At 47.2% G+C, this 576,716-nt stretch overlaps 2 protein-coding genes and 2 non-coding genes across 9 annotated transcripts; 2 read left to right on the top strand and 2 right to left on the bottom strand.

Annotated features, from left to right (window-relative positions):
- Window positions 1-38,107: 38,107 nt before the first annotated feature.
- On the top strand, window positions 38,108-38,180 carry TRNAS-ACU (transfer RNA serine (anticodon ACU)). Its single transcript has one exon. It is a non-coding gene; the product is annotated as a tRNA-Ser (tRNA).
- Window positions 38,181-91,716: 53,536 nt separating this feature from the next.
- DOCK1 (dedicator of cytokinesis 1) lies at window positions 91,717-576,023 on the top strand. 2 transcript variants are annotated; one of them, XM_074373399.1, is made up of 52 exons: window positions 91,717-91,888; window positions 141,193-141,276; window positions 148,225-148,265; window positions 151,357-151,412; window positions 153,469-153,565; window positions 155,873-156,021; window positions 160,231-160,366; window positions 161,259-161,416; window positions 162,586-162,667; window positions 163,232-163,367; window positions 168,306-168,378; window positions 171,515-171,657; window positions 177,615-177,740; window positions 181,873-181,997; window positions 183,140-183,238; window positions 184,161-184,233; window positions 189,242-189,345; window positions 189,741-189,924; window positions 195,337-195,434; window positions 201,160-201,249; window positions 201,594-201,694; window positions 205,602-205,736; window positions 214,239-214,347; window positions 258,717-258,787; window positions 261,016-261,122; window positions 278,220-278,347; window positions 280,027-280,122; window positions 394,458-394,559; window positions 401,255-401,349; window positions 475,743-475,821; window positions 481,964-482,064; window positions 490,352-490,410; window positions 502,354-502,502; window positions 513,056-513,141; window positions 513,330-513,486; window positions 518,965-519,005; window positions 520,350-520,440; window positions 524,012-524,131; window positions 534,340-534,429; window positions 535,281-535,385; window positions 539,616-539,757; window positions 539,886-539,964; window positions 541,600-541,684; window positions 544,322-544,408; window positions 546,075-546,251; window positions 547,130-547,213; window positions 552,725-552,862; window positions 559,826-559,971; window positions 563,569-563,767; window positions 568,580-568,733; window positions 571,432-571,583; window positions 574,846-576,023. In XM_074373399.1, the coding sequence occupies exons 1-52, from the start codon at window positions 91,843-91,845 to the stop codon at window positions 574,939-574,941; spliced, it is 5,661 nt and encodes a 1,886-aa protein (XP_074229500.1). In that variant the 5' UTR covers window positions 91,717-91,842; the 3' UTR covers window positions 574,942-576,023. The 2 variants fall into 2 exon arrangements, with proteins under 2 accessions (XP_074229500.1, XP_074229501.1); XM_074373400.1 differs by having other exon boundaries at window positions 91,718-91,888; window positions 171,578-171,657.
- INSYN2A (inhibitory synaptic factor 2A) lies at window positions 286,794-346,166 on the bottom strand. Of its 5 annotated transcripts, none has more exons than XM_074373404.1 (5): window positions 345,964-346,162; window positions 344,697-344,916; window positions 325,532-326,723; window positions 305,524-305,595; window positions 286,795-289,404 (listed from the first exon to the last, which is right to left on the bottom strand). In XM_074373404.1, the coding sequence occupies exons 3-5, from the start codon at window positions 326,716-326,718 to the stop codon at window positions 289,221-289,223; spliced, it is 1,443 nt and encodes a 480-aa protein (XP_074229505.1). In that variant the 5' UTR covers window positions 326,719-326,723; window positions 344,697-344,916; window positions 345,964-346,162; the 3' UTR covers window positions 286,795-289,220. The 5 variants fall into 5 exon arrangements, with proteins under 5 accessions (XP_074229506.1, XP_074229505.1, XP_074229504.1 ...); XM_074373403.1 differs by lacking the exon at window positions 286,795-289,404 and adding an exon at window positions 299,561-301,910 and having other exon boundaries at window positions 345,964-346,165; XM_074373401.1 differs by lacking the exon at window positions 286,795-289,404 and adding an exon at window positions 301,794-302,543 and having other exon boundaries at window positions 345,964-346,166.
- On the bottom strand, window positions 389,171-389,243 carry TRNAA-AGC (transfer RNA alanine (anticodon AGC)). The gene has a single exon. It is a non-coding gene; the product is annotated as a tRNA-Ala (tRNA).
- Window positions 576,024-576,716: the final 693 nt, after the last annotated feature.

The following is a 576,716-nucleotide window of genomic DNA, read 5'->3' as shown; positions in this document are numbered from 1 at the left end:
TCATCCAGAAGACTCTTCAGAATGAGATGCCATTTCCGAGTTCCTGTCTCTACTAGGATAAGAGGCTGATAGCAAACTATTGAGACTAATAATTTAAAATACACATCTTCATTTTTGGACGATTTCTGTGGAGGGAGATTTTTGGAAGAGGAAGCAGAGAAATACGATGTGCTGACTCCAGGCCTCTTTTCATGGCAAAGTAGCCCCCAGAGTTCACTGAGTAAACCTCCCTTCGCTGACCCTTCTGGAGTGTGGAGAGAGTTGCAGCCTTACCCGGCTTGATACCATCCTGATCATGGGGAGATATCTACTCTCTGGATGGACTCAGGTGTGCACTGACTCACAGTCCCTGATGGGGCAGACAGCCACTTATGTTTGTGATTTTAACAACCTCTCAGAGACTCCAGGGAAGCCACTGCAGTCCGAGGGGGGACATGTGCTTTAGCCTGCTACCACCCCAGCTGCAGTGCACCTTCAACAGCCTGGTCATCAGGCTGCTTCACCCAAGGAATCAACCAGCTCCTAAGGACATTAAATACAAAGCCAGAGAATGGGCTGAGTCAGAGCCATGGCAAGTGTGGTCCTGGGACCTGCAGCATCAGTGTCACCTAGGTAATGGTTAGAAACACAGAATCTGGGGGCAGCGGGGTACAGCTCAGTGGCAGAGCACATGCTTAGCACGCACTAAGTCCCGGGTTCCATCCCTAGTATCGCCATGAAAAATAAAAATAAAATATAATAAAAATCAAGGACCCTCCCAAACAAATAAAATAAATAAAAATAAACACTTTTTTTTTAAAAAAAATGCAGAATCTCGGGTTCTAATCCACACATGCAGTCAGTTTTTAAAACTCTCCAGTGACTCTGAGATGAACCGGGCTATGTAACAAATTTGATAGCTCTACTCCTTTAAGAAGTTAAACCCAAATATGATCAGCTTCTTTTAAAAAGAAAAAGTAAAATAGATGTTTCCTTCCGTTTATTCACTCAAGACTTCAGAGGCGACCGCACTCTGTCAGGGTGTGCTGCACCGGAGACATGATGCAGAACCCACATCGCTCACGCTGACCTTGCCTGCACCATCCTCCTCACACGCATCCTGCAGGCGCCCACCTGCTTCATGGCTAGTGATGCTTGCACAACTCTGTGAATGTACTTAAGCCACTGAATTGAACACTTAAAAATAGTTAAAAATGAAAAAAAATACAAGGCAAGGAAAAGGAAAGAATTTACAGCTACCAGAGAAAAAGCATGCCTCAGAACCAGCCTCAGGTAAGACACAGACGTCGGAATGACCAGACAGAGAATGTAAAATGACGATCATTAACGTTTAAGAGCGCTAATGGAAAAAGCGGGCAATGTGCAAAAACAGATGGGAAATGCAGGCAGAGAAGCTGAAGTTCTCAGAAAGACTCAAAAGAAAATGCAAGAAATCAAAAACCACAATCAGAGAAATAAAGGATACCTTTGATGAGCCATGAGCAGAACGAACATGGCCCAGAAAGGAATCAGTGAGCTTTAAAAAAGGTCAATCAATGTGCACCTGAAATTAACATAACATTGTAAATCACCTATATTTAATTTTAAAAATAGGTCAATAGAAACTCTTCAAACTAAACTGCAAAGAATTTAAAAAAAACAAAACACAGAACATTCCAGAGTGATGAGACAATTTCAAAACGTATAATAAATATATCATTGGAATACCTGAAGGAAGACAGAATGGAACAGAAGAAATATTTGAATAAAGATGACAAAGAACTTTCCAAAATTAATAATAGATCCAATCACAGACTCAGAAGAACAGAGAAGATTAAGCAGAATAAATGCCAAAAAATCTGCATGTAGGCATATTATATTCAAACTGCAGAAAACCAATGACAAAGAGAAAATCTTGAAAGATGACAGAGGGAAGGAAAAAAATCCTTTACCTACAGATGAAACAGAATTTTAGCAGACATTTCATCAGAGACCATGCAACAGAGAATGGAGTGAAACCCTTTCTGTTGAAATAACAAAAATACCAATCTAGAATTCTATGTTGAGAGAAATTACTCTTCAAAAGTGAAAGAGAAAAATTTACTCAGATAAACATGAACTGAGGAAACCCATCACCTGTCCTGCAAGAAACATTAAAAGATTTTCTCAGGCAGAAAGAAAATAATGTAGGTCAAAAACTTGAATCTATGTAAAGAAAGGGACAGTATTAGAGAACAAATAAATGAAGGTAAAAACAATATTTTTTATTCTTCATTGATTTATGAGATAACTACTTATTTAAAGTAGTAATAATAACTATGTATTCGGTGATTATAAGAAATGGGTAAGTGACATGAATGACAGCAATGTCATAAGGACGGGAGGGAGAAATTGGGAATTCTCTTTCATAAGACAACCTCACTACACATAAAGTAGGACAATGTTATTTGTAGGTAGACTTTAATTAGTTTTAAAACGAATATTGTAAACTCTTAGAGCAGTGATTTTTTTTTAAAAGAAGTATAAATGCTATGGTCTTTGAGTAGATAAATTTAATCACATGAAATGCTCAAATAAAATCAGGGAAGACAGCAAAGAAGATTCTGACAATAAACAGAACACAGTTACAAACGTAGTTGATATATTAATCCAAATATATCAATAATCACATTAAACATGATTAAAATAAAAAGATCATCAGAGGGGGAGGAAAAAACCTAAATATATGTTATCTACGTGAAAGAGACTGTAAAATTTAATGTAAAAGAACGGACAAGGGAGACCAAGCTAACACTGTTCTAAAGAAAGCTGGAGTAGCTGTTCAATTTCAGTGCAGATTTTAAAACAAGGAAAATTATTAGGGGCACTGCATAATGATAAAGGGGTCAATTCTCTAAAAAAGGATAACAGTCCTAAAGACGTTTGCACTTAGCAAGAAAGCATTGAAATACATGAGGCAAAATTTGATACAACCGAATGGAGAAATAGTCAAATCCACTGTCAAAGTTGGAGTTCATCGCATCCCTGTCAGTAATTGATAGACCAGGTGGACAGAAAATCAATAAGGATACAAGAGACCTGAATAATGCTATCCATCAACTTGATCTAATTGCCATTTATAGAATACTCCAGCCAAAAAAGCAGAATAAGCATTCTTCAAAGTTCACATGGACTATTCAGCAAGATGGAGCACATTCTGGGCCATGAAATACATCTTAATAAATTTAAAAGAACAGAAATCACATGAAGTGTGCTCTCAGGTCACAAAGGAATTAAACCAGTAATCAGTAACAGAAAAATAGCTGGAAACCCCCAAATAGTTGGCAGTGAATCAACGTACTTTTAAATAATATGTAGTTCCAAGAGGAAGTGTCAAGAGAAATGTAAAAATATTTTGAACTAAATTAAAATGAGAACACAACTTATCAAAGTTTGTGGGATATAGTAAAATCATTGCTTAGAGCAAAAATACACAGCATTAAAATGCACTTACTAGAAAAGAAGAAAACTATAGTATCAATAATCTAATCTGTTATCTTAAAAAAACTAGAGAAAGAAGAGCAAGAGAATCCCAAAGCAGGAAAGGAAAACAAATCATGAAAATTACACCAGAGATCAGTAAGATTGAAAACAGGGAAATAGCTGAGAAAAATCTATAAAACCAAAAGCTGGTTCTTTGGCCAGATCAATAATATTGATAAAACTCTAGTCAAGCTAATGAAGAAAAAAAGAGAAGGCACAAATTATCAATAACATAAATCTAAAAGGGTTATCACTACTGATACCATGGACATTAAATAGATAACAAAGAAAGGCTACCAACAACTCTCAGCCCACAAATTTAATATTTTAGATGAAATGGACCAAGTCCATGTAAGACACAAACTAATAAAACTCACACTAGGAGATGCAGATAACCTGAATAGCTTTATATTTTTTAAAGAAATTGAATTAATATTTACACTCTTCCAAAAAACAAGCACCAGATCCAGATGGTTTCATGGGTGAATGTTATCAAACATTTAAGTAAGAAAGAATGATAATTATTTACAATATCTTCCAGAGAATCAAATCTGAGGGAACATTTCCTAATTCATTCTGTGAAGCAAGCATATCCCTAAAAAATGAAAAAAATCAAATAAAAAACTACAAGAAAGGAAAATTACAGACCAATATCTCACATGAATACATACACAAAAATCCTCATAAAATATTAGAAAACCTCATCCAACAATTTATAAAGGTATTCTATTCCACAACCAAGTGGGATTTATTCCAGGACTGAAAGGTTGGTTCGACATTTGAAAATCAACCAACGCAATCCACCACATCAACAGATTAAAGAAGAAAAATCATATTACCAATTGACACAGAAAAAGCATTTGACAAAATCTCACACTCATTCATGATTTAAAAAAAAATCTCAGCAAACTAGGAATGGAGGGTAGCTTCCTCGATCTGATAAAGGACATCTGTTAAAAAATCTATGGTAAATATCACACTTAATGGTGAGAAACTGAACAGTTTCTCCCTAAAACCAGGAATAAGACAAGGATGTTCCCTCTCACCACTCCTATTCAACATCATGCTGGAGGTGCAAGCTGGCAAAATGAGGTAAGAAAAAAAAGTAAGAAGTAAACAGAGTGAATTCAAAAAGACACATGCACCCCAGTGTTCATAACAGCACTATTTATAACAGCCAAGACATGGAAGCAACCTCAGTGTCCATTGATAGAAGACTGGATAAAGAAGTTGTGGTATGAAAATATACAATGGAATACTACTCAGCCATAAAAATGAATAAAATAATGCCATTTGCAGCAACATGGATGGACCTAAAGATTGTCATATTAAATAAAGCAAGCCAGAAAGAGAAAGAAAAATACCATATGATGTCACTTATATGTGGAATTGAAAAAAGTGACACACATGAACTTATTTACAAAACAGAGACAGAATCAAAACCATAGGAAACAAACTTATGGTTACCATAAAGGGGGAAAGAGAGAAATGGAGGGATAAATTGGGAGTTCAGGATTTTCAGATACTAACTACTATATATAAAATATATATATATATATAAAATAGATAAACAACAACAAAGTCCAACTGTACAGCACAGGGAACTATAGTCAATAACTTGTAATATCCTATAATGAAAAAGAATATGAAAAGGGATATATATATATATAACATATATATATATCTGTACACCAGAAATTAACACAACATTGTAAAGTGACTATACTTCAATTTTAAAAAAAGGTATAGAGTGGAAAGGAAAAAATAAAATTTCTTTGTTTTAAGGTGACATGATTATGTAGAAAATTCCAAAAAATCAACCAAAACACAACCAACATCCAAAAAAATAAAACAAAACAGAACATCCCGGAACTAATAAAAAAATATAGCAAGATTACAAAATACAAGGTTAAGAGTGCATGCCTAGCATGCATAAGGTCCTAGGTTCAATCCCCAGTGCCTCCATTAATATAAATAAATAAATAAACTTAGTTACTTCCCCACAAATTTTTTTTAAAAAAGAAATAAAGCAAGTTGCATAATTAAAAAAAAGAAAGAAACAAGATACAAGGTTAATATGCAAAAGTCAGTTGGTCTCCTTATACAAGCAATGAACAATTGACATTTGAAATGAAAAAGAAAATAATTTACAACAGCACCCAAAAAATGAAATACTTAGGTATAAATCTAACAAAATATGTGTAGGATCTATATACATAAAACTATAAAACATTGATGAAAAATCAAAGAAGATCTATATAGAGCAATATTCCACATTAATGGAATGGAAGTCTCAATATTGTTAAGATGTAAATTCTTCCCAATGTGATCTAAGGATTCAACTTAATCCCAATCAAAATAGCAGCATGCTACTTTACAGATATTGAGAAAGTAATTTTAAAGTTTATGGAGAAGGTCAAGAGACCTAGAATAGCATGCAAAATACTGAGGGAGCACAAAATTGGAAGACCCTCGCTACCCTATCTCAAGAGTCACTATAAGGCTACCATAATCAAGACCACACACTACTGGTGAAAGAATAGGCACATAGATCAAAGCAACATAATAAAAAGCCCCAAAATAGAACCACACAAACATAGTCAACTGATCTTTGAAAAGCAAAGACAATTCAATAAAAAAAAGATCGTTTTTTCAACTACAGTACTGTGCGCAAAAATAACTGGTCATCTGTATGCCAAAATAATGACAAGATAATGACACAGACCTTATACCCTTCACAAAAATTAACTCAGAATGGATCATAGACCTAAATATAAAATGCAAAACTATAGAACTTTTTGAAGAAAACATAGGAGAAAATCTATATAACTTCGGGTTTAGAGATGAATTTTTAAATGCAATATCAGTGAAATTACTCATCAAAGAAAAAACTGGTAAGTTGGACTTTATTATAATTATCAGATGCTCTGCACAAGACACTGATAAGAGAATGAAAAAATAAGCCACAGACTGGGAGAAAATATTTTCAAAATATGTATCTGATAAAGGATTTGTAGCCAAAATATGCAAAGAACTCTTAAAACTCAACAATAAGAAAGCAAACAACCCAATTAAAAAATGGGCAAAAGACCTGAAATGACACCTCAACAAAGATGAACAGATGGCAAATAACCCTATGACCAGGGACTCAGCATCATTTGTCCTTTGGGAACTGCAAGGCTAAAGCAACAAGGAGACACCACTGCACACCTATTTGAATGGTCAAAATAAAAACTGACAATACCAACTGCTGGAAAGAATGCAGAAAAACAGACTTCTCATTCATTGCTGTTGGAAGTGCAAAATAGCATAGCCCCTTTGGAAGACAGTTTGGAAATTTCTTATAAAACTAAACATAGCCTTACCATAAGATCTAGCAATTGCCCTCTTAGGTATTTACCCAAATGATTTGAAAACTTACGCTCATAAAAAACTGCACATATGTGTTTATATGATATTCATTCATAATTGCCAGAAACAGGAAGCAACCAAAATGTCCATAGGTGAGTAGGTAAACAAACTATGGTATATCCATTCAATTATATGCTGTTGGGGAAAAGACCAACTATAGAGACAGTGAACAAATCTATGGTTGCCGGGAGATGGTGGGGGGTGGGGGAAGCCAGGGTTGAGTAGGTGAATGCACAGAGGACTTTTAGGGCAACAAAACTATTTTGTATGATACTGTAATGATGAATACAAGATGATAAGCATTTGGCAAAATCCATAGAACTTGACAGCACCAAGAGTAAGTCTTAATGTATGCAAATTAGGCAAATTTATCATTTATAACACTTGAGGAAGTTGAGGATCCCAGGATGGAAGACAGAAGGTGACAGAAGAATCTAAATGCAGTAAAATATATATATATATGAAAAAATCTCACTGAGTGGGATGGGGAATAAGGTGTTGAGCTAAGAAATTTGGAAATGAGTGGAGGCTATACATGTAGGTGATACCCAAGCACCTTAGTTGATAAAGTTGTTCCCGGGGGGATCTGTGTTGACAATTCTGAAACCATTACACATATATAATGGGAGCGAACAGTTAATAAATGGCAGGGGTCAGGCTTCTCACTGTTAGAATGGGAATGGATTAGAGTTGGAGGTGTGAGTAGGCCAAACTCATGGTCAGCTTGATATAGATACAGATGGTCACACAAAGAAACACGTACAGACACCTGGACTAGTATGTGCGTGCATCACTGCTCTGTCAGCTGAGAGGATATAAAAGCAATGACACCCCAGTAGCAACAAGCACAACTTGCAGCAGATCTTGGCTTCTAACACCATTGTTCAACGAAAGAAATCAGGGCTCCTTAGAGAAACGGCTAGTTAAAGGATGGCTGATTACAGGAAATACAGAAGATGGGCCTGGAGCATCCTATGGTGCAAGGAAGTGCTAAAAAAGGAGAAAAAAGATGGGAGTATTTCAAAGGGGAACAGGAGCAACCGAAAGAGCTCCCAATGGCCAAACTGGAAAAACTTGAGCAACAGAATAAAACAAATGAAGTCATTCTGGATTATAACCCCAAGTACGAAATGAATATGTAGGGTCCATACTGATGTAAATATATGATTAAATAAGTCAGTGAATAAGAAAGAGTCTACAAACCGTCTGGGCGGAAGAATTCCAAGTAGTTTATGGATAGACTCCACCTCTAAGGAAGGGCGCCGTAGCGCCTCGCTCCTTAAGCGTGGGCTTCCTCTGGTGACGTTCTTCCCAAGAGCACTGTAGGGAAAGGGGGAAACAGAAGCCTGGCTTTGTAATGGAGTGCTCTGACAAACACAGCCGAGGCTGGACAACCAAGGGCAACACCAGCCCTCATGAGTCGCGCCGATGGGATGCGCCCTGGGTGTGATGCGGCGAGAACGGCACGCTCTACCTCTGCGGTCCTTCCTCCCCGAACCCCCCGACCCCAGTCTAATCATGAGAAAAGCATCTGACAAATCCCAATGGAAGGGCGTTCTAGAAAATATCTGACTGGTCATCCTCAAACCTCTTTAAGTCATCACAAACAAGGAAAGTCTGAGAAACTGCTACAGCCAAGAGGACCCTTAGGAGACATAACGCCCAAATGTGATGTGGGGTCCTGGATGGAATTAAGAGAAAAAGGACATTAGGTAAAAAGGAAATCTAAATAAACTGAGATCTTCAGCCAATAATAATACATCAATTTTGATGCATGAATTGTGACAAATATATCATATTAATGTAAGATGTCAACACAGAATGGTGTAGCATATAAGAAAACTGTACTGTGTTGGCAACAGTTCTATAAATCTAAAACTGTTCTTTTAAAAGTTTATATTTTTTTTCAGTCAAAGGGATAGGAAACAGAGGTCAAATTTTAAAAACCTCACAGAACTCTGAAATCCAGGTAACACATTTGCAAAACTAAAAATGTAAAAAGATTGAATCGATCAACATGTCCATCATAACAACATGACTGGTTAATCTAACTTGACTCTGGACTAAACAGATTTAATCATATCCAATTATAGGCAAGATGCAGACACATGGCAAACTATTCAAGGATCAGATGGGCTGGGGATAATATCTTCAAAGAATGAGTGGCTTGTGTTTTAAAATGCCAAACCAGAACAAGAGGAAGCAGGCATGCATGCTGGCCACACAGAGGTGGGCGAGCAGAATCACAAACGTTGTGCTGCTCATTTGTGGCCTCCTGATAACTAAATAGGGCAGTTTGAGGAACATCAGGGAAGAAAGACAAATAGTCAAGATGGACCTAAGGAGATTATAGACAGAGCCAGAAAATAAGAAAATGAGATTCCTGCTGGATAAGTGCCAGTTAAAGCATCTAGGGAAAAGAATCCCAGACACAGATCACGTCGCAGGGAATGAGATACTTAAAAACACCAACAGAAATCAGGCAGGGGGACCAGATTAAACATTAGCTCGCGTGCGGTGTGGTGGGTTGGGAGGAGTGAAGCCAGGTGGAAAACAGGACGTGTGTCTCTTCTGGGCATCAGAGGTAGGTAAACAGGCCACTGAACCTCTTCCTGGGAGGACTTCTGGTCCCCTGGGAAGCTGGGGAGGGGGCGGTATGGAGCTGGCTTGTCCCAGAGCACAGGGAGCTAAGAGATGCCACACTTTTCAAGTTCTTCATTTCTGCTAAGCGTTCACAACTGAGCAGAGTCAAAGCAAGCCACGGAACTTGAGAACTGGAAAGGACTTTTGAAATCCAACGTCTAAAAATCTTAGGACTCGTTACCACGGGAGCATAGGTGCCCTGGAAAGGAGACCAGCTTAACACTGTTATTCAAAAATAAAAATTAAAATAGCTAACAGCACCTGTTGAGTGCTTACATTGTGCCAGCCCTGGGCGGAGCATCTTATGCGCAGTGTCCCATTTAACCCTCACAGCATCCCCTAAGGGAGGAATTGGCATTAAGAGGTTTCCCCCCAACTATCCAAAAGCAGACGGTTCCTATGAACTTTCCTATGAACTTTGATGTGATTTCAGTTGGCTTTTGTAATGGAAATAGCATAGAAGCGATCGCCTTAGGACACATCTTGCTAACAGGTGCGCAACATAAATCAAGATCAAGCACAGATGCTCATAGACACAGTTCAGAGCTCTGGCGGCTGGATGCTGAGACGCCGAGTGCAGTTCCCGGGGAAGGGGCTTGGCGGGGCCACTCCCTCTGCTCGGGGTGCACGCTGCCTATAACCGCTTCTTGCAGAATGAACATAGAACACAACTTTTGCAATTTTCACTTCTCATCTATTTTTGTAAAAGTGAACATCTTCCGATTTCTAAAGAAAGGTACTAATAGGTCTTTGATAAAAGTGAAGTATTAACAAATCTTTCATAAAAGTGAAGTAGCATTAAGGGAACCTTCTAAAAGTAGGGGATACCTGCATCCCCATTTTACAGATGATGAAAATGAGGCCTGGAGAAGTTAAAGTGCTTTCCTGAGATACCCCCACACCACGTGGGTGATGTCAAGGCCAGAATGATGACCAGAGCTGCACAGTTCGCAAGTCTGTGCACCTAATTCCTCAAAGAGATGCTCCCCTGCTGGGCAGGCTTCCAAAGTCCACTGAGCAGGTGGTCCCACTGGGGTGGCCAAAAGGTCTGGGTCACCGACATGCTGCAGACAGAGGAGGCACTGGGTCACCTCCTCTTTTTTGTGCTCTGCTCTCTCGGGAAGTAGGTTTCCCAGGGCAGCCCTAGCCCTAGGGCGGGGAGAAGGCCGGAGGGTGTCCCCACTGCGGATTTGGGGAGCCCCGTGTGGCCGCACACCCAAGCCTGTCCTCTCACTCATCCTCATCAGGAAACGCAGTGGGTTCATTTCCATTTGCTTGACTTCTCTAGTGAGGACTCTCTGTCCCTCCCTCCCTCCCTCTCCCTCTCTCCCTCTCCCTCTCTCCCTGTCTCTCTCTCTCTCCCTCTCTCTCTCGTCAGGCAGTTAACAGGATTGGCTCCTATTAACTCGTCAGCTTAAACCCTGATTACTGAACGGCACAGCCACCACCCTGTTAGCTGCTTTCTGCTCCAGAGAGAGGAGCAGTGCCAAGGCCCCAGGGCCCCACCAGTCAGGGACACTCCTTGCTCTGCCCTAAACACATGACCCCCGCTCTCCTTGGGCCTCACACTCCCCACCACCTACCAGCCAGAGGCTGGTTCAAATCATCCTTCTTGAACATCAGTCCAAGCTCAAAGGGCTCCTGGGAGCAGCCCCCTTGCTTGAAGAGTGCCCACTCTAGGTGGGGAGCTCCCAGGTCGCACCAGAAATGTTGACTGAAGCATCTGTTTTGTGCCAGGCACTAGTCTGACACCAGTGCAATCAAGAAAAATTCTAGACTGCACCTGCCTGAAGAAAATCAGTCTCGTGGAGGCAACCATCATGTAAAGAAGTCAACAAGAAAGAGTGGGCTTTGCACAGCAGAGGTCTCGGCGTCTCCCAGGGAGTGGGGGTGGCCTCGCCAAGCCAAGAGGAAGTCACATCCACACACACATGGCGATGTCCCGCACACATGGGGATATAATATACAGCCAGAGCACAGTAGGGAATAGAGAAAACAGGATGCAATAGAGGAGGTGGAAATAATTGGGTCCAGAAATAAGCAAAGAGAAAAAAATAAGGGAAAGAAGAAATAAGAAGTTGCTGAGAAGATAAATGAGAAGGTCTTGCAAGGCAGCAAGACTTCACCTAGAATCTGAAGGGGACCTTGGCTCCAGGTAGGCACGGCCCAAGAGCACAGATGAGGTTCCCTGTGGGGAACATGGGGGAGCAGAAATCAGACGAAGCCCCCTACTTGACACTGCCCTCAGTGAGGGGGGACGGGGGTGGCACAGCTCCATCCAGGCCTGAGCAGGTGCACAGGTCACTCCCAGGCCAAAGGAGCATCAGGAAAGCTGAGAGAAGCCAGGGCCAGGCCCAATGTGCACACCCATCACCCCAGGCTGACAGAGGACCTCCGTCAGCTACCGGGTAGGCTCAGCCCCTGAGCAGCCTCTCAGTTTGTGGGGGTAGCCGGGCTGGGCCAGGACTATCCAGTCCCAGGAAAGCTAGGAAGTTCCCGCCCCAGCCTCCAAGGCCAACTGTGCAAAAGATCCCATGCAAAGATCCAAGCGAAGTAGCTCCAGGTGGGCTCTCCACCTTAGACGTGGTTCTTCAGGGTCACAGAATCCACCCGGAGGGGCTCTTGAACTCATCTGACCCAGACAGCCCCTAGACTGATCTTACAGAAGGTGGAAATGTGTGCAACAGAGGCATCCAAGGTGACAAACAGAAAGAGATGAAAAGTGCCGGTCTAAACTCCAGTTCTGCTCTTGGGCACATCGCCCACTCAGTGCCAGGTATTTTGGGGGAGGATGCAAGGGATAGAAAAGTGAATAAAACAGACAAAAATCCCCACCATCGCACAATCTGTATTTTGGTGGCATCTATAAATTGCAGGTAACGCTAGTGTCTCCCTACGGAATTATCACAAAGTTAAAATAAGGTTCTGTCTTCACTAGAATGGTTGTTCGATGGTGAAAGGAACAAATCCCAAGGCTGACACGGAATCCTAGATCAGGGACTCAAACAGGGAGGCTGGTGGTTGGACGCTCCCTGTCACATCCCAGGATGCCCCCGCTGCACAGGCAAAACTGGCACGAGGCTGGAAGCGGGAGGCCCCGCTGGCTTCGCTCCCTTACTGGAGGCCCTGAAATCAGCGGCCCCACCGGGGGAAGCCCCACCACCACCAAGGCGATCCAGGGGCCCCACAACCTCATTTCCAGCCGACTTGCCTCCAAAAAGAGCCCCTGAAATCTTTCTTCGTCAACCAAAAAGAAAGGAAATTGGGCTTTGGCCCAAAACTTATGGCTTTTTTTTTTTTTAAGTAGTCTTCCTCTACAGATGCTTCCATTTACACCCTGTAGGTTTTAAACAAAGATAATTAAATGGATCTTTCAAGGCAAAGACCAACCGGTGTGATAGAAAATTAGAGTTAAGTACATGCTTCTAATTGGAACGTGGAACTTACCAAACAGAACGAGCATCTTCTGCCTTGTTTGTGTCAATGAAGACTCAGCGTCCGCCATCAGATACGGTAACTAGATGGCTGAAGGATGCTGGGTGAGCCCAGAATGTCATCTCGTCTTCCAGTGCTTTGAGGCTTTCTCCTGGTCCTCACTTTCAAGGGTCAGCGCCTCAACACAGATGGCTTTGAAGCCTGAAGCTTCTTGCCTGAACCAGCAAGAAGTCTGTCCTGGACGGTTCTGTGGGCGGTCACATGGTTCTTCTTCCCTCTGGGATCAACTGTCCTGGAGAGAAGAGCTCCTAAAAGTCAGGGTCCGACCCATGATGTCAAGTGTGCAGGTGACAAGGGCGGGCGCCAGGCCACCGCACCCGCCGCCGCTCAACCCCTTGCCTGGCGCCTGTTCCGCTGTCCCCCAACCCTGGCTCACAGGCCACTCTTCCCTCTGCCTGCCGACTGCCCTCTGCTGCCTGCTCCTGTTCCTGCTGGTGATGGCCGGCGCTCCTGAGTCCTGTGCTCTGGGAAACAAAGCTGATTCAATCCCGCCTCTGCCTTTTGTGTTCCCAGGAGCGGCTTGCTGCAGAGAACCGCCCTGCCTCATAGGGCTTCGGTCAGCATCCCAGATGAGCCCCTCGTTTACCCACGAGAAAGCCGGATGCAGGCCCCCCAGTGCCCATTCTTCGTCTCAGAAATGATGAGCTGAACTGCGTCCCCACTGGCCAATCTGGACAAAGTGCCCCCTAAATTGACTCGACCAGACTTCATCAGGCTCTCCCCTCCCCTAGAGCCCCTGAACTTGTCCTTCAGCTCTGGAACAATGAGCAAACGCTTCTTAAAGACCCTCCAGAGAATTGGCTGACCTCAGGGGCAAACAGTCCCTGATACACTGTCTGACCTCCGCTCCCCCCATACCTGGTTCTTTCTAGCCTATTGACTCCTCCCTATAAAAAATTAAACAAATAAAAAACTCCCCTTTCTGCCTGCGCTTAGAGAGTTTGCAGCTCTGGTCGAGCGTCCTCCTTATTAAAATAGCAGTCCCCTCCCCACCACAACCATCCTTTTAAGTGAAGTTTCTCTGTCACTGAGTCCAGATTCATTTTTCCTCTGATGCCACCAACTCCAGTCTTTCAAATGTCCCCTCAGTCTCCCCACTTCCTCCCTGATTACCTACAAGTCCAGTGTGCCTTTTGGGGCTCTCGTCCTCCACAGAGCCTCCCCTGACTGTCCAGGCTTAGCCCACTGGAACGCGGGCGGGGTCTGACCAGCCTGGCTCTGCATTACTGCATTTCTGTGATGACCTCAAGCAGGGTTTGCTCCTCTACAAAATGCTGTCAGAGATGCTCTCCTCCCAGGAGGAATACATTGGGCACTCAGTGTCCCAAAGCGACAGCGGCAAACACGCAGCACAGGTGCCACGAGCCACCCCAGCCCCCAAGACAAACATCCCCGGCCAGGCACAGCCTGCTGTCCTGCTGAGGAGAGGACAGATGCAGCACCACCCGAGGGACGCACGAAGACAGGAAACCAGCCAGGGCAGCTCAGGAAGTCAAGTTTCTAGCGCTGCCAGACACAGTGCAGGTCCCCGTGTTTCCTTCCCACCTCGTGGCTCCCACACAGCTGGAGTCTGAAAAGCTAATGATGGGGGTTTATTGTCTCTACTTCCATGCACTTATCTGAGTTAAGGCTCCAGAAGCTCATTAAAACACCCATTTTCAAAGCCGCTCTTGGTTGGCGTGGTAACAGTTCACGGTGGTAGTGCTATCAGGGGCAGTTTCAGAAATGCACTTTGGAAGCCAGGCAGAGAAAGACAAATATCATACGATATCACTCATACGTGGAATCTTAAAAACATGATACCAACGCACTTATTTACAAAACAGAAAGAGACTCAGACACATAGAAAACAAACTTATGATGACCAGGGGGAAGGGAGGGGGAGCGGGGAGGGAGATAAATTGGGAGTTTGGAATCGGCAGATACGAACTGCTACGTACAGAACAGATAAATAAGGTCCTACTGTAGAGCACAGAGAGCTATGTTCAATAGCTTGTGGTAACCTGTAATGAAAAAGGATGTGTCTGTATGTGTATAACTGAATCCCTATGCTGCACACAAGAAACTAACACAACATTGTAAATCAACTGTACTTCAGTTTTAAAAATTGGGGGAGGAAAAGACAACCAACCCCATTTCAACAGCTGTTGCAAAGTTCTCATTAGAGAAATAAAATTTGCCTTCCTATGGAAAAAAAAAAAAAAGAAAAGAAAAGAAAGAAATGCACTTTGTATGCAAAGTCTTTCCCAAAGTGAGATCCATGGAGAGGGAAGTTCTGCAGAACATCCCGAGAAAAAAGACATGACCCCCCCATCCTACAGCCGAAGTCCTGAGAAGTTGGGGATACATCAAGTTTAGGTTCCAATAACCAGATTTGCTTCTAAGGTGAGTTTTATTTGGCCAGCCCACAAAGCTTGGTTTTATTTTTGTTTGTTTTCCTCTATATTTGAGTATTTTCAATTCCCATGTGCTGACCATTCACACATGCAGTTTACATTTTCCCACTGTCCCCATCCCCACCCAGTGACCCATCCCCACCAGGCTCCCACAGTTGTCGCCTCTGCTGGGGTCCTGTGGACATTTGACTCTGTGACTTCAGTCAGGTCTCCTGCCTCCTTGACCAGTGACTTTTCTGTTAACGTCCTGTGGCCGGCCATGAACTTCAGCCATTACTCAAGGAGTCTCACCCCCAAGTCTGCCTCAAAGGCCAAGAGAGTCTTTCAAGTGCTCAAGAGACACATTCAAAAGTCCGAGACTCAAAAATCACACTGATTTAACACAGAAGGCATAATTTTTCTTTCTGACCTGGCTTTCCTTCTTCTAGAGAGATAGCCCAAGGAAATATGATCCAAAATATATACGCAGATAGATATTTATCAGAGCACTGATTGAATACCCCAAAATCGGCACTAATCTAAGTGCCTAGCAATATAGCATGAAGATACAATTTATAAACACTGAGGAACTATACAGCCATGGAAAAATGATACATATGCTATAATCAGATATTTGTTTAATAACATATTAATGGCATGTAGTTAGTGGGAAAATTACGCATTTTCTGATATTGAACCCAGTTTGCTTGGTCCTGTGATCCAGTCACCCCTGGGGCCCTGGCTGCTTGCTCAGTGAGAATCTCACCTCTGCCACCACAACCTAGTCAGTCTCCTGACCCTGCCCATGACTTCAGCCTCCCAGACGAGGGCTGGGTTCAGGCTTAGGCCCAGAGCTCCAAGAGGCAGGTCTCCACTGGAAACCCCATGGGGGCCATGGCACCTCCCACCACCTCCAGCCCAAAGGAAGCACTTGAGCTGCTGGGGAGGAGCTGCTTTCTCCCACGGCTGCCTGGAGAGGCTGGTAACAAGCATGGGAATGCCAGGAAGCTGATGTCCATGGGGCAAAATTTGACCAACAAGAGGGAAGAGACTAGAAGCAACCCTCAGATAAGAAGCTCTCCCTTCCAAACCCTAACAGACTGTTCTGAGACATGGAGGTCCTGCACAGGCTGTTGGAAGTCGGCCCAGTGTGTTTTCTTGTAAAGATCTTGATGGCTCAATAATGTGTCACATTATATTTGATTTTTTGCCTTCCCTGCCTCCTTCCCCTTTTCCTTCACTGTTGCTGCTCTGGGATTGCACTTACCAAGAAAGCCTCCATTTACATAGGAGCAAACTGACACACAGAGAGGTTAGGTAACTTGCCCAAGGTCACACAGCTCATAAGTAGTAGAGCCAGGATGGGCATCTGAGTTCTGATTCTATGGTAATGATGTAATTCACTAGAGGGTAAACTCCAAGACACCAAGAACTGAGATTAATTTGCTCACTGCTATATGCCCTGTTATTAGCACAGTTCTTGATACTTAATAGATGCTTAACAAAGGTTTATTGTTAATTGACTAAGAGAACTAAATATTTTTAAATGTCCATTGATGAATTAATCACACTGAGGGTTTAATACATGAAACATTTCAATGGACATTTGAAGACATTAAAATATCTGCCCAGTCAAACACACTCCATACTCCAGGGGATGTTTCGTGGCTGCAAGAGAAAGCAAATTAGTAAGGGATTCAGGAAAGGAGCCAAAGAAAGAAAAACTTTCAGAGCCCTCTACTAGCAAATAAGAGTCAGCAGGTGACTTTCTGGGGTGAATATGGCTAAGATACAATTAGATAAATTTCTTGTTGAATTCTTGAGCATGCTGTCAGGTTCATTACTCAATGCCCACAAGGCTTAAGTTGAGAGAATCACAGAATTTCAAAGATGGAAGTGACCTTAGAGGTCATCAAATTTAACTTCCTCATTTTGCCTGTGACTTTCCTAAAAAGATCCAAGACCCAGAGCGTTTAAGTGGCTGGCTTGTGATTACCAAGCTCTTTGTGTAGGAAGCCCCTCGCTCCTCTTCTCAGAGTGTCCTGCTTTAATACATCCTACAAGACGTCTCAACGTCCGTCCACCCCAGGTGGTCTTTCTCGCACCCGCGAAGCCACTGGACGTCTTTTATCTCCTTTTCGCTCCCATAACACCCAGTTTTGAGCGCTCGTTAATGCCTAGCGTTTTTCAGCAGCTGAGTGTGTGTTAATTTCCCCAGATGGGCCCCCAGAGCCCAGCAAGCATTGGTTGAACGAATGACTCCAAGTTCTGTGTTGGCTGAAACGGGGCAGTCCACGCCTGGCTTCATGTTTCATGACGCGATGTGCCATCCCAGGGGCTTGTCCAGGGATGGAGGCCAGAGAACACTTGGCATATGAATTTCCGCCTATCATCCAGGAGGTCGGTGGTCAGAATGTCGAGGATCATAAGCCTCAGAGCCTGCATTCACTTCCTTTCTCCATCACTAGCTAGCTGACTTACTTAGGCCTTTATTTGACTTCTCTGCCCTCCTTGTCTGCAAAATGAGGATAAAAATAAACCGTATCTCATAGGGTTTTCATGAGGATAATATGGATGTGTTATGTAAAGCACTTAGAAGAGTGTTTAGCACATAGCAATCATTCAATAGATGTTACCAAAAGTATAATTATCAATTTCTTATTATTGTGCCCAAAATAAAGCCTGGCATACAGTAAGTGCATAATAAATGGTAACTGCTATTAGTTGCCTTGGCATCTAGAACCATTGTCACTGCCTCTGACTACACTTCAGAACAGAAAATTGCAAATGATCAGAAGAACAAAGAATTCAGAATAGGCTAATGAAACTGCACTGCTGGAAAGGAAGTGGGAGAAAAGCTTATCTGTGCAGGAAGAAATGTGCAGAACGCTTAAAAATTCCATAAAGTTGCACGGGCAATTAAAACACATTAGGGACCAATTCCATATTTGCTCCCAGAACCGAATAGTGTAATTGTGTCACTGAACTAATATCATCATTTCCATTTAGCTGTAAGAGTTCTCAGGTCATAAACACAATGGTTTGCATTCTGCCATAGCCGACCGCTATGAGCATAATGGAGACCTAATGACCCAGCCAGCGTAATCAAAGCAAGGAATCTTCTTTCCAGAAGCTTCTGTCACTAACGTTGTAGTATCTGACCTTAAAATTATGACACAGCTCAAACACAAGACAGTATTCATTCACCTTTATGAAGCTCTTAGCCCTGAAGATTTAAAATATACTGAGCCAAGTACTTTGAATTCAGGGGAAAAAAATAAGTCTTCTCAAGTTAAATAATGGGGGTGGTAAGAGTTACGAGAAATTATTAACCTTTCCTGCCCTAGAACCACATTTCACAGATGATGGAGGAGGATTTTGCGTTCCATCCACCACATCAGCTTCCTTTCCTCTGATTTTAAATGTTAGTCTAAGGTTCTTGTGGCCTGTCGTATAATGACAAGGTGCCCAAATTTGACCATATTTTCTCATCATTATTGTATTTCCTACATTTGGGCAGATAGTCTAACCATCCAGACTCATCAGTAACACCAGGGGTCTCAGCACCTCCGGGAGAGCTAGCAGACCACCGCCATCCTGCCATTTCCCACTCTTTGTATCAGCTTTGACACAGTGGGTAAATTTGTGGCTGCAAGAAGGTCTTTGTGTTCAAGTTTATAGGTCTGCTTGACCTGTGAGCAGCACTTATGGCAGAAGATAGAAACAGAAGCTCTTCTCAGAAATAGCTCCTCTAGCAGGGCACTTTGTGAAAAGAAATGAGACCATTTAATTCCATTGTTAAACCGCATTATAAATGCCCCGAAGAGTCACTGCCTCCTTGTTCCTGAAGAGAGGAGTTTCATTGTGAGAGACATTCTTGATGTATTTCTGTCCAAATTTTATTTGAAGATAATTCTTTTGCACCTGGAGAAAGTTTCTTTTATCTTCATTGAAGGGAAAGCAGCTCTGCTGTATTAGGCCATTTTTTTAAAATAGGAGGGATGTTAACCTACTTCTTTGGGCTTTCACGGGAACCAGAAACTCTTATGAATAAGATCATTAGAAGGAAATGACTGAATAGCAGGTGAATTGAAACTTCCTGAGGCTGCATCAGTGTGAACCAGTTAAATAAATGATGTCATTCATACAATGGAATATTATAAACCTATTTAAAAGAATGAAGCAAAAACAAATAAATAAAAGAATGAAGCAGTTCTTGTATTAATATGGGGTGTTCTCCAATACAAAATGTTATTAAGTGAAAAAAGCAAGACAATAAACAGTGGATAGAGGATGTGACAATTTGTATTTTCAAAAGAGATATATATCTTTATACTTACATATACACAGAATTTCATTGGAAGAATCCACTAAAAATTTATCACAGTTTCTGCCTCTGGAGAGGTAACCAGAGAAACTAGCGTACTGTGCTGAAAGAGAGATGTACTTTTTTTACTGTATATTCCATGTATTTTTTACTGCACTCTAGTATTCTATTGAGAGAAAGAGAGGGAGGGAGGGAAGAAGGATGAGAGATAGAGGTTTTTTTAAAAAGATGTATGTTTCTCCTTAAAAAAAAAACTAAAACTAGAGTCACCATATGATCCAGCAATCCCACCCCTGGGCATATATCCAGAAAAGATGAAAACTCTAATTCAAAAAGATACGTGCACCCCAGTGTTCATAGCAGCACTATTTACAACAGCCAAGACATAGAAGCAAACTGAATGTCTCTTGGCAGATGACTGGATAAAGAAGATGTGGTACATTTATACAATGGAATACTACTCAGCCATAAAAATGAAACAATGCCATTTGCAGCAACATGGATGGACCTAGAGATTATCATATGAAGTAAGTCAGACTGACAAATATCATATGATATCACTTATATGTGGAATCTAAAAAATGATACAAATGAACTTACTTATAAAACAGAAACAGACTCACAGACATAGAAAACAAACTTATGGTTACCAAAGAGAAAAGAGAGGGAGGAATTTAAAAAAAAAAAAAAGAAGGATGTTTCTACAAATGATGGTAGGACAATTGTCATCCATATGCAAAACAATAAAACTTGACTTACATAAAGTTTAATTAAAAATGAATCACAGATCCAAATATAAAATACAAATGATAAAACTTTTCAAAGGAAAACCATCAGAATCTGGGGTAAGATGAAGAGTTCACAGAATAACATGAAAATCATGATCTGTTACAAATAATTGACAGCACGTCAGCAGATGGTGAAAGACAGGGTATCCCACTCTTAACCCCACTCAGCAACCACAGTTTGACAGGTTATCCACAGACAAAACATAAAGAGAAATTGATAAATTGGATTTTATTAAGATTTAAGATTGGTGCTCATCCAAAGATACTGTCAGAGAATGAAGAGACAAGCTCTATAGACTGGAAGAAATTATTTACAAATCACATGCTTGACAGAGTACTTATATCCGGAATATAAAAGAACTCTTAAAACTCAACAATTAGAAAGCAAACAACACAATTTTTAAACTGGGGAAAGGACTTGAACAAACACTTCACCAAAGACTATATGAGGGTGGTAAATAAGCACATAATAGCCATCAGAGAAGTACAAATTAAAACCACAGTGAAACACCACGATAAACCTAATAGGATGACTAGAACTTTTTAAAATAATGGCCATAGCAAATGCTGGCCAGGATGTGGAGCAACTGCAACTATGATACGTTGATAAGAGGAACACAAAATGGCACAGCCACTTTGAAGACAGCTTGGCAGGTAAATGAAGTTAAATATTCATTTATCATATGACCCAGCAATCCCATTCCTATTTGCCTTAGGAAAAATGAAGACCTCTGCTCACACAGAAACCTGTACACAAATACTCATATGGCTTTATGGTGAAAGCCAGAGGCTGGAAGTAGTCCAAATCTTGTTTACCAGGGGAATTGATAAAGTGTGGCTCACCTATACAATGGACGATCACTCAGCAGTAAAAAAGAAAAAAAGGGACAAACTATTGATACATGGAACATCTTGGGTGAATGGCAGAGACACACTGCAGGAGAGAAGCAGTCTCAAAGGTTTATATATCATATGAGTCCATTTATTTGATACTCTCGAAAAGACAAAACTAAAGTAATGGAAAACAGATCAGTGGCCGTCAGGAATGACAGGTAAAGGGAAGGTGTCACTACAGAAAGATAACACGAGGGCATTTGGGGGGGGGTGTAAAGGAACTGTTCTGTATCCTGATTACGGTAGTGGTTACATGAAGATACACATGTGTCAAAGCCCATAGAACTGAATGCCGAAAGAAAAATTTGCAAATTTACTGTGTATTTTTTATTTATTTTTTTAAAGGGTGAGTTCCAGATTCCAGTACTAGTAGAGTAAATTGGAGGAACTAATTTACACTGTTGCAAAGTTTCCATATTGTACCTGAAGTAGTAAAATGTTAAATCTAAATTGAGAGTGATAAAGGACACATAATGTAACCCCTACAGGAACCACTGAAAAGAAAAAATAATTAAAATAGAGGTAACAAAAAAAGCCTAAAGAGGAACCAAAAAATATATATAGTGTATTAAGTCACAAGAAAGCAAAAAAAGAGAAACAGAGAAACAAAAAGCAAATGAGACAAATACAGAATGGCAAAATCGCTCACTTAAATCCAACTCCAACTGTATCAATAACATTAAATGTAAATGAATTAAAAGCTCTAATCATAAAACAGAGATTCTCAGACTGATAAAACCCTTAAGTCCCAAGTATACACTGTCTACAAAGGATTCATGTAATAATTTTTTAAAGGATACAAATAGCTTAAAAGTAAAAACATGAAGAAAGCATATGCCATGCAAACACTAATTATAACAAAACTAAAGTGGCTACATTAGTATCCAACAAAGCAGATTTTGAGACAAAAACATTACCAAAGAGAAAGCAGGGATTTAAAAAAGTCAACATAGCATGGAGGCACAACATATTCATAATTGTATTATTGTGTATTTATAATTGTATCCCTAATAATAGAGCTTCAAAATACATGAAGCAAAAACTGACTTACAAAAAAGATGTCCATCAACAGACGAATAGATAGGGATATATATAGAATGGAATATTACTCAGCCATAAAAAAGAATGAACTAATGCCATTTGCAGCGGCATGGATGGACCTAGGGAATATTATGCTTAGTAAATTAAGTCAGACAGAGAAAGACAAATACTGCATGATATCACTTGTATGTGGAATCTAAAAAATAATAATACAAATAAATGTATACAGTGAAATAGAAATAGATTCACAGACACAGAAAACAAGCTAGTGGTTATCAAAGGGGAGAGGGAAGGATGGGGAAAGTTAGGGGTATGGGATTAAGAGATACAAACTACTATGTGCAAATTAGATAAGCAATGAGGAAATATTGTATCACACAAGAAATCAGAGCCACTATCTTGTAATAACTTTTAATGGACTATTAGCTGTAAAAATACTGTATCACTATGCTATACACCTGAAACTAATACAGTATTGTAAATCAATTATACTTCAATTAAAAAAGAATAAATTAGCATTTTTTTAAAAAGGAGAAATAGACAAAGCCATAATCAAAGTTGGAGACTTTAGTACCTCTCTCTCAGTAACGGATAGAACAATTAGAAACATTAGCAATAATACAGAAGATCTGAACGGCACCATAAAACCTCTGACCTAATAGCTATTTGCAGAACACAGTTAAGAAGTATGTGCTGCAAAGTACCTCAAAAAAAAAAAAACTGTAAAAATAAATAAGTGTCAGGGAGAGTGGGTATAAATACTAATGAAAAAAACTATGGGTGAATGTTCATAATTGTTGAAACTGGGTGATGGGCACATTGGTGGTTCACTGTATGATTCTGTTTATATGTTTGAAATTTTGCACAGTAAAAGCTAAAAATTACGTTTAGGTCAGGATACATGGCCTTTGGCGGTTTATTGTTAAACTTTGCACACACACAAAGGCACTCTGGCTCTGATGGCAGAACCCCAGGACCAAATGTCGAGTGAACCGTGTCACACAGCCGCTCCCTTCCTGTACCCTTTACCTCCTGAGATGTCCCCACCCTCCAGGCACACCATGTGCTGTCAGCAGCCATAGGATTATTCATACCTTTCCCCTGAGCTTCCCCTCCTCCTGCTCCACGGGGCTAAAGCCTCCACATCTAAGTCAATCCCACTGCCCCCAAGGACACTTCACCCACTCATCCCACTTCACTGTGGGAAGCCTTTGCCCAGAACTTTCCAGGACACTCACCTGGCATTCAGCACATATTGTCCAGTATGGGTAACGTTCTTTCATTCAATCTAACAGTTCAAACCATGGACACAAACTTTAAGAATTGTCGGAATCTCTACATTCTGGGTAGAAAGCTGCCATTTTGTTTTGGCAAACACATTGGTGAGCTCTTCCCTCAGGCAAAGGTGGTTCCCCTTAACCCAGGCTGGGGACATGAGGGCACAAAATAGGAAGCTAACTTGGAATAGGAAGCTCCCGTTTTCCCCTAGGTTAGCCCTAACGCCGTAGTCAAAAAAAAGCTCCCAGCACAGTAGGGAGTGGAGGAGCTGGGTCTGCGTCCACCCTCGCGGCACAGTTTTTGGGAGAGAAGAGCAGGAAAAGGGACCAATGTGGCAAAAGGCGATCAAGGTTCATCTCTGGACTCTGCTTTCCCTGCTTTTCTCTCAGAGTGTCTCCCTTCTCCTTCTCTGTGATCGCTAAGCTTGAGTTAAAACAGTCTAAAGTCTCCATTTCCATCACGATAATATGAAATGTTCCACATTAGACCATAAAATATTGATCACACTAACTCCTTTTTTGGTTACTATTTTTAAATTCTTATTTAATTTTTAAATTGTTTCACTTTTTTTGTTGAGGGGAGGCAATTAGGTCTATTTATTTACTTTTAGAGGAGGTGCTGGGGATTGAACCCAGGACCTTGGGCATGCTAAGCATGTGCTCTACTACTTGAGTATACCCTCTCCCTAAATTTACTTTTTAACTGAAGTATAGTCGATTTACAATGTTGTATTAATTTCTCATGTACAGCATAGTGATTCGTATGCATACAAATATATTCCTTTTCATATTCTTTTTCATTACAGGCTATTACAAGATATTGAATACAGTTCCCTGTGCTGTACAGTACATCCTTGTTGTTCATCTATTTTATACATAGTAGTGTGTATCTGCAAATCCTGAACTCCCAATTTATCCCTCCCCACTCACTTTCCCCCCTCGCTGGTAACCATAAGTCTGTTTCCTACAAGTGTGAGTCTGTCTCTGCTTTGTAAATAAGTTCATTTGTGTCCTTTTTTTATATTCCATATATAAGGACATCATATGATATTTTTCTTTCTCCTTCTGGCTTACTTCACTTAGAATGATGATTTCCAGGTCCCTCCAGACCACGCTCACTTCTGAAACAAACTCACACATCAACCCCTTCCACACAAGTTTGAGAACACCCCTGCCTCACGGATCATCTTCAGCTCACCCCTAGCTTTAGGAAACAACAAAAACGGAAACAAGGGAAAGAAATAAACATTTTTATGGTGCACTCTTCAAGCCTCAAAAAAGATATAAACATTTATGAAAATATGAAAGGAAAATATGAAATGTGTGCCTATTTCATTTTTTAAGTTCCTGAAACAAGATGAGTGTAAGTGGTCTTCACTTTGCACGGTGGTGCACATTGGGACCGTGCAAAATCAAGGACTGTCTGTACCCTTGCTGAGTCATTTATGACCCCTGAAAATTGGGAGCAAGGGGAACTTTCTGGTTAAAGATGGGTGAGTAAACCTATTCTTCCACCCCTTTCAAAGCCACCCCAGTCCACCTGAAAATGATGGCAGCATCAAAGAAACAGGGAAAGAGCCACAACTCCAAAGCACAGAAGGATGCATGCCTGCAGAGTGCTGTAAAACATGGGGAAAATGGGGAAGGAAGATGCCAGGAGACAAGGCACATCTTCAGATTTTAAGCTACTCAGAAATGTCCATAGGAGTTAGTGTCACGGTCCTGAAAGGCTGCTCTCCTCATCAGCCTTTGGTCGGATCTGTGAATAGAGTAGATCACGCAGCAAGCAAACCAGCTGATGGGCAGACGAGGTCAGTGAAAAGGAGAAACCGTGACGAGACACCATTTTCATTTACGAGGGACGTGGCATCTGAACTGAGGGAGATTCCCCGAGAAAAAGAGGAAGGGCCACGTCCCAAAACAGAGAGGCGACGATGAAGGACTTTAAAAAAGTCCACTGACTTTATGGTTGCTAAAGATTGAGAGGACCTCTCTTTTGAAAGATGTCCCAGGTGCAGTGGATGGAATGCTTATGTCCCCCCAAATCCACGTGCTGAAATCTCACCCCCAAGGTGATGGTATTCGGTGCTGGGGCCTCCGGGAGCTGATTAGGTCATGCGAGTGAAACCCTCATGAAAGGGGTTAGTGTCCTTATGGAAGTGGCCACAGAGGCCCCTGCCCCTTCCACCACGTGAGGACACGGAGAAGGCGTCATCTGTGAGCTGGGAAGTGGGCTCTCACCAGACACGGAACCCGCAGGCACCATGATCTCGGACTCCCAGCCTCCAGAAACGTGAGAAATAAATGCCTGTTGCTTGTAAGCCACTCCATCTGTGGTGTCTTTATTACAGCAGCCCCAGTGGATTAAGACAATAGGCAACCTGGTTCTCTGATAAGAAATCAAAGAAGAGAGAAAGATTCGAACAGATACTATAAGACAGCAAAGAAGATAAGCAGGTTGGAAGATCAAAGAAAAATTTAAAAATTTACAAATTCAAATTACATCCAAATTACTTCAATTAAAAAAACCCAAAAGATAAGAAGTAGCTTGGGAGGCCACAGTTTTAGGGCTGGCAGTTACTTTAGCCTCCCCGGGGGGCAGAATTCAAATCATATTGGAAACAACCAAAATTAGTGTTCAGAAACATAGCAGGAGCAAGACAAAATGCAGAACATGAAGCTATCCACTTTATTAGAGCTCTGCCTTCTAGTCACAGAGCAGTGTGTGTCAGACTAAGCCTCATGTTGGTTATAGTAATTATCAACTCTGGCCAAAATCTTTACAAAATCATGTTTGGAGGCACTGGAGAGCAACCAAAACCAGGCAGAAACTGGGGGTAGCTCAACCCTTGAGAGAAGGAGTCACGCTGGGTGGAATCCACGTCTAATTGCTTTTCCTTCAAGAACGCTCTGCTCTGCGTGGTCGGGTCACTTAGCTCTCAAGGAACGTCACAGCCTGTTGGGGGGAGGACTCAAGGGAGAGATTCAGGGTTGCCAAGGTGACTAGAAATTAAGGAGGAAATCAACTATACTTCAATTAAATAAATAAATATTTTATTTAAAAAAAGACATTAAGGAGGAAATCCAATCAAAGGGAGGCACAGGAAAGGGAGCCCCATGACTGTGAATAATTTCACCCCAAGTCACTGGCTGGCCCTGAAATGCAGGTATGACCAGTGAGGCTCCACGTGGACCAGTGACCAGTGAAGCTCCACTTGGCCAGGGGAGGGGGGAACAGCAGGAAAACTAAGTGCTGAGCGAGGTTTCTGCAGCTGCCGTTCCCGGGGGAAAACAGTTTGAAATTTCAGTCACCAAGTTAGAGGGACTTGGTCCTCACCCTGGTTTCTAGTGCAACCCGAGAAAGGTCAACCTGGAGAGTCATGTCCACATCCCGGCCGAAGGCACTCAAGCTGGACCAGCTGGGCCTCACGGTCCAGGTGGTCGTATTCCAGCTGCAGGGGTCAAAGGACCAAGCTGAGACCAGGCCAGAAGGTGAACACACAGCCAGGATCCCTGTGAGAGTCCACCTGCTGAGGCTGGTGTCGCAGGAGGGTCCAGGTGCTCTGAGGAGCCCGCACTCATTCTGGAACCTCTCTCCTCCTGATGTGCCTCCTGGGCCTTGCTTCTCCCTGATGCTGCCTCGCGCTCCCCTCTCTGAAATGCAGCCCCTTCACTCAGCCCTCTCCGGGGTTTATTGAGTAGCCCTGTGCCGGGCCCGGCGCTGGATGCCGGGTTTCTCCCAGCGGGTTCTTTTCCGATCCAGGCTTTCATCTGGGATCCGCCTTCTGACAAGTCACCATCCTCCTTTGGCCCCTCAGTGACAAGTCCTTAAATGCAACCTGAATCCTCGGCCAGGACAGAGCCAGACTCCTTTATGTGTGGTTAGGGTGCACGGGACGTCATTCCTGGGGACACGTGTGAGTCCCAGTCACGACAAGCGTGTCGCATAAGGGACAGGTCTGCGCTCCACTGGAGGTTGGCCCAGATGGTTATTTTCTCCCCATCCACGTCCTTCCCATTAAACACCAACCAACTGTGGAACTTTCCACGAACTGTAACATTCTATTTTAAATACCTTTTTCTGCCATGAGTACAGACTGGAGACAGGAGTTTTGGAGTTTTCAGAAATCCAACGTATCTAATGACCTTTAAATGTGTTTGCATGGCTTCACTTTTAAGAATAAGAAAAATACATTTTTCTGAGACAACCTTCTTTCATTAATTCAAATGTGTGCTCTGTTCACAGGAGGTTGATCCAACATGCTGCAAGGCAAATGCTAACTCTGCACTTGGCTCTGTGATCTTGGACAAGCTACTCACCTGCTTGAAGCTTCTATTTCTTCTATAAAATGGGAATAATATGATCACATACTTGATAGAGATATTTGACAAATAAATAACATATGGGGCCATTTAGCCCATGGCTGGCTCGAAGGAATCAGTGAAGGCTAGCTGTCATCTTAGGTTTAGCTCTGCACACAAGGGTTAGTGGAGGAGGGAGCAGGGATTTGAACCCACAGCCAGTGCTCAGAGCTTTGTTACACTTTCTGCAGTATGGAAAGCCCCCTGCCCTCTGCCCAGCACTCGGGAAACACAGTAAATCATAGTGACTGTGATTCTGAGCCAGGTTCTACACTAGCAGGGGTTTACAACTGTACCTAAATAAACATACCAACGCACAAAGACTGCAAACCTAAAAACGATTGTTCGCAAATAATGAATAATGGCCCCTTCCTCCCCTTTTCCCTTAATTTTATGAAGTTAAATGAACATTTAGGAGGAAGAAAACAGTTGTTACAGGTTGTAATCACTGTAAGTGGAACAAGTGGAACTATAAGCGGGGGCAGGAGCATTCCTACAGACAGTGGCAGAATTCTGACATCCAAAAGGCAGCTGAAGAAATACAGGTATTTGGTTCAAGCCCACGGCCATCATGATTCTAACAGGTGACTCCTCTTTAGATAAGTTAACATACTAAGCAATTAAAAAACAACAACTTCTGCCCACTTTTTTTTTTTTTTGCTTTTTAAACCTTTATTTCAACATAGCTATACTTATAGGAAGACACTCATATTGGTTAATAGAATGCAATTTAACTTATCCTACACAATTTTGACTAAAAACTTGGTACATGGTTTGCTATAAAAGAAAGAGAAAAAGGAAGGAAGGAAGAAAGAAAAAGGATTTACAACCTGGTTTATTTTTCATCTACTACAAACATACATAAAAGGCCCTCCACCAAATGCTGCTAAAACAAGCAGCAAACAGCAAGAACCTTGAGAAATTAACCTCTGTTTTAAATCTGAAAAATAACATGTATCACACTGTAAAAGTTTATAAAATTGGTGCAACAAAACTGCAATCTGCACAATTTTTTTTTGAAAGTTTGAGAAATGGGCCAATTTGGAGACAGACAACAATCTAAAAAAATTAAACATCGTTTCCTATTTTTCCACTGAGCTGCAATGGCCAGCTCTCATGAACAGTGAACAAGAGTGAAGCCTTATAGAAAAAAAAAAAAAGGATTAAAAATAGTTAAAAAAAAAAAAAAAAAGGTTTAGCTCTCTGAAGGGTCAGAACCAATAGATCCTGAAACTTAGGAACCCAATGGCACAGATCACATCTTTCTCTGTCCCCCAAACCCTGAAATGCTTCCCATTTCTTGACAAGCATGTGGCACCATGTGGCTACTGTTCATTGAGCACTTACTATGTGCTGGGCGGGTGCTGTGCTAGGTGCTTCTCTGACAAGGTTCTTATCACCCTGTCACAATGATAGCCAGTGTTGGGCCAGGATTCAGACTCAAGGTCCGATTCCAACATAGGTTTCCTTACCCCTACCCCAGGGCGTACCCCTGCCAGTTAGCCTCCCGTCCTGCTGTTAAGTCACTCCCTGGCAACATTCGTGCTCGCCTGCCTCTTTCTTTTTACTTCTGTTGTTCTGCTGCAAAAAAGCCACCCCAATGAGATGATGGATGTTCGCTAAACTTATTGGGATGACCATTTCATGATATATGTACATCAAACTCTTATGCTTATATAGAGCTGTATGTCAGTTATATCTCAAAAAACTAGAAGAAAAAACATGCCACCCCACCGAGTCTGTTGAAAGCCAGTCTTCCTTCAAAATAAACCTCACAGGGAAAGACTGTCTCTTCAGCAAATGGTGTTGGGAAAACTGGACAGCAGCATGTAAATCAATGAAGTTAGAACACTCCCTCACACCACACACAAAAATAAACTCAAAATGGCTTAAACACTTAAATACAAGGCAAAACACAATAAATCTCTTATAAGAAAACATAGGGAAAACATTCTCTGACATAAATCTTAGCAATGCTCTCCTAGGGCAGTCTACCCAGGCAATAGAAATAAAAGCAAAAATAAACAAATGGGACCTAGCTAAACTTACAAGCTTTTGCACAGCAACGGAAACAATAAGCAAAACAAAACAACAATCTACAGAATGGGAGAAAATATTCATAAATGACGTGACTGACAAAGGCTTAATTTCCAGAATATATAAACAGCTCATACAACTGAATAACCATGAAAGTCAAACAACCCAATCCAAAGATGGGCAAAAGACCTAAACAAGCAATTCTGCAATGAAGACATACATATGGCCAATAGGCATATTAAAAAAAATGCTCAAATCACTAATTATCAGAGAATTGCAAGTCAAAACTATAATACGGTATCACCTCACACCAATCAGAATGACCATCATTCAAAAGTCCAGAATGGTAAATGCTGGAGAGGGTGTGGAGAAAAGGGAACCCTTCTACACTGCTGGTGGGAATGTATATTTTTGCAGATGTTATAGAAAACAGTATGGAGATTCCTCAAAAAACAGACTACCATATGATCCAGCAATCTCACTCCTGGGTATATACCCAGAGGGAACTCTAAATTCGAAAAGATACGTGTACCCCAATGTTCAGAGCAATACTATATACAATAGCCAAGACATGGAAGCAACCTGTGTCCATCGATAGATGACTGGATAAAGAAGATATGCTCTATTTATACAATGGAATACTACTCAGCCATAAAAAAGAATAAAATAATGCCATTTGCAGCAACGTGGATGAACCTGGAGATCGTTATTCTAAGTGAAGTAAGCCAGAAAGAGAAAGAAAATTACCAAATGATATCACTCATATGTGGATCTTTAAAAAAGAGAGGAAAGAAGACATTATGAACTCATCTACAAAACAGAAACAGACTCAGACATAGTACACAATCTTATGGGGGAAGAGGGTGAGAAGGGATAAATTTGGGAGCTTGAGATTTGCAAATGTTAGCCACTGTATATAAAAATACATTTAAAAAAATAAATTTCTTCTGTATAGCACAGGGAACTATGTTCAACATTTTGTAATAACCTTTAATGAAAAAGAATATGAAAATGGATATATGTTTGTATATGCATGACTGGGACATTGGGCTGTATACCAGAAACTGACACACTGTTACTGAATGTACTTCAATTTAAAAAAATTTTTTTAAAAAGCCTCACAGACCACTTATGCCTCCAGAGAGAGAGTTCACCCCTTCCACCCCAACCACCCACCTCCCATTCTCCCCAGCGGTGCCCACATCTGCTTTTCCACACCTGTTACGCCTGGCTGGCACCTCTCTTAAAGAAACCAGAAGGGTGTATGGAAGATCGTGGAGTCCTAGAACGTGCCTGGGATTTTCCACCAGAGGTGGAAGCCTGGTTCTGCTTTCTGTTCACCGTGAGATTTTGAGTAAACTCTTTACAGTCCCATCTGGTAAACAGACGCAGAAACTCCCCCTCGGAAGGACTCCCATGCGGGTTTAGTGGGATGAACTCGGCGGCCCAGAGGCTCGGTAAGCCCCTGCTTCCTTCTCCCTTCCCACTGACAGCACTCCGCCATGTGCCTTGCCTGGTGGCGAGTTGGTATTTCTCGTGCTAACTTGCTAAGTCGTGTGAGACACACGGATGGACCACAGATTACTCATCGTCTTTCCTACTCAGCCCAGAGCATAGTAGGGCTTCTCTGACCACCTGTCAAATGGGATGAATGCACACCTCCTCCAGAACATGGAAACCCCCACATACCGCCCTGGTTTAGTCAGCCTGGATCTCATAACACACATTTTTAATACAATAAGAATTATTCAGAGTTATTAACATTTAGAAGCAGTTTTTGCAAAGAACTAAATCTTTAGTAAGAGCTGCGTTTACATAAATATTTATTGAGTTTAAGGATTTCAGTGTAGAGAATAAACAACACTTCCAGGCATAGTTCTTATTATTGTTCAGAATAGACTGAATTTAATTTTGCATATTCTGCTCTTAGTGATTAAGGATCCATCACCCCACTCAGGTATCTCTGGCGCCACCAGCAAATAGAAACAAGAAAGAAGAGAATGATTCCGGGACCCTTGGTCAGCTTTATCACTCACCAGCCGAGGGATCTTAGACGGGTCAATAAATTCATCTGCGCCTTTATTTCCCACCTGTAAAATGGGGCTGGTCATGGCATTGCCCTTACAGAGATGTTGCAAGAATCCAATCAGAAACTGGATGTAAAAGCGTTAGCTCACATGTAAGAAATGCAATGTTCATAATAATTACTGGGACTGCGGCACTGCAGCTGTTCCCTGAACACAGCTCTGAGCCTCCTGGGTCCCCAGTCACCAGGGATAACCATAGTTTATCTGGTTTTCAATGTTTGGTAAGAAGCAGCTTAGCGGCTCTTTGGAAGAGAAACTCTCAGGCTCTGCTCAGGGGAATTCTCCATCTCGACACACACAGGAGACAGGCAATTTCCCAATGAATGATGTGCTGGGGGCTGTGTCAGAAGGAGACCTTCTTCCTGGGAAAGTTTCCCACAGTGACACCTGGTGACAGTTGAGGACGCCATCCTGAACTGCCACTCAGTGAAGCCAGACTCCCTGCTCCTTGCAAAGCCTTTCTCGGGCTTGAGAATGTCTCAAGATGATAGAATGGCTTCATTACCTACAGATCCTCCACATGGCAGGAAAGGGAACAGGGGTGGGTGGGGTGGGGGGACACTCCTCCTCAGGTGTGTCAGCTTCACCCACCCAAAGATCAAAGAATCCAGGATCCTTGATTCCCCACTCTGTCTCACTTGACAAGCTAGAAAGAGATGAAAACCCTTACTAGAACACAGCTGTTCACCAAGAGAAAAATACCAAAGTAAAAGACTTCCTGGTTCCAAAGTTAATTATTCAGCCACAGTTTTTATCAATTAGCACAACCCTCATCTGTCTACCATTCAATATTCAGCAAATACTTATTGGGCATCTATTACAGGCCTAAGGATATTACTATTGATAGAAGCATATAATAGAAATAATAGCAGGCACTTACTGAGTGCTTTCTATGAGCCAAGGAACAATTCTGGATATTTATTCATGGTCAAAACAGAGCTATCTTGGCCACCACCCTGGAGAAGCGAAGACTTTCCTCTTCCCCCTACCAGGACTTAGGGGGTAGGGGTCCTGGTGTCTCCCGCCCCAGGGATGGAGCCAGCCAAAGGATGGTGTGGCCCAGTCTGCAAGATCAGAAGTCAATGTGGGAAAGGCAGAGACATTCAAGAATGAAAGGCAAAGATGGTGACTGGTACCAGAAAAGTGGAGATTCCAGTCCTGACCCCACATCCCTGCAAAGAACAAGCCTGCAGCTGAGTATTTCATTAAAGTATTGAGAACGTGCACATGCACATCTGGTATCTTCGATCTGACCTGCCCCCACCTGATCCAAATCATCATCTGCTTCCAAACTGCCCCCCCGCCCGTGCTCTGCAGGCAGCCAGAAAGAGCATCCTGGATGGCAAGTTGGAATCATCACTGCCCCCACTTGAAATAAACCTGCAGTGGGTCCCCAGCGCCCTCAGGATAAAGGCAGGACCTTCACAAGGACTTGGAAGATCCAACCTGATCTGTCCCCACCAACCTCCCCAGGCTCTGCATCCCTGAGTCCTTCTTCCCACACTCCAACCCACTCAGTCCTCAGAGGTTCCCTCTGGACCCTCACCTCCTGACAGGAGCCTAGTCTATCCCCTCTTCCCACTCTGCCTGACTCACTTCCCCCCCTTACAGCCTCCAAGTGGCGTTCAGGGGGCATCTCCTGTCCCTATGTGGTTCTCCCACCGTGAACCCACCACGCTGACGACAGTTGCCCAACTGCTGTCTGACTCCCCGCCTGGCTGATGTTGACAATAACAGCCCCATCGTGGGCTCATAAGTGATGCTCTGGAAATGTTGGCAGAGTGAGTATATTAAAGACGAAAGGCAGAAGACCACCTAAGAACCACCCCTGGCCCAGTCTAGACCAACACCAGAGGAGGTCAAAGAGCCATCCTCAGTCAGCCAGCTCCTCACCTCTGCCCGGGGGCCACCCAACCACAGGCACCGCGCGGGTGAAACTGCACATGGGAAAGCCCTGGCCGGTTCCTCTCGTGTCTTCTCACCAGCACGTTCCTCTCTGATTCAGCAACACGAACATCATGTCCTCCATGGTACCATCTCTTTCTTGGAGATGCATACTGTTGGCATATTTTAATTGTCAGTGGACTGTCATTTTCAGAGCATCTTCCCTCGTGGGCTCTGAGATAACCCTGAACAGAATAACAGAATGTATACTCCATGCCCACAGGGTTTGAGGTGTGGTTGGCCACATCTCTGAAATCAAGTGATTTTTTTTTTTCCTTCAGCAACATTTAGCCCAGTAAAATCTTTCACTTACGTTGCAAAATATGGACGCCTCAGAAGGTGGACAAGACTGCACTGCAGGTGGAAACAATGGAACTGAAAGGCATTGCTTTCCCTGCAGGCACCTGAATCCATTTCCCCTGTGCCCCACGCTCAGCCTGAGCTCCAGGGATCCACAACCTGAGCGCAGAACTTGATGCCGAGTTCAGTGAACCTGGCAAAGACCACGGGGATCTCAAGGGAAATGGATAGACTCACCTCTGAATAGGACCAAAGACCTAAGCAGAAAATACCAACAATGCTTTGTTTCCACACAAAACTTAGCCCCTTGGGAAATTACACTTGGATGATTTATGGAATGTGGGCCTTTAGCTGTCGTATACTTTGCAGTGCCGACAAAGACAACAATAATGTATAATTGATTCCACTTGGATCTCAGCGAGTCAATAAAGAACTTTGTTTATACATAATTTTGTTGGGCAAATCTCCCAGATGGTGCTGAAGTGTTGCATTTTTAAGATGTTGAGTTTGGTCCAGGAGGATCATAAATTATAAAGATAATGTGTCTTTTGTATCGTTACAGTCATCTAATTGTAATCACAATTACAGTCACTGAAACCTAACTACATTCTATTTCAGTATTACTCCCGACATTTTTAAAGCTTCATTTATTTAAAAGCCAAAAGTCAAAATAAGGGCTCCAGAATCCCAGAGCTCCACCTGCTAACACAAGGGCAATTTTACAAATTAAATCCTATCATGAAAATAAAAATTTAGTATTTTCATAATAGAAATTAGCAGCAGTGCAAACATAAACTTTCCAATAGGTTTTAGGTTAACTTCCTCACTCTATAGAAAGAGGCTTTCATTAGGTTCCTAGGAAACTAACACTTCATCTCTGCAATCATTTTCTACTCTCCAAAATATGTAATTTGTGCTGTTATTAAAGATAAAATTATGTCTTTCTCTTATTGCTGCATCACACAAAAATGCTTGAACGGATGAACCCAATTATTGGGAAGGTAGGTTTGGGATGGTGTGACTTAAAATATAAGGTCCCAGCTTCAGGAATGCCTCTGGGGGCCCCTGGTGGGTGCATCTCAAAGAGCCTGGCGGGCGTCCCAGAGCAGCTGAGACTGGCACCCCAGTACGTCCCACATGACTCCCTCTCAAGGGAGCAACGGGGCCTGCATACTAAGACACGGTGGACAGAGAAAGCAAGCAGTTGTTTCAAAAATGAGCCCCCGAATGGAAAATTACCCAGGCAGAGGCTCCAAACTGCAGGCGTTGGCTTATAATTGAGCTGCTGCTCCTGAGGGCAATCTGCTTCACCTGCTCCAGGTGAAAGGCCTCTGGGATTTAGGTATCAGAGGATGGTTAATGATTCTCTTAAGTCATGGCAGGAAGCCCAGCTGGCTTCTGAATAGATGGGCGGAGACTCGGCACAGGGGAGGAGGGTCTAGGAGTGAGGGACTGGAGCAAGTGTTCTCAGGTGCAAGTAAGCTCCCAGTCACCCAGGGGACTCTTCAAGCACAGAGGGCGGGGCTGCGCCTCAAGTCTCTGGTCCGAGGGTCTGGGAGGGGCTCAGTAGATGCTGCTACTGGTCCAGAATTCACACATGGAAAACCACAGCACGAGAGCCTCACTGCTCAGGGCAGCCTTGGCCCGGCCCATGGCAGCAGCAGCACCTGCAAGCCTGTCAGAAACACAGGATCTAAAAAGAGGACACTATGAACTCATCTACAAAACAGAAACAGACTCGCAGACATAGCAAACAATCTCATGGCTACCAGGGGAAAGGGGATGGGAGGGGATAAACTTGGAAGTTTGAGATTTGCAAATGTAAGCCACTATATATAAAAATAGATTTTAAAAACATTTCTTCTGTGTAACACAGGGGAACTGTATTCATCTTGTAATAACCTTTAATGAAAAAGAATATGAAAACGAATATATGTATGTATATGCATGACTGGGGCATTGTGCTGTGCACCAGAAATTGACACATTGTCATTTTTAAAAAAAGTTGTGCATTTACCCTCCCGGATGACCAGTTGGTACAAGTGCAAAGCACATAAACTAGCCATGAACTGGCATGGCCGTCATATCACCATGACGACAGTTGCCCATCCTTCAGGGGTGCCCGGACCCTGTGCCTGAGAGCAAGGCCGCACTGTCCTGACCCCATATCTCAACACAGCACAGTCTGGGCCAATAGATGTTTGTGGGCTGACCGAGGGCTGCCGGTTGAGGACACGGGGTGAGATACACAGCACCTGCTTGTGCTGAAATATCCCCAGGTCCTCCCCAGCCCTGCTCCCCCACCTCCACGCCCTCCCTCCCCTCACCCCCAGGGCCCAGCTCTCCAAACACCCAGACCTCCTCTCTGAAAATGCCTGGGTTCTGAGCCTTAATCCCCAAAATCTGGATGCTGGGTCAGAGCCTAGCACAGGAAGGGGCAAGCTTTTTCTGCAAAGGGCAAATGGCTAATGCTTTAGACTCTGAGGCACACAGCAGGAGCGGTGCAGCCACTCAGCCCCACCGGTGCTGCTTGAAATCAGGCAGAGACAGTATGTCAGCCACAGGCCACGTTCTGACAAAACTCTATTCATGGACACTGAAATTTGAATTTTGTATAATTTTCATGTATTACAAAATATTATTCCTCTTTTGCTTTTTTTTAACCATTTAAAAATGTAAAATTTCTTATCTCATGGCCATTAAGAAAAAAACAGTAACTAGTAAGGTCCTACTATATAGCACACGGAGCTATATTTAATATCTTGTAATAGCCTACAATGAACAATATGAGAAGGAATAGATAACTAAATCAGCATGCTGTACACCCGAAATTAACACAACATTGTAAACCGACTATACTTCAATGTTAAAAAAAAAAACAGAAAACAGATAGCAGCTGTGTTTGGGATGTGGCGCATGGGCCGTGGTCTGACCTCACGTAGAGGTCAAGTGCAAGGTTGAGGCCAAGCCCTGGCTGTGTGTCTGACCAACTGAGTGGTGTTAACCAAGGGCTGCTGTCATGGTGCCACAAGATGGCACAAGTCTGTGGCCTGCAGTGAGAGACCAGTAGATGGTGGCCATTGTTACTGTTGCCACAGCTAAGCTCCAGAAAAAGCCATCAGAGTCAGTCAGGAAAGACCAACACATGTGGGTCGGGACCTGACCTTGCTTGATAAACACCCATGAGAATATGGACTCTTCAGTGGAAAGGGGGTCTCTCCATGGAGCCCCAACCTGAAGGGGCTTTGTGGACAGCAAGGTGCCCACCCAGTGGTCACCAGGAAGACGCCGTTAAGCACTGGACAGCTACGTGGCCAAAGGCAGCACGAGGCAGGCGGGGAGCAAGGGGAGCGCAGAGAGGGGGCTGTGGTGGCCAGAACAACCCAGCCTGACCCAGAGGGGACTGGGGACCAAGCGGTCCCTAGGAGGGTTGGACTGGGCTTTGGGTCACCCATCTGTGAACCTGTGACAAGCTGGTAATTCAGTCTCTGAGCCTTGCCTTCATTTGTTAATTGGTTTGGCAAATATTTACTGAATACCTAGTGTGTTCCAGGCCCTGTGCTAAGTGCTCCAGGCTCAAAGGTAGTGGTAGAGTTGGAAAAAAAAACAAACAAGATGATTTGGAGGAGGGTATAGCTCAGTGGTAGAGCTCATGCTTACTGTGCATGAGGTCCTGGGTTCAATCCCCAGTATCTCCATTATAAATACATAAATAAAAACCGAATTACCTCCCCCCAAAATTTTTTTTAAAAAGATAGATGATGGATGGATGATGGACAGATAAATGCATAAACAGACAGACAAATGCTAACAGCTGCCATCACTGCCTCGGCTTAGGAGAATAATTCGGTTAGCCCCTCGGGTTGAGCACAGTGAGACCCAAGGCCCAGGGTCAGCCCACAGGAGGATTCCCCAGCTGCCTGCCGTCAGGTGGCAGGACTCTGGCCAAGCGGAGAACATGAGCCCCCTTCAAGGGCAGACTGATTTACACAGGAAGAGGTGCTGGTTTTGCCACTTTGTCCTTATTTGCAAAAGCAACTCAGACTTCGGCAGTGCACCCAATGTTAAATGTTGGCCTCTATCTCAAACACTTCCAAAGGCGGTGGTCCCAAGAAAAAACACCCGTGAGCTGCAGGTACCTGGCCGGCAGGACACCGGTTTGTGATGTCTGACTTAGAAAAAGAGGCAGCAAAAGAAAAAAATCCTAACCCGCACTGTCCAAGAGGAGCAGAACGCAGGACAGGCTGCGGGGAGCTGCAGGGGACGGAGGCTGAGGGGGCGTGTGCTCTGAAGGACAAGGCTGTCTCCCATCAATGCTGCATTCTCCCCTCGTGACACCAACTCCCTCACCCCCGGCCAGATGGAGGGGAGATCTGCCTCGCGTGAGTGGTGCAGGGAGAGATGCGGGGAGAGAGGGGGCTGAGGACGAGCCCCAGGGCAGGGTGGCAGTGAGCGGGGTGGTGCCCGGCAAGGGCAGGAACCCAGAAGTCACATGACTGCCCACGAGAGCTGAAGCCCCTTAGGGTGGCAAAAACCACCTGGATGTGGAAGAGGGGGCTGGGGTCCATTTAAGTCTCAAAGGCCAGGGTGCCCCAGCTGATGGCCAGTTAAACAGAGGAATTCAAAGCCTGATCCCTCAAGGAGTCTTCTGGGGAAACAGACAACCTCACAGCACTCGGGGCAACGGGGGTTCCTCTTGTCTACCCACGAAGAAAGCAAGAAGCAGACGATGGGGCCATGTGCCCAAAGTCACACAGGAAAGAGCACATCCAGGTCCTGCCCGGGTCTGTCTGAAGACCCCCACGGAGTGTGACATTGTGGTGTTGCAGTGTGGTCCCGGTCCAACCCTGCCTGGAGAGGAGAGGCACTGTCCCTGGTCCCCAAAGTACCTAGAAGTGCAGGGAGACCGCACCACAGCTGCTGCATGAGCACGTGTCCCAAACGCTCTCCGTCCTCCCCCATCAGTCTGCTCGCTCACGCGGTGCTGGGGAGGGCAGGCCACACACCTGGGTCTGACTGTGAGGCCCAAGCCAGCTTTCCACTTCCATCTGCTGTGTCTCTGCCTTGTAACCTCTCTGTTTCCTCACCTGTGAAATGGGAATATATTTTTTACATTTTTTATTGAAATGAGGTTGATTTACAATGTTCTGGGTATACAGCAAAGCGATTCAGTTATGTATAGACATATATAAATTTTTTTTTCTTTTCAGATTCTTTTCCATTACATGTTATTATAAGAAACTGAATATAGTTCCCTGTGCTGTACAGTAGGTCCTTGTTATCTCTTTTATACCTAGTAATGTGTTTCTGTTAATCCCCAACCCCTAATTTATCCCTCCCCACCCTTTCCCCTTTGGTAACCTAATTTGTTTTCTATGTCCCTGAGTTTGTTTTGGGTTTGTAAATAGACTTTGTATCATTTTTTTTTAGATTTCACATCTAAGTGATATCATACAATAGTTGACTTTCTTTGTCTGACTTTCTTCTCTCAATATGATCATCTCTAGGTCCATCCACGTTGCTGCAAATAGCATTGTGAAATGAGAATGTTGATAGCAGTTCCTGTCATGAAAGTTTCATCACAAAAGATTGTGCGATAGACAACATGAAAGGCCTACATCCAAGATGTTTCATGCATCTGTTGCACTGGATTTTGTTGTCATTGTTGGGGAATTGACTTCTGCAGTTTTCCATGTACGTGGCCACCAGGGAAGGAAGCCCTGACTCGACCACAGTCGTCAACCATCTCATGTGGCCAGACTCTGAGTCTAGGGTGTGACTTGACATCACACCATTGGGTCCCCTCCCCCTGGGGACTCAATATTTGCCTTTCAGATCCACCCAAGTCGCCTGGGCTGTGACGACCCCACCCTGGGGCCAGGCTCTTGGGATCCGAGAGAGCTGGACCCACTGGGGGCTCTGGCACCCACTGTTGGGTCACTGGGAGTTTCTGCCTCTGCTGAGCTCCCCATCTTAGTCCCACTCTCCTGCGGGTGGGCCTCAGCTCCCCACGGGCCAAATGAGCAATGCCTTCCCCATCGCCCCCTCCCCAGGCGGGAGTTCACCAATTCTTCACCACCTCCTGGAGCCCAGACCTGACTGTTGGAGCCCTGCGTTTATTGCAGGAAACTCCCAGAGGACACACATGATTCTGGGGAGAGTGGGCACCTCTGGCATCTGAATTCGAACAGTAGCTAAGGGTGGAATTTTAGATGGAGGCGCGAGGACCACTGGGCTTGTTCTTTGCTTGGGGTCTGCTTCCAGGTGGGACTCTGCCCATGTCTGTGGTTTCTGTAGGACTCATTCTAACTTTGAGCCAGAATCCCACCTACACCCATAGACACTGACCATTACAATTTCACACGTGCTGACAGTAAACATACCTATTTTTTTAAACTTCTCACTTTGTGCTCACTTAAGCCAATTCATTGGTCTATACATGCTGCACCCTGAAGCCAAATCCACGCCACACCACGTCCTGGACAGCAGAGGGGTGGCCTGTGCCCAGCCCAGTTCTCCAGTGTTGGAAATTTCTCTCAAGTCCAAAACACTGGGGGCAGCAGCAAAGGAGAATGGTTTCCTGGACCCCGTCCTCACCCTGTTCACAGGCTGCCTCACCAGGGCCAGCCAGCCACGTGCACACACACACACAGGCTGCAGCCACCAACATGAAAATAAAAGGCATCTGTCTTCATGGTACCGAAAGCATCACGCATAGTACACGGAGTACATGCGCTTTGGAAATCACTGGCCGACATCAAAGAGGGTATAATTCATCAAGTATCCTTCCTTCTTCCACTAATTTTGTAATTTAATTAAAAAAAAACAACTTTGCTGCATACGATCCATCCTCTATGCACAAAGGGATAGACATTACTGCTTTCTGTTAAAGACAATTTTGAAATGTGTCACCTGGATGCCACCATCCTTTGAGCCCTTGAAATTATATCCTCTTGGAAACAATGTGACATGTTAGCCGAACCTGGTGTCTTTTTTCCAGTTGTAAATGAGCGTTTTATGTCCTCCGAAAATCAAAAGGATATTTTTACTGTTATGATTTTATTATGCTTTTTTATAGTGTCGTTTGCTTTCGTGAAGCTAAAGGAGGCAGTGGAGTGGAAACCAGTAGCAAAATAGGGCATATTGAAACCGAGCTCCATGGTTTAAAGTTTCCATTCATTTAATTGGGGAGAAAAGTGCATGTTTGTTTGGATACCTAATTATTGGGAAAGGAGAGCTTCATTTGTCTAAGTTAATATCCCTTAACTAAGCTAAGAATTAGCATACATCTCTTTAATTACACCTGCTGTGACCGCGTCATGCATCAGCCACACGCACAGGGTGGGAGGCGGTGTCCAGGCCACCTGCACCCCCCTACACTCCCTGTTGCTGGAAGGACATTGGCCCCCCAGGAAGCTCCAGCCACCCTTTCTCCATCACCAGCTTGAAGCCACATGGCCCTAAGTGACCAGCCTCTCTCAGTGTGCTCAACCAGTGTATCCTCAGAGCTGCACTTTGCTTGGTGCACAGATGCGCACAATAATTGTCGAGTGACTGACTGAATGAATGAATGACAATTTAACAAATGCTTGTGAGCCCTCCTCTGTGGCATCACAGGGCATGTGGACTAATATTTGGTCTCCAAAGCCAAGCATTAGTGACCCACGTGGAAACCACTGTGGCTCCTGTGACTGCGCCCCCTGGAGGCTGGGAAGGGAAGGGCCTCTCCTGCTGGGGGATATGCGTTAATTTCTAAGCCCATGGTCTGGAGGTTTCAGTTGTTCACTTGCTTTTTATTGCCGAAAACAAATGATCTGGAGCTTAAATATTGGACAATCGAGAAATGGTTTGAGGAAATAATAGAATTGCAATGCACTGAGTTGCTACTTAAAATGATGTTTATACGGCGCTTATAACAACATTAGGAATGCTTATGATCTAATATTAACAGGAAACAAAATAGCCTATGCCATATAAAGACATATGAAGACCAAGGAAAGTGCATTTTTTAAAAAATGCGGAGAATTCTAACACCATACCAGAGGAAAATAGCCAGAGTGTTAACTGTCTTTGGGTGACGAGCGTGTGTTGCTAGAGTCTCCTTCCTGCTTCTCTGTGCTTGCCAGATTTCCTATAGTGACCATCTATTACTGTTACTAAAGAAATCATAAAGCTTTTTTTTCCTGAGAGAAGGTGACCTATAGTCACCCCTATGCGCAAGGCAGCTAAGATCGCTAATTTTGGTTTTCCTGAAGAGGGGGCTCTGGTGACAACTGCGTGTCCAGGAGGCCTTCCTCTACAGAGGAGTTCACTGCAGTCACCCTTTTCCAGTGACTGAGGACTGAGTGAGTTTCTAGAGAACAGGGGTCAGTGAAGGAAGGGGCCCGAGCTCCTACCTCTGCTTTGCCATTAATTATTCAGGCCCGTTCACTGAGCTGCCTCCTACATGACACCTGCAAGGTGTTTGACAATCAATAACTAATTTATTTAGGATCCTCTAAAAAAGAGTTAGGTATTATTTTTCATCCCATTAAAATGCAGATTGAGCTTAACCCATGACTGATGCTGGATTGGGCTCTGGGAGGGGTTCCTGGGATGAAATGGTCAGGACAAGAGGATGAGGAGGGTCTACAGATGCTCCCGGTGCAGAGCGAAAAGGAATGCAGTTGGGCGGAAAACCCTACATGCTTGGCCCAAGAGCAAAGCTACTGAGGTCAGAGGGGAGGGACCATTCCGAGCTTCCACAGGGAAATTTCTCAGGATACTGTGATGTGAACTCACTCCAGGGATTCTAGCAACCCGTGTGTGGGGGAAGGATTTTCCAAGGGTCCTTGGAAGCCCTGTGATAGCCAGAAGGACCCCATGGTTGTGGTTATGACCGCTAACGTGCCCCCACTCGGATGTACCTTCTGGATTGTATGTCCACAGAAACCAGCCTATATTCATATGCTTCCTATCATGTTTCATTTCTAAAGAAAAATCTTGAAGCTTTTATTTAATGGCATTTAAAGCATTGCTGTGATGGGGACAAAATCCCTTTTTAAATCGCTTATTGAAACATTAGTCATTTGAGTTCTCAAAGGCAGGATAAAACATTTTATCACAGTACCATTAAGTTATAAAAGCAATGGAATCCATCTCCCTCAGAACGTCCAGCACACATCTCCTCTGATTTGTTAGTGTGTCTGAAATCTAGAAATTAAACTTGCTTTAAAAGGTGGCCAGGCAATGGTGCTCTCAGCCTGGGTCCCCTGTTAGGTCTTCTTAAATCCCACCCATCCCGCACAAGCGACTCCCATGGCGCCAGGTGTCACAGCCCCGAACATCTTGGTTCTCTCTCTTCTCCAAGCACCTGGCTCTCCCGAGGTTCCCTGGAGGACCCACTACATCATCACCCCTCTACTGGCACCATAGGGTGGGGGGAAGTGGGCATCCCTGTGTCAGTTTCTGGGAAGAGGGGAGGAAGGGGAGAAATGCTCAGAAAACAAGCTATGAGATCATCAGGTTGGGGCATAAAAGCTGGGAGGGAGAGGGTGTGAGAATATTCCAGGGTAGAAGGGGGCCCTTTCTGAGTGTAATGCCAAGGCACTTGTAATTCATTCTGCAGGTAAAAGGGAAGTCACTGGTGGTTTCCAAGCACAGGAGTGAGATGATCAAAGATTTGCTCTTGGAAGGTCTTGCAAGAAAGATTAGAGCTGGAAAAACAAAACAAAACACCTGACCCTCTAGCTGGAAATCAAACAGCCCCTTTTGAGACCCTGCCTTGTTTCTTCCATTCTCTTTCTATTTGTGAAGACTTCTTTCTACCCTGTGGCGTGGCTTCCCTGTTCCCATGCATCTCACCTTCCCACTGGCCTGTCAGCATCTTGCAGGCAGGTTGGTGCCAGATGTACCTCCCCGACCAGCACGTGGGGCAGTAATTGGTGCCACCCCTGCTGTCTGGCTTGCTGCCTGATTTCAAACCTGCCTTATTCCAAAAGAGATTCAGGGCAAATGTTGGTGGCAAAGGAATTAGATTGATGAGTGGATAAATGAACAAATGAAGGAGCGAATGACTGCTCGAGGGAATGCCAGCTTTCACTGTCCCCAAGGCCCCTGCTTCACCTGCAGCCCACAGGGGCTAGAGTTGGCTGTGTCCCTGGTAACTCTGGTCATTACAGGCTGAATGACGGGGAGACTCCTGGACCCCTGGCTGCTCATCTCCAGCATCAAGTGAGCCCGCATCACACATCCAGGTTCCTAATGGTCTCACTGTTCCCCGGAGACCCTCTTCATCCTCCTCATCGCATTCCTAGAGGATGGAGACCTTCTTCAATACTAGCTTTTGCAAAGATATTAAAACAGAAGGGTTACGCCCTGATCAGACCAAACCTCCCTTGACCGCACATCCTTGACCTCTCCTTTAGAAAAGTAGAAATCCTCATGGCTTAAGGTGATTAAACCAGGATCCATACCGTGACCTACTGAGATGCACCGTTCTCATCCAGCTAAGCCTCCATACCATGATCTACCCCCGATCCAGTACCCAAGGAGTTTTGTTCTGCCCACCGTGCCTTTTCCAGGTGTGCTGGGCCCCTGGGTGAGAGAGCATCTTTAAAGAGTCCACCTCCATACAAATGTCACTGAAGAAACTGGGCTGAGCAGAAATACGATGTTTATTAGAAAGATAAGTAAATACTGGACCCCCAAGATATATATATTTTTTAAAATGGCCTGTACCCAAGGAGCTTTATTTATGATATTGAAAAGAAACTGTTTGGAAAGCTGTAATAACTTTAATGACAGCATAAAGGCAGGTAATACGTAGCATGGCTTGCTTGCCATTATGTTGTGTGTGCTGTATAGTTACGGAATTTCAGAATCAGATGTTTTATGGGAAATCATTATGGTTCCAAAAATGTGACTGAACTTTTCCTAAACGTATCAAAAATGGAACAGCTTGTGAGCATACATAATTGAAAACAAAGTTTATGAGGCGGTAGACGTCTACAAATATCAACAGAAATTTAACAGAACAGCATAAAATGTTGTGTTTCGTCTATTACACTCAGACGCTCCCCTGGATATATCTACTGCTCCTGTAGTGGGTGGTGCTGAGCCCATTCACAGACAGGGACCAGGATTTCACAAGAGGGCTTGAGACTGATGGGGCTGACACGGACAGCCATACAGGTTGTGCACTGAACAACTGCAGGGGGCCCCTTTGCCATAGGGAATGACATGACAGGCATTCTCTGGAGTTCATAGTGCTCAGCTTGCACAGCAGTAAGGAGCTATTCATGAGCCATCACCTTGAGGGAGAAGCAGAATCCATCTATATGCCCCCAAAGAAGGAAAACCTAAAGCCAACCGAAACCTAAAGCCTTGTACACTGCTGATGGGAATGTAAACTGGTGCAGCCACTATGGAAAGCAGCATGGAGGTTCCTCAAAAAACTAAAAATAAAACTACCACATGATCCAGCAATATCACTTGGGGTCTATATCCAAAGGAAACAAAATTACTATCTTGAAGAAATGTCTGCACCCCCATGTCCACTGCAGCATTAGTCACAAGAGTCAAGACACAGAGACAACCTAAGTGTATGTCAACAGGTGAATGGATAAAGAAAATGGAATATTCTTCAGCCATAAACAAAAGGATAAAATCTTGCCATTTGCAAGAAAGCAGATGGACTTTGAGGGCATCATGCTAAGTGAAATAAGTCAGATAGAGAAAGACATATACCACAAGATCTCACTTATCTATAGTATCTTTAAAAAAAAAAAGCTCGTAGATACAGAGAACAGATTGGTGGTCATAAGAAGTAGAGGGTGGTTGGGGTAGGGGTGAAGTGGGTAAAGGGAGTCAAAAGATACAAACTTCCAACTTTCAAAACAAAAAATCTCCCTAGTAATCAGAACCACCTTCAATTCATTCATTCATTCATTCTTTCTTTCAGCTCTTAAAGCTGTGAATTCCTCCTTTCAATCACTGCAGTGGCTGCCTGGGGATTCCTGCACTGGTGAGAGAACAGGACTCCTGGGTCTGCTCTCACCTGGGATCCGTGACCTCACCTGGGATCTGTGACCTCACCTGGGATCCGTGATCTCACCAGCGAGCCAGACGTCATTCCTCTCATATTCATGTTCCTGGGTGCATCTTTCTTTGACACCAGGGTTGTAGGTTGGAATTCATGCTGCCTTCTGACTAACAACTGGGATGGTTACTTTTGCCATCTGGGGATCCATATGTGAGAAAAGGCTCAGCCACACCCTCCTCTGTCCTCCGTGATGGGATGGGATGGTAATGCCACCTGACAAAATGCTAAATAGTCCCTCAAAAGCTGCCCATGCTCATGACCTAGACCTACTCCCTGAAACGTGCACTCATTTTAGGTCCAATAAAAACAACTCCATCCCAACGAATGATCTAGAACTGACAAAAAATATCTCACAAATAAAACAGACATGAAAATGCAGTGAGTTGTCATCTGTTATGGCCTTTCAAAATGTCCAGCTGGGAATGGCTAGACTCTGGGGCTACCCACCTTTGTCATACTTGGAGCGTTGTCGAGAGTCACCTGTTCTGGAGCTGTGTTCATTTAACGCTGGCAATCTCTTTGCTGATTCTTCTCTGCCTAACTGGTATTTAATACCATCCCACACCTCAACACACATTGAATAATTACAAGAACTTGAGTGCCGTCTACAGAAAAGAAACTCAGATAATTCAGGAAGTAGAAAATAAACCCTAAGAGAAAAAATCTGGTGGAATTAGTACTATTTAACCCGGGGGTGGGGGGTGTATTGCATGATGGGTCACTAATCCCACCAAGTTTATTAAAAGTTATTTTACATACAATACTGGCCATCTGGCTTCCCTTTCCTGAGCACAGAGAGGAAATGATTTTCAATTGCATCAGGAAGGATTTCGGTTGGAAAATAAGGAAGAGTTTCCAGATGCTTAAGGTTAATAAACACTGACCGCTGAGAGGCCACGTGCACCTTTTTGGAAAAGATTCAGGGCATGACAGCTACTGTCCGTTCAGGCTGTGTAAGGAACAGGATGAGTGAAATGATCTCTTTGAAAAGCCTTCCGGCCCTACTTACTGTACTGAAAGCACCTCTTAGAGGAGCAGACATAACTTCTAGGCTTCCAAAATACTCTCGCTGTCTCGCTTGCACAGACCCTCCCTAGAGGCAGAAAAGGAGAGTTACCTGGTTCTGGCCTCACCTCTGCGGTGGGTAAGTCCTGAGACCTTCAGCACATTGGGATCTCTAGCCCCAGTTTCTGGTCTGGAGCTGCCCCTGCGGAGGTGAACGTGTTGACGGACGGTCAGCTTGCTCTAGGCACCAGCTGTTGCTTTTAGCCTGCTGGCTCCCCGTTATCCCTGCATCTGGACTGGAATCTGCCTCAGTAACTGCAGGGGAGAGCTCCCAGCCCAGGTTGCAACACCCGCCCCCCACCCACCGTGATTGGTCCAGGGGTGGGTGTGTAACCCAAGGTGGGCCAATCAGAGCTTTGCCCGGAGGGTTCTACCTGAAGGTGCTGGGGAAAGCTCTTGGTTTCCTTTCTGGAGGCAAGTCAGTTAAAGGGGAGTCCAGAACTGCCTGGAGCCATGGCTCCACTCCCTGGAGAAAGCTGTTCATATAAAAATCTCCCAAACTTTGAGAGGCTGAAAGGACTGAGAGGGAACACTTCCAGACCCTCAAGTCAGCCCAGAAGCCAGCCCTCACCCTGCTATTTCCTCTTGAGTTTTGTGAGTCAATAGAATACCTTCACACACACCCCCCCACAAGCAAATTAGCTTGAGTTGGTTTTCTGTCATTTGCAACCCAAATGTCCTAGTGAATATGGAGCAGAAATGAGGTCCAGAGGATGTGGGTGCTGGTAAGAACCAAGGGCACAGAAGACAGGGCCAAGCTGTTCTACATTAGAGATATCGGTTAGCAATGTCTGTTCACACCTCAGGGAAAAGAAGAGAGAAACGAACAGAAAGAGAAGGGAGAAGACTGGAGCCAGGAAGTGGCAGAAGGCAGCGTGCCTGCAGAGGGTCCACGCGTGCTCCTAGGAAAGCAGTCCACAGTGTGGGGTTTCCGAATGCTTCTGCGTGCTGTGCAAAGGGACTGCTCTCCATGACTGTAAATTTCAGGAAACGTTCACCTACGTGGAAGCAGCCTATACTCGTGGCAGTTGGAAGGTAGGTGACAAACCCAGGAGAAGGGGTGTAGGGTCCCAGCTGGACTCACCATAAGGTGGAGGTAACCAACAAGCACAAGAGGCAGAACAAAGGAGAAGAGTCCTTCAAGGAGGAAATCAAGAATTCCAGTCTGGAGGGGAGGGTGTAGCTCAGTGGCAGAGTGCATGCTTAGCAAGCACGAGGTCCTAGGTTCAATCCCCAGTACCTCCATTAAATAAGTAAATAAACCTGATTATCTCCTCCTCTCCCCCTAGAAATAAATAAATAAAGATGAGCTACAAGAATTCCGGTCTGACCGCCTCATGCGAAGCTAAACCACGGGAACCTGCAGAAATCAAAAGGCGAGGGTCTTCTGCTTTCCAGGGGGCCCAGAGTGTGTAGCTGAGTTACTATTATCTTGCAGGCATGGGACTGGGAGATCCAAGAATACACCTAGGTTACCAAGCAACAGCCCTGGTTATCAGAGGAGACATTAAAATGTGGACCACGTAACCTCTTCATGTGTTAGGATTTCCTCTGCTCTAAGGAAGGTGCGTGTCCGCAAGTCAGTAAAACGTCTTCCTTTGATGCAGTAACGTTGCACAGTGATCCAGGACCCATGTATGAGCATCCACTAGCAACAGTTAAACCAGGACCTTTCCCACTTCATGTGGGGCATTTTATAACCAAAGGATGTGCAGCCACAGAGGAAGGTTTCCCCACGTCTTTGGGGGAGCTGAGCAGGATCCAGCACCAAACAGAAACTAGGGACAAGGGAGCATCAGGAAGCCAAGACAGCGATTGCCCCTGAAGCGTGGAATGGACAGAAGCAGCTTTCAGAAGGAAACTGATCCGGGCAAAAGTTGCCGAGAACACTGTTTTAAGGAACAAGCGACCTTTTTTTTTTTTTTTTTAACCATGCTAAGCTTTCTCTGAAACTACTTTACCATTACATTTTAACAAAGAAGATTTAATGCGAGAGAGAAGCCACACTTCCATTAAGTCGTTTCAAACACCCCCGATTCATATGTACTAATAATGATGATTTCCAAGAGCCCATTCCTGCAGCCGAGAGCGGCGGCCCAGCAGGCGAACGCCGTGCGTGGAGTAATCTCCGTGAGTAACTGCCTGTCAGCGTGGCACGTTGAAGACAAACAGCAAGATCACAAGACAGCGCTTTGGTCTGCGGTCTGCCTTGAAGACACAAAGCAGAGAACGAGGCTTGAGGAAAGCGCTTTTAGACTTTCGAGTTTACGTGAAATTTGGGGATCTTAACCCTGAGGGAGGGGCTTAAAGGGGTCAACAGATGCCCCGAAAATGTGCACCAGACTTCTATGTATGTCTGTGTTCTGTGCCTTTTTCTAGGAAGAGGATCCTAGAGGGGACATGGCCCCCAAACATCTAAAAACCACTGAATAAATGTACTTTCACCAGTGCTGTCCTATAGAACTTTCTGGAACGATGGAACTGTTTTCTATCTGCACTTTCCAAACTGGTAACCATGAGCCACACATGGCTGTTGAGTGCATGAAACAGGGCTAGTGCGACTGACAGACTGAATTTTTCATTTCACTTAATTTTAATTAATTTCAACTTAAATTTGAAAAAGCAAAATTATAGGAATAAAAAAAATGGATCAGTGGTTACCAGGGGCTAGGGGTTGGACCACAAAGAAGCAGCCTGATGGAATAATTTGGAGAGATGGAACTCTTTGGCATTTTGATTGGGGTGGCGGTTACTGGACTCCATGCGTTTGTCAAAGCTCATGAAACCCTACATCAAAAATAGTGATTTATCATATGCAGATTGAAAATGAAAATTCAAAAGCTGTGACTGCCCACGTGTGGTCAGTGGCTGCCGTATTAGTTGTGTGCCTCTACACCGTCACTCAAAAAGACCTCCATGTAGGCGCATCAGCAAGGACGTGACGACCTTCCTGACCGACACTTTCGTCAGTTTAATAATTGAGTGCATTCCTGCCCCACTGATGAAGCCAACACGCTAAGCACAGGATGTCAACTCCCTGTCCCATCCCCTCCATCCTGCTGAGTGGGCCCAACCCTCCTTGGCTGCCACACATTCAGACACAGCAATCTTGCCCCAAGTCTAATGTCATTGTCCCAAGTCCCAGTCTCCAGTCTTGGGACTGAGCTCCTGCCTTTGCACAATCCAAAGGTTCTTCCAGGCAGCGGAACAGGCACGGTGACCTGAATGTGCGACCATGACCTTGATAAGTTCCACTGACAAGAGGTATCTGACTCAGAAGCAACCCTAAACTCAAGCACTCATGGTAACCCTTTTAAGCACAATTCCCATTTTTCCCCTTGTGACCGTTTATCAGTTTCCCAGGGCTGTGCTAACCAGGACAGCACATTGGTAGCTTAGGACAATAGAAATGGACTCTCTGGTGGAGGTCAGAAGTCTGAAATCAAGGCTTTGGGAAGACTGGTATCTTCTTGAATGCTCGGAGGGAGAACCCATCCTTTGCCTCCCTTCCAGCTTCTGGTGGCTTCTGGACATCCTCGCATTCCTTGGCTCCAGGCCGCATCACTCCAATCTCTGCCTCCATCTTCCATCTTCACAAAACAATCTCCTGTCTGTCTCCCTGAGCCTCTGTGTGCAAAGTTCTCTCTTCTTAGACAGACAATAGAAATTGCATTAGGTCCACCCTAACTCAGTATGACCTCAACTCAATCACGTCTGCAAAGATCCTATTTCCCAAAAAGATCATATTCCCAGGTACCAGGACTTGAATGTATCTTTTTAGAGGACATAATTCAACACATAAGAGATTCCAACCATTGTTGGAAATGAATTCTTTTCACACGTAGAACATTCCAGACTCGGTATGGCTTCACCTTGGACTGTCTTTAATTTCACATGTGTGTGTGCTCACATGTATATGTGTGTGTGTGTGTGTGTGTGTGTGTGTGTTTCCACTGCAGTGTTTTTACCATGGCATGTACTGCTCATAGTGAAGAGTGTGGTGCCTGGCCAGTGTCCACCTTAACATTCAGGAAAAACTTCCCTTCGTTAACCGAAGGACAAGCCCTGAGGCAGTGATGTGGTCTCTCCCAGGTCGGTGGCCCTTGAGCTGGCTGGCAGAACTCCAGGCACCGGGGCAAATGGGGAGCCACAAAGTAAGAGAAGATGGAGTTGATTCTCAAGCCTCTTCTTGCAGGTGCTGCTGAATGAGTTACTTCACTTTTTGAGCCTTAATTTCCTCACTAGTCACATGTGAATACAATGCCTACTTCTTGGCTTGTTCTGATCATTAAATAACAGATGTACATCGACTTCGTAGTAACTAACCAATAAATGTTGCTTTCCAAGTCCTTCCCTTTTGGACTATTTTCCCTTCATTTTTTCCAAACACCTAGGGGCCCTATACTATACAAATAATTTCTATTTAAAATAAAAATGAAGACAAATATGAAAGGTACATTAAAATACCTGTAATTTCCTCACCCAGAGATAATCATTATTTACATTTTTATGTATTTCCTTACAGTCTTTTTATGCATATATTTACATACACTATTTCTGCAAAATTGGTTTCATTCTGTACATATTTGTTTTGTAACCACTCTCACTTAGCAAGATGGTACATTTTCATATTTAATTAAATGGTCTTCTAAAGTGTGGCTTCTAATGGCTGCAGAGTAATCCATCATGGATACAACATACTTCTTTGGTTAAACACCTTTTGTCATCTGTTTTGGCTGGTCCCAACTTTTTTACTGTTTTAAACAATATTGTTAGACACAGTCTTATGTATAAAACATTGTGCATTTCTCCGATTATTCCTTTTAGAAAAGTTATCAGGAGTAGAATGATTTAAACCCACCCTCTGAATGACCATATCGTAACTTCTTCTCCTCTTCCTTCTTCCTCTTCATCTCAGCTGATAACCTTCCCTCTTTATTTCACTGAGACAACAGAAACCATCAGAAGAGAATGTTCTCATCTTCCCTTGACCAAGTCCTGCGATCTGTCCATCCGGACATCACACTGTGTGGCTTCCCTCCCGTGCGGTGAAGCTGAGCGCCTCCGCTCGGGTCCCGGGTCCCGGGTCCCGGCCGCCCTGGCTGCTTCAGGGATGCTGTGCATTGGGATCGCCCCTCGCTCCCCTGCATCTACCCAGGTCTCCGCTAGATCCCGATCATCCCCGACACCGTGCAAACAGGCCTGGGTTTCTCTCCTGTTTTTGTTTTCTATGACTGCTATAACAAATTACCACAAACTCAGTGGCTTAAAGAAACAAACATGTATTATCTTACAGTCTGGAGGTCAGACATCCACAGTGGGTCTTGCCAGACTAAAATCAAAATATCAGCCGGGTTGCATTCCTACTGGAGGCTCTAAGTAGGAATCCATTCCCCTCCCTTTTCCGGCCTCTGTCTTATAGGGACCATTCTCATTACATTGCCATCTAAATTATCCAGAATAATATCCCAATTTCAAAATCTTTAACTGGATCACATCTACAGTGGCACCTTTTGTGTGTAAGGTAATATGCTCACAATATGTAATATTGTGATATGCAAGCTCCAGGGATCCCCATTATGGACGTCTCTGGGAGGTCGTTATCCCACCAACCACATCTTCCATCTTCTCTCTCAGAACCCACCCCCGCTGGACCTTTGTCCCACCAGCGTCTTGCTCCTGCCAAGCCACCCGGGATCTGCACAGGGCCACGTCCAGTGGTTAGGTGTCAGTGCTGCTGTTCCCCGATGGCTTTGCTATGTATGTTAGATCAGCTGATCTTTATTTCCTTTATGGAACTCCTTCTTTGGTTTTTAAGATGCCAGGATTTCTTGGTTTTTCCCCTGATTTCATTGGCTCCTCCTTCTCAATCTCTCTTACTAAATCCTGCCCCTTTCCTGATCACTGTGTAACCCCCTGACTTACTCCTTTATCTGCACTGACTCCCCAGGTGACCTCATTTGGTCCTATGACATTAAATATTACATTTACTGGGAAAGCCCAAATCCGTATCTCCAGTTCCACCCCCTCCTCTGAGCTTCCAGATCTGAAAATTCCTCTTGGATTCTAATAGGCCTCTCCAACTTGTCATGTCCAAGACCAAACTCAAGGTCCCTCTGCCTCCACTGACCCAACGTTGCATTCCTATCTCAGCAAAGGACACAGTACACCCAGATGCTCAGACAAAAAGCACAGATTCACCTTGACTCTGCTCTTTCCCTCGAAACCAACATCCAATCCATCAGCGAGTCCTGAGGGTGCAACCTTTACCACATATCCCTAAATGACCGCTACCATCCCTGCAACGGTCCTCACACTGTCCCCTGGCTCCTGGGTCCCGGCAGGGACCTCCAAGTTACCTGAATTACGGGTCTCCCTGCCTCTCCTGCTGCCCTGCAGTCTGTTTCCCATGCAGAAGCTGGAATGGTCTTTAACATTTTACGTCAAATCATGTCATTCTTGAGTTCAAGTCTTCCAAGGAGAGTGTTTACAAGACCGGGATGTGAACAGCGGCACGTGGAGCTCAGACAGGAGACGAGGGTTAAGGACGCTGCCGCTGCCTGGTGAGCAGGCCACAGGTTCGGGGCGTCACTAAGCCTGTTGCGTGGCGGAGGTGCTGCAGGAGGGAAGCTAGAAAACAGGTGGCGGCAGAGCGTGGTGAAGAGTTAGAAGAGCTGCGCGTCGGAATCGAGAATTCCTGGGGGGAGGGTACAGCTCAAGTGGCAGAGCACATGCTTAGCACACACAGGATCCTGGGTTCAATCCCCAGTACCTCCTCCGAAAATTAATAAACCTATTTACCTACCCCCACCAAAAAAAATAAAATAAAATAATTTAAAAAAAAAAAGAATTCCTTATGAACTATGTACACATGGGCAGAATGGATGGAAATGTGACGGACTGGGAGATGTTTGCAAATCTGTAAGTGACCAGAAGTTTAAAAAAAAAAAACGAAAAAAGATTTAGAAGAGCTCCGAAGCTTGGGCCAGGCAGTGGCTCTGAAGCCTGGCCGTGCACTCGAAGCAGCTCGAAAGAATTTTGACAGTTCTGCTCCCTGGGCCTCCCCTAGAGGACATAAGTCAGAATCTCTGGGCACGAGGTCTCAGCAGCAGTACATTTTAAAAGCTCTCCAAACAATTCTAGCTTGAAGACTGAGGACCACTGGCGAAGGCCATGACCGTGGGAGTGCGCAGATACAGCGGGAGGAAGGAAAAGACGGCTGCAAAGGAGAAGACGGACCCGCTGCCGGGCCAAGGTGCCTGACAGTCATTTCTGTGGCTACCGACGTCCCCACAAGCTGCAGAGCAGAGAAACCCAGTTCTGATCAGAGATGCTTTCTTGGGCTGATCTCCTGGGCATTTTGCTGAGATAAGACGGGCAGTTTGTGGTGGGAGCTGAGAATCTGGTCTTCCCAGGGGCACATGGGCCTCTAAGAATCTCCCTCAAATTCTTCTGAGAGCAGTGCTCAGGCCCAGGATTGGAGTGATCTAAGTAGGAACACTAAGGTCAGGGGGCTTCTTTTGTGTCCGTGGAGGGCAGAATAATGCCCCCCCTGCAGTGGGATGAGTGATGTCCCCTCAAAATCCACGTCCACCCTGAAAGTCAGAATGAGATTTTATTTGGAAATAGGGTCTTTGCCAATGGAATTAAGATGAGATTGCACTGGATTAGGGTGGTCCCTAAAGCCGATGACTGGTGTCCTTGTAAGAAGAAAGGGCACACAGAGATGCGGGAAAGTGGCCATGTGAGGACGCTGGCAGAGCCTGAGGTGACCCAGCTGCAAAGGAAGGGACACCAAGGATTGCGGGAGCAAAAGCTGTGGGAAACAAAGAAGAAGTCTTCCCTAGACCGTTCAGAGGGAACGTTCTGACTAAAGCTGTGGCTGCCCCCACCTCCAAAGAACATAAACACACACGTGCAAAAGTTTGTCATGTAAGCCAGGAAGAGAAAGAAAAATACCATATAAGATCGCTCATATGTGGAATCTAAAAAAAAACAAACAAACATAAATACAGATCAGAAACAGACTCACAGACATAGAATACAAACTTGTGGTTGCCAAGGGGGCAGGGGGTGGGAAGGGACAGACTGGGATTTCAAAATGTAGAATAGATAAATAAGATTATACTGTATAGCACAGGGAAGTATATACAAGATCTTATGGTAGCTCACAGAAAAAAAAATGTGACAATGAATATATGTATGTTCATGTATAACTGAAAAATTGTGCTCTACACTGGAAATTGACACAACATTGTAAAATGATTATAACTCAATAAAAAATGTTAAAAAAAATTTGTCATGATTAGGATGTTGCAATCTCTTCTGGTTTCTAGCATGAAGCAGAGATCTTATTTCAAAAAGGCTTTCTTGTCCCATAAACAAAAGTTTCAAATTTATATTTAGAAAGATATTTATAGTAACCTGTAGTGAAAAAGAATATATATATTATATATATATACACACACATACATACACACATATGACTGAATCACTGCTGTACAGCAGAAACATAGTAAATCAAAAAATTTTTTTTAAATATAGAAGCCTTTTACTCCCTCAGGCCAAAGTTTTCACCTCTAGAAAAAAAAAAAAAAGTAAAAACCCCCTTTAATTAAAAATGAACCTAAGCATACACTCCAAACCATTGAAAGCAGGAGCTCAGGTACTTGGCCACAGCGTTCACAGCTGCACTACTCATGAAGGTGGAAACATCTGAAATGTCCATTGACAGACAGATGGATAAACAAAGTGTGTTCTGTCCGTGCAGTGGAATATTATTCAGCCTTAAAAAGGAATGAAATTGTGACACATGTCACAACACAGATGAACCTTAAAAACATAATGCTGGGAGGGAGGGTAAAGCTCAGTGGCAGAGCACCTGTTGAGCAGGCACGAGGTTCTAGGTTCAATCCCCAGTGCCTCCATTAAATAAATACATACATACATACATACTTACATACATACCTAATTACCTCCCCTCACACACGCACAGGATCCATTATGCTAAGTTAAATAAGTCAGACACAGAAGAGTAAGATTCCCACTTATAAGAAGTGCCTTAAATAGACAAATTTATGGAGACAGAAAGTAGAATGGAGGTTCCCAGCAGCTGGGGGAACGGGGAAATGGAGACTTCTAGTTTAATGGGGACAGAGTTTCCACTTGGAAGGATGAAAAAATTCTGGACATGGATAGCGGTGACAGTTGCACAACCATGTGAATGTGCTTAACGCCACTAAACTGTCCACTTTAAATAGTTAAAGGAGTGTTATATTTTGTGTATACTTGACCACCATAAAAAAAAAAAAAAAAGAAATTAGTGCTTCTTCCCAGGGACTGTCCCAGGGAGCCCCAAGCAGAGAAACCAGGAAAGTTCTAGAACAACAGTCAACATTAAAACAGGACGTAAACAAATGAACTTATTTACAAAACAGAAATAGATTCACAGACATAGAGAACAAACTTACGGTTACCATGGGGGAAGCGGGTGGGAAGGGATAAATTGGGAGTTTGGGATTTTCAGATAGTAACCACTATACATAAAATAGATAAACAACAAGGTCCTGCTGTAGAGTGCAGGGAACTGTAGTCAGTATCCTGTAGTAACCTAGAAGGAAAAAGAATCTGAAAATGAATATATGTAGGTATATGGATGACTGAAACATTAAGGTGTACACCAGAAATTAACACAACATTGTAAACTGACTCTACCTCAATTAAAAAAAGTAGGAAAAAAACAGGATGTAAAAATAAGAGATAACATTATCGATCACACTTATGCTCATATTCCAAACTCACAACCAAAGAATCTCCATCAGCTGTGTTGAGCTAACACCAGAAAGGCTAAACATGATGTGTCCCTGGCTGAAGAATCTGCATTCCTCACTGCTCATGATATCAATGTATCTCAAATTTTTCCACATTTGTTTAAAAATATTTATAATTTAATATCTATCACCTAGTTCATTCCAATTTCTGGCAAAAGAAAGAAACATAAAATGTAGTAAATATGTATATACCTTTCAGTTTAGTCCTGTTCACCTGTGGTATGTCACCTTGATGAATACAAATTTCAGCATTTTGTGTGCTTGTATTTAAAAAAGAGAAAAAAACTAACAGAACTAAAAGAAAACCTTTTGGAAACAAAAACAAAAGTGATCAGCCTGAAGCTGTTGATGCTGTGGGCTGCTCATTTGCTGATTTACTCACCCACCTAATAGCTGTTTGCCAAGGGCCTACCACGTGTCAGGGGTTGTGTGGGACACGCAGGGCAGGAGCACTCACACAAGACCCTTTCCCTCTCACCCGGGGCTTGGGGTCCGGAGGCTGGGTGCGGGGCTGTGCCGCCCAGGCCCCCTTCAGCACTGAGTCACTCTCTCTCCCGACTGCTGGGAGCCTTGGCAGAGGATGGCGCCCAGCTGTCTCTCTCCAAACATCACGAAGGCCGCCAAGCATAAGAGCACGTGTCCCACCTGGGGACAGCCCACCTCCAAAGACCAGTCCATGAAGGGGTATAAAGGCCTGGCCAAGGAGGTCATTGCCAAGAAGCTGCTCCAGCTCCAGGGCCCCCAGGTGACGAGAAGGAGCCTGTATGCAACTGCATCACGGCTCGACCTCTCCCTTCACCCAGCCCTGCTTCCTGCTCTCCCAGTGGCGTTGATCTGAAGGCTTCTTCCCAGTTGCCTTCCTGCACACAAATCTCCTTCCAGAATCTGTTTGCCCTGGCTGTTTTGTCTGGTTTTATGGGAAAATACACATGACATAAAATGTACCATTTTAACTGTTTTAAAGAGTATGATTCAATGGCATTTAGTACCTCCTTCACAATGTTGTGCAACCATCACTACTACCCAGTTCTAGAACATTTACATCATCCCAAACTCAACCCCATACTCAACTGCAGTCCCTCTCATTCTGTATCCCCTTCCCCCCGTCAACCCCAGCCTCTGGACACCATTCGACCTTGGACAAAGGGGAAGAAACACAAGTTCATAAATAATGATCAGAAAACTCTGAGTGACCCTCTCCACGGGGAGGGAGGCATTTTCATCCTGTGTGGTCGGGGGTGGGGGTCTTGTTTTGAGAGGCAGGTGGATTTTGTCTGAGACTTGAAGAACGGAAAGGGCTTATAGCGGCCCCAGGTGGGAAGGGACAGGCCTGAGCACAGACCAGAAGGCAGGGAAGGGCCTGGTGGGTCCCAGACAGGGAGGGGAGCGAGTGAGATAAATTGTTAAAGACGCAGCGACACCGTCCCCTAAATGCTTTCTTTCGTAAGTTCCATACGGACACTTACAGTGACCTGCAGGACAAAGCATGGGAAGGCATTGTTCCTAACATCCCTTTTCACAGATGATGATGATTCAGACAAGGACACAGAGAGAGGTTAAGCGATTTGTCTAAGGTCAACACTTTGTAGATTCATACTCCTGCAAGGCAATAGGAGCTTAGAGGAGCGTACTTAACGGGACCGTTAGTAGAATTCATAAGTACTTAGTCTTCTGGGGAGCTTTAAGGATTCTCAAAAGTCATCCAAGTCCTTCATGGGACAGATAGAAACACTGAGATTCAGGGGGTTCAGTAACTCACCCAAGATCACAGAGCTGTTAGAATCAGACAGGTCCCCGTTCTCAAGAATTCTTAGGACTGAGCAGCTATGGGAAGTTTTGTCATCCACGTGGCAGGATTTGGTGTTGATCCTCCTTTGGGTTTAGAGCAGTTTCATAAGCAGCTCAGTAACCAGAGCACGTGGCCATGTCCCCCCTGACTGGTGAGCAGGAACTGTGGATGTTTACTTCTGGGTGCTCCTTTAAGACCCAGAACATTTTTAATGTGGTCCACTCCTGAGCGGCATAGTATCAAATCACAACCTTCACATCATGACATCTTGTGACTTGGGGCCGTCTCTATAGCACGTGGGCCTGTCATGATTCCAGATCACTCAGCTGTCCAGTCTCATGTCCCCTTACCCCATACCACCCGTGTGGGCCCCAGCAACATAGAACCCCAAGCCACCATGTTGCCATGATCCAGTGTCTTTGCACATGCTGTGTGTGTTTCTGGTTCCTACTTTCCTCTGCTCTGCCAGTGAAATTCTACTTCTTCAAGACTCAACTTAAAAACCAAAAATCTACACCATGTTTATAGCAGTAGTTCTCACAATAGCCAAGAGGTGGTAACAACGCAAATGCCCATTAAAGGATATATGGATAAATCAGATTTGGTATATATGTAAAGTGGAATATTATTCAACCATAAAAAGGAATTTCTGACGCATGCTACAACATGGATGAACCTTGAAGATTTTATGCAAAGTGAAATAAGCCAGACCCCAAAAGACAAATACTATATAGTTCCACATATATGAGGTCCCTAAAGAAGCCAAATTCACAGAGACAGATGGTAGAATGGTGGTTGCCAGGGAATGAGGGGAGGAGAGAAGCAAGGGGACTTACTGTTTAATGGGTCCAGAGTTTCAGTTTAGGAAGAGGAAAAAGTTCTGGAAATTGATTGCATAACAGTGAACTGTGCACTTAGAGACGGTTACAATGGTCAACTTTATGTTACGTGCATTTTACCACAATTGGTAAAAAATATTATTATAAAGTCCATCCCCTGCAAAGGCTTTCTTGAATCCCCACAGTGGGTAATCCACTCCCCGCTGAGGTCTGTTTAAGGTCTTCTGGACACACTTCTATTGACGCATTAACCACTGCCACCATAGCAATACTCACCAAGGTGCTTCTTCCAACAAGTGAGGGGCCTCCTGAGGGGAGACTGAGGGCCTGACTCCTATTGGACTCTGTAGCCACAGCCCCCACGCAGTTGCTGGTACATGGCAGGGCAGTGACTGCTGATCAATTAGGACCCTAAGTAGGACGTTACCAGGAGGTGTCAAGCCTTCCCGAGCGCTCTTGTGTAATCAGAGGTCCATGGAGACACCACCTGATGACTCTCCAACTTACAAGCCATTCATAAAGAATTGGCTTGACAGATTGAACACTTTCCCCTTGAAAAATGGAGATGAATAAGAAAATATTGAGCATCCTGAGGCAAAGGGATGATTTACAGAGACATTAACGAGAGCTGAGCCCTGCCCAGCTCAACTTTGCATTGTTGGCATCTGATTCACCTCCGTACCTTCCTCCCCTTATCAGGATCTGCAATCCACAAACCTATAAATATTGCAGTAGCATATGACCAGGGGTGTCAGGGATGTCAGCCACGGTGATAAAAGTGTCTGTCAAAGAAGCTTGAGGGTGTGTCACAGTGAAGGATGGACTGGAGACGGGACATGGCCAGTGTTCATTACAGGGCTGGGGTTTGGGATCCAGGCGCAAAGGCAGCCTTGGAGGGCAGAAGGAAGGATGGGGCAGTAGAGCTCCCGAGAGCAGGAGCCGACCCTGGGACTCTCTCCATCCTCGGCTGCTTCCTGCTCTCGGTGCGTGTGCTTTGGGCCCAGGGTTGACGTGACATTGAATCCTAACCCGAGTCCCAGCATGTGCCATGAGGCCCAGCCCATATGCCACCTCCTTCCCATCCTCCCATGGTCAGCCTCTGCCCTTGGCTTGGATGTGAAGGAGAAATGGCTTGATGGGACAGATACCCCAGAGAGAAGTGAATGGTCAATCCAGAGAGGTGGGAGGAGAGGGGTCATCCATGGGAGCTGGGTGAAGGGTTGCAGGTGATTGTAAATGAGGCTCTCAGAGCCAAGGTGACCCAGGGGGTCGGGCATGATGCATACAAGACCTCTGGGGGAAGGAGACTTTAAAAGGGGTCTGAACAGCAATGCATGTACCCAACTAAATGGCTTGGCAATGTTAACAGGGATAACTTACATTGATTGAACACTTAATTCCATGCACTGTGCTAAACGTCATTTTTAAATGGACTATCATCTCATTTAATCCTCCAAGAACTCTATATATTCCACAATCTCCACATTTCTATCAAGGAAGCTGAGGCATCGCGAAGTCAAGCGACCTGCTCCAGGACCTGTGTGATGTCTGGAGAGTTACAAACATGGGAAGGCTGGAAAGGAACCATCATAAATCAAGACAAAGAGCTGCAACCCTGAGGCTGCGTAGCCGTGGAAGCACGCTGGAGATGTGCTGACAATTGTAGTCCTTGCCAACAGGCAGAGGGTCAGAAGCTGGCAGTGAAACATTATGTAGGTACCAAACATTCACACTAATCCGAGGTAGATTTGTCCTTCAGTACAGGGGGCAGCAGAGGAAGTGGGGGCACCTACCTGGTGACGGTGAGTTCTGGGCAGTGAGGCCACGCTGGCTGCACGCAGGGGGCTAAGGGACACAGAGCCACTCTGCGGTCAGGGAAGGCAGGCTCCTACCCCCAGGCCCACTCTCACAAACTCCACCAAAACCTTCGCTGCAGGCTGAGGGGTGTTTGGATCTGGCAATTCACAGACATCCACGTCCTCAGGGGAAAGGGGAGGGCAGTCCCTGGGCAAAAATCTTCTAGGAATGATACACTATGCTTCAAGAATCTTCCACCTGCCCTTTCTCCAGACTCTGCAGTAAAATCTACCTGAAATTACAGACTGAATTTGTAACGATCACTCAGTAAAACTTGCAGTGAAAAAGACGAAGCGCATTCCCCAGTAGATACGGAGGGAAAGACACTCGGATTCTCTTAGCCCTGGAGGTGTGCCCTGTGGGTGACGCTCGGCCTACGTCTCACACTCAGCGTGTATTGAATGGGACCTTGCATGTGCCAGGTCTGCGCTGGGTTCTGGGGCTGTAACATCAAATAAGACCTGAGCTCAGCCCTGCAGGTGCTCGTGGTTTCGGGGATAACATGTCAGGAATGTATGTGGACTCGGCAGGAGTGCGATGGGGAACTGCTGTCTTGGTTTGGGTGCACCTGGATCTGGAGACAAGAACTGGGATGCGGGGAGCTACCTGGGAGGTGGCCGGCAATGCTAGTAGGGGGTGGAGAATAAGACCAGGGATGGAAAGCAGCCACTAAAGCAGCGTCATCCAGCCAGCCTCCCCCAGGGTGAAGGAGCGTCATCTTGCTGGGGAAACTGGGAGCCAGTGTAGGACGCCTGTCTCTGAGCTACCCAACCAGAGGACAAGGAAGCTGGGGCCAAGCCTACTCCCAAAGTCTAGTTCCCTGGCACTTCTGACCCGCCACACACATGAACAAGCAGAAGCATTCCAGGGGAGTCTATGCCGGCGCTGGGACTCTGGCCAGTCTGCACTGGGATGGTACTGGCAAGGGGGGTGTGGCCAAGACATGTAGTTTCCACCCAAGGGTCACGTTCCCTCCCAGTGGTTATTTTTAAGGGGTCTGTCTTGCATTGCAAACAGGAATGTAAACCCATCCAAGGACAAAGGCCACTCCTACACCTCTCGGTGTCCACTTATACATATTGCCACAAGCTTCACCAATACACTGTGCCCAGTGTCAGACCAGGAGGGTTCTGTGCATAATCCTCCCCAAGGATCCTGTGCTAAGAGATCATCAACTCTGTTTCGCAGAGAAGGAAACAGACGCAGAGAATCAGGGCTACTGCTCGTGGGCTGTGGGTGTTGTGCACAGCACACCCATGCGGGAGCTGCTCATGCAGACTTCTACATGAATGGAGTTGCGCAGTGCACAGCCTGCACAACCGTGCATGGGAGCCCTGGGTGAGAAAGAGTAACAACCTGTCAAGCATCCTTCTACTAGGAAGCGTCAGGTGGAGCCTCCACCTGTCTGCCCCAGAGTCCCAACTCCTAGTCCCTGCCCCTTTCCCTCCACAACCCTAGAAGTCACTTCCTAACGAAAATCCATCTTAACTCTTTCAGTCCCTCAGGACACTGCTGAGTCATCCGGCTTCATGGCTTAAAGGATTTACACAAGTAACCAAGAAGAAACCAGACAGAGCCAGGGGGCAGCATAAGTCACGACAGGCAAAACAAAGAAACAGAGGAAGAATCAGAGAGAAACAGGTGAGCAGAAAAAGCAGAGGTCTTTGGCAGATGACAAGGAAGCCGTTTTAAGAAACAAATGGATATCGGAAGAAATGAGGGGGACTGATAGTAGTGAATGCCACAGCATTTCCAGAGAACTCAGAACTTTGACTCTGGCTCCTTTGGGGTCAACGCCAGAATCAGGCGCTGTGGTTGGAGGCCAGCAGGGCGGTCCTGGGGACCCGGCCACAATTCCACGCTAATATCTCACTGGCAAGAACTTGAAGCGGAATCCAGCCTGATTCCAGCTGAGGGTCTGAGGCCCTAGACTGGTCGATCAGAGAGGGCACATGCAGTGCTGCCTGGCCACACGGCCACCATCACCGACGGCCGGCCCGGGATGTGTTGTTGTGGACGAAGAGGCCTCTGTCCTCACCTCTCCTCTGATCGCCAGCAGCCCCTGGTCAGGGGGAGCCATGCGCAAACTTCAGTCTCAGCCATCTGGCTGCACTTGGTCTGCATCTTGTTTCATGCGGATTCATACTGAGATCATGCATTGCCCCTTCCAGGATTTTACTGAATTCCACCACCCCCCAGCAACGCCACTGTTCCCCACCACACCCCACCTCGGGATTCAAAGGTGTCAGCTTGACCGCATGCCTTAGGGGACCGTCTTCCAAATGAATGTCAGGAACCCCCCTGGGAGGCACACCCAGACCAACACATTTTCTACCTCCTTTTTACCCTAATGATCCACTTCCCATCCCTCATCCACTGGGAGCACAAGAGCTCTGGAAGGAGCTGGTCCCTGGGCAATAACACAGAGACAAGCCGGGGAGGCTCTGGAAGGCAGGAGAGCCTGTGCCCAGGCCTGGAGGAGGAGGCACTCCCAGTCTATAGATGGATGTCACACTGCAGTAACCCTTCAGTGGCCTTCGAAGGATTTCCAAAAGGTCCCTCTCGAACCATCCAATCCTTCTGCGTCTGAGCCACACCCAGCCTGCCTTCCTGCTCCTGGCTCTGAAGACACAACACTCGCGGGAGTTTCCTCCCAACTCAGCGAGTGTCCCTGGTGCTCTGGGTTGCAGCAAGGGCTGGCTCCCACATGTCCCCCTGTCTCTCTGGCGCCGCATCGCCATGCAAACCTGCACTGGAAATCAATGTCTCTGCTCTCTGTCTCCCTCTCCCCTCCACACAGGCCTCATGACTTCAACAAGGCTGCTCGTATCAAAGTCACACATGGGCTCTGTGTTACCAAACAAGTGTCCTCTCCTCTGTCTTCCCCTGCCTGCAAGGATCCCACACTTTCTGGGGCTCTCTCCTGTTTGGGGAGGTGCTCCTCCAGCCTCATTTGCTAGCTCCTCCTCCTCCTCCTCCCTCACTGATGGCAGATCTAGGGTCTGCTCTGAGCCCCCTCGCCTTCCCCTCTGTACAGTCTTCCCAGAATCTCATCCTGTCTCCAGGCTGTAAATGCCTTGTATTTGACCCCCACGTCCAATCTCCTGCTCTCATCTCCAAGAATTTCAGATTTCTGGATCCATCTGCCTGTTGACATGGCTCCTCGGATGCCTAAGAATGATCGCAGATCTAAGTGGTCAAGCAGAATTCTTTATTTCCCTCTCTAACCCACAGCCTGCACCTTCCTGCACCCCCTCCACCTAAGTAACCACCACCCCACCCCCCACCCAGATTTTCAAGCAAAAGATCTAGGAGTCCTTGTGGTGCCCCCTCTTTTCCCCACTCCTCACTTGCAGCCCTTCACTGAGTCCTGTCGCATCACCCACCTCAGTGTGGACCATGACACCCTAATCTCCAGGGACCGTCAGCACCTCCTTATGGGTATCCCGCCTTGACCCTAGGCCCCTCTCCAGGCTACTCTTGTACCCATGCAGGACACCCCACCATCCACCTATATCCTCTGCTGCAGCTCCTCTCTGAAGCACCCAGAGAATAGTATCTCATGTGTATTTCCTGAGTTTTCCAGATGCTAAAAACCACCACCAAAGGGAAGAAATGAACTACTTGATGATCAAGAGCACGTGGTCCCAGAACTTCTGGAGCCCAGGGGTTGATGGTGTCAACCTCCCTGTTCCCTCCACATCAACCAAGGATTGTGCGCAAGCTGATCACACACCCCGAGACCTACCTCCCTCCCTCACCTGGCCTTTAAATATGCTTTTCTGAAAACTTTTGGGGAGTTTAGGGTTTTCCTAGGCTGGAGACACCCCATCCTCCTTGATCAGCCCTGCAATAAACCCTTCTCTGCTCCGAACTCCAACGTTTCTGTTTGTTTGGCCTCATGTTGCGTCTGTACGTGAACCTGCCTTCAGTAACACTCTCAGTAGAGCAGTTCGCAGAATTTTTAAAAACATCATGGGATGTGTTACTACTGTCAGCCTAAAACCCAAAGCTTACTACAACATTTAGAGGAAAACTGAACCCTTCCCATGGCCTTCCAGGCCTCCAGCTGGTCTGCCTCTCAGCTACTCTCCCCTCATTCATGCGCTGCCAGCCATGCGGCCGTGTCTGGCCCTAAAGCACGCCAAGTTCATCCTTCACGCTGGGCCATGGCCCTCCTCCCCAGCCCCTCTCTCATCCTGGCATCGCAGAGTCTTCAATGTCCTCTCCCCATCTCCGTCCTCCATTACCTCCTCCCATTTTCACTCTCTGCAGAGCCATTAACATCATCTTGTTTTCCTGTTTATAGATTTGTTCCTTTGTTTATTGTCTGTCTTCCCGGCCTCACTCACCACTGTCACTCCAGTGCTGAGAGGAGTGACGGAACATTGTCGTCCCCGAGAAGCGCGTGAGTGAATGAAGAACGGATAAATGTTTGAATTGACCCAAACAAAGGGGAATCGAGCTGTGAAGTCTCTTCCAAAAATGGGCATCCCCAGGGTCTTCTGAGAACTAAACCAGCTGCAAGAACAGCGAGATGACTGTCCTCCCGCCCCAGAGACCCATGATGAAATGAAAGGCGTGCCTAGGAAGTCCAGTCAAGGACATTCCCTCCTGATTCCTCCTGTAAATCAGTTTCATCGTTGCAATTAACTCTTTGTACATTACAGAGCACATTACAGAGCTTGATGGGAAAGCAATGACACCAGGAATGACGAGAACTAAGTAAAATGGCCCATTTTACAATCCCTGGGCTCAAACTTCAAAGAAATGTTTGTTTCCTCTTTAACCCACAGCCTGCACCTTCCTGCACCCCCTCCACCTAATGCTGGCTCATGCTGGCTACTCAGTGCCATGCAATGAGTGACAGCTTTATAGTCATGCCATCAATCTGTTGCCTGGGTTTTCTTCCATCGAGATTTGGATTGTGGTCTGTCATTTTTCCTGTAATTATATGTCAGGATTATATTTCAGTTAAAAAAAAACCTATCTGAAGCCAAAAGTATAGGTTTTAAATTTAGACATTATAAAAAAAAAATGCACCAACACAGGCAAGTTTTTGTGAACCTCTATCATGTAAGAATCCAGAAGTCAGAGTGGCCCACAGCTGTGCAAAGCTAAAACTTCATGCTATTATTGTTCAAAGAGGCAAACCCTTTGGATGTGCAAAGAGCACAGGATAATAAGGAAAGAAGGACTGGGCTTATTAAATGGAATGAGGCAGGACTTTTCCCCCTAGAGACAGGTTTTGCTCTTGGGTATCAGTTGGCACTCTCAGATCCCATTTGACCTATCGCCAGAGACCTTCTCCTTAAAATTCAGATTTTAAAATCTTAATTTAGTTTATGATACGTGTTGACTTAAAGCCTGGTGAAGATGGCATCATCTATGTTACCCTAAGTACTCATCATCAGCTTCTCAAGATCACTGTCTGCTAGATGTGGGCTCTGTGACTTAAGGATGTGGGTTTAATGGAGCCACCACCCCGTCACTCCCCATGTGACAACTTGCTTGAGGACAGGCCACTCCTGAATGACTGAGGGTGAGGTCATTTGTTTGTGCCAACAACCAGAGTCCGATTTAGAAAGGTTTTAGCTCTTTGCGGTCTCTTATTTTAACTCCACCTGTTCCATCAGCTCCTGTCCTATCCTAACTCCCTGCCTGGGGCCAGGCTCTCGTCACTTCTCCCTGGCAACACTTGCCTGCATCACTGCCCAGACCCGTTGCCCTCTGGACAGACATCTTTAGCCCAGTCTTCCCCATGCAGTCCCTCATCTGTTCTGCAGAACAGACGCGATCACTCTGAGACTCACTCAACACGTAGGGGTGCCTATAGGAGAAGTCTTTAAATTCAAGCAGCCACGACCTTTCCCCTTTCCACCCAGAACTTCATTCTTTCCCACTTGGACCTTCCCCTTCCCACCTTTCCAGGTTTGATGTGGGAGAATAGGTTCTTGCCTCACGCAGGAAGGAACTCAAGAGCAAGGCATAGCAAAGTGAAAGCAAGTTTATTTAGAGACACGCTCCACAGACAGCGTGCGGTCGGTCTCCCTCAGAAGGGAAACTGCATTAGGAGATACAAACATCATAGGCAGAATGTGGGCCATCTCAGAAGGATGACAGAGAGAGATGGAGAGGTGTGGGGGTACTTAGTTTAAAGTAAAAGTAGATACACACTCCATAGACAGAGCGCGGGCCATCTCAGAAGGCAAGAGAGAGAGCGCGACCACGAGGTGCGGAGCTGTCAGGTTTTCTGGGCTCAGTAATTTTATATGCTAATGAGTAGGAGGATTATTCCAACTACTTTGGGGAAGCGGGGAGGATTTCCAGGAAACACCCCCGTAACCTACTTTTGACCTTTTATGGTCAGCCTAGGAACTGCCATGGCGCCTGTGGGAGCGTCACTTAGCAGCTAATGTGGTACATGAGCCTGTGGTGGGGCTCAAGGTCTACAGGAGGTCGTGTCTTCTGCCATCCTGGTTCTAGCCAGCTGGTCCTGTCCTCAGCTGCTGTGTCCTTCCTTCAGTGGTGGTGCCCTGCCCCCTGCCCTCCTATTTCAGTTTCACTTCATTGCTCCTCACCCTTCTGTCTGGTCCCGCACTCCAGCTGTACTAGACAACAGGCGGCTTGGTGCCTTCTTAGCTTTACTCACACTCCTGTTTTCTCTTTTTGAAGGCTGTTTCCTCCCCTCCCCAGCTCACTTCTACTCCCTCCCCCAGAGCACAGCATCACCTCCACTGGCACGTCTTTGGGTCCTCAGACTTGGCGCCACGCCTCTCCTCTGGGTGCCCGTCATCCCCGGTGCATCTGATGTGTCCCAGTCAACTGTCTAACGGTTCACCTGCCCAACTGGATGGTGATCTCCTAGAGGGCAGGGTGAGGGTGCTTCCCAGCACAGGGCAGACATTCAACAAATGTTAACTGAATAAATGTTGAATGCATGAACAAATGAGCCTGCAATTACAGTCATGGCCAAAAGCTTTTTTAAAAGTGCCAGCTCCTGTCTTCTGGGCCAAGAAAGGCCAGACCAGAAGCCAGTGTCCACGCCTGGGGCAGAGCATAGTAGGAAGGTAGGTTAGCTCAGAGGGGTCATCGCGGCCACAGGAATGAAAGGGAGAAACTGCCTTCACGGCGCCAAACGTGGGGGCTCTCACTTGCATCGGGGAGGAAGACAACTTTCCTGACATGTACACGTGCTCAAAGGTGCCATGAGCAGAGACAAAAGAAGAAAAGGATTGGAGAAGGCATTTGAAAGCGACAATTTAGAGAACAATGCCAATGATATCGCTTATATGTGGAAACTAAAAAAGCAAGACACAAATGAACTTATTTACAAAACAGAATTAGACTCACAGACACAGAACAAATTTATGCTTAGCATGAGGTAAAGGGGTTGGGAAGGGATAAACTGGGAGTTGGAAATTCGCTCATCTTGGGGAGTAAGGGAAATGTTAGCTATCTTGGTGGTTTCATAGGTGTATACATCTATCAAAATTCACCAAATAGCACATCTGAAATATGTGTAGTTTACTTACAAAAATTATACAATAAAGTTGTTTAAGAAGAAAGAAAGAACTATAGTATTTAAAAATAATAACTGAATTCAGGGTGAGGCCCTGAGGTATATGAACAACCCACCCGTGCCACACAGGGCTGATGCAGAGACACCCGCGGACGCTGAGCACCCACAGTGCACAGCCCTGAGCCACATCCACCGCTGAGAGCTGGGCACGGGCTGGAGGAGCCGCAGGAGGAATCCCCACCCATCTGGTTTGCTGCAGTGCCGTCCTGGGATCCACGAACCACTGACATCTCAAAGTTCCTGCTGCAACAGGGAAAGCAGGCAACGACTACCTGCTAGGAGGCCGCTGAGCATGCCTGCTGGGCCTCGCAGGGGCACCAGCCAGATGTGCCCCAGCCGATGTGCCCGCGTGCCAGGTGCTGGGCATCAATGCTGCAGGTGCAGAAACTGCATCTAGGGGTGACCCCACATAAGAACAAATTCATGTTAATGGAATTTCCTAGAGGTGAATGTCTACTAATAGCAAAGCCTACATGTTCACGGACATCCAGAAATAAAATGCTGAGCTGCCTGCCATACTCACATCTGTGGATCTGTCAGGCGGTCGTTGGAGGGAGATCTCAAGGGAAGGCACACTGTCAGGTGAAGGGCACTGGAAGCTCAGAGTCTAGCAAAGGCTGCCGGTTAGGTGACCTGAAGGTTAAGGCCAAGGCACTCTGCCGGCCAACGCCCCGTCTCTATCGAAAGGCAGCTCTAACCTCCCATCAGAACCTGGGATTTGAAACGACCCATCCTTGCTTTCTGCCTGCACCTTTGCTAGCCCCACCTCCCTTCCACAGTCTGGACATAGGGGACTAGGTTGAAGATTTTTGGACATAATACCCAAATTAGTAGCACAGATTGGTTGCTCCCAAAAGCAAGACACCACGACAAAGACTCGAGTGAAGATAGCTGTTTGGAAGGCGATCCCAGGAAGCACAAGGGAGGAAAGTGAACAAGGAAGGGAGGAAAGTCGATAAAGCTTCATGGATGAGCAGGATGCTCCTTGGTTGCCATGGGGGGTCCCCTGAGATGCCAGGTGGAGAATGCCCAGCAGAGCATTTCCCACCATCCCCCTCCCCACGGGGTGAAGTTTATGCCTGGAGGCAGCTGCTCTCCACTCCACTAAGCTGCGCAGGCTTCAGGTGCCAAAGAAAGCCTTCAAACAGGGGAGGAGAGAGGAACCGGAGTTCAAGGTAGGGTGTCGTCAGGATGCTGGGAATTGTCTGCAGGTGCAGAAAAATTCACCTGGGTCCGTGGATTATGATACAGCTGGTCCATCTCAGATCCCGTGGGCCACACATTTACACTCAGCTAAACTGCTCCACCAACGGCTAAATGGCTGATTCTAGATTCTTTTTTCCCCCTTGAAGAGCAATCTCCCAACGACCTCTGTTCAGGCCACCACCCTAGTTCCATGGTCCCACCACGTTCAACCAATTATTCTTCTCTTTAGAATATTCTTATTCACCCTGGACTATAAATGATCCATAACTGGATTTTCCCCACCTGTCACAAAATAGGAATTTTCAGTTCATTTTAAAGATTAATTTTTAAACTTAAACCAGCTCCTAAAAAAGTAGACTGATATTTAAAATAATCTTTCAGTTCATTTCTATTTTAATACAGAGATGAGCAGACCCGTCCAAGATTTAAGATGTTATCTTTTTACTCAATTAATCTTAGAATTAAATATTTTTATTGATATTAATGAAAACTAAAAAAAAGATTAATTTGGCCTAAATTACAATCAAATCAAAATTTTCCAAATTAAGATGTGAGACTAAAACACACACTTATCACTCCTTTCAGCTATGATATGATTATGAAGACAGTCAACCTACTATTTATCTAGAGTATTCACTCAACCACGTTATGAACCATTAATTTTTAGGAGAAGCTCAGTTGCCAAGCTCTTGGCTGATGTTTGAGTGTCTAGAAGATATTCTTTGTTCCTCCTCCCACTGTAATAGCAAATGACAGTGACAAACTTTCGCACATCTGCTACCTCTAGCTGGAGTGCAACTATAGAAGGAGGGGACTGTAATTAAAAGTCACTGAAAAGCAAAGATGTAGGGGAATTCTGAGAGCAGCAGTTGAAACCAGGAAGGGTTTGGCCCCTTCCAACAGCAAGTGACCTCAGGGCCCGTGGGGAGAAGGGCAGGAGAGGCTGGGGCAGCTCAGGCCTGCAGACTCTCAGGTCAGCCCTGCCAGGGCTTCCTTCTAGAACAGGACACCCCCAGAGAAGGAACTTCAGGAGGTGGAATAAAATGACCCAGGGCAGGGACAACAGAGACAAAGGTGAGAAAAGGTTCAGACCAGACTGGGAAAGGGGACTAGATTCAGGAAACCTCCCTCACAAAGCAAACTGCCGTGTCTTTTAATAAGACACACGAACACCAGAGGAGGGAGCTCTGTGGGGTTAGAAAGGCTTCCCTGAACACTGTCTTCATTGGAAAGTCCAGGAGAATTAATTTCACTTAAAGATACGCAACGCAGAAATAGACTCACAGACTTATGGTTACCAAAGGGAGAGGGTGGGGCAGGGATAAATTAGGAGTCTGGGATTAATAGATGTACACTACTGCATATAAAATAGGTAAACGACAAGGACCTGCTGTACAGGACAGGGAGCTACATTCACATTCAATCTCTTGTAATAACCCATAATGGAAAAGAATACACACACACACACACACACACATATACACACACACATACATGCATATATATAATATATAAAACTAAATCACTTTGCTGTACACCTGAAACTAACACAACATTGTAAATCAACTATACTTCAAAATAAACCACATACACAAAATGAGAAACAGACAAGTAATGAAGTCAAATCCTATACAGAATGACTATAAGAAAAAGACCAAAAAAGAGTCAGAATAAACATTCCAATAGATGATCAAAGCATGCCAGAGATAACAGAACAAATCAAAATTTACCTATTAGTTCGAGATAAGCTAAAATGAAACAGTATGTGAGTAAGCAACATTTAGGAAAACTCAGAAATGAGATCACAGAACTTGCCAAAGAACTAGACGTCAAAGAAAAGTTTATACTAAAAATGAAGACCCAGTTAGAAGGAACACAGTAGTGAACAGACAGAGATAACGCCTGAAAGAAATAGTGGATTTTTTTTAAAAAGTATTTTAAATCAAAAAGAAATTTTAAAAAAAGATTTGAGAAAAAGTAGCAAATATTGAAGTAGGCAAAGAAGATTAAACATGCAGATAATAGGAGTCCCTTAAGAACATGATCAAGGCAGGGGAAGAAAACAAATATTAAAAACATCATTCAAGAAAAATTCCCTGAAATTAAAAAAGAAGGGTATGAAACTACGTACTGAAAGAGCATAGCACACACTCGAGACTACTGACCCAGAAAAACCAGCGCCAAGACATGGTCTAGTAAAATTACTGAGTTTAAAAAACAAAAACAGATGAGAAAGAAAAAAAAAACTTTGGGCATCTAGAAAAAAAAAAAAAAAGAATTTGTAAGGGAAAGAAAGTTAGACCAACTTTAGGTTTTTAACCATAAAACTTCCTACTAGAAGGCAGGGGTTGGGGGGGGGGGAGCACCTATTTAAGAAACTCAAGGAAAGGGACTGAAAGCCAAGGATTTTATATCCAGCAAAACTGCCTTTCAAATATAAACACAAGTTATTTTGAGCTTGCAAGAAAGCATGGAGTAGTGTTTCCATAAACAATTCCTGGGGAATTTAATAGAGAAGGAGCTTCAGATCGCAAATGATCAGACTGTCATTGTCATGAGGACTGGGGGTAAACATTAACTATACCACTATCTGTAGAACTAAGATTAAGTGAGGGTTGAAAGGTAGAAGCCATCACACCAGTCAGAATGGCCATCATTCAAAAAGCCACAAATGACAAATGCTGGAGAGGCTGTGGAGAAAAGGGAACCCTCCTTCACTGCTGGTGGGAATGCAGTTTGGTGCAGCCACTGTGGAAAACAGTATGGAGATTCCTCAAAAGACTAGGAATAGGCTTACCGTATGACCCAGGAATCCCGCTCCTGGGCATATATCCAGAAGGAACCCTACTTCAGGATGACACCTACACCCCAATGTTCATAGCAGCACTATTTACAATAGCCAAGACATGGAAACAGCTTAAATGTCCATCAACAGATGACTGGATAAAGAAGAGGTGGTTTATTTATACAATGCAATACTATTCAGCCATAAAAACTGACAACATAACGCCATTTGCAGCAACATGGAAGCTCCTGGAGAATGTCATTCTAAGTAAAGTAAGCCAGAAAGAGAAAGAAAAATACCATGTAAGATCGCTCATATGTGGAATCTAAAACAAACAAACAAACAAAGCATAAATACAAAACAGAAATAGACTCACAGACATAGAATACAAACTTGTGGTTGCCAAGGGGGCGGAGGGTGGGAAGGGATAGATGGGATTTCAAAATTGTAGAATAGATAAGCAAGATTATACTGTGTAGCACAGGGAAATATACACAAGATCTTATGGTAGCTCACAGAGAAAAAAAGGTGACAATGAATATATATATGTTCATGTATAACTGAAAAATTGTGCTCTACATTGGAATTTGACACAACATTGTAAAATGACTATAAATCAATAAAAAGCTTTAAAAAAAAAGAAGAAAAGAAAGGTAGAGGCCACAGTAAATCATGAGGATGTGTTCTGACAGTGTAGGTACAGACAACTGTTTTTTTTTAATGGGGGATTAGAGATTGTGGAGCCCATATGTGCAAAGAAATACTAAAATACATTCATGATAGATTAGTACTATTTTTCTGAGTACTCAATATGGGATAAAAGAAATGCCCAATTATGGGCTGTATTAATTCTGTCATCCCCTGTGTCCTTAAAAACTAGGAGTTATAGATAAAACAGAAAAAAACAAGAGAAGACATTTTGTCAAAGCTCTGGAGTCTTAAGGTTGAATTGGAAGATCAATATGAACTCAGGAGAAGTTTTTTTTCATATATATGATTTTTAATTTATTTTTGATGTGTATGTATATATAAAGTTGCTGAAAAGGCTGAGAAACAATACCTAATCCAATAGCACTGAGCATTCCTAGAGCTCAGATCATCTTGAAATACAGTTTCTCACTGAAAGAAACCAGCACTTTTTGGAGAAATAACTGCTGATAGGTCTGGAGCAGGAAATAAATAAATGACCTGAACTCTCTTTTAATGCCATATAGCACAAAAGCTATCAACATGACGAGGGTCATGTCAAGAGGACCCAGGAGCTAATGTGAAATGCCTTCCTCAGACCAAAGATGGGACAGCGAGCTTCAATCGAGATAATAATTTCAATAGATCAAACACCACCCCCAATCTGTTTAAATCCCTAACTTCATAAAGTTATGGCCAAAAAATGAGGACTGCATTTGGAAGGTACAGAGAAAGAGTCTGTCATCCTGAAAACTGTTAACTAAAGAAAAATTAAACATTTTCCTACCTTTCCTGTATGCATAGTTCCTCTGGGAAACCAAGTAGTAGATGAGGGTGGAACAGCTCTTTAAAACTATAGCCCAACTAATCAATGAAACAAGAAATGTGGAATTAGAATATCACGACTTAGCATCCCCGATAACTTAGCAGATAAAGGCAGTAAGCACCCAAGCCTGCTCACGTAACAAAGAGAGAGAAAACTGGTTATTAAATGCCTCCTACAGTCTGGCCAAAGGGACCTGACCTGAATCTGATCCCTTCTCCGGATCCAACTGTAAATTTTCAGGAAATATAGGGACAGAGGAACATGTTCAACTTATGATAAATGTGCAATCGGCAAAGCCCAGACTGTGGGAGGCTTTACGGGATCAAGGGTCCCTCAACAGATTAACTGCAAGGAAACAAAAGAGAGGGAGGAGAAACCTAGAGATCAAAAGAGACTTGAAAGTCAAACCAAAAACGCTTTTAATGCAAGACTATAGCTGTGATATAATAAGAAATACATAGTATATTCATTCTCTCCCCCCACCCACTCCCACCAATTCCTGGCACAGAGTTTCTAAGATCCTTGGCATCTTCTGAGTGCTCTGAGTGTCTCTGGTATGCTAAGGAGATGACTCCTAGCTGGCGGGTCTCTAGATAGGATAAGTCATCAGGATAGGGGCTGGTAGCCAGAGGAACCAGCCCTGTGATTGGAGGGCTGGAATGTTCAGCATCCTTGGTGATTACCAGTGGGCAAAGAGTTCATCAATTGTGCCTACATAACGGTAAGTCCATAAAAACCCCAAATAAAGGGGTTTGGAGGACTTTTGGGTGGTGCACCCCAAATGGCATGGAGACAGAAGTCCCTGTGCTTGGGACCCCTCTGGACCTCACCTCTGTACCTATCTTATCTGGGTCTTCATTTGTATCCTTTATAATAAAGAAGTAATAGTAAATAAAATGTGTCCCTGAGTTCTGTGGGCCCATATAGCAAGGTATTCAACCTGAGGAGGGAGTCCTGGGAACCCCCAAATTGTAGCCAAGTCGTACAGAAGTGTGGGTAACCTGGGCAGCCGCTACTTGCAACTGGCACCTGAAGTCAGGAGACAGTCTTGCGGGACTGAGCCCTTAACCTGCGGGGTCTGGCATTAACTTTGGGAGGTAAGTGGCAGAACTGAATTAAACGTTAGGACACCCAGTGGTGTGGGAGAACTGGAGATTTGCTTGAGGTGGAAAATCCATACAGTTGTTGTCAGAAGTGTTGTGAACAGAGAAATGGTGTTCCTTTAACGGTGGCTAGGAATGTGCATGTGTATGATTACAAAAATCAGTTTTAAGAAGAAATTAAAAGTCAAGATAATGGTTGCATCTGGAGTCAGAGAAGGGGCCATAATTGGGACAGGCGTCTGAAGGGGCTTCCAGGGTGGCTGGCAAAGCTCCATTCCTTAAGCTGATACTGTTTGCCTTGAAATAATTCTCTGAGCCATGTATTTGATTTGTGAAGTTTTCTGTATTTGTGATTTATTTTGTAATAAAAATTTTTTAAAAGTGAAAACAAAGTCTATCCCATGAGGACAGTTTCCCTGCTGAGAGCTAAGAGCTGACTGGGCTCCTGTTCTTTTCCACACATGATGAAATAACTCTAAGACAAAGACATGTCTGAAGCCTCTCTAGGAATCAGAATGAACAAAAAAATTGTCCTCTTACTTAATTTCACAAGACTCTGGATGGCTTTTCTGGTCTTCAGAATGGAGAAATTCACCCACACAGCCCCTGCTTTCAGTATAGCATTAAGTCATGTTTCTTCAAGAGAACAAAAACATACTTCTCTATTCTCTGCTTGAGATTAACCAGGAGACAATCTCAGACCCTGTAATTTTCTTAGAAGACAGTAGCCCAGTTTGGTCACTTAAGGTCACCCATGCCCACGTGGACATGAGCTAGCCAAGGGCTCCCGCCTCGAACTAGGAATGGATCTGAGGAGGTGTGAGCAGACCTCCCTGCAGACTTACCTTGGCTCTAGCCCGCCCTCCCCCCATGCCCCGAGGCCGGGTCCTCCCATCTGCACCTTGCTTCTGAGTTTCCAGGGACAATGATTTAGCAAACACGGCCACCAGGGTCCTACAGAGATGTTGGGCTTGCCCTTTGACTCCTTAACCCCACTACTGCAGTCAAAAACATCCCCCCAGCATTGCTCAAGGAAAAGGAACCCAGCATCAAAGCCAAGGGAAGGTTTGCCTTTTTTGTAGTCCAAGCCCTTTCTGCAACAAGGTAGATACTGGGGGTGTCGGCCCAGGTGACTTTACCTGCAGGAGCAGCCATTCCCCAGCTGCTGTGAGTGTAGATGTGAACTTAAAAAATAACAAGAATATCTATTGTTGTTTCTGAAATGTGGAATTACACCATTAAGGTGGACCTCAAAAAGGCTGGGGCTCCAGGTTAGGAGCTTTCTGCACTCCCAGAGCCCCAGCCTACAACACAGGCCCAGCACGGCAGAGGCCCTTGTGGATGATCACACATAACAACAAATATCTACACTGTATTCTGTACATATTGTGTGTCCACCAGTATATGCATATAAATAAATGATTATACACAACACTGAGTAATGCCAAGGCATGGTTTCTTCCTCGCACCATTTCCCCCGCAACATTTCCCCCATCTCAGACTCCAGTGGTCTCCTCTCTGATCTCAGCTTCCAGCAGGTGTGTTCCTGCCTCAGGACCATTGCACTTGCGGTTCCCTCAATTCTGAACACTCTGCCCCTAGATTTTTGCAAGCCTCTTCCTTCTCTTCACTCAGGGTCAGCTCAAATCATCCTCTCCCACTGTCCACCTGATTTATTTGTTGCTGACTTATTTCCTGTCCCTCACGGGACTACAAGCCCCCTCAGAGCAGGAATCTTTGTCATTCCCATACCCTGAATCTCTAGGACACCCCCAGACTCCACACACGTCTGAGGGAGTAGAAGTCAAAGGCTGGCCCCTGGCCTTCACTGTCTCCATCATGATCCCTGCCCACCAGGCTGTGGAGCTCAACACCTCCCACCTGGGCCTGGGCTGTATGCTGAAGTAGGCAGCATCCGTCTGGGGATCCTGTGTCCCTGGGTCCCCTTCTCAATCTGAGGAGCAGCCCCCCCTTCTCTCCATGACTATACAAACACCCTCCCTTCACACCTCTACCCAGGATACCAGGTTCTTTCTTTAAAGGTTAGGGCAGTTTCCCTAGAAGCAGGCCTGAGGAGGGAAGTCTTGTTCAGTGGTCCCCTGCGAAGGCAGTGCTCTCTGGAGAAGGACAGGAAGGAGCAGGGGAGGGAGGGACTCAGCAGGAGGGCCAGCTTCAGCCTGACCTCAACCTTGAGGCAGGAGGTGGGGAGCGGGGCAGGGACTGCTCCAGCATGGTCCCACTTGGAGGCACAAAGTCCTGTTTTGAGCCTCCTGCCCATCAGTCATTGGCCCTTGGGTGATTGCGGGGCTCCTGAGCTCTGGTCCAGCCCAGCGGGGCAATTCTCCCAAGGGCCAGCTGACCCACCAGAGGTCCAGGACCAAGCTTCACCCAGCAATGGGAAGGCACCCACTCCTCCTGCCAGGAAACCTGCATAAACCTCTAGTCCAGCCTCATTCACCAGGGTGCAGGTACCAGAAATTAAAAAAAAAAAAAACAAAAACCAATCCCAAAGTCTGTGGAAGGAATCCACAAACACAGACTAGATGCCACAGTGGGAATGGCCGGACCCTGGCCCCTGAGTGACAAGAGAAGAGTGTACTGCTGGGACACATAGGACGACTCCCACAGAGGGCCACCTCTCCAAGGTCGAGAAACGTAACTAACCTACCAAAAAATACAAATAGAAAGATAGACAATATGAGACGGCAGAGGAATATCTCCCAGGCCAAGGCACAAAATGAAATCCCAGAAGAAGAAATTAGTGATGAGGAGATAGGCAACTTATCTGAGAAAGAGTTTAAAGCAATGGTGGCAAAGATGTTCAGAGAACTCAAGAGGAGTACAGATGCGCAAAGTTTTTACCAAGGGGACAGTTGACACTCACTCAGCAGCAGGTAAAGCTACGTGGGCGGGCTCTTGGCTGCCAGCTCCCTAAGCTTCCTGCCCGTGGGAGCCCCTGTGGGGAGGGACCTCTGCCTGGAGCATCGCTGCCCTGGCCCAAAGGGAGAATAAGGGAAACAGGAGGGGAGGAACCCAAATCGGTATCTCAAACACTGTGCCGTAGAAGCAAAGGCTCGGTAATGTGAGCTCTCAGCTGCGGGTGTGCCAGCCTCAGCGGAGAATAAAGGAGGCCTGGCCACCCTCCTGCCCTCCCTAGGAGGCCTGTGGTCCCCGGGGCGGCCACCCAGACTCTGAAGCCTGGTCCACTGGCAGCAGGGAGAACTGGATGGCCGAGATCCCTTCCCTGCGGCTCCTCTGCCCTGAGTCATCACCCTCACTGGTTTCCTTCACAAGCAGCAGGAGAGCCTCAAGCTACAGAGTTTATAGCCTTAGGAAACCCCATTCAAGTGGTGCTGTTCTTGCAGAATTTCTCCATCACTATTTTCACTTGCAGAAAGAAAAGACGAAACTCAAGGAGGCCAAAAATACACCAAGAGCACCTGTTTCTTAAAACCGTTTGATCTTGCTGATTTAAAAAAAAAAAAGAACTTCAGAAAACAAAGATCTCTGTGAAAGCCACATTCATCCAAAGTAGGAATTCTAGGCATATTGCAATTATGATACGATTAAAATAGCTTGACGTTTTAATTTTTTATAACATGACAAAAAGCATGCAGGTCAACCCCAGAAGTCATTCATGTGTCCCCTTGGGGTTGGGTGGGTGGGTGAGGGAGGGGGGTTTTTGTTTATCAGAGTTCAAGTGGAGTGTGGTAGTCATAGGAAGAATTCCTCCCAAATGCCTCCCTGAGCATCCCTTAACCTGGTCTCTTACCTGCAGCGGGTCAGGGAGGAAGGCAGGCCAGGAGGGCCCAGGAACGGTTTCCTCGGGGTTTTATCTCCCCGTATCCAGAGTTCTGAAATCGCACTGAAGGGCTGGGCACAGGCAGCCCACAGCCTCGGCCTTGGGCAAACTCTGCTTCTCCAACTGCAGGGTCTCCCCTACTCCATCCCGGCAGGATGGCTTCCTGATTGATGTCTTATCATGTGTGGGGCTCCCCGCTGAACACTCCGTGGCTCTGCCTGCCGGTAAGACAGAATCCCCGTGAATGATTGCAACCGAAGGCAAGTCCGTGTGCCCGCTGCAACATGAGGCCAAACAAACTGAAACATCGGAGTTTGGAGCAGAGAAAGGTTTGTTGCTGGGCTGAGCAAGGAGGACCAGGGAAACCCCCAACTCCCCGAAGGGTTTCAGCAAAGCATATGTGAAGGCCAGGTGAGGGAGGGAGGTCACAGGGTGCATGATCAGCTCGTGCACAGTCCTCTGATTGGTTGGCGTGGAGGTAACAGGGCGGTTAGCACTATCAAGGGCGCCAGGAGGTCTGGGGGCCACGTGCTCCTGATCATCAAGTAGTTAATTTCTTCCCTTTGGTGGTGGTTTTAAGCATCTGAGAAACTCAGGAAATACACATGAGATACCATTCTCCGGGTCCTTCAGAGAGGAGCTGCAGCAGAGGATATAGGGAAGGGGTCTGACCCTGCAAGGCCCCCCAGGGTCCTGCTTGGTCACATGATTGTTTGTGTCCTCCCAGAATTCATACGTTAAATCCTAACCCCAAATGTGATGGTGTTAGGAGGTGCGACCTTTAAGGGGTGATTTGGTTGGGGGTGGAGGCCTCATAAGGGGGGTTGGCACCCTTATAAAAGGGGTCCCGCAGAGCTCCTGAGCCCCTTCTGCCCTGCGAGGACACAGCCAGATGAACCAGGGAGCAGGCCCTCAGCAGACACGTTGGCCAGAGATCTCGGACTTCCAGCCCTCGGAACTGTGAGCAATACATGTCTGTTGTCTGTGAGTACAACCCCCACCCAACCCCTCTACCGTGTCTCTGTTACAGTGAGACCGAGACGGTCTCCCCTCTGGGACACCAGATGCGGGCTATAAAGTCCAACACACATACTCAGGCCCCGAGCAGCTCCCCGCGGCCCCCGCGCCCTGCCGCGCCCTCTGCTGGTGGGGCCCTGCCACCCCCCGCTCCTGCTCTCACTCACCTGTGCCCTCGCCACCTGCCCTGTGCAGCCCGTGACTGCTGCAGGGCCGGGCCCCCCCTGCAGAACCACCCTCTTGGGAAACCCTTCCTGGGGCCCCTGCCCCTCAGCCGGGCCTCCCCTCGGGGGTGAGGGGCCCTGCAGAGGGCAGAGGGTCCTGGTGTGGGACAGCAGAGGGTCTAAAGTGCGCACATGAACAAACACTTCCTTCACATAGTCAGGCCTTTTTCTTTTTGCTTTTAACTGAAGTAGAGTCAGTTCACAACGTGTCCATTTCTGGCGGCCAGTGTAATGGTTCAGTCACACATGTACATACATATACTCGTCTCCATATTCCTTTTCATTACAAGTTACTACAAGATATTGAACAGGTCTTTATTTTTAGTTCCTTTCTATTTATGACAAGAATTACTTGTTCTCCTTTTTATTTTTAATTTAATTTTATTATTATTATTTTTTGAATGGAGGCACTGAGGATTGAACCCAGGACCTCATGCCTGCTCAGCCTGTGCTCTACCACTGAGCTATACCCTCCCCCCAGGTTCTCCTTTTTAAAATCAACTTACTTTTTTTTTTTTTTTAAGAAAAATATTAAGCAAATCATAGCAAAGTGGGCAAGCAAAAGTCCCCCGGGAGGTAGGAGGGTGGGGGCGGTGTAGGCCTCTGCTCTTTCTGTCATCCCTACCCTTACAGCTCTTCTCAGTAGCTGTTTCTTAGTCTGTGGTGGCCCAAACTCTCCCAGGTGGGAGCTCCTGTGGGGCGGTCATCACTGTGTCCCCAGGACCTGCTCGGCGCCCGGCTCGCATCGGGCCTGCCTGCCCACTTCCTGCCCTGAGCTGAGCCCCGTGTGCCTCAGGACCCTCTGCTGGGCCAGGGTGTGCATCTGGCTCAGGCCAGAAGCCACTTCCTCATTGTCTGTGGTCTTGGCCCTTGGGTAACAGCTGTGTGCCTGCCTGCGTCTGGCTGTGGCCCTGCCTTGGAGGTTCTCACCAAGTCCACAGCTGAACTCGGCAGAACCTGCTTCGGGGCCCGGGAGTGAAGTTCACCCTTGTCAGTGAACGTGTTTGTGAGCCCAGGCTTATTGTCTTCGGGTGAAAGGGCCCGAGAGTGGGTCTTCCGTGACGCCGAGCCACGGGAGTTTTGTGCAGGTTCAAGAAAAGTTTAATTGGGATGGGCCCTGTCCCCACTGCCACTCAGCTGCACCCTTGCACAGGGGATCAGCTGATCTGCAGGCCAGGGACGTAAGCTTGTACCACTGACAGTCCATGCTGTGCGTGGTCCCCGTGGCACCCAGAATCGAGGCCGAGTCACCCCATGTGCTCACTTGCTCACTTAACGAACATCTGCTGAGTTCCTACTCTGTTGATAGTAGTAGCTGACATCTATTGCATACTCACCACTGCTCCAAGCACAGTTATCTGCAAATGATAGGCGGTAATTAAGTGAGATAATACTTGGGCTCAATACAGGCTGTCTCTTTGTAGTATTATTGCTTTCATCTCGCTATTATTAGCCCCAAGTGACAGGCTCTGCCGATAAGATGCACAAGGCTCCCTCCCATCCTGTGGGGCAGTCAGAGGTAATTACAGGACCAGGTAAGTCAGTCCAGGTAGCAGCCCTCCCAGGAGGAAGGGCTTCTGGGAGTACCACAGAGGGTGGGCCTCACTGCCTGGAGACTGAATAAAACCTCACCTGCTGACTTTTGACCCAGGCTGGGATAGCACTAGCCTTGGCCAGAGGGAGAGAGGTGGGGTGGGTACAGCACTGACCTAGGAAGGTTTCAGCTTAGGTGGCCTTTCGGCCCTGAGCAAGTTGTGTAGGTCCAGGGACCCGGCAGGAGTAGTGTGGGTGGAGCCAGGTGGAGAGGGGTGCAGGCCCTTGGAGCACCTGTTAGCATGGCCTGTCTGCTGAGAAGCACAGCATTTGCCCTGGTGCGCTGGGTGTGCCTGTGGGGTGGGCGGTGAGCTGGGAGGTGAAGGCTGCTCCCAGCACAGCTTCTCTGGCCCAGGCCACACCAGGAGAGGAGCCACCTGGCTGCCCTGCTGGCCTGGATCTCCATCCAGTCCTGGTATTGGGACACTGATTATTATTCCTCCAGGCAGTTTGAATTTCACCCTAAAGACACATGCAATCATGTCTAACCTCCTCCAAGAGCACAGGGGTATCCACTCAGTCTAGCGGTAAAGGTGGCCATTGTGTGGTCTGCGTGCTGAGCATCATTCGGCTTCTATGTGCTGCTAAGACCCAGAGCCAGGGAGCCCCCGTGAGCACTTGTCCTTGAGGACTAGACATCTGGAGGCCGGGGCTGCAGCCCCAGGGGCCCCATCAACCTCCTCAGGTACCAGGCGGGCGTAGAACAACGCCTTCCCCTGCTGCCTCGTAGATGTGCTGCCAAGACCAAATTCACACGGGTGGTTCAACATCTGTGGTCTGGCGTTACAATGACTGGGTTCAAATTTTTTTTTTTTTTTTGAGTAAAGGTAGATTTACTTAGAGAGATAGCTACTATATAGAGTGCAGGCTGTTTCAGAAGGTGAGAGAAAGGCCACGAGGTGTGGGGACTGTGCTCAGGTTAAAGCAGATGTAGGTACACGCTCCACAGACAGCACGGGCCGTCTCCGAAGACGAGGGGGAGAGAGCGGCTGCCACGAGGCACGCCGTTGCCAGGTTTTTTGGGCTCGGCAGCTTCACATCCCAACAAGTGGGAGGACCATTCCAACCACCCTGGGGAAGGGGGCTGGGTTTCCCAGGAATTGGGCCACTAGCCACTCTTTGACCTTCTGTGGTCAGCCTTGGGACTGTCATGGTGCCTGTGGGTGACTGAGTTCAATCTTGATTCTACAGCTTTTTTTTTTTTCCCTATACAGACTATTTATTTATTTTTATTGACATACAGTCAGTTTACAATGTTGTGTTAATTTCTGGTGTACAGCATAGTGCTTCAGTCATATGTATGCATATTTCTTCTCATATTCTTTCTCATTATAAGCTATTGAAAGATATTGAATAGAGCTCCCTGTTCTATACAGTAGGACCTTGCTGTTTATCTATTTTATATATAGCAGTTAGTGTGTGCAAATCCTGAACTCCCAGTTTATCACTCCACCCCGTCCCTGCCTTCCCCCCTCGTAACCACAAGTTTGTTTTCTATGTCTGTGAGTCCATTTTGATTCTACTGCTTTTTAGCTGTGAACTTGGGCAAGTAACAGAGAAGCTTTAGGAGCCTCAGTCTCTTCATCTGAAAATGGGGCTAACCACAGCACCAAACTCATGGGTCCCTGTGAGGATTATACACTCTTAGCGCACTAGTGGGCACATTTTCAGTAAATTTGTCACATGTGTTTCATTTGCGAAAGTCAAAACTCGAAAGGACTTCCCAGATTCATCCCCTCTTCCCTCCTAACTCGCTTTCTAGACCCAGTTTCTCTCTCCCCAGTCCATCTTCCCTTCTGCCAATAGGGTGAGCTTCCTAAATCACAATCACCCCTCAGCTTGGTGGCCGCCTCCCTACCCCTCTGGCCCTGTAACCCACCCACAGGCGCTGACCTCGGCCATTCCTCACGCCCTTCCTTCTGCCTGGAGTGACACCTCCCATCTCACCTTCTCCCCTAGATGGCCTCCTCTTTGTTGACTTTCCCCGATTCCTCCAGGTGGTTTGAGTTTCTCTTTCCATCGGACACCCCTAAGCCTCCAGGGTGTGGCCCTGTATGTGTATCTGAGACCCTGACTGCCACCCCTGGGCCTGCCCACGGTGGGCTTTTCATGGGTTGACACTCACCTGGACGCCTCACCTGGACGCCTCTGTGGGGGTGAGAAGGAGCCTCTGGCCAGGGGCCAGGCTGCGAGGCTCAGAAGAGGAAGTGTTGCCCCTCAGTCTGAGCTGTCAGGTGGCAACAGCTGCCAGTCCCTGGCTTTCAAGGAGGTCTGGGCGAGGATGCATGACGGCTGCTATGTGGGAAGCCAGGGAGGAGACATTTATTGCTTACAGTCCTGGAAGCCGCCAGTCTGAGCTCAAGGTGTCAGCAGGTCGGTTGCTCCTTGAAGCCTCGCCTGTGGCCACTTTCGGGTGGTGCCCTCACACGGCCTTTCTTCTCTGTGCCTGCATCCCTGATGTCTCCTTGTGCGTCCAAATTTCCTCCTTTTACGAGGACACCAGTCAGATTGGATCAGGGTTCACCCGAATGGCCTCACTTTAACTTAATCACCTCTTTCAAGGCCCAATTCCAAATAGAGTCACAATCTTACTGGGGATTAGGGCTTCAACATACAACAGTATTCAGTGCCTAACAGTGGGTGTCCAGAGGACAGCCCGGATGATGCCGCCCCAGGATGGCGGAGGGCAGATACTCACCATAATTTCTGGTTATCTCCTCACCCCTTGTCCAAAGCAGTGAGCATTTTCAGAATCAGGTACGGGGAGGGTCTCGTCCAAAGACATTTAAAAGGAAGAGGCTGTGAGAACCCCAGAATTTCCCAGCTAGAATAAGTTACCTTTGAGATATCTACCACAAGTCCCAGGACAGCAGTCGCAGCTCCCATTTATGAGCACCGACTCTGACTTTATGGATGCCACTTCCTTCCCCACTATCTTTGTGTTTTCCTCTACATTTTAGGCACTTGGAGCATATTGATAACAATGTTTGAAGGACTTTGCTCATTCCAGCATCCCTGTTGTTTCTGCATTTGTTTCTACTGGTGGATTTTTTTCCCCTTTGCTTATGGGTCATCTTTTCCTGCATCTTTGCATGTCCGGTCATTTTTGGTTGCATGCCAGACATTGTCAACTCTAGATCGCTGGGTGCTGGATTTTATTGTACTCTTTTAAGTAGCATTGGATTTTGTTCTGGCATGGTGACAAGTTACTTGGGCTCAGTTTCATTGTTTTGAGTTTGCTTTTAAGCTTTATTATTCACTAGAGCAGCTTTTAGTTGAGGGCTAATTAGCCCCTCAAGGAAGGTGGGATCCTCCGAAGGACTCCCCTTTTCCACTCTATATTTTGGGGTCTTTCCACTCTGGCCGGAAGGAACATGGACTACTGTGTGAGCTCTGGGAATTACTCAGGGCCTGCTACTTCCTAGTGTTCTTTCCAGAGCCAGCTTCACAGAGTTTCAGTCCACACATGCATAACACTCAGAGACTCAGGGCAGCCCTTCTGCAGATCTCTGGAATTCTCTCTCTGTGCAGACAGCCCCCTCCTCCTGGGTCCTCCGACCTGCAAGTCCTAGCAGCTTTGGCTCCTCTGAATTCCAGCATCTATCTTCAGTGAGTGAGACCCAGGCTTGCTTGAGCTGTCCTTCCTGTGCTGCAGTCCAGAAATCGCCTCCCGGAAGCCAGCTGGGCAGCCATAGGATGTGCTTCCTTCAGTTCCCTTCTTCAGGGACCATAGTCCTGCGTTGCCTGATGTCTGGTACCTGAAAACCACTGTTTCATCTGGAGGCCCTACCAGTGCATATGCTCTGTGATCATTATCTTATTAAATTTCCAAGATGCTCTAGAAGTCAGACTATTTTAAAAATGAGGAAACTTAGAGCATCCAGGTAACTTCCCCAGGGTCGGACAGGTGTTGCTGCCCAGGTGTTGCTTATGAGTCTGTCTGATTCTGTGACCACTACCCTACACTTTCTGACCCTGAGGGAACCCAGCTTCCAGGGGCAAAGTCTCAACTGCCACAGGCCTTGTCACCCGGATCCAGGGTTCCTTCTATTTCAGGATGCTCCCTGTCCTGCCGGTGTCCTGGCCCCCAGCCCCGGAGCTCATTTCTGTGTGTACTCAGTGTGGGAAAGACTGCTAGGTCTGCATCTATATTCACGGTCACATCTGCCCCCAAGGCACTTGGCTCAGCACGCAGCAACTTCTGCTGAACAAGGTATTCGCCCTATAGTGCTGGCTGAAGTTTAACATTAAAGGTCTACCTTAATGATCATCACAGAGTACGTGGAGCCGTGCACCTGGACCATGAGGCAGAGCCCAAGTGACCGGCCAGGCCAGTCCAGGCTGCTGATTCACAAGCTGGTTTTCAAGTCTCAAGCACTTTCTATCCCCACTTTCTTTATAAAAAATTTCAGACTTATAAAAAAAAAAGGAGAGAGATGAAATACTCATAAACCTGTCACCTAGACTGAACAATCTTGCTTCATCTTTTTTTGTTTTTGCTGTGGTATTTTAAAATAAATTACAAACATTTTTAAACAGTGCAGCATGCATCTCTAAAATATAAGGACTTTTTTTTTTTGGACATAACCACAATAAATCTATTATTACAGTTAGCAAAATAAATAATTTAAAAATATTATCCAACGTTGGTCCACAGTTTAAAATCTTCTCTTGCCCTTAACATCTTTTAGAGTTGGTTTGTTAAAAACAGTATCCAGTCACAGACCACCTTTGAATGTTATATTTCTTAAGTCGTAAGATCTAGAACAATTCTTTCCCATCCACCCATTCTTTTTCAATAATACTGACTTGTTGATGACACGAGACCAGTGTCTTTGGAAGACCTTACCTTCTATCTTCATCTGACTGTACAGACCTTCCTCAGTTTACAAAGGGGTTATGTCCCAATAAATCCATTGTAAGTTGAAAATATTGTAAGCTGAAGATGCGTTCCATACACTAACCTACCAAACATCACTGCTTAGCCTAGCCTAACGTAAACGTGCTCAGAACACTTGAGTTCGCCTACAGTTGGGCAAAATCATGTCACACAAATCCTGTTTCATAATGATGTTGTTGAATAGTTCATGCAATTGATTGGATGCTGTGCTGAAAATGAAAAGCAGGACAGTTGTCTGGGTGCAGAACGGTTGTATGTGTGTTGCTTACTTCCTCTAGTGATCACGAGGCTGACCCAGAGCTGTAGCTCCCTGTTCCTGCTGAGCATCGCGGGACAGGATCAGACTGTAAGTCATTAGCCCAGGGAAAGGTCAAAATTCAAACTTCGAGGTCAGGTTGTACTGAATGCATATCGCTTTTGTACCATCATGAAGTAGAAAAATCTTGAGTTGAGCCATCCTAAGTCGGGGACCATCTGCAGTTATTGTGATGCCATTTAACTTTTTAAATTTCCAGTAAACTGGAATTTAGGTCTAAAGTCTTGATTATACTTTTTGGTTCTGTGTGACATTATGCACTGTGACCCCATGCCTGGTCATCTAATGTGATGTGAAGATCTGCTACCGGGTCCAGCAGGCAGCAGCTAGAAGCCTCACTGCAGACCATGCTCCTCCCCTCTCAGGTGGCCGGCAGCCTGTCATTAAGCCCCTGGCTGAAGTGTGTAAAACGCTCACATCCCTGCGCACTGTCATCCGCGCACCCCCTCTTCCTCACCAGATGGACACGCCCCTGCCCTTCACTGTGCCTTCTGGTATGTCTACCAGGCAAGACTTTGGTGAATTTACCTCCAGAGTTTGCACTGTGAATATGGGAAAAAAATTCAAGTTAAAAAAATTAATTTTAATTTTCAAAATCTGAAACTGTAATATTAATTATGCATTTTCATGGCCCTATCTTAAGATTCTGCCACATCTTGGGAGGGGGTCAGTAGTCTGAACTCCCACTGATGCTCAGGACTGGGTCACTGGGAGCCCCACGGGTCACATCTGCAAGCACGGTATAGACCCCAGTCCCGTGTGATGTGACATGGCCCAGACATGTCGACTCAAGAGTTAAAAATGCCAACTTGCCACAACCCCCGGGGCTCCTGGAATTGGAGATGATGCCAGTCCCGAGCTCATGCAACCACGGGGCAAGGAGCCAGGGCCCGGATTCAATTTAGAGCCGCTAGATGAGACCACTGTCGGAGTCAGCCAGGGAACGCCGACAAACCTCTCAGGGCTGCAAAGACCGTGGCCACATGTACAGCTTAGCCAAGCTGAGGCACACATCACAGTAAAAGGACCAAAACCTCACTGTCCTCAACATACGGTTCATAGTCCTTCTGGAGTTTTAAAATTCTGATGGAGAAGTTTATTTATATGACCGTCTTACAAAAGTATACAAATCCCACACCACATTTACTGATATAATTCAGTGGGTCACCTTTATCAGGGTGACAGTGGAAACTGCTCTGGAAAATGTGAACCATGATGTTGTCAAGCAAGGAACCTGGGAGCAGCTTCAGATGAGGAAGCCAAGCATCACTAGATGTCTTCCCTGTGCAGGCATATCTTTTCCTTTGACTCTCAGAAGAGCCCCGAGATTGGTAATATTAGCCCTAGTTTAATGTAGGGGTCTCAGAACCCCAAGGCTTAGAAACAGGAAAGGCCAGAAACGGAAGGAGACGGGGAGGGTGTGGCTCAAGTGGTAGAATGCGTGCTTAGCATGTAGGAGGTCCTGGGTTCGATCCCCAGCACCTCCTCTAAAAATAAATAAACCTAATTTCCTCCTCCCCTCCACCACCAAAACAAAAATAATTAAATAATACAATAATAAATAAATAAAACATTAAAAAAAAAAAAAAAAAAAAGAAACCAGAGGAGAACAGTCACACAGTTGACTATGGCAAGGCCAGGATTCCGAGGTCTGCATGGTTCTCAAGTACCCGGTCTTTCACTACAATGAGCCATCTTCCCCAGTGTGTAGCCGCACAAGCAAAATTGAAATTGGGCACGAGAGATAAGTTCAGTATCGCCAGAATGCTTTCCAGATTTTCTTTGCAGAATTCCGAGTTCCTAATTCTACTGCAGGTTAATTTCCACCTCCCTTTCCCATTGTTCTCTGTGCTTTAGCCGTAATGGTCTTTCAGTTCCTTGAAGGATTTGGCTCCTTCCCACCCCAGGACCTTTGTACATGCCATTCACTCAGCAGTTCACCTACCTAGCATCTGCATTTCCTTAAAGTCTGGACTTTCACTTTTTTCACGCAAGCCCATTCTGATCTGAAGTAGGTCATGCCACCATGTCATTTGTCTCTGCCCTACTTCTCCTCTACCAGACTTCTCCTTCAAGGGTCAGAGTCACCAGGCCATGGGTTGAGGGCCTGAGCTCCTAAGGTTTCTAATTTCCACAGAAGGCTTTAAGTGCATGCATGAGGCTGCATGTGACTGGAGCCCAGTCCTCTTCCTTCCGTGGGACTTAAGTTCTTTCTCAGTAAAACAAGGCCTGCAACTTTCTATGAATCTGTGATTGATTTCCACAAACTCTCAAGTCATCTGTTATCCTTTGTAGACCAAGTCATTCAAAGTGACAAGCTCTTGGGGCATTCTTGAAGTGTTTAATTAGTCTGCGTTCTTGGTGGATTGCTGAGATTTCCCTGGCTCAGAACGGCCCTGAAGCCAGGTGATGGACATTCTCTACAGCAGAACGGTGGCCCCTCTGGCCTTGCCCAGGCCCTACCGGCCCCCGCCCCAGCTCCACTGCCCCTACCCTAGGGAGACGCCAATCTTCTTACCTTCCTTCCTCCACTCCTTGAAGGCACCCAAGCCACTGGTTCTTGGGGGCATGAGAGAGGAGGACAGCCAGTTAATATTCCATGAAACTAAATTTACTCCATTTAATGGGCTGCCTTCATTCTGAGGCTATCTCTTTCCTCCCTTTCTTAGTTTTAACCTTTCCATTCTTTTCTGAAATTATGGTAAAAATAAGTGAGGGTATGTGTGTGCTATTTTACGTTTTTCTGTGGAGAAATTTGAAGCCCCATCTTTTTTGTTTGTTTGTTTTGTTAGGGGAGGTAATTAGGTTTATTTATTTTTAATGGAGGTCCTGGGAATTGAACCCAGGACCTAATGCATGCTGAGCATGTTGTCTGCTCCAGGCCTGGCCTGGGGTTTCCTTACCCCACCAACGGATCTCCCCACTTCCTCTCTTTCCCCACTTCACAGACCTTGAGTCCTGCTCAGCTAGCAGAAGTTTCTAGAGGACCAAGGAGTGAGGTCTCTGGGCCATAGCTGGCCTTTGCCGGCCTCTTCCTCCTTGCCTTTCTCGGAACCTGCACGCCTTCGCACCCAAGCAAGAGGTCACTCTCAAGAAAGCATTCCCGGACTGTCGCTGCGCCTTCTCTTCCTACCCGCCTTGGGTGTCGGTGCCCAAGCACTAGGAGCCCACCCATCTCTTGTTATACTCATCTCCTCTGCACCCCTAGCTTGGCTAGTCTAGTGTTCCCACCACCCAGCCACTGGGTAGGTGCTCAGTTAATATTTGTCAAATGAATGAATGAACCACGTGCTCCAGACGGCTCCTCCCTGGGAACCTGCGGGTTTGACCTGCTCCTGGCCTCTCCCACAAGGCGGAACCCGAGTTGGGGACATTACATCACCAGGCGCGGGTCTAACTCCAGAGCTGTGCAAGCCGCAAGCTTCACAAATTGCAAAGGATCCCCTTGCCCCCACCTCCCCCGCGCGAAGGCGCAGCCCCTCAGTGTATGAGCTCCAGTCCCCGGGAGGGCTCCCCGACGCCAAGAAACTCGGCGGGTAATGAGGAGACGGCGCCCCTGCGGGGGTGCCCCCTTGGTGGAGGTGTCCTGGGCCACGACCGCGGGGGACGGGGGGGGGCGCGGGCGGCGGGGTCGGGGCGCGAGGGCGGGAGCGCAGTCGGCCGCCAGCCGCCGTCCCTCCTCCCGCCCGCGCTCCCGGCCTTTCCCATCCGGCCCGCGACGCTCCGCCCGCCCCGTCCCACATGACACCGCCTCCGCCGCAAACTTTTTCCACCCCATCCTGTCGCGGCTCGAAAGGAATGGAAAATGGCGGCCTAGGCGCGGAGTTTCCTGGCGGAGCAGCAGCGGCGGCGGCACCATGACGCGCTGGGTGCCCACCAAGAGGGAGGAGAAATACGGCGTGGGTGAGCACGGCCGCCGCCGCCCCGCTGCCCCGCGCGCCGCGCTCCGGGGCCGGCGGGGCGCGGGCGGGGGCGCGCGGGAGCCTGTTGCCGGCGGCCCGGGCGGCGCGGGCGGGATGCGGCGGCCGGGAGCCCGCGTCTCCGTCCCGCCCGAGTGTCCGATCGCACCCGGTCGGCCGGCACTGCCCCCTCCGATCCTGGGCGCGCGCCCTCCCCGCGCCCCCTCCGGAGCCCGGGCGAACCGGGCCGGGGACACGCGAGAGCGGGGGGTGGGGTGGGTTGTGTCATAGCCCGAGAGTGTACCCTCCGACATCCAGTGGCGGAGCCTCCCGGGCTGCCCCCGACTCCTCGGTTGTATTCTGCCCACAGCCGAAGCCTTCAGTTTGGCCGGGCCCGCGGGGAAGCGCCGGGGTCATTGTTCTGCCGCGCCTTTTTGTTTTTCGGAGAAAGTTGTGCCCAGTGTCTCGGGCTCCGGGTAGATAGTTTCGAGTTGCAGTGATCAAAGCGAAGAATTGTGCTCTGCCCTGGTGGGAAGTGGCGTGCGCGACCCGGGCGGGCCGGCCCCTCGCGCCGCCCTGGACGGTGCGGGAGCCCCGGACCCCCGCGGCTGAGCGCTCCGGGGTCCGCGGGGCCGGAGGGAGGGCTGGGAAGGGCGGGGGCCTGTTTTTGCTCCTCTGCTCTTTGTCGTTTCCTGAGGGGAGTAGGGGGAGTTGTAAGTTTACATTTCGGACCAAGTACACATTCCAGAGAGCCAGGCTTTCCTTAAGGGCAAAACAAACAGCCCTCCCCGGGGCCCGGTGCGCGCGGCTGCCCTGGTCGCGGGGATTTGCAGCCCGGCCTGCCGAGGCCTGTGGGTTCCTGCCTTCTCTCTAACTTGCCCACCGGAGGCTTCAGTGTGGACCCGCCGCTGCCCTCCCCATCCTCACGTCTTCCCGGTTAATTTTCAGTCTCTCTTTCCTCCTGCTCGGCAATCCAAAGAGATCCTTGACCACCTCCTCAGCCAGGCCGGACTCTGCCCGACTTTAAGGCCTTTTGTAACCTTGGCCTTCTCTCCTATGGCAGGTTGCACCCTCCTGGGGTTCCCGCTCCTGCAGCCCGCCCGCCGCCCCGCTCTCCTGCCTCTGAGCCTTTGCCCTGCAGTGCGGGGTGGACTCCCGGAGTGTCCTGTCCACTCCCGCTGCTGCTCTGGTTCAGTCCTGGCCCTCTGACTTGGGGATGCCTCCTGGGTGTTTGTAGTCCCCAGGGCCCTCTGTTTTCTTTCTGTGATTCCTGTTGCTTATCTGCTAGGTGTCAGAGGCATGGTGGAACTGGCTTGGACAGTGGGACAGTTCTAGTGCCCTCTGGGCCCACACTGGCTTGTACCACATGCGGGGCTGCTTCAGGACCACGGAGGCTGAGTTCCCTTCCCACCCCCGGTTTAAAGGTGAGGAATCTGAGGCTCAGACACATTCAGAAAGGTCAACAGCAGTGGGCTTTCCGACTGCGGCTGAGTTTGTTAAGTAGCATCCTGAAAGAGATGGTTTCAGTCCAGAGAGACAGTTCCCTGTCAATCTGCCCTTGATGAGGGAAGTTCAAGGGTGCAGATTCCTGCTGGGACAACTTCAGGTGTGTGGTGGCACTGGGGGTCTGGGCTGTGGTGAGACTGCTGGGCTGGTACGTGTGAGGAGACGGCTGAGGACAGACCCTCTGGGAACGCAGGGCTGAGAGATGGAGGAGGGGCTGGAGCACTGAGAGAGGCAGGAGGCGGGCAAAGGACAGGAGAGTGACCACCCTGTGGTGAGGCTGGGAGTATCACTGGTTCCTGCTGAGGACTTGCCCCCCCTTGCAGTGAGGACTACCGTCCCTTCCATTTCACTGAGGCAGAGGGCAAATTAAGTGCCCACCCAGCTCACACTGCTAGTAAAGGCTCCATCCTGAAACTGAACGCTGGCTGTGGCTCTGGAGTTCACGTTCACTCCCACTGCACTCACCAGGAGATGGGGGAGGGGCTTCTCTTTGGGACACCTGGATGGTGTCAGCGAGAAGCCTGCAGAGGTAGATACCTGTAGAGTGGCTTGGCTATTGTGTCTAGAGACCAGAGGGGCTGTTCACAAGTAGCGCGAGCGGGGTCTCCCCACTGGGGAGGCGGCTGGGGGCAGGAACATGGCTGTGTCCCTCCGCACTCAGTCACATGCCTTCCAGAAGCTTTGCTAGCACTCACAGTGGTGACTTCTAACATCACACCTTTGGCTAGCACTTTGGTTGTAAGAAAACTCCATGTTGGAAAGTTTCCAAAGAGGAACAGTATCCTGGGTGGTTTTGCCAGGCAACTGTAGGAAAGGTGTGCGTGGCTGTCAGGCAGAGGGGCGGGGTGTTCTGCTTCATTTCCCCAGGTGAGACAGCTGAACTGGGTGGAAATGACAATGAAAACACAACTCGGCACCAGAAGGAGCTTTAAATGACTAGAGCCCCCTGTGGGGGAGGGCACACAGATCTGGAACCCCCGATTTGGGGTGGTGGGGCTGGAGGGGGAAGCCAAGGACGCACGCATCAGGCTCCCCCCTTGTCCGGGTGTTTGCTTGGGGGAAGAGTCAGCTGGTTCTCAAGAAGGGTGCTGGCTGGGAAGACGTAGGTGCTAGGAGTAGAGATTCATTCCCACGAGCTCGTTGGCTCTTTCTGCCCAAGGGAAAATTACTGGAGCTCCCCCTTACCGTCCACAGCGATTTGGGGCGGGGGGAGCCTCACAACAGGGCTGTGTCTCCCTGGATGGGCTCTGGTGGGCCTGTGGGCGGGTGGTGCTTCCACTCAGCCACTGACTTGGCCTGTGAATGAATCACGAGGGGAAAGAAAATGGTAAAACTCCATCTCATTTTGAAACATGAATCACAGCTCATTGTTTGCAAGTACTTAGAATCTGTTAGAAGTATTGTTTGTAAATGAGACACTTCAGTTATTTATTTATTTTGTAAAATCGGGCAAGGAGTAAACAGCTGATCTGTTGCTTCCTCAGCAAAGGCAGGAAATGCTGCTTCCCCAGGAATCACTCCCCTAGAAGGGAGGTGGTGACCTGTGAAATTTACCACCCTGTTTATTTCTCCCCTTGGGCTTCAGTTTGGTGGTCAGTGTTTACAGACTTGGCTTGTTAACACAGGCATGAACTTTGACCTAGCTGTCACCCGGAGGGGTTGGGCCAGATGAACTTTTCCATCACCCCCCAGCTTGGCAGAGTTTTAAGTGTCAACACCAGTAAAATTGTGTTCGAATGGATCTTGTTCCTAAGATGAGGTGAAAAGATGCAGCAGATCACGTCTGAGGATGGTGTGCGCACATCTCAGGGATGGTGGGGGAGGCAGAATAATGGCCCCCCAAAATGTCCACGCCCTAGTCCCCAAGACCTGTGACTATGATGTGGGACAGGGCAAAAGGGACTTTGCGGATGTGATTATGGTTATGAACCCTGAGATGAAGAGATGACCTTGGATTATCCACGGGGGCCCGCAAAGCAGAGAACTTTTTCTAGCTGGTCACAGAAGAGAGAGATTCTGAGCCTGGGAAGGGGTCCATGCACAGTTACTGGCCCTGGGATGTAAGTAAAGTCCACTTGCTAGGATCAGAGGCCTTGGAGCTAGAGCCAGCCCCATCTGACAGCCAGCAAGGAAATGGGGCCCTCAGTCCTACAATCAGAGCTGGATTCTGCAAGCCCCTGAAATAAGCCTGGGAGGATTCATCCCAGAGCCTCCCACGAGAGCCAGCCGGCCAACACCTTGGCTTTGAGACCCAGGGCCACTGGATGTCTGACCTGGAGAGCCGTGAAATAACGAAAGTGGGTGGTTTTTCAACTGCTCAGGGTGTGGTGATTTGCTATGGCAGCAGTAGGACGTGGTGGAGGTGGCGTGGAGGGCAGCCTTTAGCTTTGTTGGGAAGCAGGTGGAAAGATGTCCTGTGACCTAGGTGTGCCCTTCACTCCAGGCAGAGCTCAAACAAGGGGTGTGGGCATTGGCAACGAGACCTTTTTAACTCCTGGCTCCTAGTTGTTCCGTGGCCCTTGAGCACATTACTCCTGCTTTCTTAGCCTCAGTTTCCTCATCTGGAAAGTGGAGCTAAGCCTGCCTACTGCAAAGACGAGTGGGGATTCACGGAGATACTGTCCTCAGAGCATGAAGCTCCAGGTGTGAGATTAGCCAAGCCCTTGGTGGAGTGGTGCTTTTAGTAATTTTTCATTGATAAAGCACTGTTGAGGAATGTGGTGACAAATGATTTCCTGTTAGGATTTAACAGCCGTGGTGGCAGAGGAATACTTTTCTTCCAAAGTTGGTTTCTTTAATGGAGGTTTGCTCCCATGTTCGGGGAAAGTGACATTTGCTTGGTGTTGACATTTATGACGTGTGTATTCAGATTAGCTCTGAGCGATGAGAATTGCTTGGAATAATGTAATATCCCAATAAATTTGGGAGTGTGGGAGTTGCAAGAGAGATCCCTTTTGTTGTCTAGGGTAGCAAGCAAGCTGCTGCTTTTAGGAAAGAAAAATTAGATTTGATCGTAAGTAAATAGAAACGCATTCACTGGGGTTGCAGAAAAACCAAATTAGGGCATATTGTATTTCTACAAACCTGATTTTACTTTGGAAACATTATAAAAATTTTAAATTTATTGTTGTGCCAATGTTTGCCCAGAATATCAGACGTCTTATCAGGATTGTCTTAGGGTGTGTGGATAGTTCTTTCTCTGTGGTCTTGTCACCTCTGAGGATGCAGGTAGTGAAAACATGATGGAAAGAAAAAAAAAGGCAGTGTGTGTCCTGTGCGGGGTACAGCAGAGAAGCCACAGTTCCTGGGCCCCAGAGTGCCTGCAATTTCTCTCTTTCTCTCTCCTTTCTTTTTCTCTGCTTTCCATCCTTCCTTCTTTTCTTCCTTCCCTCTTTCTTCTCTCTTTTTTCTTCATTAAACTTTGGATTTTCAGATAATTATAGACATGGTAGTTGTAAGAAATCACACAGAGAGATCCCTTGTGTCCGCTGTTCGTTTTCCCCAGGGTTGAGAAACTGCAGCACAACATCAGAACCAGGATACTGGTACAGGCAAGGTACAGAGCATCCCAGGATCCCATCACCTGGAGGACTCCTCCGAATGTCCTTTTGTTGCCACACCCACATCCGCTTTCCCTCTTCCCTCAGGAGTAATCCCTGGCAACCATTAATCTCTGTTTCTAGAAGTTTACAGTTTCAGGAATGTCACATGAATGGAATCTTACAGTCTGTAACCTGATTGGATTGCCTTTTCTCCTCATGACTCTCTGGAGAGTCATCAGGTGGCTGTGTGTATCGAGAGTCTGTTCCTTTTTATTTCTGTGTAGTGCCCCATGGTATGGACGGACCACAGATGGTTTAACTATTCACTCATTGAAGGACGGCTGGCTTTTAGCTGTTACGAATGAAACGGCTATGAACGTTCACACACAGGTTTTTGTGCGGACGGAAGTCTTCCTTTTCGGGAATAAATGCCTAAGGATGCAATTGTTGAACTGTACGGTGATTGCATATTTGACTGTTTAAGAAACTACCAAACTTTCCCTGAGTGGCTGTGCCATTCTTATGTTCCCACGAGCCGTGCATGTGTGATTCAGTGTCTCCGTATCCTCGCTGACATTTGTTCTTCTCCCTCTTGTCTGTTTGAGCCAATCTGAGAGATGTGTCATTGGGGTTCGAATTTGCGTTTCCCTAATTGCAGCCCACCCTTGAAGAAGATCTTGGTATAATTTGGGAGGTGAGCCTGTGCTGTGATGCCGGGGAGGCTGCTGATGGATTTGGTGCTCGTGGGAGGGAGAGCAGGAGCAGGGCCGCCGAGCCGTGAAATGGTCCAGTGTGTTAAGGGAGGGGCCCCGAGTCCAGTTTGAAGAGAAGCTCCCGGGGTGGGAAGCCGGTAGACAGGTCTGACTGTGCGGAAATACGCAATGCTTTACACATTGGCTGACTGCTTGCCAGATGCTCACTTCTCAGACTCCTTCAGTCTTTTCTTCAAGTCCTTCTTGAGAAAATCTTCAGGGCAGTAAGCAGTGAGGAGGAGGCACAGTTTCATATAAGGGACTTGAGCATCCACAGAGTTTGGTGTCCACAGGAGTTCTAGCCAGTCCCCCGTGGATGCTGAGCGATGAGGCCATTTGTCTGCTGCCTTCAGGGACCACACTACTAGGTGACTTAAACAGCAGGAATTTATTTTCTCCCAGTTCTGGAGGCTAGAAGTTCACGATCCAGGTGTCAGGACCCAGGGCTGCTTCCTTCTGAGCCCTCTCCTTGGTTTATAGATGCCGTCTTCTCGCAGTGCCTCACGTGGTCCTCCCCTGTGTGTGTCTGTGTCCTAATCTCTTCTCATAAGGACCCCAGTCGTACTGGACAAGAACCCACCCTGATGGCTTCATTCTACCTTAGTTGCTTCTTTAAAGACCTGTCTCCAGAGACTGTCGCGTTCCGAGGTACGGGGGTTAGAGCTCCAACATCTGAATTTTGGGGGATACACATCATCCCGTTGTAGTATGACCGTCATGACCAAAGACATTTCCTCGGGAGTTCCGCTCGGCCTTTGGGAACCACCGTCTGGGTGACTTTCTCTGTCAGGTGGTGGGTCCCCAGTGCTTGGTGGGTGCCTGGAAGGGGAGGGGCGGGAGGTCACAGTGTAAAGCCTTCCTTCCCTCCACGATGCCTAGTTTAAGGACTCCAGCTAGTTTCTGTGTTCAGACCTGGAAGTTCCTTGTAATCAAATTGACAACAGGACAGTAAGACAGGTAGTTTGGGGCCTGAAAGGAAGCTGCCTAGCTTTGAAGTGTGGTCCTACACATTTTGGGATGCGGGAGAACCACTCTTCTCAGGGGCATCTCATCAGGCCCCACCTGCCTGCTCACCCCCGTGAGTGTCAGGAGACTGAGACCTCCTGCTTGGTAGATTTCCAGTCTCTTGCCAACCGTGTTTTTGTGGTGCCAATAGAGTGGCCAGGCCCACGCCGGATCCGGAATCCCAGCCCTTCACGACGGCGCGGGGGCTGTGGGTACCAGTATTGCTGAAGAACTTCAGGGGATGGTCCTTACCTTGTAGCCTGGGAGGCTGGCTCCTCCAGCCCAGTCACACCAGGCATAGCTTGCATTAGCCCAGGGCGGTCAAGGGTGCTTTAATTTCAGGAGCTAATGGGTCAGGGGAGGGTGTTGGCTTGTGACAGATTAATGACACAGTGCATCTTGATGATCATTTATAAGCACCAGCGTGATACGAAATTTAGCTGTTGAACCCAGGTGCCCTAATGCCTTCAAAAGATAGGTGGAGTCACCCCAGACAAGATACCTTCTAGGCTGTTTAATTTTCATTTGGGTTCCTGAAGGAGAAAAGGTGTTTTCTTTTAGCATACAGTATGTGCCAAAAGACCACAGGTTTGGGGTGGGAGAGATCCTTCTTGCAATCTCAGCTCCCTCTCCTGCTAGCCAGGTGGCCTTGGGCAAGTTGTTTACCTTAAGCTTCTCCTTTGTAAAACTGTTGACAACACCAGTCTCCTTGGGCAGTTCTGGGGATAAAGAGAGAGCCTAGCACCAACCTGACCCCGGTCTGCTTGGTAAAAGCTAGTTTCGTTCACTGTTGATTGTAAGTAGAAGCCTTGTGTTCCCTGAGACTGAACCTCTAGTTAGTTCGGGTTCTGCCGAGCCTCCCAGGCTGACTGGGGGACTAAAGCAATTTGGGTCCTTCTCAGCCCCTGCTTGTTGTAGGCTGAGGGTGGAAGATGTGGAGAGATGTTTAATGGCTTCCCTAGGATTTTCATGTTAACTCTGAGGTCAGATCAGCAGTCGGAGTTCCTACTGATTCCCAGGGATCTGCAGGGGACCAGATGAAGGCAGATCTCTGAGGTTTCCCCGGAGACGTCTCTCATCAAAAACATGACTCAGAGTCTTCATCCTGGCCCACTCGCTGTTTACAGTTGCAGTTTGCTGCTGCCTTTCCTTGGTGTGATACAAAGTTTATATGCTGTCTAGAGTGCTTTTGTTGAACTTACTTGGATATGTTAGGGACACTTTTACGTGTAAGTATAACTCCCGTGATTTCCATTTTGAATGAGGATTGGCTAGCTGCTGTAACAAACAGCCCCACCATTTCCCTGGCTTCCTACAATGAAAGTTCATTTTTCCTCATGTCACAGCCCCAGAGGGTGGTAGGGAGGGAGTGCTGGGGGCCCGGTTCCATCTAGTCATCCAGGGACCAAGGCTGATTCCATCCTGTGGCCCCACCCTCCGCCAGGATCTTGGGCCCCTTGCCTTTTCACTCTAGGATGGGGAGAGAAAGAGAGGAAGGACAGCTCACAGGAGCTTTTCTTCCCAGCTGGGGCTGGAGGTGGTGTCCACCCTTCTGGTCACATGCTTTTGCCCGGAGCTCAGTCCCTGTCCAGACCCATTGTGTGCCCTGCAGAAGGGGACCATGCGGATCTCCTCCACGTGTTCCCACTGGTACTTATTTTCTATTGATCGGGAAGAGCTGTGATGGACCCCTTAGCATTAGGGGCACTGAGCATGGGATTGTAAAACCCCTTTTAGTCCCTGAGAGTCTCTTAGCAGAAGGGATGTCCAGACCACTACAGAGATGTGAAGAGATGGGAACGGGCACACGTGCCGCCTTCTCCTCGGATGTGGATTCTGCCACCTACGTCCTGTAGGTTTCAGGGTGTGATTCTCTGTGTACTTAACCCAGAAGGGTGCTGGGGCGGGGGGTGGACTGTGAACATAAGGAAAGCTGCTTTCTAAATCGGTCCTCTTCATCTTTATTGGCAGTTCCTAACCTCACACCCTGAAGTGTACGCGGTGGCCCCTGCAGACCCAGCTCCTGTGTCTGTTGAGTTCTTTTGGCGTCGGAAGATAGTCACTAAAGCCTGCTTATGAGAACTGTGTCTTTGTTTCTAAGCGATGGCCTTTGTGTCTTTATCAGAGTGGAATCTTCGTTTTCTGAAGCAGCACTTGTCTTTGTGACTAAGCATGCACCGGAGAAGGCTATGGGGGTAAGCAAGGGTAAAACTGTAACTCAGAGTGGAGTCAGGGGACATGATGGTGTGGGAGACTGGATCAGGAGTCAGAACGCCTGGAATCCAGGCCAGGGCACAAGACTTAGTGCTGGCTGATTGGCCTGCCGGAGCCTTAGCCCCCCCGCCCCCCGCCGCCCCCTGCCGCCCCCTGGAGCTGGGAGGAAACAGCTTGTGCTCCTGCCAGATGATGGATGCAGAAGAGCTTTCACAGGAACACGTGCTACTCAGATTCCCTTAGTGTGTCGGTGTTAACTTATTGTAGAGAAAACATGCAATTTCTCGTGATGGTTTTCATTACTTTTTTTATTGGAAAAGGGCAGCGTGGCCTCGTGAGCTTTACTTTTCCTGAAGTTTTGGAATGTTTATTTTGTTTGTAACTAGACGAGTTGTCTGGTAACTGATTAGCATCGTAGGCATGTCTGCTTGAGCCACTCACCTGGGCTGTTGACCCTGCAGGTAGAGGTGAGTCGTGATGGAGCGAGCATGTCCCAGCTTCAGGGACGAGCGCCGTGCCCGTCCAGCACAGGGAAATTAGCGAGAGAAGGAAACGGTGCCTTCGCACAACTCCTTCCTTCCTTTCTTCCTGTTTACTTGCCAGCTTTGATCGTAGGCATTGGGAATCCAGAGTCACTTCTGCCTTATCTCCGCTCAGGCTAGATTTTTGCCACTAAATGAATTAGAGAATTAGAGAAAACTCTGTGGTGTTTGGAGCTTTGGGGGTTGCAGGGATGTGGATCTGTTTTTCACACCTAAACCAGCGTGTTCCGTTTGCCTTCTCCATCCCAGCTCTCCGGCTCTCTGGTCAGACTTCTGAGACTGCGGAGGCTGCCGCCTGCTTAGAAGCCCTTTAAACATGCCCTTCCTGGCCTTTTTGGCCTCATTTCCTGCTCCCCTCCTGTCCCGCCGGGTGCCTGGCTGGTCCCAGGTCACGGTCTGCAATTTCCTGTCTTAGCTCGATAGGGTCTGTGCCAGACTCAGCTCCTCTGCGCACCCCCGCCCCCATCCCTTCTGGGATTGACTGGTCCCTTTGTTCCCAACCTTGGGCTGCAGGATAGGGGTGTGTGAGGACTGAGGGCCCAGTGAGAATTGTCCTTAGTCTCCAGGGCCTGGGAGTCTTGAGGGATGAGGGAGGGGAGTGGTGTGGAGAGAGTCTGGGGAAGGGGAGGCACTTCACAGGCTTGGGGAGTCAGGATGGAGGAGACAAGAGGCCAGCCTTCCCCAGAGCTCACGGCACTCTGATTTCCCTTCCATTTAAAAAAAAAAATTTTTTTTTGTCCAAGTATTTTTTTTTTTAATTTTAAAATTTTTGTGGGAGGGGGCTAAGTAGGTTGATTGATTGATTTATCTTAATGGAGGCGCTGGGGATTGAACCCAGGACCTCATGCATGCTAAGCATGCACTCTACCACTGAGCTATACCCTCCTCCCTGGTTTCCCTTAATTTCGTCCACTGGAGTCCCCTCCAGCAGATTCTGGGCTGATGGAGTTGTGTGGCCAGGAGCATGAGTCCTAGTCATGGCTGCAAAGCAAGGGGCCTGGAGCAGCTGGCCTGAATGTGGGGACACCAGCTTTGCCCAGCAGTAGCAGCCGCTGCCCAGGAGCAGACCTGTCTGAGGCTCAGTGCCTTGTCCCTCGAATATTCAGTGACATCACTGCAAAGCAGGAACGTCCAGTGGAGGCTGCCCCATCCTAGCCAGGACCGTAGTGCCAGGTCAGACTGCTCCAGGGGCAGCCCCTCTGGGCCCCAGTTTGCTCCCTTGTGGACTGTGTGGATGGCACTAGTTTCCACCTCACAGAGATGCTCAAGGGTTAAATGAGCGAGTTCATGTAAAGCGGATTTCTTGACCTGTGCACTGTTGACATTCTGGGCTGGATGCTTTTTGGTTGTTGGAGGCTGTGCCATGCAGCGCGGGGTACTTGGCGGGGTCTTTGGCCTCTACCCACTAGATCTTATTAGCAGTCCCCTTCCTTCACTTGTGACGACCTAAACTAGGTCCAGATGTTTCCACGTGTTCCCTGGGGGCCGGATGGCTCCCTGCTGGGGACCACTGGTGTAAGTGAAGTGCTGGGGTAGCCCCCACCCCCTGGTCAGCACGCTGTAGCTGTTTGCTGTAGTGTTAGGGCTGTGTTGTTAGAAGCAAAGCCTGTCTTGCATATTTAGGAGGAAAAATTAGAAACCTGCAGGACTTGTTGCCCAAAACGTGTGCTTTGGGCAAGAGGATGAGGAGGAGGGAGCCTGGCGGGGTGGGGGCTGGGGGGCACAGCCTGACACCTGGGCTGTCTGTCTAAAGATGGTCAGAAGCCAGCCATGTTTCTTCTTTCCGAGAACAAGCAGCAGTTTAGAGGTCAGGGCCTAGGAAAGATGCAGATTCCCTGGGGAATTATGGACCACGCTCACTATTTTGTCTAAGAAAAACCATTCAGGCTGCCCACCGACCTTCATAAATATGGGAACTCGAGCATTCGCTCTTGGAGTTGTGTTTGCTGGAATAAAGGCACTTATCAAGACTCGTTTTTTCCCCCCAAAATAATAACTTATCTTCTGTAACATAATTGACTTTACCAGGGGCAAATAATGATTTAGCAGGAGGGAAATGTGATTATTTTTCTTCCAAATTGCTGTGCTTCTATTAACTTCACGAGATTTATTTTCAAGTCCTTCGAACATCGTGTGTGTTCTGCTGCCTATTTTTCAAAGGCAGGAAAGCGTCTTGGTCCTCCAGGCCCTGTGGCCAAGCTGCCAAGTTTCTTCAGATTGTTCATAGGGGGTACTGCATTGGGGATCAGCCCGGAGGGGCCAAGGGGAGGGGGTGATGGGGATGGGAGCCCATCTTGGGGACTCCCAGGTGCAGAAGGGAAGACGGCTTGGTTTGGCTGACCTTGTTGTCTGGTGGTATTTCCATCCTTACACTCTGGCACATTCCACCCTGCGTGTTCTGGCAGTGCCACGGTGCCTTTGCATATGCCCCTCTGTCTGCCTGGGAAGCCCCTTTATTTCCCTTCCACCTGTCCAGCTTTTCCAGGCTCAGCGCAACTTGTAAACCTTTTCTTGACTCACCTGGGCTGTGTGAGGGGCCCTCCACCATGTTACTCTCTGCAGTTCCAGAACATGCTTCTACTTTGGAGAGCCACTGGTGTACTTTTACTCATGTCCCCTGTTGGACAGAGAGCCCTTGGGGACAAGGGCTGAATTGTGTTTGTCTGTTCTCTGCACCTGTGTGGTCCCAGGCACATCTTGTTGAATGGAGGTGAAGGGACAGAGAGATTGTATCTCAGCCAAGTGTCAGGAGCTAGTTTGAAAGCCATGAGTCTCTTCTTGGTGGGGATTCATATCCCTGGATGGTGGCCACTTCTAGGACATGTGGCAGATTCAGCTCAGGAAGCCAGTGGGTGATGGGGTTATCAGCCTTAAAGCTCCCCCACCCTTGACTGTTGGGGGGCTGCCCCAAAAGTAGCTCTGTCCTGAACCAACGTGGATGAACGTGGATACCTGGTCCCATGCTGCCTACATGTTTGGTGACGTTGGGGGGCCAGGCAGCTGAAACACACACCTCCCTTCACGGGTTCCTCAGCTAACTGGGGGCATCGCCAGCACTTGTGTGACTTTATTGTTCCTAGAATGCCCTGCTCTGCTTCCCCCTCTTCTCAGCACTGATACAGAACGACTTCTCAAGTCTCTTTAACGTCATGTTCCGATAACAAGCTTTCCTAGTCCAGTTGCTGGCGTGGTTGATCCCAGGGACCGGATTAGGCGGAGGGAGAGTTGAAGGAAAGCGGAGGTTTGAGAAGGGAGAGAGCGGTGAGTCCTTTTGGGGGCTGTGGGACCCCAGTGAGGCTCTAAACAGCTTTCAGGGCCTCTGATCATTGGTCAGGTGATGGTCTTGCCGCTGCAGACAGCGACATCAAAGTAGATCGTCTGTACTGAAGTTTTTGTAATTGTAAATCGTTGAACAACTAAAAGGAACAGTAAGACGTTCCTGTTGAGAATAGAGATCAGTAACCTTTTTCTGTAGCAGGTTCAGGTAATAAATGCTTTAGGTCTTGCAGGCCAAGAGACAAAACTGAGGCTACTACGTTGGTGTTTATATAAATGTTAAAACAATGGGCCCATTTAAAAATGTGAAAACTGGGAAACAATTTGGGAGTTCCTCAAAAAGTTACTTCAGGCGGGAGGGCATAGCGCAGTGGTAGAGCACGTGATCAACATGCTCGAGGTCCTGGGTTCAGTCCGCAGGACCTCCATTAAAATAAATAAATAAAAACCTAATTACCTCCCACTGCAAAAAAAAAAAAAAGGTTAATTCATAGAACTGTCGTGTGACCCAGCGATTCCACTCCTAGGTCTGTCCCCAAAAGAACTGAAAGCAGGTGTTCAGAGAAGTCCTTGTACACGAAGGGTCACAGCAGCACTATGAACAGTACCCCAAAGACGGAAGCAGTCCAGAGGTCCATCAGTGGATAAATGCATAAACAAAACGCGGCGTGTTTATATAATGGAACAGTATTTCTCCATTAAAATGAGGGAGAACCTGATACACGCTACAACGTGGATGAACCTTGCAAATATTATGCAAAGTGAGAGAAGCCAGACCCTAAAGGACATCTATCTTACGGGTCTCTTTCTGTGAAATGTCCGGACTAGGCAATAGAGACAGATGGCGGATTAGTGATTGCCAGGGGCTGTGGGGGGTGACGGAGAGTGACTGCTTGATGGCTGTGGGGTTTCCTTTTGGGGTGATGACAATATTTTGTAACTAGATGGAGTTGGTGGTTTTGCAACATTGTGAATGTACGAAATGCTACTGAATTTACCCTTTAAAATGGTTAATTTTTTTTTTTTTTGGATCTTGATGATCAGCTTTATTTTAGGGGGAAGTAACTAGGTTTGTTTATTTATTTGTTTATTTTTTGATGGCGGTACTGGGGATTGAATCTAGGACCTCGTGCATGCTAAGCACGGGCTCTACCACTGAGCTATATATACCCTCTCCCCTGGTTAATTTTATGTTATATGAGTTTTACTTCATTTAAAAAAAAATTGGTGAAAACCATTCCTAGCTTATGAGTGGTACACGGCCAGGCTGTGGCTGGATTGGTCCTGCGAGCCATGGTTGGTCAACCCTTGGCTTGGAGTCTTAGGGTCTTTGAACTTTGGAATCATGACTTGTTACTTTTGTAGTACTGTTATGTACTGATTATGAAAAGGATGCAGGCAGTATGAAGGGTAGAAAGATGTGAAAACCTCCCAGGTGGTCTCCAAATAATGTACTGTTTAGAAATAACCACGGTTCCAAGCATATCTCTGTGTGTCCAGAGTAGACAGAGAAATGGGAGATTCGTAGACTCTTAAAGCCAACAGAGCCACATCATCTCGGTTTTCTGACTGATTGAGGGACCAGGGCTGTGGCGGTGGAGTGAGGCTGGGACCCTCTCTGGCAGCCCCCCCTTCAGAGCTTTGCTTTAATGACACAGGAGGCCTTTGAAATGCTGGGGTGGAGGGTGGGGGCAGGCAGGAAAGTTGAGTGAAATGTTTAAAGAAAAAAGTGATTTGACAGAAATCCAATCCTTTAGGATTCCTGCCTCTTCAGCTGTGTTGCCTCCAGTTGAACAGAAAATAACATCTCCATTTCGCAGTTTTCATCTGACCAACGGTTACCGGTGGGGACCAGATGTGGTCAAGGACTCGAAAACATTTGTCTGCGCCGTTTCCTGCTTTGATCTCCGTGATTTACAGGTAGACACTTACAGGTGGGATTAACGTGGAGTGAGCCTTCAGAGTGAAGAATCGAAGTCCCTGGGAATGAAAGATTGGATGAAAGTGTTTCTTAAGGATAAAGTTTTAATAATCGTGGCATAAACAGTGTAGCATTAGTATGTCCATTTTTTTAAGTCGCTATTTGATTTACCTGCCAATGTCTGCTGCTCACCTGCAAATATGTGCAGCGGCTTTGCAGATTTTCTTTAAATGTGTCAGCCTACAGCCAGTTTTGGACCAGCTTAGAAACATTTCACTGGGCTTCCCGCCTTTATCCCTGACTTCATAGTGATTCGTCTCGTGGTTGGAAGTGCACCAGCCGAAGAAATGGAACGGTGCTGTTGATTCCTGTTTTCAGTTTTTATTAACCCTTCTAGTTTCATACAGCCCTCCTTGCTGGGCAGTGGGCCTAATTTGCCCTCTGCGTATGTTCCAAAATAATTGTGTGTACACACACTCATACACACACACACACACAGAGCTGGGGGAATTACCTGGTCCAGCTTCTTCACTTCAGCCTTCAGGTCTCTTCATGCCTTCTCTCACTTAGCACTCAGGGGAGTCATGGGGACATTCTAACCACACACACGCTGCAGCGTGAACGCGTCATCCTTGCACCTGTGTGGACCATCCGAAACCTCGAGGGGCCGCTGACACTAAGTGAAGTGACGCCATTAGAGGAGCTGTCACGCGACCCTCGTAGAGCAGAGCTGCTTCCGATTCCTTCCTTTCTGAGAAGAAACGTGGAGGCAGTTCCTAGAGCGTCAGTAGAGATGACTTTTTCTTTTTAATTGGAGTCTAGTTGATTCAAGGTTGTGTTAATTTCAGGTGTACAGCACAGTGATTCAGTTCTACATACATACATATGTTCTTTTTCAGATTCTTTTTCATTATAGGTTGTTACAAGCTATTGAATATAGTTCCCTGCGCTCTACAGTAGGACCTTGTTGTTTATCTGTTTTATGTATAGTAGTTTGTATCTGCTGATCCCAAACTCCTAAGTTATCCCCACACCCACTTCCCCTGAGGACAGATGACTTAACGATGGAACAAGATTTTCTTACGCTTTTGGTGAGTGAAATCTTCACCTTGGAAGGTGAAAAGGGCTGGTTTTGCTCTGGAATTCTGATGTCATCAGAGGAGGCTGTCCTGTGACATCAGCAGGGAGACGGGAATAAACTACTGCGGCAGCTTTCAATCAGAGGTTAGAAAGTAGTCGGTGACCCGCAGCATCCCTGGGAGTATGAGGGGCTGCCAAGGACTGGGGGCCTGGCTGGTGCTGGTGTGACCATGCTGTGTCCGGCCAGGCTGGGCGCCCTCCTGGGGAACCCGCAGGGAGGCTGTGCACCTGTAGCTGTGAGAATCCTACATGGCAGGGATAGGAAAACGGAAAACCTCCCAGATGGGCTCTCTCATGGTGGGGTGTGCCTGCTGTGTGTATGTGGAGGGTGGGCGGTTGACCAGGTTGACAGTGAGATTCTTCCAGCCCTGAAATCCGAAAGCTGATCTCATGGGGGAGGCACTTGGCTTGGGTTCAGACCCTTGAATTCCTGTTTGAGTTCGGGCTGGTTGCTTAACCTCTCTGGGCCTCTGTTTGCACATCTGTAAAGTGGGAATAATAACACTGGCTTCCTATGATTGTGGAGCGGAGTAAGCAACGTGAAGGGTGTGAAATACTGGCACTTACTAATCCCTCAGCACTTGGGGACACCGTCGTGAGCCTGAGAATGGATCCCTGGTGACAAAGCCACCTCTGTTCAGTGTACTTCAGTCTGTTTTTTATAAAAGAAGATTAGAGATTAGAGAGCTGTTAAGTAGAATCATCAGATTTCCACATAAATTACTCGATGTTCGTTCTCGGTTCTAAAGTACTTGCAAGCTTCGGTCTGAATTTACATGTCCAAGAAAAGTAGACAAAGGAAAAAAATTAAACTTTGAAAACAACATGTACATGTAAATATTTGCATATATTTACATATTCACATGAAAACTCAGTTCCTTATGCTCGTGGTATCTTGACTAGATCATTTAATCAACATTCTGTAATGGAAGGTGGAGGATGTTATGGGATAGATTCTGTCCCCCCTAAAAAGAAGAGAGGCTGGCGTCCCAACCCTCTGTGCCTTAGAATGTGACCTTCCTTGGAAATAGGGCCTTTGCAGATGAATTGATCTGAGTTAATTAGTGAAGATGAGGTCATCCTGGATTGGCGTTGGCCTTTAATTCAACAGAACTGGTCTCTATAAGAAGAGAGGGACCCTTGAGAGACCATGTGAGGATGGAGGCAGAAACTGGAGTTACGCTGTCATGAGCCGGGGGACACCAAGGGCCACCAAGGAACACCTGGGGCTACCAGGAGCTGGGGGTGGAATGGGAGGGTCCTTCCGCTGAGGCTTTGGAGGGGAGCCCAGCCCTCCCCACTCCTTTATTTTGACCTTCTGGCCTCCAGGATTGTGAGAGAATAGGTGTCTGTTGTCATAAGCCACCGAGTTTGCAGAAATTTGTGATGACGGCCTTAAGAGGAATGATTTTGGAAACCAGGTGAAAAGGTGTTTCTGGGAGCGAGGCCACGTGGAAAGAGAGATGCGTGAAGTCACAGTGGCCTCACCTTCTGTGCCCTGTGCTCCGTCTACATTCAGTGAGGAGCAGGTGCTCAGAGAGCTCGTGTCCTGGTGTATTTTGTGTCATCTTTTGAGAAAATTGTCTGGAGAATAGGGTGGTGATGAATGTACCAGGTGTCTGATAACATTTGACGGCTTTTAGTCTCTCTTTGATTTGCTTTTTCCTTTCAGTTTGGATGTGATGTGAAGTGTCTTGTCTGGAACTTGGGGCGAATAGCAAAAGCTTAATTAACAGCCAGCCCTCCCGGAGTGAAGGCTCTGAAATGTGCGTTGGAGATGCTTCTGGTGCAGTCACTCTGTGGTTGGCCTCTGAGTAAGTGGTCTCTTTCTTGCCCTCCAGAGAGCCTATCTTGAGTTCCTTCCTTCCTTCCTTCATGCGTTGTCAGTGGGCATGGAGTCAGAGCCTACCAGGCAGGCACTCTTCTCGGTGTTGGGGTCTCACTGAAGAACACGGCAAACGTAGCCGGTGCCCTCTGGTTGCCCACTGTCTGGTGGGAGGGACGGACTTGGGACCAGGTGGTTATGATGCTGGGATTGAGCGCTCTGAAGGGTGAGGGCACCTGCAAGGCAGTTGGGGGGGGGTGTCTCCCCAGGGCTGGACAGCCTGGCTGCACTGGCAGGAGCCAGAATCATTTCTAGAGACTTGGGGGACCTCCAGCGGGTACCAGGGGAGGAGAGCGGATGAGGGCTCTCAGCAGAGGGACCTGCTTGTCTGAGGTTTAGAGTTGGGATGTGTGGCTTGTTGGAGAAGCTGAAAGAATAAAACATGAACAGAGTGAGGACATGCCCTGGATTCTGAGTATAAAACAGTGGATGATGGACTCCAGGCCCCAGGTGGAAGGAAGGAGCCTAAGGAGGAGCAGGGCAGCCTCGGACCCCTTTCCCTGCAGACTTCCCCCTGGCTTTCAACCCCGATTCACTGCATGGAGCTGTGCCCTGGCTGATGGCTGGCTCTGCCCCCGGGGGCCTCCGCGGAACCTGCTGCCTGACCTGTCAACCTGCCCGGCGTTATTAAGTCTCCAGCCCCCAATTGCCCAGTAATTCAGGGGAAATGGGTTTCGCTTCTTCCATTTATAAGCATTATTTTGCACACTTGCCACCCAGCCAGTGTTGCCCTGAGCCAGAAGGGTTTGATCTGTTGAGTCTAGACTGGTCTTACGGCTAAGGATTTAATCAGGTCCCTTTCAGAAGCTGGGCTGTGGGCATTTCATCTCTAGAGGCATTTTCATACATCTTGTGTGAGGGCGGCGTCTCTCGTCCAGAAGGACTGCGAGGAGGTCAATGTGCAAAACACGGAAGTGATGTTGTCTGGGGAGGTGGAGGGAGCCGGGTTTGCAGCCGTGTCTGCATAAGTCAGGTCTGGGTGCAAATCCATGCAACTTTATTTGTGTCAGGATTGATTCTGCAGTGTGTTGTCAGGTCCTGTTATGGGCTGGATCGTTGTGAGGCAGAATCCCTGAGGGTTAAGAGACCATTTGCAGTTGGGGTGAACTGGGGGTGAGTCCTGACCACTTGCCTTGCTGGTTGGCAGTTCTTAGAACTGCTTCACCCTCCATGCTGTGGTTTGCTCCTCTGGAGACGGGGGATAATACTAGTTTCCACCCCAGTGTTGTTGTGGATTTAAAAGTTCACACCCAGGTTATGTTCTTTATTGGCCTGGCTCTCGAGCAACTAGGGTGACAGTCGCAGCGATGGGGACACAAAGTGTTTGTCCTTGGCCTTGAAGGGGTCTGATGCACAGTTGTGGGTGGTGGGCTGTCTGGGAGGCTTCACCGAGGACTCTGGGTGGGCCTTGAGGGTGCTGAGTTCAGGAAAGGGAGGAGAGAACGCGTATTCTATGGTGAGGAGCCGGGGGGACGTCTGCCCGGGCTGCAGTGTGGGATGCAGGGGAGAGGGGACTTGGGGACAGGGCAAAGGGCTTGCAAGCCAGGTTAGAGAGTGGGAACTTGGGCCTGAAAGTCACGGGGGGCATGGTGGCAGGCGGGTGGGGGGAGTGGGGAGGCAGGCAGGGGATCACTTTTATGACACAGTTGTCAGTTTATGAATCAGTTGCAGGATTTACAAAAGAGGTAATATACTGCGGTGAGATTCACATAAGGTACGTGAAGCATGATACAGTTGCATTCCTACATTCACAGCCTTGTGCAACGTCTTCTACTTTGTTTCAAAACACTTACGTCATTCCAAAGTAAAACCCCTTGTCCTTGAAGCAGTTTCTCCCCACTGCCCTCCTCCCCTGAGCTCTGGCAACCACCCACCTGTGTTCTGTCTCCGTGGACTTCCCTTTTCTGGATCGTACAATGTGTGGCCTTCGTGGTCTGGCTACCTTGACTTGGCATCCCGTGTTTGAGGCTCATCCACGGTGCAGCACGTGTCAGTGTGCCATTCCTTTGTGTGGCTGAGTAGTATCTCATCATGCGTGTCTGCACCACAGTTTGCCTGTCCATTCACCTGTTGTTGACGGACGTCTGGATTCTTTCTACCTTTTGGGCATTGTGAATGGTGATGCTATGAACATTCACGGATGGCTATTTGTTTGAACACCTGTTTTCAGTTCTTTTGGGTACAGACCTAGGAGTGGAATTGCCAGACCGTATGGTAACTCTGTGTTCAAATCAGTTGCAAGATTCTTGGACAGAAGAGCAGGTGCTTGCTGAGCAGTAAAGATGCCAGCATCTCAGAGTCATGGACAGGGTCAGGGGTCCGCTTTGGAGCGAGGAGTTCTTCTGGCCGAGTTGCCCCATGCAGCCCCCCCTGAGGTCCTCATGTCTTGCTGGATCCCCAAATGTGTAGGGTCGTCTGGGAGCCCCTGCTCCATCTGGTCCTCTGGGACTCAGTGGCTCTGCCATCCAGGGTGAGGTGGCTCCTAACAATTCACCGGGGAGAATTACATGGAAGTAGAATGAGGGCAGTAAGGTGTTTCAGCCTCCGTATCAGTGCTTGGAGGGGATGCGTCCACTGATGTGCATGGACTCCTAGTCAGAGGCAGGTGTCCCCCAGGCACAGCAGGGCTGGGTGTCGGGACTAGGAGGGGAGGAGGCGCGGGATGATGCCCACGCAGGGGGGCTGGACTCCTAGCTTCTGGCGGTTCACAGCCATCCTTGGCGTCTGGTCCTTGGCTCCTGGCAACATCGCCCCAAACTCTGTCTCCGTCTTCACATGGTGTGCTCTCTGTGTTTCTCTGTGTCCAAAATCCCCTTTTCTTATAAAGATCATAAGAAACTAATTCAACATGACCTTGTCTCAATTTAACTACATCTGCAAAGATCCTGTTTCCGAAGAAGGTCCTTTTCACAGGTGCTGGGGTTTAGATATTTGACTATAACTTTTGGGGGGACAAAATTTAACCTACCACAGCTACTAATTGTGAATGTTTCCGAATAAACTGATCTAACAGATCTAATAACCTTGATTAGATCTAGTTCCAGCTTATTAGAAACCCCATTTCCAGAAGGTTATTGGAAAGATAATAGATTAAAAAAATTTTTCTAAGGGAAACGCGCACACACACACAAAATTGTATCATGTAGCTACTAGAAGCTTCAGAATATTAAAAACAACAGCAACAAGAACAGCTTGAAAGAGAAAAAGTAAGATGATGGGTGGAAGACCACAAACCCGGGTGACAGCTGCCCCCTGGGAGACACACCCCCGCCGGGCTTGCCCGGGGTCAGCGGGCCGGACCTGGCGGCGGAGCAGGGCCAGGTGAGTTCCTCTGTCTGGGCAGCTGCTGGGAGCGTCCACCTGCTCAAGCTGAGGTCCTGTCACTCTTGGCTTGCTGGGCTGACAGCTACAGCTCCTAGAAGTTAGGGGAACCGGAGGAGGGGACCACCGTTTGGATCTCACTAAAGCCAAGTGGTGTGACTGACAGAGCTTCAGACAACCTGGGGACATGGGACAACCATCACCCTTTATCGCAGAGGTCAGACTGGTTAGAGAAGCCAGCCGGGGCTTCTAGGAAAGGGGTTCCATCAGATCCCAGGAGGTGACGCCGTGAACTGATAGATAAAGTCCCTGAAAGGTCCAGGCCCTTTCTGGGGAGCTCCTCAGAATAAGATCTGGACCATCTTTTCCCAGACGACCTGGGTGGGAAGGACAGCCGCGTGCTTTCACGGGGAGCCTCTCGTGGGCTCGGACTTGGAGAGACATGGGTGGGAGTGGAAGCTCAAAAGCCCCGACCACCTAGGGGTGGGGGCGTGGTCTCCTGCCTCCAAGGCCTCACCTGTTGGGTGGGTCCAGTTCTCCTCCTCTGTGTTCTTTATGGAAGCTGGCCCGGAGCAGGCGCGGGGACACCACAGAATTCCTGCATTCAGGCTGGAGTCGGACGCTGCTCTCATCCACAGGCGCTGCAGTGTCTCCCTCTATCAGCAGCCGGTGTACCTGGACTCTGCCTTCCTGCTGGCGTGGGAGTTAGGGCGAGAGTGATGGAGTGCTTCCGTGGTGCCTGGTGGAGTACTGGCATCGCTGTTAGCTCAGTCTGACGAGATCAGTGCCCTTGTCCAGAGAGGTGACAAGGAATATTCGCATGTTAAAAAGGCATTGTCTTCTTCTTTTTTTTCCAACCACTTTATTCTATTTTTTGAGGGGGGGGTTCCTTGATTTGATTTTATTATTTTAATTTTATTATTATTTTATTTTTATTTTATTATTATTTTTTAAAACCATTAAGTCTTTTGTTAACTAGACGGAGTGGAAGTGGGCATATTCTTAAGGGCTGGCGTGATCATTTTTAGGGTATTGACGGGTAGAAGGTTAATTCTCTGGGGATCCTGCCTGTTGGATTCTAGAAGTTGGCAGATGGTCAAAGCTGAACGGCAGAATCAGCGTTCAGAGAGGCCCTGAAGCTGTAGGACCACAGGTGTAAGGACATCGCAGGAGCCTCTGCCAGGCTGAACAGGGAGTCTCGCCAGCAGGGACACAAAGCGGCTGCAGGCTGCAAGATGGCCAAGGGAGGTCTTCAAAACTGGGCTCCTGGGGAGACCTAGAGATGATTGTTCCAGCACCTCCACCAGCGGGGTGACAGGGCTGCTAGGAAAGCGACATTCACAGTGTTCCAGGCCGCCCTGGACAAACACAGCTGGAGGCTTGCAGGAGAGACCATGTGGGGACACGTGGCTGATCCCTCAGCAGATGGAATCTGACTGGAGCAGCGGAGGAGACCAGGTCTGGTGGCGCCAGAGAAATGCAAGGCCCAGCGATACAGGTTGAAGGGTCCAGAGTGGGGAACGCGCTTTGGGTAGATAAGGGGGGACTGTCCCCTGGAGGGCCACGGACCGCTGGAGGGAGTGTGCACACCTGGATGACTCAGGAAGTCCCCGGGTGGTTGAATTGAAGATCTCTGAGTCCCTTCCTCCTGGGACTCAGTTCGGTTACTGCTGGTCCCCGGGGAGCTTTTCTGAATGGCAGGTGTCCCGGAGCGAGGTCACGCCGAAGTCCATGTGCCATGTCATCACTGGTTCATGCACTGAATGTCCTTCAGGTCATTTCTCAGGGTTGCCTTGGTTAGATTTTGAGGGAGCCTGCGGGCATTTGGTGGCTGGTGGAGGTCAGGGAGGACAGTGACTGGACAGCGGGATGAGGGGACTGCCCAGGGACCAGGGACACTGACGGGACGGGTCGACCTCTGTGAGGCTGCCCCCTGCCAGGCGCTAATCTGCTGGTGTCCACGTCCCACGGTTGGGACAGATTCTGGGAGGGTGAGTGTTGAGATCGGTAGCTGAGGTGGAAGTGCGACTTTATTCGGGGGGAGGCACGTGAAGGTGGTAAAGTGGTACCTGACAGTGCTGCGGCGTCTCAGGGCTGACGTGGCGCTGCTGGGTGAAGCCGCTGCTGTAAGGAGCGCCGAGCCGCAGGGGCAGCAGTGTCCTTTAAACATTCATCTTTTGCCTTGTCAGAGGGGCAGGGAAGAGGGGGGGACCAGACCACAACCCGCCTGGGATCTCGGTGTCCCGGGGAGCAGGCTGCTTCCTGCCCCGTTTAAGTGTTTCAGTGATTGAAGGATATGTGATGATTGTGTGAAGATCTTTGAACTTCCTGGGCTTCACGTGGCGGTAGCTGGGGAGCGGGAGGACAGAAGGGCAGGGACGTGTGCTCTGACCCAACTGTAAATGAAGATGTGCTTATTCATGTGTTTCCCTTTGAGGCCTGCAGCGTTCCGTCCGAGGAGGTGCACGTTACCTGTGAAGCAACTTGAACCCTCAGCACGTGGGGTCCTCCAGCAATCTTGACATAAGAGTTTGAAGTCATTTGATGGACGCTTAACACTGTGGCATTAATTACGTGCAAGCCCAGATTTTGCAGGACCCGTTATCTTTTAGTCGAAATAAAATCTGGGTTTTCATTTCCCCCAAACGCAAAACGAAACCACTTGGTCCTTACTTGTCTTGCCATTCGTGCATCCGTCATCCAGGTGGGACGTCAGAGGGATGCCTCTGTGTGACCAGTGTGGAGCTTAGCTGTGACCTTGAGCGGGACGTGCACACTGTCACTCGCCGGCCACAGCAGACCCCCCACCTTGTAAGAGAAGCCGCGCACCACTGGGTTCCCCTTTTCCTAGTCAGAACACTTGGGGTTAGGATGCAAGCCTGATAAATTCTGCAGATAGCTGAAGATGAGTTTCAACTTTATCTTAAGAAAATCACGGTTACCTGATGAGAAGCAATACATTGTAGCGAGGCTGGACAGCCACTTTAAATCCACACCGCAGGTTTGTGGGGTTTTATTCCTGCTTAACAGATGGGTGCCAGCTCTATCTGTTTTCCCACCTGCTACAAGCTCATGTTGACTTTGTCTGTGGCTCAGCACCCCGGCTAGCTATAGCCTGTTTGGAATTTTGTGGGGTTTTCATTTTTATTTTTGTCTTGCCTCCCTGGTGGAGCCCTTATAGGAACAGGATGATGATAAGGATAATGAAAAGGATGTAACTTTTCTTTTGAAATGTGGGCTGTTACATCGTGGCTACATGAAAACCCTTCAGTGGAGCGTTGCTGGTTTTCATCTAGCTTTTTCTATGGAGAACGCCGTGATGTATAGAGCCGTGATGCTAGTCCATTTTGTGGATTTCTGATTACGGAGCTCTCGTGTGGCTTTTGTCTAGAAAATGCTCCCGTGTGGTGGGCTTGTGCAGCCCACGAGCGCAGGACATGGGAGCTCATGACTGCTCGACTCCAAACCTGACTGGTGGCCCCCAGAGGGGTCCTGGCTGCCTGGCAGCCGCAAAGGCCTGCCTAGGACGTGAGGACTGGAGGCCGGTTCTTTCAAGGGCCAGCGGGGCTCCTCTGGGCCTGGCCTGGCCTCAGTTGCTGCCCCTGGCTCATCTCATCACTGCTTTGGAGGCACAGACAAGCTGGGCCATGTCTTTGGTAAGCGAAGATGTCCTTTCTCTCAACCTGGAGTGCCCCTCCCTGACCCTGTGCCTCTCTCTTCCTTCTGCCCTCTCCCCTCCTCTCTTCTTCTCCCTTCTCTCTGATCTTCTTTCAGGTTTGGAAGTCCCTTGGGCACTTGCCTTCTGCTTGGTACAGGTGCCCCTACTATGTGCTGCCCACAACATCCAGCTTGTTAGGGACCAAGGTTGCAGGCTGTGTTGTGACCACCTGGTTACTGGTCTCTGTCGTCCAACTAGAAGCCCTGTGAGGGCAGGGATGGCTTCTGGCCCGCCTGTCTTTGTGCCCCTGTTGTGTGGGGCCGTCCTTGGCACAGCCTGGTGCTTAGTAAATATTTGAACAAATGAGGCTGAAATATTAAGGTTCCGGACATCTTTTGATGATTGGTGGGAGCTGTGTTGCAGAACAGTTGAAATTGGGGCTCTTCTAGAAAAGCGCTGGCAAACTTTTTCTACTGAAGGCCAGCAAGTCCATATTTTCGGCTAATCTGTGGACTCCACAGCATTTATGGATTTACTTCTGTGGTTGTGGCCCCAGGGCAGCCACGGACGAGGTGTCAATGTGAGAGCATGCTGTTCCCAGTGAAAATTTATTTGTGGACTGAAATTTGAATTCTGTATAATTTTTGCATGTCGTGACATATTCTCGTTTGGACTCCCCCCCCCCCCCAAAAACATTTTTGAGCTCACTGCTGGACAGAAACTGGTGGCAGGTCAGATTTGGGTGGGGGCAGCAGTTTGCAGACCTCTGGCATAAGTAGTTACTATTGATTAAGACTGTTCAAAATCTTTCCTGAAAAAAACAGAATTCCCACTTAAGAAGAATTTAAAAAAAGGTTAGTGTAAAGTCAGAGAGAAATGGTTGAAGCTGTCTGGAGAGGTAGATTCCCCAAATTTTCCCTGGTGGACCTGTTTACCCCCTTTTCGTGTTATGTATCTTTTACCCCAGGAAATGGATTTTTGATCCATTTTGAGTTGATTTTTGTACATGGTGTTAGGAAAAGGTTCAACTTCATTCTTTGGCATGTGGATGTCCAGTGTTCCCAGCACCACTGATGAGAAGACTGTCCTTTCCCCGTTGAATGGTTTGGCTCCTTTGCTGAAAATCCCTTGTCTGTACATGTGAGTGTTGATTGCTGGGCTCTCTGTTCTGCCCTGTGGGTCTCCGTGTGCGTCTTTACGCGGGCACCACACTCTTTTGATTACTGTGGCTTTGTAGTCAGTTTTGAAATCAGAAGTGTGAGTCTTGCAGCTTTTCTTCTTTTTCAAGATTGCTTTGGCTATTCCAGTCCCTTGAGATTCCTTAAGAGTTTTTGGATACATTTTTCTATCCCTGCACAGTGTATTCGGTGTATTTCTTGGTGGATAGTTTAAGGGATGTCAGTGTTCTATTTATTTTCATTCGAATGTATTTATCCTTCAGTTTTTCCCTGACTGGCAGTAGTTTGATTTGGTAATAATCTACCCTTGATCTTCCAGATCAGTGTTCTCTGGTTCTCGTTCAGGGACCTGGACCTGGAGTAGCTACTGTCATTCTTCCTGGACGCTTTGGTTTGCTATCTGGTAATCCCAGAAGCCATACTACTGGGGCTTTCTGTATCTGGGTCCCTCTCGTTGGCCATCAGTGTGGCACAAGCTCCCAAGTGAAGGTGGCTGCTTCATTTGGGCTCTTTTTCCTCCGGTGGTCATGCCCAGAGGCTGGCCTGAGCAGCAGCCTTGGTGAGCTGGTGGCTGGCCCTAGCCTTGGGTCAGGGCTGTCGTGGCAGTGAGTCTAGGGGAAGACAGATTTGGAGGGGGGCCAAGAAAGAGAAGAAAGGGGGCACAGTTTTTGCTTCCACCCAAATGCCTTTCTAACCTTGGAAGGTCCTACATGTATATGTTTGCCTCTGGTTTGGACATTTCCTTGTTGTTTCAGAAACTGACAAGAAATTGACCCAGTGCACTAAGCATGGTTTTGAGAAATGGTGGCCGACTCTGGGGCATTTGAGGACTCAGTGACTTGTTTTGCTTCATAATTTAGGTTAATTTGTTGGGAGCTGATTGAGAATGATTTGAAATAAATCAGTCCCAAGAGGAGGTAGTCCATGAAACTAACCATTCTGCTTATTCTTTCAAACCAGGGGGTGATTTTCCAAATTAGGTAACAGGGAATCTGGGGCATTTCATACTCAATATAGTCTTTCAAAGTACCTATTTCAGTAAACAGGCTCTTCACTGCAAATAATTCAGAGTGCAGACTTTTGTAGTTGGCCAGGGTTTGTGTAATTACTGTATCAAGTAAAATTTGAATCGTATTGACAAGAGCTTGGAGTTGTGATAACAAACAGTAATTGCTGACTCTTTGTCTTATCAGGGAACTCAAACGTGTCTATTGAATTATAGTGACTCTATTACGTTGCCCTGTGAACTCACCAAGATAGTTCTTTTGAGGGTGATTAAATGGGATCATGAAACCCTATATACGAGAAAGCAAACAGATGGATAAACAACCAAAGTAATTATCAGCTGCATGTTTACATTTTTCCATCACAATATTTCAGGAACCTGCCGGTCCAGAGTAATCTGCTGGGTCTTTGTCTGGGAGCATATTTTTCATAATATTGTTTGATGGGTTTATCTGCCCTGAGCTCTGACCAGAGGGCATTTCAGCAGTTTAACCTCTGGGAAACTGGAGCTTCCTGTCTTTATTGGTATCTGGTGGACGGAGAGATAAAGAAAGTGTGATGGTCTGTGTTGTGTGGTTGTGAAGGAGATCCAGACAAAAGAGTTGGCAATTTTATGGATATTTGGAACATACCTAAATGAAGTTTTTTACTTTATGGTGCTAGTTTTGACTTTAGTCATCTTTTTTTTTAACTTCTATTTTATTTTTATTTTTTGGAGGGGGGAGGTAATTAGGATTATTTATTTAATGATTTTTTTTTTAATGGAGAGTCTGGGGATTGAACCCAGGACCTCATGCATGCTAAGCATGCGCTCTACCACTGAGCCATACCCTCGCCCTTTAGAACACAAACACAAAACAAAATCAATCAACCCGACCAAAAAAAAAAAAAAAATTCTGGCAAAATCGTAGTCAAATAGCATGTGTGGATTTTACCTGTCTGAGTATAATTGCCTTTCTTGGAAAAGTCTCCTTTCTCAACCAGCATTTGTAAGAGTTGAAAATCCCATATGAAGATATTGTCGCTGGTGGTTCTCTGCATGTCTTTAAGCTGCTTTGTTTTGAGTGTTTAGATGTGGACGCTAAGCTCACGCGGAGAGGAGCCGGGGGCCCTAGGGTGCAGGCTGTGGACTTGTCAGTCTGTGGTGTCCACTTGTCCGCCAGTGCCTCCTGAGTCCGAGTAATGGGCCCAGGGAGAGGCGGGCCTCTCCCCCTAGTTGGTCTCAGTGGCGTGAAGCTCACCTTTCATTTATGGTTGAAACGTGTGCTTGATCCACTGGGGAGCAGGGTGCATGATGTTACAGTGGAAATAAATCTTGAAAGACCTACAAGCACTGGGATCGAAGAGAAGTGGATGAATCTGCTTCTCATTTCTGATTTGCAGGGAGTTGCCTTAATGGACTGAGCCGGCTTCCAGGGAGCAGCCGTCTCTGGGAACCTGGGGCCCACGATGAAGCCGAGAAATACCACCCTGCTTATTTTTACTGTAAATACACTCAGCATTACAAAAATTCATTAAAAGAGACCCACCATCTGTCCTTTTGGGAAGCTTGTAATAGAAAGCCGGGGAGAGCTGCTGATTCCGCTGGCTGGGTATTTATTTATAAGGCATTTCTTTCTGGAAAATGGTTAAATAGATTATGTGTTTCACGACTTCACTATAGATTCTTTCAGTTTTCATGAGCACTTGTGATTTTAATTACTATCCTAAAAAATATTGATTTCCTTTCCTTTTTCATCTAGAAATGATCATTAAAAATGAACAAACAAAAGCTTTTAGACCTACTTTGAAATTCTGTCTTCCTTTCTCCAAAAGGCTCATTTTCCTGTGGTCACAGACTCTGGAGCCAGACTGCCTGGGCTCAGTTCCCAGTTATGTCACTGCTAGCTGGGTGACCTGAGGCCAGTCAACCTCTGCATGCCTCAGTTTCTTTCTCTGTAAATGAGTTAGCTAAATGCATACATTCAGTAAATAATTACCAAGTGCCTACAAAATGTTAGTCCTTGGGCCTGGTCTCGGGATACAACGTGGACCAAGATGGCTATGGGGGGATGGTAAGTGAGTAGGCAACCACAAGACAGAGTGGTGGATAGGAGGAGGGAGAGGGGACTATCAAGGAAGGGTTCCTGGAAGAGGTGACATCTTAGTGGGTGATGTGAAGAATAGGTATGAATTAATAAGATGAAGGAGGGCAGGCTGGGAGTAGCATAAATATATGTGAGGCCCAGAGGCACAAGAATGCATGGGATGTAGACATTCAGTCTGGATCTTTCTAAGGGTGGGTGGAGGATGGATTGAAGTCCAAGCTGAGGCTGGAAAGCTAAGCCAGGTCTTTTCAAGCCTTACTGAGGAATCTGACTTCATCCTCCCATCAGTGAGTAGTTATTAAGGATTTTAAAGCTAGAGAGTAAGATCATCAGATTTTGTTCTAGAAAGATCCTGTAAGCAGTGGTTTGGAGAATGATTTGGAGAGCAGGTGGGCAATTGGGAGGTGATGGCAGCCCTCCAGGGGAGAGATGATGGTGGCCTGGGCAATAGCAAGGCCAGTGGGCCTGGGGAGAAGTGGATACATTTGAGAAATATTAGGATAAATGACACAAGGTGGTGACTGGTTGGTTGTGGGGAGAGGGGCAGGAGGGGTGGTTCTGCTGGTGTCTGGGGTAGGGGGTCCTGGAGATAGAGGGACTCTGAGACAGACGTTCAGGAAGTCTTTGCTGCCTTACGTGATGAGCGTCAGCCCAGTTTGGGAGAGCTGAGTGCGAGGTGTCTCTGGATGACCCACAGACCGTCAGATTCTTCGGGGCCCTGTTGATAGAGGTGAGAGTCATCACGTGGATGGTGGGATGGTGACAGGAGCCAGCAATGACTCAGGCACAGAAGAGAAACAGCTGGCAGAACACCTGAAAGCCTCAGGTGGAGGGCCTGAGAAGGGGGACACCCAAGAGCAGAGGCCTAGGGAGGAGGTGTTCGGTGGAGGGTGTCTGTGGCCGTGATGCCTGTGAGCCTGGGGTGCAAGATTCAGGGGCGAGATGGAGGGAGCCTGAGTGGGCAGAGAGGGAGGTAGAGCCCTGAGGAAGTGTCTGGAGAGCCACGTGTGCCTGGAGAGCTTTGGGACTGAGGTTGCTGAAACCAGAGAACGGATCAGCTCTGCCGGTGCTCCTCTGTGTCAGCTATCAACTGCTTTGTAACAAATAAACCAAAGCTCCATGGCTTAAGACATTGTTTGTTATCTCCGTTTCTGGGTCAGGAATGTGGCTTTACAGGGTCTTCCAGCTCAGACTCTCATGAGGCTGCTGCTCAGGCCCAGGTCACCTCTGGATGCAGCCGGGGTGGGACCTGCTTCTGAGCGCACATTGTGGTTGTTGGCTGATTCCTCCATGGCTGTTAGCTAGAGGCCCTCGTCACCTGAGCCTCTTCACAGGGCAGCTCAAACAAAAATGAGTAAGCAGTGGGAGATACGGACAGACACACAGACAGAAGCCAGAGTCCTTTTCTAACCTGATCACGGAAGTTACCGCCTGTTGCCGGCTGGGTTTTATTGGCTAGAAGTGAGTCACTGGGTCCCGCTGACCCTGATGGGGAGAAGACCACACGGGTGTGACCAGGAGGAGGCCGGATTGTGATGGCCAGCTTGGAAGTTTGTCCGTCCCAGTCTCTGAGTTTTGTGTCTCTGCCTTTGGGGGGTCCTGGTGACCTCAGGCCCCTCAGGCTGTTGGGGTGCCCTGCATTGGCCTCCTGTCGGGGTCCCTGATAGTTAAGTGCAGAGGAACACGGGCCTGGATTTCACAGACACTGAGATGGAAAGGGAGCTGCCCCTTTGGAAACAGATAAGATTACATCACGGAATGAAATCTTATCAAAACATAGATCCTGAGTGGGGTTACGTTTGGGGAGAGGGGAGGTACTTCTCTGGGTGAGGCACAGGTGAGGGCTGTCTTGCTCCTGGCTGAGTTGAGTGTGTTTGTCCCCACATGTAGTGGCCTGTCCTGTCCTGTGGGAAGGAGCCTGCAGGGAGTGAGCAGTGGGAGGGATAGCAGTGCTGTCTGGACTGAGATGCCACAGGCTCCTCGTCACCTGAGGATGAGGGAGGAAGATGTTCCCCAGGCCTGTCAGCTGCACGGTTGTAGGAGTCCTTGCGCGTATCTCAAAACTGTGGTTTGGGTGCTTTGGGGCACCCACTGAACTCCCTCCCATTACACTACAAATGAACAAAACTTTATTTGCAAAAGCAGGCACCAGGCCAGACTGGCCTGTGGGCCGTGGCTGCTGACTCCTGATCAGTGGAATGAGGAAATGAAATGCCCTAAATGCTTCTTGCCTATGGTCATTGATACCCATTTATCGTTTCACGCTGTGTTTTATCATCCATGTTGACATTTGCACACGGGGTTGGTGGAGATGGTATGGACACTTTTGAGAGGCTCTGGGAGTGGTGGTTAAGGCTTTGCTTTTTTGACACTGCTGCTTCTAAGCTGCGGGACCTCAGTCAAGTTACTTAACCTCTCTGGGCTGGTTTTAGAAACTGAGCTCTGTTCTCCTCCCCTCCCTCTCTCTCCCCTCTCTCTCCCCTCTCCTCTCACTTCCTCTTGGTCCAGAGCGGAACTTTCTCTCACCTTGAGATGCTGTAGAAGTTAGGTTTTCCTTGACGAGTTTCATTGTACTTTCCTCTTTGTCAGGAGTATTCCCCTTTCTAAGTTGGTACTACAGAGGCGGAGCCTGAGGATGGGATTCTGGCCAAGCGACGGACGGGGGGAGGCTCTCAGGAGAAGCTGGGAGGGAAACAGAAAAGTAGACAGGACGGGGAAAGACACTCCCAGTGTGACCAGTACTGGGATCTGATCCCCTCGAGGCAAGGGGGCTGGCCTTCTGTGCTCTGTGTCAGCCTGCCGCTGGCTGGGGGTCACCCTAGGTGGAGCCTAGGCATTTCCTGGCAAGGAGGCTCCCAGGGCAGAAGGCAGCTCCCGGCAGGGGTGCCTGCACCATGAACACTGGCAGCCCACACCCGCAGCATCCGAGGCCGCGGTACCCGGAGATGCATGTCTCTGTAACCTCCCCCCGCAACACTGTGCCTCCACCCGCAGTATATCCTGCCAGGCTCGCCTGGCCGTGGGACGGCCTTTGACTCTTGCCCATCCCGCAGGGGGACCGCCTGTGCTTCGCAGGAAGGTGAGGCCACGGTCTAGGTCCCTACACACATAGATTATGAAAATTATTTTCATTGACAGATTTTGAAAACCTCCATTAAAAATTTTTTTTTATTGAAGTGTAGTTGATGTACAATGTTAGTCTCAGGTGTACAGCAAAGTGATTGAGTTATGCGTATACACACATGTATGTATATTCTTTTCAGATTGTCTTCCGTTATATGTTATTACAGGAAACTGAATACAGTTCCCTGAGCTCTACAGTGGGTCCTTGTTTATCTATTTCATGCGTAGTAATGTGTGTCAGTTAATCTCCAACCCCTAATTTATCCCTTCTCGCCCTTTCCCCTTTGGTAACCGTAGTTTGTTTTCTGTGTCCTTGAGAAAAACGTACTTTTTTGTGTGGCTTACTTGGGCAGAGTTAGATTTGGAGGAGTGATAAAGGAGGAGTGAAGATCATGGCAGAACAGTCGACAAGACACGCATTTACAAGCCTGCAGGCCCGCCCCACGCTGCTGCTTAAAGGTGCTGCTGTCTGTCGAAAAGTAGGAACAGCCAAAGAAGAATTGCAAATGCTGGCTCTCGGGTCCTGATGACACTGAGAGGGGGGAAGACACGGAAGCATCCGGCATTCACTCAGCCTTCGGGTGGAGAGTAGTTTGCCACAGATACGCTCCCTCCCTTGGAGTAATTAAAACTCTTCACAACTCTTCCAAAAGATGGGGGCTACGAGCCTGTTTGTCCTGGGTGGCGCTGCTCTGTATTAAAGGTGGAAGGGTCTCTAACCTTTCCTAGCTGAAAAACTAAAAATAAATTATATAATGTGTATTTAGTATAGAGTTAGCATATCTAGTATTAAAAACGAAAAAATGTGTATACACTGTGTATATATGTGAAGCCTTTCCTGCCTGCGCACTGGGGGCTGGAGGAGCGCCCTCCGGTGGCAGGAGGGAGCGGACAGATGCCCGGGCAGGTCTGAGGGCCAGCGCTCCGGCCTGGAGGCCCTGTTTCCCGGAGCCTCAGCCTCTTAAGAAACCTGTGGTTCCCGCGTCCAGCTGTTCAGCTGCGATTAACCCGACTCCCCACCCCTGCCGGTGTATCTGAGCTCCTCTGGTGCTTTGGGCTTGACTTCCCATCCTCTCCCTCACAGGGGACCCTTGTCCCCCTCCCCTCTCCCCAAGTGGGGGCCATTGTGGCTTGTGCCACCTCACCTGGTCCTCAGAGCGGCCCAGGCAGGCCCGGCTGCTGTGCTCACCAGCAAGCTGGGCTTTCGGTCCCCCCGCCCTCCCCCAGGCCTCCTACCCCACATCAGGCTCCCTTTATAGCTGCCCTCCCACCTTTGCCCCCTCGCCCGGGGTGCCCTCCCGCATCCTGCCCACCCTTGCCTGGAGGAAGAGCTTTCCTTGCTCAGGGACCTCATGCTTTGCTCCCTGCCTGGCACCCTGAGGCCTGCTCTCCCCTTGTCTGCTGTGCAGTCCCAGTGGAGTCTTGGGGCTGTTCGTTGCATGGTCACTGTGCGCTGGGCCCTGGAGATGTGGGGTTCACAGCTCCCCTCTATTCCTATGTAGTGCCCTGTCTCTGGGCAGGGATGTGGGAGCTTCAGGCCGGCCCCTGAACCAGGCAGTGCCTTTGTGAACTACAGAAAGGCGTCCCCTTGGGGCTGAACTGCCGCTTGGCAAGCACAAGGTGGGCTGGATTTCAGCTCCTACTTGCCCCTTCCTCCCTGAGACTTCGTGCAGTCAACAACCTACCAACTGCACATGGTGGTCCTGACTGGGTAGGTGGGTGACAAGTGTTCCTAAGATGGGATCTGTCCTTGCAAACCCCTTCTCTCCCCAGGCCATTGGGAGGTAGCTCCCCGGTTTTATTTCAGAGGAGCAGGGCAGAGCTGGGACACGGATGGATCTCCCTGTGTGATGAGAGCATGGGATAGTGAATGTCCTTTTCGTGTAATAACTATAAATTCCTGTGAGACAGGAAAATGTAGGAGTTTGACTGATGCCGGAAGGATCTGGAGAGGAAAAGTATTACTAGAGAATATTTCACATAAAGAGGACTTGGTGACAAGGTTTACTTGTGACAGTCCTTGTGTGAGATTAGATGATATTTTGTGTGACTTTTGTTTTGACATCTCTCCGCCTGGTTTTATGAGAGCTATTCAGGGAGGGCCAGAAGGAGGGTGGCCAGGCAGCAATAGCCCTGTCCAGCCTCCGGCGGAGGTGGAGCTCCCGGGTGTTTGTAGCCCCACAGACGCCGGAGTCTGTTGCCCGGCTCCCATGGCCGATCTTCCCCTCCTTCTCCTTCTAGATCTGTGACTTTGTGCAGGCAACTTGATACTCTGTGCCTCAGTTTCTTAACCTGTGAAATGGGACTGATCGTAGCAATAACTCCCTTGTCAAGTTTTGCAGTAAGTATATTAGGTAATCCTTGAGAAGCATTCAGGCCTGTGGCTGTTCCTGGGTCATGGTTTAATTCTTTTTTCCTTTTCTTTAAAAAAATTTTTTTTTAATGAAGGTCGGGGATTGAACCCAGGACCTTGTGCGTGCTAAGCATGCGCCCTACCACTGAGCTCTACCCACCCCCTGCAGGTCACAGTTTAATTGCTCTCATTATGGTTTTGAGTGGTGGTGTCATTTGGAGACCTGGCTTCCATTCAGAGCTCTGTTGCAATGTATGTATCTGTATCAGTCACTGCTCCATTTCTGGCCCGAGGGAGGTGGTTTGAGACCGTGAGCTCTCCTGGGTGGAGGCATCTTGTTTTGTTAGCCTTGTGAGTCTCCACCTGCCCCACGGTGCTCACCTAGGATCCTGGGTGGTAAACATTCCTCATTCGCTGGGTGGGTTGGAAATCTTGGAGGTTCTGGTGACTGCTTGCTTGCAGGGTGAGCTTAGCCAGATGTGACATGGAAAGGAAGTTCTTCCTCTAGACTGGGGCTCCATTCATAGGATTAATGCAGTTCTTTCATGATGTCTCGAGCTTTCTGGAGTAAGGGATATGGGGCTTTGACACTGTCCCCAGTTGTCCTGGCCCCTTGGCAGCACAGCGGGGCTGGCTACAGAGGAAGTGCTCTGAAACCTTTGTGAAGCAGCCGCAGAGTTGCTCTTTGTGAGGCGAGCAGCCGGGGAGGGCGGTCTCCCAGCCAGGGGTCACAGGATGCCCACGGCTCGTTACATCCGGCATCCCTGTTCTTTGCTCAGAGCTTTAGAGGCAGAAATGGGGATGCCGTTAGCACCCACATCACAGGACTACTGTGGGGTGAAGTGAGGAAGTGTGTGGAGTCTTAAAGTGGAGAGTCTGGTCTTAGTAAGTGCGGAATGAAGCTTAGCTATGATCACCATGATGGTGGTGTTGGTGGAGGTGTTGATGGAGTTGGTGATGGTGGTGGTGATGGTGGTGGAGGTGGTGGTGGTGGTGATGGTGGTGGTGATGGTAGGGGAGGTGATGATGGAGTTGGTAGGGGTGGAGGTGGTGGTGGTGGTGGTGATGGTGGTGGAGGTGGTGGAGGTGATGCTGATGGTGGTGGTGGAGGTGATGGTGGTGGTGGTGATGATGGTAGTGGTGATGGTGGTGGAGGAGGTGATGTGGTGGTGATGGTGGTGGAGGTGATGGTGGTGATGGTGGTGGTGGTGGTGGTGATGGTGGTGTTGGTGTTGCTGGTGATGCTGATGATGGTGGTGGTGTTGGTGCTGGTGGCAATGCTGAGCCCCCCGTCTTTCTCACTGAATGCCTTTGGGGCAAAGGCCTCACAGGGACAGTGTGAGTAGGATACACCTCATTTGTGGTTGGGGTTTTCCCTAGGAAACTGCACTGATAGGGGAGCCATTGTGGGGTTGGTGGGTGCCGTGGCTTCTCAATGGTCAGCCTTGGTGTTAGCTACAGCATGCTGCGGCAAGTGAGATGAAACAACAGGGAATTGCAGGGAAGTGAAGTGTTTTCTGTTGTCAGATCTGATGGAGCTTCAAAAAGAAACAAACAGAAATAGTGGGGAGATGTTCCATTTTGGTTCATTGCATTAAAAAACTACTGAGTGTTTCCTGTCTGTATGGTGCTGTGGTGGATACCGAGTTGCATGCATATTCTGGGATGGGTTCTCTCCTGCCTTCCCTTGATCCTCTTCTGCTTTTGTTCTGTTCAGCAGCGACTCTATAAGCAAGTAAATAGGTTTTTATAGGCTCTTGCTAAGTATTTCTCATCTCTTGCTAAGTATTTCTACCACGGTGCAAAAGCAATTTTATTACGTGATGCTGTATTTTTACAGTCAATTGAAATGACTATTAAAATATAACATTGCTCGTCAGGCTGGCGGTAGCTTTGCTGGAGAAGCACTGCCCTTGCAAAGTAGGGCAGCTGCGTCCTGCAAAGAGAGCCCTCCTTGGGAGCCAGAGCCGGACTCACAGGCTTGAGACCTCTGCAGCCACGCAGGACCCTGCACTTTTTTTTTTTTCCAAATTATGGTAAAAGATGCATAACATAAAATTGATTATTTTAGCCATTTTTGAGTGTGCAGTTCAGTCATATTAAGTATATCCACACTGTTGTGCAACCATCACCACCATCCATCTCCAGAACTTTTCCATCTTTCCAGATTGAAACTCTAGACCCATCAAACAGCAACTGCCCATTTCTCCTGTCCACCCAGCCCGTGGAAGCCACCATTCTGCCGTCTCTGAGTTTGACTACTCCAGGGACAGCGTATAAATGGGATGGTACAATATTTTTCCTTCTGTGACTGGCTGATTTCCCTCAGCATAATGTCTTCCAGAATCATCCATGTTTGTCTTGTGTGTCTGAATTCCCTCCCTTTTTAAAGCTGAAACATATTCCATTGCATGTGTATGCCACATTTTGCTTCTTTATTCATCTATCGACGGACACTTAGATTGCTTCCACCTCTTGTGAATAATGCAGTTATTAAAATGCAATATCTGTTCAAATCCCTGCTTCCAGTTCTTTTCGATATAAACCCACAAGTGGAATTGCTGGGTCTTATGTCAATTGTATATTTAAGTTTTTGAGGAACAACCAAAGTTTTCCGTTGTAGCCGCACAATTCCCCCCCCCCTTTTTTTTTTAAGATAATAACCTTACTGATTGTCTTTTAAATAATTTTTGAACGAGGGACTTAACTCTTTTATTTGCATAGGGCCCTGAAAATTATGTAGCTTGCTCTGCTGGCAAGGCATGCTGCCTTAGCCTTGTTGGGAGTTCTGTGAACTCACAGCCACGTTCAAGAGCATGAGAAGTCTGGCCAGGTGTGGGCTTAGCAATCTGATGGGGGAGGATAGAGGCGCATGCTTTCCGGGCTCAAAGGCAGCCCCTGGAGGCCAGGTCTGGGCGGGCAGGCAGGCAGGCAGGGAAGACCCTCCCAGTGGGCACTCGTTTGTTTAATGCCTCCTCTGGGATCTGCATTCAGGCCTGGGTGCCCGTGTTGCAGGAGGTCTGTGAGCTCATCCCGTGGTCCGCTTTGTGAAGGGCAGCCCACCCGCAAACACCGCTCAATTAACACGGTGCCTTCCCCTGTCTGCGTCTGTGCGTGGGAGGGAAATTTACCTAGCGATTAACTAAGGAAAGGTTTGTCTTGTGTCCCTGAGGGACTTAAACCGCATACTGGATGGCTTTGGCAGGTGCTGGAGGAAGGCCTTGGGATCAGCTTTGTCCACACGCCTGAGGAAACAGATCCGAGAGGCAGGTGGCCCAGGGCTGGCCAAGCCCCTCCTTCAAGGCAGTGCTGGGACAGGTGCTCCTCCCCTTTCCTGGCTCCCCTTGCAAGTGTGGAAATGTCCCTTCTCCCCACGCGGTGCATCTGGGCCAGGCTGTGGCTGCCCAGTGTTGCTTCTCCCATCAGGGAACAGGAGGGCTGTGTCTGGGTGGCTCGGCCGAGGGATTGCTCATGAGCACTTGGCATCCCCACATCTGAGCACGCGCCTCCCTTCCGGAGCGCAGGCAGGCTCTGAGGGCAGCTTCCAGCTTTCCCGTGTGCAGGCCCCTCAGGCTTTGGGCATCTCCCCTTGGTTTGCTCCTGCAGAGATGATGCTCCCTGTCCTGGTAGCTCAGTGAGTGAGAGGAGAGAGGAGCGCAGGAGAGGAGGGCGTGGCAAAGACGCTTCTGGGGCCGATGCCGAGGCTGTGGGTGGTTTTGCTCTCCACACGCATCCCTGTCAGAGGAAAGCAGATCCGCACTTTGGTGCTGTTTTTTTTTCCTGGGGACACATGCCTCCCTGGTGAGACTGTCAGAACTGAGGTGTTAGAAGTTGTCTCTGTTAACTAAGACCCTGGTCTAACTTCAGTTTCCGATGTGAAGTGAACGCACACAGAGCCGCAGTGTTGGGGGTAGGGTGGGTGTCACTCAGCGGTAGGTGTGTGCTTGGCCTGCACGAGGTCCTGGGTTCGGTCCCCAGTATTTCCCTTAAAAAGTTAATTAAAAAAAAAAGCAGTGTCTTCCAGTGGATTTAGGATTCAGGGAATAGTTTTACCGCCTTGAATCCCTATGTTGATTTGTTAAATGAGTCACTCAGTCATCGTTGGTGTCGCTGAGTGCCAGGCACTGTGAAGCAAGGGTGCAAGGATGGAGAGGAGGCAGGGTGGGTGAGGAAGGGGTCGGGGAGCGGCGAGGTGAGGGGCGAGCTGCTGTCTGGTGTTTCAGAAGAACTGTGCGTGGAATAGAGGCCAGAGGCGGGGGCCCTTCTTCCGGCTCCAGGTGACAGGCACTTTTGGGGCACCTGTTATGGGTGTGCCCTGCAGCAAGCGGCAGACTGACTTTCTTTCTGGTGGTGCTCGGTCAGGGGGGCAGAGGGCACCATTGGGCTCATATGAGGGCCGCTCAACGCCCTCTTTGTGTGAGAAATGACCTGGAAGGTTTTCCTACAGGTGACAGATGACCTGGAGGACCAAGCCAGGTGAAGGGGAGAAGGAAGGGCATTCCAGACAGAAGTGAGCTTTGGCACAAAGTCCTGGGGCTGGGATGGCGTATGGGGTGACTCCGGTTCAGTCGCCTGGAAACTCTGCTTACGTGTACACAAGGGCACAGGCCTCCCCCAGGGTGATGGCTAGCTTAATCTGTGATTTGTTTTGGGGGAGGGTGGGGGGGACCATGAAGGAAAACAAATGAGCACTCTAGAATGTTCTGGGTGTCTTTCCCTTTATTCGTCACCACTAACATTAGACTGAATTGTTTGAAAAAAGGAGAGGAAAGGTGAGGCTCCATTCTATGGAACAAACTGAATAAAGCTTTTCACCTAAGCTCAGGAAGAGGAATGAGGGCATGTGTCAAAGGGACCTGATCATTGAGGGTCACAAAGAAATAGGTCTAAGCCCAATTTTTTCGTCCTCTCCTTTTTCCCGGTGTGTCCCTCGGGGTGGGGACCCGGTCCATTTCTGTCTCGTCTTCTGTCTCCCAGGCCTGTGTGTTTTCACTGTGCCCTTTAAGAACCTGTTTGACCAGTGGGAGGTGTGCAAATCCTGGCCGGGGCTGCAGCAGAAAAAGTAAGATGTGTCCTGGCTGATGGTGTTCCCACTGGGAGTCTGACTGGGACCGGCCTCTGGTTGTCACCGGGCTCAGGTCCCGCACGGCTGGCTGGTCAGCAGTGCCGTCCGCTGGGAGCCTCAGCCCGCCGGCCCTCGGTGGGGTTTGCCTGCCCTGTGGGGTGAGGTCATTGTAAAATCTCCGTGGCCCGGAGGCAAGTGCTGGGCTATTTAACTTGCATGTATTTCCCTAAATTGCAATAACCTTTCTGCCTGAAGAAGGATGATTAAAGAGATTAAATCTTTCCCCCTATCTCTTCTCTACATCTCTTTGCTGCTGAGCAAAATTAAATGCAAAAAATAGATAATTTTCAGGTCAGCTGAGTCTTCTCTGGTTTGTGGGTGGATCTGCCAAGACTATCAATAAGGGAGTCCTTGGTTTTCCTCTCCTGGCTTGGACTTTATCAAAGACAAAAAGAGACAAAAGTGTGGAAAAGTGGACTCATTTTTCCGGTCACGGAAAAGCAATAAAGCCTGACCCATCCACAGCCCAGTGTATTTCCTCAGAAACCTGCCTGTCTGGGGCACTGGGACCTTTCGGACTTAGATAGAAGTAAGACAGCTGCTGGCTAGTCGTGGATAAGACATACAATGATATTTTATTCTAAAGAAAGATATTAAAATATCTTTGAATTGTGTCTATCAGTTCAATGAGAATTTAATAGGGGACTTTTTAATGTATTTCTTTTCACACCCTTATCTTTGCCATCTCTCCCACCTGTTTTCCATCCAAAAGGCAAAAAGAAATAATGAACAGCCAGGAACAGCTCCTTTATTTTACTGTGCCCCTGCACCATTTCTTCAATGATTTAGATGAGTTCCTTGATTTTAATATCCAAACATTGTGTGAAATCTTCCCATGGGGGGATTTCACTGGCAGAGAAACAATCTCTCTGTCCCTAAGAAAAAAAGATACGAACCCCAAAGAAGTAACTTTGTGACTTTGAAAGTGGTATTCTTTTTAGAAACGTGGATATTCTGTGAGACCCGCACAGGCACGTGCAGCTGGAGGTGTTTTGTGACCTTGAGCCCATCGCTTTCAGGTTCCCTTGGTGTCCCCTTTTGGTCTGAACCTGATGTTGAAACAGGGAAGGGAAGCTGCTTCTCTCACTGGGAGTTTGTACGTGGGGCCACTGAATGTTTTGGAGCTCACAGAAATGGGACATGCTGAATCCACCAAGAACTTTCCTCGTTGACGTTAGCAACCTTTCTTTTTATTCACTGCATCTTTATTATTATTATTATTATTATGGTAAAAGAGACATAACATAAATTTATCATCTTATCCTGTACAGTTCTGTGGCATTAAGCACATTCACATTGTTGGGCAACCGTCACACCGTCCATCTCCAGGATTTTTCTACCTTCCCCTACCGAAACTCTGCACCCATTACACATAACTCCCCGTTCCCCCTCCCTCTAGCGCTTGGCAACCACCATTCTACCTTCTGTCTCTATGAATTTAATGCTTGTGGGGACATCGTATAACTGACTATAGACTCTGGCCTTTTGTGTCTGGCTTACTTCGCTTAGCATGTGTTCAAGGCAGCATGTGCCAGCACTTCCCTCCTTTTTAAGGCTGAATAATATTCCACGGTAGATATTACCACATTTTGCTTACCCATTCGTCTGTTGATGGACACTTGGGTTGCTTCCACATTTTAGCTATCGTGCATAACGCTGCCTTGAACATGAACGTACAAACATCTGTTCAAGTCCCTGCTTTTAGTTCTTTCGGCTTCATGCCCAGAAGTGTAATTGCTGGATCATATGGTAATTCTAAGTGTACTTTTTTGAGGAACCATTAAACTGTTTCCCCAGTGGCTGGACCACTTAATTCCTACCAGCAGCATTGTAAGGTTTCCAATGTTTCCATGTCTTTGCCAACACTTTTCATTTTCCATTAAAAAAATAATAGCCAGCCTAGTGGATGTGAAATGATATCTCAGTATAGTTTTTAACTAGTGGTGCTGAGCATCTTTTCATGTGCTTACTGGCATTTGTGTATCTTTTTGGGAGAAATGTTTATTTCCTTACCCATTTTTTAATTGTGTTGTATGTTTTTAATTAAAAAAAAAAGTCCTTTGCCCATTTTTAAAATTGCATTGTCTGTTTTTTATTGTTGAATCCTAGGAATTCCTTATGTATTTTGGCTGTCAGTTCCTTATCCGATACAGGATTTGCAAATATTTTTTCCCATTCTGTGGGTTGCCTTTTCACTCTCTTGATAATTTCCTTTGGATGCACAAAAGGTTTTAATTTTGATGGAGTCCAGTGTTTGTCGGTTTTGTTGTTGTTGCCAGCACTTTGGTGTCATATCCCAGAAATTACTGCCAAATCCAATGCCATGAAGCTTGTCTCCTGTATTTTCTTCTAAGAGCTTTGTAGTTTTAGCTTTTATGTTTATGTCTTCACTCCAGTTCTGAGTAAATTTTGTGAAAGATTCTTCATGCTTTTTGTATGCAGATACTCAGTTTTCCCAACACCATTTGTTGAAAAGACTGTTCTTTCTCCATTGAATATTCTTGGAACACCTGTCAGAATAATTTGCCCACATGTATGAGAGTCTTTCTGGGCTCTATTCCATTCCATTAGTCTGCATGTCTTTATAGACCACACTATTTTGATTACATAGCTTTGTAGTAAGAGTGGAAACCAAGAAGTGTGAGGCATCCAACTTTGCTCTTTTTCAAGATTGTTTTGGCTGTTTGGGGTTCCATGGGACGATGGATTTTTCACTTCTGTGAAAATGTCATTGGACTTTTAATAGGAATTGCGTTAGATCTGTAAATCTCTTTGGGTAGCATTGACATCTTAACAATATTAAGTCTTCCAGTCCCTGAACATGAGCTGTCTTTCCATGTATTTGTGTCTTTTAATTTCTTTCAGCACCGTTTTGTAGCTTTCAGTGTGCAAGTCTCTTGCCTTCTTGGTTATGTTTGTTCTTAAGTATTTTATCCTTTTTATTTGTTGTATCTTAACAAATACTAGAGACAATACTTGCAGCGGTGTCCTTAGGACTCTTCCTTCTTCCTCTCCTTTTCCTTTCTTCCATCCACCTTAGAGGTCGTGCTGGGTGTCAGGTACTTTTAGGTGCTGGTCACCAGTGAGACTGATGGTGAGAGGAGTGCTCTGGTCCATTACAGCTTAGGGCTCCGGGAGGCTCTAGCCCTGCTGGAGTCACCTGCCCCGTATCAGACAGATGGAAGGACTGGGCTGTGGCTCACAGAAGCTGGTGATTGAGTGGGTGCCATCCCTTTTTGACAATAAAATTTGGGAAACTCAGTCCCCAGCTCCAATACAGGGTGGGGATGGGGAGCTGGTCTCTGCCCAGAGTCAAGTTCAAAGGATGTGTATAACGTTCTGATTCTTTCTACATTGTTTTCTCTGAGTGGGTCTGGTATGTGGAAAGGTTGCTCCTTGGAGACCAGCCTGTGGGGTGCATCATGCTCAGCTCATCTCTGTAATACCAATGCCAGCCCCGTGTTGGACCAGAGCAGGAGCCAGACAGAGGCTGGGGGTCACCGGATGTATGTGGTGGGCATGGAGCGTGAAACTCAAGGACAGCAGACGGGCAGCCTTTGGAATGAAGCGCTGCAGGGGGCACAGACAGGGCCCGTGCCCCCATCCCTAAGGACACGGTCTGCATTTTCCCCAGCCCCAAGAAGACGCGTGCTGTTGAACATTTTTTCCCACTGAAGGCAAGACAAAGGGAATGAGATCACAAACAGAGCAATTAATTTTCACAAATTGACTTTCTAAAAGAATTAATTAACTTTTAAATTGCTCCTTGCAATCCCGAAGTCATGTTTCAAGGGGACAGCATGTGGAATAGAGAGAGAAGCTGGGAGTCGAGCAGATTTGAGAAGTGGTGTGTGGTCAAGCCCACACCTTTGGTGCTTTACGGAGGCTGGGAACCCGAGCGCTGATGGCGGATTATCTCATTAGATGGAAGACACCCAAAGCTGGGCCGGGAAAGCTAATACTGTGTCTCTCTGTCTTATTGATTAAGTCTCGGGCTCCTGGATCTTTCTGTAGAGGTCAAGATCATTTTGAAGAGGAACAAATGATACAGTGTTTGCTTTCACTCTCTTGCAAGCCTCGCGGGAAGGGCTGTTTTGTGGTCTGGTTAAATTCAGTGAATTTTTATTGAGTGCCTGCAAGGCATGGTGTTAGCTCCTGTGGGCAATCCAGTGATGAATACGTGTTTACTTCCCCCAAGGAGTCTGGGCTGGAGGGAGAGACAGACGTAAAGACAAGCAGCCCTCCCGAGGCTGTGTAATGTTACAGGAAAGTTGGGAAGCAAGTTGTTAATTCAGGGGTGACTATACCTTTTTCTTGGTTGGTGAGAAAGTCAGAATTCAGAAAGGATTTGGAAAAGGATGTGAAATTAAAGGCAGACCTTGTAGAAAGTGGGGTCTTCAGAGGTGCAGGGAGGAGGGGCAGGAGCAGCTTGTGGCAGACCTGGGATGAGGGGAGGTGGAGCTGGAGCGGGGCTAGTAGGGGGAAATGAGATTGGAGAAGTCAGAACCCACAGGACTTTGAATGTTGTGCTGCAAAATTAACCATTATTCAGAAAGCCAAGAGAAACTGTGTAGTGTTTTGGAGTAAGGCTTAAGGACGGTAACTCTGGTGAGGAAAAGAGTTTCTACAGGAGACCAGCTGAGATGTTATTTTTCGTCTCAATGAGAGATGGTGAAGGCTTGGGTCAGGAAGAGTGGGGTGGTGGAGACAGCCTGGAAGGGACACCACAGGGTCCTGGGGACCAATCACTGTGCCACCTTGAGCAAGTCCTAACTCCTCTAGAGGGCTCTGTGTTGTCATCTCTTAAATGGGCTGACAGACTGCAGTGGTTCCCTCCCCCTCCACCCAGTGTCGGAGAAATCGAATAGGTGTTTTTGTTCTCCCCTGAATAGGAGTTACATTTCATTGAATACTTTTTCTGCACCAGTTGGGATGATCATATGATTTTTTTTTTTTTTTATCATTTCCTCTGTTAATGTGGTGAATTACATTCATTGGTTTTTGGATGTTAAACCAACCTTGCATTTTAGGAATTAGCACAGCTTGGGCTTTGGGAACGGACAGGCACGTTTGCCTGTCGGGGATCCAAATGGGATGTTGTGATCTGCAGGGAGCTGTCAGGAGGGCATTCTGAGGCCCAGGGAGGGTGAGGGTTGAGGAAGAGACCCGCAGGGCTTTGGCATTCTGGCCCTTCGTCTAGGCTGGCCTCTGGCACTGCACAGTCCCTCACTGGCAGCTCACTTATAGGCCAATGCTGAATTGCTGCAAACACGGCTGAGGGAAATGGGAAAAATTGTATCTTCACCTCCTAGGACTGTCGTGAGGGTTAAATTAGTTTGAACATGTAAAGCTCTTAGCCTGCCGCCACCCCACGGAATATACCCGGGACATGTCATCCAGTACCATCAGCATCAACATCAGCCGGTATCATCAGTGTCGGCAGCGTCGTGACCATCGTCGTTGCCCTCACCGTCATCATCGTCATCACCATCATCTGCATCTGTAGCACTACCACCATCAGTGTTATTAATAATCTTGGTGCAGATGGAAGCCCTCCTCTCTGATTCAGGAGCGGTGGTCTTGCCTTACATCCCCGGGCAGCCGTTTTTAGGGTGATCTAGAGATTGAGCAGAGGAGATGACGCTGGCTTTTCCACATCTCTGATGCATCTAAGTTGTATAGAGCACAAACCAAAGTGTTACTTTTTTATTTTTTGGGGAAAAAAGTCCACGTGCTTCCTCACTCTGGGCTCTTGCCGACTCTTACAGGGGAAAACAAAACAAAATAAAACAAAAACCAAAAACCCCCAAACAACAACAAAACCCCCACCATCCTGGGAAAGAAGCTTTGTGCTGGGTCATCTCCACCTCCTTTCCCGTTTCACTTTTCACGTGAGTAACACGTCAGGCTTCTGCACCGTACTCTACAGTCCAGGATTGAGAAATTCATGTGAACGTGCGTTTACACCCAGCGACGCCGTCTCAAACTGGCTATTAAAAAAGGTCAATGGCCTTGAGGAGAAGGAATCGATTAAGCATACAGCCCAGCAGCCAGAGGGAGGTGAGCGGCGCTCTCTGAGAAGATGTGAATGGACGCGCGAGGACCACGCTCTCCTGTGGAGGTGTTCCCGCATCCTCACACATCGGGCAGATAAAGAAGGCGGACTGCAGAAAGGCTGCCTTCTCTGTGCTTCTCAAGTAGAGACACTTTTAAACCCAGATGCCATCTCCCATCATCATCCTGCAGAAAGGAAAGATGCTTCGGGTCTTTCTTGTCTCTGCTCTCACCGCCCCCAAAAGGAACAGCTCTGAAAGGTCATATAATCAGAGTAAGGCATCGTCTATTGCGGTGAATACTTTTGGCTTTACTTAAGAAAGAAATCCCTGCATTGTTCTCATTTTTCGATTATCCAAGAACTGGGGGAACCTCAGCCTCAGGCGTGTCAGACGCAAATGTCTGCAATGGCTCAGCCGTGAATAAATTAACCACAAAATACCACTTTTCAATTGTTTTCCCTGCATACCTCCCGAATGCTTCCCGGGGCTGCTGTCACAGATTACAGATTTAGGGGTTTAAAAGGACGCAAATGTGTAACCTCACACAGTTCTGGATATCAGAGTCCTAAATTCAAGCTTTCGGCAGGGCTGCGCTCCTGGAGGCTCTGGGGCAGAATCCTTTACCTGCCTTTTCCAGTTCCTGGAGGCTCCCACATTCCTTGCTTTGTGGCCCCTTCCTTGCTTCACTTCGAGCTCTTCTTCCGGTGTCACATCTCTTTCTGACTCTGACCCTCCCGTCTTGCTCTTAAGGAACCTGTGATCATAACGCGCCCACCTGCGTAACTCAGGAGTGGCGCCCCCATCTCGAGGTCTTCACCCCAGTCACACGCAGAGCCCCTTCTGCATCCTCACAGGTCCCGGGATTGGGAAGTGGACATCTCCGTGGGCCTGTATTCTGTCTACCACGCTTCCCCGTCCCTCCCACTTCCTTGCCCAATAATCTTCTATACTTGAGTCTTTTAATTTGCTTTTAAATATGGACTTGTTTAGGCAGTAATACTAAGAGGCATAAACACTGGCTGGGGGCGGTGGAGCGCCGGTGTTGTGGTCATTTGGGGCCACGTGCATAAACCCTTGGAGGCACTTTTCCCTTCATCTATAACATCATGAGTCTTTAAGGCTCATTTCATAGTTAAATTTGCAGTGTCTCTGTTGTATGAGATTTTCACAACTGCTTTTCTCTGCCTTCTTCAGAGATGGAGGGGGCACTACTTAAAGGTCTGTGCGTGTGTGCCTTTCAAATTCACAGGGACCTGAGTGTATTTACAGTGGACGTGTTCATTTTAGCTTATTTGTATTGTATTTGACGTGTGTGTTTTTTCCGCATCTGTAATAGAGGAGGCATGCTGGCCGAGATGCTGTTAAGAATGGTGATAAATGCATTTATGTTTCCTGGAGGCTTAGGGAAGTGGTTGTGCTGGGCAAGGCCAGGCTGGCATGTATTCTTGGCTTCCTTTATCTAATGCAGTTATGTCTTCTTAAATATGCACCATAAAATGCTAAATAAACTTAATAACTACTAATAACTTAATGTCAGTTGAGGACATTTAAATTTTATGAATTTTGGTGAATATATAGGAAAATACCTGGGAAAAAAGAATTTTCTACGTATATACGGATATTGGTGTTTTAGAATTTTTGTGAACATGTGGTAATCTGCTCTCTTTGGCTTTTTAAAGAGGAGTCTGGTAGCGAGAGAAGTCTTTGTTTCGGTAAAAACAAAGTAACCCCAACCACAATAAGAGCTTTTACAGTTTACTGAGTGTTCCCTGCTGGCACCCCACTGCGGCAGCATGATTTTCTTTAAGCATTATTTGGCAGCATTATTTTCTTGTAAGACACAAAGTGCACACACCATCTTATGAGGCAGATCTCAGTATCCTTACTTTGCAGCCAGGGAAGCTGGCAGTGCAGGGTGTAGGTCATTCCTTGGGGGTCACCCGGGTCTTCAGGGGTGGAGGTCCGTCTGCTTCCGGAGGCCACGAACGGAGCTTGGTTATGGAGCTGATGACAGGGCGTGGGCTCGGTGCTTGGCCTGCTGGCAGAGGGGGTTGAAAGAGCAGACACTTACCTGGACTTGGCTCTCGGGGACAGGTGGCACCTGGGGGAGGGCCCCCTGGGGGAGGGGTGTGCTGGGACACACAGGTGTGGGATGGGCGGCTTCTTTCTTTCATGGAGGGAGAAGCGGGGACAAGGGACCGAGAGCGTGTGGTTGGGAAGCAAGGCGAGCTTGGTCGGGTGGTGGAGGATCCACCGTGCTTGTTGGAGAAGTTTGCACGTGAAGTGATCAAAGAATTCCAGAGACGGATACGGGAAAGGTGCCTGTAAAGGGCAGACTCGCCTGGCAGTTCCGGGAGGATGGATGAGAGTTTGATCAGAGGGTTTTTTTTTAAATTGAAGTATAGTCAGTTACAGTGTGTCAGTTTCTGATGTACAGCATAATGTTTCAGTCATACATATACCGATCAGAGGTTAAAGATGAGTTTTATCTCAAGTCGGACATCTTTTTAGGCAGAATCCCTCTGTGTATGTGTGTGTGTGTGTGTGCGTGTGTAGTTTGTTTTTAAATTGAAAGTGGGCTAATTGACTATTTTGAGGTCATAAGCACCTTTTAACATCCTTTTCTCGCTGGGATAGTTACCTTCACCTCCTAACGCTTGAGCAAAAGTATGGTCTGAATTTAATGGAATGACTTTTACATGCTAAACTGGGAGGGACAGAACTGCTTTATGTCAGGATAGACATTTGGGATTTCAGACATTTGTTGAGTGGTGCCAGTTTTAAGGATTTCTCCTTAATATGAGACGTAGTTTTGCCTACTTGATTGTAGTTTTGATGCTTCATATCAACACTGGCTCTACGATGTGGCTATATCATTTTTAAAATCAACTTTGTTTTCAAAGACTATTCAGTCCATGTGTAACTGATTCATAGAAACTAAAAAGTCATCTAATAAAAAAATCTGTTAATGGAAATATAAGACAGTATATGAAGTGATCATCGAAGCGTTGTTGACAGTGCCTTCAGTTTTCTTCCTCTTGTAAACATTACTCAGCCACAGACAGGAATGAAGTTCTGATACGTGGGTCAACATGCATGGACCCTGAAACACCTCGTGCTACGGGGAAGAGGCAGACACATAATGTGTGATTCCCTTCATGAGGTAGCTGGGGTCGTCACATTCACAGAGACAGGAAGTAGGTTACAGGTTACCAGCAGCTGGGGGAGCAGGAGCAGGGAGTTACTACTTGATGGTTATGGGGTTTCTGTTTGGAGTGATGGCAAGGTTTTGGATATTAGCAGTGGTGAAGGCAGGGTAACATGGTGAGTGTAAGTAATACTGCTGAATTGTACACCTAAAATGGTTAAAAAAGGGAAATTTCACATCATACATATTCTACCACCATAAGTCACTTACGATTGTCTAGTGTTATGAGTATTTATGAAGTTCTTCTACTTAAACTGAGGACCCTTGAAGGAAAGGCCACTTTTGTGGGTCTCAGAGAGGATAAGCCAGGCAAAGACTGAATATTTCAATATTAAAAGCAGGCAGAAACAATCCAGCATAAGTTACTTCCACTTCTGCTAACATCGTCTTTGCTCTTTTCCCTCCAAACAGCTTTTTATAACTATGATGCCAGGGGAGCAGATGAACTTTCTTTACAAATAGGAGACACCGTGCATATCTTGGAAACATACGAAGGTGCGTATTTATTTTGATGTTTTTCCTTTTATAGTTCTGTACAGTTGGCACACGTTTTCAGTGCCTAGCAGGGAAAGCATCACCCTATTAGGAAAGGGTATATGATGGGTTTTCTTACATGATAGACACCATGTAGTGAGGTTATCTGTTATTTAAATCTTTTTTTTTTAATTAAGATGAACTTAAAACTAAATTCCTAAATTTTTAACCTCTGAAGTTTTCTGTTGAAATAGTTGTTTTCATTATTACAAAATAAAACCCCATTGTTCTCCTTTTTTTGCAAATGTATGTACATCTTGACTGTTAATAACTGACCACTGGAAAAAACATTTTTTTCCCCCAAAGTTTCCTCCAGACTTTATTAAGAGCAGCTGGTTTTAGAGCATCCGTCACCTCACTTATCGCTACCAAAGCATCAGCAATGTTTACTGTTGCCATGTTTCTTTCAAAGTGAGGTAAGGGTTTTTTTCAATAGTCAGCAGAATGGTCAAACTTATGTGTGGTGTAACACCTGCTGAATGCTTCAGCCATACCCTGAGCCAAGTGTTGAAGAGAGCTGGAGCTTTCCAGAAGGGGAAACCCAAAACCAGCATTAGGATGAGCAAAGAATAGTGAGTCTGGGTGCCTGGGAAGTCTGTCCAGATTAGTAACACTCTGAGTTCTTTTTTTCTGTTAAAGAACTGCAGGTTTGATAGATAAAACAATTAGGAAACCAGTCCAGAAAGAAGTCATCTGTTAACGATACTGTTAATCATGGCCAGAAAACAAGATGGTGTTTTTTAATCTTTCTCTGTAAGACGGGTGGGATCGGGGTCTTTATAAAGCAGCAATGGCTTTATCATTTTGTCACCTATGGCACTAGCACAAAAAATAAGGGACCTCCTGTCCGTAGCTTCCTCTAAGCTTTCTGGATTTTTGTCTTCTTCCCTGAAAGTCTTCGGAGGCAAGCACTTCCAGGCGTATCTCCTGGGCGTTGAAGCCCTGCTGAGGTCCAAAGCCTCTAGCCCTGACCCCAGGTTCTGGAGTTGCTTGGAGTACTCGGGTGCCCACTGGGCACGTAGCCATTCTTCCTCCTCCATCAACCTCAAATTTCGCAGGCTGCAGTGATTTCGACACTCCTCAAACCTTCCCTTGCTCGCGTGACTCTTACCTGGGTCGCCCTTCCCGGTGGTTTCCTCCAGCTGCTTGTAAACGCGTTTGGCCTGCAGCGTCGCCGGCCGCCCCTCTCTGGGCTGACCCTCCACCCAAAGGTTAACTCAGTCTCCACCTCGATGCTCATGTCAGGGATGCGGAGCACCTAGGAGCAGACGGGGGCACAGCCTCCACGCTGGCCCCGTGGCCTCGTTTTTCCCTAACGGTGTGCAGGGCTGCCTCCCTGATGTCAGGAAGGCTCCCCCCGTCGGCGTCACTCGTGCTTTCTCCCAGCTTCTTGAGAATTTTCATCTTGTCTCCCAGAGGCATGACCCTTGGCCTCCTCTTGACAGCCGTCTGGCTCTGACCAGGCTGGGCTCCGCCGGGCAGCCCGGCCCGCCTGCCGGCCGTCTGACCTGCAGTTGGTCCTCGCTCTCACCGCTCCATTTGCCGGGAGTTTCATGGCCTTCATTCTTGGTGGGACAGAGGCGAACCCAACGAGAGTCAGACTCGAAAAAAAATTTAAGTACATTTGAGATATTTTAGTGTTTCAGCTCATTGTTTTGAGGCGGTTGATGTGAAGGGTGAGGTTTTTTATGCTCTCGGACTTGTTAACAACTTCGTCAGAGGAACCAAAATTCTCATTTCTTACTTCCTTTTTTTTTTTTTTTTAAATCTCTGACCCCGTTTTCTTTGGGGTGAACAGAGAGTGTCACAGCCACGCGGCTTTTGGTCCAGGGAAACAGTTGTTACATTATCCAATAAATATACTGTCGATGACTGTGGTTTTCCGATGTCCTTGGTTTTTCAGACAATTGCTTTTCATATTTAGTGTTTTGCAAATGATTTAAATGGGGCACCTTTCGTTTTAATGCTGCACAGAAGAGAAGCCACAATGAGCTGGATTCGGAGACTCCTCACATCTGGAAGTTTTGTGAGATTGGTTTTAGCGTTAGTGGCTTTTATTTTCTGTTTGAAAGGGTGACTCCCAAAATAACATAGGAATAAAAAGAACTGATTAAAATCGATAATTCCAACAGCACAACTGCTTTAGGATTGGGTTTAGCCAAACCCTTCCAAGTAGGAGGTGGGAGTGGGAGGAGGAAATTGCAGGCATCCCACAGTCATCACAAAATGAGCTTCAGACTCCGTCTTTGGAATCCACTTTTGCACTTGGTGTTCAGCTCCCGGACACCAGGCAGGCTGCGGCTTGCCCCAGTGTTCCTGCGCCCAAACCCATCAACGTACCCAGGTCCATGTCCCTTACTTCTCCATCTGACACATGCTGGCTTAGAATTCCATTCCATTTGCACCTTTTACCCTAAAACATGTCCTATTGGGGGAGGGATCAGCTTTAATGACGTTTGCCTGGAAGCAGATGTAATGCTGCAAACACCATCCTGGTCCTTAGGTGAACGAGGAGCTGTGATGGACGTGTTTGGCTTGTGTTCAGTTTTTACAGCTGACGGTTAGATTGCCTTATCTGCTCTCAGTATATGTGACCAGTGGCTGAGAGGATACAGAGAAATTAAATAAAGGTTAAGGATCAAACCTCTCATCTCAGACACTTTTCTGATCCGAAGGGAAAAATGCTCTTACATCTTTTTTATTTCTGCCCTCGGTCCATTGCAGCTGAAATCCTGGGTAATGGACAGGGAGCAGTGACGTCATTCCTGAATAGATAACCGTTTCCTGTGCAGCCCGGGCAGTGGGGGCTGCGACTTCTTGTTCTTTGCTGCGTCAGAAGAATACACTCATTAAACAAGCCTTAGGCGAGTCAATGATCTTTGTTGTACATTTAACTTAAAAAAAAATCTGATAGCGGGCATTTGACTTTTGGCCAGCATCACGAGAAAGGATTCCTCAGTGAGTGTTTGGTTTCTTGACTCCTCAGTCTTCCAAGTTCTGGTTAAAATATTCCAGTTTTTTTTTTTTTCCTTTTTAATTGAAGTGTAGTCAGTTCACAGTGTTGTTTCGGTTTCAGGTATACAGCATGGTATTTCAGTCTCACACACACACACACATTCATTTTCATATTCTTTTTCATTTTAGGTCACTACCAATCTTTTTAAAGACCCTGTAACATAAACCGAGTTTCCCTTTTCTGATGGCTGTCTTACTGGTTTTAGTCAGATTCCGATCAGGGAAATGCATTTGGGGAAGGAGTTTTGATTTGAGGAAACTTGGTGGCTTTATTATCATCAGAGAACAATGGAATAATTGTTTTCTGCTCTTTCCCTCTCGTTCTGTTCAAACTTCATGGATTGTATTTGGGTATTTTCTTCCTTTCTCTTTGCCCCTCCCCCTTTTCATCTAAGAAAATTTCTTCCTGTTTGTCAAATTTAATTTTCTTTTCCTGTGTGATCCTGTTCAGGGTATTCCTGGGATTGCTCCAGAGGATGTAATTTCTAGATGATCACTCTTTAGATTAAGGTTCAAAGAACACATTTACTTTCGAGTTATGATTAATTTTTCTGTCTCAGGCTCATGGAGGCTGGAAGCACAGAACACAAGGAAAGAACTCGCCAGGTCACTGTGGTGGGGGACAGGCCCTTGAGGGGTCATTCAGGGTCTGCGTCTGCCTTTGAGCAGCGCCCAGGGCCGACCAAGCAGCAGAGGTGGGCCCGGGTCACCGATGCTGGTTCAGTGACTCTCCAGGGAGGTGCTGATCCTGCCACCTGCTCACTTCCATGAAGATGTCTGGGGACCGCGTGCTGTGCCTGAGGGGGCTCGCGGGCCTTGCACCAAGATTAGGAAGTTACTCTTTTGATTAAACCACAGCACTGAAACTTAATTTATTCAGATCTTTACAAGTGACAATGATCTCTTTTCCTCCCCAGTGCACCTTAGTGCCTTTCCCTGCTACCAGCATCTGTCAGCGGAAGGTCTTTGTGAGGACTGTGTCTGAGTTTCCCGTGGCTGCTATAACCAAGGAGCACACCGTGGGGAGTTTAAACAGCAGAAGTGTGTTCTCTCACACTTCTGGAGGCTGGAAGTCCAAGGTCAGGGTGTCGGCAGGGTTGGTTGCTTCTGAGGGCTGAGAGACGCTGTCCCACGTGGGTCTGCTAGCGTCTGGGGATTTGCCGACATCTTTGGCTTCCCTTCCCTCGTTGGCGCAGCAGCCGAGTTTCTTCCTTCATGGACACGTGGTTCTCCCCGTGCCGGTCTGTGTCTGTTTCTCCTTTTTATAAGGACACCAGTCATATTGGATCAGGGTCCACTGTAATGACCTCCTCTTAATCTGATTACCTGCAAAGACCTGATTTCTAGATAAGGTCACATCCCCACGTAGAGGGAGTTAGGACTTGATCTCATTGCAGGGACAAAGTTCAAGTCACAACAAACTGGAAAAAGCAGTCGTGTTACTAGGCAGTGGTTTCACAGGAGACCACCCTGCCCTCCGGCCCAACCTCCGCCCGGCAGGCGTCCCCTGCGCCTTGTCCCAGGTGACCGGCCACCTGGCCCCAGCCCTCTGGAAGCTCCACAGCTGGGACTATCATCTTCCTCAGAATGATTGTGTTGCTTCTTGAACCTGCATCTTCCGGACTGGGTCTGCCCCGTGGTGCCTGCAAAATACGGTCCACGGGGCGGCTCCAGAACACCCTGTGGGCAGGTAGATGCTGTCCTCCAGGACATGGTTTGGTCACATCTGGCTTTCGGCTCTCTGGTTGGTCAGTGCTCAGCAGGACTTGATACACCTGACGCAGGTGATGTCCTGTGCATCTTCAGGCGGGCGCTTGTGAGCTGGGCAGGACCCAGGACCTTCGTGACGTGGTTTCCCCCGTCCCACCTGAGCCCAGTGCCAGATCTAGCTCTTAGCACATCCCTTGCAAGGTTCCTGACAGTTTCCATCTTCTCTGAATGCTCAGAAAGCATCTGTTAATAATCCCACGACGACTTTAGCCCCATCACTTCCTGGTTCCTCCCCACTCTGGTTATTAAATTACTGCTTTGTAAGAGGTGTGCGGTCATTGGTGCAGTGTTGGCCCATTTTCAGTTTCTTCGCACCCTCATCCCTGGTTTCCGAGGTTTGACTTTTTTTTCTTTTTTATATTCTTTTTCATTAAAGAGTATTACAAGATATTGAACATAGTTCCCTGTGCTATAGAGCAAAAACTTTTTTTTGATCTGTTTTTATATATAGTGGCTAATATTTGTAAATCTCAAACTCCCAAATTTATCCCTTCCCAGCCCCTTTCGCCAGTAACCATGAGATTGTTTACCATGTCTGCAAGTCTGTTTCTGTTTTGTAGATAGTTCATAGTGTCTTTTTTTCCCTTTTAAGATTCCATGTGAGTAATATCATATGGTACTTCTCTTTCTGGCTTACTTCACTTAGAATGATGATCTCTACGCCCATCCATGTTGCTGCAAATGGCATTATTTTATTCTTTTTTATGGCTGAGTAGTAGTCCATTGTATAAATATACCACAACTTCTTTATCCAGTCATCTGTCGATGGACATTTAGGTTGCTTCCATAACTTTTTTTCTGAATAAAGGTAGATGCATTTAGAGACACACATACTACCTAGACTGTAGGCTGTTTCAGAAGACGAGAGAAAGGCCATGAGGTGTGGGTTCCATGACTTTCTGATACTGTATAAAACCCCAGTATTTGGTGGTTCCCTTGAAGATTACCCAGCACACATTTTCCACATCTCCAGCATTCTCCAGCGTGTCCTTTTGTTCCTGAGGGGGCAGAATTAGAATTTGTTTGAGCTTTTGATTTCCTTTCCTGGGGCGAGATGGCCTAAAGCAGGACACATCTGCCGACGTCCTGCTATAGAGGGGATGTTGGGAGGCTGGTCACCGACCGTGGACCCCTGGGTGGGGATGTTTCTGTCCTCAGCCTCAGGGGAGGTGCCAAGGGTGTGGTTAGGTCCGGTCCGTTGTTAAATGTCCTCTTCCAGTGGCGTTTAGCTCATGACAGCAGTGCTAGTAGCATGTCTGTCTTCTGCTCTGTTTCCTTCCCCTCCCCATAATGACGGGGTGGGAACTGGAGTCTAGGCCAGACCCCGAGGGGTAGGTGGGCCGTGTTCCTGGGCCTGGTGCTTCCTGTTGGGCGTCAAGTCTTTGCCACAGAAGCACTTTGTGTGATCGTGGCTGTTCCAGGGCGAAGCCCCTCTGTCCCGAGGAGGGAGGAAGTCAGCTCTCAATAGGATTTCTGTTAGGCGGCAGCCATGGGTGATCTGAGGATGCTGGTATGTGCACTTGGCAGTGACCCCCTCCATCCGGCGGAGGGGAGGCAGGAAAGTGCCCACTCAAGGAGCTGACCCGGGCACTGTGGTCTGAAGGGCAACTCCTCCTCCTAAAGCTGTGCTTCCTAACTTCAGGTTGACACCTTGAAGGCCATGTGTGGCAAATGGAGATAAAGGAGCTGGAGGTCTGTCTGTGAAGGTCCCTAACCAGGCCCCGAGCATGGTGTTGACACGCCCTCTACGAAACCCCGTAACATATCGCCAAAGCTTTAGGATTACTGATTTCTTTTTTTTAAAAAAATTATTATTTATTTATTTGGAGTAGAGTCAATTTACAATGTTGTGTTAGTTTCTGGCGTACAGCATTGCGGTTCACGTATACCTGTATCCATGTATTCGTTTTCATATTCTTTTTCATTATAGGCCATCAGAAGGTATCGAGTACAGTCCCCTGTGCTGCACAGTAGGACCTTGCCATGTATCCATTTTACATGTAGTGGTGAAGCAGTCCTGACTTCGCGGCTCTGCAGAACAAGGGGCTCTCCGCGACGCGAAGGTGCTGTTAGGGCCCTGCGCTGTCTCCCTGAACTAACTCTTTCAATTTTGTGTCTGTTTAGGGTGGTACAGAGGCTACACCTTGAGAAAAAAGTCCAAGAAGGTAAGTCCTTCTTGCTATTAAACACAGTGCATGTCCCTTCAGAAGCCCCACCAGCAGAGGAAACCAGTTCTGTCTGAGTTGTCCTTACACGTCCCTTTCTCTGAATTAAAAAAAAAATATATATATATATATATGGGCTGAAATGTGGGCTGCCCTGAACTGTTTTCTTCTGAACAACACACGTATGAAGGAATTGTAATGTCCTTTCTGTGAGCGAATGGCCGGGCTTTGGGGTGGTGTTGACCTGTTCTCCTGAAAGGTGGATCCTCTTTTCCTAGTAAAATTCTGCCTCCTGTTTAAGCACAGGATGTGTAAGAGAATGATCTGGGTATATCGACGTAAGGAAAAAAGTCCTGCTCCCAATTTTCAATCTTATGTAATCCTTGATGGTAAATGAACAGACTTGCAGCACTCACATTGCTTCTTGCCCTCTTGCTTATAACTATTTTTATACCGCTTATGTTGGCTTGCAAAACAAAGAGGTTCTGCTTCCCCGGGCAGTTTATATGCGTGGTGGTTTGAATTTCTGAAGCTAAGACGTGCAATTACACCTCCATCACTGCGGTGGACGGTCCCATACGTCGCTCTGTTGTGGCTTTTCCATTCTTAACTTCACAAAATCTAATTATGGCTCTTCCATTTCATTCTGTGATTGTGCAGTACTGTCCATTCTAAGCAGTAGTTGCGGCTGTCCACGTTAACTTATAAAATCGAATTAGGCTTGACAGATGGTTCGTTCTATCTCTGTTTCTTAGCCTGGCCTCTCATTATCTCCTCATTCGGCTGGAGGCCTCTTGTGGTCGTGAGCCTGTAACTGAGTCTTCTGAAGGTCAGCTGCTCAAGCCTGGGGCCTCGCTGCTTCCCAGACACCCCGCACCCAGGCCGTGCGGGACAGGTGGGAGCGGTCCATCCTCTGGTCACAGTCATTTCAGAGGCTCCACTGCAGCCTTCCTCCGGTGTGGTCTGTCCTAACGTGAGAGGCGCTGTTGGGAATACTGATGAGCCTGATCTGCAGATTGGAGCCAGGCCCTCCCACCCCCACCCCGCCGAGCTCAGAGGGGGCTGTGAGCTCTGCACGTCCGATGACCTGGAGCCCCGAGGTGTGAACAGGGTAGAGTCCAACCAGGTAGACGGTGGAATAGATGTCTCCGGGGAAGGCTCTCTTCTCACACTGACTGTTCTTTCTATAATCAAGAATGTTTTCCTGCAGATGAAAACCTGAGTTTCATCTGAGAAAGCCACCACTGAGGACTTTATTAATAAAGAGATTAGGATCACAGACCACCCACCCCCGTGACAAAGCTACGATTGCACAAGCTAGGCACACCCCCGGGGAGATGTTGCGCTTCTTTGGTGCTTCTTTGGCATTTGGTGTCTGGTTCCACCTGCCCAATGTGGGATCTGTCCCTACTCCCCCTGCCCCGTGCCTCCCTGAGCCCTAATGCCTCCTGCCCTGCACCAGAGGGCCCTGACTTTACAGCTCACTGAGACAGGAGAGCTGGGTAGAAGTGTATTTATTTTTCCATCTAAAATCTTTGTTAGCAGGTGAGGAAATTGAAGCTTAAAGCGGTGGTGGTTCTGCATTGCGCCCTGCCCCAGGTATTAGCGGAGAAGGGACTTGACTCCTAGAATCCCGACTTGGTCCTTCAGGAAGTATCCTTTTGTATGTATTCACAATTGTGTAGCAGATCTGGGCTGGGCCTGTCTGCCCTGGCTGGAGAGGTTGCTCGTTTCCAGCCTCCAGCTGTGTCCAGCCTCGTTTCTTCCATGGCTCCATGATTCTTGACAGTAGGTTTACTGAGAGTGAGAGGTGTCTCCGCCTGTGGACATGCACAGGGGTGAGACTGGCTTCTTTGTTTTCTTGCCCTCCCCTGAGTGCTCAGCTGTTGACATCAGAAGTGCATCTGGAGACCGTCCTGGGATCAGGAGGTGTCTCAAAGAATGGGACCTGAATGCCGCCGTCCAGCCTCAGGTCTCCCCGGTCCTCTTTGTTGCTCAACCTCTGTCTTTCTGCCCGACTCCTTCCGTCTCTGTAATAATTCTTCTTTATATGAAAGGCGGCCACTTTCCTGGCAGCCAGGGAGGTGATCCGAGGTGCCTGTGCCCTTCCTGAGCAGGACTGGTAGCTGTGGTTTCTCGATCTCCTGTGTAAATCCTCTGGGCCAGATGCCAGGGAAGCCCAGTTGGAAGCTTGTGTTCCTGCAGCAGGTGCCTGAAGCCACCAGTGCCACTCTCTGCTGTGTGCGATCGATCTCACGTCACGCAGGAAGCCAGGCCTGGTTTGTGTGGTGCTGTCCGGGACCCCAGCGCCTGTTGCCCTGTTACTTGGCCTCCAGGTGCCCTCCTCTGCCTCACTCCCATAAGGGAGGTGTTGTGCTTACTCAGGAAGCAGGATGAAACTCTGGGTAGAGCTCCTGGCTCTTCACGGACCGTGCCTGACACTGAATGTTCCCCCTCGAGGACCTGTCCCCCTTGGAACCATCTGTTGAGCCCACATGTGCGGTGCCCTTGGGGGATACAGAACGCTGTCCTAATGCAAACTGGTGCTCCCCCCAGGAGTAGCCAGGCAGGTTAGGTGAAATTCATTCAATTTCTGTTTTATCGGATGGCCCCTCTGTTTGGCGGTTAATGAGCATACCCGTGGGCCTGCACAGTGCATCTGTGATGTCAATGGTGTCAAGGAACTGGATGACAATTTTAGCATTTTGAGAGAGGAACCAGTGGAGAGCATCATCGGAAGCCGTTTTTAGGCATCACTCGGCTGTTGACCTGCCTGTGTCGAGGTCGGCAGTAAAAACGAGGTGTGACCTATGGCGAAGACACAGGACAGCCCGGTGGGATTTTTTCTCTGCGGACAGATTGCTCCTGTTTTCCTCTAAGACATCTGCAGCCTCTTTGAAACACAAGCACACTGAGTCGCCATCTTTCCCGTGTCTTTGTTTTCTTTGGTATGTTTTATATGAGACTCTGCTTGCAGATTTAAGAGCGATCCAGCCATTCCCCACCACCACCTTTTTCAGGGCAGTTGTTTGATTTGCCATCAGTATTCATATTGCTAATAAAAACTACTGTCTTTTTTCTTCCCCCTAAGGGTATATTTCCTGCTTCGTATATTCATCTTAAAGAAGCGATAGTTGAAGGAAAAGGGTGAGTCTGGGCTTAATGTTTAAATGAAGAAATGCAGTCATGACACTTGGCCTTGTTACTCTTTCAAATGGCAGGGCAGTGCTGGGGGCTGGAGAGTGGCTGTGACTGGCCCTGATGTGACAAGAGTTTGGGGAGAGAAGGGGGACTTTGGATCTAGAATTGTCTGCAATGTGGTTTTGAGCTTTTACAGAGTCTTAAGTCAGCACCGTAGCTGCTCATTGTCCTCCACGATGCCGATGCTGACCTGGAAAGCTTCCTCTGTGAGGGCCCCCGTTAGGCAGGGGGCTGCGTGGCCCCCAGCTCTGGGCCCATTTTTCTCGAAGACCTTGCAGGCTGTGATAGAGATGGAGTTCAGGGTGAAGCAACAGTTGTTAAATTGGGACATGTGTGAATTTACATTTTGCCTAATTGTGATGTATATCTCTTAGAGGTCATAAAACTGATGTATAAGATCATTAAAAGGATATTTGCGGAACAGGAACCCATTAGGCAGGAATGGCAAACGAGTAGCCAGGTATGAATGCGGAAGAAAGAGCATTCGGTGCTTTCCTCTTCCGTCTCTGCTGCGTCTTCACACCCAGGTGAATGTGTAAATGATAAAATTACTAATCATATGATTGCTGCATAATGACATCTCTTTGGCTGATTACAAAATTGCCTTTCCAGGCACTGTACTTTTAACAGACGCAAAGGACTAGGCCGGGCTCTGCCATTCCATGATGCATAATTAAAAGGAAGAAACTAATTTAGAGGCATAAATGTGAAGACCTGTAATAGGGTCCTTTTTTATACAGATAAAATATTTTGTAGGTAAAGTTTTAAAGGGAAGGAAAAGAGGGTAGTTTTGAAACTTCCACCCTGCTGTGCTAATAGCTGAATAAGTGATTTTAATGTATTTTATGTCAGTCTGTATTGGAATCAGTCTGGAAGTCAGACTGTACGGGAGTAATTTTTTTAAAAGCCCTTTGATGTATACAAGAGTGTATGCAAAATGTAATTATGAGGCGTAATAGTAAAAGGCACAAGGGACTATTTTGATTCTCGGTAAGTAAGGTCACACACCCCGCTGGAGAGACGGACAGGCAGACAGACACCTCTGTTCTCCTCACTGGGTTAGTGTCAGACACCCCAGTGTGGACCAGTGCATGGGGCACTGGTGGAACAGACAGCTTAGAAGCAGCTGCTCTGCTGATGCGCTGGGCTCCTGTGAAAGCTCTTACTGACGGCCTGGTCCTGACTTCCTCCCTCTGCTGCCCCTACCCAGACTGCGCTGCCTTCTGCCTCCCTCCTGGCACAGAACCTCCTGCCTTCAGACTTGACCCTCTGGGGCCATGTTGTCCGTCTAACTTCACAAGCCATCAAATTCAGTCTCTTACTCAGTCCCGAATGGTAAGAGTTCTGTGTAGCACCATGCCCGGCCCAGAGCATGAGACCGAAAACAACAGTTGATGAAAACCAGGGCACAAGTAGATTGTGAGCTAAGACTAAGTCAAGGGTTAACCTTCTGGGGTGGAGAGAAAAGGGAAAGAGGACAATCGGAATTTGGGGATCAGATAAGAGTTCCTACGGACATTTGAAAGCTGTGCCCTCGCTCATGTTTCGCCGAGGATAACTGCTTCCTGTATCATCACATAATGAGTTTTCTGCATGATGGAGACGCAAGAATCATCTTCTCCCAAACCTGCATTTTAATGCCACACAGATTGGTTGTAATTTATGGCGTCTATAAAATAGATGGTCCATATATTATGAATATACTTTCCACTTCCCAGACCTTGACGTTCGGATGGGATATTATTTGCCTCCTTCATCTTACCTTGACGCATGAGCTAGACGGCTCACAGGGAGGGCAACGTATGAGCAGTCTCAGGCTCTGTCCAAGAACTACTTGTCGTCCTTGGAGATGCAGGTAGTCCTATGTGGACGTGGTCTTATTTGTGTATTTTCCTGCCGTTTGCTTAAATATCGAACTCTGTGGCCTAGATTTGGGGTCGACCAGGCGCCCCTGGTTTAATGACGCCATGGCTGTCTCTGTGCTTTCCTCCCTTCCTCCCAGGCAACATGAAACGGTCATCCCAGGCGACCTTCCGCTCATACAGGAAGTCACCACGACACTCCGAGAGTGGTCCACCATCTGGAGGCAGCTCTACGTGGTGAGAACATGGGATGTGGAGCTGGAGCTTAACAACAGAGAATGGTCTTTCTGGACCTTGCCGAACCCATCAGACAGGTTTCCTTTTTCTGAGAACCTCAGAAGCAGAACCTGTGGGAGCGGGTCATGCTCAGCAGCCTGGCCCGGGATTCTGGCTGCCCTCGGGGACTATGTGTCCTTTGACCTCCTTTGTGTGGGGTGCGGCCATGCTCACTGCAATACGGTGTTGGGAAAGGAAGGGGCCCTGGGTTTCACCTGCCCTTGTGTTGGAGCGGGAAATGGTGCACTTTCGGGCTTTGGAAGACAGGATGAGGCATTGTGCCCTGGTGTTCCCTCCCAAATTTATATGTTGATCATGAAAAAGAAAATCTGCTTTTAAACTGTCATAGGTGCTTACTTGTAGATGCAGTAGAGGGTGATTACTGTCTTTGACACTGTTTGCCTGTAGACAATGTCTCTTATCATTTGAGAAAAACGGCATAGTCTTCTAGACCCGTGTGTACGTTTCAGACGTAGGGAAATAGTTTGCGTTCTGGCTTCGTGTGTAACTGTCCAGTTCCCCTGATTACGGAAGAAGCCTTTATTAACGTGGTGAAGCCGGGGCCCTGACATCTTCCGTTTCATTTTCCCTCTGGGCATTTCTTGGCACGTAAGTTCATATTTGCAGAAGATTATCTTCTGTTAAGCCCGTATTCCTCTTGAGAGCGTTGGTTTCTCATACGCTAATGTTGTCAGCGCAGAGCTAGGTAGGGCCCTGGAGGGAAGGCGGTGCGGCAGTTTCTTGGGCACATAGAAGACTTCCCAGCGTCCCGCAGCTGCTCTCCGGGCAGTTGTGTTGTTTCTGATTATACAGTGGTTTCCTAGAAATGCACGGTAATAAGCACTTGCAGTAATTGTTCATCAAATGTTCTCGAAAACCTAAAAGCGTAAAGTTAGCCATGAATGTTTTGTGTAAATCTGAGCAATTTTGGAGTCGGTGTTTCGTGTCCAACTTAGCAATTTTTAAACAAAAATACGGCAGCAAAACAAGCAGGAGTTGACGCTGACTAATGTGTTAGTGGACACGATTTTAGCCATGCCGCCCTGGGATAGGCATTTCTAACGATCACCTTGCTTTTCTTTCAGAAAATTTACATTTGCCTCGTAGGGACTTACACTGTTAGATTTGTGCAAAGCTGAAGAAAAATGCTTATAATATTTTTATAGGCGTCCCCCCACCCCGTGGCTCTACACAAGCTAGGAAAGTATTAACCATTTTAGATATTTGGTAATGCTTTGGAAAAATGGACAAGGGGGATTAGTAAGAGGGAAGCAAACATAATTTTGGTATAAACCACTAATTTCAATGTTCATTTAAGAAATCAATAATAGGATGATGCTATAAAGAAGAGCCCATGGATGTAAAATAATCTGTTAGGGCATTATGTGAAGTGATGAGGGAACTTAGAAATTCCTAGAAAGAAGGTCAAAGGCTAGAAATAGTAGGGGAGAGGTGTTCAGCTCTGTGGAGGAGAGGTTACTTTAAAAAGTAGCAGTGACCACATTTTAATGTTTTGTAAGCACCCTGATGTTTAGAATTGTATCAAGTTAAGTTTCACCTAGATTTCTTTTCATGGAAGGAACCAGGGGGTTCTTGTCCCTTTGGGTAATCCCTGATTGCCGTGATGAATTGTGCTCTTGGGGTTACAAAACTGTTAGTCTTCTTTGTGCCGTCAGACCCCTCAAAATATGTCGAAAGTGATATAAAGTATGAACTTTGCGTCTTATTTGAGTTTCCCTTTTGGCGGAAGCACACGGAGAGCTTGTAGATTGAGATTTTGCCTCTTGCAGAAGCCTCTGTGCACGTGCCAAATAAACCAGTCCCCAGGCGAGCCCAGTGCCATGTTGCTGTCTTGTTGACCTGCTGACAGCCAGGCCTCGGGGCTGAGTTTCTTGGTGTGCTGAGCATCGTCCGGGATGAAAGCTACAAGGGTTGCCCATTCACGGACCAGATGCTAGAGGTGCACGGGCTGGCTTTGAGGCTCCAAGTCCAGCTCCTGCCCTGGTTAACTTCTGGATTCAGGGACACAGGCTCTGAAATGTTGGCTAGAACATGGAGGGTAGCGTGTGACTTTTCATCCTTTCAGTCTTTTCGTGTGTGATGGGAACCAAATTCCATACAATGCGTTCTGGTTTCAAGAAACATCTTGAATTTGAGGTTAATTGAATCTTATAATATAAAGCATATATATGTGTATATTTGAAAAAAAAGTCCTCAGTGCTCTTTTCAATCGAAAGCTTTACAATTGGCTTTCCCCCCCTCGTACAGCAAGATAACAGGGAGATGTTCCGAAGTGTGCGACACATGATCTATGACCTGATTGAATGGCGGTCGCAGATTCTTTCCGGGACCCTGCCGCAGGATGAGCTCAAAGAACTCAAGAAGAAGGTCACTGCCAAAATCGATTATGGAAACAGGTTTGTTTATTTGAAAGGTGATTTCATGCTTAAATTATCCAAAATAATAACATCACCCTAAGCCTTGAGGAGAACTAAAATCATACGATAAAACAAAACTTCTAACAGCAAAATAATGGTACGGTTTTCATTTTTAAAAGGGTGAGGTATTTTCTATTGGATCCTGGAAACTGGGAGTTTTCTGAGTCCTTGTTAAAACTGATTCTCCTTAGGAAGCTGGGCCTGGGGTAACCTGTCATTGTCACTCTTCCAGTGGGGACCCCACAATGGTTGCCCCCCTCTCCAACAAGGACCTTTTCCTTTCAGCTGACAGTATTTGACCTGGAGTCCAGACTTGAGGGTACTTTGTGCAGTAACAAGCACCATGTTTCTTTCTTTCTCCTTCTTTTTCCTTCCTTCCTTCCTTTCTCTGTTTCCCTTTCTCCCTCCCTCCCTCCCTTCCTTCCTATTTTTTGGGGGGAGGTAATAAGGCTCATTTATTTATTTACTTTAATGAAGGTACTTGGGATTGAGCCCAGCACCTTGTGCATACTAAGCATGCCTTCTACCACTGAGCTACACCCTGCCCTCAAGCTCGAGGCTTCTTTCTGTGGAATCCTAAGTTCTGAACGTTGGAAGGGATATCAAAGGGCATCTTAGAACTTGTCACCAGTGCAGGGATGACAAACAAAACTGCAGCCAGCTAAATCCAAATTTCAGATATAAAGAACATATAATTGACTGGAGTATGTCTTGTGCAAAAGTTCCCATCTGCAGCGGGCCTCCGCCCAGCTCTGCTTCAAAGCTTTCAGCTACAGTGCACTCATTGTCCCATGGAGCGCCGTGTTCTCATGTTTTCAGGAAATCAAATCCTACAATCTCCCAGTTCTGCCAGGTTCTGTAACCAGAATGAGGCCACGCCCTTCCCTCCTGGATAACAATTTGATTATTCATAGAATGTCAGAGCTACAAGAAGCCTTGAAAAGTATTGGGTCACAGGGTCCCCAGATGCTGGTCTACATCAGAGTCACTTGGAAAGCTTTCAAAATATGGAATCCTGGGATCCACTCCTTAAGATTCTGATTGCTGATGTCTTGAATGCTGGTTGGAAATCCCAGATTTCCCAGCAGATTGGGAAACTTCTGGTTTAGTCCAACTCCCTCATTTTACACATTAGAACATAAAGCTCAGAGAACAGGGGAGGTTTGGCCCCAGCCAGTCAGCTGAGGGGAACCCGGGAAAAACTAAAGCACCGCTTTGTAAAATCAGCATTATAACATAATTTTGTTTTCTGATAATTCAGACTTTCAAGTGTGAAAAGTTTCTAAAAGCTACATTATTAGTTAAGATGTAGTGTTTGGAAGGTGAAGGGTTTTGGGTTCTTTTTCCCCTAAAAGCCAGAGACTTCCGGGTATAGGATATTAGATACTTTGCAGTGAAACCCTTTGCAAGCCCACCTGCCTAAAAAACTAAACTTTTGCAGCTTTGATTTTATTTTCTGCTGCAGGATCATATTTTGAGCTTATGTCCAGAAACCACCTGCTTAATTTGGCTGCAGGAAGCTACCAAAATACATTATGTCATGGAACAATCTAGTTAAGAAAGGAAGTGTTTCCAAACATAATTTACTACTTTAATAGGAAATGCAGTCCTTAATAAGACAGTTTCTGGCCCAAGGAACTCAGGTCTACTGAATAACTTCTCTAAAGCTCACTGCGCTGGGCCTGTCTTTCTAGTTCCTTCTTCAGAAAACAATTAATGCAAAGTAAAATCACAGTGTTGAAATTCTGACTTTAAAACGGTTTCTGGGAGACCTTTGAGAATGTGACGAGGTCATGGAGCACTTCTAGGAAAAGGCACATGTGTAACACACACCCACAGTTCTGCCTGTAATTTCAGGGAGTTTCCACCTCCATTTCCTCAAAGGTGCTTTGGGCTTCCACGGAACTGGTTTCTAACGGTTAGAGTTCTTGCTCTGCTGTGATGCAGCTTCGCAAGGGAAGCTCACTCTGGATTCAGAACCGCCTGAACTGGCTGAGGACATCATATAGAAGGCTCTGTGTGAAAACCCCTTACAGGCCACTTCCTGTGACAGTTTCCACATGGCATTCTGAAAAGAGCATGAAAGAGAGGGTTCCGGCTCAGATTCCAGGCTCTGGGGTGTTACAGATGTTTCTCTGAGCCTAGATTTCCTTCTTTGTGAAATGGGTCTGATCATCTGACCTGGCAGGGATGATGTAAGTAGCAGGATGTACCCAGCAGCCTGGGGTGCGGCAGCGCCTCTGCTTCTCAGGGAGCCTAATTCTTTGTGGTCTGCAGGATCATCCAGCCAGTTGTCCTAAAGCCCGCTGCTTTGTAGCTCTGTCTACACTAGTACTGGCTCCACCCACACCGGAACCAAGCCCCCCTCACCCTAATCCGCACTGACTCTGCCCATGGCAGCGCTGACCCTGCCCACATCAGAAGTGATCCCACTCTCATTTAGCATTAACTCCGCCCACACCGGCACTCACCCTGCCCACATCAGAACTGATCCAATTCTCATTAGCATTAACTCCGCCCACACCGGCACTCACCCTGCCCACATCAGAACTGATCCAATTCTCATTAGCATTAACCCCGCCCACACCGGCACTCACCCTGCCCACATCAGAACTGATCCAATTCTCATTAGCATTAACTCCGCCCACACCGGCACGCACCCTGCCCACAACAGAACTGATCCAACTCTTATTAGCGTTATGTCCACCCACACAAGCCCTGACTCCTCCCAGGGGATGAACAGTAATATTTGAGAGGGAGGGGTTTTACCTCATTGGTGAATCATGTTAGGAAGACAGCTAATCGGATCTTAAAAGGCTTTAAAAAAAGTTCCTCTTGAGGCTCCCCACCATCATTGCAACTACTGAGGCTGCTTTTGTGTAAAGCGAAAAGCCTCTATTTGTTTAAAAGCATGTTTACCCTCCTGCTGCTGACAGGCCCAGCTGGTCCTGCTTCACCACCAGTGAATTTGCTCAACAGATATTAAAAGGAAAAAATGAGGTTTTGGGGACTGCCTTACACAAACGGTGCTGTGGTCTAGCACCACTCACAAAACTAAACCTGTTTGACGTGTTATCAGACTCATACGTACCTTTAGGGGTGACCTTCAGAGAAGTCAGAGATTAGTTTGGATTGCCAAGTCAACTTTCTTCTTAAACTTGTAACGCGTGAAGACATTCTCTAATTGAAATTTATCTTTATTTCAAGAGACGTTTTCTTTGGTCTTATGGTTAAAAGAAATAAAAATTTCCTGCTTCTGCAGACTTGTTAAGAGCAGGAAGAAAATCCCAAAGGCAAAGTATAAGGCATCTGTGGTTGAGATCCTCATGTCTTAGTAAAAGAAAACCAGAACGCATCACCGGAGCACAACTCTTGGTTTCTTTCTTTATAGACTTGCCTTTGTTCATTCTTTAAATAAAAATTGTGATAAAAATCACCCAACAATTTCGTTGGATTTGGGGAAATGGTGAGTATGATGCCAAAAAACATTTCCAGACATACACGAACAGATTTATTAGCCAGATGTTGCTTGTGTTTTAAGTTGGCTACTACATTTAGCCATCTGGCCAGGAAGTTGCTTCACATTATGGTGGATAACTTCCATATGTTTCATGTTGAAACACAATAGAACATCTTTATCGAAAATCATCTGATGGGCTCATTAAAGGATTAGAACTGACTCTAGGTAGAAGGGAAGTGCTGTGGGGAACCTACCAGAGACAGTGGTGAGTAAGTGGTGGGTATGCCCCGCTCCAGCCGCTCCTCCCTCCAACCGCTCCCCAACCACTGGCTGTGTGTGCTTCATATGTGCACACACACCCTAGTATATGTATGTGTATATATGTATGTGTATATATACACACACACACACATAGATATAGCATGTGTGTGCTTTAAATGGTCCACACTCTTCACATAGTAATTAGTAATACACATTTCATTTGGGCTTTGTAAAAATCTGTAAGACAGCATCACTATGGCAGTGGAAGTCAAAATTGAATCAATTTTTTAATTTAATTCCAAGGGAATACATTTTAAGTTAAAGAAAATTGACCTTGCAGAATTATGTTCCCTAATATTGTGTGGATGACCCTGACTTTCTTTGCTGCTCATAATCTGCTCAGTTGAATTAGAGAATTCAAAGCCCTTGGTTCATGTCTGTGACGTTCTGAATGCTTGTTGTTCTAGAATCCTTGATTTGGACTTGGTGGTGAGAGATGAAGATGGGAACATTCTGGATCCAGAACTAACTAGCACGATTAGTCTTTTCAGAGCTCACGAAATCGCTTCCAAACAAGTGGAGGAAAGATTACAAGAAGAAAAAGTAAGTTCACCTCCCTGCGATACACACATGGAGTCCATTTTCTCAGCAGCGGTTTACAACGTTAGCAAACCATCAACAGGGAAGCCCAGAATTTGCGCTAAGAAGCACCTGAACAGGCGCAGCTATGCAGTGTATCTCACACAATGATGGATGGGATGGAGCCCACCGTCAAAACATACTGCTGATGACCTGAAAGCGTTTGTTCCCAGGATGGGGGGGAGTGGCTCCGCTCAGGGGGCAGGAGTTTAATGACACTGACTTTGTGGTCTCAGCTCATGGGAAACGGAGCTTGGTTTTGCTTCTCCTCTTTGATAGGAGCAGGGGAGGGACATATTCTAAGCTCAGTGAGGGCAGGAAACTTATGTCTTACGGATCTTTTTCATCTTCCATGGCCTCTAATGGTATGTTGTATGTAGCAGATAATCAGAAATTGGTTGGCTGGTTGAGCCGTCTATTCATTCAGCAAGCATTTACTGAGCAGCTACTGTGTGCCAGGTTCCGAGGACATAGTGATAAATACAGGACAGAGATGTCATCAGAGGAGCACAGGACGGGAGAACCAAAAACTGAACAAGCAACTACATACACATGTAGTCTCCATTCTGATTCATTGACTGGACCCCTGAACGTGTCGTATCTCTGAAGGGAACTCTCAGTACAAACCGTCGTGGGACGGGGACCGTTGCGCGGGGCGCTGTTACTTCACTTGGGTGCGTGCATGGGTCGAGAAGGTCGAGTGAGGACGAGGAAGACACTGCGTGAAGGGCTTTGCCGTGTTACTGCAACTCGTCACACCTGGTTTTCTGTTCTGCGGGGAATGAGGAAAGCAGGTATCAGCCACGAGTGTCGCGCATGTCGGCTTTCTGTCTTACTGTTTTCTGTCTCCTTCCAGTCTCAAAAGCAGAACATCGATATCAACAGACAAGCCAAGTTTGCTGCCACACCTTCTCTGGCCCTGTTTGTCAACCTCAAAAATGTGGTGTGTAAAATAGGAGAGGACGCTGAAGTGCTCATGTCTCTTTATGACCCTGTGGAGTCCAAGTTCATCAGGTCAGTGATGTTCCCCGGCTGCCGACATTCCTCTCTGGTTACCGTTGGGGAAATGGCATCAGAACCACCACAAAGTCTCGCTCTCGCAGCGCGCCCTTGGGGCAATCGGCCAGCCAGGCTCCCCGCAGGCTGCTGAACCGGGGCCGGGGCCACTTTCCTGCGCGTATGTGGATATTGGATTGTAACGTTTGAGTCTTGTTATGTTTTGAGGACTGAGCAACTAAAGAGGGAAGTAATGTTCCCTGGGATGTCTTCATAGGATTTTGTGACGGTGGACCCCTCCGGTATCGCTCTTGTCTTAAACTTGTTTTTTTGAACTTCTGTTCTCTGTGAATGTCAAGTCTGGACCTTTGACCTACTGTTATTTGTCCAAGATGATGGGCTGGGATACAGTGTCTAGAACTGCTGCTTCAAGGCTCTCAATTACTGTTGGTTGAGTAAAATCTTGTAAATCCTGTCTGCCATTTCTGTCATTTCTAACGTGCTCTCTTTCCCAGTTACTGTTTTTGTTCCTTGGTATAACTTTTCTCTTTGTCCAGATGGAAAAAATGTAGTTTAAACTATGTGCGAAGCATATGTCTGTCTGTGTGTATGAGTGTGTGTGTGTGTGTTGAAAACTCCAGAATCTTCGCTTGTATTATTCAATATTTTAAAACCTAGTATATGACAGAAAACGGAACAAGTGGGTGAATTTCATTCCCACTTCTGAGAAGGACTGTGATCCTTTTTGATGTAGGATTCAGTATGTATTTTTACGTTATATTTGGTTTGTTTCAAGCTCTGAAATAATCAGTTTTACTTTATGCTCTAAATGAGCGAATGGTGAATTTGAGACTATAGCCATTCCAAATGAACAAATATGCTTTTAATAATAAATTCTGAAATGCCATTTGCAAATATTTCCTTTGCAACTATAACCCTGGATGTCCACAATTAAAGCCTCAAGAATTTTGTAAGGGCAGTCCTTGGATACTGTCTTCTGTGGGGAAATTACTTATGTGTTCATGGACGAATAGGTCTGTCTGATGCTGAGGATACTTCTGAACTCATGTATTTGTCTGCATAATGGACCTCTGTGGTATTAATTATAAGTCAGTGTGGATGTACCTTTGGTACCCTGTTCTATTTGGAAAATTAATTTGCTTTGCTTTTCTTTTTTTTTTTTTAAGTGAAAACTACCTGGTTCGCTGGTCAAGTTCCGGATTGCCTAAAGATATAGACAGATTACATAATTTGCGAGCTGTTTTCACTGTAAGTGCATCCAGAGATGTTCAGTTGAATTGCTCACCATTCTAAGGACTATTTTTAATGACCCCCTTCTGCCCTCTCACCACACTGGAGTATGGCTCCTTGGGGTGCTTGTGGGGTTTTTGGGGGGCAGGTGGGGTGGGGAAGGGAGGTAATTAGGGGTATCTGTCTATCTATTTATTTTAATGGAGGTACTGGGGATTGAACCCAGGACCTTGTGCATGCCAGGCATGTGCTCGACCACTGATCCTCCCCACCACTTGTTAATTTAGTAACAATAACATAACTGCCCAGAAATATTCTGGGTCTCTAGCTACCCTTAGAATCCCCATGATGAAGATTTACTCCATTGCCATTGAACATGTCTCTTAAACTTGGATCTCAAATTCATTTAATGCTAATTGACTTTTGTTATTCCGTTCCTTTTTGTCATGCGAATAACTTATTGAAATGCTAAAAACTGGTTGGAGAAAAGAGTTGCTATCCATCTTTTTTACCGTCTGTTTCAACTGAACCTGCCTTGAGTAATGGTTCTCCCAAGTAATTTATGGAAATTAATATTTCTAGGACCTCGGGAGCAAAGACCTGAAACGGGAGAAGATCAGTTTTGTTTGTCAGATCGTCCGCGTGGGTCGCATGGAGCTGAGGGACAACAACACGAGGAAGCTGACCTCGGGCCTGCGGCGGCCTTTCGGGGTGGCCGGTAATCCATTTCTCTCCTTTCCCTTACGAGCGCCAAGATCATCCCATTCGCTGTGAATACCAGCTGCTCTTGAATATTGGACAGTGGGCCGCTTGATTTATAAGCTTTTCTGTTGCAGAGAAAAGAAAAATCTTATTAGTTCTTCTCTCTATGGTTTCAAGTTGACCTGCAGCCCAGGCTGCCTCGCTCCCCAGGCTTCAGACGTAAATCATGTATTTGGTTTTCAAGTGGATCCAGTCTCCTGGAGGAGACCCTGACCCACATTCTCCTCCTGGAGGGAAGCCGGTCCCGGGAGAGGTTCAGGGCTTCTGGGCTGGGCGATCGACTAACTTGGGAATGAATTTGCACGGAATGGTCAGAGCGATGATGAGACGGGGAGATGAAACTGCGGGGACGATGTGGTTGTCTTCAGAGAGGTGCTTTTTATCCTGCACACGTGTGCGCTTCATTCCTCTTCTGTTCTGTTCTGCTTTTGGTGGCAGCATGAGAACAGTGGGGGAGGGGTTCCCTCGGCTGAGGGGAGAGGAGAGCGTCCCCCGGAAGTTCACACTGGCTGACCTCTTCCAACGTCACTCTCATTTTTCACAATTTGGGAAATGATTTCCTCTCACTGTGTGACGGTTGCAGTGGTATTTCATTACGCAGCCCTCTGTTTCTTCTTGTCCTTTTTGTGATTCTTGGGATTTGTATAAATATGCACGTGAGAAAAGTTCTTCCTTTCTGATGCAGTGCTGGATTTCTTATACCAACAGCAAAGGAAGGATTCTTTGCCTGGGCTGCCAGGAAACTCAGGGCTTAGTTTAATTTTGTTTGGTTTTGACCTATTTTATTTTGTTTTGTTTTAATTGAAGTATGGTTGATTTACCACGTTGTGTTAGTTTCTGGTGTGCAGCATAGTGATTCAGTTACACATTTATATATGTATCCCTTTTCATATTCTTTTTCATAATAGGTTATTACAAGATATTGAAAATAGTTTCCTGTGCTGTACATAGGAGCTTGTTTAAGCTTGTTTATCTATTTTATATACAGTTGCTTGTATCTGCTAATTCCAAACTCCTGGTTTATCCCTCCATCCCCTTCCTGGTAACCTTGTTTGTTTTCTATGTCTGTGAATCTGTTTTTGTTTTGTAAATTTGTGTCATGTTTTTAGATTCCACATGTAAGTGATACCATATGATATTTGTCTTTCTCTGACTTACTTCACTTGGAATGATAATCTCTAGGTCCATCCATGTTGCTGCAAATAGCATTATATTTCATTTTTTTTATGAGTAGTATTCCACCGTATATACACCCCACATCTTCTTTATCCAGTCATCTATTGGTGGACATTTAGGTTGCTTCCATGCTGTTTTGACCGCTTTTAAATAGGTTTTAGTCTCAGGTCAGTTTTAGGTTCACAGCCAAATTGAGGCAGAGGGGGCAGTTCTCACTTCCCTTCCTGGTTCCTCCCAGGGGGGACTGGCCCACCTGGAGCTGTTTCGCTGGTGTGCTTCTGTGAATATGAAGTCAGGACTTGAGCTTTCTGCTTGTATATTTCCCAGCTTCCTCCTGAGATCTCTTAGTCTGAGACGGAGGGAGTGCGTTTCATCGTGTGATGTGATCATGTAAATTTTTGACACGGGTAAATACTTTAAAGTAGCGGCTCTCAGCCCAAAGTGTATTTCTCATACACACTTGTACCTTCACAGACACAGTCTGGGAGCTGTTAAAACATGTTCTTGCCCAGACCCCATGCCAGATGGTTGAGTCAGACCTGTGCTTTAACCAGCATCACCTTTGTGCCACGGCGGGCTATGTGGTGACTGGCGGTTGGCTGCCGTCTGACCGCGTGCCTGCCTGCTGCACGGTGGCCTCAGCACGCCCCGGGGCCTCTTTTCAAGGTACTGAGCCTCTGACCCACTCGGTCCATACCTCCTCTGACCCCGTGTTCTCTGTCTCATGAAGAAGGGACATCTCAGGATATTGATCAACGTTTTGGTGATCATATTCTGCCCATTTGTTTTCCAGCCGCATCTCCACGTCCAAATTTAATCCTGAGGCTTTATCTGGAAGGCTGCTGCACACTGCTGGCGGGGCCCAGGTTGCTGACATGAGCAAGGCGTTGGTGGACCTTCTTAAGCCTACAGTTCTTAGCCTTCTATTGAAAATATGATGTCGCTTTTTAAAAGACCTTTTTATAATGTGAAAGTGATGTAAAATTGTAAAAATGATGGAAAAGAAAGAAAAGCATAATGAAAACATCATTCATTCCTAATTTTGTGTAGCCAAGGTTGGACGTCATGGCATTTTGGTATATTTGTTTATAATTTTTTTCCCCTTGTGTGTGGTATGTTAAGTTTTTGAAACACGACCAGACCATACTTTGTTTTAAAAGTTTTTTTCAGCCTTCCTATATATAGGTTTTGTGTTTTCATTATCATCATAAGCACATTCCATGTCATTATCTCTTATTTTCATTCTATTTTTCTTTTTAAAAATTCTTTTAATTGAAGTGTAGTCAGCTTACAATGTTGTGTCAATTTCTGGTGCACAGTATAGTGATTCAGTCATACGTATACATACATACATTCCTTTTCATTATAGGCCATCGCAAGCTATTGAATATAGTTCCCTGTGCTCTACAGTAGGACCTTGTTGTTTATCTGTTTTATATACAGTAGTTAGTGTCCACAAATCTCAAACTCCCACTTTATCCCTTCCAGCCCCCTTTCCCCCTGGTAACCCTAAGTTTGTTTTTTATGTCTGTGAGTCTGTTTCTGTTAGACCATACTTTTTTGTTGTTTGTTTATTTGTTCACTTTTTCTGGTCTCTTTTTTTATGTCTTAACCCTGTTCAAGTGTACAGTTCATAGTGTGAAGTATACTCACGTTGCATGTTTTGTACTTTTATCTTTTTAAAAAACTTAACTTTATGTTGTGAACGTTTCATTTTATTAATAATATTCAGAAATCCGGATTTCCCATGGCTGCAAACTGTGGCTGTGTCGTTATTTCAGTGGCCCTTTGCTTTGGGGCTTTGGGATGTCTTCAGCTTTGAGGTTTGGCAGGTACGTGGTGCACAGCCTTGAACTTGGATCTTTGTGCCCCTTCTGTTTGAAGAGGCTGAAGCCCTCGAAGTGGAATTGCTGTGCATTTTGGCCGCCTCGATGCTCCGGGCCTGGGTGCTGTGAGCGGGTGGTACTGGGCGTCACCCTGAGCCTGCCCGGCCCCTCCCCCTGCGGTGCGTTTCCTGTCACTCCTTCCTGGTTTCCTCCCTTTGCTGTCCCTCCTCCACTGCCATCGTCCTGACGTCACCTTCCTCCTACTGCTGGTGTCGCGTGATGTCGTTTCTGTGCCCTTCACGTCCTCCTTTGTCACATGCCCACGGTGACTACAGACAGCTGCACTCTTGGCTTTTCTAAGACTGACCCTCACCCCTGCATGTAGAGACCCTGGGCTCTCAGTTTGGGGGTGACCCCCTCCAAGTCCTTCATATCCCCCTTTGACAGTGGGCACCTTTTAGGGCCCAAAGTCCCAGCTGCAGTGAGAACTTCTGTGGCCGAGGCCTGTGTGCTGCAGAGCAGCGAGGGAGGGCCCTGGGGAAAGGATGTGGGGAAGGCAATTTCAATGCCTTCAACTCCGAGCCTAAGTCCGGGGGGGTCCCAGGGGCTGTCACCCCTAGGAGGTAGCAGAACCAAGGCTGCTTTCCACTTCCTGGTGCCCCGACCGAGGCTGTGTTTCTTGCTCACATGCTGACTTCCTGCCAGTAGTTTCTGGGCTCCTGATGGGGCCAGGGCTGGAGACGGGGGCTTTGACCAGGGAGCTGGGCCATCAGGGTGACTCACCGTCAGACAGACTAACGGAGGAGAGAGGTCTGCAGACACAGGAAGGCTGCAGGAGAAGGTCTCCCAGGTTCAGACTCACCTTGTTCTAGCCCATAGCTGAGTGTCCCAGCTGTTGCTGCAAAGACCAGAGGCTGATTGGATGTTGGCTGAAAAACGAGCTGTTTGGTGGTTCTGACACGTGGTGAAAGTGTGGTCTTGGGCGTATGAGCATCTTCACAATAGGGGAGATGCTTCTGTTCTGGTCCTACAGATGCCTCCCCACTTTTTTGGGTGGGGGAAGGTGGCAGACACGGAAATTGTTCCCACTTTTAATATATGATCTTATGTCGTTCGGGAAAGGATCGTGCACAAGGACATAAATGAGGCGTGTCGTTCACTTACCCGCGGTCAGGGGTGGAGGCTGAGCAGGGTGGAGAGCATACGTGTCCAGCACCCCAAGGGCTGTTCTGGGGGTTTCTCACTGTGTTCTTCAGACCTGGGGCACTGGGGACTTTGTAGCTACCACATTTTGGGCAAGTTCATTCGTGTCTTTGAGCCTAGTTTCCTCAGCCGTCCAGTAGGTAAGTGTGGGGATTAACTTTCAAATGTTTGCTGAAAGTGTCTGCAGACGCCAGCATGGGGATGGGCAGACCTTAGCCACTTCATTACGGTTTCCCTATTTGGGGGCGTGTGGTAAGTGATGTGAGGCCTCCGCACAGTGCTGTCCTGTGTGGTCGCCCTGCCACGCATGGTATTTCAGTGTAAATGAATGAAGTCGAAGTAAGAATTGAGTTCCTCCATCACACTGGCCACTTTTGGGTGCTCCGTGTGATCGAATATCTCATCATCACACCAAGTTCTCTTGGGCAGTGCAGCTCAGTCAGTGCCCGTTGGATACTAGGAGAAGGAATTTATTAACTGGGATGCTGCCATTTGAGCCCGGACCCTATTTGGGTCGGTGTTTTCAGATAACTTAATTTATCTTTCAGCCATGGAAAACCCTTACCCTTGAATATCAAAACATTCCACCATGCAGTTTGTGCTGTAGTTGGAAGACATTCTGATGTTGCTCTGTTTGTTTGCTTTCTAGCACTTAAGCAAAACAATCTCTGTTCTTTTCTTGTCCCCAGTGATGGATGTCACAGATATAATCAATGGAAAAGTAGATGATGAAGACAAACAGCATTTCATTCCCTTTCAGCCGTAAGTACAGAGCAATCAAAGTACTTAACCAGATAGAAGATGGGAAACGTACGTTTGGGATAATTATCTTTATAGTTAAGTTGATCAACTCAGCACAGATAGCACTGATTATTTTATAATAATGGAAAATCTGTTTAGTCACTGCTGGGGTGCGTGGCATTTTTGTCGTCACTAGAAACTGGGGTTAGAGTTTGTTTATAGTCTCACAAGTAGCAGATTCTCCAGGTGATCCCTGAAGTGCCTTATCGTGTAGGACATGCAGAATTACAGTTCCACTCCGAGCATGAATATTTCTTTACGTAATTGATTTATTCTGGCAGCTATTCACGTTTGCAAAATACAATATTTTCAAATACATCACGGGACATTGCTGTTTTTACAATTAAAAAGAAAAACCAAACAAAACAGGGATGAATTCTTTTGTAAAACGAGAAATAAGACTTTAAGGAAATGATCGTGCTGGTGACTTTTGTGTCTCTGTGTTGCTTACGGTGGACTCTGGCTGTGCTTGCCATTTGTGGGGGTTGTCTAGTTCTGACCTGACGTCTGTCGAGAGGTGTGGGAAGCTGGGAAAGCACTTGGAGGAGATTCATTAAATTGATTCTCTGATCTGAAGGTAGATCCCCTAGAAAAGTTTCAAAGACTTGGTGTTACTTCCCTGGAGATGAAAGCTGGAGCGCACCTGGATAATGGTGGGTAGTCCCTTCAAGGGCACTTCCACACCTCAGACAGAGGTGGGGAGAGAGGAGGAGGAATTAGAGTGGTTTAGGTTAGTTGCAAGAGGCGGCTTCCTCCTGGTGGTGTGAAACCTGTGCAGAGTGGATGACGATCAGTTGAGTTAGAATGACCTGTCGTAGTGCCCCGTGTTCTGTCTTTTCTCCTCATTCCTGTTTCTGTTTAAGTGGTTCCAACTTGACGCAATTTTATTTTAGACATTTTTTTGTTGTTTTCAGGAGTTGACTGGGTTGGGGTGGTTGGCGGTGAGTGATATTAGTGGGTGGTGGAAGGGGTCAGATCCCGGGGCGGGTGGGGCAGGAGGTGTGAGGTCGCTTCTGTCTGCACCACTGTCTTTGCCCAGCGGACCACCCCTTCAGCCCCAGGCTTGAGAACCACTTGTTCAAGATGGAATAGAGTGGTTTTCTTTGCAGGCAGGTGATCTGGTCCGATAGCGTCCTGTAGCATGGCTCGGTAGGAATTTCTGCCATCTTCTCAACGTAAGAATAATAGAAAATAGAAAACCCTGTGATAATGTGCTTGAAGTCGGGGTTCATTTTTTTTTGTATCTCATCACACAACCGGAGGCACAGGTGTTTTATGGCTTTGTTGTTTAGATGTATTCTTCTGTCCAACGCAGTAACCACTGGCCACTTGTGGCTGTTTAAATTAAAGAAAATTAAATAAGATTAAATATTCAGTTCCTCGATCACAACTCGTCCCGTTTAAACCCTTCCATGCCGCAGCTGGCTAGTGGCTGCCATATTGGACAGCGCAGGTGGAGAACATTTCCATCATCCTAGAACGTTCTGTTGGATGGTGGTACTTTGGAATCAAACCCAGTGAAGATAGTTACCAAGGAAGCTCAGTTCTGCAGAATCTGGAAGTTTCTTTAGTAAACAAGAGGAACATCACCTTTGAATACGGGCCAATGTTGAGGTAACAAATAAAATGCATCATTATAAGAGATAATACTAAATTGCTTCTTTTGGCCATGAGAAGCAAATGCAGCCCAGTGCTGTTTGATTGCTGTTTTGTATATTAGACCTCAGAGTTTCCTGATGTCCCCAGTGTACCCCTGTGTTGAAATTACCTGTTGCCTCTTGGTGTCTCTGGGGAAAAATCAAGGGAAAAAGAACTTGGGCTAGGATTTGAAAAGCAAGGGGCATTATTGGTTTCAGATTCACTAATCTGAATGTCACCGGGACACGTTATGACCTACCTGAGATGGCTTCTTGCTGCCATCTTTTTCTGTCGTGTAGTGAAATACCCACTTAAAGAAATATTCTTACATGTTCAAGTCTTATTGTACTTTGAGGCTACTTGTTCCGTGAAAGGAAGGCTAATAGATTAATATTTTCGATGTTAGAGACAAAAGAGAAGCATGATTTTAATAGCAAAACAAGCAGTGAAACCAGTTCTTTGGGAAATGCCTTGCTAATGAACCCATATTTTGGTCCATTAAGACTGATTTATTACATCACAGGAGAGGTTTTCAGGACGGAGGCACAGTGTACATGTCTCTCTCACTCTCTGTCTTTTTTACTTGGCGGAGTAAATTAAAACAGTCCTCAGCTCTCTTGAGTCATGGGGTCTCAAGTGATAAATAACATTTGTCCTTGTTTCTAGAAATAATTTGAAACATCATGTACATGCCATATATTTTCTTGCTCACTGCCTCCTGTGCTTCGCTGTGCTACGTGGTATTTCCCTTCGCCCATGCCGCCTGTTTGTATTTATTCTCCTGGTCCTAGAGCAGCCTCTCGTAAAAGCTCATTCATGGGTCCCCAAAACCTTGACAAAACGTTTACAGTCATAATTGTGTCACAGTTTTACTTTTCGGACATGGCAGTTGTGTTCTCCAATTTTATGCCGCTCTTTTCACATTTAACCATTTGAGGCTGCACTCGGTACCCAGTCTGATGGAGTAGGGTGGTGGTTTCCCGAGCTTCCCAAGCAGTTAGGTCAGAGGGTTTTTTTTTTTTTTTTTTTTTTTTGTGCCTTGATTTCCCTTCAAAGCACCTGCCCCTTGACCTGTGCTGTATGGTCAAGAATTATTGAAATAGCAGAAATGGCCATAAACATTCCTTGGTATTAAATGCTGTCCAACTATGTTATTTTTAGTTAAATTCCCCTTTTTAAAATTGTCTGATAGACATGGAGTGGAGCCATGGTGCACATTTATTTCCTGGGGACAGGGTCAACCTCGTTTACCTTACTTCTCTTGTGTGGTTCAGCATTTTCCTGATCAATGCTCTTCCTGTCTCTCTTGTCACCTATCCTGTCCTTTGTCGTGCGTTGACTCATGATGCCTCTCTCTCGCACTCGGTGATGATGATCTCTTGTGTTCCCCTGTTACCGTGACCTCTGGGTCTCTGTGCCCCTTTGTCTCCTGTGGTCTTGGTCGTCCCGTGCCCTCCAGGCTCGCGTTGGACGACGCCATTCGACACAAGCCGCTGAACATGTCATCCCGTTTTTCACCCAGGGTGGCAGGGGAGAATGATTTCCTTCAGACTGTTATAAACAAAGTCATTGCTGCCAAAGAAGTCAACCACAAGGGCCAGGGTACGTATTATTTTGTTTTGTTTCTCTAAATGTCCATTTACATGAACTTGGGACAAAGCTGTGTGGTTTGGATTTTAGTTTGATAATGATCATATTGATGGTGATGATAGTGATGATACTGATGATGATAATGGTGGTGGTGATGGTGGTGGTGGTTGTGGTAGTGATGGTGGTGGTGGTGATAATGATGGTGGTGGTGGTGATGATGCTGATGGGGTGATGATTGTAATGATGGTGGTGGTGGTGGTGGTGATAGTGGTAGTGATGATGGTGGTGTGGTGATGATGGTGGTGGTGATGGTGGTGGTGATGATGGTGGTGTGGTGATGATGGTGGTGGTGATGGTGGTGGTAATGATGGTGATGGTGGTGATAATGATGGTGGTGGTGGTGATGATGCTGATGGGGGTGATGATGATGAAGATGATAATGTTGATAACATGATTCTGATAACGATGGTGATGGCAGTGTTGGATATTGGTGGGCACTCATTGTCCCTGATGTACAGCATATGAGGTTTTTCCTGCTGATCACCTTTGTAAGCATTGCTGAGAGCCAGCCTCCTGGGTGGGAGAAGAAGACTGACTAAGATACACTTAAGTGTTTGGAAAGGGCCCAGAGTTGATGAGACTAGAAGCGACTTCTTTATTGCCTTTCTCAGACCTGCCCCGCCACCTCCTCTGTTACGAACACCTGAATGACTTCGCGGGAGGATAAAGTAACTGCCCACTGCCTGTGCTTTCACCTTGCTGTTTGGAGAAACACAGAGACGTTTGACGTGGGCCCCCTCCCCGCGTGCTCTTTTCCCCGCTGGTTTTCCCCCTCTCGCGCTGTGAACTAGTCACTGCCGCAGTGTTGCTGGGCCCCCCCCAGCATGTCCCCTGGGGAAACTGGCTCCATTTTGCCGACCAGTTCCCCTTCCGCTCTGCGGTGGCGGGGACTTCTCCTCCCCCACGGCCTGTGTTGCCGTCATTGTTTTTAATCCCACACTGACAAGTTTCCCAGCAGCTGACCTTCTGTTGGCAGAGGCAATGAATCAACCACCTCGGGCTGGTGACAGCTGGCACTCGGCTGGCCAGGAGGGCTGCTGTTTACTGAGGCCCCACCTCCAGCCGGAGGGGAAGTCACCTTCAGAATCACTCCGACCTGGGGCTGCTTTTAGCGCTGGTGGGAAAATCCACCTCTCAGTTCTTGATTAGATCCAGACGTAACCATAAACTCGGCAGAGCTTCAGTGAATAGACCTATTTCATTGTCTAGTTGCCTTATGTCGCTAGACTTTTAAGAAACAATTATCTTGATTCATTTCCCATCATTCTAAAGAAGCCTGTGAATCAAGCCTGAAGAATGTTCTGGAGGAATTAGCAGCCCATGTTGCTCCACAGGGACCTTTGGCTTCCATTTGGTGTGAGCCACCCCCTTCCCTGGAAAATAACAACAAAACAAAAGCCCCAACCCCAAATGTTAATGAATCGTGTCTCCGGCAGACAGAGCAATTTTCAGCTGACCCAGGACCCGTCCTCTCATAAATTACCAGCCCTCCCAATTTGCACTTTAATTGAAAACCACAGGAAGGTCCAATTAAAGCTGTTTGATTGGAGCCACTCTCCGGGGGCCGGGGGTGGGGGGGGGAGCACCCAGGCCCCTGACTCCTCTTGCAAAGTCATCAAAGTTTTGATCAACTTTTATTATAGAGTCACGAAGGAAAGTAGGGATGGGTGGCAGGCCAGCAGGCACTGGCTCGGAAAGAGGACCGAGGGCCTGCCTGTCAGCCTCACTGGTCTTGCGGCCAAAACCGATGTCACAAAGATGGGCTGATGACAGGGCCCCTCCTTCCTTGAACTCTGGCGGGGAGGAGTGGTGCTTTCAGGTCACAGTGAGAACTAAGAGACAAGACCATGGACTGTTTTCAGAGGGACGGCTGGTGCCTTCCTGAACCAGGATGCCCTTGGGCCACCTCACTAGCTCAGGTTTACTGTGAAGCAGGAAGTGGCGGAGTGACGTCTCTTCAAGCTCGTTTTCAGGCCTGCTTCAGTGCCTCCCAGGAAATGCTGAGAGAGCCGGGGCCCACGGATGCAGCATGGAGCTGGCTGCTTGGTGTGTGGGGTTTTGCCCAGTGCTGCTCTGTGTTTCCATCTGTGGTGACCCGTCAGATCCTAGTCAAGTGCATGGAGCAGTGAAAGGGACCTGGGGGGACATGGCCTGTCTCTTCTGAACTGGTCTCCAGGCTTTGGCCCAGTTTGGGTTTACATCTACGTGTTTACTTGTCACAATTGACATCTTGTTTTTTTTGGGGGGGGCAGGTAATTAGGTTTAGTTATTTATTTATTTTTTGGAGGAGGCACTGGGGATTGAACCCAGGACCTCGTGTGTGCTAAGCATGTGCTCTACCACTTGGGCTATACCCTCCCCCCATAACTGACATCTTTAATATTTAGCCTAAATTATTCGGAACCCTGAACCCAGAGATGCTGGGTGTTTTATGTGTTCGCTAAATCCTCAGACACCCCCAGACTTCTGCTACTGTGGTTTGAAATGTGTCTGCTAATGCCTTTTGTTCTTAGTTACTCTGGTTAAATAAGAGTCAACCTAAAATGTACTTTTTCTTTGAAAATTGGCCTCGTTTCCTCCTATGAGGAAAGTGTTTTAAACCCAGTATAACTGGGAAAATTTAGCCACTGTGTTTAAGTTGTGTTATAACAAATTGTGTCCCTGAGTGACTGGTTTATCAAGTAAGATAATTGAGCAGCTGGTGTTGGCAAGAAAGAAAAGGTATTGGAAAGAATACATCTTTACCTTTAGCCCATTAAGTCATGACCTCACCATATCCTGCAAAGTCCTTGATAAGTGTCTTCAAGTTGGATTCATTCTGGAGATAGTCCTTCCTTTGGGAGCTTTGTGGACTCTGACTTGAGAAGCCTTAGCTGCGTCCTGATGTCCCCAGCAGGGAGCAAGTTCGTGGCAACCACAGTGATAATTCCCCTTGCACTTCTGCGAGCATCCGTTTCACTGGGTCTGCTCTACTGGAGGGCAGAGCCAGGGGTTAGGTGCCCGGCCCTTCGAGAATCCATCTGCCCCTGTCCTACATGTCTAGAGCTGTGCCAGCTTGTGAATTAGAAAGAGGGGGTCCTTCCTCTGGGGGAGTGGAGAGATGCATCCCTGCCAGGATACAAGGCTTGGTGAGCAGAATGTGTGCTGGATTTAACTCCCACTTGCCTTTCTTTTGTAGTTGCATTGTGCAGTGCACATCCTGAGCAATGATACATGTGTCCCTGATGGGGTGCTACCCCCAACAACTCTTTAGAGACCTCTTTTTATTGGTTATGCTTCTCTCTTATTTCTTTAAACTCTTTCTCTCTCATGATCTGGAATTTTATATGTTAAAAAAAAGGGAGGGGGGAGTATAGAAGGAAAGAAAAGACGAGGAAACAACAACAAAAATTTTTACCTCTGTCCGTGGGTATTATGTTTCAACACCACTTTTGATGTCTCAGCAGAGTGGCTTTCACCTGCCCCCCCTTCTCCTTCTCTGTCTTCTCCCACCAGCGTTTGCCCCCCTCCTCCCTCAGGAGGGCTCTCGCCGAGGCCTCCCCTCGTGGCCCAGAGCTGCAGGTGCTCCCCGTCCTCGGGCTGCATTTTGTGCTGTTGGCCACACACCTACTCCTGGTTTTCCTTTTTCTCTGCCCTCTGCTTTCCCATATCCTGACTTCTCTTTCCCTGCGCGAACTCTGAAAGTCAGCAGGTCCCCTGGAAACAGGTCGGGCCTTTTTCTCTCTCTCCTCATTCTGTGCTCTCACCCTTTAGGACCACTCCGTCCAGATGCTGGACGTCCCAGCACCTGCTGTTGGTCATGCCCACAACTGTCACCATCTCTGAGAACCATTGCCCCCTTCCACCCTTCCTTCCTCCAGTTCTGATGTGACCTCCAGGCTGCTGACTCCACTGTCACCACCGGTGTTGAAGTCCCGCCAGCATCAGCCTGGGATCCTGCAGTGGTTCCTCCGTGGGGTCCTCAGCTCCCTCTAAATTCCCACCCACTTGGTCCTGTACAGTCTGTGGAGTCCGACTCTGGTCCTTGCTCCTCCTCTGGGCCTCCCTGCTGCCCTTCAGGGGGCCCAGAGATCCTGCCTCGGCTGGCAGGCCCCACAGGGTCAGGTCTGTGCTGCCTCCGGGCCACATCGCAGACCTCTGCCCCCTGCATCTTGGGGCTCCGGCCTGGAATCCCCTCACTTCCCGTCTGCTCACCCCTCAGGTCTCAGCACCATGTTCCTTCCCCCGGGGAGCCTCTGTGACGTCCGGGACGCAGTCTTGGGACGCACACCCTCCACACGTGCCTTAGAAAGCTCTTTGTAGGCACGTACCTCACTGAGACAGCCGTTCAGGTTTGGCTCATGGAATAGAAGCTAATCCCCTGGCCGTGATGCAGTGAGTCTTTGCCCTGGGTCTGCAGTGCCCAGTGTGTGTCTGGCACACAGTAGGTGCACGTGAGATGCTTTTGAATAAATCAGAGGGACTGTCTAGTTGGCAAGAGGATGGGGGTTTCACCCGATGGCAAAGAATCAGCTATCATCAGTGACAGGACTTCCTCCACCTCAAGTCATGTAAACCTTTGCAGAGGACAGGCAGCAGCTGGAAGACCAGGGACCTTGAGGGACAGGGAGTGAGATGTGAGGAACATTCGGGCAGAAGCAGCCTCAGATGTGTTCCTTATGTGTCCCCATCAGATGTCTTCTGGTTCCGCTTAGAATGAAGGTTATTTGTGGATAAGGTCTGTGGTTTTCCCATGCCCTCTGCTGAGTGCAGGCTGCCGAACTGAGCAGTGGCTCGTGGTGCCTGCCCCCTGGAAGCACGCATCTGGAGGAGGACCAGCGGGACAGACAGGCACGCACTCACGTGCACACACACGCAGTAGTGGTGTGAGTGAGGATGGGTGCCATTCTGTTCTGATGGGCAGGTGGGGTCCTGCAGAGCTGAGTGAGCGGGAAGCAAGCAGGCCAGGCCGCCGAGGTCTCAAGGTTGGAGACCCTGACCTGCCACCTGATAGTGACAACCTCCCTCCCCACCTGGGAAAAGGCATGGTCCCTGGAAATGTCTGACAGAAACAAGCAAGTTTGTCTCCTGTGCTTGACTTGGTAGAGGGTCTGCTTTCTTCCCTCGTATCATTTGGTTGCTGCTCCAGTATTTTATACAGAATTCGATTCTCCATCAGCTTTGCCGAGGGAGGGCGTGGCCCGCACGGATCTCGGGTTCACCATGCTCTCTCCAGGGCATCCTTGTGTCTTGTTTAGAGGCTTCGAAAGTCATTTTCCCCCTTGGAGAAAGGAGTTGAGTGGCGGCCAGAGCATCTGTCCCTCCTTTGCTGTGATGCTGTGAAACAGAGGGATGGGGCTGCCCAGACTGCCGCTGTCCCTCCTGGTCGTGTGGGTGACCTGCTGGTGGCCCCCAGCTCTGTGCTCCGTGCCTCCTCTTCTCAAAAGCCCAGGTGCTGCCGAGAAGGTGGTACCTTTACAGGTCCGTGAAGCTGTGAATTTACCTCCCCAACCCCATCCTCCTCTGCTATCATCCTTCGTGGGAGAATGGAAAATGATAGCCTTCTCAATCCACTCCCAGAAAAGTGCCACCTTCTGATTTATCTTAAATGTATATCAACTCAAAAGAGTCGTCTGTCCTGCGTGGAGGTGGCACAGAACGGCTCTTAATGCTCGTTCGCTGGCAGGCTCCTCCGGGGCGAGATTTGCATCCCAGCTGATGGGATGCAGGTAACTCCCCTGTGCTGGCACCTCTTCCCTGGCTGCTCTCCTTTCTTTCTCATCCACCCACGTTTTCTCTTAAGGTGTCGAGCTGTGAATGAAAAGCCACTCATTCATCAAAATTGATGTCGTGAAAACATCTTCTAAAAATGTACAAGACATAAAGATGGACAGGATACAGTGTGACTCATGCAACCCTTGTTTTTCTAGGTTTGTGGGTAACATTGAAATTACTTCCTGGAGATATCCATCAGATCAGGAAAGAATTTCCTCATTTAGTGGACAGGACCACAGCGGTGGCTCGGAAAACGGGGTTTCCGGAGATCATCATGCCTGGTGAGAACGGACTCCTTTCACCCTTCTGAGCGCGGGATGGATGCGGCCGGCGTGGGGAGGTTTCTGTAGCTGGCTGTGACTAGTGCCGTTGATGCAAGGGCTCGGGCAAGCAGAGGGTTGAGGGTGGAAACCCCAGCATGGCCTGGGTCATCCCTGCAGGAGCTGTGGGCAGCGTGACGGCTGACCACCCGGCTTCAGGTCGAGGGGAGGAGGTTTCTCCTGGGAGGGCTGGTGTGGCGTGCCCCCGGCAATACAGTGACAGGGACAAGGGGATGAAACAAGCACCTGCCAGAAGCCCAGCCCTGAGACCTTGAGCTGGGTTTCTGTCACCAGCTGGGGTCAACGCCGTCATGATCAGAAGCAAACCCATTGCTGTTCCTTGTTCTGTAGTTGCCCTTAATCGAGATGCCCGCGTGCATTCACCTCCTGGGCCAGGCAAGTTACCTGACCTCCCTTAACTGTGGTTTCCTCATCCGAAGAGTGAGAACAGTAGTAACTCCTACCTGTAGGGCTGGCTGGAGTTGGATGCTCTAGGGTGTGAGTAATAGAAAGCACAAGGCAACTCAAATGGCTGAGCCCTGAGGGTATTTGTTGGTCATGTAACTGGGGACCAGAGACAGAGCTGCCTGGTCAGCCTGGACCACGGGCTGCATTCTTCGCAGCTCCCTCTGCTGGGCTGCATCCTTTGCATGTTGACTTTATCCTCTGGGGACCAGTCCTGCTGGCTTCCATTTTCTTCCCACATCCCAGTGTCCTGAAGAGGACAACGTGCTTTTCACCCAGTGTTTCCTAACAAGGAAGCTAAGTGTCACCCCGCCTGACTGCTCAGGTCCCTTGGGGACCCTGGACAGCCATGGGCCAAGGTGGTGGCATATGTACATTGGCCACCGGGACCTCTGGGAGTGGTCAGCTCCTCCCAACTGCAAGGGTTGTATGAGGGAGATGGGGACACACTACGCATGTCTGGATGGACATCTGGTCAAAAGAAGGGAAGAGGAGCAGAGAGACAGCCCAGCACATAACCTGCCGGAGGTGAATGCACAGGTTCCACGACTGGTGCGTGTGAATGTCCACACCTGGTACCTGCTCAGTGTGTGGTAGTTACCATCCTGGTGTGGCCCCAGCCCAGTCATGGGTTTTAAGCTTATTAAACTGATAATGAGATCCCATGGTGCGGTTAATCTCTGGTATTTACATGTGACTTTTTGGTTTCCAAATAACATTCGTGTTAATCGTCTGCTCTGATTCTCATGAGATCTTGGGATGCATGTTAATATTTATCCTTGACATCGATGGGATACTTTTTGGTTTGCAGGTAATGCTCACATGAGTAATGTAGCTTGATCCACATATGGATCTTGGAAGCCTACAAATTGGAGTTGAACTGATTCCCATCAAGATTAAGCCACAGCCTAAAGTCACGTGGCTAATGAGCGGTGGAAATGCCGCCAAACCTCCCCACGGTTGATGTTTTCCTGCAGCCTCCTGTTACAGGGCTCCGCTGTCTGTCCGTAGGCAGAGCCAGCCACTCAGCGTGCCTGCCGTCACGTGTTGCTTTGTTTAGGGCGTTTTAGGGACGTGTTCTTTCTACTCCCTCTGCCTTTCAGGGATGTCGTGGGTCATTGTCTGTTCTGTTAAATCGACCTGAAAGACATCTGGCGTCGGCTACGCTGAATCATGGCGGTTCACCTGTGTAGGAGGAAAGTGTGACATCACAGGAAGAACACAAACTCACGGCTATCAAAGGGGAAAGGCGGGGAGGGGTAAATTAGGGGTTTGGGATTTGCAGATGCAAACTATAATGTACAAAAGAGATAAACAACAAGGTTCAGCTGTAGAGCACAGGGAACTATATTCAATAGCTTGTAATAACCTTTAATGAAAAAGAATATGTTTCTGTATAACAATTACTATACTGTACATCGGAAATTAACACATTGTAAATCAACTATGCTTCAGTTAAAAAAATACTTCATGGCAAAACACACTAACCATCAAAAAAAAAAACCTGTGGAACAGCTATTGCTTGAATGCATCAAGTCTGTTCTATATGCAGCAGATTAATTTGGATGTCCTAGTGGACATATGGTTTGCGTTTGGATTTGAGATGTGAGTTTATGAATGAAGATAATGTCTTCACTGTCCCACATTTATCCTGGGTGACCTTGGGGTCACCCGTGTGCAAAGGGAAAGACAGAAAATGTCTAGTTCACACTGGTTGTGTTTCCTTGTAACTGGTCTAAACCTCCACAATAATCTCGTAATAGATTCATGGGGAAACTAGACAGCTGACCACTGTTCTGGCCTGTTGCATGTGTGGAGTCAGGTGTTGGGGTCCCTGGAGTGAGCAGGCCTGGCTTGGGCGAGTCCCCCGGGTTCTCTGTGGGGAGTGGTCACTGGGAGGCTGTGGGTACCGCTTCTTGCCCCCTGGGGGAGAGACGCCTGCCTTTAGCCTGGCAGAAACCATGCCTTGTCCCTTCTGGTCACCTGGACGCTATGGAGACATGCTTCTGTCTCCTTTGCGCAGCGGGAGAGCTGGCCATGTCAGCCTTGTCGCCAGTTCTCCAGGCTTCCCAGGACCCATTGGAAATCCTGGGGTCCTTCTGAAGGATCCTGGTGGGGAAGCTGGGGAGATGGCTGGAGGTTTGGGTGGCTTCCAGCTCCTTCCGCCCCAGAATGAGAACCCTGCAGCCCAGGGGTATTTGGTAAGAGCCTCTGGTTTGTGCCCATCTGTGGTGTTGACCTTACTTCTGGGATGGAGTAGTGGAGAAGGAGACCATGAGGTGGGACCACCCCCTGCCCTGGCACGTGATGCTTCTCTAGCTGATGAGGCTGTAGGAACTTGTTGGAGCTTTTTGATTAGCAATTTTGTGCTTTGACAGAATTTTCAGGTGGAGATGTTGCCCGGAGTACCTTGCCTGATCGGTAAGGCCATTTAGCTGTGAGGGGCCCGGGAGGCTCATGGCGTGTCTGAGGTCACACAGCTCCGTGGTCAGCATCGGTGATTGCCGCCCGGCTTCCTTTCCCAGCAGTGACTGCAGCTGTGGTAGCAACCCACTGGGATTATTATAATAATGATTTTTAAATGAAAGCTGAATTTAATAGTTGGATCCAGAGTAGAGCACTCTCAAAAGCAAAAGAGGAGCAAGAAACCGAGGGGATTTTATTTTCTTCATGGATCCTTGTTCTTTGCCTAGAGCAGGTCGCCTACTGCGCCTGACAAAACCGTTCCCTGTGTCCCCTGTGGGAGAGCAGGTGGGTCAGGCATGGGAGGCGGCCAGACAGACAGCAGAGCTGCTGTCACTGGGGAGCGACGCTGCCTCTAAATCACGTTGCTAACGAAGCTTGCAGAGTTTCCCCAGTCGGACCATTACCAGGGACTTCATGTGTTCTCAGTAGGAAGAAGCGTCTTGAGCTCATTTGTTATGTGATGTTTTTCGGTTTTTTGGGGCACAGTTTAAGGCCCATCTCCCTTTAAAATGCGCAGGTCTGTTCTTCTGCTCCCTGCGGCCCCATTCAGCATCCTGACAGCTGCCCGCCAGGAGGAGGGAAGCTCCTTTGCAGGAAGTTTCTCTCTTGACCCATCTCTAGTCCCTGATCCTGGGGGTCAACTCAGGACTTTGGCCTGTGGCTCGAATTCTGCTTTTCGTTCAGCTCCTTAGTGGAAGGAAGAGGAGGCCAGCGTTGCACGCTCTCCTCGGTGTGCCAGCTGATGGTGTGATGTTCTTTGGCTTCTGAGACGCAGATGCCCACAGCTGTGCTCCAACATGGGGTGATGTGGGTTGCCTGGATGCTGGGGGGCTGGGTCGGCGCAGACCCACTGGCAGCATTCGAGTCCGTGCCCAGCACGGGCTGCCCATGGGGTGCAGGCTCTCCTCTGCTCAGGTGAAGAGCCAAGCAGATAATTAGGCGCCGTGACATCTTCCTCTTTCTTGCGAGTCTTAACAAAATTGCTTTTGTCATGTCTTTAAACGCTGAGGCTATTTGGGAGAAAATATTTCATAATCATCTAATCCAGTATTTATGACACTCTGCTAGAAGAGGTGGTGAGTTAGACACTTCGGCAGAATTCACGGTTACACTATGAATAATGGATTGGTTCTGAAGGCGTAATTTCCTCCCCCCACCCCAGGTGATGTTCGAAACGACATCTACGTAACACTGGTTCAAGGAGATTTCGATAAAGGGAGCAAGACCACGGCGAAGAATGTTGAGGTTACAGTGTCTGTTTATGATGAAGACGGAAAGCGGCTGGAGGTATGTATCGCTGCGAAGTTCACTCGGTAGTGTTGGAGTTTCCAGGTGTGCACCTCGGTCTGCTACAGAGCGTGGAAAGACACAAGCCCGTTTCTTGGGGGGAGCCTTTGCTCTTTCCTCTCGTGCTCCCCGCGCCTTTGAGGGCTGGTTTCCAGCGGGTCCCGGCAGCTGGCCTGTGTCAGGACATCTCTGGGGTCCTGACCACCTATTTAGCCACACCGTCTCCTGGTGCCCCACTTGGTGGCGTAAACCCGAGGCTCAAACAGCACAGCCCCACTGGAAGTTCAGATATTATTCTTGGCATCTTTTGAGACATGAAGAAACTGAGGCCCAGAGAAATCGGTCGACTTGCTCAGGGTCAGAGTTCATGAGAGGTGGGACTGGGGTTTGAATCTGGGCCTCCAACTTGGTGCTTTCCTGGGGGGTGGTGGTTGGTTACCGAGTTCTCCTATGTGGTCACAGCAGCCGGCAGGGCTGGTATCCTGGGAGGTGTTCAGAGGCCGTGGCCGCCTGAGGACCAGAGGCTAGGATGCCCGGGCAGACGTCCCTGCCTGCTGCCGCTCTGTTGCCGGTCTCCAGCCGCGGCCCCCCTGGGCCGTGTGGCTGAGCGCAGTGCCCTGTGTGTGTCCCTGAGGCTCAGCTGTTGCAGGCAGGGGGGCATCCTTTCTCTCCGGGAGGCCCGTGCCCAGTCTCTCTAGAAAGAGGTGGTGCTGCCAGTGGGCTTGACTGGAGTCTCTCTCCTCCGAGCTGAGTGGTCAGTGTTTACGGCTGGAGGAAGGGGAAGGGGTGCTTTTTGGTCTGTTGGCCTCACTCTAGCCCCTGAGTGAGCCAGGCAGCTCCCGCAGGTCCTAGAGTCGGCGTTATCAGATGTAAAAGCATGAAGGATGGAGGGCTTTGGCGTCCCTGTACTGACTGCAACCTTCAAGATCTTCAGTGTCTGAGATCCTGGTTCTATGCTGACGCGGGCTCCCGACGGACGTCCTTCCACGGCGGGGAGCGTGCTTGTTGGCGATGGGGTGCATGGCATTCCTGGAGTGCTGCTGCTCCTTCTGGCTCATTTAATGGGGTGGGAGGAGAGGGGGGTGTATGCAGTGTCTAGCTCTATGAGGTCTGATGTGACCTCTGTATACCTTCTTTTAAAGCACGTGATTTTCCCGGGCGCTGGTGATGAAGCCATTTCAGAGTACAAGTCCGTGATTTACTACCAAGTGAAGCAGCCGCGCTGGTTTGAGACTGTTAAGGTATCCTTCACGTGGTCGTTTGACCCCACGGGGTCGACTATGGGACGCTCACTGGTACCCCGAGGGAGTCCCCACCTCCCACACCCCGCCAGCCGGCCCGGGGCTGCCCGCCGGTGGGCACCCTCAGCTGGCTCCGTGGCTCCCTCAGCAAAGTCGTTCAAGGTTGCTAAGGAACCACACTGGCATTTCTTGGAATACATTTAGTCTCATCTTCTTTTGGACATAAAAATAGGACTTTCATGGAGACAAATGACAGAGTCCTCTACAGATAGCTATTGTCTTTCTCTTCCCGGGTCTGTTTTATGTGTGGCATGCTGTCTTTACCCCAAATGTAACAAAAATAGAGATGACAATATGCGGAGGACATCGCTGGGGAGGTGGGTCCTGTCCCCGTGGCACTCCCTGCAGCTCGCCGACGCCCCCACGCAGCCTGCACTCCAGGGGCTTGGGTGTTGGAACCCCAGGCCGGCGGTTGGCTCTGGAATACAGATGTTAGCTCTGAGATTAGGGACAATGTTGGCTTGAAGGCAGCACGCATTTTTTTCCTCTACTGTAAGTCACAAAAGGACAGCCTTCCTTCTGCAGCCGAGGGCAGGTCCCCACCGCTGTGGAGGGAGGACAGACACCTCCGAGTCGGGGCTAAGAAGGGAAATGGCAACTTGTAAAAATAGACTCTGGAACAGTGAGGATCAGGATGTTCAAAAAAAACCCCACCGTCTCGCCCAGGCAGCTTGGCATCCTGGACGGTATTATCTTGTGTAAATTTTCAGAAGGCGTTTGCCTTGGGGAGACTCCTGTAGGGGATCAGGTGTGACTTTCCCCACCCTGCAGTGTCACCCTGTGCAGGGCGTCTCCAGCAGAGTAAGTCCAGTCCCGCGAGGGGGTGCTGGCGGAGGCGCTCACTGCCCTTTCTGTTCCGCAGGTGGCCATCCCCATCGAGGACGTGAACCGCAGTCACCTCCGCTTCACCTTCCGACACAGATCGTCCCAGGACTGTGAGTCACCAAGTGCTTTGTTACCCATGTTTTTCATGCACTTACTCACTGCAGATGGTTCTAGAACGAGGTTACCTAACACCGTGAGGTCCTGACACTTCGGCTCGTCCCCCGCCCCCACCCCGTGACCCTTTCCCCTGGAAGCGTTGTGGCCTTGGTTTGAGCTGATCACAGGAGAGCTTCATTTTCTTCTCGCAGTTTTCAATGAGATGCTATGACTAACTGCTCTACCCTTTGGTTTCCCCTCTCCCCTCTGACTTGTAATATGGTGCCGTCCGGCAGAAGAGTCGCTGAGACACAACAAATAGATTTAAAACATTGGCTCTTAATGCTCGTTATGCTGGGCTGGGAAACCTTGAGCAAGACCTCTCTGTCTTTGCTGGTGGCCACGGGCGTCTGGAGCTCAGGCCGACCTTTCCCCGTGGCTGTTTGTGCAGCCCGGCCGTGATGCCGAGACTTTTGGAGGAAAGAGCTGGTGTTCGAATCACTCACGTTGCAAAAGGATTTATTATCGATGGCTGAAGTTTGTCTTATCACGTGTGTTGAATTCACTGTGTGCTAAGGGCGTGGGCCTGGGCTGGACACTAAACAAGATGCCCCAAAAGAAAGACACGCCTCCTGGCCTTTGTGGTCTGTATCCATCTGGCAGTGGGCTAAGATTTGGGAACATAAGTGACAATCAGAGTCGGCTACTGTTGTGTGTGGCGGCATCGAGGGAGGGGGTGGTCTGGGTGGGCGTGCTTGTCACCAATGACCCTGTGGGGGCCAGGGCCACACAGATGGGGGTCCTCAGCCCTGGCTCTGTGTGTCTTTAGCTTGAGGAGAAGAATGCGTGGTGGGGTGGGTCTGGATGGCCAAGCGAGACGGAGGCGGCTGTTGCCTGGCAGAGAACAGGGCTCCGCAGAGCAGCTGCTCCTGGGATGGTGTATGCATCCTTCTCCCTGTTTCTGGGGGCCTCTCCTGCGCCCTCCCCTTGGTGGGGAGCCTGCAGAGGCGGGGTGAGGAGAGGAGCCTGGGAGAGTGAACACATGAGGGAGGCTGGGAGCTGGGGGATGTAGACCCCTGTGTGGGGCCGGTGAGAAGCCTCGCCCCTGATGATAGTCACTCTGGGGTGTCGGAGAGGCTGGAGGTCTACAGAGCTGGTGGGTGGAGTGTGACTACCAGCTCGAAGCTGTGTGTGCAGCGGGGTGAGGCCGGGAGGTGGCTGAGCCCAGGGGTCTAGAACAGCACGGGGTCTGTCAAAGTAGGTGGGGGTGTGGAGGTTGGAGCTGGGTGGGGATTGCGAGCATCCTTTGGTCCCGTCCTGTCTCAGTGTTTCAGCAGAACAGGGGGCCGGCTAAGAAGGGGTCGGGGCTAAAAAAGAGTGGGAGGCGCTGGGTGTGAAGTCTGGGCAGCTGCGGAGCAGTGCCCACCTTTGTGCCCTTGCCTGAGGGCCAAATCCAGGCCGCCAGGCAGTGGGCCGGGCGCTGTCACTGCGCAGGGCACTTTGGATGGGTGCAGATGTTGGACACAGACACCCACTCATCCACTTAACTGACACTCACTGCGCTCCTGCTCTGCCCCCGGCACAGTGTCTCACTCCTTCATTTAGATCAGTCCCTGCAGCAATCCCATGGGTATCGGCGTGCTCATCACTTCCCGCATTAGAGGAGGAAACTGAGGCTCAGAGACCCACCCCCTGGTGTCCCAAAGTCCTCTAATTGTCAGTGGCAGAGCTCTGGTTCGAACCCCTGTCCCTATGTCTAAGCATTCACACACCCCGGCCTTGGGGGAGGCCACTGCCAGCACCTGGTGTTTGTTTAGCACCTGCTGTATACGCAGCTCACGGAGAGAGTTCTCTCCTCTTGCAGGACTTAGGCTGGGGTTGAGGAGTGAGGTCAGCTTGCAAGAGCCAAGTGGAGAGCGGCGGCCTGGGCGCATCCCGTGAGTTAGGCAGAGGTGCGGGGCGGGCAGAGTCGGGTGCGCGAATAGGGGGGCACTCTGGGGCAGGTTTGTCCTCAGCCGGGTCCTGGAGGCCGGAGTGGCACAAGTGAAGCAGCAGGAGGCACAGCGTGGCCGGGTGGGCTGCAGGGGAGGGGCGGGCGGGGGGCCCGCCGCAGGGCAGGAAGGTCCAGCACACACAGAGGGCTCGTCTCAGACGCGCTCCCTCTTTGTAGCAAACTCGTCCTCTCTGATTGATTCCACTAGGTCAGGAGGGGTCTCTTCTGTAGCCTTTTAATTTTAAAATCCTTGTTTCTCCTGTTAGTTTTAAGTGCTCATTATAGACGCGAGGCCGTCACCCGCTATACCACGACACATTTGCACAATTAGTGAAGCCTCCCCGGCCTCAGTGTGTGGGGTCATGGGGAGCGTGATGCTGACGGAGCCCCGAGCTGTCCGCGGCTGGAATGAGGGCGGCCGCCGGGCCTCTGCGGGTGCTCCGGGTCAGAGAGAGAAAGAACGGGGGCCACACGGCACGCCCCCCCCGCCACCCCCAGCGCAATCTGACCTGCTTTACCCGTAAAGGAAGCAAGTGATGAGATTTCTCACCCCAGGACCTGTCCTTGGGGTTGGGAAGTTTGGTGCTGACGTGACCGCCTGACACTCTAACACTCCTCTGCAACTTGTTAGCAATTCCAGGCGCTTCAGCTGGTGTTTCACATGGACGTGAGCGGCTGTGAGGCTTCCGGGTCCAGCCTGCTGGGAGCTGAGCTTGCCTTGCTGGTCGGGGCTGGTGGGGGGGGGCAGCCCCCCAGCCCCAGCCCGCTCTCTGGGGCACGTGGCCATCTCCTGTGGCCCCTGAGCTCTTGTAATTTTGTTGTCCGCCTTGCAAAGACCGCTGATGACCATGTAACAGAGGTAGTCCATTCCCTGGATGCGAATATGCAGGCTGTTTATAAAAGGTGCACTTTTAAAATTTGTGCTTCTTAATGAGTAGGATCAGGGGAGGCCGTCTGCTGGCGGCGTCGGTCCCGAGTCCTGAACCACAGCTGCTTTCACAGAGACAAGTTTTACTTGTTTTCATGTCAGTCCAGACTTAAAAGGATCCCTTCTTTCTCATCTGAGCCCTGAGATGTTTTCTGTTTTCTAGAACTGTGTTACAAAGTTCTTTTCTCAGTTCCTAGGAGACAACATTTTTTTGCTTTTATCCTTGATTTTTGGTGGGTCCATCACTGATTCATCCGTCTAATTAGCTGGAATGCATTGAGCACCTACTGTGTGCCAGAGATGGATGGACACCAGGAGTGCAGAGATGAATGAGACATGGTGTCTCATGCAGTGGCGTCTCAGTGTAAATACCTTGAGCCCCTGACCCAAGGTGGCTGGATGTATTGCTCTTTGCCCTCTGACCTTTCACCTCTAAAAAGAGAATCTGGGACATCTAATTTTAAAGGTGTCTTCTAGCTCTGAAACTCAGCGTTCCCATGCTATATTCAGCTGGCATCTTGGAAAATTCATCACACATCCGTTTCTTCAGTCCCGACTCCTTATCTGTTCTCTCCCTGGCCTGGCGCCTGCCCACCTGGAGCCCTCACTGCCCACATGCACCTGCCACACCGGCTTTCGGTCCCACGTAGGGCCTCCGTATTTGGCATCTCTTCTCCTGAAAGGTTTACATCTCGGGTCCTATGTCGCTCGGCATCTAGAGAGACTCTCCAACCATCCAGCCGATCGTCCTGTTCCCACCCTCACCTTTTCACAGACCACTAGCTTTTGTTTTCTTTGTTATCTGAAAGAACATATATGTTGGCGTCACCCCAACTAGAGCAAATATTTTTCAAGCAGCTAATGTAAGGCAGGTGCTATTTCACGCCCTGGGGAAACAGCAGTGAAAAAGTACACGGCGTCTCTTGTGTGCCAGAGTCCAGTGGGTGAAACTAACAATAAACCACAAATCCACACACACACACACACACACACACACGCACATGTTATAGGCCTGGTGATCTGGTAGTGATAAGGACTGTTGTCACAGGCTGGGTGACTTAAACAACAGGGATGTACTGTCTCAGTTCTGGAGGCTGGGAGCCTGAGATCAGGGTGGCAGCGTGGTCGGATTCTGGGGAGGATCCTCTTCTAGTTTGCAGACAGCCGCCTTCTCTCTGCGAACTCACGAGGAAGAGGAGAGCGCTGGCATCCCCTCCTCTTCTTATAAGGCCCCCCTTCTGTGGGATCAGAGCCCCATTTAACCTTAAGCCCCTCCTTACCGGCCTTTTCTCCAGTGCAGCCACATGACGGGTAGCCTTCGGCATCAGAATTTTGGGGCACAATTCAGCCCATGGCGACTATGAAGACAGATCGGTCAGTTGAGGCAAAGGAGTGTGATCAGGTTACTCATGGACTCTTCAGGGCGGGCTGGTCACTTCGGAGCAGGTGACAACTTCACCAGAAACTTGAGTGAAGTGAGGGGATGCATCTCACAGGCAGATTCTGGGGGAAGAACGTTCTTGCAAAGAGAGTGAAATTTCACGTTCCGGGGTGTTGTCCACCCGGAGCTCGTCTTCGTGGATGCTGTGAGGTTGGGGTCCATCTATTTTGCTTTTCCACGTTAACGGTCTGTTTCCTTAGTGAAGGGTCGGTCTGCCCCTTCCAGGTGGTCATGTGCGATGGCCTGTGTTTGCATATCCTGTTGGTTCCCGTTGGTCTGTGAGTCCCCGTGTTAAAACCGCACCATCGTCATTACCACCCCTTCATGGTTACTCTTGGCCTTCCGTATTGCAGGCTTTCTTCCACGTTCCTCTTCAAAACCACCCTCCTCCTGTTGGCCCTTTACTCTAGAGTCTGTTTTCAGGTCCTACAAGGAACCCTTCCCATGAGATTTTGATTGGAGTTGCTTTGAATTTACAGATTAATTTGGGCACCGTGGATCCCTTTAGGATAGGCGAACGTCGTCTGTGTCTCCGTTTATTTACGTGTTAACATCTGTCCATACAGTTTCATGATCTGCTTCAGACAGGCAGCCCCCGCAGCGTTCATGATGTTGTCTTGTTGTGACGGCAATTGGAATGATTATTGATTTCTCTTGCAGCCAAGGACAAATCTGAGAAGATATTTGCCCTGGCTTTTGTCAAGCTGATGAGATACGACGGCACCACTCTGAGAGACGGGGAGCACGACCTCATCGTCTATAAGGTACCCCGTCCTGTTGGCACAACCTTGCTAACATTGCTAAATGTTTCAGACTTTCCTGGGCTTCCTGGCCTGAGTGGACATCTCCCATCTTTGTGAGAAAACTATTCTCTGGCCACATTTAATTATGCAGATGAACATTTCAGATGACCAGCTTTTTTGCTGTTCCTAATGAGAGAAACTGATGTGTGTAATAACACATGAGGTGCTGTGTTAAAAAAATGCTCTGTGACCATGAATTAATCTCCAGGAATAAGGGAAATCATTAAAATAAGCAGTTTGGCAAATGATAAAGAGCAAATATCGTGCTGGTTAAAAGGATTAAGGGTAACAAGGGATAGAAAAAATGGCATGTGCTTGTGAACGGCCTCTGACATGTTGCATCGTTAAACCCACAGGCCGAAGCCAAGAAGCTGGAAGACGCCGGCACGTACTTGAGTCTGCCCTCCACGAAAGCCGAGCTGGAGGAGAAGGGCCACTCGGCCACGGGCAAGAGCATGCAGAGTCTGGGGAGCTGCACCATCAGCAAAGACTCCTTTCAGATCTCCACACTCGTGTGCTCCACCAAGCTGACCCAGAATGGTGAGGGCAGGGGTAGAGACGTGCTCACCCTGGGAGTTTTTGCTCCCTCAACCCATCTTCCTCGTGCTTCCCGCTGAACGGAGGAGGCCTCTATCAGTGCCCGAACACGGCCTGCGAATCATTCACTCCATCCCGCTGTGGTGGCCCATGTGGCTCTTCATGAGTGAGGAGAGAGGTGGTGACACCCATTCTGCTCTGAAATTCACATCCCGATTTCACGCTAAGAATTAACCTTAAAGAGAGATCAAGCCACGGATTTACTTTTTTTTTCCTGCTCTAATATGCTATAATATTAATCTTTTTTTAAAAAATTGAAGTCTAGTTGATTTACAATGTTGTGTTAGTTTCAGGTGTACAGCAAAGTGCTTCATTTATACATATACATATATATACTTTTTCAGATGATTTTCCATTTAGATTATTACAAGATATTGAATTAGTTCCCTGTGCTGTACAGTAGGTCCTTGTCGTTCATCTATTTTACATTTAGTAGTGTGTATCTGCTAATCCCAGACTCCTAGTTTATGCCTACCCCCTGCCCCTTTCCCCTTTGGTAACCATAGTTGTTTTCTATGTGTGAGAGTCTGTTTCTGGTTTGTAAATAAGTTTGTTTGTATCTTTGTTTTTTTAGATTACACATATTAGTGATACCATCTGATACTTGTCTTTGACTTACTTTACTTAATATGATGATCTCTAGGTCCATCCCTGTTGCTGCAAATGCCATTATTTCATTCTTTTTTATGACTGAGTTATATTCTGCAATGGATTTACTTTTATAAAAGCTTCTTGATCAAGGGATGGTGGAATGGTATAAAGGAAAATTCAAGTGACTTGGAGTCAGACCAAAGCCTGGGGCTTGAGCCCTGGCCCTGTGCTAATTGTAACCCTGGGAGTGACCTTGAACTGGAGGCTCTGAGCTGATTTTCCTCATCTGTGCACGGGTCACAGTGCCTGCCTCTGTAAGAGGGCTCTGTGAGCACCGCGGGAGCTCTGGGTGTGAGGCCCCTACTCTCCCTATGTCTCCCCCTTTCCCAGCTGTTCATTAAGGTAATTACCAATGATTTTTAGTTTTACAAGTTGGTTTTGATGACATTTCTACTTCCCTGATGGTGAGGTAAGGCCCCCCTTTTGCCGATGCACTCACCCCAAGTGTGGCTGTAACACAGCATCAGCTGGTGCCTGTGGCCCTGGCCACTCTGCGTTGCTAATGCTGTTTGTGGCCTCCCGGCAGCACGGCTGTTCGGCCGTGGCTGCTTCTCATTCAGAGCACACTGTCTGGCCGAGGCCGAGCCTCCTGTGCAAGATCCCACATTTCAAGTCCCCCAAAGGTGATGGGCTCACAGCTCTGCCAAGTAGCTTTATGCTTTCTCAAAAATCGGCTTGAAAATCCAATTTTTCCCTCTTAGCCGCCCGACGGGGATTTTGCTTGTTAATGTCTGTGGCTGTCACGAATTGTGTCCCTGGGGGTTGTCTGTACATCTTGGTAGTAGTCTCGGGTTGCCCAGGGGACAGTCAGCATTCAGACTTTAACAGGATAACCACAGGACAGAGGTAACCCCTCGCCTGGAAGGCCCTGCGTCGTGGCGGGGAGCGCGCTGGGCTGGGCGTGCCGGCCCTGCTTCAGCGAGCACCGCCTGCTGTCTGCCCTGCCGTGCCGGGCTGTGCAACCTGTGCTCTTGCCTCCTGTCTCACAGGGGAGCTAGGCGGGGGCGTGGGGGGAGACACATCACTCAAACCCTCGAAGGCCATCTGGATACATCTCTCCAACGTTACTTTTATCATTTACCTTTTTCATCAGGGTACTTTATTGAAGCATCAAGAATGACTGTAGCCTGTGCAGTAAGCTCCATAGACAGATGAACGCCCTTCCCTGGGGCATTGGGCTCTGTGCATGCAGGGGCAGGTCAGGGATGCACAGGGAGCCTGCGTGGTTAGTGCCCAGGGAACGTGCCGTCCACCAGGTGGGTGCTGGCTTGACGCTGGGTTATGGAAAGGATGACCCTGCAGGTCAGATGTTACTCTCTCGATTTGGCCCTAATAATTGACTAGCCTGATGGCTGCTCCACTGCTCTTCTTTAACTCAGGGCAGTGGCAGCCTCTCTAGTGAGTCAGCTCCCGTATGTGGGGCCCTCTGAGTTCTGCTGCGTCTCGCCATTTTCACTGTGTAGGAAGCCACCATCCCAGAGCGTGGGTTGTATTCCAAAAGCAAGTTTGGAGTGGTTATTAGGGACTTGAATGTATTTTCCCATTAAAACAGTGTTCTGAGTAGCAGTTAGGTTGTGAGACCCACAGAATCCTTCTTAAACCCACATATCCCTGGAGAAGAGGATGGCAAACTAGGACATCCTCAAGGTATTAAGTCACAGAAATATCCCAAGGGGATGAGTCAACCCCTCCTCTCACCTCCAAGCTCTTTGAATCTCACCAGACGCAGGGTAGTCCCCTCCCTGGAACCGAGGGGCACAGCACCCTGGTCTCGGCAGCAGCTGTTGCCGGGCAACCAGGAGATCCCGATGTGGTAACTCGCTCACTAAGAGTCAGGGGGACGTCTTTTGTTGTTCCTTTCACACCAGCCAGTGATTCCTCTTTTTGGGATGGTGGTGTGTCAGGTGTGTGCAAGCCGGAGCTGCCTCCATTGGCGTCTGGCTTTGAGCCCCAGATTCTCCTCTGAGGGAGCCATTTCTCTGAAACCATGATTTGTTACTCCAAAGTTCCATTACTTAGGGAAAAGGGTGGCTGAATTATTCATTGAGGTTTGTATTAAACCTCTCTGTTCTCAGCTTTATGCTGGATGCTACGGGAGATACGAAAAAAAGTAGGAGATGTGGTCCTTTGCTCAGTCAGCTTGCTATGTAATTAGAGAGAAGTCATGGGACAGAATTATTACGGGTCAAAGTGCAGTGGTTTCCTGGGAATGAGACGAGAGGAGAGGACCTGGGGGGCTGGCGGGCTGGACAAGCTCCCCCTCCTCAGAGGCGTTTGTCCCTGCTGATTTACCCAGCTGTATTTTTTCTCAAATTTACAACACAGAGGTAAACGTCAGGCTCGCTCTTATCCAAAGTGCCACTAACTTTGCATGAATGGGATCCAGATTAATGAGTCTCCGTTAAAAAACCGCTGGTTGCAAATCAAAACTACAATGAGGCATCACCTTACACCAGTTAGAATGGCCATCATTAAAAAATGGACGAATGATAAATGCTGGAGAGAGTGTGGATGGAGAAAAGGGAACCCTCCTACATCGCTGGTGGGAATATAGTTTGGTGTAGCCATTATGGAAAACAGTATGGAGATTTCTCAAAAGACTAAAAATAGACTTACCATATGATCCAGCAATCCCACTCCTGGGCATATATCCAGAGGGAACTCTAGGCCAAAAAGATCATGTACCCCAGTGTTCATAGCAGCACTATTTACAATAGTCAAGACATGGAAGCAACCTAAATGTCCATTGACAGATGACTGAATAAGGAAGTTATGGTATATTTATATAATGGGGTACTACTTAGTGATAAAAAATAAAATAATGCCATTTGCAGCAACATGGATAGACCTGGAGATCGTCACTCTAAGTGAAGTAAGCCAGACAGAGAAAGAAAAATACCATATGATATCACTCATATGTAGAATCTAAAAGAAAAGAAAAAAGTGGACACTAATGAACTCATCTACAAAACAGAAACAGACTCACAGTCATAGTAAACAATTTTATGTACTGGGGGAAAGAGGGTGGGAGTTTGGGATAATAAACTTGGGAGTTTGAGATTTGCAAAGGTTAACCACTATATAAAAATGGATAAAAACCAAATTTCTTCTCTATAGCACAAAGAACTATATTCAATATCTTGTAGTAAACTTTAATAGAAAAGAAAATGAAAACAAATATGTGCATGTATATGTGTGACTGGGACATTGTGCTGTACACCAGAAATTGACACATTGTAACTGACTGTTCTTTAATTATTAAAAAAAAAAAAAAAAACACAAAGCCCACTGGTAACTCTTGGGAGGTGGAAATCTCCCTTAGCTTGGGACTGAGAGCATGTTTGGACAGAATGTAGTTTTTTCATTATTTCACTTAGGGTAGAAATTAAAACAGGTTAACTTTCACTATGGATACCGAAAATTTTCAATTCCTGATTGTCTCTTTGATGGGCTGCTGTTGGTCTTCCTGCTGGGCATCATTCCAAGTGCTTTCTCCATGTTTTGCCCTTCAATTCTTGCACCAACCCTGATTTAGGCAACATTGTGCCCATTGCTCAGATAGGAAAACCGAGGTGAAGGGACTTGCCCAAGGTCATATACTGGTGGCGTGGCCCAGCTGGTGTTTGAGTCTCCGTGGTCTCTTCCACAGGACACTAGGATGCTGTCCCCTTTGTGTTTTCCTGTTTTTAACTCTTCCCTTTGTCAGCTTTCCTAGGGGGTGAGGCCACAAGTTGAGAGTGTGGGTTTGGAGCCTCATCGCACGTATGCCTTTTGTGTGGTTTGATCCTCAAATTACAATTGGTGTCTTGAGTTCCCTGAAATTCCATCTATTGTCAAAATTCCGTTTTTCTTTTCAGTATTAACTAGGGTTTTTCTTACGGAGCCCATTTCTGGAGCAAAAGTTCATTCCTGATGAGCATAAACAGTAAATTAGATGTGCTTTTCCTGATGGTGTTTTTTCACGTAATGGGATATTAATAGGACTTCAAGTGAAAATTGTGTGGGCACACGTCCTTTCCCAGAGATGTTTTGGATTCTGTCTTCATGGCTTAAAGACGTCTTGCTTCTGTAAACAAAATCATTTCTCAGCATCGTCTTCCACACTGAGTAGCAAAAATCGATATGTTCAATTTGTGATTTTTCTATTAGGAAATAAACATAAAACTGATGGAAGGGTCAGGCCTGGGTGAGGGCTGCAGACTCAGCCCAGCAGTGGTCTCAGGGCCAGGGTGCTTGTGTCCTTTAGGACTGTAGCCTTGCAGGCTCAGTACTTGAGTTTGCCTTGATTGTTTTATATTACTTTATTAAAAAAAAAATAAGAATCTGATTCTCAAACTGGGAAAAACCATTTGGGAGAAGCTGCCGGGACAGCCCTGAATGGTGAGTGGCCTCACAGGCCTGCTGCCGCTCCGCTCTGCCTTCTCATGGATCGGAAAGGCCAGTCCTTCTTTCGTAGGCTCTCAAATGCCTTTTTAAAGCTTCTACGTGGACATCATTTCATGGTAAATGTAGTTGGAAGTGATGAATTCAGCCAATAGGCGTCAAGTATGTTGCTGGAAAGTAATGAAATATTTGGCTGGCGAACGTTTCCAAATAGGGTTGATTTTTCTGTTCAGAAAATTACGTAGGGGACGTCACATGATACATGAGCAAGGGAGACAGAGTTCTCGCTGGGAGGGACTCATTTTCATTTTCCGTTTCCAGTGGACCTCCTGGGGCTTCTGAAGTGGCGTTCCAACACCAACCTGCTGCAGCAGAACCTGAGACAGCTGATGAAGGTCGACGGTGGCGAAGTGGTGAAGGTAACGAGGGTCGCACGTCGTCCTGGCTGTCCTGCTGCCCTGCTGTGTATCGTTAGATGTAGACACTGCTTTCCAAGGCATACAGGGGCACCTCCCCAATATTGTGGCTTCAGGTCCAGACCACTGCAGTGAGCAACTCACGCAAATTATTTCGTTCCCCAGTTCGTATGAAAGTTATGTTTGCACTGTAGTGTAGTCTGTTGAGCGTGCGGCAGCGTCGTGTCTAACAAAACCATGTATACGCCATCGTGACAGATACTTCATAGTTAGAAAAAATGCTAACCGTTACCTGAGCCTTCGTGAGGGGTGACTTCTTGCGGCAGTTACACCAAAGATCACCGATCACAGATCCGTAACAAATCCCATTAACAATGACAAAGTTTGAAATATCGCGAGGATTACCAACATGTGACACAGATGCGAAGTGAGCAAATGCTGCTGGGAAAATGGTGCCAATGGGAGTGCTCAACACAAGGTTGCCACAAACCTTCGATTTGTAAAACCCGCAGTATCTGCCGAGCACAATAAAACGATGTCTGACTTTGTGGGGTTCTGGGTATAATCCCTGTAACAAATGTGTTCTTTTGGATGTGAACACATGCCTCCAAGAGACAGACGTCCTGTGGACTCTGGTTGAGGATGACAGTCTGGCTTCACTGTGATGGTAATGGGCTTTGGAATCAACCAAGGATCCTTGCTGTGGGGCTGAGAAAGGTTAATAACCCCTTTAAGCCTTGCTTCCCCTGCTGTTCAGTGGAGAGACAGAGTGCCTTCTTCCGAGGGTTGTTGTGCAGGTTAAATGAGATAAGGTCGCTTGTAGCTGGCCCCTGGGAGGTCCTCCGGGAGTTTCCGCATTTATCATTATTGAAACAGAGCAGGAGCCTATGAGGCCTTCCCAGGACAGACATCCCCTCTCCCCTGCCACGTGTCTTCTACCTGCCTCTTGTCTGTAGGAAATCTTTAGTCAAAGAATAAGTTCAATCAGAGAAATGAGAAAATATAGAAACAGAGGGAAATAGTCAAACAAAACAAAATTATCATGGTTAGTCATTAAGGTCAAGGACCTTTAGCTCCTCCTCAGGGGCTACAGACAATGTTCCGAGCCCTGTCCTTAGAGCTGTTTTGTAGACACTGAAAGCCCCACTAGGTGGGAAAAGTTTGCTACATGATGACCAGACTGTTGTCATTAGAGAAGCTGCCACAGTTCCGGGAACTGGCCTCAAAGACATGGGAACAAACTGACCCCGAACTGAAGATTAACTGGACTTAAAGCAATCAAGGTGACGCTGACCAGATGACCGCATGAGCAAATTCAAGATGACTGTCAGAGCTGACTGTGCTGTTCTGCACATAGCCCCCTCCCTCCCCACACATACCTGAAACTCCGCTTTAAAAGTTCTTGCCCACCGATCAGCAGTGGGGAATTGGCCTTTGGACATAAGTCTGCCTTCTCCTCCGGTTGCCGGCCTCCAGGATAAAACTTTTCTTTCTACCAACGCTTGCCTCTGGAGCGGCGAGCAGCCGACCCGAGTTTCGGTAACATCATCATTGTCGTTACCATCCCCGCTGTTAATTTAACCCTGGCTCTCGGCTCACCCAGACCTCCTGTCACTGATGTGGAGAGGGACGCGGTGTGTCTGAAACTTCGCAGCGCTCAGCCTTGTCTGGGCCGTGTTCCTCCCACGTGACCTTGGGCTCACTTGTTAGCATCACACAGAGGAGGCTTGAGAGCAGTGTCCCTGGCCGTCTGGGGTCTTCCTCTAAGGCAGGACCGTCAGCCTGGCATGATCGGGGATCCCGCTGAGGGCTCGGATTCTGTGGTTCTTTAGTTGGTACTTGGTGCAGACACAGTGGTTCTGGTATTTTCTTTAGTATCAGGCTGTCCTTGCCTCCCACCTGTTCACGGCTTCTCCTTGTACCTGAGGGGGTGCGTTTCCGTGTTCACGGGGCTTCACTGTGGCTGACACGCAGCAAGCTCGCCCCCCGCTCGCGGTCTCCCGTGAGCAAGGTCCCCACTGCCTGGTCTGTGTCTCTCCCTCTGTGAGAGGCGCCTGCTGAGGGAGACTCCCTTATCTCTGGGAAAATTAATTACTTAAAATGGCCTTAATTAAGCAGCAGTGTGGTTAACTTAAGTGTAAATGAATGTGGTGGCGCTGTTGCCCTAAATTCATCGTATCCCCATTCAAACATATCCTCACTAATCTTCAAATTTTAATCATCTTTTTCCCGGTCCTTGTCTTCTTCTCCTGGCTTGGACAATGTTAATTGCATTTTAAACTTCCCTGGGCTCTGTAAATTCCCGAATTCAGACGGAAACTGGGCGAGTAAGTTAACATAACTTTAAAAGACACACAATTAATGGCATCGTGTCCGCTGTCATTTTTAAGTCCCCGAGTCACATGAGGAATTACTTACACTTTGGTTGCCCTGTTGTTAACACTTAACGGGGAAAATCTGGAATCGTCTGGTCTTGTTCTCTCCCTGGTTCCTCTTACCTAATCTGTTAGCAGGTTCTGTTGTTCATGCCTGGAGACGGTTTCACATCTCTCCCTCTTCTTCCCGTGTTCAGTGGTACCCCCCAGGCCTGGGTGCCCCGTCCACCCCTTACCTGCTCTGCCTGAGTTTATTCCTTCCCATTTTCTTTGTGTTCTAACACCCTGTGGGCCTAGAGCCGTGAACTGACTCATCTAAGGCCACAGGACTGTTGATGGGAGCCAGGGCCAGAGGGAACCCCACCCTGCATGGGTCTCCTTTCAGTCTTTTTTTTTTTTTTTAATTTTTATTGAAGTATAGTCAATTTACAATGTTAGTTTCAGGTGTACATGAAGTGATTCAGTTACATACATACATATATATTTTTTCTTTTCAGATTCTTTTCCATTATAGGTTATTACAAGAAATTGAATATAGTTCCCTGTGCTGTACAGTAGGTCCTTATTTATCTGTTTTACATACAGTAATGTGTGTCTGTTAATCCCCAACCCCTGATTTATCCTTTCCCACCCTCCTTTCATTCTGTTAAGGATGCTGACGGACTGTGGGTTTTATTTGACTTATTCAAGGCCTCCCTTCTGTATGTTTATAACTTGCAGTGGAAAGAGAACACTGCTGATAGACTGAGAAAAGTATTCACCCATTTAGTAAAAGATGCAGTTTCTCATTCTGATGGGAAGTGAAAATGGTGATTTTGATCCTCTGGTGGATAGCCTTGGAACGAGGGCAAATGTCGAAAGAAGCCCTCTTGTGGCCCCGTGGGAGGGCTCCCCTGCAGAACACGCGTGTCCCTGCACTTCTGGGACTGCAGCCAGATACCCAAGGCTCCAGCTCTCTGCAGTCATGTTTCTGTGTCATTTGCCTGGGTGGGGTGGGGGGTGGGGTCATGTGCCTTATTTACATAAACTGTGACAAGCCAGGGCCGGCGCCTGGTGAGTCCGTTGGCAGGAACATTGGGCTGTTAGCAGATGGAGTTAAGTTTTGACCTTTGCAAAGCTTTTACAACCTGAAAACGAAGAGCAGTGATACAAAAGTAACGAGGTGGCTCAGGCTTAAGTAATTACAGAGTTGACGGAGCCCTTGACGTCCAGACTGGAGTGCCTCCTGGTCAGGGTGCTTTCATTCCCCCGCCGTTGATATGAGACACAGATTAGGTGGTGGGTGGCGCAGTGGACTAGAATGAGGGTGTTATGCCGGGCGGGCCTCAGGTCTCTTACTGGGTCTGAGAGCACGTCCTCCCTCCGGAAGGAGAGCTGTGGGGCACTAAATGTGGGGCTGTTGCAGGGTTCCACAGCTCACGCCGGGCAGGCAGTGAGCACCAGCTGGGGGGCGAGTCCCCGGGTTTGGTTCCTCGGTCTGGGGCTCAAACCGTCTGAGATCCTCTGTGGGGACATGAAGGGGTTCTGTGCATGGGCCCAGCTGCCCAGGAAGATCTGGTCCAGGGATCTCATTCAGCCAGTCTTCTGTCCCGGCTGTGGGGACCCTTACTCCTTTGTTTTAATTGTGCTTTTTTTCTTTGGAAGTGGGGAGGTATCTTTTTTATCTGTCTGTCTGTCTGTCTGTCTGTCTACCTACCTACCTACCTGCCTACCTATTTAGTGGAGGGACTGGGGGCTGAGCCCAGGACCTTGTGCGTGCTAAGCGCGTGCTCTGCTGAGCTGTACCCTCCCCTGTCCTTCTGTTTTTAAGAACCACTTGATTGCCATGTGACTCACATACCAGAAAACACCCTTTCAATTCGTACAATGCAGAGGTTCTCACTGTCTTCACAGAGTTGTACAGCTGTCCCCACTCTCTCATTTCGGGCCATTTCCATCACCGGAAAAAGAAAAACCCATACCCATTAGCTGTCACTCCCCACGCTCCAGGCAACCGTCTGTCTCTGGATTTTGACGATTCTGGATATTTTATGTAAATTGAATCAGACAATATTCGGCCTTTTCTGATTTGCTTCTTTTGGTTTCAGGGCATGTTGTGGCATGTAGCAGAACTTCGTTCCTTTCTGTGGCTGAATAGTCAATATTCTGTTGTATGGATATGCCATGTTCGTTCATCTGTTCATCTGCTGATGGACATTTGGGTTGTTTCCGCATTTTGACAATTAGAAGTACAGCTGCCATGAATATTTGTGCAGAAGTTTTTGTGGGGGGCATATGTTTTCCATTCTTTTGGTTGCATACCCAGGAATGAAATTATGGGGTCACATGGTAAATCTATGTTTAGCCCTTTGAGGAACTGTCAGTCTGTTTTCCAAAGCCATTGTGTGGTTTTTCATTTCTACCAGTGTCGTATAAGAGCTCCAATTTCTCTCCATCCTTTCCCACACGTAACTATTGTCTGTCATTTTGAGAATAGCTGCCAGTTTGGGTGAAGTGGTGTCTCACTGTGGTTTTGATTTGCATATGTCCAGTGCCTAATAATGATGTCACCATACTTCATTCCATTTTATGGCCAACAGTCCATTGTATGGCATTCTGCCTCAGCTTGATCCACTCCACAAACAGGGAACTCATTCCTTCCAGTGGAGTCCTTTTCGTCCATCCTACACATCCTTCAGGGGAGGATGGGGCTAGTGTTCAAAGCCCCTTTCTAGTGTGACAAAACTTTGAAGTCTTCTGAGTTTTTCCTTTCTGAATTAAATTCATGATGTTTTTGCCATTCTATGCTGCAGTGTTTATTTGGTGAGTCATAGTAGGCTAGAAGAGGAATTTCTAAATTGCTGTTGAATAAACTGAGCACGTCCTGGCCCTCTGCTCTTTACCAGCTTCAGAATCATACACCTCTTCTGTCCTCGGGCACCTGCGTCTGCAGAAGGTCCTTTATTATACCAGAAATTGCTCCTTGTGTGGCTTCGGCGCACTTGCTAGCTCGGGTCCCATACTCAGAGTGTCCGGAACGAGTGAGAACCAGTCTTCCCCGAGTTGCTGTTGCACTGTTTGTGATGAAAAACAGGAGAAGGGTCGGAGAGGTCCCATGGGAGGGGGCCCTAGGCAGCTCCCTGCTGCCCGTCCTCCTCTGCTCGACTCAGGGTGGCGTGCCTTTGCTCTAAATTCATTCGTCTCAGATTTTTGTCGTGTGCATCTAATGGCTGCAAAAAATCCCTGAAGTTCCTAGCTTAGTAGGTGCTGTTTGGGAAAGGTGGGTGTTTGCAGTATTGCCAAAAATGGGCGTTGTTTTCAGTGGGGGAGCTGGGCGGGCTTGCTCTGTCTGCTGACCTGTTGTGTCTCTCTAGTTCCTCCAGGACACCTTGGATGCCCTCTTCAACATCATGATGGAGAACTCGGAGAGCGAGACTTTTGATACATTAGTGTTTGATGCTCTGGTAAGACGCTCTGACTTTGCATCTGCTCAGATATTAAGGGGCACTTTCATGCTGCAGCCTTTGAAGCTGGGGGCGGGAATCCATCACAGTGACCTTGAAAGCATTTCCAGTTGTAAACCCAATCAGAGCAGCTGAATTGAGAGGCAGAAAGTTTCTTTCACTGCAAGGCTATAGTTAGGCAGATGTAATGTGTGGGGTGAGGTGAGGGAAACTGGTCGACCAACTTCTGTCTGGAAATGTCATCGCTCCTTGGTGCACCGCACGGTGCCAAGGTTTCAGATGACGCTTCCAAAGTCGTCTGCCTTTTTTTTTTTTTTTTGCTAACATGGATATTAATCTCACAGGTATTTATCATTGGACTGATTGCTGATAGAAAATTTCAGCATTTCAATCCTGTTTTGGAAACCTACATTAAGAAACACTTCAGTGCAACATTAGCCTACACGTAAGTTCTTTTTTGTTGCTTTAAAACCACTACTTCTTTTTGTCTGTTTTTGTAAGAGCCTTTTCCATGTACTTTTGCCCGTAAGTCTGGATTTCCCTTCCCCAAACTGAATTTATTGGTATAATTTTTATTATTCTTTCCCTCTTAACAGACCTAAAAATCTTGCTGAGAGAGGTATGTGAGGAAGTATCAGAACATTCTTGAATAAATTCCTGTTCTTCTCCGTACCTTTCTATTTGTCTTTGAAATTTTCAGTTTGTGTTTGATGAAACGGATACGTGGGTGCCGAGTGCCTGCCACACCATGGCTTCCCGACAAGCATTTGATGAGTGAATAAATGGATGTGTTCCTGTTTTGAGATGATTGGTTATTTAGTGTGAATAAAATTCAGTTTTGTACTTTTCAATGTATCTTTTTGCTCTTTAAAGAGTGCCTTTCCCTTTGTTCCAGAAGCTGCAGCTGTGACTAACTTAGATTCTTCCTGCCTGCCCGTCTGCCCCCACACCGCTAGACATGCCCTGTGGGTCTGGTGGGACGCGCCCCCGGCAAGCCTGGTGGGGATGCCCCAACCCGGGGACCTGGCTGGCTGGGCTTACGTTTCCACTCTGTCCCTGACAAGTTTAAGTTGATTAACGTCCCTGAGCTCCAGCCCTCTCATCTGTAAAACAGCAGGACCGTAGGGTTCCTTGAGGATTTTAATGAGTTATTACATGTTGAGTGTTTGGAATAATCCGTGGCACTTAGAAAGCGCTAAGCAGTAGTTAGGTTTCATTATTATTAGAATTATTAGGGCGAGTTCCTCGTTCTCTCACAATGGGATTTGTTGGCATGTATTCAGACTTCTTATTGTGTGAGTTGCAGTGAGAAAGAAAGACTTAATTTCTTTAAGACCCTTCCCCCTAGAATCATTAGAAATGATGGAAGTTGGAAGTAGTGTCGAAGCTCCCGTCTGTGTCTTGACCATGCTTAGGTCAAAACCTGTCATCCTTGACTGTTTCTCAAGCCCAGCAGTCCTGTTCCCGGTTTTTGAGCTCAAGCATGCTTGAGCACATGTTTACTGCGAGGCGGTGGGTGGAGCCCCGATGGGCAGAGAGCTCCGATGTCCTGGCGCACACAGGACAGGACAAGCTGTGACAAGCTTTGTGCTTGCTTGATAATAAATGTTTGTTTAAAACATTCTGTTGTCTCGCTGGAGAGGCCCCGCTTGTCTGCACTTCGGACGGTTCCTGACAGACCGTGGGGAGGTTCTCATTAAGTGGCACCATCTTGCTATGGCCGCCAAAAGGGTGCCCATGCACAGCTTAGGAGGTGGCCTGTGCGCGTCTCTCAGTGTGACATGACTGCGTATGGGTCACCTTCACGATGTTCCTTTTTTGCTGAGATACGGCCAAACAGCTCTTCTCAGATTAGATTTTGTACTTCAATTTCAGAAAATCAGAACGGTGACAAGGTCACCGTGCTATGTTCCAGATGCTCCTGTTGGCCCCCCCCTCCCCTACAAGAAGGGTGCTATTCCGTTCTCAAAGGTGGAAGACGGAAAGCAGGGAGCACTGGGCAAGTTACTCAGTGGGAAACACAGAAAGTACTATTTTATTTTCAAGTTATGATGAGACTGAGTTGTGAGTTAGCATCCGCTCATTCATTCTCCATCATCTGCTGAAAAGGACATTTTAATTTCAGCAAATAAGTATTCTTATCATGTTTGGTAGAGCAACAACCCCAAGTGGTTCTTCAGCAGTGTGAATCTGAGTGTTTTCTCCTTGAAGTGCCAGAGGAGGTAATTGTGATTCGCACAGTTCCAACCCAGTCATGGAAGGCTGTCTCCGCACTAGTGAATGCTTTCCGTGTCCTCTGGCCTGGGGGGACGTTCTGGCACAGACTGTCATCCCAGCAGGTCCCTCGCCCCCTCCTGTCTAGAAGTCTTGGCACGAATGGACTTAGGTTAGACTTTCATCCAGGTTGTTTCTCACTCTTTCCTTTGATAAGTATTGAGATCTGCAGCCTTATTTCACAAAGAACACCAAGAGAAGAAATTAAAAATGACTGTAGTGGGGGAGGGCCTAGCTCAGTGGTGGAGTGCATGCCTAGCGTGCACAAGGTCCTGGGTTCAATTCCCTAGTACCTCCATTTAAAAAAAAAAAAAAAAGGAACCTAATTACCTCCCCCACCCGGCAAAAAAAATCAAAATTAAAAAAAAAAATAAAGATGATTGTGGCGGAGGGGTTACTTGTTAGCATCCCGGCTCTCAGAGAGCAGGAGCTCCTGCATCGGTAGTTTACGATCAGAGAGACCGGTGCTGGTCCAGGCGAGGAGGGAGGCATCAGCTTTGGGGGCTGGTCTTCCAGAAAACCAGCAGGACAGGCTCCTTTCTGTCCCCAGAGCTGTCTTTTCCAGAGCTGGTTCAGGCGTCCCTCTCCCTGAACCAATGCCCTGTTTGGTCAAGTACCAAGGAGTTTGATCTTTCTGCAGCTACAGATGGCCTGGCTCACACGGATTGGGGTCTTTTGACTTCAGATTTATTTTCTGGTTCTGGGTGATTCTCTTAGTAAATCATTCCTTCTTATTATTCTTTCATTTGATTAATCTTTTGGAAGAATTTCCAAAAAGTATTTCTGTGGAGTGTATATTCCTTGGGTAACTGTAGGTCTAAGAAGAAAAGATGTGTGGTCCAATCAGTCTGGGAAAAGAAATTCAACTCAGTGAAACAGGTTTTCAACAGGACTTGAGATGTTCTGCTGTCCCCTGAGAACCACCTCTAGACATCTAGGAGCAGATGCCCTTCCCAGCGTCGGGGCCAGTGGAGCCTGTGGGAAGGCATCTTTCTGGTCTACCTTCTTCAGCGCACTGGTAGGAAGGCTGTTCTAACAACGTCAGGTTTCTTTCCTAGGCTTCTGCAGCCTGACTACTGTTAGACATGGCTTTACAGCCACTCAGTCCCCCAAAAGGCTTTTATTGTGATTTATCAGTAAAATAGTTATTCTGAGGGCTGTTCCGAGGTCATCTACCAGCAGAGTTATAGTTGCTCTTCTGAGTGTCTTATAATAACCTCAAGTAAGAGTCTGGTGCATCCTGGCTCACAGCTTAACCAGGAGTGCTGTCAGGACCCTAGCAGGTTATTTTTATGACTGCGATGGATGTTTCAAAGCCACGGGGAATTCTTGTAGATTACATAAAACACTGGGGAGTGGAGAAGTTTGGTTAATGAGTAATCTTGTTGGGTTGTCTTCCTACAGGTTTTACATATGCTGCTATCTTTTGGAGAATTACAGTCTAGCCCATGAACTAAAAGCTGAAAGTATACTGAAGTTAATTTAATTATTGCTTTATGATTTAGACGGCATCACTTTGAGGGTCATCTTTCTGAACGATGAACAATAATTATTAGTTTATGGGCCAGTAGTGGTAGAAAATGTAGAAGTTTGGGCAGAATTAAAAATTGGTTATTACTACTGCTGCCTTTATCATTTGGAAATAACGCACGCTCAATGAAAAAAAAGGGGCTTCGTGAAAGTAGATACGGCTACAAAGGAGGTCCCTTTAATTCTGTTATTAGCATTGGGAAAGCTCGTTTACCTACCGAATCCTGGGCTTTTCCATCTGTAACTTAAAGATAAAGCCCAACACTTACCTTACGGTGTTGCTGTGAAGAATAAATTGCATAATACATTTAAATGCTTAGAAAAACATCTAAAACTTAGAAAGTGCTCGTTAAATGCTCAGATCTCGCTCCTCTGAGAATTATTTTATGGGTCACTTTTAATCTGTTCCGAATACATTTCACAAATATGCATATACTAATAAGTGCGAAGCAACATAAAAATAACCCACCTGTGTATTTCTGTCCCAGTTAAGAGTTGAGATGCTATCATGTTCTGAACTTGTTAATTTGTGTTTCCACTGTGACCAGGAAGCTGACCAAAGTTTTAAGGAACTACGTGGACAATGCTGAGAAGCCGGGAATAAGTGACCAGCTGTATAAAGCCATGAAAGCTTTAGAATACATCTTCAAGTTCATCGTGCGCTCCCGGATACTGTTCAACCAGTAGGTATCAGCGTGCTGGCTCTGCGGAGGAGTTTCAGGAAATCCTTTCCTTCCTTCCTTTTCCTTCTTCCTTCCTCTCCTTTTTTCCCTTCCTTTCCTTGCTTTTTAGCAAGACGCAGCAGTGACAAATAGCCGTGCTGGGGTGGGGGTGGGGGTTGCCCACCCCTAGTGACTGCTCCCCAACGCAAGCACTGAGTTTGAGTCTCGGGTCCTGTTCCTGAGTCAGAAATGTGTGGCTGTGAGTCAAACATTGTCTCCTGAGAGTGTTCACAATTCTTCAAAGGTAGTGCAGGGTGAATACCCAGGGTTTGGAACTTCTTTTCATGTATCTTGTAGAGAAAGAAGCCCCCATAGAACAAACATAAGTGAAAGAAATAAGCCACAACAACCAAAAGCCAAAATCAAGTCAAATCGCCTCACTTGGGAAGACTCTCTTCCTTCCTTCAATTGGGATCATGTTTTATTTCCAGGGAGAGACTCCCACCCGTGACTTTGCCACGTGAATGGACACTGAGGGGTCCTAGCTTAGGGATGGGTTTCACACACAGTCTGGGTGAATTTCTGAATTGTTTTTGGCCTTTGAAGTGGACTGAGGTAATAATAATGCTGACTTCATTGTTCTATAGAGGACGTTGGTATCTTTCCCTGGACACCTATAGATGAAGAACTGTGCTAAGATCAATGAGCTTTCAGTTGGCCCTACCATCTTTAAGTCTCTGAATGAAGGGATGTGAAAAGGGGTAGACTGGGTGTTGGGGTGTCCAGGTGGACTCCCTCTGCTGCTGCTTTTGGAGGACAGCTGCTTTGGGTGACCTACAGTGAGTGCTGTTGGTTCATGTGGGTTATTTGAGGTTGATGTTCTCATAGTGAGTTCTAAACACAGGGATGGACTTGAAGGACCAATGTCCCTCTGATTTTGAGAACGCATCACCAAGCGTGTCAGTGAATACTGGGAATCGAACGAGTGTGGACACATACCAGGGCTTCCCTGTTGACTCTCCACTTGATCTTTGTTGGCCTCATGTTGGCTTCTCCAGGAGGGCCGGGGGAGAAAGGGGAGGTATTCAGAATCCTATCCTGTGCACACCATGGTGCATATAAAGCCAGAGGAGCGAGGTATTGAGTGTGTAGAGCTGAAAAGGTCACAGATGGGGTCGTACCCACCACTGACCAGTGGTCACAGCCCCTGCATTACTGGTCAGGGCTTGTGTCTGCTTTGTTTACTCTGGGGTTCCTAGATTTAAACAGCAGTCTCCACACTGCCATGTTTATGTGCGAAGACACACGGTATGAGGCCATTGAGCTTTTATCCTTGGCTAGACATCATAGGCACACTCTTAAATTTTGCTTATTGTGTATACGTGTGAATCTTGATGTGGGTTGAAGCTTTCTCTTTTCTTAGAGGTCAGAGCCACTGATGATTTTCTGTCAGCTGTGAAAGATGAGCAAGTGGATTCCTGCATTTTATTTTATTTTTTCAATGAAATTAATTCTCTGGAAGTAAACTTCTTGGCATCCTCTATCTTGCTTTTATATTTTTCTCCACTCATTTTAAATCTCTGATTACTCTAAACCAAAATATACACTCAGGTGAGAGGATGAACTTGAAGGGACAAAACAGGAGATGTGGATTATGTCATGTTTCATTTGAAAAAATTTTAATCTTATATGATGTGTGATCAACTTGACACTGGGTCAGGGGTTGGATAATGCCCATCTCCTTCCTAAGCACACTGCTGATCTTCCTTCTCATTTAGAGATTAATAATCAGAAGAAGTGTGTGCACTGATGGTCAGTGTGTTTCTGCTATTGTTGTAAACGCTATAATCTTTTACAAAATAATGCTGCTTAGAAAAGATTGGGGTCACCTAAGTGGACCAGTAGCAAAATCATTTCTGTCTCTCCTTAATCTCTTTCAACCTCAAAACACAAATGGCATGAGATCTTAGAACCATGGTCTAGAAATGTTACTGAGTTTGATTGATCTTATAGAGGTGAGGAATGTGATTGGCTTTGTGTTACAGAAAAATCCAGGTTAACATCACTCAGTGAGATGAGGCTGACTTTTTAAAATTGTTTCCACTTGACATGCAGCCCAGAGGAAGGGTCCGGGGTGCAGGCCCTTGTTCTCTGGTTGCTTATTTTGGGTCCTTGGCTCCTTTTACCTCTCTGCCCCACCGTCCTTAGGGGTCTGTCTCTCTATCTCATGGCCCCAAGGTGGCTCCTGCCTCTCCTGGCATCAGGACTGCATTCCAGGCCACAGAGAAGGGAAGGTGAGGGATAAACAGCTCTTCCACTTACTCTCCTTTTAAAGAACTGTCCCCAGTCCCTGCGAAGTGTCATGTGCTACCATCTCATTGGCCAGAAATATGTCACCTGATCACCCTAGATCCCAGGGAGGTTGGAAAGGATTTTTAGATGGGTTTATTGATGCTGTCAACAAAGTCAGATTTCTTTATTTAAAGTAGTAATGGAGAAATATACACTGGCTGGGCAATTAGCATTCTCTTTCTCATACTTTTAACCAACAGTTTCTGTTACCTGACAGCTTGGAACATCCTTAACTTATTCTGGGATAGAAAATCCTATTTAATTAGGCCCCTCAGAGCCTTTCCTCCCCATCAGCTTGGGATTAGCGTGGGGGTCAATCTCTGAGACTCCTGTCTGTAGTATCTCTTTAAGTCATTGGAGCAGTAAGTGGTCCACAGATGTGATTCAGTTCTACTGTGTTGTGCAGAAATGGAGTGAAATACTCTGCAGACCCTTGCTTTGACCCAGGAAGTGTTTTGTGTTTAGACATCCTTTGGAATGCCTTTGCTTTGGCCTTTGGCAGCGTGGTGTTGGCAGGGACTGTGATCCGCGTGCCAGCCTTTGTCCTGGAGTGGGAGGAGCCAGGCTTTACCCCCTACTGAGTGTCTTTGCTGGGATAACATGTTTGTCAGGAGCTGAGACTGTCCAAGACGAAAAATGCAAAGAGGTCAGAAGGCAAGTAGCAGCAGTTGCCAAAAAGCAGTGCAGCTTCCGGAACCGTCCAAGACCCTTGTCTGAGCATTCCTGATCTCATCTCACGATGAGAAAGATACAGTAGTGACTGGGGTCCTTCCTTCCCAAATGCTTAATGAGCTTTGGAGCCCTGCCTGTCTCGGACTTTTACAGTTTTTTGACCTTAGTTTTTTCTCCAAATGCTTCCCAAATGTGTGTCTTGGCTACCTTTACAGTTCTTGAGGGCAGACAAGGACATATATTCCTCTCGAAACTTAGAACACAGTTGTAGCCACATTGTCTAGATGTGATAGTATTTCTAAAAATTAAATCTGTAGCTTGAAATTACCGAGAAGAATCTATGGGAGGAAAAAAAAATTATGACTTTAAAATCATAGACAAAAGGGCTGAAGCTTCTTAGTCATGTCTTGTCCTCACCCCAGCCCTCACCATCCCATTTCAGTAGGTCTTCATCTGTCTTATCAAAGGCATTGCATTTAGGTGAAATAATATTCCTATTTCGTATAGGCTACTTAAGGAAAAAGCCATCCTCTGTCCTGCACAGATGTCTGGGATGTTTGATTCGTGACGAGTACTAAGCAGCTCTGGTGCGTGGTTGTTCAGACGTGGGGGATAAATCCAACTCGGGTTCTCATTTTCTTACCTGCAACACGTCTGTTACCTTGGGAGAAACACAATTGCACTCATAGCTGGAACTGACAAGTGGAATGAACTTTTGAGGTCTTTTATATTTCTCCTTTCAGACTGATGTACTCTGTTTTCATATAGTGTAGTAGCTTTGTAAAATTCCACACTAATTGACAACGATTATTCTCCCAAAGAACGAAGAGGTGGAACTTTGGAGATGAAGATACTGAAACTTATCATTGCCGCCCCCACTGTCTCTCTCACCATGCAAATCCATACTTTTTGTTTTGTTTAGAAAGCTCATTTTGTTTAGAATTGAGAACAGCGGTTTTAAAACTCTGGTCTAAAGACATTTGGTTCATGAGGAATCCATGGAAAGTTTCCTGACTGCCGGGGGCATTTCTCCACTGGTTTTGTTGTCTGTGTTTTCTGTGTGGGCGGATCACATTAGCTGGAGAGCCAGGAAACAGGCACGTTCTGCACAGACCTTCTAAATGCAGTCACTGAAGCTGCTTGTTGCTGAGTTCCTCTTCTGTCTTTCTGGTGCTTTGTTGAGTGTCTGCCTGTCACCTGGTGTTAGCTTGGTGAATAATTAGTCATTGATCATGAGTAAGTTGTTGCAGATCTGTCATTTTGCTGTCATTTCCCAGATTCCAAAAATAGAATGCAGTTAATAGACAAAGATCTAGTTGTCCCTTGTCAGTGAACAGTTACAACATTTACACAGAGCAAGGTGTGATGACTAAGTTTTGTCTGTTAATCTGCTGATATCCCTCTTGAGTTTTCCTCTTATCCCTTCCTCCACCTCAAGGTGGGTCAAACACGTGATTCTTCTTGGTTTATTTAATAAAACCAAGACACTGAAACTCTAGAGATTTCCCTTTCATGAAAGAAAGATGCTTCATCAGGATTGCTATAAAATACTAACCATTTAGATGTTTTAAACATGGTGATTGAGAAACTAATAATTCAGTTTTCATTCTTGAGGAATTTTCGGTAGAAATTTAAATATAAGAAAGAGCCATTAATTATACCTTATGGATTTTTAAGCTGTGTTTGTTATTGGGGGCATGCAGCTTTAGTGCTGTGACCTTCTTTTTGTGGATTTACTCCTTATAATGAAAAGGTTCCCTTTATCTTTTGGTTAGTATTTGCATGAAATGCCATTTCCCATTCTTTCAAACTATATACGTCCTTATATTTAAGGTATGTCTCTTATACACAATGTAGAGCTCTATTTTTATTTCATCCAGTCTGAAAATCCTTTTGAGTATATAATTTACACATAATGTAATTAAATAATATATTGGGTTTATTTCTACTATTTTTCTATTAATTTTCTCTTTTACCTGTGTTGTCTGTATATTTCCCCTTTATTGCTCCATTTTTCATTCTTTTTTACCAATCAAAATTTTCGTTTTATCTTCCAATTTTCTCCTCTCTTAACATGCTAACATTCTTTTAACTGTTTTTTTTAAATGATTATCCTGCAGATGAGAGCATTCAAATTTGACTTCTTATAGAGTAATTCAAATGATTACTTTTACCATTCCCTGGTCATACAAGACGTGGTTAAGAAAGGTGAAGACTTTAGCCCCATGTACTTCCTCTTTTTCTGTGTGTTGTTATTACATGCATTTCAAGTCTACATGTATTTTAAACTTCGTAAGATGTTACTGTTTTGTATAGTTAGGATTCAGTCAATACATTTCATATTTATCATTGTTTTTCCATCTTTCTTTCAGTTTTATATTTCTCTAGAGGATAATTTTTCCTTTAGCCCAGAGAACTTCGTGTAGGATTTCTCTTGTTACAGTCTGCTATAGGTTTTGTTTGTATGAAAATCATTATTTTATCTTTGTTTTTGAAGGATATTTTCATTTAATATAGAATTCTAGACTGGCAGTTATTTTCTTCTTCTTGATATGATTCTGTTTTCTCTTGGTTTCCATCACTTCTGGTGAGAAGTCAGCTATCAGACTGAGTGTTACACCTTTGAAGGTAATAGTATCTTTAAAACTTTTTCCCTAGCTACTTTTACCATTTTCCTCTTTTTCTGTGGTTATTAGCAGTTTTACTCTGGATGGCACAGGAATGCTTTGTTTTTTATTTATCCTCCATTGGATTTTCAGAGCTTCTTTTTTTAAAAATTAAAAAAAAATTTATATTTAAGTATAGTCAGTTACACTGTATCTATCTCTGGTGCACAGCACAATAGTCCGGTCATGCATATACATACATGTATTTCTTCTCATATTTTTTTCATTAAAGGTTATTACAAGATATTGAACATAGTTCCCTGTGCTATACAGAATAAACTTAAAAAAAAAAAACCCACCTGTTTTTATATATAGTGGCTAACATTTGTAAATCTCAAACTCCCAAATTTATCCCCTCCCACCCCCTTTCCCTGGTAACCATAAGATTATTTAGTAACTTTGCAAGTCTGTTTCTGTTTCATAGATGAGTTCATAGTGTCCCCCCCCCCCCCTTTTTTAATACCATATACGAGTGGTATCATATGCTGTTTTTCTGTCTCTGTCTTCCTTCACTTAGAATGAAAGTCTCGAGGTCCATCCATGTTGCTGCAAATGGCATTATTTTATTCTCAGAGCTTCTTGAATTTAGGATTGATATCTTTATTAATTTTGGCAAATTCTTGGGCATTATCTATTTGAATGTTGCTTTTGTCGTTTTGTAGTCTCACCTCCTCTTCTAACTTCAGTTTCATGAACATTAGTTCTCTTCCTTGTGCCCTCTGCGTCTCTGACACACTGTTCTATGTTTTCTGTCTCTGTGCTTCTGTTTATTTTCCTGTCGATTGTCTTCCATTTCATTGCTTCTCTTTTTAATTCTGTCTAATCTCAATTTAACCCATATAATGAATTCTTAATTTTAGGTATTATATTTTTGTTTCAGAATTTTCATTTGATTGTTTTTTATAGATTCATTTCTCTACTAGAATTTTTATTTTATCTTCTATTTTCTCCATTTCTATTTTTTAGATTTCTAGTTTTCTATTTTTTCCACCTTTTCCTCTATTTACAATATAATACTTATATTTATTTTGACATTCTTGTTATAGGATGAACTACTGGTTAACTACCATGTCTTGATCACCTGTGGATCTGTGTCTGTTTTCTTCTTTTCTGCTTTGATTTGGCCCCATGTGTTTTTCTGTCTTTAGTGATTTTGTTTGAATGTAGTATTGTGAGTATGTAAAACTGTCAAAGCTCCTACTGGTGTGATCTTCTTCCAGAGGTAATTCATTCTTTCCCCTTCTACGCGGAGAAAGTGGGGCTAAACCCTGACTATTCAGAGGCTGCTCTGAGTCAAGGCTGTGTGTACCCTTGGCAGTTCTCAGTCTTACATGGTTTTCCTCTGGTTTCCCAGGGTTTTCAGCTGAGCATCTGCTGTGTTGTCAGGGGCCCCTCTCCCTGGCATTTTCCAAACACTGTTCATTATCTCTGGAGACTGATAAAAACTCCACTCTGCTTTGCAGATGTTTTCATTTTGGTTTTTAGTCTCCTGCCGTATGGAGCCTTTGGAATTGGCAAATATACTGGGGGTGGGGGAGAGGGATGGATGACTGCATGTTTTAAGGCTCCCCAAGTATCTGCGCAAGTCTGCCAAACCTTGCTCCATGTAACCTGCAATCAGAAGTTCATGACCCCATCATTGTGATTGTTTGATACTCAATTTATGCAAACTCCTATTTGGAAAACTCTTTACAAAACAGATGCGCTAGGTTGCAGTTTCCCATTTTAGGCAGAATTTGTTGCTTTACAATGGAACTCATTTAAATATAAGATTACCTCTAGGGTGATTAATTATCACTTAGTTTACAAAATTTTCCATTGCACACAAGTTTTCATGTATGGTATACTTCTAATTAGGCAGAAAACTAGTCCATATTAATAAAACATCTGAGTTGTAGCATTTTAAAATGCACGTGTATTACATGCAATATTTGCAGTGTTTGTTTTTCAATAACAATATAAAATGGAAAAAAGAACTGGTGAAGTTAAGAAAATTTCCATCAGTTTTGTTAATATGATATGTACATCTCTATGCATATAAAACAGTAAGTTGTAAAAACCAATTAAATACATATTCACTTGAAAAAAAAGAAAATGCACACATACCGCTTTTCATAACGCAGCAACTTGAAGTGACTGCTAATAAATATAGATGAAACTTATTTACTGTGAGCAACACATATTTGCGTACATGTAACCAGTGTGTAACTTCCTTAGTATCCATTTATTGACTATGCTCCACCTCTTGAATGTTTTCCCGGAACCACCATTTCTGTGATGGAAGCATTTTTTATAGTATCATTACTCTGAAATCAAGTAATTTCGAGTTTACTATTATAATGTCATTTGTAAGTGGTTATAAGATCATGTTAAATTTAGTCAGTTGTCTTTGTGATGGTCAATTACGTGACATTATGGGTTTAAAAAATACTGGCAGGATCTACACCAAAATATGAATGATGTAATCTCTGTGGGTCTAATTAAAGCTGGATGTCTCCATCCTTCCTTGCTGTCTCCCCTCCTACTCCTCTTTTTCCTCTTTCTCTCTCATACTCTGCATTTCTGCATTTTTCAGGTTGTATTGTTACAATGCAAAAAGCAACAAATAGGATGATTAAAAATCAACTTGTTCCGTGTGAAGACGTATCTCCGTAGCTGAGTGGTCCAGATTAATCTCATATCCCAGTCGCCTCGCGTGCTGGGTGGCTGTTGAGGACGTCCCCTCACATTTCTACCCTGCCATCCAGGCGGCGCCTTTCTCGGCCGCGGATGCAGGAGCGGAACCCGCGATGCGCTGCGCGCCAGGCCCGCTGATGCGTGTGTTCCTTTGCAGGCTGTATGAAAACAAAGGAGAGGCTGACTTCGTGGAGTCTCTGGTGCAGCTGTTCCGGTCCATCAGCGACATGATGAGCAGCGTGTCAGACCAGACCGTCAGGGTGAAGGTAGGCCTGGCGGGCAGCAGCGCCGACCGCGGGTGAGATGTGGGGGCCCCGCGGGCCGAGAGAACGGGCGCCGCACGTCCTGCGGAGCCGGGACTTGCGCCGAAGGCCCGCGAGCAGCTCTGCGGTGACCGCGGTCACCCGCCCGCCGTGGGATTCTTTCGCGTCCTGCGTCGCTGCTTTAAATGCTGCCAGGGTTATCGTTTTGCTCCGCGGCGAGGAGAGGTACCCAGTTTCCTTTTCGGAAAGCTGGGGAAGTGGGTGAGGATAGCGTTTTCAGGTCACTTGTCAGGGGGGCTCAGGGTCCCAGCAGGCGTGGGCGGCGGAGGCTGCAGGTGCCACAGGCGTCGGTCCGACCTGAGCGCACGGCGACGCATCGTCGTCCTGCAGCGAGTCTCGTGCGGAAGAGCGGGCGAGGGACCCGCGTCCCCGGCTCCGGCTCTTCTCACCACCTCTCGTGACCTGTTCTCACCCAGGGGCCTTTGGGAGGAGGATGCCGGCGTCTCAGGTGGGGTGAGTGGTCTCCGGGACACAGCCAGTGTGGCCAGGCGAGGAGGCAGGGCGTGGGGAGGGCCGGGGAGCAGCCCCAGCACCTGCGCACTGTCCAGCATCCCCGTTCTGGAAACTTCCATGTGGCCGACTGCCTGCAGAAGAGGCTGCCCGTGCTAATTCCTTCAAAGGACAAGACTCCTCCCAAATGACCAACCTGCAGCGCTCACTCCACGACTGGTAGCGGTCTCTACTCTCACGTTCCTCTCTGAATGTTCTTTTAATGTATACTTTCAGAAGACATCTTTATGGCTATTGTCTTAAAAAGGCACTGGGAAAGTAATCTCCCAGCTTTTCAGTCCGGGGCAAAGATCCACGTGCGCTCAGACTTGCCTGCCGGCGGCTGTGACAGGGGAACCAGCGTAACTGCGCAGGAATAGCCGGGCGGTGTCTTCCATCTCTGAGGTCCGGCAGGGCCGTGGGATTCTCCAGCATCATTTCTCCGTCTTTATGCTAATTTCTTGTAAAGTCTCTGGTGACTTCCAGAGAAAGCCATGTGGTGCGGATTTTAAAGTTTTGGATTAATTATTTTGGCTAATTTCTTACTGCCTCCAACTGCCTTTTTTGAAAGTTAAAATTAGCAGTGTGTTCAGTACATTTACTACCAAATCCTGTGGCATTTCAGAAAAACAGACGCAGGTAGTCTAAGAATAGATATAAGTGACAGGAAGTTTTAAGCCCAGAAGTGCTTTTAGATGTCTAAATAGACTTCTTATGTTATTAAATTGAGTTGGGCTTGACTTATGTCTGCCCACCTCCCTGATGTCAAAGCGTTTAGTGACTGCAGACTTGGAAGTCCTTCCTTCAGTGGGTGTTTTATTATAAGACCCAAGTGAATTCATTGACGTCCGTGTGTTGGTGCAAACCTTACATCTGCAAGACAGATGACTGAGTTCTATCTGAAATGTCACCTCCCTTGCTGCTAATTTTGTATTTTGCTCTTTCGCAATAGGTACTTTCTCAGCATCTGAAATTTAAGGATTCCTGTCATGGGACCCCGTTTGTGTGTTGTTTTAACTTTGTAAGTTTTGCTCCGTTGAAATGGAATTACAGTTCTGAATCATCTTACATAGGGGAGACATGACAAAGACTGCCATTTCTTAGGGGTTAAACGTTGTTTCCTGAGGGTGGCCCTGGTTTGCTGTTTTGATTTTGGAGATGCTCTGTGGACGTGATGTCCTTTGTGAGTAGGGGTGGGGCCAGCCTGCTCTGTGCCTTCTCGGTGGTGTTCAGGTGAGCTGCTGGGATTGTGGGGTGGGGATGGCTGCACTGTGCACCCTGCAGTCACCTTCTCAGGACAGAAGCCACTACCGACACCCACCTTGTGGTTTCACATCAGCATTTTACGCCTCAATGAAGAGAGAGGCGGGGGGATTTCAGATCATAGCTAACTGCAGGATAACCATGGCATCAAAATTAATTTTCAACAGCACTGCCTTCCATTGGACTCAGAATTTTTACCAGAGTCATTTAATTGAAGCGAGCACACACACAAGGGAGCAGACTTGGGTAAATGTTTTTTTTGTTTGTTTGTTTGTTTTGTTAACTGGGAGAGGAAAGCACAGCCCATGTGTGGCTGGTGCCTTCTTTCACGCCTCTGCCTGGTGCCCTCGGGGCGCCTCCACTTCTTGATCTTGCTTTGGGGCCTCCGTGTGTTTCTGGAGACCGACTCCCCTCTGTGCTGCTTTGCTGCCCCTCAGTTAATGCCCCTCAGTCTCAGAGCTGCAGCCAAATCCTTAAATTATTTTTATTATTATATTAAATAACGTGGAAATTTGCCACTTTAACCATTTTTAAGTGCACAGTTCTGCAGTGTTAAGGACATTCACACTGATGGGAAGCCAGCACCACCATCCATCCCCAGGACTCTTTATCTTCCCAAGCAGAAGCTCTGTACCCATCACACAGTCACTGCCCAGCCTCCCTCCCAGCCCCGACCCCGCCCTGCTCCTTCCTGTCTCTGTGAATTTGACTCCTCCAGGTTCCTCATATAAGTTGAATCATATAGTATTTCTCTTCTTCTGACCGGCTTATTTCACTAACCATAATAGCCTTGGAGTTTGTCTGTGTCATAGCAGGTGCCAGAATTTCCTTCCTTTTTGAGGCAGAATTGTATTCCATTGTATATATTTACCAAATTTTGTTATTTGCTGCATCTGTTGATGGATACTCGGGCTTTTAACACCTCTTGACTTTTGTGAACGACGCTGCTCTGCACGTAAGTTTACAGATAGCTCACTGTCCCAGCCCTGCTTTCACTTCTTTGAGGTCCATCCCAGACATGGAATTGCTGGGTCAGATGTTTAAGTTTTTGAGGAATTACCATTTTCTGCAGCACCCGTACCATGTTTTTTTTTTTTTTTTTTATAAAATGGCTTTTTAAAAAAAGATTTCTTGTTGAATTTATCTTAGCAGCTATTTCTGTCAGCTTCTTGAGCTTGAGGCTCAGCACCCACGCCACCCACCTTTAGCAAATGATGCTGATCTGTCTGCTGAACCGAGAAGATCATCTGAGATCTGTCCAGCATCAGTCTCCTTTCTTACTGCCCTCTGAAGAAGAGGAGTCCATTCTGCTACCTGAAACTAACTTTCTCTCTGTGTCTGTCCTGAGGCCTCTCCCACCTACTCCTCCCTCTGGGTCCCGATTCCTCACCCTTTCCTCTCAGTCTAGAATCTTCTGTCTGCACGTCAGATTGCCCCCTTCACTTGCCTACAGCCATCCCCGGACATCCTCAGCCTTCAGCAGGTGCCCTGGGGATCCTTCTTTGTCATCACACTTCTCTCGCTCCTTCCTCCCCGTGAGCGGGTCCTTGTCCCTCTGGCCAGCGTGCTCTGGGTCTGTTCTCTGCTCCCCCAATGTGATCACGGTCTGCCTCTCCCACACGTACGACCCAGGGCACTTAGATGCGGCATCTCCCAGCCAGACGTGGTCTTTCTCTCCCATTGCCTTCTCTTTCCTCTGCTCACCTTGACCGTGCTCTCTAGCCACCGTGCTTGTTCAGGTGCTCAGTTACTCCTGACGCAGTTATGACAGAACCTGCCTTTACACCCACACCCTCAGTGCTGCACCTGCCCGTCTCATTTCCTGACTGTAGCTCAGCGTGTCCCTGCAGCTCACAGCTGGTGATGGTCGCCTTCTGCTGCTGCTCTGATGTTCTCCAGCTGCCTGGAGAAACGGGTCAGATTCCAGGTTCTGCCGTTCAGAAATCTTCATGGTCAATCAGGCCAACTCTCCTAGCCTTTCATTCTTACAGACACACGGAGAGTGCCCCGAGGGATGCTTGGAAGCCTCCCAAAGGATTAATTCCAAAGGTTGATAGAAAGAAGCACGAGCTCCAAGGGCTGGAATAGCAGCAGCTGATACTCATCGATCACTTGCTGTTCTAAGTGCTTTGTGTTTATCATCTTATATGATCCTGACAGTAATCCTACATGAAGTTAGTAATGAACTTGCCCAAGGCCACAGGACCAGGTAGAGGGATGATTTAAGCCTAGGTTGCCCTTCTTTTCCATCCAGCTTTCCTAGAGAGAGTTGCTGGGCACCAGTGATGAGTTGGACCAGAAACAGGGCCCCTACCATGCCATCGTCCATGTGGACGGACAACAGCTCTGTATCAGATGCTCTGGGGCTGTAAAGGCATAAACTTCATTCCCTGGGGAGCTTCCCATCGAAGTGGACATGTCCTCTGTTTATGCATAAAGCAGTTAAAAAACTTTGGGGATATACTAGAAGAAATTGCGGATGTCTGAAGGGGAGTCAAGGCAGTTTCACGGGGCTGGTTGTAAAGCTTCTTGGAGGACGAGACCCCAGTGACGACCCCGCTGTGTTGGCCACAGGTGCTTCTGTTTCTTTCTTTCTTTTTTTTTTTTCATAACATAGTTTCAATTTATTTTATCCCTGATGGCATATATTCTAAGGACAAAACTATAAACCATATTTAAATCTTTAAACAATATTCTGTAGTCTTTTTTTTAAACATTTTTTTAAATTGAGTTATAGTCAGTTTACAATGTTGTGTCAATTTCCAGTGTAGAGCACAATTTTTCAGTTATACATGAACTTACTTATATTCATTGTCACATTCTTTTTCGCTGTGAGCTACCATAAGATCTTGTATATATTTCCCTGTGCTACACAGTATAATCTTGTTTATCTATTCTACATATGCCTGTCAGAATCTACAAGTTTCGAACGCCCAGTCTGTCCCTGCCCACCCCCTGCCCCCTTGGCAACCACAAGTTTGTATTCTATGTCTATGAGTCTGTTTCTGTTCTGTATTCATGTTCTTTTTTTTTTTTTTTTTTTTTTTTTAGATTCCACATATTAGCGATCTCATATGTTATTTTTTTTCTTTCTCTTTCTGGCTTACTTCACGTAGAATGACATTTTCCAGGGACATCCATGTTGCTGCAAATGGCATTATGTTGTTGTTTTTTTATGGCTGAATAGTATTCCATTGTATAAATATACCACATCTTCTTTATCCAGTCATCTGTCGATGGACATTTAGGCCATTTCCATGTCTTGGCTATTGTAAATAGTGCTGCTATGAACATTGGGGTGCAGGTGTCATTTTGAAGAAGGGTTTCTTCTGGGTATATGCCCAGAAGCGGGATTCCTGGGTTATATGGTAAGTCTACTCCTAGTCTTTTGAGGAATCTCCGTACTGTTTTCCACAGTGGCTGCACCAAACTGCATTCCCACCGGTGTAGGAGGTTCCCTTTTCTCCACAACCTCTCCAGCATTTGTCATTTGTGGACTTTTGAATGATGGCCATTCTGGCTGATGTGAGGTGATACCTCATTGTAGTTTTGATTTGCATTTCTCTGATAATTAGTGATATTGAGCATTTTTTCATGTGCCTATTGATCATTTGTATGTCTTCCTTGGAGAATTGCTTGTTTAGGTCTTTTGCCCATTTTTGGATTGGGTTGTTTGTTTGTTTCTTGTTAAGTCGTATGAGCTGCTTATATATTCTGGAGATCAAGCCTTTGTCGGTTTCATCTTTTGCAAAAATTTTCTCCCATTCCGTAGGTTGTCATTTTGTTTTGTTTATGGTTTCCTTTGCTGTGCAGAAGCTTGTAAGTTTAATTAGGTCCCATTTGTTTATTCTTGCTTTTATTTCTATTGCTTGGGTAGACTGCTCTAGGAGAACATTTCTGAGATGTATAATGTCAGATAATGTTTTGCCTATATTTTCTTCTAGGAGGTTTATTGTATCTTGTCTTATGTTTAAGTCTTTGATCCATTTGGAGTTTATTTTTGTGTATGGTGTAAGGGAGTGTTCTAGCTTCATTGCTTTACATGCTGCTGTCTAGTTTTCCCAACACCATTTGCTGAAGAGACTGTCTTTATTCCATTGTATATTCTTGCCTCCTTTGTCGAAGATTAGTTGACCAAAAGTTTGTGGGTTCATTCCTGGGCTCTCTGTTCTGTCCCATTGGTCCATATGTCTGTTTTTGTACGGGGCTTCTGTTTCTTGATCACTCGTGGATTGCAGTGCTAGATTTGGGGCATCTGGGGCTTTGCAATCAGAGTCCACACAGGCACTGACATTTTCACTCAGTTCTACAAATCTGACTAACAACTCTGTGGGACGAACCTGGAAGAGACCACCCTGCAAACTGCCTAGAGAGTTCCAGAACTTTCTGCAGGGGAAACGCTGACCATGACCCATAATAAGAAATATAGTCTTGGTGTGTGTGTGTGTGTGTGTGTTGTGTATATGAAGCTGAAAAATCTTATTTCCTGAGAAAGTTTTTACCCTTTTTTCCACGTGATGTACTCTGGCATGTTCTATTCTATTCTGGTATCCTTTAGTCTATTCTGAACTAATGCATTTTACTAAAAAAATTTGCTGCTTGACAGGCACTGAATTTATTTCCTGAATGGCTGATGGAGCTCAGCCCACATTTGAAAAACACTGTTCTTTCCCTTTCCTTAGATTTCCTCTACTGTCTCTCCTGTCTAGTGTAGTATTAAATATTCTCAGTTTTCTGTGTGTCTTCCATCATCTGGTCAAGCCACAGGTCCCTGGCCCTCAGTGACGGTCCCTATCAGCAGGTGGATTTGACTGGGGTGAAGATTAGTTGAATTTGAGGTACCCGAGCTCAGGTTGGCACACAGATGCCTGAGACTTTGCCTGCCTTCTGGGGGGCTGCCCCTGGGGGCAGGCATCCCCGCCTCTTGCCTCTGTAAACACTGATGGTCCCATTTCCACCTGGCCTTCTCCAGAAGGAACTGCGTGGGAAATAAGCCATACTGCAGCCCAGTAACTACAGTTGTCGGGCGAGTTTTGCCCCCCAAGAAGCATGCTTTTCATTTCCTTAAAAATAATACCCCGACTTGAGATGAACGCGACTTCCTTGTCTTTTTCTAAAGTAATTCCTTGTCAGATGTTTTTGCTGCTTTTTCATTTCTGAGCTAGCGTCTGGAGTCCACGCTTCTTTTCACAAATTTGTGAGTATAGCATATTTTTGTCCCCTGGAAGAACTATCTGAATGCTTTAAGGATGACAACAAACAAGGTTCAGAAATAACAGGATTTCCTTGCCATGAGAAAATCAGGTTTCACAGGTACCTTTTGACCTGCCCAGGGGCCCTGCCTCCTGGGCCCTTGTATTTTCCCCTTCAGGCGCTGCATTCAGGACTTCCAGAAGGATGTGAAGTCTTATCAGTTCCCGTAAACAAAGCGGGGCTTTCCTGTGTCCTTGCGCTCAGTTTTAAAAGTAATATGTGATCTTGTTAGAAAAGTGGAAAATACCAAAAAGTCAATTAAGGAAAATAAGGCTCCCTTGTCATCACACGTCCCCTGGGTTACACTGGTGGCGTTTTTGTCTTTATAATTGTTTGCATTTTCTCCTTAGTTAGCACTGTCATGTATCTATGATGCTGTGTGAGATGCAGATGTATGGGGTCTATGTACGTATATTTACATATATGTGTATTTTTATATATATATATATATATATATATATATACACACACACATATACCTTTACCATTTTTTCCCACCTGCGTTTCCCTCCATCCTTTAGTATTTTCAAAAACTTATTTCTGAAGGTTATATTACCTCGTGGTTGTACCAGAACTTAGTTAACCCTTTTTCTATGTTTGGGCACTTAGATTGCTTGTAGGTTTCCTTTCCGTAAAGTACTTTAATTACCTTCCTGTTCGACCCTTTTCGATGTGGCAGAGAGCTTGTTCTGTCCGGTTTGCTGGGCACAGTCAGATTCCCAGATGCTCTGAAGGTCTGCAGAGGTCAGGAGCAGAGCCGTCAGGACTGGCTCCCCGTGTGATGGATCCGTGCCCCGTTCTCACCTGGGCTGTTTTGTTCCACGCGATTGCCTGGCCTTGGTTTTCACTCGAGTCCTGGTTCTGTCCGTGATTCCACTTCCTCCTACACTTTGTGGGGCTGAGTGACTCCATGGTGGTGTCGTGTGGCTGGGGGGCTTTGATCCTCAGAAGCCACCTGCTGGTGTAACCTTGGCGTCTGTTGGTGCAGGATGGGTGGCTGAGTCAGGTAAGGAGAGAGGAGCTCTGTGGAGTCCAACTCCCTTAGCTCAGACGATTCTGGGCCCTGAGGAAGTCAGCCAGTGAAACGTGGAACTGTCATAGAGCAGCGTGTATTTTAAAGAAATTGGGAGCATCTGAGCCAGGAGGATAGACTAAGAGCAAACAAAGTATTTCCCTTGTTGTTTAATTTTTAGAGGGGGTGGTTGACTGTGTTGATTGATCCAAGGGTGTGATGCACTTGAGTCGGGGCTTTGCTTGCAAGTCTGTCATCATCTGCGTGGCAAGGATGAGATGGCTTGGGTGGCGACCTTCCAGGTCGTGCTCTCTGTTTCAGGGTAGGACTTTTTGGAACACGATATTTGGCCGCTGAAGTCTGGCAACTCAGGAGAAAACAGCCACGAGGGGAACGGCCCAACCTGCCTGAGAATCAGCGGCGGGCCTTGTGGAGAGTTCTGCTCACACAGGGGAGAGAGGGAGGCCCCAGGGCCCAGGGCTGAGGGGGCCGAGCCAAGCCTGGAAGTGCTCTTAGCCTCCTCGGGCAGCTTCAAGTACACACTGCGAACGTGGCAGCTAAAAGCAGAAATTTGTTCTCTGACAGTTCCTTCTGGGTGTTTGTCTTGGTCAGTTTGGGCTGCTGCCACAGAAGATCGTAGACAGGGTGGCTTATAAATGACAGGAATTTCCTTCTCACAGTCCGGAGCCTGGAGGGCCAAGATCAGGGTGCCAGCAGGGTCGGGTTCTGGGCAGTGCCTTCCTCTGCGTCGCAGGCGCAGACAGCTGACTTCTTTCATCCTCAGGGGGCGGACAGCAGAGACAGGAAGCAAGTGCTCTTGTGACCCTTCTAAGGACACCAATCCCATCCTGAGAGCCCCAACCTTATGACCCCGTCTGTCTAATCCTAATCACTTTCCAAAGAGCCCCCTGTTAATACCATCACATGGTGGGGGTAGGGCTTCAGCATATGAATCGAGAGGGCGGGGCACAAACACAAGGGCCCATTCTCTGCCTCCAGGCCTCTCTCGCTGCCTGCCATGGCCCTGACATTCGTTGACCTGTTGATGCATCGCTCGAATCTCTATTTCCATCTTCATAGGGTGTTCCCATATGTGTCGGTGTCTTTGTGTGTCTCTCTTTTTATAAGGACACCTCTCATCTGGAATTCCAGGTCCTCTCTCCTGCAGTATGAGCTTGTGTTAACTTGATTACATCTGCTAAGACCCTATTTTCCAAAGAAGGTCACATTCACAGGTACTGGGGGTTAGGAATTGAATGCAGCTTTTTCTGGGATAAAATCCGACCTATGGTAGAGGTCAGCGTAGACTCAGGATACCTGTGGCACCCAGGCCAGCGGTTGGAAAAGGGGCTGGAGAGGGTGCCGCCCTTGGGCCAGGTACCCATAGCCCAAGGGACCCATGCTTCTCAGGCTTGGTGTGTGCACACGAGTCACCTGGAGGGCTTGTTAAAATTCAGATTCCCACTCTCTAATTCTGGGGAGGGAGCCCAAGGTTTTTCATTTTTTTTCCCTAGGGCTGGGGGAAGTCATTAGGTTTATTTATGTATTTATTTTAATGGAGGCACTGGGGACTGAACCCAGGACCTCGTGCCTGCTAACTGTGCACTGTACCACTGAGCTATACTCTAGCCCGGAGTTTTCATTTCTGATCGGTGCCCAGTAAACGCTGCAGGTGTTGGAAGTGGCCAGGGCCCAGCAGGAGTGGGAATGTGGCAGGCCTCTTAGGGTTGGCGTCTCCTGGTTTGCCAGCCCCCAGCTGCCCGATGTTCTGGGCTATTCTGATTTCACAAGATTTCCTTGTACAGAGATGATAAGACACTTGCAAGTGAAGTCATGACTCATGTCAAAAAAGAGCCAGCAGAAAAAAATGGTGAAGAAAATATTTTAGGGCATTCTCTTAGTAAACTTTTGTCTCAACATGCTTCCTTTTTTTTTTTGTTTTTCCCTTAAACGCTGCTTTCCCGTCTGTGGTTTCCAGACTCTGTAAAGAGTTCCATAGTCTGGCTGAGTGATTTGAACTCACCCGACAGTGGGGGCTTCCAGCTCCCACCAGTTTATAATTTGGAGAGCATTTGCCCGGCGTTGGATTTCTGGAATCTCTCTTCTGGCCATGTTCCTTTGGCGGGAATTCCACAGCTTTCTTGGCTGCTGCCCTTGGACCCTTGAGATACCACCCACATGGCCAGACTGATCTGGAGCTGTCTGGATGGAGAAACTTGCTCTCTGCCTCCCCCTCGCCCCCATTTGTCGTGCACAATACTTTTCAGAACCAGCAGAAATCAGAACCATTTCTGTTCACTCTTCTTCAGCAAACCCACCGTTTGTGTTGGTTTCCTGCCTGAGTTATGGTGCACGTGTGGGAGAATTTTTTATAGTTACAACATAGATACCATTCGTTTTACTCCTTTTTCTTTATCATTATTAACAAGTAGTCATCATGGTACTTGTAATGGCTTCATGCCAGTTCAGAACGCCTGAACTGATGTGCATTCATTTGCTTAATCAAATAATTCTTCATCGTGTTAATTTTTCCACTGTTGAATCCTAGGAGTTTTGCTTGTAGCATTTGAAGCCTGCAGTGAATGATTTCAGTGAGGAGTAGTTAGTGTCATTGATCGTTCCTTAAATTTTGCGACGGGCTTCCTCCATGTTGATTGCCCTCATGTTCCTACCTGTGTCGGGGGACAAGCCTTTAATGTGGAACTGCAGAATTCCAGGCACTTGCGAGCCACCTCGCCTGTCCTGCCCGCTGTGGTGATGCTCACTAGTGGAAAGGCACGCCTTCGAATTCGTGGCTTCCTTGTTTAGAAACTGGAGTGATTGCTTTCTCCTTACCCCTGACCTTGGCCTTCAGGGGTCTCTCCCCTGGCTCCCCTCCCTCATCTATGCCCCCTGCCTCCGCTGCCTCTCCCTGCCAACAGGCAAAGTGCCATCGGCTCTTTTCTCCTTCATCCATCACAGTCAGGACTTATTCAGTATTCTGTGACATTGAGCAGGTCTCCTGGATGGCTTTATGTCTAGTGCCTCACCATTCATTTATTTGCTCATTTGTTTTAGAAATTCACTTACTGATATATTCATTCTGTGTGCTGGGCACTGTGTGAAGTGCTGGGTTCATGGCACTTATGATACAGATGTGATCTCTGTTCCCATTTAAGTGAGTGAGGCAGATATTAATCAAGTAACCATACCCCTAAATATATAGTTGTATGATTTTAAGCAAAGCATAGACATAAATCTCTAATTTTGGATTGTCATAAGTCCTTTTAAAGGGAGTAAGGGATGGGATGACAGGGTTTATCAGGGGGTCAGGACTAGTTGCAGAGTTCAAGGAATGTCTCAAGGAGGAATTGGGTAAAGAAAGCTCGAGGTGAGGGAAGTGACAAGTAGGAGCAGCGGGCAGGAGGGTATTTGTGCGTTGGAGAACTCACCTTAAGATCAGTGTTTGAGGTTGAATAGAGTGGGCGGTGAGACGGCGCTGACTGTGGGGAGAGTGTGGGGAGAGAGTGGGGAGGTGGGTCGGGATGCGTGGGGCAGAGCCCTGTGGGTCTGCTTAGGATGCTCGGAGCCCACTGGAGTGGGCGTGGTCAGGCCAGAGCCGGCTTTTCAAAGGGCCATCTGCTTGCTGTCTGCAGAATGGCATGGAGCAGCCAAGAAAGGACACGTGGGGTGAGAGGCTGTCGTGGAATCCAGGTGGGAGACTGCGGGGCCAGGGCACAGCAGCATTCTCCTCCTCAGCACGACTGACATTTGCAGCAGATCATTCTAGCTCGTGGGGCTGTCTGGTGCACCACAGGATGGCGAGCAGAATCCCTGCCCTCTACACCCCGATGCATTCCCTGGCGTGACAACCAAAAGTGTGTCCAGACATTGTAAACGTTTCCTGAGCTTGGGGGTGGGGACCAAATGGCTCCCGGTTGAGACAGTGGGCTACGGTGTTGGTGAAGAGTTTGGAGGAGGCAGGGACTCGCTGGCGTAACAAACAGACTGTGGCGGTGTCTGAGGGGGGAGGTGCGGAAGGGGAAGGGAGGGGTCATCACCTCCCAGGTCTTTGGCTCAGGCAGTTGCGTGGTGGAGGCATCTTAAGAGACCGGTGAAGATTGTAGCATGAGTAAACATCGAGGGTGGGCTTCTCCTGAGACCCTGCTTAAAAGTTCTCTCTCCTTTCCACTCTCCAGTAAAAGTTAGCCCAGTCAGCTTCTGCAGAGACTTTTTGGGAGGAAGGAGGTTGCTGGGTTAGGGGAGAGAGTGTGGAGTTCTGAGGGAGAGGTGAGGATCTGATGTCTCTTGCCTTTATAGGATAAAAGCTTGTCACCCTGAGATCAGTTGCTGTGCTGATAATTGAACATTAAATTTCCTCAAATGAGGCCTTTAAAAAAAAAAGTTCTGTCCTTCTGGGACCACTGTGTCAGTAACGCCGCCTCCCTGCATCACGGGCAGCGTGCTCCCTGGGCAGCCGTACGGTGCTCCTATGCCCTTCTTTACTTCTTGTCTCGCGTTTGGACATCCTCTGCAGGTAGATCCACCTGTCGTTTCTGACTACAGCCCCATTGTGTAGGGCTGGGCTCTCGTTTCCTTGTTCTCTTCAGACAGCGTCCAGTTTCCGCCCCTCCTCTGACGTCTGCTTAGCAGTGCTGCCGGCTGGTTGGCTGGAGGGGTGTGCGCAGATCTAGCTCTGGTTGCTACTGGGTGCTTGGTTACATTACATAATACAGCGGAGGCAAGTACCAAACCTAGACTCCTGTATGGTTTGCAGAGAACTTATCTGCTGCTTTTGTGCAGGTGGATTATGGGGCATGAGCTAACCTTAATCCCTCATATTTGTGCGGGGCTCTCCCTCATCAGAGCCTTTTGATGCATGTTATCTCCAGCGATCCCTGCAGGGCCACCATGGCGCCCGGGAAAAGTGATAACAGAAAGCCTTTAAAAGGGAGGGGTGGAAAACGGAATTGTGTAAAGTCGGTGCATTTTAATAGCACAGTCGTTGGTGGAAACATTTACATCCCACATCCACTGGCTCTTCTCTGGGATATTCAAATTGCCGCTGCCCCATGGAGCCCCTCAGAGATTTAGTTCAAGGAAGGATGAGGGAGTTTAAAACAGGGTCAAAGCCATCTTGACCAGTCGAAACCGGGGTCTCCTGAGTGAATTGAAGACACAGGGTCCGCAAAGGCTCATGTGCACCTTGCTTGTAGAATGCTACTTATAAGTGCATATGATGTAGGATTGTTTCTTTGGTTGGGGCTTTTTTGGGGGGGTGGGGTAATTAGGTTTATTTACTTATTTTAATGGCGGCACTGGGGATTGAACCCAGGACCTCATGAATGCTAAGCACGTTACTCTACCACTGAGCTATACCCTCCCCCCGATGTAGGTTTTTGTAGGTTCTTTTTATTTGTAAGTTTTTGTGGATTGAGGCCTCTTTTGATTGCAGATTACACAAACCTCAAACAAGAGCTCAATCTATGGAAAGATAATCTATTTTATGGTAAGGAGACTCAAGATGCTGTTAAGACGTCATGTCTTCCCAGCTTGACCTGTAGATTCAGTGCCATCCCGGTCAAGATCCCAGCTAGTTACCGTGTTACTATTGACAAGTCGATTCCAAAGTTAACAGGACGAGGCAGAAAACCCAGAACAGTCTACTCAGTGTTGACAGAGAACAGCGCCAGTGGACCGACGCGCCTTGACTTCGGGTCTTACTAGAAAGCTAAGGAAACCTCATCGGGCAAACCCAACTGAAGTTCACTTTAGAAAGAAGGAAGGTAATTGATTCATGTCCCTGGGGTGGAGGGCAAGGTGTTAGATAGTCGGAACGGTGCCCAGGGGTGAAAAGCGATCTTCTCTGACTTTTCTTACTGTCTATAATCCTAGAGGGCACGGAGTGACTGTCTAGCTCTTCAAGGCCAAAACTGTCCTGTGAAAAACCCTCATTAACCTGCTTCCTGTGAAGGAGGGACCATCCCTGAAGGGAAACAACTCAAGGAGGTTGAAACGAAAAGAAGAGGCTTCTTGCCGCAGAGAGGGGAGAGAGAGCTAAAAGCAGCTAGCGGGGGTGGGGGACGGAGGAGGGGGTGCGGAGAGGTGGTGATGTGACGTTTGCGTGTGTGGCCGAAGCCAGTGCAAGCCTGTGACTTTGTGAAGTGGGTTCTGCAGCTGTTCTCTGGACCTGTCCCCTGGGTTGATGGAAAGGGTAGTTAAAACCTTCATTTAGGCTTGGTGTTCCAGCCGGCATGCCAAGTAGCCCAGGCTGAGGCCCGAGGGGAGCCCAGACCTTAAATATGTCCGGGAAGAATTTCATCGTGAAACGAGTTGGCTGCTGCTCTAGCATCAGCAAGTGCAGGGGGTGGGAAATTCGTACTTGAGCTTCAAAAAATCATCAGCTCCATGATACTTCTATCCAATAATTACAAAATTACATTCAAGCTGTTTTTCAGAACTTCATGGGGGGTATGTTATTTTTGTGTGTGTATGGATGAAATCGTGGACTTTAATGTCAAATGTCAAAAGCGCTCAAGTAGTTAACCTTGGGGAATCAGGGAGTTGGCGAGTGGGAAATTCACATCGAGAGTTTTTTTCAGGAATTTACCCAGGGAGTGGTCCTGTGAGGGAGGGTCCGCCATTGATTTCCCATTTTTCAGCCCCTCGCTTTCCCTGTGGTCTGTCGAGTCAGGTGTTAAGTTTATGCATGACACTGTAAACTTAAGAGTCCTGTGTCAGGCAGAATAATTTTGATGAGAAGCTGACCAGTATTATTCTCCATGAACTGTGAATGTGACACTTCTATAATTCAAGTAGAATTATTTGGGAAATCCTATACATTCAATATGGTACATTGAATTAGTGAAGAGGTAAAGGAAAGAAAAGGCTTTACAAGGCATATCTTATTAGAATAAAGCAGATTTTTTTTTCCTGCCTGTGTAACCTTTAGATACAATGACTGATTCTTAGTTGGAGTTATTAATTTTTTTTGGAAACATAAATTGTCTTCTCTCCAGTTTAATGATTCAGGGAGAACAACAGTCCTCATCATCTGATTAAATAAAACGTAACTAAAGTGTAATTAATTTTTGAAAATGAGATTTTCATAGAATTCCAGGAAATACACATTGTGACATTACACATTTCGTATGGCCACCACTCAAGATTAAGTACAGAGGTGCTATGGCTGAGGAATTAGGTGACCAGCAAGCCCTTTCATTGTTTTTCTTTTAAATGATACACTTTATATGAAGATGGAAAAAAAACTACTCCTACTGCCATTGATGAGGCTGATCATCTTGTTAGTTTCTGGTAGGTCGTGACTCTGCTGCTATGTTCCCATCAGTGCATCCTTCAGGGGAGCAGCTCTGGGGATCTCGTACCCTTGATGATGACCCTGCTGATTCACACGGTCTACCAGTTGGCCCCTTCTTTTTCCTGCCGTATTTTTCCAGGTCCATTGAGTAAACATGTGGACAAACCACGGTGTGTAGGAGGGCTCCAGGTTATGCGATTTACTTACTGAATCTTCCCCTTTCGGCATGTCTCGCATGTGAGTGTCAGGCACTTATCCTTCTAGTCTCCCTCCTTCCTTCTGCAGCCAGAGGTACCACCCCAGCGCAGCGGGCAGCCCTGGGTGGCAGCGAGCTGGCCTGGGAGCTGAGTGTTCTTTATGCTTCATCATTAAAACTTTGCCTAGCACAGAATCTTGAACCAACAAAAACTATAGGGGGACTATTTTTAAATGAGAACTTTATTTCTTTATTTTGATTGCTTCTCAAAGACAGGTGACAGGAATGTACTGTAAAATAACACACATAAATCTGCCGCTGAGAGATTCCTCGCTGTCAGCCCTTTGGTCATGATCACGTGTGAAGTCTTTCTGTTTCTACATGGACTATAGATGTCAGATATGTTGATGGTAAATATTTGGCCAGTGCTGTTCCCTGCTTTGTGTCCCCACACAGTGGACAGTGAACTTCCTTACACAGAATAGGCGATACCTTCCCGTTGGCACAGAGAGACTTGCTGGTTGGACTAAATCAGCATCCAGTGAGATGCTGCTAAATTCAGAACTACCTGACAGTACATGACACCACAAAGCTCAACCAAAATGATAATTAAGGAAACACAAAGAACCAGAGAGCTGGGGTCTCAGTGTAAACCTCAATGGGAACCTTTGAATTCAAGGCCTAAGGCAGTGTCCCTGCTGACCTTGTGGGGAGGGTCTCCAGGTGTGCCTCTGTGACTCTGAGGCAACCCTGGCTCTCTGTACTGCATCCCAGGCCTCACTCAGGTGGCCTTTCCATCCCTCCTGGTCCTCTTCCTGCTCCAAGGGATTTTTCTACACCACCTGGCTCTACACCTCTGCAGTTGGGCCTCCGCCCCACCTACTGCCCCACAGCCTCGCCCATTGCCCCAGCCCCATCCGCTGCTCCTCCACACCGCCCACCCACTGCCCCACAGCCCTGCCCACTACCTCAGCCCTGCCCTCTGCCTCAGCCCCGCCCACTGCCCCTTTCCCCCAGTGCCCCACAGCCCCGCCCACTGCTCCACAGCCACGCCCACTGCCTCACAGCCCCGCCCATTGCCCCAGTCCCATCCACTGCTCCTCCACACCGCCCACCCACTGCCCCACAACCCTGCCCACTACCTCAGCCCCGCCCACTGCCCCAGCCTGGTCCACTGCCCCTCCACACTGCCCACTGCCCCTGAGCTGGAGTCCACATCTTCCTATAGAGCCTGCCCCTCCCTTCCTTCTTTCCTGGGACATTTCCATGTTCTGATTTCTCCTGCTTACTTCTCTTTGGGCACAGGACTTCCTCAGTGACGCCTGCACTTTCCTCCCTGCCTTCTTGCCTGAAGTTTCACTGCATTTTGCGGACTTCCATGGATGTAGGCGGGTAGGTGCCAGTAGCCTGTGTGTCCATAGGGAGTAGGGAGCTGGTGCCTCTGTGGGAGTGGCCAGGAGGACTATTCTTGGGGAAAAAATGTTGTGTGTTGCGGGAACTTAAACGTCTGTGCAGTTAGTTTGCCTGATGCTTACTAAGTTCTTACCAAGAAAACAACCTTAAGTGATTCTCCTGGTCTGCTTTAGATGTTGTGTTCTTTGGCGTTACCGGCAGATTTGGTATTTTAATATATATGCACTTTTAACACGTACGCAAGGATAACGCAGAGTAGATACTTGACTTCACAGCCTCTTGAGTGCTCATTTGGTGCCAGCTCTGGACTCACACAGACCCAAGGCCATGAGGAATATACAGAGAAAGGTATAGCCTCCTGTCTGCAGGGGGAAAGCAGGTCTTTAGTCCCTAAAATAGGTGACAGATGCATTGGTACGTTATTGCATCTTTCGGCATCCAGAAGGGAGACTGCAGGCCACACAAGGACCCAGAGAAAGTGGAGATGGACTGAGATCGCCAGGTAAGACAGGCTGGCTCTGAGCTTTAGGGGCTGGTGTGAGTAGAGATGGAGGGACATTCCAAGCAGAGAGCAGGAGGATGGGGCCAGGTGGGAGAGGGAAAAGAAGAGAGGGTGGAGATGGCAGGATGGATTGGTTTGGGGGAAGACAGCATCCCAGGGTCCAGCGTGGAGGGCTCCATCCGGAGCAGGGGGCATGGAGCATGGAGGCGGACAGCCTTGGTTCGTTCCCACCTAAGGCGAGCGTGTTCCGATAATCAAATAGTGATCTCTGAGATTCCGAACTCACTCACAGAGAACTGACATAGAGGTTTGTTTTTTAATCTAAAGTCACATTTTTAAAAAAAAGGGCAGGGTCTCCTAAGGAAGAAATAAAGGGGAAAAAAAATGGACTTTCCCCCAGGGAGTCTCAGTGTGACAATTACATGAATTCTTAGAAACTTGATCTTAGGGAATTCTTGATTAGTTCTTACTTTCATCGTGGGATACCTTTCTTCAGTCGCATCTGTACGTGAAATATGTTTTTGATTGGAAAAAAGTTTTTCTGGAATCTTGCAAGTCCCTTTAAGAGTTTTGTGGCATTCGTCGGGAGCCCTCCCCAGGGCCGCTGATGGTCCCCGGGAAGCCCCTGCGGGAAGGTGGGGCCGGCACCTGTTCCTCACTCAGTGTTCTTATTGTCTGGAGAGGTGATGCGCTGCACGTGTGAAATGAATTTGTAGAACATGATGATGACTTTCCAAGCGTGTCAGTCCTCTTTGCTAGAGGGTGTGATGTGTCCGGAGTCATCATCTGACGGGAAGGTGGCTCCTGGCCCCGCCCTCTGTGTTTCGTGGTTCTCTTTCCCGTCCAGGACCCTGGCTGCTGGCTTGTCAGCCTGCCTGGTGGGCTTTCCACTCTCCTAGTGTGCCAACAGTTTCCATTCTGCCAAGCCTTTTCCTCCTTGGCAGGGTGGGAAAAACACTGTACTAGGGGCTGGGAGGTGCTGTCTCATCTGGAAACTGGTTCAAGGTATGAAGATTTAGGTGGTTTCTCATGTCTTAATACTGCACCCACTTCCTGTGGGTGAGTGTTTGCATACAACAGCTCCTTCATCCTTTGATTTTCAACCTTTCTGTGTTCTCATGTTTGAGGACAGCATATTGATGTTGTTTTTCCTGATATGAAATCTTTGTCTTTTATTTCGAATATTTAATCTACTTACTTTTGGGGGCAGGGAGGGGGTGGTTTTGTTCATAATCCCTTTATCAAAAAGCTGAATTTTAGATTAAGATGTAATTCATGTAGATTGAATTGCACAAATGTGATGTGTGAGCCTACTCCGTTTTGACAGATGATTGTGTCATGTAACCCACACCATCAAAATAAAGAATAAAGTACAACATCCCTGGTCTTGTACGTGGGGTGGATTTACTCATGGTGTTGGGTGCATTTCTTCCATTTTCCTGTCTGGGGTCTGAGCCTTTCAATGCCAGTTGCCTCAGCAGCTCTGGTTCCTTCAAACAGAAAATTTTACTCCACTGAATTTTCCTGTTCCCACCTGTAAAATAAAGGAAAGGGTTTAAACTATGTTCTGAGGTTCTCTCTACATTTACACCAGTGTGTGATCCTCTCTCTGGAAATAGTCATCTCTTTAAAATAGACAGTGAACATCAAAGAAAACTTTGCATAGGCTGAAGAGGTCAAAATGCCATATTTGCTTGCATGGGGAAATAATTTCTCATAAGTGTGTACAGAGACGGCTGCTGACAAGAAGGCAGTTGAGTGTGTGTAATGCAGTCGTCAGTCCGTTAGAAGTGCTGTGTCTTTGTATTTTCAACTAATCGTAGCTCCCAAAATTAGTACGCCAGTTGTATGATATTTAAAATCTTTTGTCTAGCTCGTGTTTTTTGACACTATGTTAAGTTCAGTGGAGCAGAGTCTCACTCACACCCCACTTATGCACAATTTGGGTTAATTAATGTAATGGCTGGGCTGCCGTTCACCTCTCGCGGCTAGGAAGATGAAGCACTGCTGGATGACTTCGTATCGTGAGCAGGATTGAGTCATTGATGCCACGCTTATAGCTCCTTAGAGAACAGAATCTTTTTAGGCACCACGGTATACACCAGCCCTCCTCAGTTCTTCTTTCCACCAGATTTCTGCCAACAAGTGTGGATGTGATGAACTCCAGGTCCACCTCCAGCTTGGAAATTCTGAGTTCTTGCCAATATCGTGCTAAGCTGGGTTGTTCATTTTCTTTCAAAACTTGAAAGTAATAGCATTTTGCTTTTGAAACGTTACCATTCCTACCTCAGACTTTTTACTAATCGCTGTGCCCCCTACTTCCCCCTGCTCTCCCCCACCCCAGTTCATACGGTCCAGGGTTTGACTGGTACTTGCTTTGGTATCACAATTGCTATTTAATGTCCATTCATCCTGAGTTTTTCTTTTTTGTAAAAATATTTTATTTTATTTAAGAATTTCTTTTTGAGGGTAAGTAATTAAGTTTGTTTATTTATTTACTTAGTGGGGGTACTGGGGATTGGACCCAGGACCTTGTGCATGCTAAGCATGTGCTCTACCACTGAGCTCTACCCTCCCCCCGCTGAGGTTTTCTTCACTGCGGCTGCATTCCACTGGCCATGGAAAACGCCACATCATCTGGAGGCGTCGGGCAGTGGGTAGCCGTGGTCCTCTGGGTGTTTCTGGCCTCCCTGGCTCAGTCATCTCACAGAGTTGAACCTGCTTGTTCTTGCTGGAAGGAGCCCTAAGTAGGTACTTGTAATTACCTATCGCAGTTCACACCGAGTCTGTCTCTACCAGCCTATCTACAATGCTGGGCTATTAAAAACTCAGTTTTATTTATTCTGTGTTTGAATTTGGACTTTCCTACCCGATAATTTAATATTTTTAGAGTGACACCTTTGGTCTCATTTTTGTCATGAGCGAGGAGGGAGTTAGCCAGCCCGCAATTTGCCGCTGTCCTCTCTGGCCCTCGCGGCGCCTGCTCATTAGCTCATAATTGTTTTCATAACCTCCCGGGAGCCTGGTGTGATCTCACTCTCGGCCCTTCGTGGCCTCCCAAGGTAGTTAAATGGGGTTTTGCTATCTCTATGAATTAAATATGTCATCTCTGTTTGAAACGTTCCTGAACCCGTGGTGCTGTATTTTGGCAAAATAAATGCCACTTGCGGAGAATTTAAAACCAATCCATTTATATTTCCATTCATTAGGATATATAATGATTTTATGAGGCATGTAAGTATCAACTGATGTTCACCCTCTTGGAAGAAGTGGCTGCTGGCAGTTTTTTAGTCTGTATGTGTGACAGCTCTCGCCAACTGATTTGCACACGTTCCGTGGACCCTGAGTGTGTGCGTTGTCGTTCATTTGAGACTAACTGCCTTGAAGGGTGGATAATGACCTTGCACACTGCTTAATGCTTCCGTGGTGCCCAGGTCTGAGAAAGGGTGTGTCCCTCGGGTCCTCCCCCTGCAACCGACCAAACCCAAGGGTCAGCGTGGTTCTTGTCTTTTCTGTCTTCACTATTCTTGCGTCTGCTTCAGTCTCTTTTCTGGTGCTCTCTGCTGCTCCAGGGACCTCACTGGTCACTGCTTCTCTAGTGAGAGCAACTTCCATAGCCATGAACTTCCCAAAACTGGGGTGGAGGGGTAGGTAGGAATGCGTGTGTCCCAGCTGAGAATTTCGGGCCGTCTCTGCAGTTCCTCTCTTCTGCCCCGGACAAACAGAATCATGGTCCCTTTATCGTGAGTTCTTTTTAAGATCACTTTTATTGAAGTGTAATTTACATCTCAATAAAATTACAATATAAATTCTGCTCTTTTTTGAAGTACAGTCGATTTACAATGTTCTGTTAATTTCTGGTGCACAGCACAGTGATTTAGTTATACATATTCCTTTTCATAGTCTTTTTCATTATAGGCCATTGCAAGTATTGAATACAGTTCCTTGTGCTGTACAGTAGGACCTTGTTGTTTATCTATTTTATATGTAGTGGTGTGTATCTCCAAATCTTGAACTCCCAATTTATCCCTTCCCATGCCTTTTCTCTCCTGGTAACCATAAGTTTGTTTCTATGTCTGTGAGTCTGTCTCTGTTTCATAAATAAGTTCATTTGTGTCTTTTTTTTTTTTTTAAGACTCCACATATAAGTGATATCATACGGTATTTTTTTTTCTCTTTCTGGCTTACTTCACTTAGTATGATGATCTTCAGGTCCACCCTTCTTGCTGCAAATGGCATTATTTCATTCTTTTTTATGGCTGAGTAGTATTCCATTGTAGAAATATACCACAGCTTCTTTATCCAGTCATCTGTCAATGGACATTTGGGTTGCTTCCATGTCTTGGCTATTGTAAATTGTGCTAAATTCAGCTCTCTTGACTCTATGACTTGAAGAGCTCTGAAAATGTACACACCCTCTCATCCCCTTGCAATCAGAGATAGAACTGTTCATCATCCCCATGGCACCTATACGTATGCTGGTTCTTTACAGTTGACCCCAAAGAGGCTGAATAAGAGTCCTGATTTCTTTCCCTTTGGCTTCTACTGTGATTTTAATCAAAGCTGTAGCTTTTTTTTAATTTTAGTTCTTCTTTTCTCTTTGTCACTGTGATGGGCTGCTGACACCTCAGGCCAGTGAAGGTTAATTGTAGGAATGAGGAAGGTTTTCCCACCAGGTAGCATTTCCTCCCTAGGACACAGGAGCCTCCCTTCCTCACAGTTGTTTCCTCCTTTTTCAGTGCATGGAAATGTTAGGTCATACCCAGTCCCTCTAGGCCCGGGGAGTTGGTGTCTCCCCAGGTCTGGTGTGCGGGGGACAGATAAGCTGGAGGCTTCAGGGGAGGATAAGAAGTGACAGCGACTGTCTGGCAGGAGCGGAAGGAGCCACAACGTGCCCTGAGCATCTGTCCGCTCCTGACTGGCTCTGAGCCTTTGTCAGCCTCACTTCTCCCTTGCTCTCCTTGGGACGGCTCACCTTCTGGCCATGCTGTGCTTTTTCTGTGTCTGAGTCTTTACATGCGGAGGTCTGTCTCCCTGGAGTGTCTGCTCCCCTCATCTGTCCTGGGGGTCCTGCCGGTCAGCCTCTGACACCCGGTGCAGGGGCCACTTGTACCGCTTTGTCCTGGCACCTTGTGCTTCGTGCGGGTGGTGCAGCGTCCTCTGCAGGAATCCGCAGTTTTTTTAAACCACAGTGAGCAGGTGTGTTGGCGACATTCCTTTGCACACCCTGCTTCCCCAGCAGATCAAGACTCTTTTCCATTGAGCGCTTGGCCTGGCACCTTACAACCAAATGAAGACATCAACTGGAGATCGGAAAATTGCTCTGTAAATGCACCTGCCTCTGGCATCCAAGGAGGTGTGAAACACCTGGTGCCTCGCTTTCTGGGACACCTCCAGGCTTGCCCATCAGCCCTGGTTCCTTGGTGGTGCCGCCTCCTCGTGTGGCTGGGGAGTGTGCCCTGGGTCTGCCTCTCACCTCACTGCCTTTTTGGGTGTCGACGCCTGACCTGACTGCTTTGATTTTAGAAACGCATTGGCTATTAAAATAAGAGTTAACCATACAATAAACACGGTAGCTGAACTTCATAGTGAGGAAGTACGCTTCCTGTTGATAGATAATAAAACAGAGTGGAATAATTTGAATTCTTTATAATGGATGTGATTATAAATGATTTCCCTATTTACTCATATAAAAGGCTAAATGGAAGATGATTAGTGAGTTCTGTTTTCTGTTTTTCCTAAGGTGATTTCTTAATCTTCCAAACAAATTCCTGTGAGACATAGAAGAATAAAGAAAAACCTATTAAAAGTTACTTAAAATCTTTAAGAAGCTGTTTAACAGTTTAGAACTGAGTGAGTTTTCTGTCCCTTTATTACGTTATGACACAGGAGAGAAAATAAATTATAGACAACCATTCTGCTATGCTTTGTTAACTGGGTGTCAGAATTCTGAGATGTTTGACTGATCACAATATCAGGCTACTGATGCTTGTCGTAAGCAGAATGATGAGTTTCTAGTTTTAAAATGTAATTTTCCTCCTTTTGATGAATTGCCACTAATACATTAGTATTCTTAATGAATCTAAGTCTTTCTAAATCCTGTTTCTAAAATTAGAGATCCTGTTTCTAAAGCCTTGATATCTTCAGGGCTTGGTTCCAGGACCCCCTCAATATCAAACTCCATGGATTCTCAAGTCCCTTATATAAAATGGCCTAATGTTTGCATATAACCTGAACACATCCTCCTGCATAATTTAAATCATCTCTAGATTACTTCTAATACCTAATACAATGTAAATGCTATGTAAATAGTTATAAATACAATGTAAACACCATGTAAATAGTTGTAAATGCAATGTAAATGCTATGTAAATAGTTGTAAATACAATGTAAATGTTATGTAAATATTTGCCAGAGTGTGGCAAATTCAAGTTTTGCTTTTTGAAACTTTCTGGATTTTTTTTTTTTTTTAATATTTTCAAACTGAGGTTGGTTGAATTTGCGGGTGAGAAACCCGCAGATATGAAGTGCTGACTGTGCATAATATTGCCCTGCCATTTGATGACTAAATAATGCTTTTTTTTCTTTTTTCTTTTTCTTTTTTACCTTCCTTATCCTCAAATTCTTCACCTAGGAGCTTCCTGGCTGCACTGTGGTGGTTTCGTCAGCTGTCACTAATCAGGTCTTCACTGGCACGTGATTGTTACACGCTGCAGCTAGGAAGGTCGTGTGTAAGGCCATCTGTAGCTGACAGTGTATGTTCCCTGCTGCAGCACTGGGGTTCGAGAGGGGTCTGGTTACTTCCTTATAATTACTTCCTGGTTTATTTTTGTTTAAGTGAATGCATCTGGTTCGAAGCCCCTCTCTCAGCAACAAGGCGAGATGATAAATCTAGTTGCAGTGCAGAAGACTCTCTCTCTCCCTAGTCCGGCCTGCGAGTGTAACGGTGTTGGGACCATCTTCACGGTGTCCACCAACTTCTCTTTGGGAACCTATGTGAAAAAACACAAATGCTGCTCGTAGTCCTGTGGGTGCAGTGTTCTGTTCAACAAAGCGGGTCTGCCTTCCTGGGATGGGGAGACAGAGAGACCACTTGTTTCCTGTGTCTTATGTCACAGAATCTTGCAAAGCTGAGGAAGGGTGCAGAGGAGTGCTTGATGAGGGGTGGCTTCTGCAAAGGAGGGTTGATCAGAGGCATTTTACCTCATGAAGAAGCTGGGAGGTGGGAAGGAGACGTGGGGAGGTGGGAGCCTGGGGCAGGGGCTTCACTGAGACCACCTTCACCCAGCAGGGATGGAAAGTAGGAATTCTCTGCCTTCTGATTCCAGGCTTGTTCATCATCCTGTAATCCCATGTCTGCGTTTTAGCCCGTGTCTACCCCAAACCTGACTCTTCCCCCATGCCATCAACCTCTGGCCTCTGCAGTGTGGAAGCCCTGGGCCTGGAGTCTGAGGACAGTTTGGTGGAAGAAAGGGAGGTCAAGAGTCCTCTTACCCTCGGCCTTCTTTATTGCGTGGGCTCCTTGATGGTTTTTTTGCACAACAGCCGAATCAGGTGGACCAGTAACAAGAAATTGGCACCGACAAACTAGTTGTCTTCGCCAGGTGTTGCTGAGCCTCTGTAGCTGCCGGGCAGTGTTCTCAGCATGGAGAGCTGTCAGTGGTCAGGACGTGGGGAGGGGGTCCTAGTCAGGGGAGAGAGAAACAGCAGAGAACCGTGTCATCCATCACTTAATGATAATCGGCCATAAAAATCAACTACTGTTTGTTATCACTTAATTTAAGAAAGGACTTTCTTACCTTCTTAAAGTAGGAGGGCCCCCATCTCAAGATGGGAAACAGGTCTAAATTTTTTAAAACTTTTGGTTGTTACAAAGCTATCTTTGTGTCCGTTTTTCTTGTTTTATCTCAGTCCAGTGGGGACATGGAGGGTCGTCCTAGGTGGCACACGGGTACATAGGGCTGGTGACTTCAGAACTCTTTCAAACAGAGGCCTCCTTTCTGTTCCCCAAATCCCAGCTCTGGATACTACGCCTTTTTTTTTTTTTTTTAAGTGTTTTGGTGATTTTATTCGTGCATGTATTCAGCAAATATTTGCCAGCACCAACTCAAGGCCAGATACTGTGGAAGGTGCTGGGGAGATGGAAAGATAAGAGAGTCTTACTTAGCTCCTGGGAGAGGACCTGAATGAGTGAGGGACATGAGAAGGACCAGGCTCCCTCAGTCCTGGGATGTGCAGAAGTTGGAGGAAATTGCTGTGAGGTCTAACATACCAAATCTGTAGAAGCCCCCATGTGCAGGGGGTGGAACCGGCCTGCTCTCCTCAGTGTCCCGGCCCAGCCCTGGGCTTCCCACAGTTGCTTCTCAGTCTTGGAAGTTAGGTAGCATTCTCTCTGAGGCCTTATAATATCCTTCTCATTATTTTATTTAAAAAACACACTGAAGCACATTAGCCCGAAACCTTGATGCTAGTTGCCATGATTTGAAAGGTTACCTGGTAGAATCGATAAAAAAGGAGCAAAGAAATTTAACACACATTTTGCAGTTTCCTGCTAGCATGAACTCAAGTGTTGGATGTCATTATAATAAGCCTTTTAAAGGTCATTTAAAACATAGAATAATTGGTTACATGGCAGAGATCATGAAAGATCATATGAATGTGTAAAAGTAAAACTGCTAATATTATATAAGTGGGGTCCTGTGGCTTGGAAACGAATTTACTGTGGTTCATAAAAAGTCCTGTATTGTAAGCAGTTTAGATTGACATAAAATGACGACCAAAAAATGAGTGCTGGTGATGATTAAGACTCTAATATCAAAGGTACAAGGAAAAGTTGATATAGAATAGCTTTCTGAAATCTGAGAATGGACAAAAATATTTCTAAATCAATATCCAGGTACTCTGATGCTACACAGGAGTGCATATAACTTAATGAAGTATGATAGCCAGACACTTGGCTTTTATCTATATCCGTAAGAGTATATATAATTGAAGTGTCCAAAATGTGAAATTCTCTCCTTGGGAAAATTAAGCGCTGTCACACATCCAGGGTCACCTGACTCTTAGGAAGTTCATACACCTGGGTGGTGGGAGTGGATTTGGCAAGAGACGTTCATGGGGGCCCCCAGAAGGCTCCAGGATGTGAAGGAACGTGGTCAGGTGTGGGTGCAAGGGGATGCTCTCTACAGCTTGTCCCCAGGGCACCGGCCTGGTATCAGGGCCTCTGTTCATGTTATGTGTGTACTAAATTCACACGCTGCACTTGCCAGAGCAATGAGAGTTTTCAGAAAGTGGGCTTGTCGTTTACCAAGAGACGAAACAACTTCTCAAGTGGATGCCAAGAAGTTCTGCAGTGTTGAGAGCATCAAATAAGGTGGATCGTTACTTCATAACGTTTATGCTGGCGTTGACCAAGTCCCAATAATTCATGCTGGGATTCAGGTCGTGGTGCTAATGACGGTGGGAGGTGGGGGGCGTTGCTCTGTGGACCCATCATGAGCAGTTTACTGAGTGAGGGCTGGTCCCTGGAGCTGTTAGGAGGGTGGATTGTGGTTGGGGGAGATCCCTGAGAAATCATAGGCATTTCTTCCAGAAACCAATCAAGGGTTAACCCAGAGTGGGAGCAGGCAGGGGTGCTTCTTGAATGTGCTGCTGTGGAAGGAACATTGGTTTGCAGAGTTTGTTCCCAAGAAGGGTTGCCTGTCCCCTCCTCTCTCTCAAGGGTTCTGTGGGGTTTGGGATTGCAGCTGAGCCTTTGCGATCAAATGTTTTAAGTGGCACTAGCGAGCTAGAAATTTGCATCCATTAGGGCCATCTGTATAAAGCAGAACCAAAGTAGTTTTGATATTAATTGGTCATTAAAAGAAATTGATGACTTTTGGCTCTAAATACAAATCTTGGAAATAAATGGGGACTCTCATCCTGAGCTCTCTTCTTCGTCACTTTATTTTGATACGCTGTTGTGCTCGTCAAATTCTAGGCCTTCCAAGATCCAGAGCTGAATTATTTCATTTTCTCTGATGATCCTGTCATATCATTTTCCAATAAATGTAATTATTTTCCTGCAGTTGCTTTTGTATTTAATTTCAGAGTTTTCTCCAGTTCCCTCTAAATCATCCTTTACAAAGGCAAAGTGAAAGCTAGCAGGTCTTCTGTTTCGATGGTGGCAATTGTAAGTGTAATTGTAAAACTCATTCCAAATTTTATTTAACTGGATAACCAGTTGGCCGCCATCAAACATCTCAGATTTTTCTTTATCATATAACAGCTCAGGCATGCGGTGGAGTCTTCAAATAACAAACCTTTATAAATTGGAAATGGGTGATTTTGTCCTTTTCACTTATTATCACGCTGCTTACTGCCGTCTTCTCTGACATTTTCTCTGTTCTTCGGTGTTGGGAGCCGGCACTGCCTTCTTCTGGAGCAAAATCTCCATTTTTCCAGATTGCAAACTGGGATGTCACTCCCATGTCTGTGTTAAACATACCTGTCAGAAATCAATAAAAGCCATTAACTTGATTACTGTTCATGTGCACAGTAGATGCCTCAACGTGGTTTTTGTGCTTTTGCCCTTGTTTTATGTCTTTATGTGAGCTCTCGTTTTGGTTCAGATTAATCTATCATTTTTGTTGTTGCATCTGAAAATAACAATGATTATGGTGCTTGCAATTTATTTGAACTGTATCTAGGAAAGAAAACACAAGAGGTACATCTTACTTCTTTTACCCGGAAAAGTGAATCTGAAGCCAGCTTTTGGGAAGTCAATGTAAATGGATTTATGTTGCCTCTCCCGTGGCTCTCGTGTTTAAGGGCAGCCCCCTTCAGAGGCCTTTAGGCCTGAGAGAGGCTGAGAACCTCATGTCTGCTGAGTGGTCAGTGTTGGCACCTTCCTCAGGAGTCAGCACTATTAAAAAAAAAAAGAAGAAAGAAAGAAAAACCCTGGACTTTGGAAGGTTTCTTCCAGCAGGTTCGACAGCTTTGCTGAGCATCCTTTTCGTAGTTGTAACACGTCCTTGTTCATCAGTGCAGTTTGGTTGAGTGAGTGAGTGAGTGAGTAACTCATGGGGAGCCAGGCTTCTTGCCTTTGTAAATTGGCTGCACATTTATTGGTTTTCCCATTTTATTAATTCAGCGTGTGATGACTGAGCACCAGTCCATTCTGCTCCACAGTTATTTCCCAAGTGTCCTGCTGGGGCGGCGGGCAGAGCCGTGAGGACCCGCCGAGCTAGGCAAGGCCCTTCCCTTCAAGTGTGCTTGGTCCAGTGAATCCGGGGAAGCCCACGCAGGGCTTGGAGATGTGCGTGGGAGGTGTGCCAGTCTGGCACCCATTAGGAAACAGAACTAATAGGATGTATGTTTATTAATTGCAAGGAATTGGCTTACGTGATTGTCGAGTGGCCTGGGGAAGTCTGGAATCTAAGGGCAGGAGACTCCAGGGCAGGAGCGGACACTTCAGTCCACAGGGAGTGTTTCTTCTGCAGGGAAACCCCAGTTCTGTTCTTAACACATTTCAGCTGATTGGGTGAGGCCCACTCGGCTCACCCAGGATAGTCTTCTCTACGTAAAGTCGCCTGATTGTAGGTATTCATCACATCTGCACATTTTCTTTACAGTGACACCCAGACTGGTGTTGGATTGAACAGCAGGGTGCTGTGGCCTAGCCAAGTCGATATGAAATGGTGCCATTCACCACAGGTTAAGCTCATGCTGGTTTTAGTCTTGAATTGTGCCTGCGAGTGTGTCCGAGGAAGGGACTGATGGATTCTCAGTGCAGGGGCATCTCTGCTGCCTCGTCAAGAACTCCGTGAATGAGTTAGGAAGCAGAGGGTGGCAGAGGCAAAGGGGAGGATGTGGGACCACCTGGCCTCACTTATATATGGAATCTAATAAAATGACACAAACAAATTTATTTACAAAACAGAGACAGACTCACTGACATAGCAAACAGACTTATGGTTATGGGGGGAAGGGGGTGGGGAGGGATAAATTGGGGGTTCAGGATTTACAGATACTAACTACTGTATATAAAATGGATATACAACATGTTCCTTCTGTAGAGCACAGGGAATAATATTCAATATCTCATAAGAGCCTATAATGAAAATTAATATGAAAATGAATATATATAAATATATATGTATAACTGAATCACTGTGCTGTGTACCAGAAATTAACACAATGCTTTAAATTGACTATACTTCAATTAAAGATTTTTTTAAAAAATGAGAAAAGAGAATATGCAAAAAGAAAAAAAAAGGAATCTGGAAAGAAATAAAAGTGGCCTGAGCCTAGCTTTGGGGGATGGAAAAGTCAGCGGGGAGTGACCCGGCTGCCTGGGGAGAGAAGCTGGGACTTGGGCCTCCCGGGGTTACACATCCCTGGAGGTGTTCAGCAAGGGAGGGACTGAGCTGGAGCGCTCCTTGGGTGGATGTCCCTGCCGTGGTTGGGGCCACACCTGCAGGGGGCCCTGCAGGCTTTGTGGGGCTGTAGAGGGAGGGGGGCTCCGGCTCCCCGTTCTCCGGGGAAGAGCTCTCAGCTCCGCATCCGTGCGGAGCATTGCAGGGCTGGGGTCGACTCGTCCCAGCGGAGGAGGCGTTGAGCAAGTGGGATGCAGGGAGGAGAAGGGGCTTCCAGCTGGAAATAGTGTGCTCAGGTGCTGGGAGCTGGTGTGGGCACAGGAGGAGGTGGTCTTTGGACACAGCCAGTCCCAGCTCACGGGGGCTCATGAGCTGCACACACAGTGGCCTGAGTGGCACTTGGGAGCAGGTTCCGTGTGCACAGTGGCCATCTCTCCTGGCCACCCCTTTCATTATGCACCGAGTCGCCCATCCCTGGGGCCTGCTCTGTGTGCTGTTCCAGACCCAGGACATGAGAACCAGAGCCATTTCTTTACTTCCTCGTGTCCAGATGACTTGACCTGCTGCCCGTGCGTGCATGGGGACGGCGTCGCTGTCTGGAGTGGAAGCGCTCCCTCAGCGTTCTCTCCCTTCTCTAGCCCCCAGGATCTAGACCAAAGACCCAATGGGAGCATCTTGTACAGCGCCCTCCACACGTGTGCCTTCACCTCGCCCGCCTGCCAGGTGCTGGGCGCCTTGTGGGGCTACAGTCACGAGCAGAAGCAGAGTCTGTGCCCTCAGGGTGCTGACTGTGCGGGGTTTCATAACCCGTGGGCTCTAATCCCCTGCACAGGGTCCCTGGGGAGGGGGCTATCTGTGGCCAGTCGACAGGTGTCCATGTGGTCCTGATGGGAGCGCCTGTTCTCGCCTGTCTGGGGGTGGGGCTGCCTGGAGAACGTGCTTTTGAAAGAATGTCTTTGCTGGTAGATTTTGAACTTTCCCCTCTTGGGGTTGCCTTTCCTCCAAAAGACCCTTTGTCAGTGCTCTCCAGTGAACAAGTTGTAACAGTGAGAACCCCATTAAGTAGAAGGAAAAAAAAAACACTTCTTTTTATTAATAAACAAATGCATCTGCACAAAGGAGGGAGAAGAGGGAACAGCAGGGTGTGGGCTGGACTGTGTCCCCAGCAGATTCACATTTGAAACCCTATTCTGACCACCTCAGAATGGGACTGCGTTTGGAGACAGAGCTTTTAGAGAGGACATTCAGGTTAAGTGAGGCCATGAGGGGGGACCCTGTTCCAGCCTGTCTTATGAGAAAGAAAGAGGAGAGACACAGGGAGGTCCTCCACCTGCTGACACCTCGATCTGGGGCCACCTCTCCTGTGGGTGTTACAACATAGCGGACTTGCAACACCTGTAACAGCAAAACCTGATCAATTGCCTGAACTTGGGATTGACCTTTTCCCTCCCTCCTCACCATTCTGATTCGCCCGCCGCCTGGTGGACCAGTGGTGGGGATCTTGCCAAGGTGCCCAGAACTTGATCCAGTCCTTTGTCTTTTGCCTCCTCCGGTGACTCAGCCCAGCTGGGATTTCCTTTGTCCTGTCGGGCCCGCCTGTATCGGTTTCTCTGTGATTCTTGTCCCGGACCTGTTCCCTGGGGGTTCATGGAGCCCTTTCCTGTGGCCCCTTCCCCTCTTAGCTCCTGTGTTCCTGGAGCAGACCGACCCGCTCCTCCACCTCTTCCATTCAAACAGAAGGACAGATGGACAGTCGGCTCCCACAGCCTTCCCCTCTCCTTTTCTGCCTTCGCGGGCCCCCCCACCCCCCGTTATTTCCTTCCATTCCGTTGTTCTCATCTCAACCTCCATCGTGACTTCTTGCTCCCACCTCCGCATGATCACAGGATACCTGAGGATTCAGGTCCTTGCAGCTAAAATTCTAGGAAGGAAAACCCCACCCAGGAGGGCAGGCTGTCTGCGTCCGGGCACCAGGCTGGCTCTGCCTTTCCAGGTCAGGGCGGCCGTAGGGGTGAGGGGGCGCGTGGGGAGCAGAGGGGTGATGCTCTGGTCTCCAGGAGAGACGTTGTTGCCCCGAGCTGGTGTCTGGAACGGTGATAATTAGTCTTCCTGACCAGCTTTTCCTTTGGAGGAGAAGACTGACCTGCGGAAATACTTTTAATTACCTAACCCAAAGCTTTTCTTTATTTTGGCAGCAATAATTTATAAGAAGCCCCCATTCTGGGTCTCTGAGTACATTTTTACCAAGCTATTAATTTGGATGTCCATGTTTTAAATCCTCTGACCTATACAGTAAATGTTTGCGAGCTGCAACCATGAAAACGTATGACAGGATGTTTGGGGGTGGCCTTCTGGGGCAGCCGTCAGTGTTGGGGACATCGGAGTGGCTTGTCTTTCTCGTTTCCTTGGATTTCTGCTTTGGTGGATTGTCTCCCATTTTGCTTAATTAAAGCGTTGATGGCGGCTTGCTTCAGGCGAGACATAGCTTTCCCCGTGAACCAGGCAGTGACATTGGAATCATTATGATGATGACTAATTTCATGCCTCATTTTCGAGGTGGTTGGAGGCACCATGCTGTTTCCAAGGTGTTTGTCTGTCACTGCTGGGAACTGGCGTGAGGGTCAGTCACATGTCACAGCTCGAGTAAAGAGCAGTCCTTTGTGTGTCATTTCATGGTCGGGGGACAGTCCATTTTTTCAGTACTAATTTTCTGTAGTGAAATGTACATACATAAAGTTTACCATTTTAACGCGACCACCTAGTACATTCATAGTCCCGTGATGCCATCACCTCTGCCTCGTTCCAAAACTTTCTCACCTCCATGGAAGGAATCCCAGTTCCCAGTGTGGTCATGCCCTGTTACCCCGACCCCCAGCCCCTGGCATCCACTAATCTGTTCTCCGTCTCTATGAATTTGCCTGTTTTGGATCTAGCGTATAAATGACAGCATGAATCCTGTGGCCTCTGTGTCAGGCTTCTTAGCGTATTTCCGGGGTTTATCCATGTTGCAACCTGTGTCAGCACTGCCTTCCGTTTTAAAATGGTGGAATCATAGTGTGGATAAACCACGTTTTGTGGATCCGGTCATCAGTTGATAGACATTAGAGTTGTTTTCACTCTTTCTCAATTTTTTGTTTTAGTTGCAAGTACGGGGGATGGAACCCAGGACCTCGTGCACGCTAAGCATGTGCTCTGCCACTGAGCTGTGACCCTCCACTTGTTTTCACTCTTTGACGGTTGTGAGTAGGGCTAGTATGAACCTTCTTGCAGAAGTTTTTCTTTGAACACCTGTTTTTGTTCTTTGGGACTAGACCTAAGAGTCGGTCATAACAGTAATTCCCTTTAATTCATTGGCGAGTGGACATTCCTTTTGTTTTGTGGACTCCTGAATTACCCATGAAGGTTGACAGGGAGAAGTCCCCCCTCCTTTTTTGTATTAAATCTTCTCTGTGGGCAAATGCAGGGCTGTCTTGTATGTTTTCTAATATCTAGGGTCTTCACTGAGATTCAAGATCCAAGGAGTTAAAGTTCATGACGTGCTTTTCCCCGAGCAGGAGAGGGGGCTGTCCAGAAGGTCAGAGTCGTGGGACAGCAGATCAATGTTGAGAATTTAGAAACCACAACAGATATATTTTCCAGGAGTGCATCCTGTCAAACCCGGCATTCCTAATCAAACACGGCACCATCAGTGTTATTTACAGCCTCCTAAATCGTTGAACCTATGACGTGGAAGAGCCTCAGGGCCAGGAAGACCCGGACCCTGTCCTCCAGGAGATGACTGAGCACTGTCCATGCGCCAGACCTCTTCCCTGTGGATCCCGTTTAATTCTCACAAGATTCTTCCCCTGGGGGAAACGAGAGAAATCAGTATCACCATACCCCATGATTCAGGGACCAACTTTGGGGTGAAATGAACACACTGAGGAATGCCGCTGTAGTGTGTCTTCTGGACCTGGGTTGCCCTGTGTAAATTTAAATCCTTTCAGAGTAAATAAAGCTAGAATGTCTGCATCTCAGTCACCTTAGCCTGATTTCAGGTGCTCAGTAGACACATTTACCTATTACCTGGGACAGAGCACCTATAGAATATTTCCATCATTGCAGGAAGTTCTCTTGGATGGGGCTGGCTAGACCATACATACTGGAGGGACCACAGCTGTGATGCTGATGTGCTGGAGAAGAGGGTGGGGGAGGAGGCGTCAGGGTTTGATCCTGGAAAGGTGGGATCATAATCCTGGCTCTGTCATCCCTGACCAAGGCGCGTCCCCGCCCCCAGGGGCCTTGGACATGCTGCTCTTTGTGCCACTCAAAGCAGGTGGTCTCGGGTCCTTTCCTGTACGGGTGTTTATAACTTTTATAGTAATTTGGTACTGAAGTGTCATCTGAGTGACCTTTCGGTTTACCAGAAAATCATCTTTATTTTCTTTTACAGAGCTTTATTTACAATAGCTAAGATATAGAAGCAGCCCAAGTGCCCATCGATAGATGATAAAGAAGATGTTGTGTATATATATATATATATGTATGTATGTGTATTTATATATATAATGGAATATTAACCATAAAAAATGAAATCTTGCCATTTGTGACAATGTGGATGGCCTAGAGGGTATTAAGTGAAATAAGTCAGACAGAGAAAGACAGATACCGTGTGACTTCACTTCTACGTGGAATCTAAAAAAACACAACAAATGAACAAACATCACGAAACAGAAACAAACTCACAGATGCAGAGGACACCCTGGTGGTCGCCAGAGTGGAGGGGGCTGGAGGGAGATGTGTGAGTAGGTGAAGGTGATGGAAGGAAGCAGAATTCCAGTGATAAGCCACAGGGGTGTGACGTACAGCATGGGGAAGGTAGCACGAACATTGTAATACCTTCGTATGGTGGCAGGTGGCAACCAGACTGGTCAGGGTGACATTTTATAATGTATGAAGTTATCAGATCACTAGATTGTACACCTGAAACTCATGATATTGTAAGCCAACTATGCTTCCATAAAAGTAGATGAATATAAGTAAGTCACAATAAATGAATAAATAAAGACACAGGCACTGGATTGAAGGCCCACCCTAACCTGGTACGACCTCATCTTTGATTTCATCTGCAAAGTCCCAGTTTCCAAATAAGTTTACATTCGTGGGTGCCAGGGGCTAGAACCACGTATTTTGGGGGTCGAGGGCACAGTTCCACCCACGATGGGCTGGCTTGTGTATGGGGTGCTGGCAGCCAGTGTGCCCCTGGCTTGGGGTTGGGGCAGGAGTGGTGGGAGGGTGTGTCTGGGACCCCAGTGCTTGCTTTCACCGTTTCCTCTCTTAGAAGGGCCTTTCTTCACCCTGTTTGACCACGTCTGCCTGTTGAGTGTCTCCACACCCTTGACTGTCATCTGACGGTTCGTCTGTGGTGGGGGAGGGGGTGGGCTGGAGCATGGGGCAGTGGGAGGCCCTGGGAGGGTGGGGAAGACCCCTTGTTGGTTTTCTCCCTCCCTCCTGCGTCTTCCGTCTTCCCTCCTCCATGTCTGCTGGAGCCCCTTCGTCCACCCGTTTCCATTCCTCAGAGGCTCCGTTTTGTGAGATTATCCAGCCCGGCAGTAAAACACAAGTGTGGCTTGTTACATTCTTCATTTGCTGTTTTCAAATCTGCTTCCCTGCAGTTCAGGCCCTTAAGATGCTTTGAACAGACCGTTTCTCCGTCTGTGGACTTCTGAATTTCAAGTGTGTTTTAGAAAATCGCCATCATTTGGAAGACATGCTCTGCCTTCGGGAAGCTGTCTAGACAGGTAGCCAATTTTCGCCAGTTTGGAGGCTGTGGAGGCCTATTTGAAGGGTCATCCCCTGCTCCCTGTGCCTCCTCGCTGCACGGCTATGCCAGTAAAAAGTGAAAAAAAAAGTTCATAATTTAATTCAAATTTGTTCTTGCCTAGATTATAGTAACACTCCTATTTTGCATGACTTCATTCCTGGCAAATGGATTTTAGGAGGTTAAGGAGAGCACGGTGGCTCCAGAGAAGAGGGTTTTGTTCTCATTATGTCTTAATTTGCCCTAACCTTTTTGCTGCATGGCCCTGCTGTCTCGTCCCGACCCTGCGGGGCCCTGTGCTCTGCTGAGCGTTGCAGCTCTGTTTCTGAGGCTTGGTGGCTCCCTTTACTGGCCCTTTGTTGTCTTATTCATTCCTTCGTTGGCCGAACGCTCCTGTGACGTCCCTGTTGCTGGGCACCAGGGGACCAGGGATGAAACAGGTGCAGACGGAGTCTTACCACTGAGCAGAGGGAGATGAGCACAGAGCGGGGCCACACCTGAGCCTGTTCCCGTACCTGGGCACATCGTTGGGCAGCGAAGCTGCTCGTGGCCTGAGGGGCTAGCCTGTCACTCCTGAGGCCCTGGTCTCCAAGGCTGACCCCAGGGCTGGGGACTTCTGCCTGTCGGGGCTTCGCTTGTGACACAGGAGTGAAGGCTCTTGTCTACCCTGGTGGTTCTCAGCCAGGGGCTGTTTGGGAATGCCAGGGACATCATTTAATTGTGACAGTGACTTTGTGTGTGATGTGTGTTGTGTGCAGGGGGTTACCTGGCATTTAATGGGCAGGAGCCAGAGGTGCTAAAAGCAGCCCTGCCACCGAAGATGACGTCCCTCCCACCAGAAACACAGCGAGGCCTCCCTCCTGTTGTTGGTGTTCTCCCAGGATGCCGCGGCAAACGTTTGTTTGTCTGCTTGTTTTTAACTGTGGTAAAAGCCACGTGGCGTTTGCTGTCTAAACAGTTTGTAAGTGTACAGGTCAGTGGTGTTAACTGTGTTCACCAGATCTCTAGGACGTTTTCGTCTTGGCAAAACCGAAACTCCATCCCCATTAAACAACAACCCCCTCCCCCTCCCCCAGCCCCTGGCAACCGCGGTCCTGCTGTGGGTCTCTGTAAGTTTGATGGAAGTGGAATCACGCTTGTGTTTTTGTACTAGCTTATTTCACTTAGCATAATGTCCTCAGGGTTCATCTGTGCAGCAGCGTATGTCAGAGCTGCCTTCTTTCGGGGGCTGCATCACATGTCATTGTGTGCACAGGCCACATTTTCTTTATTCGTTCATCTATTGATGGGCATTGTATGGCTTCCACCTCTTGGCTGTTGTGTATAGTTCTGCAGTGAATGTGGGGGTGCACATGTATCTTCTAGATCTTGCGTCCATTACTTTTGTTTTTTTTAAATTGCATTTTCTTTATGTTCAAGTCTTTGATCCATTTTGAGTTTATTTTTGTGTGTGGTGTAAGGGAGTGTTCTAGCTTCATTGCTTTACATGCTGCTGTCCAGTTTTCCCAACACCATTTGCTGAAGGCTGTCTGTATTCCATTGTATATTCTTGCCTCCTTTGTTGAAGATTAGTTGACCAAAAGTTTGTGGGTTCATTTCTGGGCTCTCTATTCTGCTCCATTGGTCTGTATGTCTGTTTTTGTACCAATACCATGCTGTCTTGATGACTGTAGCTCTATAGTATTGTCTGAAGCCTGGGGGAGTTGTTCCTCCAGCCTCTTTCTTTTTCTTCAGTAATGGCTTTGGCAATTCTAGGTCTTTGATGGTTCCATATAAATTTTATTATGACTTGTTCTAGTTCTGTGAAATATATCCTGGGTAATTTGATAGGGATTGCATTAAATCTGCAGACTGCCTTGGGCAGTGTGACCATTTTAACAGTATTGATTCTTTCAATCCAGGAGCATGGGACATCTTTCCATTTTTTTAAGTCTTCTTTAATTTCTTTCATCAATGGTTTATAGTTTTCTGTGTATAAGTCTTTCACCTCCTTGGTTAGATTTATTCCTAGGTATTTTATTACTTTGGGTGCTATTTTAAAGGGGATTGTTTCTTTACTTTCTTTTTCTGTTGATTCATCATTAGTGTAAAGAAATGCAACTGATTTTTTAATTGAAGTACAGTCAGTTCATTACTTTTGAATTAATACCCAGAAACGGAATTGCTGGATCAGATGGTATTTTTAATTTTTTGAGGAACTTGCATTCTGCTTTCTTTAGTGGCTGTACCATTAACCTTCCCATCAACTGTGCACAGGAGCCGCAGTGAATCTGCCCATCCCTGCCATCCTCTGTTGCTGTCGTTGATAGTAGCTGTCTTGATGGGTGTGAGGTGGCATCTCATTGAGGTTAATTTGCACTGCTGGTTAGGAATGTTGACCATCTTTTCACTGTTGGCCATAACAAATTGATTTTTAAGTGCAGGAGTTTGTACTGGATTCACTGAAGAATCTTAACCTTAGTAAGTTCGTGCTTTTTTTCATTAACTTTTTCGCTTGGACTTTGTGATAGTTCAACATAAAACTACTCAGAGGAGTGATTTCCTTCAACTGCTGAATTGCCACTGGGGATTGAATGAAACATAGCATTGGCAGTGGAGATGAGGGATGCTATTTTAAAGACTGGAATCTGCTTACAGGAAGCTTGGTTACAAAGAGAAGAGGTATTTTTAGATTCAAGATACAGAAGATAGAGGCAGTCTTTAATACGATTTAAGGAACATAAGCAATCATTGTCATCGTTTTTCTTTTTTTCTGGATTCCTGCGTGTCCAGCAGTGTGGCGCAGAGTGTCACATCCTTGAATCTTTCCAAAGTGCCACGTGTTTCCATTCTTTAACTGCATGAAGCTGTATGTCCAGCCATCTGCCCTGTTTCATTCATTCCCCACGAAAGATACAAGCGCCGGTCCAGGGACACCTGTTGGCTGAGGGGTCTGGCTACACTTTCCTGTATCAGGATGCTCTGTTCTGAGGCTGCTTGGCTTTGCCCCAGATCTTCCAAAGACGGAGCATTTAAGTCTGAAAGGAGAATCTGTGGACCCTATCTATTTTAGCTCAAAAATTCCAAATGGAATCATTTTAATATGCGTTTTCTTGAGAAATATGTAAATTAATAATTGCTTCATACATTATTCAAGAAAACCTTATTTTGTATCATTGATAGCTCTTGTAATCTTATATAAAGGTATGCTAATGGATTTAATTAAAATAATTATGCTGAATAATGTAGCCTGAACTTTATTCTAAAATAGTGTCTATTAATCATCATCAGTAGTAATATTTTTAGCCAGAGAGACACTTACAACATGAAACCGATACTAGACGGAAAGTGCGCTTGTTGTTTTGTTTTACAGTTTGGATGAAGTTGGCATTCTCATGAGATGCATGGCAATTAAATTTGCTTAGAGAAGAGTATAAAATTTATTTAATGTCTTTAACTTGAACTATTTCATCAATTAGGAATCTTTCAGCATTTTCTGCCATTTGTCTCATACTTGTTTTATGGGTTTCATTTTTGTCTCTAGAACTTCAATGGAGATGTGTTTTTTTTTGTCCATTTGGTTCAGTTCTGACTTCACTTTCCTTCCTCCTAGTGGTGACTGATGGATACCAGGAGTTCTGAGTTGCCTGGATTTTATGTCATGAACCCGATATTAAGTGGGACACTCAGCGACTTGCCTGACTTTTAATATAGGTAGAAATAGCTTTACCCCTGGCCACTGATTTTGTTTCTTGTATCTTTCCATGGCTTGCCACCTTTTAATCACTGCTCAGAGGTGAGGAACCTTATTGGTTTTGGTGGTAATTTCATGTTTACCTAAAGCCTTCGTGTGTCTGCGTGTGTGAGGGACTCGAGTGTGTGTTGTAAGCATGTCAGTGGGTCCTTGCACACTTGTTCGAGGCCCAAATGCATTTAGAATTGGAGCCATCCATCCTCAGGTGGATAGATGAAAGCTTTACTAACTTCAAAGAGAAAGGCAAGCCCGGACTTAAAGCTGCCATTACATTAATTTAGAGAGGTTTAAAGTCAAATCTGAAGAAATAACTTTCTTAGAAAGCAAGCATTGATTTGTTAAGTTCAATTATACTTAAAAAACAGGAGATGAAAAGCTAAAAACAATGAATTCATCTAAATTCCTATGTTGGGCTCTTCTGGGCCGTGTCACCTAGAGGTGTGCTCACAGGTTACGTGGCCCACGGCTCAGACCCCTGTGCGGGATGGAGGACGAGGCCCCACTCCAAGCCAGCTCTGTCTCTCGGGCACATCCCACAGGCCTCGCCCCTCCCCGTCCCACGCCCCCAGTGAATTGAGCAGTGGCCCTCCCACTGCCTGCAGGAACCTAGCCAAGGCCTGGGGGCCTCCCTGGCGGAGGGGCTGTTGACCAGTATCCTGGCCTCTCCCCTGCCATTCCCAAGACCTCGCACGTTCTGAGCAAGAGTGTGTTTACATAGAGAACTGATTGACAAAAAAATAATAAAAAGAAGACAGAGACAGAGACAGAGACCACTAAGGTGCCCTGCATTCCTGGCGATCCCTGTGATTTGGCAAATGATTCTGCTCAGCATTTACCACTTCGTGCAGGACTTTATCAATGAAAGTTCTCACAGAGTGGAGAGTTTTGCATGTTCAAGACGGTTTTCGTGTTTGCACACCTCCGTGCACTCCCCTGCTGCCGCAGCCAGGGGTAGCCTGTTGAGCGCTGGTGATGAGCTGGGGGAGCGGACCGTCACCCCCACAGCCCGGTCCCTTCATCCCGCTCTCCTAGCCGCCGCCCTGTTAACCGCTGCGAGCCCCACCGTTCACCCTGAGAGGCGCCCGGACGGAAGGCCCTCTTCCTGAGTTCACACAGCGGGTGGTTCACACGCACCCTGCTTCTCCTGTCTGCAGTCGGGACTCCTGTTTCTGGAGGTGTTTTGTGCAGATGTGGTCCCACCCTGCGCCGTCTGTGTGTGTGCAGGGGCCCCGCCCCGCCTGTCCTGTGCTCTGCTTCTTGAGATGCTCTTGAGGCCACAGCTCCTTCCTCTTGACAGAGACCTGAATTCAGTGAAGCAGCCTGACTCCAGTGCGAGCACAAACCAGGACACTTGTGTTTCCCATCGATAACCAGTGTTTAACGAGAGTGGGCCGTGGGGCGTGCTTCCCTAGCAGAGCCGGGCTGCAGTGGGTGGCGTCAGCGTTCCCCCTGCCTCTTCTGGCTGCTCGTCAGCCTGGAGGGGACACCGTGGTGTCCTCAGGTAGCAAGGCCCATGTCTGGGGGTGGAAAGCAAAGAGGTGGAGGGTCTCTTGAGGATTAAGGGGTGACTTTATACAAAGCTCTGTCAGCCAGGGAGTCACGGAGGCGCTGCTGTTGGTTTGTGGTTCCTCCCCCTTCTCTCTAACCCTCTTGAACTGTAAGCCGTAACATCCCTAGCATCTGGGTCACTTAGGCAGGATTCTGAGTTAAGCGGCATTTGGGGATCACAGCGGGTGCAGCCCATCCTCTGTGGATGTCGCTGTGGTAAATCAGGTGGGGGAGCCCGGGCCCTGCTCTGGCACCCAGCCTGCCTGGTTAATGCCGCGCCCTCTGGCCCCAGGCAGTGAGTGGAGGGTGGGCCACAGAGGCCTGTCTCGTTTGCCGCTGTCTGTCTGTCCTTGTGGATCTGTATTTAGCACGTGGCTCCAGAGATGCTGCTTGGTTGGGTGCAGGATAAAACCCTTGATGGTGGCACTTCCCCCCCCCCCCCCCGGAACCATCACAAACTAGACAAGACACTTTTGGGCCCGAGCAGTCAGCCATGTAAATGCTTATTATTAAATGCCACAATAAATATTTTTTAGTTTTTCAAAGCAGCTCGGAAGTAGTTGAAGCAGAACTTTCGAAGCCAGAATGCAATTGTCTCTACTTAACGTTCTTTTCAAAACTTGCATCTCAGAGCAGACAGCTGCCATCTGGTGATCCAACGGGCACTGAAGGGTGGGGCCAGCGCCTGGGCACAAACACCAGTGGTCCTGTAGTGGATTTGCAGGTCGACCTGGCGTGCCTGTCCTTCATGTTCCTGACTATGGGGCGTTGAGGTTTGTGGGGCCGGCTGAGTGTGGTGATTTCACTCTCAACCTTGAAGGTGTAAAGACTGGCCCCAGATCCCAGCAAAGGACTTTATTTATGCCTCTCCTGTCTCTTCTGTGAAAGGAGATGGTCATGGACCTCTCTCACGGGACTGTCCTGAGGCTTTGCTGTCCGGAGAGTGGAGCACCTGGAAGAGTGTCTGGAACGGTACAGAATATTCACACGTGGCACGTGAGGAAACCCGAACTCATGTGAAATGACTTGAGTCTGACTCCTTAACTCTTAGGCACCAGAGTTGAGACTCAGGCCCAGAAGCTTCTAAAGTGTTTTCGATGTTTGTCCCGCTAGGTCTTATATTTTTATTTGTTTTAATAATGAAGGTATAGTTTGCACGTAGTCACATGGAAGAGTTGCAGCAACCCCTACGTTCCTCCATCGCCCACTGTGGACAAGCCCTCCCCCACCTCCAGCCCCTGGCACCCACTGAGGTGCCCTCCACCCCTCTGCTGTTGCCTTTTCCAGAATGTTCTACAAATGGAATCCTCATTGTGGTGCTTTGAGTTTGTCTTGCTTTACTTCTCAGGATGCAGTTGGGTTTTATCTGTTTGGCTTGGTTGGTTGGTTGGTTTGTTCGTTTTAATTGCCGAGTAGTGTTCCGTTATTTGGATTCCCCTCTTGAGGGACACGTGGGTTGTTTCTAGGTTTTGACATTTGCACATAATTGCAGACATTCTTACACAGGGTGTTGTGTCAACCTAGGTTTTCGTTTCTCCAGGGTGGAGGCTCTGGATTGCAGCTGCAAAGCCACTTGCAGAGTGCATCTCTCACTTTATCGGAAACTGCCAGGTTCTCTTCCGAAGTCGATGACCCAGTTTTGCATTCAGACCAGTAGCCTTTGCAGGCAGCACTCGGCATTGTCAGGTGTTTTGTTCTGTTTTTTTTTTTTTTTTTAACATTTTTTATTGATTTATAATCATTTTACAATGTTGTGTCAAATTCCAGTGTTCAGCACAATTTTTCAGTTATTCATGGATATATACACACTCATTGTCACATTTTGTTTTGTTTTGTTTTGTTTTTAGCAATTCTAATAGATGTTAGTGGTATCTCACTGTGGTTTTAAGTTGCATTTCCCTGGTGACTACTGACGGTTAGCCTCTTTTCAAGGGTTTATTTGCCATCAGTATGTCTTCTTTGGAAAAAGTGTCTCTTCAAATCTTTGGCCTTTTCTGGAGGAAAGATTGCGCTATTGTTGAGTTTCAGGAATTCTTTGCATACGGTGGATGAAAATCTTCATCAAATATGTGATTTGCAATTATTTGCTCCCAGTGTGCGACTCATCTTTTTTTCTCAGCAGAAGTTCCTTATTTTGATGAAGTACAGTTTATCGGCTTTTACAGATTATGCTTTTGGTGTCAAAGAAATCTTCCCTTAGCCCAAAGTCACACGTATCTTCTTCTAGAAGTTTTATAGTTTTAAGAATATAAGATCTATGATCAATTTAAAGTTAGTTTTTATAAGAGGTGTGAGCTATGGAAGGAATTTCATTTGGTGCTGGAGGAGGAGGGGGCCTTTGCTCCTTTGTTGCAAGTCAATTGACCATATATATTCAGAGTATTCTGTTTAAAGTGGGTTTCTGCCTCCTTGCTTTTGGAAAACAATGCGTACAACTGTTTCTTTAATAGGTGTGGTGTTTTCCAGTGTTCAAAGTGTTTTCCAGTTTGCTTTTCAATTAGATTTTGAGCTTTATTGCAACCCCTGGAGGTATTTGACATGAGTGTTACTTTCCTCCACTTCATTCAGGGACAGCGATCCCAGCCTGGTGGAAGGAGTCACTTAAGAGTCACAGGCAGAGAAGGGGCTTAGCCAGGGTCAGAGCACTCAAAATCCAGGACCTTTTTCCAGCTGGATATTATAGATTGAAAGGGCCAAGGCTCTAGCTTCCCACTAAAAATGAATTTTAATTCTAGCTCAGTTCAGTACTTGCGCTGTGATCAGGGGCACAGTAATTAACATCTCCATTGTCAGGTTCCTTGCCTTCCAACACACGGCTAACTCCCTGTAGGAGGTCTGCTGGAATTAAAGATAAAACGTACAAGAGTCTAGCACAGTGCAGAGCACATGTCAGGATCTGTCGTTATTACCATCAGCCTATTTTTTCAAAGTGCAGGTTTTCTAGAAGATACAGACTGTGAATATAGGAGGTAGAGTTCCCGAAGAAGAAAATGACTCCAAATTAAGGGACCTAGATACACGGGAGATCGTTCTTTGGGCTGGACCAAAGGCGATCGTTCTAATTGTTGAATGTGATTTTGATGGTGGAGAATTCTTCCGAGGCCACAGGTCTTCATTTGCCATAACCTGGGGCTAAGGGGACAATCACATACAAGCTTAGCACAGTATAGATGTTGGATGAGCAAGCGATGGATGTTGGTTTCTGCTAATGTTCCAGTTATTATCTTGTATCAGGGTAACCAGGTAACAAATCTCCATTGTCTGTGGATCAAAGTCTCCCCCCACCCCACACCCCCCCTATTTTTGTTGCTATTTAACCATCAGCTTCTCATCTGGAAAGTGATCTTTCTCTTCGTGGTATGTGTGTGGTTCTTCATAGTAATTAACAGCTTCATATTAACATTTGCCAAACTGTTAAGCTCAGCATCCTTCTTTGTTCTTGCTTTGCAGGGGGCGGCACTGAAATACTTGCCAGCCATCGTCAACGATGTGAAATTGGTGTTTGATCCCAAGGAGCTCAGGTAAGGAAGCACCCAGGGTGACGCCTTCCCGTGGGCCTCCTTGTGAGTGCAGTTAGTTTATGGGCTGCTTGGGCTCCTGTGTCATGTCTGAGTAGGTCAGTGCCCTGGACCATTCTGGAACATATGCTGGTGGTGGTGTCTGTTGCCCTTTGCTGGTTATGACTTTATGTGGTGTTTGACCCCAAGGAGAACCAGTCTTTTTTTTTTTTTTTCCCTTCTGTCTATCTATCTATCTCCCTAATCTGTCCAAGCCCAGGCTTAGTTGTTGACTGTACAGATGTCATTTGGAAAAGAGCTGTTGAGAGCAGCTGGGTGCATGGCCTCTGTGGCCCCAGACCTCCACAGCACAGTCCTCTCCTGCACCCTGTTTGGGTTTTGATTTAACATTTGACACCATCAGCTATCTGCAGGCGATAACACCATCTGATTTGTCAAAAAAAATCCACCTAAATATTAGTAAAGGGCCATCTGTCCCATGGGCGGTTAAACCAAATGAAAAACGGTCATCCTTCGTGTACTTTATGTCCTCCCTGGGTCAGTCGTGCCCTGGACGTGAAGGGCGAGGGGCTCTTGGGGAGCTGCTCTCCCCACGAATCATCGTGGGTCTGTCGTGCCTGAGGATTTACTGTCCCGCATGGACACATTTATTTTCTGCTCCCAGGCACTGACAGTGTTGGTGACAGCTTTGCAGGCCCTGAATGAGAAAGGGAGGGACAAGCGGGCCCACTGGTGGCATGTTGGTCCCCCCGGGTCTCTGTGTGCCCCGTCCCTGCACCACGGCTCAGACTGGGGTCCAGAAAATAGCGGTATCAGCAGCCCCTGGGAAGTTACTAAAATCTTGGGTTCCTCCCCAGATCGTCTGAATTAGAAATTGGAGGCGGGGCCCAGCTATTTGGTTTTAAAGATCCCTACTGGTGCTTCCAATGAAGGCTCCTGTCTGAGACCTTCAGGGCTGGAGAAACACAGACCATGAGGGGAGCTGTGGTTGGGTGGGCAGACTGTGGCCACACTCTGAGACTGTCCTTGGAGGGCACAGGGATCAGGCCCTCGTTCATTAGAGGGGTGACGTCCATGGTCACAGCGGGTGCCTGCACCTTGGGCTTGGAGATCCGAGGAAGACCCCCTTCCCCAGGACCAGTCCCATCTGCTCGTGGTCCATGGCTTTTTCTCCATGCGTGGGCCCCCCTTCAAAACCTTGTCTACTGATTTAAAAGAAAAATGACATTGAAAATCCTGGGTGTATTTTTCCCTGTTTGATGAAAGAGAAGAGATCACAGAAGAGAATAACTCAGACTTCATCCCACTGGGATCCGGGTCCTTCTGGTGTCTTCTGTGCCCAAGTGAACGCACACACGCAGACACCCATAGAACCCTAAAAGAATTCAACATTACATCTTTTATTTTGCAATCAACTCCTACACTGAAGACATCTTGTTTTCCTACATCGTGAAATAGACTTCTCCATCATCACCATGACTGAATTTTAGAAGTTTCCTCACCCCAGTGAGATCCCTTGTTCCCATTGCCAGTCAATGCCCACTCCCTCTCCAGCCCTAGGAGACCACTCACCTACTTTCTGGGTGTATAGATTTGCCTTTTCTGGGCACTGCATATAAATGGAATCATACAATATGTGCCCTGGCTTCTTTGACTTGGCATAATGTTGCCAAGGTCTTACTAATGTCAGGAATTCATTCCTTTTTATGGATGAAATGTATGGATAGACTACATTACGTTTATCCATTCATCAGTTAATAACATCCGGATTTTTCCACTTTTCCAGTGTTATGAATTACATCGCTCTGATTCATGTAGAAGGTTTTGTTTCTTTTGGGTATATACCTAGTAGTGGCAATGCTGGGTCATAGGGTAACTATGTTTAACATTTTGAGGAACTGCCAAACAGTTTCCCAAATCGGATGCACCATCTTGCATTCCCACCAACATGGTATGAGGGTTCCCATTTCTTCACATCCCTGCCAACACTTGTTATTGGCTGTCTTTTGGATTATAGCCATTTTAGTGGGTGTGAAGTGAAAAATAACATTTTAAAGCATCATTCTTTCAGTTGAGATTCTGGCTCATATTGTATATTGGGCATTCTGCAACATTCTGGGGAAATTTTAATGACCATTTCATGAGTTTGTGGTTCTTTACTATCTTGTATCATGTCGGATCATTCTGCAATGTATCCTTAAATTCTTCCACTTGTGTTTTTCTTTTTATAGCAAAATGTTTACTGATTTCATCCTGAATGTTCCCATGGGTTTGCTGACCATTCAGAAGCTTTATTGCTTGATTGAAATAATTCACAGTGATCTCTTCACACAGCATGGTGAGTGGAACCCTTAGGATCATTAAATTGTCACATTTGTCATTGTCTGTAGACTTTGCCCCTTCAGAATTCTCTCTTCTTTGCCAAAAGGAGTGGCAAGGTTGCAACCATTTAAAATTGCTCCATTACAAGACAGGAAGATTTAGCCCTTACCATTGAGTGGTAATTGACATGTACTATAGGTAACAGATCTGTGAAAAATGAAGGCAAACCCCCATAGTTTGTAATTTAGGTGCACACCGAAGCCCTGGGGTAATCAGCATACATTGTAGCCTTTAAGATGTGCGATTGTCTGTCCTGGGGAGGCAATCACTTACTTCCACTGAGATGATTGCAATGAAAAATCTCAAGTTCCCTTTAAATTTAGAAGTAATGGTTCTGTCTTATTCTGAACTTTGCATTCTGTGGCAGAGTTTCTTCAAGCTTTGCTCAAAGGAATAAGAATTTTAATGATTCCTCAACTCATTTATCCTGAGGAACACCTTATATTTCCACACTTTATCTCCCTGCCCTTTTTATTAATCACTTTCTTTCTATTTGGACAGATTGAATTAATATTTTACACTTGTCAAGAAGTTTTATCGAAAGCTTTAAACTTTTGCATAATTCCACAACCTTCCTCACTCACTGGAAGCAGATGTGAAGACTGTTGAGTGACATTCTGACGGAGAGGCACAGACTTAACTCTATTCCCTTTGTGTCCAGACGTTTGGCTCTTTTCATTCATTTTCTTTTGTCCTCATGCGTGGCGTTGTTTCAGGGATGGAGCAGCTCGGGCCCGGGATGTCCCTGCTGAGAACTCACTGTCTGTCTGGATTGTTCTTTGTACCATCTGGACTGCTGGACTCTTATGTTTTTAATCTTATTTCTTGCTCTAACTTCATAAAATTCGCTGGAGTCTACAGTTGTAGCTAAGGCTTACGTTAAGAGAAAATGTTAAGACTTCATTTGAATAGGAGTGTTCTTCTCGAGAAAACACATCAAACCAAGGAGTGAATGGCTTTCTACAGCACCCCCTCCACCCCTCCAAACACATCTCCTCTTTTTTCTTGCTTTTGTAAAAGAAAGTCAGTTGCCACCATTGTCTGGGACTCAGAGCAGATGAATCTCCTCTAAGACAGTAATCCCAACCGTCCGTATTTCAGGCTCTCACTGGAAGGCTGGGACGCTGAGGTGCTCATTTTCCAGGTGTCTTCTAAAGCTTGGGGACACTTTGGGGCTCAAGGAGGCATAGTGATGGAGGTGGTGTGTGGGGACACTGATTCATTATTTCTTCCCATGTTGACTAAACTTTCTACCAGCAAATACAATCCCTTGAAAATATTATATCTGGGTCTTATCAGGTAGGTTACTAGTGTCACATTTTTCAGCCATCCAACCCGAAGACAAGCAAACACGCACACACCACCACCACCACCACCACCACCACCACCACCACCAGTGCCTCCCCTGAGTTAATAGTTGCCAATAAATAACAATTGCCAGTGGATTGATTGTGCTTGGCAGTTACTGCATGTTGACATAGGGAAGACCTTAGTAAGGACATATTTACATATATTTCAAAACTTCTACTGCAAAACTTTGTTTCACGTGCCATATGGATGAGGTCCCTTTGAGTAAGGACCTAAGGCATAACAGTTCAATTAAAAATATTTAAAATAGATCTTCTTTTAAGAATATATTTTAAGAGAACTTTTTCTTCTATGGAAACTTACTCTATTTCTTCAGCTGGTTGAAAGCTTGAAGGCAAACTTACTGTTTAATTTTGGGAATTATGCCAGCCTGTGTGTTTGGCAATTCTGTTTTTCTCTACCATGCCCCATTTCTGTTTTCACTCCGGTTTTCTAAGTCTTTCATCACAGACTGCTTCAGGTCTTGTTTTGGAATGATGCAACATGCAAATAAAAGCTTAGCTTTGTTTGATAGCGAGCTACCAGGTTATATAATATTTTGGAATGATTAACTTAGTCTGTTTCTAGACATTACATAGGTAGGAATTTAATCTTAATAGTCGGTTGCACCCAACATAGTAAATGAGATTGTATGAAATATGTGCGTCCAAAATGATCATGGGCTGAATGAGCCAGAGTTAGCCTGCAGCTTCGTGTCTTAACGAGCAGCTCCAGAATTGTCCAATCAGTAGAAGTTGTCTGAGCCGTAATCGGCAGCTCAGACGTGCTTCCGGACGCTCAGTTGTGCCTTGAAGCGTTTCAGAATGCATTGTCCAGTGGGAGAATGGCCTCGCCTAGTGTTAAGAATCTTTTGTGTGAAGATAGTGGGGACAGCCCTGGTTTTTCTCATCTGCAAGCCCCTGCTTCTTCAGAGTTACCAAGAGCCATCTTACCTCCTCGTCAGGAAAGGCTTACCAGTGGAAATCGCCCAGACGGTCTATTCTTGACAAAGATGTCATTCCTTTTGCAAACTATTCTGTGCTGCATCTGGTATAAGTATTTAAAGCCCAGCCATTTCCTGATGAGATATGATGGTGTGCTTTTCTTGCTTTGTTCCATTTCTTGTTAATTTGTAAAAAATGTAGTTGTCTCTGCCCTCCTTCCTGATCCCAGGGGAATCAGCCAGACGAACTCCTTTTGTGTCTAGCTTTTTAGGACGTATTATAAGTAGGTTTAGCTACATGAGCTTCTGAATGGGCTAGACCTTTGTCAGCATTCTCGGGGGATGCGGTCAGAACACATCCCTGTGTGGCTCCTCTGGTGCCTCTGTTGGGCTCCAGGGCGTGTCTTTGCTCATCAGCACTGGGTGTTGCTTTGCTCATAGAAGAGACTCACTTAGTTGCTTTGAGCTAAAGTATTTCTTTTTGTCTCCCTCCAATATCAAAGCTATTCCATAGTTTTAAGAGGCTCACTTTGAAGGAATGGGTGCGGTGAGGCTGGCAGTGAATTCTGAGACTGGAATTGCTTCTCTGCAGGAAAGCCTTCCCTTGCTAGATTTGGGTCCCCCAGTGGCTCAGCCTTGCTCCTCTTCTGTGCTCTGAAAGGACGCAGAAGCAGAGGGCGCGGCCGGCTGAGTTTGGTAGGCTACAACAGGAGATGTGTCTTTTGGCACATGGGACGGTGTTGGGTCCAGCGCTGTGGATACCCCGGCTGTTGTCACTTCCGTCTGTTCGCAGGTGCACCAGGTGCACCAGCTGCAGTGTTCCTTCTAAATCATAACCTTGCAACCCCTGCTGCCTCTCCCGCCTCCACCCTGGTCTGAAGTCAATAGGAAGTCTTCACAGTGCCGTCCTTCCCGCTGCTCACTTCCAATTGCTGTCTTCGGCAGAACCTGAGACACAGTCTGCCTTGTCCTTGCAAAGGTGGCTGTGGATTTGAGTTCTGGCTTCTGTACTGGGGAAACAGAGCTCCTAATGTAGAAATCTCCCCCAAATATGAGACTGTTCAGGAGCTGAAGTGCTGGCCTGGCCATCCTAGATCCTACATCCTAGACGTGAACCCACTTACTGCTAACGCCAGTGCTCCCGCCCCACCGGCGACAGCCGGCCACTCAGAGCACAGGGCTGGGTGTCACCACATCAGCCTTTTCTCTACGTATGTGTCCCTCTCCCTTTGCTTTGAGTAAAAAATAAAACGAATGACTGGTTTCTCCTAGAAATAATTTTAACTCCTCATTCAGAAAGAACTATTTATTTCTGAAGCCCTTTGTGTGATGGGAGCAAACAGTCCAGAAGAGGACTGTGTGTGTGGGCTCTAAGGTCAGACTGCCCGGGTTCCAGTCCTGCCTCTTACCTGCTAACTCAGTGACCTCGGATGAGTTTCCCTCCGGCCTTTATTTTCTCCAGCTGCCCTTTTCCTCTTGCCGACATTATGCATCTTGAAGATGGACGCCTGTGTAGTACTGAGATTTACACTCAGCATCTAATGCACATGCAGTGCATGTTGGCCATGTCTCTCATTTTTGTTGAGGACTCGGTAGAAAAATGACAGAGAAGACCCTGCCCTCATTGCAGAGGGTATTATCAAGTCAAATGAGGCGAAAGAAAGTAGACCTGGATGAAATGTAGAGAGGGACTCCCCAGAGAGCATCTTCCGAGAGGCGCTCTGATTGCCCTGCATAAGTGACCCTCACACACCCTGCCCCCGGCTCCTCCTGCCGCTCTCCAGTGTGAAACCACTGCAGGGTGTTCCTTCCTGGCTTGCGTATTATCTGTGGTCCTGTGGTCCTTCCTTAAAATGGAAGGTTCTCGAGCATGGCCTTCTCGTCCATCTTGTTATTCCTCTACCGCTGGGGCCTGGGACAGTGCCTGGCTCACGATGCATACTTATTGGATGGACAAACATAGACATGCGTGTTCAAATCTGGCACTTCCTTTCCCAGGGAGCAGCGCAGAGGAGGAAGCCTGACCAGCTATGTGCATGTGCAGTTCACTTGATCTAAGGGAGGAGAGGTCTTGGGTTCACCCGGGGAAGCTGGCTGTCTCTCCCTGTCTGGGCCCTGAATGGGTTGATCATGGAGGAGGAAGGAGGTGTCTTTGAGGAGAAGTAACAGGAGAGAAAGAAGACTCGTGAGAGACGTAAGATACAGACGGTCAGCTGTGAGCAGTTTTATAAAGTTGGGATCATCTTCTCTTTGTTTCTGATTTTATGATTCCCCTGTTTTCTGGAAAGATGAAGTGGGGTCAGGGGGCTCTACCTCTGGGCTCATCTCTACCTCTGGACTCAAGGTAGCTCTTTGTTAAAATTACAGAAAGTTTTGAACACACAGAAAATTGCGGAGAAGAGTTTAACAAATGCCCACGTACCCCTTGCTGGGCTTCAAAAGCGATCAAGTCATAGTCAGTTTTGTTTCTTTCTCTTTGCTCCTCCCCAGATATTTTGAGGCAAACCCCAAGCACCACAGCAGTCCTAGTGCATCTCCTCGCTTTGTGAGGGTGTCAAACGCATGCTTGCATTCAAGAGTGAATGGTAGTGTTTCAGAGAAGGGAGGATGTGCAGAGGGGCTGGAACCCACCTTGGGTGTTCCCGCCCCTGCTCCCCAGCTGAGGCGAAGGGCCTGGACTCCTTATCATGCTGTGCACTGACAGCCAATGAATGGGCGGTAATGGCTCCAAGCATTGTCTGGAGATGTGACTTGACTACTTGAAAGCTAGTTAAATAGATTATGTGCTTCACAAAAAGATGACTCTTGCATAGGATCTGTGGCATGGAGTGAGCAGATTTTCAAATCAAGACACAAAGAGACGGAAAGGTCAAAGCTTCACAATTTGTGCATTTGTAGCATTGTTCCCATGTGATTATATTGTTGCCCATGTATCTGACAAAAGCTGTGAAAATTAAAGCTTAAATTCTCTTATAGAAATGAAAAGTTCAAACGTAATTGAGTTAAAATAAACACCAGGACACTAAGATTTAGGATTTTTGCCCCCCCCCCCCCATTTTACATTAATGTTATAGAAATTGGAATAAAAGAAATCAACCTTAGAGAGCATTAACTTTTAAATTAGTCAGGAGCGTTAGACGTATTTGCGAGAAGCCCTTGAGTTAAGGTGGGAGACGTGCTTTTACCCACGTGGGCTCCTTTCTGCTGCAGTTCTGAACCCGAGACCTTGGGAAAGCTCATCGCAATCAACGCTGAGTTTCCTTGCCTTTCAAGATCTGATCTTTCCATCGACTTGTATTGAACGTGACCAGGCAATTGACAGACTTCCTTTAGAGCTTACTGTATACTTACCGCGAGTCATAGCTTGTTTCTGTAGGGTCGTGTAAGATTTGGAGAGTAAAGATTTGAAGATTTAGTGCTGAGACAATCCCTTTATGGTCTTTTTCTTCTCCTCTTATTTTTTCTTATTTGTTTATTATTTTTATTGAAGTATAATTTTACAGTGCAAAGTGATTTAGTTACACATATACGTGTAATACAGATACTCTTTTTCAGATTCTTTTCCATTATAGGCTATTACAAGATATTGAATATAGTTCCGTGTGCTATAGTGTAGGTTCTTGTTTATCTATTTTATATATAGTAGTGTGTATATGTTAATCCAAAACTTTTAATTTATCCCTCCCCCTACACCAACCCTTTCCCCTTTGGTCACTATAGTTTGTTTTTTATGTCTGTGAATCTATTTCCAGTTTGTAAATAAGCTCATTTATATCTTTTTTATTTTAAGATCCCACATAGAAGTGATGCCATATATTTGTCCTTCTCTGCCTGACTTACTGCATCTAATATGGTGTTCTCTAGGTCCATCTATGTTGCTGCAAATGGCATTATTTTATTCTGGATATTTAAGTTGTTTCCACGTCTTGCCTTTTGTAAACAATGCTGTTATGGACATTGGGGTGTACGTATCTTTTTGAGTTAGAGTTTTCTCCAGATATATGTCCAGGAGTGGGACTGCTGCATCATATGGTAACTCTATTTTTAGTTTTTTTTAGTTTTTACTGTCCTCCATAGTGGCTGCACCAAGCTACATTCCCATGAACAGTGTAGGAGGGCCCCCTTTTCTCCACACCCTCTCCAGCATTTATCATTTGTGGATTTTTGAATGATGCCCATTCTGACTGGCGTGAGGTGATACCTCATTGTAGCTTTGGTTTGCATTTCTCTGATGGTTAGTGATATTGAGCATATTTTCATGTGCCTGTTGGCCATTTGTATGTCTTCAGTGGAGAAATGTCTGGTTAGGTTTTTTGCCCGTTTTTTGATTGAGTTGTTTGTTTTCACTGTTAAGCTGTCTGAGCTGTTTATATGTTTTGGGGACCCTTTATGGTCTTCATAGTAGTTCAGTTTAATTTAACTATTGGTGGATTACTTTGTTTTAAGCTTATTATTCACTGGGACCCTTTCGTTTGTTTGTGTTTATTTTTTCCCATGATGGTTGGAATCTAGCAGTGAGTAGGGATGGGAAGTGTGCCATTCCCTCATTCTCTGCCCATTCCTGTGGCTCTTTCCTTCAATATAACAAGTAGGCTCCTTTTAGACAGTGCTCATTAGCCTCATGAAACTTCATTCGTGCTCCATTTTTGAACAATACGGAGCTTCTTTAAAATGTAGGCCTAGAGAGCTTCAGTTATTTCTCTCATTCTTATTTTCAAGGTGAATGATTCTTCCAGTCATCAAGCAGAGTAAAACTCTCCTTTTTAATGGTGGAGACATTAGTTACAGCAGCCCTTTAAAATATGAGGGTAAAGGCCCAGGTGCCTGTCGAGACTAGCTTTTAGGACTTGTCGAAGTCAGATTTCTAGACTATTTTCATTGTGATCAGATCGAAGGTAGAAAATTTATATCACTTAAAAAATTGCCCTGTTAATCAATTTGTTGTGCTTTAAATCATAGAAAGAAAAGCTGTTTGTTTAATACGGACCTATAGTAAAATATACCTTATTAATGCTTCTTGGATCCATAAAGAAATCAAAATAAAATCACCCGAGCTTCTCCACCATGGAGAATGGAGAGATGTTTTTCTTTATTGAAAGGGATCTTAAACCCAGAGCTCTGTAGTAGTTCTGTTAACTTGATGGATGTTGTACAGAAAGAAAAATTGGGGTTGGGACCGTCGTATGCCATAATCACTTAATGTACCACTCGTATAGCGTTCTGGAATACTTTAATTAGCTGGTTGTGCTAATGACTTCTAATGAACGTTACCAGCTGTGAACCCCAAAGACTAATTCTTTAAGTAATGATGGAATATGAACACAATTTTCTCCTCTTTTATCTTTTCATGCCTTGAGAAAAATTTAATCTTTATCTGTAAAGTACTGTACCTTTTTTCCTCCCTCATTCTGTAGATCACTCTATAACTTTCATTATATGTGTTTTTGAAAAGACCATTTGTTAAAACAGTGCAGCATTTTAGAAATGGCTTATTGAATCTTGGAGGGTGAACTCAATTTCAGTTTCTTAATTATATCCATTTCAATTCCATTATAATTTGTTGAGCATCTACCATGTGCTCAGGATTGTTGGTTAGCTTCAGAGCCATCAGTTTAAAAATGTGTAATTGGAAAAGAGTAATTTTCTTAATTTACAGATAACGACCCAGGAGTTAAGTAGCAAGTCCTAGACTGTGAGCAATATCCCAGGCAGGGAGCTGTCCACCACCGTGGTGCTGATATAAGGAGTTGTTACAAATCCATCACCTACTCATTCCTTAAACTGTTTCACATCTACCGTGAGTAATGCTTTCTGAAAACTGAGTTCACTTCAAATGCCACATAGAACAAGGTAAAATACAAACATGCAAATAAATAAACACATAGATTAAACATAAATAAACCACGTAGTGCTGTGCTTGTGTGCTCATGGCGTTCTCATAGCCTTTTCTCTTCTCTTCCTCTGTGGTCAAATTGGCACTACCAACAGCTCCTTAGGGTGTAGTTGCTCTAACCTTTATCATAGTCTGTTGGCTCTTTGTTTTGCATCCACCTCTGAGTGGACTCCTGTCCCTGTTGCTTGATGTTGGCGGCATCAAGAGCCATCTTAGAAGAGGCTGCCTTGATTGTCCCATATCTAATCATGCTCACACTGGCACCAAGACAGCAAGTCTCTGAGTCTCTCTAGTTCATGGTTTCTTCCAGGCCCTATGAGCTTAGCTCTGTACCTGCACCGTATGTTGCCTACAGAACTGGCCTGGGACAGTGGAGGAGCCCCAGGTCAGCCTGCAGTCTCCTATGTTCTTCTAGACCCTATTTTTTTTCTGTTGCATGAACCCCTCCCTGAGGACACAGACCTTCCCTTAAGATGGAGTGGACAGACCATATGGTTTTAACATTGTTTCCTAACTATATAGCTCATTGTGGGGGCAACCAGTAGAGGAGTGTGTGCTGGGCCACACTGGCCAAGACCATTATTCTTGGCTACCTCCACTCTCCTGGGTAAAAGAATACACACCTGTTTTCCTCCCTTTGTTTTCTCATCCCCCACATAGTAAGATTCTGTCCAAAGAGGGCAGACTTGTAGAGTTCCTTCTATACATATCAAGCAACCTTCCTAATGGATTTCCATCCACCTGGAGATTCCTGGCCTCACCAGTATGTCGGACATTATCTTCCCTGGCATTTTACTTGAGTCTTTATCATGTTTTCATCTGCATATAAATGGGACTCATTTGAGATTTTTCTCCATTGGTTCTTTTATTTCTTTCTTCTGACAAAGTGTTATTACTAATGGACATTTAACCATGATTATTATAGTTCTCCAAACTAAAGCACCCCAAATATCTGCTGCCCCACTCCCTTCTTTCAAAAGATGACACGCTTTTCACTAGGCCCAGTGGCTTCATCCAGAAGATGTATCTTAGACCAGTTTCTTTTTCCTGTTCTGCAATCTGTATCTTGCCATGTTACTTTCCAATTTCAAGATATCTTTAATTGCTTTGTCACCTTCTCAATTAAAATTCTGTGACATTGGGTACCTCAAAGCTGACTCACAGATTATCTTACTTCAATCATTTCAGCGCTCAGCCAAGTGGTGCTGAGGATTTTCTGACCAGAATACTTACACAGGTGCTACCCGTCAATAGAAATAGAAACACAGTGCAGGGCGGTTGTAGTTACTCCATTTTACAAGCAAAGAAACTAAAGTTCAGAAAAGAAAATTGACATACTTGGGGCTACTTGATGTGAATTTATCCTCCCAGTCCTGCTGATGGTCACGACTTACAGTGAATTGAAATGATTCTTGGAAAAAATTCAGTCTGCGTTTGACATGGAAAGATACCTGAATCCTACACGTTTACACACACGTGCACATGCATGGATCCTTCACTCTAAGGCGCTCTGGCTTCAGGATCAAGCGTCTAATTCTGGCTCTGCTGCTTGTTCCCTACACTCTGGCTCCTGGTTCCCACATCTGTAAAATTTGGACATGGGTAGATTGCCCCAGTGACCCCTTCTGTTACTGGCTCTGTTTTCTGCATTTCTGGTGCTTGAAGATTTGTATGGAGGGAGAAAATTATTTCAACAAACTGAATCATGTGGGTACAGAGTTCTTAGCTTGTTGATAAATAAGATGATTGTCTATAAAAGATGAATAACAAGCACCCCCCCATTTATATGGCTCTTACTGTTTAATTCTCCTTAAAAGTGTGAATCTGGATCTCAGTTCTGTGTAACAGGCTCAAGGTCATTAAATGTACTTTATGGACCATTTGTTTAACGTGACCAAACTAAAATTAAGAAGCACATTACTCAACGTTTCTAAAATGAATGTTTTCAGTGGACAGATTCATCCTTGTGTTTTCATCTTGCTTTGGTGTAGGGCTGTAATGGAGTTATGGACGGATATTCTGCACAGACATTTATAAGCTGATGATGCCTGTTGAATACCTTTTATAAAGATTAATACTTTTTACTCTGTGCCCATTACCAGAGCATTAATCATCATGGCTTCAGCCTACACAGCTGAGGATGAACAGATGCTGAATTATTGCTGTCTGTAATCATAGTGGATCACACTGGGAAAGGGGGTGTGGAAGGGTGGCTGGTGTGTTGCAGGACCTCTGATCCCCACGGCAGATTTGCGTGGAGTCTGGGCCCACGGGCCAACTGCACCCCCCCTCTGTGCTCGGCAGGGAAAACCAGAACAACTGTGCTAACCAGTTTTGGCTTCCTTGTGCGTCAGATCTAAGCCTCGGCTCAGACTAATGGGCGCTGATGAGGCCTGCAGTCACGTACGTGTGAAGATGATCTGACAGGAGAAAGCTGTGGCCTTGATTCTCCTTCCAGAGATGAACACCAGTTCATTAAAATGAGAAATCGCACGGGGGGTCTTTAACATCTGCTTCCTAGCATACTCTGAGACGGCGCTGTTCAGCAGAAACAGAATGCCAGCTACACGTGTCATTTATAATTTTACAGAGTCCGCAGTGGAAAAAAAAAGTACAAAGCAATTGGTGAAATTAATTTTAATAATATATTTTATCTGAAGTATCATCTCAACATGACTTTGATCTAAATATTACAAATGGCATACTTTCCAATCCTTTTTTTTCATATGAAGTCTCTGAAATCCAGTGTGGTTTTTACATTTATAGCACATCTCAATTTGGATGCTAAATTTTCATCCCAGATACTCGATGTGCATTTTTAACATTTAATAAAATTTACCATCGGAAAAGTAGATTCACATACCCCAGTTGCTCCAGTGTTCCAATAACTAAATTAGGTGTCATGTTTTACATTTAAGTTAGAATATTACATAAAATTGACTAAAATTAAAACTTCCACTCCTCAGTGGCACTGGCTACATTTCAGGGGCTCACTGGCTACCTTATTGGATAACAAACTCTAAAGCATTCGTTTTTTTGTGTGTGTACTTTGTTGAAAAGGCTGTCTTGGCATAATAATACTTCTGTTACTGTTATTGACAGCTACCATTTATTGAATACTTACCATTTGTCAGATACACACATTATATCATCTGGTTCTCACAGTAAACCTGGGGAGCTGACAATAGCATGCCCATTTTGCAGGTTAAGGACAGCTAAAGCTTAGAGAGTTTAAGTAACTTGCACAAGATCCAAAGCAAAGAATGAGCAAGGTGGATTTTCTTATTTCCTTATGTGCTTGGGTAAACTGAATTTTAATGGGATTAAAAGGCTTTTCCAAAATTGAATAGACTCTTAGTCCCAAACTCCCAATTTATCTCTCCTCTCTCTCTCCCCTTTGGCAACCAAAAGTTTGTTTTCTATCCCTGTGAGTCTTGGGACTAACAGACACATACTAATGTATATAAAATAAACACTAAGGACCTACTGTATGACACCGGAAACTATATTCAGTATTTCGTAATAACGTGTGATGGAAAAGAATCTGGAAAAGAATATATATACACACACACATATATATATATACACACCTGAAACTGTACACCTGAAACTAACACATCATTGTGAATCAACTATACTTCAGTTAAAAACAAACAGAGTCAAATAGACTGGCCCACGTTCCTAGACTTCTGGTCAAGTATTTGCTGCAGCTGTTTTCCATGCGTTGTCTGCAGGTAGTTTATTTAAAATATGTCTTCCTTTTAAAATACAAAGGTTGGTTTCATTGGTTGTTTTTCTTCTGTTTTTGAGTTGGGGGTTGGGTGGCCAGCTTCCTAGGCTGTCTGTCTTGAACCTACTGGGAATGTCGGCGCAAGTCATGCTGTAGGAATGACATTCTGTTCGTAGAGAAGGGTATTCAGGACACTGAGCTGGGACGTTCAGAATATGGCGGGAGAGTCTTCTTCCTTGACTGCCAGAGACAGTTAAAATAGTTCATTGCAGGCCTGAGAGTGTGTGTGTGTGTGTGTGTGTGTGTGTGTGTAAGTCACGTCCCTTCCTCTGTGCTCTTGATTTTTTTTTTTTGTCTTGACTTACAATAAAATTTCAGGACCTTTAGTGTTATTTCCAAACTTGGGTCCCACCGCTTCTTGAACAAACTGACAGGAGGTAAAATGCAGAATAAGAGGCGTCCTTTATAAAATGAGGTTCCTGTTGCTGGGGGGAGGGCTGCTGGGTGGCTGGGGCAGCACTGGGAGGCAGACCTGCTTCTCATTGGAGACTCTAATTTGATACCGTGCACCTGTCATTGCTCAGGAACCCGGACCAACACTCGCACACTCACACACATGTGTGGGGTCAGTGCCGATAAGGAAAGCCTGGGCCCCTGGCTGCTCCTGCCTGGGGATGTGGTCAGGGGCCGGAGCTCTCTCCTGGGGCTGGGAGGTGGTGGTCCTCCACACGACACGTTGGACTGCTCTCACCAAGTCCTTCTGCTCACATTGTCTCATTTTGTCTCTTCAGGAAATGTGCTTATCCCCCGGCCCCAATTAGTCCTGACCAGCCAGAGGTGGGGCGGGTGGTGAAGCTGGAGCCCCAGTTATCCTGTGGATGCTGGAAACAGCCCAGTGTGGAAACTGTGCGTCCATCCGAAGGATGAGAACAGATGGGTTTTTATGTCCTTGGGGACTCAGAGAATAAAATGTCTCTACAGTGACAGAATGGCAGTGAAGTGTCCAAAAGTTTGGTCATTTTTCCTCAAAAGAGACTGGGTAACAAATGAGCAGAGCTATCCAGACCCTGGGCTGGGGGGACGGTGGGCGTTCCCACCAGGAAGCCAAAGATGGTGGTTGGCATCTCGCTGCAGGAGACGAGCAGGACAGCCATCGTGTCCTCCACCCTGGAGTAATTCTGACAAATGAGACCAACACGCTCAATTACATCTGAGAATGGTGAAGTCCACCCCTGCCTGGCCAGCGTGACAGATAAATGGGGCCACATGGGATGGACTTGGGCCAGGGCATCTGGGTTGCTGGAGCCCGAAGAGCCATTTCTGCCATCTCTGAGTCCAGAACTGCGTTCCTGTGATTTTCCAGGACTGTTCAAGGACACACCCCTGCTCCCAGCCTGGGCTGGCCAGCCCACACGAGGCCTTCCACTGCTATTGGGTTCCTCCCAAATTTGTGTCAGAACATAGCTTTGTTAAACCCACGTAGTCCCTTGTTTTCCTTACTCATATTGTCAGGGTCCATCTTCACCTGCTCAGGTCTTCGGGTCTGTTACTTCTCCCACTGATATGTCTTGGACTCTCCAGACTTCCCTCCAGGATGGTGGTGGTAGCGATGGGGAAGACCAAGTGCACAGGGCCAGCCAAGGCTCTCCCCCTGTCGAGGGTGGTCATCCTGGAATATGTGTTCCAGGTGGAAGGGAAAGGGGACTCATCCTGGAGATGTTCTGCCTGGGACCCTGAGGATGCATCCAGGCAGGGCTGGACTCAGGCAGCTCAGGCAAGGGACCTTCCCAGCCACTTGGGTTCTCAGAATTTGGAGTGTGGTCCCTACACTGGTTGTTGTGTTGTGGTTAATTTAAGGCCAGCAGGGCACGAGCTACTGAGGGTGGACGTAATTTGTGAACGTCGGGATTCTGTAGGAAAGACATTGGACTTGAGATGCTTGTGGAGATTGTGTATGCTGTGGGTCAGCATTGTGGGCAGATGCGTTTTCAGGCTGGGTTCACTGCCGTGAGGTCATTTTCTTGTGGCATTTCCCTTGGACTTGTTTTGTCCTTGGGTGCCTGTGCACCCTCTTAAACTGGCAGCCCGTCTTGGCTCTTGGGAGCTCTTCTCTCATGTGGCATTTGGAGGGACCCTCTCCATGGGGCCTTGGGTTCACCCATTGGCATTGCAGGAAGGATTGGATGAGAAGATAGGAAATCATGTGAGGGCCCCTGACATCCAAGAGCATCTGACATGGAGGGACCATCCTGGTCCCCGTGGGACAGCGCCTTCTCCGCTTTCTCCTCATGCTGTGTTCTCATCCCTGACCTGCTGTGATTCTAACATCATAGTCATCTGAATTGCCCGGCCCCTGCCGGGAAGATGCACAGCATTTCAGCGTCTCTGCGTTACTTCTGATGCCTGTAATGGACATCAGTGAGTAAATGCATATATTCATGGAACAAAACTCATTCTGGAAAAATGGAGTTGCGATCAGTCCTTTTCTAGGGATTAAGTCTAAACAGAGTTTGAAAATACCTTGGCATCGCTTCCTACAGGAAATCCGCAGAAAGGTAGAGAAGGGGGAGGGCGAGCACTGTTCCTGCATCTCCTTGTCTGCACCTGACTCCCGCCTCCACCCCGGCCCTTGGGGAAGTCTGCTAAGCGGGTCTCTGCCTACTTTCAGGAGCCATTCCCATGTTGCGTGTTCATTTTTTTTTTTTTATTATAAAAAAAGAAAGAAAACCTCGGGAAACATTGCTGCAAAACATGCTTTTATGTATCATTAACATTGGAAGTCCCAAAATGTAAAATCCTAAAAACAAGCTCAGGATAGTGAATGTGTCAGAGCTCTGCTGCGTTTTCTCTCATGCTCTGCATTTTAAAGGCATGACGGTGGCTGGGCTTGTTTCAAAAAGCGGAACTGTTGTTGTCAACAGATAGTTCATGCTGGAGGGCGGCTGATGCTGGAGTTGAACGGGATTTCCCAACTGGAAGAGACAATTAGTAATTGCATTTCATCTCGAATCTTATTTGTGTCTGGTTTGTTGTTTGCCTTTAATTTTCTGAGCATCCTTTCTGTGGTCCTATCTAAAAGACAAATGGAAAGCCAAGTGATCCTTGACTCGGAGACCCCAGCGTCCCTTAATGGCACCACCACGCCTCCGGGAGGCCGTCTTGAGAAGCACTCTGTGTGCTTTTAATTGCCGCTTCCCGGGCTTTGCTGTTCTGCCTGTTCTTGACACCATATTGGGCCACGCGGGGCACCTGCCCTCCCTCGGTTTGGGAGACGTCGTTCATCTGTCTCATCCCGCATCTCTCCCTCTCCATCCCCTGTGCTAGTGCCGACATCTGATTGTGAATCAGTTTCCCCTCATTCTACACACCCCTCTTCGGTGGCCTTAGTCACATACTTGGTGTTTATCACAGCCTCAGGCTGTCGCTTCTTCGGTCCGTAAGGCCGAAAATCTCCAAGGTCTAGAACTCTCTCCATTTGCCTCCGAGGTTGGACCACTTGGATGTCCAACGGGCAGCTCACACTCAGCTTGTCCAAAACCAAACCCTGGTCCTTTACTCCTCCCTTAAATGCCCTTCTGTCCCCAGTTTCCTGTCCTTGGATGGCATCACACGAGCCTTGCTGACTCATCATGAGAATGCTGGGCGTTGCAGCCCCCACCCTCCTGTCCAGTTTATCACCCACCACCGTGTTCAGCCTGCCTCCAATTTGCTTTTGTTCAAGGCCTCTTCTTTCAAACTTACTACTGCAGCAGTAGGTCAGGCCTTTGCTGTTTCTTGCCTGGACTATTGCAGTAGCTAAATGCCCATTTCTGTGCCTCTCAGCTCCTCTGCCCTACCTGGACGCCATCACAGAGGCTCTCTCTAGTCTTCTGATCTGATCATATCCCTTCCCCATCAGCATTTCCCAGTTCTCTACCCCTTTCCATCTCACCCATCATGGTCAGGATGAACTCCAACTGCCTGTCTAGTCTTTTATTCTGCCCCTCTTTTCCCCGTCCGCCTGAACTGTGCATGTGACTCTGTGAATATGCCATACGCTCCTGTCTCCCTGACTTTGTGTATAGGCTTCTTTTCCTGGATTACCCACCCTACGTGGGAAATTCTAATTCACTTCGCAGCAGGTGAACATACTGCCTCCTGAAGGAGGCCTCCCTAACTCTCACCTCCAAGGTCAATGCCTGCTCCCCACTGCTGCCTCCCTCACATGCATCTGTATTAGCCCAGGGGTCTGGGAGGCCAGGGAAGGGCTGGGGACTCTTCACTAGTATCTGTGTCACATTGTAAGAGCACGTACCTGGTCCTGAGCATCTAACCTGTGCCAGGCCCAGGCCGTTAGGCTTGGCCTTGCAGGAGCACTTTGCGCCTCATACCATGAGTAGCTAGTACCATTGTGCCCGTGGTGGAGATGAGGAAACCGAGGCGCAGAGAGGCTCAGGGAGGTAACCAGCTCAGCCTGAGATCACCCTGCAAGGAGGCTGTCAGAATTTAAACCCAGACAGCCTCCCTTCAGATCCTGAGCTCTCAGCCCTCTGCAGACTGTGCCTCTGCAGGTGTGAGCCCAGCAGAGCGTCGTCCCTGAATGAGTACAGATCAAGTGGAGAATTTAGCAGGTTATGAACCCGCCACACTCAGAAGCCTTTCGAAGGTTTATGGGAGCAGAAAGGAACCATGCTTTGGTCCTCCTAGGAAACAGTGAGAATAGCTGCAGTTCAAATAATTTTTGTTGCAACAAGTATTCCTTCTATACTTACAAATCAGTAAGTTTACAGTTCAGCACAGAAAATTAGCTAAGACCCCAGCATGTGTGCTTGTGTTTGTATCTGCGTGCACACTGGGATGTATGTGCATGTGTATTTATATATGTGTTTGTGAATTACCCTTGTATATTTACACGGTGACACACACATATGTGCGCACATGTGAGTGTGTATGTGTGTGGATTATCTTATAGCAAAACGGGGGTTCCTGCCAGTCAAGTAATCTGACCCCCTCCAGATGTCAGTTTCACATTGGAGAGAATGTAAATGTGACGTGCTTGAAAACAGTGTCACAAGCTAGGGAAACAAGCTTCTAGCACGCAGAGTGGCATCTTGGGGGGGGGGCGGTCCCCCGCTGACTGGCAACCCGGTGTCCCCTGCAGACTGCAGAGAGATCCTGCTTCCCATGATGACGGATCAGCTCAAGTACCATCTGGAAAGACAGGAAGATCTGGAGGCCTGCTGCCAACTGCTCAGTAACATCTTGGAGGTTCTGTACCGGAAGGACGTGGTGAGTAACGGCGGGGCTGCCTTCACGGGCCCTGCAGGAAGCATCCGCCTGCAAACCCCAGAAACCCAGCCTCACAGGACCAAGGCACACTCAATTCATTTAAAAAAGAATGGCCTTAATTTTAAAGGTTACCCTTTCTCTTGCAGAAAGAGTCGCATCCTCAAATTATTATTTATTTATGTATAAAGCATGATAATTCCATGCTGTTTTGAGTTTGTTTCCTGTGACTTCTCAGGCACACGCCTCCCAAGACTTAGATTTGATATCTGAGGTCAGATGAAGGCTTTGATCTTAAAAACTGGAAATAAACAAAGGGATGCTAATTGCCCACAGTCTTTCTTTCAATTCTTATTTTATGAAAGTAATACATACACATTTTTTTGTTTGTTTGTTTTAAAGTCACTGATGCTTCCGAGAGCTTTGAGGAGAGCAGTTCTCTGCCCCCTTTTCCGGGTTCCTCTCCCCACAGGCAGTTTCTTTCTGTACTTTCTTAGCTGTCCTTTTTTTTTTTTTTTTTTTTTTAGTGGTGTTTCCTTTTGCATTTCTCAATTGTATGCTTATTTCACTGACTTTTTGTCTTAAAAGCTGGTGCAAGCACATATGGAAATGTCAGACCATATTGCCCCCCCCCCCCCCCGGCATATCCTCACCATATACATTTGGGCACATGTGAAGTCACTGGTTTCCCAGGCGTGTCTGGAAAGGTGTGCAGGGCTTTGCCCTGCTGTGCCTCCAGCTGCGGCCAGATGGGTCGGGGTTCTCAGGTCCACAGGGCTTGCTCCAGCTCCCCGGCAGGACTTCCAGGTACCTTCCCTGTCTCCCCCTCCCCCGCCCCCACCCGTCCTGCCCACTTTCTTGCTGCACCTGCTCATGCTCTCGGAGCCTGGGCAGTGTCCTTGAAGAAAGAGATAAGGTCAGTGAGTTCACTGCAGTGGTGGCTACAGCCACTCTTCTGGGGCAGTGCCTTTGGAAGGTTTTGGAAGCCTCCCAAAGACCAGCCTCCAGTGGTCCCATTCAAGGCCTTTTCCTTTTCTTATTGGATAAAAGTCGAGACTGAAGAGGTTGTAGGCAAACCTCATGGGGAAGGTGGTGCCTGCCCGGCCTGTCCGGAAGCACCTTGAAAGTCTATTTAAATACATTTAAAGTTCATGACGAAGAATCAACAGTCCCATCACACGCACAATAGAGGAGCATCTTTTTATCGGTAGAAGATCCTACGGAACTGTGGATTTCAGGTCGTGTGCTAAAATGATATTTAAACGTTCAATTCTGTGTGAGTGTTCTCACGTTATTCAGATTTGACATGCAGAGCAATCTCCAGTTGTTATCTGCTGGCCTTCTGTGCACAAATGGCCAAGTGTCTTTAGAAAACTAATTGGTGAGCTAATCAGGGATCATAAACATCATATTGTTTGAACAGATTTGCTTTTATTTTTAAGGTTTTCTTAAATTAAATTACTATGATTATATAACAGATTATCATTAATGGGCTATAATTAATAAAATGCCTTGAGTTTTCTTTGTGAAGGCTTTTGCCTCTGACAAGGACCATTTTTCATCTCGTTAAGGGTTGTAATTGATTTACTCTTTACAGGGTAAATGGATTCGATAGCAGCCACAGGGCTCGCATGTTAATGATTGTCTGAGGTGCTGGTTTATACTGGTGTGTCCTCCTGCAGGGGCCGACTCAGAGGCACGTCCAGATCATCATGGAAAAGCTTCTCCGGACAGTGAACCGAACAGTCATCTCCATGGGGCGGGATTCGGAACTCATCGTAAGTGCTTGGCGGTACACGCCTGGGGGCTTTCCTGGGAGCACCTTTCCCAGAAAAGTCGTTTACTCTCAAGCCTGAAAATCCATATATTGTTGGTCTTCTTCCAACTGCCTTTTGAAACTAATCTTATTTCACTGCCGTAGAGCGGGCAGTTGGGGTGCCTTCCTTTATAGTCTAATATCTTCAATGTGCTCATTGCCCATGTTTCTAGAAGCAAGTGTCAAAGTTGAAGAGTGAGCAAAACCACATTTGGGGGGACATTTCTCACTGCTGACTTCTAGCACAGGATGTGTATTTTCTTTGTATTTTCTTCTAAGTCCTTATTCTTCTGGCAACTTCTTGCTACGTGTTTACCTTTAAGATGCCATTAATAAAATTTTATGAAGGGCCTTAAAAAGTAATTGAGGCACTTGGCTTAGCTATTTCATTGTCTACTCTAATGTATTGTAGGTGCTCCTCTTAAACAGATTGTCAAGACAGGGAATGGTGTCTGTTACTCTTTTTCTCAAGAAAGTTTTAACAGCCATTTAGACTGTCTTTCAAATTTTATTTAATGGTCCTTTTTGTCCAGAGTTTGCCACTCTCCTCCTCACCATCCTTACTCTTAAATTTGGTTTCGTGGGCAGAAGATGCCCGTGTGGGTCCCGCTGAATTTATTTTATCTTTGGTACCTGTTACCATTTAACTAAGTTTGGTTGAGCGCATTTCAAAAGAATAACTTTCCTAATCGAAGCACAAAGATCCAGGTCGAGTTTTCACCGGCAATCACACTAGGTACATCGGTCTTCCTTGGGTGACTTTGGTTCTTTCTGCCTAGCCTGGGGGAGGGTGAAGTTAGGTGGCATATCTGTCTACTTCAGACCGTGAAGCAGGAATGGACCGCTGGGCTTGTGTTGGTTTCTGTGGTTGGCACCACAGAAGGGATGCGGTGTGTGGTTTGGGGTGCATCCCAGCAGGTGGAAGATTGCTGCCTTCGTATGTTTCCACCCAGTGAAAGTGTCTAGTTTATGTGTCAGAGTTTCAGCACCTTACATGCAGAGTTTCCTTTTGAAGGTACGTCGCATTTAGGTTTGGGCTGTAACATGGATAAATTAGGCAATAAAATGTTTCCGTCTAAATTGGCTCTGTTTGCAGTGTACTTTTCCATTATTCTGTAAAAGTAAATTTGCTTCTTTATGTTCTTTGTCTGAACTATTTTTTTCTCCAATCTTGAAACACTTCTGCATAGGAGGGTGGAGACTGAGTCCAATGGAGCAAGACGTGGGGTGGCTCTGGGAGCGCCCCGGGGTCGGTGGTCCTGTCGTCTTGGGGTTGGCCCTGGAACCCTCACCTTGGAGCTGTGGGAGGCCCCCGAGTAGAACGAGTGATATGTACTTAGAGCTGAACCAAGATTGGTGTCATTCCGCTCAGACCTGTATTGGAATGGCTGGACCAGAGAGGGTGGGGTGACATTCTGGCTCTCGTGGAGTTACAGTGAGTGGCTGGTGGGCGCTCATGATGGGCAGATGGGGGGAGGTGGCTGATGGGGAGGCAAGTGAACTGATGAGGTGGTCCTGTCTCTGGTTAGGGGCTTGACCCTAGCGCTGTGTTCGCTCGGGGCACGGTGCACTGGCCGACAGTGAAACTGGGCAGAGGAGGGCGGGAGGAAGCCCAGAATGGATGGGACCTTGGGATGTGGAGAGAGTGTAGGACGCGCTCACAGCTCAATCAGAGGATCTAGAATGGCGACTTCTCTCAGACCACGTGGTCTAGGATGCCTTTGGGAAGTTTCTCATCTCTCCGGCATAGAGATGATCGTGGCGACAGTAATAACAGCCGTTCTTCAGCGAGCACGCTGTGTGTGCCGGGCCCCGCATCACTATGGGGGACTCTCCTTAATCTTCACGTCCGTCATGCCTAGGCCCCTGCAGAAATGCCCGGCAGAGAGCTGGGCGGTGGTCCTAGTCCACAGCCAGTCCATCAGTGCTTGTGTGGAGCCCTGGCTGGGGCCAGAGCTGCCTGTTCCCGGTCTCCTCTGTAAGACTGAACCTCATGATGCTGATCTCAGCGGTGTTCCAGGAGGTACTGAGGAGGGCTCTGAATCCCTCCTGGATCTGCATCCAGGCTAGGGAGGCAGCCGTCCAGGGGAGGAATAAGCCTTTCTGTTTTCTACCCTCAGTTGTTTCCATGGATGAAATGCTAGGATTTCCTGAATGGAAGGGCCAGATCTCTGCCCTTACGGGCTTGGAGGAACCCACGTGTTCTAGGAACCCTTAGAGGCCCTGGGAAGGCCTTTGCACCTTCAGACAAGGGGGTATGAAGGAGAACGCAGGATCAGTCTTACCTAGCTGTGGCCCTGTTCCTACTGAGAAGGTGGCGGGGGTCCAGGGCCCTGTCAGGGAGCGGGGGGAGTAGGGCGAACTGCCCGCACCCAGGCCTGCTCCCCACTGCCCTGTCCTTCCCCAGCGGAAGTCTCCAGAAGCAGGAGCAGGATTTAGGTCCTATGCTGACTCCTCCCAGTCCTGGCCCCTCCAGTGCCCAGCGATTCCTTCATGGAACCAGCCAGGCCGTCAGGGAAGGAACCTGCGAAGGGGAACATCTGAATAAAGTGTCACTGTTTACTGAGTGATGACGGCGTCAGGATGTGTCCAGGGAGGACAGCTCCCACTTAAAATGCGAGTCATTGGGAAGCATGTTTCTGTCTTCAAGGAAGCGTGTCCCCTTTGTGACGGCCACGGAGTGCCGAGCCGGGGACGCTGCACCGCGCGGCGAGCCCGACCTCACTTGCATGCAGATTTATGCGTGCACTTCTTAATGTCACTGTTGTTGCTCCGTGAATTTAGATGAAAGGAAGATCTGGGGAATAAATATCCCTGCCAGGGTGGACGAGAAGCTTCATCCGTGGACCCTCCCGAGTGGAAAAAGAGCAGAAGGTGGTTTCTGGGCCTGCTCCGGGCAAGCTGTAACATGCCATCCATCGTAACACAGGGGCTCCAGGCCTATGTTCCTGCTGCTCTTTTTGCATCAATGGAATGGAAGTGGCGTAGCTATGCATCAGCTCACAGATTCCCCGTAGTCACTGAGAATGCGTTTAAAAAATTAAAAGGATTAAAAAAAAAGTTTTGAATAGCCTTGCTTCACTTAACGATTTATTCCATGATATGGTCAACGAGCATAGTAGATAGAAATGTGACCTGTGTGTCCGTCCGAGTAAGTTATCAGTTGGGGATGCTGCTGTGTCTGGGCAGATCCCCCGTCGATTTATGAATGGGACCGAGAACCGGAGAACGTCGCACGTCACTGGATAAGCCGTGATGTACAGTGTACGCCTTCTCTTTATCTGTGTCTGGGGTATCTCATCCACACCACGCAGCTGGCTGCAGATCATTTGTTTTAGTTCATTTCATACCTTTCAACATTATATTCGAAATGGGCTGTTGGAATGCATCTCACGCACAGGATGAAAATACACCGTGGTCCCAATGTACTTGTACTTTTTTTTTTTAAACAAAACTCCATTTGGCGAGTTTAGAATTGTAGATGGTGTGGGTGCCTAAAACGCCCTAACACCAAAGCCTTGGAGTCACCTCACCACAGGATTAAGGTGACGTTTTATATCCCAGGATGGTCTGATACTGTAGAACAGTTGCGTGAAGTGCTGAGTTTTCTATTATCAGATTTCAGATTTACTTTCTCTCTTCCTCTTGACAAGGGTTCTAGGCCCTCAGCATCGGGTCGCCTTCTTGGTCATTGTGTAGGGTCCTGAGCAGGGGGCCATGGTGGCTCAGGTGTTCTCGTCTTGTGGACAGGTGGCCTGCCCACCCATCTGATCGGTGACCTGGGCCCCCCGTCCCCAACACACACATGCCTGTGCCTTTGCTGGAGTGAGCGCGTGCGCACGAGGCTGGGCTGAGAGCAGACGGAGTGAGAAGTGCGCATGCCTGTTCCTCCGCTGGTGGCACCAGCCGCTACTGCTTCTTTCAAATGATCAGATTTATATTCTGTTAATGGGTCCTTTAAAAATGTAATTGAGTGAGAAGGACTTTTAAAGATTTTTCTATGGCCTGGATACACACCAGAAGACTGAAAATTGCTAATTCACTAACATGAAAATGTGGGCCTCTTCAAAAGGAGGATTCCCTTGGAAAACTTCACAGCAGTCGGCTTAGGCAAGGGAGAAGTTCTGCTCTTCTTCTCCGTTTGCGCTCACGCACACCAGACCTCCTGTTCGCAGACTCAAGTGATGGATGCTCTTTTGTTTCCGCTCCAGACACCAACTGCAGGGGACACTGATGGGTGGGCTGTGTTTCACCGTGACAGCAGCATCATTGGTGGGGAAGGTGCTGTTAGTGAAAACCCGCTGCTTGCTCTGAACCTGCGTGATTTATAAGCACTTGACATGCTTCCTATCTGGAAACTAGTGTAATAGAATTGGTCTCCCGGTGAATTGAGCCCTTTTACCAAGACTTACAGCCAAATATTTTTGCAAAGATGTTACGCCCCCATGCACAAACATTCATTTTGCAATGTGTATTCCAATGCAGTTTATGTAGGAGTGCGCTTTTAAAGAAATGCTTTTCTTAATCTTCATTTGCAAAAAAAGCAATACATTTTAAAAGTTTCAAATGGACAGTGTTTGGCGTTTCTATATGAGTGTTATAAAAAGTGTCTCTAACTGTATACTGGGTGAAAAAATCTACTTAGAAAACATGCGACTCACAGAAAACCATCCTAATGTGTGTGCACCTGTGAATCATGATGACTTCATCAATTCATTTTCATTTGAGATCAGTACAGCAGTTTTTCCTGCCTTTCTCGTATTTCTGTGGCCCTAGCATTTTTTTCAAGGCTGGTCACTGACCGTGGATTTACTGCAGAGAAAATAAAAGCCCTGTCATTGCGTGGGTGAAATGCGCTGTACGGTTCTTGCGTGTTCATCCCTGGCCGAATCTTAAGTTAATTACTGAGCTACTGAGGAGGCAGCGTGCTGCCTTCACATGCCCTCATCTGCCCGAATGTATGCTGTGCGTTGTCCTAGGATTAGTTATTGCTAACTCACAAAGTGGAATGTCACTTCTGAATCACATAGCTCTTCTCTTCCAGTAAGTAAATCGGTTGCATATACTTACCCCACGCTAGTGTGCCAGTGGTCGAGTTTTTTGCAGATAAGAGGAGATAGGTCAGTGTGGAGAGCAGCTGCTGTGGTCTTTAGGTGACACTGCGCCAGGGAAACTGCCTCACTTGGTGATCAAGTCAAATTTTACTCTCGATGGAAATGCCCCGGAAGAATCACTCCGGTAGTGGTGGACTCCGTAAACGCGGGCGTGTTCATCAGACACACGCGTGGGATGGCGGGGGTTTTGGCCAATTTCTTATTTTCTGTTCTTGCTTGTTTCAATGAGAGGCAGAAAGCAAGCCCTTGAATTTGATGGTGTGTCTTCTGGCTTGGAATCGAGGTTTGTGTATCTCAGATCGGCCTTGCTTACGATGGCTCCCCAAGGAGAACGGCTTTGCAAGGCATGCTCCTTGTAACTGTCTGAGACCGGAGTCAGCCGGCTGCTGGTCCACGAACGATGGCGTCATTCCTGCCACTCCTTGGGCCTCCATGGCAGTGGACACCTCAGCGGCCTTGTAGGACGTGGGAAACTTCTGCCAACTTCATGTGTCTTTTCCAAGAGAGCAAGGTTTTCCCAAACTTTGATTCACTCCTTGACTTTACTCTGCTGGTGTTGGGGGAGGGTCTGAGATCGAAGGAGCAGATGCAGAGGCGTGGGACCTCTCCTTGGAGGCTAGCGGCACACTTGCAGAGTGACTGGTGGCATCCATGTGGCCAAATGTCCTTCCCTGTATCTAGTTGTTGAAAAGTGAGGACGTCTGAGGCAGCACCAGTGTGTGGCTCACCGATGGTGGCAGAATTTGCCTGGGAGCAACCCCCAACGTGGTCCAGGCCGTGGGTCTCCCTCCCCATTCTGCACTCAGCTTGTACTCCACGCCCCTTCTGCCCCAGAGGAACTTGTGAGGGCAGCGGGAGTCTCTCTCTCAGCCCACAGGGGTCCCCCTGTCCTTGAGAGTAGATTGCCAGTGCAGAGACCCAGAAAGGGGGTGGTGACCTCTCCTGTCCTAGGCTTCTAGGGGGCCTTCTCCCTTGGGAGTGGACGTTGGTTTGGTGCTGGTCCCTGTGGGAGGGGCAGGGTGCTCAGCCCACGTGGGGCACCTGTCTCCCACCCAGGGGAGGGAAGAAGAAAGGAGGTGGCTGATCCCCTGGGGCTGGGGATCTGCTTGATGGATGACCTGGAGAGAATCTGGTTCCAGCGGGGCATTGCCAGCTTTGCCCTGGAAGCACTGATGAGTTCAGTGTCCTCTTGAGGGTCCTTAAAAATTAGACCTGTTAGCCAGATGCCGCTGGGAGACGGTACAGTGCCCTTTGCCCTTAAAAGTCATCCTGTCCCCCTGGCAACTGACGCCCATGCCAGGGTGTGCGGTCTGGTAAATTGAGTCTGAGCTGGATCCCAGCCCTGCCCCCTCCCCTGCCAGGCCAGGCCAGTGGGCAGTTCCCTCACCCCACACTTGTCTCCTCTCCTGAAGACCCGAGGGGGTTTTCCTCAGCCTGAACAGCTCTCCTTTATTATTCTTTTCTTAGATTACTTCTATTTTCCCAAATTATTGAGACCAGGAAAGAAGTTTAATAGCCACACAGAACATTACCTTTGATTTTTTTTTATTTAAAAATTAATAAAGAACTTAGTGACAAGTATAATAATTTAATCTCTATACGTAATGCCATGTGTACATCTACATATAAGGGAACACTGGACTTTTTACCTTGGTTTTGTATCAAAGGTTTTACTTAAATCTTTCTAAGAGAAGAGTCATCATCTGTTAGTGACACACTGCAATTAAACTATGAAATGGTTTTGAAAATATTTTTTTCTATTGTGAAGATAGTTTAGTTTTTTAATAGGAATGAGTTTATCTTCAGTTTCCTTTTTGAATCCCAAAATGTTAATTCTTATTGTTTATTTTCGGGTCTAGATGCTTTCAAACACTGACGCTTCTTTGTTGACTAGGATGTCGTCTTGTTTAGACAGAATCATAGAACTAATTAGAAAGCTGCTAACACCCTTATTTTAATTCACTGAGATAGTGAGGATTCTTAAAACACAAGGAGAGATAACTTGTTGCAAACATTTTTATAACTTTAGTTAAAAACAGTATAAAATACATGAAACACTTTTTTTTTTTTAATGTTATCGCTACACGAAACAATGGCACTTCCTTCATGGTCAGGATCAACTTACTCAGCCTTCTTCTCGCACAAAAATATTTCTCAATTCTGTTAACTGACATTCCAGGATTTGTGTCCTCATATCTTCCACAAAGATGCATGGTTTTCTTTTTAAGTAAAAGCCTACCTCTGCAATTATAGTTTGAGTAACCCCCAACGACCGCTTACACGAGATCCTCCGTTCACATTTTTTCAAGTCCAGGTCTGATTGCTGATCACTAAGGTCCTTGCAGAATCAAAACACTTAGAATGAAAATAGATTTGCTATTGAGTCAGGAGGAAAATGCATGGCAAGAAATAGCTCCAGTCTGAGAAACGCAGGTGGAGATCCTTTTACCAAGGCTGACCGCTTTGTTATTGGCATCTAATCGATGAGGGGTGCGTGTGAACACGAGATTAGCTAGGAAACTGCTGCACAGAGACGAGAAGACTCGGTTGTCTTGTACGCTCACAAACGACTCCAAATTGAAGTTGTGCCAAAAAAGGCAAAAGAAGATTTCTACTTCCTATTGTGAAAAGCCAAGACTTGACAGACAAAGTCATTAACAGACGAGGGGCTTTTGACTTCTATAAAAAGATACCTGCGTAGGTGCAAAGGAATGTGTGAAAAAATAAAGGAACTAAGATTCCTATTGCAATGTGTAATCAAAAGAGAATCCTTAAGTGTCACAATTTATTTAAAAAAGACCTAAAAACATTTGATTCACAGCTTTCCCCTAGGTATGTCATTTAGTACGACTTACTAATAGGTTAAATGTAGGCGACATGAAGTTGGTTTTTTGGCAGCCGCTAAACTAAGCACGCTGTTTCTCTCTGAGATGGTCAGGTCTTCCACAGTTGTTTCAAAGCATAACGAATTGTATAAAACGTCTGGCTGAGCTTTTGTGATGAACAGTGTCTCAGGGATTGATCCACAGAAACACTTTCCCATGGCAGAGGACGTCTGTGATTTATTGGTGACTGTGTTATCCATTGTGTATCTCTATGGGTGTTTTCAAATTCTTGCCAGAATTTATCACTTGGCCTTTGGGTACCAAAAGATTAAAAATGAGATCTATGAAAGCTTAGTGTCCAATAGCTCTGACCCTGTCAACTTGCAGTGATTAAAGGCATGTCCTGACTTTCGGGGACTCCTGGCTGCTGGCCATTTGGAGAATGAGCAGTAAGCATGTCGCAGGTCTGGAGATGAAGCGAATGCTAAATTTGAGGTGTCAATGTGACACTGAGATGTGGTCACTTGGCTTAGCGCTACAGCACATGAAGGCAAATATACATAGAGTCACATTTTTAGAGATTATTCATGGTCTCTGACCACTTGAAAAAAATTGTGCTTTCTCTGGAATTTGATGTGCTGAAAATCGCACTTGCCGCCCACCCCCCCGCCCCCCGCTTATTTGCAAAAGTAAACATAAAAATGAAGTCCTTTGCAAACGTAAGGGCTACTGTTTCTTCTCAGTATTTTTAAAAAAAGTAAAGGCTTGAAAATAATTATGTTTTAGCTGTGTACAGAGTGACCACCTGCCAGTTTGCAGGTTGATAACGTAATATTTTCCGATCGGGGATGGGGGCATAGAATTTTTACTCAGCATCTTTGACTGTGTAGATTTCATTTCAGATTTTTACATCCGCAAAAGAGCAGCTGGCAAGGAGTGACATTCACTGCCTTGCTCCTGTTACTTATCTGTTACAAAGGCCTTTTTGGTAAAAGCAGGGTGAAAACGGGGCGGTGCCCAGTCAGCCACAGTTTGCTCCATCCTGTTCGTTTTGGAAAAGGATTTACATTTAACTCCAGTGGGTTTTAAAGACGGCCTTGAGACTCCACACACCACGAGTTTTAAAGGAACCAGAGTTTCCATCGTCCGTGCTTTTTAGATTCAGTTTTGGATTTTTGCTTGGGAGTGGAGGCGGACGTCTCCTGAGAGTAAGGCGGGGTTGCAACCTGAGTTTCCTCGAAAGGATGGAGTTTCCTTAGAACTGGCTGGAGTTTGTCTTCTTGTTGCTTAAAATCTAGCTCCACACTAGAAAGGAAAGAGAGAAGAATTTAGTGCTTGGTCTTTCATATATAAAGATCTCCCTTAAAAGAAGAAAAAAGATCTCTCTTGATGGTAGCAGAATTTGATGACACCCAATCAGGGTACTAATCATTCATATTATGTTTATAATGTAATTTTACAACTCAACATTAAGCAACTGGCTATCATATGTTTTTGCTGTAGGTCACAAATAGGTTCATTTTCTTTGAAAAATAACTTACTTGTTTTCATTGCAAACGTTTGAAGTTTTGTTCATGTACACAGCCTGTGTGAAAGGATATAACATGTTTGTTGAAATGAGAAATGTGGCATGTGGATAACCCTTTTGCTTGTCTATAGACTGCACACATGCGCTTCATGGAATATACAGATAACAGAAAATGTGAGTTTTCAGGGGTCACACCCCAAGTGTGAACCTTTTCACAAGGTCAGAGACATCCATTTCTCTCACCTGGAACAGCTGTAAAGTGAAATGACCTTGTCTTATGGTCTCCTTGCAAAATCTCTGTCTGAAAACCTGGTAGGAGCCCACATATCCAACGCTGGGGGAAAGAGTGCGTTTTATCTAGTCAACACCATTTGAATGTCACCCAGTCCTTCTCAAAGGCAGTTTTTCAGGCAAAAAATAGTGTTCCATGAAAATAACCCATAATTGTCATCGCACTGCTGAAGCCAGAAGGTGCAATCGCGTAGCCACGTGGAAGGACACTTGCTAGCAGTGTTAGTGTCTGTGTTAAAATGACAGGATTCAAGATGATTCTTTAAGTGTGTCTTGTTTCTGGTGAATGTCTCCCAAGAACGCTGCAGCTTGCCTGGAGTCCTCCTGTCTTTCCACGGCTTTGGAAAGGACCGCTGTGGACCCCCTAAGTTTCGGAGAGGACCCCATGACTCTTCTGTGCCGAGCCCAGGAGCAAGGGGCCTCGCCCCTCTTCTGCTTCCCTCGCCTATGTCCCTCTGGTTTGAACCCGGGTGCTGCCTCAGCCCAGGCCTCCGGGTCTTCCCACCCTTTGCTCCTCCCACGTCTGCTCTGGATGCCAGACTGAATGTCAGTAGATTTCAGTAAAGGCTCAGCAATGAGGATAATATATGCGCTCATAACATTTTACATCCAGTGGAACCGTAAACCATTTATAAACATGATACCCTCCTGATTTAGAGAACCATTAATCCTAGCCAAATTTTGACATTTTGGAAAGACAAAACAGCAAAGCTGTATTATCTGGAGTTTGAAAAACAAGTTCAAGACCCATCTAATGGACCATTTTATGTTTTAAATCCACTGTTCCATTTTTCTTATCATCAAAGACTACAATATTACTGAAAAAATTTAAAATACGGTCAGAGAAGTTTATGGCTAGTTACCCCACCCCACCCTCCCTACACTCCCAAAACAGGAATTATTTTTCCCCCTCATTTCAAAGGGCCTCTTTGAATTATGCTGCATTTTATAGGAAGGAGAATGAACCTCGTGAACTCGTGGCTTGCTATTCCAGAATATGGGGTGGTGGGGGCGTAGTTCCTCTTAAGGGCAGTTGTGAAAAGTGCAGATGTCGAGAAGCGTTGCATTTGTGAAACACGAGCCTCAGTTACTGGTTCAGTAGGAAGAACTGGGATTTCCATCCTGGCTTTCCCACTTGCTGCCGGGGGGTGGGAGGGGCTCAGATAAGTCCTTTATCCTTTTTAGGGCTCAGTTCGGTTCACTTCAAGGGATACAGTAATTACTGCCCTATCTCACTGAGTTATGATAAGGATCTCCCCAGTTCCCCCCACCAGAAAAAAAAAAGTCAGTGAAAAAGTTCCCTAAACTGTAGGATGCAATTCAGCTATGATTTTGTCCTTATTATCTGTTGAGCACTAATTTTATAATGGGAACAAGAGCTAACATTGATGAAAAAATATCTATTAACGAATTCTTCAACTTGGACATTTAGCAAGGAAAACAAGAACCTTGCCATTGAGTCTTGAGATGTTATAGTAGCCAATACGGTATTCTGGGTACAAAAGAGTAATATCATCCAGGTGCTTGGTTCACATTGAAAGCAAGCTCTCCGGCTCATAACCATTTCAATAGTCCCAGATAGGTTTTGTGTTATTAGATCAGAGGGTGGTGCTAGCATTTCCTAGGCTAACAGTACAGTTCTGGGTACCTGTAATTATTGAATTCCTATTAAGCCCCTGCATTGGGAATCCTGTCATTAACCAATTTATCACACTGCGGAACCATGTAATCACAGAGTAATCTAATCTGACTTCCTGTTAACAAAATGACTCGACTTCATCTGTCAGGTGATTCCTATCTGCACTTCCCCCATGACTGAGAAGCTGCACCCAGGAGCAGATTCCTGGTGGAGGGAGCGTGTGTGGCTGTGAGTGCCTGCAGGGACGTGCCTGCAGTGAGGTGACCTTCAGCCGGGCACCTCCCGCCCCTCCTGTGACCCCCCAGCTGCAGTGCATCTGCTTGTGAGGTGGCACCTGGCCACCAGCCAGGCAAACTGGAGCACTGCACCCCACTACCCACAGGAACAATATGCACTGCTCCGAACGCTGCTCTCCATTTTCCACTGGCGGATTTTTCTTGTTTTAGGAGGAACACACCAAGCCACCTGGGCGACTCTGAAGCAGACAGCTGGCTGGAGAGGGCAGCGTCCGAAGGTTAATAGTCTGGCAGACTCTAGCTGACACAGAGGGAAGGGCCCTTCAGTCTTAGCAGCCAAATGGCCAGACTAAAGCATCACCTGCTGCCCTGGTTTGCTCAGACAACTTGGTCAGAAGCCAGGTGGACATTCTAGGGCACTTGGACTCTGTGCCCAGAACTCATCCCTGTTTAACGTAGTGAGCTGTACAGATAGGTCCTGGGGGGCTTCAGGGGGGCTGCCTGGTGGAGGAGTGACGGTCCTCGCTTTGCTTCAACACTGATCCACAGGACAGTGGGTGTGGGGCGGGCCCCTGGGTGCTGCCTTGTGGATGGTGTGTGTGGGCGCTGCCACCATTGCTGAAGACGAGGCTACTGTCTTCATGGCTGGGACTTTGTTCCTTGCCTAGAGCACCTGTCCTGGCTCGTGGCATGGCTGGCCACTTCTTGTCCCTCTGTCCCCAGGCACAAGTGACCCACTGACTCTCCAGCACCTTCTGAAACATCCCCTGTCACCACTCCCTCCTTCTCGGAGCTCAGTACGAATAATGTATTTGTTTCTGTATCACTTTGCTCCCATCCTCCAAATGCAGGTGCCTTGGCAGGCTGGGTGTCGTCCCATCTCTTCCCAGCACCTGCAACAGGGCCTGAATCACGCAGTGGCCTATGTGATATTTACAGAATTGACACATGAGCCTTAGAGGCCAAATCCATGTCAGCTTCCGCCCCAGTTGCCCCGGCCCACTGGTTCGATCAGTGATGTTGGCCCCTGGCTCTCCTCCCCCAGTGAGCCCCCTCCTCGATGCCGATAAACAGGGCTTCTCACCGAGGCAGCATTGCTGGCAGGTCACCCACTCCCAGTGGAATCTGTGACCCGGCTCCATCCTATCAGAACTTAGTCAAAGAATATTCTGAAACTTAACGCTGCGAAACACACAACAGCCTCTGTTCAGAGCTTGCCTCCCCTACTTCCACTCCTGACTTGCCCTTCTCTGGAAGAGTCTGCAGAGTGAGGTCTTGCACAGGAGGGGCAGGATCAGCAGCGTGCCTTTGCCAGTGGCCAGTTGCGCTCTGTGAAGGGGAACCTGGGAGAATCTTCCCAGTCTCTTTGCTCTTTTCCTGTGGGCTGGAGGCCCTGATGTGGTTTTCTGCATGATGTTGCTTCTAAGCTCCGTCAAGGGCAGCATGCCTGCCCCTTGTGGTTTGGACCTTTCTCCCCAGAGCAGTGCAAGCTCTGAGACTTACTGCCCAGTTGAACAAGCAGACTGGAGTGTGTACATTCCAAGTCTGGGCTCCAGCCCTTGTCCTCATCTCTTAGGACTCAGCTGGGGGCTTACACAGCATCCTGCAACCTCCAGGGTCTTGATGTCCAGCTGCGCACGCGGCAGGAGGCTGCTGGTGGTGTCGCCTGTTTCCCCACAGGCGAGGTCTGGTGTTTGTCATGCACTGTTGAGGGGACACGCACGTCATGCTGAATGCTTCAACCTCGGGAGGAGAAGCAGCCTGGAAAATGTCCTGACTGTAGTGTTTCAGAGGCTGAGTGTGAAGGGGCTGGAGTCAGGCCGGCCTCACCTGTGCTAGGTGTTCTCTCCTTTAACGCCTGAGTTAAAATGCAGGCTGCCGGCTGATGCGGAGTGGTCCCAGGACTGCTGGGGCTGTTTATAAGATCTGATTCCCCGGGAGCGCTTAGCGTTTACCTCCAGATCTCTCCTTTCCCTGCCTGCAACCCCCTCTCCCAAAACCATCCAGCAAAATGCTTGCGTTGAGAGCTCCCGGGAACCGAGGCCTTGCCCGCGTTCCTGCCACCGAGAGCCGTTTGCTGTGAATCCACGTGACTCCCTGTGATCAGTGACTAAAGCAGCGGGGCGCAAACTTAATTTCTTCGGTTAGTCCTTTTCTCTTAAAGGTGAAAGTTTGAGGTATAGGAGCTTTTCTTACAGAATTATTATTCTGTACATTTCCAAAGAAATAAAAATCCGTCTCGAACCTCAGGCTGCTCCGTCAGCTGGCACCAGCTTTATTTTCTACTCCCGGAGCCTCTGCTGGGCTCTGTAGTAACACTTCTCCCCACGGCTGCGCGCGGTGCTGCAGAGGAGCGTCGTCCCGGCGTCTCCAGTGGATGCTCTGCTTGTCTGCTGCTCCTATAAATACTCGGGCCCTGCCACAGTTCCCTTAGCAAACTGTCACCAGCTCCGCGAGTTAATTTAAGGGGAATGTATTTAGAACATCCCTTTCTCCCATCCCCTATGTGGAGCAGTGAAGGGTCTGGTGAGTTGGTTCCCAGGCACTGTGTGTTTTCTGGGCTGGAAGAAATCCTGAGATCCCTGATTTCTCTGACCTCAATAGTGTCAGTCGGGCTCAGTGGACTGCAGAGCGGAGGCCTCCATTGCTAATTCTGTTTGAATCAGATTGCAGGGTCCCCCGCGGTAAGTGTGGCTCGGACAGACTCAGGCTCTGCCACTGTGGGTAAATCACCCCCTCTTCAGGACCTGAGCTTCCATGGAGCCACCACGCACATGCGGAAACACGGACAAGCCCGGGAGAGCCAGCGCGCTGGGGTGAGCTCTCCCCAGCGATCTGAACGGGACAAATAGTGTCCCCAAAACAGAACGGTTTATGTCTGGCCAGCTTTCCGACAGCACCATGGAGTACTCGGTGTTGTTCAGAGGCAGCTCAAAATGCAGCTCCAAGTTCAGGCCGGGATCTCTCCCTTGCAAGTCAGCTGAATCCGGCAAGACTCTTCTCTTCTGGGCCTTGGTTTATGTGCACCGGCTGTACTTCTAGGCAGTGGAAGAACCAGGACCCAAAACAGCCATCACACTCCCCCAGACGCCTCTCTGGGTGAATATTGAGGGGCCCCATTCATCCAACTTGGCCAAAAGCACACCTATGTTTCCCCAGTCTGCTGCCCTGGCTTCCCAAACGCTGCCGACGGCCACCATGCCAGGCACTAGGGACCTAGCTTGACTCGCCCCTCCCGCTGGCTCCCATCACTGGGTCCCGTGCAGCCGCCCGCAGCGGTCTCCAGCGCCCACCTCTCTCCCCGCTGCCTGCCTGAGTCCAGTCCAGTTCCACTTCATCTCGTTTGTCCTCGCACCATCTTTCTCCTGCCCTGACCTGTTTTCCAGTTACCAGAATCACCTTAGGGAAACCTGAGACTCCTTGACAAACTTCTGTGCATCCTTTAAACCTAGGTCACTTGTCGTTTCTTCTCTCTATGGGTTTTCTAGAGTAACATTTGCCCGCCCCTGCGTCCTGTCCAAACCCTGGACCAACTGCTCTGGTCTCTGTACCAGCCTGTCCAGCTCATGTTGGACCATTGCTCCTTTTTCTCGGGTCTGTGAACTCACTAAGGCACAGGCTGTGTTGAATTCAGCTTTGTTAGTGATGCCTTTAATACAGTGACAGACTCAGCACATGTCCTCTGTTTACTGAACTGAAATAAAGGGCTGAGCGGACCCCAGACCCCCTGGCTTCCAGTCTCCGCAGAATGCTGCTGCTGCTGCTTTCTAGTTATAATTTATTCATCAGAATGAACACAGGTGCAGGAAAAACGCCCATATTTTATATACCTATTATATGTGTATGAGTCCTGTCTGATACTCCAATATTAATAATTTGAACACAGAAATGATTCATCATAACTTTGAATCCTTCCCCCACCACTGTTTCACACGGTTGGTGCCTAATCAGAGTTCACAGAACTGCTGTAAGATTGAAAAGTCCAGAATTAGATGGGTATTCAGTAATATTAATACCTCAACTATAAGACCTGTCCTTTTCTCATGGTATGCTATGGCAAGGAAGTTACGATTATGGCTATAAAAAACTGAACATTAGCCGGTTATTCTAGCTATAAATTATACGGTGAAGTATCCAAAGTTACAGTTAGACAGTGACCTTTCTGAGAATATCTTGTTATTTATCCTGTCCGCACAGGAGAATAGTCACTCCTTTAATGCTTGACTGAAGCCCCAGCCTCAGTATCTTTCTCGTCTGTGACTTCCTTTTGAATACAAATATTGGTTTGGCATGCAGGCTGCATCCGAGGGCCCAAATTTGAGGGCCCACCCGATGTAAAGGGATCAGGGAACCACGTTTTAACCTCCCATAATGTTTCACCACAGGGAGGTCCTAGCAGAAGGACTCAAGGTCCTGTTTATAACCTCTGCCCATGATAATTTCACTAACAAGAGCGTCACGTGTATTAAGCATATCTGAGGCCACACTCCTAGCCAGCCATCCAGGTCAGAAAATACACTGAGAAGAGATGGATAATTATTACATGTAGACTGCCAGTTCCCTGCCGGCCCTGGCCTCCACGGGGAGCACACAATTATTATTATTATTTTTCACCTTTGGGCAGGAAGTGCATTGTAACTGCAATTAAAAGGAGAAAACACACGACCCTCCAGAATGGGATGTAGTGAGTCCCGCAGGTGCCTGGGGTGGGACACCCAGCCAGGCAACATGAGTAGGCTCGGCCAGGATCTTGGTCATCACCTTGTCTGCTGTTCTCATCTCGAGGATGGGCACTCTTCTGCCCCGGGAGGAATGACATCTTGAGGTCACAGTGCTTAAGTTAATGTGCAAAGCAACTTGACCCCTCTGAGCCACCAGCCCAGAATGCTGAGCTGGAGATGCTCTCAGGCGCCCCCGTATTTTGACATGAGCAGAGAGGACCAGGATGTGGAGCGGCGACAGTTGTCGGCACACAGACCAGAAAACCATTAGCTTCTTGTGCATGTCTTACGGTGTCACCGGTGACTGGTCTAAACCCCAGGCTCCCCTGTGCCTCCACGGATATGATGTCTATGGGACCAGTCCCTTCAAGGGGGCTGACAAGAGAAAAGAGTCAGCTGAGCGGTCCAGGCAAACCCTAGGTGGCTTCTCTGAGGTCACTGGGTCCCCGAGGAATTTCACACGCTCTCAGTCAGGGCACTGCAGTGAGGGCTGGGTCCTGTCTCTAACCTGTAGAGAAATCTCCACAGTCACCTAAAACTGAATTACACTGAATTACCCTCATGCTGCTTTGGACATAGGTGGCTGCCTTATTAACTGTGACCTTGGAGGGTCTCAAGAGGAGGGCTATCAGTGTAATTAACCTTTCTCTGCTGAATAAATTTTAACTAATTGCTTTACAAATAATATGTTGAGTAATCAGTTTTCAATTTTACAGCTGTAATCAGTTACATATTAGCATTTTTGATACTAAACATTAGTCAGAGATCACTAAAGATTACTAAAACCTAATCCTTGTATATTGGGGAAGAAGAAATTATTTATCTTTAGAATTCTAATAGAATATACAAATTTGGATTGTTGGTTTTGGGAATTTTCAAGGAGAATTTTGAGGTTGGTTAAATCATTTTTTTTCCCCCTGACTTTTAATTTACTTTATTAAAACATATTTCCTTGCACCAGAATAACATTGCCTTAGGTATAATCCAGGGAAATCCTTCCTGTCATCTTCCTCCCGCCCCATCACTCACTGGAAATACCAGGAACAGAGCACTAAATAGTAGACAAAAGGCTAATTTCCTCCACATCAGTTCATGTTGTTAAAGAACTTAATATGCACAGGGGTGGTAATTGAAGCAGGCCTGGAAAGGGCACTTCCACTAAGAGATAATCACTAAATGACAAAGGCGGCAAAGATTCCACTCCAAGTGGGCTCTGGGCAGGCTGGAACTGGCCCCAGTTCTGCATAGAAATGCAGTTACTTCTCTTAATAGTAAGACTTCATTAGTCGTGAGGGGCCGAGTTCTGGTGGCTGTCCTGATGGCAGGCCACCCTCCCCAGCTCCCTTTTTGCAGCACTCTGGAATCAGTGAAATGTCCCTGCATATGGATCTTTATCTGGAATCTTTGCAGCTTTCTAGTTTGTGTTCTTATTGGTGATGCCATGAATTTCCAGTGATGATTTGAGAAAATGCAGACCATTAATTCTGTGAATTCCTTGTTCAAGCTCATAATATTAGGGTATTATCCTCGAATTTCCTGAAAGCCTCCAATGCATTGTGAAAAGGAACTTGTAGATTTGGGGAACTTCCTTGATAAGCAGTTGAAGATTGTGATGTACTGGAAAGTTCCCCAGCAGCTGTAGAGATGAGCGCACATGTGCCAGCAAGGCATCCCCTTCCATCCTGGCAAATGCTCTGTTTCTAGATCCTTCCGGTTGTCCTAACCCTCTAGCCCGGGGGAGGGTGGTGGCGGGTGTTCCAGAGAACACATCTAAACCTTCCCCAGTTTGGTACCCCTTGAGATGATCCTGTCTCCCCTGAGCCAGCTGTTCCCAGGGCGGCTGAGCACCCTGTCCTGTAGCTCCCTGTACCCTGCCTTTCGTCACTGTGTCTGTGGCCCACACCTTCTGTTAGAAGGCTCCCTGTTGTCATAAGCTCTCTTGTTTATGGGATCTTGTGGTCGGGATCGCGTGGGTTGTCTTCAGCCAGATCACCAGTCCTGCCATCTCCCAGTGTCTGGGGTCAAGCTCATCGTCTTCTAGGAGTTCCATGAAGAATCCTTGCTGAAGAATGCATACCGAAGTATTTTATTTTTAATGCGATTTTAAAAGGGATTTTTTTTTTTTTTTTACTTTCCTTTTCGGATATTTCATTGTTCGTGTAAAGAAACGCAACAGATTTCTGTATGTTAATCTTGTATCCTGCTACTTTGCTGAATTTGTTTATCAGCTCTAGGAGTTTCTGTGTGGAGTCTTTTGGGTTTTCTATATATAGTATTAAACTTAAAAGCTTTTGCATAGCAAAGGAAACTATAAACAAAATGAAAAGACAACCTACGGAATGGGAGAAAATGTTTGCAAACAATGCGACTAACAAGGGCTTAATTTCCAGAATATACAAATAGCTCAAACAACTCAATAACCAAAAAACAAACAGCCCAGTCCAAAAGTGGGCAGAAGACCTGAAACAAGCATTTCTCCAACGAAGACATACAAATGGCCAATAGGCACATGAAAAAATGCTCAGTATCGCTAATTATCAGATAAATGCAAATCAAAACTACAATGAGGTATCACCTCACACCGGTCAGAAAAAGTCCATCATTAAGAAGTCTACAAACGATAAATGCTGGCGAGGGTGTGGAGAAAAGGGAGCCCTCCTGCACTGCTGGTGGGGATGCAGTTTGGTGCAGCCATTATGAAAAACAGTATGGAGATTCCTTAAGAAACTGAAAACAGACTTACCAGATGGTCCAGCAATCCCCCTCCTGGGCATATAATTTGGAGGAAACTCTTAATTCAAAAAGATAGCAGCGCTGTGTACAATAGCCAAGACATGGAAGCAACCTAAACGCCCACTGACAGGAGACTGGACCAAGCAGCTGTGGTATGTTATGTACAGTGGAATACTAGTCAGCTGTCAGAAAATGAAATCATGCCGTTTGCAGCTACATGGAGGCATGGATGGACCTGGAGATCATCATACTAAGTGAAGTAAGCCAGAAAGAGAAAGAAAAATACCATATATCACTTATATGTGAAATCTAAAAAAAAAAAAAAAAAAAAAAAAGGCTCAAGTGAACTTATATACAAAACCGAAGCAGCCTCACAGACATAGAAAAACAAACTTAAGGTTACCAAAGGGGAAAGGGTCGGGTGGAAGGATAAATTAGGAGTTTGGGATTTGCAGATTCTAACTACATATAAAATAGATGAACAACAAGGTCCTGCTGTAGAGCACAGGGAACTATATTCAATTCCTTGTGATAGTGTATAATAAAAAAGAATAAGAAAAGGAATGTATCTATATATATACGTATGTGTGTGTGTAACTGAATCACTATGCTGTACACCGGAAACGAACACAACATTGTAAACTGACTGTACTTCAATTAAAAAATGCATATAAGCCTCGAATGGAAGGGGCTCAAGTGTTTTATCAAAATGGTTGTTTGAAATTTTGTCTCTGCTTGACAACCAGTGACCAGTGGGTCATATCAGATGATGAAAGTACGGCGTAGACACCGGGGCATCCTGCACACTGCCTCCCTCTGTGGCGTCAAGACAAAGCGACAGGCAGACCCGCGGCGTTCCCATCCCCTCAGGTGCCGCGCCCACTCACTGATTCACTGCACAATTATCCGTGTCACTCCGGGCCAGCTGTGCGGTGGCCCCAAGAGACAGAAAGGAGGCAGGTGTGGGCAGTGCTCTCCTGCGGGTACAGTTGCTTCAGGTCTTGTAACTAACGGCAGGAATTCTAATGCTTTACAGGGAGATTTTAAATTCTGCTAAAGATCCCATTTAATTAATCTGAATCATCATTATCATTGTCTCTTCAGCCTCCCTTTCGTTCCCCAAAGCCTTTGAATTGAGGTTGGCATGAGCTGTCCTCGTGAAAATGTACAGATTTGAATTCAGGCCATTTTGTGGTGGTGCTATTTTACGAATTAACCACTTCGGTCAAGCAGGGAAATGGTACGTTTCATTGTTCCCTTTTGAAACCGAATCTGAACAAAGGGTGACTCATGAGCAGATGGATGACTCATCAGGTTGGTCTGACAAGAAGACTGAGAGAGTCTGGGCACAAAAAATTTCGACTGCTGATGAGCAAAGATTATTTTAGTAATTTATCCTTAAAACATTTTCTGAAATAATTATAGCATATTTTGACAGGAAATAAGGATGATAAGCCAGAAAAGTTTTACTAAAAGAAACTAAAGCTTGTATCTGTTACCTTGTTTCATGCTGAGATGGTCTTAAGTTAGAATTTCACAATTGGTCTGGATCACAATTGAAGGAGTATCATTTTAGGGGGAGAATGTAATCATGTCAACCACCTCAAAATTCCCAGTTACGGGGTTTCAGTGGCTAGTAAACATGGCAACAAGGATGGTTGTTCAGCTCCCTGTAAGTTGATTTGCCAGCATAAGAATGGATGTTATTTGGTTAAGAAATGCCCTGTGCATGTCTAGACTTTTACCTCCATGTGTATTTTCGGTTGAAGCTCTCGGACCCCTTTCCTTTCGTAACTGTAGATCACCGACTCACGGGATCTCAGAGCTGGGAGGGACCTCCCGACCCCTTCATGCAATCCTGCAGGACTTGGAGATCTAAGGATGCCCCGCCGAAGAGAGAGGCAGGCACCCGCTGTCTGAGCTTCAGGCTCAGGCCCGCTTGCAGTGCTGGCAGCCCTTTTCCCCTGAAATTTCTTCCAGATCTTTTGTCCCTTTGATGTATTTTTCCAAGCCCTGTATATTTCCATGACAGACTTATATTTTGCAGAGAAACATGTACCGCCATGCATGGCAAAGGCATACATTTATCCGAGGACTATGTTGCCAGCAACGCAGGCGGCTGCATCTTGGACATGGTGCCCTTTGCACGTCTCTGGGCCACGTGTTCCTGGCAACATGGTGGATTCTCACGCGGCTCAGAGAGGGTAATTGGGTTTCGAGTGAAAAGCGGTGTGTAAATGCAAGACAGGCGGGGTCAAATTCATTGACCTCCAGGGCTCCCTGCCCGCCAGCAAGCAGGTCTGACAAATTGCAACACGTGGAGATTGGCAGCCCTGCTGGCCCCTCGTGTTCGTCCAGGCTCTGGGACAACCACAGTCCTTTGGCATTTTAAAATGTCTTTATTCTGAAATTTCTTTAACCTATTCAGTCCTGAGGTGCTGCAGGCATCCTATGGGAAAGACCAAGGAGATGGGCAGAGATGGGAGGGGGACTCCCAGAACATCGGTGAAGTCGAGGATGCAGACCCTGGTACCTGGGGGCCAGAGCCAGGCATGGGACCAACTGCCAGGACTCTGATCTTGAGCTGATCTCCTCCCGTCCGATGGCACCGTCTCTGGGTAGAGCGCATGCAGGAGTTGAGGGAGGACTTGCTGCAACTTCCTCTGTGAGGAGAGATGCACTTTAATCATTAAGTCTCTGAAATTTGGACACTCCCTCTGGCTCACATCTGGGATGTTTTGGCTGCCCCTGTGCACTGCTCCGGGGTCACCTGCACAGGTCACTTCTTCTGCCCGAGGCCTGTGGAGTTCTGAATGCTTTTCTATCAAAGAAACCTCCAGTCTCCATGAAGCAGTTGGCATTTGAAGAATCACAGGATTGACTGAAAACTGAGAAATCCTCTGGCTGAAATCCCCCGTGCTCACCCTGCCCATTGTTTTTTGGCAAAAAGGAGCCCTGGGGGAAGTTGCCTATCTCGGCGTATTAACAACTGCCAGCCACGAGGGCAGCATCGGGTGGCCGAGAGTCTCCCGAGAGCCAGTCCAGTTTCCCCTTCACCCTCTTGTATCGGTCTTTGGTGTTCTGGTGGGATTACAGAAGCCCCCTTAATCGAGGTGCTGGACTCAGCACCACCAGGGTGATCCCCACGCTGTGACCGCCGCCTACACAGGGCTGGATGCTCCTGGCAAACAGGCTTCTCTGTTGTTGGCCCCCGACCCTCGGTCCTCATCTCTCCAGCTGCGCGCTCACCAAGAGGATGCTGGGTTTGGATCTGTTTATGCCATTTGTGCTCACCACTGAAACGATGTGATTTATTTGAGCATTACATCAACCAGCAAAATATAAGGGAGGCCAGAGAGAATTATTTCTGTGGGCTAGATGCCTTGGAAAGAGGAGAATGCCACAAAGTATTGAGTGTGACAAAGAGAGGGACATAGCAGCACCCAGAAGGATCCTGAAACCAGATTCGGTCTTACGACCTTGTTCCATTTCAAACGAAGGAAAGTGGGTGCAGCCCATGAAGATACCTTGGAAGCCTTGTGGTGCTCATTGACCCAGGAAACATCTGGGCCTCACCTTGGCGTAACTTTAAATTATGTAAACATAAGACCGCAATAGATACGATTCAAATTCAAGTAACATGTTTAAGTTCACGGTTTCCCTTTTGACTGGTGTTCCAATTAGTCAACCAGAAGTGAGCCTTCCTTTCTCACGTATCATCTGTGGCTCTCAGAAAACTCTTGTCTAGTGTCAGTAACCAATGTCAAGGGTAACTGTTAAATTTTAATGACATCCTATATGAAGTGATAAGGAAATTGGGAAACAGAATTTGATGAGTATATATGTCCATCTTGGTACTAATATGGAGATCTCTATTTGAATTAATAGTAGGAAGACTGTCTTTGTGGGGCAGGGTGAGCCCAGCTGAAATGTTATTATGTTATCGCTCTGATGGGGGGAGGGGTTTAAGATACTTTCCTAAAAGAGAGGTCTAGAACTCCACGCCTTCTCCAGTACCAGCCCTCCTGGGATGCTCTGTTCACTCAGATGGCTGACTGTAGGGTTTGTAGCTTTAAAGGTCCCCGCTCTACTCACTTCCTGAAGATGCAGGCCACCAAATCAACAGTCTCTGTGGTCACACCTTTGATGCCAAGTCCCTGTGAGTAGGGAGGCTTGTTCTCAGTTTGCGGGAGGTAACCTAAGTGGTCACAGTGCCTCAGTCCCTCTAGCTGGGGAGTTATGCTAAAAGCTGTCAAATTTTTGTGGTGCTGGGATGCCCAGTTCTAATGAGCTGTGGGCCAGTGGCTCCTGTAGCGGAATTCATGCCGACAGCTGGTTGAGCCAGTTCCAAACAAGAACCACTCTGGGCTAATGCCTCTCCTTCACAAACTTGCTACATCACTTTTAATATGACTGTGCAAGTTACTTCTGGATATAGGGCAAAATTTATTTAAGTTACTTCAGTTACACTGCAGAGCGCCCTAATAAATTATCTTTTCAACCCCCCACAAAACGCTAAGTGTGTCCATGTCATCAGGCTGGCTCTCCCAGACCTCTCCGGAAATCTGCGTTCACTTCTGCCCTGTTGCAGGGAGACCAGAGGAGTTTCAGCTCCCAGAGCAGCAGAGCTAAGTGGTGAGGGTGTATGCCAGGTGCTTTGTATGCTTTACTTCTTTCCCTAAGTGACTGGTTTTGTGACGGGTTACTTTATGCCACTTTGTATCCCTTCACTGTGACTCAGAATTCTCTCCCACCGTCCGAATGTGGCGAAGAGATCCCACCAGCCACACTTCTCTGAGAAGTCTGGATGTGGAGTCTTGACTTTGTCTTGCCTGGGTGCTTGTTTCCCACCTCCTCCTTGTTAGCGGTGGAGGGCAGTCAGGCAGCCGCAGCGGCCAGGAGGCCTTAGCAGGTGGTGTGTGCCTTTTGCTAGACTGTAACTAGGCCACGGTTCCTGCAAGGCCAAGGCAGGTCGTCTCCATCTGGGCACAGGCGACACTGGGACGGGCTGACTCTTTGTCGTGGGGCTGTCTTATGCATCATAGGATGTTGGCAGCATCCCTGGGCTCTGCCTAGTAGATGCCAGGAGCACCTCCCCCGTTGTGACAGCTGGAAATACCTCCCTCCATACTTGCCAGGTGTCCCCTTGGGGGCAGTGTCAGCTGGGTGGAGGGCCTCTGTAGGAAGGACTGTGCTGGGGTGGTACCAGAGCTCTGCCCTGTGGGTTCTTCTGCTACAACTAGACCAGGTCACCAGGTGACCTTTAAACTCTGCTTTTAAAGACCCTGGAGCCCAGTCTGGGATGCTCTGTCTGGACTGGAGTGTGACGGGCCCAGGAATGTGTGGAGTTAAGCTCCCTGCCATTTTAAAGACATTTATACCTTCTCCCTGTCTCTGCCTTCTTGATAAGAGGGTGATAACTTGAAAGGTCTCTTCACAAGGTATTTTTTGGTTGAGAGCGGGTGGGGTTCCTTCACACATTTTCAGATGTATAACTGTGCAGGGTTTTTTTTTTATTGTTGTTGATATTTTGGCAAATCAACTAAAATTGTTCTTCAGGCTTAGTTTAAAAAATGAACTAAATCATAACATCTCTTATTGCTCTCATATTTTATATGTGAAAATTACATTTCTGAAAAGAAAAAAAAAAGACAGTAACATTTCTGAAGGTTGTGATCATGTCTTAAAATCCTAAATTATTGCCAAAAGCCAAACATGCTTGTTGCCTGTCGAGAGTCTGCTGCGTTCGTGTTGATGTGCGTAATCTAAACCCATTTCAAATTGAAAAACACGAGGACCCGCCGCAGGGCTCCAGACAGGGGATGGTGCCCCAAGGGATGTAAATGCCACCATCCTGGTGCGTTCCCAGGAAATGAACTGCACATTTGATTCCTCTGGTACTCCTGGCATATACAGTGTGGTTTCCAGCCTTTGATCTGGACCATCTGAAGGGCTTATATATCCCAGCTGTTCTGGAACACACAGTACAGCGCCCACAACTATTGATTCTGCGGGAACAAGCCATCAAACGTACACCAGTTTTTGAAACCTCTAAGATGCATTTGCAAGAGACACGGTTCAAGCTCTCCCTCATCCCATGACTCTATCCCTGGGGTTGGGTAGTTAGAAGTGGCCTAGAATTATGGTCAGGCACGGCTCTTTACTTTTTGTCTGATAGAATCACCCCAGCATGGCCCCAGATGAGTCTTGCATTGGTGGGTAAACATCATTTGTCACTCATAATAAAAAAGTGGGAAGAGGAGAATGTTAACATACCTATAGATAATACATGCACTGTTCCTGCATGTGTCACAATTAGCTGTGTCTTGCCCAGTCCGATATGAAAGCCTACAAGATAAGAACAGGAGAGCATTACACGTGGTGGCTGGTGGTCGCGGGCTTTTCTAGAGCAGACACCTCCAATCAGATGCTTTCCCAATGCCACGGCTCATCATGGAAATGGAAGTTGATTAATGTGTTTCCCGCTCGGCTCCTGTCTCTGCGTTTACTGTATACAACCAATGCGACTTCTGCAGCTAAGATATTTAAATTAAATCCGGGATGTGAACATACAGCTACTGGATGAAGTAAATAATCCGATTTTGTTACAAGCAGAGAGAATTTGGGATGTTTCAATGCAGCGTTATATTTATGGTGTTCTAAAGAAACTCTGAGGGGAAACCACCCCCCTCATGCTGACTTGATGGCTTGCATTTGCCCCACCGCTTCTTCGCCTGCTAGGGGAGGTGTCTGCAGACTCTGGCCCTCAGGCGAAGCCCACTCTTGGCTTGATTTGATCCTGCAAGCTAAGATTGAACTTTACGTTCATAAATGGTTAAGACACATGAAAAGAGTAATAATATTCGGGACACATGAAAACTAATATCATTAAAATGTCTGTGTCCATAAATGAAATTTAAAATTTTGATAATAAACAATAGTGAAAATTTTTACGTAAGTACCTATAATATCCTTGGTCTGCAAATCTCAGAATACTCACTCTCTGGCTCTTTGGAGAAGAAATGTTGCTGCCCTGTGTGGTAGAGTGTCACACTGCAGAGTCATGCCTTCTGACACTTCTCCGGCTACGTTCTCTGGTGAGTTCTGTTGGTCCTGTGAGACTAGACATTTCTGGGGGAATGGTGGGGATGCAGACTCTCCTCCCTTAAAAAAAAATAACCTCAGAGTATTTTCTGGGGTATATTCTGGAAGGCTGTAGAGACTTAGAGGTTTGCTGAGAGGATTTTCTTGAGTATGTCTCTTCTTGGCCCAGTCACCCTAAGAAGCTAATCTCGAGGAGTTACACAATGTTTTATCCACCACTTTGGCTGGCCTTTCGTCTCTGATATTTTTAATGTGCTGGCATATTTATTCTGAATATTACTGTGTATTAAAGGACAGACATGATGACCAGAATCTGTTAAGTTGGTGGCAGAGAAGAGCCTCCATCTGAGTTGGCTTATGCACACTTTGGGGGCACATTTACATTTCTTGAGTGACTCAACATGATCATAGTGCCCAGAGGTCTTCTGTCAACATCGACAGTCGATATTTTTATCACCTGCACTGTGTACACTTCTCCTGTATGCGTCATGGGTTTTGAATGGAAAATAACTTTTGTTTTCCTCATTATGTTTTGTGTTACATAAACATTTGACAAAAGGATTTTCCACCTCATGCCAGGTGGTCCCAGGGAGCTTTGTTTGATAAACTCGGCCATGACTTTTGAGTTCTGTGCATTTCATTGATTAATCAAGTGACTAAATTCTGCCCCCGAGTGTTGCCAGTCATTGCCTGTGACCCACTATATTTGAGCCAGGATTGGAATCACCTGCCACTGCATTCGTGTTGCCCTTTGTCTCCCATCGCTTCTGTATTGGGTACCTTGGGGTGCCCACCTGGGGTCTTTTCCTCTCTCCTAGGCTTTGTCAGGAGGGGAGCAGGGAGCAGCTTGTGCATTCCACCTTCCTCTCTTCCTGAACCCTTTCCTCCTGATGACTGGCCCCCAGAGTACGTCCCTCCTGAACCTTCCCCCCCGTCTCCAGATTTGTCGAAACCGTAGCAGGGTTCCTCCGTGTCAGACATCGGTTTCCATTCGCCCACCATGCCTTGGGACATATAAAAGGTCCTTTCTCCACCCCACTGATTTTACTAGAGCTCGGTCCTAAGCCCCGGTCTGACCACGGTCATTTTGTACAGAGAAACAAGCATGGTCCCCGAGAACATGTCCTCACAGGGATGTGTCTGCTGCAGAACGTGCAGTCACGCCGATGGCTGCGCTGCAGGGAAGGGACTGCTCCCCCGGGAGTTGCACTGGTGTCTAATAACCACCAGTCAGCGAAGAGGATACGTACTTGTGGTCTAGGTGCACTAGCCACATGCTAAAGGTCAGGCTTTTAAAAGAAAACAGGCAAAAGCAGGGGCATTTCCTAACCATACTGTCTGAGGAGGACCCTTACTGGGCTCTGAGGAAAGCCCGACTTCCTCACTGGTAGAACCTTCCTGCTCTAGACCTCGGGGCAAATCTCCATCAAACCTCATCAACACCAACTGCCCTTCCTTGCCCAGCATCTTGGAGTTCCCAAGTGTCTCACTTTCATTAGAGCCCGAGTCCTCAAATTAATTATGCTACCTCATTTTGCAGAGGAGAATACAGTAACACTTCAGGTCCGGGATCTCATTATTCTTAGACCCCAGGCTTTGGATGCTCCGTGATGCCCCGCTTGCACGTTGGAACCAGTATCCTGCACTATGTGTAACTGGCAGCTGGGGACAGTTAGTGAATCCAGCAGTGACGGGACAAAGGCTTCAGGCCCATGAAATGCACAAGAGGACTCTCTTCCAGGACCTTGGAGTTCTTCTGTTATAAATTTTCTTTTTTCAGCCCTCTCTGAACAGACTATTCTTATCACTTTGTAGAAAGCACACATTTCTTTCCCCGTTACAGTCAGTAAGCAAATAGTTATTTAGTGCCTATTAAGTGTCAGGCCTCATTCTGGCTACTGAGGAGACATTTTGGAATGAGAGAGAGTCCTTGTCCTTATGGAGCTTAGAGCCGAGTGGGAGAGCCAGACGGGCAACACATAAGCACATGAGTGAATGAAGGAAGGAGGAAATGAATGGCTTTGGATTCTGCTACGTGTCAAGGAGATATTGCCGAGAGGTGGCTTTGGTTTACACACTGAGGACACTGCATTTGGAATGAGACCTGGATGGTAATGAAAGAACAGTCAGTTATCTGAAGATCCAGGGACAAGTTTTGCAAACGGGGCATCACAGGTGAACACCTCAATGGAAATGACGTTGACATGTTTGCAGGACAGAAAAAAAAAAAAAAGGCTGGTGTGGCTGGAATAGACGGAACGCAGGGGAGAGAAGGGAGACAGATCAGATCACGTAGAATAGGAGACTCTTTGGATGTTGTTTTAAATTTACTGGGAAGCCCCTGTAGAGGCTTTCTCATATATGGATGAACGAACAACGTGGAACACCCTCCCTCTTGTCTTTTACTCTCACTCCTCTCCTTCTGTAATGTCTCTTTCATTCATTTTCATTTTTCTTGGTTCTCTCATTTACAGCCCAACCTAACTCACTCAGTCCTGAGATGCAGTATGATTTGGCCGAGAATACGCAAAGGAGTCATATGTCTACTTTATAGGGAGACATAGCTGTGGTCACTCTTTTTAAAGCTAATTTAAAGGAAGAATTGGTGATCAGTCATGTTTTCACTTTGTGTGAGAAGTATTTTCAGGATCTCGTTGCCATGAAGGGTTCTTGGGGTGTTTCCAGGGTTTTGTTTACAACCTTTCTTTTTTTAAAGTATTCAAACGTTTGGAGTCCAAAGAGGTAGTTTATAAAAATGGATGTCAATGAGAGATTAGATTGTGGATAAAAGTTAAGGTGTTGCCCTTGTGGACAAACTAACCATGTGGTGAAGTCATAGGCTACCTCCAGTAGCTACTGTCAATCGAGGTATGTCTGCCACAATTTATTAAGCATGAGGGTGTTCTGAATAGAGGGCTTAAACTCTGTAATCCATTGTGCTTATTGCTTTAATAATCCATCTAATTGTCCTTGGGGCTTCCAAGATGCAGGGTTTGGCCTCGCTGATAATTTTATGGTCCCATTAATAATTGTGTTGCAGCATCTGAATGATTGTGTTCTCCAAATACAGACAAAACAGATAAGTTCTTTCTACAGGATAGGGAACACAAAGTGCTATTATGGAATTTCCCCTATTTTTTTCCTTCTCGCTTGGAAACAAGTCATAAAGCTAAGACTTGGAATGATTATCTTTCCGGATTGCCATTGTCACAAAGAGGAGCAAACGGAAAACCTAACTGCTGGAGCAGATACTTCTCCATGGACAGCGGGGCTAGAGGTCTTTTGTGATTAGAAGTTTGGAGAAGAGAGAGCTTAGATTATTGATGTGAAAGCTGCAGAGGAAGGCCATCTTGATCAAAAATTATCAATTTTCTGTCTTGCACGTTCACTGCTACCTCTGTAAGGCTCTCTTTTCTTCTGTTTTGAGGAACCTATACCTACATAGGTTTGTAACCCTGCGCCTGTCACAATGCCTGGTTACACTCTGGGTGTTTGGTTAACATTAATTTATTAACCAAATAATACAGTCAGTCTCTGTGTTCTCATATTAAGTCCAGTAGCAGACAAATCTAATGAAAAAAAATGCCGAGTGCAAAAAGCAAATGAAAAATATAAATTATGAAAAGCTCTGGTCCTCACTTTTTTCCTAGTATGAAAGGATCTGTGGATCCCAATGATAAGTATGCTCATTGGAAACAGGGATTTTCTTTTTAATCACTGTAAACATGATCTTTGCAGCACCTGATGTTTATCACCCCATTGCTGTGAGGTGCCATTTGTCAGTATTTTCTGGTCTCAGCAACGTATTTTAGGGGGTGGGGGTGGGTGGGAGGGGGAAAGCCTAACATTCAGCACCAAGGACAGCACTAAGCGTCCAAGGTGCTGTCTTTTCTGTTCCATTGACTCTCTTGCCCCCCATCCCTCCAGATCACAGCTGTAACCCAGGGACCATTTCTGGGGCCCTGACCCTCTCCTTGCTTGATCCCCTTTGGGCACTCATTGGTCAGGGTGGTAGGTAAAAGAGACTAGACACGAGTTATGAAATTAATATGGATGTAAAAAGAGCATGGACTTTGTGGAATGAGCAGAGGAGGAATTGTCCTTGATTTGTTAAAGCGGAAGGTTTTGGACAAGCTAATTTTACAAAGTAATTTTGGTGGAGTCCAGTTTGAGAGCCATTTCCACTTCTGCTCTGTATTGAACCAGATTTCTTCACAAGACCTTGCTGTGCTTTAAAGAAAGTATGATGAGTGTCCTTCATCCAAGACAGTGTGGAGGTCTAGTTGGGGCATCCCCATTCAAAGAAAACATCGGGTCCTCCGTTCCTTAATGGCCTGGGATTCTCAAGTTTGGCTCAGCATGCAGTTCATCGATTTCTAGCTACCTTCAGCTTCTGCTGAATCTGCTCCAATTCTTTAGTTGTCATTATCAAAACTTCCTGAAGATAAAAATATACTTTTGTACATTTATATGAAATAGACAGCATTGGTGACAACTTGGGGTTTGCAAGTCTTCAGGTATTTCCACTGCAGATCAACAGCAAAAGAGGTGACGAGGAATGGGACTGAAAGAACAAAAGTAAAGAAGGGAAGGCAAAGGGCAGAGCAGGTGTGGTGGTTTTTATAACAAAGCCACGGGAACCATCAAGGAGGAAGGACGCCTGCCAGCTTCATCCTGAGCTGTAGCACGGCTGTGTCCTGGGAGGCAGGGATGGAGAGCAGGGGACAGGAGTGACAGGCGGCATCTGCTTTTTCATGGACTCATCACAGGGAGATCTAAGATAGCAAGGCCCTGGGTGGTAGGAGTGGGTGCTGTGAAATGTCAGAGAAAGGTCACACGAAAGCTTTCTTCCTGGCCACATATCCAAGTGGCTCAGTGTCTCTGAGACCTTGAAGATGGGGCCGGAGAGCGGGGACTGACAACTCTGAGTCTCCATCCCCCCTCCCTCCAAATTGTTTGGTGAAAATGTCAGGAATGGGAAAAAATGTGTCTTACAGTGCCTGCTATCAGAAGCAAAGCCCCACGAAGTTATAAGCATCTCAGAGAAACATGGTTGGAAAGAGGATATAATTCTATGGTAATGACTGGTAATTATGAGTACTGAATTTATTAGATTGACTTTAATGTGCTATTTCTCCTGCCATGACCCACAACACTGTTTTCTCCATAAGATCTTAAATTCCCCATGGAAAATTCTCTTCTGGCATTCCTGGGGAACTGTAAATGGAGTGTTTGGTTTTAGATTTCAAAAAAGCATTCTCCTCTCAACCAGCATCACTGGTGTGTTAGCACGCACCCTGAGGGGCCCCTCCTCTGTCTCTGCTTCGGGGCACCGTGCAGGGCACCCAGGGCAAGTGGCCCTGGTGCTAATTTGTTGGTCTTTTAAATGACATGGTGATTTTCAGCCAGTTTAGAGTTTCTAAAAGCACAAAAGCAAAAGACATGTTGTGTAATATTAAAATCAGGGCTTGATCCTTTAAATGGGGTCTTCAAAATACTGGTTACCTGGGGTACTGGGGTTGTCACTTTGAATTAAATCAAAGGTATGTGTTAGGCCTTCTGCTAAGACAGTGGTTGCTGGAAAAAAAGGAAGGAAGAAAGAGAGAAAGAGAGAAAACAGCATGATGTCTGTTCTGGATAATTTTATGCACTTTAACTTATTCTCCTGATTTTGATCTTTCTTGTTCTTTCAGCTTTCTCACTGGGTGCCAAAAACCAATTTTTTTTCTTCTGCATCCTAGCCCAGGATTGTGCTCCAGCTGTCCCTTCTTGATAACTAAGCCATCATTTATGTCAGCATCTTCAAGGGCTTTCCCACTTAAATGTCTCAAAGTGACATTAATTAGAGGCATAAAGTGATACCTCTACTTTTGTTGTGGGAAATGAAATTTCATAAATAGTCAAACTCAGCTGTTTTCAGTGACCCCCCTCCCTGTATGTTTTAAGGCCACGTCTGGAGGTAGTTCTGGCTTTGTCCTAAGTCCAAATTCACACTCGGAATTGGCCAGATTATTCCCTGGAATTGTAATTATCTCCTATATCAGCTGTTTGGTTAAAGGCTAACGTGAATTTACCCCTATATGCATGGAAATGCAACCATATCTGTTTTATTTACTTGATCTATTAAGTGTCAGGATTTGGGAAACATCCAACTTAAGTTTGTTAAAAAACAATGAGGTCGATTTTCCTAACAAATGCCAAGAACACCCACTGGTCAATAAAAGGCAGAATGGCTTTCACTGGCAACGGATGGCCGGGTCTCCTCTTCCCCGGAGCTGAGAGGAGCCGTTCTGTAGCCAGTGGCCGACTTAGTATGTTAGGCTGAGCAATTCTGTGTTCACTAGGGACCAGGAATCCCCAAGTCGACAGAGCAGTGTGTTTGTTTCAAAAACTGAGGGTGTATGCCTGAAGCATTGTGCTGTATACCAGAAACTGACACAACATTGTAAACTGACTATACTTCAATTAAAAAAAAAATATATATATATATATACACACACACACATATAAAATGGAAAGAAAAAAAATACCTGAGGTTGTGTTTTGAAGAGTACAGACTAACAGGGACCCCCAGCTCTTTGCGCCATCCCTGGTTCCCCCTGCCTTGGGGATGTCTGACTGTTGAAGCCTTCTCGGTATTCTGCACTGTCACCTGTTCTCCAGGTGCCCTTTGGCCAGCTCTCGGTGACTTTCCACCAAAGCGCCTACCACTTGGTATCGTGGTGCCATGCTTTGTGTTTTTCTTTGTTTGCCCAGCCAGCATCTGGCGTGGCAGTCACAGGAGAGGTGGCAATAAAGATTTGTGGATGCATGGAAGGATGAATCCAAGTGCAAATGAAAAGCAAAATTCATTGGGAAGATAACTTTGTCTCAGTCGGTCTGTGAGGGTTGGTTTAGTCCCTGTTCTAGCGGAATTTGGCAGCTCTTACTTGACATTTAAATAAAACTTTAAAAGACTCGCTTCCATGTTTCCCGTTCAGTCCCTTGACTATGGGAGAGCAGTGCCTGCACTGGCGTTTCTGTATTGTAATCGCTGCATCATTTGTGTTTAGAGAACTTTAGGCAGCAGTCGTCATCCAACCCTGATTTCTCCCTTCTGCCCTTCCGTCTGTAGATGGTAGGTCAGGCAGTAAGGCCAGGCCTGTTGACTACTGGTTTCCTCTGTTCATCTAGGACTTCTTTTTGGAGGAAAGGAATCTCTTGTTGAGATTGAAGTACATCAGATACTTCTCCCTGCACACACTCATATGATCCTCCTGAATTTAAACAGGAATGTTCCAGACGGCCATTGTATAAAACAAGAGCTGTTCTGGTTGGCACCATTGAAGTCCCGTGTTAGAAGGAATAAATCCCTCTATGAACATGATTGTTGGAGTTTGCAGTACTGTCTGGTTGAGTCTCAGTTCAGCTGAAGACAACTTGAGGGCTGACCTGGGAACCCCAACACTATGTATGATTGTGGCTTGTTGGAAATTGTGCTGAGGTCTAAACAAATTACTGCAAAATGACGTGTGAGAGCACAGCCCATTTATAGTTTGCGATTTTCCCATTTGTCTTACCCTGACTTAATTTTTTCCAGGAATTGAGATGTGGACTTTTGATCTATATACAGACTCCCTTGTGAGCTTATTAAACACAGGGTAATTTTCAGTAATCCTGGCTATTTCCACGTAGTGTTGTACTTATAGACCTTCAAGCGCTTGGCTATAAATTAGCCAAAATAAGTGACTGGCTTTCGCCATGTGTGCGTGTTCAGTTCACGGGATGTTTCCTGTGTGCCAGTTCTGTGCATTGGGAGCAGCTGCTTGGATGAATAAAACACAGCCCTTGTCCTCAAGACACTTGAAATCTAGACCACATACGTTTCCAAGCTGAAGGAATTGCTGGTACGTAAAGGGAATAAGTTGCTTAACTTTGAAAAGCAGCTCCCTTTCTATGGGGCAGGTTTGTGCTCATTCATTCGGACCAACATCCCTGGTCTGTACCAGCTCCTCCGTTCCCTCCTGGGCAGCCCAGCACAGCCTCTGGCATATCCCCAGCACCCTTCCAGACAGTGGACACTGATGATATCATAGACATGTCTTTCTCCCTGTGGCTGAGAGCATGTGGGTGGCCATGGACGCGGCTTCATTTGTCCTCCCAGTCCCAGCAGGTAGTCTGGTACCTTCTGCGGAGCAGGGCTGGAGGTGTGTACCACCAATGGCTGCTAGAGTCAGTGCTCTCCTCCCTTCTCTACTTGAAACTTCTCCACAACACTTACCACCTTGGAATATGCCATCTGTTTGAGTTACGGTTTTGCTTTCAGTGTGTCTCCCCGCCTAGAATGTCGGCACCCTGAGGGCAGAGATACGTGGGTATTTGTTCCCTGATGAACATCTGGGGCTCACACTGGAGTGACGCTGAAGTGTAGTGAGTACTCCAGAAACATTTTTATGAATAATGAATGAGGCAATGAATGAATGAATAAAAAACTGAATAAAGAACCTGCCTGAGTATTCTGCTGGGTTAACAGACGTCCTACCCTTGTGCTTCTGAGAAGGAGAACAGGGTGGTCAGTTCTGTGATGATCTCAGCTGGATCAGGGGAAAACCTCTGTCTACAAGTATGACCACTATCCCATCTTAAGTTTCCCCAAAGTGGAAAAGGCCAGTCATCTTCTGCCTCCAACACTCTGTTATTAAAGTAAATGGCTCCATCTGCACCTAAACCAGCCCCCTCTGCACCCCTGGGAAATGTCATTGCTCTATCTCGGAAGCAACCTGGTGAACAAGTTTCACTGAGACACAGCCTATGAATAATGAAGTCGGTGGCTTCCTTCGACGGTGTTGACAAATTAACTTTAGCGGACCCAGCAGCTCCCCAAACGTGGGGACACTATAATTCTGGGGAGGCGCTGGCTGTTAGGAAAGCCTTTGAGGCCTGTTTTCATTACAGAGAATTAAAGTGAAATGGGGGGTGGGTGCAGCATGCCAGCCAGTGGGAAGACTCAAGGCTGTGGGCCTCTCCTCCAGCTGGCCTCCTTGCTTTCCCCCTCAGCCGCCTGCACCTCCGCCGGCCCGTCTTCTGATCCCTGCCTCTGCCCAGGCCCTGCCCTAGCTCTCTGCCTCCTTCCTTTTACGACGGGATATATTCTTAGTCTTACTGCACAGTCATTATTAGTACTGTCAGAAGGGCATGCAGATTTGGTCAGAGACAGAGATGAGCACTGTTTTTAGGGCAAGACTTTTTTTTTTTTTTTTTTTTTTTACTGTTGTATAACCATATTTCCATAATCTAAAGTCATAATAGGTAAAACTCAGGGCAGAGAGTCATTATTATTTTGTGTGTAGACTGCCTGGTTACATTACAAACAGGGCAAAGCTTGCAGCCTCTTTCATAGATTCCTGAAATCAAGGAGGCACTAAGTTGCAGAATGGTGACAATAATGACCAAAAAAGGCCCTCGCCCCGTAGGGCATCAGGAATAGCTATTAATAAAGAAAACCGCTTTTTGAGGGCTGAGCTGAGGCTGAGTTGATTAACTTGTTTCCTGGAGGAGAGATAAAGCATAAGCTATAATTTATTGAAAATTAATGAAAACGAATTTGGTGGCACTGGCTACCAAACTAGAATGAAAATGGGAATGTGTCTGCGGCATTAAAACAGATTTTTTTTCTGGGTCAGCATTCCTCCCCAGTTCGAGGATTCTCACACGTCACGTAATGTGCCAAGACTTGAACTTGAAAGCAGGAGTCTTGTGCACTGGGCGGTGGTTCCAATGGTAAATTGCCACAGTGCTTTTATCTCTGATTTGTAATTTCTTCTGATTTTTTTTTTCAGAGCAGATTAGTTAACAATTTTAAATCAGAACTTGCTCTTCAGGAGTTTTTGTGTCTTTGTTCCCCAAACCTGACGTTAGACTTATTTTTAAACCAGTGCTTCAGAGCGCGTGTGGCTGAAGATTAAAACCTTTGCATTTTGGTGTCATCATTTAGCAAATTCTTCATGTCCAATTATGAGATGCTTATCTGGGGAGATGTTCTGGTGCTGTAACCATTGAGATATTGACAGACAATTTTTTTTACTCAGTTTCTGGTCAAGATATGCCCATTTCAAGACTGTCTCTACCTAGAGGAACTCATTTCTCATAAATGTCCATTCAAATCTGGCTTTTAAAACACAGACTGGCTTGTTTTTATGGGGCATTAACAACTTTCCTTCAAGGCTTTTGTTCAAATGAATTCGGACGTGAATTTGATTAAGGGGGAGCCTGAGGGGCCCGTGCGGTCACAGGACAGATGGTACGTGAAAGCTTTGAAGTGGTTTTGCCAGGAAGGGTACTCATGGATGAATGTGGGTCCCTGGACTTCCCAGATCAATAGCTTTGATTTTTCTGAAATTACCTCGCAGAGCGGATTCCTTTTACTGATTATGAGTCCTTAAAAACATACTTTATTCCTGGGATCCCTTCAAAGGTGGTTTCTGCTACCTCTCGCATTATAATTATGCTTTCTTCAGAATATAAATTCACAGGGGCCTTCCCAGGTCTGGCTGCAGGAGACTCTTGACCCCTTCAAGTCGAAGGAAGAACCCAGAATTGCAGTAGCAACAAAAATGCCTGTTTTGAAAATCTGTGTGGACAGAGCAAGCTTCCCATCTTCAGAGGAAGGAGAGGCTGGTGCTGGACCTGACAGGTCCAGGTGGGAGTGCTGTCTTTCCTATTATCCCCAGCCTTTTGACTTTGGGGATGTTAACTTAACCTATCCAAGCTTCAGTTTCCTGATGGAAATAATTCTTACCTTACAGGGTAATTCTGGGGATTAAATAAGCCAATGCAGAATGGCCACCATATTGTGGATGCTCCAAGTGGATAAGCTCGCTGGGTGCCCTGCCTGGAGAGACTCATTTCACTGGAACTGTCCTCCAGGTCCAATGGGAAATTGAGTTCAAACCATTTTTGCATAGCTTAGCAGAAATTGCATGAGATTTTTTTAAAAAAGTACTTGAAAAGTAGAACTTACATTTCGTCTCTCTTTTTTTTTTAATCCGAATTCTGGGACACAAATCCATAAACTCCATAAACGTTCATGTCATGCCTTGAATTGCTCATTTTATCTACAAATGGGGTGTCTGAATTGCCTAGTGGCTCAGTGGTGAGGCTTTTATTCACCTACCAACTTAAAAGGCTAGAGAGGTATTTGAAATCTATTTTGGCATTCTGCACAGGAAGATTATTTAAATTACATTTTCAAGTACGTGTGATACCTACATGAAGCCCAAAGCAAGAATTTGGAATGTGTTTTGTAGTCTCACAAATATATTTGCCTCATTTTTCATATTAGGGGTGGAAAGGCTTATTATTGTTTAAGAACTTAAAAATAGTAGTTATAACGTTATATAAATATAAGCTACAGAAAAGACTCACCGCAGCCCTGTGCGTGAAGTGGAAAGAATGCCGGAGAGAGTATGATGTGTGCTTCTATTTCAAAATCATAAAGGAGGCTAACTTACACTGGGGCTTAGAACTTGACTATTTTATCACAAATATATGAAATCCATTAGTTAGGAAAGAAAAAGAAAACAAGGGGGGTTTCCCCTGAAAACCATTCACAGGATTGCAAGCTTCCAGGACAGAGGTCAGCTCCCGCATGCTTAGCAGTGGAAGAGATAAGGGAGGGAAGAAGTGTCAGGAGGAGAAAGAGAACCTAACCGCGGGACCACTCTGCGTTTCTTAACAGACATCCGCAGAGAGGGCTGTGTGGCTTTCTCTCTCTCTCTCTCTCTCTCTCTCTCTCTTTCAACTTCTGTATGTATTTTATGGCAGTGGCTGAAATTATGATGTTCATGGACATCTCTGGAGAATTCATTCTTAGGTCAGACAGGAGCCCCTTGTCTCATGTGGACTGTCCTTCTTTCATGTGGGAACGTGCAGCTCAGAGGGGCGAGGCTGGGACGAGCTGGGAACAGTCCCACGCTTCCTGACTCCACATCAGCTGCCTTGCCTGTGACACCAAGTGAACTCTCCCTGTACATTCCTCTGAAAACAGCCGCAAAGCTTGATGTCTCCATTCTGTCATCCTCAGCCCCTCCCGATCCTTGGAAATCACCCTGCCCATAGAGACCAACGAGAAAAGCTCTCTGGAGGTGTTGACGCTGGCTCTCCTGTATCACCTCCCTGCATCGGGGCACCTGGAAGCTGCCTCTGGGTCACAGGGGCACTCGGAAGGACATGACTTGGAGTGCACACACGGCCCTGGGCCGAGAGCCTCGTCCCCAGTATTTTATTTCATCTCCCAGAGAAGCCCAGGAGGCGGGGCTTCTTAACACACACAGCCAGACGCTGAGGTTGGAGGGGTTCACAACCATCCCCAAGCCCAGGTGGGGCCGAGGGCCGGGGCACAGTCGCCCGCTCAGGACCGGCTCGCTGCAGAACCCGGGTGGTTCCCAGAAGATGAGTAAACCACGGGAACGGGAGGCAGCCTCAGCCCACTGGCTGCAGTGTGTCACGATGCTTCGGGTTTACAACAAATGTGCAGAGACACCGAGGCTGATTTATCAGGAACATTAGAAAATGTAGCGCTGACATTCTCATCCCGTTCAGATAGGGGCCGCAGAGGGGCAGGAGTGCACCTGGCAGGCGGAGAGCCTTCCTGCTCCCGAGCTCAGTGCCACGCGCTGCTCTCCCCTTGCTGCTCCCACGCCCTCTGTCCTGTGACGCGCTGTGCCAGACACCCGGGGGGCAGCGCCCAACATCCCAGAGACGACCCACGGGGATCATCTGCAGAACCGCAGAGGAGCCCCCCTCCCCTCTTTGAAATGCGGCCGTTCCCGCTCACAGGTGGAAGACCCTGGTCTCCATTAAGTGTCTGGGTTTCGGCAAAAGCAACGCAGGCGCCCTCTAGAGGGCGCCCGGCCGGCCTGAGGTGGGACCGCCCACTGCGCCCAGCACCCCCCTCGGCTCCGGGAGGGGGCTCGGGGTGCCCACCGTCGGGCCCCCTCGCCCCACGCTGGGGCCTCGTCGGCTCCCGGGTTCATACTCTGGCTGCTGCAGTGGCGCCTGGTTGTTCCTTGCGGGCTCTTTCTGCTCTGTGACTGAAACAAATCAAACCGTCCTCTCCTGCTTCCTCTGTAATTGCGATGCAGTATTTATTCTGTTTGGGCATGGATAATTAGAGAAAATTCAGAGAGATTTCTCATCCCCTGACAGGTCCTTCTGAGGAGTGCCTGGTTCTGAGTGATCTGTCAGGATCAGGACATAAGGTAAAGCAAGTCTGTAATGTCTGTCCACCAGCATCACTGTCTGGGGGAGAGCAAGTCGCCGCGTAGAAATACGTGTTGTGATGACCTCGCACTGCTGCTGGGAGAGCGAGACCTTTTTCATGCTTTAGCGAAAGGCTGTCCGTATTCACGTGTGTATACACGTATAAATTACAGATATGTGTTTAGGACACACACCCTTCCCCTGGCAGAGTAAGATCCTGATGGCCGTACGGGCTGATGAACGATTAAGTGCAGGCTTGTACAGTGGCCTATGAACCCTTCAAAGGGGGCCTGAGTTGATTTGACTTGTATCCTCTCCTTACCTGGCACAGTGCTCAACACTTAGGAGACTCTTGGTAGAAGCCTCGTGAACCTATGAATGGACCATCCACCTGTCTCCAGGGAGTCCCATGTGGGATTGTCCTGCACCCATATTGTCACTGGGTTTCTAGTTGAGTAACTGGTCACTCCATTTACAAGCCCACGTAACGGGAGCTCGGAGCTCCCGAGTGGCCCGTGCCCGTTTCTGTCCAGTTTCGTGAGCACGGCAGTACTCGCTCGTACGCACGTTGTATACGGCTGTGTTCACGAGGCAGTGGCAGGTCTGAATCATTTGAACAGAGACCACATGGCTTTCGAAGCCTGAAGTATTTACTCTCCGGCCTCTGGCAGAAAACGTTTGCAGCCCTCTGCTACGTCGGACACCGACCTCGAGGTCTTCCGAGAAACAGGTGCTGCCGGCCTGGGCCCCCATCTCTGCGTGTAGGCACCCCTCCCCCATTCTGTAGCGGCCTCTCTTGTTTCAGTGATGAGAAGGAAAACACAGTTGAGGAAACATGACTGCAGGATGCCACGCCGGGTTTGTGTTATTAACTCGTTGCTGCCCCTCAAAGCTTTACTCTTATCTCCTTGGCCCACAGAGCCGCTGACAATGCTGTCCTCAAAGGGCCCCTGATGTCAGGGGAGTCCCGTGGCTAATTTTCCTTTCCTATCACTGTATTTCTCGGACTCGGGAGAACAGGGCCTCCCGCCGTGGAGAAATCCCTTTCCGGGGGAGGCTGACTAGGACCCCGTGGGGGAGACTGACTCACTGGATTGATAGCCCTTGCTGCAAGCTACCGGCTCCATGGGCTCGTTGGCTGTTTAGGGTGTTCTCCTCTTATGTGATGGTCTCACATGTGCTGTGACTCAGTACAAAACCCCCAGAGTCTCATGATTTCATCCCTGCCTGTTGGTTACATTTAAGGGCCCGGTTTGGCCTAGATTCTATGGCTTCTCCCTCCTCCGCCCACACCCAAGCCTGCAGGTGACACCTGGCAGATGCTGGGAGAGACCGAACCTGTGAAAGAACCTGTTTCACTCTGGGCAGAGGCAGACCCTGCCCTCTTGCTTGATGGCTCGAGTAAAGCCTCTCATAGTGTCTTCGGGTCTTCTCTTAAGGACAGAGTATCTTTGGGCTGTCACCAGCCAGTGAACCCCTCAAGACACTGAACGTGTGGGGTGCCACGGTCTCAGAAGTCAGCAGCCGTCTCCCTGCCAAAGTGCCACGTCTGGGTGGCTGGTGACAGCACACCCTGAGCGCTGCAGCCCCACACCCTTGGGTCAGAGGGTCTCCTGCCCAGCCACCCACAGCTGCTCTGGGGAATCACGACTCTAACAAGAATTGGCTGGGGTTTTAAACTCAGTGCCGCATCTGCCCAGTTCTCAGCCTTCAGTGACTACCTTAGTGACTTACTTAGATAGCCTGGGTGACCCTGAACTTCTTAGGCAGAGACAAGAATAATACTGAAAGCACTGAGATCAGCAGGATAATTCTTGGCATTCATGCATGCAGAGGGTTGCCCGGACATTTTACAAGGGACTAAAAAGGCACGATCCTGAATACTTTTTGCACATCTGCCGCTTATAGAAGGTGCCCTACTGAAATGCTCCTGTTAGGATATGTCCTTTCTTCAGTTCTCACTGCGTGTTGGTTATTGTTAAGACCTCTGCCGACATCGTCTTTCAGCTTCTACCATCTCTGTTTAATAGAAGATGGAAGTGAAGCTCACTGAGATTAAGTCACTTGCCTAAGCCGGAAACGTGCTCTGCCGAGGCCTTTCAGAAGTCTATACAAGCAAACGAGAGTAGTGAAAGCATCTCTTATGAAAAATAATTTGGAAGCGACCGAAACCGGTCGTGGCTGGTGATACAGGTATTCCTGTGCACGGTGTGGAGAACTACCGCAGAGAGCTTGCCTGGCTAACTCAGTAACGCAGCCCGTGCCGGCCCGACGGTGAGCTTGCATGAACAAGCTCGGCAGTGGGGAGAAGTTCTATTCAAGTTATACATCCAGCGTAATTTGCCCGTGGCCACACTAAGCCAAGTTCAGCGAGTGTGACCCATGGCCTCACCAGGCCAGGCGCAAGCCTGCAGTGCAGTGTGGATGCGGGCAAAACGTGTCACTTCTTTTCAGAGTCGTGAGCTCTGAAATGCACACAGGATGCCTGTCCTCACTGGACCCCTCGTGTACGGAGGAACTGGGAATGGAACCCAGGACCTTATGCATGCACTCTACCACTGAGCTACACCCACCCCCGAGACTCCTCTTAATGCAGGTAAAATTCTGTATGAAGCAGACCCTTCCCTGCTAATTTGGGGGTGGAGGGTGGGGAGAGACATAGATGGTACCCAGCTTCTGAGGATTCTCCACGGTTGATAACTTATAAACTCTAGAGTGTTTTCTAGGCTAAACTCCATCAATATTTTAACTTGGTCATGAAATTCTTTGTCACGTTACATAATGACTGTATAACCATCTACATAAAGTAAAGTGACTTTTCCTATTTTCTACCATGAGATGCAATGATAAGATAACATTTCTTGGCTTTGAGTTCATAAAATCAGCCCTGTGAATTCCTCATGCTACTAAAACTCCTGTTTTCCAGCTTAGATCGAGTGCATAAAATCAGCCCTGTGAATTCCTCTTTTAAAGTGACCGTCCTAGTGCATGCCCTTCAGGGGACTGGTCTGGTGCTCAGAGGAGCAGAAGGTTCCATTTTCAGGATTTTGTGAGCTGGCTGACATTGGCCGCAAGAGCAGTATTTATACCATGGAAATCGCAAATGCTCCTCCCCCTCCCTCAGGAGCCAAGTGTTGAAGATGCAGCGGCACACCCCTCCCCCACCTGCGCTGGACCCAGACGCCTCAGCAAGGCATGACGATGGGGCTTGCTTCCTGTCTGCCCGCCTCTGAGGCTGCTGTCTCCTCCTATGTTCTGACATGGAAAAGCGTGGTGGAAATTTGAATTTTGGGCAAACTGATGGCCCCGCGCATTGAACAAGACAGGTCCCCTTCAAGGTGGCCTGGGAAATTGAAACCACCAGATTCACTGTTGTCTGAGTCCCAGGGCTCAGAGAGGGAAGTGGAAAGGAAGGTTCCTAGGAACGGATGTGGGAGTTCACCCAGATACGTACTTGCCTGTCTACTGTGAACCTGTCCTGTGCGACAGCAGCTGAACTAGAGATTGAGTTTTGAGTCAGATCATCCTTGCCTTGATCTGCGGTGAGGAGCCAGGCACTGTACTTTGGGAATACTGGGTGAAGGCGTTTTTGTGATGATGGAAATGTTCTCTGTCTTGTGTAGGAGCCAGTTACCACATGTGGTTCTTGGGCAATGTTGCTAATGTGACTGAAGAACTGAATTTTCAACTGTAATTAGAGTTACATGTGGCCACTGCATTAGACAGAGCAGCTCAGGGCTTTCAGGGACCACCTGTGTGCTGAGGGTGTGGGGGTGCATTCATCCCTCTGCAGTCAGATACGGGGCCACCTAGTGTTCCCGAGACCCTAACACTGCTGGGCCAGGGAGGCAACACTCAATGTCACCAGCAGACACCAACCTATTCAGATGCACCTGGGCTCAATGCACGAGGTCACCCTGGGCCCTGGGCTCAACGCACGAGAAGGTCACCCCTGCCTTCCTCACCCTCCATCTGCAGGACGGGTGATGATCAACTACTTACAGGTGAAGAAATGAGGTGCAGCCTTTGCCCAAGTCCTCAGAACCAGAATTCCCACCTCGATGTGTCTTAATAACTCAGAACCACTTTGTAGCTGATACAGTCTCAGAAGACTCAGGAGTCCCATTTAAAGCAAATCTCCACACTTGTTCTAATAGTGTGAGCGGGAGCCTATGCGTAGAAAACAGTTCTTTCATGGGGTGTTTGTGGGTATTCAATCCCATGCCGCTGTTTATTCCAACCCCCTCCTCCCCCAGGAGATGCATGTTATTTAGCCCATGCATTTGGCTTTATGCTATTTGTTGAATTACAGTTCCCACCTGGTGATGGGATCTTTCTGTCCTGGTCTGGGTTAAGTCACTACCAGCTGTACTGAAGTCAGCGATGGGTCCCTGTTGGGACTTTCACTGTTTCTGTGGGAACGTGGTCTACTAATCCACAAATCCCTGACAGACCCCCCTTAGTGAGCTGCTTTGGGTTCTGTATATATTCAAGTCTGAATGAATGAAATGGGATGAAAATGGAGATGTAAACCCAAGATCGAGCAAAGCCTTTTTGAAAACATTCTGTAATGTTAGGTTACTACTAATTTACTATTAGATTGGTTTGTGATTGGCTAACAACACTTTTTGCTTAATAATCTCGGCTACAAACAATGCTAGGTCATAGGAGGTAGGGGGTTAACTCCTTTTGTACATGGACAACCTGCACGGAGCTGGAGAAGCCAGACACCAAGGGCAGGACCTGCACCAGGCACCTTGCCTCTGGGGCCAGGACTTCAGTCTCACCCACTGCCTCGGAACATAGAGTTTCTCTTCTCCCCATTGTTTACAACATGCAAACATGATGTAACTCAGCCACAACAATCCTGTGCATGGGGTGGTTTGCTGCCCTGGCAGTGCATTTCCTGGCTTATCTTTGCACTGGCTGCCAGCTCACTTAGCCAGGGGTAGGAGCCTACAGGCTGAAGGGTGCTAATCACGGGAGACCACAGGGCACTGCCTCAGGCGCCCCTTCCAGAACATGGGCTGGAGGGAATCCAGACAGTTTTGGGGAAGGGAATGGCCGGCAGTCTAGACAAAGGCCAGTGAGCCATGACACTGTTTCGAGAAGCGGGGACCCAGCTCAGTGCTGCCTGTTTTGTGTCAGCCTAGCACACCGTCTGGCCTTCTCAGCTAAGGGGCTCAAGACTCATGTCCTATCTTGAGGTCATTTGTTGTTAAATTTGCTGCTGCACAGTTTCCAGTTCAAGAGACGGGAAACAAAGTTCAGCCATCTGTTATCAACGGCAGACGGTACGGGCTGTTACCCTCTCTCTGCTGCCCGTCTGGACACACAGGGCAGCTCCTGGGGAAAGGTGTCTCTCTCCTAATCATACACAGATAAGGTTTGTTGAATGATGGGCATTGCTTCTGTGAGTTCCAAGTAAGGGGAAAAAACATTGTCTGCTTATAAAATATAAAACCTCATATAGTGCAGAATATCAGTGTTACTCCAATTAGTTAGCATAAGCAAGTCAGCATTTACTTTTCAGAATGCCATAATTCTTTTTTTCTCTTCCGTAATGTGATTCCTAAGAGGCAAGTGGCTTCTTGCTTAGATATTTTTGACTGGCTTACCTATTATCCTTCATCAATATCATAAACCTTTATAGCCCTGGGAGATAAAAAGGAACGATCCACCAGTTCATTGAAAATATAGTTATTGAGTGCCAGGCCAGGCAGGTGACGCTAACCGACACGTAAACCTTGCAGGGAAGGACAAAGGAGGTCTAGCGGCATAAACGACCCGGGATCCCTTTGAACTTGCTCTGTCCTTCGACTACAGCCTGTTCACAGAAATGCTGGCTTAGCCTCTGTGGATTTGGGCTTTGGGGGCTACCGGTGGTCCCCAAGGGTGGTGAGCCTACAGAGCACCGAAAGAAAATCGTGAACATACATACCCTTCCCGATGGGCCTCTCCTTTTTCCAGCTCCTGGATGACCCCCAAGAGCACTTTGATGGTTTCCTGGCTCGAGCTGATCAAGTTCTCCATCACCTGCAGCTGTGCTTTCAGGTCGACCACTTCCGTATGAGGCACGATTTGTTGGCATTCTTTGCCCACAGCGAGCGCTGTCGGACAAGGCTGGTGCTCCTGCCCCGGCAGGGCCTGGGTCTGCAGGGGCGCTTCACGACATTCGGGGGACAGGCACTGCGTCGGGGGCGAGCAGGTCACGGCAGCGCCCGGCGGGGCCCGGAGCCCGTTGGCCGGCGCCGCTCTCCTCCGCTGCTGGTCGGCCGCGGGGCAGAGGGACAGCTCGCTCGATGGGGCGGAGTTCGACAAGGCCCGCTCCGGGGCCTGAGCGCTGAGGGCGGGCGCGTAGACGGCGGCCACCTCCGTCTTAAACACCCGCCCGGGGGCTGGCGCAGCGGGCTCGTCGGTGTCCGGGGTCGGCCTGTCGTGCTTTGCTTTTGCGTGCGGCTGGTACTCCAGCTCCTGGGAGGCGGGCCGCGCGGAGTTCTGCGGAGGGGCGTCTCGGCAGCGGCGCAGGTCGAGGGTTTTGCATGGCCCTGCGCAGTTGACCCCGGCCGACTGGTCCAGCGCGTCCACGTGCTCGTCAGAATGGAAAACCAAGGCCGTCGTCTTCTGTACCCGGCCCGCGCCCCACGGCCGGGCCTCCTCCCCGGCCCCTTCCTCAGTCTTCTCCTTCTCATCTACCACAAACCCATTGTTCTGACTTTTAAAGGCATCCACGGCAGGGATGCTGTTGAGAGCCCCTTTTTTGCGGTCCGGGGGGAAAGTCTGGTAACACTTTCTAAGGTCTGGCGAGGTCTGCACGCCTGTGCTCTTGGTGACATTGGGGATGGACCTCCGAGCCGGCACCGTCATGTATTTGCGGTAGGCGGCCCGGCAGGACGCGGGCTTGGCCTCCCGCTTGCCCCCCGGCTGTCCGGAGGAGAGCTGCGGGTCCCTTTGCTCGTTCTGCGCCTCGCAGATATCCTTAAACCGCACCTGCAGGGCTTTATTCCTCTTTTTAATCTGCCGGTTGGGATCCAGGGCATACTTCATCTCCAGGGCCAGGCAGGCGGCAGGCTCCACTTCACTCGCCGCCGTCGTGAGTACGCATTTGCTGGTTTCCTTACTGACCATGGTTCCTGCATTCGGAAACAGCAACAGACGTGTCAGTGCAGTGGAAACACGCATGCAAACACGGGCAGCACCGGCTTCTGGCCAGAAGGACTGCTGCCGGCTCCCTAATTATTTTTAAACAGGTGAGGTCGGCCTTTATGTTAAGGAAAATCAGACAGGCGGAGAATCGCTGGCAGGCACAGCTTGAAATGCTTCTGAGATATTAAAGCTTGCTTCCTTCTCCGTGTGGGATACACTCGGTTTCCTTTTGATAGTAATGCATGTTTCCCCATTAGACAAACCTGTTTTACTATATTCATCAAGAAACCCAACGATGCTGCCGCTTCTGCAAATTGCCATTTCACACACACATCTCCACTTCAGAGGCAGATGGGTTTCCAAACGCAACTTATTTGGTTTGCGTTTTTACTATTTTTTTTTTTTTTTGGATGACGTGATTAATCTACTATTGGGATCCAAGAGAATTGGTATTTTCTCTCAAAGACTTACTGGGAACTCTAGTGCCCGATCGGATAACCGGGGTGGCGGGGGAGGGTATAGCTCAGTGGCAGAGTGCATGCTTAATGAGCACAAGTCCTGGGTTCAATCCCCAGCGCCTCCACTAAAAAAATACACAAATAAACCTGATTACCTACCCTCTCCCCAAAATAAAAAAATGTTTAAAAGCAATTTATTATTGGGGAAAAAAAAAAAGATAAACATGGAGAGCCCTGCCATGAGGAACTGAACTAAAATCTTTGTATGTTAGCCATGTGGATGTCATGGGGTAGTGGGCCATGCTCCTTTATGGGAGAACCGTAGAGGATGAATCTCTGCTTCTGATGGGTTAACACCAGCCAGAGAAAAGACACGGGTTTCCCTGCATCTCCAAAGTCTGTGTTAGCAACTCTTTTCTTTGATTCTGTGGAGAGCAGTATTTGAAAATACTTTTTGTTTTTTGTGTTTTTTTTTTTTTTTAAGAAATGATTCATTCTAGAATCAAGTTTTGTGTTTTGATCACAACCTCTGAAAATGAACACAGTGGTGGTGGTTTCAGGATTTAAATCCTGAAAGAAAATAAAATCACAAGGCTTTATGTTAATCATGCAAATTCATCCTGGGCTGAATTATTAACTGCAACTAAAAGGATGCAGGTGGCCAAGGACTGCGCTGGGGGAATACCAGTGGGTAAAATGCCTTCACTTTATTAGGCAGATTCACAGCTGTTTACTGCACATGGAAGAACTTTCTTGAGGGTGGAACTGAAAGCGAGAAAATAAAGTGAAGTATGTTGTTTGTGACTTCGCTCCTCCCCGCCCCCCATGTTCAAGAAGAAAACAGATGGGAGGAATCTCGGGTGTGCAGGGCCCTGGCGTCCGAGCGAGGGGCCAGGAGAGGCAAGGGCACTGACTGGAGCAGAACCAGCACAGGCTCGGGCTGCTCTGCCCCACCCGGCTGTCCGGAAACCATTCGTGTTGTCATGGGGGAGCCTGTGAACCCGGCACACAGCCTCCCTGAGCACTTCTTGGGAAATGCCGTAGGCCCTGTGTGACTCGGGGCTGCCACTCCAGGAGCCAGTGGGTGTGTGGGCCTCAAGGTGTTCTGCTGGTACCGGAGGACCAGACCTAATACCTTCAGTGCCATGTGCCGCACTTCAGGGAGGAAGCGGTTTCACAGAGGTTGTGTCACTTGTTCATGATCACACAGCAAGGAAGGCATCCAGGCAGGAGCAGGAGCCTGATCTACCCAACCCCTGAGTCTTCGCTGGTTCTCATATCTCAGGTGTCCAGCCAACACCGAGGCAGGACACTTCCCCATGTCCTTAGTCCTTACTGAGTTGGGACTGCAGGCCAGCGGGCGTGCTGGTTCAGAGAAGGGGGAGAGAGAAGCCTGGAGCCCCTGTCTGCGAGTGAGTTACAGAACCACCCCCTGCAGCCCGGGGCATGAGTTGACATCTCGGGCCAGCATGGTGCTGGCGCGTTCCGGGACTTGACTAGTGGTACTGAATGACAGGCTTAGAGAAAATGCAAGTACTTCATCAGTTATGCCTTAAACAGTGAACTGGTGGTCATGTCAGAGGGCATCAGAAACAGCCCTGCAGAGCCAGGTTTAGATCAGACGGGGCTTTCCCAGCCTCCGCACTCCCGGCGTTAGAGGCTGGGTAACTTGGTTGTGGGGGCTCTCCTAGGCCGTGTAGAGCGTGTACTAGTGTCCTGCCGTCTCACCACTAGATACTAGTAGCACTCCCACCCCTAAGTGACGGAAATATCCCTAGACTAATGGCCCTGGGGGCCGTAATTGTCCCCAGTTAAGAACCACACATTAGACCGTTCACCCTTGGGTGGCTAGGATGTGTCTGGCAGGGAAGGCCTGAGTGGAACCACAGGAAAGACCAAGAGCAGATGGCAGTGTCCCACCTCCCGGGGGACAGGGGTCTGCAAAGTGCCAGTCTGAAGCTCCAGTCTGGACAAGATCCAGCTCTGTGCTGAGCCGACATTGAGGCACGTCCTTGCCCCATTGAAACACGTGTCTTTTGACAAAAGAATTCATCTACAACAATCACATCGGAGGACAGTTGGGAGAGGGCAGAGAACAGGCCTTCTCTGGCCTCTGGTGCTCTACTAGGTACTGAGGATATCTGGAGAGCTTTGTAATTTGAGACTCAAAAAACTAGGCCGGTTTGGAGAGAAGGAAAAGGGAGAGGAACAGGCGGGACTAGACTATGGGTGATGGGCAGGACGGAGCATGCCTGCTAAGGGTGGGTAATACACATGGTTAAGAGACACTTATCCCATCAGGTTCAAAGGATGCACACACAGGACCTCATGTGGAGAAGAGTATGGGGAGTGGTGGGGATAATACAGAAATGGAATCGTAACCTCACTCCCATACTCGTTCTTTAGTGCCTTTGTTGTCCAGGTTATGTCAGAATGTATTGTGCCACGGTTCTGCAGAAGACCTTCATACTAGGGAAAATTTGAAAGAGAGCATTTTTACAAAAAGCAATTTACTAGTAATTTTTCAGCCTTTTCCCTGCCACTCCTGAAAAATGTGTGTCTGAGTAAGTTTGTCCGACCATGCTATTCATCATCACAATTTGCCGTGAACTGCACTGAAATAATTTTTTTACATCAGTCTGCTCATTTGGAAAGATATTCTGAGGCTTGGACCCGACCATCAAACTAATACAACAAATCAGAAGAATTAATTGCCAGTGGCAAAATAATAATAATAAAAATTCCTAAGCTTGTCTCTGTTTTACAGGGAGCTGCAAAGTATATAAAAACCACTTCCTTATTAGTACAAGTGATAATAATAAATAAGATTTTTTTTTATCAGTTTAGTTTGTTGTGGCTGAATTTTTTTTTTTTCCCTATGAGTACTAGTCACTGAGTTGTCCTAACTCCACTGATAGTAAAGATACCAAGGAGTTTTGTAGATGACTTATTTTGCCTTCAGATGAGGTTATGAGTTCTACCGATGGCTGGATAACATTTTCTAAAGCTCAGAACGGAATTTTCCAGGACATTAAGAAGTGCTTTCATATTAAGCTGGACATGTCTTTCCAAGGTGTTCATTTACTGTTCACTGGTGGGTATCAAGCTTCTAGTGATTACCATTAAGAAAATGATTTTGTTATGAAAGGAGATTAGACATTCTTTAGATGGAAGCCCACGAGTGGAACTATCTGGCACATTCATTCATTCATTGTTCCTTCATGCATTCATTCAGCAGTTGAATGTACACGTTACAGCGTGACATGAACAGGCGGTTCATACGTTATGTGCCACTGTCCCTAACCAGATGGCGGCACTGTCCTATGCACTTCACCTATATTTTCTCCTTGACCCTCCAGATAGCCTCATGGGGAGGCACTATTGTTATCCTTACGCTGCAGATTGAGAAACAGGCACAAGTTTTCTTCCAAAACTTGCTCAGAGTCATGCAAGCCAGGGGGCTGCACCCTGCATCCGTTTAAGACTCATGCATTAGACCACTAGGCCTGCCCGGGGAAATCTGTAACCTGAAGTGACCTGTGATAAACCGCATCAAGCATCAAACAGCTGGAACTCATCTGAGCAATTTCCTTAGCCTGTTGCCACAAAGGATCTGGGCACAGGTTATTCAGAGGACCTCTAGGGAGGTCTGGGAACTCACCTGGTCCCGGAGCACAGACTCAGCCAGGCTTGCCTTGAGTTTTGGACTGAGCATGAAACCAAAGTGGCGTTTTCAGTGACGGCTTGCCTTGAGTGGGTCACCCTAGAGAACCACGGACTCTGGCTCGTGGAGTTAATCTCCTGGCTTTAAAAATCAGACTTCATAAAGTTTATTTTTCATAAGAAAATTGTGTTTCAGAATTCATTGGACTGTGCTGTCTTAAGGTGAAAATGGCAAGTCATGGTTGTGCCTGGCTGGCTCGGGGAGAGTGAGACGTCGAGGAGCTGTTTGGAATATAAATGTCTTAATTACCCTCAAATTAAATTTCATAATCAAATGTGAGTTGTAAATATATAAACCCTGTATTTTTAGATTAGTGATGGAGTGTCATCTCTGCATGCCGCTTTAAATTAATTGCTTATATAAAAGTGTTCATTCCAGCTTGAAGGAGTGAAAAATGGAAGCAACTAAATGCCTAACAACAGGTAAACGGTTAAGTAAATTATGGTGTACATTCACTCAGTGTGGCCATTAAGATGATAATTATAAAGATTATTTAGTATCGTAGAGAAATGCTTAGGAAATAATGGTAAGGGAAAGAAAGCATTCTACCAAATTGTCCTGGAAGAAAATGAGCAGAAATGGTTGTCATTGTGGCATCGAGACAGTGCATTCTGGAAGGTTTATTTTCCCTTTGGTTTTCCAGTTTTTGTAGGGGGGAGGTGTAATGTTATATGTAATGTTTGCCAGTTACAAAAAAAACACAGGGTAAATCAGTCCACACCTTAGGCAAAGTAATGGGATCAGGCCTCTGCGAAGTATGAACGCTTGGATCAGAATAAGAGAAACTCAGAAATGATTAGATTTGGGTACAAGCAGTCTCCCAAAGGTCATCTTTTATTGTTTTGAGGAAGCCTTGGATAAAGAAAGAAAATGAATTTCAAAGTACAGCCAGTGTTCGTGTGTGTGCGCGTGTCCGCCAAGGAATGTGCATCTGCACACACACACGTATATACAGATGTGTGTGGATCGGCTGGGAGAGCCAGGGAGTGTTTAGCATAAGGTATGTCACTATGTGAGAAAACTCACTGTTGGGGGGAATTTGCCATCTGTTTTAACTAGGAATCAAATGGTTTTGACCTATAATCTGCATTCATAGTCTGGAGGAAACCTTGTGGGATTTCAGCAACTGACAGGAGAGAATCACCCCTGGGTTAGGCTCATTCTCAGTGTCTGCAGGGACTGCGAGGTTTCCAACTTGGCCCTGTGCTGTGATATATGTGGCATAATGCAGTCGACTGACAGTGGGGGCTGGGAGGGGGATGGCCTTGCCAAGACACGTCCCAGTGTCCCATCAGTCAGTGGACAGCCAAAAAGCTAGGCAAGCAATCCGATGAGTTTGGAAAGGGACTGCATGATGTTATTGGTTTTTCTCGTGGCTTTCCCGCTGTTGAGACACCTTGGCGTCAAAGATGCTGGCTGGAATTCAGGATTAATTGGGTCAGCATTTTATTCTACGTGCAGAGGAAATGCCTGAACATTAGGCTACTGAGAGGGGGGCAGTGGTGGAAAGGAATGTACCGTTCTTTAACACACTGCTTCCCGGAGGGAAAGGGACACGAGACAGAGCCTCACCCACGAGATGAAGTCATTTCTGTTCTGAAATAGTTAACGTTAAGACCTGTTCTGTAGGCAATGATGGATTCCTCCAAAATGTAAACTCCTCCTTTCCTGAGGGCGACACTAACTGCTATAGATTTTGGACGGTGTCTTAGTTAGATTCATTATCCTGTTTAATTTCCTTTAATACACTGAAATGATATTTTTCCAGACATTTGTTCTCCTCTTCAGAGGTCACTGATTTAGAGGGCTGAAGTTAGGTAAGCCAAAGAATGCTGGCACCTCTCTGAGACTGTGTACTGGCTGGGGGGTGCTCCCGTCTCGGCACCCAGGGCCATGGCCCACGGGAGGAAGCCCCCAGGTGGACCGTTGCAGTGAGGCTCCGTCCTTAGGGATGGAGGACCATCCGGGGGGAAGCAGGGCCAAGGGCACTCCCGGAGTTTTGATGCAGATCTCAAAGCAGAAGAAATCCCATCCTAAGTAGGGCTCTAGCTCACTCGTACCTCTTGAGTTCAGAAAACACACGTTAACCTGCAGAAAACCTTTAATTACTTCTGCCGTGTAATGTGAACAGCCTCTCTGTGAGAACAGAGGAAGCGAACCATCCATTTTATACATGAATACCTGGGTCTGAAACATGCTGAGGTTTTATAAGACCCAGAGGGTGCCCCCTTCATCAGACCAGACTTCCCTCTTCCTCTGTGTTTCACGACTGACTTAGTTCTTCGACTTATATTATAGTTCAGCTTATACTGGCATTAACCTTTGTTCATCCTCTGTCCAAATGGAATCAAAATTCGAAATGAATTAGCAAGATTTTATAACAGTGGCAGAAATCAACTGGAAAAAAGGTCTCCTCCAAATGAGATGTGATGTCAGTGTTAGAAAGTTTATTGGCCACAGTTAGCTTTGCTTACGAAGTGTCCAAAAGTAACTCAGTAAAACTGATTCCAGGAACTCACCAAAATCATCTGTAAGACTAGTAAAAGGAACTAATTTCCCCGTTTCTCTTCTCTCCTCCACTGGTATGACAATTACAGGAAATGTTAGGGCTTTAGTTTGGAGCATAGCTCACGAGGGCGTTCAGATTACAGTAGCAAGTATCTCACCTGCTCTGTTCCCTGATGGCTCCAGGTACTTAAGCAGCGATCGGCTGGTAGTCTGGGGCCAAACCCCGAGAGGCTGGAGTTAGAATGTGGGGTGGCCTCCCTTTCTCAGACTTCATGGACATCTCCAGAGAGAATACGTGTATATTGGAGTGGGCTTTGGGAGTCCTTTGCCTGATGGATGAATCCGTATGTTTTTTATGAAATGGCATGTTTTGACTGATGATACATCTGAAGCTAAAATCAGAACAGTAATTTTCCCCAAAAATAACTATTTCGAAAGAGTAGGTTTCCCCTGCGCTTCTCCGAGCTGAATCTCAGGCTTCCATGTTGGAACACCCGGGTCGGGCTTCTCTTTGGAGGTAACCATTCACTACAACTGAAATCTATTAGAGTTGAAGATGCAATCCGTCTCTCAGGCAAGGCCATGTGAGTGTCCATCTATTACCATCAAACGGATACCCCGTGTGTTTCTCTTGGTAATGTGTCTCCTGTGTTTCCTTGGTCTGGCTGAACTGTAGACTTTGCAAGGTCTTGGGTTTACGGCAGAGGTAGCAAGCCAGGACAGACAGGGAGAAATGAGCATTTCTTGTAATCAGCTTCTAGGTGTAAGTGGACAGCAAAGTGTAGAGAGACTACCGCCCATCTGAACAAAAAGTCATGCGTCAACATGTGTGGCCTCCTCAGCTCTGACGCATTTTGTCAGCCATGGTCCAGTGTGGAGAGTGCTTGGTCTGAGCTCTCTAGCTCTTCCTGTGATTCTTGGGCTAAAAATGATGCCGGGGTTGTTTAATCTGAGTGGACCCAAAAGACATGAATTAAGACCCCCTTTCTTTCCTTCCGTTGCGGTTGATGAACAATGAGGGGGACCTCAGAAACAGCTCATCACCTTGAAGAAAGGTGCTGTCAGTGGAGACAGAACTTAGGTTCGGCAGAGAGAACATACAGTCAGTCACTGGGGGCGTGGAAACCAGAGGAATGTTCCTAGCAGTCACTGATGGTTACTCAGTGCAGGTGCATTTAGGGTGAACTTTCAGTGTTCAGAACCCAAAATACCATGGTTCTGGGTGGGAGGTGATAAAGAGAAAACAAACGAAAGCGTCTGTGTGTCACATCCTGTAACGTCCAAATAGCTGCCACATTTTATTTCTTAATATAAATACTACTTCTCTTTGATCTTGGTGGTATTTTCTACTCCACCAGCTCAGTTGGTTCTTTCATTCTTTCCTTGACCCACAGCTACTGTGAACTTCTGTCTTCTCCATGCGTAACAGTAAGCAGCTACTTTGTAAACGAGACGAAGCCCCGCCCCGCCCCCACCGTCTGTCCTGATGCCGCTGGAAGTTTGCCTCCTTGGGTAAGAAGAGCTCAGGGGCGTCTCTGGCAGCCGGAGGACTCAGTGTGCGCTCCTGGGAGGGGGTCCGGCACAGGGCAATGGCCTGAGGCCGTGGCGGTCTGTACTCAACCCAGTAACACAGCTCCTGTGCTCGCCCCGGCCGAGCCAGGAGTGAAAGCCCCCAGGGTTAAATGCAGGGCTGAACTTGCCTTGCACTGGGGTCTAGAGATCCACAGCCCGTAGGACAGTGCGAGTCTCTCAGTCCTCTTACTCTTCCGGTGCCTTACCAGGTGCTGACGCTGCTTTGCCTAATTCACTCCCTATTTAACCCCCCAAAGCCACTCATCACCAGGTCCCTTGATTTTGTTTTTCCTTCCTGTTGCTTCACCTATTGATTTCTCCCTTTTTATTCACTCTGTTCCCACTCTGACCTTGGTGTTTTTACAAACCCTGCCTTCAACTCTCCATCCCTCTGTCCTACAGGTCCTCAAAGTCCAGACTTCAAGTGCACATCTCTCTCCTCTGTGGATACCTATGTGAGTCCCAGTTTGGTAGTGCTTCCAAAAAGCAATTTTTTTTAGGATCTATAATATTTCTTCTATAATATTTCCCATCCTATGATCTCTCTAGATTTCTCATGGCTACTCACAAACTCTCCTCAAGTAGAGCCAGTTCCTGGACTGTCTCTACCATATACCACAGTGACTCCCTACTTTGTGTCTTTACTACCAGTGGTTCCTGGTCTAGGGCTGTGCCCCACCCTCCTTTTTAATGGTCCAGGTCAAGTCTTGCCTTCCCTCGCTCCTCCAGTCCTCATGGCTGCCTTCACTGACTCAGTGACCAGCACCTGCAGGTCGAGGGTGACGCAGGCACCATACCATGTGCTGGGCACCCAGGAAACCGAGGCACAGTCCTTGGCAATGTGGAGCGCTTGGCATGAGAAAGACATTCATCTGTGGACAGCACGAGCCCACTGTGCTCTGAACCATCATGGAGGCAGGAAGAAAGTGCAGAGAGTGTCTCCCGGGGAGTCAGGGCGGGCTTCACCTGGGAGACGTGGAGAAGTGGGCCTAAAGCATGAGTCACTTTTCTTTGAAGTGTCAGTCCTCTCTTCTTACGCTTATCTAAGTGCTGGGTAGACCAGGTTCCTCTAAGCATCTCCTCTCTCTTCAACTCTGTCAGCCTCTGATCCTTGCTAATTAGTTTAAGAATAGAGTGATATGCATCCCAGCATCCTCCCAGCGGGAGGATGTACCCATGGCATTTTAAGCAGACTTGGGGTGGGTACTCAGTATCACTGGCTTCCATGAATTCTCTCTGCATAGCCTGGACCCTCAGATCTGGTGGCACACGGTGTATTCTGAAACCTGGGTAGGAACCAGATGAGTGGAAGGGAAAGGGACGGAGTTTGATTAGTTTAAGTGAAACCGTGTCCAGAGATTTTTATCTCCTGAACCTTGGAGTAACTCTCTCAGATTTGGCGCATTATATGGTATTGCTTGAAATTTTTTTCTGTGCCGATGGGGGTGAAACAGACGACTCGCACACTCACAAAAATGAGTGGATGGCTCCGACGTGTTGTTACTTTATATTTAACTATAAAGTACATCGAGACCGTTACTGCGTATTTGTTTTCTTATATCACCCAGACATCTTCTCGGAAGTGGGATGTGATAGAGGCAAAATAAATGAACAGTTTCATTCAGAAATCTCAGTCGCTTGGGATGACATAAACCCAAGCTCCTAGAGACGGTGGATTGTTGTAATCTCAGGCTTCTAACTGGACTCTGGATTTTGCTGTCGAGGAGGAACCACAGATCTTTGGGGGGAAAAAGTCAACAGAAGGTCGGGGGTGCACCTTTGCATCAGGTTGCTTCAGAGCTTGTGTGTTTTGGCCCAAAGGTGTTGAATGAAATAACGAACATTTCATTTTTCTTTACTTTGAATTGAGAACATAGGGTATAAAATTGTACTCAATATAATCAATACTTGGAAATATAATTCTGCACACTATTTGTGATGAACGTGGAGAGGAAGGAAAAGGGAAATAGGGAAATGAGAAGAGAGAGATTGGAAGGGAGGCAGTGAGGGCTCGACCCACACAGACAGACGACAGACAGGCAGACACAGGAGAGGAAGGGGTGGCGCTCGGCAAAGCCAGCGCCGGTCAGCCACGTCACATCTGGGTGCTGTGGACTAGGGCAGAGGCACGGACAGTTCTGACGGACCAGAGCCACGACTGTCAGCTTCTCCGCTGCCCCGTATTGGCAGTTCCAGCAGCCCTCCTTCTCCTGGAGGACCTGGACAGTTCATCCCAGGGCAAAACAAAAATCAAGACGAGGACAGGTCACTGAGGCTGGACATCCTACAGTGTCATTTTCCCAACAACAAAAAGCACAAGTGTTAAACTGAATGAATAATCCCACTGTAAGCTGACATTTCTGTGTTCCTGCCTCTGTCCCTTAATCACCAGCATCTCCTTTTGACTGAAACCCTCTTGTTTCACAGGGATTGTAGGAAACGGGGAGAGAACAGTGGGATAAGGCTGTGTGGGTTCATGAAAAGAAGTGAGCATCGTAGTGAGTAAGCAGACTTGCTGATCATGAAACAGTTCTCTGTGCACATCAGAATCCTAAAAACACTTTTTTTTTCAAAAGGAAAACAAAAGTCTTTGCTTAAATGACCTCTCTATACTTTGGCCTTCCTGAAACTTTGGAGGAGAGCATGGATGTTGAAGAAGTGGAATCTTTTACAAGTTTTTTGTTTGTTTAAAGAAAGCATTTCCGACCACACAGGGGAAAAGAACCCTGTGGGAGGCTGAAGCAGGAAAACATGCATCTTCCTCAAGGGCTCCGTCCTCGGGCCTGACTCTCTAGCAGAAACCCGTTGGTCCCCACCCCACAGTCCAGGTCAGCCAGAGTTTCTGGGTTTGGAGACAGGGCAGCCAAGATCAGTTTGATAACGCATCCAAGATGTTTCGTTTTGTTTCCCTTATTCTCTTGCATTTCCTGCTGTATCCGTAAAGCTGAGAGCAACATGTGGCTCAGAAGAGGTACCCATAAATATTTACTGCACGAAGGGTTGAATGAACAATGTCCCAGGGGAGCAAGGAGGGTGTCCCCTTCTGTTTTTTCTATAATGAACCTGGGACTCAACCAAGTGTTGCTGATGCCCAAACGGAACCCATGGCCCTGCTCCCAGATCAGCAGTGGAGGTGGAGCCCTCTCCCACAGAATGGGACAGTTAGTTACCTGGCATTGTCACCATTTAAAGTACAGGCCTTCTGCAATATGGATTAATTATCAAATGTCAAATTCCAAGTAAACTGTCAGTTGGCAGGTGTACAGCAGGCATATGGCATGTGCACACCTTTTATCTTTTGATGCTTCTGGTTGGGGATGCAGCACGTCTACAATTCTGCCCCTTCCTGGGAATTCTGCGGGTGGGGGCAGCTCCTCTCCCCATGGACCTGGGCTTTGAGACCAGTTATTAGTGCCAGTCTTTTCAGTAAATGATTTACATGCAGGACTTTATAAATGGTCGAGGGGTTACTCAAGGTCATCCCTTAAGCAGTCCCTCATTCTCGTCTTTTCTTGTCACGGTAGGCCCTGGCTATGTAGCATCTTCACGCAGTGCTTAAGAACTGGGGTTCAGAGACTGCCTGCCTGCCTGGCTTTGAGTTCTGGCCCTTCCTTCCCCAAATTAGCCCAGAATCCCGAGCAAGTTATATAACCTGGGTGGGTAAAGGTAATCGTAAGAGCTAATGGTTCGACCTTGCTTGGCAGTGGGTCGGGTACCACTTGGCACTTTATGTATGTTCCAATGGTGCATTCTCCAAATACTCTCTGAAGGGGAAGCTACCATTTTTAAAAGGTAGAGAAACTGAGCCACTGCACAGTGAGTCCGTGTCCACGTCACCCAGAGAGTAATTGTCAGAACCAGGAATGCAGATGTGGACAGGGTCGCCTGGGCACGGCTCTTACCGCTCTGGTCTGTGGTGAGGCCTCAGGAGGCCAGTGCCTATGAAGCCCTCAGTATATGGTCTTGGTGATGCTGCACTGGTGATGAAGTGATGGTGACAAGGACAATGCATTTAAGAATACATTATGCGTGTGGATGACACTGGTTACGTTACTTGAGAGAGACATGTTAGGAACCACCTGGAAAATTTCCACCTTGGATGGCTGATTAAAAAGTATACAGTTGTCCTAGGTTGTACTTTAAAGCTGGGCATGCCGGTGGTCATTTTCACAGACTCTTTAGATCCAGAGTAGCACTGATGCTTTGATGTAGAATCTAAATGGTCACTGGGAATGAACTGAGCACTGGGACCCTGGATTCTAGTCCATTCTCTACTGCTCACTCAGCAGTTGACCACATCACATGGAGAGGGGGTGTCTCCCCTGAGCTTCTGCTGCCCAGCAAGACCGGGTGGTATTTTCATAGATCCAGTGTTCCAACCACATGATGAATCCCATCGTTTAGCCTAGCCCTGGGAATTTTCGCTACACTAGCAAATCTGATAGACACAATAAATAGAGCAGAGGAGAGTTACTATTATGTACGGAGACAGATAGAAACAGCAAAAACAAGACAAATTCAACAAGGGTGGGAACTACTACTGTGAAGCCGTCAAACTAACAACTACCATTAAAACAGACAAAAACACACACAGTAAGTAACTGAGGAAAGCAGTTACCCCGAGGCTCTTCAATGGCCCCAGAAGTCAAATGAAAACTATGGTTTAAAAGTTGAGAAACTAAGTCTTTTTCATCATTTAAAAAAATTTCAAACTCTCCACACTTGCGAGTGGGATGAACTTTTCTTGGGAGTGGTTCCCGGCCTCACCTCCCTAAGCTATGCTAGTCTTAAGTCATTTGTGCCGTGCGATTCCAATAGAAAAGAAAAAACAAACCCCCCACGTCTTTATGTACCACTCTGGCATTGATTTAAAAGAAGCGATACACTGATGGACTTGATGTCATGGTGTCAGACTGAGAGAGAGGGATCAAGTCCAAGAGACAGATGTCTTCTGGTTGTCTTGAGTGGACCCAGTGAACTCTCCGGTATTTCGGTAAATCTCTAGTGAAAATTCCTTTCAACCAAAAAAAATGTCAGCGTTTGGGGTACAAGAGCATTTAGTCTACCTGACTGAGGCAAGATAAAAGTTCCTCACTTCTCCTTTGTTTCTTTCACTCTGATACTAGGTCATTAAACTCGAACACATTCTTTCTTTAAAAACTCAACTTCTCCCCATGTGAATTTTCACCAAAGGAAACTCTTGGGTTGAGTTTGGTGGGAGAAAACCCCCGACCTTTGATACTGTTTTCTTTCCTTATCACTGAGTAGCCCAGACCTAAGGACTGTCCATCTCTAGAAACTGTCATCCTTGTTACCAGCTTCTCACGAGACTTCCTTTTAATTCCTACTTCAAAAAAAGTACAACTTGAAATGGAAGAAAATGAATTATTGTCCAATCTGGAGTCCCTGAATTTCTAGCAAAATCACTGACTAGGTTTATTGTTAATAGCCTCCTTAGAGATTTATTAAGTGCCTGTTATTAGACAGTACTATTCTTGGTCCTTTACGAATTTGTGTTGTGAATCCTTTGGAAGTATTTCTCACGGAACTTCTAAGAAGTAGGAGATGATGAAAACCCAATTTTTGAAAATAATATTTCCAGTTGGAAACTCAAATTCAAATTTCTAATAGTAATCATATCTAGATAGTAATTCGTGTCTACCTTTATCGATGGAAAGTTTCTGTTTCCATCAATGCCCCCAAGCACACTGTTTGCCTGGGGTAGTAGCAGCTTTTATATCTTCTTCACCTAGTCACGTCACAAAGATCTGTTGCCATCCAGGGTGTTTCGCTCACGACTGGGAGTGACCCAGTGAACTCTCCGGCAGTTTCCACTGTCACCAGTCACCCTTGGCTCCAGTTAATCCTCACCTGTCAGACTCTCTCAGCTGATCTCCAGTTCCTCTTCTCTGGTTTATCTCTAGCCATCAAGACTTCGTCTTCCGGAAATGTATGTTATTCAAAATGTGCAGTGGGTACCCATTACCAATGAGCACAGGACCTCTCTGTCCTTCTGGTTCTTCCTCAAACTGGCTTCACGCTCCCTCTTTACTCACTGATCTACACACCAAAACCTTTGTCCACTGTCACTTCTTTCTCTTCCCCTACAAGGCTCTTGCTCTGAGCACCCAGCAGCTGTGCTTAAGCTGCAGGATTTGTGTGTGTGGACCCAGGAGAACCATTCAACCCTTGTCTCAGCCAGAGCAATTCCCCTTCCTGCCCGGGAACCTCCAAAGCACACCGTATGGCCTCTTCTGATCCTCCCTCCCACCTCCTCTCGCCCTCCTGGCCTTGAACTTCTTGAGGACCTCTCATGCATCCTGCAACACCTCCCACATTGCCACAGCCACTGTTACTACTGCAGTGGACATTTCCACAAACCAGCCGTCCTTTCTGGACCAAGCCATCTGCATACCAATCTGCTTTCCAGTGCTTGGCCATTATCAGAGCCCAGGTTTTATAGTTCCATTACATTTCCAGGGACGCTAAAGTGACTTACTACAAGTCAGCAACTTCTGCAGAGCAAAATGCAGATAATATGGGGTGTTCAGAGTCTAACTCCTATGTGCATGCGGAAAAGATAAAGAAATGGGCAAATGGCAAACATGGGATACTTTCCAGGGAAGAGCCAGCATGGAGGGGCCCCCATCACCAGTGGAATGACCCTAGAAACACAAACAAAGACTGGTCAGCTTCATTAAGGTTGGCGGTGGATATGCCGTACCTCCACGGTGGTTTCTTGACTGAGCAGCTGAAATGAGGCCCCCAGACCATCAGCTTCCCCTACCTGCCCTTTCTCTCTGGAATTTTGATGAGCCGAGAGACGCACTTTTATTTGCATGGTTGCTTGTAATCTCTCTGGCATCCCAAAGCCACCTTCTCATGTCTGTCGTATGCTGTAGTTTACTATATTTCATTTTACGCCCAAGGCTAGATTAAGGACTGAATTGGAATTTTCCGTAGTAACTGTGATATAAACTTCAACCAACATTTTGTCATGCTGTTATGATTTTTAAAAAAGTTCATTCTCCCTAGCCGTGGCCATAGTAACATAACTCAGGTGACAGTACACTGTGCAGACGTGGGCTTCTCTCTGCTCTTTCCCGTGCTCAGACTTCCTAATCTCAAGATGATTTGGTCAAGAGAGCATGTCTGTGGACGTGCAATAGTCTGAATAATCAGTTCAGTACCCTGTAGAAGCAATAGTTGCAAATACTGAATCTGAAGACTTCTTTCCACATCCCTTGGAAGTATGTATGGTGTTAGCCCAAAGGCTTATAATTTAGAAACCTAAGTCCTTCTTGTCCCTAATATCTGCTTTTTTGTATTCAAGTTAATTTTCTCTCACTTCCAATCAAAGCTAGGAACATGCACTCAGCAGGAAGACACGGAGCTGTCAGGTTAGAGGGGTTTTTTTTTTGTTTTTTTTTTTTTTTTGTCACTTGATACTATCTTTGTATACCGCAAAGTCCCTCAACTCATTCACTGGGGTGTGAATGATGTCTGAAGTACGCACGACTCAGACTTCCACTGAATATCATGGTGGCTTATGGTGGAAGGGTCTCTGAAAGAGGTTGTATCAGGAACTGAGTTTGGAACCCAAAAATGTCCCCAAAGTTATATCATTTTTAAAATCTGAGAGGTAAGATTCTTGGGTGCTTGGAGACACTCCAGGCCTCTGGATCTGGATAATCAGATGTATTGTCACACATGGTCCAAAGGTTCAAACCTGTAATTTGTACGGCTTCCTACTTAATACGAATCGACATCTAAATAACTTGTTTATGTGAATCCCAGCAGGATTCACTTGGCATCAAATCTCTATATTCTGTCCTTAATATATAAGAAAAATATACTTTAAAAGTAAACTGATTAAAAGTTATAATGTTTTACTACCTTTAGGTTGTAGGTTAGCTCAAATATTAGATCAAGACTTATCCAAATGTTTGTATGCAAATTTCCTGGTAATAAAAGTGTTGTCATATAATATCAATCACACTAAATTTTGTTTTAAAATATTGAAGTCACTCCATAATGTTATGAAATATTAAAATCAAATATGTGAAGCAACGAAACCTGTTTCATAAATTATGTCAGCTAATTTCGTGAGCTGGGCAGTGAGGTGCTCAGGGGAGTCAGTTTGGATAAGGGAATTGTTTATGAAGGAATGGTTCAAAATAACAATGCCAGGTTTATCTGGGGAGTCATAATGACCTCATATTCCCCCAGATGCCTGTGGTCTGCCTTAAGTACGCATCATTTGTGTGGTTACCTCAGCTTCTTGGGTGCCACTGACGGGTTAAGCAGCAGCCTTGCTGTGCACCTGCTCAGGTGTCTGGTGGGCTTACCCAGAGCTTTAGGATAAAACGTTCCTGATGCCCTGGTCACTGCCTCCTTAAACTGATGCCAGTCCATAGGACTGCCGCTTTGCAGTGTAGCTGTGGTTTCTTTATCATTATTTCCTGAGAAGCAGCCTGTCCCCAACATTAGTAATCTGCTTCTCATACAAGAGAGTTCAGTAGTTGTTTCTCTAAATGAGACAGCCATGGGTTAGAGCAGACAAGAGAATACAAATGTCGAGCTAAGTGAACACATCTGTCCAACTGCTCTGCTGGATTCGACTGTTCATCCTGAGAATCATTTTTATTTTCTGACTGCTTATTCTATCGTGTAGGAATCTTCCTGGTAGACTGATGCCTTCCGTGCACGAGTCTTTTATTAATTTACTACTTTAAAATGTATTTCTCTACAGACGGAGAAATAAAAGACAAAAATTCCCTCCCCTGCATGTGGGGAAGGCACTTGTGGCAGAGAAGCCCCCAAAGTCTGCAGAGAAATAGGGTTTCCAACTTTCCACAGGGCTTTTCAAGGCTTTCCGGCTTTGGCCTTGTTAACCTACTTCATCACCAGTGGTTGTGCATCTCAATAGGATGATGGGCCTGATTTAAGTAAAAGCTAACATCTAATATCAAGATCATAAACTATAGCAATTTTAAAGTCATCCTCTGCTTTTCAAGGGCACCCTTCTTTAAGTAGAGGCCTTTCCTTTAGCTAAAGAAATTAAACTGAATCGTCCTATCTTTAAGGAAATGATGAATTTAGTGAAGTGAAGAAAACTCAAACTCCCTGTAGCTAACATAATTTATGCAAAATCATGCAATTAACGATAGCTGTGCTAGACATTTTTTTCTCCAAATGCGCCTGTAATAAAACCATCATGAGTAGCATTGCCATCTAATGTAAGTAGTAAACATGGATAGTGAATTATTAATATCTGGTGAGGCATGCAGATGGCAGGACTTCCATTTTTCCTTTGAGCAGATAGCATGATTGCTAATCATTCTAGCAAAAAAAAAAAAAAAATGGCACAGATAAATAGGAACTTTTCTTTGAAAGTAACATTCAACAGGATATGAATGTAAAACATAGCACACAACGTGAATAGTAAAAACAGGCACTTTTTCCGCCTCCGCAAAGTGAAAAGATGGTTACACTTTCCGCTGGATCTGGAGTATAAGCTTAATGAGGTTAAAGCATTTTCATGTGTGTTCTACTCATGAGGAACGGCCCAGGGCAGGTAATTTGGGTGGTAGTTGGCAATCAAATTCCCAGCGCGGTAACCTTGACATTTCCCCTCTGGCAAATGGAAAGGGAACCCCCTAGTAAGTCCTCGTCCAAGGGAAAATCTCCAAACGCACCGGCCTCGACCCTCCTCCTCTGAGCTGTAGTCTTGTGAAATGATCGCGTGGGTTCCCAGCCAAGACTGGGCTGGCCCGAAGTTCCTTCCCACTCGTCCCAGTTCACCTCGGGATGCTTCCGCAGGATTTAAGCGCTTAAGCAGACAAGGTCAAATTAAACTGCTTCACTGCCGCTTCTGGTTCAGGGGCCCGACCGGGCGTCCAGCCTCCGCGCACAGACCTGCAGCAGGAGAGGGGTCAGGGCTGGGTCCCCGCTCTGTAGATGAGCCAAAGGCATCCTTTTCTCCCCGATTTACTCCAGAGGCACCTCTCCTCCCCCACTCCTGGCATCCCCTTATCGCTAGCTCCATCTCCCTGTGGAATGTTTTGGGGTAGTAGGATGCTGAGGGCACAGGGACAGGCTTTTTATCCTGGCGGTGGAGAAGCCAGCCGAAACCCTGAGCATGAGCCAGCAAGACGCAGACTCGCTTGACTTTGGGCTCCAGGCGCTGCCCCGGCCCCGGGCCGGCCCGCGGGCGCCCTCCTCCCTCCTGCGCTCGCTCGCCAGCCAGCAAGCCCGCTCGCTCGGTCTGCAGCCTTGGTTGGTTTCCCACGCCTGTCCCGGTCTGACTCGCGATGCCAAGCACCCGGAATCCCCGCGGGCGCCGACCCCGGCCCGCAGCCCCGGGAAGGTGCCAACCCGAGCAAGCCCTGGCGCCGCGGGAGGAGACGGGCATTTCACGTGGGCATCCGCCTTCGCTCCTGCTCACGCCTCTCCTTCGCAGCCGGCGTCAGGGCCCCTCCACTCGGACTTATCCCCCCCGAAGTTAATCAGACGCACTTGCCAGTTCGCTTTAGTTTGGAAAATACTTAAAAGCCTCGAAACGTTCAGGGCCACGGCCGCCCCCAGATCCCCCTAATTCTGCCTGGCTTGGGCTGTCGGGCGCTCTCGAGGCTGTGGCGTTTATCTAGAACCGACATCGCAGACCTGCAGCCCCGCTCCTCCCCGACCGTAGCCAAAGTTGCCGGACGCCCCTCGGCGACCCGGCCTCGCCAGATGCAGTTGCATAACCTCGCCCCCCGCCCCCGCCCCCGCCTGTCGCCCGGTCCGCTCCCGGCTGCCCCGGCGCATCCTGGCCCCGGGAGCCGCCGAGTCCTGGAGAAGCCCGTTCGGGGGCGAGGGCGAGCGCCTGAGCCGGGGTCGGCGCCCGTCCGGGATGTGCTCTGCCCACGGCCAAGTGCAGCGGGCGCCGGAGCGCAGGCGGAGGGCGCGCGGGGCTCCGCTTACCTTTCGCAGCTTACAGATAAGTCGAGGTCGGTGCAGCGCCTGGCTCGGGCATGTCTCGCCGCGGACCCGGGCAAGCCTGGCGCGGCACGGAGCACTCTGGGCAGGGCATCCGCGGCAAGGCTCGCCGGGCTCGCGCGGAGGAAGCCTCGGCTCCGGAGACTTGGCCAGCTGCGCGCCCGCCGCCCGCCCCCTCCACCGCCGCCGCCGCCGGCCCGGCCCGCCCGGCCCGGCCGGCCGGCCCCCGCGCCGCAGCTCGCGTCCCTCCGGCCCGGCTCAGCGCCGCGCGCGGGGAGGCAGCGGCTCGGCCGGCTCCGGGGACGCCCGCGCGCTCGCTTGCTCGCGGCGCGGCGGAGCCAGCCACAGCCACCCGGCTTCGTGCTCCTCCGATGTCCTCATTTACTGCAATTGTCTTCGGCGAGATCTCCGAGCAGGGGCCGGGAGGCGGGGGCGGAGAGGGGGAGGGAGCGGGAGGGAAGTCCTTGCCGCCGCCCCCGGGTCCCAGCTACTCCGCGGAGCCCGGCGGCCGGAGGACAGGGCGCCGGAGCCGCGCGCCCGCCGCCAGTGCGCCCGGCTGGCACCGAGGCGGGCGGAGCCCCGGGCCCCGCGGGGCGGGGGCGGGGGCGACGCGGGGCTGGGCCGGGCCGCGTGCGTGGGGTGGGGGAACCGGAGAGAGTGGAGCGGGCGGGGGTGGAGGAGCCCCCCCGCCCGCCGACGCCCGAGCCGGAGCCGGAGGAGACGGTGGAAGGAGCCGGCGGCGGCTGCCGCCTGTGCGCAGGGCTCCACCGCGGCGCGTCCTCCGGGTTTCTGGGCTGCAGGCGGCGCTGCGCGGCCCGGGAACTTGTTGAGCCTACCCTGGAGCCGCCTCGGAGCCGCCGCCGGAGGGCGGGGACCCCGCGTTTTCTCTCGGGAGGGGTCGTTGGGGTCCCCGGGGCGCTGGCCGCCTGCTGTGCTAGCCGACCCGGCCCAGCGGGGCTTTGAAATCCAGGAGCGCAGGGGGCTGAGGCGCCTGCCCCCTCACCTGCGGAGTGCTGCCTTGCGGAGGCCAGGGTCAGGGGCTAGTTACCTGGAGTCCAAGCCGGGGTCAGCCCCTGAGGGTGGAGACTGACAGGCGGGCCAGCTGTGACTGGCCTGAGGACTGAAGCAGGACTGCCGGAGGGGTCGGTTGCCCGCTGACATTTGGGAACACTGAGAACAGGGCCGCCTCTGCTCCTCATCAGGACCCTCCCCTTGCACTCACACACATCACCCACCTGCGGATGCCACAGGGCGCGGGCTGCGTTTGTTCCAGGGCAGAGTTGAGCTCACTTGGGGAGGCAGAGATCTAGGATGCACAAGGAGCTACACCTCTCCCCCGCCAAATCCACCAATGAGTAGGTCTTCTGAGCTCCGAGCAGCTGCCCCAGGGGCCTCCCTGATTCCTGGCAGGAGCTGGTGCCTGGACCTGGGACTAGGCATTCAGCTAGCTGCGGGTCTCTTGGCTCCTTAATTTTTCTCAGGCTTGGGGCTTGAAGTTTATTCTCCATGAACATACCTGAGAGTAGCCACATTCATTGGTTTTAATATTTACCAAGGAAGTTCAGAGAAATGTTAGACAGGAGGGCAGTGACAGGCTTTGGAGGGTGAGCTGGGAAGACAATTGCTAATGTCCTTTCTCTCACCCACCTCTTCAGACACAGCTACCTGCCGGTGCACACACCCCTGCCTTCTCACACACCCCTGCTCGCTCATCCCTGAGTTCCTGCCCCTCTCACCAGCCCTGTGCCCGGGTGCCAGCCATTGCTTGGTCCTTGTTCACTGAGCTAACCTGAGCTTAGCTCCATGCTTTATATAGTATCTGTTCTCTATAAATTGCTTTATATGAAATACTTTGTCTATACACAGATGCTTGGAGTGATGTATCCAAATATTACACAAGAAAAACATCTTAGAATCTCCTTTTTGCTCATCCTTTGGGACGCAACTCTACAACCCTTGGCATCCAGATATACCCAGGAAGGGAATCCTGAACCTGTGGATGTAAACTCTGCCCACTGCACTCTTTTTATTATCCCGTTTTAACCTAGATTCCTTAAGTCTAATTTTTAACCTGTTTACTTCTCTCGCTGGTAGTGATGCTGGTGGGGCTGGCTGGAGAGATTTGCCAGGTGATGCCTGAGCAGCCTGGAAACGTGTAACCTCTGTTATGCCTAGGAGGGAACTGATGTTGGGGATGGGTAGGGCTTGGGGACATTTAATGCCAGGAGGGAAGGATTGTCACTGTGGATGCCTCCAATATACCCTCCTGGGGATGGGCTGTGGCTACAGTGGGCTCAGTAATCTCTCCCAGGAGTCTGGGGGAACTTCCTGTAAATCTTGCTTTATTGCTAATCCATAAAAGTGAAATCTGTCTTCCATCTCTTAAACATGTCACCATAAGTAAAGCTGCCAGGAAATCCTGAAATGATGCTGGTGGTAATGGAAAACTAAATTTTGAGGGACCCTGAGTGAACACTGGTAAAGATAAATGCACAAACACATACCAGACAGGACAGAGGAGAGCCACAGGTGGCAACAAGGGAACAGCTGCAGGGACAAAGGTGTTTGAGATCCATGTGATGTATATAATTCTAGGCAGCAAAAGGAAAGCTGTAATTGAGAGGTTAGGAAACTCACTTAATACGAAGAGGAGAATTTAACTGACCGTTTCCATATCATCAAGACTACTTTTAGTCGTTCAGTTGTCTAGTAGACTTACAATTGTTTCCCTGAGTCTGTTAAAATCATTGATATCCCCTTTCTTTTTTGAAGTACAAAAGCATTGGTCTCTTATATTGCTTCATTGCAAGTCTTCGACTTTGCGGATGTAGTTATTCATGAAACCTTGTTTCCCCATACCGTGGCTGTCGAGAGGTATTCCATGTGGGTGCAGTTCATGGGTTATCATGCTCTAATCTTTAAGGCCAGCGCTGTGCTGAGGGCTGGCTGGGGACGCTGGGGATTCAGCTATCTTCCTGCTCACAGACTCCCATGGCATTATGGTTATTTTTTTAATGGATGAGATGTGTGTGTATTTTTAGGGTCTAGAATGAATCATTAGGTTCAGTTTCCTCAGAAAAAGAATTAAAGTTGGTAGAAAGTGGATTCACTTTAAGAATCAATTAGGTAAAAATTGGTGCCTTACATTTTGCTTCAGATTTTTTGCTGGAAAAGATGGACTTGCAAAGGGAAAATTGGCTAGTTTTAAAGGGGGATTTTCTGAAAGCAGAAGCACCTAAGAATAAAAATACAGGAAAGTACATGACAGATAATAGGAAAATATTTGTCTCTCTCTTCTTTTGCCTCCCTCTTGGAAATGCACATGTGTTAGGTAGAGAATTGTTGGATTTTCAGCCCTACAGCTTAGTAAATTTTGATGTCTCAATTTCCACATTACAAAAGACAAGAATATGCAAGTCAAAGATGTACAAAAATGTTCATTACAGTTTTTTTTACATCTGTGTTCCAAACTGGAAATAACCCAAATTTCTGTCTACAGTAGGATGGATAAAAACTGGGGGGTTTATTTATACAGTGGAATACTACACAGTCAGGAAAAGCAGTTATTGCTGGTGATGTGGTAACAGGTGTGGCATTCATAAACCTTATGCAGCAGAAGCCAGATTCAACACTAAATGTCATGTGATTCCATTTAAATAAAGTCCAAGAAGGTGAAAAAGTTGCCAGTGGTGGTAAATGTCTGGACGGTGGTTATTTTTGAGCATCTTGTGTGCACAGGGCCACACTGCTTTCTGTGTATCTTCACGTAGGTGGTTGCACAGTTGGACACATATGGAAAGATTCATCGAGATGTTCTCTTTTCTCCGTGTGCCTCCATTCTGTCTGGGCATTTTCACTGCAATCTTTGCCATGTCTACACCCATGTTCCCCAGTAATCTATCCCATTAAATGAACCAGCTTATCAGTCAGTGAAATTACCTTGTATCTTTTGAAGCCCCTTTCTCTCCAAAACCCAAGCCAAGAGAAAAGAGGGATGTTGGCCGACTTGCTGCTGTAGTAGGTAACGTTCTTGATTAGCTGCATGTTGGAGCATCCTTCTTTGGGAGGCAGCTGCTGAACATCTGTCTGACTCTCAGATGCCACCCTGATAGAGTTCACCTTGGAAATGATTTTCCTGCCTCATCCTTTAATGTTCTGCAGTGGTTGTCAGGTCAGCCTGTGTCTGTGATGGCAGGTTCCACCCTTCAGTTCAGAAGCTGTAGGTACAAATCAAGGAAGCTTAACCCCTACAGAGGGCAGGTAACTCGGGTGGACCCTAATCTGCTGGGGAGAGATCAGTCACATCAGGATGTTTTTCTTTCCTCTTTCAAGAAGACCTAGCACTCAAAGGGGCTCCAGCTGGACCTCATCTTTAGCCTAGGGGACTAGCGAAAAGCCCTCTGAATCTCTCCCTTTATCATGTTCTGCTCAAGCATTTATTGTCTGCTTTCTGGACTGACTTTCTGAGCATAAGAGCCTCCCTCTGTGTGAAGTCCCTTGCCCGTGGCTCTTCCATTGTCCCGGCAACAAAGCCACGTTGCCTCCTGGTGGAAGTCAGAGCTGTGTTTCTCAAGTGCTGGTTCCTGTTCCAGAAGCTCTCCCTACCCCTAGGTTCCCTTCCTTCCAAGATGAGTTTCTGGAGAGGTGGTATATTATCCTGGAACACAATTACGTTTGGAAAAACTGAACATCATGCAGACTAGATGAAATCCCTGGTTTTCTAAAACGCATCATTGTGAATCTCATTTACCTGTAGGAAATGGAGTGGTTTTATTTTTAAAGAGAACAAAGGTGGTTGTAGGTTTTCTTGAACACACCGCGCAGCCGAGACATGAGAAATGGTGAAGGGTGGACGTGCGCTCTGACTCTCTCCCTCCACACTCGGAGCCCCTCGTGTGCAGGGTCTGCAGACCCAGAGGCTTTCCCCTCTCCTAGGTCAGTTTCTACCCCTTTCCCTTAGGTGGATGTGCTGGGAAAATAAATGCACGGACCTCATTTAGCTGACCTTCATTCGGTGAGTCTCAGTGATGGGGTCCATGAGGATTTCTCATTATCCACATCTAATCTACTGGGAAGCAGATCTCTTCCAGATGAGGTGGATGGCTAAGGGGCTTTTCTTAATCCCTGCTGGTAATACTGGCAGTGTTTTTGAGCCTGCTGAAGTCAACTCCTCATAAAACAGGTAATATGCCCAGGCTGAAGAATGATACCTTTGACCAGAATTAGGTTAAGAAGGGATAAAAATTGCTTTCAGATTTCAGTGTCCGCTCTGCTAATCCACTTTGCTGGTGTCAAGTCTACTGATGACCGTTTCTCGAGCTGTCTGCCCTGGTGCACACAAGCCTGGGGTCAGTGTGGGCCGGGCCACGGGGAGGACCGTGGTCTCCCTGCAGCGCTTGCCGTCGGGTATCTGGTACAGATATTCCCTTGTTTGCACTCTTTTCCGCTCTTAGGATTCACAGACACCGGGGAGCGATGGGGGCAAGGAGAGGGAGAAGAAAACAGAACCCCCCTTATTTCACTCTTCTCCTTCTACCCACCCCATTGACCATAATGATGGTCCTCCTTTGTGGGATGTGTCCAGAATGCCACGCACCTGGTACGCCGTGCCATATCTCCCTCTGTCCCCACGAGACGACCATGGAATAGATACTCTTACACTCTCTTCCTAAATGAAGAACAGAAAAGTTAAGTAATTTCTCCAGGGTCACACAGCCAGGAAGTGGTGGTGTGTAGATTCAAATCCAGTTCTGCCAGATGCTACAGTGGTGCGCTGCCCCATTCAGGTTTACTCTTTGCACATCACTTTGAGCTTCGCCCAGGAACAGATTGAGCATTACTGTGTTTGTACCACGCCTTGGTCAGACATCATGGTCCTACTTGAAGACTGGTGTTAACCTGTGGGACCCTCTCCTGGAAACACCAGCTGCCTGTGTCCAGAGCCTCCGGGCTGTCGTGGTGTCAGCTTGGCTCTGCCACAGGACAGATTCCAGCCAGAAATGTGAACTGCTAAAGCCAGCCGCTCATAAAGCAGATCACGTGTCCAGGCTGCCCGGGGCATGTTTTTGACCAGGTGTTGGTTTACCTTTACTCCCTGTCCTGCCTCTGATCACTGTATCAGACTCTGAAGTAAAAACAGTCCCTGGAGCAGCGTATATGTAATCATGTCAAATTTGTATAGCACCTTAAGCTTGTGTAACTTCAGTGTTGTGAGCCCACATTTTCCTCACTGAATAACAACTATAGAAACAAGTCATCACTGCATGTGTTCCCTGTATACCACAGAAGCCCACTTCAGGTCCTCCCAGTGCCGTGCACAATGACCCTGTATTAGGATGGTCTAGTAATGCTTAGTAACGTGGATCACGGATGACGTGGTACCAAGCGACCACCCACTGGGAAGCAAGCATTTTGTTTTTAAATCTTTTGTTTTAAAGAATGTGAAACATTTTAACAGGCCAAGTTCCAAAGGGGAAGAATACATACAGTCTTTAAAAAAGTCCCTACTTCTGTTTGGTGACCTCTAAGGTCACACCCAGATTTTCAGTTCCATGTTTTTCATCAACATTTCTTTTTTTTTTTTTTTCATATTACTGAATCCTTGGAAAATTAAATAGGCCATTACTTTAATTCCACTGCTCTGTCGGGTTGCAGATCCCCCCGTTTCCAATTTGCCTAATTTGTGTTTTGGCACATTCTGGAGCAGCGCTAAACTCTAAACGTGTGCCCTGCCTTAGAAGCTCACTTCTGGGTTTCCATCTGTTAATACCAGTGCACCCTTAACTAACATGAAAGCAATAACCGAAAACATATTTTAACACATTTCTTGTACGAATTTAACTTCTTACAGGATCCAAAGAGAAGAAGACATTTTGGTTTTCAGTGTTACTTTTTAAAATACAAAATTGAGTGCCAGAGGTTCCAGTACATACCATTAGAATGTCGTGCAGACGGCCAAGGTTGACTGGGACACCTGTACCACAGATCCCAGCTCCCTGGCGGGTTCCTGCCCTGCTTCTGAGCTCAGCAGAGGGGAGGGGCCCTGATATCCCAGGTCACGAATTTCATCCCAGTGAGGGAGGCAAATCCTACAAAGCTTTTTTCTTATTGATGTTCATTCGTTGGCTCTTTCATTGGAAATTAAAAGAAGAAACTTGAAAATCAGGGCATTTAAAAAAAATAATGAATTTGACTTGTGAATTTGGTCATCAAGTCACCCAGAAGATGAAAGACAATTAGTGGAGAAACCTGTTACTCTGTGTCAAGGTTCAGGGGACTTTTCACTTTTGTGTCTGTGTTCTCAGTGTGGCACCCAGTATTTGTTTCAGAATTTGTTCAATATGGAAAATGTTCCCGGGGGCTTGGGCCTTTCAGCAGTCAGGGAGTCTTCTCGAGACGGAGAGCTGAGGCCCGAAATGGTCACCACGTCCTCATTCATCGTGATTTGTCCCCTCCTGGCCCATCTTGTGCTTTACATCTCTCTGCCTACTTGAATGTGGATCACCTTGTTGCGTTTGATCAATGCAGAATTGTCCTTTTATGAGGGTGTCTTGGGCTGTGAGCAGTGTGCCCTACAGTTCTAGTAGATGAAATTTATTGATGATTTATTTTGTTCCCTGAATCCAAGTACGAAAATGAAGAAATTTATTTTAATGGTCCTTTTTCTCCTCCTCTCCCCAGCAGAGTAAATATTGTCACATGAAATTGCTGATGACACTTCCTAGTCCCTTAGAATAAGAGTTGTGATTCATTCACACCATGAAAATAGTGAAGAGCCAGCATCTTCACCCGCAGATCCATCAGCTGTCGGCCCTTTCCTTGTTTGGTCCCTGGGTGTTAATGAACATCTTCACTTCTGGAGTCTTCTCTGCTGCCGACTCCGTCGTGGACTAGGGACGTGGCTTCTGGATGTCAGGCTCTGGGTCTCAGCCCCGGGAATTCCACGTTCGGGCTCTGTGGTTGTGAGCGAATCGCAGGAATTCAATTGGGTATTTTAGACAACCCTCATAAGAAAATGAACAGATTCAAGCCACTCTGCAGTTTGGTAACCACCTCTTCCCGGTCACGTAAGTGGCCCAACTCCGAAGCCCACAGCTCAGGGCCCGTGGCTTCCCAAGGAAATGTTTTCCTTTTGCACCTCAGGCATATGCTGGGTTCTTTGTTGAATTCTTGCTTTTCCGATGGACGAGCATGCTTTGTTATACTTACAGGACACTTTAAAACATCGCTGTAGCGAAATCAGCTTCAAGTGTGACGCATATGGCAAGTGTTGAGACGTGTCTGATGTTTGCCATGAAATGTGAACAAGCTCCACTAAAGCAGAAATAATATCTATATACTGTGTAAAATGCCAAGATCGCCCATCGACTTCTTTATTCTTTTTTTCTTGACAAGCATGCATAATCTCTACATTTGAATACAGAATAGAGCCAGTGTTGTAAAGGAGTTGTTCATCCGTGTGTGTAACTCACTTTAAGCAAACTCCTTATATGAAAGTGTGTCTGGGCAACAGGTAGGCTGATAGCTTTCACTTTACCAAATGCGCATTTTGATTAAGGTTCCTTTCGGATAATTACTGTCTCTCATCCCCTTAGAGGGATTCAGTTTGTCAAAAATTACTTCATACTTGACTTCGCAGGACTGTGTCTTTTGCATCAAATGTAATCAATGCAAAATCGACTCTTGTTCAGACACATCCGTCCTTGGTTATACACGCATTCTTGTTGACACACAGGTCTGAGTACACTTACACGCTGGAAATTTCTGAAATTGTTTGTGGTGAGTTTCTGTCCATGTTCTGGGAGTAAGGTAGTCTGGACACGGTTTGGGTTTTCAGAGCAGAACGTCAGTGTTCTCAGTTCACTAAAGTCCCCCTCTGTCCTCGGGGTGGCATTTAGTCAGTGTGAACCAGAGCTAAGAAAGAGAAGTGGACATGTCTCCCACAGGACCAGGCGCTGCTGCGTACTTTGCAAGTTCTCTCTTACTTTCATCCCCTCCACAATGTTACGATGTACAAACATGTGAATGTTAACGTGATGTGTGAATCGAAGGGCTGGTTGGGTAGCATCTTGGAAGATTTTTTTTTTTTTTTGCCTACAGCACTTTTCAAAGTTACAATAAATTGGAATTTGCTAAGGTGTTCTTAGTGCTTCTACAGGCCTTGTCCAGTTGAGTTTATTCCTGTTTTTACAATAACCAACACTCTTCCGCCCCTAATGTAAATAGACTTACTGGCTTATTAAATATTTGATGTAAATATATGCTGATTTATTCTGGATCATGACAAGCCTTGGCATCCTGGGTCCTGTTCTCCATGAAATGAAGGCAGGTTTCGGGTACCCTCTTTCTTCCATTCACTGTTACTACATTCTGGACCTTCATGGGGAACAACAAAACTCTGCCACCCTCGTTTTCTAGTCTTCATTGAGCCAACTCTCTTTATGTCTGTCGGTTCTTCTGTGCTAGTCATGGTTCTAAGGCAGCTTTCATAAGGCAGGACTTCGTCTTCCTAAAAGCTCTGTGAACCTAGGTTGTGGTTGTCAGCACCATGTCAGGTGAGGAAAGCAGCACAGAGAGGTCAACTAACGGGACTGAGTAGGTCTGGAATCTTGACATCAGAACCACTACCAAGAAGTTGTGGGTAATTAGGAGTCTTCTCCAGAAATATCAGAGAACTATTCAGCTTCCGGTGAGGCAAAACATAGATGTTCATGTGTGTTTTCAGTGTATGCCTGAATGGACCAGCACACTTTGGAAGACCTGGAAGGACTGTCCCTTTTTCCCCCAGGAAAACAAAGCATCATTTGTTCTTGTATGTTGAGAACATGGGTGATTGTCACATTTTGGGCAGCTGACTTGACTACCTCATTTTTGTTGGGAAGAATAGTTTATAGTAGGGATTGCAAACTTTTTCTTAGAGTTACATAATGAATATTTTCAACTTTGTGGGCCATACAAAACTCATCTTTGCTGTCAAAGCAGGAAAGGAGCATAGACAACAGGTAAATCAATGAGCATGGATGACTTCCAGTAAAACTTTATTTATAAAACCAGGAAGTGGGCCAGATTTGGCCCACGGGCTTTAGTGTGCTGACCCCAGGTTCATAGTATAAGTTGTTCTGAAGAACTCTGATGCCATATATAGGCCCACATTTTAAAGGACAAATTAATAAAGCAATTGATTCATCACAAGAAACAGTGTTTTTCCCTTTTGCTTCTCACATGCGTTGGGTTCTAGGTAATATGACTGCATCTGAGATTTGAGCAGGATTCGATCAGTATATCCTATCAAGGATGACTTCTGGTGAGGGATGTGGTGATGGAGCTGTTCGTCTGTTAGTATTTGAGTAACAGACAATAATTCAATGCCTCAAGATTCACATAGTAGGAAAAACAAAACACAAAGCAAAACAAAGAATCCTGGAATGGCAGCGTCTTTGTCACTGAGTACCAGAAAGATTATGCTTCGGTGGTTATGGGAATAGCCTAGTTATTGGGATCAAAAGGCAGTGGTCTCTTCAAAGGGAAGGTGTGTGTGTCTGGGACTATTGAACTTTCACACCCCCGGAGAGAACACTATATACTAAGTCAAGATAAGTCAACACAAGATGATACTGAGCAATTATTATTGGATTTTCATCTATAGCTGATTTATTTAGGTGCTTTATGAAACCAAATGGAGTATCTTTGCTGTAGGCTTTTAATACAGGAGCTATTATGGTTACTGATGTGATAGATATATATATAGTTCTAGTCATTTCCAAACAGTTAAGATAAATAGTTAATTTTCTGTAATTGTTCTTTGTACCCATAAGAAAAATGATTAAGTGTTTTTCACTAAAGGATTAATAACCAGTCAAATATCATAATTACTGTTATATTATTCTTCAAGTTCAAATTTATCAGGGAGCAGAGATGTCGTGTCCTTCTATCATTTTTTCAAACCTGCCAAAAGTGTGACACAGTGATCACTGTACTCAGTAAACTTCATTGTGTATTGTCTCCGCTCTTTGAAATTTGTCAGTATTATATTATCTGTTGGTATTTTGTGGTACTCTCGAAAGACATGAGATAAACTTTTAATTTAGTTTTATATAGCGACACTTTTGTGCAGCCTGTCATTAGGACTGCAGGCTGCCTTATTATATTCATTGAAATCAGTTTATTGTGCGTTGTGCTGTGATTTACCAAGCGGCAGTTAACGTCATCTCTCTTTGACGACAGCCACATGTTTACCTAGCAGTGAAGATCTTAACCTATCACCCTGCATTTCTCCCAAGTGTGTTTCATGGAAGAAAGCGCCTTGGGATTTATCTTCTCCCTCATGACTCTTGGAAGCACTGCGATGCCTTTGAATATCCAGAGGCAGTTCTTTGGTCTCAGACCCTCCTTTAGCTGACAGCGAGTGGCAGCTCTGAGAGCTAGTTTTCATTTTCCTACTAAGGTTTCACTTGGTGAGTCAGAATGTTTAACACACAGAAGTTAAGAGAAGGTTGACCTTGCCTTTGGAGTTTAAGAACAAAAGCGCAAGCAAGAGTGTGTTGTGTGTGTGTTCTAGGGCTTGATTTGGGCTTTCGTAAAAGAAGGCAGAATCTGGGGTCGTTCTGTGTGGGAAAATCGCGTTCAAGACTCCCTGAAAGTTGGAGAAAGGAGCCAGGGGTAGTAGAAGCTCGGGATGGGGTTAGCCCGTGTGTGCTTTGGCGACCAAGTCCTGACTCGCCTGGACTTGAGGAGAGGACAGATTTCACCATCACTGTCAGAACTGAGAATCTGATACCCTGTCTCGTTCAGTGTATCCCCACAGCGGGTAGGCTTAACGGGAGTACCCAAAGCTGCTCCAGTTTTTTTCCTTGGTTGGCGCTGCCTTTCATCGTATTTATTTATTTGTTTGTTTGTTTGCTGAAGTCTAGTTGATTTACCGTGTTGTATTAGTTTCTGGTGTACAGCATAGTGATTCAGTTATACACACACACACACACACATACTCTTTTGCCTTTCATTTTTAAATGATGGATTTGCAAAATAGAAAAATAGTACAAATACAAGAAAATGATTCACACCAGTCAGCACTCCATCAAATTAGTTGTAGGAATAAATATGCCCCACGGCTGGGACAATTAAGTGTTCCATGTAGAATTTATCGGAAGAACTTCAGAGAGACCCAGGGATGGCAGCTGCCGTTCTAAGGGGTGTGCCCGCCTGCTCCTGTCAGCGCTGCACCCAGACAGGCAGACCCTCAGAGCACGTGAATTCCCCGGGGCCCCCTCCCTGAGACTTCTCATCTTAATTCTAGTTCACCCTAGTAGGGCCTCAAGGGTTTCAGTGTCCTCTCTGCTGTTTTCCAAGGGCATGGAGACTTGGCTTAAGGAATTCCTAAGCTTGGCTTCTGTGCAGCTGGTATAAGTCATCATTCCCGCTTTATAGTCACTCAGACACATTACGATACTATGCCAAGTTTTTTGTTTTTTCTTTTTTGCAATCAGAGAAAAAAAAGATTTCTATCTCAGTTCCTTGGTTCCCTCGCAGCGAGAATGAAATTTTTTATGAAGTCTTAAATTTGGTGGTTATTGTCCCATTACCTCTAGAAACTACTTTGTGAGGACTGCATTCTGCCCCCTCCGACCCGCGCTGTGGGCACCGTCAGCGCCCAGGACGCGGCCCCAGTGCTCATCCCGGGAAGCACGGCCCCTGCTCCTCTCTGCCCAAGTCTCCATGGAGGCCCTGGATCGCCGAGGAGGTGACGTGAGGCATTGGCGTCTCTGTAAAAGGGCCTGTGCCTGAGAATCTATTTCCAAAGATGGGGGACCCAGTACAACCGGAAGCTAATGCAGTCGGAAGGGGGCTTTCTGAGATTCCCGGGAAGTAACTCTCAGGTTGAGCCCAGGAATCCGGAAACGCAGGGCGCGCAGGAGCTAAGTCAGGCTGTTTGTTTTTTCCCTCCTGCTCCGCTTGCTTGGCCTGTGATTCTGCTGTCTGTCCCGCGTCGCACCTCCCTGATGTAGAGGCCCTGAGTACGCGGGGGCCAGGCCAGCTCTCCGTCTCCCTGCAGTAGCCGGGCTGCTGGTTCCAGGTTGGGAGCAGGATGACCTCTACTGGTCTCTCTCTTTTTGTTCTCCTTCCCCAAGGATTCCTCAGCGCAGGAAAACTGAAAGCACAATGCAGATTCTCTCCCTCTGCTGCCTTGTCTTCGGCGTGACTGAAGTTCTTTAAAAGAGCGAAATAAAAGAATATTCTTAGAGTTGATTTTGAAATGTGACAAGGGCTTAATGACTGAATGCATTACAACCAGCGGCCCTTGGCATCCTTTCTTGAGCTCCAGCTGGGCTGCCCAGCCCTGCCCACCGTTGCAGGAGGGGCAGCTGGGGAAGGCCAAGGGCACCTTGCTGGACAGGCGGGGTCTGCCTGTCTCCTCCATTAGGGAGGGCGTCTCTCTCGTCTTGCTCGGTGGGTTAGCAGTCCAGGTGCGACCAGGCCCCTTAGGAGGAGAAGCGCTCCTCCCCAGCTTGCGCCCCAAGACCCGCTACTGGCCTTCGCTAGGCCGGCTTCTGTGTCTCCTCTGTTCTGCCTTTCCAGGGGACTGTGGAGGGACTGCTGCGCCCTATTTGTGGATCTGGGGTCTTGAGGCAGTGTCTGACCAGGCTCAGGTGCTCCTCAGAAGCAGAGCTGTCTACGTGCTTTCTATTGTTGTTATATTTGCCTCTGACATGTAACAGCTTTCAGTTCTGAATTTTTTTCCAGTCTATTTTTTAGAGCACTTTTAGGTTCACATTGAAATAGAGGGGAAGGTACAGAGATTTCCATTAACCCCCTGCCCTGCCACATGTACAGCCTCCTCCCCGACTGTTAACATCCCCCACTGGAAGGGGACGCTTATCACAGTCGATGAACCTACGCTAACACATCGCGATCGCCCAGCGTCCACAGATTACACGTTCTCACTCGTGTTGTACGTTCTGTGGGTTTGGGCACATGTAGAATGACACATTTCCGCCATTATAGGATCACACGGAGTGATTTACTGCCCTAGAAATCCTCTGTGCTTTTTATGTTATCATATTTGCCTCTAACATTTAACAGCTTTTCTTACTCAGTTTTTTTTCTTTCTCTGTCTCTTCTTTTTTTTGGCAACGGGAGGTAATTAGGTTTGTTTGTTTATCTGTGATGGAGGTGCTGGGGATTGAACCCAGGACCTCATGCATGCTAGGCACACACTCTACCACTAGGCTATACCCTCCCCCGTCTTACTCAGTTTTTATACATTGATTTTTTTTTTTCCCTTAGTAGAAATGATAGATTTAGATGATTGGTCAAGTAAAAACAATTCAGGCACCATACTTTTTATAAAAATATAATCAAAAGTAACGCACGTAGTTGGTTAAAAAGGAAGGTGGCATAGTCGGGGGTCCACCTGTCCTCTCCAGCCACCCCCTGGGTGGAGCCATGAGTCCTCCCGGGCTGTGCCCCCCGGCACAAGCTGCTCCTGTGAACACTCACCCTCTCCTGACTCAGGCTCTTTGCCTTTTTCACATGGGTGAGAATCTGGGAGATTATCTCCTGTCCTTGTCAACAAGTCTGCTGCATGTTCCAAAGGACTACCGCGTGTGCCGCGATTCCAAAGTTTGAAAATAGCGCCATTTAAAAAGGCTGAGACTCGCAAACCAGATTAAACTTACTCTTGAGACCGCAATGTTTTCCTCCTCCAAAGAGTCCGTGATTTAGAGAATAAGCACATTTTGCAAAAGTAGTCAAAACGGGTTTTATCTTCTCGATTTGTAAAATTGAATTTTATCTCATTTGGCTTTTGAAAAACACCCACCCCCCGTGGGTGCGTCATCTTGGCTCTGTGCATTTCCTGAAGGAAGGAGGGCTATTTACCATCCGCTCACTGATTGCTCAGTCGTCTTCCCACTGGCCTTCGATGACGTGTCTGCTGAGGACGAGTGCGAGATTATTTCAAGAATCATTTTGGTCTTTGCACGCGTAGGAAATGGTTTTTTGAAGCACACGTACATGTGGTCACTCTGACAACACGAGCTGCATTTCAAGACAAGGGAGATTTCATTTTTACATGTTATTTTGTACACATGTGCTTGAAGGAGTATGTAAGCAGGTGATAGAATCCATGGAGAATCTGAAAGGGGTTTCCAGGAAAAGGTGAAAAAGCTTTAATACTAGAAGCCTTTGATTCAGGGACTTGCTGGCTGCTGAGGACTGGGCTTCAAGCTTCCAGAGCCCTGACTTCGCTTCCTTTTTGTGCTTTCAGGTCACCCAGGTGAGTTAAGCTTTTCCCTCTGGACGTTCCCCGGCGCCCAGTGATTGAGAAGCCTTCATTCCGTTTATGAGCATTTGGGGTATTTGTGTGGACTTCTTTCTCTCCGTGAAGGATGACGTTACCAAACCTATTACATGCCCTTCCACGGTGGAGGCTTCTCTGCCGTGAACTTGAAGTCCCCTTGTGAGTTAGGTGACTTGTTTCGTCAGCACTTTTTTGTTCCCCACTCCCCCGCCTGTCCCCCCAAAGGATGGAGAATGTGTCTGATTTTCTGCTTCTTAAGTTTAACTTTGGAGAAGTGTTTTCAGTTGGGAAAAAAACCAGCAACAACCCAAACTCCTTGTTTCACATTTTAGCGGTAATACGTGCTTTCTGTGGCGAGTGAAAATAGCACAACGGAAGCGCGTGCGAAGCCAGATCTCACCCCTCTCTCCCCAGTCCCCCTCCCGTCCTCTCATGTCCCAAGCAGCGCTGGCCACTGGTGTACGTCTTTACACAGCTTTCTTCCTGTTTATAAGCACTGACGCGATTTTCAGCATACATGTATATTTTATTTACACAAATGAGTCCAGATTACTGTCGGGACGGAGAGGGAGAGAAGAGAGTTTTCTTTGTGTATTTTTACAAAGTAGAATTAATATACTGACATCACTCTTCATTGCTTTTTTTTTTTTTAACTTGAGCCCTTTTCTCCTTTATTCTATTTTATTTATCTGTTTTTTCGTTGAGGTATAGTCAGTTTACAATGTTGTGTCAGTTTGAGCCTCTTTTTAGAGCAGGTTTAGGTCCACATTAAAATTGAGGGGCGGGTACGGAGATTTCCGGTGTACCCTCTTGCCCCTCCCATGCACAGCACGCCCACCACCAGCAGCCCCACTGGAGTGGGAGGTTTCTCATACTTGATGAACCCACATTGGCACTTCATTCTCACCCAAGGTCCCTAGTCCACATTGGGGTCCACTCCTGGTGTTTTCCCTCTAAGAGTTTGGATAAATGTAGAATGGCATCTATCCACCGTTCTTGTATCACACAGAATCCTTTCCCGCCCTAAAAATCCTCTGGGTGTCTTCACCTGTTCATCCCTCCCTGAGATTCCAACCCCTGGCAACCACTGATCCTTTTGGCCCCACAGTTTTGCCTTTTCCAGAATGCCATGCAGTTGGATACATACATTATGTGGCTTCTTTTACTTAGTGATATGCATTTAAGTTCCTCAGTGTCTTTTTTTTTCATGATGTGATAGCACTTTTTTTTTTTTTTTTTAAGTGCCAGATTACATTCTATTGTCTGGATGTGCCACAGTTTATTTAGCCATTCCCCTGCTGAAGGGCATCTTGGTTGCTTCAGAATTTTCGCCATTGTGAGTAAAGCTCCTACAAACACCTACGTGCAGGTTTTATGTGGACATACGTTCCCAACTCCTTTGAGTAAATACTGGGGAGCACAATTGCCATGAGGATCTAATGGTGAAAGTGTGTTAAGTTTTGTCAAATTGCTTTATTTGATAATACATCTTGGGCGTCCCTGTCATCCCTAGAGCAGAGCTAAGTATTTTGTTTTGTTTTACCAGAATATTCTTTAAGCATTCCTCGTGTGCTATAAACTGAAGACTAACGGCTTCCCTAATTCCTTAGAACAAATGTATTAGTACAAGTTATCTTTGCTGCCAGTGCATCCAAGTTTGTTCTTCATGGTAGAAGAGTTATTTTAAGACTGTACTTGGAAGAGAGGTGTTTGGGGTGGCTTTGTGGGCCGCTAGTAGCATCCTAGGTAGAGGGAGAACATGACAGGTAATTTTCCTTTTTAATCAGCGTGATCAGTGATCTTTTCTGTTTTTAATTTTATTTTTTATTGAAGTGTAGTTGATTTACAGTGTTAGTTTCAGGTGTACAGCAAAGCGATTCAGTTATATGTATACATATATATGTATTTTTTCAGATTCTTTTCCATTATAGGTTATTACAAGATGCTGAATAGAGTTCCCTGGGCTGTACAGTAGGTCCTTGTTGTTATCTGTTTTCTATATAGTCCTGGGTATCTGTTAATCCCAAACTCTTAATTCAATGGTATTTTCTGCTGCTTTGGAAAGATCATATACGTAGACGTTCCTATGAGAAATCTGACTTCTTCTGAGTGCTCTTGTGCACTTTTGGGCTAGGGTAGGATTTATATGATTTAGCTGCATATTTTGGGGTGTTGTCAAACATTTCCTTTTGGCATCGTGGTAAGTTCTACCTAATGGATTGGTCATGTAAGATCGGATAACCCCTCGTTGAACCAAGTGGAAGTGTTGCCTTATAGCAATTTCCTTAGAGACCTTCATATGTTAATGTACACTGTGAATTTGTGGAAGATGAGCTAGGGCTTAGCATTGCAATGTTTCCCTGACTTTCCTTTTAGGGAACTCTTTATTTTTGTGAAGCGTGTCGTGGCCAGTGTTCCAGGGAACACACTTTGGGAAGCGATGCTCCGCCGGCTACGCGTCACATGTAGAGCCGCGCACTTTCCCACTGTCCAGGTTTCTGCCTTATTCCAGCTGACTGATGGTGGACATCAGCATCATTTCTTTCTTTTTTTTCTTTCAAATCAAAACATCTCATGCGTACAAGCAAGTAAATACATTAATTTGTACAGTTGAAAAAGAATAGTAACATGAGTCTCTGTGCCATTTCCAGCCCAGCCTCCTTAGATGCTCTCTGGGCCCTTAGCTGTGTGCCTCTACGTTCTTCTGATGTCGTCTGCAGTCAGATTTGTGGGTCATCTCCTTGTCCTTTACAGCTTCCTCACCTATTTGTGTTTCCCTTAAAAGTGTTTTCTTATGTTTTGCCTGCTGTAGTCCTTGAATCATCCAATAGATATTTTTTCTGTGATGTGCTTTTTACTTTTAATGTTTGTAATCTCTCTGTGGTGATGGGTGCAGCTGTGGTTCGTTCCTTTTGGAGGAACACCTCCCGACCGGGTCATCCCTTCTTCGTGCCTGGGTGTGTGGGTGGGGTCAGTGTCTGCGGTTAGAACCGTGCCATTAAGATCGTCCATCTCACCGTCTCCGGGCACAGCTGTGCAAGAGCTTCTGTGGGTTGTGTACCTGGGAGTACAGGGGTGGGTCTACATCCTTTTTAGGCAAATGCATCCTTAGACCAGGAGAGTCCCCCCGTCCTTCTTGGGCCCCGAAAGTCCAATTGCATAGTGATCCTGAAACAGAGACACGACCACTGTGATTCCTCCTCAGCTGCTCCCTGTTCTCTTTTCCTGATCCAGACATATTCATGGGGATGCATTTTTAAATGTACACGGACACCTGCTGTGTGATGGGGGCATGCTGGTGTCCTGAACTGGGCTTTCTCCCTACCGACTCTGTTGAGCTTCCAGCTCCCCTGGGAGCCCAGGGCTTTGAACCAGGACAATTTACAACAGAAGCCTCAGCTGAATTCTGTACCCTGTTTATCTTGAGTTCCTGCTAGTGGGTACGAATAGTGATGGATTGTGAACAAATAGCTCTGCCTTGTTTTTTTAGACCCTGAAATAGACAGGATGGCTTTGATAATCCTCTTTGACTGATGGGCACTTTCTGTATCCAGATCCCATTCAGAAGCTTAAAATATGCTTCTGCAAGGTTGATTTCAAGATACATTATACAGAGCTAAAGAGAAGAAAGGCAGAAAAACCCTATCTGCACATGGGATGATTTAGGGACATTTTTTAAATGATCAAAATCCATTTGGGGGGGTAGCAAACACAAACAAACAAACAAAATCCCAGAAGACAACTGCAACACCATCTAAATGACATGAGCAGTGGCAGCAAGATTTTCCTTTTCTTACCCAGTCCCTTCAGCCTAAAGGAACCACAGCACTTCTATTCAAATGCAGCTCCAAGTTCTCGTTTGTGTTTCTGCTGCTCAGTTACCTGACTGCCCCTTTTCCACCTGACATGCAAACCCATGGAGCTGGTGCTCCCTGGTAACTGTCTCTCAGCTGTGGCAGGGGGGCTTATTCGCAGGGACTGCCGGGATAGAATCCCTGATACCTGCGAGTTAATTGCGGAATCCATGAATGAAATTGTTTTCTGGAAGCTGTGCAGTCTGCCAGATGCGTGGGCTGCACCGGGGAAAACAAAACACAGCAGCTCCCCTTCGGAGTCCCTTGTGAGCCACTGGAACCTGTTTGTCAAGGTGTCATTTGTTATATTGACTCTGAAGTATCCAGATTGGAAGTAGCTTTTGTGAGCTCTTCTACCAGACTCCACACAGAAGTAAATGCTTGGTCCCCCCCACCCCCCAAAAAAAAGGTAGGGAAAGGTAGAGCTTAATGGCAGAGTGCATGCCTAGCCTGCATGAGGTCCTGGGTTCAATCCCCAGTACCTTCATTAAAAACAAATAAATAAATAAACCTAATTACTGCCCCCCTCTCAAAAAAAAAAAAAAATTAAAAGCGAACGGTGCAGACACGAGGGCAGCACAGAGCAGAGGAGACAGGGCCTGCCTTTGGGAGTATTGCCGGCTTTTAAGGGGAGACCTCTTGCTGCTTCGTGGAAACTTGTCAAAGTTGTGTTATCCTTGCAGAGGGAGCAGGGAGCCCCGGAGCCCACACCTGGGCGTGGCTTTGATGTGATGTGGCAGCCTCTGGACTGTCCCGTCTCCTGGAAAATGAAGAGGCTCAAACTCACTCTCCCACACGGGCAGAAGGCTCATTGATAAAGTCCCAATTTCGTTAATGGAGCGATAATGTGTCTCACCCCCCCGCTGCTCCAGAGTTTTGCTGTTCAGGAGACGCACTCACGTCTTCACGCAACATTTCAGAAGGGTTGCCTTGCCTCATTACTTTTCAATATGGGCGAATTTGCCAACCTGCTAATTTAACACAGGATTCAGTCCTGAGTAGGAAGCAGTTGCACAAGCGTGTGTGACCCCATGCCGTCCCTTCGGAGCGGGTACACGTCTTGTGCGACGCAGATGTCCTGCCGGGCCTGAAGCCGTTTCCATCTGGTGGGAATCCCAGCCTTGGGATCCTGCTGGGGACCAGGCTGTGACCCTTGCCTCGGAGACGTCTGCGTGTGGCCGTGATTCTGTGCGCTCTGCCTTGCTAGGCGGCACTGCAGGGTACGGATGAGTGCGGCTGGGACCTGTGCTTTCCTATTCCTGTTCTCAGCATCCACCGTGTCCCCTGTTGCTGCCTCGCAGGTAACACAACCGTCCACTCTGGGCTCCTTGCACGCAGCTCCTGCTTCATAAACACGTTTAATCCAGGGCATCAGCTGGGCGTGGTCTTGACTTCCTTCTCCTTCACTCATTTCAGAAGGCCTGCTTTTGTGCGTCCTGCCTGCAGTTCTCTCCTGAGCTGGACACAGAGGTGCCGTCTCCTTGTCAAAGCCGGTTCTGCGTGCGCCCCATTTCTTCCCCTCGCCTCTTCAGGACTTGCTGCGTTCACTCCTCCAGGACCTCTTGCATTGCCCCTCCATTCTTGCTCTGGGCGTAGAACTTCCCTGGCCTCAGCAATGCTGTGGTCCGCCCCTCCTTCAAGCCAGATCGCCCAGCTCTGTTCTGTCTTGTTCTGCTCACCATCCGGCCTCTCCTGGAGAACAGCCAGCTCCTGCCCCACTTCTCTCTTCCTCTCCTGCCTTGTCACCTCTCGCTTCCGGAACTGTTCTGTCCTGGAGTCCCTAACATCCTCTGATAACCACGTCCCTCGCCTGGCCACCAGTCCCCATCCTCCTGGATCTTTCCGGGGTGTTTGATTACCTCTTTCTTGTTGCTGATGGATAGACCGAAGGGGGCACACTGACTATCAGGTTCAAAACAACACCTGAGGGTAGAAATAATCACTCTAAATGTATATATGAATAAACCAATACTCAGAAAGATTAAGTAATCTCCTTGGTGTTACATTGTATATGAAAGAATTGACATTCTGTCACAATGTGCTTGTTGTGTTTTTAATACACTGTCATCCTTTCCTTATGACTCTAATTTTTATTTATTCCACCTCTCTGAGCACTTTTTTAAATTGTCCTTTTATGGCATCTTCCAGTGCAGCTGTCCTCGTGCTGTGGTCCCCTAATATTTTCTTTCAACTTCTCTTATTTCTTCTGTTCCCCCCTGCACAAAGCTTGACTTCTCTGCAAACGTCTATGTTTTGCACCTGCATTTCCCACCATTTGCTAGAGATCTTCACTTGTGTGTCTTACTGGTGGTTCATCTCTGATCTCCCACGACAGGCACTTTTCTCTTGTTGTTGTTTTGTCTTCCTAACACCCACTTTTTATCATTAAAAACTTTTAACACCTTTATCATGTCATGATTCCTATACAGTAAACTACACATACTTCAGATGAACTATTTGATGAGTTTTGACAGGTGTATACACCTATGAAGATAGCTAACATTTCCATCACTCCCCAGGAGGTGCAAATTTCATATTCCCAATTTGTCCTTTCCCACCCCCTTTACCCTCTGGTAACCATAAGTTTGTTCTCTATGTCTGTGAGTCTGTTTCTGTTTTGTAGATAAGTTCATTTGTGTCTGCCTTTTTTTTTTTTTTTTTTTTTTTTTTTTAAGATTCCATATATAAGTGATATCATATGGTATTTTTCTTTCTCTTCCTGACTAATTTCACTTAGAATGACAATCGCCAGGTCCATCCATGTTGCTGCAAATGACATTATTTTATTCTTTTTTATGACTGAGTAGTATTCTATTGTGTGTATGTGTATGTACACCACAACTTCTTTATCCAGTCATCTGTTGATGGACATTTGGGTTGTTTCCATGTCTTAGCTATTGTAAATAGTGCTGCTATGAACATTGGGGTACATGTGTCTTTTCAAATTATATCTTCCTCTGGATATATGCCCAGGGGTGGGACTGCTGGATCATATAGTAAGTCTAGTTTTAGTTTTTTGAGGAATCTTTATACTGCTTTCCATTAATGGCTACACCAAACTGCATTCCCACCAGCAGTGTAGGAGGGTTCCTTTGTCTCCACACCCTCTCAACATTTATTGTTTGTGGACTTTTTAATGATGGCCGTTGTGACTGGTGTGAGGTGATGCCTCATAGTAGTTTTGATTTGCATTTCTCTGATAATTAGTGATGTTGAGCATCTTTTTATGTGCTTGTTGGCCATCTGCATGTCTTCTTTGGAGAGATGTCTGTTTAGGTCTTCTGCCCATTTTTTGATTGGGTTACTTTTTTTTTTTCATATTAAGCTGTATAGGCTTTTTGCATATTTTGGAAATTAGTCCCTTGTCAGTCGCATCATTTGCAAATATTTTCTCCCATTCTGTAGGTTGTCTTTTGTTTTGTTGATGGTATCCTCAGCTCTGCAGACACCCACTTTTAATGATGAATTTTTTCAACCAATTGAGTGTTCTTTATTTTTCTTTACTATTTTATAACTATGAAATATTTAAGTCATTTTTAGGGATAAATAATGCTTCATGGAACATCTATTGGCCAAAATATCTCTCTATTTAGGTTTATTTCCTTGGGATCAACTCCCACAAGCAGTGTTGCTGGGTCAAAAACATTTTGAAGAAGTACTTAAATATGTCACTTTGGGAGACTGGATGAGCAAAACAGAAAATCAAATTTTAATCGCAAGCCTGAACGCTATAAATGAAATGATATCCACAAATCAGAAAAAGTCTAAATGGCTTTTTATGTACCACGTATTATTATGCATCATGTTGGTAAGCAACAATGTTGCCTTGGTTCAAAGCCAGCCATGGACCTCAGTAAACAGCCAGGAGCTTGCCTTGCTCCAAGTGTGTTTGAACTCCATCACTTTACCTCTTGGTCGTATTCCGTACTCCATATTGTCGACCACTGAGGTGCCCAGTCCCACGATGGCACCAGCTTGGTCCTTACACTAAAGCAAGATTTTACTGGTAATAGGATTCTGGTTCGTTAATTTCCTAAATGCTCTTGCCTGCTGCTAGAAAATTTTTGGCCTTCAGAGCACTGTGTTCACAACTGTAGCCAGGGAGAGGAATTTATAGAAGGCTACCATTGTCAGATGGTCGAGTTCTCCTAGGAATGGCTGGCGTCAGGTGAGGATCTGAGCAGAATTTCACGGGGAGGAATCACTGGTTGGGGAGACCTACTCCAGCAGGGCAGTGCCTCCCAGTTGCTGACTGCAGCCCTCGCCTTCCCATTTCTGTGTCTGTATCAGGGGCAGGGTTTGGTGTTCTTGCGTAGTTCATCCTGCACCTCTGATCCAGTCAAGTCCAAAGAGAGGTGCGCACTGGCCGTTGTTCTCCTCTTCCCTCCAGCTGATGGCTGACTAGGAGGGGAGAGTGGGGATTGGTGGAGGAGACACTTGTTCATTCACTTGCCGCCGCGTTTATCAGGTGATCACCAATGCCCATGTTCTAGGTGCTAGGCATTCAGTGCTGCAGCCAGCAGCCCTGCCCGTGTCCTCATAGAGGCTCTGTTATGACAGAGGGGTAGCAGGCTGGAGGTGGGGAAAGGTTTGGGCAGGGAAAAGCAAGAAACATTCCAAAGCCAGGCATCTCATGCTACTGGACCCAGAACCTGTTCATGGGACACCTGCTAACACCCTCTCCTTTCACTGTAACTCGACTTTGTTCATGATTTTCAGCTCTAAGAGATGAAAACTGGTTTTTTAATTGGATTCTGCACATTACTTCCTTGGAACTGCATAGTATAAGCGGTTTAAGCAGTTTCACGCTGGGTTTTATTTCATTAGTGGTACTATGTTTGGATTATAATTCTCATAAACTGATAATATGCTAATTTGCTGGAAGCCAAAATAATGAGAAGCCTACTGTGTGTACTGGTGGTCTGTCAAGCATACTGTGCTTTGCCAGGAGACTCAGAGCGCCTAGGGATTTTTCATCCCAGTCTACAGAAGCAAAGGTGTATCTTTAAAAGATGTCCAGTTAGATAAATGGTAAGTCCACGTAACAGTTCCTTATCTGGAGATCCTCATGGAAACAATAGCACAGTCATGCTTCAGACATGTAAGGCCAACATACTGGCAATTTGAGTGCGCTTAAATGTGCTTTTGCAAATTGAAGAATTAAGTTTTCTTGTATCCTTGTACCATTTATCTGAGGGCAAAATGCCACATGGAAAAGATTTTTATGAGATAGAAAAATTTTAGAATGTAATTACTTCCATTAAGAGAACATCAAAATATTTGAGTGCGGTTTCCTTTATAGACACGCGAGCACCATTTGACTTACGATGCAGTAAGTACATGTGAGACCGTGCAGTGGAGAACACTGAGGTGTCGAAGCAGAGTCTGCTACTTTGCTTTTTGTATCACTGATAGTAGAGCCAGATGAAGAACTCTGGTTCACAATGGAATCACGTCGTAACCTTCTGCGCTGGAGGAATCTTTTTAATTTTTCGCCTGGGGTGGGGGATGGGGGACGCGTCTTTAAATGAGAAAAACTGGTAACTTGCATAGCTTGCTGTCAAAGACTAGGACGGGTGGCTGCTGACCTCTGCCCGGCTCAGTCTCCTGCCCACACGTGTGCTCCACCTGCCAGGGGTGCTCTTGGCAGTGATCACACAGTTTGCACTGAGGCAAGGCAGGGCTTTTTCACAGTTCACACGTCTCTGCACAGTTGATGCCTGCTGTCTCCGCCATATTGAAATTCAGGGCTGTTTCGCTATTTTTCCTCCTATTTTGTGCTTTCATTTCCCAATCAAAGGACAGTCAGACTTCTAGGATATTATTTATTTAGTTCTCCAGATTCTGAGTTGGGTCTGTGGATTATCCATGAGGTTTTCCTTTTAGGTGAAGGAAGATTTGGGGTGGAGGGCAGGTCAGGAAGAAACTATTGGTTCTTTGTGGTTGGACTGGACTTGCTGAAACACACGAGTCCTAAGGAGGGTGGACGTGGACCTTCGTTATCTGTTCAGAGCAGCCCTGCAGAAGGAGAGGCTTCGGTTATGTTCACTGCTGTTTGGGGTTATTTAGTTAGCTTTTTGCTAACTTCCTCATCCCGCATCATTCTACTGACTCACCTCTTGGCCATTTTGTCCATAAGTGGTGGTGATTGGGGTGGGGGGTACTAGGTCATTGGAGAGAATGAAGTCTGGGTGTGATTTATGAGACAATGATGAGTTGGCACTGGGAGCCCAACTTCCAGTATCTCAGACTCTAAATCTATTTGGAGAGCAAGTCTTTAAAGAAGTGATTAAGTTAAAATGAGGCCGGCAGGGTGGGCCCCCTTATCCGGCATGACTGGTGTCCCTGTAAGAAGAGGAGGAGATGCCAGAGGCGCAGGTGCGCAGAGGGACGACTGCATCAGGAAGCAGGAGAGGGCGGCCACAGCACCTCAAGAAGGGAGGCCTGAGAAGAAAGCAGCCCCGCCGACACCTTGATCTTGGACTTAGAACCTCCAGATCTGTGAGAAAACTGCTGGGCTCAAGCCACCCAGCGTGCGGTATTTTGTTCAGGGACCCCCAGCACACTAATCCAGGGCCACGTGAGGTCCTGGTACTCACGTGTGTGCAGTTAGAGTCAAAAGGCGTGTGTGTTTGTGTTCAGTGCGTCTCCAGTTTAAGCTGCGGTTTGACTGATGGAATCCTCGAGGGGGCTTCTCCCGAGGACCACGTGGCAGCGCGACCTGCCACCTTCGGCTTCTGTTCAGCATCGAATGCTTTCATCCTCAGTTTCCTTCCTCCAGTGCTCACAGCGAACCATGGAAACGGTGGAAAGGGGGATGTCCAAAAAGTCTCACCTCCTTCCAGGTCAAATGTCCCTTCCTTTGAGGTGTCACTGTGAAACAGTTTTGGCCTCTGTTGCGAATCATAGCTTCCCAGGGGCTTTCCGGCAGAGTTCGCCCATCCGGCCTCGGGCAGCAGCAGTGCAATGGGCAGTTCCGGAGTCAGAATGTGCCTCTAAACGATGATCTCTTGTGTGGAACCTGCACCTCGTGGCCTGTCTTTCCTTCAGCTTTTCCCTTCATTTAATATAGGGCTTAGGGCTTTTTCAATTAAAAACTACTGAAGTAAACCTTTGACGAGGGACGTTCTGCATCCTGTGGTGTTCAGCTTTTCTGTTCTGAAGCCTCGCTCGGAAGAGAGTGAAGTGCTGAGTCATGTGTAGGCTGACCTCCTGAGCAGCCAAATACCGCCGTGGTGGGAGCGTTGGACTCTAATTCAGTGAGGTTCCATCGGAGAGGTGCTGATCCAATAGCACCTTTCCGGACTTTCGTCTTTGTAGCCTTTAGCCACGGGTGTGGGGAGGGAAGCTGCTGTGTCTGAGCTTCCAGGAGCAGCACGAAGGGGTACAGATGTTGAATTGTACGCACGCTGATGTTTCCAGCATTTGTTGTAAATCAAGATCTGTGCTTACCAATGGCCTGCTGTAAGTAATTGCGTAATTTGCTTACTAAATCATTTTCTGTCATGCGTCTCTCCACATCTCTGCAAAAAGTCACCCCATCACTGCCTGATCAGCACAGTTTGCCTTTTTTCACCATAAGCTTCTAGGAACTACAGAAGTATTTGGCATACCCACGAATACTGCGATTGTGAAATTTAAATATCTCTTTTCAAGCTTGCGTTTGGATCCAAGTTTTAAAAAACTTCTCAGATCAGAGTGTGTTGAATTGACATGAGGACGGACTTCATCGGGCAGCACTAGGCTGACTCATGCAAGAGTCTTTTTGTTAATCTTTTTGATTAGAAGTCTTTACCTAATAAACAAGTTTTCATGGTTGATGAATTTTACAGTTTTTCTAGATAGAGACTCCCCCTCCCCCGCTTTTGGTGTTCCCTCTTCTCCTATTTTAATAAATTTGCTTTATAATGTAGAACACAGAAAAGTTGCCAAGGTGCATTCACACGTAGCGCTCGCCCAGTTTCCCCATCAGCACCTCAGACGACTGCGGCACGTGGGTCACAGCGAAGCAGTCAACCCTGAAGACCACTCTGTGATGAACATGTTTGATTATTTCATGTTAATGATCTGCAAAAAGTTTGGAACATCAGAAACCAGCGTCTTATGAGGATATTTTGAAAGGAAGTGGCTTAGTTGTAGGAATACGTACCAAAAAAAAAAAAAATAACTGTTAAATTGTGGATGCTTATTGTTTAGAAAGCTAAAAATCAGTTAGTCCTGTCAAAGTCGTCTTTTAGTGCCTTTCATTTAATTGCATGCTGCTATTTAACCCATTTTTTTTTGAGCCTGTTAATTCCATTTTGCTAATATTCCTTCAGTCCCTAGTTATTTAGTAGAATATGAACACCTCTTATCCTTCGTCAGGGAACCGGTAGAGAAGGCTGAGCATCACCTACAAGCTCTCGGAGAGCACTGAGCTCCCGGCTGAGCCATGTGTGTGCCTGGAGGGCACTGGCCTTTCTACTGACACCGGTCCTTTCTCCTTAGGTCCCCCTTTTAGCCCACCCCTCTCGCCTTGTATGCAGGGGAACCAGGAATTCTTAGCTGACAGTGAGAATCGGGGTGGCACCACGTTTCCTGGCTCACCCAAGGGTGAAAGGATAGAGTGAAATGATGCTGAGAAGTGCTGTTGAGTGAGAAAGGAGCTACTATAACCCTCTGAGAGTTCCGCCAGCTGGGGTTTGCTTTCTGCCACTTAGCTGATCCAGATGACTTGGAGACTCGCAACAAAAATAGGATCCTGATGTTTTCTTGGATATGTGTTTATAGCCGTGCTTTGGGCTCACACGCTCCTTAAAAATTTATATATTTACTTTCTGTCGCTGGCAAGTCAGCTTTTTGAAAAGCCATTAATTATTTAATAAGAAAAGATAACCTGTTTTAATTATATCCAAAGACAACTTTGGACCATGTTTTTTAGGATGAAAAAAGACTATTAAGAAATGCTAATGCTTTAAAATGCACATATAATTTTTTTTTACCATGGCTTAAATTATTTGTAATAAAGAATTTCAAATAAAAATAAATGAAAATATGAAGCAGGAGTTTTGGGGAGGGCAAGAAGGAGTGTATATAATAAAAATTTTCAGAAACTCAAAATAGAAAGTTCAAATGCATTTTAATGAACTTGAATATATTAACTGGGCTGTTGGAATAAGAAAAAAGTTATATGTAACCATTAAACAAGAAGTATCCGAAAATTACTATATATATTCTTGTAGTCTATTTTTGAGTAAGTTACTTTATATACATAAAACCTATGTTTACAAAATATATTCTGAAATTCACATTTTCCACCAATTAACTGCGTGCTCTCTCTCTGCCAGTAAATTTGGAAGTCATGTTTGCATGTGTCAAAAATATAAAAAGTAATTGATGGAAAAAGAGTTGTAATTTGTTAGCAGGTGATTGAATTTTCTAAGTACTAAACTGACACACACACACACACACACACACAATTGAATGCTTTATTGGTAATGACAGGAAAGGAGTATGTTTGAGTCAGTCAAGCAAAGTGTTGTCCCACTTTCCCCATCAATGCTGCAGGAGAGAGGCGGGTGTGTACAAAGACTTCCCCGAAGAGAAAAGGTCAACACACGGTGTGTCCTCCGGTGTGCAAATCTTGACTTTTCTCTGGTCATCACTCTTTCCTTTTAATCCCAGAGACAGGACACAAGACAGGACGCAGCCAAGCCTGTCCTTTTCTTTGTTTATGCCGTTCACCATCTCCTGTTGACCCAGGCTGCCAGAAACCAAATGCAGGGCTTAATCAGTTTAAAAAAAAAAAAAAAAAAGAAAGAAATTTACAAGTTGCTGCAGAGGTACTTTTTTTTTTTTTAATTGAAGTATAGTCGAGTTATAACGTGTTAGTTTCTGGTGTACAGCATAGTGATTCAGTTATACACACATATATACATACACATATTCCTTTTCATTTTCTTTTTCATTATAGGCTATTACAAGGTATTGAATATAGTTCACTGTGTTGTACAGCAGGACCTTGCTATTCATCCGTTTGATATATAGTAGTTAGTATCAGCAAGTCGGGAACTCCCAGTGTAACCCTCCCCACCTCCTTTCCCCCTGGTAACCACGAGGTTGTTTCCTACCTACGCCTGGGAGTTGCAGAGGTACCTTTTTCACTGTCTCACTCTGTCATTGCCAGGAAAGCAGTTGCATTCCTGTACAAGACTGTGCAAACAGAAAGCCAAATAAAACCTGCCACCCATAGGAAGTAGTTAATACAGTAAGCCCATTTCTAAGTGAACGCCAGAGTTGTCGGTGCTTTGACGTTTCCCTAATAGGCAACTTTCCCCACCATGTTGATGGTGCTTGCGGACTAGAGTAGCGTCCAGTCTGCAAGTAGAATGACCGTGCGTAAGAGACAGGAAACTTGAAGGCAAATAAAATCGAGCACTGAGGTCCCCACCGGCCTCTTGTTTCTTAGCTTCTGATGAAGGGTCAAATGTAAAAGTGGGATGGGGAGGGGCTCCCGGCCAGGCCCATTGTCTTCTTGGCCCACAGCCCCCTGCCTCCCCTGTCGGGTACCCATGGCCCTGCCTTTGCGTCCGTCCCACTTCCTGCCTCTCTGATCAGTTCCTGTAAAGAGGCACCCAGCTGCCAGACCCTGAGACTTTCACCACTGTGACTGGGGAAACCTCTGCCTGGCCTGAGCCTCTCCCGCTTCCACCCCCACTCCCCCTGGCTCGGTGCCCCTGCCCTGTTCACCCCATCCTGGCCCCGCCACGCTGCGCACAACTGCTCACTTAACGGGTCGTTTCTCACTAGACACAGGGGCACCGTGATGGCTGATTTCCATTCATATTCCAAGCCCCAGCACAGGACTGGGCCTGTAGCAAGTGGCCATGCGTGTGTTTGTTGATATGAGTGGATGATCCCGAGGTCCTTGTGTACACTGACGCCCAGCGCAGCCATTCTTGACTCCTGCCGCTCACCGTGTAGCCCTCCGTCACTGCCGACCACACCTGCAACTGGTGGCCCTGCCCGTCCTCTTCTTCACTGGTTGCGTTTGCCTTGGTCTTTGGTCCTGTTGCTCCAGGGTCAGGACCGCACGGATATACTTGCCAGGTGAAGACACCTGGCCATCATTAAGAGCCCCTGAGGGCAGGGGGAAGGTGAGATGAGAGCTGGAGGTCTCTGCCATGTGGGCCTCCCTCGGCTCTGGGCATGGCTGGCAGCAATTTCTATCCGGCACATTTGACAAGCAGTGTTCCTCAGGCTTCCATTCTGTGTCCTCAGACACGCCCCGAGCACCCGTCTGATGGGCAGGAAGCAGACATGAGATGGGTGTGAGCGTCTCACTAGGCCCCGACTATCTTCATCCTGAACCATCTTCTAGCAGCTGTTTATCTGGGATGCTCAGCTGCAGTGGGTGGTCTGGACATGTTACACTGATTCTTGTCCCCATGGAAATGCCCCTACGCATCCTGGACTGGAAATGCTGCCCTCTGATTGAAAAAGGCTTCCTTCTTGCCCCAGGAAGGTGGTACACAGAAAGGGGTGCGGCCACAGTGATGTCCATCTGTCACGGCTGCAGGCAGAAAGCACCTCGTGCATCATGCCAGGCTGGCGGAGTCGGAGTGAGGCCTCCTTTGATTTGTGACTCTTCCCCTGGGGGACTGACAGTGAGGTTTCACCGAGGCTCAGACACAGTCGTATCGGAAGCCAAGTCTCACGGTGACTTTCCCAGCCATCCCCCTCAGCTCCCTCCGAGCGACACGTGGCAAAGACAGGACTTTCCGGACCTTTCAGGAGCCCGCTTTGCTGGATTCCCCTGGCTTCTGGCTGCTTCCTCCTCGGTAACCTTCCAACCCTTAGCTGGACTTGGACTGCCCGCCCTGTGGCTGGTATTTGGTAGCCATCAAGTAGATTTTTCCATCTGGCAAAGTCATGTGAAAATATTAGAAATTTGAAGATAAGTTTAATATTTCAAAGCAAGCCACGTTTGCCGTGCCTGTTTTTTCCTACAGATGGATTTTGCTCGCAGGTTGTAGACTGAGGGGAGCTGGATCATTGGGCTGCCCGGCTTCCCTCCTTCCTGATGGAGCGGAGGTGAGGTGTGCCCGGCAGGCGCTCCAGGAAGGCGTGTCCGAGTCACAGCAGCGCTGCCCAGGCGCCGACGTGGCGGGAAGACTCTCTCCATCCTGCGAGGCAGGGGGCACCCCGGTTCTCTCAAGTGCTGTAACAAGCCTGTTAGCAAAATGGGCTTTTCTGCCTCCTCGTTGCTGTGGATTACGCGGCTGTCTGTGATGCTACCAGCCCTCTCTGGTTTTTGCTTTGGCCCTGGGATTTGAAGGAGGCTTGTAAGGATCTGGTGTGACTGAGTCACCAGTGAAGCTTTGCCGGCGATGGAAGCCGCGGCTGGCCCTGTGTGCTGGAGCGGGACCTGTGGCCGCCCAGTTAATAGACTCCGAGACCACGCTTCTGTCTTACAATGGGGCCGGGGGCATTCGCTCCACGTCCACCATTGCACACGTTTTCTAGCGTATCACATTGTCATTGTTAATGCAGTTGCCATTAAACGACCGGGCAGATATGCTTTAAAGAGTCACCAGGCAGTTCTTTTTCCCAGGGCAGGGTTTAAATTTGCTTTGAAAAGGATGTCATGGAGAGAGAGTGCTCTTTAGAGAGCAGCTCTAGGTGCATCCTCGGTGTTTCCAACATTCAGACACCCTCGTGGCAAACCCTGCCCCAGAGACATTGTGCAAACATGAACTCGGTACTTTTAGATACAAAAAAAGTTGTGGTGGTGGTGTCAGTGTCTCAGAACACACATCTCAAGTTTATTGTCAAAAATGCTTTGGCACCTGAATTTCTTCAGAACAGGTGCTATTTAGCAGGAGGTTTCAGGGACCTTTAAAAAGACTGGAAAGAATCTGGGAACTAGATGAGAAGTGCCTTCTCTTTTTAATTGCTAGAATCTCCCTCTCCGTATTTTGAATCATGGCCTTTGCCAGGCTGAGTAATTTTTATTTGCTTGTATCAGGCCTTCTTTTCTTTCACTTTAATTTTTTTTTTTAATGACAACGGAATGGGCATTCAGTCCGTCTAGTCACAGGTTTGTTGACCTTTTCTAGGTATCAGAGGCCCGTTGGCGAGGGAAACAACGATCCCTGCCCTCATGCGATTTCTGTTCCGGTGGGGAGCGTTGATAAAGCACGGCTCTAGTAAGCAGGTGGACGATGTGATGTGTGTGAAGGTGACTGGGGCAGGCGAAGGCGGGGCCGGGGCCCGGGCTGTGCTGGCTCAGCACCGGGAAGGCGGGCCTTGGAGCCACGCTCTGAAGGAGCGGAGGGCGGGGCTCAGGCCGTCTTCGTGGGGAGGAGCCTTCGTCGGAGGACACAGAGGACACAGGCGGCCTCTTAAGGGGAGGAGCCGGCGTGTTCTAGGGCCCCGTGGAGAGGGGGACTGCAGCCATGAGGGGCAGGAGGTTCTATCAGGTCCTAGGGCCACCGTAGCAAACGCCACAGAGCAAGCGCCTCCGACAACCAACGTTCATTTCCTTACGGTTCTGGAGGCCAGAAGTCCAAGTTCAAGGTATCCTGTCGAGCTGGTTTCTTCTGAGGTCCCCCTCCTTGGCTTGTGGACGGCTGCCTGCTTGCTGCGTCTTCATATGGTCCTCCCTCTGTGAGTCTGGGTCCTAAGCTCTTCTTTAATGAGCACCAGTCATATTAGGTGAAGGTCTACCCTGAGGACCTCGTTTTACCTTTTTTTGCCTCTTTAAAGACACCACCTTCAAATACATTCACATTCTGAGGCTCTGGGTCGGGGGGGGTTTAGGACTAACATGTGAATTTGGGAGGCACACACTTCAGCTCATATCAGCAGCGGAGTCAGGGAGAGGCCAGGGAGGGGTGGGGCAACTCCTGGACGGCCCTATAGGCCTGTGCACTGGTCCACGTTGGCGCTGCACTTTGCTTTTGGTTTGTGATAATGATTTTATCCCCAATAATGATGATTTCCTTTCTAGAATCCCTTTCCTTTCCACGTAGTTGTGTGAGGTTTCCGATTCTTTCAAACACATACCTCCTATTGACCATGCTTCTCTTTAACCATTCAACCTAGATTTCTGCTTTTGCCCCACCATGACACCAAAACAGATGATTTAAATTCAAAACTACTGGGCTTCATTATCTCATATGCTGCTTGTTGAGGCAGGAACTTGGAGCATTACATTTTGCAAACCTTTCACTGTGTAGCCAGATAATTAGCTTGTGAAAAACATACTCAATTTTGCAAACAAGGAGTGATTCGGGAAAGTAATTAAAATTAGTCATTAGGGTACGACTTTGTGGGCTTACCTTCCACTACATGCTGTTAAGATCTCATCTGAGCAAGATTAATAAAACATAAATAAAAAATCTTGGCTGAACATCTGTCGAAAAGTGGCTCCCAATTTACATCTTCTCACTATGACTTGTGATTAGAGTTTCGGGCTCAGGTGAAGGGAAATTGATGTGACTTGTGGCGGTTCCTTTTTATTTGTACACGTGAGTCAAGTAACTGAAATGTCTATGATTGTCATGTTAAAAAGTTAAATCTTCAAAATATATGAATTTTGTTCAGGGAGATTAATCTCAAAAAAACCAGGGTTTTATATGCCCTAATTAAAATTGCGGCAGTCACCATTATGATTGGTAATTACAAACAGCAGCTCTAAATTTTGATAAGAGTAGTGGAATGGCTTCGTCTAGAATTTTCATTACGTCTGTGCAGAAATACATAGGAGATGTGAATAATGTTTATGTAACTCTGGGTACTTGCTGTGTATTTTGATTAATAGCCCTTTGAGTGTTTTGCTCAACAACTGGACATCCGAGAAAGTTTTTTGATTTTGTCTTGTTTTTGCAAAATGCGATGTGACAATATCTACAGTGTATACTTGCCAAGTCATGATGGTACCTAACTCCAGGTACCAGAGGGTCTCCTTAAGGTGCTACTTCACCTCAACTCTGACAAGTGAAGCTGATGTTTAAATGTAGCTGACAATACGCTCCCTATCAACAGCCAATAGATGGGAGCTTCACGGGGCTTTGAGAAAACTGGCTGATACACAGTAAGCCTCTGTCATTGTTTGTCAAATGATTCCCCTCCTAGGAAATGAGCTGGCCCTCTTCTAAGTTTTGTATTACTAAAGCTTGACCTTACACGTTTATTTTGGGGGGAAGCACCTTTCTTCCCGGAATTTAAAAGCGTCTCTATGTGTTCTTTTGATGCATAACTTCATTGCTGAACCTTTTGCTCTTCAGTCATAAGGCTCTTATAGGGTATTAACATCCATAACCCTATTTGTTTAGCTTCACATACTTTGTCATCAATGGTCTCCAGCTTAGGAATTTTCCTTAACCTGATGAAGTCTTTCTTTTTTATTTATTTATGTATCTATGTATTTGAGTTATTTATTTTATTTTTTAGTGGGGGGAAGTAGTTAGGTTTACTTATTTTGTTTATCTTTAGAGGAGGCACTGGGGATTGAACCCAGGACCTTGTGTGTGCTAAGCATGTGCTCTGCCACTTGAGCTGTACCCTCCCCCCGATAAAGTCTTTCTTAAGCCAATATCCAGGAGACTAGGTATTAACTATTCTCACCACAAAAAAGAAATGGCAATTATACGATGTGATAGAGGTCTTAGCTAACCATAAGGTGGTGATCCTATTGCAGTATATAAATTATCAAATCAGCACATTGTATGCCTTAAACTATGCCAATTAAATCTCAATTAAAAAATTAAAAATAAAAAATTAGACCTTAAAAGCATGCATGCCCATTAAAGTCTCTAAGAAAACAGAGATCCTGGCTCTTACTGTTACCATTGGTCTTCGTCTTGGTGATGAGAGCCTCTGTAGTAAGTCTAGAAACAGAAATAGGACATAGTGACTGGAAAGGACAACACAAAGTTATTGACAGATGTTGGGTTGATTTGTTTTGACATCTTCCCTCGCCCCCTCCCATAACAAAAGCTCTAGGGAGTCATGACAGAGTTCTCTAAGTTCCATTACCAAGTTTATACCTCAAATTCGATTGTTTCCTCAAATATACAAATAAAAATAGAGAGAAAAAATTAAAGTTTTTCTTTTTGGAAAAAAGCTCTCCTCCCAATAGGAACTAGAAAAGGACAGTTTAAAATCCATAGGATGAGAACCACAAAAGTACTCCTGAATGGCATAAAAGTAGACTTGGACAAAAGGAGAGACTCTGTGTGCGTGTAAATGAGAAGGCTGGTACGACGAGCCTTCTCAATTAATTTGAAAATTCAATGCCGTCCCAATTTAAATTCCAGTGGGACTTGTTTCAAACTCAATAATGTATTTCTAGAGTTCATGTGAAAGAATAAATTGGCACGGGCACTCAGGGAAAAAGCGAAACCCCAGAGTACCGAGGCAGGACTTGGACACATCAGGACCATTTCAAAGCTACAGTAACTGCAGTGCGATCCCGTGTGCACTAGAACTAGTCTGTTTGTACGTATGTGAGAGCAAGAAGGAACCCACTAAAATACCTATATTGGTTGCATACCACTTGTAGCGAGCGGATTTTACAATTTTCAAATTTTCTTCCTTCTGCATACGTATTTAAGATTATGTAGTTAAATCCACGCTTCTAAGTTCTGAATTTTGAAGGATGTGTGCAGTTGTGTTACCACCACCAAATACAAGATTTAGAATGTTTTCATGTGCCTAAAAAAGACACAGGTTGAATAGCCTGCTCTACTTTACACAGTGTTCTTGATCTTGGCTAAGTGATTATTCTGAAGTGTCTGCCTCTGAAGCCTTCACGCGTGTCTCCTAAGCTAAATTTCTGTCACACACACACACCTGTAAACCTTGACTACAAGAAGAAAAGTACTGTAAACTAATGAAAGGGATGCGAGTGACACTAGGATCTATACTTGGCAGGGAAACGGGATATTGTCACTCTTCCTACCTTGGAGAGTATTTTTGTCAAGGCCAGCACACACATCCACAATGAGCCGTCCAAACAAACGAACCGTTCTCGCATTTAAGGAGAACGCGTGTGGTGGAGCTTTATACGCAAAGGCAGTAAAACTCTCCATCGAGTTACATTTTCGCTCCTCAGACATTTTCCTGAGTGAAGACTCCTGGGCCTGGGGTGCTTGCGGCTCTCCACTGCCCCTCCCTGCTCCCCAGTTGTGTCTTAAAATAGCTCAATCGTTGCTTATATTCCAGTGATTATAATCAGTAATAGTTCCTCTGATTGGAAAAGAAATACTTCCTCCTTAGAATTCCCTTGTTCGCCTGTGACAACTCCCTCTTACAATATTTGTAACCTTGCGTCTTAATTAATTGTTGTCACATGTCACCGTCTTCTCCGGCAGACTGTGGGTAGAAGTTATTTTATTTTACAGTTTTTCGTTGGTGCGGAAATGTTGAACAAATATTGCAGTCAAAACCTAAGTACCTGTCAACCAGATCCACTGCTTACTAACACTTTGTCACATATGCTTTAACCCTGCCCTTCCTTCATTGTATATTTGTAAATTTTTTGTAGATTTGTAAAATTTGTAAATATGAATTGTAAACTTGTTTTTTTAACCTAAAGTTCATCACAGACATCGCAACACATCATCCCTAGTTATTTCTCATATCTCCTAAGAATAATTCTGCTACCTGGTCTATAGAACATCTACAGAAGTTAACAATTTCCTGATATGATCTAATATTTCCTCCAAATGAAATTTCCTCATTGACTTTTTTTTTTTAAATGTACTTTTACTGAAGCATAGTCAGTTTACAATGTTGTGTCAATTTCTGGTGTGCAGCACAAGACTTCAGTCATATAGGAACATGCATACATTCATTTTCATATTCTTTTTCACCATAAGTTACTATAAGATATTGAACATAGTTCCCTGTGCTGTACAGTATAAGCTTGTTGTTTATCTGTTTCATCCTCACTAACTTTTTTAAAGAGCCCAGGCCAGTTGTCTTGTCCAGTGTCCCATAACCTGGGTCTTTCAGTTCATTGCCCTAAGATTTTAACATTTTTGGCACAAGATACTACTCAGGGATAATGTGTCCTTCACATTCCATCACACCAGGGGGCACAGACAGTAATGAGGAAGAATGTGCGGGGTGATGCGCTCAGACTGAGTGAGCAGCTTCCTCCCCAAGGCCCTTTGACCTGACATTTTCAGCCTCCATCGAGGATCCTTGCTGAAATCAGCCTTCCCTTTAGGAGTGGAAACTGCGATTTCCTAACTTTGTCCTGCACTTTTTGGTCTGTGAGGAAGAGCCTTCCCTTTGCCTTTTATTCCAACGCTCCCTCAACCCCCAGTACCCTTGTTTGTGTGTCAGTATTGACTCGTGGACTTTTCAGAATTCCCAGTGTTCTAATCCACTGCTCTCAGTGTTCATTTTCACACTGAGATTGTCTCAGTTGTCCCACTGTGGCCAGGGGAACCCCCTCCAGCGCCCTCCCGTGTCCTTCTGACTCGGTCCCGTGGGTCTGGGAGAGCGTTGTGTCCCAGCCCCTGCGGGCTCATCCTGGCCGGGGCTGTGTGCGGCTCACCCTCTGACCACGCCCGGAGCCCCACGCTTTCAACACAGCGCCTGCTCTTTGAGTGTCTGCTGAGTTTTTACTGGTCAATACTCTGTACCATTTTGAATCTTCTCATCATTTTGGCCTTACCCCTTCACTTTCTTCTGGCGTATTCCAAGTGGCCTCGTTTCCTCAGAATCTTGGGGACCTTCAGCTTCCTCAGGGCAGTGGTAAAGGGGAGGACGGGGTGGACATGGAGCCCCAGGGGCATGTGCTTGTTGCTCGCTGTTTTCTTACACACCTGCTAGGCAGGGACATTGCTCTGCAAAGTTTCTCTTGGGTCCTCCCCGATTGAGTCACACTTCCCCATAGTAGGAGGTTTTGAAAATAAAACCAAGGCCGTTAGCAACAGCATCACTTTGGGGGCTTACGTAGTGTTAACCAGAGAAGCTGCTGGTGATGTATCGTGATGTGGTGCGTTTGAGCATATAGCTGCACACAACTGATGTATATATTTAGGGATAAATAACTATTTCCTAAGAAGTAATGTCTTATAAATGAGATTATCTCTATTTCTATTCTACAGTAATCTCCTATTCCAAACTATGCTTTATGCTCTTTAAGATTCATTATTTTTTTTAATACTTGGTATGTGACATAGCTTTCTTCTCAAAGCTCATCAAAAATAAATAATATTGAAGACAGTATCCTTTTATGATTCATACAGAGCAATTTCATTTTATCCAAGAAAGAGTTTCAACTTTAATCTATAACTCTGGTGATAATAGTGTCCTTAAGGACAGAAATCAATTTTAAAAATGTTCAGGCATATTCATCTTCCTTCAATGGCAAAATGTTATTAAGATGGAGTTATTCTTATTTCTGTTACCGTTTATCTACAGGTGCTGTACATCACGGGACAAAACTGGGAAAATCCTAAACTCTCTAAGGCTCTAATACATAGTATCTGATTGACTGAGTTAATGAAAATGAATATAAAATGTTCTGCTTTACTCTCTGACTTGTGTTAGCAACAAATGAATTGTATCAAGAAACTGTATACAAAGTATATATTCTCGACCCCTGTGCCATGGAGTGTAGCTGTACACATAAAATGTGGTTGTAATTTGTTTTTATCCTTCATACCCAATGTGAATATGTGTTTAATTTATTTTCCTGGATAAGCAGCAAGTAGTTGTTACGGGTAACGTGAAATCCAGATACTCCCTTTTGGTGTATTTGGCCTATAAACATCTTCCTACGATTACTGCCACTATAAAATTGAAGTTGATTTTGTTTTTAAAATTAGATTTCTTTCCTTATAATGTCTGCAATGGTATGAAATACTGGTACGCTATGAATTCAACTAAGCACCCAATTTAAATTTAAGATACAGGTTTAATTTTGTTGCTAGTAGTTGGAAATAGCTCACAGAATTTGGTGGTTTAGTTTCTGAATCACACTACTTTTAATTTTGTATAGCTTCTTTTTACAAACATTTTTCACTCTATAGTTCTTTATAAAATCAGGAATCACAGTATTCTGAAAACTAAATGAGTGAAAATTAACCATACATTGGATCAAAGATTCATGGGACTGAAGTTCTCTTTAAAGGAGAAAAGGAACAGAACACAGCCCTCAATTTTACCCTGATTTGTATTTCTGGGAAAGGTGTCACAAGTTCAAATGATATGAGTGACTATCCATATTTCAAGAATCTTCGTGTTAACATGATACCGGATTCAGCCTTTTTATTATATCTTATACTTAATCACATCTTTAGTTAGTGAGACATAAAACACTCTGCAAAGAACAGCAGCGAATCTTCAGCGTTCTGATGTATTTCACAGGGCACCTGTCTTCTTCATTTTACAACATCGTTTGTCTGCATTTTCAATTAATCCTTTCTTCCTTAAACACCCCCCACCCCATCCTAAAAGGGTTAAGTAGTTTCGTGTGGTATGAAAATAAGTAAGTGAAGAAATCAAAGCAAAGGTGGAAAATACTCTCTCATATCCATTTCACAAATCTGAAGGGAAAGAACAACTTCACAAGGATCCTGGAACTTGCATGGACTTTTCTGAGCACACTATTATTTTTTTAAATCTGAGTAGTACATTACTTGGTTTACAAGGGTGAATAGTTTGCCTTGTCCTGAGGAAAAGATGTTCCCTGTGCCATCCTCTCCATGATCAATTCCTGATCCACACCTACAACTCTCTGCTTTTCTTTTGTCATTGAATGTTTGAGAATCCTTGTTTTATCCCCAGTGTTCCAAACTCTTGCAAATATGAGTCTTGATCATGCTTGACACTCAGTGGGCTGTTTCATTCTGGATACGTGTGCCAGTTTAGAAAAATTATTTCTATTGTTTGGTTAATTTTTATTTGAAAAAATTTTGACAGCTTTATCGAGGTATCATTTGTATTCCATAAGGTCCATCTATTTAAAGTGAACAGTTTAAGAGTTTTCAGTATGCACAGGGTTGTTTAACTGTTGCCATTATAAATTTTAGAATATTGTCATCACCTTGAAAGGAACCCATACCCATTAGGAGTCACTCCCTGTTTCCCCCAAGCCTCCAATGGAAATCACGAATCTAACTTTGTGCCTTTATAGGTTTGCCTACCTTGGACATTTTCTAGAAGTGGAATCATGCAAAATCTCATCATCTGTGACTGGCTTGTCAATCTCTGCCCAGCAGCCAGCTGGAATTTTGATAGGTGTGACCAGATGAGGCTGGTACAGGACCCAAGTTTGGCGACTGGCCAATATTCAAAGGACAAGTGTTGGTGGAAAAGGAAAAGTTGCTTTATTCAGGAGGCTAGCAATCTGGGAAGATGGCGGACTCATGTTCTAAGACCATCTCCAAGTTACCAATTAGGAGACAAAAGTTTTAGAGGCAGCGTGAGGGAGGATGTGTGATCAACTTGTGCTCAATTCCCAGATTGGCTGGCATCAGAGTGAAGGTTTGAGTGTCACCAGTTGTCTGGTTCCCACCCACCTGGGGTCTGTGTGCTGGCAGCCAGCAGATTCCATCTGGGAGGGTCTGCTTCCTTTAAAAGCGACTTGAGACTGTGTGTCAGACCTTTACCTCTTTTAAGGGACTGGTATTTCTATGACTCTGCTATGTGGCTGGTGTTCAGTCTAAGTTAGCACCAGTTTCCTGGCCCAGTGGGTATTCTTGGTTTCCACATCTTCACTCTTGCTAATCAGTAACTCTTGAGCCAGCCCTCTGAGACTCGGGGGAGGCCCAGGAGACTGAACCAAATCCTTTTACTTAAAGGGCAGGGACACAGGGGCTTGCAGCTAGTTGCAATCCCCCCTCTCCTTTGATGCCCCTGATCTTGAGAGGAATAGGTGTTGGACGAGAAGGGGAGTAGCATTTTGGGTAGAAGTTCATCATCAACTGGGCAGAGGACCTCAGTTTCAGGGGAACTCGGCCTCTTAGGGGTTGTGTTGAGTCTGTGCATCAATTCGGGGAGTATAGTCATCTTAATATTATGTCTTCTAGTCCATGAACATGAGGTACCTTTCCATTTATTTAGGTCCTCTTTAATTTATTTCAACACTACCTTGTAGTTTTCAGGGTCCAAGTCTTACATAATTTTGTCAAATTTATTCCTAAGCATTTTTTTTGGTGTTTTTGTAAATGAATTTTTTATTCTGAATTTTATTTTTGGATAAAATTGTTAATGCATAGGAAGATGGTTGATTTTTGTATTTTGATCCTGTATCTTGCAATCTGATGAACTCATTTTCTAGTTCTAATCGTTTTTTAATGAGTCTTCTATCATTTTGTAAAAGTACTTTTGTCTCCATTTTCTGTGTTCTTTCTTTCTGGAATTCCTTGTCGTTAGATATTGACTTTCTTGAATGGATTCTCTGATGTTCTTATTCTCTGTCTCTCTCCCTCTCTCTCTTCCCCTGTGTGTGCCTTCTTATTCTACTTCCTGGAGGATTTCATTAGTTTTATATCCCAACACTTCTATTAAAATGTTTATTTCTGTTTATACAGCTTAAATATTCCAAAAACCTTCCTTTGTCTTTGTTCCTTATTTCTTTTCATAACATTATGTTCTTGTTTTAGGAATATAATCTCGTGTCTACCTGAGGGTCATAATGATAGCTCTTTGAATGCTCTTATATTTTCTAAATATTCTTCCATTCCTCTGGCTTCTGTTTTTGTTTGTTCTGGTCTCCTTTATCAATGCTTGGTTGACTTCACTCATGAGGTGCTGCGGTCTTGATCTGACCCTCTGTTTGCCATGTGTGCATGGAGCTTGGAGGCTGGTGGGCTTCACTGCATGGCAAGCCCATGTGAGTTGAGCTTTTCACACTGTCAGAATCTCGATGGGAGGTTAGTGGATTATGCTCTTGGGCTGGTCAGTTTCTCCAAAGAGGATTTTTTCAGCCTCCTGTTTCAGTTTAGTTTAGGACGAAGCCTGGCAGAAGGAAGGGCTTAGTTGAAAATTCCTTGCTGCTTTCCTGGGAACTGATCAGAGCGGAGAGTAGAGAATTTGCAGTGATTGGTTTCTAATCACTGGATAGTTTCAGCCAGACTCTGGCCACGCTGTCTCTTCTGCTTTGTCCAGACGATAAACACATGGTCCCCAGCCGGGAGTGAGCAGGTTCCTTTTGGTGGACATGCTGGGACTGGGCATATTGCTCACATTTTAAAGACATCAGTGCTCTTGACTTCCAACTCACATGTGCCTCCCTTTCTGAGTCCCTGGCATGTCCAGTTTCTGACCCTTCCTAGGATTCTGTGCCCAGAATCAACAGGAGTCCTGGTAGCTACTCACCCCCTTCCTTCCTCTGGAGCAGCGGGCAGCCAGCCCTGCATGCACTTGCCACCTTCCAGAATTGTCACGTCTGCAGCTGTGTCTCTTTTCATTCTCTTGGTCTTTGTAGGTTTGTGGACTTAAAAAATGTTCTTTATTGTCAATTTTCAGTGAGGAAACAGATGAGTGCATGTTTTGAATTGTTTTTCATTTGCTGTGTAGAAGCCCCTAAGTATATTTTCACAAACATCATCTCTGCAGAAACTTTGGAGAAAACTATGGGCCAATTAATGACATTTTGAGATATTCCTTCTGTTATCTTTTTAGATTCCCTATTTTTCTCTTTTAAATTTCCTCATAGCCAATGGGATCTTTAAACATTTCACCATTGGCGTTCCTTCTCGAAAACAAAAAGCCTTGGTGCTCTCAGGGGCTTGCATCTTACCTGTCCAAGAGCTTATCCATACAGGGGTTTATTTCATGCCACATCTGCCTCTGAAATAGAGGGTTCGACTCTCAGCTACATCCCCTTTCTCTATATTCTTGTCTTCATAATGTTGCCATACAGCATCGATTCTTTGGCTGGAATGTCCACCAAAATGAAAGTCATTCAGTATCCACCAAGTCATAAATCTTCCCACCTTCACTACGATTCATTTAGCAATATCACTGGAAGATTACTTTCTCTGTAATAAAAAAAAATGGGGAGGGATAAAGTTTATTTATTTATTTATTCTAATGGAAGTACTGGGGATTGAACCCAGGACCTTGTGCATGCTAAGCACACGCTCTACCACTGAGCTATACCCTCCCCCCACTTTTTCTTTCATTTTTATTGATGATTATGAATCAGGTTTGTTTTCATCGATATATTTGAAATGAAACATACAAATGATTGTTCCTCTTCAGAGTGCTTGCCTGTGTGAAAGCATGTTTAGAACTTTCACAAGTCATCACTGGCCATCATGAAGTGGAATCCCTAGTTCATAAATGGAATTTTCCTCCTATTCAGACCTGGTGCCCACCCTCCAGACTCCGTGTTCTTGGGGCTCTGTCTGCAGCTCCAACGGCTTTTTCATGTGGACCTGCTCCAAAATCCCTGGGTGTTTTGAGCACTTGGAAGAGCGTTAAAGTTTCTGCCCAGCCCGCGTGCCCCATGCAAAATGTGAGCCCCAGGGTCCTAGGAAGCATTCTAGACTGGTTGACAGAACTACAAAGAGCCGTTTCATACTTTACTGTTCAAGTCAAAGGGCTCAGTCTGACTTTATTATGTAAAGGAGGTGCATCTTCACAACTCAGGACCGTGAATTAAAAACCTTGGACTTTGTCCTTCTCGTTCATGTGCTCATTCTTAGACCTTGAACTGGGCAAAGAGGACAAAAGATACCGTTTAAAAGGACTCATCCTATGTTCCCATTCTCCAAAATCTGTTCTTTTTCTTTTTTTTTTTTTTTTTTTTTCGACCCTTTGGTCTACGTATTCTATAGTGACATCTTATATTCACTTGCCTGTGTCCCCTGTGCCACCACCAGTGCTCCAGTCTACCTGTCCTCCGTTCTACCCACCCACCTGCCCAGAGCACTGGGGTCCCACGCAGATGTCAGACTGGGGAGTGGGGGGTAGTTCTTGGAGGGCTCAGAGGCAAGGTCAGTCCTGGGCTGGAGGAGCCATGAGAACAGTGACCTGGTCCACATGGACCAGGAAGCCCCATGAAGGAGAGTTTTGAGGATAAGGGCGTGGGAAGTGGGGACTCAGGACAGGGACAGGAAAAGGAGAACTCATCTTTTTCTCTCAGGACCACCTTTTAAAATACTAGTCTGTTTCCTGTTTATAAAAGTAACCTGGGGTCATTCTCCCACTCCAGTGACTCTCTCGTATCTTTTCTTCTAGTTGTTTCTTCTTTTTATTTATTTTACTTCCTGTGCTGTATTCTTGATTTTGGTGAAATATGTACCGTACTTAGCTCTGCTTTTCATCTGTGAACATTTTCTCGTGCTCTTAAAGTGTTTCCTCTTTTCAAGATTAATGTTTAAAGGTTGCATAATATTTAATCATTGCCCCTATGGTGCAGCCGTGTAGTTTAGCAAATAAAAATATGGGACCCTCAGTTCAATTTGAACTTGCAATAAACAACACATGATTTTCTTAGTGTAGGACTGGCTCATGCAACATTTCCAAGATAATATTTGGGGCATATTTATCTAAGTTTCAAATCGAACTGGGCGTCCTGCATCGTATCTCGGAATCCTACAAAATACCATATGGCTTATACGGTTTCCAGCTGTTGGACATTCAAATGTTTTCAGGGATGCAACAGACATCTTTGGGCTTAACATTTCTCGTGCTGAATGACTGCCTTAGGTGCATTGCTAGAAGTCGAATTATCCTGAGGAGATGAGTATTTTTCTCCCAAGACTTTTCAGACCTGTTGCCAAATCGCTTTTTAAAAAGGTTATAGCAATTTGTGCTCCCACAAGCGGCGTGTAAGAGTGCTCATCCCCTGCGTCCTTGCTACCATTATCACCACTTAAATACTCTTCTGCTATTTTGGCAGGCAAATAATGATATACCATTTTCATCTTTGATTACTAATGAAGTTCACATTTTTTTTTGTTTATGAGGCCTTCCGTGTCCTGGTTTTTAAATTTTCTGCAACTGCCTCCTGACTTCTCTGCTCCTCTTTTGCATGGCTTTGAAGCCATAAGGAATATGTCTTATTTTTATTTATTTACTCATTTTTACCCAGCCACTGGGGCTGGAACCCGGTCCCCAGGCTCAGGTTCCAGGAGGAGTTCTGCACAATCATCCCCAGCCTACTGCCAGCCTACCCACTGTGTAAGATAAAAGCTTCCCATGACTTCTAAATGCATTTCAAATAAATCAACTGAAAAGCACAGAAGAGTGATTTTATTCTGAGCCTACAGAATAAGTTTCTTTTTGCCGTTCTACCCCGTGCCTGTTTCTAGTATATTGCTGGTTTCAAATGCAGCTTCTCCACACCTACTGCATCTGCCCTCAGAATCCACCAGCCTGCCCTGCAGGGTTCCGCGGAGAGCAGTCTCGCTCCATGGTGTCCGCCACTTTCTTCTCTAAAGATACTGGCCCCATGGATGGGACTCCATCCCGAAGGAAAGGGAGGGGCATTTCTGTAAAATCTGACAGGCGTGTTAACTCTCTGGGAGTGAGGTCCACAGCTTCAGCTTAGGAAAGGACCAAAGTAGCAAGACTTGGTTCCTCTAAGAAAGGAAAGGCTGAACAGTACACTGTGCTTCTGGAACACTTCCTTAGGTTAAGTAAAGAGCTCATTTGCACCTCCTGGCCTTTTGACCTCTGACTCGTGATGGTGACCTCCCTTGATCTCCTTCTCCAGCTACTCCAGTCACTTCTCATCGCTGTTAAGATTTAGTTTCTCTCTCTGTGACGGTCCCCTTCCACAAGCAGGCCTCCTGACCCGCCACTGAAGAATTCCCAAGACTTGCTTTATGGAAATTGCTCTGTTCTCTTCAGTTTTTCATTTTCTACATCGTGTCAGTTCCCCTAGCCTTTGCCTTGCATGAATTTTTCAGCATTATATGGCATTCTGCTCTCTAAATTGAGTATGTCCACGTCACCTGTTTGAGTGTCTGGCTGGACTCCTGATGAACTAGTTTTTTTTTCTTTTTTTTTCATTAATATTACTCAGTGCTCATGCCCTTTGCATTTTCAAGACTGCTCTGGGGTCTTCTTTTCTTTCTTCTTTCAGCTTAGCATTTTTAGGACAGTACATAGGTTTATTGCTTCTAATTCTATGTAGCTGACTTTGATTTCGGTGATTCTACCGTGTCAGGCCCTATTCTTTTACTCTTTTAACCTGCAGAAAATGAATACGAGCTCCTGCCAGGTGCACCTGGACCGACAGAGGCCTTCTCCTGCTCTAGAAAAGTGCCTTGTCTAGCAGGGAAAGTCCCGCACAGGGCAGACAGTGGGGCCTTGTCTATGGCCATCTTTACATTTCTGTATTTTCTTCCCAGCGTTCTCTGATGACCACAGACGTACAGGAAAGGGAGTCTCTGCCTCATGTTGGCCATTGGCAGGGACCTCAGATTTCTTGGAAAAAGAATTAAAAAGATAAGAGGAATGTTGGGAACTATATTCAATATCTTGGTAGAAAAGTATATGAATATGAAAAATGAATCTATGGTGAAAAAGAATATGAAAATGAATATATGTTTTTTCATATATGACTGAAGTATTATGCTGGAAACCAGAAATTGACACAATATTGTAAACTAACTATACTTCGATATACCAAAAAAAAAAAAAAAAAAAAAAAAGAGGAAAATTAGCTCCACTGGTAAGCATCCAACTTGTAGCCGGTGTGCTGAGTTCACAGCTGGTTTTTGATATACTCACTGAGAGGGAAACAGCTCTCAGCCTCAGTTTTACTGCCTATAAAATGGGACAAGAAGAGAATCTGTGGTGTGATGGAATGGAGCCATGATTCCAATGGCTGCAGCACAGTGCCTGACACATTGTAATCTGCGTAGTGCCTGACACATTGTAATCTATCAACATGTAACATTGTGAAGACCGTTATCCAAAAGATGGCATCTCATGAAGTGTAAAGAAGATACAAATGTAGCTCCTCTTGAACTCAAGAGGATGCCAAATATTTACAAATTTTAAAAATTCATGTTCATGAATAGGCATTTTGCCATTTTACAGATCCTTCTTTCAGTGTAAAACCAGCATTACTTAGCTTTTTCCCTGAATACCAACTTGGAATCTAAATCTCAGTAATTATTATCATTCTCAAATAATGTACGTCTCTGGGCAAACGGAAGATACCATATTATCATTAATGTATTTGTTCAACTCACGTAATGTACCCTCTGGGGACTCATCTGGAAGCATACATGTATATTACAGCTATAAAATGGATCAGAAAAAAAATGGACTTTAGCATTTCACTTTAGAGAGTACATTTGAAATTAATACAAGAGACACTTAGGCGTTCAAATATATTGCTTGTAAAAGGAGAGTTAGTGAAAGAATGCAATTTGTGAACTCACTTAATAAGGCAGAATTAGGGACATGTCTCAAAGTATGTCTCCTCCTATAATTTTGCCAGACTTGTACTGGTTTAGTGGGAGAAAGGATAATGTGCCACGTTTTTTGAAATGTCATTAATTTAGGGGAAAATTATTTAAAAGCAAGAAAGGCTTTTAGGACGTTGTTAGCCATGAACCTCAGAAGTGATACATGGCAGTTAACAGCAACAGGATTGTTTAACCGCCTGACTACCCGCCGGACCAAATCCCCCTTGGCCCCCACACAGACACACACACACACGTGCACAGACTTGTGCACGCAAACCCGTCCACACCTGCAGCCACGCGCACCCTGGCTGCTTCTGTTGCTAAATGCCCTGGCCCCTTACTTTCTCCATGTATTGATTTGGTTTGGTTTCTTTTCCCTCCTTCGTTTGCTTTCCTCCCGGCTCTGCCTGGAAGGAGAAGTCCCGTCTCTCCCGCTTTACATTCTGATGAGGCCGCCCTCCTCCTCACATTCTCCTCCTGGAGGAGAACTGGACCATAACTCATTGTGGAGTTGGTGGTGACTGCCTTCAAATTGGTCAAGGGGGACACAGGCAGATTTTGAGAAATAAAAGCCCTCTCTTTGCCACAGCCCAAGAGGAGGGGCTGCGCACGCATTGCGTCTGATAGTGAGGGCAGCGACTTTGCAGAGAGCACAAAACGCAAGTGGCGGTGATTTCAAGCCTGTCTTGCATTTTTGCATATTTAATGCAAAAATATTTAGAACTTGTTTTCTCCGGACTGGACAGCCATCTATCAGGCAGCGCTGGATGTAGTTAGAGCGAAGGACTGGTAGCAGAAGGTGGTGAGGCTGGAGTGCCCGGTCCTTAGCCGGCCAGCCACGCTCCCGGCTTCTCCCTGACAGGCTTTGAGCCCAGGCTCGGTTTACGTCTCCTTCTTCCGTGAGTGTCGCTCTCCCTCGTCTAACCGAGCCTTCTGATTTGTTTCCAGGGGAACTTTGTGGCCTGTATGACAGCTATTTTACGGCAAATGGAAGATTATCATTACGCCCATTTAATCAAGACTTTCGGGAAGATGAGGACAGACGTGGTGGTGAGTGTAACTTTGACTTTCATATAACCGTGTGTCGAGGCCAGCCTTTTTGAAAAGACACTGATGTAAATATTTCTGTTTAAAATATGATTTTGTACTTGCCTGCACCTGACTTCACAAGCCACCTCGGACGGTCTAACTAAAGGTGTGTTTGTAGGAAGACAAGGGTCCTGGCGTGCACACGGGCTCCTCATGCCGACCTGGGGAGCGACTCAGGGTGTCAGGCCAGAGAACTTCCGTTCTTTTCTCTCCCATGCTTTGGAGTCATGGAAAATGTGGAGATGTTACCATAACTCCAGTACATTTATTGATTGACTTTCAATAGCAGAAGCCAGAGAGCATTTTCAGCCTTAAGTCGTGCTCTGTTATTAATTAGCTCTAATCATGGAAGCTCATTAGCTTTTCTCGAAATAGTTCTCTAGTCCCCCTCGGTACAACTGTGATGGAGCTTAATTAGGAAAAGTACGATAGAGGTGGATTTATCGCTTAGGGGCTACGTCCCTGACCACCGGACATGTCCCCTGCAAAGCTGCGACCAAAATGTGTCCGCAGGGTCCCCGAGGAGAGGTTCACCTCGACTCTGGTGTCTGGGAGCACAGATTCCATTTCTAAGGCCCCTGGATCTCACAGACGACAGCAAGTTCTACTGGTGTTTGTAGGACAAGGTTGGTTGCAGTGACATCTGTCTTATTAAGGGATGGGAAGAGGACAATGCATTTAATACTTTCTACAAAAGGATTAATTCTAATTAAAAAAAATACCTTATTAATTGTTACTATATATAGGTGTGCAGGTGTACATACTTAAATTTCTATATACAGTACTACAATAAATAATAATGAATATATGTATTTAAATTTCTAAGGAGACAAAAATCTATGCTTTAAGAAACAGCAGTTTTCCTCAAATAAAAGTCAAGGAGCAGGAATGTGTATGTGTTTGTGTGTCTGTGTGTTTAGTTTTAATTTTTAATATTAACGAGCAGTTTAACCTAGGGGTATACTGACCAGTGTCATATGTACCACATTTCTGTCCTGTGAGTCTTCAGTGATTATGGCTTCATAAAATCAGATTTGAGATGTGAAACACTTCAGGCTGCATGTATCCCTCCACCCTGTCTTGATCAGTGGAAGCATAAGTGTAACTGAACCCACGTGAACAATTTCTTGGACCACAGGTCAGGCTGAATAATAAAGTTTTCTGAGTGAGAAGCATTAGCCATGCTGAACACATTAAGACCCCAGTTCATAATTTGCCCTTTATCAGAACAGTCACATGATCCAAATCCTATGACACCTGAAAACTGTTAAAAGTGTTTCAGTTGCTAAGTGGTGCTGTTGATAGGGAGCTTCAGTGTGTCGTGAAAAGTGATTATACAAAATGGTGTTTGAAAATGACCGTCGTTTGCTGGATTCCAAGTGTGTGCCCTCTCTCTGTGCACAGAGCGGCCACCAGCTACTCGGTACGTGTCGTGGTCCTGATTTCCCCAGGGACGTTGTTTCCTTAGACACGGTAGTTCAGAGCATCAGCTATTTGCAGACGATTTGATTTCCGTGATAAAACGGCATTTGTGGTTTGAGTATCACGAATTCATACTACAAGGATGGTAAACCCTTTTTATTGTTGTTCATCTGTCGGAACCTTTGTAAAGTGTGTCCCTATCTATTAATTCCACTCGGAGACTGACTGTTTTTCTGCTCTGAAAACCGCTCACAAAAATAAAAGATCATTTCGTGTTAAATAATTGGGGGATAATTAGTAATGCGATATGAAAAGAGCCTAGTTCATTTTCTCAAGACTGCTTCCTCGTATGAAGTGCTACCTCAGGTTTTCAAATTTAGCCCTTTTTTGAAAGTTGGATGAGTCATTCCGATGTAAAATCACAGCTATTGTCAACACCAAAGTCACATGCCTCAGAGCTGTCACTTGTGCAGTCTCTCACATGGCCCTTGGACCCCAAGACAGTGAGAGGGTGGAACACAACATGAGGTGGAAAGACCAGAAAAGAAAGAGAATGACACCCTGCATTCGTACTCTCGTCCCCTCATGATTACTGCCTACAAACCACAAACAGACTCATGGACGTAGAAAACAAACTTTGGTTACCAAAGGGTTAAGGGCTGGAGGGGAGGGGTAATTGGGAGTTTAGGATTAACAGATACACACAACTATATAGAAAATAGATAAACAAGGAAACAGTTTTTGGCATACAGCACAATATATTCCTTTTCATTTTCTTTTTCATTTTCAGTTACTACAAGACATTGAATACAGTTCCCTGTGCTCTACAGTAGAAACTTGCTGTTTATCTATTTTCTATGTAGTAGTGTGTATCCTTAAATTTCGAACTCCCAATTTATCCCTTCCCACTCCGTTTACTCCCTGGTAACTGTAAGTTTATTCTCTATGTCTGTGAATATATTTCTGTTTTGTAAAAAAGTTCATTTGTGTCTTTTTTTTTCTTTTTTAAGATTCCACATATAAGTGATATGATATGGTATTTTTCTTTCTCTTTCTGTCTTACTTTACTTAGAATGACAATCTCCAGGTCCATCCATGTTGCTGCAAATGGAATTATTTTATTCTTTTTTATGGCTGAATAGTAATCCATTGTATATATACATATATATGTGTACACACACACACCCCCCACATCTTTATCTAATCATCTGTGTGATGGAAATGAGCATCTGTTTCTTTATTTCTTGTGGCCATTCCCTGTAAATGAAACTTTATAAAAAGACTCTGTACACTGGATGAGTCTAGGGTGCAGAATCCTTTTATACTGAATTCATTGAATAGCAATGTACTGAAGACCAACTTCATGTTAACAAGGTGGAGGAAGTGACAGCGGACAGGTTCTGCTCTTGTGGGCCCCAGGCTAGTGGAGATTATTACAGGTAGTCAGGGAGTCCATCAGATAACCCAGGTTAGCCATGGTCCAGAAGGATGGTCCTTGTATAGCAGCCAGGCTGGCTGAGTCAGGTGCTCAGGAAGCCTTCTTTGCAAAGGAGAGGATTGTGGAAGATTGAGGAACAGAAGAAAGCGCACTGTAGGTGAGGGAGCAGCGTGTGCAGGAGTCTGTGCCCGGGGCCCGAGTGTATGGGGGGTGAGGTGGGCCCGGAGTCGTGCTGGGGCATCAAACCGCACAGGAGCCCGTGGGTCATGCTAAGAGGCTTTGTGTTTTTCTGCTTGTTTGGTTTCAAATCCTGTGTCATCTATTTACTATGTTCCCCCTGTTTTAAAATTATTTGAAAGCATTTATTTTTTGAGTAAACTTTTTATTTTGAGATAATTATAGTCACATGCAGCTGTAAAAAGTACCACAGAGCGTCTGCGAGTGCTTCACCCCGCTTCTCCCAACGGCATCTTGCAAAAACTATAGGACACTATCAAAACCAGGGGTACAGTCTGCTGGTCTCAAGTTGACTCTCCCATCTCGGTTGTACTCTTTCGTCTGTTTATCATGAAAAACTTCAAACATACAGAAAGGTGGAGAGCACAGTGCAGTGAAAGCCATTGTTCTTGTCATCTGAATTCAGCAGTTGCAGGCGCTTTGTCGTATTCGCCTCCTCTGCGTATCTCCATGTATCTCCTTCTCTGTAGCCAAATCCTGTAAGTACACGAGACCTATGGAAGTGGTTTATCAAATCTCTCTCAAGAACGAAGACGATGTCCAGTGGCCTGATGGTCCTTCCAGAACGTAACCATTTCTTCACAACATCTGTATCCAAATTTCTCCTCAGTTCTCCCTAGCCTGTTGTCCTTGCTGTGGGCGTTCTCAAGTCTGCAGCCAGTCCAGATTCACCCATTATATTTGGCTGTTTCTCTTTCATCTATTTTTTTTCCTACAATAAGTTTATCACCCTGTTTTTTTCTTTCCTTTCATGGCATTGCTTATTTTATTTTATTTCACTTCATTTCAATTTACTTTGTTATTTATTAATTTATTTATTTTGAAGAGAGAAAGCCAGACTGTCCCCAGTTCTGGAATTTTTGAGTGCTGCCTTGGATGCAGATTTGTTTCTGCGAAGGCTTACGTCCTGCAAACTGAAAGCTTGATCTAAAGTTCAAGTTCACCCTTTTGGCAAGTGAAATAGAAGTTAGTGTTACGTATTTCCTGTTGTATCTGTGGGGAGGCTGGAAATGCCAGGCTGACTGCTACCGATGATGCTAGGTTTGATCACGTGGTTAAAAGGGAGTTTCTGCCAGAGCCCCCTATGGTGAAGATACATGCCCCTTTGCAATTATTAGGTAATCATTAGGTGATATTTTGGCATCCACAGAACGCTGGCAAAGGTCCTATGGAAATCTTTCATCTGATAAGTTTAGCATCTATTGATGATCCTTGTCTGAAATAGTTACTCCAGAATGGTGACTTCCTACTTCTGAGAATCAAGACTCTGGCTTTAATCTAAGACTTTGGGAAGCCCCTGGGGACATGAGTTCAGTGGGAGTTTGAAGTGTTGATAGTTTGATCAGATTTGTAATTTGAAAAGTTCACTCTAAGTGAAGCGTGGGGACCAAGAGGGACAAGAATGGACATAGGTAGGTGGGCTAGGATTCCCCTCCCATAGTCCAGGTGAAAAAGGATGACCAGTTACCCAAGTAAGTGGGGCTAGGGATGGACAGAAGCAGACGGGTTTATAAACTAAGGTTGTGCCTATGGAAGACATTAATGGCTGCGGTTAGGGCTGTCCACTTATTGTATGGAGCATCCTGTGAATAATCAAACTAAAAAATGCAACCAGAATGAATTGATTTAAATGATGGAATTTTCACAAATTATCCCATATTAATCCTCCACCTCCCCTCGTCGACTTGGAGGTAGCTGTGCAGTCGTCTGTTCAGTCTCATCAGCCGTTCTAGGCAAAGGCAGTGGTGGGGACCGCCGCCATGGCTGGTGAATTATGCAGACCGACAGGGAAGCCTTGCAAAACCTCATCTCCCACAATCTGCAGCGTTTTGTTTGATCAGCAGAGTACCAAAATTCAACAGCTGAGCCATACTAATGAAGAATGGGACTGTGTTTCCTAGAGAAAAAAAAGAAATGGAGTTAGGAAAATATGCTTCTCTTCCAGAATAATAAAAACCAGACCCTGTCTCTCAATTATTAGGCTTTGAGGAGTGATCAGCAAGAAAGCCAGCAATTTCATGCAAATAGAGATGTGACTAAATTATGGCTCTCAGCCGCAAAGTAGGCAACCCGGTCATTAAAACGTGAAACTCTTGACAAAGTGGGGAAACTTAAGTAGTGAAATAGGAATTTCAGTCATTTAAGTGGGGAGGGGAGCTGTTTCTTGCGTCAGGGGGCACCTGGAGCACCCCTCCTCACACGACCTGGGGGTCAGAGCTCCTGTGGGCAGAGTTTGGAAGACATGGGGCTGACTTCTCCGTCTTGACTCTGCCCAGGCTCCTAACCTCTCCTGCACTGGAGGCCTCTGTTATAAAACAGGTGATCACGATTGCTGCTTACGTTCTTATTCAGGGTAGGGGGCTCGAGACATAATCTCACGTGACAGACGTGGCTCCCTGGCACCTGGCATTGCTGTTAATGTTGCAGAGAACGCGTCTTTGGACACCGGCTTATTGCTGCTCTGTAATGGAAATCGTGTCTCTTTGCAAGAAGTTCTTGGGTAGAACTTTGTGCTGGGAATTTCTTTCTTGGCTGCTTCCATTCTGTTCACCACCTTGGTCTTCACAGCCATTGTACCTCATTATAATTCAGTAGATTAAATAAATGAGAAACATCCGCTCATTGGACCAACTCTGAACACGGCCCCATTTGCCTGTGTGAATGCTTCGTCGCCTGCCCTGTTCCCACCCCATCCTGAGGGGTGGTGCCTCTTGGAACCCCGGGATGTGTGCTTTTCAGGGTAACCACTTGCTTCATTCAGGGTAGCTCAGAACAAGCACTAAGCCATCAAATTCAAGAAATTCTAGTTCTGACAGGCGCCGAGCGGCCCCACCAGGAGATGGCTTCTCCTTCCTGATGCCAGGGCCAGTCTGATCAGCGTGGAAGCAGGATGGGGCATCAGGGCACCACTAGTGAAATGCGGAGAGCCATCCACCAGACAGCAGAGGCATAACTGGGGAGCCCATGGATTTAGTGCTGCCACACAGAAGAGTTTGGCAGCGTGACCACATGCTCTAATGATTTACGGACAGCTGAATAGGTGCAGATGGTCAGGAGTTCCTATTGGAGCCTTTCATTTGTTAAATTACATAAGGAAAAGGAAAGGGTAATAATACCATAGAATCAACCTGACAGGCCCTGTTCGCAATGAAAAATGTGTGTAGAGGAAATGGAAGAAATAGTTACAACCTGCATGTTGTGTTTGGAAAAACGTATTCCTTTAAGCAGGAAGAGTATGCATATATACTTCTGTAACCTCTGGGGATTTACTCTGTATGACTCTTAGAGAGACATGCCCAGAGATTATTTTTTATTATGTCCTTGAAGAAGTTCTCTGGGACAGGAGGTGCTCAGGCAAACAGAAAGGAGGAAGTGTAACATACAGCTCCTGCGAAGTACATCTTCATTACTTTTTCGTATGTTTCCATTCAACTAAAAAAACAAATGAGGTCATTTATAATGTCATTATTCACGGGTTGGGGGGTTGGTCTTCACCTTTTTCTGGGTAGGCTATTTCAATGGTCTTTTTTTTTTTTTTTTTTTTTTTTTTGCATTTCAGGATTTCCTGATGGAAACATTCATCATGTTTAAGAACCTCATTGGGAAGAACGTCTACCCTTTCGACTGGGTGATCATGAACATGATGCAGAATAAGTGAGTACAGGGGGACGCTCTCCTCTGGGGAGGTGCCCGGTCACATCTGGTGGGGATGCTGGTGTGGCCTGGATGCCGCGGGGGCGCTCCCGCCACCTGCAGGGGGCTCCGCCGTCCGTGATGCAAATAGTTCCTTGGAGAAATGGGCCTGGAGACCCGGTGCTCTCCTTGAGCCAGCACCGGGCTCTGGCGCTGAGAACTCCAGCTCTGCCCACTGGAGAAGAACAGATGTGAACGGGGTCTGCCCTCCCTCTAGCCTTTGTCGAGGGCAGAGGGGTACTGTTTGCCTTTGGTTTTCCCATCTAACGTTAACCATCTGTATGCATTAGCCAAAGCGATTCTCAGCTCTATGGGAGTTTTTGAAAAGTGTTTGCGTTTTGCATATTTCAGCTTAAAAAAATCATGAGCATCTTCATTATATTTATTAAATATGAAACATGTGCTGCGTTCATCATCTTCCTTGTGGGCGCTGTTGGTTAGTTGGCCAGCGGTCGGGTTTTATAATTTCTGTGAGTGCCGACAAAGATCATAGGATTCTCCAGCACATGTGGTTTCTAGAAGAAGCTTGTGATGGCTTCTTTTTTCCCCTTCTTTCTTGCTGCGGTGTTTACAGAGACAGTCGTAGATTCACAGTCTGTGTGGTGGGAGGAGTAAGACAGGAGGGCATGTGCGCTCTTTACCCAGGTTCCCTCCGTGACGAGCCTCCTGCAGCCGCAGCGTCATCCCACAACCGGGGAGCCGACATGGGTACAATTTACTCGTCTTACTCGGATTGTCCCAGTTTTACTTGTGCTTAGTGTTTCTGTTTAGTTTCATACAATTTTTTCACACGTGTACGTGTATATGCTTGAATCCACCACCTCGTTGAAGACACTGAACGTTCCTTCACCATGAGGTGCTTTCCTATTAGTGACACTGCCCCACCCCCTCCCGAATCCCTGGCAACCGTTAATTTATTCTCCATTTATAAAATGTTGTCATTTCAAAAATATTACATAAGTGGAATCCTACAGTATGTAACCTTAGGAGATGATTGGCTGTTTTTTTTTTTTTTTCCCTCTGCCTAATTCCCTGGAGGTGCGTTTAAGTTGCTGTATCAATGGTTTGTTCCTTGTCACTGCTGAGCAGTGTCCCTAGCAGAGCTGTGTCACAGATGGTGTGACCGCTTTACTGTTGAAGGGCATCTGGACTATTTCCAATTCAGGGCTTTTACAAGTATATCTGCTCTGACACAACATTGTAAACTGACTTTATGTCAATTAAAAACAAGAGAAAAAAAATAAAAATAAAAGAATGCAGAGATTGCAATCCCGATGCTGAATAATGTAGAGTTTAAGCCCTCCCTCCAAAAAAAGACCCAAGTATATCTGCAATGAACATTCCTGTACAGGTTTTCGTGTGAACTTAAGTCTTCATTTCTCTGGCACAAACACCCAGGGATGCAAATGCTGGGTTACATGGTGATTCCTTGTTTAGTTTTGCAAAAAACTGCCAAACGTTGCTGCCCCGTCCCACCTTCCCACTGGCTATGTAAGAGTGATCCAATTTCTCCGCGTCCCTGCCAGCATTTGCTGTTGTCACCACTTTTTATTTTAGCCCTTGTGATAGATGTGTGGTGTATCTCACTGTGGTTTTAATTTGCATTTCCCCTGATGGCTTTGCCTCTTTGTAATGAGTTTGTCCACCCTGTGAACAAATTCACAGCAGCAGGGACCTTTCCCTTTGCCTTTTTTTGGGTAGTGCGACTTTCTGGGACAGCAGGGATGAAACCGGCCCCGTGGACCGTAAGCTGCAGGGCTCTGAGCAGGCCTCTGCTACGATGGAGCCCAAGGGAGTGTTGTCCATGTAAAGTGTCACATTGTGGGGAGGGTATAGCTCAGTGGCAGAGTGTGTGCTTAGCTTGCGTGATGGTCTTGGGCTCCATCCCAGTACCTCTATTAAAAATAAATAAATAAACCTAATTACCCCCCATAAAACAACCACCACAGAACCAAATTACGTCATAGGTTGCCGTGGCTGAAATCTTCTACGCATCAGACAACATCTGGGAATTCAGAGTGCATCTCATAGCTGTAGACAGAAGTGTGGCCTGGGGGTTGTTCAGCACCCAGGTCCTGACCTCGGCTTCTTGTGTTCCCACCTGGTCTCTCTTGGGATCTGAATCCTCACCCAGAAAGGGAGGAGCTTAAAGCAGGAGTAGTCTTCCTTCTCCCTCTATCAGGGTCACCTTTTGTGGGTGACAATGTAGAATTAGTCTGAAGAGCTGCAGTGCTCACGTTTCTAACGGCCTGTTTTCCACGTAACCAAACATGCAAACAGCAGACGCCGTCGGCTGTCTCGGATCTGTGCGTAGACTCAGCTGCTCCTGGCTCTGCCGGGGGCCGTAGCCCCAAATGGCAAACCAGTCTCGCTGTCTAGCAGTGAGGTGGCCGGGGGCCTCTGCTTTAACTAGACCAGGTAGACAGACTTGCCATGTCAGTAGTGAAACCACAGATTCCGTCCCACCAGAACTAAAGGACGCTGGTGTCAGGCCGGTGGGCAGCCCCACACGCGGTCGGGGAGACGGTGGGTGTGGACTATGGGCACGCCGTGTGGACTCGACCTGCATGTCCCCTGCAGAGTGGCCGTGTCCGGGCACCCAGGCTGTGCTTTCCACACACCGGAGGGGAGCGGGGGGCACTGCTCCTGCAAAGCTCAAATGCCGTCTGCTCTCCGAAGTTGTGTGACTCAGTGACCCCACTGCCAGTGGTTCCACCGAGGTTAACTGTCACCCCGTTGAGGAATGTGCAGCCACACTTTCTTTTTATGCTGTTTTTATGATGCCCGAGAGTCTGTTTTCAGTTGTCACATCATGGTTGCTGCATTTCCTCTTCCTTCTACCCCGTCAGCTGCCTCCTCCTGCCGGCACTGAGGTCCGGAACTGCACGGGGGTGAAAGCCACGTGGCCTGTGACTCAGAGCACGGAGCGCTGCGGTCAGTTTCCTCCTCCAGAGACCACGTCCCGCTTCTCCCAGGATGTTCTGTTGTTTCCGGGTGAGGGGGCGGCTCACAGGGACCGTGCATCCCCCCCCCCCCGCCCACCAGTGCCAGCCCGGTCCCTGCCTCCACCCTCACGTGCGCCTCTGCAGGGCCCAGCCGCGGGACCGAGGTGCAGGCATGCGGTGGCATTTCAGACCCAAACCTTTGCGTCTCAGCCACCGGAGGAGAGTTATTTGTCCTCTGGGAAAGACAGCTCTGCCAGGGAGACGCTCCAGTCTGCTGTGTCCTCTTAACAAGGAAGATGCTGGAGACGTCTGAGGATAAAGTCTTGCGTCGGTGATGATAGCATTAGAGTGTGGAGCCGGAAGGCTGTCCCGTTCTCCTGTGCAGTGTGCACGTGGGCTGCAGCCCTAAAAGACATGACACCAAGGGAAACACTTGGAATGTCAAAATCCCTGCGGTTTATTTTATGTTGTACATAAAATGTTGTACAGAACTGTCTCATCAAGAATTCTAGTAGTCTGAGGCCACGTCCTCCAGCCGACAGCATTTCTTCCATCAGCGCTTCCAAAGGATGAGCAGTGGGTGCGCGCGCGCGTGTGTGAGTGTGTGTGGTGTGTGTAGGGACGTTTGTGTATGCGTGTGGTTGTGTGCGTGTGTGCAGGCACATACGTGTATGTGTCTGTGTACATGTGTAGGGGGGCTTTGTTGATACCAAGTAGAGCACTATTATTTGCAGAGATTCTGATCCTGAGAAGCCCCAGCAAACCTGTCTTCCCCTCACAGCTGACACGTCCTGCAGGAAGGAGCTCCCCAGCCAACGTGAGCAGCCGAACAGCAGGCCACGGAGGGGGCCTTTGACCTGCTGGTCAAAGCCGGGGCTGTGATCATGGTCATTTTCACTCTTACATCCCCACTGCCTCAAAATACTAACCCCTCTGTTGAGTAAATGATACTGGGTTTTATTTATTTTATTTTATTTTATTTTTACCTTTTTTTTAGTTGAAGTATAGTATTTTACAGTGCCGTGTCAATTTCTGGTGTACAGCATAGTGTTTTAGTTATACACACATGTGCACATATCCCCTTCGTGTTCTTTTTCATTATAGGTTACTGCAAGATATTGAATATAGTTCCCTGGGCTCTACAGTAGAAACTTGTTTATCTGTTTTACATATAGTAGTTAGTGTCTGCAAATCCTAAACTCCCAGTTTATCTGTTCCCACCCCCTTTCCCTCGATTACCACACAATATTGGATTTTAGAAGCTGAATCATTTGGGTGTTTGAAGGAGGTATTGCCACTGTGCAGTCAACGAGGTACAACTTAAAACTATCTTGACATCTGACTTGGTGACCTGTCAGTTTGCTTTAACATCATTGCTTCAATGCCTGTTTCAGAGTGACGAGTTGATCTCATTTTTCATTTGGCACCCACGTTCTTTGTGCTGTGCGATGCGTTTGCATCCTAGGGCTAAGGAGGGGCTGACGTTTGATGTGCTCCCGCTTCTGTGGGGAGATGCAAGTGGTCTTGTCCTCAGTCCCCCGGCGGCACTCTGAGACAGCCTCTGCTTTCATGCCCACTGTACAGATGGAGAAGGTGAGGCATGAAGGTTTCTTGGCTTGCCAAAAGACACACAGCTGGGAAGTGGTAGGGCCAGTTTTTAAATATAGGCCATACCTCCCAGAACCCATAGCCTCCTGTTTCCCAGAGAGTATTTCATTTTGTTTTGTTTTTAATTCTAGTGTCTTTAGAAAAAAAAAAAGAAAAACTTTCCCAAGGTTTACTACTTATTTGAGTAAATTTTAAGCACTGAAGTCAAGATGTTCCTACTTAGCTTTTTGGTGCCATTAGAAGTATATGCTGTTCCTAAGTAAAATGAGCCAGAAAGAGGAAGAAAAATACCACATGATTTCACTTATATGCAGAATCTACAAAAAAGGCCACAAATAAACTTATAAATAGAAACAGACTCACCAGCATAGAGAACAAGCTTATGGTTGCCAGGGGGGAAGGGAATGGGAGGGAGAATTGGGAGTTTGGGATTTGCATTTACTAACTACTATATATAAAATAAACAACAAGGTCCTACTGCAGAGCGCAGGAAACCATCCATATTCGATACCTTGTAATAGCTTATAATGAAAAAGAATATATATATATGTGTGTGTGTGTATAACTGAACCACTGTACTGTACACCAGAAATTAACATATTGTAAACCAACTATACTTAAATACATATAATCAGAAGAAAAAAAGAAATATATGCTGTTGGGGACACCATTCATCGCTGAGCTCTGTGGAGTCCTGCTGTGAACTTCTAAGGCAGAATCTCACTGATACTGTAATACAACCATTTTCTATAGAAATTACAGACACCATAGAACACTATGTCCATGTCATCATCTATCTGCACTTTTTTATTCCTGTCACTTAATAGCTTGTTGTCTTGGATGTTCCCAGACCTCCCTTTTCCTCCTCCTGTCATGCATCAGAGACTTCCTTGCCTCTGTAGGGTAAGCAGTGAGTCTCGGAAGCTTCCGGAGTCTGTATTTAAGCTTTAATGGCACAGCTGGACATGCAGTTTTACCACCCACAGCTTAGAAATTGACAGAATCGGCCTCTACAGTCTCTTGAATATTTGTGTGCTTGTCCAGCCTTGTCTCTGCAAATGTACCGTTCTTTGATACATGGGGCTCATAAAATGTAATTAAAGACGGCATCCATTAGTTTTGGGGCAACAACTTGTAAGTCAAGAATCATATTTATGGGATATAATGAATATCCCAAAGGATGGTGGTCACTTGGTTGCTGTATTCAAGACAGAAACTGATTGGCGATGGCCTGACATTGCAGCTCTGCTCTGGGAGAGGATGGTTCCAGATGCCAAGGTGACATTTAAGATAAGCACATTCAGACACAGTAGAAGTGTGCTTGTGCGTTCACATCCAGAAGTGCTGTTTAATCTGCCCAGAGAGAAGCAAAGGCGAAGTTTCCAGCTAAGCTCTCAAGTTGTACTGGAAGCACAGACCTTCGCTGTTAGCATGCAAGTGCTGGTAGCCACCCTTGAACTTCTGTCAGCTACAATGTTTAGGTTTATGCTTTGTGGTGTGTGTAGCCTAGTTTGATGTTGAAGAATTATGCTGCCACTTCCCTCTGGTTGTTAACAGGAGTGTGACCACTTGGTTGAGTTTCCGTGTCTTTCTTCTGATCTTAGGGCTTGAATTCACCCCAGGAGAGGGTTGGTACACTACTAAACCCGACTAGGATTTTAAAGCATAGGAGTGACCTGGTAGGAAATGAGTGTTGGTTGGACTGAATTTTCGCCTCGAAGGAAGCATTTGTTATTAACTGCTTTAATTTACTTGCAAAAGGCATTTCTGCAGTATACCACAGGGTGAAAACAGGGGGCAGGACTGGCAAGACTGGGTATAATTTTCAGATTTTAAATTAGACTTTCGTATTCATATTGACTGCGGAACGCAGAGTAAAACCTTTCCTACATTTGTCAACCATTCAGACTTGCAGCAGAATTTTAAGAAATTCAACTCCCTGGATTCACCTTGTCACGATCCCTTGCCACTTACCTCCTCCTCCTCTCAGGATGAAGAATAAATTAGACCACCATTGTTTCACTCTCAGATCTATCACAGTTCGCAGCTATGATTATCAACTGCCTTCAGGGGTCCTTCTCTTTCAGTGTCGACTGTGTGTCTCATACTTCTTGCCTTTGTCCACATTTAGCTGGGGCCTAAAGGAGGTTATAATGATAATTTGTGGTTTAATATCCTAAACACATTCCTACAGAACTTGGTATGTTTTACAAGTAAGGATTCGTAGACCGTGAATACAAAGTAGACCGCGCAAAACCGAAGAGAAGAGTTGAAGCTTTTTAGAAGCCAAAAGACTTGAAGCTGCCTGGGAGACTGAGCACAAAAGAAAATGTGATGGGTTGCAGAATTCTCCCTGGGTGATAAAAAAGATCCTTGCGATTTGTCAGCGGAGACGGGCCATTTGTGATGCAGATCTTTCTATGTGACACATTGAGCAAGAGAATATCACAGTTAAGGAATAGTTGAGAACTCAAAATTGTGCCCACGGAAAATGGGAGACTTTATTACTATTTCAGTTTTGAGACGCTTAAGATGTTACTGGTCAGCACGCTGGCCATAAGAGAGGTAGGTTGTAATTGGACCCGTTTGAAAGACTAGCTTATCGAACGTAGTGGATTTTGCTGACCTGCCCAAGTTCGTCTTGTCTGGTTGTTGACCATTTAAATATTGGAGACCGCCAATCAGAAACTGTTGTCTGGTTTGATGTCGTCTGAACCAAGTTTTACTCTTAAATTTGTACCTTTAAGCCCTGAAATTTCTTCCCAGCTTGGAATTTGTGAGCTCACGTTGCTGTTGATTTTTTGTGTCTGGGCATTTCTCATTTTTTTGATCATGGCCCCGTGGAGACAGCACAGTCCAGCATGATGTGAGCATGGTCTGCGTTCTCGGCGCCTTTTGACTGCAGGCTCACTTCCTCTTCTCCCTCTCTCACCTGTGATTCAGGGATCTTTGGACGAGGAAGTGTCTTCCTCAGTCCATGAACATAATGCGTTACCTTTCCACCAACCTAATGTATACAAGACATGCTTACACAGTTGGAGTCACGTGCCGTCCCTTTCATCGGGTAAATTTTCCATGCATGTTTGTGTTACTGGACCATTTTTCTCTTTTTAAAGATGGCACATTTCCCCACTGATAAGTAGTGTCCATCAGCTGTATCAGCCTCTAGGAGGGCAAGCTCACGAATGTTTCTACCAAGATGAAATTGGCATATAGTCAGGACAGGAAAGGGTGGTAAGGCTTAGAAAGGGATTCCGCCTTTGTGATGCCAGACTCCTTAGGGGGATGTCATGGAAATGCTTGGAAAGCGACTTTGCAGGGTAGGCTGGTTGCAGGTACCATGTGGTTTCAGTGCTGTGGAAGAATTTTAGTCCTTTGCCCGATCTGTGCCTTGGCATCAATCAGAGAAAATGTACCATTTTGCCTTAGAGAGCGACGATGGTGGGGGTCCCCACTTTCTGAGGACCTGCCTCAAGGACCATGGCACCATCCACAATCAGAAGATGGTCAAGTCTGAGAGAACTGCGTGTGTTCTTTCCAGCTCAACCTCCTTTCCAGGAAACGCTTCACCTGTGAAAGGTCATGCAGTTGAAATCTTTGTGCAAGTGAAAAACGCTGACATAAAACGTTTTGGGCTCAAGAGACTCTTGGATAATTTCTTCTCAACATCTTTGTTTCCCCCTTTCTTTGAAGCCTGGGGGTTAATTGATGTTGTCTTTAATTAATTTTTTTAAATCACTGCTTTCCTTTTGAGGTTTTGCATATCCAATGGCTTGATGATTTTAAGTACATATAAGTATCATTTTTTCCTCAGAAACAGTATGCAGTGGCTGACAAACACTGTCACAACAGCAACTCGCTCAGGACCAAAAGGAAAAAAAATACAGATTGTTTCTGAGGTGAAGAAATAGGAATTCAAAGTCAGTATAATGAAAACATTCTGGAATGAAAATTTCCCTAGAGCTCAGCATGCGCACATTTTACTTCGCTCATACACTTCATAACGTCACTCTGAGCCTTACTCCGCTCCCGGGAAATTGGCCTCAGCTGAGATCTTTTGCAGCTCAGAGCCCAGCTTGCGGGCTCCGAGGCCCAGGCCCGCTTCCTCAGGTGGGCCCACCTGGGCTGTCACTGAGCGCATTTCTGGCTCATCTCTTGGAGAAACATGTGAGCTCTTCCTCCGGGCGATGGTGCCAACTTGAAGCACCGGAAATTTAAGACAGATACTGGTTTGGATCTAGGAATGCGCTCTGGATTCCATGGCCCGAAGAGGCGCCCACGCGCATGTGCTTTGCTGTTAGTTGGAGTTCTGTTTTCCTTCATGGAGCTTTCATAAGTTATTTTATCATTTTCCATGCAGTTATCCTATGATGTGCCTGCTTTTGCTCTTAATAATTAAGCTTGGCCTAAAATTAAAACATAATTCCAGATTTTTACTTGGTTGTTGGTAACCAATTTAGTACACATAGCATAGATATTTTATACGGTTGGGTTTTATTCAAATTGCCTCTTTATTTAACTCAGAGATGAAAAATCAAAGTACTCTCCAAGGAATGGCAGTGATGAAGCACTCTTAGCCAGGACTCTTATTTAGGGAAGCTTGCTTGAAAGGAAAGTTTTGAAAGGGCAAAATCTGTTTAAAATTCTCCAAGACAGTGCACACCTTGCTGTGAGCTCTTGGCTGGTGTTGACGACCCCATCCTGCTGACACTTAATGCTGGAGGATGTACTTCACGCAAAGTGGAATGAAGCCAAGTGCCCTCTCTGTCTTGCATGAAATGCTCTCAATGCAAAACGAAATGGAGGAAATATATCTTATTAAGGTCGTTCTCCAGATTCTTCCATCCTGAATTTTTACCTCCAGAGTTCCTGGGACTCTGAAGAAAGCCTGTGCAGCGTGAGACCCTCTGGTCTTATGCTTTTTATTTTATGTCTAGACTGGGCAGAGAAGGAAGCCGAGGGCAATTGACTGCTTGCTGTGTTGACAGCATTGTCGTAGGTGTCTGTTCTGTGGTTCGCAACCAGAGGCGATTTTGCCCCCTAGAGGACATCTGGTAATGTCCACACACAATTTTGTTATCACAACTGGACATCCTGTGGGTGGAATCCTGTGATGCTGCTGAACATCCTTCCATGTCCGTAAGAGTCCCTTACTGCAAAGAATCATTTGACTCAAAAAAAAAGTCAATTATACTCCCATTTTATAGATGGAAAAACTGGGTCTCAGTAATGTTCAATAATTAATAGAAATATATGTGATCCATTTCAATGACCCTCTTCTCTCTATTTCCACATTTTTCAGCCACCCTTCAAGTGACCCCAGAAAAGACAGGAACCCTTAGGATAAATGATGGCAGCCGTGCCCTGAGGATGCCTGGGGCACACTTTCTTGCATAGGGTCATGCCTGAGAACTGGAGGCAGTTTTCCCCGAGACGCCCTGCCAGGTGCTCCGGCTTCACAGCAGATCCCTGTGGGCGTGGCTCAGGTTCAGGTGATGATGAGAATAAGGTGGGTGTTGGAGTCACACGAATAAGATTGTAGATCGCAGGGCTGCCCCTGCCAGTGCCTGGTACATAAGACATGTGGAAAATATTAGCGAGTCTCTTCTGGCAGATTTCAGTTTGTGTGTGTGTGTGAGATTCCAGATAGAAGTGATAACATAGAGTATTTGCCTTTCTCTGTCTGACATTTCACTTAGCATCATGTCCTCAGTTCTCTCCATGTTGTCACAAGTGGCAGGATTTCCTTCTTTCTCATGGCTGATAAATATTCCATTCTGTACACACACACACACACACACACACACACACACACACCACATCTTCTTTATCTGTGCATCTTTGAACCTTGCTTCAAGGATGTGTGTTGCAGAAATCTTTTCCTCTTTTTTGTTTTATTCTTTCCCCTCTCAATAGTGGTTTTTGTTGGTTGACATTAAGATTTTTTATTTGAAAAAATTTCCTTAAAAAAATCCTTGAGGACTCTTGTAGAAAGAAACTGAGTGGACTTCCTGCTGGTCAGTGGGTCTTAACAAGCATGGTGACCATCCAGATGGCAGGGCTTAACAGTTTTTCTGTGTGAAAGCTCCTTGAAATGCAGTTTTTGACGTGAAATCACCCTGAAGACTGAACTTGGAATTACACGATTATCTATCAAGCTTCTGCTCTTTTCTAGACACAAGATAGGAAATAAAGTTGAATAATATTTTGTCTCCATCTTCAGCCTGACCGTGGAATACTTAAGTTAAACAAACAAAAAAAAATCACACATGTAGTAAATTTGCAGATCTATTAAGAGATGATAATACTCTTAATGTCATTTCTCCATGGAATCAGAATGTTGAGATTGTGACAGCTTCTATACATTTTTGCTCATATAAGATGCTTCTCCATGTCACTTGGCATGTTTTCGTGGAATTCTGTATATTTGTGCATGATTCTTGGATGCTAAGTTAGGGAAATCACGCATCATCTCAGTGGTACTCAGGGTCCGGTGTCGCTGTCCAGCACATAGTAGGTGCTGAACAGACAGTGGCTGAGTAAACTGCCTCACTGAAAAGAGTGAATGCCAGTAGCAATGTTCTTATTACAAAGTCAGCTGATAAAACGCATGACGTACTGTTTAGCAGTTCTTTTTCCAGGAAGAAAGCGCAGTTATCCTTGTGATTTGGGGGTCCACAAAGAAATAATTCCAGATGTAGGAATATGATAAACAAATCATGCCTCTTATTCTCTTGAGAGTCTATTAGCAAGTGAATTTCCTTAATTGAAAGTTGTTCTAAGTTTACCACAAAAATGTACGAGAGAGACCTGTGTTTGTGCGAGCCAGCCTCTGACTGGAGGTCTGTAAACTGCAGGGAGACTGCTGTCTGTGGGAGTCTGCTGTTTCTGGTTAACCTTTCCAATGAGACTTCAGAGGAGGGTTTTTACTTAATACTGTACCTGTCAAATTCCCGGAGCTGCAAGTAAATTGAAAATACAAATTATATCGTAAAGTGAAATATTTTGTGTTATTCTACAGTTTGGTTGATTTAGGAAGAAAATGAACTCTGACAGCTTGCTCTTTTCAGTTCAGTGGATTCTAATGGTTCAAAACAACAGCCCCGCACCCAAAGGCTCTCCCTGCATTTCTGGATCAGAGACACCATGAGCCGTTCTTCCTGCTCAAGACCCGCACTGTGCACTGACTCTGTGGGTACACACCATCTTAGGATGGGATAGAAAGTGCTAAAGGTTAATATTTGTGCATGTAAATATTAACTGTCCACAGAGCGCTCAGGCTGCCTGACCTCACGGTAGCTTTTTAGCATGTGCCACTTTTGTCAGCTTTCAATCAACTTCGATGCAGAAATGGTCTTTTCCCCATTTTTTTCTGAATTGCTGCCATTGTGTCCCTAGCCTGAGGCTGCTTGGGATGCAGAGGTTTGGGAGAGGAAGTTACGGAAGCCCCCTGTATCTTTCCCTTTCTGTGATTGTACTCGACAGACTGTCTCTCTCCTCATTCATCATGTTCAGGGGGAAAAGCACTTAGTGAGGTTTCATGCGAGAGCCAGAAAATCTGAAGTTATCAGACTGACTTCCTCACCTGTGATGGGGGGGATGGGAGGTATGTGTTGAGAAGGTTGAGGGGGGGGTGCTGGGCTCCTTTGAAGGAGGCTGAAACATCTGTACCTCCCAGGGTGGCTTTGCTTTGGGGACCTTTCCACACCTTCGTCCTGCACACCTTTGTCTTGACCCTCCTTTGTCACGGCTGCAGAGGGCTCGGCAGCCAGGAGGTGTTGACAGGTGGCGGCTTTGGCTCTTCCTTGGAAGGCCTCGTCCTTTGCCAGGAGGGAGCGGGCCTCTTCCCTGCTCTCCCTAATGTCCCTGAGACTGAGGGGTCAGGAGCCTGATTTGATTCTTCCAGCTGAATGTTATTACTTGACTGAAGTAAATGGCTGTCTCATTCCTATCTGATCCTGCAGTGCATTGTGTGCTAGGTGTTTTTAATTAGCTATTAACCTGCAGATGATTTGGAAATGGAATATGAGAAGCAAGCTGAATATTGGAGAGATTTCTTTATTTTGGATATTAAACCTACGATTTAAGCTTGATTTGGAGAGAATGGAGTGCTTCTCTTTTATGAGCTACCCTTGGAAGTAAACATGATTTGCATATAATTTATGAGCCTGGCATTTCTGAGTGGTGTTTGTCAGATAGTCAGGTGTTCTCTTATGGAGCTAATCCCCACTATCCAGTGCATTAGGAAGTGAGTCTCTCATACTGAGAAAAGCGGGAGAGAAGGCAAATGTCCTGTTTATCATTGGTGTTCTGCCTGTAACGAGAATTGGGGTGGTTTTTCAGTTTAAAGAAACCATATACACAACATGGCACTTGAAAACAGACATGCAGTGAGCTGGGAATGTTGGGGGAAGTGGGGGCTGGAGGGAGCCCTACAGTGTGAGTGCCGTCTTCCTTGGGGTCTGATCTGAGAGGAGCTGCTGCCTTCCCCAGGGGAGGCCCACGTTTTCCTGATGATAATTTCTAAGGAAGGTTCTTAGAGGCGAGGTTGGAGTTGCTTTTGCTCTGTTTTACATAATAGAACGTGTCCTCAATGTCAGATCTGAAGAGGGCACCGAGGCCTTCTTTGCATGTTACCCATGGTCACCTGGGTGAAAGTCAGGGTGGAAAAGCGAACCCCAATTCTGTAATGTTACCATCAAGGTCACTAAGGCTGCATCAGTAAGGAGCTCCTTTCGTAGGTGGAGAAGCACACCTGCTTTTTTTGACAGACCTTGGTTCAAACACACCAAGGGGCAGTGGTTCAGCTTCTCCCAGCCGCCTGCAAGGATTCACGGCGGTGCGTGCCAGTGCCCAGCAGAGAGTCACCTTCAGCCAGCGCTGGGGGGCGTGTCCTCGCCACTCCCATGATGAGTGTTCCTGGATGGTCGTCACTGAGTTAGCAGGATGCAGGGGTGGGGCTTTGGGAGCCTGGAGAGCCAGCAGCTACGGGGGCTTCTGCCCCCTTTCTCTGCCTTGAGGTCAGTGGAGCTGGCCCGGGGTCACAGGCATGCGGGCTGTCTGTGTCGAGCTCTCTGCAGTGCCAGTGATCCCGCTTCATGGAGGGAGATAAGTCCACAGTGGGGACTGCAGGTGGCAAACTTTTGTGATTCAGCGTGTTCCTGCCCTGAGAGAGCCCCGCCCCCACCCGTCCTGTGGGCTGGGATGACCTTGCGTGCTAAGTGCCGTGCACGTCCACTTCCCCGACCTTCAGGGGATCAACATTCCCTTTGACCCTGACTCTGGTCCTGGCGGCGAGGCCAAAGGGGCCAGGGGCCAGTCCTGCTGTGTGGCCCACCTGAGGCTCCAGGAGGCTGTTCTCCACACCCCTCGGGTGCATGTCCTTTCGTGGTCTTGCTGGGGGATGAAGCCCCTGTCCTCTGGCTACCCCGACCTCCTTTGTCTAGCAACACTGGTGTCCCTGAACCTGAGTTCTCTGTCACCCCAGACAGTGGAAGTTGTGAGGATGCCAGAACCATGGCCCCAAAGAGAATTTGCTCTACGTGCTGCGGGCTCGGGGGTCGTCACTGGGCAGCGCCCTTCACCTTCTTGTTCAATCTGAGCAACTTTGAAGAGCAAGTCGTCCCCCAGGGCTGCCTCCTGTTCAGTTTGCAGATCTGCGGGGCGCTGGGGCCAGAAACTTCTCCTGGAGGAAAGTGACCAGGTCCCCTGGGGCCGCGGAGGTGTGATCCTTTGTCAGAGGGGCTGTGACCTTGCACATCAGTGCACCCAGGTCTGTGAACTACCTGCCCTTGGAATGAGCATGCCCAGGGTCGGAGCCCAGCGAGGCCTCCAGGGCCAGGGCAGCTTAGAGCTCGGGGCGTGAGGGAGAGGAAGAAGGATCTGGTAGCTCCTGTCAGCCTCCAGTCAGCCACACGCGGGACTGAGTGTGAAAGTCACCCGCCCACGACCCCAGATGCCCCAGTGAGAGGCAGAGTTTGCAGCAATTGTCTTGAGACCAGTGAAAATTGCTGAGTTTAGACTCCAGAAGCACTCTTCTTATTTGGTGGGATTTCTGATGTGTTCTGTGAGGGATGATTCAAGGTCACGTGCTCCGAGGGCTAGGCAATGCCCGACGCAGGAGTGAGGTCTGGGGGACAAGGACACACTCTGTACCCACGGTCACGAGGCTTCGCTTTGATGAAGGGGAGGTGGGTGAGGAGGCACCACCGTCCTGTTGCCTGGGCGATTCAGGCACATGCTTCCTTTTCACTCTGTTGGTTTCTTCATGATTCTATTGCTCATCAAAGGGAATATTCATCAGTTTAGTTATTTATACTCTTGACTGTGTTTGGATGCTTTGGGGGGCCCACAGGGGCTTCTACAGAGAGCACCATAGGAAGCAGGAGGCCACCTTTAGGTCCTGTGGTGGGGGTGATGTGCACATGGCTGTGTCTCTTTTAGACGAACGATCCTGTTCTACTGTGTTGCTAAATTTCACTTTCTTCAGACCGTTATTTCTTTCAAGTAATTCCCTTTGAATTTCTAGATTCATCTTCTTGAAATAACCCATCTCGGCTTCAAAGCTGAGCTATTCAAGAACAGGTCTTTCCCCTCTTTTGCCGAGGGTCAGGCCAGCGCTGACCACAGAGCCGCACGCGAATTTGGGATTTAAAGAATTGTTACTGAATGGCTGTGGAGGTGAAGGGACATCTAAAGATGCCTCCTGTCTTCTGGAAATCCTCGACAAAGGGATGAAAATAGCACACGAGCTTTCAAGTTTGCCAGCTCCCAGACTTTATAATTTGGCGATCCTTATTTGCAGAAATGACACCTTCTGTAAGTGATTTGAGGTGTCTTTATTTTTCACTCCATGAGTGATGGGCATTGGGTCACCCTGTCTCTTTAGTTATGTCGCCTTTTTTTTTTTTTAACTTTTGCTTGCATGTCTTGCCCCAATTCCACCCTATTGTCCTCCACATTCACTGCTGAGACCTTCCAGTTCCAGCTCTCAGTGCCTCCATCCCTTCCCTGGCTCCCTCCTGGTGTTTTCCTTTGGGTTTTGTACCCTCTCCTCCTCCATCTGAAGCATTTGATGGACCTCATGTTTCAGGAAATGTCCTAGCTTCTTTCAGCCACACAGCTGCTCAAGGAAGCAAAACGAGGACACAGGGGATGGATGGTCACAAAAGCTGAGGGACCAGCTTGAGGCTCAGGCTAGCTTCCTCAAGTTTCAGCTTCCTCATTCCTGAAGTGGAGATACTCCTGGCTTGCAATGAGCAGTCCAGAAGATACTGTACAGCCAGGCACTGGCCTGCAGCAGACATACAGTATCTTAATAAAGGCAAAACCAAACCAACAAAACCAGACCAAACCAGGAAATAACAAAGCATTTGGTGCCTCTAAGAAGGAAGGCTTTTCTCAAAATCACATTGTTCCCACTGAGATAAGGAGAGAGAAAAATGTTGCCAGTAGACAAAAGATGGAGTTTTATCTTAACTACATGTGAGCATCATTAACCCAGCGTGAAGCCCTCAGGCGCAGATGTAAGATTCTGCGTGGCGCTGTAACGCGTAAGGAACCCTTCTGTGGCGCGGGCTGTGCTGTGCAGCATGTCCTAGTTCGTGTGTCAGTGCACGTGTGCTGATGGTTTACCGTGGGACGCGCATTGGTCTGGCTCTGGGGACACAGAATGAACGAGGCAGAGTTGACTCAGCCTCTAGGAGCTGCTGGCATTTCAGCCTTCTGAGTTCAGGGACTCTGGGGAAAGATGGCCGAGAAACACCACCAAGCACGTCAGCGCGTCTAAGCCTCACCGAGAGGAACACTGCAGACAAGTGCAGATGGAGGGACCGTCTACAAAATACCTGACAGGTGCTCCTCAACCCTATCAAGGTCATTAAGGATCAAGAAAAGCCGGGAAACTGTCGCAGCTAAAAGGAACCCAGAGACACAGGAAGACTGTGAACGACGTGGTAACTGGGCTGAGATCCAGGGACAGCGCAAGGACATGGGGAGAAAACTAGTGAAATCCGAATAACCTGAGGTTTAGTTAATAGCAGGGAGGCAGTCCTGGTTCCATCGCAGAGACAACGGTACCGTAAGATGTTAACATCCAGGGAAACAGTGAGGTGTACGGACCGGAACTCTCCGGATAACTTCTGTAAATCTAAACCTATTCTGAGATTTAAGTTTAGTTAAAACTTTCAATAAATGAAGGAGGCAACTTGGAAGACGTGAGATGGTGGTGAGGGCCATTGGGAGAATTTGAATGGGAGTCAGTGAGAGGCACAGCTAGGTGGCATCCTTCAGACCAGGGTGAAGGGCTCTCCAGCGGAGTGGCCTGGGGCCCATATCATAAGGACATGGAAGTGTGTCCCCGTCAGAGAGAGCCAGTGGTACCCAGGCCCTCGGGTGGGTCCAGATGCAGGAGAGAAGGAGCAGGAAGAAGGCTGGTCTTGCTGTTATATCAGAGATTTATTTTGACATGCAGAGCTGCTGGGAGCTTTAAGTCAGAGGAATGGCATCGGGGATTTTTGTTTTTATGAGACTGTTTGAGTTGCTTTACAGAGACTAGAGAATAAGAGAAAACTCTGCCAACTGGAGGTCCAGTTAGGAGCCTTTGGAATAATCTAGGTAAGAGACGGCTGTGGCCTGGGCTCAGATGGTCCCTGGAGAGAGACAGGGGAGTGGGAGATTTGGGGCATGTTTTGGAAGCAGGGTCAAACAAACCTGCTACAAACTGTATGGAGGGAGGGAAGGAACATGGAGAATCAAGGAAAAGTCGTAGATTTTTGGCTTGAGTCAAAAGGGATTGGTGGAAACTTTAATGTGATGGAGAATCAGATTTTGGGGGTGGGGGTACTCACAAGCTCTGTTTTGGCCAAGTTCCATGTTTATCAACTTTTTTTTTCAGTATCACCCTCCTAAGGAGAAGGATTAAATTAGATTTAAATTTAATTAAGAAGAGACATGAGGTACTACAGCATAAGGGTTTGTAGGGGAAGGTATGCTTGAAGGACCACAGTCCAGTATAATGTCTAAAATGCTCTTCACCGTCCCCGAGAATCAATTTTCACCCTCTTAGGGGAGATTCATCCCATTGAGAATGCACGGCCTGGTTAAATCAGGAGATGCCCAGGAGACAGCCAGATAGAGAGGTTCATCCAGCAACCAAAATTCAGACTGGAGTTCAAAGGAAAGGGAAGGTTAGGAGATACAACTGGGTTGATACCGAGGCCACCTGCCACCTGGGGAGGGAACGAGGCTGGAGGAGAGACGCAGACCAGGCGGAAGCCCCAGGGCATGCTCACAGGGAGGGGATGAACAGAGCAAGACAGGTCACCAAAGGAGAAGAGTCAGGAGAGGGAGGGCGATGTTGAATTCTGATGAAAGGATGTGTGAGGTCACAGAGAAGTGACCAGAGGATCCGGCCACACGGAAGTCTCTGCCTCTGTTGAGCAGAGACGTGTCCGTGGAATTGTCACAGGGGAAACCAGCCCACAGGGGTCATGGGGAGAGTGGACACACCGGCCTGGCACCTCCATCAGGATGTAGTGATGCAGTGGTGTCCGGGGAACTGTGATGCCAGGCGGGTTTTATACAGTATTTGTGGTTGATGGTTGGGCATTTGGGGGAATCAGTCGGTGAAGAGAGAAGCAGATGAGGGATGGTGGTGGGTGTGGTGGAGGAGGTCGGGGGAGCCATAAGGTCAGAGTCGAAGGGATGGATGGGGAGGGGCTGGCCTTTGATAGGAATGAGGACAATGAATCCATTGTCACAGGAGATTAGACAGAGTGGATACAAATGTCAATGCAGGTGTAGATGTGAGGGTTGGATGATGAGAAAATTTCAGCATGGTTTCTATTTCCTTTTCTTTTTTCATTATCTATATTTTTATTGGCGTATAATCAGTTTACAGCGTTGTATCAGTTTCTGATGTACAGCATGTTTCAGTCATACATGAACATACTTATATTCGTTTTCATATTTTCTCACTAAAGTATGAAGCCAGTCATTAGCAAGAAGGGGTTTGGAGAACAGTCAGTGGTAATGATACACTGATACCTGTATGATGTCCAGATGAATCTTTCCCCCGCAACCCTATTCCCTGCGAACACACACTCACGGATGCAGACTTACGAGGTCCTTGTGGCTCATGCCGCCAGCTTACATAAAGCCCAGGAGAGGCCTCACAAGCAGATGAGTCTAACAAGATACACTGCTTTAAATAACTCATGTAAAATCATCCTTCTGTGAACATTTCTAGATGGATCTTGTCTTTTAAGCTTCAGCAAACTCTATTAACCATCAAAACCCTCTACGCTCTCAAAATAGCCCTCTTCCAGCTCCCTCCCACACTCTTGCATCATTGCTGTGTGGTCCCTGGAGAACTGGGTTGGGATGTCAGCCAGGTAAGTAGGGACCAGAGCCCCCGGGAGAGGACCTGTATCCAGGGCCCCCCTCCCTTCTGCAGCTGTCCTGTGCTCAAGGGCTTCCTGACGTGTGGGTGCGCAGCCGCTGTAAGGCTCAGCTTAGGGGCATTCTTTTTTTTGAATGGGGGCTCATCAGACATCTGCTTGGAGGTACCTTGACCTGCTCGCTGCTCTCCCTCCCCTTGGCTGTGAGTTCTATGCACTTGGGCATCTTCCATGACCATTTGCCCTGGTGTTCCTCCTCTGCTGATTCAGTTTAGAAACTCCTGGAAGACTGGGGTCTTGTTTCTTTTCTTCCATTCCTCCTGTCTTCCTCACCCCTGCATCCTTACAGAGGAAAAAGCAGGGACCCAGGATGCACTCTGGCCTAGAGAACATTTCAGGTCCCAGTGATGGGATACTTCAGGCTGGCGGCTTGCTAGCCTTTCTCTGTTTTGTTTAGAGCTGTAGAACGTACAGCTCTCTTCAGAGCTTCTCCATCAGTCCCAGGAAGTCTTGGGTGCAGCGGACATTTGGAGACCCACATTCTTCCTACATCATCACTGTTACTCTTTGGTCTCCATGAGGCCGTTGCTTTTTCAACGACTCAGTTGCAGGAGGCAGGAAGGAGTTTTAGCAATTACATGCTGAGTGTTATGGGCAATTACCAACTGCTGACTTCACTTTCCTAGTTCCTCAGTGACATAAGATGCGTGTCTCTGCTGCCAGCGAGGAGCAGGTCAGGGTGCAGAGAGCTCGGAAAGCTCATGGCCTAGATGCATCTTACTGATCATGTCCATGTCCAAGTGCCTCATCTCTCTGGTCCAGCTGGAGGTGCTGCTGTCGGCCGGAGCAGCCGTGGTGAAGGGACTTCTACTCGGCTGTCTCCATGAGTCCAGAGCCAAGCTCAGCTGGAACATAATCAGTTTCCCTTTTAGAAAAAAACTAAACTAGAAAAATCTTTCAAGCACCAGAAATTCTAATGGCCTTTGGACTTAAAAAATTCTCGGAGGGGAGGGATAAAATTAGGAGGGTGGGATTCACAGATACACACTACTGCATATAAAATAGATAAATGACAAGGCTTTGCTATATAGCACAGGGAACTATAGTTAATATCTTTTAATAATCTATAATGGAAAAGAATTGAAAAAAAGAATATATATATGTGTGTATGTATATGTGTATATCCGAATCACTTTTCTATATGCCTGAAACTAACACAATATTATAAGTCAACTATACTTCAGTTTAAAAAAATTTCTCTGTTTTCAATACGGCAGGAGTGTTTCAGCCTATACAATCTTGAACACTATTGGTTGTTCATTAAAACATTTGTGAAGGTGGTAGATCATTGAACAAAGGTAATACATTCATACCTTGCACACGTTACCCCGTAAGATGTAAATGCACATTCGTTTCACAGGGTCCATTTGTTTGCCAAGTCATTGTACCTTGTTTATTTCATTTAAGATGGGTTTACTGATGAGCACTTCACCTTGTCTTTCTGGCATAAATCATCTCCAACAAGTGAGTTTTCACGCCTTTAAAACTGAAAGACTGAAGAGCAGTTGCAGAGCAGTTGGAGCTCTTGGATTTCTAGGGAGTCTCCCAGCTGCCTCATGGCCGCCTCGACTTACAGCAGTTTTTAAAGTGAGTCATCCTTCTGGTCTTTTCAAAGCTTTGACTTCATTTTCAGATGAAAGTCCGCTTTCTTTTCATGGTCATGTTTTGTCATTTCGTATAATTTTTGAGTAACTTATGCAGTTAGGAGAACAGGTTTCTTGGGTATAAAGCGGGGTGGGAACACACACTGTGTGCACGTACCATCTGTGTGTGTGCACTGTATTCTTAGCTGTAGAGGTCCCAGGATACCATCCCAGGAGAGATCTTAGTGGAACCCGTGGTGTCACTGTTGTATACACTAAAAAAAAAAAGAAAAATCTCCGTTAAAGTGAAAATTAGATCCTCCTTAATTGGTGTTGGGTGTAAAGGATTTTGCATACAGATGTCCCTTAAATTCGTGTACATTAGGAGAAAGAAACGTAACCAGATAGTGTTGAACATCCCAAGAAGAGGGACATTGGCATGCTTAAATTAGCACTGAGTACAGTGCCGGTAATTATACACCTCCTAGTGTTTACTGTTTCTAATTAGCTCTTTGCTGACCTCTCAGAGATGGGGGGTTGCTGAGCTCTCAGATCCTCAAAAAATGAGGCCAGGTTTTATTAAGATCTGAGAGAAAAATAATAAATAGAGCAGAACTAGAATTCAGTGAACCGGAAGGTTTTGTTCGCACTTCTCCCCTGAATATCTCTCGTCTGATCTGGGGGGAAATTACATGAGATTGAGGGAGTGCCGGGAAAGTAAGTTCAGAAAGTTATAAAAGAAAGTGGACTTCACTTCCCTAGCCGTGAGGATTGAACCTGATCCCGCGGTAACAGATGAGATCACATAGTAGCTGTTGGGCTGGCGTGGTACCTGATCAGGTGCTAACTGAGCACGTGGTAGAGCCCCACCCAGGCTGTGAGACCGGCCAGGGAGGGGGCCAGGCCCGGGGAGGTGAAGAGAGAAGAGAGGAAAAGCTTACTTTGCTTTCCTTTCAACAGATGTGCTTTTTCTTGTCAAAATGTAGTCATTGATGTTAGCAAACTAATGAGAAGCTCATTGTTTACCAAGTAGAAAGTTTCCTTCGTGTGATAAAATGGGAGATGACATCCAGCATTTAGATCCGCTGCTTATAAAAAGGTGGTGCAAAAATAAATACCGAGTCGGATTCCTGAGGTACGAACAACAGACATCCCAGCGTGAGACCCACCGCCTAATGCAGCTGCTGTGCCCCTGGGATTCATGCTCAGTGCCCTGCACATCTGGGTTCCCAAGGAATATGTGATAAATCTATTGTTTCTGCTTTATATTTAATAATTTTCCAATGTAGTATCTTCTACCAAGGGATATAAATCAATGCAGTTGGCATTTTCACAGTAAAATAGTATTCATGATGCTTTGCGACAGCTTCGAAAGCCCCAACTAGACGCTTCTATGAGTAAGGGCATCTTACGGGAATTATTATCCAGGATAATAAAGATCATAATAAAAGCATTTGATATTTATCAAGCCTGTAGTCTGGGCTGCACTTTTCCCTGCACCCTTTCGTTCAGTCCTCTCAGCAGCCACAGAAGGCTGTGACCTGTAGTTTGCAGGTGAGGAAGCTGAAGTTGAGGCTAATTTAGCAGATCACATGCCAGGTCATAAGGCTCATAAGTCAGATATTGAGGGTGGGGGATTCTGCCTAACCTGAGTTAGCCAGATTCTTGGTAAAACTGGGTAATGCAGAGACGAACACGGAAGCCGACAGGTCAGGACCCAGCTGCGAGGAGAGCCTGAGTTTGCTCAAGGAGAAAATGTGGCTGGAATTCAAGTAGAGGAATGTGGTAGTGTCTACGGCAGAGCTTTTTGCAATGTGCTTTAGAAAAACAGCCCAGAAGGAAGGTCCTGTCAGCCGGCTGCACTGTCCCCAGCCTGCAGCGACATTAGGAGATGGCAGCTCAAGGTCTTGTACTTGTGAACTCGGGAGGGACGCAGGAGCATGGCCGTCCATAAGGGATTATCACACGCAAGGAAAACACTGATCTCCCTCCATCATTTCTCATTCTTCACAGCAGCGGCTTTTCCATAATATCTCCTTATAAGTAAAATGGTAGACACATGACCTGAAAATTGAGTCAAATATCATGCTTTGAGAGCACATTCATTTTTTAAAGAAATGTGTTTGTGGTTTAAAACATTTATTTTGCACGTTTTATTTTTCAAAAAAGGGAGAAACCTTTGTTCTTTGAGTGAAATGCCCTGGTAGTAAACCTCTATTTTTTTTTTTTTAAAGAGGATTTTTTTTTTTTTTAAACTCAGACAAAAATACACATTTCACACAGCATCATCGTCACCCTTGGTCATCACCTGGCATTCAGACAGCTTTCAGACACTTGGGAAATTGAAGGCCAAAATGCAGGGGGTTCACTCAGCCTTGACAACTGCTGGGGACAAAGTTGGCAATTTGTTCCCTGTTGTTGAAGGCACTTAGCCTCTTGCCAGGCACTTCGACATCAAAGAATTCAGAACACAGATCAGTGGCTGCAGAGCCCAGTGATGTGCAGGTGAGTTCGAGGCTTAGAGTAGAAATGCAAAATGCCCTGCTTCTCCAGCATCACTGAGAGGCTTAAGACAGCCATCGGTAACCTGTGTTGGTTTGAAATTAAAGATATCTATCTTTTTTCCTCCCTTTCATTTTTTTCCCACTCTAAGGTTAGAAAAATAAGGAATATTTTCAGCATTTCCACTTGTAAAATAATCCAAAGAAAATGAAGCTCAGCCCCATGGTCTCTGTTTTATTCCTCAAGTTGGTGAATCACTGACACTGTTTAGTTTAGCAAGTTACTCCGTTGGAATTTACAGTGAAGCCTTCTTTAATACATTTCCGTTTAGTGGGTGTTTGTTTTAGATAACTTCCCTGGCTTCCTTGTTTGGTTTGTGCTGGAGACTTTGCCTCTGTGTTTCTGACATGGTTGGAAGTGGAGACCCCTGGGCTTTGCCACATGGATCCAGTTTTATTTTTAAATTGAAGAGTAGATTTGTTTAATGTCCTTCCAGAAGCCAATTCATAAAGCGGCGGCTTTCCTGAAATGTGTCGCCAAAGTCCTAATTGGTAGAAAGTTAGCAAGAAGGAGGGACTGGCTTGTCGAGCCATGGCGTAGCATCCTGTAACGGCCTCAGGCAGTCCTGTGGCTTGTCGAGAGGCTGATAGAGGGGTTAGAGCGCGTGAGCTCTCGGGCAGTGACACAGAGACCGCCTTTGCTGGGAGCATTTGCCACAGGATGGCTTGTCGCCCTGCTGGGGCCACAGAAAAGGACGCATCATTGCAGAAGGGACTAGGAGACAAGTCCTTCGTTGCATGCGGGGGTCAGTGCTGTCCATGGGCGCGGCTGGCAGGTGTGACATCTCTGGAAGGTGCACATGTGAGGCTGGGTTCCTCCCATCTCCTGACTCTGTGCTTCCCCTGGCATTGCTGAGGGCCCCCAAGAGCCTGTGGGAGTGAATGGCCTGCAGAAGCCACCTCAAGCCAATCTCATGCTCAAGGACTCTCGTCTCGAGGGCTGGGTACCAGTTGGAACGGGATGCTTTGAGAAACAAATGAAGCAGGTAGCCATTGAGTCATATGAGCAGGTGCTGACTTGGCACCATGGGCACCCTGGCCCCATCCCTGAGGCTGGGGTAACAGGGGTGAGGACGCTGACTACCCTGTAGGGCAGAGATGATGCATCACTTCTGGGAAGGGACTGTAGAAGACACTGCAGCTCCCAGCTTGGTTGATCCCCCCCCCCCCCACTCCCTGCCGCCTTGTCTCCCTCTCTCGGGGAGAAGTCCTGTCTAGGAAGGGTGTGGAAACTGTCAAGGCTAAACCTCGGGATGGGGAAGAAGTGGGCTCTGAATGGAGATACAGACCAGGTACTCTGGGCACGAGTGCAGGGATCCCGTGACCAGGGCTCAGGAAGAGTACCTGCAGAGGAGATCTGGGACCTGGGCTGCGGGAGGAGAGCAGGATCTGGCCAGAGAAGCAGGGAAAAGGTTCTTCTGACTTGAGGGAACAGAGTTCGCAAAGACCTCAGAGCTCTGCAGGGCCCGGGTTAGGGAATCAGTTGGTCACCCCGGTTGGCTGAGCAGAGGGGTCCACAGGATTTAGCAGGACAGGGCTCTGGGGAGGCACTCCATGGCCAGATCACAGGAGTCCTGAATGACAAACTCAGGATGAAAGGTTACCTGATCAGCACCCTAAATTTCCTCTGCAAACTGATTGCTCCCTTGCCACGTGACCCAACACACATTCAGAGCTTCCGTGGAGCAGGACAGACATCTCTGAGGGAGGCGGGGGGGGGGGGGGCTGTCATTCCACCTGCTGAAACGGGCAAGGCTTGTCCTGTTGGCCCTAATATATGAATGCCTAGAACAGGACCTGCCGCTTACTAGGTGCTCGGAAGTTACCCTGGAATGCTGGTCGGTACAGCACCTGCTCACTTCCCTCTCCTTTTCTCCTCCTGCCACCAGGAGATACAAGTATGTACCTACATGTCTGTTTTCTTCTAGGATGTTCTGGTGCAAGGTTTATGGGGGCTCTGACCACACATTTTCCTTTCATACAAATTCCACGCAGTCTCATCCTCGGTGGGGATGATCCCCCTTCTTTGAGTCTCCTCTTCGAAGGCAGATTGTGCTGTCTCTTTGGCATTAGGCTCTTTGGCACCTATTAAATCTTACCAGACTATGACATCACCCCCAAAGTCAGGGAAGACTTAAGTTGCTTTGTCTGCCACCAGAGTTTTATTCAGCAAAGACAATTTTGTTATCTTGAGTGTTGGTTAGAGTATGTGACGTTTCATGTACGTAAACAGGCATAATTAATGCTTTGATGCTTTTAAACCTTCTTTTTATTTTATTTTATTTAGGGGGAGGAGGGGAGGTCTACAAGTGTCTGTGAGGAACCAAAGGGGAAAGCATTCATCTCTCTTCCAAGAGGGGAAGTAATCAGTTACCGCTTATAGCAGCTTCCCTGTTTCAAGGGAGCTGGAGCCAGTCCCTCTGTAAGTGACTTTTTTATTTAATCAACATTATTGAGATATAATTCATATTCAGTAAAATCCACCCACTTTAAGTGAGTAGATTGTTCTCAAAACCTACTTGATTCTGAGATCATAGTGGGAGAATGAGTTTGAAAGAGTGGAAATGTGTGGAGTTTAAAATCCTGCGAAGCATCTTTATTCACAGTGATTCTGATTCCTTTGACTGGCAAAATCACATATGCCTGAAAATACAGCTGTCATTTCGTCTTTCAGTGATGTCCTATTTCTCAGGATGTTGGGCACACAGAGCTGAGAATCTTCCAGAAGGCTCCAAATTTTGGGGCCTTTGAGTTTAGCACAGATGACCCTGGGGCCTTTCGCCTCTGCTGGGGCCTTTTCCTCTTTCTGGAAGAGGCTGAAGGCGCAGAGGGATGGGACTCTGTGGTTGCTGGATGTGGCTGGTGGTCCCCTGTGAACCTTAGAGATGCCGGCCGCCTTCCCCATCACGGGGCGGTGCAGGTAAGCATGTGGTCAGCTGGCTTCCGGCCGACATGTGCTCAGAAACCTTGAGGCTCCAGCCGCCAGATGGTGATCTGCCAGGAATAAATAGTGGTCAGAATTCCAGTGCAAAGATTAATTAAAAAAAAAAAAAAAAGCCAGTATAAACCTAAGATCACCCGAGGGAAGCCCCAGCACACCTTCACCTTTCCGTCAACGCCATGTCTCCAGCCAGCTTCTCTCCTCTCTCTGTCCCTTCTTCCCCTCCCCTCCCCCTCCCTCTTCCCTCCCCTCCCCCTCCCCTTCCCCTCAGTCTTCCCATCCCTCCTGGTTCCTTTCTTTGCTTCTTCAGCAGCAGTGAGCTTTCTCTTGGCTCCCTATTCTTTTTCCCTCAGCTTTTTCCAACATCATCCTGAGTCCTGAGAGCATGCTCTGTTTTGGTGACAACCCATTGTCATTTTTTAGTGGCAGACTCTTTTTTTTTAAGGAAAAAAAAAGAAAAAAAGACAATCTCTACAGTGTGATATTGGGGACTGTCAGAGGGGACCGAGGGAAGTCATGGGTTTACCAACTCCTTTTCCACCATTTTCCTCCCCACCAGGTGAGAACAGATAAATGTGGAAGGTGCTCCACACAAGGCCCACGTGGCCTGTGGGTTCTGGATGTGCTAAAGGAGCAATGCATTCTGTGGATCCTACTTGCAAAGACAGGGAGCCCCGCTGGCGGCTGTGTTGGGCTCTGGTGCCCTTTGCTTAGCTCTGCAGAAAGGCCCTGAACGCCAGTCTCACGGAGCGTCGCACTGGGCTTTTGCTCGGCTGCACTGAATAATGAATCTTCAGCTTTCTTTTCCCAGCTGTGCCTTCACGCCCCTGCTTCTGGGTGGGACTGCTGGGCTCCTTGTCTGCCACCAGCAGTGATTATTGCAAGGAGCAGGTCATGGTGGGGAGGGGAGGCGTGGAGCCAAAGGAGCCAGTGAGGTCGGAGCAGAGCCGAGAGCAGGGGCCAAACCCAGTTCTGTGGTCTTAACCCGAGTTCTCACCCTGGAGTTACCGAAGCCTCCGGAAGGCGTGCTACCTGCACCCAGTCTCGCAGGGCAGCGGAGAATCGCAGTGTATCCTTTCAGTACATCATATACATTCATATTATAGGGGGATGAACCCATCCTGCCCCTGGCCTGAAAGGAGCGAAAACAGGACCTATGATCCTCTTCTCAAATTGGCTGCGGGCAGACCTCTTGCATGTGTGTTTTGCTTCCTGGTAATCGTGGTAGAAGTATATTCTGTACAAGGCTTTTCACTTACCTGTCCATCCCGGACGCTCTCCCGTGTTGCTACAGGATTGTCATCGCCACGGTCCTTACTGGCCGCGTGACTCTGTCGAGGGATGCGCCAGGGCGCTCTTTGATTTCTCGTGCTTAGCTTGCTCTCCGGTTTCATCTCTTGCAGATAATGCTGTGATGAGTGTCTTCATGCCTAGGGGTTCTGTCTGGATTTTGGATTAACTTCCTAGAACGCATTCCCAGAAGTGGGATTACTGGGGCTTGATAGGGATTGTCAAATTGCTTTCCAAAAGGGTTTTTACCAATTTTCTTGCACCCTTGCCAGAATTCAGTATTATCTTTGAGAAAAAAAAAGTGTTGTTAATTTAACAGGCAAAAAGTTGCCGCATTTTGTTTGCATTTGCATTTTTTCAATTATTTCCAAGAGAAAATAGTTGGTGTTCATTTTCTTTCTAATGATAGTTTCTGTTTTGTAAACTGTTCATATTCTTTGCCTGTTTATCTGTTGGCTTTTAATGCTTTTTCTTAAGAATCTTACTAGCATTTTAATACAATGCTCATATTAACTGACTTAATATTTCTACAGATATTTTTCTTGTGTTGTTGTTTGCCACCTCATTTGGTTATGTTGTTTAAAAATATACTTTTGTTATTTTATAGCCAATTTTTAAACTTATTGTATCTCTCCATCTTTTTCTTTGTGATTTCTCCATAGTGGCATCGTCTATCCATAAACTTGGTACTCAGTTCTAGGTTTTATTTTTATTCTATAATTGTATACTTAAGGTTTTAGTTTTATCTGGAATTTGACTTTTTGTGCTAAATATTCCCGAATTTACTTTTAAATTGCAACTAGTTATTACAACATCATTTATTAAATAATCCTCCCTAGTTTAAAAGTGTTAATTAATTTTTTTTTAGGTAATGCCATCGATCATTTCTGAGCAATCTGTTGCTTCCATGATCGAATCTTTTATTCTTGGGTTACATTGTTTTAATTATTACTGCTTCATGGTGTGTTTTAATCTCTAACAGCACCAGTGCTCCCTTATTACTCATTCTCTGATTCTTCTTTAGTGTTCTCATCTGTTTTTCTACCAAATGAAATTCAAAATTATTCTGTTAAATCTCCCATCAAAAATTATTATTTTCAAGTTCTGATTGGATTTGCATTACATATGAGTGTGAAACAGGCAAATCTTATGATGCTGAATTTTATGCTTGACATGTTTGTTTATTTTGTGAAGGAGATCAGTGTTTATTAGGGAAGGTATCGGAAGATAGAAAGTGAAGTGGCTCGCCGCCCACACATGACCATTTAATGCAGCCCCTCCGGTGTGTGTGCATCTGTCTCCTTTCCTGGCTTTAACAGTGGGTGGGGGTCGCTTCTCAGCTCAGCTCCCCAACCCTGCTTCACCTTCAGTGTGGCGGTTAGAGAGGGACCTCGTGCTGAGGACCCCCAGTGCCATCTGTCCCATCTGCCGAGGGCCAGGTCCAGGGAGCTAGGGGGGCAGGTGGGGTCATTCGGTGAAGGGACAGTCGGACCACTAAGGTCATGTTGTCCTCTGGGTGCTGGGGTCTTTATCAGCGGCTGCGGGCAAAGTGGCTGTGACGTGGGGGATCTGAGGATGCTCTTCAGATTGAAGAACACACTTCAGCGGTCCCGCCTCGGCGCCTGAATATATGCTCTCTGTGAAACAGTGACTTTGTAGCAAGAACTTACCTGAAAGACCTCACTCCGGGCTCAGTGGCACTGTCTAAGCAGATTATTCCGTGAGCTGCTGTGATAGAATTGGGCTCCAGCGAGCCTAGGGGTGGCACCTCGCTCTCAAATCATCCTTCAAAAGCCAGAACAGGTGTCCTCCTGTGGTTGGTGCAGGGTGTCCCCGAGTGCCCCTTTTCTAGGGGCCTTCCTGGGGGACTCAGCCCCTAGTGTGCTTTCCTGGACTCGGCTGCCAGCCTGCCTTTTGCAACTCCGCTTTCCTGCCTTCCTTCGGGGTAACTTCCCGGGCAGCTCTGTCTTGTTTCCTTTGCGCGGTAATTGAATGATGACCCTTTGTGCGTCTCCTGCTTTCCAGCCTGGGATCATTTTTTTTCCTGCGTGAGAAACACTGGGGTCTCTGCCGGTTTGAATTCTGTCTTTACTGTTTGTCTCTGTTTTGATTTCATTTTTGAAGCGTATTTCAGGAAAAACATTTTAGGCGGGCACATACTTTTTTTTTCCAGCTTGAACAAATTATTTTCTTGAAGACCATCATTCCTCTACCTTTTGATTTTCATTTATTCTACAGTCTTACAGTTCGTCTGCAGGCAAAGGCTCTTTTTCTCCAGTGGGCTTTTAATGCCTATGTACTCTTCTTTTTTGTTTTTTTTTTAACTTGGAAGCTTTTATACATATACGGAAAATTAGGAGAGTATAATGACTCCCTGTTACAACCATCATCTGGCTCTAACTGTTACCCATGGCTAAACTTGTGATGGGTCTCAGCCGAACTTTGTCTCTCTCACAGCTATTTTGAATCAAATCCCAAGTAATACATAAATAATTCAGTATCTCTTAAAATAAGAATTTTTAAAATTTTACCACCGCAGTGTATTATTATACCTTAAAAAACATTATCTTGCGTGCATTTCCTAGAGTTCGAATCAGTGTCTAGACAAGGCACAAACATTGCATTTGGTTATTATATCTAATGAGTTTCTTATCATCTTTAGGTTTAGCCTCTCACTTAAAAAAAAAAATTATTTACTGAAAATATTGCCATGTTTGTCCTGTAGAAATTCCCACATTCTGGATTTTGCAAGTTGGATCTCCCTGTCCACAGTAAACTGATATATCTACAAACACAATGAGATTAATTTTTTTGTTTCTTGTTGTTCGGCAAGAGTCCCTCTGAGGCGGGCAGGCGGTTCTCTGTGTTGCTGCACACTGGGAAGCGCTTCTCGTCTGTCCTAAACGCTGAATTGATTAGGGTCTTCAGGCGGTGTCAGCATGTTCCATTCATTGAGATTTATTACACGTGTAGTAGTGTTCACTCCATGCTTTTAGCAACCGATGATGATCTTTGACTATGTCCATTATTTGGGGGAGGCTTACAAAAATATATTATTGTTTAATCTGTTACTCTATCTGCATTTATTAGCTGGATTCTTTCATAAAGTCGAAAGCTTTTTTTTTTTCACAAAAGATTTGGTTACCCCAAAGAGCAGTTTTCAAAGGAACAAAAGGATAAATGCTTGCCTCTTTTATTTACTATTTTCTGAACAGTGATTGGGTTCCTAGCATCCGTCCAACAAGGATTATCATGAATCATCACGTGTCTCAGTCTGTTTACATCATTACTCTTTCTGCTGCTCAAATTGTCCCATGTTGGGCCAGCTGCCCTCTCTTCGTGTGGATGCCTGGGTCTTTTTCACCCAGCCCAAGTCATCCTGGACAATGGCTTGGCTTTCTCATACGACAAGGTGCCCCGGGCTGATCTGGTACATTTCCTGCCCCAGATCTGGAATTAGCCAGTGAAGCCTCATGGCTTTTCACAGGAGTTGGTATTTAGAGGTCATAACCTGGGGAATAAGGGTGCTCACTGAAACTGAATTAGTCATTGTTTCTAGGTCTTTTAGCGGACAGTGCTGAAAATACATTCTCAGTAGAAAAAGCAACAGGGTGATTCACACTGATGGTCCCAATTCCAACTGTAGAATTGGGGATTTTTTTACTTAGCTTCTTTGATTGTTTTATTTGTCATTTTTTTCTTACACTAAAAATCTTGGTTTCTAATGACATTAGCATAATTACTTATTGCTTTGTCCATATGTATGTACCTAAGTGACACAATATTTAATAATTTATAATACATAGTGTAGGATATAGAATACACAGCATATAATGTAGATTTTTCTCACACACACAAGGATGAAAATGTTTCAGAATAGCAATACTAGCATTATTACTGACAAAATGATTGTTGAGAATAGGTTTTTTTTTCTTTAGTATTCCGCAAGAACTATGTGGTCAAATTATTGTGTTTTGCGCACATTTGAGGTGATTCCTTTTGTATAACTAAAGTCATCAATTTGATATTTAGCATAATTTCTTCTGTTAGATTTTTAGTGATTGCTGTTTTATTTTCTTGTACACTTATGTGTTTCAGATAGACTAAACAGATGTCTTTAGAGTGCTTTTATTTCTTCCCCTCCCTTTCTCGGTACATGGTTACTTACATTTTAATATAAGTAAACACACCCCTATTTGTATTCCCTTCCCATTCTTATCCTCCCTTAAGTGATAGCGTGTTATACATACTTGCTTTTTTCATCGAATTTTACATTCTGGAGATCCAGTTAGCAGCAGCATATAGGACTATTTCTCACTGTCTTTGCCCCTGTGTTGTCCTTCATTGCACGGATATTCTGTAGTTCACTCAGCCAGCCTCCTACTAACGGACATTTGGTGGTTTTTGTTCTTTTGCTGTGTGGTGCTTCAAGTGAAAGCTTTGTGCACATGCTTTTTTATGGTTTCGCCAGTGTGTTTTTGAGATGGAGTCTTTGCAGTGGGCTGACTAGATGGAAAGACAAGTGCCTGTGCCATTTTGGTAAATATCCCGTCCTACTCCATTGGGCTGCTCAGTGGAGCGTTTCTGGAAATAAACGAGCGTGCTTGTTTTCCCCCAGTCTTTCCAACACAGCATGTCACCAAACGTACATGGTTTTGCCAACCTATCTCATGCGAAAAGGCATCTCGATGTAGCTTTATATACCTCGGTGTGTGGTTTCTGTAGTGCTTGGAGTTCGTAATGTTTTGGAAAACCCTCAGCTGGTATCTGTGTTATCCCTTCTCCCTCACGCCCTTCCTCTCCTTTTTCTGGAGCTCAGTTACATGTGTGTTAGACTTTTTGCATCCCTTATGCTCTTTTTTGTCTGTATTTTCCATCCATTTTATGCCTGTATTTTAGGGTAGATGGCTTTTGCTGAAATATCTTCTAGTTTTTTCTTCTTCTGAGATGTAATCTGCTGGTGAACCCATGCCTTGCGTTACATATTTCTATTGTTGAATTTTCATTGGGCTATTTGTGCTAATCAGAAACTGGAAGTCTCTGTCCAGCCTTTTAAGCCCTGAAACTCTCTGTGGGCCTGTTTCTGTCATCTTTTGAGAGGATAAGAGGGTCTTGGTCTATGAACATATCTTGATTTATTTAATGCCTGGGTTTTTAAAGGAACGCCAGAGATCCTATTTACGTATCTATCTATCTATCTACCCAGAGGGTGTTGATTGAGATTGTGAATCATACAATTTTACTCCTGAGAGGCTTTACTCTTTCTTTTCATTTCATGCGTTTTTATTGTGTGTCTATGTATGTAATACAATCAAGGCCCTTTTCTGTGCGATTCAGAATGAAGGCAAAGGTAGTTTTGAGTGAGAAACAGGTTTTTTTACTTGTATTTCTGAAAGTTTTTATTTTCAGATACCTGTATGTTTCCATGCAGTTACAAGAAATAATACAGAGAGATACTGTATACCCTTCACTCAGTTTCCTCCAATGGTAAAATCTTGCTTTAACTATAAAATATCACAACCGAGAAATTGACGTTGATACAATCCATGGACTTTCTTTAGATTTCACTAGTTTAAATTTGTTTGTGTGCCCATGTGTGTAGAGTTAGGTTTATGCGGTTTTGTCCCATGTGTAGATTCATGTGACCAGCACCATAACCAGGACACAGACGGTCGTCCCACCAGCTCCGCCCTGTTACCTCTTACAGCCACTCCCCTCCTCCTCGCCCTCCCTGATCCTGACAACCGCTAGTGGCTTGTCCACCTCTGTAATTTCTACTTTTCAGGAATGTTATGTTGATGGGATTGTACTGTGTGTGACCTTTTGAGACTGGCTTTGTTTTTTTTCACTCATCATAGTCCCCTTGTGATCCACCCGCGGGCTTGTATGTCCCTGCAGTTTTCCCTTTATTGCTGCCTACTCTCGCCCAGTGTGGACGTACTGCGGGGTTTGAGCCATCGAGGGACAGGTGGATTGTGTCCACGTTGGGGCTGTTATGAATAAAGGTGTGATCATTCACGCCTGGGTCTTTTGTGAGCGTAAGTTTTCATTTCTCTTGTGCAAACGCATGGAGAGCCCAGCTGCGGGGTCACGTGTGGTTGCTTGTGCAGTTTTATGAGCACCTGGGACACAGGGTTTGGGGTGCTGGGGCCTTGGAGCTGCATGTTGTAACTGGGACGTGGCAGCACCTCCTGCTTCGCCCGTGGACACGCAGACCCTGGGTGCTCCTGGGACGGGTCGAGGTTGGCAAGGTGTGATGTATCCTCTCATCCACATCTTTTGAATTAGTCCCGCCTCTTGGTACAAGGGTCGGGACGCAGGCCCAGAGGAGTGCAGGCGTGACGTGGGCTTACGGGGGGGACCACGCGGGCACGGGTGAGGCGTGGGTTAGAGGGACATCCGGGGAAGGTCAGCGTGGGTGGCTTGATTAGCATCTCCCCTCGCTGCCTCTCATGTGTGCCAGCGTCATTTCTCCCTGCCACTGTCCCCCTCCGTCCCTGAGGCAGGCCGGGAACACGGCTGCCCGCCCGCTCGGTATCACGTACACAGCTCCCGTTCTCCGACAGAAATTTATACCTGCCCCTCAGCGTGCGTTCTCGCAGTCCTTGAGTGGGATTCCAAATGCCTCGGTGGCTCCGAGGCCTGGTACCCGTCCCCGTGTGTAGCGAGCAGGCAGCCAAGGAGGGGGACTGTCACAGGTCAGGGGTGCGCCGCGCTGGGTCCGCCCGCTGTGAGAACCTGGGCGGGGGGGCTCGCTCCGGCCACCCCGGGGCTCAGCGGCTCGCCCGCCAGCGCCGGGCAGCAGCCTCCCACCCCGTGGCTCTGCTACTTCTCCGCCTCTCGGGGCAGGCGGAGCCCAGCCGCCTGGCCTCCTGTCGCAGTGGGCGTGTCCTGCTTATGATCGGCTTCGGTAGATGGAACCTGAGGCCTGACAGCACGTCCAGTTACAAGCCAGGTCCAGTGCAACAGGGCACTTCATTTAAGAAATAAGTAATCCACCCCACCTAATTGTTTAATGAATAGTAACAGTCTATTAAACAAGGGCCCCGGCAGGAGGGGGCCTGCGTAGGGCCGGGGAGACGCTGGGCTCTCCGCGCTGCCTCTGCCTGCGCGGTGTGCCCCCACCCCGGTCCCTGGCCGCGTCAGGCTCTGCCCGGCGCTACCCTGGAGCGAGTGTCTGTGGCTCACGAGCACACGGCAGCAGCAGATCCTAGGAAAGTCTGCGTGCGCGTGCCCACCGCGCCTCTGGGTGTGTTTCGTCCCCCTCCCTGAGCTGAGTCACCGCTGGCCCCCGACAGACCACTCTGATCTTGGACAGTTTTCAGTATGTGCATTTCCAGTGTGACCAATCCTGGCCTCTCCATTTTTTTTTTTCCCTTTTAAAATCTGTAAATGTTTGCTGGAGCCTCCAGGTCTACGCAAGACAGGATATTTCCAGCCCCCGTGGGCTCTGTTGACCCGTAAGCCAGCGCCAGGGAAAGAAGCTGACAGTTCTCCCGGGGCCCCAGGACCAGAGGGACGCAGGATGCTCTCTGCTGCTTGGGACATCGCTGTGGCCGATGTCCTCTGGCCGCCTCGCTGCAGAGTTGTGGATGTGGGCGTGTGAAACAGTGCTCCTGGGACTTTACGTGTCTTGACAAGAGACATAGGCCCCCAGCGTTTGTCACAGAGCTTTGGGGTCACTTGCCCCAAATAACATGGCACCGAGGCCTCAAAACAATGGGTGTTAACGCTGTGAGAACTGACCAGTCCTGGGTGTGGTGTGACTACCTGTGAGGGGCTTATTTTCAGAGACATTGTGTCTCCGTCTCTGGATTCCAGGTGACCGATTAAAGGTGCAGCCTGCCCGCTTGCCAGGCCATTGACTGCATTTATGTAAGAAGAAATAAAAACTGTCCCCATGGCTCACCCGCGGCGACCGGCTCTGTGTTTTGTGCTTGCCAGGGAACCTGCTGGTGATGTGAAGCGACACTCGACCCCCCTGAGAGTTGATATTGGCAGACGGATTTCATGCCCTGTCTCCCGGCCCCCCGTCTGCCGCCTCGCCATTGTTAGGGACATTAGAAACAGGGCCGGCAAGTCCCAACTTGACAGGCTCAATTTGTAACATGAAAGGCTCAGAGGGGGAAAAAATTTCAGAGCCCCAGCAGTGCCCTGGCAAACCTGCTGGCCAGGAGCTCAGCAGGACAAGGGGACAAAGGGGTATGCTAGCGGCAGGGCTGGCTGAGAGCTCCCCGTGGGATGCCGGGGGCGCCCTCTGCATGGCACACTGGCGAGGAGGGTGGTGGTATTTGGGGTCCGGGAGCTTCAGAGGCGTGGGGCTCCCGTTGCACTGAGTTGCTGCTCTGAGGGGAGAGCCAGGTGGCCGGCAGGTGGATGTGCCCTCCCTTTCGTGTGGCTCGGGAGCTGAAGGAACATGTCTCCCCTTGCCTGGGCCCCAAAGGGCCAGGACTGAGTTTCGCGTGTCGCTTGCATTCTCCTTTGGCGCACTCAGTCCAGCCCAGGTTCATGGTCTGTTCTCAGGGAACAGAGCAATGGTGTTGGCTCCAAGGCGGACGTGGCATGCGTCCTTGCCCAAGCAAGCAAACCAGAAACCTGCCATCGCTTTGCGAGGTGCCACCCAGGCCCCGTGCCCGTATGGAAGGTGGAGTCTTCCTGGTCCCCACGTGCACTTGGTCTTGGTTCCGTGTTCACGTGTCTGGAACGCAGTTGCTACCCTACGTATTCTCTGCTCATCTCCTTCATTGCTGACCTTCTGCAAACCCCTGGTCCCTTGGACAGGCCAGGGTTGTGCGCAGCCAGTTTCAGGACGAGGTTGTGAGGGTGAAATCCCTTGGAGCCACAGGGCTCCTGGAAGCATGCGTGTGGCTAACATCCCCGCAGGGACTCCTGGGTCAAGTCTCTGAAGGTGAAGCTGACGATGTCCTGGGTGTCTGCGTCAGGCTGCTCACAGGATGGCATGTCGTGGCTTTTCACACCATGTTCTTGGTCAGCTGTTGAGCATGATCTAAAGAAGACAGGGTCCGTGTGTGGAAACCCACGCTCTGGGACAGTGGCGTCATTCCCAGTCTTTCCAAGAGAGTTCCAGCAGGAACTCCCATAGAAAACTTAGAACGTACAAGCAAGCAAAGAGAAGAAAATGAGAATCACCTGTTCCCTTGTGTCCACCGATTTCTTTTTAAAACATACAGGATGATACTGTTAGAGAGAGAGAGAGCGAAGAGCGAGACCGGCAGAGGTGGCCTTCACATGGCATGCACGTGAGGAAGGAGGGGGCCTTCCCACGGAGGGCAGAGATTGGTGTGTGGGGGGAGCCAGCCCTGTGTGGCCAGATCTCAGGGGCACGTGACAGTGAAGCAGCTTGGCATACATCTTAGAGGGCCCCGTCACCCGTGTGAGATGCGAGCCGTGTCCCGTTAGTGGCTGGAGGCGGGGTCGTTCAAGTTTCCACCAGGAGAAGACTGTGTTAGGTGTTCTGGACCACCTGCTGTGGCCTCAGGTGAGGTTGCTGTGGAGATGGGGAGGCCGGTGGAGAGGGTGGGCAGTTCGCAATTCCTAGGACATCAGCAGCAGGGAGGGAAGGAAGCAAGAGGTGTTCAGGAGTTAGAATCCATTGTTGCGCCAGCTGGCTAGCCGTAGAAAGCAAGGAGGGGGCCTAGAGGAGACAAGGCTGGACGCTATTACTAGAGATGAGTCGGTTTGGAAGGGAAGAAAGCCGTTGTAAATTTGATTTGGGACATGCCTAGTCTGAGATGCCTGCAGGGAGGATGAGCTGACCAGTAGGAACATGAGAGGACAGGCCTGGAGCTTAGAAGCAAGTAGCTTCTGGAGGAACAGCTGGTCCTGGTAGGTAGCAGAGAGGTGAGGGGTCATGAGAATACTGAGCCCTGACTGGGGCCCCAGGGGAGATGTGGGACACTGTCCTGGGGACCATCTTCACGGAAGGGGGCAGTGAGCTGCAGAGGAGAGAGAAGACCGGCCTGAAGCCAAGGAAGGATGCCTTAGGTGGGATGTGTCCTCATTGAGTTCTTATAATTAAACAACGGAATGCTATCCCTCAGAGATACAAAGCACCTCTCAATCATGCTACACCCCTCTCCCATTTTTACAGCAGTACATTTTAGCAGCTCTCTGTGGTTGTGTTTCAGCATTTTGGAATATTGAAACTGTAAGCCAAACTCCCCTCGCATTAGCTTGGGAAGCCCTTGCCATGAAAGTCCGTTCACTGGGAAGGGATGTGCAGGCAGCATCTTTAGAAGAAGGTGATGGTGGCTGTGAGCATCCTGTGGAGGCGAGAGTCCAATTCCACCCCCGACCCCGCTGCCCACCGGGAGGCCTTCTCCACGCGCTGGTCTGAATGGTGTTCATGTCAGAGTTTGGTTTCCATTAACCTGAGGGGAAACACACACTACTTAATTGATCTCCCCACACACCACAATGGGAAAAGCAGTTATTCCCAGCCTGTATCATAAGCTATCTGTGGGGAAAATAATCCATTATGTGTGACTCAGTGTGAATTGAAACGCTGTTATTAAGATCAGAGTGGCTCCTAGTTAGGAGCACCATGACTTCAGCGTTTGCCCCTGCACACTTTCTTATACCGTGCTCCGTGCCCTCAAAACCTAGCACCCGCCCAGATAATGTCTGCATGGTAATTCGCATCAAAAATCACAGGCCGGCCCATCAGATGTCCCACAGGTGAGTCCCTCTGCTTAGGGCTGGTTTCCGTCCGGGCCTGATTGGGCAGTGCGTTCCCTCCTTTGAAATCCTAGTGCTGATGCTAGCACAGGGTGAGCTTGTTTGCATTTCTAATAAATTAACTGAAATGAGATCTTTTCATGAAATTATCTCTCGTGGTGGAGTTAATGGGAGTTTTCCTTTCTTTTAAAATTTGCTGGCATATCCTTCAGTTCTCCACGCGTGAACCAGGCCACTGCTTTGACCATTGTCAGCCAGAAGGCATTTCCCCTCAGCCTTCCTCTCTTCCCTGACTGGGCCGTGAATAGTCTTGCAACCAAGACTGCTGTCTGCTTCTGGGGAGTGCGGAGGATGACAATCTGCTCAGAGCTGGGCCTTGTTAAATGGTATGAAAATGCATAAAAGCCGCTATCGGTTGATTTCAAGAGAAATACCTCGCAAACTTCTCTGGGTTTACATCACGAGGCCCAGCGCCTGCAGTGAGCAGAACATCGCTTTAGAAAGTCAGCTGGGCACATTTGTCAGGGATTTCCTGCATTTTGGTTGCCTGGGGAAGGAGCATGAAGACCCTGCTCGTGAGAGACAAGAGGAAAATCTACCCGGGGGTGACAAGAAGCCTGGTGATTGTTTCATCCGTAATGTGACAGATGATGTATGGGTGTTCAGGGGAGGTGTGTTGCAGCCAGCTAAGGCATCCGTTTCAGGATGAATTATGTCCCACCAAAGATACACTGAGTTCCTAACCCCGGTACCTGTGAATACAACATTATTTGCAGATGTCATCAAGTTTTAAAGTCATACTGGAGTAGGGTGGGCCCGAACCCCGTGACTGGTGTTCTTATAAGAAGAGGAAATAGAGTCTCAAACAGACATGCAGGGAGAATGCCGTGTGACAGTGAAGACAGCGATGGGGTGATGGGTTTCCAGTGGATGCCGGGGACACGACGAGCTCAGACGAAGGCATGGAACAGAGCCTCCCAGACAGCCCTCTGAGGGAGTGTGGCCCTCTGACACCTTGATCTTGGACTTCTGGCCTCCAGAGCTGTGAGAGAATAGACCTCTGTGGTCTTACCCACCTGTGTGTGGTCATTTGTTATGGCAGTCCGCGGACACTGGCACATCATCTCTGCCAGTCTGGTTGAGTCCTGATGTGACCTCCCAGGATCATTTTGGTGACTTTGGAAGGTCACCATGCTGTGGTCAAAGGTAGACAAGACTTGCTAAGTTCAGCTAAGTGTTGGTACCACATACTCGCCTCCTTCAGTGAAACCAGACCTTGCACCCTGTCCCTTTACTTCTGCCTTTCTGGAGAGATGGATTTTAAAAAATGTTCAGTGTCATTTCTCACAGACTCTGTGTCCTTTCTTGGGACATCCCTGCCTGAAGGGGCTGACTGTCTCCCAAGCCAGCTCCCACACATTCATTGTGTGCTGGGAGGAGGTGATCCAGGCAGAAAGGCTGGGGGAACCACAGAAGGGACGGTGACCAGTGACGTCCATAGGCTCAGCAAGTTCTGGCCTTTCCTCTCAGGGACATTCCACGGGCCAGTGGCAGCCTCAGGCTTGAGCTGGCATCCTCCCCTGACGGCCCACCCTGGTGGACTGCGGCACGGGAACCACGTCCCCACGGAGCTCTTGAGAATTGCCAGACAGCAGTCACCATGTGAAGGGGGACATTGAAAGGCAGACCCGGAAGGCCTCTTTCCTACATCGGCTCCCCTCTGCCTGCCCCTCCATCACCCAGCCCCACCCTCCTTGTGCTTTCCCGATAATTCTGATTCTTTTCTGAGTCACTTAGAAAAAGTCAGGTAGGAAAAGAGCCACCGAGAGACTGGATATGGACAAAGACATCCGCAGGACCCCGGAGGCGACAGCAGGAACTCAAGAAAATGCGTAGGAACACGGTCCATGGGGGACTGCCCTCCGGAAGAGCTGTGTCAGGCCACGGAACAGAGCAGGGCTGCCCCTCCCCTTTACATCATGAGCTTGATGGTCAGGCTGGGGCCAGGGGCTTTGCTCCAGTGTACATTCTTTTTCCTTTGCAGGCCCTGGGATTCCTCGCGGTTCATTGGAGGGGGCGGAGGGGGGCCTTTGGTCTGCAGCCTGGCCGCCCCCGGGACGGCTGTACCAGGCCTTCGCCCTCCCTTCTCCAGCTGGCCTGTCTGTCCTCCCTGGGGCATCCCCCCGACTTTCTTCATTTTGTGTTTGTGGTGGAAGTTTCTATCCCTTCTTCCCGGCCCTTTTGAAGGGGGTGACAGACCCTTCCAGTCCCCCACCACGCTTCCAGGCTGGCGTGAGGGCCAGGTACCCCCCTCCACTGCAGATACAGGTACAGAACTGACACCAGCTTCTCCTAACCTTCCAGCCTTGTTCAAATACTGGAGCCATTTGGGCGATGTTAGCATCACACCTCCCCTGGCAGGAGCAGCCGCTGGTCCTGTCTCAGCAGAGACAACTTAGCGTCGGTGTGATTGAATCTCTAGAAAAGAAGCCAAGACCAACAAAGGGGAGCTTCCTTGAAGCTTTTTGCAGGTGAGAGGCTGAAGTGCGTTTCTGGGCTGCGCGGGGCCGCGGCTGCCATGGCACTGGGGATGCCGGGGCCAGCGCGTCGGTTCCGTCCAGTTGCTAATGGTTGTATCTCTCCAAGCCCATTTTACCCAAGAACGTGATTCAACAAGAGCTTTGAAAAGTAGATTTTGCTTCCTTGGTTGAGCTTCTAGCTCTGTGTATTGAGCCCAGCAAAATGACCCAAATATTTGGTTGATTTAATGACTATTAGTTTGTAAAGCTAACTTTAACGAGTACTATACTATCGGGTTTGTTTGTTTGTTTGTTTAAACTGAGGGGTGGGTAGGAGAAATGACAGGTGTTTGCAAAACAGCTTCCCTTTCATCGGGTGGGATAATTTCCCAAGGCTTTGTGGGTCACCTGTGAATGCGTACATCCAGGGTTTAGTATTCGAAAAAAGACTGAATGTGTTGTGGGCAAGGGTTTATATCAAGTCAGCTACTTAAGGATGTGCAACTGCACCCTGGGAGCCTGCTGCCACTAGACCTGTGTGTTTTTGTTTGGTGATGATCTCATGGGCCTGTTTCTTTCCAGTAGTCCTCTGGGTCAGCCCGCAGGTCTCAGAATCCAGGGTCCCTTCGGCCCATATGGTAAGAGTCTCAAATGCTGGACCTGTGTCTCCCACCCTCAGTCTGCCCTGGAGAAATTCAAGCCAGCCTGGACCTCTCTGCTTGGCCAACCCGAGCTCACCAGGCACCTGAAGCCCCAGGGAGAGTGTGCAGGAAGGCAGGTGGGTGAGGCGTGCTCCGGCGTCACGGAACAGACAGACAGGCCCTGAGCTGAAGGGAGGGAGCCAGGAGGAAAGACCTGTGGGGCTGGAGCACTCTCTGAGGGGGTTCTGAGACTTTGTCATTCTCTGTCAGCTCTGCTGGCCTCTGAATCAAAGCGGCGGCTGTTCCCATGGTTAAAGTCACTTTGAGGATGGCAAGGGTGTCTCCCCGCAGAATCCATTCTCATGTGGCTCTTTGGGGAAGTCTAGGCCCTCTTGTGCAAATGGTCGTTTCGGGAGGGAGTGAGGAAGGGGACCAACCAAACGATTTGGGTTTTTAACTGTATTATTTCCGTTAAAGTCTCTGTGGTCAGTGATGAGAGTTTGTATGTGTACTGTTTCCAGGCCCAGCCTCTTCTCAGCTCTCACCTGAAGGAGGTATGCATGCCTGTGTTCAAACAGCCGTGGCAAAGAAACGTTTCCACATGGGTCTTGTCATGACAGCATGTGAGGTGGACGTGGGCGCCTGCTCTGTGTGCAGTAAAAGTGCAGCTGGGAGCACACTGGAAAAGCTGCCTTCTCCTATGAATTTCTAGCCCCTTGAGATACTAGTGTTATATTAAAATTTTTTACCAAAAGGTAGCATGATTAAATCTTGTGTTTATGTTTGCAATACAATACAAGAACTCTGTGCATTGTTTTAAAAATATATTGACACTTGTCACAATGGTAAGGAAGACTTTGTTCAGGATGGCTGTGATGGGTGTCAGGACAGTTATGACAGGAGGGGGATCGGGTTCAACTCCAAGGGCAATAAGAGCAAGTAGAGATTTACAGCCAAGGAACCGGTTGGGAGGACCAGTGGATGGAGAATTACTGAGACATCCAGGGTTGGGGGATTCCTGCTGGAGAAGCTTAGCAGGATTCTTGCTGAAGGCCAGCCAAGGACAGCGGTCCCTTGATATCCTCAGGAGATTGGTTCCAAGACCCCCTGTGGATAACAAAATCTGAGGATGCTCAAGCACCTTATATAAAAGGTTGAATCCACGGACGAAGAACTCAGGGATATGGAGGGAAGACCGGATATCCAAAGTGGGGGGTGAAGAATTTGATTAGATATTGAGGAAGGGGGATCCTATCTAAATTGATTTAGCAGGATTCTTGCTAAAACTGGCCTATTAAGGCCCAGCAAGTGTGGGGGGCTAAAGTCAAGGAGAGGGCTCAGCGGAGACTGAATCAAATTTCATCAAGAGAGAGTCTTTGTAGGCACTTAATTTAGTCTTATTACTCAGCAGTTACTGACCTCTTCTGGGTTGGGTCCTGGGGTTTAAAAATCTTTTTTTGTGGAGGATGAAAGGGTATTATGTAATCACGGTGCACTGAAATGTGCAAACTTGGGGTCATGTTCAAAACCCAGTGTAGGCTCTTTGACTGGTAGGATTCACTCTGGGGCAGCCTGACACTGGGGGAGTTCAGCGGAGAAGCTGTTTTGGGGATTGTTCTTACAAGATGTTTAGCGGTTTGGGAGGGGGAGAGTGAGAGTGGAGAGGGTGTGGGGGTAAAGGAACAGCATGTGAAGTGGTGCTGAACACAAGAGCTTTCTTGCCTCTCAGGATGCAGAGTTCCACGTGGCCCAAGGGGCACTGAGGGGCAGGAGCTGAAACTGAACGGCAGGCAGGGGGGACCTCTACCCATATTATCAAATGATCAAAACCATGCTATTCTGTGAGGTGTTACCTTGGCAACTTGTTATTAGCTGTCTATGATGTGGGATGATCTTAGCGGTCCGTCATGTACTTCGGAAAATAATTTCCTCCTTTATGACCAGCAAAATTCTAGTGTGTTTTTGCAATTTCAGTAGTCATACCGAAGAGAGAAACGTCAGCCCCTTTCCGGAAGTGTCTTCTATCCACTGGTGACTTTCAGTTAGATGTCAAGAGTAGGAGGAATTTTCTGCAGTGCAGTTAGACCAGAAGTCTAGGTGTTTAACTGAAAAAAATGGAAGCTATTCTTATGATTATCACATACTGTAATCATTTTATTTTTATATAAAACACACAAATCTAGCTTTTTCTCTTTTTCTTCCTCTGATCTTTTTATGGAGGGCCAGTGCCTGTTTCTGAATGTGACTCTACTGATGAACTTTTGTAATGCAATCAGTTCTATCTATGATTTCTTTAAAGTTAAGTTAGGAGAGCTTCACATTTTCTTTCTTTCTTTCTTTCTTTTTTTTTCCCATTGTCTTGCCCATGCCTCATTTTGCAGGCAATTTGAAGCTATTTACCTTTATAATCTTTCAAATGCATTCCATTTAATTAAAAAAATGGTTCTTCCTTTTGGGAAGCTTATAATTCATTGCTTCATATCTTATTTAATTACGGCAAGGACCTTGGGATGATGTGCTCTGAAGAGTGTGGCCAGAAGAGCCCAGAGGTCTAGGAAGGAGCCTGGGGCCGCAGTGGCATCGCTGTACCCTGGACACTGGTCAGCATACTCTGAGTGTCGGCGAACTCGGGAACCTGTTTCCCTGAAAATGATTTAAGAGAATTTCTGAAGTACCCGAGTGCCCAGCACATGCCTCTCCCTGTGCTAGGTGCTGAGGGGAACACCTGTGATGTGCATGACCCGGTCCTGCCCTAAGGGCATGCATGTTTAGCACACAGGATGGCAGTCTGGGAACACAATGCAAAAAAGTTGATGTGCCCTCAAGGAGATTAGGCAAAAAGGAACTAGGAAATGCTCTCCAGCCTCAAAATTTCATCCTCAAGAACAAAATCTTAAGTTAGCTTGGCAAGCTCGTTGCCAGCAGGAAAGAAGCCAGAGGGACTGCATTTGAGCTGCAGGGTCGGGATGTCCCTCGGCTGTGGCATTTCTACACTGAGGCGGAAGCTTATTGATCCGTCTCTTCTGGCTGGTCTCAGAGGGAGTTTTTTTCTTCAGAGCTGGGTTCTTTTCATCTGCTCATTTCATGGACCGGTCCCCTGAACTTTACATGGTTGATCAGGTGGTTTGAATCCAGGATCGTGGCATCTGTGTACCTAGATAAGGCCATTGGGGATTGAATGTTTTATGTGGTTAACTCAAGGATAGTTTAGATATGTATTTGATTTTGAGTTGGTGTACCAACTTGAACACCTCAGAAGTGGGTCATCAGAAACACTGTTCTTCTTTGGGACACGTCTCCATGTTTACTTTTTTGATCTAAATGAGCTCATGGTGTTTTATGCTAATGCAGTGCCTCTGGCCCACACATTCAGGAGCAGTGATTGTGGGTGTTCAGACAAAAACCTGGTTCATAATTGCATGCAGAAGCAAAGCTTTAGGTATCATAGGGGGTCTTAGGGGCACTCAGGAGATTGACTCCCTGAAAACATATTAGTGTCATTGGAAATGAGGTGGTTTTTTTTCCATGTGGAAGCTTGTCCTACATTCAGCCTTAGGTCTCCTTTCTCTGACTTTGGCACTTTATGGTCTCATGAATTTATCAAGGAAGTATGTTATGTTTGTATTGACTGCATCATGGGAAGCTTGGATAACTGTTTGGGGGGCTTTTAAATTTATCTCTATATGCTAGATTTTTAGCCGTTACGAAATTAAACCAAAAGTAAAGCCTTGAGGGAGGCATCAAAATTGAAGTTTGAGAATCAGAACGTCCTGGTTTCTTAAAAGGAATTTTACCGTAATGTCTCTCTGGATAAGAATTAAGAAAAATATTTACATGTATTACGTGCAAAGTGTAACCGTTAAATTAGCTATAATTGAAAAGATGCAATACACAGACAATAATTTGGGAACCGTTTTAGGAATAAAAGTAAGATCCATTTATAAGAAAATGTTTTCATTTCAGTTTTTTATGTTAATTTGATGGCTTCAATGCATTACTTTGAAGTGGATGGAAAGTGGTTGAGAGAGTTCACTGGAAGTGTGCAAGTCAGCGGAAGGCACCTCATTTTTCTGCCTTTTCATCACTTTGATTGACAGCTTTGCCATTTTATGAAAAACAGGAGAAAATCCTCCCCCCGTCTGCACGCACTCGGGCAGCTCGGTCCTTGGCATGGGGTGTCATGGCCACACGGAGTGCAACACGGTCATGTTCTGCCATTTTGCCTTTTCCAGGTCTGCATTTCTCGGCGGGACCTTCCGTCCTTTCCCGCCCACCCACTCCTCTGTGATGATTTAGGTCTTGGTCTCTGAAACTGGACACCAAATCCTCAGAAGGGATCCTCGTGCTCCACGCGCCGTCTGTCCTGGTGAACAGGGCCCCTGGCCCGCCGCCTGCAGGTCGCTGCGCTCCTCCCAGATCCTGGGAGGGCTGGCGTGCAGGGTGGTGCCCTTCCCACAGCCGTGGCCTGGGCGTAAGCGGCAGCCGGACACTCCATGGCCCTGGCCTCTCCCCCCGGGAGGCCCTGCTCTGAGTCTGAGCGCCGTTTGACCCTTTCCACCGCAGAGCTCCTGGCCCACGTCCCGGGCTTCACAAGGCTGCATTTAAACGCTTGCTTTCCCCACCCTCACTCTTCAGACACACCCCAGGCCATGCCTCCCTCTCTGGGACATCCTGCTGCCTTGCCACCAAGTCTTCCTGTGGGAGTTGTCTCCTCAGGAGCATCTCTTACCTCTTCTGCCACTTGTTTTCCTGGGGTTGCCACAGCCCAGAAGGTGAGTCTCTGGGGAGGGGGGCTGGAGCAGGGAGCCCTCTGGCTGGCTTTGTAAGTGGCCCCCGTGTGGTGATGGGATGGCCCCTGGTGGGCTGGTTCCCTTTAAGACAGCCTCGTGGACCAGGAGGAGATCCCTGGGGACATGACTAGAGTTATCCTGTCTACTTGGTGGTGGACTAGGTTGCTCTGTTTCTAACAGCACCGTAGGATGAGTCTCAGATTGTGTTTCTTGATCCAATCCTGTGGGCTCCATGGTTTGTGGAAATTCAGAAACCACTTGAGGTGGGGAGAGTATATAGCTCAGTGGTAAAATGCATGCAGGAGGTCCTGGTTCAATCCCCAGGATCCCCATTTTTAATATATATATATGAAAATAAACCTAATTATCCCCCCCTAAAAAACAACAACTATAAAAACAAACAAAAGAAGAATTAAAAAAAAGGAAATTATTAAAAAATCACCCCTCCCCCCCCAAAAAAAGAAACTACTTGACTTGCCACGGGGCTTTCTCTCGTGGCACAGCGCGGCGGAGCCGCACTGTCCTCTGCTAATCCTTGTGAGTCTCTGCGTGCCCGCCGGGACGTGGTCGGTGTGTAGGCATCTGACCACCTGCCTCTCCAGCACGGACCCTGCATCCCTGCTCTTCATCCGTGGTGGGGGGGACCTGGGATGCAGGACCCACTCTCTGTTTGAGCTCAGTCTGGGATTATATACATCTTATAGTTAGGACATTACACAGCTGTGACCACATTTCTCTGTTTCTCTGACCATTTCTGGGACTTATCAGGGTCCAGCCTTCTGAAGGACCGTTTTAATTTTCAATGGGATGATTCACAATGTTAAAAACTTCCCTTCACATCTTATGGTCTAGGTCACGGGAGTACCGTGTTCTGCATTTTTAATGAAGGTTCTGGTGATCATTAACGCAGAGAGCTAGGACTGGGGGTTTCCTATGAATGGGAGGCTGTCGCATGTTGAACCCCACACCCCACCGCCCCTGGGAAATGAAGGAAACGCGTATTACGTTCCCTTCCAATAGCTGAATGCCCAGTTAGCTGGGTGGGAAGTTAATAGTTGAGTTTTGACGCTGCCTTATTATGGATTTTTTGATAGGGAACAACTTTTCTGACGGTTTACATCATGGAAATTTGATAACCCATTTGTATTACTTAAACTGCATATTTTGTAAGTGTTGTCAAAACGAGGGAGTAATTTGTAACAGAAGCAGAGTTTGGAGAAACTGCCCTCGTGAAAACGTTCTCTAAATCGCCCGGCTTGCAGCTACGGAGGTTGCCATGAAGAACGATTCCTCATATCGGATTTCCGAAGCCACAGGGGCGGTCACAGAGCAGGCAAGGGACAGCCCGATGATTTAAGACTATTTAATGCCTCGGTTGTCATGAAATAGAAGGAAGTGAACTCCAGGGGGCTGCTAGAACACATCACTACAATCTCTTTATGCCCCAAACTAGGCGGCTGATTAATCCCTTCTTACGTCTTATTAGATGACAGTCAGAAGAGGAGAAGAGAAATGGCTGACCAAAGCCGATGGCAGAAAATTCATCTCAAATGAGTGTGATGCAGGCAGGCATGTGTTGCTCTTAAGTTCAAGTTGAGTCTGGATCTAAAGCTCCTTTAGTGGGTTTTGTTTTATTTTTTTCATGCACAGATACTTGGATATGATGAGGTGCAAAGTAGAATAGGCCAGGGGACCTTCTACCCCAGTGCTTCCCAAACTTGACTGTGCACACGAATCTCCTGGAGATTTTAGTAAAATGCAGCTTTGAATCCAAAAGATCTGGGAAAGAGCCTGGAACTCTGCATTTTCTAGCAAGTTCCCAGGTACATCTAAGGCAGCTCTTCCGTGGGGCACACGCTGAAGAGCAGGGCTCTCATCCATCCTTGCTGATCGCAGGCAGAGCTGCCAACTGCTGCAAGTCACCATTCAGAGAGATGACTTGGGGCCTCTCCCAAGAGAGATGGGACTGAGCCCCCACCCAGCCTGACGCCCTCCCGGTTCACCTGCTCCTCAGTCCCTTGTCACTCAGCCTCAGTGAGGAGAAGGAAGGTCCCTCCGCCTTTCATGCGGTGGGTCCAGGATTTATGAAACAGCTCAAGTTCTTGTTTCCTTTCCGGCTCTCCTCAGGCCCGGTCATGCTCGCTCCCTTCCTCCGGTGTCCTGGGACTTGTTTTAAGCATTCTGTGAGCCGTGGTCTTGAGTCTGGCCCCTCACGATCTCTCTGATTATCTGGGATGGTCTCCAATCCTGCAGCCTCTGATGATCAGCGAATCTTACGTCATCTTCGCCCAGGGCTCCTGGCACCCGCAGCAGATAAGGCTTCCCCCTTTCCACAGAGCAAAAAGAGACCCCTTACCCTGCTGTTTCCTCACCTAGGAATGGACTTTTTGGTGCAGCAGCAAAACCCATGGGCTGATGTTGACAAAACAATGTCGTGAGCCCTTCCTGTGCCTTAGGCATGCTGACTGTATTTTTTTTTTAAATTTTAATTAAATTTTTAAAAAATTTACTTGTGACAAAATATCCATAATATAAAACTTCCCATCGTAAACTATTTAAAGTACACCGTTCTCGGGGAGGGTGTAGAGCTCAGTGGTGGAGCGCACGCCCAGCGTGCACGAGGTCCTGGGTTCTACCCCCAGTACCTCCAGTAAACTGACTAAATAAATAAACCTGATTGTCTCCCCCCTAAAAGAAACAACAAAAAAAGCCCACAATTCTCTCACGTTGAGTATGTTCACATGACTGTGCTGGCCCCTTTTTCACCTTGCAGAACTGAACCTCGGTGCCCGTCAAACACTGGCTCTACGTTTTCCTCTCCCCCGGCCCCTGGCAGCCACCGTCTACTTTCTGTTTCTGTGAGTTTTCCCAGTCTAGATGCCTCATGTAAGGAAAATGAGACAGTGTTTGTCCTTCTGAGACTGGCTTATTTTACTGAGCGTAATGTCCTCAAGGCTCGTCCGTGTGCCAGAGTCCTCTTGCCTTCTGAGGCAGACTCCTGTCCCGTTGCGTGGGTAGACCACAGCCGTGCATCTGTCGGTGGTCGCTTGGGTTGCTTGTGCTTTTGGCCGTGGTGAATAATGCTGCTGTGAGTATGAGTGTGTACATACCTGTTTGAGACCCTGCCTGCAGTTATTTTGGGTGTATATATATATACCCAGAAGTGGGATTGCTGGGGCAGATCGTAATTCTAGTTTTTCACTTTTTGAGGAACCTCCCTACTGTTTTCCACGGCGGTTACCCTAGTCTACATTCCTACCAATGGTGAAGGAAAATTCCACTTTCTCCAAGTCCTCACCAATCCTTTTTCCTCTTCCTTCCTTCCTCCCTTCCCCGCTTCCTCCCTTCCTGGCAGGAGCCATCCTAATGGATCTGAGGTGCGTTTGTTTCATTTTTGTCTCTACATCGGCTTCCCCATATAATCCTCACGCAGCTCAGTCGATGCTCGTTCTGTAGATAGAAGTTCTCAGAGCGGAGCTCAGGCACTTGTCAAGAGGCAGCAGTGGAGTGTGACCGCAGGTCTCTGGCCCCTTCTCCTTTCACTGCAGGCTGCCGGCAGCACTGGCTCCCCGAAGCCCACCAAGACGTGAACTTACGGAGACGTCAAAGGGGGCTAAAGGCCGGAGCCTGTGGACTGCTCAAGTTTGAGGTTTTTGAAGTCAGCAAAATAGCCAGTGATGTTTCCAAAATCCCCGTACATTAGCAAAGCCCTTGTCAAAGGAAGTATTTCCTCCTTGAGTCAATGACTTCATTTCTCATTGCCTGACGTCCATGTGGGTTTGCCTGGAACCTCCCTTTGGAGGTATATCGCCAGGTGCCTTTTCTTGAGATGGATTCACCTAAAGGCAGAGGGAGCTGATCTGGAAGGAAAGCTCCTGCCCGGTGATTGCACGGACTCCTGGCTCGCACGGGCTCCCATCTGGCGTGGCTCTGAGCTTGTGCACATTTTCATTTGAGCTCGGCCTCAGTGTGTGTGTTATTTTTGTATACAGCAGCTCTCTGATGTACACAATTGATTTGTTCTGTTAAGAGATTTTGTGTGGAACAGATTTTATGTGGTGTTTTTTGGAGCACTGCACTCTTTAGAGAAAATGACTTTTCATGCCCAAGAATATTGAAACTGGAAATACTCCTCTTGACTCAGAGCATCTCGCACGCACCTGTTTTTACACGGGGGCTGACGAGCCTGCTCATGACATGAAATTCCTCCGGGGACCTGGGCTACTGTAATGATGTCTATTTTTAGGGCATCCTGAAAACAAGGAAGGGCAGGCCGTGGAAATGCTTTTTCTCAGGAGTGGGAATATTTGGAGTCGGTTGGGATGTGTGTTTGTGTGTGTGTTTAAGTATGATTTGGGAGATCATTTTTTTCTCAGCTATGAGCCGAAGGAAGGGAAAAGGAATAACAAAGGACCAAAACCTCTCCGAAATGAATGACGGTCCCCTGGGGCGCGTTCTGGATGAGCCATGGAAGGCCGCACCTGCTGATTTCTGAGATGAGCGTCACACTGGTGTTGGGGAGAGTCCGAATCAAGTCTGGCGGTTTCCACTGTAAATGGGTTTCGTTCAGCTGTCAGTTATTTTGAATGCTCTCTGGCCGCAGAGCTGCCGCTCCTCTGAGCAATTTTGAATGCATGTGTATATATATAGGCAAAGCCACACGTATCTTGTCTCCAACGTGAGGTTTCTGTTGAAAACTAGGAATCACAATGTGACCAGATCTGGAGGGGGCACCTGGGTCCCGGAAGCACCTCCAAGGGAAGCTGGTTTTCTGAGTCTCTGCAGATTGCACTAGCAAATGGCTGTGGGGGAAGGAACCTTGTCTGTCTCATCGGAAAGTTCATTTATGTATGAACCCGGACCTGGCTCACCCCTCCTAGGACCTACACGGGTGCTTGACACACCCTGAATCCACACGCTGTAGGGGCTGCTGTTCAGAATATGTGTGTTGTATCTTTACTCTGTGAATCGGGGATTCAGAGATGAAGGAGTTGGGCTCTGCTTTCAAAGAAATGGGCAGATAGACCCGTAAAACCGGTGGTGATGGTGATAAGGTGATGACTGCAGACGTGAGCAGCCAGCCCTGGGAGCAGCAAGTCCCCCGTTCCCGCCCAGCTGGGCCAGGGGTGCTTCCTGGTCCTAGGCTTGGACCAAGCCAGCTCTTTCTTCCTTGTGCCAAGGGGCTATCCAGTTGGCACCATGCCGAGCTGTCCCCTCCCTGGGACCAGGAATTAGGATATGGTGGCCTGGAGCATTGACAAGGGGAAAAAGTAACACCAGCAGTACCCATAGGTGCGTCACGGGACCCACGGCAAAGATTCCATGGGGTGAACCTGTTATGGGCTGCATTGTGTCCCAGCCAAAATTTGTATGTTGAAGTCCTAACCCGAGTGCCTCAAAATATGGCTGGATTTGGAAAAGGGGCCTTTAAAAAGATAATCAAGGTTAAAATGAGGTCATTAGAGTGGACCCTAATCCAATGTGACTGGTGTCCTTGTGAGAAGAGGGGATCAGGACACAGACACACACAGACGGAGACCATGCAGGACACGGAGGAAGGCAGCCGTCTGCAAGACGAGGAGAGAGGCCTCACCGGGAACCAGCCCTGCTGACACCTCGGGCTCGGGCTCCTGGCCTCCGGAACTGCGGGCAAGTACATTTCTGTTGTGTCAGCCACCCAGTCCGCAGCGCCTTGTCCCAGCAAACCTAGCAAACGAATATGGAGCCCTGCTTTCTTCATCTTTCATGAGGGCTGCCCCTGAAGTCCCATCAGCTGGGTCTCATGGTTCCATGCATCCTTCTCAACCACTGGGAAGCAAGCATTTGAGTCCTTACTTTTATTTAGCATTCCAGTGAAAAGGAGACGGGTGGACTGTATTTCTCCAATAGCAAAACTGCAACATTGGTGACAAGGTAGAGGAAATTACAGATTTTTTTTTTTTGAGAAATCAGAAATCATGTTGAGAAAAAGTTGTAAAAAGCCATCCATATCCTGCTTAGCTTTTATTTGGATTCCTTCTGAATAGAGCATTAAACACCAAAAGCTTCATTTCTTCTCCCTTTTTTGTATTTGAAAGTGCTGTGTTTGGGTTCTTATTTTTGTGACACCTTGGGGTTTATTTTTTCGGACCGTGGGTGATTTTAACAAAGATGTATGACTTTCACCTCAAAAGGGTGGTGCTGACAAGATAACTGAGTGAGGGTCTACGACGCAGCGTTATTCTGCGGAAAAACGAACACGCAAGGATGGGGAAACCACAAAACGGGTCTGAGGCTGCCGTCTCTCCCCTCCCCCGGCAGCCCCACCTCTTCTGCTGCGCGCGTCCCCGGCCCCACCCCAGGGCATTTGCAGACACCTGCAGACAGACTTGGGAATAGCCCATCCCGCCGAGAACAAAGACCTCGCCCCTCATGCCAAGGCCATGAAAAATGTCCCCGTGGAACACAGAAATTCCCCTTCAGTAATCAGATGTCTCACCCCAAGCCTGGTTCACCGGGCCGCCTCGTGCTCCGATGAGCGGCGGCCTCCGTGCGCGCTGTTGTATCATTTTCCTGAACTATTTCTCCAAATTTGACAGACCTTAGTAAAGCTATTTTGAGACTCTGCTGACAGTTTTTCTGGGCCCACACTATGTATTTCAGCCATTTCAGTCCCAGCTCTGTGACCTCATTAAGTGTGTATTTTTGTATAAGCCCGTGGGTCTGGGAGCGAGGACACGCGCTCTGTTCTGATGCATGGATCCCGAGGTAAAAACAGCCGTGCTTTTCTCGTGCAGTTTGTGCATCTGAGTTTGTTTGGACCCAGAGAGAAAGGCTTAGTCCACTACAACCTTTTGCAAAACAGCATTGAAATGAGAGTTTTTTTCCCCTCAAACTCGATGTATAATATGGAATCCTTTGATTTGTTGAAATGGTACAGATTTTTCTGTCTTTGTTTGCCTGCCCGGTACCTAATTCTAGAATGTCCAACCTGGAGTCCAGGTGTCTTTGTCCTCACGCAGGGCACTGCTCCTCTGATCACCTGAATTCATTTATAACCACAGAACTGACAGTCAGCTCACGAGAACGCACTCACCACGTCCGATATCCGGCTTTGGAGTCCAGATCAAATGCATTCACTAGTAACGCTGAAAAGGTAGTTCCTGAAACCCCGCCATGTGCTACAGCTTCCTGGATGGCGGTTCAACACAGCGATGTTTCTTGGCGCCATCTCATGGGGTTTGGTTAGTTGAGATAATGAACTTGGGTTTGAACCTCTTACAACATTAAGTCTTTCCAACTTCTGACTGTTCTGTGCATGCTGCTAACATGCTGGTGTCTTCCCTGGCTCCATGTGTTCCTGGAGGACCGAGTTCTGACTTGGACTCACCCAGGGTGTTAACAGCCTCCCCACGCTGGGAGGTGCGCTACGTCGCCAGCTGTGGAACTTGCTGCTGCTCTCGTGCCTATAGGCTCGGCCTTAAGGATGCTGAAGGGTCAGGAAGACAGGGGCCTTTGGGTCATCATCGAGCCTTTGTTCTGAAGGCAGGCAGGGTGTCTGCTGTGCAGTTTGCTGCATATCTGGGCCACAGTCCGGGCTCAGCAGTTATGAACCTTCTCTTGTCCCACCTTAAGGTAGAAATGTCCGTAGGGATGTCCGTAAATGGACACTAACTGACTAAATTCCTCCGCATTCAAATTTAAAGTGATGAATGAGCTTGTGGATCATTTTCGTGGCTGCATTTGTTCATTCTCCCTCTGGTCAGGTGTTTACGGAGTGCCTGCTGAGGCCACATAGAGGGCTAGGTGCTGGGGACAGATGGAAGCAAAGATAGAGCTGAAAGTCTGTGAGAGGATGCCGGACTCCGCTCAAACCACCAAACAAGTGACTCTCTAATGACAAATGAAATTCAAGTGCCCTGATGGAGAGGTACATGGTCCTGTAGGAGCATGTTATGAGGGATGAGTGGGTCTGGGAAGGCTGGGAGTTGAAAGGAGTTACCCAGGTGTGTCCAGGCAGGAAGCAGGAGCCCTTCAGGCAGCGGGAACAGCATATGCAAAGGCCCTGCACATGGGAAGCACTGCAAGGTCGGTGGGGCCTAGGTTCCTTCTAGAAGTCCGTGTGCTGGGGCCCCAAGACCCCTTTGATAAACACTTCTCCTCCCTCACCCACCCCCAGTCGGAATGAAGCTCATCGTGCGTTGGCCTCCGTGTCACAGCATCATCTCCTTTTGTAAGGTCTTTGGCTGTCTGTCCAGCTTTGTGCCAGGCCCTCCTGCAGAGGCCGGGGATCTGAGGCTGAATAGGACGGAGCCAGCCCCTGCCTTCAGGGAGTTTGCCTTCTACTCTGGTTGGGTGGGGGCTGAGACATTAACCCAGCAAACATATAACTAGATCATATAACTCAGCAACTAATAAATGCTGTGAAGAAGTAACGATTACGAGGGGCTGGAGAGCCCCTCGGGGGCTGTGCTGCTCCCGGCAGGGGGTCCAGGATGACTTCCGGGGAGGATGGGAATGCGCCGTCCCTGACCCGAGGCTGGAATGCAGAGGTTCTTCCTCTCTGACTTGCTCCCACCTTCCTCCTGTCCCCCACACAAAACTGAAGCCTCCCCAAAGGAGATAAAGGGGAAGAAAAGGAAACGAAGTAATCAAAAGAGATAAGACCGACAGATATCGCCAAAAGGCTACGGTGCGAACACTGATCACATCAGTAAGAAAACTGTTTCCATCCCTGATTTGCTTTTCCTTTAAATAGGACATTCAGTCATCGCTTCACCATAAAATTGATTTATTGTGTGGAAATAATTTCCATAGCAGGGGAACTAATTTGATTGTGTAGCATAAAGAAAATGTATGTGGGACAATGGGGAAGAATAGAGCCAAAATGAATCCAATATATTTTAATCTCTGCAATACAGATTATATTTTCAATTAAGGGGCTTGACTTGCATGTGTTCAGCGGGCGGGGCTTCCCGGAGCACTTTCCACATGTGTTCTTGGGTAATAAGCCACTTAGCATAGTGAGGTGGATGGCCATCAGCCCATGATCACCCAGTTGCCTCCTGTTAGTAGCAAAGTCAGTGCACGCCGTGGCTGTGGCCGCATTCGGGGGGTGAAAAGCGGAGTAATGTGGAGACTGGAACTATTGTGTTGATGAATGCAATTTACTAGATTGAACAAGGAAATCCTGGATTCCATCTCCTTCGGGCCGAGCAGTGTCTGATTCCCGAAAATCAGAGTCATGTGAAAAGGTAGCCCTTGGGTCACCAGGCTTTCTGGAAGCAGAGCACAGCCTGGCCACGTGTGTCTGAACAGCTTTGTTTTATTAATGGCATCTAAAGAGCGGAGGCTTTGGCACAAACAGACTTGGGTCTTTCCTCCTTGGCTTGCTTCCTGCACGAGTGCCTCACAGTCTCCTCGAGAAAGGGGAAATCGGGGTGCCAGCCCGTATCCACTCGTCTTGGCTCTCAATCTGGAATCAGCCCGTGATGCGGAGCCCTGACCCTTCACATCTTACCGGCCCTGGACTCTGCCCGCTGGGCTTCTCAGGCGGAGGTCAGTAAGTGACCACCCAGTCCACGCCCATGGTTCCTTTCCCTCTCTGTCCCAGCAGCCATCTACTGAGCAGAGGATTCTGGGGCCTGGCTGTGGAGACTCGCACCCCTTGGCTCACCCCTTCCCTCTTTAGCACAGACCTGTAGTTAGGGTAAGAGCATGGAAAAAGAAAAAGGGTCATTTAGGAAAAAACAAAACAAAACAAAACAGAAGGAATCTGGCAGGGAGGCAGGGGCAGATGTGGAGTTAGGTTTTTGGTTTTGTTTTTGTTTTTTTTTTTTTTCATCTATTTTGAGCCTTTCCAGAAGGCTGGCTGGGAAGGCTGGGGCTGCTGACACACAGGGGCCAGCGCAGCCAGAGAGCGGCTGGGGAAGTGGAACGGGACGCCCAGGGCTCCCTCCCGCGCGTCCACGTGGCTGGGAGCACGTCAGGTTTGATAGCATCAAATCCAACACTGTGGACCCGATGAAGGTCCAAAATGAGGTCAGAGCCAGGAAGTGGGGCGGCAAACCAGAGAGCAAGCTGAGAAATGGGCCCAAGGCAGACGGGGTGTGCAGCCTGTGGGCGGGGAGGGCAAGGAGCCCAAAACCTGGACCTGGGAAGAGCAGTGAAGGGGCTGGAGCAATGGTGGCAACAAATCTGAAGTTTAAAATCTATCTCATGTGTTCCTTTCGGCATTCGTTTGCTCTAGAAATATTTATGGGACAGTCGATGTGACTTGGCTGGTGTGGAAATGAGTCAGCCCCAGCCCAGCCTACAGGAACCCTTCCCTTCCCCTCCCCTCCCCTCCCCTCTCCTCCCTTCCCCTCCCCTCTCCTCCACCTCCCTCCATGGTTACAGTCGCCAGCTCCTTTGATTATATCAGTGCGGTAAGCAGAGCAGGAGTCCCCAGAGATGCCCACATCCTCCCCGTCCCTGTGAATCCATCATGCTACGTGGCCAGGGGTCTCAAGGTTACAGGTGGCAAGTAGAAAGCTGGAGGAGGCAAGGAAGTGGAACTTCCGTAGAGCCCCCGGAAGGAGTGCAGCTTCTCTGACACTTCCGCTCTAGCCAGGGAGACCCTCCTGGACCTCCGTCTTCCAGAGCTGTAAGATAATGAATTTGTGTTGTTTGATGCAGCTACCGTGCGATTTGCTACAGCAGCAGTAAGAAAGCAGTGCACTCAGGAACGTCGCTGGGCCCCTGTGGAATTTCCTACTTGGAAACTCCTTTTGGTTTCTAGGGTTTGGTTTCCAGACCCCTCTGCTGGTCCCACGTCCTTTCCACTTTCCCTGTCCTTGGCCTCTGTCTTTCCAACCCGGGCCAGGCCGCAGTCCGGGACTCGCCGTGATGTCTGCTTGTGACCCTGAGAACCAGTCGGCACGAAGCAGGACTGCTGTGCCCTCTGCTTCTTTTAATTTGACATTTGTGGAGTTTGTTCTAAATGGCGGTTTCATCGAGATGTTCTTTATCTCAAAGTAAAAAAATAATCAGATGTATGACGGTCATAAATGTTTGATGCCGCTTCTCACTTTGGGCAAGTGGGATGACAGCCTGGAGAAGAGGGAACAGCATTTATTCTCCCCCCACCCTCTGCTCTTCAGAAGCCTCTGCCCCTCTCTCCACAGACCTTCCCGAGTTTCCTTCCATCCTGGGTTCCCCTTTTACGGTGCCCCACCCGCTCCCTGGGGTGGGGGCACGGAGAGCGGAAGGGTGAGTAGAGATGACAGGTCCCCTGGTCTGGCCCTCGATGAGGGCTTCCCCGTGTGCCCAGATATCATGGGGTCACCCCACGTTAGTGCCCGAGAATCTTAAGGATCATCCAGCCCACACGTCACTTACAGGTGGTGAGTTCAGCCACTTCCCATGGGTACAAAGTCCCACCTCTGCCACCCACCCCTCTCTCCTCCACCTTTTCCACATTCAAGTATAAAGTGGAGAATGATGTCCACCCACGCTTTCCGTGTAACCTTCTGGAGTTGTGCGGCCCCCGTGCAGTTACCCCAGCCCCCAACCCCTAGTGTGGTGCACCCAGGGCTGGGCTGCCCAGTGTATAAAACAACGTTTCCTGGGCAAGCTAGAGACGCGGCCTTCCCCCAGCCCCTCCCCGAGCGAGCCGGACAGTGTTTGGAAGACTCTGTTCCACGTGGTCTCTGCACGCACGCCCCCCGCAGCCTCGGGGACATCCCTCCGTCAGGGCTGTCTCCCCAGGGATGCTTCTGGGACTCGAGCAAAGTCCCTGCTTCTCCTTCCAGCCAGTTGTGGAAGAGGAAGGCAGGCTATTTCAGCAGCAGTTTCCCTCACGTATTTCTAAAGGCCAAATGTAAATGCCCTGTGAAGGGTGCCTCCGGGGAACGCCAGGCAGCTCAGTTGTATCCGTGGGGTGCATCCTGCATGGGGGGGCCTGAGTCTAGGTGTTGGCCTCCACCTTCTCCGCACCAAGCGGCCAGTGAGCCATGGGGCGGGGAGAAGGATGGGCAGTAACTGGGCTTCTGGGCTCCGTGCCTGCTGTCTGGGTGGCCTGGGCGAGCGCTGACCTCACGGTTCCCGCCTGTCCGTCGTGGCCGGTCCGTGAGCATGCAGGAGAGTCCTAAGAGTTACTTGGTCGGGGTCAGCCCTCTCGTCCTCGTGTGTATTGAGCAAGAGCCTACTTTTCTCCTACGGGGCATTTCGGCATCTCAGCGGGTGTTCAGTGTTTCTCTCCCTGCTGCGTGGGGTCAGAGTCATCTGTGAGATAATCCACCGTGCATCTGAGCCTCGTGCCACCCCTCCAGGGGGAGAGGCTGCCGCAGACGTGGAAAGAACTATTTCAGGGAGGCTGCTGCTCCCACAGAGCTGGGTTTTGGTTCTCAGGGAGCCAGGAGGGGTCCTCTGGCTCTCCCCAGCTTACCTGTGTGCTGTCACGGGATCAAGAATCAGCGAGTGATCACAGACATTCTCAAGGCCCTGGAGGAGAAGTGTGTTGGATATGCTGACTCAGAGGAGACCGTTGTAGGATGAGAAATCTGCTTCTGATGCCTTCAACCCCTGGACCTGAAATGACAGAGATGGGCTGAGTAGAAATAACCCATCTCAAATTCCGCTGACAACCTAGCACCAGCCACATCTCCTGGGAGACATGAGGGAGCCTTCACTGTCATCCCTGTCATCTCATCCTTGCCATTAATTGGGCATTCGTTAAAGTAGCGTGTCAACATTAGAATTTAGAAACCACAGGAAAGTTGATTTCCTAAGGGGCAGCTTGAGAAGACAGCTTGGTTGGGCCCCACTGAGGTTCCGGGGCAGGACTGGGGACCCCTGTGTATGTCAGTGCCCAGGCAGCATTCTCTCTAAGCCCATTTTGCAGACGTAGGAGCTGAAGTCCAGTCCATTGTCTGTTACTCCTCCATAAACGGGAGAAACCCAGTTCCTATTGGGAATTGACCAAAGGCAAGTTCTAGGTTCTGTTTCTTAGATGCTGTTAGCTGTTCTTCATTTAAAATGTGTAGCTGTTCTCCACCACTTTGCTACCAGATGATAATGAAAGAAAGTGTCAGATCAAAGTGATGCAGGAAAAACGAATGTGGGACGAGAGGAGGGCCATGTCCCAGGTCTCAGCTGAGTCCCTGGGACGTGCCCCGCCAAGTGTGGGTCCTTGGCTTTGCGCAGGAAAGAATTCAAGAGCGAGCCACAGCTGAGTAAAGGTAGATTTTACTTAGAGAGGTACATACTACATAGAGTGCAGGCTGTTTCAGAAGGCGAGAGAAAGGCCACGAGGCGTGGGGGTTGTGCTCAGGTTAAAGCAGACGTAGGTACACGCTCCACAGACAGAGCATGGGCCGTCTCCGAAGACGAGGGAGCCAGAGAGGCGGCCACGAGGCACGCTGTTGCCAGTTTTTATGGGCTCGGCAGCTTCACTTGCCAACAAGTGGGAGGACCATTCCAACCACCCTGGGGAAGGGGCTGGGACTGCCAGGGATTGGGCCACCGGCCACTGTTTGACCTTCTATGGTCACCCTTGGAACTGTCCTGGCGCCTGTGGGCATGATATGTATCATGCTAATATAATACAATAAGCATATCGTGAAGCTCGGGGTCTACTAGAAGTCAAATCTGCTGCCATCTTGAGCTTCAAGGCCAACTGGGAGTTGAATCTTCCACCATTTTGGTGTTAATTGCTCTGTCACTCCTTGAATGTCTGTGCCCTGCCCGTTTCCCTCCTGTCTCAAAAGTGCCACCACACAGACATTTATTAAGAAACCAACAGTCGATGCACACAGTCTGTTCTGAGACTTCAAGAAGCCCCACTTCTCTGTCATTTTAGGCGTTGAGAAAGTCTCCGGAGGCAAGATTCATTTAAGGTTATAGTCACCATCAGGCAACCAGAATTGTCCAAACCAGTGGCTTGATGCTGGAGCAGAGGGTCGGGCTTTGGGCCCCTTCCCTCAATACTGGGCTCCTGAGACCCACGCACCCTGTTCACACGTAAGCGGGCAGAGGCTCTAAACTATTTTAGCTCATCCACTCACCTTGCATAACGTTGAGCTCCGCTAGGAGAGCCCATTTCTGTTACCCATTTCGTTCATTAAGAAAGCACAGATTTCATACAAGAAAATAATAAAAACAATTTTTATTCTCACATTTCTGCTTTTAATCAAAATAAGTCTTAGCTGAAGCATTTGCCCAAATCTCTGCTGGAATGTGGGTTTCTGATCAAAGGCTGGTGACCAACTGACCACAGTAGTACTTAGAATTTATCCCTTAAACTAGCACTGTCTGTTGAAGTTCTTGGGGTGATTTTCAGACCTCCTGATGCTTACCTCGTGCTTAATGTGCTCCAGCCACTGTGCTAGGCACTGTGCACGCCTTCTGCTCACCTAGCAGGTCAGTGTACTCCTGACACCCTTTGTGTAGATGAGGAAACCAGCTCAAGGCTTACACAGCTGGTCGGTGGTCGAGCCTGGATTTCATCTCAGGCCGTGTATCCCTGGTGTCCCGGCTTCAGCCACTGCGCTGCCTGCCTCTCAGCATCCAAGTATTGAATCCCAGCCTTCTGGGCTCATGGCAAGGGTTTTGTTGAGGAAAAAGCTCAGGGATGCTTGATGGCTGGGGCTGAGGATGTGGGAATGCTCACTGTTATATCCAGGAAAGAATAAACAAGATCAAACGGTCTTCATAGTAAAAAGTAAACAGATTTTTAACTAGAAAATAGGGAGGGATTGATTGGTTTACAGGGAAAAAGTAGTGGGAACTATTCCTAGTGATCGGAGTAGGTAATTAGATCTTTGCTTCTTGAATAGCATTTGTTTAAGTAATAGATAGGCCAGATTTTCAGCTTTCTGGCCTATTCCTTCTCTGTTGCAGCATGTAAATGAGTGGGCATAGCTCTGTGCCAATAAAACTTTATTTACACAAACAGGCAGAGAGCTGGACTTGGCCCATGGGCTGTAGTTGACTGACCGCTGAGATTTGATACTGTCCAGTTTTACATTTGCTTGCTTAGGGTTAGAACATGCGCAGAGGAATCTCTAGTTCCATTACTCAGTGTGCAGGACCACACTACTCTCATTAAAAAGGAAGCCTCATCTCTTTAGTATAAATCAGAGGACTTAGGTAAATATGAGGGACTATTTAGGTGATTTTATGGACTGTATGGGGAAGAAAATCATTATTCAGTTTGGGAGTTCTTGTGTTCTGGGTTGCTACCCTAAATCCAGCGAACAAATTAACTTGGAATCCGATGACATCCTGGGCTCAGAATACGGTTATGCCTTTTAATAGAAAGTGTCACTCAGCGGATTGCAGACAGTGGCCTCCTGAAACAGCCACTTCATTCTTGCATGACCTGGTTCAGTTTGGTATTTCCAGCTTTATCTTCCCGCTGCCCCTTCACTCCAGGGACTCTTTCGTCTTGTCACAAATGCTCAGAACAGCCCAGGGGCCAACAAAGGAAAGAACTCCATGATGACAGCCTCTCTCTCTCTCTCTCTGGGGCTAGTCTCCTGTAGAAGATTGAAAGTGGGGCCCAGAAGAACCCGTTTGGCATGGAGGTTGTGGTTCCAAAGTTGCGCTGGAGAATCTCCTTTGATAGAGTGTGAATGAAACTATAAATAAGATACATTATCATTCTTGGGAAAAGGGATTTTGCAGATATAATTAGGTGACCTTAAGATAGGGAGGTTATCTGGGCGGGCCTGGTGTGGTCCCTGGAGGCCTTTAAAAGGAGAGAGTTTTCTCTGGCTCGTAGCAGAGGAAGGAAGTGACAGTTTAAGTGAGAAGGCTCAGCATGGCCAGTTGAAGATGGCGTCTTGGGATTGAGTGCAGGGAGCCCCTAAGAGCAGAGAGCAGACCCTGGCTGACAGCAGAGAAACGGGGACCTCAAACCTACAACCACGAGGAACTGGCTTCTGCCGACAACCTGGATGAGCTTGGGAGTTAAGAGCCTCCCCCCAGAATCCACCTTGGCCAGCATCTGGGCCTCGGCCTCTGAGACCTGAAGCAGGAGACTCAGTTTAACCCCCAGGGGGTTCTGACCCGCGGAACCATGAGATCACCGTTGTTGAAACCACTACGTTCGTGGTCCTTTGTGATGCATCAGCAGAAAACCTACCCGGGGGCAGGAGGCCCTCACGCGGTGCCTGTCGGACCTGGATCCAGTCTCAAAACCCAGACGTGAGCCTCACCGGCCCCCCCCACTTCTGCCTTGGGAAGCTGCCCCTCCCATGAAAGTCTTGGGTACTGTCTGAACTGCTCTCCGTGGACAAAGATAGTTGAAGAAGGTTCCATACACTCATTAAGTGAGCGATGAGAATTCTGAGCCCCTCAGAAATCCAAGAGCTGAAGTTTCAAGATGTTCTCCTTCCCCAAGAGCTTGGACAGCACCTGAGCCTCCCTGAGCGCTGATGTGCTCCACTCTCCTGTGCTCTCTGCAAGCTGAGATCCTTCACAGGCCTCTTTTGTAACAAAGAGCAAAGAAGAGGACCGAGGCCTTCATCTTTTGTCTGTTTATCACGAGCCCGATTGCACCTACCGAATACTGAGCAGCTAGGACGACCCGGGCCCCTTGCAGACACCGAGTCCTCTAACTGCCCCCTCCACGGCCCTCAGTAAGGCACGCTGGAGTTCAGAGGTGCTCACTCACTTGCCCACGGATGTGCACAGTCTGTAAGTGACGGGGTGAGATTTAAGCACAGGGCTCAAGGCTCCCGGTCTCTCCACGTCCCTCCCCTTTTGTGCTTCTCCTTCAGCTCCTCTCCGAGGGGGCATCGCACTCAGGGAGGCCCACCAGCCCAGGGAGGTCCCCAGCCGCCAGTGAGGACGGGGAGCTGCTGAAAACACCGCCAGCTGCCAGGTGGCGGCTCCCCGCACGCGCTCAGCCCCCCAAGGGAGCAGAAAACCGTGTTCCAGTTCTTAGCCTTTGGCAAATGAGCCCAAAGCAAATGACATTCATTTGCTCAATGATGACAGTGCCCGTTAGCAAGTCTTGAAAATGAACCAGGAAAATTCTAGGCCTCGCTAGTATGTTCCGAGCAGGGAATAACTAGAAAGAGTCATTCCCTTGGTGTAACTGTCCTAGTTTCTCTTAAGGCTACCTGCCCTGAGCCCTGCAGCTGGCTCAAGACCTCAGACCACTTAATGCTTTCATGGGCTTACCAAGTGGGTTCAGTTATACTGTATTTTATGTAAGACACATGGCTGGGGGCTGTAGAGAATGAAGGTTCAGCACAGGTGGACCTTCCATGGACTTGCAGCAGATTTGAGACATGCCCTGCTAAGTGACCTCTGTCCTGTGTCGGATTAGGGAGAAATGACATACCAGGGGCGTAAAGGTCTTGTGGGTGGCTGTTATTATTATCATATTCCTACTTATTTGTGTTACGTTTGTTTGTTAATGCCCCACTCCTTCCAGAACAGATCTGAACAGCTTGGTTCTTTGGGGAGTAAAGGTCACAGGTTCTTATTCCCAAGTTGGTTTGTGTGTGTTGGCTTGGCTTGGCTTGGTTTGGTTTGGAAATCACGGCAGTAACTCACACTGGTAGTGGGGGTGCGGACGGAAAAATCATGGCTCTCACTGCTGCAGCTTCCGCAAATATCCTGTTCTCTTTCCTTCTTGTGTTTTTGTTTCTTTCTTTCTTTCTTTCTTTCTTTCCTTCCTTTCTTTCTTGTTGGGGTAAAATATATAACACAAAATTTGCCACTTTAACCACGTGTCTATACACAATTCAGTGATATTAATTCCATTCACCGTGTGCGCAACCATCACCGCTGTTTATCCCCCAAATACGTCATCGCTGAATAGAAACTCCTGACTCCTCATTTCTGCCCCCTCCTCCCCACCCCACATACTGGGAACTCGGAAAACACCCCAGTGACAGGTCCACGCACTCTCACACCCTGGAGGGCAGATCTTCTGGTGCAGTCGGTCCCCACGCCCAAGGGCCGGCTCTCTGGTCACCTCTCCTTCCCGGCTCCTCTGCCCTCTGGCCTGTCCTCCCCAAGGCTGTCCTTGGGCGGGTCCACCGTGGCTGTACTCGACACCTCCAGCTGGTAATCAGGGGAGCAATAGGAGGCCCTGGGAGAAGGGGGAGGAGGCCTGCCGGACGGACACTGGGGTGCTGGTGGGAGGGGCTTTGGGGTGAGCCAGGACCCTCGCTTGCTTGGTGTGGCTGACTCTAGAGTGAGGATACTCTGTCCCTTGCATGCCCCTCCATCGGTAGAGACGTCTCACTTTCTAGGGTTTGCTGGGGGCATTCCTGATGTGTCTGTCTTAGGGACTTTTCCCCTCTACAAAGTGCCCCTACATCAGTCAACACTTACTTTGTGATGTTGCAGTAGTGAGGCAGGCAGGACTGGGGAGGAGAGGAGAGTAAGAAGAAGGAGGTAATGGAGAGTAGCGGGGAGGGCTTTATTCATTTTTAAAACTTGACCCTGAAATAAGGCTGTTAGTTAAGACATGGTGCCTGGAGGTGTACATGGAGGGAACTTACCTGCTTTGGTTTCCAAATCTCTTCCCCTGACTCTTGATAAGACCACTTCCAGGCGCGAAGAGGGAAGCTCTCTTCTCTAAGCTTTCGAGGGGGCTTTTTAATTCCTTCTGATCAACAAGTTTTATATTCTGATACCAGGAAGCAGACGTGAGCTGTGGCTCCTGCCTGAAATAAGCGGAGAACTCTGAAAATCTGTGTCAAAGACAGATCAGAGTTGAAGCACAGCTTTGCAGGGCTTGGCAAGACTTTCTGTAAAGGACCAGAAACCTGCTCAACACTGCTGCTGTCGTGAGAAGACAGCCATAGAATATCCTTGAATGGATATGATTGTGTTCTAATAAAACTTTATTTGTACCACCTCAGGCCCATTAGAATGACTGAAAAACAAAGAAACAAACAGCAGTGTTAGCCAGGATGTGGAGGAATTGGAACCCTTGTACACTGTGGGCCAGAATGTAACATGGTGCAGCTGCTGTGGAAAATTGGTTGGTTCCTCAAAAAAAATTAAAACAAAATTACCACATGAGCCAGCAACCCCACTTCTGGGTTTGAAAGCGGGGACTTGAAGAGATATTTGTTCATTCGTGTTTATAGCAGCATTATTCACAGTAGCCAAGAGATGATGCAACCCAAGTGTCCATCCATGGATGAGGGGATAAAGAGAACGTGGCATCATCCACACAATAGAATCTTACTCAGCCTTTAAAAGGAAGGACATCCTGACACAGGCCACGGCATGGACGAACCTTGAGGACAGTACGCTCAGTGGAGTAAGCCAGACGCAAAATAACAAATATTGTGTGATTCCACTTATACGAGGAAGCTAGAGTAGTGAAATTCATAGAGACAGAAAGTAGGATGGTGGTTGCCAGGGCCCGGGAGCTGGAGGAAGCAGAGAGTGGCTGTTTAATGGGTGCAGAGTGTCTGCTTTAAGAGAGGAGTTCTGTGGATGGACAGTGGTGATGGGTGCACAACAATGTGAATGGGCTTAGCGCCGCTGAACTGTATGTACATTTAAAAATGGTTAAGATAGTAAATTTTTGTTATATGTACTTTACCACAATTTTTTAAAGCCTTTATTTAAAAAAAAAAGGACGCCTAAATCTTAATTTACAAAATTGGGCCGGAGGCTGTGGTTTGGGAACCCTCCCATTTGAAGGATGGGAGAGGTCGCTGAGGCCAGCGCGGGAAGAAACCCGGCGCGCTTGGTGAGAAGTAGCCGGAGGAGGGTTCGTCTTCCAGTTATGCACAGAGCGACGTGCGTGTGTGTCTTAGTCATAACGGTAACGGATGCCACGCGGGAGACAGCAGCCGCTCCTCTGCAGACACGGAGACCTCAGGGAAGCCCGGGGAGGTCCATGTTAAAAGCCCATTTTCTGCAGAGCGACCCACCCCAAACCATCCAGCCCATCAGTGACACGAGCCTCCTGCTCGTTAGCTGGGAGTGTGGGGCAAGAGACGCTCGGAGGCTGGCTGACCCAGGAACCCTGTGGGAGGCAAGCCCTTTCTGCTGCCAAGATGAGTTAGAAAAGAGTTTGACAAGAGAATGTGTTTTAATTCTTTGCAGTAAAGTGCCTTCAGTGTTAAGGGCCTTAAACCTGGGAAAAACTAACTTAGAAAAGCATCTAAAAATAATAGGGGCCAAAATGCAAAGGCTTCATACTGTATGATTCAACCACGTGAGACCTTGGAAAAGCCAGATCTATGGAGACCATAAAGATCGGGGGCCCAGTGGCTCATGGGAGGGAGGGAGGGCGAGCAGGCAGGGCACGGGGAGTTTTAGGGCAGTGAAACTGTTCGAGATGGTCCTGCAGTGGTGACTCTGTGTCATTGTGTATCTGTCCAGAGCCATGGAGTGTCCAATGCCACGAATGAGCCTGCACTGCAGGTGATGATGATGAACCCGTGTAAGCGCATCAGTTACAACACAGGTGCCGCTCTGGCGCGGGATGTCAGTAATCGGGGAGCCAGGGAGGTCATGGGAACTCTCTGTACTTTCCAATCAATTTTGCTCAGAACCTACAACTGCTGTTAGAAGTCAAGTCTGTTTAAAATAATCGTAACAGTCACAATGTGGGAGCAGGTACAGGATGGGGAAGAAGTGAAGCAGTCAAGGGCAGAAGGTGATCACTGTTGAAGCCAGGTGAAGAGCACGTGGGTTCCTTTGCTCGTATCTGTTGGAAAGTTTCCTTAATACGGTGTAAAAGGGACACGGTTGTAGGGTGACACTTGTATCATGATGACCACACTGACTGATGTCCCTAAGGAAGGCAGCATAGTTGTGACCGATCGTAACCTTGACCTAAGCCTGCTGGGAAACATGCACGTCTGCCTCTATGAGCTTCCGTTTCCTTATTTGTAAAAATATTAGGTGATTCATACCGCATGAGATTTGTGAGCATTAAACCCCATGACTCCTATGAAATAACAACACTGTGTGGAACATGCAAGGTGCTCGGTAGATGCTCAGCAGCAGAGCAGCAGGAATGGAAGGGGTGGTCGAGCAGGAGAGGAAGCAGGAGGGCTGGGGTCAGTCCAGCCACTTTCAGGGTGCTTGGTCCTCAGCCCGCTGTGGTTTGTGGGCAGCACGCACTGTTTTGGTGGGAACCTGAGGCAGAAGAGGTGTCCGGAGTGCAGCTGCACTGAGCATGCGTCAGACAAGCAGCCCAGGGCCCACAGAGCTCTGCTCAAGGAGACCACCACCCCGCCCAGCCCATACACCTCCCCCCACCCCAGCAGGGATGAGACCGTCTAAGTCTGGAGAAGATGCTCCCTGGGAATTCCCTGCACTCCTGGGGGCCTCACAGACTCAGCTGGCGTCTTCAGGGCTGGCCAGTGGAAAGGTTCAGAGCAATTTGGATTTTACTTGAGTCTGATGGACATTGAAGGCTTACTGATTTGAAGAAGAAAGGAGCCAACTCTGTACCCCAGCATCTCCAACTCCCCACAGTCTGGCCCCAGCCGCCCCTTCCTGCCTCATCCCCAGAAAGTTCTTGCGACACCCATCTTCCCACTGGTTCCCAAGTCGTAAAGACTGGAGGCAGGTCTCACCCAGGTCCCCGCCTTCTGTGCACTGGGCCACCTCGACACACCAGGGTCTTTCTTAGAAGTCACTTCTCTGTGTGCAGTAGTCTTCACTCCCCACCCAAGATCTGACCATGGGGAGCAGCTGATCCTGTTTAGTCACTGACTTGACCAAAGGCTGGTCAGCTGGAGGGGAGTGCTCATCCCATGGAACTGATGTGATGTCCGCTGCATCTCTCTCATCACCTCACCTTAAGTCGCCTCTCCTTCCCAGCGCTCCTGAGTCCCGCGGCAGTCGGTTTCAGGCAAGTTTCCAGCAGCTTTTCCTCGACTGGCTGTCCTGCAGGGATGGAACCTGTCACTTGAAATGTGTTTCCTTTTTTCCAACCACTTTGGGCAAAACGTTTTGTGAAAAGACGCAGGGCTTTCCCTCCTGGCCGCCCCAAAGCGACTCTTGTTTGAGTGCGGAGGTATTTAAATGCCCTCGTGTTGAACTGTACAGCCTAATTATGCAACGTGAGGTAAGTTCGGGGGAGGGATAGGAAAAGCTCCACGGTGTCACCGTTTGAGAAATGGGGCTTTGTCTGGCACCGGATGCCCTGCACACTCCCGATGTGTTTCCCTGTGTAGTAACGAGGCCCCTCATCTCCCAGTTTTATTGGCAGCAAACACCGGGTGGCAGAGATAGAGAAATGCCGGCGGCTCTGTCATAATAAAGTCATTTTAGTGACTGTAATTGTGCCAGGAGCTTCTAGTAGTTAAATTGGTTCCTGCTTATGTTCTGCTGTCAAAGTTCCCCTCTACTCAATTAACACATAATTATTCAGGACGGTGCTACGTTCATTGATCAGTACACACTGCTTTCCGATAGGTAGCTTTAGGGGACAGAGTGGGGATGTGGGCCGGCGGGATGCCCTGTGGAAAATGCCTGGACTTGGCAGGCTTGGAAGTCCGCGGCCACCTCCTGCATAGAGCCCGGCCCAATGACCGTCAGCCTGTCCCCTAAACACCTGCGGCCGTAGAGTCATCGGGTATGTCTCCCCTTTTCACCCTTTGTAAAGTGTCAGTGGAGGTCACAGTGTTCAAATGACTTATAATTATGTGTCGTTACCTCTTTCTTATCTTTAACCTCAAAGCTAAAAAAAAAAAAAAACCCTTAGATTCAAAGTTCAAGGGAGCTTGAGTCCCCATAATTTGGTACCTTTACGTGTTAGTTGAGAATATGAGAACCTCAAAAACTTGAGCAACTTTTGGAGGTCTTGTTGTAGCTGAATGTTTACATGAATGTAAAGAGACAGACAGACAGACAGACAGACAGTTGATAGAACTGGATGGATGAAGACTGTTATGGGGTCTGTCCGCACGCACATGTAGACATCAGTTACACTGCTACCATTTGATCTGACACCATCGCGAATCACAGCGCAGCGTCTTGTTCCTGGTGGGAGCTCACCGCAGTTAACTGTGCAGGTAGAAGAGGAGGAGGTCAAGGGAAGCTTCCTGGGATTTTTTTGGTTTGTTTTTAATTGTATGAGCCTTGGGAATGAATGTTCTCTATCTCATGGTGCCCCCGAATTATGACAAGAGTGGTAAAGATGCTGACTCTGACTTTCTGGAGACAAGACTGCTTCCCAGAAGAGTGAGCGAAAGTTCTTTCCATGGGGTCACTGGAAATAAAATCTGCAGCCATTTGCCGTGCATAATTTGAATGTCTCAGAGGCACTGCATCTAGACCTTCTGACTTTCGAGGCTTTGGGAGACGGCTTAATTTGCCTTGGGCTCTCTTTACATTATTTATTCTGTGCGTCTGGTTTTACCTTTAAAGTTTTTAGATTATAAATAAATCCTTTCAGAGATTAAAAATGATTGAAAAGAGCTCTAGGAAGTACGGGCTTCCCCTTTTTCTTAGTCATTTTGGCCTCGTGGGCCAGCATCCCTGAAAGCATTTAGTTTTCAGGCCATTAGTAATTGTTAGAAATGACTTACTTCTCATGGCTTGGAATGAGACATGACTCGCTTGGTTCATGGGGTGACTGATCTCTTCCCCAACCCCTCCCTTTCTGCAGTGCAGAAGCAGGGCTGTGTCCCACTCTCTGCCTTCCACACCCCCACCCCCGTCCATCCCCTGCAGACACCTCATCCTCATGTTCTTGGGATCCAGGAACATTATGAACAGTAGGCATGACCTCTAATCACTGTGTCCTGGCATTTATGTGTAGTAATGTTGAATGGGGAGGATAAAGAGAAACTCAGATTGCCGGAGAGTGGATTCTCACCTCCCCCCGACCAGAGGAGGCTCCGGGTGTGTGTGTGTGTGTGTGCGTGTGCGTGTGTGTGTGTGTGTGTGTTTTGTTTGGCTGGTGGGGGCTTCTGGACCTACTGCTGGCTCTGAGAGATCTGTTAGTGCAGTTACAAACTAACGTTTCCTTACATCAGACCATTTCTGAATATGCACAGTGGCCAGGGGTCCTCTCAGGTGCTTGGCGGGGTTGGGAGTGGGTGAGTCCTGATGTGTAAAAGACAAGGTTTCTGCCATCGAGGAACTAGCTCCGGAAGTGGAGAGGAGGCTGAGGGAGTAATACTCAGCCATAAATGCTAAGTGCCTAATGAGAAATCTGGTTAGCGAGAACCTCAAAAGAGCTGAACCTGACATCAGAAAGTCTACACAGTAGCCGTGCAAGGACTCCAGGCCGAGCCGGGGGCTACGGAACATTCTAGCCTCTCTGAGCCCCCTGATTGTGGTCAGGGCCTGATCTTCTGGGTCAGCTCGTCCATCCATCCATCCACCCACCCACCCGTATCCCTCTGATCATTCATTCCTGTGGCTCGTGCACAGTGAACATATGTGAGGTGCCAGATGCCCACTTGGCGTTGTGGGCACACGGGTGAATAAACAGACAGGACAATTTGGGAACAGTCTGGAGGGCTTCCCTGTCCTTGAGCACAGCTCCAGCAGTGCCTGGCGTGGACAGGGTCACCAGGGACGCCGGGGAGAGCCCGCTTGCACCCCGTCACCCTCTCGTTGCCTCCCAGCAGTGCCGACTTGCTCTTCAGCTCTGCTGGGCTGGAGCCCTTCACTTCAGACTGGCCAGGCAGCCTGCCGTCCAGTTGCTTGGCTCTTCCTCTCCCCAGTCTTCGACTGAATGTGAGATAGAGCAGGGCCCATGGTCAAGGCCAGGGTCCTCCTGTCCCTCCAGTGGTTCTGCAGAAGTTTCTGATGTGATTTTCTGATGTATCTCCCCTAGTTTCAGCTTTATGAGAAATAACTCGTGAGTTACAGCAGCTATTAAATGTTCTGACCTAAAAGTTAGCCTCTGTTTCTGGCCTTTTTTTCCCTAGCTAATTGATTTATCTTCTCGTGGACTTGGGGCATTGCTAAACTTTGAATCCATCAAGTGTGAAAGGTAGGAGATAATGTCCGTTGTGTCCCAGGTGGCTCTGTGGCAGAGGGTCCTTGCTGCACGGAGACTGAGTGGCTCAGCGTTGTTTGCAGCGCTGATTAAGGTTTTTATTTGATCTTCCCTTTAGTTCCCCCTACAAATCGCATTCTGTGTTATTTGTTTGTTGTTTTTTTTTTTTTTAATCTTGGCTTTTTAAAAAAATTTATAATGAATCTAAATGATAGAATCTCTCTCAGCACTGGTCCTTCTTAGTTGTCTGTTCATTAAAAAGTTTTTGTTTTGCCTTCATATTATTTCAGCGTGGCATATTTTTTTAAGTCACTTTGAGCAATATCTTTATTTAACTAGCTGAAATTGTTCCAGAGCTTAATTAGAAGTAGCATATTGCAACTGTTTGGGTGTTATCTGGAGGCAAGATAATTAGCCTGTAATAATAATGCATGTTCAAGTGAACTTATCATTTTTGTCATAGAGGCTGGGGGGCGGGGCTCATGACATTTAAAGCTCATGAGGACCCTGGGGTGCTGTAATGAACAACCAAGTTCAAAGCTGAAGGAAAAGTTAAGGGGAAAAAGGGTGTTTGTGGCCATTGACACTTGGGGGAGCTCCTCTGGTTACCGGGGTCAGGGCAGGGCATGACCCAGATGCTACCTGAACTCGGTTGCCAAGGGTCATGTGGATGGGGTAGAGCATCTTCTCTTGAGCCCTGCATCCCACTCTTCTGAGGGCTGGACATGACTCAGGTGACCACAGGCCAAGGCTGGATGGCTGATTCGGGTTTCCAGGTGACCTGTACATACGAGGCTTTCGCTGGATCTAGTCCTGGTCCTGGATGAATTTGTCAGGATACTGTAAATGTTACTGTAACTTAAGTTCCACTGTTCACTGCTCAAAAGCCAGTACTCGAGAGGCAAGTGTTGGTAGAAAGGAAAGTTCGCTTTATTCCAGAGGCCGGCAACCAGGGAAGAAGGCAAACTTGAGTCCAAAGGCCAATTCCCCACTGCTGATCAGTGGGAAGAACTTTTAAAAGGGGAGTTTTCAGGTGTGCAGAAGGAGGGGGCGCTGCTACGTGCAGAACGGCACAGACAGCTCTGACAGTCATCTTGACATCGGTCATCTGGGCAGCATCACCCTGATTGTTTTCAGTACAGTTACTCTTCAGTTCAGGGTCGGTTTGTTCCCATTTTTTGAGGCCAGTTCCTGGAACTGTGGCAGCTTCCGTCATGGCTGCAGTCTGGTCATCATGTAGTTAACTTTTCCCACCTGGTGGGGATTTCAATATCTACAAAACAGCTCGAAGGACAGGGCTCAGAATGTTATCTACAGCCCTTGAGGCGGAACTAGATGTCCTTGCCTTCGTTTAATGACTAAACAATCGTTTTGTCTCGCTTCACTATTTCCCTTTGTTTCTGTGTTTTCTTATTTCGCTGATGAAACTTACTCTTTCAGTAAAGTTTTTCTTTTTTTAACACCTTTACTGTGGTGTGGCCCCTGTATAGTTCTACGCATATTTCAGACGTACAATTTGATGAATTTTGATAGATGTATCCACCCACGGAACCACCACCACAGTCAGGATGGCTGACATTTCCATCACTCCCCAAGAGGTGCAGTTTTCAAATTCCCAGTTTATCCCTTCCCACCCTCTTTCCCCTCTGGTAACCATAAGTCCTCTATGTCAGTGAGTCCGTTTTTGTTTTGTAGGTAAGTTCATTTGTGTCCTTTTTTTAAAATTCCACACACTAGTGACAGCATATGGTATACATGTGTGTATGTATACAGGCACAAGAGGCAGGTGGAGGACCTGGGTGGTCGGGGGGAGGGGGGGTCTGTCCTGGGAAGGCCCCAGAGGGCCCTACTCTATTTCACTATATTTAGCTTTTTTTTTTTTTTTCAATAAGTTACAGAATTCAGCCAGAAGAGCTATTTTTCCAATTTAACTAGACATCCAGTAGTGGCAAAATCCGGCAGCCCTGTGGCTGACAGATCCTGCTGCCCAGTCTGCTCCTGGTTCATGGTCAAGGCCAGGGTCCTCCTGTCCCTCCGTGCACAGTCACTTACAACACAAATTCCTCCTTTCCGGTGATTTCTTAATACCCTCGGGGAAGAATTCAAATAACTCTGGCTACGGTTTTCTTCAGTGACTAGGATAGCGAACTCCTGCACAGGCCATTTGTCACCCTCGTTTTGGTCCTGGATCCCACTGAGAGGTCTCAGTGAAGTGATGCTTGCAAATGCTCTTTCTTCGAGCAGAATGCGAGGGAAGCTGGGATGACAGCGGGTGTCGGGCAGGAGGTTCTGGTGGGAGGTGGTGCTGGGGACCTCCTTAAAGCCCCGGCTGGACCTTCCTTGCTCCATCCTCCCAGGCTGGACCTTCCCTTTCTCCCTCCTCCCAGGCTGACTGGCCTTCAGTGGCTCTGGGACCGTCAGGGCTGGGGAGCTTCTCCAGGCATGCATAGCTAAAGCGGTCAGGTTGTCAGAGAGTACCAGTTCCTAGTAAGTAACCTAGATTGTGCTTACACTCTCTGGCTGTTTCCTGCTGCCTAAACAGAAGGGTAATTAAGTTTATTATCTGTGACCTAATGCTCATTCTTTGCATCTTGCCTTTGTGCAAAGGGAGAAGGGTCATTTAAAAAGAAGTGTCTGGACTAGGCTTTATTATTGTAAACACACTCAAGAGTAATAAAACAAATCTACTGAAGGAGCAAGCTTGTGAAAGGCTTAGTACTCTGGAGTCATTTACGACAGCCCCAGGTTGCAGATTCCATCATAGAAAAGTAAAGGGCAACATATGGGAAGAGGTGATATTTTGTTCTGCTTGTTTAAGATTGATCAATGAAATCAATGAATAAAGTTCCTGCTAGAATTCTTGTCTAATCATTCTTATCTCTACTAAAGCTTTTTTTTTAAATTTTATTTGAACAAGTAAACAGTGACCAGAATTAGCATTTGGAGCGTTGGGCAAATGATACTGGCATCAGCCATGCTTCCAAGCTTCACCAAACTGTTCCAAGCCTGATGGGGGCATGGAACAGCACTTTCAAATGCTTAACTTTAAAAAGCCAACTAAGCAAAGACCAATTTAATAATAGATGAGAAAAAAAGACTTAACTTGCACCTTTTCTTTGTTTTTAAAGTTGGACTATTGTTATGACACTTTTCATGTGTTGCTTTCAGATGCTGTTATTTTGGTCTGTATCTTTTATGCTCCCTGCACTCACTTCCTTGATTAATCTGGAGAATATCTGCATATAATCTCTGGGCTTGTCATTGGCCAAACCTCGCAGCTTTTTATGGGATTTAGAGAGTTTACTTTCCAGACGGTCTCGGATTGTAGCTAATTGAAATGCCAAACCTACAGAAGTGCCGGAGCAGAAGTGTGTAATTATGTAATTTTCTCTTGATCTTTCAGAGTCTTCCTGCGAGCGATTAATCAGTATGCAGATATGCTGAACAAAAAATTTCTGGATCAAGCCAACTTTGAGCTGCAGGTAAGAGAAGAGGTAGACACGACCTTTGTCGAAATCATGTTAAAACAAATTGCTAGTCTGCGCCAATTTCTTTTCTTTCTAATCCTTGAGCTTAGTTGGTTTCCCATCTAAGATGTGGAAATGGAATTTACAATATGTGCTATTGGAACCCGAGGATTGAAAATTATGTCTTTGGGATATGTGTTCTGTTTAGCAAGGAAGGCGACGGAGCTGTCTCAGAGTGAAAGTATTGAATCAGAGTGACAAGTAGGGATGCTCTGAGCTGGGAGGCCGCCATGTCTCACAGGAGGGGTGGCTGCCAAGATTGTCTCAGACCGTCCTAGTGTGGAGAGCGAAGGGCTAGCCCAGGAGGGGAGGTGGGTTTGCATCACTGAGCCCAGCTTGCTTGTAGAACTCAGTTTGCCCCGATATATCCTCTCCCAGCTTTGTGCTACCCGAAGTGGCCTTCGCCCAGCAGAACGTCCCACCCTGCCGACACCCAGGGCTGTGTGTTTGCAGAGTGCATGCGTGTGTTTGCGGTAAGGACGGATTTTTGCCTGGCATGATTTCTTGCTGTGTATCTGGTATTGGTGGCTCTCATACTGTACTGCGGGTACATTTCTGCTAATATGATTTTGTCATCATCATTATTACTTAGTTTTGTTTACTAAAGCTTGCAAGTAAAAGCATCCCGGTGCAGAGGAGTTGGTTTCCCCGGGCAGGATTGCTCACTGAGAAGGAGCCAGAAGAATTTATGTGCACCTAGACGGCCATCCAGCTCAAAAACAGGTTACCCGATAACACAACTTACACACCCATCTGCCTTCCCTTTTCATTGTCTTTTGAAATTTTATAGCCACTATGAGCCTTAGTTTATTACATTAAGTTCTTAGGGGCCAGTGCCCTTATTTCTTTTATCATTTTTTTATTTTAATTTTTTATTGAAGTGTAGTCGATTTACAGTGTTAGTTTCAGGTGTACAGCAAAGTGATTCAGTTATACATATACATACATACATATTTTTTCTTTTCAGATTCTTTTCCATTAGATGTTATTGTAAGAAATTGAATATAGTTCCCTCTTTTATCATTTTTAAATTCCCAATGTTTGTTTTATATAATAATATATCAGGTACCATGTATCTGGGCATATTATTTTTCACAATTTAAAATTTTGTATTATTTTCTCTGCTTAATGTTTGTTCTCACATATCCTAACACACAGATACATTCTCATCAAATGTTTATGCTGTGTAAGTTGGCACATTGAATAAAATGTGAAGGACCCCTTCCCACCCTTTCACCCTTTTCCCTTCCGTCGGGTGACGTGTAATTAATTGTTGTCTGTTCTTCCTGAGGCTTCTTTAAGCATTTACAGTTGATCTTGGACAGTGTGGGAGAGGTTTAGGAAAGTGGTTAATCCAAGTATGATTTATAGTGAGTCTTCCGTATTGATGGTTCCTCGCATCCGCGGGTTCAACCAACCGCGGACTGTGTGGTAGGACAGCACTTACTACCGAAAAATACCCACTTGTAAGTGGACCCGAGTAGTCCAAACCCAAGTTGCTCAAGGGTCAGCTGGACCTGGACCTGGCCCTGCACCTGCTTGCTTTCGGCTTTTCCCGTGAATTCGGTGGCACCTACCGTGTCGCTCAGTGCCGTCACAGTCCGCAGCAGAAACGCACCAGCACCAACTCCTGCGAACTTCCGCGTGCTATTCTAGTTTTTCCCCTTTACACGCGGCGCTTCTGTACATGGTGTGACACGGGCATCTCGGTGCCGCTTCGCTGTAGAATAGGTTCCCGGAAGCATAATCACCAGGCTGAATGGTAAGAAATTTCAAGGTTGATGGACACTGATAAATTACCCTCCTAAAATGCTCCAGCAATTTGCAATCTCACCAGCCTTCTCTGAGAGCAGACATTGTCTAGCATCTTCTCCCAACCAATTTCTTTAAAATTGTTGCTTCTTATTTTTGTTGGTGTTTCTCTGATTGCTAGTTGGGTTGAGAGCACTTACTGGTGTGTGGATTTCTAGGATGAACTGTCTGATCATTTCCTCTGCTCATTTTTCTCTTGGGCTATTTATCGTACTTTTTTGTAAGTTGAAATTCTTGATGTAGCCTAGTGGTGGGTTTAGGTTTATCATACAGAAATACTTAGTTTTTCTGTAGTCAAAGCTGCCTATTCATGTATTGCTTTTGGGTTTTATGTTTTATTTGACAAATCCTTCTTTGATTTTCAGTTTCACTGTTTGTTTCATGTAGTTAGTATCTGCTAATACCTTTATAGTTCTTTTTTTTTTAACTTTCCAATAATTAATCCATTTGGGATTTATACAGTTAGTGTTAGAGGTCAGAGTTTAACTTCACTTTTGCCCACGTTATTTTGTGAGTAGGTTCTTCTCTCCCAGTGCTTTGACATGTGGCTGAGAAAACCCATAATTACAAATGCATGTGTGTTTCAGCTGTTTTCTGCATTGTGACCTACTGGTTTTATACCCAGCTGATAGAGCCAGGACTTCCTTGTTACTGTGCGTTTGCAAAATTATCTTGACTCTTTTTGTGTATTTCCCTCACGGGTGAAATTCAAAATCACCTCATTAAAACTTTTTTAAAAAATGCTGTTTCTATTTTAATTGGGATGCTATTGGATTTATAAATAATTGTGAGGAAAATGTAACGGCCTTTGGGGGACTGCTTAGCAGCATTTATTTTTCTCCACCCCACACAGGAATCTTTAGGTGTGTTTTTGTGTGTGTCCTTCACTAGGGTTTCTCGTTTTGTCCACGGAGGCCTTGCCCATCGCCTGCTGGTGGATTGTGGGTATTTTAGGTGTGGCTGCTATGAGTGTGGGTTTACTGGTTATCACTGCCCTTGCACACTGTTTCATGGGTACCGTCCTCTGGATGCACACCCACCCACATACTGCGATGAGCTCTTGTGGTCCTTGTCTCTTAGCCAGTGTGAAATGCATTTGATTGTCCCACCCTGGAGGGCTTCAGCCTGCCACCCCCAGCGGGAGGCTGGGGTGCCCTAGGGCCGAGCAGCCTTCAGCGTGTGCGCCAGGCAGTGGCTGCTCCAGCAAGGTGCATTCTGTGTTCTGACGTTCTCGTGTCTCCTGCACGGCTCTCTCCCCTAGCACATCCTTCTCCTTTAGCTGCTCCTCCCTGTGGGCTGTGATGTCCCCTCTGCTTCCCTCTGTCCCTCCTCAGTCCACCTCTCATTTCCGGCAGGTACAGGACCAAGAACTTTTCTTCTTAACCTTCTCGTAGTAAGCTGCCACTTCTGACTCCTGTCACCTCCTCAGATCTGTAGTGAAGACTTCCTACAAGCAAGGCCCTCAGGAAACGCACATTGTCATAACTCCTAACCAGTCCTCAGACCGTGTTCAAGTTCAGTTGTCCCGGGCACCTCCTTCACAGGTCAGCGTCACCCAAGTCCGTTAGTTCTCATATCTCCATTTTTTTTAATGTTTGTATTTTTATATGATTTTAAAGGCTTTATTCTTTGATGATAGTTTTAAGTTCACAGCAAAATTATGAGGAAGGTACAGAGATTTCCCGCACGCCCCCTGCCTCCAGCACAGAGCCTCCCCCCACCCCACGCCCCAACAAGGTGGTACCTTTGTTACAGCTGAGGGACCAACACGGACACACCATCCTCACTCGGAGTCCTGGCTTTGCATTCGGGTTCACTGTAGATGTTCTGGACGTTCTGAGTTTGGACAACTGTTACAAGGACACACGTCCACCATCACAGTATCATACAGATAGTTTCACTGCCCTAAAACTTCTCTGTGCTCTGCCTGCTCACCCCGCTCCCCGTTCCGTCCTGCGTGTCTCTCGTCTCCTCCAGGCGAGAGCGGTTCCTCGCTCTGGGCGTCCCGTCCTGGGCTGCGCTTCCGCAGAGCACAGGCCTGGCTTTGCAGACGGCCCCGCAGTTGGGCTGTTTCATGTTCCCTAGTGCTTAGACCCAGGCTGTGCCCTTCGGAAGAACATCACAGAAGTCGTGATGTGATGTATTTCTACCTCCCGGGGGCCCCGTTGCCTCTGACAATGGCCGAGAGATTTTTTGAGGTGCCTACAACACAGCCTCCCTGTTCCTAAGGAAATAAAATCTCCTGTGGGTCCCGGTCTTCCTTTACAGGTGGACGTTCTGTGTCCCCAGGCATGCAGGCCACGAGGGAACGTCCCTCCTCAGGGCATCTGACCACCCTGTTCCCATCAGTATCTCCCGGGCAGGATTTTTAGGCTCCCAGGCTCAGCTGGCGTCCTGGCTGCCCTGTGAATGAAGAGGAGAAACAGGAAGCACGTGAATCTGGCGTTAAAACAGACAGCTCCGTTGTTTGTGCTAACGTTGCTTTCATGGGCAGCAGGTATGCTTAAAATACATCTGGGTCCTGCTTGCAGTCCTGCCCCTGACCCGAAAGTGGCCAGTGGTGACCCTGCCCATGCAGTGAGGGTGGGGCGTCACTAGGGGATGGACGGCCATAGTGGGAGGTGTTAGTTCCAGAAACAAAAGAAGCAACTCATACTTTACTGATGTGAGCCCCCCGTTCTATGGTAAAGGGGCCTAAAAGAGAAAGCATCTTGTGGTTAGGAAGGCGTGTGGCCTGTGACATCCCCGAAGGCCCACTGGAGCCCCCTGTGCTGCATCACGTATTTTCTGCGGTTTGGGGCAAGTCTCTGAACCGCATCTGGGAAAGGGGAGGACTGGCACTTACCTGGTTCGTCCTGCGGCATCAGATGAGTGGCTGTCCTCCTGAAGAACGTGCCTGGATGAATGAAGCCTGGCACAGTCGTAGCTGCATCCAGGCTTTAAAATGCCCACTTACTTCTCAGGGAACCGATCACATTGTGAACATGTTATTTTCATATAACTCTTTGTAACTATCTCATTTGATAGAATAAATATCATCACTATTCTGTCAATGAGACAATCAACACCCACAGATTTCTTCCGAAGGGCTTTGAAAGCACCTGGGAGCTTGGACGTGGGCTGGAAACTGCCAGGCTCTTGCCCACCAGGGGCAGGTGAAACTTCCTTCAAAATGTCCTGTGGCACAATGATAGTCGGGGGGGAGTGTCTGTAATGAGCCCCTCTCTGCAGCTCCCGGGGTGGAGGGGGGTCTCCCCACTTGTCTCTCACCTGCTCCCCCCACGTCCCAGCCGTGGGTGCCACCCCCTGAGAGAAGGAGCAGGTGGTGGGAGCCATCCGAAGGAGGTGTCCGTAGAGTTTAATTTGCATTTGAGAAATCCCACGGGCTCATCCTTCAAATACCAGTTATGACTGAGGGACCGCTGCTCTGTGCCAGGCCTGGGGTCTGGCCCCCACCCTTCGCACTGTGCGTCGAAAGAGAGGGCGATTTGGGGGTGATCCGTGTCCCTGTAGGAACAGACCAAGGTGCTGCGGGGACAAAGAGGTGGCAAATACACCTAGTCCAGGTGTAGGAGAGGCACGTGGGCCCGGCGTCTGCAAAGGTCCAAGGGTCTGATCAACCGTCTGGTGGGAAGGCAGGGGTGCAGAGTGTGGATGGGGGTGCTGAGATGGGGAGGGAGGGGGGCAAGGCCACGGGACTCGCCTTCAAAGCCTATTCTGAGCACGGAAGCCTGGAAAGTTCCTGAAGAGGTTTAAGCAGGCTGAGATGGTGTCAGCTCCCTCCTGCCGGGCCGGGGACAGTGGGCTTGAGAGGACCAGGCCAGGGCGGGAGACAGGAGGCCGGCTGCTCTGGTCTGTGAGGGGGATGCTGACCTCGCTTGTGTGATATCCCGGCGCTGAGACGGAGTGGGTGGGCTCGGGAGGGATGGAGAAGGAGAAAGAAGGACTTGCTGATTGAAATGATGGGAGGCCGCCAAGGACAAATCCCGGAATGAGTCCCAGGTTTCTCCCACGGGCAGCGAGGTGCACACCAGTGACGTTTATTGCACACCAATGAGCAAACAAAAGTCCCCATTCATGATCCCAGAAGCCTGTCTTCATTTAAATTTTCTTTACCTGGTCTGAAACATGGACATACTCAGCGAGTATTCATTTCATGACTCCAGAAATTTACCCATCATAACATTTCAGGTGTGGATGCAGGCGAATGATAAACATCTCAGGGCATTTTTGAGATCCTGTATTAATCGGTTCAACACTTAGCATCTCCCTGTTTGGTTTTCAGCTGTGGAACAACTACTTTCACCTGGCTGTCGCTTTCCTGACTCAAGAGTCCTTGCAACTGGAGAATTTTTCAAGTGCTAAGAGAGCCAAAATCCTCAACAAGTAAGTCCACGGAGCCCTGACGTCACGGGTGGGACCCGCAGTACTGTTAGCACAGCTTTCTTGTGGCCTTTCAGCCAACTGGGTGTAAGTTGAGATGTAATCACGGTGTAACGAAAGGGTGGTTTCAACTCATGAATTGAGTATTGCCTTTTCCAACCCATGAATCAAGATCTGAAATTGCAGGATTCCTTCTGGTGGGTTCCAAGTCAGTGTGGTTCAAGACTGTTAGGGCCACACAGCGTGGGAGTTTCGGGAGAGAATTGCTTTCGTGGTGCGGTGTGCTGACGTCACTCGGCGTGTGGTTTACTTCGTTGCTTCGTTCTCCAGTGCTGCTTCGACCGAGGAAGCTTCCGATGGAAGCACCAGTGGCGTGGTTGAACTACTCATTGCGGAGTGAGGGCTGTATGGGGTTCCTTCTTTGCAAGGGACCACCCTCCCCTCTTCCAGGTGGGCGATCTGAACAGCCTGACTAGCCCTTCGCTTGTCCTAAAAGCCTCTCAGAAGCTCCAGGGAAGCCAAGATCCCAGCTGGGCTCCTCCCCCGGCATCCCACACAGCCCCTGGACTTGACTCAGGAGAAGAGCTCTGGCCTGGGTCTCTTCCCAAGCTTTGGGCCCTCGGAGGGCCCTGCCTTCTCTCTTCCCACCTCCCTTTCACTAATTTCTAGTTCTCTGAGTGCCCCTTTCATAAGTGCTCTGGAGAAGGGTTCTCAGATTGTCCCTGCATTGCTGTGGGGTCCCTATTTGTCATTCTGTAATCCCCTCGTGTTACTTGGACGGGTCCAAGGTGGTGCCAGCCCCCTGCTGTCTCCGAGGTTCGAGATTTCAGGGCATCCCAGAAGGTGACCGCTGCGCAGCCCTCCTCATGTCCCATGAGCATGTGTCTCACTTGCAGGCCAAATCAAAGGCGCACTGTCCGCGGGGGAGAAGAATTCTTTCAGCAAACATTTACCCAGCACGCACCACCTGCCGGTGACTTTCTAAGTGTGTTTTTCACCTGGAATCAGACAAAAACCGAAGCTATTCCGGAGGCTGTCTTCTTATCTTTATTTTCCGGATGACGAGGTGAAACGCATAGTGAACAGTCACCTGGCCAGTGTCACACGCTGAGTCATTCTGAGCCCAAGATGCTCACCTGTGCTGCTTCGAGAACCTTCCTTCAGTCCTTCCCTGAGCCCGTCTAAGTCAGGTCGGCGTTCACCTGGCCATCTTCCTCTAGGCTTCCACAGTTGAAAGCCTCAAGTCTTCTGGTCATCGATGTAGGCAGGTGGTCATTGTTCAAAAAGGGAAATGCACCCAGAGTGGCGTGGTCCCAGTGGCTGCCTACAGGTGACAGCAGGGAAGGCGCGGGGCAGCGGCAGCAGCAGCGGCAGTGTCCCCCTCCCTCCCCACTGCGGAGCCAGTGGGGTTTATCACGTGCCTTTGCTCTGGAGACAGACTGTCCAGGCTGCACCTTCCGGGGGCTGGCTCAGCGAGGATGCTCTCACTCTGCGGGACTTCACATCCCCTCGGTGTGGCAGGAAGTTGGGGACGGCTACGTGGCTGTTGTCCCTAATGAGGTGCTGTCACGGTGAAGGTTGTCTGTAGTGGGAACACTAATGCCGGGCGCGCGCTGGGAGCACCGCCGCGGACTCCCAGTCCTGTCTGCGGCCCCGATGGCCTGGGCCCTGGTCACGCCGTCAGGCAGCAGGTGACTCTCCTGCCCACCTGTGTGCGGGGCCTCCTGGGGGTGGTGAGTTTGGGATCCAAGCCAGCTCCAGCCAAGGATGGGGCCCTTCCTTTGCCAAGCTCACGGTGCATCCTACCCTTAGAGAGGCCTGTGGAGAACTGCTTTTAAGCCAGAAATCTGCCTGGAAAGAGCTTCACCTTTTGTAGAAGAAAACCATTTGACTGTGAGAACCATTCTCGGGGCCAGGGCAGGGCCCTCTCTCTGGGGCCCTTTCTCCTGTTGGTGTGAGCATATTAACATCTAAGCTAAAGCAACACCAATAAATGCGTTCCCCACACAGGGCTTTGGCCGCCGAGGGGAACATTGGCTTCCCGCGTCGAGCTGTGCATTCCGAAGCTTCAAAGCCAGGGGAAATTAAGCACAGCCGGCTGGCATCTCCCCCTCTTTCTGTATTCTTTCTCACAACCCTGGTGGTAAGAGAGTCAGGATTTTCCCTTTGAAATTTTCTCGCGGATTCCCCCGAGGAGAGAAGTGCCAAGCACTTCAGAAGTTGTCTTGGCAAGACTCTGGCAGGACTGTCTCATCCCCTGTGCAGCCCCAGGGGCGCTGCCCCAGGGCGCAGGCTCTGTGGGTGGCCACCGCTGAGGACAAAGTGTTTCCAGGGTGTGAGATGCGTGTGAGTGGCCAGGACGTGGGGCGGGTTCATCTGTCTTTGTTGTATTCTTAATGCTTCTTGCTTTACGTTAAACACTTTATAAGCTACGTGCAATTTTAATTTCTAAACAGCAAAATCTACGTAAATTATATTAGAAGACCGTCTTAGCCAAATGCTTAACTTTCCCAGTGCCTAGAAATGTTTTAATTTGTTCAAAAGTGTGCTCTGTACTCAGGCCAGGTCCTGGTGCTAGGGACCCCAAGATAAGAAGTTCGCAGTCATGGGGGGAGGTAGACGTGCAAAAATAAATGTTGGGAGGGGAACGTGAGTGCTCACTGGGTGGGCGTGTGGGACTTAGCCCGGGAGGCCATCAGCGTGGGCTTTGGGCTGGTGCTGAAGGCAGCTGGGGTGTCTGCCAGATTGCCTGACTGAGCCCCATGTCAGCAGGCAGCCAGTCTTCAAAGGGGACATCGGGTTCTGAGGGGCACAGCCGGCTCTACTCGCAGAGACATGCTGGTGGGTGAAGCATAAGTGAGTGGCTGGGCCTGGAGCACTTGGACTGAGGCAGGGCGAGGGGCCCGCCGACGCGGGTATGAGCCCCGCTAGTCTGAGCGAGTGGGGCTGGGTGCTGATTGGGGCTCAGCAGAGCATAATTCAGGTGGTTATTTTTCTAGAGACAGGGCCCTGGGGTCTGAAAGTGGAGTGATGCCCACCTGTACACTAGCCTCTGGCTGCCTCCGCGTCAGCCTGTCTGCTGCTATAGGTCCATGGATCCAACCGAGTGCATCTGAGTAGGGGCTTCACCATGTTTGTTTATGTTTATGTTGACTTTTTTCAAGAGGATCAAATTATCCCAAGCAAATTCCCTACAAACTAAGAGTCAGAAGGGGACCCAGGGAGACAGACTCAACAAGCAGTGACCTGTGCCAGGGTCCTTTTGGACAAGCTGTGTCCCACATGCACTAATCATGGTGTATTTTTTTTTTAATTGAAATATAGTTGATTTACAATATTGTGTTAGTTTCAGGTGGACAGCCAACTGACTCAATTATATATTTTTTTCAGATTATTTTCCATTCTAGATTACAAGATACTAACTGTAGTTTCCTGTACTATTCAATAAATCATTGTTGCTTATCTATTTTATGTATAGTGGTGTGTATCTGGTAATCTCATATGCTTAAGTTATCCCTCCCCCGCCCCGTTTCCCCTTTGGTAATCGTCGGTTTGTTTTCTATGTCTGTGAGTCTGTTTCTATTTTGTAAGTAAGTTCATTTGTATTATTTTTTAGATTCACATAATATTTGTCTTTCTCTGACTGACTTACTGCACTTAGTATGATAATCTCATCCATGTTGTTGCAAATGGCATTATTTCATTCTTTTTTATGGCTGAGTAGTATTCCATTGTAAATCTATACCACGGCCTCTTTTAGTGATGCTGTAGTCTACTGAATGTGATAAAGCTTTATGCAGTGGAGAACATATCAGACCCCTGTGTCTAATAAGGCTCATTCCCATCAGTGGTGTTTGGGGTCCTGCCTCCTCCCACCTCCCAGGAACTTATCAGTCCTTCACATAAAAATAAAAACGTCTCACCTCACCCATCATCTCCCTCCAGCTACCTGCAGGCCTCTCCCCGTTCCTCACCCCAACCTGCTCCCAGCTCTGGCTGCAGCCCCAGGGCTCCAGCTCTTTCTCAGCTCCCAGAGCCCCACTCCAGGTTTTCCTCCTGGCATTTTGGCCCCTCTGCTCCCTTGTCGGGTTCAGGCTCCCCCATCCAGCCCTTACGTGGTGGAGCTCCTCAAGTCTTGCTGTTGGGCCTTCTCGTTCTATTCTCTCTCCTTAAGATAGCGTTTTTCACATTGTGCATCTCAACCCTTTATTGGGCCAAGAAAGCAACTTAATGGGCCATTGTATTAATTTCTTAGAGTCATCGCCAAAGAAAGTAAATGGCTTGAAACAACAGATGTGCACTGTCTTATAGACAGATGTCAAAGGTTAAAATCAAGGCACCAGCAGAGTTGGTTACTTCGGGAGGTGCAGAGGGGAGACCTCTTCTCTCTTTCCTCCTGCTGGTGGCCGCATCCTGGATGCTCCTGGGTTGTGTACCTCCGGGCCCTGCCTCCCCCTTCACGTGGCCTTCTTCCCTGTGTGCCTGTGTCTCTGTTTCCCTCTCCTTGTAAGGATGCCAGTCCTTGGACCTAAGGCCCACCCAACCCAGCGTGACCTCATCTTAACATGATTCCATCTGCAAAGACCCTGTTCCAAATAAGGTCACATTCACAGGCATAGGGGGTTAGGTCAAAAAAATTGTGATATATACATATATGTGTATGTGTGATTGTTTAATGTCCATCTCTACTACCAAGCTGACAGCCTTCCAAGGTCTGTGGGTCTTGCCTATTCTTGACACGTTATGAATATTCATATTCCCATATTCATGTTCCCATATTAGCTCTGTGTGTGGCCTCGAGTAAGTATTCAGTACCTGATGAATCAATGAGTAATGTACTCTGAACAAATTAATCTAAATGATCATTGCAGCCGTGAGGGGATGCTGTGATGAGGCCCAGTCTGAACTTTTAATGGAAGGACCCCGGCTGGCTTCATTGCTTGCGAGGACAGACAAGGGCAACATTTCCTCATTCTCACCAAAGCCTGGGAGATGGGCATCATACCATCATTATCCCAGTATGACAGATGAGGAGACCGAGGGCGAGAGTGGTCAGGCAACTTTCTCAGTGTGCTCAGATTTGGGTTCAGGTTGGCCTTACCTTCAACTTTGGGCTGTCTCTGGTGGACATGGGTTTTCTGCTTCTTGGGGTAAAGGTTCAGGAAACTAGGTGCTGAGAGAAGGTCTCAGAGACTAGATTCCTGCTATTTGGGGTCAGAGTTCTAAGCCTGGATGTGGGATCTGAGATTTGCCTGGGCTGTCTACAGGTTGTCTCGTGGGAGCTCCCTTGGGCTGGTAGTTTGAAGGTGTTCACTCACTGGGTGAGCAGGGCATAGTGGGGAGCGCCAGGTGACCCCAGCTTTGCAGAGACAGGCCTATCGTTTCACCGCCAGGAATCACTGCTTCCTTGGTGGGAGGATGACTGCAGAACGCCCTCGTCCCCTCCTAGTCTCACTGTGAGAATCAGATGAGGCACATAGACTCTGGGAGGGGAGACGCAGTGCTGTGCCATGACATCGTGGGAGCCTGCCCTTGCTGGTCCTCAAGGGGTGTGCTCTGGGGGAAGCGCACAGATCTGGGAGTCGAGGACGTGCAGTCTCTCCTCTCCTTGCCCCGTGACCTTGGCCATGTCATTCCGCTTCTCTCTCCAGGACTAGCCCAGTTCCCCTGACTAGAAGTTGCTAGGGGTGAACTTGGTTATGATCTCCAAGGCTGCCGCCGGCTCTGGACTTGTCTCCAGCTAGCGCAGTAGCCAGATACTCTCCATCATTGCCTTTTCTCCCCTCCTTGGGAGAAGAAATACAAATGGTCCGGAATCCCTCTCAAGTCCCTGTGACAGCTGTAACTCTGTTTGGGGATTACGCTGAGACGTGTAGGGGTTCGTCAGAGCTGCCTTCTTACTAACATTAGAGAAAAGATCAGTCTTGCTGAAAAGATTCAGTCCTGCCCTTCACCTCCCAGCGCTTTTCTCCTCTTGTGACCTTCGCACCAGCCTCGAGCACCTGTGTCTTCTTTGACTATGAAAACATCGTTCTTAGCAGCCTTATACGGGAGGCCTGCCTCTCATGAGGGATATGCATTCAGATCTTTGCTGATCCCCTGTTCTCAAATACTGTGAAGACATGTCATTTTCCACATGAACAAGAGTAATGTGTGACTGAAAAATATAACCCAGGCATCCTTGCCCACCCCCCCACCCTCCGCTGGCACCGTGAGCAGAGGCGCCGCACAGAGACCAGGGAGCAGGGCCTGCTCCCCACTCCTCCTGGGCCTCCCAGTCAAGTCCAGCTCTGGACAAAAGTCCAGCTCTGGTCACTGTATGTCTTGAGACATTCATCGGGTCACTCCTGGTGATCCAAACCCAAACAGTGCCGAGACTCCCCTGCACTTTCTCCTTCTGAGCTTCGGGGTATAATTTGAATGGAGAATCATTGTAAGACCTGAGAGAGCGAGGGAGTTCAGGCAGGGGCCAGAGAGGGGCAGCCACTGGTGACCATCAGCCTAGTGTTCACCTTGCGGACTTTTCAAGAGATACCTTCCTGGGATGAGGAGGAATTGCTTGGTGGTTGGCAGAGTCTTTAAAGCTTGAGTTAGTCTGTAAGTTACAGTCTAACCCCTGGGACCGAGTCTCACCTCCTCTGGGCCCCTGGCCTCCTCGCTGTGTCTGAACACGTAGTGGCAGGGGCCGGGGTGTTTGCGTTCTCGGGGTCCTGCCTGCGATGCCACGCTCCTCAACTCCCCAGACACCTGCTCCCCTGAGAGGCACCTCGTCCCCCACCATCCTCAGAAGGAAGCATCTGTACTGGATGGAGCACCGTCCTCTTCTCCACGGTCCTCTTCCCCTTGCTAAATGCCGGGAGGACACCCATCTCCCCGGTCACCAGGCAGCCAACTGCATCCTCTCCGGGCCTGAGCTCCTGGGATCCCTGTGTCACTTCCGTAGGAGCAAAGAGCAGATTGGAAGGTGGCTCTACAAGTCTCAAAAGGATGCTCGCCTTACTGGTGCTCAGATCGGGTGCCCCTGGGCACTTTGGGGTGCCAGCTAGTGACTGAAGTGTGGGCAGGCCACTCCTCACTGTGGAGTGGGTAACTGGAGCGTTCCTGGGCAGAGAGCGGCTCACTCTCACTCATCGAATTAACCTGCATCTGTGCCCACCTGGTGTCGGGCTAGGCTGGAAGGTAACACATACACCTCTCAGGACCAACTTGTCCTCAGAGGTCGGGGTGTAGCTGCCCCCTCTCTGTTCAGTCTCTCCGTGTGTACAGTGCCGTGGTACCTGCCGTCCAGCTGTGATGCTCCCAAGGTTGACCTCGCCCACCAGGAGCTGCGCGGTGGGTTTATGTTCCTTGGTTGAGATGATCGCACTGTCTGTGGTCCTTTCCTGCTGTAAGCGACACCCAGATGTTCAGGGCACTGGGGACTGGTAAGGTGGTAGCCAGCTGTGGTAGGTTTATCAGCCGGGATCTTCACCTATAAAGTCACAACTCAGTCGTCTGTAATCAGAGCTTTTCTTTCCACATCAGCTGACACAAGGACTCACAGAGCAGGCTCCATCACACAGCTGCTAAACTGTAACGCTGTATGATAATTTTGCAAATTATTATTTTTAATATAATCAGCTTTTCCTTAGGCAGTACAGGAAAAAAGTTAAACTGCTCACAAACTAATGAAGGTTTATCTTCTGAAGCATCAAATTCTGTTTACTCATGAAGCACACTCCCCCTGTACTGACCCACTGGGGGGGAAATTAGCATTTATTTTCCATGGTAAACAAAAATGGGGGGAGTATTTGCTGACATCTTTTGGTGTTATGCCCTTCCTTACCTTGAAAATGATTTAAAGAGGAACGGGAGCTACTTGGAGCTATTTCTAAGACTCCAGGGCTTAATTTTAACATGTGAGAACTGCTTATTGTGTGCAGGGTTGTAGGAAGTCTTTTGGTGTCTGTGGTGTCTGGATGCTAACGACAGGCAGGGAAAACAGACTCCCCCTCAGGCCGAAGAAGCCAGGTGTCTGTCTCCTGCCAGGAGAGACTGAATTCCTTTCTCTCCACACCTCCCCCAGGTTCCCACAGAGGGCGGAGCCTCTGTAATCTGTGGTGTGGGGGAGTGAGATTCCCCAGTGTGGTCCCTCCTCCTTCAGTTCCCTTTGGTGGCAAAAGAAATTGAAGCTTTGATACTCCGTTTGTCTCAGGGAAGGGAGACTTTAATTACACTTAAAAATAATTCAGGTCTGATTTTCAGATGCTCCATAGAGTGACTCAGTGTTTTTCCTCTCCCTGGTTTTCAGGTACGGAGATATGAGGAGACAGATTGGCTTCGAAATCAGGGACATGTGGTACAACCTTGGTGAGTAACCGGTATTTCAAGGCATCACAGTCAATCTCTTGAATAAGTGGGGAGCAATGATACTAGTCCTGTTTGTCAGCATCTGGGCATCTTAAAAATCCGAACAGCTTCTGTTCTTCGGCGAGCAGTTGCTACCTTTGCAGTAACTGCTTTCAGTGAACAGGTGATGGGAGACCAAAGTGAAGGGAAGAAAATCTGATGGGGGTTGAGGGGGGCGGTACAGAAAAATCAATAGAGTGTCTTCTTGTGTCAGGTGAGCACAGCTCTGCCTTGGAACTGTTACTCCTGGGCATCACTACTGTTCCCTCATGAATCAAGCCATCCAGTAGGATGTAGCTCATCCTACTGTTATATATGACACTGCATGTTGTAATTACTTTCACATCATCTCCCTTCAAAAGACTTTATTTGCTTATTCAAAACTGGACCCTGTATTTAGGTATACTGCCACCAAGTGGTGGTTGCATAAATACTTGCACAATCAAAACAATAAGAGATAACGTGTGTTTAAGATAAGAAATTGACATAGCCATTTATCACTACGAACTTCCCTCTCGGTACTGCTTTTGCTGCAGCTCACTTTTGGCATGTTGTGTTTTCATTTTTCACTTGTCTCAAGATAACTTTTGATTTCCTCTTTGATTCCTTCTTGGCCCCCTTGGTTGTTCAGGAGTGCAAATTTAAACATCTACATGTTTGTGAATTTTCCAATTTGCCTTCTGTTACTGATGTCTAGCTTTATTCTATTGTGGTAGGAAAAGATACCTGGTACGATTTCAGTATTCTTAAAATTTTTAAGAATTGTTTTGTGATCTAACATGTGATCAGCCCCGGAGAATGTTCCCTGTGCTCTTGAGAGAAATGATTATTCTGCTGCTGTTAGGTGAAATGTTTCTGTATAGGTCTGTTAGGTCCATTTGATCTATAGTGTTGACTTACTGGTGAAGAAAGATCTCAAATAAAACAGCCCAACTTTACACCTCAAGGAACTTTAAAAAAAAAAAAAAAGAAAGAAAGAAGATCAAGGTAAGCCTAACGTCAGAAGAAGAAAGGAAATAATAAAGACTAGAGCAGAAATAAACAAAATGGAGGATAGAAAAATTCAACAAAATTAAGAGTTGTTTTTTTTTTTTTTTGGAAAAGATAAAACTGGCAAACCTTTAGCTAGATTACTAAGAAAAAAGGAGAGGAGACTCAAATAAATAAAATCGTAAATGAAAGAGGAAACATTACAGCAGATGCCACAGAAATAAAAAGGATCATAAGAGACTACTATGAACAATTATATGCCAACAAATTGAATAACCTAGAAAAAAACAGATAAATTCCTAGAAACATATGACCTACCAAGACTAAATTATGAAGAAATAGAAAGTCTGAACAGACCAATAATGAATAAAGGGACTGAATCATTTTGCAACAAACAGAAATTCAGGACCAGATGCCTTCACTGGTGAATACAACTCAACATTTAAAGAAGAATTAATTCCAGTCCTTTTCAAACTTTTCCAAAACACTGAAGAGGAGGGAACACTTCCAAACTCATTTCATGACATTAGCATTACCATGATGCCAAAGTCAGACAAAGACACTACAAAAAAAAAAGGAAACTATAGGCCACCATCTCTGATGAATACAGATGCAAAAATCCTCAACCAAATACTAGCACACCGAATTCAACAGCACGTTAAAAGGGGAATTTATCTCTGGAATGTAAAGATGATTCAACATGTGCAAATTAATAAAAGCAATACACTACATTAATTGAATGAATAATAATCATAAGATTATCTCAATAGATGCCAAAAAAGCATTTGACAAAATTCAAAAGCGTTTCATGATAAAAACTCTCAACATAATAGGTACAGAAGGAATGTAACTTAACATAATAAAAGTTATATATTGTCAGCCAATATCTTACTCAGTGGTGGAAAACTGAAAGCTTTCCTCGAAGGTTGAGAATTAAACAAGGATGCTTACTTACCCCTACTATGTTCAACACTGTATTAGAAGTCATAGCCAGACCAATTAGGCAAGAAAAAGCAATAAAAGTCACCCATACCAGAAAGGAAGAAGTAAAACCATCTCTGTTTGCAGATAACATGATCGTATATGTAGAAAACCCTAAAGACTCCCCCCAAAAGTGTTAGAACTAGTAAACAAACTTCAGAAAAGTTGCAGGATACAAAATCAACATAAAAAAATAAGCTACATTTCTACACAGACTGTCTAAAGGAAATTAAGAAAACAATCCTATTTACAATAGGATAAAAATGAATAAAGTACTTAAGAATAAACTTAACCAAGGAGGCGAAAGTTTTGTACACTGAAAACGACAAAACATTGATGAGAGAAATTTAAAAAGACACAAAATAAATGTAAAGACATCTCATGTTTATGGATTGGAAAGCTTGATATTGTTAAAGTGTCCGTATTACCCAAAGCAGTCTGCAGATTCAATGCTTTCTCTATAAAAATCACAGTGGCATTTTTTACAGACATTGAAAAATCAATTCTAATATTCATGTGGAGCCACAAAAGACCCCGAGTAGCCAACACAATCCAAAGAAAGAAGAACAAAGATGGAGGCATCATACTTCCTGATTTCAAAATACATTACCAAGCTATAGGAATCAAAATGGCATAGTAATGGCATAAAGACAGCTCTCTAGACCAGTGGAGCAGAATAGAGAGCTCAGAAATAAGCCCACACATACGCAGTCAGCTGATCTTCAACAGGGGAGCCAAGAACACACAATAAAGAAGGGAGGGCCACTTCAACAAGTGGCTTGTGAACAACAGATGGTGCTCTGCACCGTGGATATCCACATGCAAGAGAGTGAAATTGGACTCTTAGCACCATGTGCAAAAATCAGCTCATAACGGACAAAAGACAAGCATCAGACCTGAAGCGATGAAACTCTTCGAAGAAACCATAGGGCAAAAGCGTTTTGACATTGGCCCTGGCAGTGATTCCTTGGAAGTGGCACCAAAAAGACAAGTAGACTACGTCAAACTAGAAAGCTTTTGCACAAGAAAAGAAGGAGGCAATAGCATGAAAAGGTAGCTATGGACTAGGAAGATGTATTTGCAAACCCCGTGTCTGATAAGGGGTTAATATCCAAAATATATAAGGAACTCTTTCAAGTCTATAGCAAAAAAAACCCCAAATAAACCAATTTAAAAATGAGCAAAGGACTGGAACAGACATTTCTCCAAAGAAGGTATCCAAATAGCCAATAGATACCTGAAAAGATGCTCAAAATCACTAATCATCATGGAAATGCAAACCCAAACCACAATGAGCTATCACCTCCCACCTATTTGGACGGCTCCTATGAAAAAAATAAAAGATAAACACACATATGCCAGGATGTGGAGAAATTTGAACCCTTCTACACAGCTCGTGAGAATGTAAAATGATGCATCCACTATGGAAGACAGTATGGAGGGCCCTTCATAAATTAAAAATAGAACCATCGTAAGATCCAGCAATCTCACTCCAGGTTCTAGGTCCAAATGAACTGAAATCAGAATCTGGATGAGGTATCTACACTCCCCTGTTCATTGTAGCATTATTCACAATAGCCAAGATGTGGAAACAACCTATCTATCCATCGATGGAGGAATGGGTAAAGATGTCGTATATATACACAATAAAATATTTTCCAGCCTTAGAAAAACTACAAATCCTGGTCATATGCAAAAATGTGGAAGAAGCTGAAAAATATTGTGCAGCGTGAACTAAGCCGGCCATGGAAGGACAGACACTCATGAGTCCTCTTATGTAAGCTCCCTAAGGGAGTCAAACTCACTAAAGCATTAAAGCAGAGACCGGAAGGGTGGTCGCCAGGGGCAGGGGTGAGAGGAGGGAGAAATGGGAGGTGCTGGGCAGGGTGCAAAGTTTCAGTTACGCAAGATGCGTGAATTCTAGAGATCCGCTGTACACCCACGTGCCTCTAGCTAACGATCCCGTATTGTTCGTATGAAAATGTCAGAAGGTGGACCTCATCTTCAGTGTATTCTTCCCACAATGAATAAGAAAAGAAAAAGTAAAACTGGTAAGAAATCAATACAATTTTATTAATAAGTGAATGAATTAAAATAACGAGGAATTCTCTAGTAAAATGTTAGCCACTATGACATGTCATTCTGTGGGGTAAGTTCCTTATAAAGGAATAAACGTGGGGAGGGTATAACTCTGGTAGAGTAGCGTGCACAAGGTCCTGGGTTCAATTCTTAGTACCTCCATTAAAAATAAATAAATAAATACATAGATAAACAAACAAACCTAATTACCTCTCCCCTCCAAAAAACACCCAAATCTGTTAAAAAAAAAAAAAAAAAAGGAATAACTGACTATGATTTGGTGTCTCTTCACCACCTGTGTGTCCTCTGTGAACCTGGCCTCTCTCCTGGTTGAGGTTCAGCTCCTCCTGGCCCCTGTCCTCAGCTTGCTTTGTGCTCGGGGGCCCCGGGCATCTTTCTGCAGCACCACTCGGTCCTGGGAAAGGCTTTGGTTGCATTTTCAGCCTCAAGAGTCACCAGGACTCTGCTGCCTTCCCTCATATTGGCACACACGGCCCACCTTGGACTGCTGTGGGGGGTGTGGGGCTCCGCTCTCCCATCTCCTCCAGGACTCTTCTCCCCCAGGAGGAGGCAGGCGGCCGCCCACCCACTCTCTGGTCACCCCATTGTGTCTGGGTTTCACCTGTTCCACCAGGTCTGGGCAACTTAGCTGCACCCCAACCTGCTTGCTTCTGGAATAGCTCCCTCTGTGGCTGGAAAGAGGCCCCGATGGATCTACGCTCCGTGAGCAGAAGGCCACAAGGCAACATGGTTTTCGATGAAGGCGTGGAACTGGCTCCACCACCCTCCGAGCAGACGGGGCTCTGAGGGCCAGCATTTGGCTGAGGGTCAGCGAGTTCACGGCGACTTCATTTCACCCGAAGCCAGGTTTCCTCAGGGGACTCTGACTCCTAATTCTTTTTTTTTTTTTTTAATTCTGTTTTTTAATAGCAGTCTAGTCTGTTTACAATGTTGTGTCAGCATCTGATGTACAGCATGTTTCAGTCACACCTGATTCTTCTCGAGTGCCCGGATATCCACAAACGTGTGAAAGGAGGTCCTGTTGCCTCTCTAGGGAACGTTAGAATTTCCAAATGTTCTTGGTCCTTCCATTTATATGAAGGATGGAGCCTTTTTATTTAAACTTTTTAAATTGAAGTGTAAGTCAGTCTACAATGTGTGTCAGCTTCCAGTGTACAGCATAGTGGTTCAGTCATACTGGAGTCTTTTTTCAAATAGGTCTTTACCCCAAAAAATAAGCATACAACACTTTTGGGAGGAAAGACGGTAAGGTACTCTGTGGATAATACCAACAACATGGAACTTAAGAACCTTGGTTTAACATGAGGTGGCAGCTGGGTTTGCAAGACTTAAAATCCCCCGCAAGAGCTCCCAGGTGAAGAGGAGCTGGTCGGAAAGGCAGCTCTCCCTGCACTCTCAGTGGGACTAGATCCCACTCACCTCGCAGTGTGAGTGTCAGTCCTGGCATCAGCTGACCCCTTAAGGAAACCCTCTGCTAGGACTTTGCTGCAGCAGCTTAAACGTCCATCATCTAAGTCCTGACTCTTGGTGTCAAAGCATCTCCGACACAGAACCTTCCAGGCACTGTCTTGCGCTTGGTCCTCCTGCCATCCCTGGGGAGAGAATGGGCGCCCTGGGCTCGAGTCAGGTAACTTGCTGAGTCCCACTTGAGTTTTCAGGCTCCCTTGTCCCTGCCTGGCTGCATGGCCTCAGTTACGTGACTCTGTCGACCCAGGCTTCCCTCACTCAGCACTCTAGGCTGTAAGATGAAGACATGGGATGGAAGTTTTCAAGAGCCTTCCAACCCTGAGGCTCAATAATTCTCCATATATATATATATATATATATATATATATATATATATATATATATATATATATATATATATAATGATCTCAGTAGTGAAGAGCTGAGCCTCCTGGAACAAGGAAGAGGACCCTTCACGATTCATTTTAATTGATCTGGCTCTGACAGGTGCATTTGTCGTATTTCCTGGCAGCCCAGACACTGCGGGACTCCCGCCAGGAGGGTTCTGTATGTAGCCCCATTACAGGGAGGGGCCGGCAAGGGCCGGAAGGAACATCCAGAGAGAGGGCAAGGAGGGAGTTGTTCTCGGCTGGACAAGTGGGAGCCCACGGCTGTTCTAGGTGCCAGGACCCACCGAGAGGGGATCCGAACTCCACCCGGCATTGGCCGGGCTCTCACGGGGACCAGATGCACTTCTGCACGGGGGCCGTCTCTGAGGTCATCTTCACCCTGGCCCTTCCTAAGAGAGAACCAACACCGTCTTCTGAACTGTTCAATGTCAGCTGTAATGTACAAACTCTGAGTTAGTTTATTTCCCCTAAAAGGACAGTTTCAGGTGTTTTCAAATGCTTCGTTCCAAAACCCCTTGGTAATATTTTTTTCATCCTTGGGGTAAGCAGAGACACCAGGGAGATGTTCAGACTGATGATTAACATACTGAGATATATTCCTTCCAATAGTAGCTGCTGTCCCAGCTCAGCTCCGTCTTCTCTGGCCGGCACCTGAAGGGCCGCCACCTGGCACTGAGGAGCTCCCAAACCCGCCCAGCCCAGCTGGCCTGTCGGACGGGCACTCCTGACACTCAGGGTTTCTCCTCTTTCTTTCTTTTTTTTTTCAAAGTATGTTCAAGGTCATCTCTGGAATCCTTGAGCTCAACCACCGCTTGAAACTGACTCCTCTTTTGCTCCTTGTCCATGATTTCAGCGAAGGAAGGTGAGCTTCTCTGAGAAGCCACCTCCAGGCCCTTGTGAAGGCTCGACCAATTAAAACGGTTGGTCCTCTTGACCTGATCTGTCATTATGCTCCAAATAGGCTGAGTCAAGCAGCGGAGACTTTTGATCCACCATGTAAAAGGATGCAGTTGAGAGAGCAAATGTCCCGTTTTCAGTTGCTGATTTGAATACAGTAATGAATGTATCAGACCTGTGTTGGACGGCTTTTTAGCTGGGATCTTTGACTCTGACATGAGAAGTGGCCAAGAGGTCAATTATAGACCATGACTGTGGTCAGTTCAGGGCAGGGATTTGGTAACAGCAAGAAATAATCATTAACCGACATGATTGCATTTCTTGCTTACAAAAGAGTTAAACTATTTTTGAAAGTTAAAAAAAAAATAAACGTATTGGCGGCTCATGGGATCTGCCCCAGGCAGCCCCTCAAAATGGCTAAAGTTAGCTCTGTGGGGTCACCTTCAGGGGTCCCCTTGGCAGCCTGGCTGTTTCTTTCCTGCTGTGAATCTCAGGTGTTGGAACCTGCCTGCCAGTGTCACTGCTGGGGCCGCCACTCTAGAAATTCATGAACGGCACATCTTAATTTCCCAAGATGTCCACAACCTATTTCCTACACAGCTATTTTTCCCCCCTAAATGGGCTCAGGTTTGATAACATATTGACCATCTGATCTAGACAGCTCACCCAAGAAACTAAAAATAGAAGTCAGATGTATTTACCATCTTACAATTAGTCACCTATCCCTGGGTCAGGCCCCAAGCCGAATGCTCCGTGAGACGGTTTCTTCCTTGAGTCTTTCAAGTAACACGTCTAGTCTGAGCGGCTCCGATCCCGCCTCCGTGCAGCGCTTCAGAGCCAGGATCCGGGTCTGTTTTGCTTGATTTAATGCAAGTGCAGACACAGCGCTGCCCCGTGAGACAGAGCAGCACTTTTTTTTTCCTCCCAAACCTGTCACATTTTGAGTGTGAAAGGAGAAATCAAAGGCAGACTCTCTCCAAAAAAGGAGGGGGAAATGTGCTTATTTACCCAGCTCTTCAGTTATTTATCAAAGCGCGCGCCGCGTGCCTGCCTGCCGAGCACCTGATCTGACTTTTGCCTCCGTCGCCTCGATTTGCATTTTCTTGATCACACACAGCACACTGGAGCCCGCGCCGGCTGTCCAGTCTGGCCGGAACAAATGTGCTCATGGCAAGATCTTTATCGGCCAGGTTCCACCTGGGATATTTGTCATGCAGGGATTCCCTTCATGGGTATTTTTGGAGACTGGGAAAAATTGTGTGCTTTTCATGAAAACCCATATGTATACAGTGGGGCCTAATCCCTTTGACTGGGTGACAGAAATTTTTGCTCTGTCTACCTGTGTGTTTAGGGAGATTTTCCCGGGATTGGACTATGTTTAATGTCCCAGATTTCTGAACGCTCGTGATTGTCAGGAGGTCATCCAAACACCCGGGGGGAGGCTGCGGATGAGGGAGGTCCCCGCTGCCCTGAGACAGCATGGTCGGGTTCCCAGGAAAGAAGCTGCATGTTTGTAACTCGAAGAAAGACTCGCCGGGTTGTCACGAATCGGGGAGTGGTAACCAGGAATTTGGCAAGGTGACCAGAGGTGAAAGGTCCCCATTCTGATCCGATAATTAGTCTGTTCTCCCTTTGTCTCAAAAGGGGAGAAAAAAAGGTGCGCCCTCTTTTTCCTGAAGTCTACACTTCAGGACTCACCTTGAGCCCCACTGATTCCAAACCTGAGTTCATCATTAAATTTGAACAAGAGATGCTCCAGGGGAAATCCATAATGCAAATGCCAAGAAAAAAGGGAAAAGAGATGAATACTGGAGAATATCACCCGGCCTTCACTCACCTTGAGGATCACTGGTGCTTGAAGTTTAAACCCCCGGGGGTATGACAGAGGCTAGAGCTCAGCGCTGGGCCCCCGGCCAGTGGCTCCCGTATGAATGGGAGGGATAAGAATCGAGACTAGGACACCTTTGTTTTGTTGTATTGTTTTGTTTGTTTCAATTTTTATTTTACAGCACCTTTTTTGTGGTAGGATTCTTGTTCAGTAAACTACACATATTTCAGATGTACAATTTGATGAATTTTGATAGGTGTATACATCCATGAAACCATCACCGCAATCAGGATAGCTAATATTGCCAGTACTCCCCAAAGAGGTACAAATCTCAACTCCCAATTTGTGCCTTCCCACCCTCTTGCCTGCCTGGTGACCATAAGTTTGTTCTCTATGTCTGTGAGTCTGTTTCTGTTTGTGGGTAAGTTCATTTAGGACACCTTGGATTTTGTAATGTGTTCTTCCAAACCCTGCATCCACAACTGCTTGTCACTCCCTTACATGCTCAGGCCTCCCCGCTTGGCTGTCTGTGACGGAGAGCCCTCGGTGGCACTCCAGTTGCGGTGATGAACAACTCGCTGTCACCATCATCTGTTTTCTGAAACATTGGCTCTGACATTTTTTAGGCATAATACAAGAAAAGTGTCACCTGAGAGATGGACTATAATAGCATTTTTAAGAGAACACTTTGCGTCAGTTACATACTTTTCAGAAACATTCAGCATTTGGGGAAGTGATGAGAATCATGTTATTAGAGCCTTTGTCAAAATATTATTTATTTAGTAAAGGTTAATAAGATTTTAATTATATTCAGATTCCTTCCTGAAGGTTACATTTTGTAGATGTGACCACCCAATGCAAATTTCAGCCACACATTAATTTAGGCCAGTTATGAGGACTGTATGTTTTGTTAAGTGTCTTTGTTTGTAATAGCCAAATTTGTTTGATGGGTCTCTTTACAGAAATCTGTGCTAGCTGAGTTACAAAGTAAACTAAATTCTTTAGAGTATCCATTCTATTTCCTGGTTGTGTAAAAATGTTAGTAAGATTGCATAACTCTGGACGAATTACGAGCATTAATGAAAAATGTTGTAAATAATTCATTCAAGCATTTAATTCTTGTGCATTCTGTTACATGTTGGAAACAAAATGAAGTAAATTGTAATGGGTGAAATGAAAATAAATCAAGATTCCTGAAATTAAAGACAAGAAGGCTGCTGGAATTATAAAAAGACCACTTTCTTGATGGGGCCTACCTCTAATTATGTCACCTTAAATAAGGCCAGCCCCGTCTTTTTTTTTTAGAAATGAGTTTTCAGCAGCTCCTCTCCAGGCAGTGAAAGCGGGTAGTGGGGGTCCCAGCCTCTCCCCTCTGCGTGCCGTGTTTCACTTCAAGTTCTAAGCAACCCCTACATCACCCCCAGCCCTCGGGGATTTAGATGCGGCAGGGTGGGGAGGCTACTGCTGGGTGAGACCCAATGGCAGCAAATAATGAAAAAAAAAATCAAAAATAGAGATTTTTAGTTTGCAGTGTCTGAATCCAAGGCAGAGACCTCAAAAGGTGTGACACCCAGATTTCCAACAAAAGCAATTGAAATAGAAAAGAAAAATAAATAAACCTAAAGGTTTGGAGCCTGTAGGAAGCCAGTCTCTGCGTTCCGGAGGACTCAGTTTAGACATGTGATACCCCAGTAATGCTAGATGAAATGACAGGTCGCGTCCTCTGCGTCTGGGTTATTATTACAGCAGACAGATAAGGGAGTGATGCGGCCGGCCAGCATCCTTTCTATCACGGGGAGATGGAGAGTCCTGGTGTCCTGGAAGGACCCCGTGACAAGCAGGCAGGGAATGAGGGGCACAGCCGAGGCTTCAGAACCACAGACCTGGGTTCCAGTCCTGCTGAATTTCCGCCAGTTCCACCGTACGGCACACTGGCTTGGGGAATGGCCCAGTTTCCTCATCTGTAAAACAGAGTTAAGGACGGTACCCACTGTGGTGGAGGTTGTTGATAATGGGGGCCAGGGTATAGGAGAAAGCTCTGTATCGTCTGCTCTGTTTTGCTGCAAAGTCTATTAAAAGATAAAACAAAGTCTATTTTTAAAAAAGAGAAATGGTAGCCATCTCATAAAATTATGTTGAGAATTATTTTGTTAGTTATTACTTTATTTTTTAAATTGTTTTATCAGCACTGTGAGGTGGTATGATGTATTATTTTCAGTTTTTACTTTAAAAAAAATTTTTTACTGAAGTAAGGTCAATTACAATGTGTCCATTTCTGGTGTCCAGCACAGTGTCCCAGTCCTGCATACATATACATATACTCGTTTTCATATTCTTTTTCATTAAAGGTTATGACAAGATACTTAACATAGTTCCCTGTGCTGCACAGAAGAAATTTATTTTATGTTGAGAATTTAATGAGACTTTTTCTACAAGGCTTGTCAGGTGGTAGTACTTAGTACATATTAACTAATATTATAGTGTTTATTATTATTTACAATGGCAATAGTATTTGCTTAAAAAACAACATTTGAGAATCCTTTTCCTGAATTCTTTAGAAAAGTCAAATGTGGACAAGATAGGTGAGCTAAGATTAATACACTACTTACTTAAATAAGCATTTTCCTATCACTTCGTAGTCAAAGAAGGCAGAATCCTTTCTGTCTTCACAGCTTCATATTCTGAGGCCCAGCTGTGACTTCCTGGGTTGCAGTCACTGGGAATCACTCAGCGTTGTGCATGGGGCGTCCAGATGGTAAACTCTTTTTCATACGAGGTTGGAGCTAGAGGGGGACCCGAGAGACCATCCACTCTAAGTCCTTTACTATATCAGCTCTTGCTAATTGTCCACAAAATGAGATGCTAAGCGGCCCGTCCCCCAGCCCTGCTCGTTCCCAAACTGGGCGCTGGTTAGCCGCCCATGACCCTGATGCGTGCAATTTGATTGTCTATTTGTGAAACAGCGTTTATCGTCTATGACAGACTAATCGTAACTGCAGGCCTTATAGTGGATGGGTTTTTCTAATAGCTTCACTTACAACGTTTGGAATATAGTCCACATCTTATACTAAAGGCTGGACACGTTCAAAATTGTTGCCTGCAGGTGAGAAATGAATACACGTTCCCAAGACCCTCGCATTCAAAATCACAATGATCTTTGTAGGTTTTTTGTTGTTGTTCATTGAAGCCCATTTCAGAATCCTTTTTTTTTTTTTCAAAAAAGTTTCTGAATCGTGCACTTCTTTATTCAAGGTCAACACAAGATAAAGTTCATTCCGGAAATGGTCGGCCCGATATTAGAAATGACACTGATTCCTGAGACTGAACTGCGCAAAGCTACCATCCCCATCTTCTTCGACATGATGCAGTGTGAATTCCATTCCACCCGGAGCTTCCAGATGGTAAGGACGTGGGCGTGGCTTGGAGAGAACAGGGGAAGAGCCCAAAAACCTTGGGAAGGACTTTAGATGGTTCTCGAGTTACACGTGTTGAGCGTGGAAAACATAAGTCCCTCCAGCTTAAGAGAGAAAAGTCCAGGGACTTTCCTTGTGGAAGAGCCTCTCTTCTTGGGGAGGATTGCTAGCTTTTACCTACTTACTTTATCTGGATTTACTTCCACATCAAACTAAATAAGCCTGTCTTCCACCCTCCTTCCTATGTGCGCTCAGAGCGTTTGATCAGATGTCACTGCAACCTCTCAGACTGGCTGCTTCTTGCCGAGTAACGGTATTTTTTTAAGTCCAGAGCCTTTACCTTTATTCTTTTAAGTGTGTGTCTTGGTCTTCTTTATGTGTGCAATGGAAGCTGTTGAGAATTCCTTAAAGAAAGAGTGTGTAAAGTACTTGAAGCATACCGTATTCACACGGGGAAGGACAAAATCTGAATAACTGATGCATGAAAACTAGCACAGTCTCCTTCCCTGGATTCCATGAGAAAAATACGGTGTTTAAGGATTCACGGGGGGGTGCACCACACACACCCCCTCACACCCACACGAGTTCCCACACATGCGCACACAGTGAGTTGTGCTCTGACGGTTTGGTTGCGGTGCTTGGCAGGAGGCGAGTGGGTCCTCTAAACTGAAAGCTTCCACTGTTAAAATTTTATAGTAACTCAAGGAAGCTAATGTACTAAGCACTTTACATGGATGTTTGAGGAATTTTGTGAGAAATTCCTACACTGAGTGGAAATCAAAACTGCATCCATCAAGGAAACGTGATGTGAGTGCGATCTAGTATTTAGAGTAGATTTCCCTCCGCACCTTTGTACTTTGCAGTTTTAGAGAGCTGAATAGGTTGTAAGTTTTAACTGGTCAGCGTTTGTCATTATTGCTCGGAAGTAGCAGCTGTGAAGAACAATTTTGCTGTGTTGTTCTGGGCGACTTCCCAGAACAGAAAGGAGATGCAAACCAGCAAGAACCCCAGCGAGCAGGCCTTGCTGCATTTCCCTGTTCACGACACTTACCTCCCACCCCTTGACCTTCCACGTCCCTCCACCGCCGTCTTCTCGCCATCAGTCCCAGCGCGAAAACTCTCAGGTCCAGCTGTGTCTTCAGACCTCCATTTCCTTATGAAGGCTTCTGTTTCACATAAAACTTGTATTAAATAAACGAGTATACTTTCCTCCTGTTTTTAAAAAATAAAAGCAGATACAAAGTTCAGAGTGCCCCTGCTCTGTAAGTAAGAGTGGAGTTTAACACTGAAGTCAGGCAGACCCTGAGGCCCTGCTTAACCAGGAGCTAGCGGGGTCCTGAGCAGATCGCTGAGCATCTTTATGAATCCGGGTCAGAGCTGTGAAACTGGTATGAAACAGAAGCTACTCAGAAGAGATGTGAGATGTGAATAAAGTCAAACCCCATACAGCCTCCCCTTCGTCCCTCCTTCCTTCCTTCCTTCCTTCCATCCTTCCTTCTTTCCTTCCCTCCTTCCTTCCCTCCTTCCTTCTTTCCTTCCTTCCATCCTTCCTTCTTTCCTTTCGGGTGAGGAAGATTTCCCTACGTTTGATTATTTGAAGAAAGAGATGGTTTTGGAAGAGCCGCTGGGTTTGTTCTCCTTGACCATCAGTCTCTGTACATGTGTGATGTCATGTAAATATTGTCCCATTTTTGTTATTGTCTTTCTGTTTGTCAGTCTGTCAAGGACGTTTTCCTTGGTTACAGTGCAGTTAGCTGACTTTAATGATGCTGCAACGTTTCACAGAGTGAGCGGCTTGTTCTTTCTGCTCCATCCCCTCTAGTTGGCCATGTAGGTCGTTCGCAGCTTCTCACTACTCTGCATCAGTGTGCAGTGAATATATTCATTGAATTTCTTTTCAAAGTTTTCCTGGCGTCCAGTCTCAAAAATGCAATTGTGGATTCAAAATATTTTTTTGTAACTTTGGACACGATTGCCAAAGTGTTCCATCTTGTTGCTGTGAGATTTAACCCATCGCCCCTGCCGCTGGCACTAAATCACGGTCCCGTCTCACTGCACAGCTCACCAGAACTGGGCATTGAGATTTAAAATGCTCTTGCCCAGGCTGAAAATGCATCTGACATTTTGAATTTTATATGAATCAAGGCTCAAAGAAGGACCTTATGGAAAGATGCTATTAAAGAATCAGGTAAAGGAGAAAAACATGTTTATATAGATGAATGTTACTAGCCAGGAATGTAAGACCAAAAGCCTTGAAAACGTGTCATTTGTCATTTTTTTAAGCAGTCGTTGGGTCAGAATAACGGCAATTGGAATAAAGGTGTGAAAGAGAGTTTGGTTTTTGAATTTTCCCCCTTTCCTTCCATTCTTTTTCTCTCATTCCTGTTCCACCATAGTTTTAAAATACCTGACAGTCTTCTGCACACGTGCTTCATTTTCTCCAGATCACAGGGCTCTTGGGTTCGTCAGTAAATGGCACAAAGCTAACAAAAGTCACACCACTTTTGCTTCCATTCTCAGTTTTCGGTGCCCAGTGGTGGCTTCAGAATCTCTCCAACATCAACAGACATCTTTCCAGAAAACCAAACTGTTTGAGTAACACCATGAATTCGCTTCACTCTTCCCCATTTCACTAGCATTAAACACGCCTCACTTGGATGTGTGTGAATAAAAACACAAAGGAAGACCTAGGTCCAGCAAAAGAGCCCCCACTCAGGCCAGTAAGTAGGAGCAGCTGCTTGACTTGTTTGTTCAGGAGTCACTGGCCACTTGTTCATCTGTATCGTCACCTCTGGTGCCTTCGCAGACAGATGGTAGGACAGACCAGAGGTAAGGTCAGGACAGGAAAGCTGAAACTGGAGAAAAATCTCTGCTATATTCATCTGTTCCTGTGAATTGGGAAATAATCAATTTTCTTTTCCATGGCAGGTATCTCCGTTTATTTTTTCCGTCAGTCTGTCTCAGCCCCCTGGGGGAATGCCTCGTGCAATGTCATCCATCCCCCCAAGACCTGCCGTGTCCCCATCACCCCGTCTCCGCCAGGCTCCTTGCCGTTCGGCTTATGGGCACCGTCCCCCCAGCCTGGCCTGGCCCTGCTCCCTTGGCCTCCGTGGTGGGTCGCCGTCACTTGTCAGTTTCCCTCTGTCTCCTCCACGCCTCTTCTGGGGCTCTCCTGGACCACAGTGTTTGTCTCTCGACTTGCTGGACCCTTTCTGACTCCTTCCTGTTCTCAGTTCAACTCTCGTCCTCCATTGGCTGCTCTTCCTGAAGCTCGGGGCCTGCCCTTGGGGAGTGTGTGGAGTGGGCAGGTGCAGAGAGCAGCAGGGCACCGCTGTGCCTGCCCTCCCGCCAAGGGAGCTTCCAGGCTGGGGCTGGCCGGCCGCTGTTTACTCCGCCACCAGTCCAGTTCTCTGACCTTATTAGTCACATCCACGAGGGCTTAGGCGGGCTTCACTTTCATAGCGGATGTGCAAACCTAATGGGGTGAGGGGAGATATTAAGGTTTTTCATTTATACAAAATTTTAGTTTTTTTTTTTTTAGTGGTAGAGGTACCGGGGATTGAACCTAGGACCTCGGGCTTGCTAGGCATGCGCTCTACCACTGAGCTGTTACGCTCCCTCCAAAACCTTAGTGTTTGGGCATATGATGTAGCTTATGTTTCTTAGAGCTTGCTGCGTCTTTCAGAGCGGGGCTGTTTGGATGCTGCTGTTCGGGAAATGTGCGTTATGTCCAGTTTTATACTCTTACAGTTGCAATGGGGAAGGGAACCCGCAGGATTCAGAAGAAAAACTTGCCATTTTACCCAAGATTAAATTGCATCAAACCATTACTGGTATTTCAAAAGCATGTGTTGCAAACTGGCTTTTCTAAAGTTCCCCAGAGTTGCTGCTTCTGTGTTCTTCAGCTGCCATAGAGGGCACTTCATTAAAATGTTCTTACACGTGTGTTTCTCCAAGAGGCTACTTCTTTCCTGTCTCCACTTTTGCAAGAAAGAGCATTAATCTCCGTCCAGAATAGGCATGACCTTGTCTGTGTCTGGGGAACTGCTGTTCCTGCCTCTCCAGGGTCCGTGCACTGAATGGTCCAGCATGATGGTGGGATAGCATGGCATGGGGTTACCTGTTCCCATGCCCACCTGGTGATGCAGGACAGTATTTCCAGGGCTGCAGGCAGTGCCTTAGTCAGGTGGACGTCACTTGCTCCAGGCAGGTCCTCCCGGGTGCGAGTAAGCCCCGCACAGACTCGCTGACTGAGGTTCTCTGATGCCCAAGGAGGTACCTGTCAGAGCACATGTGCAGGAAGGGGCTCGAGACCAATGGGAAGAGCTGATCTGACCCATCGTGGAGGGGCTTGGACCAGACAGAAGCACATGAACTGGGAGGCCCACATGCGTGCAAAGTGACCTTGAACTCTAGAAATCCTTCTCACCTACAAAATAATATGCTCCATGTTGGCTGGTGTTCACAGCTATGGATCTATGGTCCGTAGAAAGGATTGGTGCCGTGTAACTTCTGTGATCAGAACCGTCCCTCCCGTGGTTCCTTCTCTCCCCCTGTTGGTGCAGTGAGGGCGGCATGGGGCCTTCTTCTGAGGCTGTCCTTTCCCCCTAGTGCTTGTGTTGTAGGCGCTCCATCAGCAGGGAGACAGGGTGCAACCACGAACCTCCGCTGGATGTCCACTCCAGCTGTGTCCCTCACGGGCGGCCGCTCCCTACCCCACAGTGGCCACTGTTGACCGCAGGCCCTCCAGCCACCATCCATCACGACTCGATGCGCGCATGTGATCCCTCTGCCCTGCCCACGGGGCCATGCTGCGCCTCCACCCCACAGGAGCCCACTTCTCATCTTCCCTGCCTCTCCCATTGGCTCTGCGAGCCTCCAGCACGCCGGCCGCCCTGGGCATCCTGGTTCTCCCGGCCTAAGACTCTTACCTCCCGGATGCGGCACCTGTTCTCCTGGAGCATCTCCCTCCGCTGCTCCTCTCCTGCCCATCAGTCCCAGGAGACGCATTCTTTCTCACTTTCTTTGGCACTCGTCCACTCCTCAGGTCACCCCTGCAGGTTTGTGCACTGGCCCCTGTGCCCACCTACCCCACCCCAATCCCAGAGTAGCAGTTTACACTGAAATGGAGGACCTTGGGAACTCCTGATTTTTTTCCAAAGGGGAGATTCTATGAGTGAATTTCAGCATCCGCCAGGCTAGCGCGGAGAGGTTTGGAGGCATCCTTGTCTTGGTGTCTCCTGCATCATCCACGGTGACCTGCGAGCCACGATATCACAGGATGAGCCCTCACCTGGCCTTAACTAACCCTGCCCCCACATCAGTACCATTCTGAGTCTTGGCCTCACTGGCTTTTGCATCCTAAGAAAAGCGTACCTTTAAGTTCTCTCCTGGCACCTTTTCAAAGAATTCCATTTGTTAATGTTGGAAAACACCAAACTAACAGCTGAGAATTGCAGCAAATGACCATTTGGGCTCCATACCGTTAATAACCATGAGATGGAAAAGGCTCCACAGCCAAATAATGTTTTCGATCATGGAGCTGTTTTCTGCTGTCTTCGTGAGGGCCAGGGAGGTGCTCCGCCACCGTCAGAAATTCCCATTTCACTGTAACGGTGTTAGAACATGAGTGATCTTGGTGTCTGCGAGGTTTCTGAGTTCCTGCTTGAATAATCTCTTCCTACTGCCCATGCTGGTAACCTGAAGCAAATAATTGAACAACCCAAGTGGATGCTGGCAGCTTCTGCCACTTGGTGGCAAAGCCAATATATTTCGCGCTGTAATGTGAATGTGAGTAAGTTTGGTGGCGATTTTATCTTGTTTATTCTTCAGTTCTTTGGGATTTTGTTGGTTGGTTTACTTTTGCTTTCATTTAAAAAATAATGGTTGATTCTGTTGCTTTGGGTGGTTAGAGGGGAAATGTGGCCCAAGAATGAGGCTTTTATTTCATTGAGTCCCAGACCCAAAAGCAGCCTGAGAGATCATGGAAACTAGGACCCTGAGAGTGCTGATGACATTGAATTCTGTTTATAAAAGCCCCCCAGCAAAGAGATGCCCATAATCCCCTTTAATCAAATCTAACAGGACTCGCCGTGCAGGCGTGTTCCTGGAGTCCACAGTCACTGAATACAGCCCCAAGGTCAGTCCTCGGTCTAGGTCGTGTAGAAACTGGGAGCAGCTGCACCTGTCTCAGGGGTTTCCAGGTGTGACAGCCTTGCAGCAGACAGTTCCCCAGCCAGGTTACTCCAGGTCTGGGGCTTGGGGCCTCTAGGCTCACGAGCATTTCACAGAAGCGTCAAGGTCAGTGAGCTGCCTGCTTGTCAGACGTGGAAGGATGTAGGGATTTTGGAACATGGGATGCGGAGCGCCAGAGATTAATTAAGTGTGTAATTAAGTTTACAGAGCGGTTAAGCAAGAGGAATACCGTATACATAAAAATATCAGCACGTCTGAGCATAGGGATTCAAGGCTGAGTGAGAGATATGGGGGGATCCATTGCTTTTCGGGTTTCAGCATGTGAGCCCAGGGCCCCGAGGGTGTCGAAGAGCCAGGCTGCTCCCTGCCCAGCCACACCAGTGCCTTCTTCTTGGCCACGTTTTCTGGCTAAGTGACTTTCTTCCACTCATGCCTCCTGTAATGCTGAAGAGAAGGGCGTGGTTCTGCAATTCTGTCAGCCCTGCCAGTTCCAACTGGGGGTGCAGAACTAAAGAGGATCTCATTTCTGGAACTCTCTAACGCCAGGGGGTGGTTGAAAACCATGGTCATACCTCCAGTATCTTGTGAGCGGCTATTCTTGAAAATCAGGAGAAAGTTAACAGTGGAACCACACAGGCAGGTCTAGGAGGTATCGCGGCTTTGGTTCCGGGCCACCATGATCAAGGGGCATCTCAATAAGACAAGCTGCACAAATTTTCTGGCTTCCCAGTGTGTATGAGTTGTGTTGACACTATACCGTAGTCTGTTCAGTGTGTCTAAAAAAGCAATGCGCTTACCTTCATTAAAAATGCTTTATTGTTTTAAAAAAATGTTAACCATCATCTGAACCTTCAGCGAGTCATAAACTTTTTGCTGGCGGGGAGTTGAAAATATTGCAAGAATTACCAGAATGTGACGCAGAAACACCAAGGGAGCAAATGCTGTTCGAAAAATGGCGCCAGTAGACATGCTCAACGCATAAACTTTCCATTTGTCAAAAACGCAGTCTCTGAGAGCACAGCAAAGCAGAGGGCTGTAGAAGGAGGCATGTCTGCACTCAGATTTATTTGTAGAAGGGTCAGAGATACCCCTCTGCTGATGCGCTGAGCTGACCACAGAGAACGCAGGTCTGGTCTTAATACATTTATAAGTGTGTTCTAGCAAGAGTGGTAAATCTAACCCCCAACAGAAGTTGTGCATTCCGAGTCAAGCGGACTGGCGTTTGGATTATCCACTGTGGAGACCCTTCACTCCATGATGTTTTAAACTGGAGCCAATAACCCATGGTTAATGGTGGCACTGAGTGGTGAAAGCAATGGTTCCTTTCTAAGTTAATTGCGTTAATGGCGGTGTTAACACAATACCGCTGTGAGCGCAGCCCCTCCCGCCCCACACCCTCCACTGTGTTCAATTTAACAGCAACCTTCTAAAAATTCCTGTCTTTACATGTGGTTTCTTATGTTTCATATGCTCAGAGGGCCGCTGGTATCAGATGCTTAGAGACGCTCTGTTCAATATTTTAAGCTGGACACCCTGTGGATATTTTTGTAGTGATATTGGTGATTCAGAAAAGAGAGGAAATATAATGATTTTATCGTGAATGAGCCTCTGCCCCCACCCCCACCTTGAGCAACACAGTAAATCCTTGCTAATTTTATCTTAAACGTACAGAATCCTGTTGCAAATTACCAGACAGCAGGCATTTACAAGTCAGGTAATAAACATGATTCTGATAAAAACCAGCTCGGCTCTATAGCAAATGTACTTTCTCCAGTTTAGTTGGACAGGATCATTTAACTCTGATTATGATAACAGTTCACAGCAGAGTGGCAAATTGATTCTAGTATATTCTGTAAAAATTAACGGAGGCCCTCGAATTCGAGTCTAGCTGCAGATCCGTGGCATTGAATCCTGGCTGATAAACAGAAAAGGGCTGCCAGGTGTTTGTGCAAATTGCCTGGTTTAGACGAGAGTTTAGTAAAATTAGAATCAGCTGTGTTCTTCTGCGTTCCTTATCATTCATCCACTCTTTTTAGAAAACATTAAATTCATCAGTCAAAATTTGATAAGCAGCATCCTTAAGAAGCTGGGGCCTCCTTTATTGCCCTTGTTTGTGACAGCGTGGTTTACGTGGAAGCACAGAAAACCTGACATTTCCATAAAGTAGACTCCAAGTTCCAATCCTTCTGATTAACCAGTGCTGAGCAAGTTGAAATATTGTGTGTGTTTGTTTTCCTAGGTTGTGTGTGTTTTTCTGCAGTCTCTGTGCCTTCTCGGTTGTATGCTCGTTAAACGTGTGGGATTGAATCGTGTTTTAATTAGACTGAGTCTTAGTTTGTCTCTCAGTGATTTGTTCTGAACATCAGTGCTTGCTTCTTAATAGTTGGCCTTCCCCATCGAGGTGCCACCTGGAAGATGGGCTGCCTTGAAACACCAACTTCTGGTCTAGTGGCAAGCCATCTCTCTTCTGCTAGTTTCCCCCCCAAAAAAAGCCTTTGGCAGAATTTTTTTTTTTTCTATAAAGAACAGAGTATTAGTGGATTAATATCAAAGGGTTATTTTATAGTAAAGGCCATTATCATGAGACCTCAGGTGAAGAAAAAAAAAGCAACTTGTTCTTTCTTCTTCAACAGAATCATCTCTTCTCTCTGTTCCTAAAATCCCTGAACTTCTTAAGCTGAACAGAATCAAAAAGAGGGTGTTTACTTGGGGAGGGGACAATGGCACGGATCAAGGAGAGAATGGCCAGGATTCACTGAAGTCCTGGTTTCTGTGACGTTACTGAGTCCTTGATGTCAAGCAAGAATCAATACTCCTCTCCAGTCCTGTTTTAAGCCTTCGTTTCGTCTGTCGCATGATAAAATTGTGGCTTCGGGCAGTGTGTCCTGATCAAGGTCGCATTCGAGGCCTCTCCTTGGGTCTCAGCAGACCCCTTGCCTCCTGCTTCACAGGGGGTCACACTCAGCTGTCACCGCCATAGCGGTGCGGAGTCCTCAGTGCAGTAGATGGTGCCTGTAGAACCTGTGACAGACACTCCGATGAGTGTGTTCACCACTTGGCTTGCGTGGCCAAGGGAGCAGGTTGTGTCTTAGCAGCCTGCTTGCCCACTCCTTTGCTGCTGCACTGAGCCCTCCCCAGCTCCAATTTAATACCAGCTCTATCCAGTAACTCATCCCATTAGAGCATCAACACCAGGCGCGGTTCTAGGAGTTGGGAATACAGCAGTGACCAAGGGAGAAGAAAAGTCTTTCTCTCATGGAGATGAAATTCTTATGGGATCCCAACAACAGTGGGAGGCTCAGGGGCTGCTGTCTGGGGAAGCAATGTCAGCGTGTATTTCAGAGGGATCCCAGAGGCCCTCGCATACACGCCTGGTGTGCTTGCTTTCTGAACCCAGATTCCAGCTGTTGTTTCCTTCAATTCTCCTTTGCCCATCTTCTTTCAGTCCAGTGTGGGCATCTCCATCTGTGTGGGACCCCTCCTTCCTACCTGGCCCACATCACAGCCACTCACCTGGCCAGTACACTTATCCCAGGACTGAAGCGGCTCTGAATCCTGCGGGGATGGGGGACTGGTGGGGAAGATGGGGATGTGTGGCCGTCACTATTGAGGTAGTTATTTCCAGTCTGATCAGCCATGTGCTTCATGACCTCCTTGAAAACATTTTGGAGATTGACCCCTCTCCAGAATTCAAAGTTTTCCTGAAAGCATGGGACAGAGAGACAGTCCGTCAGTTCTGGGGACCCTTTGCCACCTTGATACTCTTGGAAGTTTCACCAGGAGCTTTGGGGAATTCAAGGAGAGGCCTGGGGTGGATGCTTGAGGTGTGTGCTGGTCTGTCTTTAGAGGCATCGCTCCTCTTGTTTTTTTAATAATATTTTTCAACCAGAGTGAATCAAGGAATGGCAGGGAAGTGGCCCTTTGGATGTTTCCAGATCGCAGAGAACTCTGCTGGCAAGTGAGACACCATCTGTTCTTTTCGAGGAAACAATTTAGCTGTTACTGTTCCTCGAGATGAAGTTTCGGACTTTTTTTTTCATGTTGTGACTTGATTTTTTTTTTTTTTTTAATTCCTATGATTTCCTTGTCTTTCCCTGGTTCTTGCTCCTGCTCTCAGAATATGCATGGAGGCTGCATTAACCAGGGAAGGAAATGGAAGATTCCCCCTGGGGCGGGAAACCATCAGAAATCCCCAGGGGCTCAGGGGGTGGCTGCCCTTAAATGAAATCAGGCTTCAAAGGCACCGGGCAATTATCTGATGATGCGACTTATGTACCTTTGACACTCAAGTCACGAAATGAAATATCCGCCATGCTGGTTATTTACGCTTCTCTGTTTCATTATAGTTTGAAAATGAGATCATCACCAAGCTGGATCACGAAGTGGAGGGAGGCAGAGGCGACGAGCAGTACAAAGTGTTATTTGATAAAATGTAAGTGTTGATTAACAGTGAGACTTATGTCAGAATAGAGTCAGAGAGGCTGCAATTAGACGACAGTGAACTTTGCAGCCCAGAAAATAATTAAAATGTGTTAATAACGGAAAATATTTCTAACTGCACCTTAGTCAGGTTTCTTTTTTCTGAGGGTGATGAGCAAGGTGTGTGTAATTATTTTCCAGCCTCCTGGAGCACTGCAGGAAGCACAAGTACCTCGCCAAAACGGGAGAAACCTTCGTCAGGCTCGTCGTGCGCCTGATGGAGAGGCTTTTGGACTACAGAACCATCATGCACGATGAGAACAAAGAAAACCGCATGAGCTGCACCGTCAACGTGCTGGTGAGTGAAAAGCTAAATCTCTCATCCTTGCAGGAAGCCGGAAGCTGAACCCAGAAGTTCGAAGCCTTAACAACAGCTGGTCACCGAGCTTTGCGCTGCAGAAATCAGTTTCCTTTGCTTGTTTCCCTCGTCTGTTGCAGGGAGGGAGGGATGGAGAGGTGTTTGCAGAGCTGCTCGAGACGCATCTGCAAAAGCATCTCCCCTCGGGATGCTTTCCCTGTGCTCTTCCCGTTGGTTCAGACTGACGAGCCATCTCATTGTGTGACCAGGGTAGCATCCTTGCTGATTACGGATCTGAAGGGTTTCATTACTCGGAGACTGTAAACGTGGCCCGTAGTGGGTTGAATGGTGGCCTCCGAAAGATAGGTTCACACCCTCATCCTCAGAGCCTGTGCATGTGACCTTATTTGGAGAAAAAATTCCTTGCAGATGTGATAAAGTTAAGGATCTTGAGATGAGATCATCCTGGATCACCCAAGTGGGCCCTAAATCCACTGACAAGTGTCTTATAAGAGACAGGAAAGGAGAAGACAGAGACCCAGTGGAGAAGAGGGAGGCAGAGATGGGAGTGGTGTGACTACAAGCCAAGGAGCGTCTGGGGCCACAAGCAGCTGGAAGAGGCAGGACGGATCCTCCCCTGGAGCCTTCGGAGGGAATGCGGTCCTGCTGACACCTTGATTTCAGACTCTGGCCTCTGAAACTGTGAGAGACGGTTTAGCTATTGTTTTCAGCCACCAAGTTTCCAGTAATTTGTTACGGAAGCCACAAGAAACTCACATTGGCCATGTGGATAACTTCAGCTCGGGTGAATGTGGCCACCACCATCCATCCACCTCTTGCGCACCTGCTGTCACTGTGGCACGGCCAGGCTGTTGGACACCCCGTTTCTGATGTAGTCATGGTGCATCGGGAGACGCATGGGGCGATGATGCTTAAGGGTGATGTTTCAGGAAGCTTTTGGACAAGCTCCACTGGAGGGCGTGGGTGGCAAACCTCATGGCTCTCAGGACCCCTGTGACTCCTGGATCTGGCCCCCAAACTCTCTGCATCTCTCTGCATCCTCCTTCTCTGCTGCTCCCATAAGGAGCCAGAAAAGCAGACTCCCGGACCTGGTAGCGTTCTCCTCAATTTCCTCTGCCTGTCTCAGGGCAGGGATGCAGGAGAACACAACTCCTTCAGGCCTCTGGATTCCTCATCACCACCCGGCCGTTGACGGCTGGTTGACGCTCTGCCCTGCCTCCCACCATCTGTATGGGCTTGCAGGCACTTCGAGATCTTGGAAGTGGATTTTTGTGCCAGGAGGAAACAGGCCACATCATTCATTCTTGAGAATGACCGGAGGTGTTTGGATTAAAAAGGTAAACAAAAGGGACTGTATTTTACCTTCCATGCACTTGAGCGTCAGCACGGAGTCTGTGAGGAGCTCACGGCTGAAAGCTCGTGCAGTCTCAGCCCGGTCCTTCTGTTGTGGGGCCACCTGTTTTGGCTAATGATCAACATTTTCTGTAGCAAGTTCTCTCTTCCTTGAAAATCTAAACAGAAAGGATGTCCAGTTTCTGGTCCAACATGTAAAGGGAGCTTGGAAGTTGTTGCTCTCGTCCGCACCACAAGAAGAAAGCTGGCAAACTGAAAATCGACAACTCTTAGATCACTCTTCTTCGGTCCACCAGGAAAGCTACTGCCCTCAAAACTGGAGAGACAGGGTGACACAGAGAACCCCAGCTTCCCAGAGCAGAACCTCTGGGGCAGAGACTGCCGCAGGGATCAGCACTGAGCTCCTTTCACCCCGTACATCACGTCCACCTTCAACATAAAGTTACAAGACATCCTAAAGGCAAAGGACGCAGTTTGAAGAGGCAGAGCATCAGAGCTGGACTCGGATATGGCAGAGGGTTTGAAATTATCAGACAGTGAATTGGAAATGACTATGATTCATGTGCTAAGGACTCTAATGGAAAAAGTAGGCCTTGTGCAAAAACAGGTCATACAAGCAGGAAGGTGGGAGCTCTAAGAAAAGAGTCCAAAAGAAATGCTAGAAATCTGAAACAATGGAATGAAGAAGGGTCTCATCAATAGACTGGACGTGGCCCAGGAAAGGGTCAGTGAGCTTGAAACATTAAGTACGTTTGCATTAGGGTCTTGGGCCACTGTCTGAATGACTGGCTTCTATCCCCGAGATCTGGCCCACTGGCTATGTTTGCCTTCCCGTCCACCTGTAGCCTGACTGTGCTCGCTGAGTAGGGCGCTCTGCCCCCGGGAAGGGCCTCCTTCATTTGCACAGACCTGAGCCTGGCTCCTGCTCGGTCGTCTTCTTGCATTTTCGCCTCTATTCAAAGTAATTTACTTTCATGGTGCCGGCGTGGTTCACACGAAACAGAAATCAGTACTTTTCTGCAGGAGAGAAACAGAAACCTTTTCCAAATCATTCCCTGCTATGGACATCTTTTCTACTGCTCCCTCTGATCAAACAGATGGGATCTAAGAGGCCCATTTGTGTGTGCAGAAGGAAGAATTGTTATTATGTCTATTAGGGTTCCAACTTTGATGACTGAGACTACTCTTTGTTTTAAGGAAGATCTCTCATGTCCACAGGATGTGAAACCTAGTGGAGAAACGGTGATGTGCTCTGAACGTGGCCTTTTATCAGAATCAGAATCAGGGTTAGAAAAATAAGCTCTTGTCATGACACCTGCGGTCACAGTTCCTGGCAGTAACGTGTGTTCCTCCCCCATCCTGAGATGGTCTGTCATCTGGTAACTTCCACCAGTCTGGCCCGTCCTGAGTCATCCCATGAAGAGCCAAGTGTTCTACTCTTAACGATCTCCTGGGAAGGATATGGTGGGTCCCATCCTGTCATAATTCTTTCATTTAAAAAAACAGAGTAGATCTATGGAGTAACGAGAAACAAGGAAACTGGATTTTTGCAGAAACGTGTTCTGTCTCTTAATATTCACTGCTGAGATCACGTTTAACCATATAAATACACTTCTAATCTGATCTATTTTTACCTTTTCTTCTGGTACTTTTCTTGTGAAACAGATAGTTTCATAAAAGTTTATCTGTCTATTCATCTCCAGATGAAAATGGATATAGAAACATGTTTAAAAATATATAAAGTACTCAATTTACTGCTAAGCAGAAGTCCCCTTAAAATCCTAAGGTTAAAAAAACCTATTTAAAAAACCACAGAATTTATTCATCAATAAATAAACATAAATCCATTGCCAAATTTCCTTTAGAACCAGCCCTGTTACTTTTTTTTAACGGACTTGGTGGAACATTCTAGGTTGTGTGGGCTCATTAATGTTCTACTCTTCCTGTCACTTACAAAAACAAATTAAAATTAAAAAATAAGGCACATGAGCAGGGATTCTGCCCGATGGAACTAAAGTACCTCCACATGCAAGTCTGTACATGTATTGGACTGGTTTCCACCGGACAAAACGAACATTTGTAATTAAGTAAAATAGCACTGTCACCTCACAATCGTGCAATCTTTAACAACTGGTCAGTGATTTGGGTGTATATCCCCTAGTTCTTCTATGCAATTATCATCTCATCCCAGACTGAGAGTGGCAGAGTCATTGTTTTTTTTAATAGACGTAAGTATGCTCTTCATGGCCCCTTTACAAGGCTAATTAAGGTGGTTTCAGCTAGAGTTCTAACAATCTTTGGATGTGTCTTAGTCATGAAGGAGTACAAAATTGGACTATAATGCAAATGCCTGAGCTCTGAAAGATCAATGCATGTGCATCGCAGCTGGGGGGCCTGGTCCGACGGGGCCACTTGGGGAGCCACAGACATTAGCACGGGTGCCGAGAGGACTGTGAGGGGCGGAGGCTGCCTGCAGAGCTCAGAAGTGGAGCGCCAGAGCGGAAGAAATGCAAAGGTTTTATATAGAAATTGGGATTTGAGATGCACGTCCTTCGGTTCTAGGGAGGTTTTGAAGTCCTGGGAAGGGAAGAGAACTCTGCCCAGGCAGGAGATAGAAGACATTTCCATATCTCAGAGAGACGAATGAAGGGCGCATGAGATCCCCGTTGTGAAATTGTAACGGAGGATGATCAAAAGCTTAGGAAAGGATTAAAAATAGTGGTGCAAAAGAGGATGGTGTGAAATCGTAGCTTGTAAACACTGGCGGGTTAAGAGTTGGAAGGGAAGGGCTCATCCTCTGCCTTTGATGTAGATTCTCTCTGTTACGTTGCTCTGAGTTGTCAGCTGAAAATGTCCTCATTACCCAGACACAACGTGTCAATCAGAGGACATTCAAATCTCAGATGCTACAAAATGGGAAAATCTTGGTCCGTCTTTCTAAATGTTCTCCCTCTCACTCTCTGTATTTATTTATCATTTCTTTTCAGAGAGATAAATTGTGGAAACAATGTCTTCTTTTGCTAATGAACAGGCTAGTTCATCTTATTGGATACTTGGATGCCTTTATAATGGTGACGTTCACTAGTCAGCGCAGAGACCCATGGGAGGAGTTCTAACATCGTTGTTCACGTGCTAAATGTCACGTTGAGAGTGGCAACGGCGTTTCCATACCTTGAGCCTTTTTAGGTGGCTCTTCTGTACCTTTCTGGTGCCTTGTGTACGATAAAGACTTTAAAGTGTTTATAGAGATGTTCACATTCAGAAATAGAATTTTGATCGAAATGTTTATGGTCACTCTGAAAATATTTTACAGTGTGCATAAATAGCCCACTGTTTACAATCTGCTGACTTACCTTCTCCATCAGTGCTGTTTACACAGTGTTTTTTCAAGTGGCAACCAGTCTTCTCCCTGTTTTGGAAGGTCTGTCTAGAACAGCACCATCCCAGAGAAATATCTGTGATGATGGAAATGTTCTGTATCTGCACTCTTCAACACAGTAATATTGGCTCCATATGGCTGTGGAGCCTCAAAGTGTGTGGCAAGTTCAACTGGACGGGCATTTTTAACATCGTTTAATTTTAATTAAGTGTACTTTCTATTTGAATGCATGTGGCTAGTGGCTCCCATGTTGGACAGTTCAGATCTAGAGTGCCACTTGCCTTCCTGTGGTTCGTGTTGAGGCTGGGCCCAGCAGGCTTTCCATCATGTTGATGGTGCCTATTCCCAAATTTGGGATCTTTCATTTTTCTTTTTTTTTTCACTTCTAATGAGATTACAATGGTTGAGATAGCATATCTGTGGGTAGTACCTTGTTTTAACTGAAGACAGGTGACTTTCAAATGACAGAAGTAGATTTAAGCCGTCACAGTGTTTAAAGTATGGGAAATGTATTCATTAGAATCGACCACCCCCCTAAAAATAATGAAGAACAGTATAAGAGGTTTTTGCATTTTATATGAATGTATGCTTCTCATCCAAAGAGCTGGTTCCACTTGGCTGTGTTTCAGCCACAAGTTAAAGAACTGTGAATTTTTAATTCATGTGCTTGTGACACCTTTTGTAGAGCCAGTTTCTTAAAAGAATGTTGTGGTTTGATTTTTCAGAATTTCTACAAAGAAATTGAAAGAGAAGAAATGTACATAAGGTACGAAGCATCGTGCTTGTCTCACCTTCTGCGTGTTTATTGTAGTTGCCATTTGTCCAGCCCGTGCTGAGATACGTTTCATAACCACAGGGGTTGATCTGGTCGGAAGTCATGAGGCTCACAGCTGGAGTGTGGTGGGCTCCCAGGGGTATTGGCAGGCCTCGCGCCGTTTGTTGACACTAACGTGGAGATTTGGGGCGGGGGTCATACTTAGCCAGCTCAGAAGCAAAGCCATGAATGATTATTTCACAGGGTTTCTGTTCCTCTTCACTGACTCCTATGACCCTTTTGAATATAGGCACCACCACAAATTTTAGTGTTTCCCAGTAAGCCATATGATTACATGAGAATCCGGCTTTAACTTTATCAGAAATAGGCAATATTATACATTTTCAATCTGTTCTTACTTTGACACCATATTCCATGTTTTATATTTTCTGCTGGGTTTTTCTCCTTCATTTGCCTTTTTCTCAAGGATGGTGGGCGTGTCCTTGGTCACTTTTAGGGGCTAGTGTCAAATTTCGGCAAGATTACCACTTAGAGGACCAGACTGGTGATGTGACCCACGTGGCATTAGTGCTTAATGATGGGTTTACTACCTCAAGCATGATTTTCTAACTTTTGATTTCTAAGACTGTTTTTGTACTTTCTCCTTTAGCTACAGTACCATATAAATACAATAAGCCTTTTGGAAAACAATCAGTTTCTTATATCCAACATGTAGGATATAACATGCTTTATATTAAAAAGCAACTTTTATTTCTTTATGGCAGAGAAATTCTTTTGATCATATTGACTGATCACTTGCATGCTTTATTCTTATGGATTTATATTTTTATGGATTTTTTTTGTGCATTTGGACTCAAAAGGAACGTAAGAAATCACAGTCAAACTCTGTGGCATGTCATTTCAAATGTATGAAGAAAACTCTGGAAAATATGAGAAAGAATGAGAAACCCTGAAGCACAATTCCACCTCCTTGTGCCATCTTCGTTTTGCCCTGAAAAGAGAAGACTTAAATTAATATATATTAATATTATTAATTATAATTAATATTTATACATTATATTTGTTATATATATTATTAATATATTAATACATATTATATTATGTTATTATGTATTAATATTTATATATTAGTTATAATTAATTATGTTTATATATAATATTACTCTTTTTGGTTTCTCTTAGTGCTTCGTGCATGCAAAGCTTCCAAAGCATTATGAATTGTGAACGTTGGAGGGAAGAAGACAGGATTTACTACTGAAGGGAGAATTTAGCTCTTGCAATTCTCAACACAAATTACTCGGTGGTTTACGAGGGGCCTCTGTTTTATCATCTCAGGTACCTGTACAAGCTGTGTGACCTGCACAAGGAGTGCGATAACTACACGGAAGCGGCTTACACCTTGCTTCTCCACGCAAAGCTTCTGAAGGTAGTAAAAATTCCCACATGCTTCTGTGAGTCCGTCCTTATAAATTATACAATCATTTAAAATTTGGTTTGTCCGATGCAAATTTTAGTAAACCTCTAAGTTAAGATTTTAAGGGTATCGGCTAAATGCAATGACATAAACCAAGGTACTTTGGAGGTACTTTGATTATAGATTTGGCCCGACTGAATGCAAATTTAACAAGACGTCAGAGCACGTTACCACTAAGCATCTTAAACCCTGGTCGTTGTTCTGTCAGCTCTCAGCGAGTTAGGGATTCTGTGATTCCTTATTCCTGCCAGCAGGATTCAGTGATGGTGGAGCAACATTGGTAAGAAGGAATTTCTGTGGTAGGGCAGCTAAGAGAGAGGATGACACATACCCCTCTCTGTCTTAGCCTGGAGTGTAGGGACTAGATCGAGACCTCTCTCTCCATGACTTCTGAGGAGTTCCATTGAGATCTCCAGTTGGTCCATCAGCTAGACCTCCTGCCTGGCTTCCTGGAAGGTCTGACATGACAGCTGCTCTCCGTGTTTCTTTTGTTACCCAAGTAGCTTTGGACATTGGCTTCTGTGTGGGTTTTTATTTTATTTATTGCAGTAATATATTCAGTGTTCTTCACCATGTCCAACTTCAGCCCCGTTAGTCATATAGAGTGGACCAATACTAAGTAGCTTGGTGAATGTTTGGGTGGATGGATGGATGGATGGATGTGTGGGTGGAAGGAAGTGTGGGTGGATGGATGTGTGGGTGGAAGGAAGTGTGGGTGGATGGATGTGTGGGTGGATGGATGGGTAGATGACAAAATTGCTGTACAACTTCTAGTTTTATATTTTAAAACTTTAGCAAGTCATGACCTCATCTTTCCCACTGTGTCCTCATAAAAATTGAGAAAACCAGATAAAGAGGAACAGTATGAGCATGAGGATTGTGTTTGAGTGTCTTTCCATAAAGACTGCTCATTTGAGGAATTCTGTCTCTAAACTCAGACTAGCCCCCAGCACACCACAAACTGAATGAAAGAAAGCCACATAAGATTACGTTAAAAATGAGCATTAGGCAATGTCTCTTGGGCGATGAAAGGGTTAAGGAGGACACCGTGTTGGGCAGTGAAACTCCAGCAAGAACCCTCCAGCCTTTGGCCCAGCCCTGGACTCTCCAGGAGCCTGTGTGACACGCATACACACAAGCTGCTCTCAAGACCCTGGACTGGGGAGAGTTGCCTGAACACGAGAGTCCATTACGAAGAAAATTACTGCATTCACTCTGAACGCCTCATCAGTAGTCACCCATGGTGCCCCTTTGGCTGTGCACCATGTGAATCTCTCCCAAGAAACATCATTTACAAAGACAGATTTCAGCCAGTGCATCTCACCCCAGCCGTCCCACTAACAGGCTTCATTTGTTAGAGACCCAAACTTTAGTAACAAGGCAGTTCGGAAACTACGAAGCTATTTCTTTTACCCCAGGGAAATTAAAATGGGGTTGACAAGCTGCCGGCTCACTCTTACTCTCTCTTAGTACATAAACTTTTATACGTGTGTGTGAATGTTAAATAGATAGATGTGTGCGAAGAATCATTTGTTTAATCATTGCATTTATTGAGCACGGATGGGTTCCTCACAAACCATACGAAGACCTTTCACAACCCAAATCAATAGGCCCGACTGCATGAGCTTTTCCACTGGGGTTCTGAATTTTCCACTTGGATGGTGAATGCTACCTTAATCTCTCCGTACTTTTTCCATCACTACATTTTGCAATTTTTGCTAAATATGTTCTGATGTTGCTGTAAATGTGAATTCCTATTGGTTAATCAACATTCTAAGGAACATTATTCGTATCTTTATGAAAATCCTTCAACATGTCTTTATATTCCTGTTCATTAACTAGAAATCCTCAAATACAATCTTTTTTTGGTTGAGGACATTTTGTCAAAAAACAAGGGCTGTCAAAACATAAGCCTTCAGCTTAGCCATAAGGTAATTTCATCTCAGTGTTTAAGTGAAAGGTGTAGAGGGTTTGGCTTCTCCAATACTTTTTGGGTGATTTTGAATGCCAAGGAAGTTATTTGCAATGTGAACTTTTTAATTCTTATTTATTTGATTGTGGCTACATTTCAGAATCGTGTGGAATTTTCCTGTTACCTCTCATGAAAGTAGAAATCTGGCCACGTGAATACTCCATAGTCGAGTTTGTTAACTTCCAGTCTTGGTGGGGAAGTGCAGGTCTCATTTTAAGGTGAAAAAATTTGCAGCCACCTAAAGGTTTCACATTTTTACTTGACATTCCTAGATCTGGGGAGCCATTCTGGCCCCCTACTCTGCACCCCGTTCCTTGGAGCTCTGGGGCCCAGCGCGAGGTGCTCCGAACGCCCTCTGACTTCTGGAAGGTGGAAAGGGATGTGTGCTGTGAGAGCCAGTCTCTTAGGGAGCCTTGCACAGTCCCCAGGCTCCTACCCCCTGTTTGTGCAGACCAAACCCCCCAAAATGTGGCCCCACAACTGGTCCCATTGCTTAGATGTGGCCTGACCAGCCCTGAGTCCAGTGGGGCACCCTCCACCCCAGGTGTGGTCCAGGCAGCCTGCAGGCCTGCTGCTTTCTTGGCAGCGTCCTCACTGTCCTGTCTTAAAACAGGTCCAGTGCCACCTCCTGAGTCCAACTGATAATAAGCCAGTCTATCCTTATTATTTCCCCCAGGGAGCCTCCCAAGGTCCCCTAGTGTGCAGTCAACCTGCCTTCGGCCGTTAAATGCCCATGAAATCCTTTCTGCAGAGTTATGATATATCATGGTGCTCAGATTCGTAATAGCACTCTCTCTGGCTCAGGCACCTTCTGATCCATCTTTGATCTAGTGCCTTGCACATAGTAGGTCCTCACCAAATATTGAATTTTATTGAACCTGGTATTCAATGCCACCGATTCGTTGAGCCTAAGTTTAGGAGTTTAGGTCTCAAATGAGCTTGCCTTCACTTGGGTGTGTCTCCCCAGCTTGCTGAACCTCTTTCCTTCACATCCTGAGCCTGCTGACACTTCCACCAACAGCAGCTGAGCCCTGCTTCTGCGGCAGCGTGCTTAGGGGCTAATGACACAGAGACACCTCCCTGTCTGTCAGGAGCTTTCTTTATGACCTGTAAGGGGCATCTGTGTGCGTCCTCTGCTGTTGATTAAAATGTTGAGCCACGCAGGACCGAGGCCAGTGCCCAGGGATGCCCTGTGTGAGGCACCGTGGCAGCCACAAATCACCTGGTTCATAACTCACCCCAGGTGTTACGAGGCATTATCAGCAAGCAGACAGACCGTTCTGTGCTTTCCAGAACCTGTTAGGTTTCTCTTCTGCATCAATCTAAACCCAGCTCTGCCTTCTTCTGGTCTTTCATCCATCATGAGACCTCTGCCCAGAGGTTCTGCCTCATTTTCAGCCTGAGGACCGTAGCTCCAAGGGTCCCAGAATCCTGGCCCGCGTGCCTGAGCCCAGTTTAGAGCTTCCTGTGCCTTCTGACCTGAGTGTAGACTGATGGTGGCAACGGCTGTGCCCTCGCCTGGCACTGCTCACGCTTTGTTTTTGCCCCCAGTGGTCAGAGGACGTGTGCGCGGCGCACCTCACCCAGCGGGACGGGTACCAGGCGGCGACCCAGGGACAGCTGAAAGAACGGCTCTACCAGGAAATCATCCACTACTTCGACAAAGGCAAGGTAAAAAAAAAAAAAAAAGAAAGTTACTTTTGTTTGTGGCTTCTTGATGTACACCTTCCTGCAGCGTTGTGAACACATTTTTTAACACATGATGTTTGTGGAACCAGAAATTTGTTACAAATTGTGTATCAGGAGGGTTTATGCGTGGCCCTCCAGCTAGCACTTCTAAGTAGAAATCTTACTGAAAAAAAAAAAGTCAGATGCCGTTTGTAGATGCTCTGCAGAAAGTCAGGACTGAAAAGCACAAGAATGTTTATAGTCCTTGCCAGAGAGAACCATGTGTGGGCGCTGATGGGGGGACGTTTCTGGCCACTTTGGAGCTAATGTTTTCCTTTGATGGTTTGCATTTTACTTTTGTCACCGTTATGTTAATCCCATGGTAGGAACAATATCGCTCCTGTTGGCAGCTTCTCCATTAATTGGCTCGAAAATTGGCTTCTCCATTAATTGGCTGTTGATTTCTGCTGAAAGGCAACCTGCCATCATTTCAATCAACCGCTAATAGAGCTCATCGCCATAGTTCCTGGGATGCACATAAGTAGTAACTATTGAAAAGGGGGCGACTTCAGTTCAGAAGTTTTTAAAATCTGCCACCAAAGTGACTTCTAAGCGCATTTTGTGCTTTTATCAGGATTCTTAACCCTTCTCAGTCACCTGCTTTTCTTCCACTTTGAGAAAAGTGAACAGAGAGTTCAGCGAAGGTACCTGTATTAAGGATTTTTCGGGCTGCAGTCACACGGTACTGCACACGGGGTGGCTTTAGACATCAGAAATCTGTTCTCTCACCATCCTGGAGGCCATCAACCTGAAGTCAACACGCCGGCCGGGCCGTGCTCTCTGCAAGAGCGCGATTCAAGGGGAGAATCTGTTCCAGGCCTTTCTCTTAGTTTCTGGTGAGGCCAGGAATCTTTGGTGTCCTGCGCCTTGAAGACACATCTCTCCAGTTCCCGCCTCCGGATTCACATGGCATTCCCCCCACGTGTGTCTCTGCGTCCACATTTTCCTCTTCTAAGAACACCCGTCACTGGATTTAGGACCCACCCAGTCCAGTATGTCCCCATCTTAACTCAATCACACCCATAGGCCCTGTTTGCAAACAAGGTCACGTGCACAAGCACCAAGGGTTAAGACTTCAACATCTCTTCCGTAGGGGGGACACCGTTCTCCCCAAAACAACACCTCTATCAGGAAAAGGGGATAGCGCCCCTTTTTGTGACTGTTGACATAAGCCAAACCCTTTTGAAAAAACATCATGTGTGTTTTACTTATTCCCTACTGCCCTTAACACAGGATGAAAAAATCAAAATACTCAGAATAGCATGTGGACTGGCCGGAGGCCACTTGAAAATAAGGATCAGAAATGGTCTGTGAATGACACCTGTTCCTGTAGTAGAACAGAACGTATTTCTTCGTAGAAAATGAGATTTTTTCACGATTAAGGCCAATTGCTCCAATTTTATTAGCATAGCCAGGGGAATTCTGTTTCTCAACAAACTGCTAAAAATATGGAGCCGTCCCTTCCCCCGCTGTCTTCCTGGCTTATTATGTTCTATAGAAGGCTGAGTGGGGATGCTCTGGGTTGGGCAGAACAGGAAGGGGAAGCCCGGGAAGTCTGAGGGTCCGAGGTCACCGGGGCCGGAGGCGTGTATGCCTTTGCTGGGGGCCATTCTGGGCTCTCCGGCCTCCCGCAGCCTTGGCCCCCGAGAGCTCGCCAGCCACGTCTAACTCTTGTTCTGTCCTCCCTCTTTCTGTCCTGACCACCACCCGCTGGGGTCCTCATCCACACCAGCCCTCCCGCCTCCGCCCGCCAGGCCTCTGCTGCTCCTGCCCGTGGCTCCTTTCCTCCCATCAGCTTAGTGTCACCTCTTCTCCGATGCCCACGGTGTCCCCTTCTCCTCCTCTGTAGGACTTACCACAGTTTGCAGCTATAGATTTGCATGGGGGTTTCTTTGGCGAGGCTCCCAGGGTTTGTAAGCTCCGTGAGGTTAGAGACCACACACGTTAACCCCCCACCACACATCTGGGTCGCAGACGGTGCCGGGCACCTAACACGGGGTGGTGGGGGGCTTGTTGGATGAATCAAGAAATGAATGGATAAACGAATGAACAAATGGGTGGAGACTCAGCGTTTGAGGGTGATTTCTGACAGATGAGACACACCCACGTTCGTACAACAGGACAACTGGCAGTAAATGGTAAACTGAGGGACTAAGTGGGTTTTGGTTTGAGCAAAAGTAGCCTCGTATGGAGGGAGACAATGAATGTGTTCAGTTTAGAACAATGGTTCTCAGCCAGGACCCACAAGGGACCTTTGAGGCTGTCATGGCTGGGGGCACGGATGCCACTGGCATCTAGAGGATTGAGATCAGGAGTGCTGCTGACACCCTGCAGTGCAGACAGTGCCCCCTGCTGCCCCCCACCCTGCTCCCATCCCTGCTGACACCCTGCAGTGCAGACAGTGCCCCCTGCTGCCCCCCACCCTGCTCCCATCCCTGCTGACACCCTGCAGTGCAGACAGTGCCCCCTGCTGCCCCCCACCCTGCTCCCATCCCTGCTGACACCCTGCAGTGCAGACAGTGCCCCCTGCTGCCCCCCACCCTGCTCCCATCCCTGCTGACACCCTGCAGTGCAGACAGTGCCCCCTGACCCCCTCCCCACCACACACACGGTGTATCCAGCCCCAGATGTCAGTAGTGCCATTGACCCTGGTGAGGTTGAGAAATCCTGGTTTTTGAAAAAGAAAAAACAGATTCAAATGATGAAGTATTGCAGGTAAAAAGAGAAATGGGCTGAAGGAATGTCTTCACATGTCCCTGTGCTTTGGAGGAGGCGTGATTTTGGGAAAGTGAGCAGTTGGCTAACCTGCGGTCAGGAAGAGGGGCTCGTTCATCCCAGGCCAGGAGGCCTGTCCCCACGGCAGCTGTCAGAGCTGTCTTGGCAAAACAGATTGCAAAGCCACTTTTGAATACCCACAACTTTTCCATGAGAATGTTAAAAAGAAACGGAAGTTCACTCATCTTTCTAAAGCTAAAGTGAGGGTGAGTACAGGTGAGGGAGAAAATCTCATCAAATGAAATTTGAAGTACCCAGATGATTAGCTGCAAAGCAGGAAAAAAAAAAAAAAGAAAGAAATCAGTTTAACATCAACAAGCGTTAAGTTTCCTGGGGAAAAAAATAACGGAAGGAAGTAATTATTCACCTTCCGTATCAGCCAGGATGGGCTGGAGCAGGCTGGAGTTTCAATCTCTTGACATCTTAATGGCTCTGCACATCCCAGGTTTATTTTTCACCTCTGCTGATGGTCCAGCCTCCTTTCTGGGAACCCAGGTGAGCAGTTTCCACCACAAAGGGCCACAGCCCCTCAGGGACAGTGAGTCACTGCCCGGCCACTGCAGGCTCTGCCCAGAAATGACACATGCGTTTCTGCTCGTGTCATTGACTGAAGCAAATCCTGTGGCCACAGGGAGCCTCAGCGAGTGGGGACGTGCCGGGAAGGGAAGGCAGCGTGTGCGGCACCCCCGTCTCCCAGGGTTCTAACCAAGGACTCTTGGGTATTACCAGTAACCAAGAAATTCCCTACGTCTGTGCGTGTTCTAGAAAAGCTACTGTTTGCTCTGCTCCCCGCAGTGGCGCGCTGCCCGCCATTGGGCAGGTGAGACCAGAGCTGTCCCCAGAGTTAGTGTTGGGCTTTGGGCCCTGTTCCTCCATAGTTGAATTTCTCTGTGTCACTTCAGGAGGGGCTGGGAACGGTGTGCCAGGCAGGGCACCGCAGGAGAGGCAGCTCCAGAGGACGGGCCCCCGTTCCCTGCTGCCGGGGGCTCACCAGGCGGGGAGCGGGGGTGGCAGGAGGTGACAGCAGGAGATAAAGTTGGCCCTTTGTGCCAGATTCAGAATCGCGTTCGTTTAGGAAATAAGACCGAGACGTCGTCTTGCTGTACCTGCCAGATGTGGGTGTCGGAGGGGGTTTGACAAATAATATCCTTCGTGCCTTTTCTGGAAAAGGCAAGGCTCAGGACGTTGCTGCAGATTAAGGCCTGGACATTAGAAGGGACTAGACGCGCACATCTCTGTTCTCTGTGCCCAGTTATCTTTGGGGGAATTACCTCGAAATGGCTTATGGGTGACGTGTGACAAGTGATCCATGGAAACTTGAAGGATGGCCTGGCTTACTTTGTTTTGTTTTGAGCAAAAGTAGCCTCATATGGAGGGAAACAAATGAACATGCTCAGTGTGGAACAGTGGTTCTCAGCCAGGACCCACAGGGGACCTTTGAGGTTGTCACGAGTAGGGGCACATGACTGTTTAAATCACAAGACTTTCTTTGGTTTGATTTTACACTTGTTTCAAATTAGGAAGAAAAGAATGCAGTTCTGGTTTAAAACCATATATGCAGGTAAGGGGCCTTAATACCACAGCTGAATTTGCAGACCGGTGATGGCTGGTGACCACGAGGTGATAAAATGGAACCTAGATAAACAGTCCTTCCACCCGGCAAAGGTCTGACTCAGTCATAGCTCCGGTGATGCTGGCTGTCACCGTATGTGATTAAGGAAATCTTTATCACGTCCTTCACAGGTGGAAACTTGACACACCCTCGAGCTAATTTTCGCTATTTTGAGTTTACACCGCTACTCAGGGGTGGCAGGGACTCAGAGAACCCAGGGCGGATTTGTGTCCTGCACACCTTGAGCTCGGGCCCGCAGACCGGACCGCGCTGCGGCGTCTGTGGGGGGGCCCGGCGCCCGCGAGGGGCTGGGCTCAGCTTGTATTAAAGTGTCGCTGCCTCTGTGCTCTGAAAGCGGCAGCAGTGAATGGATTTTCTGCTCCTTTATATTGGACACCCCAGCTTCTGAATTATGTTCTGTTATCTTTCTGTATTTCCTCTGCACAAAATCGCTCTTTTATTTTTGCTTTTTCACCATTTTAGAAAGTTCTGAATGTCTTTCAGCCCAGCCCCGGGTCTTTCCCCCCAGTTCTCTCTCTCCGCAGAACGTCATTTCCATCTGCTTCTCTTTTCATTCTTCAGCACTTCCTCCTTCCTGGCTAATAATTACCCCGGGTTCCTTCTCCATTCTCTCTTTTTACTGCCCGTTGGAGCGCCCCCCCCCAACAAAGCCCTCTGTCGGGTTTTATCTTGGCAGACAAGCGTTCTTCCCCGAAGATGCTCTGAATTGTCTGTCTCATTGTGTTTGGTTGAGGCCTAGTAATTTTCAATAAAGCCCTTAATCCAAGCACTTCACTGAAAATTGCCAGGCTTCTCCATGGAGGGTGCACTGAAAACAGAAGCCCTGCTCTCAGGAAAAGGTAGTCGGAGTGAGGGCGTTAGCAGGAACCAACGTCAACCACCCCTGAAACCGGGACGCAGCCCGGCGGCGCCGGCACAGGTCACTGACAGCCACGTGGTGGAGGCGGCTCTGGGACTGTTTCCAACTGGAGCTCTGTTTTCTTCTCCCTTAAAATAACCTCGCCTCGACCAAGTTCACACTTTGCCTTGCGCCCGAGTCAAAAAACGAGGCGTCTTGCGTCATCTTGTGAACTAAAAAAAGGGGTTTGGAAGCCAGTTTCCACTTCTGGCAAGATGGTTGGAGTTCTTTTCTAAGTGTTGGGGGTGAGACTTTCTCATCCTCCGAGTTTCCTTTTAGGAACACAGTGGTTATGAAGAGGAATTGCAGGTCGGAACGTAATCTCACCCTCTTCTTGGTTTGTTCCCAGCATTTCCAACATTTTTTAAAATCTTGGTGTTCGCCAGAATCTGTTCAGTTAGCAAGAATTTGGCCAGAGTGTTCCAGGAGATCATGTGTTAATTGTGATTTGCTCCAGCAGGAAAAAAAAAAAGAATCGTCTATTACAAAAGCATGAGAAAATCAAGGTTTAGGGACGGTGACACCACTGCTCCCTCACGCCCCGCCCAGCAGGACCCCTCACCCGTGGTACCAGGCCTCCTGCGTGCCAGGTGCCACCCCACACCCGTGAGCAACAGGGCGAGAGGGCAAGGCCCGCCCCAGGCGTGACGTCACGAGGGCTTACGTGTCCAACACCCTCCTCCAGTCTGTCAGCCTCCTGGGCGCTGAGTCTGCCTCCCTAAGTGTGGAAGTGAGTCCCTCCCCTGAGAGAGGGTGGGGGGAGTTCACAGAGAAGGAGACATTTAAACTGGCCCTTAAAGAACGAGACAACGTTTACTGGGTGATGGCAGGGAGGGACAGGGACACCAGAGAGTAGGAACCGTGCTAGTAAAGGCGGGGGCTTGAAGACATCTCACTTTTCTGGAGAAGCTGAGAGGTCTGTCTTTGGCCGGGAACGGGGTGGGAGAGGCTGGGTCCTGGGAGACCCAGATGCAGAGAACTCGGGAGCCAGTCTGGCCATGGCCTTGGCTGTCTCCTGAAGGTCTGACTTGCTTCATAAGGCACAAGGAGATTTTATGAAGGTGGACAATGATGCCTTTTTCTCCTCTTTTCAGAAAGTAACGTTGGCTTTAAGGTGGCAGAGGGCCTGGGGGTGGGGGTGGAGCGGTTGTCCAGGCCTGAGACGTGGAGGCCCAGGGAGAGGAGGTGGCAGTCAGGGTGAGGAAAGGCAGGTGCGTCTCCAGAGACTGGCAGTCAGCTGATCACACCGTGTCCCTCAAATGGGGGCAGCGTCAGATGTGTGAACTGCCGGAGGCGGCGGGCACCTGGCGGGGCTCGGACGCCTGGAGCAGACCTCGGATCAGCCTCCTCACATGGCTGCAGAGCTGGAAGGGAACGGACTTCTGCTCATTCCGGGGCGGCTTTGTTTCCTTCACGGCGCAGAAGCAGCTCTGAGTGATGAGGCTGCGTTCCTGCCACACGTTAATTCTTTTTAAAAGGAATTGGCTTTCCAGCTAGTGGTTCCCCGGGCTGTGTGGTGCCGCTTTGACCTCCACATGGCTGAAGGTCAAGCCTCCCACGAAGCATCTTCACTGGTGAGTAACTTGCGACTAGTTAGCGAATTACACCAGAGTTGCCCACCGATATCCCGGCCTGAATTGCTCGGAAGAGGCCGCTGTCCAGGCTGCCACCTCCCCTTGCATCTGCTGCTGCTCGCTTATCCGGTGAGGTCACTGTTGTTGTCCTTCCCGACTCGTCACACGTCTGCCTCGCAGGAAGTCCATCACTGATATGTTTTCTGCGGCCACTTCAGTCTTGGAACTAACAAAGGAGTTCTATCAAAAAAAAAAAAAAAGATTTCTGTTTATAAAACTTGAAGAAATGGAACTTCCTGAACCCAGGAGGCTAAGAAAAGTTGATCATCTCAAGACAACGTAGCTAAGACCATGCGATGAAAAGAGGAGGTGGAAATGTCATGCTCCACATTGCGAGTAAACTAACGATGCCAAGAACACTGTGAAATGGACTAAGGGTTTCAAGTCAGAAAACAAAGCTGAGTGTTGAGAGGGTGTTTTTTCATTTGGGGCTGTGAAAAACCTCATAAACCAAGTGCACGTCTAAGAATGGAGCGAGGGCAGGGCGTTCAGTCACACGGGTTAAAGTGATTCTTCTACCGAGAGCATCTGAATCTAGGTCATATTGAATCTGTTTTCTCTCTGGCACAGAAATATTTTCCAAGATATTCACCTTGGAAATAAGAGTTACCCACACCCTGTAGAGCCCTACCCAATTAAAATCAGATGAAAGTCTCCTTAATGCGGAATCCTTGAAAACACGTTGGGGACAGAGGAGAATGTGTGTTTATAGAAAATCTGGTAGAAAACCCAATCGTGTAACCTCTGGGTGAGTTGCATAAAATATTTGCTCAAGACTTATATTTCTTTTAAAAACAATTACTTTTGATACATATCTAAAGCACCTCATCTGTCGTGGAGGATAAACCAGATCAAGCAGTGAATTAGAAGCCCTACCATTCTGGGCAGCTCAGACAGTGGTGCATCAGGTTGCGGAAAACTAAAGAAAAATCCAGGGAAAGAAAACTACCACTGAAGGTGATGTTTTCTTTGAAATGGAGATATGCCGAGGGAGGGACTGGTCATTGGAGCGTAAAAGCAACAACGTTCAACGTAAAGAAGGGCTTCCTTCCTAGAAATGTGATCTTGGGCTCTGGCAAAGGCCCCGAGCTGCCTGGGGCAGCAGATCAAGGTATGGAAAGGATGCAGGGCGTGTTTTAAAGCTTCAGCAGGATGGAGGAGGCCGGTGTGGGTTCTGGGAAGAGAAGTGTGTGGTCCGAGGAAAGGCATCTGGGCCGCTTTTTCTCTCCTCTGGGCGCTGGTCCTACCCCTGCCACTTTTGTCTACTCTGGGCTTATTTTTATTGTCTTTCAAAGTATTAAAATGCAATTTCAGAATGGCTTTTTCTCATCAAAAATAACAGATGGTTTCTTAAGTAGTAGCTGTGGAAAGAGTATTTTAAGTCTGTTGGGTGATTCAGTAACCACGTAAGCCCCTCGATAGGGTGATCCCATTAAGAAAAGGCAAAGAGTAGCGGGCAGGCGAGGGCTCAGTGCCAGGGGTGTTCCAGGTGTGGGACCTGGTCCCTGAGTTCCCAGTGGGTGCCTGGAGTTGGGGGCCACCTTCGCATTCTGTAAAACCCATCCCCGCAGGAGGGGGTGGGGGAGCAGCTGGGAGTGCTGACACATGGTCATTGTTCCGGGCTGCGTGTTTGCGTTGCCCCGGATTCCTGTGTTGAAACTCCAACCACCACGTGCTGGTATTTGGAGTCGGGGCCTTTGGGAGGTGTCTCTGTTTAGATTGGCTCATGATTAGGGTGGCCCCTCCGTGATGAGATTAGGCCCTTATAAGAACTGCAAGAGAGAGAGAGCTCTCTGAAGGCCATGTGAGCAGACAGGGAGAAGGCAGCTGTCTACAGGTCACCAAGAGCTGAATCTGCCTGCTCCTTGACCTTGGACTTCTCAGCCTCCAAAACTGGGAGAAAAAAAAAAAAAAAAGTCTGTTCCAATTAAGATAGCCATCAAGAACAAGAACTTTGGAAAACAACCAAGCTGGGTCGAGACACTCCACTGTGTGCCCCTGGGCAGGCAGCTGACCTGCCTGATCCCCAACTTCCTTATCTGCAAAACAGGTAGAATAAAAATGTCCACCTGAAAAAATGTCCACCTGACAAAGAGAAGGACATTAACAAGACATCTTGCTGGACATAGAGTGAGCTTGACATCACTTGCCCTGAAGATAGTGCTACCATCTTGTGGGGATGGTTCCCGTGGAGAAGTGGGCGGTGCGTGTCTGGGGGCCCAGTATGTGGGATGGTGTGACACTTTCTTGATTCCAAGTCAACAACCTTCAGTTCTGTTTGAGAAACATTATTGAGCTGGTCCTGGGCTCCAGAGGTTTTGAGAATGCTCAGTCCCTGCCCTCAAGGGGCTTATAACCTCTGAGGAGGAAGACAAAGGAGCATTCTAATTTCAACATATTACCAAAAGGTTTGAAGTAGGGGAAACTGGGTCCTCATGGAAGCACAGAGGTGGAGAATGGGTGGCACCCAGGAAGGCTTCCTGGAGGTGATAAATCCTCCATATTTTCCATGTTCTTCTAAAGTAAACCACTGCATTTTATTTTTTCCAAGGAAAATAAGGGAAATTGAGGCCTACCGTACATATGAATAAATTATTCCACATGCATCAAAAGTTTATCAGCATTTTAATAAATGTTACCCAATTGGGAAACCGACTCTTAAAGTATTACCATAAAAAATTCTCCTTTTGAAAATGATGACAGGTTTTATATCCTCACGGTATTTGCAAGCGTAACACAAACTTCTTGTAAGCCTTCATTTAGAGTTGAAACACATCTTGTCTTTCTGACCATGGACACTGATTAAAGGGGATGATGTGGGAAAGTAGCAAAATCAGGCCCATGGTTTTTACTTAAATGCTCCTCTCACCATCACCCTGCAGCTCCCTGTCTGGGCTGCACGGCGGCTCCCACTGATGGGGTCAGAGGCCGGGGGCAGGAGAGAGAGGGCGGGCCGGCCAACTGCTCGGGCCGGGGCAGCAGCCAGCGTGATGGATGAGCCAGTAGCTGACCAGTCTGGTCAACAGCTGCCCGGTACGAGCCAAAGGACATGAGCCTCTAGAAAATCTCTGGATTTGTGTGATGTTTTCAGATGAAGCAAACGTTCTCCCAGCTCGTTTTTTCACGAATGGCCGTGTCACGGGTCTCCTCCCTGGCCGCCTGCCTCAGGTCTGCGTCTCTCTTACCCCTGTTTCTCTCCTTCTCCTCCCAGATGTGGGAGGAGGCCATTGCCCTGGGCAAGGAACTTGCCGAGCAGTACGAGAACGAGATGTTTGACTACGAACAGCTCAGCGAGCTGCTGGTAGGTCGGTCTTTCTCTTTCAGTGAACACGGGATCGAAACTTGTTCCCTGGAATTGTCTTTTCTGTTTCATGCTACGAGTCTCCCCAGACCTCAGCCATTGTCCTCCGTTTGGTCCAGGAGGACAGCAGTGATTTATTTGCTGCTGGATTCTGACCCACGAGTATTCACTTTTTATTCCCCGCTGAGCCCTTGTAACCAAACTCTCAGGCACCTATGAAGGACTTATATGTAAACAGCGCTGAGCCCAGGTGCCATGGTCTTCACGGCCCAGAGTCTCCACCAGTATCCACGGGTTTAAAACGGTGACCCCATCTGTGGGGGTGGTGGGTGGAGGGCAGCCCGGACCTGTCTCCTGCCACGGGAGCTGTCAGTTTCTAATTCCAGCCCTCTGCTGCGTCATTTCTGTGTTCAGCAGATCACTTAATAATGTTGTTACTTTTATCATTCATTTGGAGCAGAAATTTGCCCTTTAAATTCTTTTTTCTGATGTATCTCAGTATCTGACTGATACCATTTTTTTAAATACTAAAGACCAGCCATTTAATCAGAAGAAAAGTCATTTCTGTGGCACCCATTTGGTTATTAAAACACCTGTAAGTCACAACGAGTTGCCGGACTTGGCTTTTGGGTCCATTTCCCCTGCTGAATGCTGGAAGGTGAGTGAAGAGGGCTGACAGAGCTTCCTGGTGAGATCACACTCAGACGCCAGCGTCAGCACCGCTCCCCCACCCGCTCCCCTCCCACCCCCTGGGACCGCTGAAGCTGGGAGAGCCCACTGGGAGAATCCAGATGAACAGATGCTCAAATACTTGAATCAAACCTGAAATGCATTTTCCTTCTTCCTTTCAGAAAAAACAGGCTCAGTTCTATGAAAACATCGTCAAGGTGATAAGACCCAAGCCTGACTACTTTGCCGTCGGTTACTACGGACAAGGCTTCCCCACGTTCCTTCGGGTAACTCTGATTCTGTTTCGATGGGGTCAAGGTTGTTCCCAGGAAGGATTTGGACTTTACAGCCGTGGCTCGGAGTCTGACTCCCTGTCCTTTAACTGCTCTGTACTTGGCTTCGGGTACCAGAGAGGGGCTGATGGCACTTTTTTTTTTTTAATATTTTGTTCTATTGTATCACTTTGTTTTATTGTGGTGAGTGGAGGTAATGAGATTTATTTTTAGAGGAGGTCCTGGGGATTGAACCCAGGACCTCATGCATGCTAAGCCGGTGCTCTACCACTTGAGCTACACCCTCCCCGCTCTGATAATACTTTTTAGTTGCATATAAACTTTCCATCACGTTTTTCCTTAATAGAACTCTTCTTCAGATATTTATGTGTATTTTTAAGATTGTGGTAAGATATGCGATGAAAATTTAGCATCTTCACCATTCTTAGGCGTAGAGCTCAGTGGCATCAAGTAGGTTAACTTTGCTGTGCATTTGTTCCCACCATCCCTCTCCAGGACTTTTTCATCTTCCCAGACTGGAACTCGATGCCCATTAAACAATAACCCCCCCTTCTCTGCCCCTCCCCCCAAGACCCTGACCTCGCCCTTCTCCTTTCTGTCTCAGAATTTGCCTACACTAGGAACCTCATGTAAGTGGAGTCACAGCAGAGTTGTCCTTTTGTGTCTGGCTGCTTCCCGGAGCACAGCGTCTTCACGACAATGAACCACATTTTGTTTATCCGTTGGTCCTTTGGTGGACTTTGAGTGGTCTTGGCTATTATGAATAACACGGCTATGAACATGTGTATTTTTAATTATATGGGAAATTAGAAATGGATTTCCAATGCTAGAAACTCAGATTCGGCCTGAGACAGGCATGTGCTGCTTGACACATGATGGAAGAAATATTGTGACCATCAGCCAAACGCCCATTTTCCTATCATCAGGAGGCCAGAAATTATATAAATAAATTCTGCCTCGCCTACTAGTAGAATTGTTACATGTTTCTTAAAGACTCCTTCTTGGATACCATTGACCTGTGGGTCATGATTTTCTGCCATTTGTTACGGCCTTTTTCTTAATGATACATGGTTTTCTCTTATCCTGGGAGACCATGCGGGAGCCTCTGGTTTTAGGGAGGCAGAAGCTCTGTGCCCAGGAGGGCACAGCTGTGTGGGGCAGTGAGAGCCAGCTGGGGGGTTTTTCCTAGTCGCAGAGGTGTGTTCCTTTGGCCCCAGTGTTTCTGACCCCCCAGGAGTCCCTGATGGCATGACATCCCTTCACACTGGGACCAGCAGGAAGGACCCACTTGGTGAGGACCTGTCATTCTTTAGATAAACATTAGCAAGTTACCCTTGCAGGGCTGACCTGCCCTACAAGGTGACCTATTCGTTGATCACTCATGGGGGGTCCTGACTGGGTGCCCAGGGCATCTGGCCCTGTCCCTGTCACTGCTGATCACCTTGCCACCATCACCCTTATCATTCAACTGTGGCTGCACATGTCTAAGACAGAGATAGATTGCAAACCCAGATTCTGGAGAAAGTCCTGCCTGCCGAAGAATGAATAAAAGATGTTTGGTTGTAAGCCCTAAACTAGGGAGGATTTTGAAGTTAACTTCATTTTAAGTAAAAAAACCAACCCAAGGGGTATAATGAGCTTGGAGTTGAGGTCACCTACTGTTGCTCAAGGCTTTAATTAATGTGTGTGAATCTATGCATGCACCTCCGTGTGTGTGTGTGTGTGTGTGTGTGTGTGTGTGTGTGTGTGTGTGTGTGTCTAAGAAAGAGTGAGAGACAGAGAGACAGGCCCTAAATCACAGCAGACCTGTGCTGTGCTGGGATCTGTCGTGGGGTCGGGGGGCTCTGTGGACAGTGCTGTGATTTAAGGCCACCACGGCTCTGTCCTGGCATCGTGAGATGTCGACAAGGCGGGGAGAGCACTTGGCAGTCCCTGAGCCGGTGGACGCCAAGGATGTGCTGGGAGGGCACACAAGACACGTGCTCCAGGGACCACACTGGGTCACCTGTCCCGTCAAAAGGACAGAATACAAAGTACGAATAAAGAGTTTAACGGGCTTGATTAATATTGAACTGACTTTCCCGCCACAGCTGAATAATTTTGTGGGGCTGTAGCAATATATTTATTACGCTTCACAGATCGCCTGTCAGGGGTCAGTCTGACAATGACATGAGCAGTTACCAAAAAGTGGGTGGAATGCTTGGCTGCCTAATGCAGTGCTGGGAACACAGCCTCTGCGAACTGACTCGCTGTCCCTTCTGCTTGGTTTTTCTTTAAGGATTAGTCGCATTGGGGTGTTTTGTTTTGCCATTTTGTTTTGCATCCAGATTAACATTTATGTTTCTTACAAGGAAGAAATATCTTTGACTATATGTACATTTCCCTCTTGTTTTCAGGTTTGAAGGGATCACTTCAGAATGCAAAGTAATTGACATTTGGAGAAAATGTTGTTAGCATTTTCGTCTATAACTCACTAGTGTTTTTCTATTAAAGCCTTTATATACATTTTTATTATTATGTCTTCCTCCTAGTGCAAAGCATAATAAACGCATGCTAGTTTCGTGGTGGCCTGTTACGCGTTAAATCATCCTGAATTTCTGAAATGTTTGGCTTTCTATGGCCTTAAAAGATGCCCATGCTGTGTATTTATATTTTTAATTAAGACTCCATATTACTTTGGTTTCTGCTTGACATTATTTTTTTCAGAGAAAGAGAACATTTTTCTTCTGTAATGGGTACTTTAAGACATACCTAAGCACAAAGTGAAAAAAAATTCAGTTTTTAAATTGTTCCTTCTTTAGTGATTTATAAGAACTCAAAATAACTTTGAACGAAGGAAGGGGAAAAATCGAGTGCCATAGGATCGCTGCGGTGTTTTTTTTTTTTCTTGAACATTCATTAATTAGACAGATTTTAATTTGGCCTTGAGCTGAGTCTCTAAGACCCCTCTGTCTTTGTCCTCATCCTCCTCCCCCACACCCAGCTCCACTCTGGCATCTGCCGGTGGTCACAGCAGGTAACAGCCTGCACCTGACTCACGACCAGCTGGCCCGGAGCCTCTCGCCCAGGGTCCCTGCTTGAAACAACAACCAGGGCCAATGAGGGAAAGCACGGGGGTCCTGCGGCTTCTGCTCCATGTCTTTTCCTTGCTGGGTTTTCACGGACGAGGAGACAGCCCCAAGAGGTAGCAGGATGCGTGGTAGGAGGTAGTGGGCTTCAGGAACCAGCCGTAGCATCCCATTACCCTTTGACACCTTTTTGTGACTCAGTTGAGCCTCAGAGCACACCTGTTGAATACGTGAAGGTGTGGAGATCTGTTCAGCTTGGAAACCGAACTTTCCTTACAGATACATTTAGAGAGTGACCGTGTGTCACAAGACGGGGCTCAGCAAGACAGCCTGTGTCAGGCAGGAGGTATGCTTGGCACCCACCCCAAGGTCACCCAGCTCGGCCATCCAAAACGACCCCTAGAGGGACTCTCCAACTCAGAGTTCATGGAGGTGACAGGAGTGACATTTGAGAGGGACAAAACCCAGCCTGTAGGCGGAGAACACTGTGCATCCTGCCCTGCCATGCGCTGATGGATGGTTACCCAGCAACTCCAAACAGGCAGTGAGGGAAGTCCGGCCATCCACCCCCAGGGGAAGCCAAGAGCCTCAGACCTCTCTGCTCTGGTCTGGACCTTTCCCTCTGGTTCTGCTCATCTCTTGACTGGGACCTACAGGAGTCAGCTGGGAACTTGGTGTTTAGGCTCTACGGCCCCAGCTTAATCTCATGCTCTCTTGAATTCTTTTTGGCAGGATGAAAACTGTTCAATTAGGGCCTGCCTTGGGGGAAAAAAAAAGATACAGCACATCCTCCACTTGCCCTGCTGTCTTTACCCATCTGACCATTTCCTGTCCACTAGATTCTGGCTCCAGTTGCTCACTTGGTGTTTCATGGTTTTGTAAATTGATCGTTACTGTTAAGACTGAAATGAACGACCAGACTTCAGTCATGGTGTGTTCGGTGCTTCTTAAGCAGTATTCACTTACCTGGCTTATGTTCCTGTGTCCTTGATTAATAAGATCACTGCGGTTACAAGCTGTTATTCAGTTCAGTGATATTTAAAGAAAAAACAAAACAAAACACCGTCAGGCACACTTTGAAGACCAGTGCATGTAGGTGTGAACTTTTGCTGGCCCATCCCTTGTGGTGGTATTTAATGAATGTCATTGTTTCCAGGGGAAGGTCTTCATCTACCGAGGGAAAGAGTATGAACGCCGGGAAGATTTCGAGGCTCGGCTGTTAACTCAGTTTCCAAACGCAGAGAAAATGAAGACAACGTCTCCCCCAGGCGACGATATTAAAGCCTCTCCCGGCCAGCGTATCCTTTCCAGACGGCCCTGTCAGGTGTAACGTAACCACAGCACTCGGGTGGTTGGGTGCGGGCGGGGCTCCGTTCCTGCCTGATGTCCACACTGCCTTCTGATCCTTAACCCCCCTCATCTTCAGATATTCAGTGCTTCACAGTAAAGCCCAAACTCGACTTGCCTCCTAAGTTTCACAGGCCTGTGTCAGAGCAGATTGTAAGGTAAGCAGCCCGTTTTCCTTGCCCGACACGAGGGTCGTGAGAGGCTGAATGCAGATCTCACCTCTAACTCCATCGCTACGCGGTACACCAGAAAATAGCACAACATTGTAGATCAGCTATACTTGGATAAAATAAATTTAAAAATAAAGGAAAGATCCATAAGGTCAGCAAAAATTTAAAAAATTTTACCTGTCACGGAGGGATCTCAACCTTCGATTAACTTTTTAGATGTTCTTTCTGTTTACGTAGAAGAGCAGGGAAGCAAATTATTTTTGGCATCAAAGAAGGGAAGGAAGTTAGTAAGTGTGGCTGGGAGGGTATGCAGGCTTTTCCTTCCCCAAGGTCAGGAGACGAGGAGAGGGAGGAGGGGGCACAGGTCTCCTGATGACCCGCCAGGTGGGAGAGCCCCTGCAGACCTTTTCTCCAGTGCACTGGCCCCATCCCACACCCCACAGATCTGAGTCTGTGCCTGGGGTGTGGTCTGAGCCTTCAGATTCCATAAGGCAGGAAAAGGGATTCAGACACGTGATGGAGAGCTGGGTGGGGGATGAGAAAAACCCTTCACCCCTGCAACAGGGTGACTACATAATATGGGATTCTTTAAAACGTACAAGTCAGCTGTCTGAATTTGAGTAAGATTTTATGCCTCTCCATTGAATTGCACCTGACTTAGCAGTGATGTAAAAGCACCTGCGCTAGATGTCTCTTTGATGTTAGGAATTTTCTCTTCTATTCGATCCATGTTACGGTGAAAACATTAACCTCTTTGATGGTCTAATAATGCGTTTATGTTATATCCTGAAGTTTGGTGGGTTGGGTTCTTCTACAAAATTCACTAGCATTTCTTTAACCTTTCATCAACAGAAATGAGAAGTAAATCAGGACGTGCTTTATTGATGATCATTTTCACAAGGCACACGTTTAAAGTTTCGCAGCATTTTTCTCTCAGAGAGAAGCATTAAGTAGTATAAACCGTAGCAGGTAGTCAGATGTTTCCCTTTGACATGGGGCGCCCGCCTGCATTTCAGCGCAGGGGGGTGAGTGCGTGAAACCCACCCATCCCCAAGGGAGGGAGCGCACTGTCCATCCGTGTGTGCCGCTCTCTGTGGTTGCAAATCTGCCTCTTGTAGATCTGAATCTGAAGCGTACAAGACCTCTTTAAAAATAACAAAGGCTTTTTAAAAATTTTTATAATAAATTATTAAAATAAATTGTTTTAATTCATTGTTGAGTTATCAATTAAAATTTTAAAATGATAAACATATAGATTGAGAATGAAGGCCTTTTCTATCTCCCCTTTGCCTCACCTTTTCTCTGTCTTTGCCCGTTTCACTCTTACTCAGCATCTCTTTCCCTTGAGGGTTTGCAGGGACAGGGAAGAGGCAAAACTTCAAGGTAATGTTTCCACCTGCCGCCGTCTCTCTTCCAGGCTGGCGGGGAGAGACAGCCGAGCAGCTTTTGCTCCAGGTCAAGGTTGGGGATGTTTTAAAGGATGCAGTGACCTATAGGGAGGCCAGACCCCTAAAAGCAAATCTAAGAGCAAAAATTCTAGGAAGTATCTAATCTAAAAGTGTCTAACAGCAAATCAGCCCCTCTTCAGGTTAAGTGTCTAATGACTTTTCTGTCTCTCTACAGTTTTTACAGAGTAAACGAGGTTCAGCGATTTGAATATTCTCGTCCGATCCGCAAGGGAGAGAAAAACCCAGACAATGAATTTGCGGTAAAAAAAAAAAAAAAAACCACCCCAAACTCGTTCCACTCCCCGCAGAACTGCACATGGAAAAGCGTGTTCTCAAAGGCTACCACAGTACAGGAGTAAATGTCTTTGTGCGTGATGTCCAGAGACCCTGAGATACGGCTCGGAGCACACTTGCTTCCCTCCTGCCTGTACCTGAGTCTCCCTCTGGGCCCAGGGTCCTGGAGCAGGGGCTGGTGTCTCTGTTATAAATCAGCACACGGAGGCGCCAGGTGCTTACATGGCTCACTGTCCGGGGCCCCCACCTGAGCTTCACCATGGCACAATGCACTAGAGCAGGGCTCCCCTGGGCTCTGCTGAGTCTCAGGCGGGGTAGTTCTTGTGGTGGGGGCTGTCCTGGGCATCGTAGGATGTTGAGTGCTTCCCTGGCCTCCACCCAGTAGAGCCTCCCCAGTGGTGACAATCTATCAAAACTGTTTCCACACATTGCTCAGTGTCTGTTCCTTGTTGAAAACACTGCCTCAGAGTCATGGAAATATGAACACAGATCCATGTAGTCTGTTAAAACAAAATATGCATACAACTGGTCTAATGGATTACATTTTTTTAAGGTTTTTTTTTTAATTTAAAATTTATTTTATTCTATTTTTGTTGGGGGGAGGTAATTAGGTTTATTCATTCATTTATTTTAACAGAGGTCCTTGAGGGTGAACCCAGGACCTCATGCATGCTAGGCATGCACTCTACCACTGAGCTATATACCCTCCCCCGGATTCCATTTTTAAAAGATATGAAACAAAGCATAGTTTTTAAGAAATGGTAATGTTTGTCTCTCCTGCCCCGAAAACCTCCTCTGGAAATCCCTAATAGACCGAGATTTCGAGGAGGCATTAGTCCCGGGACCCCCGAGGAGGACTTGCCCATAGGTGTCTGTGGGTGCAGGAGGTCAAGGTCAAATTAGCACCATGCTGCTGACCCAAAGGGAAGCTCGGAGCACTTCCAGCAAAGTTGCCTTCTGTCCCCCTCCCGTTGAAGCCCTGTTTCCTATCATCGTTCGGTCCTCAGGGCAATGACGGTGAATCTCCAGTGGGCTCCTAAAGGGTACTTCCCTTCCCCTCCCAAGCCCAGTCTCCTGTGTGTCAGCTGGGACCTTGGAGCTGGGAAATTCTAAAGCTGTCCCCAGTCCCAACACTGGCTATTTCAAAACCAAAGCCCTATTTCTTGGTTACTGTGGCACCCGTGCTATTGAGTGACTGGTCACTGCATCCTTATCTGTAATCATGAGGGGCAGGGCCCGATCTGGGCGCCAAGGCCGAGGGCTGGACTGTGGGAGCAGCCTCTGCTCCGTCATGTCAGCCTCACGGTCGTCTGTGTGGTGTCTGGACCGCGGGATGTGCGGGCAGTTGCTGAGTTTCCCTCACACCTCTCACATCAGGCAGCCATGGCGGGTCTCATCCTGTGAAGGAAGAGACACAGGGAGGTCAGGCCACCAGGTGTGCAGCCGTTCGGAGCAGAGCTAAGAATAACAGGACGCTGACGTGGAGCTGCGCTGAGCTTCAGAGGCTGCGCTTTTCCTAAATGGCCCCGAAATCCCCTAATGGCCCCGTCAGGTCCTCGCACGCAGGATTTAGTCTTTCATATGCTCGACAAAGCCCCAGGCTTCCAGATCAGCCCGGGGGCTCGGCGCTGATGGAAGCCCGCCCCGGGACGCTGTCCTGGGGGCCTCGGCTGGGTCCCTCCCCTCAAATCTAAGAAGTTTGAGGAGATGCTTTCTAATTTCCAGTCCAGTTCTCCAGAAATGTTGACATCCCATTGTACTGTCTATTTTTATCTAGATCACTTTTGACACTCAAACTGCTCCATGATTCCCCGTTACTGGGAGGTTCCCCAGGCTAAGGTTACCCAGCTAGACATCCCGCAGTAAGAGGCGGGTAAAATGACTGTTCCCCGGCAGTGGAGTTCTGTGCAACCTTTAAAGAGAGGTGGAGTTCTATTTATTGGCGTTAAATAATTCCCTGTAATGTGTAATGTACCATTTTAGGAAGAATACAGATTGAAAACGGTATTTTTATTGAAAATACACAGACACACAGTTTTTAATACTTAGTGAGAAGCCTTGAACAATAGACAGTAAAAGGTTAGGTTGTCACCTCTGGGGAGTGGGTGATTTTCCTCCCTTCTGTTTCCATATCTTTATTTTCTGATGTAAACCTATATGTTATGCAAAAAAAAAAAAGAAAAGTCAAGCTTAAAATACTGGCTGATGCTGTCGGAATGGGAGAGGTCCTTTTATTCAGCCCAGTCTTCCTCAGTGCATTTGCATCTTCGAGTTTCTTTCGGACACTGAGCAAAACTCGTTGGAGCCTTTCCAAAAACCTGTTTGTTCAGAGGGAACCGCTCTCGTTTGGACGTAGATGATTCTCCCCGACTCTTCTATTATTGTTTTTTTGGCCAAATACCAAGGAAGCCGGTACCTTTGGCCAGGAAACCGGGGACCGCAGTGTCCCGTGTGACTGACAGTGCAGCAGAGCATGGCTTGTGACATGTTACCTGTGCTCCTGGGGGACCTGCCTCCCAGAGCGTTGCAGACCCCGTGAGGACAGAAGCTGTCACCTACCTGCAACATCCTTCTAACGCGTGTGGTGTGTGTTCCCTCTGCAGAATATGTGGATCGAGAGGACGGTGTACACAACTGCCTATAAATTACCTGGCATTTTAAGGTGGTTTGAAGTCAAGTCTGTTTTCATGGTAAGCACCCCCTCCAAGAAGGGACTGCCCGTCCTCCCCTCTTCTGCAGCCTGACACCCTCGTCCCCCAATTGGGAAGTGCCACCTGGTCACCGTGGCCGGCCACGCACACTGCAGAGCCCACATCAGGCTTCACCCAGAATCGCGCGCCCCGTGCAGGAACACTGGAGGGGACGTGCTGCGAAACCACAGCCACCTCCAGCGTGCAAGCAAACCAGAACCGCGATTTCGTCTGTTACAAATTATTCAGACCTGGTCATCGCTGTGCTGTTTTGACAGTTCTTTCTGTTAAAACTAAATGAAAAGTTTAAGACGAGTTCCCATTTCCATACACGTTTTAAGATCTTTCCTCCTGATGGTTTTACTGCCGTTTACGTGGCAAACAACTTGATTAATAGGACTTGCTCATTTTGAACAAGAATAGCTTGTGAATATACCCCTCCCTCGCCAGCACTTTTTAAAGAAATAACAACTCGCGTCTCATTGGCTAAACTCTCGTCACTGGTGAGCTCTTGGGCAGTTCCATTTACACGAACCAGAGTTGGCCAGAAGATTCTTGGTGAATGTCTGGCAGCAGCAGCAAAGTGTGGTAACTGCCGGTATGAAAAGGTCTGATTGGAACATGTAAGCTTGGTTCCCGTGTCTCAAGACGTCTGGTGAAAACCTCGCAGGAACTTACCCAGAGGGGTGGTGCCTACTGTTCAGTTTACCGAGAGCCCCCTTGGAAACTCCTGATTTGGTCCTAAGGCCTGGCGGGAGCCTCTCTTCCCAGCCTTGTTCCCACTCTTGCCCCCCATCCACACCACACTGGTTGAGCTCTGGGCCTCTCCGTGGGTGTGCCCGTGCTCAGCGGGGTCCCCCTCATCCCAGGCGCCCCTCCTCCTGCGCTGAAGCCCTTGGGCTCTGTGCCTCCCTCCTTCCACCGTGGGCGCCTCCATTTTCTGCCCTGGGAGCTCCCACTCTGTCCCCGTCACACCCAGGCGGGCCCTGACCCGTTAAAGGCCCAGGAGACATAGCAGGTGGCAGAAGGACAAGCCTTGGCTGGCACCACTTGGAGCTGGTGAGGTACGCCTGTCAGAGCAGACAGGAGAGGAGGCCCCTCCATGAACAGACACCAGTCCTCCTAATGAGCTTCTGCCCGTAAGCCCTTTGTAATCGGGGATTCCGGGGGAAGGCGCTTAGCAGCTCGCGGTGGAGAGGGGAGCCCGGTTTTCTGTCAGGATGTGGTTCTGCCGCGGGCTCTGTTTGCCATTTTTAATGAACTAAGAGGGCTGGAAGCTGAGTGATCCCAGAATCACATGACGGAAATAATCCTCCTGTCGACACCCCTGCCCCCCTCGCCTTGGGTGCACCTTCTGGGACAGGGGCTGGCCCTGCTGGTTTGATAAAATCGGATGCTGTTCTTTCTTGACTCAAATGGGGTCAGCAACGGGGGTTAGTGGCCAGTCGAAGTGGAGCCCTGCCCTGGGGAGTCCGTTTGGCTGCTTGGGTTGGGTGATGGGTCGTGCCCAAAAAATCCATCAGGAAGACAGGTGCACGGGGAATAGGAAGCCTGCCCCACGTGGAAGTGGTGACCTCTGGCAAGGAGCTGAGGGCATCCGCAGAGGCCCGGGCAGGGCAGGGGATGTGACAGCTGCCTGATACGTGGCCTCTTCCCCCTCCCACAGGTGGAGATCAGCCCGCTGGAGAACGCCATCGAGACCATGCAGCTGACCAACGACAAGTTGAACAGCATGGTGCAGCAGCACCTGGACGACCCCAGCCTCCCCATCAATCCCCTCTCCATGCTCCTGAACGGCATCGTGGACCCCGCCGTCATGGGCGGCTTTGCCAATTACGAAAAGGCACGTGACACGCCAGCTTCCTCTTTACAGCACTGTCCTGAGGCAGACTGGCCCCAGACACCGTCTCCAAGCCCAGAGACCACCCTGGTCTCACTGAGCCAGCTCAGCAGTGCCTGAGCCCAGAGGCGGCCTCTGCAGGCTGCAGACGGTGAAGGCCCTACCCCAGGCATATGCCTCCACCCCTGCCGGGCTGCACTGATGGAGCTCTGGAGAGTGACCCTCGGGTGACTGTCCAGAGACCTGGGATTCTTAAAGGCCAGCAGTACAGTTTTAGTGAAAGACAAAAGAATTAGAATATTTAGAGGGAGCTGGTATGGTGGGGACAGCCAGCAGGTCTCCCCAGAAAATATCTCAGTAAGATCGATTGGGCAGAAGTTGAATGACGTGGGGTGTGGTCTAGACACGGGGTCTTCACTACAAGTGCTACCTGATTTTGGAAATCAGCTTCAGAGCATGACCACGGCCTCTCATCCTTTCATTGACTTGGTGTCGGTGGCTATTTTTCTGCTACAACAGCAGAGTTGAGGGCCTTAATGCTCTGTGCCTGCCAGCCCGAGGAGGGCACAGGGTGGGGGTCACGGGCGCAGGAGCCCCTGGGAGCTGCCGCCCAGGGAACTGAGTGACGTGGGTCAGCGGCGGCTGTGCTGGGCCCCGTGGACCGGGGCATCACTGAGGAGAAACAGACTCCATTTGTTGTGTTGACCTTACTGGCTGTTTTGATGGGGAGGGTCCAACCCCAGGGGAGTGAGCTGTGGGAGGGCCGGGCGGTGGGTCTGTGTCCCACACAGCTCTGTCCCCATGACCTGGTGCACAGCACGTGTGTAGACACGCGTGTCGGCTGAGCGGGCGCACTGAGTGTGTCTCCCTCTCTCCACCAGGCCTTCTTTACAGAGCGGTACCTGCAGGAGCACCCGGAGGCCCACGAAAAGATCGAGAAGCTCAAGGACCTGATTGCATGGCAGGTAGGTGTCCGATGGCGGCCTGCAGGGACATTCGGGAATGGGACAGGTGGGGGGAACTTGGGACATTTGGGGCAAGGACAGGTAGGAAAGCTGAGTCCAGAACCAGGGCCACCTTGGCACACCTGCCAGCATGGAGGCCTGGGACATCGGCTAGAGTGCGTGTGACCACGTTTTTCCTAGATAAACCTACCCACCACTGCCACGATTAACTCAACTCCTGGGTGGAGTCATGAATTTGAACACCTAGAAAGTTCTCTCTTGCAGATGAGCCTAGTCTGTTTCCTCCCCTCGGTCAGGTGAGTGCCTGCTGGAAAACCTTTGTCTGGTGTGGACAGAACAGATCACTGGGCACAAGGTCAGGGCTGTGATGTCTTAGAGAGCGTGGCTCCAGCCGCTCCTGGGAGGGGCGCTGCAGCTGATGCCCTTGGTGTGAGAGGCGGAGGTGGGAGGCCACCCGGCGCCTGCCTCCGGTTCCCCCGCCTGTGGTCAGGGTCGAGGGAAGAGGTTTTCATTTGTGTTTTCCCAGCTGTAATTCTACATATGATTTGGCTTCTCTACTCATGCTCCTGAGGCCTTCTGGGTCTCTCCTTGGAGGACATGGTCTGAAAAGGCCGGGTGGATCTTGGGGGTGTCCCGTGCTCCGTTGGAAGCGAGCGCTCGTGCGTTTGTGCCTATTGGAGCCTGGGGGTGCCCGGATCCGGTTCTCGCGGAAGCCCTGCCTACTTGCTCTGGACGTTGGGCAACTCGCTTCTTTAGGCTTCCTTTTCTTTTTTTTTTAATTTTAAATATATATATATATATTTTTTTAATTGAAGTATAATTGATTTAAACAGTTGTGTTAGTTTCTGGTCTACAGCATAGTGGTTCAGTTATACATACATACCTATATATATATTCTTTTTCATTTTCTTTTCCATTATGGTTTATTACAGGATACTGAGCATAGTTCCCTGTGCTGCACAGTAGGACCTTGTTGTTTATCTGTTTTATATATAGTGGTTTGTATCTGCTAATCCCAAACACCTAATGTATCCCTTCCCCACTCTCCAACCTTTCCCCCCACTGATAACCGTAAGTCTGTTTTCTATGTCTGTGAGTCTGTTTCTGTTTTGGAAATAAGTTCATTTTTATCATTTTTTTAGATTCCACAGATAAGTTTTATCACATGGTATTTGTCTTTCTCTGTCTGACTTACTTCACTTAGTATGATCATCTCTAGGTCCATCTCTGTTGCTGCAAATGGCATTATTGCATTCTTTTTTATGGCTAAGTAGTATTCCATTATGTATATCTGTACCACAACTTCTTCATCCAGTAGTCTGTCGATGCTATTGTATGTAGTGCTGTTGTGAACACTGAGGCCACTCCTCCGACCACATGTCTCTGTGGCACTTTGGTCCTGGCTTCTCTGTCATCAGTACCTGGACTGTATGATCTGTTCGTGTAGAGCAGGGCTGAACTTTGGTTTCAAGCCAAGTTACAAGTACTTATTTTATACATATAAAATATATATGTATATTATTGTGATAAAAACATAAAATGTACGATCGTAAACATTTTAAGTGTACAGTTCAGTGGCAACAAGTATATTCACATTGCTATGCAACCATCATCACCATCCATCTCCAGAAGTTTTGCATCTTGCAAAACTACTCTGTACCCAATAAACAATAAGTCTCCATTCTCCCCAGCCCTGGAAACCACCATTCTGCTCTCTGTCTCTGTGACTTTGATTTTTCAAATCAAAGGGATCTCTTATAAATGGAATCATACATGATTTGTCCTTTTGTGACTGGCTTATTTCACTTAGCATAGTATCTTCACATTCACCCATATTATAACATGTCAGAATTTCCTTCTTTAAGGCTGAATAATATTCCCTTGTCTGTATACACATTTTATTTATCCATTCTTTCACTGATGGGCACTCGGGTTGCTTCTGCCTTTTGCTACTGTGAATAATGTTGCTGTGAACACGGGCACAGAAATACCCGTTCAACTTCCTGCTTTACTTCTTTTACGTGTACGCCCAGAAGTGGAATGGCTGGATTGCATGATAATTCTATTTAAAAATTTTTGAGGAACCCCTGTACTATTTTCCACAGCAGCTGTGCCATTTTATATTCCCACTGCCAATCATGCACAAGGGTTCCAGTTTCTCCACATCCTCATCAGCATTTGTTATTTTCAGTTTTGGGGTTTTTTTGTTTTGTTTTGTTTTGTTTTATAATAACCATCTTAATGCATGTGACTTTGCCACAAATCCATAGGCATTTGATACCAATTTGCCTTGGAATTATTCTCTGATAAGACACCCTGGGAGCTGAATCTAAGGGACCTCCTTGGCTGCGATGGTTTCTTTGCACAGATTATAAGCCTCAAGCAGGCAGTCTCCTTGCGTTACTGAAAAAGAGGCAGAGGGTTTAAAGGTCTGAATGATTGCATTTTAGATGTTGTAAAAACCAAAGGGTACAACATTCAAAACTCCACTGAAGGCTATAAAACCATTGCCACACAAAAACTAGTTTGGTCTGCAAAAGTTCTATTGATTTTTTTTTTCCTGTAAGCTTTTACAGCAAATTGGATTTTAAGAGTTTCAAGTCCTACGGAGGAAAATAATTTGTTCCCCAGAGAGAACTTTATGTTAGCATTATGTCGTCACCCCTTATAACTATATTAAAGGATGAATTTTAAAGCTGCTCACAGGAAAGCTGAAAAAAGAGAGAATCTTTTCTAGCAACTTCATTAAATCAAAGAGTGATGAAAAATACATATTCAAAACATTACCTGCAATTTTGCCTTCATTTGCAAATGTTTTGAAAACCTGTATCCTGGTATCAGTAATTGAGTCACACGGTCATTAAAAGTAAGTATTTGGGGTTATCTGAACGCTTTTCTCTGTTTTTGTTTGTTAATTGGTTTGGTTTGTTTCCTGAAACTCCATCAGGGCAGAGTGAGGCTTCCCTCGTGGGAGTCCCTGGGCTCCTTGGCAGAGTTTCTGTCACTGACGGACAATCAGCCCATCGCAGTGCCGAAAGTCATGTGTGGAGGCTGGTCATTAAGTCGCAGGCAGCTCCTGGCTCTGCTTTGGCAGCTGGTGGTGGGGCTGACCTGCTCCTCGCAGGCGGGAGCTGCGGTTGCGGGCAGGCTGCCACGGGTCTCTCCTAGGCTTGCCGCTGACACCAGGTCACGCATGAGCACCAGCCCCTTCCTCAAAGGCACGGCTCCATTGTTCCCCTGACGCAGCTGTGTTGTTGAGCATCCCTGCCGTGTGTCCAAAGATGAATCCGCACGGACTCACATCCAACCGCTATGGGGCATGCGTGTTTCTCTTTCGAGAGGCAAAAAGAGGGGATACCAAGCTCACTCACCATCCCCAGCTGATGGCAGGCGCAGCCAGGGTCGCCAGGGGCGTTGCTCCTGGCGCGTTGGCACTGCTTCCAAGTGTTCTGTGCCGCTGGCAGGCCATGAATCTGCGCAGGAGACACACAGGAGCAAACCTCAGACACAGCACTGCCGCCCAGAAGGGCGTCTTCTGAGAGCAGCGCACGTGCTCACTTTGAACAACTCGAGGTGTGACTTTGGGGGAGTTGTCCCCGCTCCTTGGGCACTGGGAGCCTCTGTAGACACGCAGACTCCTGGAGCAAACTCTAGGATCCACTCTGGGCGTGGGGTTCAGGGATCTGCCTGAGAGATTTTGAGGCTCAGGCGGGTTGAAACCCAAAGACAGTTCCTTCTATTTGTATTTGTATTAAGCAGCTCATATGTTAGAGTGTTTGCACAGAGCATCTTTTTATTCATAGCTTCAATTGAGCCCCAAGCAAACACACAACAAGGGCCAGACCCCACCCTCCTTGTAGAAAGCTCTCTGACCCATGACAGGGGCCTGTTGAGGGGTAGATTTCATACGCCATGAATTTCACCTGCCAAGTCTCAGTTCATTCAGTACAAGACCTGAACTAAACGGTCTTAACTTCCATCCAGTAAGTAGCTTCTTGGATGTCAAGAATCTGGCCAGGTAAGAGTTTTTATCAGACGAACCAAAAAACACAGAAATGATCAGCCCACAGTTTGCAGCTCTGAGAAAGGTCCATTCTGCATCAGAATGCTCTCTGTGTGTACAATGTCTGTGCTTTAACCTTGAGACGCACCCCATACTTGTATTTACAACACACTCATCATCCCACCTAAAGTTGTCCCCAGCCAGCCTCTGCTGTCCCCCGAGGCGGAGCTCAGGAAGCAGAAGGATTCCTGCAAGCGTTTGCTCCTGTTGAACCTGAACAAGGTTCAGCTAGCCCTGGGGAGGCCGCCGTCTGCAAGAGGAATTTGTATGGAATAGTGAAACGTCCCATCTCTTTTGAAATCTCACCTAACACTGTCCTTTTGGTGATAACTGGCCGAAAGGGGGAACCTGGCGTGTACCTCGGGTATAGTCCCGCACTTTGTGCGGGTGGAGCCCGGGAGCGGGTGGGGTGGGCTGGAAACGCGGGGTGGGGGCGGGGCTCACTGGCTCCCTCCTCTCCTGGAGGACCACGCGCGGCAGCAGCTGCGTGCTATAAATGGCAACCAAATAAATTTTATGCGTTGATTCATCTTGATAAGATTTCTTGAATTTGCTCACATGAAATTCAATTGTGTACTTGTTATCCTTCGTACCAGTAAGTCTGCTCATTTAGATTGGAGTTCTGTCCTATTAGGAAAATCTGTCTTTAATCAGGATTTTGATTTAATTATAAATTATTAAGAGGAAGCCTCTTCGCTTGATTGCATTGAAGAGTGTCTACCTCCCAGTCCGAGCCTCAGGGAAAGAAAGGAAAATTCCTTGCACCCACCCCCAACCGCAGTGACTCTGGAGGGTCCCCTGGGTCGGAATAAAAATGCCTCTGCGATGTCTGTAGAGGTCAGCTGCGTCTCCACACTTGGCGGTGAAGTGTTGGCATGGATATTTGTGACAGCAGTGTTGGCAGAGATGTGATTATTTTTAGTTCTAAGGAAGAGCAAATTTGGTTTTCCTTTCCAAATAAGAATATCCTTCAGGACCATAGATCACATATAATTAGATTTTTACATTTTGGAATCAGGTCCTCAAATCCCTACAATAGAGGCAATATTCTTAGCGAAAAAAATGTTTGCACTGTGACATGATGACCCTTTGCTAATAGATCAAATTATAGCTAAACAAATCCAAGACACGGCTCTTCCCAAATTCAAGTGGGAAGCACAGAGGAGTCCATTCTGAGGCTGATCGTCAAGTGCGAGTCAGGCACGGCGACCGAGCGGCCGCCGTGTGCCACGCACCGCACTGGACATGTCCAGTTTCAAACACAAATGCTTTTCGTTTAGACATTCTGATTCGGGGGAGTAACGGGCCTGCTGATGAATTTAATCAGCCGGTTTGATTGGGAAACCAAAGCAGATGCGTTTTGCACGTTACCACTTACCACCTGGCACGCGTTTCTCTCCCTAGACCCTTAACTGAGAAATAAGCATCTCAACTTCTGTGTTTTTCAGATTCCGTTTCTGGCCGAAGGGATCAGGATTCATGGAGACAAAGTCACAGAAGCACTGAGGCCGTTTCATGAGAGAATGGAAGCCTGTTTCAAGCAGTTAAAGGAAAAAGTGGAGAAGCAATACGGCGTCCGGACCATGGTAAGCGGGCAGCGTGCCGGAGGGGAGGGGCGTGTCTCCGCGTCACGTTGTCTGACTGTGACAGGCTCACGGGGCAGAGTAGGAGTCGTGTACGTGACGCCTGCTTGGGAAGTGGGACCCTCAGCCCCTTCATCAGTTCATCTGCCAGAAAACTAGCAACGTCCTTTCAATAACTGCAAATGTGGTGAGTAAAGTTCCATGAATTTGCTAGATCACCAGATACCCTACTCACTGCTGTGAGCACCATTTCCCTTTCGGACGGTGGAGCAACATTAAAAATCTCACAGAGGCCCATGAGACTTGGGCTGGTTCACAGAGACCACGCCTTCAGTCACACCACACACAAAGGGTTAAATAACACACACAGGGCAACAGCACTCGAGGTGTCCCAAAGCCAAGGAGGAGCCTGTGCCCAGGCCACGGTCAGAGTCCTTGAGGGGAGGAGTGGATTACCGAGGTCTGAAATTGTTACTGGAGGAAGTGGCCGCTGACCTTGGCCAAGGGTAAATTGCAGGAGCTGGGGAGGACACTGCCGGGAGAAAGGGCTCACTCCGCAGGGGCTGGAGGCCGAACTTGAGTGGCAGGCCAGAGGCGAATGCAGACACAGCTGTGCCTCGGGCAGAAGATGAATTGTAGGGTGGGTTTGGAAAGATGCCCACTTCCAAGAGCCTGGAATGTCAGTCTGGGGCAGGAGGCTCAGTTCCAGGGTTAAAGGAAGACCTGAGCTTTTGCTGAGAATTCTTGGAAGGTTTCTGAGCCAGGGCTAAGGTCAGAAGCATGGTAAAAGAGTGGCGTGTAATTCTTACTGAGGCAAAATACCTGACAGTTTAAGTCTGATGGCCAGCTTGAGACAGTCTTGATGAGCCATGTCTTAGAGGCTCTGGGGGCAGGACCAGACGCCACGCATCACTGTGGCCCCGTGGTGTGCGGTTCAGAGCAGGGCTTCCATCATTACTCACAGTTTCTGGGAGCCTCAGTGTGTCCTAGCCTTGACTGCTTGTGGGCTCGGGAGACGCCTGGCAGAGCAGATGGCCCGAGGCCCCTTTCCCCATTGTTCGGAGTTGAGCATCAGTGTGGCAAAACGAGGCGGCAAGACCTCTCTGATCTCCTAGAACCCCCACCTGCTGGCATGAGAGGATGTACGCACACGGGTCTTCTCTTGTCCTGCAAAAGGAAGGTGGTTGCGGAAGTTAGCCCACTTTTCATAAAAGAACCAAAGTGTCCAACGTGGTGCACCGTTTTGGTTTCTTTTTTGGCCCAGCTCCATCTTCCTGCCGTTCTCTGAAGTCCTCCACTGCTCTCTGTTGAATTCACTTCTTTTTCTTCCCCTGCACCTTTATCTCATTTAGCAAATACTAATTTAGTGCTTACCATGGTCCAGGGACCTTTCCGAGGTTTTTACAAATACAAGCTTGCTTGATTCCTGCAACGCTAGGGAGGAGGCGCAGGGGACATCCTCATTTTACAGATGAGGAAACAGGGACACGGGAAGGTTCACTGGCCCAAGGTCACATACTAGCAAGTGGCGGAGATTTCCTTCTCTTGCCCTTGTGGTTGGAGACACACATAAGAGAGCAGGCCTGCCCCTGCGAGGGGTTAACTTGGCTGTGATTACACTCTGTGCTCTCCCACCCTCCCCACCCCTGCCGGCCATGGCTGGTCCCAGTGCCTCCAAGCCCAGGACCTAGAGCTCCTCAGATGAGATGTCTTTGACCTTGACCCCAGCAGAGCATGACCCTGACCAAGCCATGAGTAACACAACTGCTGGGCTGTGGTCTGAAGACTCCGCGGGCGGGACTCTGGGACTGTCAGCCAGGCAGGAGCTGCTGCAGAGGGACAGGCTTGGAAATCAGGGTGCTCTCCTGCCGGGCCGCGTGGGGGGACCCTTCGTGCAAGTCAGCATCTGCGAGCAGTGCTTCATCACTTTGGAGCCTGCAACTCATTACAATCAGAGTCAAGTGGCAAGAAGAGTTGCAGAGGGTATCACAAAGCATCTCTTTCAAAGTCTGATGCCACTTTTAATTCTTTCTAAGAAATAAACACTTGGGAAATCTCCAAGTTCTCTCGCTCAGTGAAAGCCTCCTCTTTGATCAGTCATTCCATGTGGATTTCAAACAACAGAGACCTGTCTGGGTCACGAAGCGTCCTCCACAGCCCTTCCTCTGCTGCGATTCACAGTTTGGGGGCAGGCTCGCGCTTGGGCACAGGGAGGAGGGAAGCCAGGGTGGGAAGGCAGGGCTGCCGTGTGGGTGGCGGGGCCGCCCTCCGCGGCGGGCGGTGAGCCGTTTCCGCCACACTCTGAGACGGCATCCTGTCCACCAAAGTCCCGCCCCTCGGCAGGGGTGGCCAGGGCATCCCCCCCAGCCAGGGGCTGATCAGGCCTACTGGGAGCGCGATCGGGAACAGAATTAACGGTGCGTATCCCACCCGTGGGTGTTTTATCCCCGGAGCCACCTTCCTGAGTCCCCTCCATCCTGGGACCCCGCAGGCAGTTTCTCCCCGCCGCCAGCCTCCCTTGAGCAGACAAAGGGCCAGACAGATACCCTGTCATTCTCTGAAAAAATGTGGTGATAAAAAGCAGCCTGGATGAGGCTTTCCTGTCATATCTACTCTGAGAACTCTCAAGCATCTCAGAATACTTTGAAAAGCAATATAGTATCATCCTGTTTTTAAAAAGATGGATTTAAAAATAACCCCATAGGAAGGACATAAACGATTTTGTCAGGTTTTCTGAGCCAGCCTAGGCCGTGGGAAGGGAAGACGTGGGCGCCCTCTGACTCCTAAGCCACGACGGCTCCGGCTGCCCCTCGGCTTTGCCCTTCATCTCGCTGGCTCCCTGTGTGAAAGCCCGGGAGGCTGGCTTCTCCTGATACTTAGGGAGTGAGGAGGGCAGACGCCAGGGTCCCCAGAGGAGGGACCCCGGGCCTCAGCCGCACTCAGCACTGGCCCCCATGCCTTCGCTGGCCCAGGGGCACACAGGAGGCATTTGTTTGTCCACAAGCTTCTGAAAAAGATTTCCGTGTTTCTCAGCCGGTCCTTCATCCTTCTCTTCAAGTCTGTTGGGGAACAGGGAAGCTTTCTCCACTCTCATCCACCTCGTCGCTTTACCACCACCCAGTCCCAGTGCTGAGCACTCAAGTCTCTGGCACCCAGGCCCATCTCTCCTGCTGCGTCCGGGCCCCTCCGCCAGATGAGCACAGAGTGGCATCCTCACACCGGCCCTCAGTGAGATGGTTACTCCCTGCGTGCCCAGGAGGAAGCTGAGGTCCAGAGTCGAGTGGTTCCACTTTTATGCGAGGTCACATCGTCCGTGACAGAATCAAAATTCTACCCTAGCTCTAACTTCCCCACCCACTGCCAGCCCCGCTGCCAGGACAGAGACACCACTTCACTCACAGCGTCCTGGAGCCGGAGCCACATCTGTCAGGACTGGGAGGGACTAACGGCTTCAGGTGCAAAAAGTACAAGTCCTGGTTGCTCGGTTTCTAGAGGCTCTGCTCGGTCAAGAAGGAATTATGAGGCGAATGGCCCAGGGGAGCCCAGGGCCACACCTAGTGGGGGCCCTGCCAATGCAGGACCAGTAGTGGCTTCTGTCCCTCCTCCACCGGAGCCCGCTCCTGCCGTCCCTCCTTTATCCTTCCCCATCTTCCCCGTCTGTGCTTTTGCCTCCCGACCAGGACTCAAGGTTGCCTCGGGGGACAGCGCCGGCCCTCTGTGGTGGGGCTGGGGCGCTCACAGCTGCTTCTGAGCCTTCCCGAGAGCCAAACGAGGTTGTCCTGCTGGCCGTCTGCACCTTCTGGTCCATAACCAACTCCCTCCTGTGCGTCCACGCACTCAGTGCTGGGATCACACGGCTGCTGTGAAGATCATTTCATCAGAGAAATGGAAACTGTCATGCCGGGCTCTCTTAGCAACGGGGCTCACAGCACCCAGAGGTCAGAAGGGTTGTGTTTCTTCTCCACAGTAAATAGAGCTGCCTTTCCTGGAACTGTGTCTCCATGTGCCCAGTGGATGATGGACCACAGAGGCAGCATCTGCCAAGCCAGAAAGGTCACCTGAGCGCAAGGCTGCTTGCTGGCTCTCTTCCCATCGGCCGCCCACCTGGGCCCAGAGAGGATGGGGTTTTAGTCAAGCTGAGGCGGTTGCCAGGGAGAGGTGGGAAAGGCAGCCCCTCCTGGGTTGGTAGGTGGCTCGAGCAGGTGGGATTCAGAAAGACAAACCCTGGCTTCGGAAATGCTGATTCCCGACCTCTGAGCCGTCCTCAGATGCTGCTGCCGCGCGAGTGTGGGTTTTGAAAGGCAGAGGCTGCAAACAGGTCTCACTCCAAGTGTACAGAGGGTTCAGCGTTGCACGGAGATGCCAGAGAGCAGACCAGTGACCGAGCTGGGCGAGTGGTGCCGGGCTGGCGGGCGGGGTGGTCGGGGGGCACCTAGAGTAGCAGGCAGGACTCTTCCTTGGGAAGGTCAGGGACCACAGGACACAAAACAGGCTCCCAGGGCCCAGCCAAGAGGCTGGCCGAGATGAACACTTCCAGCCTTGGGTTGCCGTCTGAACGTGTTAAAACAGGGAACCTACTGGATGGGAGAAAATATTTGCAAATTGCATGAGTGAAAGAGTCAACATCCAAAACTATAGACCTCTCATACAACTCAACATCAAAAAAAAAAAAAAAGATTAAAAAAAGGGCAGAAGACCTGAATGGGCATTCTTCTGAAGAAGACGTGCAGACGGCCAACAGGGACGTGAAAAGATGCCCCACGTTGCTTCTCATCAGGGAAACACAAACCGAAACCATAGCGAGATGCCACTTGACACCTGGCGGAATGGCTGTCAGCGCAAAGATAGCAGATGTTGGCGAGGATGCGGAGGAAAGGGAACCCCCTACACTGTTGGCGGGAACGTAAATGGGCGCAGCGCTGTTGAGAGCCGTATGGAGTTTCCTCAGAAATCTGAAAATAAAACTACCGTACGACCCAGCAGCTCCATTCCTAGGTACATGTATGAAAAAGCCCCACTGATTCAAAAAGATACATGCACCCCGATGTTCACGGCAGCGTTACTTACAATTGCCAAGGTGTAGGGGCAACTCCAGTGTCCGTCACAAATGAATGGGTTAAAAAAGAACTGTGGTGTATTTATACAATGAAACACCACACAGCCATAAAAAAGAGTGACATTTTCCCATTTACAACAACATGGACGGGCTCGGAGGGCATTCGGCTAAGTGAAATAAGTCAGACAGAAAGACAAATACTGCGTGATATCACTTATGTGTCAAGTCTAAGAACTACAACAAACTAGTGAATGTAACAAAAAAGAAGGAGGGTCACAGAACAAACTAGTGGTTACCAGTGGGGAGGGGCAGGGGCAACATTAGGGGCAGGGGATTAAGAGGTACAAACTATCAGGTATAAAATAAGCTACAAAAATAAGTTGTACAACACGGGGACTGTAACCGGTATTTTATAATAATATAAAGTGAGATATAACCTTTAAAAAAAGGTGAGAAGAAGATATTGTAGACTTGGAGTCTCCAGAAACATTTTTACAATTGGGGCGAATCTACAAGTAACCATTTCCTTTTAAGTTTCCTTATAAAAGCCAATTAATGACAGTGGCTGTCTCCCTGGATATGGACAATGACACCATCATTGGTACTACACCCAAGACTGACCAGACCCTTCGTGCTGGCAAATTCTAGCCGCATATTGCTTTGGGCCAGCGGTCAGCAAACTGGCCTGCCCTCTGTTCTTATAGATAAAGTTTTATTGGAACACAGAGGTGCTAAATAAAGTTTTTGTGGAACACAGAGGTGCTCATTTATTTCTGTATTGTCTATGACTGTTTTCACGCTTGGATCAGAGACCTTTATGGCCTGCAAGCCTGAAATACTTACTATCTGGCCCTTTGCAGAAAATGTTGACCAGTGCCTGCTTCAAACTGTTCTTTCACAATTCTGAACTTTTTACCATTAAAGAGTTAGTGTATAGATCAAACAGTATTTTATATACAAAACATATGTTTAAGATACAGGCCCACTTGTCAGACCTGGAAGTGAGGTTATACAATCTGTAATCAACCGTGGTCCCAAGCAGGTCTTCTCTAGGTGATTGGCTGAATTAAATGCCAGCTTTGGTGGCGTGGGTTTGGGGCTTAGGGAGGTCGAAGCCACACAGAGACGGGTGCCCCATGGGAATCTGGTTTCTGCATCCTCAGGTTAAAGGAAGGAGCTTCTGCAGCAGCTGCGGTCCCAGATGTGCCAACATCTGGCTCGGGGTGTGGGTACACTGGCGTTTTGTAGCTAATTAGATGTTGACATGCGCTGTATTTCAGTGGTGCTTATTTTGTTAATATACAATGGTATGTCAAAGAAGGATGGAAAACTCTATCCAGAGACCGTTTTTCTCTAGAATTCATCCCTCGTCCACTCTCTGGCGAGGAGGAGGAGTTTTAGCAGCTCTGCCATGGATTCATCTAATCCATTGTACCAGTCACTGGCGGGGAGGAAATCCGCCTTCAATTAATTAGTTAATCAGCAGGAGCATCTTATTTTAGTCTAGAGAAGGTCAGGCATTATGCACCCATGTATTTTGGTGATCTGCATGGCTTTTCAGTATGCAGAAATGTACAAAGTTCATCTAAAGATCTTGCAAATTCTTTAGTCCCATGATAGATGTTATTCTATAAGTTAAAATTTCTAATCAGTATGTGACTTTGGTACAGGTTGATGCATTGTGGTCTTGGTACAGAAAATTGCATTTAAAATTTAAAAAATCAGCTCTTTTTGGTATTTTTCATAATATCAAATGCGATTTCAAAAAACTTTCCAAATACCATTATTTTCATCTTCAGCTCTGAACAAGAACATGTACTGTTCATAAAAGTATCGACAATATTGGTCTAGATTCCAGGCTGCTAAGACCACTGACCAAGTCTCTCTCCCTCTCTGTCTGTCTCCCCCAGCCCTCAAGTCTGGATGACAGAAGAGGCAGCCGTCCCCGGTCCATGGTGCGATCCTTCACGATGCCTTCTTCCTCCCGGCCCCTGTCGGTGGCCTCCGTCTCGTCCCTGTCATCGGACAGCACCCCTTCCAGGCCGGGCTCTGATGGGTGAGTCTGATGGGTGAGGGACCTGGAAGAGCCACTTAGGGCCCTGGCTTTGTTTCACCACAACTGAGAGGATTTGTACAAATCAGACTCTCTTTGAAATGAAGACTCTCCAAGACTCTACAACCATAGGGCCCACTAAGACTCGCAGGGTCTTGTGAGTCTTTGAGAAAAAATTCTGACTTTGGGTACCACTTTGGTAAGATTTCCATGAAATCTTAAAACCTCCAGTGAGTGTTCAGTCCTTTTCAACAAGTCCCAGAAGCACGTGGTGCATTTCTTGCCAGCTGTCTGCCTGTACTTTTCATCATTTGCTCCCTTCCAAAGTCATACAAGGGCAGGGCTGTCACACCCATGTAGGCTGGAAGGGCCACCTTCTTTCTGCAAGATATTTTTGGAGACCCAGTTTTTCTCTCAAGCACAGGATGGCATAGAGCAACTAAAAAGGGAACAAGAACGGAATAGACAAACATTCACTGAACTCCCGCTGTCTCCTGCAAAGAGAACTTCAATATTGACTTTTCTGGTGTGTTTTGGGGTTGCGTACATGGAAAGTTTGTTCTGATTATACTGAAAGAAAAAATGTCACATGCAATTTAAACATCAGAGAAAATCTTCTAATTGTTTTACCACCCAGTTTGCACAGTGTGGGGTTTATCCAAGCCCGTTTGGTTTACAATCCATCATCCTATCAAACCCGTAGTCTCATGGCCCCTGCGACGTGCAGACACAAACTTCCAGGGCACCCCGAGGGACAGTTCCAATCCAAGTGCCCGTGGTTTCCACCGACCAGTGTGCCCAATGGATGGTTGAAAACTGTTCCCACATTTTTTTTTCATAACAGTAACTTTTATCAGTGTCTGTTCCTTATAAGGCCAAGACCATATGGAAATTCTCCATTCAGAAGTATTTAAATCATGTGTGCTTGTCACTTAGAGCAAGATTGCTAAAGAAATTTAATTTGACTTCTCCCCAAGAAAATCCCCAGGCTAGTTATGAAAAGGTTTTTATATTTCCAGAAATGTAGCAAGGAGGGTAGAAAGAGATCCAGAGGTTTTAGGCAGAAGACTGGTGTCCCGCACGTGTAACTACATGAGTTCCGGCTGTTGCCTCCTTCCCAGGAGTCATCTGTTTAGCCTTGAACTAGAAGCCATCTTTATCAGAGTCCAGATTTTTGTGCATTCTCAGGGTTGCCACCCTTACCTACGTAGCAAACGTGGAGGAAATGAAGCTTTGGTCCCAAACGGTGCAGGTAATGTGCCAAATAAAGTTCATTCTGCCAGTAGTTGCTTCTCATAATGTGAAAAATTTTAAACTCAGCCTGTCTTCCTCTTTGTTCTTTATACACTCGTCTGGATTTCACAGCACAGGTTTTTCCCCTGAGCTAAAAGATGTCCACTAATCCTTTTTTTCTTTTTTCCTTCATGAATTATCACAAGTTCTGCAAAACCTGGAATAAAATCATGAAGATTTTTGATTATTGCTTGTAATATAATAGATATAATCTTTAACGCCTTCTGGGTGTTGATTTATTGGTTTTTGTGTATCCAGCTGGAAAAGTCCAGGTGTCCCAGAATGCCTTAATGATCACAGTCAATACTGGTGTATTTCATCAGTCATTTTCAAGTATTTATTATGGAAAATTTCAGACATGAACAAAGGGGACAGAAGAGATAATGGGGACCTGTGCCCACCCATAAGCCAACCTCAACAACCTCAACTCCTAGCCCAGCTGTTTCAGTCTATGCCCCACCCTGTACCTCCTTCATATTACTCTGAAGCAAATCTCAAAATCATGTCATTTCCTCCATAAACATTTCAGTGTGCATTCTAACCGCAATCAAACTACCCTTATCACATGCGAAAAATGAAGAGTCATTCCATATTATCATCCAGTACTGGTTTTAATTTCCAGTTGTGTCATAAATGTCAATTTTTTTTCGGTTTGTTTGAAACCTATCCAAATAAGATATTCACCTTGTGGTTGGTTGATACAGTTCTTTCATTCTCTTTTCATCAATAAGTTTCCCCTTCTACCTTTTTCTTTTCTGTTCCTTATAATTCATTTGTTGAAGAATCTAGGTTGCTTTCTGATGTAGCCTGGAGTTTGCTGATTGCACGCCCTATAGTGTTACTGAATGTGTATCTCTGTTCTGCGTATTTCCTGCAGACTGGTGGTCACTCCTAGTGGCTTGATCAGATTCAGGCTTGATCTGGGGACAGGACAACTTCATAGGTTCTTTCATTCAGAAGGACATCGTGTCTGACTCTCTTCCAGTGTTGTTAGCAGCTATTGACAATCAGTGCCTGCATTCAGTACCATTACTGTTGAAATCCTGCTGCCCGACCAGTTTTATTGGGAGAAACAAAAGTTAGGAAATGTGATTCTTGCTCTTGGCCATCTGTGTCTCCTGTGGATTTGAAATGTGGTTTTGTGAATGATGCACCTAAGTGTCGATTTCCACGTTACCTCTCCCGTGTTGGTAAGCCACATTGCTGTCATGATCTTTTTAATCAGAGCAGTGGTTTTGCTGTAAATGTCCCATTCACAAATGAGTTTAAAAGAAACCACAGCAAGGATGAAAATGTGATTGGCTTTCCACGCTTCTTTTTCTTTCAGTCAGTCTCCCCTTGAAGAAGCCAATTTAGTCTCCAGGCCTTCCAGGAAGTCAGGCTTGGAAGGTCGCAGTGGGGACTGAGAGCTCCCAAGGGCAGGCTCCCCAGACCCCGGTCCTGACCGTCCGCATTTCGGGGGCTGGGGTTTGCTTCCCCACTGGGCTCAGGGACTGCCTGGACACTGGGCAGCGGGGGGCTTCCGTGAACCCCTGTGGCCGACCGTTTGCTTCTCTTCACCGTGTGGGACCGATGGGTAGCCACATTCTGAAAACACATTAATCAAATCACAATTCAGGCTGTTTTTCCTACGGGACTGACTCTGGCTTCTTTTAAGAGATCTTATCTCTTCTCAAATACCATTTTCACTTCATTTCATTTTGTGGATGGGGCCATCCAGCCCACAGTGGTCAGAGGACGTGCAGTGACACCAGTAGGTGGCAGAGCTGGAACCCACATCCTCTGTTTCAAGCTCGGTTCTCGGCTGAAGAACTGAGGGCATCTCCACACATTTGGCTCATTTCTCACGGAGGCATCTCCCTGTGTATCAATACAGACGGCCCCTGCTTGAGCATCTGTCCACTTCTCCTCACTGCATGCGTGAATATTTCAGTATGAATCTCTAAAAGATGAGGGCTTCCCTTCTGAAATAGACCCCAATACCACCCTCCCCTCGTAAATGAACAATAGTCGCTGGATGTTGTCATCACGGATCCAGCCAGACTTCGCGTTTCCCCCATGGTCCTACAGGTGTTCTGTTTTTTCCAGTTTATTTTTATCGAGAAGCAAAACCACAATGATTGCAATCAGTAATACATACCGAAGTCTCCACTGGTCTCCCTTTTAAAATCATTTCTTTCCTTGTAAAATTGGGCAGTTCCTGGTCAGCGCTTGGCTCACGTTGAGTGACGTTATGTGTGCCTGCAGGGTGAACAGCAGCGGTTGTCCTATTAAGATGTCAATGATTTAAAGAACCATTTCCTTTAGGTTCGCTCTGGAGCCGCTCCTGCCAAAGAAAATGCACTCCCGGTCCCAGGACAAGCTGGACAAGGACGACCCGGATAAAGAGAAGAAGGACAAGAAGAAGGAAAAAAGGAACAGCAAGCATCAAGAGATATTTGATAAAGAATTTAAACCCACCGACATTCCCCTGCAGCAGTCGGAGGCTGTGATCCTTTCAGAAACGGTAATTTCACAGGGAGCCTTCCCTCCCTCGCTGTACGGTAGCTGCCGGGACCTGTCTTTCCTCTACATATAGCCAAGGGGGCTGTCAATTGGATTTCATTGAATTGGCTATGAAATAGTCACTTAAAACTCTGGCGTCTCCCGCAGCCCTCCCCTTATATACCCTGATGCTGACTGGCATCCAGAGGCGCAGAATAGAGCTGCCTCTCTTCTGAGGACGCCTGTCTTCGCCTCCATCCTCCATCCTGAAAGGGGTCAGTGCGGGGCCAGCTGTCAGCAGGACCCACATGGGTCTAGGCTTTCCAGCCAAGTTGGACTTGCTTCCATGATACATTCAGACATCTCAGGAGGTGAACAGGAATGCTTCTGCTGTCAGAAAACTGTGCTCTGTGCCCAGCTAACACTGTTCCCTCGCCCCTTCCTGACCAGAAATCGCTAAGCCACAGTTTCTGCCCGGGTGTTATAATCTGCTCGGCCAGTGTCCCGGAGCCCCTTCCCGCGGGGCGGTGCCAGCTGCCCGTGTGCTGTGTTATCCTCCCTGCCTCGTCTGCTCCCTGCTTAAATCCCTTGGCCATTTTTCAGAAGGATTTTCGGGGACTTAACAGGACGCGTGCCAGTTAGTTGACATTAAAAACGGATCCCAGCAGGGACTCTCGTTCATCCCGAGTCCGGGGTGTGTGACGGCCCTGAGACCCAGGCAGCACGCTCTCGTCCCAGGGCTGCACCTGCAGGCTGCCACTCCCAGCAGCGCAGAGCGACGGTTAGAGTCTGAGCGCAAAGATGAGGCACAGACAGCTTCTGGGATGAACTTTATTCAGAAAGTGCTATTTGTAGACTGGAAACAAATAAAGAAGAGGCTCTCATAGGCTGTCAGCTTCAAAGGTTAAGTCAGGCTTAGGGCTGCCTCCGCCTTGAAAGAGAGGCGGCGGCCAGGGGTGTGCCTCCCCTGGGTGGGAGCCCACGACCTGTCCTGGTTGTCACTGAAGGGCTGCTTGATCAGAGCGCTCGGGTGGGACCACCTTTTCATAAGACCTGCTTCACTGCTTGTTTGTTTCTTGATCACCAGAGGGTATGTTTCATCCAGATTACGCGCCACCGAGACCAGCAGTCACACGCTGGTCAAGGAGACCCCAGAGCTGCGACTACGGTCTTCATGAAGGCGGACGCCCTTGTGAGGCGTTTGGGCTGTGTGTTTGTGCAGCAGGCAGGCCCCCAAGGGTGGGGGGCCCTGGGGAGGGACTGGCCAGAGGCTAGTACTAAGCACTCAGGTGCAGGACCTCCCACAGGGGGGCTAAGAGGTTTCTGCCGACCATCCCGTGTTCCCTGTCCGCTCTTCTGGGAAGCTGAGAAGCTAGCAACCCTGCTGGGACTGGCCAACATGCCTTTCTCTCAAGTTTCCCGACACCGTAACTGGGTGGAGGAATTAACAGAAACATTTTTTGAATATTTACTGAGTGCAGACACTGTGCAAGTCTTTCATACATTTTTATTTAAGCTCTACTTCGAGTTGTTAAAATCGAGGGCCTCAGAGAATTTGAGCCAAGTGACAGAGCTGATGAGAATTAAGTTGTGTGAAGTCAAAGGACGTTCCTGGCTTGGCCATCACAGTACAAGTTCTGTCCCTCCCCGCCGTGGCTCTGCTCTCCTGCAGAGACACCACTAGCAAAGATGGGCTGAGTTCAGCACAAAGTGGGGCCCCCAGTAGCTGGCCTGGAGTACCCTCAGCAAATCCACAAGAACGCACCAGAACCTTGACCCCCCCCCCCAATGCCAGCCTCCAAGGATTCTCAGAATGACCACAGCTGCAGCTCGAGGGGCCAGAAATCTGACCTCTCACTGTGGGCAGACTTGCTGTCCTTGATCCAGCGTGACAGGTGTTGGCCAAGTCTGTGAGTACAGTTAGGCACCTGCAGCCTGTTTCCTATTCCAGCTTCCATGGGTTACCGAGTCCAAACTCATCTGCTCACTACACGACAGGCCAATAAATCAGGAGATGACATGTTGGGGCAAAGAATAACAACTTTGTTCAGAAAGCCAGCAGACTGAGAAGGTGGGGAACTAATGTCCTGGAGAATCGTCTTCCCCGAGTCAGCATTCAGGCTCCTTTTATACTGAAAAGGGGAGGGGGTGTGGGTGGTTGTTGCAGACTTCGTGGTGTCAGAATCCTTTGTTCTTGGAGCTGTCCACCTGGGTCAGGTCAGGATGTCGCTGTAAACCTCCAACAAGACAAACTGTTATTCTCTGTTCTGTAACTTTTTATCTCTATATGAAGGAAAAAGTGTTCTGCCCTTAAAGGTCAGAGCCTTGAGCATGGGCTGCCCTGTGCATTTCAGGCTCAAGGCAACGTTCTTTTACAAAAGACACAGAGCCAGCATGACTGAGCGCGGGCAACAGAGCGCAGGGTTAGAGGTAAAGGAGCAGAGCCAACAGGGGGTCAGACTTGTTCTTCCCTGTCACCCACGTGCATGGGACTGGCCAAGAGCTGCAGGACAGAGCAGGTGCGCCGGTGGGGTCTGTGGGAGGGAGGTTTGCTGGGTGGCGGCGGCAGCCCCACTCCTGGAGTGGCGCTCTGGGCCTCTGGGGTTGCCCTGCTCTGCATCCATTGGGCCTCCCCACACTTCTGCGGGGCTGAGCTCAGCTTCCTTCCTGAATCTGCATCATCAGTAATTTCATGCCCTTTAGCTGAGCCTCTCAGAGCCTGGGCAGGAGAGGGGCCCTCCAGGTGCAGTGTGCATCTCCCCAGTGAAGTATCCTGCTGCTGTCTGAGCCGTCAGGATAGGGTCGGGACGATAGGAGACGCACCCAGCAATGCCTGAGTCCCTGTCGCCAGGTCCCACACACACGCACCCAGGCAGGGCCCCAAGAAGTTCCCACACACGCGCACCCAGGCAGGGCCCCGAGGTCAACCAGGCTACCCCGGCCTCCCACGGCAGCTGGGCTGCAGGGACCTCGCCGGTTCCTGCAGATGAGGGATGACGCCTGGCATCCAGAGTCTGCCTCACTGGCACAGGATCGTTCTGGAAGGCAGCCGGGTGGCCAGTGTCCCCTCCCTCACCCCACCTACCAAAAGGCGTAAGCCGTTTTCTCCTCCCTCCAGCCTCGGTAGCCTCCAGGGAGGCCCTACCTTTGCAGACCACTTAGGGCCCACACTGCCCCCCACCTGCTCTGCCGCGGGCCCTCACCAGCAGGTCCACCCACCAGGCCCGGGAATCAAGCCCCAGCACCAGCCTGGGAGCCCTGCCTGCCTGCCCCGCCTGGCCCAGAGGGGAGATATTGATTCCCCCTTTTCTGCTGGGTTAATAACTTTTCTAATTACTCCTCCTTCACAGTGTTTTGAACTGCTTGTGCTCCCCGAGGCCTCATGATCTGAGACCAAGTTCTCAGAAATAGAGAAATAAAACTTCTTGGTGTTACAAACAAGGAGAAGGCTTAGGTGGGAAAAGTCAAGTGCATCCAAAAGTCAGAGACTGGCAGGAAAAAGGGCGATGAAAAGCAGACAGCATCCCTACCCAGTAATAGTGTAGCGTGAGCAAGGAGACAGGGAGTGAGTAAAGGGAATCCTTCAGTAAGCTTCTAGCCTTTCACGTACCTGCCAAGGAGGACCGAGGAGCCAGGAGCCTGCGGTGTGCTGGCCGCTGAGCTGGTCTCTGATTCCACTCTTGACCCTTTGGAGCGTCCCCTGTGTGCTCTCACCTGCTCTGAGTGGCCCATGCGGGACTCTGCTGTCTCACATTTATGCTCCAGAAACACGTGATGTGACACCCACCCCACCCCCCCACCCCCCGACTGGGTGAGGAGTCTCCCGGGAGGCCTGCAATCCCTGGGCTGCTGTGTCCAAGTGCTGCACACTGGGCAGCCTAGGGAGCAGGGGTTGGCTGCCTCACGGTTCTGGAGGCTGGACGTCCAAGCCCCAAGTGTCAGCAGGGCGGGTTCCCTCTGAGCTGTGAGGGGAGTCTGTTCCAGGCCCTCCCCCAGCGTCTCATGGTCTACCAGCAGTCTCTGGCGTGGCTCGTCCTGTAGAAGCGTCATCCTGACCTCTGCCCTCGTCTTCACACGGTGCTCTTGTCGCCAAGCCCAGGCTCGTTCTGCTCGCCACACCACAGGCCAACACATCGGGAGTGAGCCGCTGGGGCAAAGAATAACAACTTTGTTCAGAAAGCCAGCAGACCAAGAATACGGGGGAATAGTGTCCAGGAGAACCATCTCGTCCAAGTCAGAATTCAGGCTCCTTTTATACTAAAAAGGGGAGGGGGTGTGGGTGGTGGTTGCAAACTGCTTGGTGCTGGAATCCTTTGTTCTTGCCGCTGACCACCTGGGTCAGGTCGTGATGTCCCTGTAAACCTCCAGTAAGACGTGTTATTTTCTGTTCTGTAACTTTTTATCTCTGTATGAATGGGAAAGTGTCCTACGCTTACAGGTCAGAGCCTTCAGGATAGGTACCCTGTGTATTTCAGACTCTAGGCAGCATTCTTTTATAGAAGGTGCAGAACCAGCATGACTAAGCATGACTAAGCCCAGGGTTAGAGCCAAAGGAGCAGATCTAATACGGAGTCAGGTTTGTCCTTCCCTGTTACACTGCCCCTGTGTGCATGGGTGTGTGTCCCAATTACCCCCTTATATAATAACACCAATCAGATTGGATCAGGACCCACCAGAATAACCAAATCTTAACTTGAAGATCTGCAAAGACCCTGTTTCCAGCTAAGGTTGTATTCACAGGTCCTGGGAGTTCGGGCTTCAGCATCTGAATTTTTGTGGTGACATAACTCAGCCCGTGGCAGACCCTAACTCTGCTTCTGTCCCTCCGACATAGATAAGTCCCCTGCGGCCCCAGAGACCGAAGAGCCAGGTGATCAACGTCATCGGGAGTGAAAGGCGCTTCTCCGTGTCCCCGTCGTCGCCGTCCTCCCAGCACACGCCCCCTCCGGTCACGCCGCGGGCCAAGCTCAGCTTCAGTTTGCAGTCCAGTAAGTGGGACCTTCACATCCGAATTCATGACCTTGTTCTGTGACCTCCCCCTTGACCGAAGGCTCTGAAGTTAGACCCACCTCCTCTCCTTCCAGCCGATGGAGAGAGTTTTGACAGGCACCTGACTTACAGGGAGTGTCCGCAAAGAAAATCAGGCCAGAGCCCCGTCGCGGGCTCCTGGCGTCCTGGGCGAAAGGGGTGGGGCTGGTCCAAGCTCTCCAAACCTCCTGTGCCCTTGGGGAGACGGAGGCACAGGGAGTGCCCCCCGTTTCCTGTCACAGGATCACGCCGCCCACAGGGACCTTGTGTCCAAGAGGAACAGGAAGGGAAGACCCACTTCTGGGCTGTGCTGAGGGGCTCAGGGTATAACTTGCTTTCCAGCTTTGCCCAGTTTCTAGGGGGCTGCAGTGTATCGCCACAAACTCGGTGGCCTGAACAACAGAGATTCATTCTCTCGCAGCCGGGAGGCTGGAAGTCTGAAATCAAGGCATCGACAGCCTTGCTTCCTTCTGGAGGCTCAGGGAGAATCTGTGCTGACTCGTCCAGCGCTGGTGGCATCCTTGGTGTTCCTTGGCTTGTGACAGCATCACTCCAGTCCCTCCTCTCTCTTCACATGCCTTGTTCTCTGTGTTTCTGTGTTCTCACCTCTTCTTACAGACACTAGTCTTGGGACTTAGGGCCCACCCCAAATCCAGGGTGGTCTCACCTCGAGATCCTTAACAGTCACACCTGCAAAGACCCTATTTCCAAAGAAGGCCATATTCTGGGGATCTGGGTGGATGGGAATCGGGGAGGGATGCCGTGGAACCCGCTGCAGCTGGCAACCAGCTTTCCACCACTAAGGTCAGGCCGGCCAGGGAGCTGAAATCCCGGCAGCAAGAAGGTAGCAGGGAGTGAGGGCGGCCGCAGAACAGGCGAGGCCAGGAGAAGCCACTTGCCTTCCAGCGGCCGGAGGAGTCCGGGGGCGGGCGCTCCGCGCTGTGGAGCGGCTTGTGCAGGGCCGCAAACGCCTGTCCTCAGCACCTGCTTCCTTCTTGCTGAAGGGCAGCAGTGGTGATTCCAGAGCATCCGGTCAGTCTTGAGTCAAGGTTACAACAGCAGTTGAGGCTGAGGCGCTGAGAGTTTCTGGGCGCTGGAAAGGAGACGGTCTCTGGGTGTCATGGCTTCGCATCCTTATGCTATAACCAAATGATCTTCAAAAACATTTTATTAAATTTTTTTATAAATAGTTGAAAACGGGCACCACTGCAACTGCTAAGGAGAACACTTTGGTGGTTCCTCGAAGTGAAACACAGAACCTCCATGTGCCCCAGCAGGTCGGCTCTTGGGCATTTGCCCCAGAGAACTGAAAACCAGGACTCAAGCGGATACTTCCACGCGCGTGTTCGTAACTGCAATACCCACCGTAGCCCAAAGGTGGAAACAACCCAAATCTCCATCCACTGATGAATAGTTCATCAAAAACGTGCATCCAGAGAAACATCCACTCAATGGAATATTATCCAGCCACTAAGAAAAAGAAGTTCTGGTACACGCTGCAACACAGGGGAACCCTGAAAACACTGTTGAGTGAAGTAAGCCAAGACAAACATTAGATGATCCCAATTATATGAAATAAAATAAATTCCTGAAGACAGAAGGTAGACTGGAGATTGTCAGGGCTTGGTGGGGAGGGCGGAGGGGGAACCACTGCTTTGTGGGCAGAACTTTTGTGTGTGGGGTGATGAAACAGATGTGTGTGTGACGGTGGCACCGCGTTATGAGTGTGATCAGTGCCACGACGTGTACACTTAACAATGGTGAAAATGGCATCTTTAAAGAAGTAACCCAGTGAAAACGACTGAGCAGCCGGTCACGAGGGCAGTCCCTCGGTCACAGGCCTTCTCACTGCTGAGTCAGCTGCGGGGCTTCCTGGTGAATCGACACAGCTCTTCCTAGGCCGTGGAGGGTATTTTTTTTGTAACCACGTGGATCATCGAGGAAAACTTTAAAAGAAACCCAGCAGCAACAATGTCCATTTTTCTCTCTTTAACATAAAAGACAAATTCTTTCTAAGAGTCTGAGAAAATACGTTGTCTTAATGATCGTCCCTCCTCCGCTTGTAAACGACCCCCGTTCGGATTGCTTTAGAAATCAACTGGGCTTCCCCCTTGGCGTCTGTAAGGCAGCGACCTCAGGGGCTGCCACTGCTAACAACTTCATTTCGTACAATCACGGGTTTTCCTGCTGTGAGGGTTTTGAAAGGCAGGTGGCTGGCTGCGGGCTGCACCATCAGACGTGGCTTAGTGAAGCTCCCCAGGGAGTCACTGCATGCAGGAGGCGGGGTGCAGAGTCCTGGCCGGGCTCTGAAACCTCTAAGTCTAGGCAGTCCTTGTGACACCGAGCTGTGTAGATGCCACCAAGGCAGGGGGGCCGAGGCAGGATCGGCTGTTTTTCCAGTGGTCTGGTCTCCCTTAAGCTCAGGTTTTAGGGGTCTCATGGCGGTTAGTGTTCTCTCTCTAGAACGTGCCCTCGGGAGGGGATGTCGGCCCTGCGTGCCCTGCCCCTCCCTGCTCTCTCCTCTGCCCTGTGAACCAGCATTTCTGCGGGATGAAGTGCTCCCGCCTCCCTGCCTCTCCCAAGAGAACACCAAGCAGCCGGTGTGCATTCACGCCAGGTGGGAATGTGGGTTTGATTCGAATCCACCCACTTTTCCAGGTTTGGAGCTGAATGGCATGACCGGGCTGGACGTGGCCGAGGTTCCGCCCCCTCTGCCTCTCAAAGGCACCACGGCCGACTATGGGACCTTGACGGAGAACCTGGACTTGATGGGCTCACCCACGCCCCCACCCCCGCCTCCTCACCAGAGGGTAAGTCAGGACTCGGAATCGCGGGGGTTTCATGTCCTTCCCTCCACAAAATAGAAACCTGCTCCCTGATGTTAGCGTGTTTACTCTGGGCAGGCGGAGATTTGATTTGGAGGAAAGAGGTCGCTAGGGGTAGAACCCGGGTGTGTGACCCATGGCTCCTGTGTCATCAGAACAAGGCAAAGGGGGATGTTCCAGCCGGTGGATCGAAGGGCCAGGCTTGACCTGCGAGGGCATTCCACTTGGGGTGCAATTCTTATGACAGTTTGGTTTTGAAAAGTAGCTTTGGGATGGAGAGGTCTGTCTGACTTTCTTAAGAAGCTGGTCAATGCTGCGCTGCACAGGGACGTGCTCCTCTGGGACCCCAGCCCGGCCCTCGAGAAGCCCCTGTCCCAGCTGTTCCTGCAGGCAGCCCCACCCTTGCCCTGGCCACTGCTATTGTTGGAGACTTTTTCACTGAATTCCAAGTTTATTATTTCTCCTCCTCCTTCTTCTCCTCCTCCTCCTTCTTTTTTTTAGTGGCTTAAAATAACAAACATGTATTATTATTTTAAATTTTTTTTTCCTGGGGGGAGGTAATTAAGTTTTTATTCATTTATTTTTAATGGAGAGACTGGAGATTGAACCCAGGACCTTGTGCATGCTAAGCATGTGCTCTACCACTGAGCTACACCCTCCCCCTATTATTTTTTTTAGTGGCTTAAAATAACAAACATTTATGTTTTTTTGTTTGTTATTTTAAGCCACTGGGAAAAAAAAAAGCTCCCTCTTCTTGTGAGAGGAGTGGAAGAGAGAGGGGATCTCTTTACAGAATATTATTGAATTATTCCTTTTGTGCAAGAAAACTAAACATGCAGAGGGGCCCCATCTTTGGTGCTGGAGGGATGAACTGTCCTTGTGAGGCTGCAGTGCCTTTCAGATCTACCCTCTGGCCCTAGAGGTGCCACGACGGGGGACCAGCCCTGGTGAAGGGACCCGGTGCCCCATGGTGGCTTTTCAGGAAGCTGGAATGTTTCATAGCAACTAAAGAAACGTAAGCCTGCTCTTTCCTGCAGATTTCAACTACAAGTTAGAATGAAAGGAGACACAGGGAGCTGAGAGAGAACACTGGCTGGTTGGGGTGTTGTTTTCCTAACAGCTTAGCCAACTGATGACATCTTTACTTTCATATCTTGATTTTACTGGAAAAACAACCCCCCACCTCCACCCACCCCGGCCCTGGTCTCCATACCCCCGTGAACTGAACACTCAGAACTTGGAAGTGGGAGCAAATTCATTTTTGTTACAAATCAACTCAACAGCAACATTTGATCATCTCAGCTTCTGGGAGGCATCGTCTAAGACACCGATGCCACCACTGTGGGCGGAGGGAAGAACACGCGCACACACGCTTGGGCCCCATTGACAGTGGAGTGGTGAATTCCACTCCACTGATGACCCGAGTCTCCTTGCTGTTGGCTTCCTGTTTGGTTCACCTGCAGCCGAGGGCACGTGCAGGACGCCCGCCTGTGGGTTTGGATGTCGTCACTGGAACCAGTAGGGTTTCAGGGGGCCATTGTAGAATAAGGATGATTTATCCTATATGGGGATGAGCCACATCCCCATCCCTCTCACTGACTGGCCCCGGGCTTATAGTTAACTCTAGTCCTCTCCCTTTAAGCTGTCGTTTCTTTCAGAATGGCTCTTGGAACCAACAATCTGAGCCATCATGTCACTCAGAAGTGAAGAGCCCGCCATGCTCGTGTTTGGCGCCAAGGGGCACCCAGAGCATGTGCTTGTGTCCGGCTGTTGGCCTGGCCCTGTGTCACCTGTGGCTTCCACGAGTAAACAAGCAACATTTATCAGACCCAGAAATCGGTGCTTCTCTTCAGCGCTCTTACCAACTTAAAAAATGTACAAGTCAATTCTTTTACTGCCCCTGTTGTAATGTTAAATGCCCTCATATCAGTTCTGCTTTTCTGCATTTATTCCCTACTCTCCGTTAGGCCCTAGATCACTTCCGTATTTATTTGTTGCGAATCAGGGGGAAATCTGGGCAGTGAGCAAGAGACTGCTTCATCACTATTATGTCCTTGAAACACCTTTTCTCACATTGAGCTAAATGTGAACCTCCACGGAGAGGCTGTTAAAAATCCACCCTCACCCTTCGTTGGAGGACAGTGCTTTGTGGTTTCATTCTGGTGTGTTCTACCTGCGGTGTGCCCACGCTTTTCCTGCTGTTTATTTGTTCATCTGCTCATTCATTCACTCATTCATTCACTTGTTCACTCGCTCACTCATTCATTTACCTATTTGGTCAACACATCTTAACCTCTCGTGCATGTCCGGTGTCCGTGATGGGCGTGAGGGTTCCCAGGGCAAGGGACCAGCTGCCCTCCACCACTCACACCCTGGCAGGTCCATTCAGTTTTTCCCATCACCTTTCCAGCTGTAAATTCATTCCTGGGAATCTAAGGCAGACTGTGGCTCATGGACCATATCCAGCCCATCACTTGTTTTTGTAAATAAAGTTTTATTGGGACACGGCTTCACCCATTTCATGACATCCTGTGCTTCTCTTATGAAGAGTTTATACCTTTTCTCCTAACTTTGTTCATCCCCCTCCGTTTGCAGTTTTGCAAGAGACTGTGGATGAAAAACTCCTTTGTCAGTGGGTGACTTGGAATGGTGACCACTGGTGCCCATGGCCTGGCCGGCCCGCTCTAGTGGGGCCTTTCCATTTCAGAGAGCACGGAAGGCCTCTCACCCACCCCTGGAGAGCACCTCAGAGGACTTGATTGTCCCTGAACAGTTTCGGGACGTCTTCAGGGGTCTTGAAGAGGGACACATGGGTCCTGATCAAGGGAGGCCCAGCTGTGGCACAGCCAGGCTGCCTGGGTGGCCCTGGGTCCTGCTTTGCCCACATTCACCTGTCCTTAACCACGTACACTGCCCAGCTCTGAAACTGGTCTGTTTCCAGGGGCCCTAGATCAGTCGCACGTGGATTTTAAAAAATCGCATGTGTGAAGACCAGTGGTCACCCTTCTCAGGGGCTGTGCAGACGCCTGAAGTGCTTTGTGAAAAGCGGCTAATCAGAGACAGGCCTGTGGCCACCAGCAGCAGACCTGCCAGTCCCCGCCGCAGGGAGGGGGCGGTTCCCAGTTCCCAGTTCCTGCCCAGGGGTGCAGACTGACTTGCCCTCGCCACCACCGGGCCAGGTCAGACCTACCAAGAGGCCATTTCTTTCCTGTCGGAGCGTCAACAATGCGCGTTTTCTGTCTTCTAGCATCTCCCGCCTCCGCTGCCCAGCAAGACCCCGCCCCCGCCCCCGCCCAAGACGACCCGCAAGCAGACCTCGGTGGACTCCGGGATCGTGCAGTGAAACCGCGGCACCGTCTGCAGGGCCAGCCGTCAGCCTCCCCCGCTCCCGCCTTCTTCCACGCCTGCCGGTTACCTCACCGGGCCCAGGATGTCTGACACTTAGCGCAATTGCTTTTCCTTTAACAGGAGCTCGGCTCCAGCCGTGGGGTGCGTGGCCTTTCGCATCGCGGGGCGAGGTGGCTATTGGTCTGGGATGTGCTGTCGTGTTTATCAAAGTTGGAGGCTTCTGAGTCTGTCTGTCTTGACAGAGCCCAAGTCTTGCCCAAAAGTCTGTTCTTTTTGTGCCAAATGACACGTTAGCCAAGAGCCTGATGGATGTGAGTTTAGCCCAGTAAGGAGCGATGAGGCTTTTCCTGGAGCACCTGTGTAGAAAGTGAGCTTACGAGCCCTCATTGCTCGGGCCGAACCCCAGCTTCCTCCTGCAGGATGTTTTATCAACCCCCTCGCTGCACCTGGTTGTGTAACATGGTGTTGATTGACTGTCTCTTCAACCTCCACCAGGCGATTAAGGTCAGCCCTTTCGGGGAAGTTCCTGAATTCCTTCGGTATCATTTAAAATAGGATATTTCTCAGCTACTGAACAGTTACTAATTTATGGAGTGAAAACAACATTAAAAATACTGGATCAAGTGGAAAAATAAACCTGAGTAGAGGAAGATCAGTTTTCTCTCTTTTTTTTAAAAAAAAAACATGAGTACTACATTAGATGGTTTAAGTAGGTGATTCCTTCTTGTCCTCATTCTGTACAGAAAGTGTGTATATATGATGGTCTTTAGAAATTGTTTTTGTGGTCCTTCTGTTAATAGGTGCCTGCAAATGATTCTCAGTGTGTGTCCTGAAGTTTTAAGTGGGGGAAGTGTAAAAAAAAAAAGGAAATAAAGTTTTGTTGGTTTTTTTTTTTCAAAGCTGACGTCCTAAAAATGTTCGTGGACAATGAGTTAAAAAAAAAAAAAACTAACAATGTATAACCTAATATTTGTATTCTATCATCTATATTTTTTTATTCACTATAATCATGATACTCTTCTAGTAGGCTCAAAAGTTAATCATTGACAATGAAAAATAAAATGTCATTTAAAAAGATTCACAGTGTCTGACGAAGTATGTCTTTATCCCTCAGTGTCAAATATAAAAGCCGCTGTTTCTGTCCTGCTTTTGTTACCGAGTCCAAACTCGTTCTGCTCGCCACACGGCAGGACAGTAAATCGGGAGACGGGGAGTTGGGGCAAGGAATTGCGACTTTATTCGGAAAGCCAGCAGAGCGAGAGTATGGCAGACTAACGTCGTGGAGAACCGTCCTCCCCGAGTCAGCACTCAGGCTCCTTTTACACTAAAAGGGGAGGGGGGGTGGGTGGTGGTTGCAGACTTCATGGTGTAGGCGCTGTTGGTGCAGGTTTCCTGTTCCACTAGAGCACAGGGCGTGCTCGGTCCCGCCCTCCAGGCCGGCCTCCCTGGCCTCGCCAGGGGCTCCCTCCCCCTCAGCCCCAGCCCCCCAGCCTCCAGGCAGGCCTCCCTGGGCTCCAGAGCTGGACAGTTGGTGACAAACACAACAGCTAGAAAAGGAAGACTGGACACGTTTTTACAAGTCTTACAGAAATTTACTAATATAAATTATAGAAATGCAAGTGTATTTACAAAAACAAAACCTCTCAAACTAGGCAGACACAACTTTCTTTTTTTTTTTTTTTTTTTTTTTTGCCTTTTAAATCAAGTTTGGGCTATAAAATTGTAGTCAAGGAGAAACAGACCTCTGTGTCATCAAGTATCTTCGTGAGA

This window comes from Camelus bactrianus, chromosome 11 (genome assembly GCF_048773025.1).
Source record: "Camelus bactrianus isolate YW-2024 breed Bactrian camel chromosome 11, ASM4877302v1, whole genome shotgun sequence".
Taxonomy (NCBI): domain Eukaryota; kingdom Metazoa; phylum Chordata; class Mammalia; order Artiodactyla; family Camelidae; genus Camelus; species Camelus bactrianus.
Note: the sequence above shows the minus strand (reverse complement) of the source record. Positions and strands in the feature narration are given on the sequence as shown.

Coding starts and splice junctions, on each gene's coding strand:
- DOCK1 (XM_074373399.1), top strand. CDS start 91,843: ATGACGCGCTGGGTGCCCACCAAGAGGGAGGAGAAATACGGCGTGG. Junction 280,123..394,457: donor GGCGGGATTCGGAACTCATC/GTAAGTGCTTGG, acceptor ATTTGTTTCCAG/GGGAACTTTGTGGCCTGTAT. Junction 519,006..520,349: donor AGAGAAGAAATGTACATAAG/GTACGAAGCATC, acceptor TTATCATCTCAG/GTACCTGTACAAGCTGTGTG.
- INSYN2A (XM_074373401.1), bottom strand. CDS start 326,718: ATGGTCAGTAAGGAAACCAGCAAATGCGTACTCACGACGGCGGCGAGT. Junction 305,596..325,531: donor GGAGAGGCCCATCGGGAAGG/GTATGTATGTTC, acceptor CTTATCTTGTAG/GCTTTCATATCGGACTGGGC. Junction 302,544..305,523: donor AGTGCATGTATTATCTATAG/GTATGTTAACAT, acceptor ACATCGTTTCAG/TGGTGAGCACAAATGGCATA.